The following is a 553364-nucleotide window of genomic DNA, read 5'->3' as shown; positions in this document are numbered from 1 at the left end:
ATTTTGACGCTGACGGTCTGACGAGTACGTATGTTGTTTTCAGAATGCGATTCTCTAAACCAAACGCAGTTGCAAGACGATTACTGTTTAGCTCACTTGTCATCGCTTGATCAATCCATATCGACTTTATATTCTAGCTGTTACCTTACAACCTTAGTTGTTTAATGCCCAAGTTTGCCCCAGTCACAAGACACGTTATTAAAATGTTTACCAATGTTAGTAAATATTGATCAGCGCCTTTTTTAGTAACATCGTGGTCATGGCATTGGATCCATGAATATAGAATTAATGATAAATGCAACCCTATAAAATAGTAGTCATTGGTGATCTGGTTATAATCTTTCTTAATTTCATGTGTCGAGGGGGTAAATTTGGAAATCAAAGCCAATTAATCTCACCTGCAATTTACTCTCTTCATGAAAATCAACGTTCATTTTTGTGAAGATGAATGAACATTTGCAACATCTCCTCCTTTTGACTTTTTGAGCGGTTTGGATTTAGGGGGTGGGAGAGTCGATTTTTAATAGTTACTATCGATTTCTTAAGTCTAGCTAATTAGAAGATTAGTGTCGTCTGCTCTCGTTGTAGACTTGTAGTAGTAGTACAGTTTCGAGAGAAGAGACGAGTTTAGTAAGTAATAAGTGAGTGCTGAAGTTTATTAAGATATAGAATCGTAACGATAACTTTTATGGAAACGTGCATGTCTTCACGAGAAATAGCACAACTATTAAAGTTTCAAAAACGTGGTGATCGTGTATAAAACTCTGGTGTCGTGGGTCTCCACACTCTCCATGCATGCTGCTTGGCGGGTAAATATTGGCGGGTAAAACTTAAATACAGATAGAATGACTGTGGGAGCTTATAGATAGTTAAGACTTAAACCTGTTCCAAGTTTGTAAAATGTTAGTTTCTGACTATAGTAGTTATTCTATCATGTCAGCCCCCTTAAGGTTGATGGCAGTTTGTTTGCACTAAGTAACCTTCTCCTTTGTGCAGATTTCAGGCCTGAACCAGCCATCATTACAACACGATATGCAAGTTTTGCTTCTGCTGGTATTGATCTGCCATCAGCAACATACTCAGTCATCGCTTGGGTAATGATTTGTGTCATTTATTTTCCTGCAATCTGTTAGATAATTGTACAATGCATGACTTGCATAAATGCAGTGTTTTTTCATGGAAACCTTTAATTCCCCTGTATATTAACTATTAGGGTTTTTTTACTTTTCATTTAGATAAACAGCATCCAGACATCCAGCTTGATTGGAAAAACTCAGTCCTTGTGTACACCCATGTGAGTGTGGGGGTATTCACGAGGACGCCCTTTTTTCGTCATTCAACTTTTCTGCAGGATGGAGCACTTATGGATGCCAGGCTGTTTTACCCAGGCGTAAAGGTAGGAGAAAAATTGATTTCTATTCTTTTTTTTTTTACAATTTGGTAGCGTCAATCGTGACGTAATACGGAGTAAGATTATTCCAGAGCTTTGCCGTTGACTTGAACTGTTCTCTTTTTAAAAAGGCATTTTTGTTGACTCAGTAAAGAGTTCATTTAAAATAACTCATTCGAACCAATCGAAGGACGACTGCAGATCAGGCTTGTTTTGTTTTTGTACCTCACAACTTTTTCTGTGGGTAAACAATCATCAAATTATTTGAATTTTCAACACTTTGAGCAAAGTGCAGCAGATTTTCTAAGAGGGACCTGCAATGACAGTCGAAACCTCCTCGTTTTATTATTATGGATTTCTTTTTTGTTTTTCTCTGGTTGCTGGTATACCGTCTTTCTAATTGAAAAAGCCAAGTCATTCGAGTGGACATGGCACGGGTTCTGTCTTGGGCAGGCAGCCGAATCCCGTGACAATGATGCTCTATTTATTTATCGAAAAGAGTCATAACTCATTGTCAAGTGGCCTAGTGGTTTAAACCATCAGGCCTCCATCTATATAAAGACTGCCAAGAGAGAAAGAAGCAGCAATCCCACACAGACATCCCGTTGAACGTATAATCTTAAAGACACCGAGAAAGGGAAAAGAGGCCTATCAATAATCCACCGTAAATATAGTCGAGCGATGATATATCTCGGCGAGATCTCTATATAGCTAGGCAGAATATACATCAGAGAGAGAAAGAGAGTCTAGCCAGAATAGATGGTAGCAGAGCTCTAGATATGTTCCAGCAGGGTTCTGGGGCATGCACAGCACACACCAAGTCCTTTTTTTTTCTCTTTTCCTTCTTTCTTCCAACTAGGAGACAGTACAGAGAGAAGAAGTGAGGGGTGGGACCAGATGACCTCTGACCCTGTATATAGGAGTCTTTAAAAGCTATCCATCTTGCTCGGGTGTCATGGAGAGAGAAGATGGCAGCAGCATCGCTGAACTCTCTCTCTCTCTCAAATCAAAATGTGCGTCGAGGAAAAATATAATAAAGAAATAAGGAACCACAAGTGTGCTCGGCTGCTGCTGAAATTTCAGTGGCACACTGTACACCAAACTTGCGCTGCCATACTCTTCCACTCTCTCTCTCCCCTCTCTCTATCCCACTTTTCCTGGACACAAGGCAGACAAATAAGAAACAGGATCCTTTTATTTTCTCATTGCCTTCAACAACCCCCAGAAAAAAAAACCCTCGCTCTTGTATGTGTTGCCCTGTCTCATTTCTTTTTTTAAACAACAAAAATAAGAAATGACGAAATGTGTATAATATCGCCGATCAAAGTTAAAAATGTTTAATAGAGCATCAGCGTATCGAATGCCGGCCATCGCGGAAAAAGGTCCTAGAAGATGTGTACGAATATCGATCGATCAACATCAGTAGATCTTTTTGACGTGATTCTGACGGACACTAAAGAGGTAGGAAGAATGAAGTGTAACTATATTGGAAGAAAAGAGGGAGGCCGCAAATGGATAAGGAGAGGTCAAGCGCACCTGTTTTTCAGTGGTCAATAGCCCAATAATATATTTAAGCTCATCTTCTCAAATGTATAAGGAGAGGGGGGGGGGGTCAACCCTATAGAGAGAGAGAGCAATTGGTTCACTTGACTGCCATCGGCGGAGGGGTCCCTTTTTATTTCGAAAAAACCGTTTCTCTCTCTCCATCCACACGAAAAGAAGGGATCACTCAGCACACTCTTTCGGAGAGGGCGACACAATAGAAAAAGGATTTCTAGACCCAGCCCGAGACCACTGCTGTAAACATGTGTTATCGTATTGAATTGGTGTTGTTGTGGACAGGCCGAGAGAGTGACCCCCTCATCGGTTCTCTGGTCCTCGGAGACTATCTAGACTTATTATAGCTACCAAAGTAGCTATACAACGCCATCTCTCGCTACATTTCATCCGCCAAAACAAAGTTCACTATTTTTTGAATCGATCCGGCTCCTGTGTATAATGAACAAAAAGTTGGGCGATCGGAATGCGAAAGTATTAGACTAGTGGGGGCGCGGACACGGCTGATTAACTCGAAAAAAAGTATTAAGGTTTATTCTCGCCGATCGCTGGTTGAGCAAATAACAAACAAGTTTGGGGCTGCTGCTGCTGTGCACACATGGCTGCAATCGATGATGTTAGACTGCAGTCTGTGTAACAGTTGAAGGGAAGAAGAAAAAAGAGCTGGAGACTCAATCGTGCGGTAACAAGGAGAAGAGGCTCATTCAAGTTGCGCCGCATCTCTCACGTCCACTGATTGGGAACTCTGCGTGCGTTTGACAGTTGAAAGGCACAGCAGCACCTCCTCTTTTTTTCTTTTACTGTACATGTAGTCTAGAATCCAAACCAAGTTGGGGAAAAAGGCTAATACGTGATCTGAGGATTTTTTTTCAGAGAGCGCTGTGTCAACAATCAGTGCGCATATATCGCTCGCGGGGTTATATATTTTCCAGCTCTTTATTTTCTCTGCGTGTTGTTGTGATGTCTGCCCTTTTTTCTCTCTCTCTCCTTCCATGAGCTTCTTTTCTGGGGGAGAGAAAAACATCAATAGGGCGCTATATAGACATCTCGGTCTCTCTCTCTGAACTGGCCTGTCGTAGTGTCTAAGCTGGCCGAGCATTACCTATTATACACGGAGAGAGAGAGTAGTAGTCTAGGTTACACATACATGGAAATTTTGATATTATTTGGGCTTCACACTCGGCCGAACCTTTTCATCATTATTAGGATCATCATCATGCCCAACGTAGCAGACGTAACTGAATAGCTCTACACCACTCTATATAGCCCGCCAGATTCTCTTTCTTTTCTTTTCCTTTTTTATTCTATTTGGGATGTCACGGCTACAAGTCTATCTAGGGCCGGCCCAGCGATCAACAACAAACTTGTGGCGTAAACGTAATCCATTCCAATTGCGGGTCCTATTCAATCGGTTAGAGCGTGAAGGGAAATGAGAAGCGATGCCCATAGGTGAATGCGTGTGTGTAACACCGAGTGTTTATTATAGACTTGTAGGAGCGAGCTGTAAGTATAGATTTTTGGGGAGATGAGCGTTAACCGAGATGATGGATGACGGCAGGTGTGATGGCTATCTCTTTGAGAGACCAGCAACCAAAAATGAGAAGAAGAGAAATTACCTCACCAATTGAACGGCTGGGGGCTCCTCGGGGCTCAACACTTAACGCAATCGTTTCGTCCACTTCATCGACTCGGATAGAAAATGTCTAAATCCACAAACATTTTTTAAACTTGTCTTTTTTTTTTTCTTTCCAGCTTTTTGACTGGGTTGTAAATTAATTTTACGTCGCCGTGTGAGAGTTTGACGATAAGAACCGCGACTGGTAATCCCGTCTTATATGTAGGGTGACGCCTGCGGGTTTTCATATTGACACGTCAGGAATCAGTTGCGTATTATATAACCGAGGGTATATATATACGTATGTATGTATACAATATTGTCGAATCAAGCTGTTATTTGAATTAGCCAGACGAAACTAAGTGGACAGCCGTCGCCGGTTTGCGGCTCTCTTTTGGTGGTGGTGGCCGAAGGCCGTATAGTTGAGAGGAGAGCCGAGGAGATGCGATTAATGGACCTTTTATGTGTCGCATTTAGGGGACGTCAAGTGCAGCTGATGGGAAATTGGACGGACAAAAGTTCCCGTCCGAAAAACGAGCGTCGCCCGCCGACACAAACGCCGCCAATCCCCCCCCCCCTTTTTTTCTTTCCAGCTCTCCAGCACCGCTGGACGGGCTAAAGAACTTAATCCTCCTACGCACCAAAAGCGCCCAGCATCGCACACATATATATACAACCACTTCTTGGGTCCCATCCAATCACCTTTATCGCTCCTAAGCGATCGATCTGTATGTGTTCCTCCTATATACTCTTTCGGTTCACCAACACAAGAGCAGCTCTTATTGCGGCACTGTAACTTTATTTTTTTCCATTGTCAAACAGAAAAGGGGGGAATCAAACGGTATGTACATATAGTAGGCTGCTACCGCTGGCATTGAGGGCAAACACAAAATAATATTATATAGCTTTTTTTTCTATCTGGAAGTGCGTTGCGCATGAATATAAAATGAAGTCCGGTCTCGAGTCCGATGGGAATAAACCGCCCGTGACTATAAGTCCGATATTATTATTTTTTTTTCTTTCCTATTTTCAATATATAGGCCAATGAAAAAAAGGGGAAAAAAAAACCTGACCCCTTCGTTTGATAAGAGTTCCACACGTCGTCCGCACAGCTTTTCACGCCCCATTATTTTAAGGGAGGATCGGAGGAGGGTGGGGGGGAGGACTCCCGAATTGACCATTTTCTATTGTCAACTGCAATCATCGATCTATGCGCTTGTGTGTAGACCCTCATCTTCTATTTATACATCTACATCGTTTTTTCTCTTTCAGAAAGGGTAAAGTGAAACGATGGGTTTTCTCGATTCGATTCATATGCTGGCCCTTTATTACGTATTCAGAAGGGACAGCTATGTAAATAGATTGCGTTTATAGATCAGCCCTTTTTTTTTCTTCGTTGACGATCTTTTTTTTTGTAGGGGCTCTCCCTTCTTTTACATATGCGATATAATATAGCAGCGATCCTTTTTTTTTAGATATTCTTATCTACTCTTTATTCAATGTTTTTATATCCAGAACTTTGCATATTCACTGGACAGTGGTTAATGTTTGGTCGTTTCCGCTTCTCTTCGTCTCTTATTTCCCTTTTTTTTCTTCCCGACTAGCTGTGCAATATATACACATCTCGAGCTGCTGTGTATTGACGCGGAGCGATGGATCTCCAAGGATTTCAAACCGACTTTTCTTTTTGTAATCCTGACGTTGTGTCCTGATGAAAATTCAACAAAGATTTATACAAGCTAATCTATTACTGTTTGTCCGATAGTGGAGAAAAGTTTGTTGAGACTGTCTTCACTCTCCACACACAAAGTCTTCTTCTATTAGAGTACAGTATATAGTACGTGTGTTCGGGAACTTTAGAGAAAAAGTCAGACAAAGTGTGTAGTTACGTGCAACAATAACTTTTGGTTTTATATAGAAAAGAAAAACCTTTTTTTCTTTTCTTTTTTTCCTTTTTTTCTTTTTCGGTCGTCAATGTTTGGGGCTGTGAAAAGGTTTCCGGAAAGATTTGTTGACACAAATTTGAACACATCGTATAGACGTGTCGATTTGGTATATCACTCTCCGGGTATATACAGGTGACATCCATTAAGCCATCCAGAAAGCCATCAAGTGCTTGGCGCTAAAAACTGTTTTTGAATAGGTCGTGGCCCGTCCCCTCCTTCCCAAAAACAAATTTTCTGTTTGTTGTACAGGAGCGACCGCAGGGTGCTTTTTTGGCTCTCGTCACTAATACAAAACTCGGCTGTGCGATCCGGCAGCATCACATCTAGGCCTAGATCGTTTTTGCCTTGAAAAGGCGTTAGAGGGTGAAATAGTATCCGCTTCAAAAAGAGGTAAAAAGGGAGAGATAAGGAAAAGAAAAAAATGAAATTTCAATTGTCAAGTGCGTAGATGGAAGCAAAGTGGAGCTTTATTATTATAAGGGAGATAGACAGGTCCAAAAGCGACACACAACGACTGTGGAGAGAAGAAAAATAAAAATCCGTCAATCACAACGAAAAACCTTCCTGGGGACGGAATGATAAAAGGAACCAATAAACACACACACACACTGCAATGCCCGCGTAGATAGACGATAGATCGGAGAGAGAGAGAGAAGCGAAATAATGTTGTGAAAGGATTGTTGACTGGCCGCGTATAGAAGAAGGAAAAAGAAAAAACAAGATTTGGTGCCGTTTCGCTTTTGTGCGCCCACACGAAATCCGAAGCTTATAGAGAGAAGGCGATGGTAGTAACATAACGAGCGAAATGCTGTGCGCGTATGTGTGTGTGTGTGTGTGTGTGTACACGCTGTGCCACTCGGCTTTCAATCGCCCAGCAAAACACAAAATCGCTGGCCCCTTCCATTTTTCAATAGAAAAATTTTTCTTTTTTTTTTCTTTCCCCCCTCACTTTTGTGTCCGTGTAACACAACAAAAAAATATGGGAAATAATCAAAAGAATTCTTTTTAGACGGGCTTATACACCACCGCGCACCACACATCTATGGGGCTTGTTAAACTGTGTTGAATTCTCCGATGAGTAAATGTCAATCACACACATTCGCCTTGAGTTATTTTGTTAAGGGATGCATGTGGAATCTAGTAGTGTATAGTGTCCCTCCAAGTATGTGCTAGACTTTGGGCAGCCTATTATCTAGTATGGGCGATACAACAACTTGTCAATCTTGATATCGTTAGAACTTAGAAGAGAGGTTCATCTTTCGCCAGACGTATAATAAACCTAGTCATCCATAAATAATCTCTGTTAAACTACACAATGGCTCTGTCTCCGCGCACTAATACCAGCCAATAATCTGACAATTATTTTTTATTTTTTCAAACTTTCCCCCGCGAAAAAAAAAAATTGGGTCCGATTTTTTAAAATAGATAACTCAAACTCTATTCGGTAAAATGACTATGGCGCCAATCCAATTTCAAATGGTAAAAAAAAAAATCGCTCGAGTACATATAAGTCATAAATCAATGTTGGTATATATTTGTATTATCATGTTATAGGGTTTTTCGCTCTTGCGCTTTGACCTACATAAATCAATCGTGTGAATCGGGCGTTTTGCAAATCAAATGCATTTGCGGGAGTCTCAATGTCACTGGATCTAGGTCAGGTCAGGTCGTTAATATATTTTCCCCTTTAGAATTAATTACCGTACACGATCGGCCTCCAGTAGACACAAAGTTAACGATTTCTTGACGATGGGATCTGACCGACGATATTTTTCCATTACGTGGCGCGTGGACACGGCGCTGACCAGATCCATCAAGAGAATCATCATCATCATCATGATGCGGATTCTCTTCCATTGTATGGCGCTGTGGAAGCTGCTGGACAATGTATAGATACACACTATTGTGGGCAAATCAAATCACTATGTGTACAAGAGATCTCTGACGTCCGAGTCCTTCGCGCGCTCGTTTTCCCCTCGTCATTGGGTCGATGACGACGACGCCCACGAATTCATTTGTCACTTCTCGGCCATGATTTTCAATGCGACGGCCACCGCTAAATACGTGAAGAAGAAAAAAAGAAAGAAATAATAAAAAGGGGACCGTTTTTGGCCACTGTCCCACTGCCACAGAGCAAACACGAGCGCCATTTATATTGTGTTGTCATCTCTCGACAGTACAGAGCTATAGACAGTTTGATTATCGACTGGCTTCCGATTGTTTGCAAGTCGTGTCCGTTGCCTATATACTATGTTCGTTCGACATTTTCCCATTGGATACTCGAAATTCTAATGTTTTCAGGCCCATTTTTCTCACGCCAAATGGTCCTTTTTTTTTCTTTGGCTTGTAGAACACACGTATCGATTTGTGTTTTTACCTATTCTCTAAAGATGACGTAATCCTGGGGGGAGAGAAAAATATAAACTGGCGATTTTTTATTGTCGTGATTTGAATCGGCGTCTTATTCTCCGAGTATAGTTGAAAAAAGAGATTCCAGTATAAAGTCATAAAAATGTTCACTGTAATAAATTGATGTATCAATTTTCAGCGGCGTGTCTAAGCGATTTGTTAAAAATAGGAAAACTAAACAAAAATGTTCGGGAATCGATTTCGATTGATCTCTCGTCTCTCCCGTCCCTTGCAGTAATGCACAGCGCGGAAGCGTGTCCAAGTGGAACAAAAGAAGCGGACCCAAAGAAGGGATGACGCTGAATCTGATCCGGCGTCATGTGAGAAAATATCTTTCATATAGGGGGGACACACACACACACACACACAAATCTATATGAAAAGTCGGGTTATAGTGTATACACACACACAGAGAGAGATACGACTATCCTCTTTATATACGTAATAATGATGGCTTCAAGCTGTCGTCACCCCTCTTTTGAATCCTTATATGTAAGTATCCCGCCCCCTTTGGCTAATGAAGATGAATCTGTCCTTATAATATGTAAATCAAACCCTTTCACGAAAAATGGCGCGCTGTTAGGAAATTCAAATTTGAATCAATTGGCTCCCATTTTCGGTTTCCCTTTTTTTTTCCAAAGAAAAATTTTGTTGAAAAATTGACTCTATGGTCTCTCTATCTTTTTAAAAAATGAAGCGAAGCGGTAGATCCTCCTCTTCCCATTGAAACCATTCAACTCTCCACCATTTCAATAGTAAAGATCGATTATTAATGGCGCTGCTGCTGTCTATCGACAATAGAGGGAGAAAATGCCCGGGCGATTTGAATACAGCGACAATGATGAACGACCCATCATCATCCGTGACGTCACGAAATTGGGATGGCCATTTTCAATAAACTGAAGCTGCTGCTGCTGCTGCGTCTGCTGCCCTGGGGCTCTCCCGCCGCTCATACACATTTGAATAGCCATAAAAATTTATTTTCAAGAAGAATAATAAAAGAAAAAAGGAAAAAAAGAGGAAGCGATGATGGGGAAAGATGGGGCTCAACGGCACCCGAGATGATCGTTTCAAAAAATTTATGTTTAATGGCGCTGAGCTGAAGCTTCCAGCAGCGCAACGAACGAAGCGCCAGCAGACTAATTATCAGCCTGGGCGCGGATCCGATCTGCATGTCACGTGCCAGCTAACTTGCACAGAAAACAAGAGAGTCTAGTGTATGTATATAATAGCTGTTATATAACATTTCTCCACTCTATGCAAATGATACGGTCGTTCAAATCGGGCGCCATTATGTGTGTGATTATCGCGGGAGTGGCTGGGGCGACAAGAGGGGGCCCTGCCCTTCTTCGGCGGATGATGAATAAAAGGGCACGAAAATTTTACACACACACACACACACACACAGACAGCAGTAGATCAGCAGAGATCGTTACTATGCAAAACAGTAAAAGCAATTGGATGGAAGGGAAGATGGTAAAAACTTTTGAGTGAAAAACAGGAGCAATAAAAAAAATTGAAATTGACGATTATAAACATCGGCTCCCGCATCAACGGGAAAACAGATTGGTGTGTGATTCCCCATCGTAGATAAGAGGAAAGGGGGGGATAGGACCTGCTGGAACAAAAAACAAAAAATATGGCCCAGTCATTATATTCCCAGTGAGTGATGATGATGGTTGATTTTCTCATCTGTGTGTTGTAATCTTTATCGAAGAAATTGAACCGAAAATCATGACGCTCTTTCTAATAAGAGAAGAAAGGTGTTTATAGTGAATAGTCTATCTAATATACAGTGGATCACGATATGATGCGCCCTATCTATCTGATGATGATGTAATCGAGCCCCCGCGGGTGCACGTGTTCATCGCACACCAAAATTATAAGCTGGTCATTTTTTTTTTGTTGTCTGTCCTTTTCCTTTTGTTGGTTTCCTCATCTAAAGAAAAAAAAAATGACGTTCATTTATTATCTGTTTCGCTTATCAATACTGTTGGTGAATCATATTGTCCGCTACTTAAAAACTATCGATCCGAACCACCTGCATCAACTTGAAATGATCTAACCCCCTCGATCGCTCTCTCTCCCTATCATATACTATACTACACCGACCCCTCACTACACTTTACCGTGTTTACTACCCCCCGGCTTATATTTTCATAGATAGTTTTTTTTGGGTTATGTGTACTACATTATATTTGAGAGTAGAAGGGGTGATACGTCAACCCCATCTGCAGTGCTGTAACATGACTGACAATCGGAAACAATCGCGTCATTATTATTGTTATTCTCTCCTTTTTTTATTTTTTAGTTTATTTTTGGGAGCGAGCTGGTGGAGGGGGATGAAAAGCCACCTGGTGGCCATCATTGGGCCATTGCTTAATGAGCGCTATATGGCTCTAATACCCCCCTCGCTATATAGCCCCCACTTTGGCGTCATTTCTCTGAATAGATATATATGACTACTAGACCCTCACCAATTAATAGGCTAGACAGTATGAATCAGCAGGGGGTTGTGACTACATACGAATGGAGAGCTCGGGGTCCGGTATAGCACGACTATACCAACATACACGTGTTCACGGACGCACAACAAACTTGTATTCAAAAGAAGCTTCTGACTATACAACCCCTCATCGCAGAGGAAAGAAAAAGCTTCTTTTTTTTTCTTCCGGCCAGCAATTGTTGCGCTTTTTTACACCGGCGGAGATGTTGTAATATTTATTCACGTCTTCCTTGTGTGTGTGTGTGTGTGTGTGAGATGAGCCGTGATTTCTTGTGTATAGCTTCTTTTTCTTCTTGGCTTTATTATTACGACAGCAGCCCGTCACATCATTACATTTTTTACTGCTTCATTATCAGCTCCTGCCGATGGGGAGGCAAAGAAACATCTTGCGCAAAAGTGATGCACAAGTTTTTCGAGCGCGCGCAACTTATTCCCTTTTTTCAAATCAAAATTTCGAACGTGTTGGGCAATAAAAAGAAAGATGAGCGTGCCGTGAATAGTGAAATACACCACCACCACCAGCGGATTGGAAATATAAGATGACCAGCAGCGGAGATCCTTTTTTGATTCTTTTCTTTTGGTATACTTAAAAAAGTTGTACAACAACAAAACCGAAAGCTAAAAAATCCTTTTTTAAAGACGAGAGTGAGAATAAAAAAGGAAAGAAATCGTGGAGCCCTCTAGAATCGGCAATCTCATTCACACTTTGAGCTTTTTTTTATGTTTTGTGAAATAAAATAAAAGAAAAAAGGGAGAAGAAAAATAGGAGAGGGGCGATACATCATAAAGGAAGGATGTCGAGAAAGGAAACAAGAAAAGATCTCTTTGTGTGTATATTATTCTCTCTCCCAACTGATTCCTTCATCCCCTCGCTCGCTCGGTCGGTCGGGTTGTGGAGTTGCTGATGGCGAATGGGAACTTGTTACTCGATTGGTTGGCTCGCGCTGTGAATGAATGCAAATCAAACGAGAGGCCACTTCATCAAATGGACATATTCTACTGGCCGCACTGTACATCGGAGAGAGAGAGAGTCTAAAAAGAGAAGCGCAATCAAGTAGCCCTGGCAAAGAGAGAGATCATCATCACTCCTATAGAGATGGGGGGGAGAATGGCACATGGAAACACCCTCCCCAGCGGCATTATTGTATCACCAAAAAAGGGGAAAAAAAAATCAACCCCAAACAGGGGAGAGAAAAAATACACAGAAAAAAGTGGCGTCGGTCAATTATCCATTACCAGAGGCCAGTCCGTCTTCTATAAGAAAGGATGACGAGGATTTATGTAACCATCCAACACCTCGTTTGGTTGCTGGCAACCCTCTGATCTGATCGTTCACGAGGCTCGGGGGATCCATTTTCAATACAACTCGCACAACCCCTCACGTGTATACTGTATAGTTCCTTTTCTTTCATTCTTTTGATATCCCCGGCTACTTTTTTTTATAGACGTATACAGAAAGAAAAAAACGGAACCTCATCCATCCTCTTCACATCGGCAAATTGACCGCAATATTTCATCATATTGTGTGTCCGCCGTATATAGTACAAAGTGTATAAGGTTGCGCGGATAGTCGTTAGCGATACGCAAATGGCTCCGCATTAAAAAGAATCAAACATTCGTCGTCTCTTTTTTTATTTCCATAAAGTTAACGGCGGAAACTTTTTTAACGGCGGCTGGCAGCACAAACTTCCTGACGTGACTGGCCGTCGTAATATTTCATCGGACGTAATAAGACGAGTTTTATTTTTTACGACATATATTTTTCGGGTTGTATTTCAACATTTTCTTATATGTTGTTTGATGTATTTAAATCGGAAGTCTATTTGGCGTTACTAACGTGATTAAATACAAATTTGTATACACACAACAACTCGAGCTGGTGTATGGTGACAACCTGTCAGTGACGGTTGTGCGCTGCTGGATGGGCCGGATGCCTTTAATCCGCACTCGTGCTGTCTGGCCAGATGACCGGCCCGTCTATTGTGCGTGTCTCCTAGGAGGTCACGTGACTCGATAGGCCAACTGCTGACCGCAGCTCATCTTCTGGTCGACTAGAGACTTGGAAGGTCTCTGACCGTTGGTCTCTCTCTCTCTTCTTATATCCTCCTCTGTTTGAGCCACTTGTTTCCAGTTCCAATTTCAACCGCTGTCCATCAACACAAAAACCCCTTGCGTCTAGCCCCAAAAGGTTTTTCCATTTTCCACTACCAAGTCCGTCTAGTCTCTCTCCAACACAATATAGTGTTTACATGCCCAGTTTTCGGATATTAAGTGAACGTGTTCCTGATCACTCACTGAATAGAATGCTTGCCAACAGCAGTTGAAAGAAGTAAAAAGGGCTGGGGGAGACACAGCAGCAGCAGACGGGGGAAAGAAAAGAGTCGAAAAAAGAGGACAGTTTGAATCCCCGACGCTCTTTCAAGATAAACGACGCTCATTTGTTTGCATGTCAAGACTTTGCGCTTCTCCTAGTCTTTTTTTTCTCTCTCTCTCTACCACAGTAATACTTTTTACTTTTGGACGCCAGCAGCAACCAGCAACCAGCATCCGATGGTGGGTGGGGGAGGGAAATAGGGAGGGGTCCTGAAGTCGTGCGCTCTTGCGGGTTTTCCAGCCGGAGCAGGTCACGTGTGTATCTGCTCCGGCTAATCGGCCGACCATTTCCCACCCGAAATTCGATATATATGTATGTGGCTATGTAAGAGACATGGATTAATTACACGACAGTATATATACTAGTGTACTACTACTGTATCCTGCACAGCCTATATCTAGCTCGCTTGCCCTTATCAGCGCATTGAAAAGCAAAGAAAATGGGACTTGTGGAGACAGAGAGAAAGAGCCGAGCGTCGTCGTCGTCGTCGGGCGTCGGTATACGACGCATCTCGGTCCCATCTCGTTGACGATCATGAGGTATCATTAAGAGCGCGGAAAATGTGTGTCATTCCGCCCTTTGCAGTCCATCACGCGGCAGACGGCGCGGTAGGAGATGCTATCAGTTATTCCCATTTGAGCGGGCTAACTCGTCCTCAAAAGCTGACGACGACGATTCCAGTTTAGATTATATTAGGGAGCCTATATAAGTATTAAGTATACATCAGCCATTTTCATGATTGCTCGGAAACGATCTGTTTAATGGCGTTAGATGTTATTTGATGAGGAATCAAAAGATGTAACTCTATAGGCGCCAAGCAGCTGCCATTCAAAATGTTCAATCCTTTTTTCCCGTGCCGAATCTCATCACACGCCCATCTGAAAGTGTGAAGTATCAATAGAAAAAAAAAATAAAATTACCCCCACAAACATATTTGAATAAATAATTATCTAGAGGTTTTTCTTTTTATTCTTTTTTTTTCAAATGTTTCGGTTCTCTTATTTGAATAAAAGGGGGAAAAAAACTAATCGGGCGCATAACATATAGCTATGCGACGCCATCCGAATCAAAAAGAAAATAAAGGGGGGGGGAGAGCGCAAGTTTCTCGTGTGCGCGGAATAATTCCGCACGAAAAAATCCATTCCGCAGACAGAGAGAGAAAAAAAAAGGGCTCTTCCCTACCAAGACAGGTTTTCTGATATCGAAAAACGATTAATGCAGGGTTGTAGATCTTTTTACGCTGATCATTTTTAATATAGGGTTTAGGGTGTGCAAATGAGCGGAAGTGCCCGTAAAACGCGTTCAAAGTTTTGAGTTTTATGGAGCTGACGCGCAGCCCAAGCCGGCCAGAAAGGGGGGTCGAGCGGGGGGTGGCGCGTACCCATGGGAGAGGGGTGAGTGCAGGGGGGTATACCTGGGCCATACTATACGACACCGTGTTTCCCCAGCTGCACCCATGTCACCGGTGGTCTAATGGTCAGCATCCCGGTCTGATATATCGAAGGACCGAGGTTCGAATCTCGACCAAGTAAAAAAAAAGTGAAAGTAAAGAGAAATTCAAAAAAAATTTAAAATTTAAAATTTAAAATTTTAATAGCATCAGTCACTGCTATATCATGCAGTCACATGTTGCATTACATAAAGCTATGTTTGTGGGGAGCTGCCATACGGCTCATGCTTTCCCTTAACTCAATCATGTCAACGGTAGTCTTATGGTTAGCGACCCGTGCAGCCATGCCGAAGGACCGAGGTTCAAATCTCGGTCCTCGGTCGAAATCGCTTAGGAAAACTATATCGATTTTTGATAAATTACATTTAAAAGCTTCTAGAGTTGATGGAAGTGGAAGATCGGTGGTAAACTGGTAACTCACGACCGCGACAAGAGCGGGAGGCGTGGCGTCGTCGTGAGTTACCAGTTTACCACCGATCTTCCACTTCCATCAACTCCGGAAGATTTTTAAATTTAATTTATCAGAAATTGAATTAGTTCGACCGAGTTTTGAAACTCGGACCTTTGGCATGGCAGCACAAGTCGCTGACCATAAGGCTACCATTGACATGATTGAATTAAGGGAAAGCATGAGACTTATGGTAGCTCCCCACAAACATAGCTTTATGTAATGCAACATGTGACTGCATGATATAGCAGTGACTGATACTATTAAAATTTAAAATTTTAAAATTTAATTTTTTTTGAATTTTTCTTTTCGACTTGGCCGAGATTCGAACCTCGATCCTTCGACATATCAGCCCCTGATGCTGACCATTAGACCACCGGTGACATGGGAGCAGCTGGGGAAATACGGGATCGTATAGTATGGCCCAGGTATACCCCCCCTGCACTCACCCCTCTCCCATGGGTACGCGCCACCCCGCCCCGCTCGACCCCCTTTCTGGCCGGCTTGGGCTGCGCGTCAGCTCCGTAAAACTCAAAACTTTGAACGCGTTTTACGGGCACTTCCGCTCATTTGCACACCCTAAACCCTATATTAAAAATGATCAGCGTAAAAAGATCTACAACCCTGCATTAATCGTTTTTCGATATCAGAAAACCTGTCTTGGTAGGGAAGAGCCAAAAAAAGATATCCAAGGGGGGTTTTATATTTTGTCGCCGAGAAAAGAAGGCGAGACACACACATCACATTACGTGTAAAGTATTCAAGTTCGCTTGATTGATCATGCGTTTTTTTTTCCACCAACCCCCTCGCTCAGGTAGTATATGGGCCTATTCTAATCTGTTTCGTCGCCATGGCGAGCGATGCGGTTACATACATCTACACTCCCTTTTCAAACAGAGAAAAGAAGGGCAAATTACCGATGTTTTCCGTACTGACGATTCCGCTCTATGCGGCAGATTGTAGGGCCCTTTTCTAAAATTTTTTTTCACCCCCATTTATTTTTTTGAGGTTATTGAATCGATTGTATTCGGCGCGTTTTTGTTGTGTACGCAAAAGGGCATTCGTAAAATAGGCGTCAGCCCTTTTTTTTCTTCTTTTAAAACTATTTGGAAAAACAGCGGCGCAAGTAAATCATCAATCAATCAACATTCCCCCGCCATTTCGAATGTTATCTGGCGAAATGAATAAGGCGTGGATTTGTTACTAATAATGTTCGAGATCTTTGCATACTGTCAATTAAAAAACAATTTCACTCCCCTACGTATGTACGTACTCACTTCTTAATGGTGTCGCCCTTAATGCGCCCTAAATTCGGTTGGCAGGAGATCTCCTAGTCCTAGGCGTTAGGAGATGAGATATGTTAAAGAAAATAGTCCTTTCCTTTAAAAATAAAAGACCCCCAAATGGTATAGGAACGAGGGAGATAAGTGTCAGATTATTTATTCGGTAGTTAAGGCGTCGGGGCGCTGAAGCTTAACCGAAAAAAAAAGGCAAAACGAAAATATAAAAATATCCAAAGTCATTCGGGAAAAAAGAAAAACGGAAAGTCGACTTTTCAAAATAAAAAAAAAAATTGTTTCCTTATTGTTGTTGTTGTTGTTGTTGTAAATCGAAATAAAAACGTACATTTCGTTTTGCATCACAATGTGAAAGAATCTAAAGAAAGAAAAATACGAACACTTGCACAGCGTCGACCACTCGAAAGATAACAATCTGAAAATATATTCACAGAGGTGAGAGCCCCATGACGGCCGCCCCATCACAACCGGCCCCAGCATGCGATTCACCTTTTTTTTTTCTGGCGACAATAACCCCAAGTGTCTGGATACTGGACTCTGAGGAAGCTAAAAAAAAAGTAAGAATTTCTTGACAGACGTGTATAAACTGACTATAGGTGCCCACAAGTATAGTTAGATATATGCAACGCGCTAGTGGCGGGGGGGAATTCATACAGTATTATTATTATTATTTATACATATACACACACTAAGAAGTTCTTCCCCCCTTCTTCTTCTTCTTGAACTTGGCTGTGCTCTGGCCTTTCACATTTTTCGGCGGTTGATGGAAAAACGCGTCAACGCTGTTATTGTCAGCGGAGGGGCTGTTTTCGCGGAGGCAGGTGTTGTCCTATTATAGGCGCGTAGATATAGCATAAAAATAATACAATACGGCGAGAAAAAGAGGACCTTCTAGCCTTCTACCTCTCTCTAGCTGGCTTTATTATTATTCTCTCTCGCGCTACGGGCTCCGATCATCGGGCGAAGGTGACAGCACATCGTTGTGTGGGTTTGTTGGGCCCTTTTTCTCTCGTCGGTCCAGATCTATACCCGCCCGAGTTTGTATGTATACTTTCCATCGCTACCCGCGGCGAGGCTTATAAAATTCCCTCTGTGTGTTATTTGTTTGAATGGATTCAACTCGGCCTGGCACTCTTCTCTATAGTGTCGACTCGCCATTGTACCTCGCCAGTTCGCTCCGTCACGATGCGGCCTATAAGGGGGATGGGGGGGAGGAACAAGAAGGAGCAACTTGCTGGCATTTGCTCAGGTATATAGGACATTGAGATCAGGTGAAAAAGAAAGAAAAGAAAAAAAGCAAAAAAGCAAAATGGAATATAGTATAGACCACTTTTGGTATTATTATTTATTTTCTTTGACGCTCTATGGTGTGTGTAGTGTACACAGTGACAGTTTTCCCCCCCAAAACGCATAGAGAGCATTATCGATGACGTCAGGCAATTGATGGATCTATCGCCCTCGTTACACACACACTCGGACCTGCTCCGGACCTGGAAATATGTATGTGTATCATCAATAAAAAAAGATCGGAGAGAAGAGAATATGGTACGTAGTACAGTATCAGTGTAAAAGGGAATGATGTGTTCTGATCTGATGGTTTTCTTTCTGCTGTTGTTAGACTTTGGGAATAAAAAAAGAAGAAGAAAATAGAAAATAGAAAAGAAAAGAAAGAAAACACACCCCCACCGTGCTGGACGTCGGATGATGGATCTCCCTTTTTGCCTATAAGCCTCTCCCATCCGCGCGGAGAAGTCGAGAAAGAAAAAAAAAAAGGACAGGGCCTCTTACAGACATTACGACTTACACCCAAGAATATGTGTACAAGAGACTGAGTGGGAGAGAACTAACAAACGGAGAAAGCTCACGTCTTGTTATCATCCAATCAGGAAGGGAGCGGGGGTTGCCCCCGCTAACAATGCACAAGCGATTAACATCTTTTGTTTCGTCGTTTTTTTTTTTGTGTTCGGTGGGGTTCTCCAGCAGATATGTATTTCTGTTGACGCAACTCCGGAATTGTGTAAAGCGCTATGCCTATACCGACCACTTGGTTTTTCCTATACGGTGGGAAAGAAACGAAAACAGTTACATGAAAACAACAGCGACGCAAACCCACCAATTTTGACGTCCATTTTCATTCTCCCCCCGATAAAAAGAAAACTAATGGATCTATATAACTCCTATACATGTAGGAAAAAAATGAAAAAAACAAATCTGAAAAACAAGTCTTAGAAACAGATCTCTCTGCGCTGTGTGCTGGCGACATAATATATTCAATTCCATTAAAAGATAGATCGTATGTCAAACTGCTGTTGAACCACCACCACCACCAAGAAAAAAGAGGAGGATCAATATTGACTCTTGAAAACGTCCATATCCAAAAAGGGATTATTTTGTCGGGTTGTAGTCTCTCTAGCTGTATGCACCGGATGGTCAATATTGGAAGAGGGCACGCTCTGAATCATATGAGCGGCTCAGCCCAAACGTCAACCGCCTCTAAACATCACTAGAAGTGATTTTCAATGTTGGACATTTTTTTTATTTCTTTTCTTCCCTTTTTCTTTTTTTTATTTTATTTTGAAAGCAAATCCACCGGAAATGGTCGTGAGTCAGGTGCATATTTTTTTTTCTTATTTTCCCCTCTTCTTCTTCTTTCTCTCTCTCTCCCCCCATACCTGACACATCGAGGAAACATGCAGAGCAGAGAGACCAGCAGAGAGTCTAAAAAATCTCTAATACACCCTCTTCGACTTATACTATTGCAGATGTCTTTAACAGGGGAGGGACAAAACTATAAGGAAAAGAAAGAAAAAGTCAGTCCTATACATAACGGGGGCGCGCGCTCCGGTCAGTTCTTCTTCCTTTTATTTTTGAAAAATGACTCACCTTTTGTTAGATGTGACGCACCATCATCTCGAAGCCTAGCTCTTCCTTCCTATATGTTTGACTGTTGCTTATCTTTGTTTCCTCTTGTTTGAAAATCTCCGTTTTCTCCGTGATCACGAATTTTCAATGAGTCACCTCTCCCCCCTCGTCGTAATGACTCAATTGAATAATGAGCTCAGCTGACGGTGAAAAGCGGCCGTTTATTTCCTCATCGAGAGCCAAGAAAACGAAACGTTTTTTTTGGGGGGGTTCTATACTTGATATCTTCTGTACTTTGTGTACAGTGTATTATATACGTACATATAATTAAACCGCGACCAAAACAATATAACCACTAAGATTTTCAAGCTGTTTTTCTGAAAGTACAATTGAAGATGTTTTTTTTGTGTTGGTTGTTGTTGTTGTTGTTGTTGTTACCCTTTTTTTACTGCTGCGTCTTATGTTACGTATCCGCGCGCCCATTTCCGGTGTTGGGCTTGTTGTATCGAGGCTGTGTGTGTGTGTATATAATTTCGTGTTGGAGATGGAAATGATGATGGGCTACCACAAAGTGATAAATCGTTTCTGTACTATATTATGCAGCGCTTGGAAATTTTCGAGCTATTATAGAATAGAACTACACGATCATTAAAGTCTGGCCGGTAGTATAGACCTTCACTTGCATTTTCCTATCCGTCATCATCCTTTTTTTTCTTCTTCTTCTTGTTGAAAAGAAGTGAAAAAAAACCGCTATTTCAAATGTTTTTCGACCGCATTCGAAATGAGGTACCAGTCCGAGTAATAAAATACGATAAACTTTTTCCTTAACGTAAATAATAATAGAAAACTAAAATTCGTATTATTGAATGTAGATCGTGTCAATGGAGCAATCTTATAGGTTGGTCATTCTCCCAAAAGCGGTAACACGCCTTCTCTATCTCTAAATATGGTAATCAGCAATTGCAGGATGACCTCAACTTCCATTTCGCGTGTTGAGCAGCTTCCCCCTCTCACTGTGATGGCCTACATTCAATTTTGCGCAAAATCCCAGTTGGCATTCAGGCCGACAATAGGCGCGCTTATTTTATGGTCTACGTATTTCGTTATAAGAAGAAGAAAAAAAATTATATGATGTCACAGCGTCTTTTTATTCCGCCGTAGTTTCGCTCGGGAGTCCGGCGGACAAAATAAACCTGTTTGAAAGTTCATCGTCCGCAGCCTGTTGCGCAAAATAATTGTTCCCTCGAGGTGTATATAATTCTCAACGTCGTGGTGTTCTAAGAAATTGTGAGCAAGTAGTTTTGTTTTATGGCTTGATTTGCGTATTGAGCTAGGCAAAGTCAAATCACGTTTGACATTTGATTTGACTTTTCTCTTCTTATTTTAATTCAACATTAAAAGGCGGGATGATCATTCCACGCCACCTTTTGGTGGACTGGTCAACGCAATACAAATCCACATTCGGTGTCCAAAAAGTAAACAGAAAGAAATATCCTTCGGGGTGAAAGAAAGGCTAAAGAAATTACAGTTTTCCTATTACTATAGCTAACTTAACATCAATCAATCAACGCTTCCTGCTCTATTATGGAAGAAGGCCCTGTGACCTAGAATGGAGATTTGTTGGAAACACCCCAGAAATGTCTCACGTATACGAAGGCGGGTGGATGACGAAGGAAAAGTGAAATTTGCCGGATGAGTTCTTTTTACAAACATGGTCTTGCATGTAGCGTTGAATCCGTGTGGAAAGCTGCTTTCTCCTCCCGTTTGATGACCTTCTTTCTCTCATTCTACGATATACCTAGACTCAACTGCGTTTCTCCTTTCATTCCATGTGTGTTTCTCTGGCGAGCGTGATCTTTCCTCTTGCCCAGCTGCTGATTCAGTTCTCCCCCCCCCCCCCCCCCAAAGAAAATCATGTGGCGCTTCGTTCAAATTTCAGTTGTTGGCCTAGCGTTTCTTCTTCCTTGTGTTTTGACCAAATCGATCAGCGCCGTCGACAAGCCGGACCTGCCCGACGCCAATTTACTCTTGGCGGAATTCTACCACACCATGGAGGCCGCTGTCAACCATCTCGTCGTATCCCGCGACATGCACAAACTCGTGCGGGAGAGGAGACAGCTCAGCAACTTTGGCGGTGGTAATTTCGGTCAAGGAGGACTCGGAGGGCTCGGAGGCTTCGGCCAGCAGGGCGGCGGAGGAGCGGCCAACTTATTCACGCAATCGGGGCCCACGGGCGACCTCCTGAGCGGGTTGAGTAATGTAGCTAATTTGGCTAGTTTGGGTTCACTCACTTCGGACTCTGCATCCGGAATACCACCTGTCTTGTAAATATGATACTCTCGACACATTTGACTTTCGAACTGTGCTTATAACCAAATACGCATTATTATACCAATGAAATTCTTGTTTGTCGAAAAAAAAGTGAGAGCATTGTCCTAACTCCTATAACAAACTGGCTTGTAATTTTTTTATAGGCGAAATTTTCAATTTCCTCATCATGATGGAATTTGAAAACTTTTTGAAAACGAAAACGCAACGAATGCACTTTGCGTTTGGCGTGCGAATAGGCTACATGGCCAACAGGTAAAACCGAAATCATTATTCTGATAAGACGAACGAACGATTCATCTGGATTTTATTCGACAGAGGTCTGTTCAATCGCACCAGCGCTCTCGTTCCTCCGACCGTATTTCCCGCTCTGAATGAAAACGCGCAAGGTGCTTTAAATCTCTCCCATCCGAGCACCTTCAGATCTATCTTGGGGTAAGATTTTTTTAATTTGTGCATTTGGTTGTATCGCGAGTGGTTGATGAATGACTGTTGTTTTCTTTTTATTTAGCGTTTTGCAATTGATGCGCTTTCAAGAATTTGGAGCCTATGGGCCTATCGAAGCGGCTTTGTGGGGCGTTGCACATCGTGATAACACAAGATGCCGTGATCAATTTTCCAAGTGCCCATCGACTGCCGAAGCCTTCATTACGGAACTCAACTCTACCCCAGGTACAGTGCCAATAAACCTACAGCCTTATCCAATAAGAAAATGAGAATTGAGACCATTAATTAATTAAATCAAAACGATAATTAAAGGTGGTCTTCAGAGCATGCTGACAACTTCCTTACAAGCTATCCGCGATACTTTACCGGGTATTTGGATTTCGACATAATTTGTCAGAAATTTAAAAAAAACTTTATTTCATCAATTATTACAGATGGAGCATCTAGTGCGCCCGAGACGGCAGCCAGCGTTGCGGATATCGGAAGTTCTTTAAGCAATTTTGGACAGCAAGCAGGAGGAGGATTGGGATTGTTATCTGGATTAGGTGGATTAGGCGGATTCGGTGGCAACCAGCAATTTCTCAATCCCTCTGGTTCACAATTTGGCAACAACCAGCAACTTTTGAACGGTGCACAGTTCGGCGGCAATCAACAATTTCTCAATCCTTCTGGCTTTTTGGCGGCAATCAACAACTTCTGAATGGTGTAGCTGCACAATTCGGTGGAAACCAACAATTCGCCAATCCTTCACTTTCGCAATTCGGTGGAGGTCAACAATTTTTGAATCCTTCTGCAGCTCAATTCGGGAATCTGGGCTCAAACTTCGCTTCCACGAATTTTGGACAGCAAGGAGCAGGAGGAGGATTGGGATCGTTTGGCAACCAACAACAGTTTCTCGATTCTTCGCAATTGGGGGGAAATCAACAGTTTACCGGTAGTGCCGGTTCGCAGCAATTCAGCGGTCTGGGCTCCAACTTCGCTTCCACTGGAGTTAGCAATTTTAATCTGGGCTTTGGATCCGGACTCAACGGCGCAAACGGGCTGAACAGCTTGGGTGGCTTTGGCGGAGTAAATGGCCTTTCTGGGCTCAGTGGAGGTTCCCAGTTTGCTGGCCAAGGCTTCCAGCAAGGAAGCTTTGGAGGATTCAATGGATTATCAGGAAATTTTCGCTCCGGAGCGGATGACGACAAAAAATCCAATAATAAAAAGAAATGGACATGGGGTTGATTTGATACATTCGTGACATAATTTATCATATGCAGGACGTATGAAATTTCATCTTGTATTCCATTCGTTTATTAATATAAAACGAAGCTGAGTATTGGATTTCATATTTTGTTCCTTTTTTTTTCAAATTGAAGCATGCCATGACATCTAGTAGCAGTAAATATTAATATTGGAACAAAAAATAAATGTAAAAATACGCATAAATTACTTGTAGTTACTCTTGTTAATAAAAAGGGTATTTTGTTATTAAGAAGTAAATATTTTACCAGCAATTTTAATCTGAAAGAAAATCCGTTCAGGTTGATGGAAAAGTCAAATGACAAAATGGAGTTTGTGAGGTAGCGAAATGTATTTAATAAATTAACAATTGATACGGAATACTAATATTTTCGACACAATTGTGCACATATAAATGCTAACAACTGTCTGGATCGTCCATTTTACGTTCAAGATCGTTCAAGATAGTGATTGTGTATTTTATCATCATCGCATGACATTTTGATTAACTCTTAACACATCTCAACTTGAACTCAGCATATCAATAATATCCCATTTTCAAACTTGGCTGTGAAAACCAAAGTTGAGTTAGCATTCTATACTGCCATACACCTGTGCTGGCTTGATTAACATCGATTAACATTTATGGAAAATGAGAAAACACAGAAATGTCGTCACTGCTCATTATTTAAATTTTTGTGTACCGGCTCTAACATTGGTTGCATAATAACTCTTTCCTTAACTATTTCGGTCAAGTGCACAACGCCTTGTCATCGACGGGTGAATTTCTTTATTGGTTTTTAGTTGACCGTCATCGATTGAGATTTTCTTATTTACAAATATGGGTAGTTTGCTTTTTAATGTAAGTTATAGATTATGAACTTGTTAACAGACTGCACGATGTATCTTGTTATTTATTATTTATCTTCATTTAACATTTTCCTTTAGTGTTTCAGGAATTGAAGCATTTTTAGTTTCATTGTCGTGCTAGAATGGCATATTTAAAAAGTTTTATTATAATTACTACTTGATAGAACACCGAAAAGATATCTTAGTCGAGCTTTGCAATTAAAATAAACCAAAAATCCTCTTATATAGAATAAGTTGATTGGATACATGTTTATACCGCAAATGTCGATAAACTATACGGTAATCGTTGACAATTGGGTGCAATAGTCCTAAATTTAATCAGACAACCGCTTTTATCGTACTCATGAGCGATTTGGATTTAGGGAGGTGGTCAATATTTAATTACTATCGATATTTAAAAATTATCCAATACCCCGTGTTTCGCACCACCACTGAACTAAAATTAATTTTCTTTTCTGGCATTCTCCCCTTTTGATGAACTCTTCAGCAATTTTCGAGATTCAACTATTAAGGGTTGTTGATTTCATACACATTATTACTTTTATCTTAACTGTGGTGGGGGCTCTGTTGAGACAAACTATTATTTACTAAAATATTCATGATCCGTTCAGCGGTTGTCGAGCGCCAAAAGAACGTCTCAATAAGAAAATCTCAATTCATGAATGTGCTGAGCTTCATACCAAAATTCTGATAAGTGATCTCATGAACTGTGGCCAACCTTCCCTGTACGCGATAATATAAGCTAAATTTATGTGTAGCAGTTAACATCCTCGTTTATTTAAGGTAACGAAAGATGTTTTATTCGCCATCTTAGTTGAGAACGAAGCATCTATTTAGTTTGGACTGTGACATCCCTTTCATTTGTGTTCCGAAAATTGTCCACGATTCCAATGGTATTGAATTAAATTCGTACCCCTCTCTCACGACAGGGGACTATTTATTCATTAGTTTCGTACTCTTCATGGACATTTTTCAATGTTCATTCCAAATATAATTAAAATAGGACTATATAATTATGCTCTACTAATAGCACGGTAATGAAACTGATACGCTTCAAATCCTTAATCACTCAAGGATAAACGTCCAATGACGATAAAGGGAAATTACAAGACGAATCGTGCGGTCAGTTAACAAGCTCACATTCCATAACTTACATCTAATTAAACTACCGATATTTGTCGATAAAAAAGTCTCAATCGATGTAAGTTAATTAAAAACCAATAAAGAAACTCGGTCGTCGTTGAAAAGGTTGCACCCTTAACCGAAACAATTCAGGAAATAGTTATTAGCAAATGACAGAGACTGCGCCCATGGTATATCACAAAGTTTAAGTAATGAGCTGTGACGACATTTACGTCGTTTATCATTAGCCCTAACTGTTTTACACGTCAGCACAGTTTTATGAACGTGTAGAGATGGTATAAATAATCAGTTTTCACCATCACGTTTGATAAGGAGAAAAATGTTCATATTCTGAGCTCGGAGTCAATCAGAAAATGTTGATGAAAATGAAAACTGCGAGACGATTTGACAACCACCATATCCTTGGCGACAGGTGAAAGCGATTAAGATAGTAAGAATAAAGACGCCGTTATCGCTCAATCGTGCGTTATTATTTCTTCCTATAACTGACCAGCCTACCAGTCACCAACCTACCAGACAAAATAAAAACTGTCTTAATAAAAAATTGATATCGTTCGTAATTTGGTCACTATAAAAACGGTTGCGCGAAAGATTCGTAAAACATGAGTAAGTATAAAAGTTACCCATATTTAATATTAATGTTTAAATATTTTTACTGTTTTGTCAACTATAGCGTCGTGCTCCTGTTGGGTGTTGTATCGTTGATGGCTTGGTCGACCGCTGGTGTAACGATGTTTCGGTTGCGGAAACCAAACCACAACGCCGCCGCCTTCCTACACAACTTACGCAACGACCAGTGCTTGCACCGAGGTCTTCAAGTAATACACCACTAAAGCACTGGAGTTTTATACCACAACTTACGATGACCCGAGCCACTACACTGATGCCCTGAATTATTACTCTGGCCCGAGTTACTACACCACCAAGGTGACGGAGCAGGACTACGCATGCTGCCCCATCCTACTACACTGAGGCTCCCGCTGATACCTTTCCTTTTGCTGATAATTGCATGATGTGAGAAAATATTGAGTGCTATATAAACTTACAAATAATTGATCTTGCAAAATACAACAAATTATTTTCTAACTCATTTTGTTTTACACTTCAATAATATTTATTCTTTTTATAAATTTTTGCTATCATTAAAATTTAAAGTTCCACAATCAATATTTTTCTAAAATGCAAAGTTCACACGACTGCTATTTCTGCTAAGACCAGAGTTTTGTTTTTGAAAAAAAATTCTCCTTACTCTTAGTTTTAACACTGAGTCCACCACTCAATGAGGCCAAAATTGGGGGTTTTGGGGGTTTACAATTTTCGGAAAAGGGTGACGAAGGCATCGCAGTCAGTCCCCGTATAAACCATTTTGTGCAGAATTTTACGGAAAACACAATGGTGAAATCCGTAATGTTCTAGCTAGCATAGTTTATAAGTTATTAAATGAAAACTAAGGGACCCCCCCTGAAATTGTAGCGTTTTTACTGATTTTTGGGCAAACCAGACCTTTAATAAAAAATATAATTTTTTTAGAATGAAAGATTTTGCCCCCCTCCAGATACATCTCGCCCCGTTTTTATTTTAAACGGTTATTAGCAGAGATATTGGCAATTGAAAATCTTGAAAATTTTTCGTCATTTTCTGAAGATTTTCGCCATTGACAGACTTCATTTCGCCACGCCATCTAGCGGCCGATTTTCAAAAAGGCAAGGGAGATCTACTATTCTTCTGGCCATAAATTTTTTTTTTCGAACTCCAACTATCGATAGCCAACCAAGCCCAGCTTTTTACATCGATTCCATTCTTTTCTCAATTATTCAATCATTCAATCAATCAAAAATTAATGGCTTGGTGGTGATTAGCACAGCCGCTATCCGCTAGAAGGGGCTGCACTCCAAGCGGATGTGTTACTCACTAATGCAAAACACTTGGAAAATATGCAAAATTAGGGCCTAGAATATCGGTTATAACTTCTAAACGAATGTCCCCTTTGGAGGAATACGAATGATGGTGATAGAATGATTATTTATCTATCGAATGAACCCAAAAGGGGATTTTTATGTGCTAAGATGTCATGAAAATACTGTTTTTAAAAAAACCCATTTTCCCATAAGCGGCTGTGTTAAATACGGAAACACTTTTTCGCGCGGAAAAAAATGGGTTTTACGTTTAATTTTTATTAAATACTAAATCTCTTGATAACTGCACCAAAAATTGGGTACTTATAGAATGAAAAATTTTCTAACATTTAATATTTTTTTAAATGGTTTATTTCAACAAGAAAGGATATTTACACGGTAAATAAAATTTCAAATCACGATTTATACATGTTCTACACGATATTTTTAACTAGTATTTTAAAAATAACTACATTTTTATAGTAAAACAGTGCTCACGAACAAAAATACAGTTAATAATTTGTTTGGGGTTAACCCACTTTTTGGGCACAATTTGACTATACTATTGACACTTCGACAGCCACTAGATTCCTGTTCCAAATGACTGAACGCAACGGCTGGATTGCTTGCTTCGAGACAGCACGCAGAAGCTCAATTTAATTCGACATGCCTTTCGGCTTTCACTAGCTGGCACGAAATGAATCAAATGAGCATGAACACCAGATTACTCCAGGCAGCTTTCCCTATGACACAAATACAAACAGTTTTTAGTTAGCTTTTCAGACTTTTTAATTCTTTCAACATAAAAATCTATAATATTAACAGAAAGTGTTGTGAGTCAAGATAAAAAATTAAACTTACAATTTGCTGAAGAAAAGAATCATTTTCTGAAGAAAAGAATAATTTTCGTTCCTGTTGCACCGTCTCCGTTGCTGATGTTGCACGTATTCGGGACTGGCAGGTGACGACGATTGGAAGATGGTTGATGATTGGAAGGTCGTTGATGATGACGGATAGTAATGGACTTGATCTTCCAATGAGAGAGGGACGGCACCTGCGTGTAAAATCACCGAGAGCACCATTTGTTGAGAGTTAATCAGCAAATCAATTTCGTTTTTTTCTTCTTTCGTTGGTCGAGTTCAAATTCTGTTTCCCAACACCAATGGATTATTCTGTGGAGCGGAAATTTTTTGGCTCACTTGAGATTATTACAGAAATCAACCGTATATAACGAGAAACTGACCGAGTCAGAGACTTTAATTAAATTTCTTTTTGGTATAAGAGTAGAAGAGAACGTTCACTTGGAGCTAGTCCGCAACTGACTGTGGCTCGTCCCTCCTCCATGCGTTGGGGGTTTTATCCCCTACCGTGGAACACGGAGGAATGGGTAGCATGGCGGTGGCATCGTTGTCGTAGAGGGGAGGAGTCATCTATCCACCCCATCCCCAGATTGTAGTGCGTCATTTGGCCGCGAGGGCTGTGAGCGTTCTCTCCCCCCTTTTTTATTTTACGAAAAAGATCACGGGGAGGAGGGGCTTCAGCAGACAGGAGGAGAGGAAGCCATTCGACATGATCTCACATGATTCACCCCAAAACTAAAACTGTTATTAGACGCTTAATACCATTTAATTTTCAATTAGGTTATCTTTAAGGAAAACTAACCGAGAAGACGAATGAAAAACCCGTTAGCAAATCAATTCAGCATCTCGGCGACATTCCAACACCCGACAAATTTGCATAAGATTTAATATGAATGGCGGCAAGTGGAAAAAAAGAGGACGTGTGTTTTTCAAGGTTCGTATTTTTCTCACTCTCTCCCCTGCACCGATAGAACAAAAATCTTAAGGCCATTGAATCGTAACAGGAAAATTTCCAAAAAAAAAAACGAAGGTGAAATCAAACAAAAAAAGAAACTTAAAAAAAGGGGTGGTTGACTTATAATACGTGATGTCTTGTTTGTACTTGCCGACTGGTGTATCGAATGGCGTTCACCTTGACTCGCGTTTCTTTTTTTTTTTATTTTCACCATTTTCTTAGTCACCCAGAACCCCTTTTTTACAAATAAGAAAAAATCTCCTATTTTTTTATCATCATCGGCATTTCCGGGAGACAGACAGTTCGGAATTATTCATCTTTGTAAATTCGTTCGGGATTGAAAAGAGAGAGAAAAAAGGGTGACGATATGTGATTGCGTCATCCGACCAGCAGCCCAATAGTAACGTGATATTCTCTCTCTCTCTCTTTTTTAGTTTTGGTGTTTTTTGGCACGATGAGACATGACTTCCGCGCGGGATCACGTACACGTACGAGAAACGATTAGCCCGTGTCACGGATCGGACCCCTCTGCCAGACAAGTTAGAGCCGACAATCGATCGCCCAGTTGGTTGGGTAGGGAGAGATCCATCTCTTTTCGATTTCGTTGGACGTTTAGATTGGGAAATCAAAATGGCGCGTCGACGGTTAGCATCAGTAAAATAGAGCTCCAATGACATGCGGGAGTGAACAGCTTTAACGGCTCGTCTTCTTCTTCAAATGTCAAATCTTTTTTATTTATTTTTTTCTTATTCTTTGGTAGACATGACAGGATCTAAGCTTTCAACCTTGAATTATTCAACAAATAATACGATTCGTAATTTTACAACCCAAAAAGAAGAAGATGGGTTGATGACCTCATTTCTCTCGATGATGTCGATTGTTTTGTCAACATGGTAACAGCTAAAGAACTGCGACTCATTTCTTTTGTTTGTGTCTACTACAGGTCTACTACGCACTTGTGGAAAAAGGTTATTCCAGGTCAAATTGGGATGGCGCCCTTCTCGCCAGGGGGCGGTAGATATAGTACGTAGGTGGGTATACACTATACAGCAGTATACAGTAGGCTATACATTTCTCTGTGCTCTTTTGCCACCACTTATTCGGTAAAAGAAAAATCTCCCTTTTATATTTGTTGGTCAAATTGAGTCAGGGTGGAATAATTGTATTGAACTCTACTGAACCGTGGCTGCATGCCATTCTCTCTATGTGTATAGTGAATGTGTAATGACCTTGGTTCTAATTGGATCAAAAACCGTCCATCATCATCGGCTTATTCGACGGTCGGTGCTGGTGATGATGTTTGTGTCTAGTGTTAACGACCTCCCTATATACCCGTGTCCTATCAAATAACCCCTTTTTAAAAAATTAAGAAATCGGCGAATTATTTCAAGTATCGATTCTTAACTGATTTTCTTTTTCTTTTGACATTCACCGGGGGGTAAATAAATTTAATTTCAAATGTTTCAACAGGTCGGCGGTGTCTTCCAGTGTGAGCGCGTGTCCGGACGTGACAGTTGGATTTTTAACGTTCTGCTAAAAAACTCCTGAGGACTTCTCTGATCCCAATCAATGCTGATGGGATGATTCATGAAAACGGCGCGACAAAGTGTCGCGAGCTGGTGCGGACGGACTTTGTGTGTCTTGTACCGTTGACAGAAATAAAAAGAAATCGGGAGGGGGACTATACTGACGACAACCGTGTCGCTTTTCAAGTCCTACACAAAACTTTTTTTTTTTTTTGGCTTTCCCGCTCGACATGTTCGAAATGCGCAATAAATTCCTTCACGGCGGACTGACAAAGTCCCCAAAAGACTTTTCCAGTTTAGTTTTATGATAAATTCCAATTGGTTCTATGACTCAACGTGAACCGAATAACAAAAAGGAAAGTTTTAAATTTTTTTGAACTGTTTGTTGGGAAAGCTCCGTGACATTTCAAACATAATACGATAGCGCACACTCACACGTGTGTTTTGTGTGTGTGTGTGAAATATTAGACCGGTGTGTATACAATGTAGCCCATAAGCGTCCTTATGGGCTGTTGCGGTTGCGGAAGGAAGCGATTTGAAAGACAGGCCGACACATTCGATGAATTCACCAACTTTACGATATTACAAACAAAATGTCTGGACATGTGCAACTACAAAAAGAATGGGCCTTATCTTATTTTTTCAAATTAAACAAAAGTGTCGGCTGTGTTCCATACGCGGGCTCAAATCTTTTTATCGATCCCGTCGTTTTCCTTTTTTTCCTTTTTTGAATTCTTTACGACGACTGGATGCAATTCAAAGAAATAAGAAAAATCCTTAATGACTTGTGACGCGATCGCCCAGGAAATAGATGGACGAGACCGTGGGAAATGAACGGCAACGGAATTATTAGATCGAGGAACAACCGGCAGCCCAAAAAATAAAATGTTTAATCTACCACTGCTCAGCAGAGACCTCCAAAGTTTTTCACCTGGTGCCATTCATTATAACACTGCTACCTATCACATGCGCATAATAATCACTTCCTCTAGACATATCTTAACCTTATACACGGCAGTCATTTAGTCTCATTTTCTCCGAAAAAATTCTCATATTTTCCTTAAAGGTCGGATGCGCGTCCGACATTTCCTCCTTTCCATTAAGTCCATCTTCTCCCTTCGCTAATGACCTGCCAGCAGAGTCTGTTAGCTGACGACACATATATCCCCCCCCCCCCCCTACTACTACTAGTCGCTCGGGATTATTATCGTCAACCGAAAAGAAAAAGAGGCGCAGAGTTATTTGACTTGTGCGAGTCGAGCGCGAGCGAGAAAAGCTTTGGTGTAGTAATATATTTTCCAAGGGCGCGCTAGGCATGATCCGTCAAGCCTTGGGTATCGTCCGCAAGTCGACACGCTTTTCGGTCTTAAATCCCGCGTGAAAAATCACTGGGGCCATCGCCGGATGGCGAAGATTAAATATCACAAACAAGCAAGAAGAAAGAAAATATAAAAAAGAGGACGATATTTGAGTCTTAGACCAGTAAATAGACAGATGTGTGACTTTGATCCATCGCCAATTGGATTGTCTCTCTTCTGCCACATTTTATAAAGCCGGGCGCTGGATGTTGTACGTCTACCATATAGCCCCGGAGCTGCGGATGTATAGATTTGCTCCTCAAAGTCTCTCAGACTATACAGCGGCTTATAAACACATGTCAAGTCCATTTCTATCTCATTTTTTGTTGTTTGTTTGTTGTAGTATACAATGTCTGCGCTTGTTTATTCGCTTATACATTTTGTGTTGTACAGGCGACCACCAACAGTGGCAGATGGACTGCTATAATGCGCAAGTTGAACACAATAATAGAAAGAAGAAGAAAAAAAAAGTCGTGTTTTTTTTCCTCCTCTTTTGGGGGTTGGGTCGGGAGTAGTATGTAGGGGCGGGGGGAAGTTTTTACACGGCGGTCGGCGCGCATCATCCCCCTCCTGTTGTTATATCATAACAGATGATGATAATGGCGTTGTGTAATAAAAATAGAGAGAAAAAGAATCAGTTCAATGATAAGATTTTCTTTTTCTTTTTTGAGCCTTTATTTTTCTTGTATAAAAGAATTGGGCGTGGCTGGCTGATGAGGACGCTCACATCCGACTGATGTTGACAGATTGAAATTCGATTCGTTTTTAATGTGGAAAAAAAGGCTACTGGTCTTTTACCTGCTAATAATAAAAAAAAAAGAAGAAGAGACGCGCCGGATCGATTTATGTAAATGTGCGGATGTCATATATTATAATACAGCTGGGAAAAGTTAAATGATTGATTTTTGGTAAGATTACATAAAATAACAACCTATTTCGATTCTTCTTTTTTTTTCTCTCTATCTCCGTGGTTTTTTAGAAAAGAAAATCGACAAAAGAATAAAGGTGATGAAGAAGATTTACGATGAAACAGAGGAAGGAAGAAGGGGAAAGAATAGGCTGATGGCCGCTGCGACGCCATCTTCTTGTGTTTGTCTATATATGTATTCCCGTAAAAAAAGAAAAGAAGCTAAAGAGAGGAAAAAGAAAAACTTTTTCTCCAAAAAAGAAAAGACGTAATAAAAAGATGGAGGAGGGTTAAAAGAAGAGGGGGAGAGTAGTTTTTTTTGTGTGTGTGTCCGGACACGTCAGACAAAGTGGAGACACAATATCCAAGGTAGAAAAGAGCAAGAGTATAATTTATTTAGGTAGAAAAGAACCAAAAATCAAGTCTTCTTCTACGCATATAAGAGGGAGAAAAGATTGTTCTTCCAACCCCCCTCTATATGAAATCCACCTGTACATTTGTGTGTGTATGTATATGTATAGGAGAACCAGTCCAGACTTGAGTAGTGTTTGTGATGCTGTTTTCTCTCTCTCTGCTTTACTGCATCACCATCTTTTTCGGACCATCACCACCACACAGAGTTCTCAACTGGTTTCATCGCTTCATGTTCCATTCGTGGGCACGTGTTGTTTTTGTTTTTCTCCGAGTCCTCCTCCTCCTTCCATCGCCGGAGGGGAATTGGTAACAATAACACTGACGCGTGTCCCATCACGTGTTGGATGCTGCCCCCCGAGAAAATACAAAATAAAAAACAATGGTCAAATAAAAAAATAAAAAACTTGATTTTTCTTCTTCGAGTTGTTGTTGTTTTTGTACTACTAGGAAGGAGGGGGACGATTGAGGAGAAATGACGAGGGACCCTCAGGCCCATGATCCCTTCGAAACGACCTAATAAAAAAAGATGATGAGTTCAACCTTGTGATTTTATTTTGTTTCCATCGTGATTTCTCACCATCAGTCGACTTACATGTCCACGGTTATTATTTTAAGCTAATGGACATTGTCCAGAAAGAAAAAAAATGTTTTGGCGGTTGAAAATCGAATCAAAAGGAAAATAGATGGGGAATAAAAACCGGAAACGTCAGTCGGATTCTCCCGCGGTTGAAAAACGAGTGACGCTGTGCGCAGCAGGTTGTTGTACCGATACATCACACTCGTCGAATATAAGACTAACAAAAGCGCGCGCGGTCGAAAGTTTGATCGAATGTGACACCATCATCGTAAATTCGTAACATCAATCGACCGTTAGATTATCAAGTTACTCGCGACGGAAAGGTGCTTATTAGATAACATTTGAACGGTACAATAGCTGTGACGCATTACGGTTAGTTGTGAAACCGTCGAAGCGCCAAATTCGAATAAAAATAGACGAACATTTTGCTGATCAAAACCTACTGTTTTCTTATTGTCTAGTGGGTGTGGGTTATTACTAGGTAACAGTTAACGCCAAGGTTAATATTCTGTGATGACAATTGACTCATCCGTTCCCGCAAATGAAAATGGTTTGATCGAGACGGATGAAAACGGCTGATATTATTATGATAGGCTGAGTCAGAGATTGAGAACCCACCTACGCTACAGGTATAGGTCACGGTCAAACTTCTTGTTTTTTACTTCTGAACTACCTTTTGTAGGATGTTGTTTTCATGATGACGCAACTTATAATATTACCCGTGTTAGTCCTAAACTCTGGGGATTGACCAACGATAACACAGACTGACACCATGAATTCTTATAGCCTAAGCTATGTCATCTGTTCCTTCCAGCTACTAACGCCAAAACAAATTTGAACCTTTGAGCCAGAATGAGGAAAACGGTCTGCATTTACGTACTCATGCGAATCAATTGTTTCATGAAATTTGTCGATATCAATAGAGTGATTTTGATTACGAATCATGAATCATAAAACTTTTTTAATGAACTTTGTTAATGACAATATGGCGAAGTTGCCACTGAATCCTTAATTACGATTTCTTGGGCGCATTGAAATTTAAACGCTGATAGGTTAGTTATTATTTACCACCAGATATGCGTGATAAACTTGTTACATATTTTTACTTTTCCTTTAAATAAAAGACGTTTAACCACGTTAAATCACACATGGTTACTCTCAACTATGATTTAGACGCAATCATCGGAAAGAGTCCATGATGAGATTTAACTAAGCTGCAACTAACTAACTATGAAAAATAAACATCCACTTGAACCACTTCCTTAAAATTATTGGATTGACGAAACCTGGGGAACGCTCTGCAGAATTAATCCATGACAATGAAAACAAAAATAAACAAAATTGATTGAAAAGGTTGTAACTGTTAACATTTGGTAGTGTTCTCAAGTTATACTTAAGTGTATCTATCCTGTAAAGAGGTTAATATCGAATTGGAATGCAAAAGGCAACCTAAACAAAGATTTATACAACACAGTAAGTCCAGCCCGGTCCAGCCTATCTTAAACGCTTATGTACTTCATCAACATCATAGGTTGCTGCAGTTTTCTTTGAATGACATAATAAATAAATGGCAGAACTAGTAAAAGAGCTCTTTTAATAACGTCACTGTCAGTTCGATATACAATCTAGGTGTATGTGTGGGATAACTGGGTGCATGAGAATGCTATTCATATACGAACTCAATTACCTATTAGACGTAGAGTTAAAGATACAATATATTTCACATTAAATTTTTATATTTTCAAGGTATCTGATATCTTCTTCGTTGCTAGTTCGCTTTTCCCCGAAACCAACTAATAAGCAAGTAGAAGTAGTGGATATCTGATCAACAAATCATTGAAAAGTACAGAAAGAACTACAAAGATATCGTATTGTGTAGTTGACTCGTGCATGTCTGACTAAAGCTATTAGAATTGCAAAGAAATCCGATCGACTAAACGAAATCAATTTAATTTTTTGTCTTCTATTATCACCCCATTTCTAATTGACAGGTATTGTTCATTATTGAGAAATTAAATATTCCGACTGACGAAAATGATATTAAATTCGATGTCGAATAATGCCATGGCCAGAATAGGCCTTGAGCGTGTGGACGCTGGGCCGTACATGCAATATTTTGCATTTTGACTGATTGGGTCGCAGTTATTAGTATGATTGCATTAAACACTTGACGTGTTGTAAACATTTACGAAATGAAAAAGGAACTGTAAGCTACATAGTATGGTTGACTACAATTTTCATCACGAATTTTAATACCTTTTATCGAACTGAATCAATCGTGGATTTAATCAATGTAATTTTACCATCAAGTTCACGTACCATACTCAATTTAATATTCTGGCATTACACTCCAGTTTTATTACGGGTAGTAGTCAAAACTCCAATTCTTATCTACCAAATTGATTTAGTCAATAAACAAGTCAAGCTCTGACAGAATTATTGTAGAGTTTCAACTATTACATTTCAAATTTTAACCCAAAGTTATATCCATACGACTCTCTAAACTTTAGAGAGTGTTCCCAGAAATAATATATACGCTGTTATATTATGCTTGTGGATGAAAACTGATAATGCTCCAATTAGATCCCTTCATCTTCTTGTGCAGAAAAAAGTTCATTTTTAGAAATTATTAACTTTCACCTAACATTAGTGTTTCAAATGAAAATATCAATTAAATTAATGGAAATAAAACTAAGGGTAGAAATGACCAAGTGAATGATGTATAATTTTTTCAGTAAACATTTGGAATTTAAAGCCAATTAATCTCAACTGTTATGTTCATCTCTTGATTAAAATCAACGTTCATTAATGTGAAGTTGAATATTAACAACCACCCCGGATAAAAATTAAGTTGAAACAGAAATATCATGAGTTAACTGACGAGTTGACGAAGGGGGTAGCCTTCACGTATAATGCATTTCCCAATCTATAGGACACGTAACAGTATGGCAAATCTACGAAACTTATCAAGTCACTTTAATCAAAATTTATCTTTAATAACAGCTGCGTGAATTCAAGTTTTAAGATAATTTTTTTTTTTGTAATTTTATTACAAATGAACAATTTGGCTGTTCATACCCAAAAGTGGAAGCTTTATCATCAAGATTCACTCGACCACTTTAAACTGTCTTACAAATTGAATAATTCCGCCATCGGAATATTTTGAATACGTCTTGTGCAGACTTTACTTTATCGATAAAATAATTCATTTAAGTGCGATATTCTTGGTCTTGTTGACTGACAAAATCTATCTTGGTTGCAATGTAATTCGAACCATTAACCAAATTCTAATATAAATCTTATCAACTGTTACCGCCCCATTTCTAGTTGACCGGCATTGTTCGTTATTGAGAAATAAAATATACCGACTGACGAAAATGATATTCAAGTTTCAAGTTGAATAATGCCCGGTGTGTGCCCCACAAGCCTGAAGCGTGCGGACGTTGAGCCGAACATGTAATAATCTGCATTTCTGACTGATTGAGTCGTATATTAGTATTATCGTATGAAATCGTATGAAACGCTTGACATGTTATATAATCATTTGCAAAAGGGAAAAAGAACTATAAGCTATATATTATTGTTGATTGCAGTTCGAAACATGACTTCGAGTTTTTTTTTACCGAACTGAATCAATCGTGGAACGCATAATCATAATCTTGCTATCAGGAATGCGTGTCGAATTTAGTTTATATTCTGGATGTGTACACCAGTGAGTTTAACCGTTACGTTTACTAATATTGATTGAGGGGACCGATTCTGATTGTCTATTTGCAATCTGGATGAACTCTTGGATAATTTCTTCATCAATTACCCCAGAGCACTTTCACCCCATCAAAAAATTAGTAAAGATAATAATAAAAAAATGTATCAAGTTTATTTAGAATATTCGTTAAACTTCGGAGAGTGACAACAGACACAATTCATACAGTGATATGCCATGATAATGTAAGAAAAACTGACATTTCTCTTATTAGATCCCTTGATCTGAGTATGCAGAATAAAGTTCATTTTGAAATTTGGGACTCTCACCTAAAATTAGTGATTCAAATGAAAATGTCAATTGAATTGTAGCAAATGAAACTAAGGGTAGAAATGACCAAGTAAATGACATATTATTTTCAGTAAAAAATCAGTAAAACATGCGTCCGATTAATTTTATTGGATATATTGAAATTGTTTGAACAAATGATTATTGAAGATGACTGTCTGACGTGTACGTATATTGATTTTAGAATGCGATTCGCCAAACCAAACGCAGTTGCAAGTTGATTACAGTTTACCTCATGTACCATTGACTGATCAATGCTGAACATCTTCATATCCCTGCTGTTCTTTATTAATGGTTAGCAGGTGATCTCTGATACAGACAAAGTTGAAAGAATAATTCATGAATCCTTCACACGCGACTGACATCCCAATTAGCAGTCCATGATGACATCATTTATTATAAGTACGATGTCTTGTATTAAACCCAAGATCCTGTGCAAGTATTCAAATGCAATCATTTTATCAGTGTCCGTAAGTCAGTATCCTGACTAGTTAAAACCTAACATGAAATCAATTATTGGATGAGAACAATCGGAATTCAAAGACGATTGATCGCACCTGCAATGTTCTTCTCTTGATGAAAATCAACGTTCACAAATGTGAAGTCGAATATTTGCAATTTCCCCGGATAAAAATCAAGCTGAAACAGAAATGTCATGAGTTGACTCACGAAGGGGTTGCCGACTTCACGTACGTAATGCATTTCCCAACCCAAAGAACACGTAACAGTATAGCAATCCTACAAAGCCTGTCAAGCGACTTCAATCAAAATTTGTCTTTTAAAATAACGGCTTCAACAGAATTTTCCTCTAGAGTCTAGACATTTTAATATAAAATCAACATCTTGATATTATATCAGATGTTCATCAACTTGTCACCGGTCAAATGATGCAGTATGATGCATTAGCAAAACTATTACACACGCTTCGATTTGAATTTCTAAACGCAGTTTTACATACATTACGCTTACACATAAAAGCGTATGACAGATGATCGGTGGGGTATATCCCATACAACGCTGAGTCATTGGATTACCAGGAAACCCTCAACAGGTAAACACATGTCTATATAGGTGTTGAATATAAACCACTATATATATATAGACCCCCAGAGTATCATTCACGTTCTCCTCCTGTCGGGACTAAATTTTCCTTATAAAATATCTCGCAACTGATTTAAAGAAAAACAAATGAAAGATTAGCGCTTGAATAATATTTAAAAAAACAATGACCATATAGAAGTGTTAAATGCAATGGAGAAACTGGCTATTGGTGTGCAGCAAGGCCTATGATTGTTGCCCGCGTTCACCAGTCTCCATCACGTTAGATTCTATTTTACACCCAAAAAAAAGTGGGAAGAAAAGAAAAAGTGTGATGATTATTATTTCTCTCTCTACTCTACACACACACACACCACAACCCGTGTCTATATTCCTCCTTTTTTTTCTTCTTTCGTAGGGTTCATTTTCTATAGTTTTTTCTTCTTCTCTGCGGTTTGATTTACGACGGCGAGCTAGCCCGGGGCTGTGCAGCTGCGCAACTCTTGGTCGTGTTGTGATGATGAGGCTCTCCTTCTTCTTCTCCTTCTTCTTCTTAGACTGTGCTACATCTCATTTCTATACCATATCTTTTTGAGCCTCTCTCTCTCTCTTTTTCCCTCCATTTTTATATATATTAATAGACTTTTTCAGAGAGAGAGAAGGAGAGAAAAGATAAAATAAAGATTTGGGTATACCCCTATTTTTTCCATCTCTCCTCGGTGTATAAGAGCTAGAGAGAACCCGTTGAACAAATAAGAAGACGCAATTAAAAATCATTTGTTATAGACGCGGTCTGTGGCCTCATCTCTTTTCCTATACAGACGCCTATGGATGTTCTTTTGTTTTTCTGTTTTTTTTTCGGACTCTTCTTTTTCTCTTTTCTGCCACTTGTAAAACATGTCGACACAGCAACCGAGAACAAGTCGAGGGCGAAAAAAATAAAAAAAAAAGGTTTTTTTCTGTGTGTGTAGAACTGACATTCGAGATGGACTGACACGTGTGTCTGTATGTATAGTAGCGCTCGCGCTACAAGTGCGAGAGTCTCGTTTGGAAAGAAAGAAAAAAGAGAGAGAGAAAAGTCGCCAGAGATATACAATTTCAAACCTGGCGCGCGCTGGAGAGATAGTCCCCCCCTCCTTATAACATAAGAAAGTAAGAGAGGCTGTGGGTGTGTATGATATAAGGTGAGGAAGAAACTCCCAACCAGATCATTCCGGTTAGTTTTAACGAAAAAAAAAATTATTCATTTAGAATATTCTCTAAAACGTAAATTAATTTTATGTAGCGCGCGGTTGTTAATTCCGGTTAATTCACATCAAAGTTGATCAGAGGTTTGTATGTATCGTCATTTTCGGCACCTGACCTTCTCCTAGAGCTTTTCACTCTGCTGGGCCAGGCCAGGCAGGAGCAGCCCCTCTTACTTCTTGTTTCCCCCCTCGGTGGAAAACCGTTGGAAAGAGAGTGGCGCCAGACAGTCTGCCGGACTGGACGTCGCGACCAGCCGCGATAGTATATAGTAAGAACCCGCGCGACTTGTATACAAAATACAAACAAAAAATCTAATCAACTCTTCTCCAGTCTCTCTCATATTCTCTCCGCTTCAAAAACTAAGAAAAACTAAAAAAAAATCAACCGAGTATATAGGACAACAATCATCAAGTGCGACGTTTGTCTTTTTGGGTTTTGTTATCAGTGGGTAGTCCTCAATCTCTTTTAGCGCGATAAAAAAAATATATTTTTTTGTATTTTTTTCACCGCAAAATAAATATAAAAAATAATCTTTTCATTGTGGCTAATTTAGCGGGGAGTTTGGGTTGCGTGTCGTATTGTCCACTCGGTCCGTGTTTTATCGCATTGAACCCGCGCAGCATATAATACTTCTCTTCTTTTTTTATTTTTATAGATTTTTCTATTAATATTTTTGTTCTGTTCTGTTCTGTTTGGCTGCCGATGGTATAAAACACGGAGCAGGTATACACGAGAGCGCGGGTTGGCTTGACACATTCGAAACGAGGACAAAAAGGTAAAGAAAAGAAGGAGAAAAAAGAAGAAGAAACTTATCGAGAGGATATAGTCACCACTGCCGAGAGGGTTTGAATATAAAAGGGCATTTCCATCATCGTGTCTATAAGACCCATAGACACAACAACACAGCACACACACGGACGTGTATAACTATAAAATAAGCGTCTGGGCGTCCGTGTCGTACAATTTATATCGAAGCCATCAAAAAAGAAACAAATGACGACCGAGGGCTCTATTTTCTTTTCATTTTTTATTTTTCTTTAAATCTTTTTATTTATGGAAAATATTATACGCCGGTTATTTATGTGCCATCATCTCTGCAGCCTTTTTTTTTCTTCTTTTTACTGATCTCTCACGAAACAAAAAGACAATTTTTTTTTTTTAATATTAAGAAACAAAAAAATATACATAAGGAACGAAATAGGGGGAGGAAATGCCATAAAACACAATAAATCTATTTCATTTCTATAAAATCCAAAACAGTTGGAAACTTTATTTTTTCTCTCCATCCGTTTTGATTTGATTTTAAACGTCGGGGAGTTGACTATCCATCATCAACAGGTTTTATCTTACCTAAAAAAAAATGGGAAATTCACATATTACGTTTTTGTGAATCGGATTCACGCGTTCAAAGTTTTCGGCGCGTGATATCCATTCGAATCACACTGTGTGTTTTTTTTTTTAATCGATCTCCTTTTAGTCTGTAAAAAAAATCTGTATTTTTGTTTTTGTTTTTTACAAAAAGCAAACAAGAAAAAATATAAATACAAATGGCAGGTAAAAAAAAACATCAATATGTATGAGGCCGTGATTAGCATATAAGGAAAAAGCAGACAAAAAAAACAAACACACAAAACGTTGAGTTTTTCTTCGGATACTCATTTGAACTAAGACAAAATAAGAAAAAGAATACACACAAGTTGATTTTCATTAGAGGCTCATCATATCCGGAACGGTATACTATCTATACAATATAATAGAGGCCAACAGAGAGAAAAACAAGGAGCGGTTATTAAACTCCATATCGAGTCACGACGTAGGCTATCTAAGCTTATTCTTCTTCTCTCTACCAACCGCTCATCAAAGGGTGTGGCGATATGCAAGAAGAAGGAGAACAAACCCCGGAGCCAACCTTCTATATATTTTTTTCTTTTTTTTTCGGAAGCTGATGATGTTTTTCGGTTGTGTAGAAGAATAAGAAGAGGAGGAAAAAAAAAGCTCTAAAGGGAACGTGCGACGAATCAACAGATGAGGTTTTCCCTTCTTCTTCTTTTTCTTCTTCTTTTTAAAAGATTTCTGCTGCTGTGTGTATATCTTGATTTTATTTTTCTCCCCTTGACCAGCATCAGCAGCAGCAGCAAAAGTCCAGCAAACCAGACTCTCTCTAGCTCTTGTACATGTGCCTCGGAGGGGGGTTTTCTTCTTTCTATAGTAGTAGTATAGCTTTGACTTGTTCAATTTTCGTTCGAGTTTTTGTGGCGGGTGCCCGAGGGTCTTTTTTACACAACAACTGACCGAGAGGAAAAATAAACGGGGGTCTTGCGGTCAACACCACCAGAGGGAGCCTTTTCCCTTTTTTTCTTTTATATATTTTTCACTATACACAACAACAACAACAACTATATACACTCTACACACTCGAGACATATCGTAACAGCAACCCACTGTTGCACGTACTATATCTCCCGTCGACACACATAGAAAAGATGACTCCGCCTTTGAAACGCCTTCGATGACTATAATCAAGAAGAAGAAGGCAGCCAAAGGAGGAGATATTAGGCATAGAGCTAGAGAAGAGAGAGAGACTCGGGCAAACTCATTACGAGACACTGGCGTCATCATCCCAGCCACCACCACCACCACCAACCACTTTTTTATTTTTATCTTTTTTCAAAATTTTAAACTTTGCGCGCGCGCGCGCGCGCGCTCCGAGTGCGTCGACATCACCCGGTCGTCGCCTCTCCTTTTATCAAAATCACCACGACAAAATAAAAATAAAAATAAAAAAAGATTTTTTGAAAATTCACGCTTGGATGTAAAAAATAGAAATACATTCGACAAGCGAAATGAATCCGGAGAAAAGTGTTTTCCAGTGTTGGCGCCGCTTTTGATTTCCACTGGCCGTCGTCGTCGCCAGAAAAAAAGAAAAGATTTTCAATTTTTCTATTTTCCTTTTGAATACAAAATAAAAACAGGGACAGACAGTAGCCGAAATGACGTGGATAGTTCATCTCGTCAAGTTGGAAAGAAAATTTAAAAAAAATATAAAAAAAAGATGTGAGCGCCAGGTGCGTGTAACAAACACGGGAGCGCTAAAAAACCCCGTAGATGTCCATTTAACTTTTGAGCTTTTTTTTTGTGGCTATAGAATAAGAAAAAGGGGATTTTGTGTTGCCAAGGGGACGCGTACTACTCTCTGGCGCACACACAAATAAATAGGGAGAAATGAAAAGAAAAGTGAAGGCTAAAGTATAAGAAAGAGGGGTGGCGTTTTTCGGGTGTCGACGTGTCGACCGCAGCGCAGAAATCCCCCCCGAAAAAAAGAACCATTCGAATTAAAATATAGGAAACGGCGCCAATTTAAAAAATTTACATATCGAGTTCTGATATCAACGCAATATAAAACCATCACGTTTGTGATCGCACATGCCCGCAAGGGTTTAGGGACTCCTCTTTTTTCTTCACGGACGTTCACGGAGGGAAAATAAAAATCTCAAAAAAAAAACCGGACCCGAGTGCGACGACGGATTATACCTTTTTCTCTTCAGATAACAGCAGAGAAAACAGTCACTTGACGTGAGGGAGGAGGAGGAGTTTTTTTTTTCGGACTGTCGAACGTGTGCCCGCGACTTTTGAAAAATAATAAAATACAAAAAAGTTGTAAACATACACTAACCCCTCTCGTTTTCCCCCAAAAGTCTAAAGTTCTAGTTTTTCACTTGTACAAGAAGAAGAAGAAGAAGAAGAAGAAGAAGAAGAAGAAGAAGAAGAAGAAGAAGAAGAAGAAGAAGAAGAAGAAGAAGAGGAGATGGAAGAAAATAAGAGCCTCTGGCCAAGCGAAAGAACCGGACCCGCAGCAGCAGCAGCACCCGACGAAAGGTCAACTTTGTTGATCGGTCGTAGCCCGGGGCTGTTTTACTACGAACCTTATAGTATACTACTACTATATCTCACTACTATATACTACTACGTCGTAGTGTATAGTATATATAGTAGTATCCAGGCGCACTGGGTACTATAGTAAAAACAACCTCACGCCATGCCACCACACCACAAAGATGGAGACCCACGAGTTGATGTTGTTGTTGTTGTTCCTTTTTTTCTTTTCCACCCTCCCCCTTTGCATTAGACGCACGCACAAATCTCGTTTAACTTTAATTCAATTATGTATCTATATACAACAGCCGCACCGTTTTGATTTCTTTTAATTTTACCCATTTTTTGATGTAACCTCAATTTTAAATTATCATCAAGTTCACTTGATATAATAATGAGCCTGGCGAGTTTTGAGGGTGTCCTAATCAGCGCTGATTAGATATCATTTATTCTGGTCGTCCCGGCTGAAACTGTTTAGTACACCCGTCACAAGCGAAAAAAAAGGGGCGTCAACCTTTGCTGTGCAACCGAATAAAATTTAAAAGAAAAAGAAAAAGGCGATAATAAAAGGGGTAGTTCTTTTCTTCTTCTTCTTCTTCTATATTTAAGTGTATAACATATAGACGCTGCTCGCGGGATATTCGATCAGACGTCCCGATAAAAAACCCCCCCTGCCGAGTTTTCTTATTCTATTTTATATTTTTGAATACAAAAGCGTTACACAGCTGAGCACTTTCTTAACTTGGTATATTATTCTGGGCTGCTGTTGCCCATATGATAGAGTTTTCCGATTGGCAGTTTCAACCATCTGTTGGTTTGGTGTATAACTTTGATTTTCATCGACCCAATGAATTTTCCCGATCCTGCCGTATATAACATAACTAAAAGAAAGAAAAGCAAAACGCTAGACGAACGCCTCATCATCATCAACGCGAGCCAAAAAGTGTCGAGAGTAGGATAAAACACAAAAGACAAGAAGGAAAAAAGAAGAAGAAGAAGATCTTTTCTGCCGGCCAATTTTGCGCCCGTCCAAAATATTAAAAAAATACGGAGATAAGAAATGAGGGACCAATTTCGTTTGATGCCGAGCGGACCATTTTTAACGACTGGACGGGCTTTTCTGCATCTGTTCGGTCGTTACACGATGGCGGACCCAACGATGAGCCGTCCGGCAGACACAACACGCACAAATGCAAACCACCAAAAAAAGGAAGAAAAAGAAAAAGAAAAAACTAGACACACTAGGAAATAAGAAGAAGAAGTTAAGAAATCGTATAAAATTTTACGACCCATTTTGTCCCAAATTCACAATCTCCTTCTCTCCCCCTTTTTTTTCAAATCTTTTTCGCCAGAAAATGGGAGAAAAAAACTTTATTTTATTTTTTTTTTAAAGAAAGAAGAATATGGGGTGTGTAATTCGAGGGATACGTGTTGTTAACCTTGGACTCTTCTTCTCCTTCTTCTTGGTGTTGCTTTGAATTATTATTCCACTTGTAAACGAACGAACGAACGAACGAACCAACTCTCTCCCCGCTGATACGTTGTAACCGTTTCTTCTTCTTCTTATTTTTCTTTTGAGACTTTTCAGTTGGCCATTGTTAACTCCTTGTTGTTGTTTCCCCCCCCCCTCCCTTTTCGCCGCGTGAGCAGGAGCAGGTTGACGCCCGGGGCTATTTTTCTTATTCAACCGAGAAAGAAAAAAAATAAGGAAAGAGGAGAAGAAGCAGAAGTCGTCAGGAGAGAGTGCAGTGCACGCAACTAAAAATATAAACACACCAAATAGAAGAAGAAGAAGAAGACGAGACCGAAGCCAGACAGCGTCGGCGGCGGCGGTGGTGGTTAAAAATCTTTTTTTTTTCCCCGTTTCGTTCACAACTTTTTTTTCTTTTTCTTTTTTTCAGTTTCAGCGCCGCAGCCGCCGCCGCCGCCGTCGGGATCCCTCACGGCGCGTGACCCCGTCAAAGTCAAATTAATTTTTTTCCAACCAATTCAGAATAACGAATTTTGAGCGCGAAATTTGAAAAAAACAAACAAAACAAAATAAATAAAATGAATAAAATTGGGAAATTCGTACACACGTGTGTACGTGGCAGACAGACGCAGATGAGGTTGTTTGACGAGCTGTGAAAAATAAGAGACCACGCCCTTTTGGTATATCAGTGCCATCGCGTCCACAACACGGACGGATGGATTTGCACTTGAGGAAGAAGAAGAGAAGAAGAAGACGCGTCGTTGTTTTCAACAAGATTAACCACTTATTGTAATTCCCCCCCTTTTTTATACTCTTTAAAAAGACGACACATATCCTTTTATTTATTTTTTCTCTTTTGGAGAAAAAGAAAATTTAAGAAAAAAAGAAGAAAAAAAAGGTTCTGGCTGATCCTTTATTTTTTTTAATTCTTCAAACACATTTGAATAATAGTGGAAAAAGAGGCGGGTTTTAAATTTGACCAAGAGAGAGAAAAACACCCCCCACTGGTTTTCTTTTACTCTTCTTCTTCTTCTTCCCCTTTTCTTATATTCTGAAGGTAACACACACACACAAAATAATAACACGGGGCTTTTTTCTTCTTCTTTTTCTTCTTCTTTTTTACTATGGAGACGTGCGCGTCCGAGTTTGTTACCGCAGTAACTGGTCATATTCTCCGTGTCAAAGATGCAAAACAACCTTTCCTCCTTCTTCTTTCTATCCGTCTGGTTGGCTCAGACTCTAGACCTGGAAATTTATTGATCCTATTGTCCAGGCCACTTTATTTATTATCAGTTTTCTTTTTATCTTCTTCTTCTTCTTCTCTTCTTTCTTCTTCCTTTTTTTTTCTTTAGAACTAAACGAGGGATATATTTTTTTTTTCGAAGGATAAAAGATATATAATATTGATCTAACGAAATAATTCAAAAATTATTATTTCCCCCCATTTTTTCTATCCCTTTTCATCTTGATGATTTTGTCTATAAGACAATATTTTTTATTGATCAAATCGAGAAAGTGTCTAAGATTATTTTCTGGGTTTTTCCCTTCACTTGTTCACATCTCCCAGAACTCGTTTTTATGCGATGGCGCATCAACTTCTTTTTAAAAGCTAATAAATTAAAGAAGGGGGGAAAATAAAAAGATCCGATCGTCTATACGAAAAATAAGAAACCTTTTTCATCCCCTTTTGATTTCCAACTCCAAACAAAATTTAATGAAAATACAGTCGACGTGGTGGAGTTCATCAACTGTTCATTCGGGACTCTCTTTCTATATTTGGGGTCCCATCGCAGATATAATTGCCATATTACCTGCGTCTGAAAAAATAATAGCCTCGCCTTTCAGTCACTAAACTCTCAAAACGACCGATGCGATGATAGTGTGTGTGTGTGTGTGTACGCGGGCTAGTATAGTCTGCCAGTAAACGCGCCCAGACACCTAAATACAATGAAACCGGTAGCAGCCCCTTGGAAGAAAAGACTAAATGTCCGTTCGCCCAGTTGGCAACGGTTCCGTATTAAAATCCGGCGCACCCTCCTTTCGCCATAGTCCTATACACTATACAGCACACACACGAAAGGGACATGCACACAACCCTATGCTGTATATAGGGAAAACGAATATATATAAGAAATAAGAACATTGTGTTATATTATTATTATTATTGTTGTACTATGTGTGTAGGCCCAGTGTATAACAAAAAACCATTAGGATCTTTTCAACTCTCTCTTCTTCTTCTATTCGTATTGTAACAAACATCACACACAAACTCCCCCTCTTTTCTTTTCTCCCTTTTCATATATAGTACATATTCGACCAAGAGTTTTTCTTTAGACATTTTCCACAGGTTTTTCCCTATTTGTGTTCAATTTTCTTTAAAAAATAAAAATAAAAATAAAAAATATATCATCATTTTCAAACGGTTTTTTTTTTCTCCTTTTTCTTCTTCACTCGTTCACTCATCTTTCCTTGGACAGCAACTTTTTATTCTTCCCCAATGCGGAGGAAGGACTGCTGCTGAGATAGAGTGTGAAACACAACACAGTGCAGAGGTGGATATAGTTGTCTGGTGATCGCATTAATGAGCGATTTATTTTTTCTACGCTCAGTTATAGAGGAGGCTATGTCTAATTCATATTTATAGATGAGAGCTGATGGCTCGCTGTCGCTGGTAATAAATCTCCTGTGATAATGGGACAATGACCACCACCCACACATATCCGTTATTGTTTCCCTTCTAATGAGTGTGGACGACATTAAAATATAATCACCTGTGTATTATAGACACAGCGGACATCAGTGTAATGATTTATTTCAAATTTTCCCGCCATAACCGATTTTTTCAAATCTTTTCTAAAAGGGAAAAACAAGGAGGACAGACAGGCAGAGTCACATCTAGAATAAAAATGGGGGGGGGGGGGGGAAAGAAGAGAGAAACGAGACGTGAGTGTTATGTAAGAAAAGACAGACCCTTATGTATAGCGCACCTCTACATCGTAAATACACAGCAGCACGCAGCTCAGTGTGCGAGTGTGTTGTGGAATATTATATTATACATTACGATACATACATACATACAGAGCTATAGGGTATATAGAAAAAGAGAAGGGGGGAGGGAGACAGCACCTGCGGTCATCATCAGTGTATGTAATCAAGATGGCGCGACACGCAGGTCGCATGTGATGACGCTAGACGTCCTCCGTCGATCTTTTTTTTTTTCTATTTAGACGCTGTCAAAAGATACACAGGGAACGACACGACACGAATGAGACCAGAATTCAGCGTTCAAATGCTTTGACCCCTTTTCCCAACTAATGCGAAACTGCTGGGATTTATTCAACGACACTTTAACGATAAAGAACTTAGTGTAGCATCTTATCACCACTTGTGTGCTTACAAGAGGATATTGCGAGGGTTTTATAGTGTCAGTTTCGGTCTTAAATGAATTATTTGCGGATTACGTGCGAATTTTTACTTTTGAAACGAAATATTGGATGCTAAAATAATCCCAATCCATTTCAGATGATATCGAGAACGGGTGAGAAGTCCGCTTCGGCTCGTGCCCATTTTTATAATTTTTACTTAAAATACTTAAAATTGCTTGGCAATCATTTATACAACACAGAAAGTCCTGTCTATTTTTAACGTTTGTCTACCTCACGTCTACTTCATCAAAATCAAATACAATGTAGGCTGATGCTGTTTTATTTCAATTATGTAACTAATAAATAGCTTATTAGTAAGTGAGCTCTTTTAATAACTTCACTATCAGTAAGATTGTAAATTTAAGTGTGTGGTTGTGACAACCGAGTGCATTTCAGCATTATTCACATCCGAACTCGTTTACCGTCTAGATGCCGAGACAGGTCTACCACATATTTGATATTAATTATTAGTATTAGTGTATTATGTTAATCAGACTGATGGATTCAAATTTATTTCTTGAATGCTCATTGCATTTTGAAATTCAAATTATTATCCTCTGATCATGTATAAATGAAACAAAATTTGCATTTATATCTAATTGTATTGGGCATGACTTGTTAACTAAATTGATCAGGGTTTTAATGAATTCCGAAACATTAAACGAATCTAATTAGAAATCCTCTCAGCTCTTGACGCTCCATTTCTTGTTGTCCGGCATTGTTCGTTATTGAAAAATGTAATCACTCCATTGACGAAAATGATATTCAAGTTTCAAGTCGAATAATGCCCGGTGTGTGCCCCATAGGCCTGAAGCGTGCGAACGGTGTGAGCCGTACAAGCAATATATGGCATTTTTGACTGATTAGGTCAGATATTAGTATTATCGTATTAAACGCTTGGCGTGTTGTAAATTTTTGCGAAAGGGAAAATGAACTGTAAGCTATATGCTATGGTTGACTCCAGTTGAAATCTTGAATTTATATTATTTTCACCGAACTGAATCAGTTGTGGAACACACCTCAAGAAACTTACTGACAAGATTTCGTATCGTACATATTTATATTCTGCTCTTATTACTCGATAGTTCATTATTCTAAAATGAGTTAGTTACATTCACTAATAACTTTCGACTTTTTGAAATTTCGCTCGAATCTTCGGAGGAAAAGAATTAGAGTCATACATCAAAGTTTATCAGTGAATTAAACAATCTTAAGTAACAAAATGTAAATCATTATTATTATACCCACTATTCGTCAAACGTCGAAGAGTATGGCCAGACACAATGAACACGCTGATGGCATTTATTTATTTACAATAAACTGATATTTCTCTGATAAGATCCCTTCATCTTCGTATGCAAAATAAAGTTCACTTTTAGAAATTTTATATCTCTCACCAATACATCTTAATCTAAATTTTATATCTCAACATTTGCAACATCTCCTCCTTTTGAATTTTTGAGCGATTTGGATTTAGGTGGCGGAGGGGTCGATTTGTAATAATTACTATCGATATCTTAACTCTAGCTAATTAGAATAAGATGAGCGTCGTCTGCTGCTTTCGTTTTGTTTCACAGTTTAAAAAAAGAAACGAGTTAAATAAGTAAATAAGTGAAGTTTATTAAAGATATTGAAAACGGAACGATAACTTTTATGAAAACGTACGTGGCTGCACGAGAAATAGCACAACTCTTACAGTTTCAAAAACGTTTTGGCCGTGTAAACTCTGGTGTCGTGGTTCTCCATACTCTCAAAATTTCCATGCTGTTTGGCGGGTAAATAATAAAGCTAAGTATACCAATAGAAATCTGTTACAAATTTGTGAAATGTTATTTCATGACTAGCATTTTATCGTGTAAGTCCCCTGTTATGGCATGGCATATTTGCAGATTGTTTGCACTATTTAACCTTCTCCTTTGTATACAGGTTTGGCCTGAACCAGTCATTATTACAACAAGACATGCAGGTTTTGCTTGTGCTGGTATTGACATGCCATCAGCAACATCCTCATCAGTCATCGCTTCAGTAATGATTTTCATTTATTTTGATTAACCTGTGATCTGCTAGGTAACTTAATGATTTATGACTTCAATGCCGTGTATTAAACAGAAAACTTAAATTCTTCTGTTTATTAACAATTAGCATTTACCAACTGTTTCATGTTCACTTTTTCATTACTTGTTGTTTCTGACAATATTTTTCGTAAACCATTTTTATTTTTTATTTAGATAAACAGCATCCAGTGTTGAATGTACCAGGAGAAACTACCGATGTCGATCGAGACACGTATATCGTCTTCCCATTTCATCAAATGTCCTCGTGTACACCCATGTGAGTGTGGGAGTATTCACGAGGACTTTTTCCTATCCTGCCAGGTGTATTCAAATTTTCTGCAGGATGGAACACTGAATCCTGGCTGTATTTCCCATGCATAAAAGTAGGAAAAATTGATCTCTATTCTTCCTTCTAGACTATTTGGTGTGGGGTGAGCGTAAATCATGACGTAATACGGAGTACGATTATTCCAGAGCTTTGACGTTGACTGGGAATGTTTTCTCTTGCCATTTTTGTTGACTCACTTAGAACTGATTAAATAACTCCTTTGTAGAACGACTTCAGATCAGGCTTGTTTTTCTTTGTATCTCACAACTTTTTTCTGTGGGTAAACAATCAAATAAGAAATAATTTGAACTTTATTAAACACATAAAGCATAGAAAATGTTATGACCAAGAGGGACCTGCCGCCACACCGGCACCTCCTCGTTATAAGATTTTCTTCTATTTTATTCTAGAGGAGAGGCTCATGTTTTCCGCGTTTTCTTCCGATGGATTTTATTTCGTAACAGTTGAGGATCTCACCCCAATTGATAAGGGTGGCCTATGAACGCTTCACTAGTTTTTACCCAGACACAAGTTTCTGTGTCTAGTGTATTATTATTAGGTTTGGTCTTTCCTATACGAAAATATACCTTCGCACTGTATTATTAAGGTGACGCATTGGACATTTCCATCGAACCATATCCAGGTCCTTATGTCTAATACGTTTAAAGACATTTCGGATATTTTGTTTCCTGAATTTATTCGAGCGTTTTTACGATGTAATTTAATCTGCTATATTTTGTTGTTGTTGAAGAAAACCGTTTTTTTTTTCCAATTTTCTGGCTCGGGGCGGTTATTGCGCTGCACACGCGCTAGCGCCGCCGCGTACTGATGAATTGTTGGCACGAGAAAATCTTGGGAGCAAGGAGCGCAATAATATGTGTCTGTGTATTATTTATAAAAGACGGCGCCCGTCTCCTTGGCTTGTCTATAGACTTGTTGACGAGTTGACGACGACCGCGCTAGCTCCGCCAGCAGCATCTACATACAGGAAAAGAGACGCCTTATAGCGTCATGGCATCAGCCAAAAGCTTACGAGAGCTCGGAGAGAGAGAGAAAAAAAAGCTAGAGGGAGTATAGTATATAGAGAGTTTGATGGTCAGCTGTTGCTAAGTGGTCGTCGTCGTATACAAGAAGAAGATGGAAAAAAACAAAAGAGAAGAAATAAGGAACTGCTGGGGCCCCCAGACTTTTCCGTGGCACAGGGGAAGAAGAAGAAGAAGAAGCGAAAGGTTTTTTCTTCTTTTTCCCTTTTTGTTTATTGTTTTGACTCGACGAGAAAAAGAGTCACGTGACTGGTAGTTGGTGGTTTCTCGGTTGTGGCCATCGCGAGAGTCTCTGTCTGCCCTTATCTTTACACAGCCAGCAGCAGCAGCCAACAGCACACACACACAGCAAATGTTCTTCTTCTTCTTCTTTTCTTCCTTATCCTTCAACACTATTATATACCTCGCAAGTTTAGGCTGCTGGGTGTGTGTGTGTGTGTGTGTAAGTCATTGGGCTGTACCCTATAAAGATTTTCTCAGTTTCGTCTCCCTCCCAACTAAAACTTGAAGAAGAAGAAGAAGAAAAAATCGTTCCGCTTTTTATTTTTAGAAAATTGGCGTCCTCTTTCAGTTTTGTCTCAACAGTAGCGTAACTAATTCTTAATGATGTTATTAAAGAAACAAAACTGGAAAGTCGAGCCAAACAGGTATACATACGTACGCACGAAAGAGATGAGCTGAATAACAGTTGCGCGTTAAGGGTCGTAAAAAGTGAACATTCGTCAATCTCGTCTTATTACGTTCCCCCCCAAAAAAAATTGTTTAAAATTTCCCATTTACGAAACATCACGTAACAGATAAATCGAATACATAACGGGTGTTGTAGTATAAGGAAGAAGAAGTAGAAAAAAGTTTCGGCTCGACAATGAAAATCTTCCTGGACAAAAGCAACCTGCCGAGGATGTAACCAACAATCGCAAGAAAATAAAAATCTTTTTTCGAAAAAAAAAAATAAATAAAATATGTGAAAAGTATAGGGTGTACTGTACTACTATATAACCCTTGGCGTCGTTTCTATTTAGTTTTTCCACCCCTCGTCGGAAAAATAGAAGGGGGGATGAAACCGATTCACCTCCTCCCCCCCTTACGACGCGCAGACACACACACACAAAAAAGCGACGCTACTACACCGAATTTTGAAAAGAGCGCGCTCAGTTGTGTGTGTGTGTGCGGTGGCGTCCTATGTCGACATTTGCAGGTGGCTCGGCTTAAAAGGGAAAATTCACCCCACCGTCTTTCACGAACTCCTCCCTCCCCCTATAGCTAAAAAGTTCTATACCAACAATAGTGTGTCGTCTCTCTGTGGCCTTTAGGCCTATATAAGTTTTTAGACGACCAGCAAAGTCTAATCGAATCTTTTCTTACGATTTCTCCCCTTTTTTTTCTCTCTCAAATGTATAAATAACAACCTGAAAAATCATTGAAAGGACAGTGCGCCCATTATATCTGAAAAGCGGCTTGTCGAATTGTGTCGTCTCCCCCCTATACAGTCGCCGGAGAAAAATAGGGCTACAACTCTATAGACGTTTTTGTTAGATATTAAAGAGTTTCTTGTGTGTGTGTGTGATATCACTTGAAATATCCACCAGTTCAGAGCATATATAGAGAGGGTGTCCTTCTTCTTTCCTTTTCCCTTTCATTTTTTTTTTTATTTTTTTATTTTCTCCGTCTCGCCCTTAAACTGATTTGAAGGAGCTACCGGACTTGTAGAAATATCGTCGATGGTGAACCAGCGATAAAAATTTATTTCGAAAAAGAAGAAGAAGAAGAACTAACCCCAGAAAAGAAAAAGGGGGATAACTATCTTTCTGCGCTGTGTCCTCCATAGTTTAATAAGCCCAGAGCAGCAGCAGCAGCAGCAGAGAAGAACTAAAAACACACAACAGTAGCTTATCGGTTCATGAGAGGAATATAGTGTGGCGTCGCCGGTGTAATCGATGGCGACATGCGAGTGTGGCCTATTTGGCGAGAGTATAAGAACCTCGTTCATATGTGTGCGTCTGTATATTTCCTCCCTCGTGCTGCTGCTGCTGGATGATGATGGTATCTCCCTATGTTCTATATACTTGCCAGTGTCATAATAACATACGAAACCAGTGGCTGGCTGGTGGTGGTGGTGGGGTTCCAGTTCTCTCTCTTTTACTCCGCCCTGTTTTTATACATCTACTACCCCCAAAACGTTTTTTTTTTTCTTCTCCTTAAAAGCAAGTGTATGTACACACACACACATAGAGAGAGAAGCATATATAAGAAAAAGTTTGTTCCTTCTTTATACTATATTGTCTATACACACACGTCTCTTTTACTTTCCCCCCCTCTTCTCGTGCCTCCTCCTCTTTTGGCTCCTTGGCTCCTACAAGTTTCTCCCCCCTGAAAAAGACTTTGAGCGCAGACATAGTCTGTTATGTCTTGAGGACATGTGTTATAGGCTTATACACAGGAGAGAAAAAGATTCTCTCTTCTCTCTCCTCTGCATGTATAGGGTCTCCAACCAGCCAGAAAAGCACACCACGCACACTTACACACAGAAGAAGAAGAAGAAGAAGAAGAAGAACTTCTTTTTGATTTTATATATTTTCCGCTGGGGTTGAAAGAAAAGAATGAAATTAAATTAAAAGATTGTGAGAGACGGGGGGGTTTGTGTGTTGTGTATGGCCGTGACGCCATTAGAGAAACGAAGGGAAAAGAGCTGAGCAGAGTCTCTATTTGTTAGGGGGTGGTTTTTCTTCTATCCATCCATCTCAACCAAGGAGACGACTTTTTTTTTTTTTTTTTAAGTTTTTCTTGTACACACAACAACACACGCACACACACTCTGAAGGCGCCCTCTGACGTCTGAAAAAGATCTTTCTCCAACCGAGGAAGTAGGTCAGGCCAAAAACCTATATGGTTATAAGAGTTTCCTCTCTTGTTATTTCACTTTTCTCTCAAACCCTCCTTAAACGTGAGAGATCCCCCTATATACCTTATATATACACACCTCTTTTTATTATTTATAATAGAGGGGGGGTCCAAGGCTGGACCTGACAGTGTAAATATTTTTAATTCTGTATCTCGTCCTACCAAACTGTACCCTGCTGTTGCCTTGTTTGTTGATTTGAGCTACCTGCCAAGTTTGAAGGATGAGTTAATGTTGAGGAACTTTGGGTTGAAGGGTTGAAGGGTAAAATCGATTCGGTGTCACAACTGTTTGCTAAGCCTAACTCTTCCAAGGGCCATGTCAAAATTCTTTTCAACTGTAAAGAGACTCGTGATCTTGCCATCCTTAACGGTGTGGTTGATTTTTTCAACACCACCGCCCGTATTGTTGAAATTCTTTTAGACCGAGAGGTCCGCCGATGCTTTAAATGTCAAGGATATGGCCATGTTTTGGCGACATGTCGTGATCCTAAGCCCAGCTGTGGTAAATGCGCTGGTCCACATCTTACTAGAGACTGCTCTAGCAAGGTATGGAAATGTGTGAATTGCAAAGGTGATCATCAAGCTGGTGATCGACATTGTCCCTCCCAAATGAAAGCCGTGGCAAGATACAGGATTAGGATGGAGCGTGCTTAATGCCTGACAATACTGTAAATCCTAATCGCCTTTTCAGATGTTTGCAAGTAAATCTTCGTCATTCAAAGGTTGCATCTGCCTCCTTGGCGGAGGTGATTTTAGAAAACAAATTTGATGTAATCCTTATTCAAGAACCTTATGCTAAGAACAGTAATTCTCCCACAGTTTCAAATATTCCTCCTGGCTATATATCTTTTCACTCTCTCTCCAAAGATCATGCATATGGGTCGGCTGTTCTTGTCAGGCTCTCTCTTGCCACTACCTTCCGGGCAGTTTGTCGCAGCCAGTCCAACCACATTGCGGCCGTTGATTTGTACACTCCATTTGGTACCTTCCGTTTTATTTCAGCCTATCTTCGTCCATCTATCAATGACGTAGTGACTCAGTTTATCTCTGGCATCGGTGGCATTCTTAACAAGCTGTCGATCGTCGCAGTCGATTCTAATGCCTTGAACAAAATCTGGAACAGCAAATGTACCAACGCTAGAGGGACTGAATTGGAATCTGTAATTTCAGATAACTGCCTGCAAATCTTAAATCAGCCTTTAGACACACTTTCATTCGTTCCTGCTGGCACCTCATTTCTCGATCTTACGCTTGCTGGGAGCTCTGTCAAAAGCTCTCGTTGGTTTTTTCCATCTATTCCTTCCATGTCTGATCATCCCTACATTTACTTTGAGATAGATCAACGGTCAACTTCCTCTAACCCTTTCAATTCAGTAAGAACTAAGGTCCGTACTCCTCATATATCCCGTATCAATGTTGAACAATTTCGTGGCAAGGTCTCTGCTGCTATCAAGCTTCTTTTAATGCAATCCTGTGTAACGACTCAAAGCATCGACTTATCGATTGAAGAGTTATGTGTGCTCATTTCCTCTGCTGCTCGTTCCTCCAGAACAAGCAAATTGCTTGAGCCTGGTGCTCGTAATATGCCATGGTGGTCCAAAGAACTGTGTGGTCTTCGTCACAAAACACGTCAGGCTTTTAAGTTGTGGTCAGCCCAGCGTACAGAGGTGAATAAAAATTCCTTCAAAGTCCTGAAAGCTTCTTACCAGCGTGAGATTCGTAAGGCTAAACAAGGTGCTTGGAAGCTCCTCTGTAGTTCCAATCCAGGGAGTAGTGACCTGTTCTCTGCCCTGAATGCTGCCTCTGGGAAGTTATCTTGTATTGGTCTCCCTACCGTGATCTGTATCGATGGCATTGAAATATCTGAACCCCTGGCAATTTTAGAAAAATGTGCCCAACATTTCTTTCCTGAGCCTCCCCCGTCTGAAGACGTTCATCTCCCTGCCGAGAAACTTGCAGAGTCTTATTCCTTTTCATCTCATTCCCCCTCATTCATCTTCCCTCCAATAACATCTGAAGAACTGGCATCGGCAGTCACATCTATGAATGTTAAGTCTTCTCCTGGACTTGATGGTCTCTCCACAGCCTTGATCAACTCCTGTTTTCCATTGATCACAGACCATCTTTTAAATATTATGAATGCTTGTTTTTCCCTCTCCTACTTTCCGACTTGTTGGAAAGCTGCTAAAGTTGTCGTCATTGGCAAGCCCAACAAGCCTGCCTACGATTCTCTTAACAGTTTTCGCCCAATAAGTGTTGTCAATACCTTGGCGAAAGTTCTGGAAAAATTGATCTTGAGCCGGGTCAGGTGGGTGGCGTCTACCTGTCAGTGGCTAAGTCCTAGTCAACACGGCTTTATTCAGGGTAAATCTACTGAATCTGCAGCACACTCCCTGATCTCTTTTTGTGAATCTTCCAACAAAGCCAAGTGTACTACAGCCTGTGCCTTTTTAGATATAAAAAGTGCATTTGATGCGGCGTGGCATCCTGCCATTATTTCAGCCCTTGATAGTCGTCATTGTCCACGTTATCTGACCCAATTAATCGTGAGCTTTCTCTCAGACCGCACAGCGCTTTTCTCTCTAAACGACTCTTCTCTGACGGTAAATGTTGGCCTCGGCTGTCCTCAAGGTGGCGTTCTGTCACCCTTCCTTTGGTCTGTTTTAATTGATGATGTGCTGCGTCTCTGCTTTCCCTTCCTTTCTTTTAATGTTGGGTTTGCTGATGACCTTACTGTGGCTACGGCCCACAAAGATCCCACCATAGCTACTCGCAACTTGCAGATCATGTGTGATCAGGTCAACAATTGGTGCTTGAGCAAAAAAATGTCACTTAATGCTAGTAAAACTGTTTTCATGCTGGTAAACAAAAAATTTATAAACTGCTCGCACCTCAGTTTGACAATCAATGGGTTGTCCATATCCCCTTCCACTGAGACCGTCTTTCTTGGCCTCACAGTTGACTGTCGCCTTAAGTGGCTAGTCCACGTTAATCGAAAAATTGCGGCGGCCAAACGTGTTTATTTTTCTCTAAGAGCGGCATTGAAATCAACGTGGGGCTATGACAAATATAGACTGAAATTTTTATACTATTCTGTTGTTGAACCGTTCCTGCTGTATGGCTGTTCCGTTTGGGCTCCTTTGCTCTCCTCTAAGAAAAACATAAAGCTACTCCGCTCGTTTCAGCGTTCTGTTACCCTTCCGCTTTCCAGTGCCTTCAAATCTGTCTCGACAGAGAGTTGTCTTGCTCTCTCCAATATCCTTCCGATCGATTTGCGAGTGCTTGAAACCACTTACATGCGTTATTACTCTAACTCCACCGGCTACTTCTCTCTTGCGTCCTCGAAGTGGTTAACAAGCCGTTTGCCTGGCCTTACAACGTCCGCCAAATATGATTTGCCCATGCTGCACTCTCACCCATTACTGCCTCCCTGGGAGCCCTTTTTACAACCTTCACTCCTTGTTGAGGGTTGCGAGTTGCTAGCCCCTAATGACAAATCTGTTTGCATCTTTGTCGCTGCTACAGCAGTGCCACGCGGATCGTATGGTGGTTGTTACGTGGCGACTAGCCATGCTGAAATCACAGATTTAGTAAATGGACCTGTTCCTTCTACCTGCGCTTTTCTTGCTTTACAGCTTACGGTTTTGAGTGCGATCACGATGGCTTCCCGTCTATTAGAAGAGGGTCTCAGTGTCGATATAATTGCAATCGACCCTTCTGCCTTTACGTTCACTCGCTATTTCTCTAAACTTTCTGCAATTCAACGTCTTTGTCTAGACATGCTTGTCCCCTACCGAGATAACATACGATTGTTTATTTGCCAACTCTCAAAGTCTGTAGGCCTTCAGCTTGCCATCGCTGGCTGTCAACTTCCTGGTGACAGTCTTGACAGTCTTTATAACCTTCCCAGATTACTTCCTTCTAAATCTTCAGCTCGACTCACGATTAAAAAGATAGCCGAGGAATTGTGGGATTCGGAATGGCGGAGCTGCTCAAATGGAAAAATGACTAGGGAATTTTTCCCAACGATTGAGTCCGTCAGACATATTCCAACTCACCAGCTTTGCCGTCAGATCGCCCAAGTCCTTACCGGCCATTCTCTACTTAAAGAACATCAGTTCCGCTTTAAATTTGCCAACTCTCCGGTCTGCACCTGTGGCAGTCCTACGGAGTCAGTGGAGCATTTTATTTTTCACTGTCCGCTCTTTTCCAAGCAACGTCTTCCTTTTGCTGCGACTTGCATCTCTATTGATGGCTCTTGGCCTAGGTCATTGCATTCCATTCCATCGAACCCCATTTTATGGGAAGCCTTTCGGCAGTTTGTACGCTCAACTAATCGCCTGATGTGGAAAGAGGTGTAGGGTGTTACCCGTAATTGCTTGAATATTGGCTCTGGTCTCTATTCTCCTCCATTCTTGTACCTTACCGCTCTCGATGTTCACTCTTGGCCCTAAGATTTACTTAGGTTGCCCAGGAGGTCATCTCGCGGTTCTTATCTTGTGTAAATTGCGGCTCTGCTCCCCTGCTGGTCAGGAGAGTGTGAGCCCTTGCATTTAATTGTACATATTGATCTTATGCCCAATCTCTAACCTCAAGCTAGCCAGAGATTTTCCCGCTGTAACTGTGTTCACCGCTCTCTGCTTGGTGGAGGCTGTACCGGTGGCCGTCGGCTGATGGTCTTGAAGGTGCAACCAAACCGGGTAGACTCCAAAAAGCCAAGCAGAGCTCGCGGATGATCGCCCGCCCAGCGTGGTGTAAATAGGCCCAGTTTCCCTTTTCGTGTTGTCTTATTCGTGTTGTTTTATTCGTGTATTAGTTTTCGCCATGCACAATGTTCCCTGTATATTGCCCTTATCCTGGCCTCTAATCCCTCCCATGTACCTCTGGTTCCAACACCATCCGTGAGTGGCGCCACGGGAATAAGAAATGTACATATGTGTTGTATCTATATTGCCATGAAACTGTACAATACATTCGAGCGACACTCCTGCAGGAGGTAACGCTCAGTTAAAAAAAAAAAAAAAAAAAAAAAAAAAAAAATAATAGAGGGGGGGGGATACATCTATAAGAAAATCCCTTTACACTGTATGTGTAGATGATGTATAGGTGTGCTGGGGTAAAAAAAAGTCGAGGTGTTTGATCTATCGATATAGGAGGGGCCGGATAAAAGGGGGTCCAGGGGGGTTGTTCCACGATTCTTGTAATAGGGAATCACACCGAAATTCGGTGGTTAAACGTGGGAAAAACTCGGATATTATTATTTTCATTATTTTCCTTTTTCCTTCCCCCTCTTGCACAGCCGTTACAGAAAATTACGTGGTGGTGCAACCAACACAGCAGATGATGCGCAAAAATCAACAGAACATGTTTTTCTTGAGTCTATACACACACACATATAGGCAACAGGTTTTTTTTCGGAGCTGTAGTTATAACCTGTCGAAACTTGAATCTCATTAAGTTTTTTTTTCTTTCTTTTCTTCCCTATAGCTCTTGTCTTGTTTTCTTTAGCGGGGGGGTTCTCCGGGCTCTCCCCCTTGTGATAATAATTTCACCCCTAAAAAGAGATTTCCTCTATTTCTCTCTCCCCTCCAGAGTTTTTAAAACTCTGGAGAAAAGAAGAGCTGGAGCGATACAAGACGACAATAGGGAGGTGGTGGCAGGAGGGGGGTGTTTGGGGTTGCCCTGCATATGTAGAAGGAACAAAAAAATAAAAATCAGATGGAACATACTATGAGAAAGTAAAGGTAAAAAAGAAGGACAGGTCAAAGGTGACTCACGGGTCTCGACTTGTTCCACAGCGCCAATGAATCATCAAACACACACACACACATGCATGCATGTATGTTCCTCCTCTCGATGCAAAAGACCCCACAACTGGTAGAAACACAGGAGGATCGAAATGAAGAGGATTGCCCCCCATCCCGCCTGAACCTCCTCCCCCTCTCTATCCACCTTGTACGAACCATACAGGTAGGATATGAGTCACTCTATAGTTTGTTTCTCCCCTCTTATTTCTTTTCTTTTTTCGGAGCCCTTGTCCAACTCGTCACTTGTTCTGAAACGCGTATCGTCGATATGACCTAGACGAACCCTCCCTTGTACACATATTCACGTCGTCTATGTATAGCTATAGCTCCATCGCGCTGTGTGTTGTCTGGGGTTGGTGGTTGCAAGTGTATTGTGTCGTTTTCTTCTGGGTGCATCGGATTTTATGGTCGTTGACATTTCGGGGGTGAAACCGTTATAAAAGAAAAGGGAATAAAAGAACAAACGGTCCTCCATGTCGTAGTATATATATGATTCATAAAGCACCTGAGAGATTTAGAGACGGGAGGGATAATATAATCCAACGGCTATCTCTATTCTGTCTGCGAGTTTTGTTAGTTTATTATACGAGTTTGTTTCAGATTGAAATCTAATCCCCATCTCGTGATTTTGTATAATTGAACCCTTTCGGTGTCCTTGATTTGAATCTCGGAGAGATGGATATCTCTCATCATCATCATCGTCTGTAATCTATTCTCTATTGCGTGGGAATCAACTGAAAAAGTGCGGTACCAGTTCTCCTATGTAGAATTGTAGATTATGGCCGTCTAGTCATCAAGAGCTGTACGATTTCTTTATAGGAGAACTCGAAATAGAATTAAGGCAATGAAATTGATTAGATTGGGGGATGCGAGATGATGGACCAACCCATCTCCCTCGTAATAACCCCCGCCTCCGGCCACTAACGCAATCCATCTGTCTATCAATGTGCTGTACGAAAAGCTTATTATACCTGTTGTATTCTCTTTTCCTTCGTGGCACTTCACCTGTTGAAAACGTTCAGCTAAACTGCAGAAAATTAACTGCAAAAAAATAATCTTTACGTTCAATTTTTCGCATTAACATTATTTCATTTTAGCGGACAATACAAGTCCCTTATGTAACACCCCGGGCGTGTAAAAATTTTATTATAGAATAGAAATAAAAGGCGGAGAAAATGCAAGAGGTGTTCGCTAGTATCGCCTACCCCTGTAGACGATACTGGGATTCCGAAGACTCTCCCAATCAAAGTTAGCAATCATCAACATCCGATTCAACTCGGCCCGGCGCATGGCCAGCTCCATCCTAACGCTGCCAGTATGACCAAGGATTACCATGGATTCCATTGATCAACTAGGAGACTATCACATATGATGCAATATACCGCGGATACTGGACATTGTATGTATGTTTTGAGCCATGATTCGTATGCAATAGTTCCACAGATACTAGAGCACCCTCGTTCGCTTCCGAAGAAGCCAACGACCATCCATTCCATTGACGAGCTACACTTCTGCATTTTACACTCACCAGGAGACTCGAACTCGGATCCCTGCGACGCCTTATCCGACTCACCTACTGGTTCCCACACAATTTATGTAAATCGTTACTATTTATCTACTTATTACTCGTAAATGTATGACTGAATTACGCTAATGTTATTTTTATTTTCGGAAAGGTTATTAATTTTGAATATTGTTCATTATTGTTTAACATTGAAATTTATTTTTAAAGTTTAATAAACCTTATTTTTGAGCACACCGTATGCTGTTCCAGTCCAATCAAATAAGCTGCTGCGATTGCATCAGCATGTGAGCCAATGGTCTACTTCGGTACTTCCTGCTGTGTGTCAGTCAGAAAAACCGACATTTTACATTTTAATAGAAATAAAATCAAATGTTAAAAATAATTGAACAACTTGCGAAAAACGCGGATTCGAAATTTGAAGATATCTCTAACGAAAAAACCTTTGAACGTCAAATTTTTTTCATTTCATTATTTCATAACATCCAATAAACTTTCTGATGTAATAATATCTTGTGTGTAATAGTGTAATATTATTTATTCATCCAATATTTAATCGCAATTAATATTAAATTCATTATCAATCTGGGGGAAAAGGGGGTCGCGTTTTATCTCAGACAAAGTCATAGAGGCAGCGAAACGAGTTAAAAGATGAACTCGAGGGGAAGAAAAAAAAACAAAAACAAGAAAGTATAGCGTAGTACAGTGATGTGTCTAGTCCATAAACTCCATACCGTTTTAATGATCGAAACTACCGACTAGTAGTAGTAGCAGCAGTAGCTACACTACGCACAGCCATTTTCTAATGTTTCCAAATGGGTTTGTATACCTATATACTCTTGTACCTTACACACGTACACACAGCGCAAGATTTTTTTTTTATTATTTTCAACTGGAGAAAAAGAAAGAAAAAAAGGAGAATATAAGAAACAGGTCTGGTTTGTGCCTTGGTAGATAAATTGCGTCGGTCATATTATGAGAAGAAGAACGACCCCAAGGGTCACGGCAGCCGGAGGGCGACGCACCGTGAAGCAAATCTTCTTCTTCTTCTTTTTTTTCCTTTTTCCTATTTTTCCGAAATTATAATAACAATAATAAGACCAAGAGAGTAGAAGGAGAAAGGCCAAGAAAAGAAAAAAAAAGAGGGGAGAACCAAGAAGAAGAAGGAAGAAAAAAAAAGTCCAATCAGCTGACATGAAAGGAGCTAATGTGATACGAACTGCTACTGTTGAGAAGAAGAAGAAGAAGAAGAACATTAGCTACCTGCTGCTGAATCCTCCGTGTCTCTCTCGGTTCTCCTCTTCTTATATAGCAGTTGTTGTTTGGTACCTTTTTATTTATTTCTAAATGATGATCACCCCGCCCCACTTTGGGTCTTAAAAAACACAGAAAAAACTACACAACAAGCACCGACTATAAAATAAGAAGAAGGACGCTCTCTTACGGCCCTCACTGGCGAGATCACAAGGTCAAAAAATCGGAAAAAATATAGCATAAGAAGACCAACCCAAACTGTATAGATATAGATAGAACTAATAATATTACGCCTCTATCAATCTCCTTTAGTATCTATAGAGAGGGAGATGAAAAGGGGGGGAAGATAAAAGAAGTTGGAAGAAATAAAAACTTCACGGTTCCGTGAGGCGATCGAACAAAAAGCCATCAGGAAGTTTTTTTAAGGGCTGCAGCTGCTGCGCTCAAGAAAAGCTTAGTATAGAGACAGGGTCAGCGCTTTGATTGTTTTCTAATCTTATGTAGCGTTACACAATTTCATTTTTATACGTGTACAAAACGGCCTCGATAGTTTTGACTTTAGATTTTCTGATTGAATTAATAATTCGTGTTATTGGGTGTCGAGACTGGCCATTTGATGATGTTGTGATTGTGTTTAGCGTCAGTCGCGTGACCTTGTTTAGTCTAGGCCCATCAGCACTGCTGGGCCTGGACGGACGAGCGAAAATCAACACCTTTATATTCGGCACATCCAGCACACACGTCAAATGTATAGGGACGAAAGGAGGAGGAGGGTATAGGGGGGCGGCAACCGTAGACGCCTACTCTCATACATGCCCTAGATGTCTGTGTAAAGACATACAACACATATATATAGACGTTAGAAAAACAAAATCAACAGCGCAGCAGAGAAACGACAGCAGCCCCGGTTAGACTACATGTGTGCTATGATGGGGGTCTCTCATCCAGCGGAGCGTGAACCATTATGCGACGCCCAAGAACTTTTGATGGCTTGGCGAGAGTCACGTGTCGCAAACGGCGTCCAGTACTCAACGGGTTGTGGAGTGTGAGGTACTTTGACGAGCAGTCTGCGTTGCAGCCTGGAAAATAAGCTTAACGAGCACACACATAGCCTAGCACTTATTAACTGTATATGCTAACATCACACCCGACACCTCTTTTCGCCGCATGGCTTCTGTCGCTGACGTGTGATGCGCTCGACAGAAGCAATCTAGACGGATAAATCAAAATCGATAAGTATCTTGTTTTTCTATCCTGAGGGGGGAGCTGCTGCAATAAATACATCCGACTGTTTGAGAAAAAAAAAGGAAGAAATAGATCAGCACGAAAGAGCGTGAAATATTCATCCGAAAATGGCTATCGCATCTTTCAAGTGCAAGTATTTATAGCGCTAGAAATATTTATTTGTCCACTTGGCCTGCTGTATAGACAATGGCAGAGAAAGAAATAATTGCGCTGTGCTGGGGCTGTGGCTGTCACCGCTAGTTCCCAATAACTCGCATTACCCAACACCATACATCTCTCGCTCTTTTTCTATCTCTTTCTCTAGCTCTGTGTGTTTCCCTTGTCCCCACCTTATTTGGGCTGCTGGACAAGACAACCGCGTCCAGGAGCGCCGTTTGTCACACGCAGTTTGTCAACCGGCCGATGGAATCCATCAACCATCTGATACGCATCGATTCAGCTGCTGCTGCTGCTGTTGCTCCTGTCCGGAACTCACTACATAGGCGGGACACACTGATGCTGGGGCTGTCCGTCTTGCGTGTGGGAAATTCTTGTATGGGTCCATACAAGAAAAATCAGGTAGAAATTGTCCGGTGAGAAGAAAAAAAGACGCCAGCACTTTCACTAAAGGTCAAAAATACAAATCTATACAATGGTGAGGCGATTTCAACTTCTGTTGGACGTCGCGCATAAAAACTAACATCATATCAAAGTAGATATTGTCCGTGTAGAGCTCTATACCTACACAATACACCTTTTGGAAAATGAATGGGCAAGCGCAGTTGTGTATCTGAGCAATAGATCACGGCTATATCATTGATAATTCATCCGGAATGAGCGTCGACGTCGTCTGGCTGGATGTGTTGTGTAGTAACACAGAGGCCGGACGCGTCGGACGCGTATTATTTAACTGGCCGGGCTCTGCATCGGACACGCATTGTGTGTGTCACCGCCGTGTCGTAGTGGTCGGATGTAATTCCCACAGTATCCCCTCTCTCTCTCAGTGGGTTCACTTCAAAATATATTTTTTTTCTTTTCCTCTTTTCTATGTGCACTTGTGGTGAGAAGGGCCATTCCAACTGTCCGGCATAAATAGCTGTGACGCCATTTCGATCAAACTACGGCGGCACCGTCGTCGTTATATACTAGACTCGTAATAGCGCCCCGCCCACTCGATTACCTATTATATTTCTAAAATCGCTGGACACTTTCCTATCATAAAAATAGATTGCGTATGTTGTTTTTTCTTTCACGGTTAATTTATCGTTCAGTCGGCCAAAATAGAGAATTCAAGAAAATGGTTTTTACTAAACTAAAATTTCATTAAAGTCCCAGATCGAAAAGTATTTTCAAAGCCGTTCGTAAAATGGTGGTGGACCGGAGTCTGATGGCTTCGTTAGCACAGGCAGTTTGTTTTAGCTAAAACAAGGTGGAAAGTCATCGATAGAATCACCATTGAATCTTCCCCTCCAGACGAAACAAGCCACCGAGAGTTTCGATGCCATCGATACGAACTGCTGGAAAAGAAGGAGACCCTATTCAAATAAACCGTTTTGTTCCATGGCAGCCGAGTATCCTTGTGACCTATATATGGAACATTTATACTAAATCTCCCAGCGTATAGGCCTGTATGTAAAAACCAGAGCTTGAGGTACGACATAGAGCCAGGTTTTGACCATTTTTGTTGTTGACTTTTTCCCGTTGCTTTATACGAATAGAACCAACCCTTGATAAACAAATTTCGATCATCTTTATCACGTCAAGTGAAGAAAAAAGGAAAAGAGAATTTGACGCGCTCCGGGAAAATATACATTGTGTGATTCATATTCACGTCCCGCCCACTTCATTTTCTTTCTTTTTTTCCACCGTTTGGTAGAAGAAATGATAATAGACGGTGACGCTTATTATCATTGCCCACTATACACACGAGTAAATATTTCCCTTTTATTCTCCACTGACCGACGCCGTTCTGCACCGCTCGTTTCATATCGCAATCGGATGTTGTCCATCTGTTAATGCCTCTGTCTATATATGTACACTCGCTTACATTATATGTAGCCACAGTCACAGTTTCTCCACACACAAAAAAGGAATAACGGAAATCAAGAAAAAAAAAGCGCTAGCTATTATATTCCAAATATGTTTTTTAATACACAAAAGAAAAATATCTAAATCGGTTACGCAAGTTTTTTTTCCCCTTTTCATTCTTTATTTTTTTATTTTTTCTACCTTTATTTTTCCCCTCGGTCGGTTCTGATAATAGAAAAAGAACACCACAAAAGGGTGATATTTCCAAGGAAATGTATACACACACCAAGAGGATAGAAACGGTCCCCTCTATTCAATTCGAAAGAAGAAGAAGAAAAAAAGGTTTGAATTACGCGCGCGGGTCCCGCCGTTTGCCGCATCAACGGATAGAGCGTGCCGGCCTCACACAGTTACAGACTTCCCCAAAAAAGAAAGAAAGAAAGAAAAATATAACGTATATTGAAATCGTACGGTTTATTATGATGATTATGATTACACTGGGTATATGTACGAAGCCCCCCTTCGTACATATACCCAGTGTAATCATGGGGGGGGGGGGGGAGAAGGGTGACAACAGTTTTCGGTGCCAGCAAATAGGAAAAATATAAGCCGCCAAGGTTCTCTTGGTGATATGGTGTCGTAGCCTCTAAAGCCGGTCCTGTTGGCAGGAGCAAGTGAATAGATCCGATTTCGCCTTTGCTTTCACGTGCTGCTGCTGGCTGGCTGCTGCCTATAGATGACAAACAGAAGAAGGGAGAGAACCGAGATATAGGCCTCCTGAACTGCGGCCCACTGATGCGTGATGGGGCCCGCGCTCTTGTGGTGTGTGCCGAGACATTGACTCTTTTTTTTCTTTTTCTTCCAGTACAAGTCCTTTATTCCCTTATGGCTTCCAAGAGAGTCCTGGAGGATCTTATTGTGGCGGTTTCGGTATTAAAGTAATTGTCTGAGGGTTTCGTGAAAATTTGGACTTTTATTTTGACTGTGGTAGGGGAGGAGCTCAGTGTAACGTGATGATGCGAACTATAAGATACTAAAATTATCCCGATCCGTTCATCGGATAACATCGAGCCCTTTCCGTTAGCTTTTTTGCCGTTTACATCCAGCCCTTCCACATCCATCAGTCACTACCCTGACTGGCTAAAACCTTAAACGAGTGGGAACATTTCTTCAATCATTTAATAACATTTCAACAATCATAAATTTATAAAAAAATGAACTTTGACAATGACGATATGGCGAATTCGACCCCGAACCCTAAATTGAAATTTCTTATACGCATTACTATTGTAACGCCATTATAGAACTTTATATTCATCAACAGTGTAACGTAATAAATTTGTTACTTTATTGATTTTTCCATTGATTAATTTGAGGTTAGCATGGCTCATTCCAATATGAAATTATGCATCTGCCACGTATATTGCTATGAATATGTTTTCCAATTTTATTATGGAACGGCTGTGCTTTCGTTAACTGTAATCAATATCAAAACGTACTTAAATCATTGCCTTACAATAATTGGACTGGTGAAATTTGGATGATCTTCAGCAGATTCGTTTCATATTAAAGTAATCAAAAGCTTCCAATTTATCTTGAGCGGCTTTACCTATTGACAATTGGCATAGTTCTTATTGTAAAATTAAGTTTCTATTCTGTAATGAGTTTAATATCGAGTTGGAACACAAAAAGAACAAAGATTTAAGCAACCCAGGAAGTCTTGTATATCCTAAACGTTTTTGTACCTCATCAAAATCAAATAAAACTTAGGCTACTGCAGTTTTATTTCAATTACGTATTAATAAATAGCAGTAAGCTAGTAAGTGAGCTTTTTAAATAACGTCACCATCAGTTCGGTATTAAATCTAAGTGCATGTTTGCGACACACCGTGTGCATTTGAATGCTATTCACATACGAACTTGTTTACCGACTAGACGTACTTCATACGTTGGTACGAAGAGGGTACTTCATATTCCACATTTATACATGTATAGTACGATAGTACGATGAATCATTTTGACCACGAACTTCGGCGTCTTAATTCACGCAAATTATATTTTAGCATGAAGTTAATTTAATTGGTATGGTGGCGTCAGAATGATGTATTGAAAAGTTTTATCAAAATAAATTGATTTATATGTAACTGTCATTGGGTTTGACTGACTGACAAAATCTATCAGGGTTTCAGTGAAATTCGAACAATTAAATGAAACCAATTAGGAATACTCTCAGCTCTTACCGCCTCATTTCTAGTTGACCGGCATTGTTCGTTATTGAAAAACTAAATTTCCCGACTGACAAAATGATATTAAGTTCCAAATCGAATAATGCCCGATGTTGGCCCCATAGGCCTGAAGCGTGCGGAGCCGTACATGCAATAATTAGCAGTTTTGTTTTGACGAGAGTTTTGACGGATTGGATCGCAGATTGGTATTAAACGCTTGACGTGTTGTAAACATTAGCAATTGAGAAAATGAACTGTAAGAAAAATGATATAAGAATCCAATCTCGGATCATCAATTCAGATTTTTTAAACCGAATTATATTAATCATGGATCGCCACACAACACTCTTACCATCAGGATCGCGAATTGAACTGCATTTATATTCTGGTTACATTTACCAGTTGGTTTAACAATTGTCATCGATTAATTGAGCCATTGAAACTTGATACCAATAGGAATTCAAATAGAATGGTGATTTAATCTTGGCAATGATATAATGAAAATAAACACCCGTATTTAACGAAAATTTAGCCAAAGACCGGTGAATGTAGTTGGACGCACAGGAAATCAATTAGAACATGACAATGATCAACTTAAATTGTTACATTTCATTGAGATCCTTTCACCTGGGGCTGCAGATCAAAGCTCATTTTGATAAAGTATAATTATCTTTATCTATAATTAGTTGTTTCAAATGGAAATGTCAGTTGAACTGTAACGAATAAAATTAAGGGTAGTAATGGCCGAGTGAATGATATTTTTTCAGTAAAAATCAGTAAAAGACATGCGTCCGCTTGATGTTATTGGATGTATTTAAATTATACTTATTCCAAACAACTTCTTTATATTTGTACTTAACAACAAATGAATTTTGACGCTGACGGTCTGACGAGTGCGTGTGTTGTTTTCAGAATGCGATTCTCTAAACCAAACGCAGTTGCAAGACGATTACTGTTTAGCTCACTTGTCATCGCTTGATCAATCCATATCGACTTTATATTCTAGCTGTTACCTTAATTTTTTAAAGCCCAAGTATGCCCCAGTCACAAAACACATTAATAAAATGTCTACCAATGCTAGTAAATATTGATCAGCGCCTTTTTTAGTAGCATCGTGGTCTTGGCATTGAATCTATGAATATAGAATTAATGATAATTGCAACCCTATAAAATAGCCTAGTCATTGGTGATCTGGTTATAATCTTTCTTAATTTCATTTCTTGAGGGGGTAAATTTGGAAATCAAAGCCAATTAATCTCACCTGCAATTTACTTCTCTTCATGAAAATCAACGTTCATTTTTGTGAAGATGAATGAACATTTGCAACATCTCCTCCTTTTGACTTTTTGAGCGGTTTGGATTTAGGGGGTGGGAGAGTCGATTTTTAATAGTTATTATCGATATCTTAAGTCTAGCTAATTAGAAGATTAGTGTCGTCTGCTCTCGTTGTAGACTTGTAGTAGTAGTACAGTTTCGAAAGAAGAGACGAGTTTAGTAAGTAATAAGTGAGTGCTGGAGTTTATTAATATATAGAATCGTAACGATAACTTTTATGGAAACGTGCATGTCTGCACGAGAAATAGCACAACTATTAAAGTTTCAAAAACGTGGTGATCGTGTATAAAACTCTGGTGTCGTGGCTCTCCACACTCTCCATGCATGCTGCTTGGCGGGTAAAACTTAAATACAGATAGAATGACTGTGGGAGCTTAGATAGAAGACTTAAACCTGTTCCAAGTTTGTAAAATGTTAGTTTCTGACTAAAGTAGTTATTTTATCATGTCAGCCCCCTTAGGTTGATGGCAGTTTGTTTGCACTAAATAACCTTCTCCTTTGTGCAGAGTTCAGGCCTGAACCAGCCATCATTACAACACGATATGCAAGTTTTGCTTCTGCTGGTATTGATCTGCCATCAGCAACATACTAAGTCATCGCTTGGGTAATGATTTGTGTCATTTGTTTTCCTGCAATCTGTTAGATATTTGTACAATGCATGACTTGCATAAATGCAGTGCATTACATGGAAACCTTTAATTCTCCTGTATATTAACTATTAGGGTTCACCCACTGTCTCATTTTCAATTTTGTGTTGTTCTGTCAATATTTTTCGTTACCCATTTTTTACTTTTCATTTAGATAAACAGCATCCAGACATCCAGCTTGATTGGAAAACTCAGTACTTGTGTACACCCATGTGAGTGTGGGGGTATTCACGAGGACGCCCTTTTTCCGTCATTCAACTTTTCTGCAGGATGGAGCACTTATGGATACCTGGCTGTTTTACCCAGGCGTAAAGGTAGGAGAAATTGATCTCTCTTCTTCCTTTTGGACAATTTGGTAGCGTCAATCGTGACGTAATACGGAATACGATTATTCCAGAGCTTTGCCGTTGACTTAAACTATTCATTTTAAGCCATTTTTGTTGACTCAATAAAGAGTTCATTTAAAATAACTCATTCGGAGGACGACTGCAGATCAGGCTTGTTTTGTTTTTTACCTCACAACTTTGTCTGTGAGTAAACAATCATCAAATTATTTGAATTTTCAAACACAATGAGCAAAGTGCAGCAAAATTGTATGACCAAGAAGGACCTGCACTGGCAGCCGACACCTCCTCGTTTTATTGTTTCCGATTTCCTTTTTTTTTTTTTTTTTCTCTGGTTGCTGGTAACGTCTTTCTAATTGAAAAAAGCCAAGTCATTCGAGTGGACATGGCACGGGTTCTGTCTTGGGCAGGCAGCCGAATCCCGTGACAATGATGCTCTATTTATTTATCGAAAAGAGTCATAACTCATTGTCAAGTGGCCTAGTGGTTTAAACCATCAGGCCTCCATCTATATAAAGACTGCCAAGAGAGAAAGAAGCAGCAATCCCACACAGACATCCCGTTGAACGTATAATCTTAAAGACACCGAGAAAGGGAAAAGAGGCATATCAATAATCCACCGTAAATATAGTCGAGCGATGATATATCTCGGCGAGATCTCTATATAGCCAGGCAGAATATACATCAGAGAGAAAAAGAGAGAGTCTAGCCAGAATAGATGGTAGCAGAGCTCTAGATATGTTCCAGCAGGGTTCTGGGGCATGCACAGCACACACCAAGTCCTTTTTTTTTCTCTTTTCCTTCTTTCTTCCAACTAGGAGACAGTACAGAGAGAAGAAGTGAGGGGTGCGACCAGATGACCTCTGACCCTGTATATAGGAGTCTTTAAAAGCTATCCATCTTGCTCGGGTGTCATGGAGAGAGAAGATGGCAGCAGCATCGCTGAACTCTCTCTCTCTCTCAAATCAAAATGTGCGTCGAGGAAAAATATAATAAAGAAATAAGGAACCACAAGTGCGCTCGGCTGCTGCTGAAATTTCAGTGGCACACTGTACACCAAACTTGCGCTGCCATACTCTTCCACTCTCTCTCTCCCCTCTCTCTATCCCACTTTTCCTGGACACAAGGCAGACAAATAAGAAACAGGATCCTTTTATTTTCTCATTGCCTTCAACAACCCCCAGAAAAAAAGCCCTCACTCTTGTATGTGTTGCCCTGTCTCATTTCTTTTTTAAACAACAAAAATAAGAAATGACGAAATGTGTTAATATCTCCGATCAAAGTTAAAAATGTTTAATAGAGCATCAGCGTGCCGAATGCCGGCCATCGCAGAAAAAGGTCCTAGAGGATGTGTACGAATATCGATCGATCAACATCAGTAGATCTTTTTGACATGATTCTGACGGACACTAAAGAGGTAGGAAGAATGAAGTGTAACTATATTGGGAGAAAAGAGGGAGGCCGCAAATGGATAAGGAGAGGTCAAGCGCACCTGTTTTTCAGTGGTCAATAGCCCAATAATATATTTAAGCTCATCTTCTCAAATGTATAAGGAGAAGGGGGGGGGGGTCAACCCTATAGAGAGCTAGAGCAATTGGTTCACTTGACTGCCATCGGCGGAGGGGTCCCTTTTTATTTCGAAAAAACCGTTTCTCTCTCTCCATCCACACGAAAAGAAGGGATCACTCAGCACACTCTTTCGGAGAGGGCGACACAATAGAAAAAAGGATTTCTAGACCCAGCTCGAGACCACTGCTGTAAACATGTGTTATCGTATTGAATTGGTGTTGTTGTGGACAGGCCGAGAGAGTGACCCCCTCATCGGTTCTCTGGTCCTCGGAGACTATCTAGACTTATTATAGCTACCAAAGTAGCTATACAACGCCATCTCTCGCTACATTTCATCCGCCAAAACAAAGTTCCTTATTTCTTTTTGAACCGATCCGGACGGCTCCTGTGTATAATGAACAACAAGTTGGGCGATCGGAATGCGAAAGTATTAAGACTAGTGGGGTGGCGGACACGGCTGATTAACTCGAAAAAAAGTATTAAGGTTTATTCTCGCCGATCGCTGGTTGAGCAAATAACAAACAAGTTTGGAGCTGCTGCTGTGCACACATGGCTGCAATCGATGATGTTAGACTGCAGTCTGTGTAACAGATGAAGGGAAGAAGAAAAAAGAGCTGGCGACTCAATCGTGCGGTAACAAGGAGAAGAGGCTCATTCAAGTTGCGGCGCATCTCTCACGTCCACTGATTGGGAACTCTGCGTAAGTTTGACAGTTGAAAGGCACAGCAGCACCTCCTCTTTTTTTCTTTGACTGTACATGTAGTCAAGAATCCAAACCAAGTTGGGGATAAAGGCTAATACGTGATCTGAGGATTTTTTTTTCAGAGAGCGCTGTGTCAACAATCAGTGCGCATATATCGCTCGCGGGGTTATATATTTTCCAGCTCTTTATTTTCTCTGCAAGTTGTTGTGATGTCTGCCCTTTTTTTCTCTCTCTCTCTTCCTCGTTCCATGAGTTTCTTTTCTGGGGGAGAGAAAAACATCAATAGGGCGCTATATAGACATCTCGGTCTCTCTCTGAACTGGCCTGTCGTAGTGTCTAAGCTGGCCAAGCAGTACCTATTATACACGGAGAGAGAGAGTAGTAGTCTAGGTTACACATACATGGAAATTTTGATATTATTTGGGCTTCACAGTCGGCCGAACCTTTTCATCATTATTAGGATCATCATCATGCCCAACGTAGCAGACGTAACTGAATAGCTCTACACCACTCTATATAGCCCGCCAGATTCTCTTTCTTTTCTTTTCCTTTTTTATTCTATTTGGGATGTCACGGCTACAAGTCTATCTAGGGCCGGCCCAGCGATCAACAACAAACTTGTGGCGTAAACGTAATCCATTCCAATTGCGGGTCCTATTCAATCGGTTAGAGCGTGAAGGGAAATGAGAAGCGATGCCCATAGGTGAATGCGTGTGTGTAACACCGAGTGTTTATTATAGACTTGTAGGAGCGAGCTGTAAGTATAGATTTTTGGGGAGATGAGCGTTAACCGAGATGATGGATGACGGCAGGTGTGATGGCTATCTCTTTGAGAGACCAGCAACCAAAAATGAGAAGAAGAGAAATTACCTCACCAATTGAACGGCTGGGGGCTCCTCGGGGCTCAACACTTAACGCAATCGTTTCGTCCACTTCATCGACTCGGTTGGAAAATGTCTAAATCCACAAACATTTTTGAAACTTGTATTTTTTTTCTTTTGAACTTTTTGACTGGGTTGTAAATTAATTTTACGTCGCCGTGTGAGAGTTTGACGATAAGAACCGCGACTGGTAATCCCGTCTTATATGTAGGGTGACGCCTGCGGGTTTTCATATTGACACGTCAGGAATCGGTTACGTATTATATAACCAGGGGGATATATATACGTATGTATGTATACAATATTGTCGAATCAAGCTGTTATTTGAATTAGCCAGACGAAACTAAGTGGACAGCCGTCGCCGGTTTGCGGCTCTCTTTTGGTGGTGGTGGCCGAAGGCCGTATAGTTGAGAGGAGAGCCGAGGAGATGCGATTAATGGACCTTTTATGTGTCGCATTTAGGGGATGTCAAGTGCAGCTGATGGGAAATTGGACGGACAAAAGTTCCCGTCCGAAAAACGAGCGTCGCCCGCCGACACAAACGCCGCCAATCTCTCCCCCCTTTTCTTTCCAGCTCTCCAGCACCGCTGGACGGGCTAAAGAACTTAATCCTCCTACGCACCAAAAGCGCCCAGCATCGCGCACATATATATACAACCACTTCTTGGGTCCCATCCAATCACCTTTATCGCTCCTAAGCGATCGATCTGTATGTGTTCCTCCTATATACTCTTTCGGTTCACCAACACAAGAGCAGCTCTTATTGCAGCACTGTAACTTTATTTTTTTCCATTGTCAAACAGAAAAAGGGGGGAATCAAACGGTATGTACATATAGTAGGCTGCTACCGCTGGCATTGAGGGCAAACACAAAATAATATTATATAGCTTTTTTTTCTTTCTATCTGGAAGTGCGTTGCGCATGAATATAAAATGAAGTCCGGTCTCGAGTCCGATGGGAATAAACCGCCCGTGACTATAAGTCCGATATTATTTTTTTTTTTTTCTTTCCTATTTTCAATATACAGGCCAATGAAAAAAAGGAAAAGAAAAAACCTGACCCCTTCGTTTGATAAGAGTTCCACACGTCGTCCGCACAGCTTTTCACGCCCCATTATTTTAAGGGAGGATCGGAGGAGGGTGGGGGGGAGGACTCCCGAATTGACCATTTTCTATTGTCAACTGCAATCATCGATCTATGCGCTTGTGTGTAGACCCTCATCTTCTATTTATACATCTACATCGTTTTTTCTCTTTCAGAAAGGGTAAAGTGAAACGATGGGTTTTCTCGATTCGATTCATATGCTGGCCCTTTATTACGTATTCAGAAGGGACAGCTATGTAAATAGATTGCGTTTATAGATCAGCCCTTTTTTTTCTTCGTTGACGATCTTTTTCTTTTTTTGTAGGGGCTCTCCCTTCTTTTACATTTGCGATATAATATAGCTGCGATCCTTTTTTTTTATTCTTATCTACTCTTTATTCAATGTTTTTATATCCAGAACTTTGCATATTCACTGGACAGTGGTTAATGTTTGGTCGTTTCCGCTTCTCTTTGTCTCTTATTTCCCGACTAGCTGTGCAATATATACACATCTCGAGCTGCTGTGTATTGACGCGGAGCGATGGATCTCCAAGGATTCCAAACCGACTTTTCTTTTTGTAATCCTGACGTTGTGTCCTGATGAAAATTCAACAAAGATTTATACAAGCTAATCTATTACTGTTTGTCCGATAGCGGAGAAAAGTTTGTTGAGACTGTCTTCACTCTCCACACACAAAGTCTTCTTCTATTAGAGTACAGTATATAGTACGTGTGTTCGGGAACTTTAGAGAAAAAGTCAGACAAAGTGTGTAGTTACGTGCAACAATAACTTTTGGTTTTATATAGAAAAGAAAAACCTTTTTTTCTTTTCTTTTTTTCCTTTTTTTCTTTTTCGGTCGTCAATGTTTGGGGCTGTGAAAAGGTTTCCGGAAAGATTTGTTGACACAAATTTGAACACATCGTATAGACGTGTCGATTTGGTATATCACTCTCCGGGCTATATACAGGTGACATCCATTAAGCCATCCAGAAAGCCATCAAGTGCTTGGCGCTAAAAACTGTTTTTGAATAGGTCGTGTCCCGTCCCCCCTTCCCAAAAACAAATTTTCTGTATATTGTTTTACAGGAGCGACCGCAGGGTGCTTTTTTTTTGCTCTCGTCACTAATACAAAACTGGGCTGTGCGATCCGGCAGCATCACATCTAGGCCTAGATCGTTTTTGCCTTGAAAAGGCGTTAGAGGGTGAAATAGTATCCGCTTCAAAAAGAGGTAAAAAAAGGGAGAGATAAGGAAAAATGAAATTTCAATTGTCAAGTGCGTAGATGGAAGCAAAGTGGAGCTTTATTATTATAAGGGAGATAGACAGGTCCAAAAGCGACACACAACGACTGTGGAGAGAAGAAAATAAAAAAATCCGTCAATCACAACGAAAAACCTTCCTGGGGACGGAATGATAAAAGGAACCAATAAACACACACACACACACACACAGCAATGCCCGCGTAGATAGACGATAGATCGGAGAGAGAGAGAGAGGCGAAATAATATTGTGAAAGGATTGTTGACTGGCCGCGTATAGAAGAAGGAAGGAAAAGAAAAAAAAAGATTTGGTGCCGTTTCGCTTTTGTGCGCCCACACGAAATCCGAAGCTTATAGAGAGAAGGCGATGGTAGTAACATAACGAGCGAAATGCTGCGCGTATGTGTGTGTGTGTGTGTGTGTGTACACGCTGTGCCAATCGGCTTTCAATCGCCCAGCAAAACACAAAATCGCTGGCCCCTTCCATTTTTCAATAGAAAATTTTTCTTTTTTTTTCTTTTTTTCGTTTCCCCCCCCCCCCCTCACTTTTGTGTCCGTGTAACACAACAAAAAAATATGGGAAATAATCAAAAGAATTCTTTTTAGACAGGCTTATACACCACCGCGCACCACACATCTATGGGGCTTGTTAAACTGTGTTGAATTCTCCGATGAGTAAATGTCAATCACACACACTCGCCTTGAGTTATTTTGTTGAGGGATATATGTGGAATCTAGTAGTGTATAGTGTCTGTCCCTCCAAGTATGTGCTAGACTTTGGGCAGCCTATTATCTAGTATGGGCGATACAACAACTTGTCAATCTTGATATCGTTAGAAGAGAGGTTCATCTTTCGCCAGACGTATAATAAACCTAGTCATCCATAAATAATCTCTGTTAAACTACACAATAGCTCTGTCTCCGCACACTAATACCAGCCAATAATCTGAAAATTATTTTTATTTTATTTTTTCAAACTTTCCCCCGCGAAAAATAAAAATTGGGTCCGATTTTCTTAAATGGATAACTCAAACTCTATTCGGTAAAATGACTATGGCGCCAATCCAATTTCAAATGGTAAAAAAAAAAATCGCTCGAGTACATATAAGTCATAAATCAATATTGGTATACATTTGTATTATCATATTATAGGGTTTTTCGCTCTTGCGCTTTGACCTACATAAATCAATCGTGTGAATCGGTCGTTTTGCAAATCAAATGCATTTGCGGGAGTCTCAATGTCACTGGATCTAGGTCAGGTCAGGTCGTTAATATATTTTCCCCTTTAGAATTAATTACCGTACACGATCGGCCTCCAGTAGACACAAAGTTAACGATTTTTTGACGATGAGATCTGACCGACGATGTTTTTCCATTACGTGGCGCGTGGACACGGCGCTGACCAGATCCATCAAGAGAATCATCATCATCATGATGCGGATTCTCTTCCATTGCATGGCGCTGTGGAAGCTGCTGGACAAAAGGACAATGTATAGATACACACCATTGTGGGCAAATCAAATCACTATGTGTACAAGAGATCTCTGACGTCCGAGTCCTTCGCGCGCTCGTTTTCCCCTCGTCATTGGGTCGATGACGACGACGCCCACAAATTCATTTGTCACTTCTCGGCCATGATTTTCAATGCGACGGTCACCGCTAAATACGTGAAGAAGAAAAAAAGAAAGAAAGAAATAATATAAAAGGGGACCGTTTTTGGCCACTGTCCCACCGCCACAGAGCAAACACGAGCGCCATTTATATTGTGTTGTCATCTCTCGACGTAGTATAGAGCTAGACAGTTCGCTTATCGACTGGCTTCCGTTTGTTTGCAAGTCGTGTCCGTTGCCTGTATACAATGTACGTTCGACATTTTCCCATTGGACACTCGAAATTCGAATGTTTTCGGGCCCATTTTTCTCACGCCAAATGGTCTTTTTTTTCTTTGGCTTGTAGAACACACGTATCGATTTGTGTTTTTACCTATTCTCTAAAGATGACGTAATCCTGGGGGGGGGGAGATATAAACTGGCGATTTTTTATTGTCGTTATTTGAATCGGCGTTTTTCTCTCCGAGTATAGTTGAAAAAAGAGATTCCAGTATAAAGTCATAAAAATGTTCACTGTAATAAATTGATGTATCAATTTTCAGCGGCGTGTCTAAGCGATTTGTTAAAAATAGGAAAACTAAACACAAATTTTCGGGAATCGATTTCGATTGATTCTTCCCCTCCTTGCAGTTATGCACAGCGCGGAAGCGTGTCCAAGTGGAACAAAAGAAGCGGACCCAAAGAAGGGATGACGCTGAATCTGATCCGGCGTCATGTGAGAAAATATCTTTCATATAGGGTTGGGGGGACACACACACAAAAAAAAATCTATATGAAAAGTCGGGTTATAGTGTACACACACACACACACAGAGATATGACTATCCTCTTTATATACGTAATAATGATGGCTTCAAGCTGTCGTCACCCCTCTTTTGAATCCTTATATGTAAGTATCCCGCCCCCTTTGGCTAATGAAGATGAATCTGTCCTTATAATATGTAAATCAAACCCTTTGACGAAAAATGGCGCGCTGTTTGGAAATTCAAATTCGAATCAATTGGCTCCCATTTTCGGTATTCCTTTTTTTTCCAAGAAAAAATTTGTTGAAAAATTGACTCTATGGTATCTCTATCTTGTAAAAAAATGAAGCGAAGCGGTAGATCCTCCTCTTCCCATTGAAACCATTCAACTCTCCACCATTTCAATATCAAAGATCGATTATTAATGGCGCTGCTGCTGTCTATCGACAATAGAGAGAGAGAGAAGCCCGGGCGATTTGAATACGGCGACAATGATGAACGACCCATCATCATCCGTGACGTCACGAAATTGGGATGGCCATTTTCAATAAACTGAAGCTGCTGCTGCTGCTGCGTCTGCTGCCCTGGGGCTCTCCCGCCGCTCATACACATTTGAATAGCCATAAAAATTTATTTTCAAGAAGAATAATAAAAGAAAAAAGGAAAAAAAGAGGAAGCGATGATGGGGAAAGATGGGGCTCAACGGCACCCGAGATGATCGTTTCAAAAAATTTATGTTTAATGGCGCTGAGCTGAAGCTTCCAGCAGCGCAACGAACGAAGCGCCAGCAGACTAATTATCAGCCTGGGCGCGGATCCGATCTGCATGTCACGTGCCAGCTAACTTGCACAGAAAACAAGAGAGTCTAGTGTATGTATATAATAGCTGTTATATAACATTTCTCCACTCTATGCAAATGATACGGTCGTTCAAATCGGGCGCCATTATGTGTGTGATTATCGCGGGAGTGGCTGGGGCGACAAGAGGGGGCCCTGCCCTTCTTCGGCGGATGATGAATAAAAGGGCACGAAAATTTTACACACACACACACACACACACAGACAGCAGTAGATCAGCAGAGATCGTTACTATGCAAAACAGTAAAAGCAATTGGATGGAAGGGAAGATGGTAAAAACTTTTGAGTGAAAAACAGGAGCAATAAAAAAAATTGAAATTGACGATTATAAACATCGGCTCCCGCATCAACGGGAAAACAGATTGGTGTGTGATTCCCCATCGTAGATAAGAGGAAAGGGGGGGATAGGACCTGCTGGAACAAAAAACAAAAAATATGGCCCAGTCATTATATTCCCAGTGAGTGATGATGATGGTTGATTTTCTCATCTGTGTGTTGTAATCTTTATCGAAGAAATTGAACCGAAAATCATGACGCTCTTTCTAATAAGAGAAGAAAGGTGTTTATAGTGAATAGTCTATCTAATATACAGTGGATCACGATATGATGCGCCCTATCTATCTGATGATGATGTAATCGAGCCCCCGCGGGTGCACGTGTTCATCGCACACCAAAATTATAAGCTGGTCATTTTTTTTTTGTTGTCTGTCCTTTTCCTTTTGTTGGTTTCCTCATCTAAAGAAAAAAAAAATGACGTTCATTTATTATCTGTTTCGCTTATCAATACTGTTGGTGAATCATATTGTCCGCTACTTAAAAACTATCGATCCGAACCACCTGCATCAACTTGAAATGATCTAACCCCCTCGATCGCTCTCTCTCCCTATCATATACTATACTACACCGACCCCTCACTACACTTTACCGTGTTTACTACCCCCCGGCTTATATTTTCATAGATAGTTTTTTTTGGGTTATGTGTACTACATTATATTTGAGAGTAGAAGGGGTGATACGTCAACCCCATCTGCAGTGCTGTAACATGACTGACAATCGGAAACAATCGCGTCATTATTATTGTTATTCTCTCCTTTTTTTATTTTTTAGTTTATTTTTGGGAGCGAGCTGGTGGAGGGGGATGAAAAGCCACCTGGTGGCCATCATTGGGCCATTGCTTAATGAGCGCTATATGGCTCTAATACCCCCCTCGCTATATAGCCCCCACTTTGGCGTCATTTCTCTGAATAGATATATATGACTACTAGACCCTCACCAATTAATAGGCTAGACAGTATGAATCAGCAGGGGGTTGTGACTACATACGAATGGAGAGCTCGGGGTCCGGTATAGCACGACTATACCAACATACACGTGTTCACGGACGCACAACAAACTTGTATTCAAAAGAAGCTTCTGACTATACAACCCCTCATCGCAGAGGAAAGAAAAAGCTTCTTTTTTTTTCTTCCGGCCAGCAATTGTTGCGCTTTTTTACACCGGCGGAGATGTTGTAATATTTATTCACGTCTTCCTTGTGTGTGTGTGTGTGTGTGTGAGATGAGCCGTGATTTCTTGTGTATAGCTTCTTTTTCTTCTTGGCTTTATTATTACGACAGCAGCCCGTCACATCATTACATTTTTTACTGCTTCATTATCAGCTCCTGCCGATGGGGAGGCAAAGAAACATCTTGCGCAAAAGTGATGCACAAGTTTTTCGAGCGCGCGCAACTTATTCCCTTTTTTCAAATCAAAATTTCGAACGTGTTGGGCAATAAAAAGAAAGATGAGCGTGCCGTGAATAGTGAAATACACCACCACCACCAGCGGATTGGAAATATAAGATGACCAGCAGCGGAGATCCTTTTTTGATTCTTTTCTTTTGGTATACTTAAAAAAGTTGTACAACAACAAAACCGAAAGCTAAAAAATCCTTTTTTAAAGACGAGAGTGAGAATAAAAAAGGAAAGAAATCGTGGAGCCCTCTAGAATCGGCAATCTCATTCACACTTTGAGCTTTTTTTTATGTTTTGTGAAATAAAATAAAAGAAAAAAGGGAGAAGAAAAATAGGAGAGGGGCGATACATCATAAAGGAAGGATGTCGAGAAAGGAAACAAGAAAAGATCTCTTTGTGTGTATATTATTCTCTCTCCCAACTGATTCCTTCATCCCCTCGCTCGCTCGGTCGGTCGGGTTGTGGAGTTGCTGATGGCGAATGGGAACTTGTTACTCGATTGGTTGGCTCGCGCTGTGAATGAATGCAAATCAAACGAGAGGCCACTTCATCAAATGGACATATTCTACTGGCCGCACTGTACATCGGAGAGAGAGAGAGTCTAAAAAGAGAAGCGCAATCAAGTAGCCCTGGCAAAGAGAGAGATCATCATCACTCCTATAGAGATGGGGGGGAGAATGGCACATGGAAACACCCTCCCCAGCGGCATTATTGTATCACCAAAAAAGGGATAAAAAAAAAATCAACCCCAAACAGGGGAGAGAAAAAATACACAGAAAAAAGTGGCGTCGGTCAATTATCCATTACCAGAGGCCAGTCCGTCTTCTATAAGAAAGGATGACGAGGATTTATGTAACCATCCAACACCTCGTTTGGTTGCTGGCAACCCTCTGATCTGATCGTTCACGAGGCTCGGGGGATCCATTTTCAATACAACTCGCACAACCCCTCACGTGTATACTGTATAGTTCCTTTTCTTTCATTCTTTTGATATCCCCGGCTACTTTTTTTTATAGACGTATACAGAAAGAAAAAAACGGAACCTCATCCATCCTCTTCACATCGGCAAATTGACCGCAATATTTCATCATATTGTGTGTCCGCCGTATATAGTACAAAGTGTATAAGGTTGCGCGGATAGTCGTTAGCGATACGCAAATGGCTCCGCATTAAAAAGAATCAAACATTCGTCGTCTCTTTTTTTATTTCCATAAAGTTAACGGCGGAAACTTTTTTAACGGCGGCTGGCAGCACAAACTTCCTGACGTGACTGGCCGTCGTAATATTTCATCGGACGTAATAAGACGAGTTTTATTTTTTACGACATATATTTTTCGGGTTGTATTTCAACATTTTCTTATATGTTGTTTGATGTATTTAAATCGGAAGTCTATTTGGCGTTACTAACGTGATTAAATACAAATTTGTATACACACAACAACTCGAGCTGGTGTATGGTGACAACCTGTCAGTGACGGTTGTGCGCTGCTGGATGGGCCGGATGCCTTTAATCCGCACTCGTGCTGTCTGGCCAGATGACCGGCCCGTCTATTGTGCGTGTCTCCTAGGAGGTCACGTGACTCGATAGGCCAACTGCTGACCGCAGCTCATCTTCTGGTCGACTAGAGACTTGGAAGGTCTCTGACCGTTGGTCTCTCTCTCTCTTCTTATATCCTCCTCTGTTTGAGCCACTTGTTTCCAGTTCCAATTTCAACCGCTGTCCATCAACACAAAAACCCCTTGCGTCTAGCCCCAAAAGGTTTTTCCATTTTCCACTACCAAGTCCGTCTAGTCTCTCTCCAACACAATATAGTGTTTACATGCCCAGTTTTCGGATATTAAGTGAACGTGTTCCTGATCACTCACTGAATAGAATGCTTGCCAACAGCAGTTGAAAGAAGTAAAAAGGGCTGGGGGAGACACAGCAGCAGCAGACGGGGGAAAGAAAAGAGTCGAAAAAAGAGGACAGTTTGAATCCCCGACGCTCTTTCAAGATAAACGACGCTCATTTGTTTGCATGTCAAGACTTTGCGCTTCTCCTAGTCTTTTTTTTCTCTCTCTCTCTACCACAGTAATACTTTTTACTTTTGGACGCCAGCAGCAACCAGCAACCAGCATCCGATGGTGGGTGGGGGAGGGAAATAGGGAGGGGTCCTGAAGTCGTGCGCTCTTGCGGGTTTTCCAGCCGGAGCAGGTCACGTGTGTATCTGCTCCGGCTAATCGGCCGACCATTTCCCACCCGAAATTCGATATATATGTATGTGGCTATGTAAGAGACATGGATTAATTACACGACAGTATATATACTAGTGTACTACTACTGTATCCTGCACAGCCTATATCTAGCTCGCTTGCCCTTATCAGCGCATTGAAAAGCAAAGAAAATGGGACTTGTGGAGACAGAGAGAAAGAGCCGAGCGTCGTCGTCGTCGTCGGGCGTCGGTATACGACGCATCTCGGTCCCATCTCGTTGACGATCATGAGGTATCATTAAGAGCGCGGAAAATGTGTGTCATTCCGCCCTTTGCAGTCCATCACGCGGCAGACGGCGCGGTAGGAGATGCTATCAGTTATTCCCATTTGAGCGGGCTAACTCGTCCTCAAAAGCTGACGACGACGATTCCAGTTTAGATTATATTAGGGAGCCTATATAAGTATTAAGTATACATCAGCCATTTTCATGATTGCTCGGAAACGATCTGTTTAATGGCGTTAGATGTTATTTGATGAGGAATCAAAAGATGTAACTCTATAGGCGCCAAGCAGCTGCCATTCAAAATGTTCAATCCTTTTTTCCCGTGCCGAATCTCATCACACGCCCATCTGAAAGTGTGAAGTATCAATAGAAAAAAAAAATAAAATTACCCCCACAAACATATTTGAATAAATAATTATCTAGAGGTTTTTCTTTTTATTCTTTTTTTTTCAAATGTTTCGGTTCTCTTATTTGAATAAAAGGGGGAAAAAAACTAATCGGGCGCATAACATATAGCTATGCGACGCCATCCGAATCAAAAAGAAAATAAAGGGGGATGGATAGCGCAAGTTTCTCGTGTGCGCGGAATAATTCCGCACGAAAAAATCCATTCCGCAGACAGCGAGAGAGAAAAAAAAAAGATATCCAAGGGGGGTTTTATATTTTGTCGCCGAGAAAAGAAGGCGAGACACACACATCACATTACGTGTAAAGTATTCAAGTTCGCTTGATTGATCATGCGTTTTTTTTTCCACCAACCCCCTCGCTCAGGTAGTATATGGGCCTATTCTAATCTGTTTCGTCGCCATGGCGAGCGATGCGGTTACATACATCTACACTCCCTTTTCAAACAGAGAAAAGAAGGGCAAATTACCGATGTTTTCCGTACTGACGACTCCGCTCTATGCGGCTGATTGTCGGGCCCTTTTCTAAAATTTTTTTCACCCCCATTTATTTTTTTGAGGTTATTGAATCGATTGTATTCGGCGCGTTTTTGTTGTGTACGCAAAAGGGCATTCGTAAAATAGGCGTCAGCCCTTTTTTTTCTTCTTTTAAAACTATTTGGAAAAACAGCGGCGCAAGTAAATCATCAATCAATCAACATTCCCCCGCCATTTCGAATGTTATCTGGCGAAATGAATAAGGCGTGGATTTGTTACTAATAATGTTCGAGATCTTTGCATACTGTCAATTAAAAAACAATTTCACTCCCCTACGTATGTACGTACTCACTTCTTAATGGTGTCGCCCTTAATGCGCCCTAAATTCGGTTGGCAGGAGATCTCCTAGTCCTAGGCGTTAGGAGATGAGATATGTTAAAGAAAATAGTCCTTTCCTTTAAAAATAAAAGACCCCCAAATGGTATAGGAACGAGGGAGATAAGTGTCAGATTATTTATTCGGTAGTTAAGGCGTCGGGGCGCTGAAGCTTAACCGAAAAAAAAAGGCAAAACGAAAATATAAAAATATCCAAAGTCATTCGGGAAAAAAGAAAAACGGAAAGTCGACTTTTCAAAATAAAAAAAAAAATTGTTTCCTTATTGTTGTTGTTGTTGTTGTTGTAAATCGAAATAAAAACGTACATTTCGTTTTGCATCACAATGTGAAAGAATCTAAAGAAAGAAAAATACGAACACTTGCACAGCGTCGACCACTCGAAAGATAACAATCTGAAAATATATTCACAGAGGTGAGAGCCCCATGACGGCCGCCCCATCACAACCGGCCCCAGCATGCGATTCACCTTTTTTTTTTCTGGCGACAATAACCCCAAGTGTCTGGATACTGGACTCTGAGGAAGCTAAAAAAAAAGTAAGAATTTCTTGACAGACGTGTATAAACTGACTATAGGTGCCCACAAGTATAGTTAGATATATGCAACGCGCTAGTGGCGGGGGGGAATTCATACAGTATTATTATTATTATTTATACATATACACACACTAAGAAGTTCTTCCCCCCTTCTTCTTCTTCTTGAACTTGGCTGTGCTCTGGCCTTTCACATTTTTCGGCGGTTGATGGAAAAACGCGTCAACGCTGTTATTGTCAGCGGAGGGGCTGTTTTCGCGGAGGCAGGTGTTGTCCTATTATAGGCGCGTAGATATAGCATAAAAATAATACAATACGGCGAGAAAAAGAGGACCTTCTAGCCTTCTACCTCTCTCTAGCTGGCTTTATTATTATTCTCTCTCGCGCTACGGGCTCCGATCATCGGGCGAAGGTGACAGCACATCGTTGTGTGGGTTTGTTGGGCCCTTTTTCTCTCGTCGGTCCAGATCTATACCCGCCCGAGTTTGTATGTATACTTTCCATCGCTACCCGCGGCGAGGCTTATAAAATTCCCTCTGTGTGTTATTTGTTTGAATGGATTCAACTCGGCCTGGCACTCTTCTCTATAGTGTCGACTCGCCATTGTACCTCGCCAGTTCGCTCCGTCACGATGCGGCCTATAAGGGGGATGGGGGGGAGGAACAAGAAGGAGCAACTTGCTGGCATTTGCTCAGGTATATAGGACATTGAGATCAGGTGAAAAAGAAAGAAAAGAAAAGCAAAAAAGCAAAATGGAATATAGTATAGACCACTTTTGGTATTATTATTTATTTTCTTTGACGCTCTATGGTGTGTGTAGTGTACACAGTGACAGTTTTCCCCCCCAAAACGCATAGAGAGCATTATCGATGACGTCAGGCAATTGATGGATCTATCGCCCTCGTTACACACACACTCGGACCTGCTCCGGACCTGGAAATATGTATGTGTATCATCAATAAAAAAAGATCGGAGAGAAGAGAATATGGTACGTAGTACAGTATCAGTGTAAAAGGGAATGATGTGTTCTGATCTGATGGTTTTCTTTCTGCTGTTGTTAGACTTTGGGAATAAAAAAAGAAGAAGAAAATAGAAAATAGAAAAGAAAAGAAAGAAAACACACCCCCACCGTGCTGGACGTCGGATGATGGATCTCCCTTTTTGCCTATAAGCCTCTCCCATCCGCGCGGAGAAGTCGAGAAAGAAAAAAAAAAAGGACAGGGCCTCTTACAGACATTACGACTTACACCCAAGAATATGTGTACAAGAGACTGAGTGGGAGAGAACTAACAAACGGAGAAAGCTCACGTCTTGTTATCATCCAATCAGGAAGGGAGCGGGGGTTGCCCCCGCTAACAATGCACAAGCGATTAACATCTTTTGTTTCGTCGTTTTTTTTTTGTGTTCGGTGGGGTTCTCCAGCAGATATGTATTTCTGTTGACGCAACTCCGGAATTGTGTAAAGCGCTATGCCTATACCGACCACTTGGTTTTTCCTATACGGTGGGAAAGAAACGAAAACAGTTACATGAAAACAACAGCGACGCAAACCCACCAATTTTGACGTCCATTTTCATTCTCCCCCCGATAAAAAGAAAACTAATGGATCTATATAACTCCTATACATGTAGGAAAAAAATGAAAAAAACAAATCTGAAAAACAAGTCTTAGAAACAGATCTCTCTGCGCTGTGTGCTGGCGACATAATATATTCAATTCCATTAAAAGATAGATCGTATGTCAAACTGCTGTTAAACCACCACCACCACCAAGAAAAAAGAGGAGGATCAATATTGACTCTTGAAAACGTCCATATCCAAAAAGGGATTATTTTGTCGGGTTGTAGTCTCTCTAGCTGTATGCACCGGATGGTCAATATTGGAAGAGGGCACGCTCTGAATCATATGAGCGGCTCAGCCCAAACGTCAACCGCCTCTAAACATCACTGGAAGTGATTTTCAATGTTGGACATTTTTTTTTTATTTCTTTTCTTCCCTTTTTCTTTTTTTTATTTTATTTTGAAAGCAAATCCACCGGAAATGGTCGTGAGTCAGGTGCATATTTTTTTTTCTTATTTTCCCCTCTTCTTCTTCTTTCTCTCTCTCTCCCCCCATACCTGACACATCGAGGAAACATGCAGAGCAGAGAGACCAGCAGAGAGTCTAAAAAATCTCTAATACACCCTCTTCGACTTATACTATTGCAGATGTCTTTAACAGGGGAGGGACAAAACTATAAGGAAAAGAAAGAAAAAGTCAGTCCTATACATAACGGGGGCGCGCGCTCCGGTCAGTTCTTCTTCCTTTTATTTTTGAAAAATGACTCACCTTTTGTTAGATGTGACGCACCATCATCTCGAAGCCTAGCTCTTCCTTCCTATATGTTTGACTGTTGCTTATCTTTTTTTCCTCTTGTTTGAAAATCTCCGTTTTCTCCGTGATCACGAATTTTCAATGAGTCACTTCTCCCCCCTCGTCGTAATGACTCAATTGAATAATGAGCTCAGCTGACGGTGAAAAGCGGCCGTTTATTTCCTCATCGAGAGCTAAGAAAAAGAAACGTTTTTTTGGGGGGGTTCTATACTTGATATCTTCTGTACTTTGTGTACAGTGTATTATGCATACGTACATATAATTAAACCGCGACCAAAACAATATAACCACTAAGATTTTCAAGCTGTTTTTCCTGAAAGTACAATTGAAGATGTTTTTTTGTGTTGGTTGTTGTTGTTGTTGTTACCCTTTTTTTTTACTGCTGCGTCTTATGTTACGTATCCGCGCGCCCATTTCCGGTGTTGGGCTTGTTGTATCGAGGCTGTGTGTGTGTGTATATATAATTTCGTGTTGGAGATGGAAATGATGATGGGCTACCGCAAAGTGATAAATCGTTTCTGTACTATATTATGCAGCGCTTGGAAATTTTCGAGCTATTATAGAATAGAACTACACGATCATTAAAGTCTGGCCGGTGGTATAGACCTTCACTTGCATTTTCCTATCCGTCATCATCCCTTTTTTTCTTCTTCTTGTTGAAAAGAAGTGAAAAAAAAACCGCTATTTCAAATGTTTGTCGACCGCATTCGAAATGAGGTACCAGTGTGAGTAATAAAATACGATAAACTTTTTCCTTAACGTTAGTAATAATAGAAAACAAAAATTCGTATTATTGAATGTAGATCGTGTCAATGGAGCAATCTTATAGGTTGGTCATTCTCCCAAAAGCGGTAACACCCCCCTTCTCTATCGCTAAATATGGTAATCAGCAATTGCAGGATGACCTCAACTTCTATTTCGCGTGTTGAGCAGCTTCCCCCTCTCACTGTGATGGCCTACATTCAATTTTGCGCAAAAATCCCAGTTGGCAATTCAGGCCGACAATAGGCGCTTATTTTATGGTCTACGTGTATTTCGTTATAAGAAGAAAAAAACAAAAATTATATGATGTCACAGTCTTTTTATTCCGCCGTAGTTTCGCTCGGGAGTCCGGGAAACCAAATAAACCTGTTTGAAAGTTCATCGTCCGCAGCCTGTTGCGCAAAAGAATTGTTCCCTCGAGGTGTATATAATTCTGAACGTCGTGGTGTTCTAAGAAATTGTGACCAAGTAGTTTTTGTTTTATGGCTTGATTTGCGTATTGAGTTAGGCAAAGTCAAATCACGTTTGACTTTTGATTTGACTTGTCTCTTCTTATTTTAATTCAACATTGAAGGCGGGATGATCATTCCACGCCACCTTTTGGTGGTCTGGTCAACGCAATACAAGTCCACATTCGGTGTCCAAAAAGTAAACAGAAAGAAATATCCTTCGGGGTGAAAGAAAGGCTAAAGAAATTACAGTTTTCCTACTACTATAGCTTAACATCAATCAATCAACGCTTCCTGCTCTATTATGGAAGAAGGCCCTGTGACCTAGAATGGAGATTTGTTGGAAACACCCCAGAAATGTCTCACGTATACGAAGGCGGGTGGATGACGAAGGAAAAGTGAAATTTGCCGGATGAGTTCTTTTTACAAACATGGTCTTGCATGTAGCGTTGAATCCGTGTGGAAAGCTGCTTTCTCCTCCCGTTTGATGACCTTCTTTCTCTCATTCTACGATATACCTAGACTCAACTGCGTTTCTCCTTTCATTCCATGTGTGTTTCTCTGGCGAGCGTGATCTTTCCTCTTGCCCAGCTGCTGATTCAGTTCTCCCCTCCCCCCCCAAAGAAAATCATGTGGCGCTTCGTTCAAATTTCAGTTGTTGGCCTAGCGTTTCTTCTTCCTTGTGTTTTGACCAAATCGATCAGCGCCGTCGACAAGCCGGACCTGCCCGACGCCAATTTACTCTTGGCGGAATTCTACCACACCGTGGAGGCCGCTGTCAACCATCTCGTCGTATCCCGCGACATGCACAAACTCGTGCGGGAGAGGAGACAGCTCAACAACTTTGGCGGTGGTAATTTCGGTCAAGGAGGACTCGGAGGGCTCGGAGGCTTCGGCCAGCAGGGCGGCGGAGGAGCGGCCAACTTATTCACGCAATCGGGGCCCACGGGCGACCTCCTGAGCGGGTTGAGTAATGTAGCTAATTTGGCTAGTTTGGGTTCACTCACTTCGGACTCTGCATCCGGAATACCACCTGTCTTGTAAATATGATACTCTCGACACATTTGACTTTCGAACTGTGCTTATAACCAAATACGCATTATTATACCAATGAAATTCTTGTTTGTCGAAAAAAAAGTGAGAGCATTGTCCTAACTCCTATAACAAACTGGCTTGTAATTTTTTTATAGGCGAAATTTTCAATTTCCTCATCATGATGGAATTTGAAAACTTTTTGAAAACGAAAACGCAACGAATGCACTTTGCGTTTGGCGTGCGAATAGGCTACATGGCCAACAGGTAAAACCGAAATCATTATTCTGATAAGACGAACGAACGATTCATCTGGATTTTATTCGACAGAGGTCTGTTCAATCGCACCAGCGCTCTCGTTCCTCCGACCGTATTTCCCGCTCTGAATGAAAACGCGCAAGGTGCTTTAAATCTCTCCCATCCGAGCACCTTCAGATCTATCTTGGGGTAAGATTTTTTTAATTTGTGCATTTGGTTGTATCGCGAGTGTTTGATGAATGACTGTTGTTTTCTTTTTATTTAGCGTTTTGCAATTGATGCGCTTTCAAGAATTTGGAGCCTATGGGCCTATCGAAGCGGCTTTGTGGGGCGTTGCACATCGTGATAACACAAGATGCCGTGATCAATTTTCCAAGTGCCCATCGACTGCCGAAGCCTTCATTACGGAACTCAACTCTACCCCAGGTACAGTGCCAATAAACCTACAGCCTTATCCAATAAGAAAATGAGAATTGAGACCATTAATTAATTAAATCAAAACGATAATTAAAGGTGGTCTTCAGAGCATGCTGACAACTTCCTTACAAGCTATCCGCGATACTTTACCGGGTATTTGGATTTCGACATAATTTGTCAGAAATTTAAAAAAAACTTTATTTCATCAATTATTACAGATGGAGCATCTAGTGCGCCCGAGACGGCAGCCAGCGTTGCGGATATCGGAAGTTCTTTAAGCAATTTTGGACAGCAAGCAGGAGGAGGATTGGGATTGTTATCTGGATTAGGTGGATTAGGCGGATTCGGTGGCAACCAGCAATTTCTCAATCCCTCTGGTTCACAATTTGGCAACAACCAGCAACTTTTGAACGGTGCACAGTTCGGCGGCAATCAACAATTTCTCAATCCTTCTGGCTTTTTGGCGGCAATCAACAACTTCTGAATGGTGTAGCTGCACAATTCGGTGGAAACCAACAATTCGCCAATCCTTCACTTTCGCAATTCGGTGGAGGTCAACAATTTTTGAATCCTTCTGCAGCTCAATTCGGGAATCTGGGCTCAAACTTCGCTTCCACGAATTTTGGACAGCAAGGAGCAGGAGGAGGATTGGGATCGTTTGGCAACCAACAACAGTTTCTCGATTCTTCGCAATTGGGGGGAAATCAACAGTTTACCGGTAGTGCCGGTTCGCAGCAATTCAGCGGTCTGGGCTCCAACTTCGCTTCCACTGGAGTTAGCAATTTTAATCTGGGCTTTGGATCCGGACTCAACGGCGCAAACGGGCTGAACAGCTTGGGTGGCTTTGGCGGAGTAAATGGCCTTTCTGGGCTCAGTGGAGGTTCCCAGTTTGCTGGCCAAGGCTTCCAGCAAGGAAGCTTTGGAGGATTCAATGGATTATCAGGAAATTTTCGCTCCGGAGCGGATGACGACAAAAAATCCAATAATAAAAAGAAATGGACATGGGGTTGATTTGATACATTCGTGACATAATTTATCATATGCAGGACGTATGAAATTTCATCTTGTATTCCATTCGTTTATTAATATAAAACGAAGCTGAGTATTGGATTTCATATTTTGTTCCTTTTTTTTTTCAAATTGAAGTATGCCATGACATCTAGTAGCAGTAAATATTAATATTGGAACAAAAAATAAATGTAAAAATACGCATAAATTACTTGTAGTTACTCTTGTTAATAAAAAGGGTATTTTGTTATTAAGAAGTAAATATTTTACCAGCAATTTTAATCTGAAAGAAAATCCGTTCAGGTTGATGGAAAAGTAAAATGACAAAATGGAGTTTGTGAGGTAGCGAAATGTATTTAATAAATTAACAATTGATACGGAATACTAATATTTTCGACACAATTGTGCACATATAAATGCTAACAACTGTCTGGATCGTCCATTTTACGTTCAAGATCGTTCAAGATAGTGATTGTGTATTTTATCATCATCGCATGACATTTTGATTAACTCTTAACACATCTCAACTTGAACTCAGCATATCAATAATATCCCATTTTCAAACTTGGCTGTGAAAACCAAAGTTGAGTTAGCATTCTATACTGCCATACACCTGTGCTGGCTTGATTAACATCGATTAACATTTATGGAAAATGAGAAAACACAGAAATGTCGTCACTGCTCATTATTTAAATTTTTGTGTACCGGCTCTAACATTGGTTGCATAATAACTCTTTCCTTAACTATTTCGGTCAAGTGCACAACGCCTTGTCATCGACGGGTGAATTTCTTTATTGGTTTTTAGTTGACCGTCATCGATTGAGATTTTCTTATTTACAAATATGGGTAGTTTGCTTTTTAATGTAAGTTATAGATTATGAACTTGTTAACAGACTGCACGATGTATCTTGTTATTTATTATTTATCTTCATTTAACATTTTCCTTTAGTGTTTCAGGAATTGAAGCATTTTTAGTTTCATTGTCGTGCTAGAATGGCATATTTAAAAAGTTTTATTATAATTACTACTTGATAGAACACCGAAAAGATATCTTAGTCGAGCTTTGCAATTAAAATAAACCAAAAATCCTCTTATATAGAATAAGTTGATTGGATACATGTTTATACCGCAAATGTCGATAAACTATACGGTAATCGTTGACAATTGGGTGCAATAGTCCTAAATTTAATCAGACAACCGCTTTTATCGTACTCATGAGCGATTTGGATTTAGGGAGGTGGTCAATATTTAATTACTATCGATATTTAAAAATTATCCAATACCCCGTGTTTCGCACCACCACTGAACTAAAATTAATTTTCTTTTCTGGCATTCTCCCCTTTTGATGAACTCTTCAGCAATTTTCGAGATTCAACTATTAAGGGTTGTTGATTTCATACACATTATTACTTTTATCTTAACTGTGGTGGGGGCTCTGTTGAGACAAACTATTATTTACTAAAATATTCATGATCCGTTCAGCGGTTGTCGAGCGCCAAAAGAACGTCTCAATAAGAAAATCTCAATTCATGAATGTGCTGAGCTTCATACCAAAATTCTGATAAGTGATCTCATGAACTGTGGCCAACCTTCCCTGTACGCGATAATATAAGCTAAATTTATGTGTAGCAGTTAACATCCTCGTTTATTTAAGGTAACGAAAGATGTTTTATTCGCCATCTTAGTTGAGAACGAAGCATCTATTTAGTTTGGACTGTGACATCCCTTTCATTTGTGTTCCGAAAATTGTCCACGATTCCAATGATCCAATGATATTGAATTAAATTCGTACCCCTCTCTCACGACAGGGGACTATTTATTCATTGGTTTCGTACTCTTCATGGACATTTTTCAATGTTCATTCCAAATATAATTAAAATAGGACTATATAATTATGCTCTACTAATAGCACGGTAATGAAACTGATACGCTTCAAATCCTTAATCACTCAAGGATAAACGTCCAATGACGATAAAGGGAAATTACAAGACGAATCGTGCGGTCAGTTAACAAGCTCACATTCCATAACTTACATCTAATTAAACTACCGATATTTGTCGATAAAAAAAGTCTCAATCGATGTAAGTTAATTAAAAACCAATAAAGAAACTCGGTCGTCGTTGAAAAGGTTGCACCCTTAACCGAAACAATTCAGGAAATAGTTATTAGCAAATGACAGAGACTGCGCCCATGGTATATCACAAAGTTTAAGTAATGAGCTGTGACGACATTTACGTCGTTTATCATTAGCCCTAACTGTTTTACACGTCAGCACAGTTTTATGAACGTGTAGAGATGGTATAAATAATCAGTTTTCACCATCACGTTTGATAAGGAGAAAAATGTTCATATTCTGAGCTCGGAGTCAATCAGAAAATGTTGATGAAAATGAAAACTGCGAGACGATTTGACAACCACCATATCCTTGGCGACAGGTGAAAGCGATTAAGATAGTAAGAATAAAGACGCCGTTATCGCTCAATCGTGCGTTATTATTTCTTCCTATAACTGACCAGCCTACCAGTCACCAACCTACCAGACAAAATAAAAACTGTCTCAATAAAAAATTGATATCGTTCGTAATTTGGTCACTATAAAAACGGTTGCGCGAAAGATTCGTAAAACATGAGTAAGTATAAAAGTTACCCATATTTAATATTAATGTTTAAATATTTTTACTGTTTTGTCAACTATAGCGTCGTGCTCCTGTTGGGTGTTGTATCGTTGATGGCTTGGTCGACCGCTGGTGTAACGATGTTTCGGTTACGGAAACCAAACCACAACGCCGCCGCCTTCCTACACAACTTACGCAACGACCAGTGCTTGCACCGAGGTCTTCAAGTAATACACCACTAAAGCACTGGAGTTTTATACCACAACTTACGATGACCCGAGCCACTACACTGATGCCCTGAATTATTACTCTGGCCCGAGTTACTACACCACCAAGGTGACGGAGCAGGACTACGCATGCTGCCCCATCCTACTACACTGAGGCTCCCGCTGATACCTTTCCTTTTGCTGATAATTGCATGATGTGAGAAAATATTGAGTGCTATATAAACTTACAAATAATTGATCTTGCAAAATACAACAAATTATTTTCTAACTCATTTTGTTTTACACTTCAATAATATTTATTCTTTTTATAAATTTTTGCTATCATTAAAATTTAAAGTTCCACAATCAATATTTTTCTAAAATGCAAAGTTCACACGACTGCTATTTCTGCTAAGACCAGAGTTTTGTTTTTGAAAAAAAATTCTCCTTACTCTTAGTTTTAACACTGAGTCCACCACTCAATGAGGCCAAAATTGGGGGTTTTGGGGGTTTACAATTTTCGGAAAAGGGTGACGAAGGCATCGCAGTCAGTCCCCGTATAAACCATTTTGTGCGGAATTTTACGGAAAACACAATGGTGAAATCCGTAATGTTCTAGCTAGCATAGTTTATAAGTTATTAAATGAAAACTAAGGGACCCCCCCTGAAATTGTAGCGTTTTTACTGATTTTTGGGCAAACCAGACCTTTAATAAAAAATATAATTTTTTTAGAATGAAAGATTTTGCCCCCCTCCAGATACATCTCGCCCCGTTTTTATTTTAAACGGTTATTAGCAGAGATATTGGCAATTGAAAATCTTGAAAATTTTTCGTCATTTTCTGAAGATTTTCGCCATTGACAGACGTCATTTCGCCACGCCATCTAGCGGCCGATTTTCAAAAAGGCAAGGGAGATCTACTATTCTTCTGGCCATAAATTTTTTTTTTCGAACTCCAACTATCGATAGCCAACCAAGCCCAGCTTTTTACATCGATTCCATTCTTTTCTCAATTATTCAATCATTCAATCAATCAAAAATTAATGGCTTGGTGGTGATTAGCACAGCCGCTATCCGCTAGAAGGGGCTGCACTCCAAGCGGATGTGTTACTCACTAATGCAAAACACTTGGAAAATATGCAAAATTAGGGCCTAGAATATCGGTTATAACTTCTAAACGAATGTCCCCTTTGGAGGAATACGAATGATGGTGATAGAATGATTATTTATCTATCGAATGAACCCAAAAGGGGATTTTTATGTGCTAAGATGTCATGAAAATACTGTTTTTAAAAAAACCCATTTTCCCATAAGCGGCTGTGTTAAATACGGAAACACTTTTTCGCGCGGAAAAAAATGGGTTTTACGTTTAATTTTTTTTAAATACTAAATCTCTTGATAACTGCACCAAAAATTGGGTACTTATAGAATGAAAAATTTTCTAACATTTAATATTTTTTTAAATGGTTTATTTCAACAAGAAAGGATATTTACACGGTAAATAAAATTTCAAATCACGATTTATACATGTTCTACACGATATTTTTAACTAGTATTTTAAAAATAACTACATTTTTATAGTAAAACAGTGCTCACGAACAAAAATACAGTTAATAATTTGTTTGGGGTTAACCCACTTTTTGGGCACAATTTGACTATACTATTGACACTTCGACAGCCACTAGATTCCTGTTCCAAATGACTGAACGCAACGGCTGGATTGCTTGCTTCGAGACAGCACGCAGAAGCTCAATTTAATTCGACATGCCTTTCGGCTTTCACTAGCTGGCACGAAATGAATCAAATGAGCATGAACACCAGATTACTCCAGGCAGCTTTCCCTATGACACAAATACAAACAGTTTTTAGTTAGCTTTTCAGACTTTTTAATTCTTTCAACATAAAAATCTATAATATTAACAGAAAGTGTTGTGAGTCAAGATAAAAAATTAAACTTACAATTTGCTGAAGAAAAGAATCATTTTCTGAAGAAAAGAATAATTTTCGTTCCTGTTGCACCGTCTCCGTTGCTGATGTTGCACGTATTCGGGACTGGCAGGTGACGACGATTGGAAGATGGTTGATGATTGGAAGGTCGTTGATGATGACGGATAGTAATGGACTTGATCTTCCAATGAGAGAGGGACGGCACCTGCGTGTAAAATCACCGAGAGCACCATTTGTTGAGAGTTAATCAGCAAATCAATTTCGGTTTTTTTCTTCTTTCGTTGGTCGAGTTCAAATTCTGTTTCCCAACACCAATGGATTATTCTGTGGAGCGGAAATTTTTTGGCTCACTTGAGATTATTACAGAAATCAACCGTATATAACGAGAAACTGACCGAGTCAGAGACTTTAATTAAATTTCTTTTTGGTATAAGAGTAGAAGAGAACGTTCACTTAGAGCTAGTCCGCAACTGACTGTGGCTCGTCCCTCCTCCATGCGTTGGGGGTTTTATCCCCTACCGTGGAACACGGAGGAATGGGTAGCATGGCGGTGGCATCGTTGTCGTAGAGGGGAGGAGTCATCTATCCACCCCATCCCCAGATTGTAGTGCGTCATTTGGCCGCGAGGGCTGTGAGCGTTCTCTCCCCCCTTTTTTATTTTACGAAAAAGATCACGGGGAGGAGGGGCTTCAGCAGACAGGAGGAGAGGAAGCCATTCGACATGATCTCACATGATTCACCCCAAAACTAAAACTGTTATTAGACGCTTAATACCATTTAATTTTCAATTAGGTTATCTTTAAGGAAAACTAACCGAGAAGACGAATGAAAAACCCGTTAGCAAATCAATTCAGCATCTCGGCGACATTCCAACACACGACAAATTTGCATAAGATTTAATATGAATGGCGGCAAGTGGAAAAAAAGAGGACGTGTGTTTTTCAAGGTTCGTATTTTTCTCACTCTCTCCCCTGCACCGATAGAACAAAAATCTTAAGGCCATTGAATCGTAACAGGAAAATTTCCAAAAAAAAAAACGAAGGTGAAATCAAACAAAAAAAGAAACTTAAAAAAAGGGGTGGTTGACTTATAATACGTGATGTCTTGTTTGTACTTGCCGACTGGTGTATCGAATGGCGTTCACCTTGACTCGCGTTTCTTTTTTTTATATTTTCACCATTTTCTTAGTCACCCAGAACCCCTTTTTTACAAATAAGAAAAAATCTCCTATTTTTTTATCATCATCGGCATTTCCGGGAGACAGACAGTTCGGAATTATTCATCTTTGTAAATTCGTTCGGGATTGAAAAGAGAGAGAAAAAAGGGTGACGATATGTGATTGCGTCATCCGACCAGCAGCTGCAGCCCAATAGTAACGTGATATTCTCTCTCTCTCTCTTTTTTAGTTTTGGTGTTTTTTGGCACGATGAGACATGACTTCCGCGCGGGATCACGTACACGTACGAGAAACGATTAGCCCGTGTCACGGATCGGACCCCTCTGCCAGACAAGTTAGAGCCGACAATCGATCGCCCAGTTGGTTGGGTAGGGAGAGATCCATCTCTTTTCGATTTCGTTGGACGTTTAGATTGGAAAATCAAAATGGCGCGTCGACGGTTAGCATCAGTAAATAGAGCTCCAATGACATGCGGGAGTGAACAGCTTTAACGGCTCGTCTTCTTCTTCAAATGTCAAATCTTTTTTATTTATTTTTTTTTCTTATTCTTTGGTAGACATGACAGGATCTAAGCTTTCAACCTTGAATTATTCAACAAATAATACGATTCGTAATTTTACAACCCAAAAAGAAGAAGATGGGTTGATGACCTCATTTCTCTCGATGATGTCGATTGTTTTGTCAACATGGTAACAGCTAAAGAACTGCGACTCATTTCTTTTGTTTGTGTCTACTACGCACTTGTGGAAAAAGGTTATTCCAGGTCAAATTAGGATGGCGCCCTTCTCGCCAGGGGGCGGTAGATATATAGTACGTAGGTGCGGTATACAGCAGTATACAGTATACATTTCTCTGTGCTCTTTTGCCACCATTTATTTGGAAAAAGAAAAATCTCTCTTTTATATTTGTTGGTCAAATTGAGTCAGGGTGGAAGAATTGTATTGAACTCTACTGAACCGTGGCTGCATGCCATTCTCTCTATGTGTATACTGTATAGTGAATGTGTAATGACCTTGGTTCTAATTGGATCAAAAACCGTCCATCATCATCGGCTTATTCGGTCGGTGGGGATGATGTTTGTGTCTAGTGTTAACGACCTCCCTATATACCCGTGTCCTATCAAATTACCCCTTTTTAAAAAATTAAGAAATCGGCAAATTATTTCAAGTATCGATTCTTAACTGATTTTCTTTTTCTTTTGACATTCACCGGGGGGGGGGGGGGGAAATAAATTTAATTTCAAATGTTTCAACAGGTCGGCGGTGTATGTGTCTTCCAGTGTGAGCGCGTGTCCGGACGTGACAGTTGGATTTTTAACGTTCTGCTAAGAAAACTCCTGAGGACTTCTCCGATCCCAATCAATGCTGATGGGATGATTCATGAAAACGGCGCGACAAAGTGTCGCGAGCTGGTGCGGACGGACTTTGTGTGTCTTGTACCGTTGACAGAAATAAAAAGAAATCGGGAGGGGGACTATACCGACGACAACCGTGTCGCTTTTCAAGTCCTCCACAAAACTTTTTTTTTTTTTTTTTTGCTTTCCCGCTCGACATGTTTGAAATGCGCAATAAATTCCTTCACGGCGGACTGACAAAGTCCCCAAAAGACTTTTTCCAGTAAATAGTTTTATGATAAATTCCAATTGTTTCTCTATGACTCAACGTGAACCGAATAACAAAAAAAAAGGAAAGTTTTAAATTTTTTTGGACTGTTTGTTGGGAAAGCTCCGTGACATTTCGAACATAATACGATAGCGCACACTCACACACGTGTTTTGTGTGTGTGTGTGAAATATTAGACCGGTGTGTATACAATGTAGCCCATAAGCGTCCTTATGGGCTGTTGCGGTTGCGGAAGGAAGCGATTTGAAAGACAGGCCGACACATTCGATGAATTCACCAACTTTACGATATTACAAACAAAATGTCTGGACATGTGCAACTACAAAAAGAATGGGCCTTATCTTATTTTTTCAAATTAAACAAAAGTGTCGGCTGTGTTCCATACGCGGGCTCAAATCTTTTTATCGATCCCGTCGTTTTCCTCTTTTTCATTTTTTTTGAATTCTTTACGACGACTGGATGCAATTCAAAGAAATAAGAAAAATCCTTAATGACTTGTGACGCGATCGCCCAGGAAATAGATGGACGAGACCGTGGGAAATGAACGGCAACGGAATTATTAGATCGAGGAACAACCGGCAGCCCAAAAAATAAAATGTTTAATCTACCACTGCTCAGCAGAGACCTCCAAAGTTTTTCACCTGGTGCCATTCATTATAAACACACACGATTGCTGCTGTTGCTGCTGCTACCTATCACATGCGCATAATAATCACTTCCTCTAGACATATCTTAACCTTATACACGGCAGTCATTTAGTCTCATTTTCTCCGAAAATAATTCTCATATTTTCCTTAAAGGTCGGATGCGCGTCCGACATTTCCTCCTTTCCATTAAGTCCATCTTCTCCCTTCGCTAATGACCTGCCAGCAGAGTCTGTTAGCTGACGACACATATATCCCCCCCCCCCCCTACTACTACTAGTCGCTCGGGATTATTATCGTCAACCAAAAAGAAAAAGAGGCGCAGAGTTATTTGACTTGTGCGAGCGCGAGCGCGAGAAAAGCTTTGGCGTAGTAATATATTTTCCAAGGGCGCGCTAGGCATGATCCGTCAAGCCTTGGGTATCGTCCGCAAGTTGACACGCTTTTCGGTCTTAAATCCCGCGTGAAAAATCACTGGGGCCATCGCCGGATGGCGAAGATTAAATATCACAAACAAGCAAGAAGAAAGAAAATAAAAAAAAGAGGCCGACGATATTTGAGTCTTAGACCAGTAAATAGACAGATGTGTGACTTTGATCCATCGCCAATTGGATTGTCTCTCTTCTGCCACATTTTATAAAGCCGGGCGCTGGATGTTGTACATCTACCATATAGCCCCGGATCTTCGGATGCATAGATTTGCTCCTCAAAGTCTCTCAGACTATACAGCGGCTTATAAACACATGTCAAGTCCATTTCTATCTCATTTTTTGTTGTTTGTTTGTTGTACTATACAATGTCTGCGCTGTTGTTTATTCGCTTATACATTTTGTGTTGTACAACAGGCGACCACCAACAGTGGCAGATGGACTGCTATAATGCGCAAGTTGAACACAATAATAGAAAGAAGAAGAAAAAAAAAGTCGTGTTTTTTTTCCTCCTCTTTTGGGGGTTGGGTCGGGAGTAGTATGTAGGGGCGGGGGGAAGTTTTTACACGGCGGTCGGCGCGCATCATCCCCCTCCTGTTGTTATATCATAACAGATGATGATAATGGCGTTGTGTAATAAAAATAGAGAGAAAAAGAATCAGTTCAATGATAAGATTTTTTTTTTCTTTTTTGAGCCTTTATTTTTCTTGTATAAAAGAATTGGGCGTGGCTGGCTGATGAGGACGCTCACATCCGACTGATGTTGACAGATTGAAATTCGATTCGTTTTTAATGTGGAAAAAAAGGCTACTGGTCTTTTACCTGCTAATAATAAAAGAAGAAGAGACGCACCGGATCGATTTATGTAAATGTGCGGATGTCATATATTATAATACAGCTGAGAAAAGTTAAATGATTGATTTTTGGTAAGATTACATAAAATAACAACCTATTTCGATTCTTTTTTTTTCTATCTCTCTCTCCGTGGTTTTTTAGAAAAGAAAATCGACAAAAGAATAAAGGTGATGAAGAAGATTTACGATGAAACAGAGGAAGGAAGGAGGGGAAAGAATAGGTTGATGGCCGCTGCGACGCCATCTTCTTGTGTTTGTCTATATATGTATTCGACGTAAAAAAAGAAAAGAAGCTAAAGAGAGGAAAAAGAAAAACTTTTTCTCCAAAAAAGAAAAGACGTAATAAAAAGATGGAGGAGGGTTAAAAGAAGAGGGGGAGAAGTTTTTTTGTGTGTGTGTCCGGACACGTCAGACAAAGTGGAGACACAATATCCAAGGTAGAAAAGAGCAAGAGTATAATTTATTTAGGTAGAAAAGAACCAAACATCAAGTCTTCTTCTACGCATATAAGAGGGAGAAAAGATTGTTCTTCTAACCCCCCTCTATATGAAATCCACCTGTACATTTGTGTGTGTATGTATATTTGTAGGAGAACCAGTCCAGACTTGAGTAGTGTTTGTGATGCTGTTTTCTCTCTCTCTGCTTTACTACACCATCTTTTTCGGACCATCAGTGCCACCACCACACAGAGTTCTCGACTGGTTTCATCGCTTCATGTTCCATTCGTGGGCACGTGTTGTTTTTGTTTTTCTCCGAGTCCTCCTCCTCCTCCTCCTTCCATCGCCGGAGGGGAATTGGTAACAATAACACTGACGCGTGTCCCATCACGTGTTGGATGCTGCCCCCCGAGAAAATAAAAAATAAAAAACAATGGTCAAATAAAAAAATAAAAACTTGATTTTTCTTCTTCGAGTTGTTGTTGTTGTTGTACTACTATGAAGGAGGGGGACGATTGAGGAGAAATGACGAGGGACCCTCAGGCCCATGATCCTCCCGAAACGACCTAATAAAAAAAGATGATGAGTTCAACTTTGTGATTTTATTTTGTTTCCATCGTGATTTCTCACCATCAATCGACTTACATGTCCACGGTTATTATTTTAAGCTAATGGACATTGTCCAGAAAGAAAAAAATGTTGTAGCGGTTGAAAATCGAATCAAAAGGAAAATAGATGGGTAATAAAAACCGGAAACGTCAGTCGGATTCTCCCGCGGTTGAAAAACGAGTGACGCTGTGCGCAGCAGGTTGTTGTACCGATACATCACACTCGTCGAATATAAGACTAACAAAAGCACGCGCGGTCGAAAGTTTGATCGAATGTGACACCGTAATCGTAAATTCGTAACATCAATCGACCGTTAAATTATCAAGTTGCTCGCGTCGGAAAGGTGCTTATTAGACAACATTTGAACGGTACAATAGCTGTGACGCATTATGGTCAGTTGTGAAATCGTCGAAGCGCCAAATTCAAATAATAGACGACATTTTTGCTGATCGAAAATCGACTATTTTGCTATTGTCTAGCGGGTGCAGTTATTATTAGAGAAAACTTAACGCCAAAGTTGATATTCTGTGATGACAATTGACTCATCCGTTCCCGCAATAATGAAAATATTTTGATCGAGACGGATGAAAACGGCTGATATTATTATGATAGGCTGAGTCAGATATTGAGAACCCACCTACCGCTAGAGGTATAGGTCACGATGAAACTTCTTGTTTTTACTTCTGAACTACCTTTTGTGTCGATGTTATTTTCATGATGACGCAACTTATAATATTACCCGTGTTAGTCCTAAACTCTGGGGATTGACCAACGACAACACAGACTGACACCATGAATTCTTATAGCCTAAGCTATGACATCTGTTCCTTCCGGCTACTAACGCCAAAACAAATTTGAACCTTTTTGAGCCAGAATGAGGAAAACGGTCTGCATTTACGTACTCATGCGAATCAATTGTTTCTTGAAATTTGTCGATATCAATAGAGTGATTTTGATTACGAATCATGAATCAAAAAACTTTTTTAATGAACTTTGTTAATGACGATATGGCGAAGTTGCCACTGAATCCTTAATTACAATTTCTTGGGCGCATTGAAATTTAAACGCTGATAGGTTAGTTATTATTTACCACCAGATATGCGTGATAAATTTGTTTCATATATTTACTTTTCCATTCAATATTATACGTTCAATCACGCTAAATCAGATATTGAACTTCTCCAAATCGATTTGGAATCAACCATCTGAAGAAGTTATCTCGAGATTTAACCAAGTTGCAACCAACACAACATGAAAAGTAAACATCTACTTGAATCACTTCCTTAAAACTATTGGATTGGTGAAACCTGAGGAATGCTCTGCAGTTTCAATCCATGATAAAGAAATCAAAAATAAACAAAATCTATTTAAAAGTTTGTAACTGTTAACATTTGGTAATGTTCTCAAGTTATACTTAAGTGCATTTAACCTGTAACGAGGTTAATATCTAGTTGGTATGCAAAAGGCAACCTAAACAAAGATTTATACAACACAATAAGTCCAGCCTATCTTAAACGGTCATGTACTTCATAATCAACATCAAATATGTTGCTGCAGTTTTCTTTGAATGACATCACGTCAGTTCAATATACCATCTAGGTGTATGTGTGCGATAACTAAGTGCATGAAAATGCTATTGATGTACGAACTCGTTTACCAATTAGACGTAAAACTTAAGATACTACACATTTAACATTTAATTTTTAAATGTTCAAGGTGTTCTGATATCTGCTTCGTTGATAGTTGGAATTGTCACATTTCCGACAACACATAGTAATTAATAGATCATCAGTCCACATAAAAGTACTGAAAGAAACAAAAAGATATCGAATTATGTAGATGACTCATGCATGTCTGACTGACTAAAGCTATTAAAATTGCAAAGAAATCCGATCCACTTAACGAAATCAATTTAATATTCTTACTTCTAATATCACCCAATGTCTAATTGACAGGTAATGTTCATTGTTGAGAAATTAAATATTCCGACTGAAGAAAATGATATTAAATTCCATGTCGAATAATGCTCGTTGTGTGCCCAATAGGCCAGAATAGGCCTTGAGCGTGTGGACGGTAAGCCTTACATGCAATATTTTGCATTTTGACTGATTGGGTCGCAGTTATTAGTATTATTTCATTAAACGCTTGACGTGTTGTAATTATTTGCAAAAGGGAAAGGGAACTGTAAACTATATAATAAGGTTGACTACAGTTCGAATCATGAATTTTAATTCCTTTTATCGAACTGAATCAATCGTGGATTTAATCAATGTAATTTTACCATCAAGATCACGTACCATACTTAATTTAAATTCTGGTATTACACTGAGAAAAACTTCAATTGTTGGACTATCAATTGAATTGATGGGTAACAATCTAAAATTAAAAGAACCGAAAATTGAGTGTTCAACAATTGTATTTGGGATATCCAACCATAACTTATGTCCATACAACTAACCAAACTTTAGAGCGTGCTCCCCTACGCAATTTATACACTGTTATAATATGCATGTGTATGAAAACTGATATAGCTCCAATTAGATCCCTTCATCTGCTTATGCAGAAAAAAATTCATTTTTAGAAATTATATTAACTTTCCCCTAACATTAGTGCGCATTAGTGTTTCAAATGAAAATAGGCCAATCAATTAAATTGTTGCGAATAAAACTAAGGGTAGAAATGACCATGTGAATGATATATAATTTTTAAGTAAGCAATTGGCAATTAAAGCCAATTAATCTCAGCTGCAATGTTCATCTCTTGATTAAAATCAACGTTCATTAATGTGAAGTTGAATATTAACAACCACCACGGATAAAAATTAAGTTAAAACAGAAATATCATGAGTTAATTGACGATTTGACGAAGGGGGTAGCCTTCACGTATAATGCATTTCCCAATCTATAGGACACGTAACAGTATGGCAAATCTACGAAACTTATCAAGTCACTTTATTCAAAATTTATTTTTAATAACAGCTGCGTGGATTCAAGTTTCAAGATTATTTTTCTTTAGTGAATTTAATATAAAATGAACAATTTGGCTGTTCACTCTCAAAAGTGGAAGCTTTATCTTCATTCATCAAGTTTCACTCAACCACTTTGCACTATCTTATAAGTTGAATGATTCTGCCATAGGAATATTTCGAAAACGTCTTGTACAGACTTTAATTTGTCGATAAAATAATTCATTTCAGTGCGATATTTTTGGTCATGTAGACTGACAAAATCTATCTTGGTTGCAAAGTAATTGGTTGCAAAGTAATTCGAACCATTAACCAAATTCTAATATAAATCTTATCAACTGTTACCGCCCCATTTCTAGTATCCCGGCATTGTTCGTTATTGAGAAATAAAATATACCGACTGACGAAAATGATATTCAAGTTTCAAGTTGAATAATGCCCGGTGTGTGCCCCATAAGCCTGAAGCGTGCGAACGGTGAGCCGCACATGCAATAATCTGCATTTCTGACTGATTGAGTCGCATATTAGTATTATCGTATGAAACGCTTGACATGTTTTATAATCATTTTCAAAAGGGAAAAAGAACTATAAGCTACATATTATTGTTGATTGCAGTTCGAGTCATGAATTCGAGTTTTTTTTACCGAACTGAATCAATCGTGTATCGCTTAATTATAATCTTACCATCGGGAATGCGTATCGAATTTAGTTTTTATTCTGGATGTGTACACCAGTGAATTTATCAATTACGTTTACTAATTTGAACTGATGAGATTTTTCACTTATATGTTCAACAATGAATTCGTTGGGTAGGCTGACCTAAATGTCTTACACCACTTATTCATCATTTACAATATTTTCATCAGAGAAATAGTAAAGCTATAAATTCAAAAAAATTGTATAATCTTTATTTAGAATATTCGTTAAACTTCGGAGAGTGATAACCGTCACAATTCATACCGTGTTAAGCCATGATAATGTAAGAAAAACTGACATTTCTCTTATTAGATCCCTTGATCTGAGTATGCAGAATAAAGTTCATTTTGAAATTTGGGACTCTCACCTAAAATTAGTGATTCAAATGAAAATGTCAATTAAATTGTAGCAAATAAAACTAAGGGTAGAAATGACCAAGTGAATGACAAATTATTTTCAGTAAAAAATCAGTAAAACATGCGTCCGATTAATTTTATTGGATATATTGAAATTGTTTTAACAAATGATTATTGAAGATGACAGTCTGACGAGAATACGTATATTGATTTTAGAATGCGATTCCCCAAACCAAACGCAGTTGCAAGTTGATTACAGTTTACCTCATGTACCATTGACTGATCAATGCTGATCACTGATCATCTTCATATCCCTGCTGTTCTTTATTAATGGTTAGCAGGTGTTCTTTGGTACAAACTATTGTGCCAGAATAATTCTTGAGTCATTCACATGCGACTGACATCTCAATTAACAGACCATGATGACATTATTTAAATCAAGTACGATTGACGTAATAGATCCAAAATCTTGTGTAAGTTTACAAATGCAATTATTATATCAGTGTCCGTAAGTGAGTATCCTGTCTAGTTAAAACCTAACATGAAATCAATTATTGGGTGAGAACAATCGGAATTCAAAGCCAATTGATCGCACCTGCAATGTTCTTCTCTTGATGAAAAATCAACGTTCAGAAATGTGAAGTTGAATATTTGCAACCTCCCCAGATAAAAATCAAGCTGAAACAGAAATGTCATGAGTTAACTCACGAATGGGTTGCCGACTTCACGTACGTAATGCATTTCCCAACCCAAAGGACACGTAACAGTATATAGCAATCCTACAAAGCCTGTCAAGCGACTTCAATCAAAATTTGTCTTTTAAAAATAACGGCTTCAACAGAATTTTCCTCTAGAGTCTAGACATTTTAATATAAAATCAACATCTTGATATTATATCAGATGTTCATCAACTTGTCACCGGTCAAATGATGCAGTATGATGCATTAGCAAAACTGTTACACACGCTTCGATTTGAATTTCTAAACGCAGTTTTACATAAATTACGCTTACACATAAAAGCGTATGATAGATGATCGGCGGGGTATATCCCATACAACGCTGAGTCATTGGATTACCAGGAAACCCTCAACAGGTAAACACAAGTCTATAAGTGTTGAATATAAACCACTAGATATATGTATAGACCCCCAGAGTATCATTCACGTTCTCCTCCTGTCGGGACTAAATTTTCCTTATAAAATATCTCGCCACTGATTTAAAGAAAAACAAATGGAAGATTAGCGCTTGAATAATATTTAAAAAAACAATGACCATATAGAAGTGTTAAATACAATGGAGAAAACTGGCTATTGGTGTGCAGCAAGGCCTATGATTGTTGCCCGCGTTCACCAGTCTCCATCACGTTAGATTCTATTTTACACCCAAAAAAAAGTGGGAAGAAAAGAAAAAGTGTGATGATTATTATTTCTCTCTCTACTCTACACACACACACACCACAACCCGTGTCTATATTCCTCCTTTTTTTCTTTCCTTTCGTAGGGTTCATTTTCTATAGTTTTTTCTTCTTCTCTGCGGTTTGATTTACGACGGCGAGCTAGCCCGGGGCTGTGCAGCTGCGCAACTCTTGGTCGTGTTGTGATGATGAGGCTCTCCTTCTTCTTCTCCTTCTCCTTCTTCTTCTTCTTAGACTGTGCTACATCTCATTTCTATACCATATCTTTTTGAGCCTCTCTCTCTCTTTTTCCCTCCATTTTTATATATATAAATAGACTTTTTCAGAGAGAGAGAAGGAGAGAAAAGATAAAATAAAGATTTGGGTATACCCCTATTTTTTCCATCTCTTCTACTCGGTGTATAAGAGAGCTAGAGAGAACCCGTTGAACAAATAAGAAGACGCAATTAAAAATCATTTGTTATAGACGCGGTCTGTGGCCTCATCTCTTTTCCTATACAGACGCCTATGGATGTTCTTTTGTTTTTCTGTTTTTTTTTTCGGACTCTTCTTTTTCTCTTTTCTGCCACTTGTAAAACATGTCGACACAGAAACCGAGAACAAGTCGAGGGCGAAAAAAATAAAAAAGGTTTTTTTTCTCTGTGTGCAAAGCTGACATTCGAGATGGACTGACACGTGTGTCTGTATGTATAGTAGCGCTCGCGCTACAAGTGCGAGAGTCTCGTTTGGAAAGGAAAGAAAAAAGAGAGAGAAAAGTCGCCAGAGATATACAATTTCAAACCTGGCGCGCGCTGGAGAGATAGCCCCCCCCCTTCTTATAACATAAGAAAGTAAGGGAGGCTGTGGGTGTATTTTTTTTTTTTTTTTTTATTTTTTTTTATTGAAAGGCCTACTCAGTTTTGAGTGTTGCCTTAGCTCAGACCATACAGTTACAGTGCTCATGTGTCGTTGTGATTAACATATAAAATTATTACAAAGCTATACAATCAGTTTAAAACTATACGGGAGCAGAATAAAACAGCACGTTGGTACAGAGGTTTTGAAGTCACAAAGAAGGAGCAAGAAATCATTTAAGAGATATCGTATAGGTTTTGCGCATTGACGAGTGACAGGGAGAAGGTAAGACCGGCATGAAGACGGAGAAGAGAGAAGGAAGAGAGCGAGGGCAGAACGAGAGCAGACGAGCTGGAAAAGGCAATGGCTTGGAGGGCATTTGTTTGATTCGCTAGTGATGGGTAAGACTAATATTCGTGGTGGGCTTTATGTTTGTTGCGAGCTGAGAAGATTAAAAATGTTGCGAAGAGAGAGAAGTTAAGATTTGTGATGGGCTTTATGTTTGTTGCGATCTGAGACTTTGGGCGGTACTACATATTTTTATTTTAACCTTTCGGTCTTCAGGATGAAGTCTTTAAACTCTTTCCATATGTGCCGGAACTTTGGGATGTCCTCTAGCGATGGTGGAAACGTTTTTTTGCTGCTTGAGCACGCCTGGATGAGGTGTGATCTTTGACTTGCGTATCGTGCACAGTGGAACAGAAAATGTTCTACTGTTTCGTCGCCATGGCCGCACTCACACTGCGGTGATGAGATTGTTTTGATGAGATGGAGATGGTGATTTAGTCTGCAGTGCCCCGTGAGGACTTGGGTTATTTCCTGATGTATGTAGCTTCCATTTAGGCAGCTGGCGTCCGATGGTCGCGGGAAAAATCTTCTTGTGTGTGTTCCTGTTTTGCTGCCGGCCCACTCGTCACTCCACAGCTTTTGAATTTCCGTCTTGATCTTATCTTTGAGAAGTTCTATTGACCAGGGTTGATCTTTAGTTACTTGAGAGCCAAGATCGAGGACAGCTTTTGCTGCTTCTTTTGCGAGGTCAATACCTTCTGCTTCTTTAGCGACTAGATTGAGATGAATGTGGTCCCGATTGTCGTAGCATAGCTTTCTACAGGTGATTGCTGCTTCGTTCAGTTTTTCATTTTTAGTGCAGTCCTTGAGGGCAGGGACAGATTTGCAAAAAATATTGCAGCTAGTATAGTTGCTCTTATTTGCAGCAGCATATTGTAGTGCAGCTAGCAGGCCTAGGATTTCCGCCTGGTTTTCAGTTGTGTTTGCGGCTAACTTCTCTTGTGCGGTTTGGACGACTACCTTTGATGCACAACAGACAATCCCAAGTCCGACTCCTGCTGTAGATTTGTGGCTTTTAGTGTAGATGGCCAGGCCGTTTTCTTCTGGTGGAAGTGTAGATTCATCTTCTGATCTGTAGTTCAGTTTGCTCAGCTCCCATGGTGGGTGACTTCGCGAGTGGAATTTTCGCGTGCTGTCCATTGTTTGATCGAGTTTTTGTTTATGCAGTACCGCACCAATAGTTGCGGCAGAGGAGGGAGAAAATTCGACATGTTTATGAGAAAGATAATAATTGACAGAAAATTCAAGGATTTTTAGCTCGATAGGTAAGAAATTTGAAATAATTAGAAGGGAATTTAAGGGCACATTTTTTAGCGATCGTGTGATGCATTTGAGCATCGATCTTTGAACAGTTTGCAATTTGGTCTTGTATGATTTGATTAGAATAACACGACACCACACTGAGCATCCATAAAGGAGTTTGGGTACAATAATAGTTTTGTAGAGAGTGACCAGTTTTTTTGTGTCTAAACCCCAGGTGCGCCTTAAACATCTCCTCAGAATGTGGATTTGTCTTTGGGTTGCCCGACATTTTTCCTCAATATGTGACTTCCAACTGAGTTTGGTATCTAATTCGAAACCGACAAACTTGGAAGTCGCAGAGGGTGAGATAATGTTTTCTTTGATTTTAAAGTTACATGGCTCTATTGTTCTTTTGTTTGAGAAAATCATGAGAATTGTTTTGAGTGCGTTTATATCTAATAGATAGCGATCACATTTTGCCACTGTGTCGTTAGCTATTAGCTGTAAATTGCTTATGGCAATATCAATAACTTTGAGCCAGCAGACGATAGCAATATCGTCCGCATAGCCAATTATTTTATAGGGGAAAGGATACGACTACTTATGAGCTCTTCCGCCAGGATGATCCACAAGAATGGAGATAGGACTCCGCCCTGTGGGCACCCTATTTGTATTGAGCATTTGTAAAGTCCCTGATTTGTTTTGATTATCGCGGTCCGATCCTTGAGCAGGCTTGCGATTATGTCAATGAGATAGAGTGGGCACTTCCTTTTGGTCAGTGCTGCCAGTATCGCTGCCGGCCAAGCCCCATCAAACGCCCCGCTTATGTCCAGAAAAACCGCTGCTGTGTAACCTCTGCTTTCACGGTTTGTTTCGATTGTGCTTACCAGAGAATGCATGGCACTCACTGTTGACCTTCCTTGTCGAAATCCATGCTGACTCTCTCCAAACCATTTCTCTGTCACCGACATCCATGTTAGCCTATTGTAAATAATTTTCTCAAATATTTTACCAAGGGAATTCAGAACACTAATAGGTCGGAAGCTTTTAACATTTTTATATGACTCTTTATTGGGTTTTTTAAGTATAGTTACCTTCGCGTCCTTCTATTGCTTAGGATAGTATTTGAGGTCTAAGCACTTATTGTATAAGATCCGGAGGGTATCAGCTAGTAATGAATATACCTCTTGTATAATTGAGATTGAGATCCCATCTGTGCCCGGAGACGAGCTTGCGTTTAGTGCGAAGACTGCTGCTTCTACTTCTTCACTTGTAATGGTTGGTTGTACTTCATTTGCGCTTGCTTTCTTGTAGCTTGCATACGTGTTGATAATTTCTTCCTGCTCTGGGCCAATTGGTTTTGGGGCAGGAAAAAAGCTGTTACCTAGCTCTTTGATTATCTCTTCTTCTTCCGTCATAGACCTTCCATCCACAACAAGTTCCGTGGGCACTTGGCTGGTGTTCTGGCTATTGGACAAGATTCTTAGGCTCTTAAATAAGTCCTTATTCATGTTTATAGTGCAAAAGTTCTCGAACGCTTTTCCTTTGCTTTTTCTTAGCACTTTTTGATACATCCGTTTGGCTGAGCGGAAATTTGTTTCTTGCGGTGAACACTCTTTACTGGTACGTTTCCTCTCCTTGATGTTATTGGCTTTGAGAAATTTTTCATACTTGGCCGTTGCAGTGCGCATCTCCGCCTTCAGTTTATCCAGTTCCGGTGTCCAAAAATCTAGTTCGCTTTTGCTCTGTTTGTTTCTTGGCAGTTCCGATTTAATTGCACTATTACCTATAATTGACGTTATATTATTAACGATGCCATCTAGGTCTGCTTCGCTTTGCAAACCATCCCAATTTACATTTAGATTACACAGCTCACTATCCAATGTTGATCTTAATTTACTTTTATCTATGTTGCTCAATTTTGGTACCTTTCGTTCTTTTGATTGTCGGTTTGGTCGGCCAACCATAAGTTCAAAGTGTATGTATGGGTGGTCGGAGAGGGTTACAGTGTTCAAGAATTTCCACCCCGAAATTTTTACCTTGTCTCCATAAAGTGTGACATCCACTTTAGAAATTTTTAAGGGAATATATTCTAGTTTGGAATTTGGGACGTTAGCAATATTCAAGTTATTTTTAATAATGAGGTGTTCAAGTTCTACTCCCTTCTTGTCTGTGCGACTACTTCCCCAGAGCTTATTTCTTGCATTGGCATCCATACCTATTATTGTTGTTTTGAAATGATTAAAATTAGGATTATTAAAAATGTTCATTACTGCGTCCAATTTTCTATTTGATGGCCTGCAGTAGATTGAAAAGATAAAGATTGGCTCATCAACATTTATTTTAATACCTATGCATTCATTGCTTACCGGGTTTGGGACTGTTTCCACCATAATCGTTCGCTTAGTTAGGATTATGGCTCCATAGGCATGATCTTTCCTATCAAGGTTTTGATGGACGATATAGATATCGGGAACCGAAGGGACATGCAATTCATTATTAAAAATATTAATACACGCATAGGGTTCTTGGATAAGGGTAATGTCTATACGTAGGTCTACAAGAATTTTAAAAAAGTGTAGTGATGCCGTTTTGGAATGTTGTAGGTTAATTTGTATGCATTTTAGATTATTTGAGTTGTTAGGTTTTTCTGTCATTTATGATAAGAGTTTTTTGAGCCTATCTACTGCCTTAATCCGCTCCGGGCATTTTGGGTCATCTGATTTATGCTTACCATTTTTACAGTTAACACACTTGAACTTACTGTCCAGATGCTCACATTCTTTTGTTTTGTGTGTTTTCTCTGCGCACTTTCCACAGACTTCTGTCTTTGATGGGCAGTTGGGAGAGATGTGGTCTAGCTTATGGCACTTAAAACACGATCTTATTTCCCGGTTGAGATCCATTTCTTTGATGTTGTGTTTCTTGAAGCCATTGATATTGGTATGGATTATACCTGCTTTTAGGATTGCTACTTGCGTCTTCTTGGATGTCACATAAATTTTTACATGTCCCTTTTCTCTGGACAGAATTTTGATGCTGCTTATGTTACCTCGCAACAGCTCGTTCCGGTATTCGATTTCAGTTTGAAGTTCCTCTAAATCATTTGTTCCGGTGGCAAAGGCAACAACCGGGTAATTAAATTTCTGTTCTGCGATTGATTTTACCGTCCCGGTTAGTTTAGGGTCTTCTTTTATGATCTGTTCTGCCTTCTTGGCATCTGCTGCATTGTTGAAAACTAGGCGGGCTTGGTTGTTCCTCTTTGAGAAGTGTTGGAGTGTCGGCCATTGTTCGTTGCTTTTAAAAAACTGATCCATTGACTTACCATCCAGATTGGTGGTATCTAATTCTGGGTCCAGCTTAGCTATTAACGTTACTGATTTGGCCGCTCCAGCGAAGGATGCTGGTTTCGATGCCCCAAACGGAGTTTTGCTGTCTTGTTGCCCTGTTTCGTCTTTCTTAAAAATCCAATCAAGAGTACCTTTGCCGATTTGGATGTGGATTTTGTCCATTTCAGTTTGTAGCTTGTTGTACTTTTCTGCTAGATCAACATTTTCTGCTTCTAGTTCTTGGATGATGCTAATAAAGTCTTCTGGAGCCATTTTGCTAAAATCTCTTTCGCTTTCTGTTCGTTGTCTCTTTTGTGAAGTGCTACTGTTTGATCTGTCCCTTGATCGCAAAAGAGAGCAAATGTTTTTGCACTGTATTGAGCAGTACTTGTAGTTACCTGGGCCTAATTGTGTGAGTTTCTTCTGACAGTTCCTGTGCATGCATTTTTTCCCCCCACCGTTAACCTCCCCTGCTGTCCCTTCCAGATCCATTCCCTCGTCGTCTGGCATGCCAGTTAACGGGGACGTTCCAGGTAGACTAGCAAGGTATTCTCTGGCTCACCCACAACAATGAATTCTGCCTGAGGCAGAATATGAGTGGGTCTGTCAGAGTAGGCCTTCAGTTGGGAAGATTATTATTACGTTGGCAGAAAGTATCCAAAGAGTCACACAATCGATGCACTAGGAATTTATCTCTTATTTGAGCCTAAGCTCACTATACAGGTATCACTTTTTTATTTGAAAATTTACTGTAGATGAGAGCTAAAATGTACGATATGTGTCTTATAGCAGACGACGCTATGAATCTTGTCGTCGCTGTCGCTGTGGGTGTATGATATAAGGTGAGGAAGAAACTCCCAACCAGATCATTCCGGTTAGTTTTAACGAAAACAAAATTATTCATTTAGAATATTCTCTAAAACGTAAATTAATTTTATGTAGCGCGCGGTTGTTAATTCCGGTTAATTCCCATCAAAGTTGATCAGAGGTTTGTATGTATCGTCATTTTCGGCACCTGACCCTCTCCTAGAGCTTTTCACTCTGCTGGGCCAGGCCAGGCCAGGCAGGAGCAGCCCCTCTTACTTCTTGTTTCCCCCCTCGGTGGAAAACCGTTGGAAAGAGAGTGGCGCCAGACAGTCTGCCGGACTGGACGTCGCGACCAGCCGCGATAGTATATAGTAAGAACCCGCGCGACTTGTATACAAAATACAAACAAAAAATCTAATCAACTCTTCTCCAGTCTCTCTCATATTCTCTCCGCTTCAAAAACTAAGAAAAACTAAAAAAAAATCAACCGAGTATATAGGACAACAATCATCAAGTGCGACGTTTGTCTTTTTGGGTTTTGTTATCAGTGGGTAGTCCTCAATCTCTTTTAGCGCGATAAAAAACATTTTTTTGTATTTTTTTTCCACCGCAAAATAAATATAAAAAATAATCTTTTCATTGTGGCTAATTTAGCGGGGAGTTTGGGTTGCGTGTCGTATTGTCCACTCGGTCCGTGTTTTATCGCATTGAACCCACGCAGCATATAATATTTCTCTTCTTGTTTTATTTTTATAGATGTTTCTATTAATATTTTTGTTCTGTTCTGTTCTGTTTGGCTGCCGATGGGCGATGGTATAAAACATGGGGCAGGTATACACGAGAGCGCGGGTTGGCTTGACACATTCGAAACGAGGACAAAAAGGTAAAGAAGAAGAAGAAGGAAGAAGAAGAAACTTATCGAGAGGATATAGTCACCACTGCCGAGGGGGTTTGAATATAAAAGGGCATTTCCATCATCGTGTCTATAAGACCCATAGACACAACAACACAGCACACACACGGACTGTATAACTATAAAATAAGCGTCTGGGCGTCCGTGTCGTACAATTTATATCGAAGCCATCAAAAAAGAAACAAATGACGACCGAGGGCTCTATTTTCTTTTCTCTTTTTTTTTTTTTTATTTTTCTTTAAATCTTTTTATTTAAGGAAAATATTATACGCCGGTTATTTATGTGCCATCATCTCTGCAGCCTTTTTTTTTCTTTTTACTGATCTCTCACGAAACAAAAAGACAATTTTTTTTTTAATATTAAGAAACAAAAAAATATACACAAGGAACGAAATAGGGGGAGGAAATGCCATAAAACACAATAAATCTATTTCATTTCTATAAAATCCAAACAGTTTATTTTTTTCTCTCCATCCGTTTTGATTTGATTTTAAACGTCGGGGAGTTGACTATCCATCATCAACAGGTTTTATCTTACCTGAAAGAAAAATGGGAAATTAACATATTACGTTTTTGTGAATCGGATTCACGCGTTCAAAGTTTTCGGCGCGTGATATCCATTCGAATCACCGTGTTTTTTTTTAAATCGATCTCCTTTTAGTCTGTAAAAAAATTCTGTATTTTTGTTTTTTTACAAAAAGCAAACAACAAAAAATATAAATACAAATGGCAGGTAAAAAAAACATCAATATGTATGAGGCCGTGATTAGCATATAAGGAAAAAGCAGACAAAAAACACAAACACACAAAACGTTGGGTTTTCTTCGGATACTCATTTGAACTAAAAAAAAATAAGAAAAAGAATACACACAAGTTGATTTTCATTAGAGGCTCATCATATCCGGAACGGTATACTATCTATACAATATAATAGAGGCCAACAGAGAGAAAAACAAGGAGCGGTTATTAAACTCCATATCGAGTCACGACGCATATACTCTCTTAGAAAAATGTTCACACTGGACTATGAACATATATTTTCGTCACGAAATCGAAAATATATTTCATGAAATCGTGTACAAATTTTTCACAATTTTTGAATATAAGTCTTCGTAAAAATTGCAAGTGAAGTTTTATTTCACATTTGATGAAGTGTGAACATATATTTCACACTATAGGAGCGTTTTTGTATGGGATGGACGAAACACTTTGTCTATGTTGGCGCAATCTCTTCCCACCCTGCGCAATCCCACCACGAAAAATTAAAAAAATGAAGGGCGTCTATTTTTTTTCTTCTTTCTTCTTATATTTCTTTATCTTTCTTTCTTTTCCTTATGCTATATTCCCTTAGTTCCATATAGCCGCTGCCGTCAGTAAACCTTTGTAATCAAAAGAGGCAAAGTCAAATGTTAACAAAGAAATAAACCCGCAAACAACCCTCATATTGCTACAGCGTTAGAAAATCGCTTGAAAGCAAGATGTTCAAATTCGTTATTTCAAAGGTATGCATCGCGAAGCTGTCAAATGTTTGCACTACATATGAGTCATATATTTCCCTACCTTATTTGTAAAAATTATCTTCCCCTACCCGTCGGCAGTATAGCTCCAAGACCTTGAAAACACCCCTTTGTCTACATTGAATTTCCCCCGAATTTCATTCCAGTAAAATCTTGTCACACACAGTTGAGCTTCATTCTTATAGTTTTCATTTCAAAAATGGTCTTGTGTCGTGTTTCTTATATGATGACTGGTAAAAAGAGTTTGTGCGAGTGTTCGTCTATGGATGACATGCTCAGGTATGTAACACATTCTTAAATTTATTTACTGCCAGTAATATTGTTGAATTCTATCGATAGCTTCGTCGAAGTGTCTCGTCGATAAAGTTCTGTTGATTTTGGAGACGGCTGATGGATTTGAAGTTGAAGACGAACTCTCTTTCAGTGTCTATGTGAGTAACACTGAGGAACCTTCTTTCTGGGTTAAAAAAAATGTGATATAACAGAGCCGCATCCAACACCAAGTGTCGAAAATTCTCCGTCGGATGGAGCCAAGGAGAAGGTTATACAACATTTATGAATTACAATTAATATGTCATTCGGTATTTTCTGATTTGTATTTCATTGGCTGTTCCTTTCATATTTTTAGGGCTTATTTGACGACTTCAGAAAAATAATTGAAACGAAGGAAGGTCAGGCACCGATGCTTTGCTCGACAAATTAGACAATCAGTCAGAGCTGGATGACAAGGATATTAAGAAAATGAATACTGTTTTTGGTTCTTATCTCTTCTTAAACTTAAACTATGGAAGGTAAATATTTATGTGTGATGTCTGTTTTCTTTTTGACATGGCATATTATAATGAAATCGTAGAACATTATACATATGTTTTTTTTACAGAGAGGTAAATCCTGATCCAGAGATTTGTGACACGTTAGCTCGAGCAATTGTAAGTCAGTTCACAATGACAAAAACTGCTGTTGGCAATGGCTGGGTAATTTTGTTTTCTTTGTAAGGTTAATGCACGTATAAATACGAACGATTTTTCCATTTATAGGAGTCTTGGTTTGATATCGAGACGGGTAAAGGTCGTCTTGTGAATTACGCTTCTCGTCATTGGTTTCCCTACTACCTGCTTCACCGGGCAGAGGAAAAAAAGGACCGCGCCCTCAACGGGAAGAACTGGAGTTGCAACTTATACAATTTTTTCCGGTTTGGTTTCATTTCAGCTTAGTTGTCCATGTCTCTTAAATAATTATTTCTAATCTTGTTTAAAGGAGGACACAAATTTGAATTCTGCCATTGTAGCCGCTGCATCCCGTGGGATGAAACAACCAGGACTGATTATACTTGGAGTGGACCAATTCTACCTTAAATTAGATGAGCATGCAGTCAAATTTGGAGTTGGTTGCGTGTCAGAGACCATGGGATATGTTTTTGGGGCTTATTTTGTGTTTAATTGCTCATATCCGCCTCTGTGGCACATGGTTTTTGGTTTTTTGGAAGAAGTTGTAAATATTCCTAAAGAACTTAGGAGCGTAAAATCTTCAATCACCATTAGAAATTTCGTGTTAAAACTTTCTAAAGTATCTAATTAGTTAGCAATGTATTAAGTTGGAACTGGGAAAATACAATGTCTTTGAGTAAATTCATTTTTTATCGTTTTTTAATTAAACCTTATGCAATAGTACTAAAAACAATTAAATCAATGAATATAGCATGTTACTGTCTACTATTCTATCAGAATAAGTTTATGAATTCAAATATTAATATTGCATGCATTGTTATATCATTATCTTGATAACATAACAATGCAGTATCGGTAACATTTTTGTTATTTAAAACTTTTATTTCCGATGACCTTGAATTGTTCATCGTGAAAACCTTGAATTTTTCCTGTAGACGACCTTGAATTATTCCGAAAAACTTAATCCAGGTCGTTAACCTTGGATCCAAGGTTTTTGCATCTTAGAAACGAATGCTTGACGAAATGAATATTATTGTTCACACTGCTGCAGTTTTAAATGAACTTTATTTTTCACTCCTGAAACGATAAAATATTTTCACGAAATTTGCGAACATATATGTTCCGATGCCATTTTACGAACATATATGTTCGCTAAAACGCGAACATTTTTCTTAGAGAGTAAGCTTATTCTTTCTTATTCGTCTCTCTACCAACCGCTCATCAAAGGGTGTGGCGATATGCAAGAAGAAGAAGGAGAACAAACCCCGGAGCCAACCTTCTATATTTTTTCTTTTTTTTCGGAAGCTGATGATGTTTTTCGGTTGTGTAGAAGAATAAGAAGAGGAGGAAAAAAAAAGCTCTAAAGGGAACGTGCGACGAATCAACAGATGAGGTTTTCCCTTCTTCTTCTTTTTCTTCTTCTTTTTAAAAGATTTCTGCTGCTGCTGTGTGTATATCTTTAATATATTTTATTTTTCTCCCCTTGACCAGCAGCAGCAGCGCAGCAAAAAGTCCAGCAAACCAGACTCTCTCTCTTATAGCTCTTGTACATGTGCGTCGGAGGGGGGTTTTCTTCTTTCTATAGTAGTAGTATAGCTTTGACTTGTTCAATTTTCGTTCGGGTTTTTGTGGCGGGTGCCCGAGGGTCTTTTTTACACAACAACTGACCGAGAGGAAAAAGAAACGGGGGTCTTGCGGTCAACACCACCAGAGGGAGCCTTTTCCCTTTTTTTCTTTTAGATTTTTCACTTTACACAACAACAACAACAACTATATACACTCTACACACTCTAGACATATATCGTAACAGCAACCCACTGTTGCACGTACTATATCTCCCGTCGACACACATAGAAAAGATGACTCCGCCTTTGAAACGCCTTCGATTACTATAATCATAAGAAGAAGGCAGCCAAAGGAGGAGATATTAGGCATAGAGGAAGAGAAGAGAGAGAGAGACTCGGGCCAAACTCATTACGAGACACTGGCGTCATCATCCCAGCCACCACCACCACCAACCACCTTTTTTATCTTTTTTCAAAATTTTAAACTTTGCGCGCGCGCGCGCGCGCTCCGAGTGCGTCGACATCACCCGGTCGTCGCCTCTCCTTTTTATCAAATCACCACGACAAAATAAAAAAAGATTTTTTGAAAATTCACGCTTGGATGTAAAAAATAGAAATACATTCGACAAGCGAAATGAATCCGGAGAAAAGTGTTTTCCAGTGTTGGCGCCGCTTTTGATTTCCACTGGCCGTCGTCGTCGCCAGAAAAAAAGAAAAGATTTTCAATTTTTCTATTTTCCTTTTGAATACAAAATAAAAACAGGGACAGACAGTAGCCGAAATGACGTGGATAGTTCATCTCGTCAAGTTGGAAAGAAAATAAAATAAAATAAAAAAGATGTGCGCGCCAGGTGCGTGTAACAAACACGGGAGCGCTAAAAAACCCCGTAGATGTCCATTTAACTTTTGAGCTTTTTTTTTGTGGCTATAGAATAAGAAAAAGGGGATTTTGTGTTGCCAAGGGGACGCGTACTACTCTCTGGCGCACACACAAATAAATAGGGAGAAATGAAAAGAAAAGTGAAGGCTAAAGTATAAGAAAGAGGGGTGGCGTTTTTCGGGTGTCGACCGCAGCGCAGAAATCCCCCCGAAAAAAAAAGAAACGATTCGAATTAAAAATAGGAAACGGCGCCAATTTTCAAATTTACATATCGAGTTCTGATATCAACGCAATATAAAACCATCACGTTTGTGATCGCACATGCCCGCAAGGGTTTAGGGACTCCTCTTTTTTCTTCACGGACGTTCACGGAGGGAAAATAAAAATCTCAAAAAATAAACCGGACCCGAGTGCGACGACGGATTATACCTTTTTTCTCTTCAGATAACAGCAGAGAAAACAGTCACTTGACGTGAGGGAGGAGGAGGAGTTTTTTTTTCGGACTGTCGAACGTGTGCCCGCGACTTTTGAAAAATAATAAAATACAAAAAAGTTGTAAACATACACTAACCCCTCTCGTTTTCCCCCGAAAGTCTAAAGTTCTAGTTTTTCACTTGTAGAAGAAGAAGAAGAAGAAGAAGAAGAAGAAGGAGAAGGAGAAGAAGAAGAAGAGGAGATGGAAGAAAATAAGAGCCTCTGGCCAAGCGAAAGAACCGGACCCGCAGCAGCAGCAGCACCCGACGAAAGGTCAACTTTGTTGATCGGTCGTAGCCCGGGGCTGTTTTACTACGAACCTTATAGTATACTAGTAGTATACTATAAGGTATACTATAAGTATAGTAGTATAATACTACTATACTATATCTCACTACTATATACTATACTACGTCGTAGTGTATAGTATATATAGTAGTATCCAGGCGCACTGGGTACTATAGTAAAAACAACCTCACGCCATGCCACCACACCACAAAGATGGAGACCCACGAGTTGATGTTGTTGTTCCTTTTTTTTTTCTTTTCCACCCTCCCCCTTTGCATTAGACGCACGCACAAATCTCGTTTAACTTTAATTCAATTATGTATCTATACACAACAGCCGCACCGTTTTGATTTCTTTTAATTTTAACCCATTTTTTGAAGTAACCTCAATTTTAAATTATCATCAAGTTCACTTGATATAATAATGAGCCTGGCGAGTTTTGAGGGTGTCCTAATCAGCGCTGATTAGATATCATTTATTCTGGTCGTCCCGGCTGAAACTGTTTAGTACACCCGTCACAAGCGAAAAAGAGAGGGGCGTCAACCTTTGCTGTGCAACCGAATAAAATTTAAAAAAAAAAAGAAAAAGGCGATAATAATAAAAGGGGTAGTTCTTTTCTTCTTCTTCTTCTTCTTCTTCTTCTTCTTCTATATTTAAGTGTATAACATATAGACGCTGCCCGCGGGATATTCGATCAGACGTCCCGATAAAAAAACCCCCCTGCCGAGTTTTCTTATTCTATTTTATATTTTTGAATACAATAGCGTTACACAGCTGAGCACTTTCTTAACTTGGTATATTATTCTGGGCTGCTGCTGCCTATATGATAGAGTTTTCCGATTGGCAGTTTCAACCATCTGTTGGTTTGGTGTATAACTTTGATTTTCATCGACCCAATGAATTTTCCCGGTCCTGCGTCCCGCCGTATAACTAAAAAAAGAAAAGCAAAACGCTAGACGAACGCCTCATCATCATCAACGCGAGCCAAAAAGTGTCGAGAGTATAAAACACAAAAGACAAGAAGGAAAAAAGAATAAGAAAAAGAAGATGATCTTTTCTGCCGGCCAATTTTGCGCCCGTCCAAAATATTAAAAAAAATACGGAGATAAGAAATGAGGGACCAATTTCGTTTGATGCCGAGCGGACCATTTTTAACGACTGGACGGGCTTTTCTGCATCTGTTCGGTCGTTACACGATGGCGGACCCAACGATGAGCCGTCCGGCAGACACAAAACACAACACGCACAAATGCGAACCACCAAAAAAAGAAAAGAAAGAAAAAGAAAAAACTAGACACACTAGGAAATAAGAAGAAGAAGTTAAGAAATCGTATAAAATTTTACGACCCATTTTGTCCCAAATTCACAATCTCCTTCTCTCCCCCTTTTTTTTCAAATCTTTTTCGCCAGAAAATGGGAGAAAAAAAAACTTTATTTTATTTTTCTTTTAAAAAGAAAGAAGAATATGGGGTGTGTAATTCGAGGGATACGTGTTGTTAACCTTGGACTCTTCTTCGCCTTCTTCTTCTTGGTGTTGCTTTGAATTATTATTCCACTTGTGAACGAACGAACGAACGAACCAACTCTCTCCCCGCTGATACGTTGTAACCGTTTCTTCTTCTTCTTCTTCTTTTTTTGAGACTTTTCAGTTGGCCATTGTTAACTCCTTGTTGTTGTTTCCCCCCCCCCCCTCCCTTTTCGCCGCGTGAGCAGGAGCAGGTTGACGCCCGGGGCTATTTTTCTTATTCAACCGAGAAAGAAAAAAAATAAGGAAAGAGGAGAAGAAGCAGAAGTCGTCGGGAGAGAGTGCAGTGCACGCAACTAAAAATATAAACACACCAAATAGAAGAAGAAGACGAGACCGAAGCCAGACAGCGTCGGCGGCGGCGGTGGTGGTTAAAAATCTTTTTTTTTTCCCGTTTCGTTCACAACTTTTTTTTCTTTTTCTTTTTTTCAGTTTCAGCGCCGCAGCCGCCGCCGCCGCCGTCGGGATCCCTCACGGCGCGTGACCCCGTCAAAGTCAAATTAATTTTTTTCCAACCAATTCAGAATAACGAATTTTGAGCGCGAAATTTGAAAAACAAAACAAAATAAATAAAATGAATAAAATTGGGAAATTCGTACACACGTGTGTACGTGGCAGACAGACGCAGATGAGGTTGTTTGACGAGCTGTGAAAAATAAGAGACCACGCCCTTTTGGTATATCAGTGCCATCGCGTCCACAACACGGACGGATGGATTTGCACTTGAGGAAGAAGAAGAGAAGAAGAAGACGCGTCGTTGTTTTCAACAAGATTAACCACTTATTGTAATTCCCCCCCCCTTTTTTATACTCTTTAAAGAGACGACACATATCCTTTTATTTATTTTTTCTCTTTTGGAGGAAAAGGAAAAGAAAATTTAAGAAAAAAAGAAGAAAAAAAAGGTTCTGGCTGATCCTTTATTTTTTTTAATTCTTCAAACACATTTGAATAATAGTGGAAAAAGAGGCGGGTTTTAAATTTGACCAAGAGAGAGAAAACACCCCCCACTGGTTTTCTTTTACTCTTCTTCTTCTTCTTTTTCCCCTTTTCTTATATTCTGAAGGTAACACACACACACAAAATAATAACACGGGGCTTTTTTTCTTTCTTTTTCTTCTTCTTTTTTACTATGGAGACGTGCGCGTCCGAGTTTGTTACCGCAGTAACTGGTCATATTCTCCGTGTCAAAGATGCAAAAGAACCTTTCCTCCTTCTTCTTTCTATCCGTCTGGTTGGCTCAGACTCTAGACCTGGAAATTTATTGATCCTATTGTCCAGGCCACTTTATTTATTATCAGTTTTCTTTTTATCTTCTTCTTCTTCTTCTCTTCTTTCTTCTTCATTTTTTTTCTTTAGAACTAAACGGGGGATACATTTTTTTTTTTCGAAGGATAAAAGATATATAATATTGATCTAACGAAATAATTCAAAAATTATTATTTCCCCCCATTTTTTCTATCCCTTTTCATCTTGATGATTTGGTCTATAAGACAATATTTTTTATTGATCAAATCGAGAAAGTGTCTAAGATTATTTTCTGGGTTTTTTTTCCCTTCACTTGTTCACATCTCCCAGAACTGGTTTTTATGCGATGGCGCATCAACTTCTTTTTAAAAGCTAATAAATTAAAAAAGGGAAAAATAAAAAGATCCGATCGTCTATACGAAAAATAAGAAACCTTTTTCATCCCCTTTTGATTTCCAACTCCAAACAAAATTTAATGAAAATACAGTCGACGTGGTGGAGTTCATCAACTGTTCATTCGGGACTCTCTTTCTATATTTGGGGTCCCATCGCAGAGATAATTGCCATATTACCTGCGTCTGAAAAATAATAGCCTCGCCTTTCAGTCACTAAACTCTCAAAACGACCGATGCGATGATAGTGTGTGTGTGTGTCTGTGTACGCGGGCTAGTGTATAGTCTGCCAGTAAACGCGCCCAGACACCTAAATACAATGAAACCGGTAGCAGCCCCTTGGAAGAAAAGACTAAATGTCCGTTCGCCCAGTTGGCAACGGTTCCGTATTAAAATCCGGCGCACCCTCCTTTCGCCATAGTCCTATATACTATACAGTATACAGCACACACGAAAGGGACATGCACACAACCCTATGCTGTGTATAGGGAAAACGAATATATATAAGAAATAAGAACATTGTGTTATATTATTATTATTATTGTTGTACTATGTGTGTAGGCCAAGTGTATAACAAAAAACCATTAGGATCTTTTCAACTCTCTCTTCTTCTTCTATTCGTATTGTAACAAACATCACAGACAAACTCCCCCTCTTTTCTTTTCTCCCTTTTCATATTATAGTACATATTCGACCAAGAGTTTTTCTTTAGACATTTTCCACAGGTTTTTCCCTTTTTCCCTTTTTGTGTTCAATTTTCTTTAAAAAATAAAAATAAAAAATATATCATCATTTTCAAACGGGTTTCTTTTTCTTCTTCACTCGTTCACTCATCTTTCCTTGGACAGCAACTTTTTATTCTTCCCCAATGCGGAGGAAGGACTGCTGCTGAGATAGAGTGTGAAACACAACACAGTGTAGAGGTACTATATTGTGTGGATATAGTTGTCTGGTGATCGCATTAATGAGCGATTTATTTCTCTACGCTCAGTTATAGGTAGAGGAGGCTACTATGTCTAATTCATATTTATAGATGAGAGCTGATGGCTCGCTGGTAATAAATCTCCTGTGATAATGGGACAATGACCACCTCCCACACATATCCGTTATTGTTTCCCTTCTAATGAGTGTGGACGACATTAAAATATAATCACCTGTGCATTATAGACACAGCGGATATCAGTGTAATGATTTATTTCAAATTTTCCCGCCATAGCTGATTTTTTCAAATCTTTTCTAAAAGGGAAAAACAAAGAGGACAGACAGGCAGAGTCACATCTAGAATAAAAATGGGGGAAAAAAGAAGAGAGAAACGAGACGTGAGTGTTATGTAAGAAAAGACAGACCCTTATGTATAGCGCACCTCTACACCGTAAATACACGGCAGCACGCAGCTCAGTGTGCGAGTGTGTTGTGGAATATTATATTATACATTACGATACATACATACAGAGCTATAGGGTATATAGAAAAAGAGTAGGGGGGAGGGAGACAGCTCCTGCGGTCATCATCAGTGTATGTAATCAAGATGGCGCGACACGCAGGTCGCATGTGATGACGCTAGACGTCCTCTGTCGATCTTTTTTTTTCTATTTAGACGCTGTCAAAAGATACACAGGGAACGACACGACACGAATGAGACCAGAATTCAGCGTTCAAATGCTTTGACCCCTTTTCCCAACTAATGCGAAACTGCTGGAATTTATTCAACGACACTCTAACGATAAAGAACTTAATGTAGCATCTTATCACCACTTGGCTTCCAAGAGGATCTTGCGAGGGTTTTATAGTGTCAGTTTCGGTCTTAAATGAATTATTTGCGGATTACGTGCGAATTTTTACTTTTGAAACGAACTAATAGATGCTAAATTAATCCCGATCCATTTCAGAAGATATCGAGCGCGGGTAAGAAGTCCGCTTTGGCTCGTGCCCATTTTAATAATTTTTACTTTTAAAAATACTTAAAATTGCTTGGCAATCATTTGTACAACTCAGAAAGTCCTGTCTATTTTTAACGTTTGTCTACCTCACAGGCTGATGCTGTTTTATTTCGATTATGTAACTAATAAATAGCTTATTAGTAAGTGAGCTCTTTTAATACCGTCACCACCAGTAAGATTGTAAATTTAAGTGTGTGGGTGTTACAATGGAATGCATTTCAACACTGTGCACATCCGAACTCATTTACCGTCTAGATGACGAGACAGGTGTACTACATATATGATGGTTATTTTATTTTTTCTTTATTTAGTCTGAGGATTAAGTGTGTGTACAATAGCATGAATAAACACTTGTTTGCATATAAGTCATAATCAAAACAAACATTTATCCTTAGACCGAAATGTCGTGAATTAATGAAAAAAAATTTGTATTTAAATCTAAATGTATTGGGCATGACTTGTTAGCAAAATCGATCAGGGTTTTAATGAATTTCGAAACATTAAACGAAACTAATTAGCAATCCTCTTAGCTCCTGACGCTCCATTTCTAGTTGTCCGGCATTGTTCGTTATTGAAAAATTTAATCACCCGATTGACGAAAATGATATTCAAGTTTCAAGTCGAATAATGCCCGGGGTGTACACCATTAGGCCTGAAGCGTGCGAACGGTGAGCCGTACAAGCAATATATGGCATTTTTGACTGATTAGGTTGGATATTAGTATTATCGTATTAAACGCTTGACGTGTTGTAAATTTTTGCGAAACGGAAAATGAACTGTAAGTTATATGCTATGGTTGACTCCAGTTCGATTCATGAATTTATATTATTTTCACCGAACTGAATCAGTTGTGGAACACACCTCAAGAAACTTACTGACAATATTACGTATCGTACTGATTTATATTCTGCTCTTATTACTCGATAACCATCATTCTACAATGGATTAGTTACATTCACTGATTACTTTGTCACATCTTGAGTCTTCCCTCAACTCGTCGAGAGATATGAGGGACTTAAACGGATGTACATCAATGTTAATCAGTGAAATAAACAATTTTAAATAACAAAATATAAATCATCGTTATTATACCCACGATTCGTCAAACGTCGAAGAGTATGGCCAGACATAATGAACACGCTGATGGCATTATTTATTTACAAGAAACTGATATTTCTCTGATAAGATCCCTTCTCCTTCGTATGCAAAATAAAGTTCACTTTTAGAAATTTTATATCTCTCACCTATACATCTTAGTCTTAATTTTATATCTCAAAATTTTCAACATCTCCTCCTTTTGAATTTTTGAGCGATTTGGATTTAGGTGGCGGAGGGGTCGATTTGTAATAATTACTATCGATATCTTAACTCTAGCTAATTAGAATAAGATGAACTTCGTCTGCTGCTTTCGTTTTGTTTCACAGTTTAAAAAAAGAAAAGAGTTAAATAAGTAAATAAGTGAAGTTTATTAAAGATATTGAAAACGGAACGATAACTTTTATGAAAACGGATGTGGCTGCACGAGAAGCATCTCTTACAGTTTCAAAAACGTTATGGCCGTGTAAACTCTGGTGTCGTACTGTTTCTCCATACTCTCCAAATTTCCATGCTGTTTGGCGGGTAAATAATAAAGCTAAGTATACCAATATAATGATTATGGAAGCTTAAATAGAAGAGAACCTGTTACAAATTTGTGAAATGTTATTTCATGACTAGCATTTTATCGTGTAAGTCCCCTTAGTCCCCTGTTATGGCATGGCATTGCAGATTGTTTGCACTATTTAACCTTCTCCTTTGTATACAGGTTTGGCCTGAACCAGTCATTATTACAACACGACATGCAGGTTTTGCTTGTGCTGGTATTGACTTGCCATCAGCAACAATCTCAATCATCACTTGGGTAAGGGTTTTCGTTTCTTTTATTAACCTGTGATCTACTAGGTAACTTAATGATTTATGACTTCAATGCAGTGTATTAAACGGAAACCTTAAATTCTTCTGTTTATTAATAATTAGGATTTACCCACTGTTTCATTTTAACTTTTTCATTACTTGTTGTTTCTGACAATATTTTTTGTAAACCATTTTTATTTTTTATTTAGATAAACATCATCCAGTTTGATTGATTGTTCCAGGAGAAACTACCGATGTCGATCGAGTTACGCACATCGTCTTCCTTTTGCTTCAAATGTCCTCGTGTACACCCATGTGAGTGTGGGAGTATTCACGAGGACTTTTTCCTATATCCTGCCAGGTGTATTCAACTTTTCTGCAGGATGGAACACTGAATCCTGGCTGTATTTCCCATGCATAAAAGTAGGAAAAATGGATCTATATTCTTCCTTTTGGACTATTTGGTGTGGGCCTGTGGGGTGAGTGTAAATCGTGACGTAATACGGAATACGATTATTCCAGAGCAAAAAAGTTGACTGGGAATGTTTTCTCTTGCCATTTCTGTTGACTCACTCAGGGCTGATTAAATAACTCCTTTGTAGAACAACTTCAGACCAGGCTTGTTTTTCTTTGTATCTCACAACTTTGTCTGTGGGTAAACAATCAAATAAGAAATAATTTGAATTTTAAACACTAGTGAAGCATAGAAAATGTTATGACCAGGAGGGATCTGCCGCCACACCGGCACCTCCTCGTTGTAGGATTTTCTTCTATTTTATTCTAGAGGAGAGGCTCATGTTTTCCGCGTTTCCTGCCGATGGATTTATTTCGTAACAGTTGAGGATCTCACCCCAAATGATAAGGGTGGCCTATGAACGCTTCACTAGTTTTTACCTAGACACAAGTTTCTGTGTCTAGTGTATTATTATTAGGTTTGGTGGTTCCTATACGAAAATATACCTTCGCACTGTATTATTAAGGTGACGCATTGGACATTTTCATTGAACCATATCCAGGTCCTTATGTCTAATACGTTTAAAGACATTTCGGATATTTTGTTTCCTGAATTTATTCGAGCGTTTTTACGATGTAATTTAATCTGCTATATTTTTTTGTTGTTGAAGAAAACCGTTTTTTTTTCCAATTTTCTGGCTCGGGGCGGTTATTGCGCTACACACGCGCTAGCGCCGCCGCGTACTGATGAATTGTTGGCACGAGAAAATCTTGGGAGCAAGGAGCGCAATAATATGTGTCTGTGTATTATTTATAAAAGACGGCGCCCGTCTCCTTGGCTTGTCTATAGACTTGTTGACGAGTTGACGACGACCACGCTAGCTCCGCCAGCAGCATCTACATACAGGAAAAGAGACGCCTTATAGCGTCATGGCATCAGCCAAAAGCTTACGAGAGCTCGGAGAGAGAGAGAAAAAAAAGCTAGAGGGAGTATAGAGTATATAGAGAGTTTGATGGTCAGCTGTTGCTAAGTGGTCGTCGTCGTATACAAGAAGAAGATGGAAAAAAACAAAAGAGAAGAAATAAGGAACTGCTGGGGCCCTCAGACTTTTCCGTGGCACAGGGGAAGAAGAAGAAGAAGAAGCGAAAGGTTTTTTTCTTCTTCTTTTTCCCTTTTTGTTTATTGTTTTGACTCGACGAGAAAAAGAGTCACGTGAGTGGTAGTTGGTGGTTTCTCGGCTGTGGCCATCGCGAGAGTCTCTGTCTGCCCTTATCTTTACACAGCCAGCAGCAGCAGCCAACAGCACACACACAGCAAATGTTCTTCTTCTTCTTCTTCTTTTCTTCCTTATCCTTCAACACTATTATATACCTCGCAAGTTTAGGCTGCTGGGTGTGTGTGTGTGTAAGTCATTGGGCTGTACCCTATAAAGATTTTCTCAGTTTCGTCTCCCTCCCAACTAAAACTTGAAGAAGAAGAAGAAGAAAAAATCGTTCCGCTTTTTATTTTTAGAAAATTGGCGTCCTCTTTCAGTTTTGTCTCAACAGTAGCGTAACTAATTCTTAATGATGTTATTAAAGAAACAAAACTGGAAAGTCGAGCCAAACAGGTATACATACGTACGCACGAAAGAGATGAGCTGAATAACAGTTGCGCGTTAAGGGTCGTAAAAAGTGAACATTCGTCAATCTCGTCTTATTACGTTCCCCCAAAAAAATTAGTTTAAAATTTTCCATTTACGAAACATCACGTAACAGATAAATCGAATACATAACGGGTGTTGTAGTATAAGGAAGAAGAAGAAAAAAAAGTTTCGGCTCGACAATGAAAATCTTCCTGGACAAAAGCAACCTGCCGAGGATGTAACCAACAATCGCAAGAAAATAAAAATCTATTTTCGAAAAAAAAAAATAAAAGATGTGAAAAGTATAGGGTGTACTGTACTACTACTATATAACCCTGGGCGTCGTTTCTATTTAGTTTTTCCACCCCTCGTCGGAAAAATAGAAGGGGGGATGAAACCGATTCACCTCCCCCCTTACGACGCGCAGACACACATACACAAAAAGCGACGCTACTACACCGAATTTTGAAAAGAGCGCGCTCAGTTGTGTGTGTGTGCGGTGGCGTCCTATGTCGACATTTGCAGGTGGCTCGGCTTAAAAGGGAAAATTCACCCCACCGTCTTTCACGAACTCCTCCCTCCCCCTATAGCTAAAAAGTTCTATACCAACAATAGTGTGTCGTCTCTCTGTGGCCTTTAGGCCTATATAAGTTTTTAGACGACCAGCAAAGTCTAATCAAATCTTTTCTTACGATTTCCCCCCTTTTTTTCTCTCTCAAATGTATAAATAACAACCTGAAAAATCATTGAAAGGACAGTGCGCCCATTATATCTGAAAAGCGGCTTGTCGAATTGTGTCTCCCCCCCTATACAGTCGCCGGAGAAAAATAGGCCTACAACTCTATAGACGTTTTTGTTAGATATTAAAGAGTTTCTTGTGTGTGTGTGTGATATCACTTGAAATATCCACCAGTTCAGAGCATCTAGAGAGGGTGTCCTTCTTCTTTCCTTTTCCCTTTCATTTTATTTTTATTTTTTTATTTTCTCCGTCTCGCCCTTAAACTGATTTGAAGGAGCTACCGGACTTGTAGAAATATCGTCGATGGTGAACCAGCGATAAAAATTTATTTCTAAAAAGAAGAAGAAGAAGAACTAACCCCAGAAAAGAAAAAGGGGGATAACTATCTTTCTGCGCTGTGTCCTCCATAGCTTAATAAGCCCAGAGCAGCAGCAGCAGCAGAGAGAAGAACTAAAAACACACAACAGTAGCTTATCGGTTCATGAGAGGAATATAGTGTGGCGTCGCCGGTGTAATCGATGGCGACATGCGAGTGTGTAGTGTGGCCTATTTGGCGAGAACCCCGTTCATATGTATGCGTCTGTATATTTCCTCCCTCGTGCTGCTGCTGGATGATGATGGTCTCTCCCTATGTTCTATATACTTGCCAGTGTCATAATAACATACGAAACCAGTGGTTGGCTGGTGGTGGTGGTGGGGTTCCAGTTCTCTCTCTTTTACTCCGCCCTGTTTTTATACATCTACTACCCCCAAAACGTTTTTTTTTCTTCTCCTTAAAAGCAAGTGTATGTACACACACACACACACACAGAGAGAAGCATATATAAGAAAAAGTTTGTTCCTTCTTTATATATTGTCTATACACACACGTCTCTTTTACTTTCCCCCCCTCTTCTCGTGTCTCCTCCTCTTTTGGCTCCTTGGCTCCTACAAGTTTCTCCCCCCTGAAAAAAGACTTTGAGCGCAGACATAGTCTGTTATGTCTTGAGGACATGTGTTATAGGCTTATACACAGGAGAGAAAAGATTCTCTCTTCTCCTCTGCATGTATAGGGTCTCCAACCAGCCAGAAAAGCACACCACGCACACTTACACACAGAAGAAGAAGAAGAAGAACTTCTTTTTGATTTTATATATTTTCCGCTGGGGTTGAAAGAAAAGAATGAAATTAAATTAAAAGATTGTGAGAGACGGGGGGGGGGGGGTTTGTGTGTTGTGTATGGCCGTGACGCCATTAGAGAAACGAAGGGAAAAGAGCTGAGGAGAGTCTCTATTTGTTAGGGGGTGGTTTTTCTTCCATCCATCCATCTCAACCAAGGAGACGACTTTTTTTTTTTTTTTAGTTTTTCTTGTACACACAACAACACACACACACACACTCTGTAGGCGCCCTCTGACGTCCGAAAAAGATCTTTTTCCAACCGAGGAAGTAGGTCAGGCCAAAAACCTATATGGTTATAAGAGTTTCCTCTCTTGTTATTTCACTTTTCTCCCCCCTTCTTAAACGTGAGAGAGATCCCCCTATATACCTTATATATACACACCTCTTTTTATTATTTATAATAGAGGGGGGGGGATACATCTATAAGAAAATCCCTTTACACTGTATGTGTAGATGATGTATAGGTGTGCTGGGGTAAAAAAAAGTCGAGGTGTTTGATCTATCGATATAGGAGGGGCCGGATAAAAGGGGGTCCAGGGGGGTTGTTCCACGATTCTTGTAATAGGGAATCACACCGAAATTCGGTGGTTAAACGTGGGAAAAACTCGGATATTATTATTATCATTATTTTCCTTTTTCCTTCCCCCTCTTGCACAGCCGTTACAGAAAATTACGTGGTGGTGCAACCAACACAGCAGATGATGCGCAAAAATCAACAGAACATGTTTTTCTTGAGTCTATACACACACATGTAGGCAACAGGTTTTTTTCGGAGCTGTAGTTATAACCTGTCGAAACTTGAATCTCATTAAGTTTTTTTTTTTCTTTCTTTTCTTCCCTAGCTCTTGTCTTGTTTTCTTTAGCGGGGGGGTTCTCCGGGCTCTCCCCCTTGTGATAATAATTTCACCCCTAAAAAGAGATTTCCTCTATTTCTCTCTCCCCTCCAGAGTTTTTAAACTCTGGAAGAAAAGAAGAGCTGGAGCGATACAAGACGACAATAGGGAGGTGGTGGCAGGAGGGGGGTGTTTGGGGTTGCCCTGCATATGTAGAAGGAACAAAAAAATAAAAATCAGATGGAACATACTATGAGAAAGTAAAGGTAAAAAAGAAGGACAGGTCAAAGGTGACTCACGGGTCTCGACTTGTTCCACAGCGTCAATGAATCATCAAACACACACACACACATGCATGCATGTATGTTCCTCCTCTCGATGCAAAAGACCCCACAACTGGTAGAAACACAGGAGGATCGAAATGAAGAGGATTGCCCCCCATCCCGCCTGAACCTCCTCCCCCTCTCTATCCACCTTGTACGAACCATACAGGTAGGATATGAGTCACTCTATAGTTTGTTTCTCCCCTCTTATTTCTTTTCTTTTTTCGGAGCCCTTGTCCAACTCGTCACTTGTTCTGAAACGCGTATCGTCGATATGACCTAGACGAACCCTCCCTTGTACACATATTCACGTCGTCTATGTATAGCTATAGCTATAGCTAGCTCCATCGCGCTGTGTGTTGTCTGGGGTTGGTTGCAAGTGTATTGTGTCGTTTTCTTCTGGGTGCATCGGATTTTATGGTCGTTGACATGTCGGGGGTGAAACCGTTATAAAAGAAAAGGGAATAAAAGAACAAACGGTCCTCCATGTCGTAGATATATATGATTCATAAAGCACCTGAGAGATCTAGAGACGGGAGGGATAATATAATCCAACGGCTATCTCTCTATTCTGTCTGCGAGTTTTGTTAGTTTATTATACGAGTTTGTTTCAGATTGAAATCTAATCCCCATCTCGTGATTTTGTATAATTGAACCCTTTCGGTGTCCTTGATTTGAATCTGGAGAGATGGATATCTCTCATCATCATCATCATCGTCTGTAATCTATTCTCTATTGCGTGGGAATCAACTGAAAAAGTGCGGTACCAGTTCTCCTATGTAGAATTGTAGATTATGGACGTCTAGTCATCAAGAGCTGTACGATTTCTTTATAGGAGAACTCGAAATAGAATTAAGGCAATGAAATTGATTAGATTGGGGGATGCGAGATGATGGACCAACCCATCTCCCTCGTAATAACCCCCGCCTCCGGCCACTAACGCAATCCACCTGTCTATCAATGTGCTGTACGAAGAGCTTATTATACCTGTTGTATTCTCTTTTGCTTCGAGGTACTTCACCTGTTGAAAACGTTCAGCTAAACTGCAGAAAAGTATCGGCTAAAAAATAATCTTAACGCGTAATTTTTCGCATTAACATTTCATTTCATTTTAGCGGACAATACAAGTCCCTTATGTAACATCCCGGGCGTGTAAAAATTTAATTATAGAATAGAAATAAAAGGCGGAGAAAATGCAAGAAGTGTTCGCTAGTATCGCCTACGTAGACGATACTGGGATTCCGAAGAATCTCCCAATCAAAGTTAGCAATCATCAACATCCGATTCAACTCGGCTGGAACTACGCACCGTTCCAGCCATCCTAACGCTGCCAGTATGACCAAGGATTACCATGGATTCCATTGATCAACTAGGAGACTATCACATATGAAGCAATATACCGCGGATACCGGACGTTGTATGTATGTTTTGAGCCATGATTCGTATGCAATAGTTCCACAGATACTAAAGCACCCTCGTTCGCTTCCGAAGAAGCCAACGACCATCCATTCCATTGACGAGCTACACTTCTGCATTTTACGCTCACCAGGACAGTTGAACTCGGATCCCAAGGTGCCCCCCGAGCACCCTGCGACGCCTTATCCAACTCACCTAGGGCTACTGGTTCCCACACAATTTATGTAAATCGTTACTATTTATATTACTCGTGCATATATGATATATGACTGAATTACGCTAATGTTATTTTTATTTTCGGAAAGGTTATTAATTTTGAATATTTTCCATTATTGTTTAACATTTAAATTTATTTTTAAAGTTTAATAAACCTCATTTTTTAGCACACCATATGCTGGTCCAGTCCAATCAAATAAGCTGCTGCGATTGCATCAGCATGTGAGCCAATGGTCTACTTCGGTACTTCCTGCTGTGTAACAGTCAGAAAAACCGACTATGACATTTTAATAGAAATAAAATCAAATGTTAAAAATAATTGAACAACTTGCGAAAAACGCGGATTCGAAATTTGAAGATATCTCTAACGAAAAAACCTTTGAACGTCAATTTTTTTTCATTTCATTATTTCATAACATCCAATAAACTTTCTGATGTAATAATATCTTGTGTGTAATAGTGTAATATTATTTATTCATCCAATATTTAATCGTAATTAATATTAAATTCCTTATCAATCTGGGGGAAAAGGGGGTCGCGTTTTATCTCAGACAAAGTCATAGAGGCACCGAAACGAGTTAAAAGATGAACTCGAGGGAATAAAAAAAAAACAAAAACAAGAAAGTATAGCGTAGTACAGTGATGTGTCTAGTCCATAAACTCCATACCGTTTTAATGATCGAAACTACCGACTAGTAGTAGCAGCAGTAGCTACACTACGCACAGCCATTTTCTAATGTTTCCAAATGGGTTTGTGTACCTATATACTCTTGTACCTTACACACGTACACACAGCGCAAGATTTTTTTTTATTATTTTCAACTGGAGAAAAAGAAAGAAAAAAAGGAGAATATAAGAAACAGGTCTGGTTTGTGCCTTGGTAGATAAATTGCGTCGGTCATATTATGAGAAGAAGAACGACCCCAAGGGTCACGGCAGCCGGAGGGCGACGCACCGTGAAGCAAATCTTCTTCTTCTTCTTTTTTTTTCCTTTTTCCTATTTTTTCCGAAATTATAATAACAATAATAAGACCAAGAGAGTAGAAGGAGAAAGGCCAAGAAAAGAAAAAAAAAGAGGGGAGAACCAAGAAGAAGGAAGAAAAAAAAAGTCCAATCAGCTGACATGAAAGGAGCTAATGTGATACGAACTGCTACTGTTGAGAAGAAGAAGAAGAAGAAGAACATTAGCTACCTGCTGCTGAATCCTCCGTGTCTCTCTCGGTTCTCCTCTTGTTATATAGCAGTTGTTGTTTGGTACCTTTTTATTTATTTCTAAATGATGATCACCCCGCCCCACTTTGGGTCTTAAAAAACACAGAAAAAACTACACAACAAGCACCGACTATAAAATAAGAAAAAGGACGCTCTCGTACGGCCCTCACTGGCGAGATCACAAGGTCAAAAAATCGGAAAAAATATAGCATAAGAAGACCAACCCAAACTGTATAGATATAGATAGAACTAATAATATTACGCCTCTATCAATCTCCTTTAGTATCTATAGAGAGGGAGATGAAAAGGGGGGGAAGATAAAAGAAGTTGGAAGAAATAAAAACTTCACGGTTCCGTGAGGCGATCGAACAAAAAGCCATCAGGAAGTTTTTTTAAGGGCTGCAGCTGCTGCGCTCAAGAAAAGCTTAGTATAGAGATAGGGTCAGCGCTTTGATTGTTTTCTAATCTTATGTAGCGTTACACAATTTCATTTTTATACGTGTACAAAACGGCCTCGATAGTTTTGACTTTAGATTTTCTGATTGAATTAATAATTCGTGTTATTGGGTGTCGAGACTGGCCATTTGATGATGTTGTGATTGTGTTTAGCGTCAGTCGCGTGACCTTGTTTAGTCTGGGCCCATCAGCACTGCTGGGCCTGGACGGACGAGCGAAAATCAACACCTTTATATTCGGCACATCCAGCACACACGTCAAATGTATAGGGACGAAAGGAGGAGGAGGGTATAGGGGGGCGGCAACCGTAGACGCCTACTCTCATACATGCCCTAGATGTCTGTGTAAAGACATACAACACATATATATAGACGTTAGAAAAACAAAATCAACAGCGCAGCAGAGAAACGACAGCAGCCCCGGTTAGAATACATGTGTGCTATGGGGTCTCTCATCCAGCGGAGCGTGAACCATTATGCGACGCCCAAGAACTTTTGATGGCTTGGCGAGAGTCACGTGTCGCAAACGGCGTCCAGTACTCAACGGGTTGTGGAGTGTGAGGTACTTTGACGAGCAGTCTGCGTCGCAGCAGTGCGCTTTTACCCTGGAAAATAAGCTTAACGAGCACACACACATAGCCTAGCACTTATTAACTGTATATGCTAACATCACACCCGACACCTCTTTTCGCCGCATGGCTTCTGTCGCTGACGTGTGATGCGCTCGACAGGAGCAATCTAGACGGATAAATCCAAATCGATAAGTATCTTGCTTTTCTATCCTCCGGGGGGAGTTGCTGCAATAAATACATCCGACTGTTTGAGAAAAAACAAGGAAGAAATAGATCAGCACGAAAGAGCGTGAAATATTCATCCGAAAATGGCTATCGCATCTTTCAAGTGCAAGTATTTATAGCGCTAGAAATATTTATTTGTCCACTTGGCCTGCTGTATAGACAATGGCAGAGAAAGAGAGAAATAATTGCGCTGTGCTGGGGCTGTGGCTGTCACCGCTGGTTCCCAATAACTCGCATCACCCAACACCATACATCTCTCGCTCTTTTTCTATCTCTTTCTCTAGCTCTGTGTGTTTCCCTTGTCCCCACCTTATTTGGGCTGCTGGACAAGACAACCGCGTCCAGGAGCGCCGTTTGTCACACGCAGTTTGTCAACCGGCCGATGGAATCCATCAACCATCTGATACGCATCGATTCAGCTGCTGCTGCTGCTGTTGCTCCTGTCCGGAACTCACTACATAGGCGGGACACACTGATGCTGGGGCTGTCCGTCTTGCGTGTGGGAAATTCTTGTATGGGTCCATACAAGAAAAATCAGGTAGAAATTGTCCGGTGAGAAGAAAAAAAGACGCCAGCACTTTCACTAAAGGTCAAAAATATAAATCTATACAATGGTGTGGCGATTTCAACTTCTGTTGGACGTCGCGCATAAAAACTAACATCATATCAAAGTAGATATTGTCCGTGTAGGGCTCTATACACAATACACCTTTTGGAAAATGAATGGACAAGCGAAGTTGTGTATCTGAGCAATAGATCACGGCTATATCATTGATAATTCATCCGGAATGAGCGTCGACGTCGTCTGGCTGGATGTGTTGTGTAGTAACACGGAGGCCGGACGCGTCGGACGCGTATTATTTAACTGGCCGGGCTCTGCATCGGACACGCATTGTGTGTGTCACCGCCGTGTCGTAGTGGTCGGATGTAATTCCCACAGTATCCCCTCTCTCTCTCTCTCTCTCAGTGGGTTCACTTCAATACATTTTTTTCTTTTCCTCTTTTCTATGTGCACTTGTGGTGAGAAGGGCCATTCCAACTGTCCGGCATAAATAGCTGTGACGCCATTTCGATCAAACTACGGCGGCACCGTCGTCGTTATATACTAGACTCGTAATAGCGCCCCGCCCACTCGATTACCTATTATATTTCTAAAATCGCTGGACATTTTCCTATCATAAAAATAGATTGCGTATGTTGTTTTTTCTTTCACGGTTAATTTATCGTTCAGTCGGCCAAAATAGAGAATTCAAGAAAATGGTTTTTACTAAAATGTCATTCAAGTCCCAGATCGAAAAGTATTTTCAAATCCGTTCGTAAAATGGTGGTGGACCAGAGTTCTGACGGCTTCGTTAGCACAGGCAGTTTGTTTTAGCTAAAACAAGGTGGAAAGTCATCGATAGAATCACCATTGAATCTTCCCCTCCAGACGAAACAAGCCACCGAGAGTTTCGATGCCATCGATACGAACTGCTGGAAAAGAAGGAGACCCTATTCCAATAAACCGTTTTGTTCCATGGCAGCCGAGTATCCTTGCGACCTATATATGGAACCCTTTTCTTCTAAATCTCCCAGCGTATAGGCCTGTATGTAAAAACCAGAGTTTGAGGTACGACATAGAGCCAGGTTTTGACCATATTTGTTGTTGGCTTTTTCCCGTTGCTTTATACGAATAGAACCAACCCTTGATAAAAAAATTTCGATCATCTTTACCACGTCAAGTGAACGAAAAAGGAAAAGAGAATTTGACGCGCTCCGGGAAAATACACATTGTGTGATTCATATTCACGTCCCGCCCACTTCATTTTCTTTCTTTTTTTCCACCGTTTGGTAGAAGAAATGATAATAGACGGTGACGCTTATTATCATTGCCCACTATACACACGAGTAAATATTTCCCTTTTATTCTCCTCTGACCGACGCCGTTCTGCACCGCTCGTTTCATATCGCAATCGGATGTTGTCCATCTGTTAATGCCTCTGTCTATATATGTACACTCGCTTACATTATATGTAGCCACAGTCACAGTTTCTCCACACACAAAAACGGAATAACGGAAATCAAGAAAAAAAAAAGCGCTAGCTATTATATTCCAAATATGTTTTTTAATACACAAAAGAAAAATATCTAAATCGGTTACGCAAGTTTTTTTTTTCCCTTTTCATTCTTTATTTTTTTATTTTTTCTACCTTTATTTTTCCCCTCGGTCGGTTCTGATAATAGAAAAAGAACACCACAAAAGGGTGATAGGCCTATTTCCAAGGAAATGTATACACACACCAAGAGGATAGAAACGGTCCCCTCTATTCAATTCGAAAGAAGAAGAAGAAAAAAAAGGTTTGAATTACGCGCGCGGGTCCCGCCGTTTGCCGCATCAACGGATAGAGCGTGCCGGCCTCACACAGTTACAGACTTCCCCAAAAAAGAAAGAAAGAAAAATATAACGCATATTGAAATCGTACGGTTTATTATGATGATTATGATTACACTGGGTGTATGTACGAAGGGGGGAGAAGGACAACAGTTTCGGTGCCAGCAAATAGGAAAAATATAAGCCGCCAAGGTTCTCTTGGTGATATGGTGTCGTAGCCTCTAAAGCCGGTCCTGTTGGCAGGAGCAAGTGAATAGATCCGATTTCGCCTTTGCTTTCACGTGCTGCTGCTGGCTGGCTGCTGCCTATAGATGACAAACAGAAGAAGGGAACCGAGATATAGGCCTCCTGAACTGCGGCCCACTGATGCGTGATGGGGCCCGCGCATTATGGTGTGTGCCGAGACATAATAACTCTTTTTTTTTCTTTTTCTTCCAGTACAAGTCCTTTATTTCCTTATGGCTTCCAAGAGAGTCCTGGAGGATCTTATTGTGGCATTTTGGTATTTAAGTAATTGTCTGAGGGTTTCATGAAAATTTTGACTGTGGTAGGGGAGGAGCTCAGTGTAACGTGATGATGCGAACTATAATATTTTATACTAAAATTATCCCGATCCGTTCAGCGGATAACATAAAGCCCTTTCTGTTAGCTTTTTTTTTCGTTTACATACATCATACAGCCCTTCCGCATCCATAAGTCACTATCCTGACTGGCTAAATCCTCACTTAAATTCAACTGACGAGTGGAACATCTCCAATCATTCAATAAAAATTGAACAATCATAAAATTTTTTTTTAATGAACTTTGACAATGTCGATAATGCCAACTCGACTCCGAAGCCTAGATTGAAATTTCTTATACATATTAAGATTTTGACGACTTAAAAGTACTTTTTATTCATCATCAGTTTACCACATTGTATTTACAATATAAATTATTTATTTTATGTAAGTTTAGTTGTAGTTGAATGGCTTATTGAATTTTATCCTTCAATTTTAATAAGGTAACGAATCCACAACTGGTTTCCACAATTTATGAAGAGATAAATCAGGAATGGCCATTCAACACTGACATAATAAAATCGAAAAAACCTTAAACCTTTGCCTTACAATCATTTGATCGGTGAAACATGTCTGACATTCAGCTGATTCGTATTATAATGAAGTAATCAAATGCTTCCAAAAATATTATAAGAGGCTGAACTTGTTGTCAATTTGCATCGTTCTTTTTGTAAAATAAAGTTTCTAACCTGTAACAATTTTAATATCGAATTGTAACGCAAAAAGGACAAAGATTTATGCAACTCAGGAAGTCTGTCTATCTTAAACGTTTATGTACCTAATCGAAATCAAACACAACATAAGCTGCTGTAGTTTTATTTCAATTTACGTAATTAATAAATAGCAGAACTAGTAAGTGAGCTCTTTTATTACCGTCACTATCAGTTCGATAGTAAATTAAAATGAATGATTGCGACAACCGAGTGCATTTGAACGCTATTCTTATACGAACTCTTTTACCGACTAGATGTCGTAACAGGAATATTATTTATTCTTCATTCTGTAAAACTATCGAAAACCGTGCGTCATGTAATGCTTAATTCAATATCACGACTCCATCGATATTGATCGATGTCTCATGAAAAAAGTCGACACACATTTCTCACACTATGGTAACCGAGACCTAATAAATGATGAAAAAATATGTATGTGTGAACTCTTTTAAATGCACCATCAGTTCGTTAAAGAAACTAAGTATATGTTAGCGTCAATCGTGTGCATTTGATTGCTATTAACATACGAATTCGTGCTTTTCCTCAATTATTATATTTGAAATTAGATGAATCATTCTGACCGCAGAGCGCGAACAACGGCGTTTTTCTTCACGGAATATGTATATCAGTTCAAAACAATTAGTATCATATTTATATTGACAGAATGATGCACTGAGAATTTATAAAAAATAAATTAATTTATATGTAACTGTCGTTGGGTTTGACTGACTGACAAAATCTATTAGGGTTTAGGTGAAATTCGAACCATTAAATGAAACCAATTAGGAATACTCTCAGCTCTTACCGCCTCATTTATAGTTGACCGGCATTGTTCGTTATTGAAAAATTAAATTTCCCGACTGACGAAGATGATATTAAGTTCCAAGACGGATAATGCCCGGTTTGTACACCATTAGGCCTTAAACTTGTGGGGCCGTACATGCGATAATTATCAGATTTGACTGATTGGGTCGCAGATTGGTATTAAACGCTTGACGTGTTGTAAACTTTTGCAGTTGAGAAAAACTTTAAGATTAATTATATAGGATACCCTATTTCGAATCATGATTTCAGATTCCTCTTACCAAACTGTAATCAATCATGGATCGCAATCAACACTTTTACCATCAGGATCGCGTACCGAACTAAATTTATATTCTGGTTATATTTGCCAGTAAGTTAACTGAATTTCATCGTAGGAGCCATCTTCAGAATAATCATTTATTTTATTACATTAAAGTAACATTAGAAAATTAGATATTAAATCTGATGACAATTCAAACATATATTAAGGAATGAAATATTAATAATATACAAAAATCAAGCCAAATTACGATAAGAAGTATAATTTATTATTGAAATTCCTTCACCTGCGGCTGCAGAGCCAAGCTCATTTTCATAAAGTTTAATTATCCTCACCTATAATTAGTTATCTCTAAAGGAAATGACAGTTGAACTGCAAGGAATAAAATTGAGGGTAGAAATGGCCATGTAAATGATATTGTTTTAGTATAAATCAGTAAAACACATATGCGTCCGATTAATTTAATTGGATGTATTGAAATTGTATTAATACAAATGAATTTTGACCGATTTTGACGAAGACAGTCTGACGAGTACGTATGTTGATTTCAGAATGCGATACTCTAAACCAAACGCAGTTGCAAGACTATTACTGCTTAGCTCACTTGTCATCGCTTGATAAATTCTTATCGACTTTATTCTAGCTGATTAACTTATGCTCTATAAACTTGGTTTTCATGCCTTAATGGTCAAGACAATTAATCTCACCTGCAAATTACTTCTCTTGATAAAAATCGACATTCACTAATGTGAAGTTGAATGGAACATTGGCAACATTCCCTCCTTTTGAATGTTTGAGCAGTTAAGATTTAGGGGGTGGGGGAGTCGATTTTTAATAGTTACTATCGATATCTTAAGTCTAAAGTCTACCTTATTAGAAAATTAGTCTCGTCTGCTTTCGTTGTAGCACAGTTTCGAGAGAAGAGACGAGTTTAGTAAGTAATAAGTGAGTGCTGAAGTTTATTAAGATATAGAATCGGAACGATTACTTTTATGGAAACGTGCATGTCTGCACGAGAAATAGCACAACTATTAAAGTTTCAAAAACGTGGTGATCGTGTATAAAACTCTGGTGTCGTGGGTCTCCACACTCTCCATGCATGCTGCTTGGCGGGTAAATATTGGCGGGTAAAACTTAAATACAAATAGAATGACTGTGGGAGCTTATAGATAGAAGACTTAAACCTGTTCCAAGTTTGTAAAATGTTAGTTTCTGACTATAGTAGTTATTCTATCATGTCGGCCCCCTTAAGGTTGATGGCAGTTTGTTTGCACTAAGTAACCTTCTCCTTTGTGCAGATTTCAGGCCTGAACCAGCCATCATCACAACACGATATACAAGTTTTGCTTCTGCTGGTATTGATCTGCCATCAGCAACATACTCAGTCATCGCTTGGGTAATGATTTGTGTCATTTGTTTTCCTGCAATCTGTTAGATATTTGTACAATGCATGACTTGCATAAATGCAGTGCATTACATGGAAACCTTTAATTCTCCTGTATATTAACTATTAGGGTTCACCCACTGTCTCATTTTCAATTTTTTGTTGTTCTGTCAATATTTTTTTTTACCCATTTTTTTACTTTTCATTTAGATAAACAGCATCCAGACATCCAGCTTGATTGGAAAAACTCAGTCCTTGTGTACACCCATGTGAGTGTGGGGGTATTCACGAGGACGCCCTTTTTCCGTCATTCAACTTTTCTGCAGGATGGATGGAGCACTTATGGATGCCTGGCTGTTTTACCCAGGCGTAAAGGTAGGAGAAATTGATCTCTCTTCTTCCTTTTGGACAATGTGGTAGCGTCAATCGTGACGTAATACGGAATACGATTATTCCAGAGCTTTGCCGTTGACTTGAACTGTTCTCTTTAAGCCATTTTTGTTGACTCAGTAAAGAGTTCATTTAAAAAAACTCATTCGAACCAATCGAAGGACGACTGCAGATCAGGCTTGTTTTGTTTTTGTACCTCACAACTTTTATGTGGGTAAACAATCATAAAATTATTTGAATTTTCAACACTTTGAGCAAAGTGCAGCAGATTTTCTAAGAGGGACCTGCAATGACAGTCGACACCTCCTCGTTTTATTATTTTGGATTTCTTTTTTGTTTTTCTCTGGTTGCTGGTATAACGTCGTTCTAATTGAAAAAGCCAAGTCATTCGAGTGGACATGGCACGGGTTCTGTCTTGGGCAGGCAGCCGAATCCCGTGACAATGATGCTCTATTTATTTATCGAAAAGAGTCATAACTCATTGTCAAGTGGCCTAGTGGTTTAAACCATCAGGCCTCCATCTATATAAAGACTGCCAAGAGAGAAAGAAGCAGCAATCCCACACAGACATCCCGTTGAACATATAATCTTAAAGACACCGAGAAAGGGAAAAGAGGCCTATCAATAATCCACCGTAAATATAGTCGAGCGATGATATATCTCGGCGAGATCTCTATATAGCTAGGCAGAATATACATCAGAGAGAAAAAGAGAGTCTAGCCAGAATAGATGGTAGCAGAGCTCTAGATATGTTCCAGCAGGGTTCTGGGGCATGCACAGCACACACCAAGTCCTTTTTTTCTTTTTCTTTCTTCCAACTATAGGAGACAGTACAGAGAGAAGAAGTGAGGGGTGCGACCAGATGACCTCTGACCCTGTATATAGGAGTCTTTAAAAGCTATCCATCTTGCTCGGGTGTCATGGAGAGAGAAGATGGCAGCAGCATCGCTGAACTCTCTCTCTCTCAAATCAAAATGTGCGTCGAGGAAAAATATAATAAAGAAATAAGGAACCACAAGTGCGCTCGGCTGCTGCTGAAATTTCAGTGGCACACTGTACACCAAACTTGCGCTGCCATACTCTTCCACTCTCTCTCTCCCCTCTCTCTATCCCACTTTTCCTGGACACAAGGCAGACAAATAAGAAACAGGATCCTTTTATTTTCTCATTGCCTTCAACAACCAACCAGCAAAAAAAAAAAAACCCTCGCTCTTGTATGTGTTGCCCTGTCTCATTTCTTTTTTTAAACAACAAAAATAAGAAATGACGAAATGTGTTAATATCTCCGATCAAAGTTAAAAATGTTTAATAGAGCATCAGCGTGTCGAATGCCGGCCATCGCGGAAAAACGTCCTAGAGGATGTGTACGAATATCGATCGATCAACATCAGTAGATCTTTTTGACGTGATTCTGACGGACACTAAAGAGGTAGGAAGAATGAAGTGTAACTATATTGGGAGAAAAGAGGGAGGCCGCAAATGGATAAGGAGAGGTCAAGCGCACCTGTTTTTCAGTGGTCAATAGCCCAATAATATATTTAAGCTCATCTTCTCAAATGTATAAGGAGAGGTGGGGTCAACCCTATAGAGAGAGAGAGCAATTGGTTCACTTGACTGCCATCGGCGGAGGGGTCCCTTTTTATTTCGAAAAAACCGTTTCTCTCTCTCCATCCACACGAAAAGAAGGGATCACTCAGCACACTCTTTCGGAGAGGGCGACACAATAGAAAAAAGGATTTCTAGACCCAGCCCGAGACCACTGCTGTAAACATGTGTTATCGTATTGAATTGGTGTTGTTGTAGACAGGCCGAGAGAGTGACCCCCTCATCGGTTCTCTGGTCCTCGGAGACTATCTAGACTTATTATAGCTACCAAAGTACCTATACAACGCCATCTCTCGCTACATTTCATCCGCCAAAACAAAGTTCCTTATTTCTTTTTGAACCGATCCGGCTCCTGTGTGTAATGAACAACAAGGTGGGCGATCGGAATGCGAAAGTATTAGACTTGTGGGGGCACGGACACGGCTGATTAACTCGAAAAAAAAGTATTAAGGTTTATTCTCGCCGATCGCTGGTTGAGCAAATAACAAACAAGTTTGGGGCTGCTGCTGCTGTGCACACATGGCTGCAATCGATGATGTTAGACTGCAGTCTGTGTAACAGTTGAAGGGAAGAAGAAAAAAGAGCTGGAGACTCAATCGTGCGGTAACAAGGAGAAGAGGCTCATTCAAGTTGCGCCGCATCTCTCACGTCCACTGATTGGGAACTCTGCGTGCGTTTGACAGTTGAAAGGCACAGCAGCACCTCCTCTTTTTTTCTTTTACTGTACATGTAGTCTAGAATCCAAACCAAGTTGGGGAAAAAGGCTAATACGTGATCTGAGGATTTTTTTTCAGAGAGCGCTGTGTCAACAATCAGTGCGCATATATCGCTCGCGGGGTTATATATTTTCCAGCTCTTTATTTTCTCTGCGTGTTGTTGTGATGTCTGCCCTTTTTTCTCTCTCTCTCCTTCCATGAGCTTCTTTTCTGGGGGAGAGAAAAACATCAATAGGGCGCTATATAGACATCTCGGTCTCTCTCTCTGAACTGGCCTGTCGTAGTGTCTAAGCTGGCCGAGCATTACCTATTATACACGGAGAGAGAGAGTAGTAGTCTAGGTTACACATACATGGAAATTTTGATATTATTTGGGCTTCACACTCGGCCGAACCTTTTCATCATTATTAGGATCATCATCATGCCCAACGTAGCAGACGTAACTGAATAGCTCTACACCACTCTATAGCCCGCCAGATTCTCTTTCTTTTCTTTTCCTTTTTTTCTATTTGGGATGTCACGGCTACAAGTCTATCTAGGGCCGGCCCAGCGATCAACAACAAACTTGTGGCGTAAACGTAATCCATTCCAATTGCGGGTCCTATTCAATCGGTTAGAGCGTGAAGGGAAATGAGAAGCGATGCCCATAGGTGAATGCGTGTGTGTAACACCGAGTGTTTATTATAGACTTGTAGGAGCGAGCTGTAAGTATAGATTTTTGGGGAGATGAGCGTTAACCGAGATGATGGATGACGGCAGGTGTGATGGCTATCTCTTTGAGAGACCAGCAACGAAAAATGAGAAGAAGAGAAATTACCTCACCAATCGAACGGCTGGGGGCTCCTTGGGGCTCAACACTTAACGCAATCGTTTCGTCCACTTCATCGACTCGGTTGGAAAATGTCTAAATCCACAAACATTTTTGAAACTTGTATTTTTTTCTTTTGAACTTTTCGACTGGGTTGTAAATTAATTTTACGTCATCGTGTGAGAGTTTGACGATAAGAACCGCGACTGGTAATCCCGTCTTATATGTAGGGTGACGCCTGCGGGTTTTCATATTGACACGTCAGGAATCGGTTACGTATTATATAACCAGGGGATATATATATACATGTGTGTGTATACAATATTGTCGAATCAAGCTGTTATTTGAATTAGCCAGACGAAACTAAGTGGACAGCCGTCGCCGGTTTGCGGCTCTCTTTTGGTGGTGGTGGCCGACGGCCACATGTATAGTTGAGAGGAGAGCCGAGGAGATGCGATTAATGGACCTTTTATGTGTCGCATTTAGGGGACGTCAAGTGCAGCTGATGGGAAATTGGACGGACAAAAGTTCCCGTCCGAAAAACGAGCGTCGCCCGCCGACACAAACGCCGCCAATCTCTCCCCCCTTTTTTTTCCAGCTCTCCAGCACCGCTGGACGGGCTAAAGAACTTAATCCTCCTACGCACCAAAAGCGCCCAGCATCGCGCACATATATATACAACCACTTCTTGGGTCCCATCCAATCACCTTTATCGCTCCTAAGCGATCGATCTGTATGTGTTCCTCCTATATACTCTTTCGGTTCACCAACACAAGAGCAGCTCTTATTGCGGCACTGTAACTTTATTTTTTCCCTTTTTTCCCTTTTTTTCCATTGTCAAACAGAAAAAGGGGGGAATCAAACGGTATGTACATATAGTAGGCTGCTACCGCTGGCATTGAGGGCAAACACAAAATAATATTATATAACTTTTTTCTTTCTATCTGGAAGTGCGTTGCGCATGAATATAAAATGAAGTCCGGTCTCGAGTCCGATGGGAATAAACCGCCCGTGACTATAAGTCCGATATTATTATTTTTTTCTTTCCTATTTTCAATATATAGGCCAATGAAAAAAAGGAAAAGAAAAAACCTGACCCCTTCGTTTGATAAGAGTTCCACACGTCGTCCGCACAGCTTTTCACGCCCCATTATTTTAAGGGAGGATGGGGTGGGGGGAGGACTCCCGAATTGACCATTTTCTATTGTCAACTGCAATCATCGATCTATGCGCTTGTGTGTAGACCCTCATCTTCTATTTATATATCTACATCGTTTTTTTTTTCTTTCAGAAAGGGTAAAGTGAAACGATGGGTTTTCTCGATTCGATTCATATGCTGGCCCTTTATTACGTATTCAGAAGGGACAGCTATGTAAATAGATTGCGTTTATAGATCAGCCCTTTTTTTTTCTTCGTTGACGATCTTTTTTTTTTTTTTTGTAGGGGCTCTCCCTTCTTTCCTTATGCGATATAATATAGCGATCCTTTTTTTTTAGATATTCTTATCTACTCTTTATTCAATGTTTTTATATCCAGAACTTTGCATATTCACTGGACAGTGGTTAATGTTTGGTCGTTTCCGCTTCTCTTCGTCTCTTATTTCCCTTTTTTTTCTTCCCGACTAGCTGTGCAATATATACACATCTCGAGCTGCTGTGTATTGACGCGGAGCGATGGATCTCCAAGGATTCCAAACCGACTTTTCTATTTGTAATCCTGACGTTGTGTCTTGATGAAAATTCAACAAAGATTTATACAAGCTAATCTATTACTGTTTGTCCGATAGTGGAGAAAAGTTTGTTGAGACTGTCTTCACTCTCCACACACAAAGTCTTCTTCTATTAGAGTACAGTATATAGTACTTGTGTTCGGGAACTTTAGAGAAAAAGTCAGACAAAGTGTGTAGTTACGTGCAACAATAACTTTTGGTTTTATATAGAAAAGAAAAAACCTTTTTTTCTTTTCTTTTTTCCTTTTTCTTTTTCGGTCGTCAATGTTTGGGGCTGTGAAAAGGGTTCCGGAAAGATCTGTTGACACAAATTTGAACACATCGTATAGACGTGTCGATTTGGTATATCACTCTCCGGGCTATATACAGGTGACATCCATTAAGCCATCCAGAAAGCCATCAAGTGCTTGGCGCTAAAAACTGTTTTTGAATAGGTCTTGGCCGTCCCCCCTTCCCAAAAACAAATTTTCTGTTTGTTGTACAGGAGCGACCGCAGGGTGCTTTTTTGGCTCTCGTCACTAATACAAAACTCGGCTGTGCGATCTGGCAGCATCACATCTAGGCCTAGATCGTTTTTGCCTTGAAAAGGCGTTAGAGGGTGAAATAGTATCCGCTTCAAAAAGAGGTAAAAAGGGAGAGATAAGGAAAAATGAAATTTCAATTGTCAAGTGCGTAGATGGAAGCAAAGTGGAGCTTTATTATTATAAGGGAGATAGACAGGTCCAAAAGCGACACACAACGACTGTGGAGAGAAGAAAATAAAAAAAAATCCGTCAATCACAACGAAAAACCTTCCTGGGGACGGAATGATAAAAGGAACCAATAAACACACACACACAGCAATGCCCGCGTAGATAGACGATAGATCGGAGAGAGAGAGAGGCGAAATAATATTGTGAAAGGATTGTTGACTGGCCGCGTATAGAAGAAGGAAAAAGAAAAAAAAAGATTTGGTGCCGTTTCGCTTTTGTGCGCCCACACGAAATCCGAAGCTTATAGAGAGAAGGCGATGGTAGTAACATAACGAGCGAAATGCTGTGCGCGTATGTGTGTGTGTGTGTGTGTACACGCTGTGCCACTCGGCTTTCAATCGACCAGCAAAACACAAAATCGCTGGCCCCTTCCATTTTTCAATAGAAAATTTTTCTTTTTTTTTTCGTTTCCCCCCCTCACTTTTGTGTCCGTGTAACACAACAAAAAAATATGGGAAATAATCAAAAGAATTCTTTTTAGACAGGCTTATACACCACCGCGCACCACACATCTATGGGGCTTGTTAAACTGTGTTGAATTCTCCGATGAGTAAATGTCAATCACACACACTCGCCTTGAGTTATTTTGTTGAGGGATATATGTGGAATCTAGTAGTATATAGTGTCCCTCCAAGTATGTGCTAGACTTTGGGCAGCCTATTATCTAGTATGGGCGATACAACAACTTGTCAATCTTGATATCGTTAGAAGAGAGGTTCATCTTTCGCCAGACGTATAATAAACCTAGTCATCCATAAATAATCTCTGTTAAACTACACAATAGCTCTGTCTCCGCGCACTAATACCAGCCAATAATCTGAAAATTATTTTTTTCTATTTTTCAAACTTTCCCCCGCGAAAATAAAAATTGGGTCCGATTTTCTTAAATCGATAAACTCAAACTCTATTCGGTAAAATGACTATGGCGCCAATCCAATTTCAAATGGTAAAAAAAAAATCGCTCGGGTAAATATAAGTCATAAATCAATGTTGGTATACATTTGTATTATCATGTTATAGGGTTTTTCGCTCTTGCGCTTTGACCTACATAAATCAATCGTGTGAATCGGTCGTTTTGCAAATCAAATGCATTTGCGGGAGTCTCAATGTCACTGGATCTAGGTCAGGTCAGGTCGTTAATATATTTTTCCCCTTTAGAATTAATTACCGTACACGATCGGCCTCCAGTAGACACAAAGTTAACGATTTCTTGACGATGGGATCTGACCGACGATGTTTTTCCATTACGTGGCGCGTGGACACGGCGCTGACCAGATCCATCAAGAGAATCATCATCATCATCATGATGCGGATTCTCTTCCATTGTATTGCGCTGTGGAAGCTGGACAATGTAGATACACACCATTGTGGGCAAATCAAATCACTATGTGTACAAGAGATCTCCCGTCCGAGTCCTTTGCGCGCTCGTTTTCCCCTCGTCATTGGGTCGATGACGACGACGCCCACGAATTCATTTGTCACTTTTCGGCCATGATTTTCAATGCGACGGCCACCGCTAAATACGTGAAGAAGAAAAAAAGGAAATAAATAATAAAAAGGGGACCGTTTTTGGCCACTGTCCCACCGGCCACAGAGTAAACACGAGCGCCATTTATATTGTGTTGTCATCTCTCGACAGTATAGAAAGCTAGACAGTTTGATTATCGACTGGCTTCCGATTGTTTGCAAGTCGTGTCCGTTGCCTATATACAATGTTCGTTCGACATTTTCCCATTGGACACTCGAAATTCGAATGTTTTCAGGCCCATTTTTCTCACGCCAAATGGCCCTTTTTTTTTCTTTGGCTTGTAGAACACACGTACTGATTTGTGTTTTTACCTATTCTCTAAAGATGACGTAATCCTGGGGGGGGGAAAGATATAAACTGGCGATTTTTTATTGTCGTTATTTGAATCGGCGTCTTATTCTCCGAGTATAGTTGAAAAAAGAGATTCCAGTATAAAGTCATAAAAATGTTCACTGTAATAAATTGATGTATCAATTTTCAGCGGCGTGTCTAAGCGATTTGTTAAAAATGGGAAAACTAAACAAAAATTTTCGGGAATCGATTTCGATTGATCTCTCGTCTCTCCCGTCCCTTGCAGTAATGCACAGCGCGGAAGCGTGTCCAAGTGGAACAAAAGAAGCGGACCCAAAGAAGGGATGACGCTGAATCTGATCCGGCGTCATGTGAGAAAATATCTTTCATATAGGGTTGGGGGGACACACACACACATAAAAATTCTATATGAAAAGTCGGGTTATAGTATACACACACACACAGAGAGAGATACGACTATCCTCTTTATATACGTAATAATGATGGCTTCAAGCTGTCGTCACCCCTCTTTTGAATCCTTATATGTAAGTATCCCGCCCCCTTTGGCTAATGAAGATGAATCTGTCCTTATAATATGTAAATCAAACCCTTTCACGAAAAATGGCGCGCTGTTTGGAAATTCAAATTTGAATCAATTGGCTCCCATTTTCGGTATCCCTTTTTTTTTTCCAAAGAAAAATTTTGTTGAAAAATTGACTCTATGGTCTCTTTATCTTGTAGAAAAATGAAGCGAAGCGGTAGATCCTCCTCTTCCCATTGAAACCATTCAACTCTCCACCATTTCAATATCAAAGATCGATTATTAATGGCGCTGCTGCTGTCTATCGACAATAGAGAGAGAAAAAGCCCGGGCGATTTGAATACGGCGACAATGATGAACGACCCATCATCATCCGTGACGTCACGAAATTGGGATGGCCATTTTCAATAAACTGAAGCTGCTGCGGCTGCTGCCCTGGGGCTCTCCCGCCGCTCATACAAATTTGAATAGCCATAAAAATTTATTTTCAAGAATTTTCAAGAAAATAATAAAAGAAAAGAAAAAAAGAGGAAGCGATGATGGGGAAAGATGGGGCTCAACGGCACCCGAGATGATCGTTTCAAAAAATTTATGTTTAATGGCGCTGAGCTGAAGCTTCCAGCAGCGCAACGAACGAAGCGCCAGCAGACTAATTATCAGCCTGGGCGCGGATCCGATCTGCATGTCACGTGCCAGCTAACTTGCACAGAAAACAAGAGAGTCTAGTGTATGTATATAATAGCTGTTATATAACATCTCTCCACTCTATGCAAATGATACGGTCGTTCAAATCGGGCGCCATTATGTGTGTGATTATCGCGGGAGTGGCTGGGGCGACAAGAGGGGGCCCTGCCCTTCTTCGGCGGATGATGAATAAAAGGGCACGAAAATTTTACACACACACACACACACAGACAGACAGCAGTAGATCAGCAGAGATCGTTACTATGCAAAACAGTAAAAGCAATTGGGTGGAAGGGAAGATGGTAAAAACTTTTGAGTGAAAAACAGGAGCAATAAAAAGAAATTGAAATTGACGATTATAAACATCGACTCCCGCATCAACGGGAAAACAGATTGTTGTGTGTGATTCCCCATCGTAGATAAGAAAAAAAGGGGGGATAGGACCTGCTGGAACAAAAAAAAAATATGGCCCAGTCATTATATTCCCAGTGAGTGATGATAGTTTATTTTCTCATCTGTGTGTTGTAATCTTTATCGAAGAAATTGAACCGAAAATCATGACGCTCTTTCTAATAAGAGAAGAAAGGTGTTTATAGTGAATAGTCTATCTAATATACAGTGGATCACGATATGATGCGCCCTATCTATCTGATGATGATGTAATCGAGCCCCCGCGGGTGCACGTGTTCATCGCACACCAAAATTATAAGCTGGTCATTTTTTTTTGTTGTCTGTCCTTTTCCTTTTGTTGGTTTCCTCATGTAAAGAAGCTAAAAAAAATGACGTTCATTTATTATCTGTTTCGCTTATCAATACTGTTGGTGAATCATATTGTCCGCTACTTAAAAACTATCGATCCGAACCACCTGCATCAACTTGAAATGATCTAACCCCCTCGATCGCTCTCTCTCCCTATCATATACTATACTACACCGACCCCTCACTACACTTTACCGTGTTTACTACCCCCCGGCTTATATTTTCATAGATAGTTTTTTGGGGGTTATGTGTACATTATATTTGAGAGTAGAAGGGGTGATACGTCAACCCCATCTGCAGTGCTGTAACATGACTGACAATCGGAAACAATCGCGTCATTATTATTATTGTTATTCTCTCCTTTTTTATTTTTTAGTTTATTTTTGGGAGCGAGCTGGTGGAGGGGGATGAAAAGCCACCTGGTGGCCATCATTGGGCCATTGCTTAATGAGCGCTATATGGCTCTAATACCCCTCTCGCTATATAGCCCCCACTTTGGCGTCATTTCTCTGAATAGATATATATGACTACTAGACCCTCACCAATTAATAGGCTAGACAGTATGAATCAGCAGGGGGTTGTGACTACATACGAATGGAGAGAGCTGGGTCCGGTATAGCACGACTATACCAACACACACGTGTTCACGGACGCACAACAAACTTGTATTCAAAAGAAGCTTCTGACTCTATACAACCACCTATCGCAGAGGAAAGAAAAAAGCTTCTTTTTTTTCTTTCCGGCCACCAATTGTTGCGCATTTTTACACCGGCGGAGATGTTGTAATATTTATTCACGTCTTCCGTGTGTGTGTGTGTGAGATGAGCCGTGATTTCTTGTATAGCTTCTTTTTTTTTCTTGGCTTTATTATTACGACAGCAGCCCGTCACATCGTTACATTTTTTACTGCTTCATTATCAGCTCCTGCCGATGGGGAGGAAAAGAAACATCTTGCGCAAAAGTGATGCACAAGTTTTTTCGAGCGCGCGCAACTTCCCTTTTTTTCAAATCAAAATTTCGAACGTGTTGGGCAATAAAAAGAAAGATGAGCGTGCCGTGAATAGTGAAATACACCACCACCACCAGCGGATTGGAAATATAAGATGACCAGCAGCGGAGATCCTTTTTTGATTCTTTTCTTTTGGTATACTTAAAAAAGTTGTACAACAACAAAACCGAAAGCTAAAAAATCCTTTTTTAAAAGAGGAGAGAGAGAATAAAAAGGAAAGAAATCGTGGAGCTCTCTAGAATCGGCAATCTCATTCACACTTTGAGCTTTTTTTTATGTTTTGTGAAATAAAATAAAAAGAAAAAAGGGAGAAGAAAAATAGGAGAGGGGCGATATATCATAAAGGAAGGATGTCGAGAAAGGAAACAAGAAAAGATCTCTTTGTGTGTATATTATTCTCTCTCCCAACTGATTCCTTCATCCCCTCGCTCGCTCGGTCGGTCGGGTTGTGGAGCTGCTGATGGCGAATGGGAACTTGTTACTCGATTGGTTGGCTCGCGCTGTGAATGAATGCAAATCAAACGAGAGGCCACTTCATCAAATGGACATATTCTCCTGGCCACACTGTACATCGGAGAGAGAGAGTAAAAAAAGAGAAGCGCAATCAAGGAGCCCTGGCAAAGAGAGAGATCATCATCACTCCTATAGAGATGGGGGGGGGGGGAGAATGGCACATGGAAACACCCTCCCCAGCGGCATTATTGTATCACCAAAAAAGGGATAAAAAAAAAAATCAACCCCAAACAGGGGAGAGAAAAAATACACAGAAAAAAGTGGCGTCGGTCAATTATCCATTACCAGAGGCCAGTCCGTCTTCTATAAGAAAGGATGACGAGGATTTATGTAACCATCCAACACCTCGTTTGGTTGCTGGCAACCCTCTGATCTGATCGTTCACGAGGCTCGGGGGATCCATTTTCAATACAACTCGCACAACCCCTCACGCGTATACTGTATAGTTCCTTTTCTTTCATTCTTTTGATATCCCCGGCTACTTTTTTTTTATAGACGTATACAGAAAGAAAGAAAAAAACAGAACCTCATCCATCCTCTTCACATCGGCAAATTGACCGCAATATTTCATCATATTGTGTGTCCGCCGTATATAGTACAAAGTGTATAAGGTTGCGCGGATAGTCGTTAGCGATACGCAAATGGCTCCGCATTAAAAAGAATCAAACATTCGTCGTCTCTTTTTTTATTTCCATAAAGTTAACGGCGGAAACTTTTTTTTTATTTTAACGGCGGCTGGCCTGGCACAAACTTCCTGACGTGACTGGCCGTCGTAATATTTCATCGGACGTAATAAGACGAGTTTTCTTTTTTACGACATATATTTTTCGGGTTGTTTTTCAACATTTTCTTATACATGTTATTTGATGTATTTAGATTGGAAGTCTATTTGGCGTTACTAACGTGATTAAATACAAATTTGTATACACACAACATCTCGAGCTGGTGTATGGTGACAACCTGTCAGTGACGGTTGTGCGCTGCTGGATGGGCCGGATGCCTTTAATCCGCACTCGTGCTGTCTGGCCAGATGACCGGCCCGTCTATTGTGCGTGTCTCCTAGGAGGTCACGTGACTCGATAGGCCAACTGTGCTGACCGCAGCTCATCTTCTGGTCGACTAGAGACTTGGAAGGTCTCTGACCGTTGGTCTCTCTCTCTCTTCTTATAATATCCTCCTCTGTTTGAGCCACTTGTTTCCAGTTCCAATTTCAACCGCTGTCCATCAACACAAAAACCCTTTGCGTCCAGCCCCAAAAGGTTTTTCCACTACCAAGTCCGTCCGTCCGTCTACAGTCCCCCCGCCCGTCTAGTCTCTCTCCAACACAATATAGTGTTTACATGCCTAGTTTTCGGATATTAAGCGAACGTGTTCCTGATCACTCACTGAATAGAATGCTTGCCAACAGCAGTTGAAAGAAGTAAAAAGGGCTGGGGGGGAGACACAGCAGCAGCAGACGGGGGAAAGAAAAGAGTCGAAAAAGAGGACAGTTTGAATCCCCGACGCTCTTTCAAGATAAACGACGCTCATTTGTTTGCATGTCAAGACTTTGCGCTTCTCCCAGTCTTTTTTTTTTCTCTCTCTCTACCACAGTAATACTTTTTACTTTTGGACGCCAGCAGCAACCAGCAGCATCCGATGGTGGGTGGGGGAGGGAAATAGGGAGGGGTCCTGAAGTCGTGCGCTCTTGCGGGTTTTCCAGCCGGAGCAGGTCACGTGTGTATCTGCTCCGGCTAATCGGCCGACCATTTCCCACCCGAAATTCGATATATATGTATGTGGCTATGTAAGAGACATGGATTAATTACACGACAGTATATATACTAGTGTACTACTACTGTATCCTGCACAGCCTATATCTAGCTCGCTTGCCCTTATCAGCGCATTGAAAAGCAAAGAAAATGGGACTTGCGGAGACAGAGAGAAAGAGCCGAGCGTCGTCGTCGTCGTCGGGCGTCGGTATACGACGCATCTCGGTCCCATCTCGTTGACGATCATGAGGTATCATTAAGAGCGCGGAAAATGTGTGTCATTCCGCCCTTTGCAGTCCATCACGCGGCAGACGGCGCGGGAGGAGATGCTATCAGTTATTCCCATTTGAGCCGGCTAACTCGTCCTCAAAAGCTGACGACGACGATTCCAGTTTAGATTATATTAGGGAGCCTATATATAAGTATACATCAGCCATTATTTTCATGATTGCTCGGAAACGATCTGTTTAATGGCGTTAGATGTTATTTGATGAGGAATCAAAAGATGTAATAGGCGCCAAGCAGCTGCCATTCAAAATGTTCAATCCTTTTTTCCCGTGCCGAATCTCATCACACGCCCATCTGAAAGTGTGAAGTATCAATAGAAAAAATAAAATAAAATTACCCCCACAAACATATTTGAATAAATAATTATCTAGAGGTTTTTCTTTTCATTCTTATTTTTCAAATGTTTCGGTTCTCTTATTTGAATAAAGGGTGAAAAAAAAACTAATCGGGCGCATAACATATAGCTATGCGACGCCATCCGAATAAAAAAGAAAATAAAGGGGGATGGATAGCGCAAGTTTCTCGTGTGCGCGGAATAATTCCGCACGAAAAAATCCATTCCGCAGACAGCGAGAGAGAAAAAAAAAAGATATCCAAGGGGGGTTTTATATTTTGTCGCCGAGAAAAGAAGGCGAGACACACACATCACATTACGTGTAAAGTATTCAAGTTCGCTTGATTGATCATGCGTTTTTTTTTCCACCAACCCCCTCGCTCAGGTATATAGTATATGGGCCTATTCTAATCTGTTTCGTCGCCATGGCGAGCGATGCGGTTACATACATCTACACTCCCTTTTCAAACAGAGAAAAGAAGGGCAAATTACCGATGTTTTCCGTACTGACGACTCCGCTCTATGCGGCTGATTGTCGGGCCCTTTTCTAAAATTTTTTTCACCCCCATTTATTTTTTTGAGGTTATTGAATCGATTGTATTCGGCGCGTTTTTGTGTGTACGCACGAGGGCATTCGTAAAATAGGCGTCAGCCCTTTTTTTTCTTCTTTTAAAACTATTTGGAAAAACAGCGGCGCAAGTAAATCATCAATCAATCAACATTCCCCCGCCATTTCGAATGTTATCTGGCGAAATGAATAAGGCGTGGATTTGTTACTAATAATGTTCGAGATCTTTGCATACTGTCAATTAAAAAACAATTTCACTCCCCTACGTATGTACGTACTCACTTCTTAATGGTGTCGCCCTTAATGCGCCCTAAATTCGGTTGGCAGGAGATCTCCTAGTCCTAGGCGTTAGGAGATGAGATATGTTAAAGAAAATAGTCCTTTCCTTTAAAAATAAAAGACCCCCAAATGGTATAGGAACGAGGGAGATAAGTGTCAGATTATTTATTCGGTAGTTAAGGCGTCGGGGCGCTGAAGCTTAACCGAAAAAAAAGGCAAAACGAAAATATAAAAATATCCAAAGTCATTCGGGAAAAAGGAAAAACGGAAAGTCGACTTTTCAAAATAAAATAAAAAAATTGTTTCCTTATTGTTGTTGTTGTTGTTGTTGTAAATCGAAATAAAAACGTACATTTCGTTTTGCATCACAATGTGAAAGAATCTAAAGAAAGAAAAATACGAACACTTGCACAGCGTCGACCACTCGAAAGATAACAATCTGGAAATATATTCACAGAGGTGAGAGCCCCATGACGGCCGCCCCATCACAACCGGCCCCAGCATGCGATTCACCTTTTTTTTTTCTGGCGACAATAACCCCAAGTGTCTGGATACTGGACTCTGAGGAAGCTAAAAAAAAAAGTAAGAATTTCTTGACAGACGTGTATAAACTGACTATAGGTGCCCACAAGTATAGTTAGATATATGCAACGCGCTAGTGGCGGGGGGGAATTCATACAGTATTATTATTATTTATTCATATACACACACTAAGAAGTTCTTCCCCCCCTTCTTCTTCTTCTTGAACTTGGCTGTGCTCTGGCCTTTCACATTTTTCGGCGGTTGATGGAAAAACGCGTCAACGCTGTTATTGTCAGCGGAGGGGCTGTTTTCGCGGAGGCAGGTGTTGTCCTATTATAGGCGCGTAGATATAGCATAAAAATAATACAATACGGCGAGAAAAAGAGGACCTTCTAGCCTTCTACCTCTCCCTAGCTGGCTTTATTATTATTTTCTCTCGCGCTACGGGCTCCGATCATCGGGCGAATAAGGTGACAGCACATCGTTGTGTGGGTTTGTTGGGCCCTTTTTCTCTCGTCGGTCCAGATCTATACCCGCCCGAGTTTGTATGTATACTTTCCATCGCTACCCGCGGCGAGGCTTATAAAATTCCCTCTGTGTGTTATTTGTTTGAATGGATTCAACTCGGCCTGGCACTCTTCTCTATAGTGTCGACTCGCCATTGTACCTCGCCAGTTCGCTCCGTCACGATGCGGCCTATAAGGGGGATGGGGGGAGGAACAAGAAGGAGCAACTTGCTGGCATTTGCTCAGGTATATAGGACATTGAGATCAGGTGAAAAAGAAAGAAAAGAAAAGCAAAAAAGCAAAATGGAATATAGTATAGACCACTTTTGGTATTATTATTTATTTTCTTTGACGCTCTATGGTGTGTGTAGTGTACACAGTGACAGTTTTCCCCCCCAAAACGCATAGAGAGCATTATCGATGACGTCAGGCAATTGATGGATCTATCGCCCTCGTTACACACACACTCGGACCTGCTCCGGACCTGGAAATATGTATGTGTATCATCAATAAAAAAAGATCGGAGAGAAGAGAATATGGTACGTAGTACAGTATCAGTGTAAAAGGGAATGATGTGTTCTGATCCTGATGGTTTTCTTTCTGGTGTTGTTAGACTTTGGGAATAAAAAAAGAAGAAGAAAATAGAAAATAGAAAAGAAAAGAAAGAAAACACACCCCCACCGTGCTGGACGTCGGATGATGGATCTCCCTTTTTGCCTATAAGCCTCTCCCATCCGCGCGGAGAAGTCGAGAAAGAAAAAAAAAAGGACAGGGCCTCTTACAGACATTACGACTTACACCCAAGAATATGTGTACAAGAGACTGAGTGGGAGAGAACTAACAAACGGAGAAAGCTCACGTCTTGTTATCATCCAATCAGGAAGGGAGCGGGGGTTGCCCCCGCTAACAATGCACAAGCGATTAACATCTTTTGTTTCGTCGTTTTTTTTTTGTGTTCGGTGGGGTTCTCCAGCAGATATGTATTTCTGTTGACGCAACTCCGGAATTGTGTAAAGCGCTATGCCTATACCGACCACTTGGTTTTTCCTATACGGTGGGAAAGAAACGAAAACAGTTACATGAAAACAACAGCGACGCAAACCCACCAATTTTGACGTCCATTTTCATTCTCCCCCCGATAAAAAGAAAACTAATGGATCTATATAACTCCTATACATGTAGGAAAAAAATGAAAAAAAACAAATCTGAAAAACAAGTCTTAGAAACAGATCTCTCTGCGCTGTGTGCTGGCGACATAATATATTCAATTCCATTAAAAGATAGATCGTATGTCAAACTGCTGTTGAACCACCACCACCACCAAGAAAAAAGAGGAGGATCAATATTGACTCTTGAAAACGTCCATATCCAAAAAGGGATTATTTTGTCGGGTTGTAGTCTCTCTAGCTGTATGCACCGGATGGTCAATATTGGAAGAGGGCACGCTCTGAATCATATGAGCGGCTCAGCCCAAACGTCAACCGCCTCTAAACATCACTGGAAGTGATTTTCAATGTTGGACATTTTTTTTTTTATTTCTTTTCTTCCCTTTTTCTTTTTTTTATTTTATTTTGAAAGCAAATCCACCGGAAATGGTCGTGAGTCAGGTGCATATTTTTTTTTCTTATTTTCCCCTCTTCTTCTTCTTTCTCTCTCTCTCCCCCCATACCTGACACATCGAGGAAACATGCAGAGCAGAGAGACCAGCAGAGAGTCTAAAAAATCTCTAATACACCCTCTTCGACTTATACTATTGCAGATGTCTTTAACAGGGGAGGGACAAAACTATAAGGAAAAGAAAGAAAAAGTCAGTCCTATACATAACGGGGGCGCGCGCTCCGGTCAGTTCTTCTTCCTTTTATTTTTGAAAAATGACTCACCTTTTGTTAGATGTGACGCACCATCATCTCGAAGCCTAGCTCTTCCTTCCTATATGTTTGACTGTTGCTTATCTTTTTTTCCTCTTGTTTGAAAATCTCCGTTTTCTCCGTGATCACGAATTTTCAATGAGTCACTTCTCCCCCCTCGTCGTAATGACTCAATTGAATAATGAGCTCAGCTGACGGTGAAAAGCGGCCGTTTATTTCCTCATCGAGAGCTAAGAAAAAGAAACGTTTTTTTGGGGGGGTTCTATACTTGATATCTTCTGTACTTTGTGTACAGTGTATTATGCATACGTACATATAATTAAACCGCGACCAAAACAATATAACCACTAAGATTTTCAAGCTGTTTTTCCTGAAAGTACAATTGAAGATGTTTTTTTGTGTTGGTTGTTGTTGTTGTTGTTACCCTTTTTTTTTACTGCTGCGTCTTATGTTACGTATCCGCGCGCCCATTTCCGGTGTTGGGCTTGTTGTATCGAGGCTGTGTGTGTGTGTATATATAATTTCGTGTTGGAGATGGAAATGATGATGGGCTACCGCAAAGTGATAAATCGTTTCTGTACTATATTATGCAGCGCTTGGAAATTTTCGAGCTATTATAGAATAGAACTACACGATCATTAAAGTCTGGCCGGTGGTATAGACCTTCACTTGCATTTTCCTATCCGTCATCATCCCTTTTTTTTCTTCTTCTTCTTGTTGAAAAGAAGTGAAAAAAAAACCGCTATTTCAAATGTTTGTCGACCGCATTCGAAATGAGGTACCAGTGTGAGTAATAAAATACGATAAACTTTTTCCTTAACGTTAGTAATAATAGAAAACAAAAATTCGTATTATTGAATGTAGATCGTGTCAATGGAGCAATCTTATAGGTTGGTCATTCTCCCAAAAGCGGTAACACCCCCCTTCTCTATCGCTAAATATGGTAATCAGCAATTGCAGGATGACCTCAACTTCTATTTCGCGTGTTGAGCAGCTTCCCCCTCTCACTGTGATGGCCTACATTCAATTTTGCGCAAAAATCCCAGTTGGCAATTCAGGCCGACAATAGGCGCTTATTTTATGGTCTACGTGTATTTCGTTATAAGAAGAAAAAAACAAAAATTATATGATGTCACAGTCTTTTTATTCCGCCGTAGTTTCGCTCGGGAGTCCGGGAAACCAAATAAACCTGTTTGAAAGTTCATCGTCCGCAGCCTGTTGCGCAAAAGAATTGTTCCCTCGAGGTGTATATAATTCTGAACGTCGTGGTGTTCTAAGAAATTGTGACCAAGTAGTTTTTGTTTTATGGCTTGATTTGCGTATTGAGTTAGGCAAAGTCAAATCACGTTTGACTTTTGATTTGACTTGTCTCTTCTTATTTTAATTCAACATTGAAGGCGGGATGATCATTCCACGCCACCTTTTGGTGGTCTGGTCAACGCAATACAAGTCCACATTCGGTGTCCAAAAAGTAAACAGAAAGAAATATCCTTCGGGGTGAAAGAAAGGCTAAAGAAATTACAGTTTTCCTACTACTATAGCTTAACATCAATCAATCAACGCTTCCTGCTCTATTATGGAAGAAGGCCCTGTGACCTAGAATGGAGATTTGTTGGAAACACCCCAGAAATGTCTCACGTATACGAAGGCGGGTGGATGACGAAGGAAAAGTGAAATTTGCCGGATGAGTTCTTTTTACAAACATGGTCTTGCATGTAGCGTTGAATCCGTGTGGAAAGCTGCTTTCTCCTCCCGTTTGATGACCTTCTTTCTCTCATTCTACGATATACCTAGACTCAACTGCGTTTCTCCTTTCATTCCATGTGTGTTTCTCTGGCGAGCGTGATCTTTCCACTTGCCCAGCTGCTGATTCAGTTCTCCCCCCAAAGAAAATCATGTGGCGCTTCGTTCAAATTTCAGTTGTTTGCCTAGCGCTTCTTCTTCCTTGTGTTTTGACCAAATCGATCAGCGCCGTCGACAAACCGGACCTGCCCGACGCCAATTTACTCTTGGCGGAATTCTACCACACCGTGGAGGCCGCTGTCAACCATCTCGTCGTATCCCGCGACATGCACAAACTCGTGCGGGAGAGGAGACAGCTCAACAACTTTGGCGGTGGTAATTTCGGTCAAGGAGGACTCGGAGGGCTCGGAGGCTTTGGCCAGCAGGGCGGCGGAGGAGCGGCCAACTTATTCACGCAATCGGGGCTCACGGGCGACCTCCTGGGAGGGTTGAGTAATGTAGCTAATTTGGCTAGTTTGGGTTCACTCACTTCGGACGCTGCATCCGGAATACCACCTGTCTTGTAAATATGATACTCTCGACACATTTGACTTTCGTTCTGTGCTTATAACCAAATATGCATTGTTATACCAATGAAATTCTTGTTTGTCGAAAAAAAAGTGAGAGCATTGTCCTAACTCCTATAACAAACTGGCTTGTAATTTTTTTATAGGCGAAATTTTCAATTTCCTCATGATGGAATTTGAAAACTTTCTCTTTTACAAAAAAAAAATGTTGAATGAAATTGTTGCTAAACTTGTTCCACCTTGTCCACCACTTCCACCTGTCATGACTTTGCTCAATATTACGATTATCCTGCTTATTGTTGTACGCGCAAATAATAAGCCCAATATAGATTTTTAACGACTTACCATTTCGTTGGAACTTAATGACTGGCTACAGGCAAGGAGTTGGATATGTGAACAACATGGTCAAAACGGTTGTCGGTCTCGACCGAATGAAATGCACTTCGCGTTTGGCGTGCGAATACATGGCCAACAGGTAAAGTAGAAATCTTTTTTGATTCTTTCAAGACGAACGAACGATTCATTTTGATTTTATTCGACAGAGGTCTGTTCAATCGCACCAGCGCTCTCGTTCCTCCGACCGTATTTCCCGCTCTGAATGAAAACGCGCAAGGTGCTTTAAATCTCTCCCATCCGAGCACCTTCAGATCTATCTTGGGGTAAGATTCTTTAGATTTGTGCATTTGGTTACATCGATTGGTTGATGAATGACTGTTGTTTTATTTTTATTTAGCGTTTTGCAATTGATGCGCTTTCAAGAATTTGGAGCTTATGGGCCTATCGAAGCGGCTTTGTGGGGCGTTGCACATCGTGATAACACAAGATGCCGTGATCAATTTTCCAAGTGTCCATCGACTGCCGAAGCCTTCATTACGGAACTCAACTCTACCCCAGGTACAGTGCCAATAAACCTACAGCCTTATCCAATAAGAAAATGAGAATTGAGACCATTAATTAATTAAATCAATACGATAATTAAAGGTGGTCTTCAGAGCATGCTGACAACTTCCTTACAAGCTATCCGCAATACTTTACCGGGTAATTGCATTTCGATATAATTTGTCAGAAATTTTAAAAACTTTATTTCATCAATTATTACAGATGGAGCATCTAGTGCGCCTGAGACAGCAGCCAACGTTGCAGATATCGGAAGTTCTTTAAGCAATTTTGGACAGCAAGCAGGAGGAGGATTGGGATCGTTATCTGGATTAGGTGGATTAGGCGGATTCGGTGGCAACCAGCAATTTCTCAATCCCTCTGGTTCACAATTTGGCAACAACCAGCAACTTTTGAACGGTGCACAGTTCGGCGGCAATCAACAATTTCTCAATCCTTCTGGCTCACAATTTGGCGGCAATCAACAACTTCTGAATGGTGTAGCTGCACAATTCGGTGGAAACCAACAATTCGCCAATCCTTCACTTTCGCAATTGGGTGGAGGTCAACAATTTTTGAATCCTTCTGCAGCTCAATTCGGGAATCTGGGCTCAAACTTCGCTTCCACGAATTTTGGACAGCAAGGAGCAGGAGGAGGATTGGGATCGTTTGGCAACCAACAACAGTTTCTCGATTCTTCGCAATTGGGGGGAAATCAACAATTCCTCAATCCTTCATTTTCGCAATTCGGTGGAAACCAACAGTTTGCCGGTAGTGCCGGTTTGCAATTCAGCGGTCTGGGTTCCAACTTCGCTTCCACTGGAGTTAGCAATTTTAATCCGGGCTTTGGATCCGGACTCAATGGCGCGAACGGACTGAACAGCTTGGGTGGATTTGGCGGAGTAAATGGCCTTTCTGGGCTCAGTGGAGGTTCCCAGTTTGCTGGCCAAGGCTTCCAGCAAGGAAGCTTTGGAGGATTCAATGGATTATCAGGAAATTTTCGCTCCGGAGCGGATGATGACAAAAAAGCCAATAATAAAAAGAAATGGACATGGGGTTGATTTGATACATTCGTGACATAATTTATCATATGCAGGACGTATGAAATTGCATCTTATATATTCCATTCGTTTATTAAAAGAAAACGAAGTTGTGTATTGGATTTCATATTTTATTCCTTTTTTTTTTTCAAATTGAAGCATGCCATGACATCTAGTAGCAGTAAATATTAATATTGGAACAAAAAATAAATGTAAAAATACGCATAAATTACTTGTAGTTATTCTTGTTAATAAAAAGGGTATTTTGTTATTAAAAAGTAAATATTTTACCAGCAATTTTAATCTGAAAGAAAATCCGTTCAGGTTGTTGGAAAAGTCAAATATCAAAATGGTGATTGTGAGGTGGCGCCCACCGGCCGCCGTACTTGCTACACGGCGCTAGATTCGTAACAAACAAAAACATCGGATTCAGTGTGTCAGTCCACCTTTTTGTCGTGTTTAAGTTAGAAAAATTTAATATTGAAACATGGAAAAATGTTCTAAAAAAATCGAACAATCCAAAGGAAATCCCTTCCTGCTACATCAGGTGAAATGTGTTTGATATTATAGTTTCAGTTTCTATTTTGTGTTACTTGAATAGCATGATCAAAAGTTGGGACTAATTTAATAAAGTCGTATCTTCCCTTCACTTAATGCTTTGACAATTAGGTATTCAATGAATTGGAACAGCAGTTAACAGTGAAACTAATAGAACTTGATGGCAAAGATGGGGGGAAAATTGTTGAATTGACATTCTTGTGGAATCATTGCGGGAATCCTGACTATGCAGTTGCCTATGAAGCAAGCCAAACAGTTGTAAGTCTGACCCTTAATGGGCATCTTGGAATCAATGAAAGTATAACTGCTTTGTTGTCAACTGTTTCAACAGCTAGGTAAATCATTCATGCTATTTATAACTATTTAATCTTCCATGGAGTGACATGTGTAAAAATTCATCTTATTTAATTTTTTCCCCCAAGACATTATGGTCTCTTGACAGACAGTATTGCAAAGCTGATGTTGAGAGGATCTTTCCAAGGAGGAAGACACCCATTTATTTCATTGTATGAAATGCAACCTGATTCATGGCCCTATATTATTCAACAAACAAGCAACATAATTTCAAGTGGGATGTTCGAAGTGCAAGCTTTGAAGGAAATCAAACCATTTGTCATCTATATTTTATGCTATGGCCTGAATGAGACAAGAATTTCCCTTTTGAGTATACTTATGGGAAAGTTACACAGTGTAAAAAATCCATTAATCATTGATTGGTTATTGGAAACTTTATTGTGGCACCATCAACAGGTAGTTACACATTTGGCATTCAAGTCTCATTATTATTATAGCAAATTCTTAAATTTAATTTTTGTATATTTATTCATTTAGAATCATGAGAAAACGAATAACAACTTCTACCTCATGTGTGTGCAGCATTTATGTGAATATGCTATTAGCCAGAAAGGAGAAGACGACTTAGCCAGTGTACTGGCTATATTCCTAACATGTACCATGCAAACTTGTCACAAGAAGTTTGGATTCGGAATTCAACACTCTGTTTTCTTGCTAAAACAACTCAACGAGCATTGCACGCTATATCTGGAGCCTATTGTGGTAATGATTAGTCAATTTCTACTGGAGTGCCAAGCCAACTGCTATGAACCCATTTTAGAATTTTGTCTAAGTCTTACCAAAAAGAACTGCAGTACCTATGTTTGGGGTATGCTACAATGTGCAGTCTTGTCTATATTCTCGTATTCAACTAAAATTGAATCTGACGTCATTGCAATTGTTGAATCAACCCCCTCGTCGGGATCCAAAAAGGCGGTTGCTGACAACAAAAAATCAAATTATATCCATCATCTGTCCCGTTCAGAGGCAAAGATTCAAGTAGCAGTAGCCACATCTGAATTGGCCCAGCATCTCCAATGTCAACTGATGGAAAATGTTTTGGATCCTTGTCGGACTTCAGACAGTTCTACGTTAGCCGATGCAATTTTTCTGTTGAAATGTGCAGTGTTTTGGTGTTCCGGTGATATTTCTGCATTAGACGCTGCGGTTCAATATGTTTCATCAACCAAATTGTACGCCCAACCGTTGCTAACCCTGCTGTTGAAGAAACTCACTACCCCTTCAAATGGAAAAACTAAACTAGCCATTCTGTACCATCTCCCGTCATTGGCAATAGATAAGGTAATTTTTCAATTCACTAGTTTTTTTGCCCCGCTCTGAAGTGTTCTTATTTCCAGACGTGCGTTCCACGAGTACTTCAAATCTATGAGGCTCTCTCTTCTTCTCCACAACTAAAGCCTGTGAGAATCAGATTACTAGCTGATTTGTGGAAAATTGAGGATCGTGTCTATCCGTTTTTGGAGAAAGTTTTAAGTGCCGATCAACAAACGGAAGAATTTCTAATCGCTAAAGCAACAGCAATTGATATAATCTGTATGAACAGGTAAAAGTCGAGCATAATTTTCCTTTTGTTGTATAATTTACTATTGGAGAGTTTGCCTAGGTCTGATAAGTATGGAGCTGAACTGTTATCCGTCATTTCGGATTTACTCAACTCCTCCCTTGGCAAATTGACCGCAAGTAGTGCTACAATTGCCACGCTGTCCCTTCGCAGTCTGGTGTCGTTGTGTCGTGCCGAAGTAGTTGACCTTAAGTCGGTATGGGATCTTCTAGCACCAAAACTAAACCAAGATCATCGAGCCTCTGTAGTCTCTGAAATGTGCAATTTACTTGGGCTAACAGCTGAGCTCAGGATTGACAACGAGGAATATGATGAATTTATTCATCAGGCTATATCAACATTATTTCGAGTATCCTTATCGACGAATGTTACTGAAGTGCATTCCTTAGCATTAAGGTTCGTGATAATTTTCTTTTGATTCAAAATATTCTGTGTATTAATTTAATTTAATTTCTTTCAAGATCTTTAAGTCGTTTTCAAAAGAAAGATTTTCATTTAAAATGCATGCCAGATTCATGCAAGGACGATTTAAAAGTACCTCTTAAATATTTACCTCCTGGTAAAACCGAAGTCATTGTTAAGGCTGAAGATGTACTCGATTACGTTCCGGGTCTCTGTTGGATGAAGCTTATGGATTACTATGATGACAAAATTCTGTCGTCTGGCTTTCAGTCACTTCTCTCTCATCTAATAGAAGAAGAAATTCAATCCATGCCGATCTGGATTTATAAAAAAGCTGCTAATGATGCAACGAAGAAAAATGAGCCAACCAATTATTCTTCGTAAGTAATATTTTAAATGTAAGGTATCAAAGTTTCGTTAAAATTATGACGTTTAATAGTTCGTTAAAGGAAGACAGTGTTTTGGCGTCACTAATCGTCTACATGCAGAGAATTTGCGAAAACAACGAAGGAAACCGTTTGCGGATGTCTATTGCTTTTAAAGTGCTTTCTGGACCATTTGAAAGGCCTCTGCCTCCTCTCAACTGGACATCCTTATTACCAATTGCGCAGCAATATGTGAGTATCGAACTACATTAGAATATTTATGTCTGAATTCGATTAATCTTACACAGTTTTGATAGAACTTAGAACCGGAATTCATGGAAATCATCTTTAGTCAAGTACCGCACTCATTTTCTGCACAGACGATCGCCGAAAATGCTTTCAACGATGAGCCTCTAGAGCCTATAGATGTAAGAAATTATATTAAAAAAGAACAAGAACTGTAACATTTAGTTGTTCATTTTTAGGAGAGATCAGCTATTGTTGCTTTGTCATACTTGGGGCCCATCTGCAAGGTTCTGCCGCTAAAGTCTGTGCAAAGTTTCCTCTATCGTTTACTAAATAGTCAACAATCAGAAATTTCGCTAATCCTAACAAGATTACACCAGTCGCTGAGCACGGCCGATCCATCGATTCCTCTAGAACTTAAGGAAACAATTGCCAACATACTTGTGGGATTGTTTCCTATCTTACCCGATGATTTTGAATTCCTTAAAAAATATGCCAGCTGTTTCAGTTTGGTCTCTGGTGCTCACCGTCCTCTGTGTGAACCGTCGACTAGTACAGCCAGAAAATGTATTGCGACGCTGCTCTTTGCTTCGCGTGAATCCCAGTCTAAAAGTTCTTTGGACTATCTTCTAAAAGCATTACAGCTCACCCTGTATTTGCCTTGGTGAGACACAATCAGTTAATAACATTTAAACCGTGTGAATAATTAACTAAATATTGCGCATGCAGTCTGGATAAAGAAATGGTTGAACTGATTCACCAATGTATTGATACGAACTTCAAATCATCGCACAGCTTTCTGCTACAGTTTGTTTCCTATATTCAACTTACTGCTATGAAAAGTCTTGATGAGAATCAGGTAATTTTCCCTTGCCATTTACAGAAATCAATTGAAATTAACTTTTTGTTGACAGAATTTTTCGAGTTTGATGGATACATTTGCTCTAATTGTCGGTGCCCTGTCTGATTCCTTAGTCTTCTACCGAGACCAGGGCAACAAAAATCGATCCAGCAGCTTAAGAGAAAGTTATTGGAAACATTTTTCACTTGGGATAAGTTACCTTTTCAGCCAACCGCAATGGGCCGTGGTTAAGAAAAACGTAGGACACTTGTACGATAATAATAATGCTTGCCTCTAATGTTTCAAAATGATTTTCTCAAATAGATGCAGGATTGGATTTTGGTTATGATAGACAACGAACATGTAGGCATTGAGCAAAGACGTAAACTTCTTGACGTTCTTCCCTCCACAATCGGCATTGATAAAGAAACGTTTATTCAAATTTTAGCAATTTGATTTCTGAATTGGAAAATACATAAAAATTATTGGCCTACATGCTACATCCTTATTAAAACTGTACTTGCCTACTTGGTAAAATGGTAATGTTAACGTATTATTGCTTGCCTAGCATTCTTATTAGAATTATTTTAAAAAAGCAACCTTGTTTTTAGTTTTTTTAAAAAAAGCTTTCTCTTGAATTTAAATTTTTTGCGTGCCTTGTTTCTAACGCCATCTACCAATCGTACTAGTAATTGTGAAAGACTCAAATCAAATTAAACAACATTTGCAATGGCCGCCTCCGTGAGAAATAAGCTACTTACGTGTGTGTTTTCTTTTGGCCGAATATTAAATCAGCAAGCAATACGTAGTCAATTATCACCTTCAAAATGGTAACAAATCCAACCTTATTTGTAAATTACGAATCCAAATTATTTTGATCTATTTAAAATGTTAGTTTTCAACCGATAAACGTTGTCGCTTCCATCCACACGACTTCATTCAAGCAATCCAACTTAATGGCATTCTTCGATGATCCAAAGAATTTTGGAGCACAGGAAGTAAAAAGTGGACGTCCGTGGACTTTAGATGAGCTTCGAATCAAAAGTAATGTTGATCTCCAAAAATTATGGTAATATGGTTTGGATTTGTAATTTGGATAGCATCTGAACAACTTTGGTTATCAGCTACATATATAATAATTAATGTTCAATGAATCAGGTTTGTGCTGCTGAAGGAACGGAATATGCTGTTTACAATGGAACACAATTGCCGAGAAGATTGCAGGCTGTTCCCTTCACCAGAAAGAATTGACAAAGTTCAAGACAGTATGAGAAGGATAGAAGAAATTGTACATGAAAGAAATGATGCTTTTTGGCAACTGGAAATTGGAGAAAAAGCACCAAATCCTAGAGCAGTGAAAACTTTAGATCCTGATGATCCGTTAGCTACTGTTCGTGAAGCAATGGAAGCAGTGACACAAGTAAAGGATGGTGCAACTCTCAAGTTTCAATATTTAATGAAGGAGAAAGAACTGAGAATGCAGAATAGGAAAGTGAAGTAAGTTATGTTTGCAGTTAAAATTCTCTTTTTGCTGAACAACTTCCCTTTCCCTCTATTTTCCGCCTTTTCCAGCTCTTTTATATTTAAAAAATTCTAATGAGAGAACGCAATTCTAATCCTTTACAATTATATTTTTAGACTTCATGAGAGAGAAGCAGCGATGCTCCTTAAACGTTTTCCTAATTTGGATAAGGAAGCGCTACAAGCCAAGTATCCTGATGTCAACATCCAGAAACTAAAGTTCAATAAGAAAACTCGTGGGAGTCACGAATTTAATACTGTTTGAATTTTAGGTCCACGTTGTGTAGATGAGTTAATAAAATAAACAAAGCTCCCAAATAATTTAAAATTTATATACGTATAGTGGTAGACAACTAGACATATTTCCTGCAACAAGCTTAATCCTTTCCAAATCTATTTTCAGTTTTTTTTTTTTTTTTAGTTCCGGAAGTCCACGCATTAAGTGTCCAATATAGGAGAAACTTGGATTGAATGAGAATGGTTGTCATTGAAAACATGAACATGAGTTCAGGCGGAAGAAAAAAGTCCACACGATAATATAAAGCAAATATATTGGCTGCCCATTTCCTTGGTCCTTGAGTGGAGAGCTATCATTTTACAGACCCTGAGGACACGGCTTGAGTTTTATCCGGCGTATAGCCCAACGGAGAGTAAAGCAGGAACCGCCATGCCACGCCGTGAGGTAATACGAATCACGCACCAGTGCCACCACGTCCGATCGCTTCGGGTGACTATAGTAGAACTAGAGTTCTACTTTCTAGTGAGGTGAGTATCCACCGGCTGTATCTAATACGATACGTGTTTTTATGGTCTGATGGGCGTGTGCTCGTGCATTTTTTGGTTTTGTGTGCAACGTTGGAAGTTGTGAGTTGACTTTGGAGCTATCGATAAATTTAGAAAGTATAACCCACCCCAAACACACGAAGCCACTCGAGATAAAACGGCGTGTCAGTTTTTTCTCTGCAACAGAAGATTTCGTTTTTCGTTAAAGATATTTAACGTCTCTTCAGTTGTCACTTGACAATTCCCAAGACCCGTTCTTTCCTTCACGTTGTAGCGTGAATTTCCCGTTTTGTTGTATTTGAGACAGATCAAAAATTTTGAACACGTGACGCAGACCCACCAGCATAGGAGAACTTACAAAGTAATGGGAGCTAAACCAACCACTTTATTATCACTGGAAGATATCGATGAATGCTGTGAGTAAAAATCTCTAGTTGTGCATATTGCAGCTGGGCTTAAGTTTCGTAACTTTTGCCGATTTTTGTTTAATTTTTTGTTTTCCTGTTGTGTAATTTGATTTGATCTATTTCACCTTCTTGCAAAACAGGCGAACTCACTTACTTCAGCCGCAGAGATATCATTCGGTAAGATACTAGTAAAAAAAGATTAATTCTGTTTCCTCATATAAAATTAAGCCCAGATAATAAACAGTTTGTCGTTAGATTGTTTGACCGGTTTTACCGTATCAACCCGAATGCCGTAAAAGCCAATCCATTCGGAGTCCGACTTCCAGCGGCGGATATTTTCGCTTCGATTGAAGAGCTCAAGGTATTAACTCACTTTTGCGATAAGAACTCTATTTTAGTAAAAACAAACGGATTTACTAAATAGTATTGGGAATTTTCCCACACTTTTTTCTCTTGATTGTACCCATCGTTGCAAAACGTGATCAAGGATTTAAATGGAAATACGTCATTATATGTAGGTGATAACTGGATGTTGTGGTTAAGATGCGACGCTTCGCGCCCTTAACGACCCAGATTTCATAATTCATGATTTCCAAATCCCCAACATTGTCGAATTGTTTTATGATTTCGTGAGTTTTCGTTCTCACCCAGCATTAATGCAAAGTCACTATATAGACAACAACGACGTGCGTGGCATCGTTTTGCGTGGAATGCGCAAATTTGAGACGTCACATGACGTGTTAGGAAAAAGATTTTCAACTGCGCAGTTAACGCACACACTATATATGTCGCCGATATCACGACCTTGATCGCTCACCAAAGCGCTGGCTTTTCACATGCTTCGTTTAAAGAGCGCCGAACCCGACCGGTATCTTTCGGCCAGATAAATATGACGACGTAGAAAGTAATTTGAACCTATGAATGATTAGCTCATCCGAACCCCTAATAGTTCTCACATCACAGCAGCCAGTATAGTTTTTGCCGCTTGAAGTTGTATGGCCCACATCCGATCAATCGTAAATGCAAGTCACGTTTTTCTTGAACTCAATGTTTTTTTTCCATCCAACGCCATTCACAGAAACAATAGAACAGCGGAAGAAATGCTTACTAATTTCTTACCTTTTTCTTTCTTCGTCGACAGTGCAATCCGTTCCGACAGCGCCTAGCATTCGTTTTCTCTTCTAAGCAGGACGATTGTTTCTCTTTCGACGACTTTGTCGATCTGGCTTCCGTAAGTTTCTTTTCTTTGACGTTTCAGATTTTCTTTTTTTCTTTCTTCAAGGTTGTAGCTATCCGGTTGACTCATTTGTTTTTTGTTATTCTATTTTTTTCATATTTTTCTTGGTATCATCAAGGCCTTTTGTGAGAAGGCTCCAGCTAGCGTCCGTGCATCTTTCGCATTTAGAATTTACGGTAATTTTAAATCGTATTTCCGGTTACCTACGAATTTTTAAGCTGACATTCCTTTTCACAAAAATTCAGATTTCGACAACGACGGTCTATTAACAGCCTCTGATCTCGGGAGACTTATCGATTTCTTAACATGTGCCTCAGAGAATTCCCCGAAATTATTGGAACGGGACGAAGTCGTCGGCTACGTAAATTCCTTTATATAACGATTGGAAAAAACCCACCAAGTTTGACTAAATCATGGGCTTTTTTTAAACTGAATTTGCAGATTCTAGAAGAGGCCGGAGTAGAAGGCAATCGTTCGATTAACGAAGCTGAGTTTCAACTTGTCGTGAAGAAGTTACCAGACTTTGCTACCTCTTTCAAGCTCATTATGTAAATTAATTAAACTACGAGACAAATATCGCTTAATTATAGTTTTCGTTACTATGCCATTAACTGTCCTATGACTATGCAAAACGTATTTCTCAATCTCTGTTCCCTTGTGCTTTACGTTTCGCGATAAATGTATCGCTAAGCTGGACCAAGAATGACAAATACAACGTTATTCAATCGTATCATTTTCATCGAATTGTATACGTCTTTCATCGCTTTATAAGCGAGAGCGCGACGAAGGTTGGTGTTCAGATCATTCGCTTGCTCGTCGCTTGCAGAAGAAGGCGCATCAAGTATTTAAAAAGACTTGCATTTTGCTACAGGTATTCATTTACCATTTGTCTCCCTAGCTATTTAAAACTTGTACTAATGCATCGTTTGATTGGTGTCTCTAACTTGCGCTTTTTACAACTTAGATCTGGATTTCAATTTCGATCAAGTTTAAAAGCAATTATGGATTCTAAACAAGTGGATATTCAGCAGCCCATCGGGAAACAGCCCGACCCCAAGGAAGCTAAGCAGTTCACAACTGTTACCCACGTCGAAGGGGAAGTTGGTGAGTAAAATTTAAAATTTATGTTTTTCTATTTATGTTTTCCATGCTGTTGTTTTTGTATCTGAACGCAATATTGATGTTCTAGAACCGGCGGTTGAGACTGAGAACAAACCCTCATTCCTTGAGAGTGTTCTTAGTACAGTAAAGCCAAGTTCAACTGAAAACAAACCAGGTAGATAGCCCTAGTCTAGATTTGTGTCTTTCATATGTGATTTGTTAATTCTTTTTATTTCATTCTTCAGAAATAACCCATGAAGATATTCAGAAAGCTGATGCTAAAGTTGGAGAATCGGCTCGTGGCTTGCTGGGCACTATTCGCGACACTTACACCCAGAAGAAACACGGTACGTATTACACGATATTGTACTAGACCTTAAATGGACTTGGTAACTAATTTGTTATGATATAAATATGTAATAACTATAGACTTGATGGAAACCGCTGCCGGAGCCAAGGAGTCTGTTGAGAGCACCGTAAGCGAAAGTCTCCATAGTAAGTTCGTCTTTGTTACCGTTATGATTTATTCGATGGAATTTAAATGATTTGGTTGTTTAGGTCTATCGGAAACCGCAGCACATGCACAGGAATATGTTATGGACACACTTTCAGGTGGCAAACAAGGTAATTTCGAAATTGTTGTATTCCAAGTGAAATTTATATTCATACATGTTCTGTAAATGGATTTTAGCTGTCGTGGACACAGTGACTGGTGCCAAAGATACGTCCGTAAATGCTGCGACGGGTGCCAAAGACTACGTTAAGGATACACTTATGGGTGCGAAGGATACAACTTATGATGCGGCTTCTAAAACCGGAGAGAAGTTGGAAAGTGCGCGTTCCAAAATTGCCGAAAAAGGACATGGTATTGAAGCTTTAAATTCGTACATATTTACATCATCTCCTAACTTGATTCTTTTTCTTTAGACGCAAAGGAGTACGTCAAAGAATCGGCTAAAGGAGCTAAAGATTCTCTTAAGGAATCGGTTGCAGGGGCTAAGGATACGATCAAGGAGAAGGCTGAAGGAGCCAAAGAATCCGTTTTAGGAGCTAAAGATTCGCTTAAAGAATCGGCTGAAGGAGCCAAGGATACGATGAAGGAAAAGGCTGAAGGAGCCAAGGAAACTGTCCAACAATCGGCTGAAGGAGCGAAGGAATCTGCCAAAGAGACCGGTTCCAACGTAACAGAAAGAGGCCGAGGTAAAATGCTCTTTCAGTAATATTCTAATTTAGACAGTTCTCTGAACTTTCACTTTCTCAAAGAGGGTGTAGAGTCAATGAAGGAGTCTTCCGAGAAACCCGAAGGACATCACGAAAGCAGAGGTATTTTGGGAACACTCCGTGACATGCTAACACCCGAATTCGCTGAAACGCCAAAGGGTAAGTTACCACTAATTTTCATTCTTTGAAAACAGTTCAATCACGCAGACAACTAATGTTTTTGCCTTTCTTTTTTAGCTCCCGAAGGAACGAAATCCAACGCAGACATCGCCAAGGGTAAGTGGTCACGATTAAGTTTCTTTAAATTAAGATTGTTGAAATTTATTTTGATATTTAATTTCAGAAACCAAGGAATCGGTAAAAGAAGACGCTACTGGCATTAAAGATACAGTGATGGGAAAAGGGCGTGGTAATAATTGCCTATTCAATTTTACAAATAATAATAAGACTGATTCATTGAATTTTATTTGAAAATGGTAGAAGCTAAGGATGCATTGAAAGAAAAGGCCACGGACGTTAAGGAATCACTGCAAGAGACGGGCTCTAATATATCGAAGAAAGGAAAAGGTATGACTTGGCAATGTCAAAAACGATAAGTTATTTGATCGATTGTTGGTTAATAGATGTCAAAGAAGGATTCCAAAATCTAGGCGAGAGGGCAGAAGAAAAACTGGAAGGTGCTCGATCTAATATCGCGGAAAAGAAACAAGGTTAAAATGCATTTTCATTCGATGTCGATTAATTATCCATAATTATTTTATTTTATTGGTCGTTTCCAGAAAAAGAAGCCGAGTTGAAGGAAGCGGAATCGGAGGCACCTAAGAAAGGCAAAGGCTTTGTGGAGTCCATTCGTGATTGGGTACGACCTGCCACAGAGAAAGCTCAAGGTATAGAATTTCAGTATTACCAGCTTATCTTGCAAGTCGTTAACCTTTAATTGATGCGTTGCAGATGTGGGCCATTCGATGAAAGAAGCCGCTTCTGAAACCGGTCATGGTAATTTAATTTTGTTGCATTTTGTAACTTTATCACCGCAGTTTCGTTATAATGATTGATTTGTCCATATTAAAGATGTCAAGGAGTCATCGAAAAAAGCTGGTTCCAAAATTGCCGACAAAGGACATGGTAAGTTAATGACTTCAATTGCGTCAGGGGATAATTGATAATTATGTTGCACATTTCCATTTCGCAGAAGTGAAAGAGTCGGCGAAAGAGACTGCTACCGGAGCTAAGGAAAAGTTAGAAGATACCGGCTCGAGAATTGCTGAGAAAGGACGTGGTAAGTTTCTTTTTAACGATTTTGACCTGCAATTAAAAATGTGAGCTGGATGCAAAATGCAACTTTTCAGACACGGCTGAATCGGCCAAGGACGTTGCTTCTAGAGGAGTAGAATCGGCTAAAGAGACAGGTTCCAAAGCCGCTGATAAAGGACACGGTACGTTGAACTTTTAAATTAAATAGATATAATCTCAAATTGAAATCATGATCGATTGTTGTATCATGTTTGCAGAAGCGAAAGAGAAGGTAAAAAATGTCGCATCGAAAGGAGTTGAGTCGGCCAAAGAAGCCGCTTCCAAAGCCACTGACAAAGGACGTGGTAAGAGATTTTTAACACGATTAATTTGTGTACCATTATTGATATTGTGACGTTCTATCACAGATGTTAAAGAGTCGGCGAAAGACACCGCTTCTGAAGCTAAAGAGTATGTAAAAGATACTGGCTCTAGCATGGCAGACAAAGGGCGTGGTAAGTCCAACGCGTGTAAATCGATTTTGGGAAAATTAATGCAAAGACTGAAATCATATTTTGCTTCAAAGATGCGGTTGAATCGGCAAAAAACTTGGCTTCAAGGGGAGTGGATACGGCCAAAGAAGCCGCCTCTAAAGTAGCTGACAAAGGACATGGTAAATTGCACAACAATCAAATCAAATTTGTAATAAAAGAAATAATTGATTTTAACTCTTTTCAGATGCGAAGGAATACGTGAAAGACGTCGGTTCCAAAATCGCCGACAAAGGACGTGGTAAGTTCATTTTATCCTTCCAATTTTTCAGTATTTATTTAATAAACATTTGTGTGTAGACGTTAAAGATTCTGCGAAAGACTCTGTTTCTCGAGCTAAAGAGTATGTCAAAGACACTGGGTCTAGCATGGCGGAGAGAGGACGTGGTAAGTTGATTCTTCGACGAAGTAATTCGGGAGATAAATTTCATTTCTATGTTTATTTTCATCATGCAGATACAGTGGAGTCGGCTAAGGATATGGCTTCTAGAGGAGTAGAATCGGCCAAAGAAGCTGGTTCGAAGGCTGCTGATAAAGGACACGAGATGAAAGAATCTGCCAAAGATATGGCTTCTAGAGGAGTAGAATCGGCCAAAGAAGCTGGTTCAAAGGTTGCTGATAAAGGACACGAGATGAAAGAATCTGCCAAAGATATGGCTTCTAGAGGAGTAGAATCGGCCAAAGAAGCTGGTTCGAAGGCTGCTGATAAAGGACATGAGATGAAAGAATCTGCCAAAGATATGGCGTCCAGGGGAGCAGAGTCAGCCAAAGAAGTTGGTTCGAAGGCCGCTGAAAAAGGACATGAGATGAAAGAATCTGCCAAAGAAATGGCGTCTAGGGGAAAAGAATCAGCTAAGCAAACAAGCGATGAGGTAGCTGGAAAAGGCCATGGTAATATTCATTTAAAAACAATAAATTAAAGGGACCAGAATTAACAGTGATTGTATCTTCATGAGAACAGAGGCCAAAGAATCGATGAAAGAAGCCGGTTCAAAGATCGCCGAAAAAGGTCATGGTTAGTATTTAATTTTTGTAATTTCGTGTGAGCATCTTTTGAATTAATTCATTTTGCAACAATTTTGTTTCGTATGCAATTTTAGAAGGAAAAGAAACGGCAAAGGATTATGCCTCCGCAGCCAAACGCTCAACTAACGCTGAAAAAAAATCAGGTATAAAGAAAAAAAAATTTATAATAACGTTAGAAATGTTACTATTAACTGTATTTTTTTCGATTAAATTTTCGGTCTAAAGAGGAAGGAAAATCGACTACAAATATTCAAGGAGTTCAAGAATTTCCCAAGGAAACCGGCAGTAAGGAGATATGGAGCAGTGGTATGTTTCTTTCCTTGATTTATTTTTATTTTTTTCCTTTTTAATGACCATATTTTGCTACGTTTTCAAACGTATGTTAAAGGATCCGAAACGGCCATTAAAAGCGGAAAAATTGGTAAAATTCAAAACGAAAAAAAAACTAATTCGAATATAAAAAAAATTTGCAGAATTAATTAATAAATTGTTGTTTCACAGATGAAAAGCCGGTCCTGGAGCACCGCGAAATTTGGCAGGAACCCGAACATGGCAAATTGACAACCGATACTATTCGTGATACACACACCTCAAGTAAAATGAACAGACCATTGGTACATTATTTTTGAGTATCGCCAATTTATTATCGTTGTTGTTTCAACTAGGGAACGAGTGATTTCGGGAGGCAGAGACAAACATTGTTTAAGAAGGATTTACAGAACTCTACTAAGATATTTTTTTTTCTCCCTTCGAACTCTCCATTTAACTTTTCTCTTCAACTCTATGGAATTTTTCAAGTAAAATGTCAAATGAATACAAAAAAACTGTTTAACCAAGTAGCAAGGTAGTATCTGTAGTTATTAGCACTGCACAGATATATTTACATGCAATAAGAAAGAATTTGTGAATTCTACAGTTGCGGCAGACTACTGCAACTGCAGCATACAGTGTGGTTGGTTTTCATTCTTGCACATCTTGCACATTTCATATTTGTGCAGGCTATATTTTCTACCACATCTACAATATAAAAATCGAAAGTTCGAATCTTCAATGAAGCTCCGGAGTACGGACTCGACTATGCCCACGATATCTAGCGGCCCTCGCCATCATTACTGCCGATAAAATAGCTGACATAGCTGTACAAGCTGGTTCATTGTTGGATTGCAGTTGTTGTTGTGTTCATGTTGGTGTCTTCTTGTTTTGGACATCCTTTGTTGACAGTCACCATAAAGTGTTTTCGGTGCCGATGAAGTGATTAAGTTTCTTGTTGCCTTGTGTAAGGGAAAGATTGCAGCTTGGATGACATCTCATGTTCCATCTATTTAGCGTCCCATCCTTTAAATAGTCCCAATAAGCATCATGGTCGATGTGTACTGTATAGAAACGAAATTTTACTTGCCTAACTTTAAACGAAACTGCGGAAAAGTCATTCGATTGAGAATGACACTGTATGACAATTTTTCTGTAACTCTTTATGATATAGTTACTTTGTGGTAAATAGTTTTTCTTTTACATTCCTATGTGTTTTCCTTTTACCGTGGTGATCAAAGTTTTGTTTAATCTTCACTGAAGTTTTCCAGTAAGTGATCCTAACTCGTCAGTTCCAGGTACCACTTTGTTTGTCGCTTTTTGAAGCTTTTTATTGAAAAATGTAAAAGGTGGGTCAGATCTGCAGTCAACCCCACTTAATTTAATTAGACCTACTTAAATCAATGTTAGAAATCAGCAGGTGTTCTTGTTTTTTCTTTCCAGACTTGTGGAAAAAATTTTATTTTGATAATTATGATTTGTTTGTCATATTGTAATAAAGGAATCTGTGTTTTCAAACTTGTCAGAATAATAACAAAAGGTAATCTGTTTGTTTTTATTTGTATTTTGTAAAGAGCATATCACATAAGAAATGGTTAATTTAAAATTTTTGCAGCCTAATAGATAATTAAAATGTGTCTAAATATACCTCACCTAGGCTACTACCTGTATGAGAAGATAAAACATAAGGCAATTAAGATTGCTAGTGACTCTAGTTTGGGGTTTTCTTAATAATGGATTTATGTTTTGTTTGGATGTCCATCATTCAAACAATACTACATGCACCACTTTTTTAGGACCTGAATGATAAAAAACAAAACATGAATGAGGCCCTTGGAGATGTTCAGTCCCTCTTAATGTTTCTGCAAGTATTGTTCCTGTGAGGTGTAGTCGGGTGTAGTCAGTTTAAATGTTTTTAAATCTTCAGCCTAATTTTAGAGTTAGTGAAATGTATTTTGGACTTTTGGTGGTGCTGACTTGTTGTTCTCGTTCTTGTTCTCCCAGGATTTATACGTACGTAAAAACGGCTCCCTTGAACCGCTTTTGATTCCGATGGGTAAAGTTGTCAAAGGTCAGTGTCATTGGAAGCGATGACATCCTTAGAGGATTTGAGCGCGCCCTTAGTCAAGTTACCGAGTCTGCTGGAGTTGCTCAACTCTCCGTCCCTAGCGAAGGTTTCTGGAGGAATTACAGCAGACTCGTAAGTAGCAGACTCGAGAGTTTATAGCGCCGTCAAGGTAGATATCGGGTAGATATTTCTGAATGGTACCCGTTTTGTCTACTGCTAATGATTCGTGTTCTTGGTTTGACAGAAGCTGTGTTGTGTGTGTTGATCGTCTCCACCATGCACGCGATAATCAAGACCAGGAACGCCTTGATCAAGAAGAAGAAAAGAACGGAGAAGCAAAGAACGACGATGTAAATAGCGGGGTGGTTACAGCTAAATTCATTCTTGGTTGAATATCGAATCTCTAATACCAAAGTTGTTGGTTATGGTAGAACAGTTTTCCACACTGGCTGTATGACGTCGAGCATTGCCAAAATGGAAGTGCTCTTTGAAGAACTGAGCGTCTAAATCTTCTTCAGTCAGATGAAGCTAACGGATTCGGAGATCGCCGAAGAAGCAGAGGGCATCACAGCTGAAAAAAAAAACGTGAGTCAAACTCCTGTGAGAAATAGATGTCAACTGGTGGAAATAAATAAGAAGGTGATATGGAATTTTTCTTTTCTTTTTAAAAATACGGTCCGATTTAAAAGATTTAGTGAGAAACATCCAATCTGTCGATCGCGGTCGCTAACCAATTGGAAGAAAACAGCACCAACAATGGTAAGAACTAAGGTGTGCTGTGAAGTGGTGTGATAATTTTAATCGTGGACATTCAGGTTTCATTTCGTGATTTGTCAGGTCGAACTCGGATGTGCTTTATTCGAGATTTTAACACAAATTTCATTTTATACATAACAAAATTTATCATAAAGCTACAATGTTAAAGCATTACCCGTACTATGGCTCGTCCCGGTTTGTATTGCTTTGTATAATCTTTAGTTGAACGCTTAATATATTAGAGGCTAGCTAAGAGAATTTGGCTAGATCTTTACAATATTATTTAAGAATGTGATTTTTTTAAGAATTCCTGTCTGTTGCACATCGATAATATATTGGTCTTGATTCTTAAAGGTGGCTTGGCTAAAATTTCAACGGTTAGTTAAACTCTATTTAATAAATAGATAATATAAAATTTCGCTAATGGTCTTGCATTCTTCATTAAATATTTTTAGGCCACTTTTGATGTTTTCGTGGGCACTGATTTGCAGAGTGCTCGTGACCAACAGATAAAATGGCCCAATCCATATCATTGCCAATTTGCAAGCTGTCTTCCAAAACTATCCAAAACCAAGGAATTTCTATTTGCAGGGTAATTATTTCAATCAATGTTTCTTTTTATTACTGTGGTAATAATTCTTGATGATGTAGTCTAATTAGGTAGAAAACCTTTCTGAAAATTTTAGGAGCCATTGTTAATTTCAATTGGTATAAAGTGAGTTTTAAGCCACAATTATTTGGTATTAATTTTTATATTGGTTGTTGTAGACCCATTCCAATCCCCAGCAACGTAAACCTGCAGAAGGAAAGGCACGTAGAACTTGTCATGCAGTGGTGTAGACTGTAGAGGTTGGGTGAGAACGGGATGTGTTACATAACCATTTGGTATTCATTTTGATATTGGTTGTTGTAGACCCATCCCCAGCAACGTCAACTTTCAAAAGGAAAGGGCAGTTTGCATTTCCTTCACATTCGAAGGTCACGGAGATATTTACGTAAAACGTGTCATGCAGTGGTGTAGAGGTTGGGTGAGAACGGGACGTGTTTCATCATTTTCAAGCAGGTACAATAACCGCAAGGCTTAAGAGGTGAGGATGATAAAAAAATCGTATAAAACGAGAGAGAAAAGTCGAAGGTAAATCAGTCGAGTGAGGATCTCCGACACGGCAACAACTGCAGTGCAATATTTGTCACCAACTGTCTCCTACATCGTAAAACCAATTCGCAATCATGGGTAAATATTCTGTTTTGATATGGATCTTTGTTTTAATGAAACTTTTTGCTATTTTTAAATGTTCCTGTTATTAATAAATATTAATGTTTAAATTTATAAATTGTTTAGATAAGCGTGGTGTCGTGCTGCTGTTGGGTGTTGTTTCGTTGATGGCTGGGTTGACCACTGGTGTACTGATATCTCCTGGGTATGGTGAATACCTAACCACACCTACGCCGCCTCCCACATAACAAAATACGCAACAACCGGCACTATACCACCAAGGCTCCAGAGTACCACACAACTTATAGTGCCCCGAGCCACTACACCGAATTTCTGAAGTATAAGTCTGCCTCGAGTTACACCACCAAAGAGCTAGAGTACAACATTGAGGCTCCCAAGTATTACACAACTAAGGCACCGGAATACTACACGACTACATATGCTGTCCCTGCTTACTACACCAAGGCCCCTAATTACTACACTACAACTTACGCTGCCCTAAGCTACTAAACCAACGCCCCGAAGTATTATTCCTAATTACTAAACACCGAAGCACCGAAGTATTATTCTGCGTAGAAGGGGTCGTTAAAAAAAAGGAAGTTATGATACCATAACTTACGCTTCGCCCAGCTACTACACCGATGCCCCGAATTATTACTCTGCCTCGAGCTACACCACCAACACAGCGGAGTACTACACAACTACGTATGCTGCCCTATCTGACTACACCGAGGCTCCCCAGCTACTACACCGAGGCTCCCCAGCTACTACACCGAGGCTCCAGATACTACACCGAGGCTCCAGATACTACACCGAGGCTCCAGCTACTACACCGAGGCTCCAGCTACTACACCGAGGCTCCAGCTACTACACCGAGGCTCCAGCTACTACACCGAGGCTTCAGCTACTTCCTAGGCTCCAGCTACTACACCGAGGCTCCAGCTAATTTTTCGACCAAAACGGGTGAACACTACACTGAAGCGCCCTGTACTATGCCCCGATCTACACAGCCACAACTGAGACGGGCAAGCATTACCAGCCCCGAGTTACTACATAGAAGCTGCTCCTTCCTACTCCGTTGAACAGAAATGCTACACTGATGCACCATTTTACTATAGATCCCAACCTACGCTACATCTAGCTACAACACCGAAGCCTCCAAGTACTGCACCGAAGAAGCATCATGTTACACAACCACGTACGATGTCCCAGTTTAGTACACAGAGGAACCCAAGTACTTCTACGGGATTCGTGTTCAGATTTATCGGTTATTTTTTAATAGTTGATGAGTATCGTGGATGTTTAATGAGAAAAAAAATATTTAATTGCGGGTAACCATCTTGTAAGACTTCCCCTTAATACCTTTAAACCTTTCGACATTGCGACAGATGTTCCTATTTGGAAGTAACTACTTTAGTCGCTCTTCATACGGACATATCCTGGTCTTTGGACGAAATTCTTTTTCAGGGTAAGTTACGAAAGAAACGTACTGTTTAGTGTCTAATATCAACAGTTCTGTACTTTACATTTAGGATGGCGTAACAAAGGAGTTCATGGCAGGCATTGTGATTGGACCTTTCATAGAAAATTATTGAAAAAGTGTAATAGCCAAGTGTCTTTAAGCATGAATGTAAGACTTCAAAGTTGTAACAAATATATTGTTTTATTTGCTAAACATTACTTTGTTTTAAAGACACAATAAACATAAACATGAATAAGAATTGATTTGTTTTCCCACCTCCACCCACAATTCCTCCACTTTTTACAATCACACATATACATACATACATACACTTAAGCTAACCGGTTGGCTACCACGCCATACAACCCGTAGGTTGTTCTCTACTCTCTACGCGCCATGTCTGAAGGATCCATGACCAAGGTGGGACTTGCCATTGCTGACAAGTCCGGGCTGACAAGGGGGAACTATGGTGCATTGCCTTATAACAGGCGACTTGCGGCAAATTTTGGGCTTGGCGACTTTCCGACCCCGCGGCTTGTAAACCACGAGACCGAACAGTGCGGCCCGTGCAGGGGAGAACAAAGGCGTGGCAGCCAACGGGTTAACTAACACAGACACAAACATATTACCAACAAAAAATGATGATCCGCGCTGACATATTAGAGATGCCGGCGACGTTTTGGTGTCCATCTCTCGACGTTTCCTCTGCATTACCTGAATAAAGACAAAACAATTGTTTTTAAGTGAAATGCCATAAAAGTAAAAAAATACAGATAGAAAAAACAATCAGGTTTTTTAGTTCAAAGATTTAAAGATGCAATTTTTTAAACTTAAAATCAAGCTTGCAATATTGCGAACTGTAAGCAGAACAAAGCTCACTTGCTAGTTTTTTGAAAATTTTCCGGAAGTATACCGGAAGTAACCACAACGCCTCAACCATTGAGCTGTCGTCAAATTAAACCCCATATTCGTGATCTCCATGAAATTTGGGGTCGATTAGGTGTGATTTAAACGAAATCCAAAATTTGGCCAAAATCAAGAATTTTCCTGAACTATAGTTCAGGTGTTGGTGAGGTGTCGTCTGCTACGGCAGCGTTCGGTCGTGTATGAAAACAGCTCCCAAGATCTTGCTTGTTTTTGTGAGAAATCCTGACTTTTCGTGCCCCAAAGTGCGCCCACTCGTGCAGTTAAGTGTTCCCCACATTTCGGCCGTGATTTTAGTGCATTTGGGCAAGTTTTATTTTACTGTGTCAATCCATCTGACAGTCCGACGCCCCGGCCCAAGCTCCAACTTTCTGCCGCTAGAGGTCCTTCCTACTGTTTTGCGCCTTACACCTGTATGCCGTGCAAAACTCTACTCCGCTGCCCAGCGAACTATCTACGGTGCTCCGACTATTCTTGGCCGCTCCCATTACTACACCGAGGCTATTTCTTCTACTCCAGTGCCCGAGCTAATACTCCGGTGCTCCGACTTCAATTTTTAGCCTAGCTGCCGCATTTTGTCTAGCTTGGTTTCCACCGCAGCTGGCCATCACCGCATCGCTTCCCACCACCACACCGCACATCTTGGCTGCAACCACTTTTCGGCTACGACAACTTCTCTATCTCCACTCTTTTCGGCACCTCACCGCTGCCCCGGCTGATACTGCTCCACTGGACTCAACTAATGGGCAGGTTTTAAAATATCGCTTGCTCGTCTTCATCTCCGCATGATCAATCTACGCCACTGCTGATTTTTGTCCGAGCTGACCCATCCTCTCATCCATTTATCTGCATTTGCTTATTCTGATCTCTGCTCCACGCTACGGCCCGAGTTTTCAACTTTCTCCACCAGGTGGCCTCCATCCAGCACTCCAACAACGCCACCAGATGGCAGCTGCCACTGGGGCATGCAAGGACGATACTTGGCATCAAGGAATAAAGCCACTTCAACTAACGGAGTCTCTCGACGCTCCCTACATCATCATCACTATTATCATCATATTTTATTCCTCCGGCAAGCTAAATTTTAAGAATTTTACTATCTACTGATCATCTGGGCGCCAGCCGTCTCTCCGTTTTACAGCTCTCTTCGACAACACCGATTCTACTACACCGACTCAACTACACCGATCCTACTACACCGACTCTACCTCACCGACTCTACTACACCGACTCTACTACACCAACTCTTCTAAGATGGAAAAGGCTTGCGGGAACGAGGCATGCACCAACACTTTCTTCAGCTCCAACAACAGAAAGAAATTCTGCTCGGCCGCCTGCTACCCGTCAGTCATCGCTACTGCAGCTGCCAAGCGTCTGGGCCGTGGCCATAAATCAGTCGTTCCAGCTCCAGCCGTTAGCCTACCAGCTGCCCCACCAATCTACACCGAGTCTCCTTCCAGCTCTCCAGCTGCCAGAAGCCTCGACACATCTTGGGCTCCATCTCCGTCCGGCCGCCCTGCTACCACTCCTGGCCGCTCATCGACGAATGCCGCGACTTTCATCCGCTGTCGTAGCACAGCCTGCTGTAACTACTTTTCTCGAACCTCGCGTAGCCGCCAGTACTGTTCGCTTCCATGCCGGCCATCTAGTTCTACCAGGCAACCGGCAGCTGCGCCGGCCATCTCACCAACTTGGACAGACGCTTCGGCTCCTAGCACCACTCCGCTCTCACCTGCTCCTGCTCAGCTGGTGGCTGTTGAGACCCCGGATGGAAATCTTGCTTCAGGAGCCAGTGATGACTCCTGGTCCCCACCACCGGAACGTCGCTCGCCGACCACGCTGGCCGAGGGCCGTCAGCATAGGAGGGGAAACATCAACAACCATGGCGTCACCAACAACTCGCCTCCAACATCAATGCGCGCCTCCAACTCCTATGCAACCTCTCTGTGGACGCTTCACTCCGCTGCAATCAACCATCTCGGAGTGCTGGAATCGTGATCACTATGCCACTTGATAGCGAAACGGAATCGGATGGGAGCGATGACGATGCGGAGGAGACCGTCGATTCCACCTTATCTCCAGCTGAGGCTTTCTTTACCCTTGGGGCCCCGGTTTTCTTACGCTGCTCCAACCGTGAGGATATGGATCTGGCGACAGAAAGCTGCGCTGCCGACTGGCATCGACTCACTAAAAAGTCGGATGATCCTACTGCCAGCAGAAAGCAAGTGGTTCAGGAGCGATCACCGAACAGTCCTGCAGCTCATAGAAGACAGCAGTCAAGACAACAACAGCGGATTAAAAAAAAAGACAACACCAAGAAGAAGGAAGAGGCCGGCCGAATCCAAGCCCTTTTCAAGCGATTCCCGAAACGAGCTGTGCGGAAGGTGCTGGGCGAGACCTCCCAGGCCTACACCGGCACTGTTGAGGCTGCCACTGACTTCTTGAAGGGTGCATATGAACAGCCCCGCCCGTCCGAGGCAGCAGTACTTGAAGCGAGGCGGGTGTACGATGGATGCAGCTGGGCTAATCCATCTGAGGAAGAGCTCGAACATCTTGCCAGCCCACCAGCAAGATCTGAGATTGCCAGGAAACTCAAAAGAGCCTCAAACACGGCCCCAGGAGCGGACGGAGTCGAGTACAAGGACATCTCCCGTCTGGATCCGGAATGTCGCCTGCTGGAGGTCCTTTATGCCGCAGTGTGGCGCCTTGGTGTACCGAAGTGCTGGAAATCGGCCCGAACCATCCCGATCTTCAAGAAAGGGTCGACTGAAGACTACAGCAACTTCCGGCCCATCTCACTCCTCTCAACGCTGTACAAGCTCTTCTCCGGATGCATTGCCTCCCGGATCACCACAGTGGCCAGCGGCAACGAGTGGCTTTCACCAGAGCAGAAAGGTTTCCTCCCGGGGGTGCACGGAATACAGGAGCACACAATGCTGCTCGAGAGTGCCATCGAGGAGGCCAAGTCCCAGAAAAGGAACTTAACAATCTGCTGGCTGGACTTGGCCAATGCTTTTGGATCACTTCCTCACGACTACCTCAACCAACTCTTCTGCAGTCTTCCAGTCCCTCCGGCCTTAAGGAGCATCCTTACCGACATCTACCAACATAACGAGTTCCATTTCGTTGTCGGCAAGGAGCTGGTGATGGTGAGACCGACATCCGGAGTCCGCCAAGGCGATGGGCTTAGCTCCATAATTTTTAATCTTGCAGCGGAGCCTCTAGTCCGCCGGGCCAAGGCGAACTCCCATGGATTTCAGCTCTTCAATACTCGCCTGAAATCCACTTCCTATGCTGACGACATCTCTGCGGCCGACTCCAACACTACCAGCCTACAATCGACTATCGATGGAATGAATTCGACAGCCTCAATTCTCGGTCTCCGCTTCAATGCCAAGAAGTGCTCTTCTCTCACCATTACCAACGGTAGAGCCAGCACGTCCACTAAGCTCTCCATCAACGGTGTCCAGATTCGGGCACTGGATGTAGGGGAGTATGAAAATTATCTTGGCGTCCCTATGGGAACTAAGCTCACCTTCAGACCAGCCACAGACCTCCGTGAGAAGCTAGTCAAGATTGCGGACTCCTTGCTGGCTCCTTGGCAGAAGCTGGAGGTATTTCGTGCGCACCTCCTGCCGTCTCTCTCGCATCACCTGGCGACCGGCCGCGTACAGAGGGGCTTCCTTGACGAGCTGGACACTCGGTGTGCGGAATTCCTCCGCCAAGTGGCATACGTGCCACACACAGCCCACACTGCTTTCTTGTTTGCGGACCGGAGGGCTGGGGGGCTTGGCGCCTCTCAGCTTAAAAAAGACGCTGATGTGTGGACGATTGCCAGGGCCGTTCAACTGTTGGACAGCAAAGATCAAGTTGTCCGTCTCGTTGCCAGAGCCCAACTTGAGAAAACCGTCTCCAGGGGTATTGACCAAGCCACGGATGTGCCGCTCCCCCTCTCCGATTTCCTGTCTGGCTCAACACAGGGGGGCCTGTACGACACTCGGTTCTACGGGTGCGGTCCGAACACATGGACTCGAACGCGAAAAGCAGCCAGGCGTCTTCACGCAAGGATCGACGTATCCAGCGATAGTTCCCTTTCAAAAGTGATCGCTGATGACGTCTCCTGCCTGTCGAACAAGGCTGTCCGCGGATTGAGGACGGTGATCAGGGGCCGATGGACAACCGAACTCTCCAACGCCTCAAACCAGGGAAGAGTAGCAAGAGGTCTCCTTTTGGACTCGTCGAGCGACATCGCCAGGCTTACATCATCACGCACCAAACTCAACTTCGAAGAATGGAAGCTGATCCATCGCAGCCGACTATCCATCCTACCTCTTTTCGGCACACCCGGAATTTCGGCTCCTGACAAGAAGTGCCGAAGGTGCAGGACGGACGCCGAGACCACGTCGCACGTGACCAGCCATTGCCGGGTCAACCTTCCGGAAATCGGACGGCGACACGACGCAATTCTGCTGGAACTGGCCAAAATCATCTGCAGGGCCGGTCACACGATTCGTGTCAACCAGGTGTTCCCGGACACTACCCTCCGCCCAGATATCGTCATCACCTCCGCAACACCGCAGCTCATCATCGACGTGACGATACCTTTTGATGCTCCGGAATCCCTACAAGCTGGATTCGACCGGAAAGTGGCCAAATATGGTCATCTTGGACCGACGCTTCCGGTGGTGATCGGCGCTTTGGGCTCCTGGATGCCGTCCAACAACGCGGTGGCCAACTCCCTCAACATACAACCTAATGCGTGGCGCCGTTTCAGGCGGAAGAGTCGACTTGCAGCCATCCAAGGGTCAATGAGAGTGGTCTCTAACCACCTTCACGCAGCTGACAGGGATGAAGGCCTACTGGGGCCCGCATAAGGATAGCTCCATTACTCAAACTGTATGAACTTAATGAAATCGTGTCGTGTAAGTGTAATCGAAGTGGATATGTGACATGTGCTGTAATTGCGTATTGTAGTTGCTCCATCTCTCCATTTTTTTCACTCTCCATGTTTTAATTCTTTTAAATGTATTATCATATCGTTCACATTTTATTGATAGATCGTTGTCATGATCTCATGAAAATAAATTCTATGCATCAGGAAAATTTTCGAAACCGGAAGTACGAATACGTAAAAAAGATAACATAAACTTTACTACAAATTCGACGAGGATCACGAATATGTGGTTCTTTTGCTCCTCGAATGAATATTTACTGAACTACTGACTAAAATGAGAAAACCGGAAGTAGAAAAAAAAAGCAAATATCGAAAATTTAACAAGTGAGCATTGTTGTCGGGATAGTTATCGTCAGTTTTCACTAAAAAATTTCCACACAATAGCTGCCGATAAATGTTAAAAGAGATTTGCAAAGTAACTGAAACTGACTGTTTTGACAGCTGAAAATGATCGAACAGCCATCTAGCGTTAGAAAAAAGAAACACGTCTAAGTCTAAGGATCACTTTTCCGCGCAAGAAGGACCTGATTTTGGAATTATGACACTGACAGAGTTTAACGCAAATAGATTACTAGTAGATAATCTACGAAAATAAGTCAATTGTCCGGTACCTGGCCATAATCCCGTGGTGAGTGACTGTACAGGTGTGTCACAGCAACTGAAGTGATCCAACTCGCCAGTTAAGCAAGAAAAGTTGTGTAGCAGGCTAGCAGATAAGAAGCACTGAAGTAGTGAAGCTGGATGAATGTACGTCTTGAAGTCTTGAAGATGACAAATTCCAGCATTGGCTCAAGGATGTCCATGGGGATCTTGCGTGCTCTGTAAAAAAAAATGTGTTATATTAATGACAATATAAAAATTTAAAGAGCATATCAATCTTTACATTTTCTAAGATGCACACTGAAATGTTCATGATGAAAAACCGCAATAATGGAATTACAGCAACCAACTGCATTACTTCTCAGGTGGGATAAATTTTCTGATGTTAAAGGCTTTTCACAGCATGATAAAGCATAATGATAAAGCATTAACAAGTAACAAGTAACAACAACCGCCATTGGGCTACATAGGCAGTAACGGCACCTAGTTTCTTCTTTTGTAACTCCGATAAGAAAAATTAAAAAAATTATAGCCGAATAATAACTGATGCTAAGGTTTACATCGGCATAGGCCTTAGCCCTTTTTACTGGATTCCGATAATTCAAACGATATTAGGTCCAAAAAAAACGCTTGAATTTGAATCATTATGACTAATACTTAATTCCATGTTATCAGTGATCTTGTCAGTGATGAATGCAGCAGGATTGTACCTGCGGCTGTCAAGAATAAAGAGAATTTGGCGGGATAACTTGATGTAGAATTGGAATCTATAAATAGGAAGTGAGATGTAAATTTGATAATTGAAAAATGAAACTTTGACTTAATTACCGTGATCGAACCCATGTTATTCCCCGTGTTTAAAATCGTCTATTTTTATTTTTTCTAAGGTCTGCCTATAAGAATGAGTTTCAAAACGTGAGAAAAGCAGAGGGGGCGTTCCGTCATTGCAAAGACGAGTCGACTGGAACTATTGTCGGTGTTTTGCCGCTGCAAAACATCGGCCCCATTGGCCTGTTTTTCCACGTTGTCAACTTGTTAAGTTCGGCGCATTGAACAGCGAAAGCTGTGAAACGGCGCCGACTTTCTAATTCCGCAGTTTGCTAACACGCCCTTTCCCTTGCACGGACAAAGAGAAATAAAGAGGACGGCGCATCTGCCTTTCAGCTATATTTGAAAAAAAAATTGTTTATTTTGGTTCTTTTATTTATTCTGAACGACACGGTATGTTTGAAGAAAAAAATCACGAAAACGACGAGCACTTTGTACATTACACGAAACGACAAGGTTTTTGGGGAGGGGGAGAAAAAATCACGCACATTTATATCCACTAGAATACCTTATTATAATACCAACAAATACTTATCGTTTTAATTTCAACTGAAAGATACATGCTCTTTAGAAAATGAAAAGAAAAGAAAAAAATTTCTACACATGCGGGTTGGGTCATTTACATTTTCACGATTCCTTGGGCTGTTTATTTAAGAATTTCGGTTCTCTCGAGCCGTTTGTCACTTTCACATCATCGTGTTAAATTGTTATTTTGGTCTTTTGTATTATAGTTTCAAACATTTTTAAAAGTCGTAAAATTAGGGGGGGGGAAACGGAAAAAAAATAGACATGAAAGTATTTCACGTACACACAACTAGACACACACACAAATCTTGTAAAAGAAATTAAGAAAAAAATGTTTTGTACACGTATTTATAATAGGCATGGGCATTTTCAAATTTGACTTGTCACTTTATTGTTTTGTGGTTTTAAACATCGACTTTAGAATGAGATCGATCTAGAGATGTGTCTAATGTATCGATGGTCTGATCCAGTGACCGGTCGGAAAAATTGGTTCGGTTCAATTGGCTCCATTGCTGTTGCGGCGACGAAGTGCCAGTCGAAGAGGACGACGAAGACGTTGGCAAATTGTGAAGATGTCTGTGGTGATTCTTCACCTTCATCGAGCCGTTATTGCTGGTTTTTGGCAACTGCAGGTCCGCGTAGAGCAGACCCCGGGAATCCGATACCGCCGTTCCCAATGCTTTCTGTAAAGAAAAAAATAAAGAAATTCAATCAAAAAATGTGGCCATTGAATTTGAGTTCGAGATATTATTTAGTAAGGAGCCATCAACTTGAAATTGTGTTTTCTGAGGTTTGAAGTGCCGAGATGATGAGATGGATAAAAAATAGAGAAGAGAATAGTAGCTACCTCCATTGAGCGCCGAGAACGGGTTAGTGGTTATGGTAGTAGTAGTAGTGGTAGTAGTAGTAGGTGGAAGAGAAGAAGTGGTGGTCGTAGCAGTCGGACCGTTAATAAAGATGTTAGTTTTGAATTGGCCGCCACCGGGAAGGGCTGACGTCGTGATATTCAGCTTCTTGCTCGATGGACTGGCATCGCTCAAGTTGGAGGAGTTGGAAGAGGAGGACGACGACGTCGTCTGAATCTTTGTCACGCTATTACTCACATGGCACTTTGTCTGGCCGATGCTGCTGCTCCGCTGAGTTCCTCCGCGATTGATGCTCGTCTGGCTGGTGGCGCTGTTGTTGCCGCTGCTGCTACACTGACTGCTACTATGTACACTTTCCACATCACTCTTCATACTACACGGAACAAATAGAGAAAGAAAAAGAGACGGCGGCGTCAGTAAAAGTGAATCGACACTCAGAAAAAACTTACAGAAAAAGCTAAAACTAAAATAAAAAAGGGGGGAGAAACAAAAACAAAAGGTCGTATCTCTTTTCTTGTTCCAGTAGGGGTCAGACGAAAGGGCGTGGTATTTTTTACTCGAAAAAAAAATATATATAAAAAGACAAACAACTCTAGCATCCCCCATGTCTTCTTAACTTCCTTCTCCCCTGTCGGAAATGTTTCTCTTTCTCTACAGTATTTCTTTTTGGTTAACTCGATACAATTTATGGCATCTAGCTTTCTACGTAATGGAAGCAAACAAAACAACAGAAAAAAAAGGCGAGTGATGAGAAATGACGATGTATATACCTTTCCAGATCGGTCGACTTGGAGCCGCCCTTACCTTGAACGAGAACAGACAAAAAAAAAGATAGATAGAGAAAAATTCACAAAATAGATGGGAGGAATATATATATATGTATGTAATATAAATATAACTTAATCAAAATGATCCATCAAAACTAGTGAGTGACTTTGTACAGGTGGAAGAAAAACGAAGTAACTACAATAAATAAAAAAAATGCGAAGGACAAAAAAACAAAACAAAAAACAGATGAACTATATAAGGGGTGCGCGTTTGTTAAGTGCATTTTGAAAGCATGGAACGCTAGAGTTGTTTTAACGTGAATCCACCATCAGAGTTAAGTGTACTGTAAGAGAGTGGATGGATATAATGGCAAAGTAGACAAGTCAAGAAGAAATGTGTGCTGGTTTTCTTGGCTTTTTCTTTATGTTTTTGTTTGTTTTTTGGGGGGGTAATTTTTCTCAGTTGTGCGTAATGAATGAAATTTCCAAATGGTAAAAATGGCGGAACTCACGGTCGAAACAGCATCTCTCGGATCGGTAGGCGTAGAGGAGGCAGAGCGTGACAACGATGATGAGGAAGAGACAGGCGATCACCACGGCGATTACAGTTGCCATGGAAACAGGTTCTACTTTGACACGGGAGAGAAAGCACAGCGAGTTAGACATTTTGACGCGTTCCAAATACAATACGATTTCCCCAAAAAATATAAGAAGAGAAAAATGCTATTCTTTACCCCAAAAAATCCCAGTAGACAAGCAGAAAAAAAAAGAAAAAGAAAAAACATCAAACACGTCATTGAATACAATCACAATATAGTACGGGGCCCACAAAAAAGCCCAGCCCCTTTGATGTAGTATCCCCTGGAAAAATATCTTTGATGCTGGATACTTTTTTACAGGGTGCGACGCGCCGGAACGGAACGCAGTTCGCTCGCTCGCGCGCGCGCGCGCCTGTTCATTTCGTCATTTAAAAGAAGAAAGAAAAGAAAGAAAGAAAGAAAGAAAGAAGAAAAAAACAGATGATGATGACAAGCGTGCTGCTGCATACCTTTGACGGTCAGAGTGACGTAGAAAGTATCCGAGCCTTTGTCGTTCTCCACGGTCAAATAGTAGTGACGGGCGTCGTTCATTTCGACGCGCTGGATACGTAAGCGCGTCTCGTAGCATTCGTCTCGCTTCCCCTGCAAACATCGACAATCGAGAGAGAGAGAGAAAACAACACAATGAAACCAATGCTCGCATATCTTTCCTTCTCCTCGTTATCATCATTTCTCTCCTCTCCCGAAAACGACAAGATCGAATGACAACACACACACACACATACAAAAGGGACCAGGGGGGACCAGAGGACCAACCCAAACGACAGAAGAAAAAAAAAGTTTCAGAGCCCGGAATTACAAGGGAGGGATGGTATTCAAGTTGCAAAGGAAGAGAAGGAGAGACACGTGTGTCAGCTGTCTGTCCCTCTGTGATGCTGTCGTAAGCTGATCGCTTCGATCAGCATATCATTATAGGCAAAAGTCTTCTACGGTAGTAACAGACAAGATTTTTTTTCTTTTTTTCTTTTCTCTAATAATAAAAAGTGGGGAGACTTGTAAGTCGATAACTACCGGGTGAAGGCAGGGAGGGAGAGAGTGAGTCAGTGTTGTGTTTAGATATATATGTACCGGATAAGTGAAAACGGCCTGAGGCGGACGTGCAACCAAAGACTGAGCGGTGGGTACGACTTCTAAACTACGTGGATGGTGCATTGTGCTGGACGTGCTGGTGTTCTCGATAATTGCAGTGTCGTAAGCCGAATTGGTATTGCTGGATTCGGTGTTGCCCATCACATCATCCTCGTCATCCTCGTCCTCGCCCACAAGCTCGACAATGGCGGGCGGGGTGGGTAGGATAGCAGGTGAGACCTTGTGCAGAGCCTCGGCAACGAAGCGACCGCTGCCGCTGCCGGCCTCCATCTGGAAGGCGGCCCAGCGCCAAGAGACCCGGATCGGACGTGGATCAGCGCAGAAGACGGCCCGGATGACGGCATCGTCGCCGCGTTCCACCGAAATGAATCGCGACGAAACTTCGTTCAAAACTTGTGGAGGTCCTGGTTTCATAATCGAAAAAAAAATAATCATATGCAAATTTTTAGTTTCTTCTTTCTTCTTTAAAAGAAAATGAAAATGAGAATTTCTCTTTTAACTTCTCTCTCTCTCTCTCATCATTCCATTTTGAGAAATTCACAATCAAGAAATGATTTGATATAAAAAGAAAGAAACCGGGCAGACACACCATGAATTGGACGGCCTCTAGGCCACAACACCAGAGAGGTCAATGATAAAACCCTTTGCCTTATATTTTATGACTATACCCAAACGTTAGGAAACGATTCAAGTCACTAAGGTTAAAAGGTCCGTTCACGATTTTATTTTTTTCTTTCAGACTTTCGTTCTTCCAGAAAAATTTATTTATATCCCTCTCGCCCCCTCGTTCTATCATAAGTCCGTTTTCTTTTTTAACTTTTCTCTTCAGAGGCCTCGAGAAAACCAAAAGTAATTTCCCATTTTTCTTACCTACAACTCGGAGGGTAATGGCTTCACTCTGGACCATCCGCTCCAGGCCGTTGATGGTGCTGGTGGCGATGCAAATGTACTCGCCCTGGTGTTCGTACGTCACGTTGGTGATGTGCAAGTAACGGTCTTCCGACCGGATGACAATATCCTCTTCGCCGTCCTTGGGTCGCCTGTGGAGCCACTGGTAGCGCGGCTGCGGGTTGCCTTCCGCCTGACACTCGAGCCGAGTCGACTCGTATAGCGTGACCGTCAATTGTTGGCTAACAGCCGGCCCGACGTTGACAATCATCGGTGAGTCTGTTGGAAATAAATGAAGGAGACAACAAACATTGTCATCAGTAAAAACGAAAAAAGAAAATTCCAACGAAAATGGTAGACACAAGCCCCTCGTGGAATCCAGGGGCCGGAATAGTAGGTTTCTCTCACGATTCCGGGTCCAAATGGAGGCCAGACAATGTCTACTGGCACAGGAAGAAGTCGTTAAGGGTTAGACTGTGACTTACATTTGATGTCGATGGGAATCGTGATGAGATTCGAGGTTCCAATCGTGTTCTTGGCTTCGCACGAGTAGGTGGCGGAATCTTTGCGCGTGACGGGCGAGAATTCCAGGATCTCCTGGAAACTGTAAATGTCACCCATGCTGGCCACGGGAGATTTGTTCGACAGCGACGGATTGCCGCCAACGCGGCGCCAAATCACAGTGGCCGGCGGGTTGGCGTCCGCCCGGCATCGCAACGAAACAGAGTCGATGTTCTCTTCCAGGTCGACCGTCGGAGTCCCAACCAGCGTCACTTCCGGGGCGTCTAATAACAATCAAAATATTTGTTGAAAAAAAAAACAACAACAAAAAGTTAGAAAATGGTTTTGTTTTGGTTGTTTTTCATTGAAATCATCATCGGGGGGAAAAGAATCACAAATGAGAAAAGGATGTCGGACTTACAGTGGATGTCGAGCGTGACGGATGACTCGCGGCTTTTGGTCGGATAGGCCTCGTGGAGGGCGACGCACCTCAGTAATTTCGAGTGATCCGTCTTGTTGAAGGTGTAGGTCAGCGTCGAGACGGCCATCCACGTTTTGACCTTGCCAATGTCGGTCGTGTTGGTCTGGTTGTACTGGCCGACGAGTTCACGATCATCGAGGAACCACTTGACGTTGGCGGCCGGATTGCCACCGCGGCTCAAGCATCGAACTGTGGCCTCTTTACCCGCAGACAAGGTGAGGTTGCCACCGTCGGCGATCGGGCTCAATTCCACTTCCAGTTGAGGAGGACTCGGAGGAACTGGAATGAACCAAATTAAATTAATTTAGAAAAAAAAATAATAAATAAATAAAAATTCGTGACAAAGTGGAACGAATAAAAAACTTCATTCCAGGTTTTTCCTTCCTTTGGCACACATTTTCCTTTTTTGATAATTACAAGCAAATGTGGAGCGACGCCTGATGCGTTGATCTCATCCACCAGATTCGAAGGCAACAAGAAAGTAACCGAGACGAATGAACTTGTGAAACACTTACACAAAAGAAGTCGACGAAGGAAAAATCAAATGAAACAGAACAAGACACAAGTCCTCCGGTTCAAGGTGAGAAAAAAAGAAGAAGAAGAACTAAGGCGGGTTTCCGTGAGTGAGAAATTCGACGGGAATAACGAAAATGTTTTTCCTCTTTGGCCTGTTAAATTTCCTCCCTTTTCTTTCCTTTCTCAGTTCTTTTTTTTCTTTTTACTACTTATACTAATACTACCACCACCACCACCACCACTAGACTACACACACACAGTATGTATACTATGTACTGTGTGTGTGTGTGTGTGTAGTCGGTAACTGCAGTAACTCTCCCAACTCATCATACCTCGAACGACGAGCCGGGCCGGGTCGGAGGTCAAGGCGTCCTGCGCATCGAATGACGATGCGGTTACCTGCGCGTTCAAACCGAAAAAGAAACAGAAAAGAAAAAAAAAACAGGATTTAAAATTAAGGGAAAACCACACGATTTTAATAACAGCATATATACAACAACGGCGCGGATGCGAAGTCCACGAGAGGAAAATTTAGGGAAAATACAGAAACATGAGATTAACACAACGCAAACAGTCAAACACATACGGGTAAAGAGAGATAAATAATATGGTATATAAACTCTTTTTTTTTCTTTTCTTTTTCCACGAATTTTTTTTCCTTTTACTTAAAGAAAAAAAAATGTATAAGACGAGGAAAGAATAAATAGAGACTATCAAAATTGTCTTTAAACGGAAAAAACAAAATAATGCACTCAACTAAATCAAAAGCTCGTTGAAAAAACGGGGAAAAAGAATGCGCAGCTCGGGAAATGCTTGAAATATTTGTCGACGTAATACCCGAAAACCACTCGACAACAACGAGCGACACGGGAGAATATTCAGTTTTTTTTCTTTATTTTATTTTTTTTTTTTTTCTTGTTAGATGGGAAAAAATAGTTAAAACAGTTGTGAAGGAAATACCTGGCATTCCCATTCACCGGCATCCAGATCGGCTCGGGCGGCGGATATCCGTAGGCTGCAATCGCCCAAATCAGGTGAGCTAACCCATTCGTATTTCCCAGGGTAAATTCCGACGGGCTATTCATTCGAATCCGAAGCGGACCAAAAGGTTCGACGCACACACACACACACAAATTCCAGCACACACACACAAAGAAAAAGTTAGAAATGTGAAAATTTGATTTGAATTTTGATGAAAAGAAGAAGGTGATGACCTTCGTTGGGAAATAGAAGAAAACATTAAACATACCTTGCCATCTTTCTGCCAGACGCATTGGCCTTTCTTGTTGAAGACTCTGCAAGGCATGATCACGATCTCTCCGGGATTGGCTTCGGTGTACTGCGGTTCGCGGTCGAATTGCTGCATCCCTACACGTGCGTGACGTGTCCGTCATTATCATTTTTAAATTTTTCCGTCGTCGTCGTCGTTGTCGTGTACAAACGGCAGCGATTCATAGGGAGAGGGAGAGAGATAAGATAGAAAAAAGAACAATTATAAATAACTTGCCCTTAACTCGCATATCCACCCCTCATTCCGACTCGAATCTTTCACATAAAAGAGTCGCTCCCCCCGCCAACAACAACCAAACTTTGCGCATCGTTGATTCCTCTTTTCTTTTTTGTCGAATTTATTATCCACGGATATTATCCAAACGTAATACACACATAGAGAAAGATCATGATGCAACCACCATCCGTGCAGCAGATCTATCAACAACGACAACAACAGAAAAAATAAAAAAGTCTCCCCTTACATCACCACCACAGACCGAAAAGAAGAGAAAAGAGGATGCGAGAGAGAGAGATGAGTGCAACCGGAAACGTTCCGGTCGTGTTGCAAAAGATAGATAGAGGCCAAAATAAAAGCGGAAGCGCCCCATTCTTTTTTTTTCTTTCTTTTTCTTTTTGTGCATTCCCTCGTGAGTAGATGATGATGGGACCCACGCAGGAACAGAGCAGACGCACACACGCACTCTCTGCCAGCCGAACAGAAGCGAAGTCAACATCCGTATCAGCCCTAGCTGAATTTTTTTAAATATACATTATTCATCCTCGCTGTATTCTTTTTAAGAGTTTTTCGGATCCTATACGCCCTCATATCCGGAATATGAGATCACGCATCGGTTCCTCTTTTATTTATTTTTTTTGTGGAAAAATATTCTCATTTTTATCTCTTGCACATTGATGATGATGATGATGGTCTCTCTGCTGTGCTGGCTGCTGCTGCTGACTGTAGAGCTAGTCTCCTCTCTTTTCATATCTCCATAATGACATGATTATATTCAGCGCGCGGTGAGTCTGCACTCTGGCACTACTCTTCTCAAATTTCCATTTCGTTTGTTATTATTATTATTATTTTTAAAAAATGAGCGAGAGGGAGAAGAGATTGTTTTGTTTGGCTTTTTCCAGTCGTACAACTCTTTTTTTTTTTCTTTGGCTCAAAATTTCATCGTATTTCGTTGTACAAGTTTTATAGAGAGAGAACATCAACCTTCGCTTAAGGCCATTAAAAAAGTTAGAAAAAGAAAAGAAAAAAAAAGCCACCATGAACTTGCACCGCCTGAACCGCCAGGACTTGCTACTACTATACTCTAATGGCGGTGTGGGGGGGACCCTGATTGATAATCATGTCTATACGGAGTTATATACGCGTAGTATATAACATCAGGGCTACACCGTTGATTAACCGCTCTTTAAAAAAAGAAGAAGAAGAAGGAAAAAAATTGAGAGGAGGAGGCTAGTCTTCAAAGAACAACAACTTCTTCTTCTTCTACCAGAAGATAATTACCACCGCGTCTGTGTGTGTGTGTGTCTTGGGCTTCGTGGGTGGGTTTTTCTTCCCTCTTCTATCTCTCTCCCATCCGAAAGAAAAAGAGCCGGGGCACGAGTCTTTTTCCTTCTTCTTCTTTTTTTTTTGTGTTTGTTTTCTCAACATCTCAATAGAGACGAGAGTATAATGCTATATATATACTCTCTGTCTGTCTGCGAGATGGAATTATTATGATATTTCTTTTTTCTTTTTCTTTTTTCTTTTCTTTTTGTGGTGGAGTCGTAATGGCGTAGACGCCACGAACTTTTTTCTTTCCCCCCTTTTCAAACCGCGCGCGCTTTTTTCGGGATGCTGCATGCAGAGAGAAGAAGAGGGAAATTCAAATCTTTTTTTAAAAAAAACCTCTCCCAAAAAAGAAAAAGAAAGAAAAAAAGTAACGTGTACCGAACAACTAAACCATCATCATCAGAGAGGTTTTCTGAAGAAGAAAAGAATAAAGAACGGCAGGGGGGGCCACCCAGCACGATTTTTACACGACCTTGGGCTTTTTGATTTGAAGGTAATGCTACTTACAGGTAAGAGAGAGAACGAGTCAGTCAGAGTGTGTGTAACGCGGACGGGGCAAAGAGGAAAAAAAATACGAAATAAGGGGCAAATTATTCACGGGCCAAGTTCCCCCTTCAATCCTTTTCTTCTCTCAATTTTGGTTATTTTTCCTTTTTTCTTCTTTCCTTGTGAACTCCGGCGGTCTGGCCGCTCTCTATTATGAAGCACATGAATTTCTTCACTTGAGCATTTTTCACGCTTTGAATTTCTTTTGACTAAAGAGCTACAGAGCGAATACATTTTCATTCCCTCAATTTCATCTAGCGGAAAAGCAGAAACAAGGATGCGCTCGTTTAGATCTGAAATCAAGAGGAGGAAAATAAAATAAAAAGGAGCGGAATTCATCAACGAGAAGGTGGAGCCTTGTACGAATGTGTGTGTGGTTTAGCGCAAAAGAAGCTAAGAAGAAAAGAAAAGAAAAAAAGATGATTATCAGTCCCGCCCGGAGCCCCTCGTATTAGAAAGAGAGAGTCAATGTGATGGAAATGATTGTCATTCCTCGGCTGTCAAACGAAAACAACAATAGGCCACGGTTCGCTATAAAAGATTCTTACATCTATAGAATAGAATTTAGAGAGAGAAAGGGGCCTGTCAATCCGTCCGGACCAAGGACTAAAAAAGAAAAGAAAAGAATGTAACGAGAGAGAATCCCTTGGACCGTCATCGTCCAGCCGCCGCTCCGTCGCTCGGCGGGGGCGTTGGCTCTGTATCGGCGCATTCAAATTTCCATACAAATTTTTCCCTTCTTCTTCTTCTTCGTTCGCCAGCCAGCCAGCCAGCTACACAGCACATACATAATATCGGGACCCCATATACTCTCGTATAGTCTTATATCACCCCCCAATAGATGATATTCTTCCAAGGGCGTTATTTTTAAACATTTTCTTTTCTTTTTCTACAGAAAAAGAAAGAAAAAACTATACCACACGGAGCGTGCGCCGATCCTTAACGCAACACCTCTCCTTTTCATTCCTGGTCGTCGTCGCCCGTCCCAAACAACGTCCATCGTATATATATGTTAATGCAACAGAGGGGGGAGCCCCGTGGTTGCCGGGGTGTAACAAAAATACAAAAATACAAAAAGGCTAAGCCCCGCGTCCGAAAAAAAAAGCTAACAACGGCACATGTCAATATTATCACTACTACGATTTCTCGTTTATATCCCGAGTGGTGCGACTCCCTTTGGTTTTCCTTTCAGTCCGGAATCCACCAAGGGAGAGAGAGAGAGAGAGAGAGAGTAAATCCCTACCAACTCATTTACAAGTGGCCGAGAAATGTTTTCTCTTTTTTATTTAGATACGGCGCCCTTTTTTTAATGCGTTTCTAGTGTGTCACACAACAGACCCAGCGGTTCTTGTCATAACATGTCAAAATGCGTTGCATATTCTTTCGAGGGGTATAGGGGAGAGAGAAAAGAATAGAACCTTACAAAAAATAGTGAAAAAATAATATTTTTAAAACTAAAATAACATATCGTGGGCGAGGACACTTATGGGGGGCCCTTCAAGTGTCGACCGTTTGACGGACTGGAGAGAGAACTGGGCGGGTCAACAACGACACACACACACCAAAGAGTTTGGAACAGAAAATAAATATGACAAAATAATACACCTTCTATTCTAAAACTAGAATCAAGTATCGTGTTCTCCTGGCCAAGTCTATCTGGTGTATGTTGTCTATTGTGTTTGTGTAAACCCAATCCTCTTGACGAGGGATTATCGTCTATCCGTCAAAATACAGGTTCTCCCCTTTCCTTTTATTCATCTAAATGTATAACAACATCGTCATCTTTCGAGTTTTTGTAAGTGGAGAGAGAGAGAGCGAGAGAGGAACAGCAGATCAAAGTCAACTGCTGGTCATAGGGTCTCGTGTGTCTCAGCGCATTGGATCCGTTTGACAGGTCAAATGCTCAGTCGTGCGTGAGAGTGGCTAAAGGGACAGAGAGTTACTAAATATCGTGGGGCTAGATAGATAAGGGGGAAATGGACCGGAGCGCGCTCGCTTCTTTTTTTCTTTTTCTTCCTGACTTGTCAAATTGAGCTAGAGCTTGGTGGGTATATATAAAAGAGAGTAAGTGAACCAATCAAGAAGCCGGATAGAAGAAATACAATGCCTCCCCCTTCTTGATTTCTTTTCTGGGCAACAAAAAAAAATAAACTAAATAATCATAATCATAATTTCCTTCCCAAAGGCGAAACTGCTGGACTGTTTGCCGTTGACTTGTTTCTTTCGTCTAATCAAAGAACTAAAAGGAGAGTGAGGCGCTGGGGGAAAGAATAGGAGCAATAAAGAAGTAAAAGAAGAGATAATATAAAACACATTCACACAGAGACGGTAAAGGCTCAAACAAGAGACAAACAAAACACTTGGGCAATGAAGAAGTTTGTTTCTTCTTCTATCTCTCTCTCTAGCTCTCTATTCTAGCTCTCCTTTAAGTTGCAACTCGGCGGTAAATGAGCCCAAGGCACCGGGAGCAGCCCACAGAGCGCTCATTAACGTTTGTTTCACAAGAAGAAGAAGAAGAAGAAGAAGAAGAAGAATTCTTTTTTTTTCTTTTCTTTTCTGTCTCTTACGTGTACAACTGTGGCAGCCAAAATGGGCCGCACAAATAAATAACAACGCCGGGTGGTATAGCCCCATACCGACTGTCAGTGTGTGTTCTTCTTCTGTGATTTTTTTGTATTAACTTTGTAAGGAACTCTGTTAGCTGGCGTGGCCTTAATTTCGGACACACACTTAATGACTGGGCTTTAAAGATTCTTACCTTGGCTGTGAGAGGTGTGGATGCAGAAGGCGGCAAAGATGAAGAACACCACCACCACGGCGAATCGTAATTCCATTTTCAAAGAAACCGGAGCGGCGCACAGGTTGTGGGTAGCAATTGTTCAAAACTGATGACCGGTGAATTTGAAAATAAATTGGAGGTCCTTTTCTTTTCTTCTTTTGAACCAACCAAACTTTTCTTTCCTTTTCTTTCACGGGGTGTGAGAGAGTTGAGAGATGAACACCTGCGAGATGAACTGGAAGAACAATTCAAATGACGGGCCAATGAGTCAGTAGAATGCAACAACCCAAAAACTGTTTTTTCTTTTTCTCAGTCTGTGTTTGTGTGTGTGTGCGAGAGGTGATTTTTGTTTCTACACGTCCGCTACAGTCCACGTTAGGAAAGCAACTGATTGAAACATCGGAGAGACAGGAGGAAAAGCGAGGCCCGAGCGCGAGCAACAGCGCAGGAGGTCGGTATAGGACAGGATGGGAGCTGGATGGGGGGGGAGAGCTAGGTTCTCCTACTCACCACCCACTGTCGAAGAAGGAACAGCCGGGCTATGGTGTGTGTGTGTTGTCTGGTGGTGGTGGTGGTGGTGGGAAAAGAGGAGGAGGGCGTCACCTATTCCCCGGTCGAGTCAGGAAGGAATAGGAGAAGAAGAGAAACGGTTCCCGCCCCATCAGGTATATTATCCATTTTTCCTCTTCCAAGTCTGCCCGGCTCATTCTGCGTGTTGCAACAGCGCCGCTACGTATATTCCCATACACCTCGCACAAGAAAAATTTGTTTGGGTAAAAAGAAAAAGAAAATTTTTTTAAAAAAGAGTCGACGAGTGAGAGAAACACAAACACAATAAGTGAGTCTCTCCTTTCTTATCTTTCCTTTCTTCTTCTTCTTCTTCCTTCTCTCGCGGTTGGTTCAAGTCTGTGAAGTAAATAAGCAAATATGAAACATTCTTGCCGACAATTCATCTTCGAACGCGGCGCCCATCTCGTGCTGTGGCCGTTTTCCTCTTCTTCTCTTCTCTACTCCATTCCAAGAAGTGATTCCAAATGAATTAGTCGGCGTTCGGTCAATAAACGTATTGTGTCTTGGGGAGTCTTCTTCTTCTTCTTCTCCCATTCTTCCCCTCATCTGCCAGCTAGTCGGATGCAATTGTTGTTGCGGCGGAGAAGAAAAGGAAGTTTGGCCGAATAATAGAAGAAACGCAAAAGAGATCTATTGATGTCGGCATCACGCTAGAATCGAATCACGACCGAAAGAGAAGCGATAAAAAAATAACCAAACCTCCAAGGAAGTCGGAATGGAAAAAAGAGAAAAAAACAATACAGTAACCAGTCTGGCTATATCAAAGAGGGAGTGTGCACACACACAAGAGCACATTAACCGCGCCGCCCAGGCCGTCGTCACATCAATTCATCAGGCGGAAATGATCAAATGATGGAATATCTGCATACAAAAGGATCAATCAGACGATCCATCAATTGGCTCTTGTATTTTTTCGAGATTGTTGTTGTTGCCGTTGTGATGCCATCGATCGACTAATGAATAGCTCGCGTTTAGTTTTGGATACAAACGCGCGCACGTAGACAGTTGCGGCTAACGAACTCGCGCGAGAAATGCAACTAGTCGACCGAAAAAGAAGAAGAATCGAGCCCCGACTGCTGGACAGACACAAAACAACAAAAACAACAGAAACGGACACGCCAAATATCCCCAAAAGCCATGTTGTTGGCGTCTATTAGGGTGCCCTTAAAGGAGAAAATCTAGCGAGCGCGCGTATAGTTGCGTATAGCGCATATGGGGTGGTCCTACTACGCCGAGCCCCCACCGGGTGAGGTTTTGATATATCTTGGGTATTAATCGTGGGAGATCTTTTTTTCTTTTTTGTACAACACACGTTATATAGACAAGAAAACCTGCCTTGTGGCGCTCTCCACGGCGCTCGGAGGTCATTATTATGTTATATACGAGGTGGATTGATTCACGCTCACATGTTTTAATAGCTCGTAAAGAAAACAAAAGATTTTTCTCTCGTCTCCCATTTGAGCGGAGAAAATCCTTTCGTTTTCTTGTCTCTCATCGAGGCCTATTACATAGAAATGGAAATATCAGGGTCGACATTCAACTAAACAAAGTCATGGGTCTCTTTTTTTTTATCGTATTACCCTGGGAGGGAGAGATCGTGCTGGGCTAGAAAAAAACAAAAAACAACAGCCAGAAAAAAACCTTTTTAAAAATCGTCAGGAAATGGTCACCAACGTATTTGATGTTTGTCTCGATTCTCTAGCTAGCTCTTTTGATCTTTGTGTGTGGCTCATCACGACATGAACGACAAAACAGCGGCGGGCAAAGAGCAGAGAGAGAGAGACCCTTACGAGTTTAACATTGGGTCGCCGAGCGGCTGCGCTCAAACATATCCCCCAACGTCGTTATTATTTTGATTCCCCCCACCGCTGAGAGCAGCTCTCCAATTGTTTCCCAAGCGGAGCACACAGCGTCTAGTTATAATCAGATGGAACAAGACCTACAGTCTGCATGGCTTTTTTAGAATAGAAGAAGAAAAAAAGTTATCCTCTTTTTATTTTTTTTCTGGTGGGGGATGACGAAAAATTGAAGATGGCTCCTGACGCTAACACGCTAATGCACGTAGTTTTTTAAGCCCCCCCCCCCCATACAACTACCAGCGCCCGTTAAAAACCTCTCGTCTATTGGACAACGGAGAGAGAAATTGAGTGTCCCCAACAAGAGTCTGCGACCGAAAAGGACGTGACTTTGTGCCTCTTCTTCCGCTTTCTTGAGTCTTTCGAGATCTTTGGTTGCAGATAGTATTTCCAGACTGCACACACAATAAGTCGTGTCCATCCTGGTAAAAAAAAAAAAAAAAAAAAAATGGAAATAAATAAATAAATAAGATGAAAGAATAAAAGGCTAAACAGATTTTTAAGGGATGAAAGAAAGAAAGAAGAAAAAAAAAAGGAGCCGAGCAATAGACCGCATAAATATAAGGAGCTTAACTCTCGTCAAGGAGGAGGTGGACACTGAATGAGATGGGCGGTCGCCGGCGCATTCGGGTTCCCTCTCATTTAAAAAAAAAGAGTCTGTAAGTTGTCGAGTGTGTAGCAGAGAGTCTGTGTGAGGGAGGGATGTGTCATCCGTCCAAGAGTCAGTCGATAGCCGCAAAAGAAGCAACTTTTCCTTCTTCTTTTTTTTTTTACATTTTGTATCTCTCATGTGGAATTTAACCGAAAAAACCGAACGGCCTTTTCTTCTCTTCTTCTGGAGGGGGTTTGGTGGGCAGGTTTTCAAGTAGGGGCGTCGGCATGTCGTTGGCGGTTTTTTTCTTTTTTTCGGTTATGTGAAAGTAGAACCAGCTAGCCACGAGAGGAGCACTTACGATTTCTTCTTGTCGAAGAAAACAAACCCCCAAAAAAATGTGATCGCGCCCTCATCCGGTTGCCTCCGACAACAAGACAGGCGCCTTTGCCTATACGCATTTTTACACGCGTGTTAGCGTATCTCTTTCTCGTTTTTCAACCAAAGGAGCCAAGAGAGAGAGAGAGAGAAATGTCGACCGCAGCTGCTAAAACGATGTCACGTCAATGATAAACTCAACTGAAAACGGAGGGGGCCAGTTTTCTCTGACATTCTCGCCCGCTTCTCTCTCCTTTTTTGACAGATTCTTTTCTTTCTTGCAGCAGAGCAAAATTATGAAGAAAATGTGACACGCCTTCTGGGGATAGCGAGAAGACTTTAAGAAAAAAACGGCTGCTACTTCTCGTCTTGATGTGACGGAGCAGCCGATGCCTTTGGCCATCTTAACGGGATGAAATCCGTGCGCGTCCATATCCCACCGCAACTCCGACAACCGAGCGGCGGCAGCGTCGACTGTATTTATAGCTGTTTATTAAGATGGAATGGAACGAGGGGGGCCCCTACAGCCTATACAGCGCAGCCCAGGAGCTGCAAACACACACTCTCTCTCTCTATTCTTTTTTTCTTCATCCGACGGTTTTTCGAAACAGAAACTTTGGACTTTGAAAAATAAAAAGCAGCTGCTGCTGGATGGATGGATGGCAACGACGGTGGCGGCGGTGGGTCCCTTTTCACTTTTTGGCTTGTGGTGTCTGTGACGAAATCGACTTTGTGTGTCTCTCTCCTTTTGATGGAATCTATTGGCCAAAAAAATAAAGGAGAAGAGAACAGAACACAATAGAAAAAAAGATTCCTGTATACGATATAAAGGGCATCATAATAAAAACTAATAATAATCTGAAGAATTCCAACCCCTCGTCCTCAGCAGCCTCGTCTCTCTCGTATTTTTCTTCTTCTTCTTCTTCTTGTACGAACATACGTTTTCCCATGTTATAATCGATTGTCCGGTTCTGTACGGTCCGGCCCACCTTATGTGTACACGTTACAATGGGGGCCAGGGCAAGGGGGCACCACGAACCACCCACCACCAACGATGATGATGGGTGGTGATGTTAGAGGTCCCTTAAAGTCCAGCAGCTTCTTATCTTTTTTTTTCTCATTTCAAAAGGTGCAGAGAAGAGAGGGGGGGGGGGTTTCATGAAAAGGAAACGATTTCCACCTTCTTCTTCTACGCACACATACCGCCCTCCGAGCGGTCGAAAAATACTCCGGCGCAAGAGAATCCAGCGAGGCCGACCGGTGAGTTGTGTCTATATATCTCGCTCATGATATTGTTATTGTACCACGACGTGTAGGTTAGGAAATATATGTGCGTACCCCCCAGAAGAAGGCTAGAAAAATCCAAGTTGGAATAGAAAAATTCGACGTACCACCAGGTAGAGGTGGATGGGAGGAATAGTGGAGGGCGGTCGGCCCACACAGCTGATGATCTTTTCTTTTTTTCCCTACACAGGGAGAGAACTCACTGACAGATATGTTCATTAAGGTAGGAACCTTTTGACTTGTCGAAATGTGGCCACACAGCGGGATTTCTATTCCGTAGATAATGTCGAAAAGAACACAGAAAGAAAAAAATAAAAAGGTAAAAGAAGAAAAGCACATCAGGGAGGTCAGAAACGAGTGAGGGGGGAAAGAAGAAGAAGAAAATGATGAAATAACTTTTGTCTAGTGTCTTCGTGGGAGCTCTCCACGCGCCGAAAAAAAGAAAAAAAAAAAAACTCTTGAGGACTTCATCTGAGAAATTCCCCCCTTTTTTTTTATTTTCTCCGGAATATTTTTTTAAAAGACGACATTTCGTTTTTTTCTTCTTCTTCTTGTACTTCCCGTCAAGTCACCCCACGAGATAGTGAACGAAACACGGTGTACAACATCTTCAAAGAATCTTTACGTTTTTCAAAATGTTTTTTTTCTTTAAATAAAAAATAATATTTTCTACTGCGAGGAGGAAATCAAAAGGCCACGGTACTTTTTCAACAGCCTCTTTTTTTTTTTTTTAATACTTTCTGAAAGTCGTCATCGTTGTGTCGGTTGTCTGACCGTCGAATTTATCTATTCGAATGTAACCAATGGAGGGGGACTCTGGACAAAAGGAAAAACTGGCCGTAACGCAGCATTCTATACACATGTGACAACTGTTGGATATTCATACAAAGTGACACATGCACAGTGCCCAGTCTGCGCTGTGCTCTCTGCCCCCCGCCATATAAAAGAACATGAAAATATATATCTACATTCTAATAATAGGAATAAAAATCCAAAGGCCGTCTCTCACACACACACACACACACACACATATATAAAAGATTATCTCCAAATGAATGGAAACGGTGAACGTTATAGATGTTAGACACGGCCCAGAAAATGTCGGCATGTAACACATCATCCGACCCCTATTCTATTGGCAAGTAAAGAGATCCGCCGAACCCAGCTTCAGTCGAGTCTCAGTAGTTCGACACGGCCCAAAAAATAAGTTGATACATTCTCATTTACTATATAATACATAGACTCTCTCTCTCTCTGCTCGATCATGTGCAGAACAGTTGGGCAGACATTTTTATTTCTTTTACCTTGACGTCGAAACATGTAAGGGCCCATGTTATTGTGCGAGGGTGGGATCCATGTAGTAGAGGGTGGAGGGCGGCGGTGGTTTTTCCGAATGCCGAGTCGACGATTGGGGGGGTCCTCGCCAATGCATTCTCATCTCTATCCGGTTGATGATCGAGTGGAGATCGATGTGAATAGATTGTTTTCATCCTCCGCGCGCCCCTCTCTGCTCCTAGAGAAAAAGAAATCTACGTGTAGTTCATAGGCCTATGAGAGAGAGAGAGTGAAACGATGGCCAAGAAGAAGAAAAGAGAGAAGAACATGGGGCCGCTACATGTCGACCTGTACACAGAGATATTGTACAGATAACAACACAAACACACACAACACGAAAGGCAAAAGTGGGTGGATGGATCGAAACGATGAATTGTGCCGTACCTGCTCTACGTACGTGGCGTTTTATTTCCAGTGTAGTGGGGTGTAGTGGTGGTGGGGTGGAAAAGAAGAAAAAGTAAGAGACCCCCAACAAGTTTTCTTGCCAGTCGACTGGATTCCTGACAGTGAGACGTCAATGTTATTGGCCTCATTACTAGGCAATGTTTTGAGATTTGAAAAATGAAAGAAGCTAGAAAATACCGGGTATTTAAGCCCCCCTCAATGGGGCAGACACGTTCGAATAGAAGATGAGGTTTTGTTGGGGTTGGAAAGAAAAAACACAAGCCACAGAATCCCCCAGTGTTCTCTATCTCTTTATGTTAATTAAAGAGTCTCTCAACCCCTACACCCTCTAGCCAGTTGCAGCATAGAGCAGCTAGACGTAAACTGCTCGATATGAATAAAAGATTACTACACCAACTTACTACACCGGGGAAAAAAAAGAGTGGTTGGTTGGCTGGTTGGTTGGGTTCGCGGTTGTAAATCAGGGACAAAAGGAATGATACAACTAAATAATAAATATTCGACTGCTTATGCTATTTTTATTTTATTTTTTCCTCCGCATCGGGTTCCCTCTCTCTCTCTAGAGTCAAACGACAACGACACCATGACTATGAATTTCACGAAAAATATATAATATAAAGTTTAGAAAGAAAAAAAAGAACGTCTCTTTCTTTTACAACAATATACGACGCAGCACATTCATCGATAATAATGATCTTTTCTCTACGCTCACACACCACAGTGTCCTTTTACTTCACCTATACCCAGACGTGACGCGTGAAATAGTATGCAAAGCGCGCGGAGACTCGCGGGACGTGAAGCGATACAGCAGGTTGTGGCTTGTTTGCATTGAACGCAGTTTCTTTTCTCTTTTGACAATAATAACCTTCACGACATTTTCTGACCATTTTTCCCCCGCAAAGAAAAGACTATCGAAGAGATGAAGTTCCAACCTATAGGCCCATAGACTCTTGTACTGCGCCGGGCTGGATGCCTTGAATTTATCAACGTCAAAGCCAACAGTGAAAGGCGTGTGTCTTTGTATTTGTGTCTGTCTTGCCTGTCTCTGCGTTGAGAGAGAGTATCGGGTGTAGTGGGGATAAATGTATTTGACTATTGTTTTAACCAAAACATTTTTCTTTTCTTTTTTCCAGCTAGGAGGAGGACAGAGGGGAAATTCCTTTTTTAAAGAGATGATGTGTTTGGGGGGGGGAAAACAAAAGATTGTAGGACCCCCGACGATCATCCCGGACGGAAAGGTCATTTTTCAAAAAGAGTCCGCAACGGCGTCCAAAACCGAACGAAAATGGCGTGAAAAATGCTTCTCTTCATTTTTTCCTTTTTCCAAATTTTCTCTTTTTCTCAAAGGAATTGGTATTGTCCAGTTTGAATAATGGGGCGGAGCGACTCTTTTTGTTCAACTTTTCTTAATTTTTTAAATCTCCAAATTAGAAAACAAACGGAAATTGCATGACCCAAAAGATGAAAGAAGAGCCCCCAAAACAAAGTTGAAAATGAGCCCAAACTAACTACCCCCACTGTACCTACTGCTACACTTATAATATCCCCTAGTGGTTTTCTTATTTTCTTCATTTTCTCCCTCCCCGTGTGTTATCGCCGCTGCCAGTCGAGCTCTCAATACCATTTTAACATCTTCATTTGTTTGTGGCAGGCAGGCAGCAGGTAAAGACTATAACGCACGGGGTAGAGGAAGAAGAAGAGGAGCCGGCACGTTAAAACTTTATCAGGGAAAAAAAGACTTTTGGCTCCTTTTAAAAGAGAGGTCGACTTGACAAGGGCCGACAATGAAGACATGACTCTCTCTCTTGACTTGGTTTTTTTTTTCTCCTGTGTTATCTTCATTTCCCCCCTACCAACAAACATTTCTCAGGAGCAGCAAACAGCTTTTAGGTTCGAGAAAAACCTTTTTCAAACTGCTTGCCTTGCCCCCTTACAAAAAAAGGGGAAAAGATAAACCACTCGCTTTGTTCAACCTCGAAAAACCTTCCCGACTTGCTCCTTTTAACGAGTATTATCTGCCAATGATATTTCCCATAGCTCCTATCTGGCCAGTGTCTATAATACCCCCAGACGGAGGGCACACACACACAGAGATAGTGAGACGTTTGATGTCTCTGTTTTAAAAACACAGCAGTCAAACAAAACAGAGAGAGAAAAAGAGACTTTTCTTCACTTGTTAGCTGGGCTGGCTGGCTGGCTGGCTGTAGCCAGCGCTCCACAATCTCCGACAAGAATCAAAAGGTAACTTGATGAAACATAAACAAACGGTCGTATGGTGGTCGGTCGGGCCCCATCGACTTCCTCTTGGCTTTGACTTTGATAGTGTGTCGGCCCGTCGGGTTCAATCCCGAAAACGACAAAACAAAACAAAAACAAAAAAAACAGAAAACAACCTGCTGACGGGACTATTAAAAAAAAACGAAAAGAAAAGAAACAAGACAAGAAACAAAGTGAACCACAACCCGGAAAATACAGTTGTTTCCAAAGTGGTGGCATTTGATATCGTTGTAAAGAGCTCTCTCCCATAAATGCGCTCTGTTATTCGGTCTGACTTAGATATTTATAGGCACAACAAAAGGCGAGATCGGGAGGGGGGGTCTGACGTGGTTTTTCTCTCTCTTCTCCCTCCCATCCAATTCTTTTCTTTTTAAGATTCGGAAATAAAAATTTTCCCTTTTTTTTATTTCCCACATGACGTTCGTGTGTATATGGATTGATATACAAGGCCTACGGCGTGATAAATCACCTATTCATGCGGACAGGATACACGTAACATAAAAGCCGAGAGCAGAAGAAGAAGAGGAGAAACAAAAATTTATACAGAAAGAAAAAATAGGGGCTCCTTATTTTTATTTCTCCGCAGTTCTGTGGAGAGGAGGGGAGATATGCCAGATGTAATTACATTGGTGAACATGGGCCCTTTACGTCGTATAAAATGGGAACCAGAGCGTACAGCGTACAAGCCGTTTGAATTGCCTATAAAAAAGGAAATTCTTTCTTTCCTCCGAGGGATATTGGGCCGGACAACCACTGTGAATTTGTGGTGGAATTGGCAATATGGAGAATGAACACGCTCACACACACAACTTCCTTCTACGGTTCTACCCTCTCGGTTCCGCCGGTTGTGTACTGGGGGGTCTCACATCATTCCGGCCAATAATCCAATCTCTCCAGCACTCCACCCTCCTCCTCCCAACTTGCGCGTGTGTGTGTGTGTCGCATCTCATCGTGAAAAGCGGAAACTTGGGGGACGAATATATTAACTGTATAAATCAGTAGTAAAGTACTGCTGCTGCTGCTAGCTACTTTCTATACAAAAAGAGGGAGGGTGTGTGTGCGGGGGTACACTACTTTTTGGACGGGCAAGAAAAAGGAGGGGGACAGGGGCAGCCTGGATATTTAGTAGGAACCGTGAATGGTAGCAGCTCTGCGGGGATTGGCCGGATTTGGGTTCAATCAAATGAAATGAACCGAGGGCTAAGCGATGATAGCGAATCGTACACCAGGGATCCGAGATCAAATCCAGCTGTGTGTGCCCCCTCTGTGTGTGAGCGTTGATTATCATTTATCAAGAGTCCCGGAGCCCCGTTTTTTTCTCTCTCTCTCTCTCTTTCATTCCCTTTCATTTGGAAAATAAAGATGATGAGGGGGTAGGAAGAAGAAGGAGGAGGAGGAAACTCTTTGAAATAAAAAATACAAATAAAATAAAAGGGAATTGCCTAGCGGGCGGATATTAGTGCGCGTACAGTAGTTACACACGAGGACGGATATATCTGCGGGCTCCATCACTGTCCTGTCTAAATGGATTGAACCGTGATGATGATGATGAGAGTAGTAGCAGCAGCAGCAGCAGCAGCAGCTAGGGTCCCCCCACCGTTCTATATATTTAGGGCGTAGACAGATCTCTCTCTTCTTTTATACCCCCAAAGCGAAAGATTGGCATCAAAAAAAGTTTTGGGACTTATTATTAGGAGCTCTTCATGTACACACACACACACACACAAAGTCGAGAATGCCCTCAACAAAAATGTACACCACGGCCTCCTGACGCTCTTTGCGCTCATGCTGTCAGTCTCTCATCATAGATCAAAAAGGAGAATTTGATTCGCCGTGCAACAGCAGCAGCAGCAGCAGCAGCCGGGCCAGCGATGATATAACCACTTATATCTAATTTGTTCCAGATCGGGTGATACGGGGCACGTGTGTTGTGTGTTACACATACGGTTCACAATAACTTGGACGCAACAAAAAAGAAAGGGGTGTAAGCCGGGTGGGGGAGTTGGTAAGGGGATCAAAGCTCAAAGCCAATATATAGTACAACTATAACTAACTATAAAAGTTTTTTGCCGGGGATATTCTATAGAAAAGGAACACATGTCGAATCCTCCACCAACAACATTTTCAGAGAGAAATGGGGTTACAGGGTGTTTCTCCTTGTGAACGCCTTTTACTAGAAAAAAAAAGAGAAAACCATTCGATATAGACGCAACAGCCGTTAAAAGATTTAGGAAAAAAAAATAATCCTTTTGAACCTCAACAACACACCTGTTCGATTTTCACGGGATTTGTTATTTCCTATCGACGAAAATAGGTTTAGGGTTTTCTATCCTCTTACAGAAAACTTGTAGAGGCGTCGCCTAAACACAAAAATTTCGTTTTCATTTCGGAATTTTTTGGTTTTTTATTGCATAACAATTTCGGAAGAATATTATTATTGTTATGATTATTAGTATCATGGCTTTGCCTACACCTTTATCCATCCCCATCAGATATTATAGCACCTTTTTCTCTCTCTCTCTCTGTTGTTGTTGGTTGTTGAAAGCGTCTCTGGAAAATCTTCGACTCCTTGACGTTCCCCTTTTGAAAAAATCGTTTGATGGAACGCCCGGACTAAGAAGAAGAAAAAACGAACCGAACCAACAATAACAACAGAGCACACGACCGTTGGAGAGTTCGTAGTGGCTCCGGTTGTCGTCGGACGAATAGAGCGTGACTACGTGATATCGTGAGCTGGAAAATTGCCCCACCACTCGAGCAGAACATTTTTGTTTTCATCCAAGACGGAGTCTAAAAAGAACAGGGGGGGGGACACACACATACAAGTGAAACAACACGACGACGATGGAGACGCGACGACAAGAAAAAGAAATATCATCTTTTCTTTTTTTCTTTTTCTTTCACGGACGATGGAAGAGAAATAGCATTATCCATCTTCCATTAAAAAAAAAAAAGTTGGGAGAGGAAGAAGGAGGGTATATCCCAGCAGAGACACAGACCCAGAAAATGAGCCGGGCGTTGATTTATCTACGTGAGCTTTTTTTTTTTTTTTTCAGAGAGTTGTTTCCATTTTTGAGTTATAAGGGCCCCATGTTCCTATAGTATATCCATATTAAGAAGACGCAGCTATACAACTCCTTTTATTTTGCTTTTAAGACCAGCACGTCTCTCTAGCTCTTTCCCTCATCAGCAGAGTTACAAGTTCCATTAAGAACCCCCCCAGAAAGAAAGAGAGAAAAAAAGGAGAGAAAGAGCTAGACGATGTGTTGGCGCGGTTAAAAGTGTGGTGTGTATACATATATAGAGTTGCGGGGAATATAAATGGATGTGGATGGATGTAGATGGATGGACCCCAAAGTAGCGGAGGGTGAGAAGGGGGGGGGGGCCATCTGGCACATTATAGGGGCCTCACTTATTAGACTGCTGTCGCTGTTTCTTTGAGAATTGTCACCAGAGTTCCGGGTTTCTCCTTTTTGGATATATGGATCTATTCCACATCCCACACACAAATATGAAAAACGAATCATAAAAAGTAGCGACGACGCATATTCATTCCCAAAAGGTGACTAAGAGGGTTCTCTGTCTACTGCGCATACACTCTATTCCGATTGCTGCGTGTGCTAAGTTGGTCGGCCAGAGGATTTTATCCCTCCCGTGCTAAAAGCTTAGATTTCTTCATAGTTAGACCGAGTGAACCGACCCAAGTAAAAAGAAAGAAAAGGCGTGCGTGCTGAATTACCAGGCAACGGGGATTAAGATGATTTCGACAGAGGATGCTACTTTTTTGTTTCGGGATAAAAATAAATATTTTTTACAGGGGGGCGCACTTTGATTTTATTCTTAGTTTCCCTCTCACACACGGCGGAGAATAGCCAAAGAGACAATTTCGAATTTTCTGTAAAGAGCTTTTGACTCTGCTGTCGTTGATGGGCACATCGAAATGGAAAAGAAAGATGGGGCGCATAGACATGGAAGGAGGATGTGCTTCAGGGTTTCTGGGGGGGTTAGTGAGTGGAACATTTCAACAGCTCGGGGATTAAGTGGCCAAATGCTCAGTCACACGGAACTGGCACGAATCCATCGTCGTCCTTTTATATGTGCAACTCTCCCGTATCTGGACACACTGCATCAAGGAGGAGAATTGAACTTCCCCCCTTTCACCTACAGGAGCATCAAAATCTCAAATGTGCCTAACCCGAAAAAAGTTCGCTTAACTTGATTATATACAGCACCCAGTTCATTTACATACAGATGTGGTGGGTGTTGGGTTATGGGGAGCTTTTAGAGATGAAAAGCTGACGACGCCGTATACGTACAAAGACGAGGGGGGAGAGCAAAAGAGACGCCGATTTTCATCCAGGCAGCGCCCGGTAGCTCAGCACACGCCATCCACATCCAAATTGAATCCTTATATATATCTGCAGGCTATATATATACGAACACTGAAGAAGAAGAAGTGGTTGAGCATCAAGATACGCATCACGGCGTGCTCGCTCGTCTGAAAGAGATTATAATATTCAATAAATCCATCCCCATCGTATAATATATATACACATCGACAACCTTTATACAAGACGATTCAGAGGATGGCTGACTGAGTGACTAGACTGACGGGGCACGAGGATTGATTAACTCCGGAGCTCTGGAGCTATTGACTTACTGATGGAAGGCCGAGGTTTCCGATTTCTCCCAATGTCTCATCTTTCTGGGCCAGGCCCCCCACCGCTGTCTGTTATAACACAAAAGCGCCAATAATAATCGGGCGCCCCCCCTTGGAAAATATAAAAAAAATGTGATGGGTTTTGTGTGAGAGCAACGCAGCAGTTGATTCCCTCAGACCGACTAATCGGATAACGAGATTATGAAATTTATGACGACTGCTGTTACCGCTGAGACGATAATAAATCAAAAAAATCGAATATAAGACCGAAATGATCATTTGACTGACGTAACCTCACAGAGCCAAACACTAACGCGCGCGAGTGAACAGGGCAGCAGCCATCACAACTGCGCAAACAAATGATAAACTAAGTGCAATATACGTGGGCAAAACAGGGGGACAAGCTTTACGAACAATCGGGAAGCAAATATTTGAAATGGCCGGTGGATAGTTGCTGCAGTGTGTGTGCACAAGGGAAAGATCTCTATAGTTTGGATACCCCCTCGGCTGCTCTCACTCAGATTTGAGCTGAGCAAATAATAATAAGCAAATGGCCGACAGCTTGGCGCAGAATGCACACAGCAACACGCACACAAAAGAGGAATAAATATGGCACGGGCAAAGGCACACATTCAGCTAGAGAGTCAACGGCAACATATGGTTAGATTAAAAGAGACGTGAACGCTGTTGTCCTTCTTTACGGCCTCGTGGACACGTACAACCCTGAACTGGACATTATTACCCACCTTCACAATTCACAGAGATTTTATGACCGTCTTTAAATTGAGAATTAATGACATCTATAAGTCATCTCATGTATAGGTTGGAGACAAGTAACAAACACGTTTTCCATCATCCAAAAGTGAAAAGAAGTTAAATAAGAGAGTCGAGTTATTCGTACGGGGCCACAAATCAGCGAGCGAAAAAATAAAAATGGCCGACATCTTTACACTAGACAGTTTTCCCTTTTTGGTACGTCATTAGCAAGAACACGAGGTGGTTCCTCCAGAGATGGTCATTTACTCGATTATATAGTCTACACGTACCTTGATGTTTTAATGGCGTTTCGGGCACTTGCTTGCTGCTGCTGTACCTAAGGGGAAAATCTCTGTGGGCAGCCCCACGTGGAGAGCATGTCTGGCAGTACTTGGAAGTTTGGAACAAAACAAGTCATCACAACTGACCATTTTTCTTGTGTTTCTTCACTAGTAGTTACTATGGAGTTTTGTGTATCTTTTCGTCAACGGGCGGTAAACATGGATGTCTTTTTCTTTTAAGTATATTTGTACACACATTTTTGGTGGCGTGTTCACTCGACACTCTAGACTGCAGCAGAAGAAACCCGACTTTTTCGGGGTCAAAATTTCAAAGACAATGATTTTAACGCGCCGCCCTCGACGTTGCATTTTGATCTTATTATCATTCTAGACATCCGGTTATGGAAAAATATTTGTAAAAAAAAAATAAAAGTATTTTTTTTTTTCAAATTGCTCCAGCATTCTTGATAGTGAAACTTTTTTTCGTATTTCAAAAATTTTAAAAGGTTTAATGTTCTTTTTTTTATGGCGCCATGAGGTGTTCAACAGATGACTGGTTCAAAGAACCGAAAATGAAATTAAAAGCAACACAAAAAGCCTCTTTTTTAAAAAGGACACCAATCAATTTATTTTTTCTTAAAACTAAATCTATAAAGCTGATTTTTTTGTTGAGTTTGGTAAGATACAGATATTAAATCAAAATAAAATACTTCGCTACAGAGTTTTGAGAAAGAAAAAAAAATTACAAAATAATAACGGGTTCAAACAATTGAAACAAAGCACACGATTTGAAATGAAAAGAATTCGCATTGTTTTCAGCAAAAGAAAAAAGTGGGTATTATGCTGATTTGTGATGATTTTTTAACTATCGAGCACAGATAGATAATTAAAGCGACAGAATGATGATAGAGTGAATGAGGCTGCGCGTGTCTTTTTTTTTGTTTTTTAAGAAATAAGGCTTCACGAAAATTGTGACGCTGTTTTACAAAACTACTAAGATCACTTTCCATTTCATTCTCACTGCAGAAAGAAGAAAAATAAACAGAATAAAAATTTCTATCCCCACCCTAATCACCTTGAATGTGAGCACACTTTCCCTACAAATTTTCAGCATACATACAATCACATCAAATTTCTTTCTTTCCACTTCTAATATCACAATTAGCCCGGAATTTCTAATATAAAAAAGGCTGTGAGTTTTTTTGTTTTTCTTTTTTGTTTTTCTTCGTTTCGTGCACACACACTTTAATGAGAGGGTGGGGAGACAGAGAGAGATAAGAATTTCATATTGGATGTCACAGTTTTTCATTCTTGTCGCACACATTTCCTTTCGGTTCCACACATGAACCCATTTTGAATCGAACAATCATCCATTATGATTATCAATTCAAATTGGGCTCCACCGGTATGAACCTGAATCCGAAAGAAACAAGCGATATATACAAGTAATAAAAGCTGTCAAAAAAGTTCGTTCGTTTTAACGTTTAAAAAAATGCTTTTTTCTTCTATGTGGGAGGATTAGATACTATTTTTGAAAAAAAAAGGGAAGAAGTAGAAAAGCAGAGAGAGGGAGAGGACACAAACGCGTTTTGCATTTCTTTTCGGTTGAAACGAGAGAGAGAGAGAGAACGATAAGAGATAAAGCCATAAGAGAAATCGCTTCCGACTCGTTTCTTTCTTATTCTGCCCCCTCAATCTCTCTCTCTCTGGTTGATCAAAAGGACGCCGCCGCACACATAGCACTTAGAGCTGCCATCTAGGGGTCGAGACCGACCGAGTTGGTGCTACGGTTCAGCGGGCACGACGATCAGTTAAGGTATTTCCGGCACTTGCGCGAGCCACAGGTGCACCGAATCTTGACGTCTTCCAGTGGGAATTTGTAGTCGTACGTCAACTCTTCTCCGCGAAGGATTCGCCGCAAGGCAAAGATTATGATGTGCTTCTTGCCAAATATGTCCACAATTCTAGAGTAGCAGTTCGGCTGGAGAATCATAAAAGAAAAATGCACAAAAGAAAAGTTTTTGAAGTGTTAGAAAGGATTAAGCAGGTTCTCCCTTTTTAACGAGATGAAATATGGCCACACATACCTCGCAAGAGTGATTGATGAACCGGGCCGCATTCCCGTGAACTGTGGCGTCGACCACCGTTTGCTCGTCAATTCGGAACATGTAGCAGCCCATTCCTTTAGCCTCATATTCTTTCTCCCGTTTATCGCAAAGCACAGAACGAATGACCTGTCCAGCATACTCGACTACCATCTCACCACACTGTAAATCCCAACAGGCAAGTTAAATTAAAATGTAAGGGCAAAATGAACTTTTTCTTTCCTACCTCAATGTCTCGTTTGCAGAATAAGCCTCGACCATGAATGTGCGAACGGTAAACGCCAACGGAATTCTTGGCTACTTGGCGCAGATGTTTGAAGCGGACAGTCATCGGTAACAGCTCGAAATTAGTGACCCGACGTCCGGTCGCCTGAGTTCCTTCTGGATCGACTACTGATCTGACAGATAACTGTGGTCTGGGACGATATTGGGAGGCCAACCAGCCAAACATGTCGTAGGGAACTCTGCCATTAAAAGGAGCTGCTCGGACGCAACCGAACATGGACCCCGTAATCAATTTCTCGGCTGATTCGCGATCTCTGTGAGCGCGATAGCGAAAAGTGTAGTCGGGGAAACAATCGGCATTGGGTAGCTGCTCCAGTAAATTGATGATGGCATGGTGGTGTAAGCCAGTCAGATGGAGATTACGATCTTCGACACTTTTCAAACAGCCGTTGTAAAGCGGCTCCATCTTGAACGCCAATCTGGCATCCTGGACAGCATCCAACAGCTTTTGCCAAACGGTCGAAAGGGAATTCGACTGGGCGTAGAAACCGTCGTCTGAAACGAGTTCGTAAAGGATGTGAGCTTCTTTCTTCTTCCTAATTTCCGGTTCGGCTTGGGGCTGAGGCTGTGCTTCTTCCGTCGACAGAGTTGAGTCGATGATCGGCCAAGAGACGGATTCAACATCCATGTCCGATGGGAGAATTGGCGGTTCCGAAGAAGCCGGTGGAGTTGCAAAAACATCGCTGATATCAGCAAGCTTGTCGGATATTTCTGGCACTGCTGCTTCGGTCAATCTAGAGGCTACCATCTCCACCATTTCTTCGGTAATGGAAAGCCTTTCTTGTTCGTCGGACGACGCTTTCAAGTGGAAGGTGCGAGTTGCCTTATCAGGTGCGCTAGGATGGGCCACCACCTTTAGCTGCTGGACAATCGACGGTTGATCATCTTTCTCCTCATTTCCCACGGGTGTAATGGTGCGAGAGGGTTTCTTACCACCCATAGCCGAACGGTAGCTATAGGTCGGTTTGGGAGGCTTACCCTCCGTAATCGAGTCAACCAATCCCTCTTCTAAGGTGTTATTGTTCAGAGGAATGTCGGATTTCTTTTCTTCCTCTTTCAATACTTCCACTCTTGTATTTTCCGGCTTGGTATTTTCTTGAGGCCTGGGAGAATCTTGTTTTGGAACCGTTTCTTTAGGTTCCACAACACTCTTCACTGGAGTCGTTTCACTAGCTGCCTTGGGGGACGTATTCTTCTTCACCACAATTGGACTTGGCTCCTTGGCTACTGCTGGAGATAACTGGATAGTCGCAATGGCTGGGGATAATTGCGGAGCAGATTGTAGCGATACCGAGGGCAAGTTGAATGACAGTACAGGCTGCTGAGGAAGGATAACGATCTGATTAGCAGGTTCCCATGCCTGTAACGGTTGACTCTGCAACAGAGTAGACAGATTTGGAACGGTAGTGTAATTGGTAACACTCATATTAGTCGTCATGATCCCCAAAGACGACAGCAGGTGTGACGGTACTGCTCCCAAGTACTGCACCATGGGGCTTGACGTATGGTGAGTCAAGGTTAAACCGGATGAGGACAATGTGGGAACAGAGCAAGAATTGGCTTGAACGAATGTGTGCTCCATTGACGATGGCATGATGATGTAATGATGTTGAGATACAGTTATTGGAGGCTGTGAGATGAAGCCACACTGCAAAGTTGAACTGGATGGATTGAGTTCCGGCCGTGTGACGTACAATACTGGCGGAGGAGGAGACTGCAGCGCCATCTGATAGGCTGCTGGTATCGGTGATGGAGCTGGGACGGTAAAACGAACGTTCTGCGGAGGAGCGGGAGGATGAGGCTGTCGGATCGCCAACGTTCTAGGAGGAATGACGCTGACATTCGGTCGGAATTTCCGTTTTTGGTAGCGAGATTTGACGTTTCCTTGAGTTTTGGAAGGCGTTGGTTGACTAACAGATGCAGAGGGTTTGGGACCGCATTCCGTGGGTTCGGCGGGCTTGGCTTGTGAGGATGAGTTGACAACAGGAACTTGAATTAGATCATGTTCTGGCTGAGGCTCAATAACCTCTGCCACATGATCCAATGGTTCTTCTTTAGGCTGAAATTGAATAGGGATCGGTATGTGAGCATCGGGTTCCACTGGTTCGAGTTTCGGTTTCACTGGGATGATGTCTTCTTCACTTTCCTCCTCGCTGCCACTACTACTACTCAGCATTTCAACGCAACTCTCCACGTGCTTGTTGAAGCTCTGCAGCGTACGGTAGGATCGTCGGCAGCGACGGCATTTCACTGGGTGCTCATCGATTATGTTTTCTTGTTTGACAACAACTGCTTTCTCAGGTTCCGTATCAGAAGAATCGCCTGCTCCGTCCAGCTGGAGAATGTTACCTGGCGAGCCTTTCCGACGCCAAGGTACGTCAGCGTTCACCTTTTTTATGGTGGCATTGGGAGAAAGTGGCGAGACTTTGATGCTGGCCAATAGATTGTTACTGGCGACGCTATTCCATTCAGACTCGTTGCCATTCCAATCTAAATTCATTGGTCTTTCTGCAGACGGAATACTGGTCGATTTGACAGTCCTGTAAAATGACAAAATGAATTGAGTTATTGAACAGAATTTCATTAAAAAGTCTTTCATTATCTATGCACTCACGTTGATTTTGTTGTTTCTTTATTTTTACGATTTTGTAACCGCATCTTTTTCCATTGCGTGTAACTAAGACGCCTGTTTCTTAAGTTCCGCTTAGGAGGAGTGTTGACTTCAGGCGATTGTGGATAATTGTTGCTCGACTGATTACGTGAATCGTCGACCGAGGCACCAGATGTTGTAGGCTTGGGAAGAGCTGTGTCTGATTCTATGTCGAGCGAAGCCAACAAGGCTGAATCCAGGAAGATGACGGCGTGTTCTGGATCGGCCAACCATGCTTCGAGGGCGTTGTCCTCAGTAGGACTGGGTGACACTTCACCGGCGTCGGAATAAAATCCGGAATCTCTCAACTCGTTGGGTGTGCTCATTGACACACTGGCATTAGGTCCACCCTCCAACTCTTGCTCGAAATTGGCATCTTCCAACACCATGTGGATTAATTCGCGATCGTCCTGAGTATCCAGTTCGGCCAAATTCAAGCCCGATTCCGCCATGATGACATCATCTTCCTCGTGACTCACAGTGACGTTTGTTTCCAAATCTTTGCCGTCAACTGAGCCTAAAATAGAAAGCAAGAAAAAATACATTCGTTACTGTTCGCAAGATGATTAGAAATATTAAACTTACTCGGAACATAAATCGTCCTCAATGTGTAGGAAACAACTTTCCACGGTTCTTTGACAGACCAGTATCTTCTTTGACATTCGAAACCGACGGGTGTCAGCTGGTTCGATCCACCCGAAACGTCAGTTCGTAGCTGCCCAATAGATGAGATGGCGAGAGATCCAATAACAATTCGAATATCACGAGGAGCAACTGGTTTGATCCTTTTCGATTCAGCACCAAGGTCGACATAGACGCAGCGAGCCACTTCAAAGCTTGGCGGATGAGGTACGAGGTTTTTATTGGCCTGCTCTTTCGCATGATGGCGACAAATGAGGCGCTTACCCTCCAACAGGGTCACTTCCGTTTCTGGTTGTAGTGAACACGGGAAATGCAAAGAAACTTGGCAACCACGAACACAACAATTGACTGTTGCTCCTTTGGCATTACAGTGTTTGCAGCGGGAACCGCTACCCCTGGCCAGAGCGTCGAAAACATTTTGCAGCGCTCCATCCACTTCTTCAAAAACTTCGTTGGACCATAGTGCACAGTTGATGTGACACCAAATATCACTGCCACAGTACAACAGACGGCCTTCGGCAGCTGTTGCGCCTTCGCCTCGTCCGTGACACAATGCGCACAGACGGCTGTCGGATTCCGCATCGTATTCCACCTGACATTAGGAGATAACAGATCATCAATCACGCAATTACAACACTTGAAATATATATTATTTAATTAATAAAATACCTTGGCTGTGACGGAGATTTTTGGTCGGAGAACTTTTTGTTGTTGTTTAGATTCCATCCAGGACACGACGGAAAGAATGTTGGATTCTGTCATGCTTAGCTTGTCAGATATAGCAATTTTCCAGTTTTTCTCTGGGCAGCAAAGACTACAGATGTATTCAATGCTTTTCGTATTGCAAAGCAAGCGAAAATCTTCGCCAGAAAGTTCTTCGCATTCTGCATGGACCCACGTTCCACAGCAGTTGCACTCCATCTTCATCTGGTGACTCGTATGGCATTTGAAGCACAAGGGACAGAATTTCTCCTGCGAAATATTTCAAAACGAACGATTAAAGGTATGCGAATGGAATTCAAAAGGTTAAGAGTTGCTAACCTCAACAAGGGAACAGGCGAAGCACTGCCATTTGTCTCTCCGTTTCCTCTTACTGGATGGATGTGCTGGCCCGAGGCAAGACCAGTGATAGGCATGCGAACAACTGGAACAGATCATCCGTTCTCCTGAACTGGAACAGCAAATTTGGCACACGACGCAATTCAAACAGATCCAAGGTGTTCCAGCAGCGTTCGTGATGACAGAAATGGCCGCCTCGCCCTTCTCAACAACGGAACGAGATTCGATTCCGTCGTCCAGAATTCGACCAGCCACCGCTTCCCTGTCCCAGTGATGACAATCGGGGCGAACGGAAACTGACAGAGGAGCGCTGTCGGCCACACAAAACGGATGAAACGATTCACAGCAACTGGAACAGCAGACTAGTTCATTTCTTCCTGCGCTTCCGCACAGGTAACACAAAGGTGATGTCATGCCAAGACGAGAGCAACACATGGCAAATCCTTGATCCCACACACGATCCGCATCGTAGTGCTCCCAAAGATCCGGCAACAGTACACCCTTCGGTGAAGGCTTCGCTGCTTTACGCCCTGCCGAACTGGACGTCATACTACGAAACTACAATGATAAGAAAGGGGTTAATATAATAGGCCAGAATTAAATCATAGTTGTGACATTACTTGAGAATTTTTAGTTCGGCAGAGATCCTGCTGTTGCCAAGCCCGAACAGCAGATGTCATGAGTCCGACACGTTGGTTGGAGCTCAATTTGACGTCATCGCGAAAGGTGACGCGAGATCGCTCCCCCAGAGAAGTGGTTAGAGGCATGGCCGGGGAGCTCAAAGAGTTTTTTCGGTCCGTTGACCGAGGAAGTTTGGAAGAATTTTTAACGGCACCAGGTCCGTTAGCCAGTGTCCTGCAATAACCCATTAAAACGTTTGTAATTTTTTTTCCCCCCGTGAGTAAACAGTCCAGAGGTAAAAATAGAACGGGAAACGAGATGATACAACTTACGGCACAATGTCGAAAGCGGTGGGTTTGAGAGGCCCCGTTTCCGGCAAAGAACAGCAATCGCATGGCAAATCTGAAAAAAAAAAAAGTTGATTCATTAGAATATTATTTGGCCATTTATTTAGAATTTCCATACCCGACTGCTTGGAGGTCGAGCGGTCAGAATCTTCATCTTCAAAGGTCGCCCGAGGTTGCGCGCGGGCGACTATCGCGCTTCGACAAACGTGTTTTACCCTGGGTCCTGACTGGATTTCCGTTGCCGAGCCTCCACTACCACTGCCGCTCTTCTCTCTGGTTCTAGAACCAGGACAATGTTCAGCTGAGAAAAAGCAACGTGTTGCAAATTACGCCCACTCAAGTTTTTTTTTTTTTTTTAATGGCTAAGGCAAGGTGTGGGGCTCGTTGGACAGAATACATTCGTCTCTCGTATTGTTTATTTTAGTAGTAGGTCGGAATTGATGACTGCGGATTGTTCAGTTCCAGGTAAAGGTAGGTGGGTACTAGCAGTCGTGATGTTATAAACATACGCGCGAACACTGTTTACCTTTTTTCGAAGCAGTGTTGGGTTTCTTCTTTATTTTAGGAGCAGCCGGGGCCGGGGCCGGGGGCAAAGCAGATGGAGCAGGCACCTATTAAACATAACAAAACAAAAAATTCCGTTGCAATAACAAGATGAAACTGATTTAGAAACCCAGGCAAATATTACATTTGGAGTTGAGGAAGAGTTTGACTTCATCCGGATCATTTGTCCCCGATTCGGAGCCCAGTGAATGACGGTTGGGCGGTCTACTGCTAACGGAATCGCGTCCTGCATGGAAGATGGAAGCAGCTTGCGCAGATCATCGTGGTCGGCCTCACGCATCTGAAATCCCGTGAGGGCTAGTTTCAGCCAGCAGGCTTTGCAGCGGGCCGTCATCACTTCGCCATCTTGACAGAAGAAACAAAAGCAAAAACGATCAAACGATTAGAGGGGATTCCATTTCCATTAAATGAGGCATTGGTATACTTGGCTTGTCTTCCGTGGGGAAGTTGGTGGTCCACCGATGAACCGGAGGATTTATACAAGCCCCATTCCCAACGGAGCACTTGACAGGCACCCTGGCGCGAAGCACGCGCGAGATGAACTTTCGACAAGGTTCGCAACTGAATGTACCAAACTTGCGCGCTTGCAGAATAAAAGAGTAGCGACGGACGGCACCACAGACACCGCAAACGACTGTGCCCGGAATTCCTTTAGTGTCGCTCTGCTCCATCACAAACGCGCATCCCAAAGGATTGGTGACGGTAGTATCACTTGCCTTTTGAATGCAGTTGGGTCTGTAGTAGTAGAATAAAACATTTTAAAAGGTTAAACATCAGATAGGGGGATTGTCTTTAATGAGATTATATCGTTATACTTGGCTGGCGGAGGATTGCGAACTTTAGGCAACTTTGTCGGTTCCTTGGGGAGAGATGGGACTCTGGGCACTGGGTTCGTTGCAGTTTTAAGTACAAGCTGAGCTGGTCGAAGAATTGATGCAGAACTGGGTTGAACCACTTTGGGTGATTCAACCGGTTCCGTCTTCGGCTCTACCAACTGCTGCAACCTAATAACAATAGATACAAAATGGTTTTCACACAACTTTCCTGACATTGATTGACATATCTCAAGCATACCTAGAGGGTTGTCTCAGTTGTTTTAGTAGTTTTTGATTCAACTGCAGGCGAGCTTTACGTAGAATTATCTTACTCTTTCGGGCACTACTGCTGCTACTACTGTTGCTGCTCATCCTCCTACGCTTGTAAAAGACATCTTCATCAGAGGATGATGAAGACACTGACACCGAGCTGGCACGACTTTCTTGGATCTCCGGTTTACTGCAAGAAAACACTCAATAGAGTAAAGCCAACAATATGAATTCGAGAGAAATTTGTACCTTTCCAATGGAACTGCAGTTTCAGTCTTGACATCCACAAGCTGTAGTCTAGATTCCCATTGTTTCCGTAAAAGCTGTTGAATCTTGTCTCTCAATTTCTCGGCCTTGTCTACCTCTCCACTCGGACTACGTTTCCTTCGATTTTTCTTCTTTTCTACAGTTGCCAGCTTAGGATCCACTACTTCGGTTGTCATGATTGTAGTGTACCTCTCAATTTCCCTTTTGATTCGATTTTTCTCTGTTGGCAAATCAAAGATATTTGTTTTGAATATGTATTACACAAAATTAAAGAAAAATATTGTTATTACCTTGGTCTGCACTTTCCTCTCCAACTGCACACTGGGTTTTGTTTGAAACAATCGGTCGAGATTTGCGACATTTCTCGTTTTCTTCACTCGAATCTCTTCTTCCATTTCTGTCTTCTTCTAGAGCTGCTTTTGCAGCAGCAACAATCTTGTGAGAGGGCACAGCTTTCAAAGGCTGAACTTGTTTTGATGACTTTTCTTGTTGCTTTCTGTCAAGCCGACTGCCGTCCACCAACTTCAGATTTTGCTGAGCACAATTCAAATCACCGCTTGTTCGATTCACTGTGGGGGTTCTATCAGGTAACACCTCCAAACTTTGCTTTGGAGCTAATCGTGGCTGATTTTGACTGAGCACAATTGGTAAACCAGACACATTCACAACAACATTTGACGGTAACTCGCTGGTGGCATTCTGCGAAATAATGTCTGGAGGTTTTCGTTTCTCTGCTTGACACTTTCCCAGAGCTTTATTCCGTGTGATTCCAGGTTGGGAGTGAGGTTTGAAGACGTCACCAACTTTTTCGAAACCGATGAAATCATCATCCTGTAATGAAACAATCAATGTTAATTTAATTGTGCTGGACTAGAACGAGAACGCGGCCAAGGTTACGAGAGTGTCTCGCAGTGTTACATTACAAGGCCAATGGTGTAAGAATACAGGAAGCAAAAGGGCGGGAGCGATCTACCTCTTCGTCAGCTGCGAAATGTTGATGGAACAATTTCAAACCATAAGCTGCCTGTTGTGCTGCGAATCTTGAAGGATCACTGGCACTTCCATTACCGTTCGAACTGACTCTCAAACGAGTAATTTGAGACGTTTTAGGAGGTTTACCTGGAAACTTGGCTTTCGCCATATTGACATTTCGACGCGTTTTGTTGCACTAGACTTTCCACTTCCCCTTCTGCCCTTGGTATGGTTGCCTTAGCTACGTTCTTTGTGTTTCACTGCGAGCCTAGCAGACTGCTGCAGACGCTTGTTCCAACCAACGCGTTAGCGCCAAAAAACCCCCAGCGTGTGTGTTAGTGCATGGTGTGTGTGTGTTAACCATTGAAAAAGGTAATAGAAAAAAAGAAAAAAAAAAAAGAGAAAGGGACACACACATTGAATAAAGGGCGCTCGGGGACTATTCAATCACCCCTATTTGATACTCGTTGGGGTTCTAACCATCTGCCATTTCCATGCATATCAATTGGTTCCGTTTGAGAGTAGCCGGGAAAAATTCCAATTTCCAACAATGATATTATTATTTTTCCCCTTTTTTTTTGTCAATCAAATCGAAATGCGTTACATCTGCGTTCGTACTAGTCGTCCGTCAACATCAAAGATGGCGCTAAAGCCGCCATTTTTCAAAAATTACAAAAAGATAGCTAGACTATTCAAAATAAAATAAAGAAATACGAATTTTGTTGTTGGCAGCGTACGTGGTTGGTTCATTCAGCGTACCTTATTTTTGTTGTATTTTATCTTCGTTGCATTGTAATGCGAAAGAAAATGACCAACGGTCGGGTACAGACATGGTTTAGCAATTCATGAGTTTCCGCAACGGTCGATGCGTCTTCACTTGAACGGAAAAATAGACAATGAAAAAGCCAAAATTATTTGAATATTAAGAATAAAGTATTATTCAACTATACAAACAAAGCTGCAAAAAAAAAAGAGAGGATGAGTTTCCTCCCGTCAGACCCGTCCAACTCGGCAATTTGTCAGAAATCCAAACGCTGAAGAAGAAACCCCCTCAACTATACGAAAATATTTTTTTGGTTTTTTGTTGGATATATTTATTATTATTATTTTGTTTTTTGCGGCTGTCGTACTGCCACCACGTAACACGCAGTCGTAAATCTACACGATGCGTGCAACCTGTTCACTCTTCACTGCTGTTCAGTGGGTGGGTGCGGGAGTTTCAGATTGCCGTTGTTGTTGTTTTTTCTTTTCGTTCTTTTTATCCCGAAAATAATAATGTTTAAAAAAAAAAGAATGCGTCAGTGTCGGATGCCACTCCTTTCGGTTTCGTGTAGTATATTCTCTCTGCACAAAATGTTTTATTTTATTTCTTTCAGCTCTTTTGTATTTTGTATTTTTACGCGTGACCAGACTTTTTGCTTCTTCGTGAATATTATGCAGTGATGTCCGGCTGTTGGCCAAAAAAACAAAATTTCGACAACTAAAAGACGAAATTTGTGAACAACAATGGCGTCATCGACAAAATGGCGTTCTAACCTTTTTTCTTTTTAAACTTTTTATTATTTTTACGGCCGATTTGGCACGCTAAAGACGAGTAGAGATGCGGGATTTCTTTTTTATCTTTTACATAGAAAAGAAAAAATTTCTTGTCGCTTTTCCAAACTATTCCCGGACGGCACAACATAACAACAACATTTTTCCCCCGGTTGTCTTTTTTGTGTCTCATTTTTTAACTCCCGCATAGCGACAAAGCATGTTGCCGGCTGCTATACACACTCGACTATCGACTTTGAATTTGAAAATTTTCCCGCTCTACAAACCTCTCTCTCTCTCTCAAAAGTCCACAGGCGAGAAGAAAGGATGTGTTGATTTTTGTCACGCTCATTCCTTGATGTGTCTGATGATGACGCAAAAATGCACCGCGCCAAAAAGTTTAAGGTCCTTCACGATCTCTTTGAACAAGTACCCAAGCACTCACGGGCATTAAAATTTAAAAAAATCGTGTCTTATTCTGAAGAACAACCATCTCCTCCAGCCATGTAAAAATTACACTCGCCGAGATGAAGGAAGGAAAAAACAGCATTGCGAAATGCAAACGAGTATATATATAAGATAAAAAAGATTTGGATGGACTCGGGCCATTTTCTTTTCTATTCGTCGTCGTCGTGTTCCGCGCCCACCTTTTTTTTTTCATTCTTATTATATTCTGTTTTTCCTTTTTCTTTTATTTTTGTTGTTGGCGCATAAATATATATCATAGCCCTGCCGGCTAAACGCTCTCCTGCCCGCTTGGATTCGTTCCACCTAAAAAAAAGCTTTTATTTAAAATAAAAAGTTTTTTTGTTGTTATTTTCCTTTATTTATGCAATTGATACGCGCAGCTGAAGTTGAAAGAAGATGGAAAGAAACAATTTATGTCCAGTTCTTTTTTTTTTTTTGTTTACTTGTTTTTATTTATATCTCCCGATTTTTGATATGCTAATGAAAGGTGCACACAAATCCAGATCGAAGAATGTGCAGCCATCTAGCGACAATTTCATTCCGTCGATTGCCAATGACACACAATTCAATGGGGGAATTATAAAAGAAACTCCCACGTCTGATCAGTCAGACCCAACAAAGCAACAGACACACATTTATACAATGACGACGAGGAATTTTGTATTTTTTCCCACATTGGAAACCCAAAACCGGAACTAATGACTTTCTAGTAGCTGCTGCCACACCCATCACTGTGTGGGATTCCTGCTGTGCTGTGTGTATATCTCTATACGAGTACTCAAAAGGGAGGATGTGACATCATCATCACGAGGCTACCAGAAACTGATTCTTTTGTATGTGTCAAAACACAATGAGATGAAATAAACAAAACCGTTGGACTCTAAACACCCCCGAAATGGTTTTCGGTGAAAATAAATTCACTCCCGGATATTGTGGAATGGCGATAACCATTTGGCATTTGGCGCTGCGTCATGATAATAATCCCCCTAACAAAAAGGAAAAAAAGGAGAAGCTCTTCTTCTTCTTATTGTACATAATTTTATGCGTAGGACGAGCCGATGCTGGTAAATTGAATTTGATGTCTGGCGCGGCGGATTTCGAGCAACGTGCCGTGAATAAATGCAAAAACGATCGAAACATAAAAATGATGGAGCCCCCGCCGGAATAAGAGCGAAGACAAGCTGACGGAAGAGCAGATCAATGATCTTGACACAAAGCCCCCCCCCCCCCTCACCACCCCGCACCACCCCAGAAGAAGAAAAAGGCAACTCAAGTAAACTCTAAATATACTGATGATCTTCCACTTGAGAAGGGACAATGTGCTTTCCTATCATCAGAAATAAGAAGAAGAAAAAAGGACGAACCCAACTCCAAAGGGACCATGTCTCTACCCATCATCAATCCTTAATGCTGTACACTGCTGGATGTGAGTATACACCGAGTGATCTGAGCTCACGCGTTTTTTTTCTCTTCTTCTTCTTCTATCTAGCGTCGGCGTGAGTCTAAACCGGAAAGAGCAAGAACCTCTTGTCTTATTCTCTCTCTCTTGTAAAGCAGTTTTCTGCAGGGACCATCACAGCTGTTGATTGGAAACCGTCTTTCACACACACACACACAAGGGGGGGCCTCGTGCACAATAATGGTTGGTACACGGGCCCTGATAACGACAGCCCATTATTTCACCCCCTCTGAGCTAGAGCTATAAGAGAGAGATGAGAGCTGCTTTTACCCTTTCGCCTTTCTTCTTCTGCGGGAATGACTAACTATAGAGATGTGATTGTGTATTCGGCGCAAGCTTATCGCCCATTTTTCGAAAAGTTTTGTAAGATGAGTTGCATTCATTTTCCCTCCATTCTATCTTGTTTAGAAGTCGGCAAGTGCGTCATCATCTTCTCCGTCGGCTCCTTATTGTGAATGAAAAGTTTGAAGGAGCTCCATTGGCTCAGAGGCTAATGGATTTTCTCTCTAGCTCTCCCACGGGCGGAAAGCAAGACGGGGAAAAAATGCCTTCCATTACACGACAGGTCAATATTGAGGCACATCAATCGGCGTATTGAGCAAAGAACGACAGCTGCTGTAGTTACATAGGAGCCAGCAGCAGCTATAAGGAGCTCATATCTAATAATATATTATACCCCATATAGATGAAAGGAGCAGCGAACCTGTTTGTCTTCATTTTTCTTAATGGATCTCAAAAATCATCCAAAAATCATCTGGTCATTCATGTTTGAGTCAAATATGGAAATTTAACTTTTCGGCATGTTTAAAAAAAGCTTTAAACAAACTCTCCCCACGAGATTGTCATCACCTTTTTGAAAAAAATACAAAAGAAATTTCGAGACCAAATTCGGCGGAATGTTGTAACATATCAAAGCTGCAACATAACGGCTTCTGCGCCAAAGAATTCCCTCGATACATAATATGCGCGTCTGCTATAAATACAAAAGGATAAAGCTAGAAAAAAAGAACATTCCATTCATTAGAGATACTGTTTGTTTTTTGTGTGTGTGTTCCAGCCGCCGCTTGTATGCTGGATATCCGCTGCGCAGGTCAAGAATCGGCTGCATCTGCTCACGGCAGGTGTTGCGTCGGGCTCCCAAAGAAATACAACAGACACACACACACACACAAATAAAGAGGACACATGTGTGTGTCTGAACGCTCGGCTGAATTGAAATCTCCAATCTGATATTCGAGTTGACTTTTTCCAGGGTAAAAATTTAGTTGAATAAAAGACAAGAGAAAGTTGAGAGGATGACGTCGGCTAATAATTATGGAGTGAAAGAGGGAGGACAGTCATTAGTCACGCTCGGTCTCTCGATCCGGCCGGACTGATGGATGAACCTGAGCGCCGACCAGGGGGCAGCCGATCAAGATGTTATAGATTGGACGACCAAAGGGAAAAAGAGAGACGAATATAATGAAGCCAAAAATGTATTACCCTTCCAAAAAGAAGTCAAAATAAAAAGGCCATCCAAATCCAAAATGGAAGGTGGGATTACATCATTTGACGTGTTGATGGTAACGGATCGAGATGAACACGGACGCGTTGGCATTTTTGAATATTATCAGCCAGCAGAGAATCAAATCAAAAAGTCAACCAATTCGCATTTTGCTTGAGAGCAGTGCGGAAATGGAGACGTCGTGTGACGACGACGACGCTGTCGTCTATTTCGGTCCGCTGCTCTGACCTACAACTACACACTGGCCGTTGCTTGTATCCACAGTCTCGACAAATGTCTGTCTGCCCTACTACGAAAAAAACCTAATCGGGCTCTTATGTGTGCTCTGTGTAAAACAAGCGGAAACTTCAATTTCCTCGTTTGTCATTGAACGAAAAGAGAAAAAGAAACTCCGAGTCGCATTCAAACAGATGCGGCTATAATCGTTTTGAAAGAAATTTATTAACAAATTTCAAATCAAAATCAAACCGCATCATCCGTCGACACCCTAAAAATATCTCCCGTCCTGCTTTTGCGCCGTTTTTCGGTTACCAAGTCACTAGACTTGCCAGGTCAACAACTTTGTCGTGTTGTTTCGGTTTCAAAAATAAGATTTGCTCCGGGTTGTTCTAATCAGTTTCACGGACGAGATAAGGATCTTTTGTCTGTGTATAGTTATTATCTCTCCCACTCATTCCCGCTGTGTGGTGTACGCGTGTAGTGTTGGCCACTGGGCGTCCAGCTCGACTCGTCTCCTTCCATTACGGTAATTACAATCAGAATTAATCAGATTTAACACCCTTCCCGGTTTGATTGATTGAGCGTCCGAGTTTCATATCCCAGCGCGGGCGAGATGAGATATGAAGGAGTCGGATTGACGGTCGTTTTCGTCCTAACCTTTTCGGTCGGGCTGCCCGTCTTGTGCGGCACGTGGCCCTATTCCGCCTACTATCGAGGGGAGGGAGTAGGTTCATCATCATCATCAGCCAACGACGATGATTCATCGGCGCTCGCCTATTTGTCCCAAATGGAAACGGCCCAGCAGCAGCCAGAAGAAGAAGACGGACGACGGCCGTTTCTCTTGGTGACAATCGTGACCGTTAGACGGGAGGGCCAATTCTATTTGAGTCGAGTTGTCGCCCGTCTCCATCAGTTGTTATCCAAATACAACAATGAGCAGCACGCCGGAAATGACGACGCATTCGTCATCCGGGCCATGATATGCAACGTCAATGACGACCCCCAACTCCACCGAGAGGCTCTCCACTTGCAGAGGATCTTTCCGCTCGTCCAGCGCCGGGACCAGTTGCCCGTCGCAATTCATAATCTGATGGACAAGGAAAAAGAAGATTACATCTTTTGTTTGAACGCCAGTCGCTCGGCCGACTACATTCTCATCTTGGAAGATGACGCCGTCCCGCTGGATGACCTCCTGCCCGTCACGCGTCGTTTCATCGACTATTTCAACCAACAGCGTTCAAGACGCCGGGCGGATTTCTTCTACGTCAAACTCTACCACCCCGAACGATTGCAAAATTACTTGCAGCCGGAGCCGTGGCGGATCGCTGAATGGCTGGCCGTCTCCGTCCTGTCCGTCTATCTCCTTCAAGTCGTTTTCGGTTTCCGTCTGAGGCGACACTCGTTCTGGCTCGTCTATTTCATGGCCCTGATCGAGTGTCTCGGCCGTCCGCACTTGCTCCAGCTCAAGCGCTGGATGTTGGCCCGTCTGGTGGCCGATCCGGCGGCTGGCTACCATTTGCTGCAGGCCACCGAGTGCTGCACGCCGGCCATGCTCTTCTCCAACGCTTCGGCCGCGACGGCCTCGGCTTTCTTGTCGTCCATCACCTGTCGCAAAGGCTACGCCAAAGACACGGCCCTCTACCTCCACTCGCGCCAATCCGGCGGCCGTCTCCAATCGTTTGTCGTCGAGCCGAATCTAGTCCAACACATTGGCCGAGTTTCAACCCTCCGCCGCAACCATTAATAATGTCCCGATGCCTTTGAAAATTAGCATTTCCTGTTGTGCCTTGTTGAACTCAATCAAAAAAAGATGAATCATGTAATTTTTCTTGTATTTTTGTTTGGTTTTTTTTTTCCTTGAATAGATGATATCAAAACACCTAACCAAGCAGAGACACAAAAGGAAAAGAAACTTTTTTGAATTGGTGGAAAATAAAGGAAAAGGAAATAAAAACTATGATGGCAACATGGGGGCAAACCAATCAACACAATTCGTTTGTTTTTAGTTGGATGTGTGTGTGTGTGTGCGGATTAAGTACGTCACTTTTCAACACGTAAATTTTTCAAAAAAAAAAAGAAACTGTCTGGCTAAAGATAACGGGGGGTGGATATAAGAGAGAAGAAGAAGAGGGGTCAGAGTGTGAACATTTTTAAAAGTGTGAGCTATAAGGGAAAACAGGAGAAAAGAAATAACAGCGGATGCGTGTATCACTTGGAAATTCTATAGTAGACACAATTGTCTAAAAGGGAGAGGAAAAGGACTGTACACACAATCAAGAAGTTCAACGGTCACAAATGAAACACTAAACACACGACGAACCACGTTGACAACAATGGCGGCCAAACAGAGAAAAATGTACAAACTTTTTATTTAATAGACAGCCGACTGTGTTTTCAAATCATCGCGCCAAAATCAATCGCGGAATATGCACAATATTTAATACAATTGTGGGTAGTAGTAGTAGTAGTAGTAGGGTGTGTGTATATAGACATATATATACTCAAATAACACAAAAAAAAGCCAAAAAGTAAAATGAACAATTTTTTTCTTTTCAAAAAAAAAAAGTATGGCGCCTGTTTACTTACTCCCCTTTTCGGGTGTCCTCTCCCGCAGAGAAGCGACGTTATGTTTTTCTCTCTCACGCTATAAATCCCATAAGGGTAGGCAAATCCCTCCCCTCCACCCAATCTATATACACACACACACACACTCTCTTTCGTTCTTTCTTTCTTTCTTCTTATGGTTCGGTCTTTCTCACGGGTCCGGCCTGCAATATTTGTGGACAACCAAAAAACGCGCTCACAACAAACAAATCTCACACACAATGTACACACACACACACATAGGGAGCCTTTTTTTTCTATTCCTATCTCCCCCCCCCCCCCTTGTAGCACAGTGTGAAAAAAGAGAAAAAATCGCCCGATAATCAAATATATATTAAATGGAGGACATTGTGTGTTGGAACCAATCGATTAACGTCATCATTTTTTACTCTCAATGGATCGCTCCTGTCCAACTTCTTTCTCTTTTTCTTTCTTTTTTTGAGTATTAACCGAATGTTCATTCAAGCAGCGAAGCCGTTAAGAGTTTGTGTGTTGAATAATGGCCGATGGTAAACGGGGGGTAAAATCACAGTCCAGTCGAAATCAACAAAATTTCAACAAAATTCAAATTAAATTTGAAAAAAAAAAAAATAACCAACAAACGATGGGGGAGGGTATAGGGGCGCGTGTTGTGTTTGTGGAATCACTTAACTCATCATCGGCCGGAGTTTGAATCTTCACGCCGTTGCGCAACAGCAGTGACAGCAGAAAAGTCGTTTCCATAGCGACGGTCTCTTGTTGGGGTTCTTCTTCTTGCCGTTGGGTTGCTGTTTAGTCGTCGTCGTCGTATTGGAAGTGGACGACGAAGAATTGGACGACGAGCTGATGTTGTTGTCGGCCATTTTGCTGCGTCTCAGCGAGCAGCGCAACAGCAGACCGCCGCGCTCCGTCGACCCGCTCGATTGAGACAGCCGCCAATTGTCACGCAGGGAATTGAGGAGCCGGTTGCCCGTCCGAGATCGGCCGGAAGAGGAAGCCGCCGTCAAGCGTCGCAGGTCGTCGTTGCTCGACAGCGCCGCCACGATGGCCTCGTCGAAAACTTCCTTCAAGTTGCGTTGAGTCAGAGCCGAAGATTCGACATAAGTCCGGGCCCCGAGTCGGTCGGCCAGCCGGATGGCCTCCAGCTCGCCGACCGGTTTTTCACCGTAGCGAGCCAGTTCAATCAGCACCTGGTTGAGAGAGAGAGAGAGAGAGCATAAAAACATTTTATTTATTTATTCCAGTTGGGGGGAAAGTTGGGGATTGACACGAAATGATTTTAAAATCAACAGGAAATGAGAGAAAGACTCACTTTGACATCGGATCTTAGGTCGGCCTGAGTCCCGACGAGGATGACCGGCGTGTCGGGCGAATGACGACGGATTTCCGGCAACCACCTGGACCGAATCCAAGATTGAAACAAAAAAAAAAAAGAATTAGAAAAATAAAATTAAATTAAAAAAAACAAGTTTTTTTGGTTGAAACGTGATTCTCCAACCATCAGGTGGAATGACGTCTTTCTCTTTCTCGTCCATTTTGATTTTTACCTGGAGGCGACGTTGGCGAAAGAAGCGGGCGAGACGACGCTAAAGCAGACCACGTAGACATCCGTGCTGTCGTAGCAAAGCGTCCGTAGGTTATCGAAATCATCCTGGGCAGAAGAGAAAGAAAAGAAAAATATTAAGGACACGATCCCGTTATTGTTGTTATCTATCCACTAGAGAGATTTTCACCGCTATTTATTCTATGACTAACGCGACAGCGTCAACTTCAATATTATTCTCATCCCTGTGTGTGTCTCTCACATCAACCCTCCGTTTTTATAACAGACGGTTGTTGTATCTTTATAACATTTTATCTCGTCACGTCACTGTGTGGTTTTAACGCGTTCGCGTCTAATAGAGATATAATTCAACAACAATTGCATTATATAAAAATCGCTAGACAACATCGGGCCCAAAAAAAGAGAAGATGGTAATATAATGAAAGAGATAGGTGAGATTGCATCTAAAATAGAGACCGGACGTCGGGGGGAGAGCGAATGAATCTCGACATGAATATTATTGCGTCGTGGATTAAGGTCAAAACACACACACAAATCTCGGCTCATTGCTATAAAGAGCCCTAAGGCGACAGCCATAATGAAAGCCCCTTCATGTTCCCTTTTTTATTTTGAGGAGAGAGTTAACTACTAAACGGAAATGGCACGAAAAAGTTAACCCAGTCGGCTTTAAAGAGCGACAGGTGTCGTTGATTTTGAATTTCAAATTTTTACAACCCCCCACGAAAAAATGAATTGATCTATTCACAAAAAAGAAATGTGAGAAAATGGCGCAATAAAATAAGATTAAAAGAGTGGCCGTGAGACGTTTGCGACATTTTCGATTTCCTCACGAAAAAAAAAAATAAAATAAAAAAAAAGGGTGACGACAAATATTGTCGACACCAATTGGATTAGACTTTTACGTCAACTGGCCCAGTTACGACTGTCGTAGGCTCTTTTTATAAGTACATTTAAGCGCGCTCTCTTCGTGAGCGATTCCCAATGTTGTGTCAAAATACCCCCGGGGGTTAGGAATTTAAAATAAAACACACGAATAAAATTGATGTGTAACATTCCCGAAGAGGGAAAGAAAAGGCTGGTGTCCTTGTCCAAATAGATTTTTCGTTTTCAACACACACGGGAGAAAAAAAAAGAGAAAAACCAGAGGGGGGAGGAATATGAAATGAGAGCGCTAACAAATATAATAAGACAGCTGAAGGTTCTTTTTTTCTGGAAAAAAATAGATAAATGTTGTTACTATTATAGATAACTAGCCTTCCCCTTTTTAAAAAAGAAAAAGTTTTTCAACGTGTGTGGTCGTGAAAAAGAAACACACGCTCGTCGTCGTCGTCTTCAGAGTCGTCCTGTTATTACGACTTTGGTTACTCATCGGCCCCCACTTCACTCCACTGGGGTTTCTCCTCAGTTGGTTGAACGACTGGAATGTCCACCATCTTTTTATTTTCGACCAAAAAATTGTGGCAAACAACAACGGAACCTCTCTCTCTCTCTTTAAAAACAAAAAAATCATCGAAAGGCTAATCACGAACTCACGAGGGAAAAAGCTGCAACAACATCTGGAAACGGTGTGTTGTGTCGCACGACTGGGTTCTAACGCCGCAACTTACAGTGTCAATCTCATTCATCTGTGCGACTTGATTAAGAGAAAACAAGAGAGAGAGAGAGTAGTAGCTTTTCCACCAGAGGATTAGAGGGGAGAGAGATCTTATTGTTGTTGTTTGTCTTGATTATCTTTCTAGTCCAGACGTCCTTTCATCGTTGTTGGGTGTCTCTGTTCTTCTTCTTTCTTTGGTTGTCCTGGACTTTTTCTTCCATCCGGCGACATACTTGTGTGTGTGTGTGCTGCCCCCCGTGTGTTTCCGCATGGATGGGGTCATAAAAGGCACTTTAGTCCCCTTTATCTCGACTCGGAATTAACAAGATGGGGACTTTTCTTTTTATGTAGTTTTCCTCATTTTTCCATCGGGGGCCATGCCACTCCGAAAATGTAATACACGGAAATTCGGTGACCGTGACGCAGATATTTCCCAAAAAAAAAAGTTGAAACATTTTCATATTTCTTTTTGTTTTGTTATAAGTTGCTCGAGTTTGTTCATTTTTGTTCGGCCATAAAATAAAAAGCAATTGTCGTATTTTCTAAAAATATATCTCTCTCTCATAAAAATGGGGCTAATCAAAGTTAAAGGCGAGCGTGAAGCATAACGAACTTGTCTATATTTTTCTTGAAAAAATAAAAAAAAGGGAGAGAGAGAGAGTGGCTGAGAGCTCAAGCTGAGAGCCACCATTGAGCGTGACGTCAATCCCCCCGTGTTGTTTGTATCTATCGTCGGGGGCTGTGCTGAATTGCCAATCGGGGGCCGTTATCAGGGCGACGGTTGGACACACACAGCAGTCACGAATAAACTTTGAATCATTGGACATTTATCGGATTTTAAAAGATTACAACAGGAAAAGTTAAGGCCGTTTTTATATTTTTTTTTAAATAACCGTCGTTTTCTCTCTCGGGTTACGCAACTTTGGCAAAAATTTAAAAAAATCGCCAAGGAGTGGCGTGATTCCATAGATAGGCACAGACCTGTGTGTGCCAACACCTGCCTTTTTTTCGTTTCCTTTTAACCTTTCTCTCTCTCTTTGGTAAAAAACGAAAGAAGATATGGAAAACATGAAAAAGTGGGTCGGCCGGGGTCAAAAAGTCCCTCAATGGGAGACAGCTAGGAAGGTCGTCGATACATTTTGGGAGTTTCCAGTTGGTTTTTTTTTCTTTTCTTTTCTGGCACCGAAAAGATTAGAAAAACGTCCTCGAAGCGACAACGATATACTCTTACTGGATTTTTTAAGCGTGGGAAAGAGGTCGCTCAGTGGTTATATTCCGATGATTATTATATTATTTCATCCCCCCATCCACCTTTTGGAAAAGAAAACGGAAAGCGATTGTTTGGTAACCGCATATGTTGTTGTGTTGTTGGTAACCATGGGATCTTCGCACAGGGACTTTGTGTACAACATTATCCTCTCTCTTTCTCGGTTCTTTATTTGGAAGTCGGCGGCACATTAACATGAAATCTACACACGTGGATTTGACGTGACGTCACCGACGTGACTCACACCTCTGCGCGATGAATTGGAACACGAGAAGGAAAATCGAAATTTCGACACGAGTGAAAAGTGAGAGAGAGAGGATTTTTATTTTTTTAAAAATGGTTTTCAGTTAAGGTCAACGCGCTATGCGCACAAAGGATGAGGGGAGGTTCCCAGTTGTTTCATTTTTTTGATGGACTTTTGAACGCTCTCGGGTTATTTTCTAAAAGAAAAAAAAAAAACCAGGGGGTTACTACTATCTCTTTTTTCTCTCTCTCTTGGTTGAGCGCATCCATCCTTCCACCTTCCAGCGATTCACCACCTGCCCCCCTCTGGCCCCGCTCACCTTTTGTTGCCCGCCTCTTCTTTCTCCAGGGCTTTTTTTCTTCTTCTTCTTCTTATCAAGCCGCTTCGAAACCTTTCTCTCATCTTTTTCTAAAAAATATATATCTATAAGAAAAAGGTTCTTTTTCTTCTTGTTTTTCTTCCTGTATATATATTTCCATTAGCTCCGCAGGGCCCCATACTATCAACATCATTGACAAAAGGGTCCTTCCTTCCAAGGGCAAATTTTGGACAAGGTTATTAGACATACGCCGTGTGTTTCTCTACTCTCCCGACCGCCCAGTTAAAAACTATAGACTCTCGGGTAGACCAGCAGCAGCAGCAGCTGCGCCAGCCCTTTTTCACGCACACACACAACAAAGGAGCCGTGCGCTCACTACAGGGGCGCCCGAACGCAACTTCCTCCGCGGCCAACGTCCGCCACTACCACCCCCTACTAACGCGTAATCAAAAGTCGGCAGGAGCGAGAGAGGCAAATAGTAGCACAGCATCCGCATTAAGGTCACCTCAATTAAATGCCTTGAGCACAAGTAATAGTCAGTCTAGTAGGGTCTCCCAAGGTAAAAACACGCACACGCGTATTCGTGAAAAATTTCAATGCGAATCCACGAACAAGAATTCTTATAACGAAATTAATCACGAAAGAAAGAAAAACGAGTCTGATAATTTAGTTACAGGGAGGAAAAAGTAGTATTAATGTCATCATTTTTTTTTACCTGGCCGGCAGTATCGCAGAGTTGTAGCAGTATCGGCTGGTTATCCACATTGACTACCACTGGAAAATAAAATAAATAAGAGAAAAAAACCAGTTTAGGAAGGAATTAATGTCAGATTTTTATCTTTTTGCCCTGTCGGTTCGATTTAATGATTTCCAAAAGTTACTAGGAAGTTGATCTTTCTCTCGAGATTGTTTTTTTTTTCTTTCCCCTTTGTTAGTTAGGTAAGGTTAATTATTATTTCCAAAGGGGATATATAATCGAGTTCCGTGTCTATTATAGGCGGTCCACTGCCACCTTGCACGATGCAAATCGACTCAATCAAGGCCCGGTAAAAAATCGAATAAATTCAGAGCACTGTTTCAAGAAATTTGAAACAATGTTCATTGTTGTTGATTGTTACTGGCACTTTCAAGTTTGGAAAGAAACAAGCCTTGGGTAAGGAAAATTACACACGATATGGCCTTGGGACATAAAGCTAGACAGAGGTTGTTGTTGTTGTTGCTGATGATGGCTCACCGTTGTAGTTGTCGAAAGCAGTCGGTATATATTCTGTCGGATAGCCGTTAGTTGTGTAACTGACAATCAAGCTAGTTTTGCCCACAGCTCCATCGCCAACCAGTACGCATTTGATCCGACCGCTGTTGTTGTTGCTGTTGCTGCTGCCAGTGCTGTTGTTGGCTGATGGCATCTCGCCGTAGGAATTCTGCAACTGCTCACGCAACAAGGGAGGCATCTCATTTGTCTCCCCCGAACTTTGGTACTACACACACGAAAGAACTTCGCGCTGTAGCCAAAAAGAATGTGTGTGTGTGTGCAGATGAGATTCGAACGGGTATCGATGTGGATCGTGCCGATTCGCTAACAAGTGAAAAGCGCACGACCACGGCTCAAATTCGCCAGCGTTCTCTGAAACTGGCCTCAATCTCCTCTAATAAACACGATCTTCTCCTCTTGCTTTCACTGGTTTCCCTTTTCAACACAACTGCAAAGTGATCGAATCACGTCAATTACACTCAACCACAAACAACACACACGCACCGTTTAGAAGGAAAAAGAGAGAGAGCGCGATGGTGTCTAGCACACCGGACAGTTCCGACCAATTCCACTTCGATACACTGACTGAACGCCATCCCTAATGATGGAGTCTAGTTTATATACCCGAGACAGTGGCACCTCTGGTGGCCATAGCTATTACTAGTTTTTTTTTCGTCTGCTACTAATTTGCATTGCACGAAATTGGCGCTAAAGGTTTTCGTCACTTTTTTTGTCAGTGATTAAAATTGTTAATTATTTGCTATATATTTGTAATTTTTTTTTAAGTTTTGGGTTTAAAGAGTTTGTTTAAAATGTTTAACCGGTTAGCCTTGTTGACGAAATTACATCGAATGAAAAGGTTAAAGAAGTGCACGTGCTTGTATCATTCCGGCTCGTCTTCGAGAGAGATTCGAGAAACATTTTTGGATTTCTTTGCCAAAGAACATTTGCACTCTCGAGTGCCTTCTAGTTCTGTGGTTCCGTATGGAGATCCTTCTTTAGCTTTTGTCAATGCAGGAATGAATCAATTCAAACCCATCTTCCTCGGTCAGGCTGCGCCTCAGCACCAAAGAGCTGTTAACAACCAAAAATGGTAAACATTTTGCTACTTGATCTTGTACATTACTCCAGTTAACCATACATTCATGTCTAGTATTAGAGTAGGTGGAAAACACAATGATTTGGACGATGTTGGAAGAGATGGCTATCACCACACATTTTTCGAAATGCTTGGGTCATGGTCATTCAACGACTACTTCAAAAAAGAAGCCTGTAGCATGGCCTGGCAGTTACTTACTCAAGTGTACCGAATTCCACCTCAAAAACTGTTCATCACATACTTTGGGGGCAATCAATCGCTTGGTCTACCATCAGATGAGGAATGCAGAGAAATTTGGCTTTCACTTGGGTAATTTTGAAAGCAGGTGTCCTCCTTTTATTTTATTGATCAACTCATAAAAACCTTGTTTTGTCACAGTGTAGCTGCTGATCACATTCTGCCATTCGGTATGAAAGACAACTTTTGGGAGATGGGTTTAGTGGGTCCGTGCGGGCCCTGCAGTGAAATTCACGTCAACAAAGCCAATTTGGAAACAAGTCTAGCCAGAACGTTGGTGAATCAAGGAACCGAAGAAGTTGTAGAAATTTGGAATCTAGTCTTCATGCAGTACAACAGGTAAAACATGACATTGTGAAAGTAATATGTTGTGCCAACACATCAATTATTTTCTCGTGACAGGATATCTAATCAAGTCTTGGAAAAATTGCCGGCTCATCACATTGATACCGGTATGGGTCTGGAGCGGTTGGTGGCTTTCCTGCAGAATAAAAACTCCAATTACGATACCGATCTTTTTCTTCCCCTAATCGACGCTGTTCATCAGGTAGAGTCATTTTTCAATTGTTTCGAGTTTAAAGAATAGGTGATATTTTATTCCCCGTTTTTTTTTTCTTGTTTGGAAATTTTTTTATCAGATTTCAGGTGGAGTTCCGTATCAGGGTTCCTACGATATGCAGTCTTCTCAGGGTCAACGTGACTGGGCGTATCGATTACTCGCTGATCATAGTCGGATGATCACGGTGGCATTGGCAGATGGCGCATTCCCAGATAACAAGTGAAACTCATTATTTGATTTTTAACCATGATTCGCTTCAGTAATGTCATTGAATGCGGTTTTGTTGTGTTATTCTACAGTCATCGCCTGCGGCGGGTGATGCGACAAGCTATGGTAACGAGCCGGAAGTGGTTCAACCAAGATGCGTCACTGTTGCTGGAACTGAGCCAGCGAGTTGCAGACATGATGGGTGGAGTGTACCCGGAACTAAGTCGGAATTTGAGCAACGTCCACATGCTTCTGCGGTTCGAAGAGGACATCTTTCGCGACCATCTGGCCAAGTCCGGCCGAGAGTGGTCCGCCATAGTCAACCAGTTCCCAGAGCTATCAGCTCTTCCAACCGACCAGCAACCCGGACTTATTGCCGGACTCAGACAATTAGAAGACTGGAGACGTTCTTCCGGCAGCGACAAGATATCCGGCTCCCTGGCCTTCAAGCTTTATAGTACTCATGGCCTGCAGGAAGATTCCCTGCAATTATTAGTCCAGCTGAAAGGATGGAACGTCGATTGGCCACAATTTCATCAATTGATGGCCGATGAACGAATGTCTACCAAAATTCAATCATCCGCTGCTGTCAGCTCTCAGTTCCAGTGCGCCACGTCTCTTAAAGTTGCGCCAACTGCTTGGCAATGCCAAGACGTCTGCTCTCGCAATGCAGAGGGTCACTACACTTTCAAACCATTCGACGCGACCGTGACGGCCCTCGTTAGCCAGGACGGGCGTACGATAGAAGAAGCTGCCACTGGTGATCGAGTAGCCGTGATTGCAGACAAGAGTTGTTTTTATTACGAAGCAGGCGGACAGGTGAGCGACACTGGTCGATTGCTCTGGCCGACCGGTGCGGGTCAAGTGGAGGAGATTCGACGTGTCGGCGATCACATTTACCATCTGATAAAGGTCAACGAAGGCAACCTTCGAGTCAATCAGACGGTTCAAATGATGTTAGACGAGGACAATAGACTCAACACAATGGCCAATCACACTGCGACTCACCTACTGCAAGCCGCAATCAAGGATATCCTCAAAGTTACTTGTCAAAAATCCAGTTACGTGACACCAGAGCATTTCCGTTTCGACTTTGGTCTCTTTCAATCGGAATTTACGCTAGAAATGATCTCGCAAGCCGAATCGTCGGTCCGAAATTGGATATCCCAGCGTCTAGCCGTTGACCGATTGATGTTGCCTCTCCACCAGGCCGTCTCTCTCGACGGGATCACGCTGGTGCCCGGCGAGAGCTACCCGGATATGGTCTCCGTCATTCGAGTCGCCCAGGAAAGCAGGAAGGACGAGGCCATTAGTCTTGAACCTTGTTGCGGAACTCATGTCCGCAATACCGCCGATTTGGAGGAATTCGCAATCCTGAGCGTCAAGTCGGCCGGAATTGGAAGCCGGTCCGTTAGAGCCGTTACCCGCGCCACAGCTAAACAGTCACTGTGTCGAGCCGATGATCTGAAACGTGAGTTGAATATCCTTGAGGAGATGGTCAATAAATTCAACGCTGTCGAATTCACCCAATTGAAGGTAACCGATTCATTTTCGTCCTTCAGTTTCAGATATCTTTTAATCGCTCGCAATTTATTTATTGACGCAGGAATTGGACAAGACCTTGAAACAGTTGCGAGAAACAATTAGCAGCGACGATGTGCCACTGATAGTCAACAAAGAACTTTCTGTCCGATTAGAAAAATTGGAATCGTACGTTCGACAAGCTGCCCAAGAGACGTTAGCGCGGCTGATGCAGCACCAAGTCGAATCGGCTGTCAGCCATGCGGGTCCCGCATCGTTTGTTATCGTCTACCTGTCAATACCGCATGAAATGTTGGATATCGGCCGGGCGAAACTTTCTTTGATCAAAGCAACGCGGCACTGTCCTCACAAACCGATTCTAGTCTTGGCTTCAGACGATGGATGTTTAATTGGCCGCTGCACGTTCCCTCAGGTATTGTTTTTGCCAGACTTCACACTGATAAGTTTTATCTAAATTTAGTATTGACTCGCCGATAGGAAATGGTCACCGGAGACTTTGATGCTGAGAAGTGGAGCGGCTACGTCATCCGAGCTATCGGTGGCAAAGGGAGTTCTCCTAAAGGTCAAGATCCGCGATTCAACTACAATATCAGGAGCCGTAAATTAGTCAACGATAGCGAAGAATCCGTCCGACATCAGGCGCTGTCCCTGGCCACACAATACGCCAAGAATCGATCGTTGTAACAATTTTTATGTGTAGAGAAAAACAACCATACAAGAAAGAAAAAATTTTCAAGAAAATAATATCGAACATCCACCTTAATCCATCACCCACGAACGCTCAGTGGTGTATCTTACAGCGTAAGTTTTTCGAAATTAAGATAGCAGACAAAAGCGCTGGAATGTTGTGTGGATTTGCAATGTAGCAGGTATGTGTTTAGCATGGAGTTTTTCTTTACGCCCTTCAACAGAGGATGAATCCTGTTTCTGGATGGTAGCCATGACGACGTGCCGCGTTCAGAAGGGACGAGAAGAAGGATCCAAACGTGGCCGTACCGGTGACAGCGCCGGGATCGGCTGGGTTCTTGCGAATCGTCTTGGTGGTGAAAGTCCTCCCGTCACTTTGGGACGGTCCGGTGACCTCCACTTCAATGACGTGCCAGTCCAATAAGCTGCCAGAGAAGATTCCCACATTCCAAGGTAAGAAAATCCTATTTTAGTACTGGTTTCCCTTTTTGTTTTTTGTCTTGGTTGCTTACCTTGGATCGGCTATAATCCTTCCGTAGACCATGTCGAAACCTGAAAAGGAATTTCGAAACATTTATTGAAAATCGCCGCACCATTAACTTCAATCACGAGTCGCACTTTTACCTAGATTACTCGCAGCCACAGCTGCCGCCGCCATGGTATTTACCTATTTAACCAAGTTAAAAACAAACATTTATCGCGTCATCAAGTCAATATTAGGTATAGACGCAAAGAAAATGAAACTCACGTTGTTGGGCGCCAGCGGGCATAATTGACGGACGGAGCCTTCGTACACGACTTTAGGTTCTGTAATAGCCGTTATGTCACCTTCAGAATCAGTCAACTTGAACGATGACGGGTGTTTCGCCATTGTGATCGTCAGACCCTGACAGATACCGAGTCCCAATTGATTAATCAAACGAAACCAAAATTTGATGACTCAATTCTTTCCGACCCACTAATTTTTAATTTCTTTTTGCGACGTAACCGATGACTCGGTTCAGGTGTCTTTAGTGGATGTACGTGAAAAATGCCAACAGATAGTTGTTGACGTTCGTATTGACCTTGTAGTAGCTTCGTAAAATTGTGTCTAATTTAGGAGTCACGCATTTTATACAATGGGAAGAGAAGATGCTAAATTTGGGTACGCAAATTTCCTTTTTCTGGGGCAACTTGTTTAGAATGCAAACAGTATTTTGTGGGTATATTTTTTACCTTCAGACTTCCTTGAAGTGCCATTCTTCTTATGTCCTCCCCACCCCAGAGGGCGCCGCTGGGCACGTAGACAGCCCGGTTTTGTGTGTTAGTGGCCTATTTAACCAAAAGTTTGCGACGTCAACGTACTGTCTGTAGGTTACTTTTTAGAAGCACTACTATTCAAGGCACGGAAAGAGCTCCTATTTTTGTTTAGTTCTTTTTACCTTTTGCAGTAAATCGTACGTTTCCTGGTCCGCCAAGGCTGTTTAAATTTACAATACGTATTGATCTTTTTAGAAAATGATTAGCTTGTACAAGTTTTGATTGAGTTCGACAAAAAATGAAAATACCGGTCGGGCTTCCGATGAAATATGCTCCGTGTTCCAGGAAAAGTTGGCCATACTATTAATATCATTCGTCGTATCATTAAGGATATGGTAGTGGATAACGTCTGGAATGTTACTGGTTTTATTTACCTTCTTGGTTATGGACGGGTGAGCCACTTCGACAATCAAATCGACTTCTAATTCGAAAATGTTTTCCAATTTGTCCAAGATGAGAGATGGCGCCACGTGACGGTCAATCAAAACATTCTTGGATCGATTCCACACAAAAGCAATTTCGAACTGCGGATGCGACTCCAGCAGAGAGTAGAGATACTGACCTATATTGCAGATGAACCGGCGATCACTACTACATAGTTACTACTTCTGTAGCTCTAACATAAATAACAAAAACTTGTCACTAGTTTCTTACCCAGGTGTCCAAATCCTACTATTCCAATCCGGAGTTTAATCATGGCTCTGAATCTTTTGATTTTTTACCAGCAAAAACTGTTGCAATCTGACAGTTGCACGCACACTTGTTGTTGAATCGCTCGTCGAGCGTCTTCACTCCTCCAAGGTCGCTCACAATTGGTTAGAGGGAGGGAAAATCGCCGTAACAAACCCGGCCATACTCCGCAGGGGAAAATGATGGGGAAAAAATCAGGCCGCCGCTCTAGCGGGTATCATTCAAACTACAACATCGTTACAGGTTGAAACATAGCGGGATGAGTTCCTCTGTTTGAAAAGCGCCCGAAAAATCGTTAATCGTCGTTTCCAGAAACTATCCGTCGACGAATGAGATAGCGTACGTCATGGCTGCAGTCAGTCCAGCTTTGAACGACTGTAATTCTATTTATTAGATTTCTTTCCACATATCTTTTTGTCCAATGTGAAATCAAATGCTGAAATGCGAATCATTGAAATATGATTGAAGCAAGAAGAGACCCAGCTGGCGGGCAGTCTGATTTCTGAAAGCTGATAATGGCAAAGTCAAATTTGGAACTAGGGTGAGCAATTCAACTGGAGTAAAGTTTGATTTCAGTCTGGATAATAATGCCAGGGCAAATGTTACGTAAGAGCTATAACGGGTTTCAATTCCAATCCTATCGTTAGTTAACTTAAATAACAAACGAAATAATTCGATTGTCATAATTTTGTTAAATTGTGTTATTTGAACCAACATTTTTTTGTTTTTTTTTTTGTTTCTCATTTTACTCGCAGAATTTTTTCTAAGTAGCTCACTTGCATAATCCGTATTCTACTTAAATGCTGTCTATGTACTTTTCTAACCTTCTTAACGGTGTTTCATGCGGCTCTCGCTCAGTTTTTTCTTTGTATGCTTGATGGGAAGTCTATCCCAACTTTTTCCCGCGTTAATCGATTCACCACACTTCCTCCCTCACACACAATATTGATTTTTGTGCATATTAAGCACATTATTATTTTGATACAAACGTACACACTTCTTATTTCGAGTGGGCATGCGTGATCACCTTAGGTCTCGTGGGTTTGTTTTGACAACGCCAGTTGATTAATCGGGCGAGACTTTTTGAATTCCGTTTTTCAACTGCGTACGCATCAAGTAAAAGCAACCACATTTTCATCGGCTCAGGCCCTGGCTGGTTGGTGGACATTGATCCGGCGGGGGAGCATAAAATATTTGTATATTAAACCTCCTCCCCCTCACAAGTTGTGGTCTCGTTTCGGTCCATCTGACCGACCTCAATCTATGTGAAACGCATGCGTTTCCGATTCTTCCTCCGCTAAACAAACAGAATAGATGGGGCACCGGTGGGTTTGCTAAAGACCCCGTAGTTGTTCATCCCTATGAACTGACATTAGACGTCATGATCTCCAGGTTTCTCTGCCAATAAATGGGGTGCGGTGCTTCGAATCAAACCAGCGCATTGGAAGACTCGTCTCCGAACGGCCGTACTTCCTTGGACGAGGAACTATCTGAATCGGGCGAGACAGCCAGCCTTACGCATTCGTCGCTAACGAGTTACGAACTTCAGCCACCGCAGCCCATTAAAGGTAGCGTTTAAATAAACACTGGCACTAAATCGCTTTAGCAAGAAATTGGCTCATTGGTTTCTTTTTTAAAATTTTCTCAGAAATGAAAGCCCCAATAGCCTTTGAAGTGCCAGGACAAAACCCAGATGAAATCGGCGAGGGTGTTTCTATCATTCAAGCTCATCCGCCAAGGCGACTGAGACGTCTGGAAGACGAACAAGTCAATTTGTCTGCGGAAGAAGTTGAGCGCCGCCATGCCTTGGCTGAACAACGCCGACAAGAGGTTGTTTCTCGATCGAATAGTTTTTAAAAAAGGTTTAGTTACTAAATTTGATTGTTTTATTATTAAGGCTCTGCAGATGCGCGTTCAAAGTGCCCGCCTTTCGACGTCCAAAGGACCGAGACGTCAACTGTTGGCTCCGATAACCAACGAATAAACGCGAATAAATTTTTGCACTAAATCAAAAGTAAAAGGCACCAAGTTTGAATCGCACGAACCCCTTAAAAGAAATCCCGCCTATCAAAACCACTGTGATATTCTAACGAGTGACATCAAAGAAACTGTGCGATGTATTTTGCACGCATTGAGAGAATACACGGTAAATAGACATTAATGGACGGCTCCGTTACTGATGGCGTAGATAGATCCATTGGGGTTGCTGTAACGCAGTGTTGGCTCATAAGGATGGTGTGGAAATCGATCCAAGTCTAAATGGTTAGGAGACAAGCTGTCTTCCGACTGGTCGCTAATGCGTTGTTCCATCACTCCAATCTGGGACGTACGGACATGGTAGGGGAAATTGCTGTTGGCCGCGTTGGGGCGAGTCAACACCTAAAGCCATTCACTTGGTTACAGTCACACCACTTGAAAACAGCAAAACACAGATCATCAATAATGTACCAAGAAAGCCAGAAATCCCAGAAGTGCAAATGAATGTTCCACTCCAACCATGGATGTTTCTCTCACCCACTTGTCGACCAGATGATTAGAAACTAAAGATATAGTAGCTCGGTAATTATTTTTATTTTATTTTTGTTATGTTATCTTGAATTAACGCATTTTCTTACGTATTATGATGACAGGACCAGAGACGAACCTTGTAACAAGAAAAGGTAATAATAAATCAGTAACCAAAAATTCATGGGGTCATAAATATTACCATAACGACGAAAAGAAGAAAAATGGCAGATAAAACCCATTCTTTTCCGGATAATGTTTCAAAGTAAAAGCCAAACCATAAACAAATGTCATCCATCCCAGGAATCGCAGAACCAGCAGTCCATATCCCGCAGGGGACTCGTATACGTAGAGAACTTTCCCCGGATCAAAGTACTGTTGTTCAGTACACAAAAGTGATGAATAAATAGGTAGGTTGCTCTCCTGAATCTGTAATTAGTACGCTCCTAGCTTCCACGTCTTTTACCTGTCTTTCGTAGGTGAAGAGGGCGATGTAAGTCACGCAGTAGAGCGACATGAAAACAGTCACCTTGACAACCGAACGTGATCGAAGTCTAGCCCGCGTCACTGTGTAACCTTTGCCCAGCAATATCAGCATCAAAATGTAAAAGATTTCCGATGTGGCCTCGAACATCCGTCCTATGAAAGGAGCCGATCAAGGAGACATTGACATTTCCATGTAGAAATGCCGTTATTATGTATTTGTTACCTAACGTTTTCAGACCAACAGATCCAACTCCGTCGTTAGCATATTTTCCGTAAGCGACAGTTAGCAGAAAAAGGCCGACTGCTTGGAGAAGAACGCTCGTGATGAACATCTTGTAAGTGGAATGTAAAAGCTGCCTCGCCTTCAGCTCTCCTGCTCATTATTATGCAGACGTATTAATAAATGTAATCAATTTGTTCATTATAGATTCACAAGACTTACTCCCGCACATGATGCACACAATCGACAGAGTAACTTGTGCCAACAGGAAACCAATCAACATATGTAAAATATCTGAAAGTAGACATTTCTTATATAGGAAGCTTGTATCGATCGGTCAGAATTATTTTGAAAATATGTTTACAGAATTCGTCGGCGGAAAATTGCTGGAACCAAATATCATCACTAGGCCCGTTCGTCATCCAGAAACGGTACTTGAGAGACAACCCCTGTCAACGATGAATTATGGATTGTGTTTATAGTGATCGATTTTGAATTATTACAACTAGTCACCTTTGAAGATGGACAGTTACTAACAGCAATGAACCACCAACGCTCCCTCGACGAACGGAAGGTCCTGTTCCCGACGCACCGGTATTTAGCCTTATCCTGATCCAGCCGGATGACTTGGCATTCCGCCGACCGAGATGCTGAGGTAAGGTTGATTATTTGATTGTTTTCGATTAATAGAAGCGATTCGCGTTCTTCGCAGCTCTTTAGAAAGACATACAGAAGCTTTTAAGTAGGATCCATTGCTCATAAAGATACAAGGGATTAAGTTACTCTGGTTTGATCGTAAGCCAGTGGCCACTGCCTTGGTGTATCATAATACAGCAAAAGTTTTTGAACGGCGTAATCCTTTGGGCAAAGGAGAACGAACGAGGATTAACGGACTTTATGTATGCACCTTGTTAAATCAATTTTCTTACTAAATCGTACTCGACATCATACGTGAATCTGCCTTCCATCGAGAGAAAGCAAAACCGAGCAAGGAACGTCCACCTCTGTTGACAAATGTTATTAAATAGTCTAAACATCATTTGGCTGTTGAATAACAATAACAATAACAATAAAGAACGACAAACCTGGACTGGATCGTTGAGTTGACCTTCGACATATTTTGCCGACACAGGTGGAAACAGGAAGCAGATCAAGGCCGATATCACAGCCAGCCGATTCATGGCTACTCAATAATCATCGGCGAGACACGGCCAAACTCTGACTGTAACAAATGCTGGGCACTTGGAGTGCAGTCGAGGGCCAGTAAAGTGGGCAAAGGAGGGTGGTGTAGGGGTTGGGCAACGATTGTCCTGTGACTATGGCAACCATAAAGGAACAACAGTAACAGCCTGTGCTTGGGGTTTTCCTCGAGCAAATCGAAGTTTACTTATTATTAATACTGTGTATTTTTTTTTAGAGATCAACTAATTATGTTTCATGGCTTTTTTAGATCGGCTAGACGTTGAGCTACTGGTATTATCTTCTTTTACATTTGACGACAAAATACTTTTCGAATCTTCAACTCGTTTTGTAATCCATTCTGGAACGTTGCTTGGAGCTGCCCAAGCGAGTTGTTTGTTGTACATTACTGCCATCACTGCACAATGAACACCAACCAATCCCAGAATAATCAAGTTTATGTGTAACAGCTCTCCCAGCAGGTAAGCGTGATGGCCGTGAAGAAGTACGAGACCCAATGAGCCTGAAATCACGCAAAAGACTAATCAGTATTTATCTCTTGATAGAAAATAACACCTGCAGTATTTACCTATAAAGAGCGGTAATACTTTCATGCGACTCCCGGTCCAGTTGAGCGAGCTCCAGTGAATAATCTGACGGTAAATACGCACAAGGTTAATTAAAATCGTGATAAAAAAAAGCAACATTACCAACAGATTCAAACCTTTTTCGTGTAACTCGACGAATTCCATGTTACGTAGCAATATAAATGATGCGCCATAACAAAAGTGTCTGCCATCCAAAATTGGGTGACGACGACTTGTGAAGTTGTAGCAATTGTCAGAGTAGCGAAAAGAAAGAAGTATTGCAATCGTGCCATGTCTTTTAATGGTAGTGCACGAAACGATAAGGCGATATGAGCGTGAGCAAGCGAAAGAAACCCCTCGAGAATGAAGAGAACGAAACAGAAGATGTCGAATGGCGTTTCCATTGTGTTAGAATTGCGAGTCTATAAACAACAATGACACTTAATATTTTAAAAATAAAACTGCACGTACTACATTCGTTAATTCTTAAATATTATCTTCACAATACCTACATCTCTTTACAGTACGAATCCCCTCACATTTGTCAATGTCTACATAATAACTTTACCTTTGTTCCTCGTTCCTTAGAAAATCGACATGAATATGTGTTATGGAGAATTGAAAAAATTGTGTAATTAGTCTCAACAAACTTACGTTATTTTATATTACAAGTTTCACCTTTCACGTACATGAAAGTTGAGAAGAAAAACACCTGCAAAACTAGCACACCTTGAAAGCTTAACGTCGTCTGTAACCAAGAAACCGTTATCTCTAACGATTTCAAACCCGAATTGGTTTCGGATTTTGAACCGCAACAGCATCCGTCGGCTCTAAGCTATTCTATTGGATGAAATGATTCTGTAAAAAATTTCTGTTGTATTAGGCATTTTTACTAACGAGTGGGTTTGTTATGAACAAATAGTTAGATCAAACGGCTGTCCAGGAATTGAATGATATTTAAAGATTCGGATGGCATGATTGTACAGCTGATTCGATACCAAATTGTCCATTTTCATGTGGTAGATTTGAATTGACTACAAATTAATATGAAGCTCTCCTTGGCATCACAATAGCTATTTTTTCGTTCTAACCAATAATTAATCCGCATCCCAGGCGGAACTGATTCTTGGAGTGGTTCATCAAACCACTGAGAGCAAAAGTAAAAGGAAGAGGTTGTAGTTTCTTTTCCAGTACACCGCCAACAGTCCAGTTGGAGTCTAACATTCCGCGGAAGACCAAATTTGCTTTTGGTAAATCAACCTAAATTTCGTTATGGATTTAGACATGTGGAATCAATTTATCTCAATATGAGGAATACCTGATAACCTATAGATGCAACCGATTCTTGAGCTCTAATATTGGTTTCTAGTTCAACACCAATCTGAACTTGTTCACTCGCTTTTTGGTGGAAACAAAGATGCAATCCAGAACCGCCCACCGTACCACTCAGATTCCAGTTGGAACCTAAGTATAAAATGAATATTAATTATTTTTCAAAGATCAAGTGGACAAATATTTATATTTTTTAAATACCTGTGTATCTTCCAACACCGGAAATCACAGCAATACCTCCACCCGGTATTCCAGAGCCATACTGGTAGGCTACTTCTCCACCGACGGCAACGTTAGGCATGACAGACTGGAGGTAATGAAGTACGGATACGCCTGAAAAATACATATGAAGTAAGTGGGGGGGGGGGGGAAACAACAATAGTTTAGTGTAATTACTATTATATTACCTGATCCATTGATAAAATCAGGATTCCCCATTGTTAATGAGGCTGTGTATGAACTGCCTTTGTAGTCTGTAGTCAATTGTGTGGCAACAAATTTTGAGTTTTGGATCTAAAAGAAAAATAAATAGTTGGAGGAAAACTGTCAGACTTGCAATTAATGAGATTTACCTGCGAGACAAACTTCATCCGAGTGTTCTTATTCAACTGGTGGATTATGTTTGCATTTAAATTTCCACTAGGATCAATGTCTCCAAGTAAAATAGGATATGCTTCAGATGGACCATATTGTTGTGGGCCAACATATGTGGCACCAAATCTGTAACCTGATGGAGTCACCGAACTCATGTTCAGTGTGTGTGAAATTTGGAAATGATTGCTGAGACCCTTATTCACCATAATCTTGGCTCCCTCAAAATTGACTGGGAAAACATCTAAAAAAAAATAACAGTGAGAATCATGTGTCAAACACTTTAACAATTATGCAACCTTTGGTTTTCTTGTGTAAATCTTCCACTGTTCCAGGATTTTCTAAGGGATGTTCATCAGCCACTAATGCAGGTGGTAATGGAGGTGGCACAGGGGGGCCAGAAGCTAAGACATTTCCCATTTTGAAACAATGGTCTATCATTCAAAATGTAACATATTATTAAAACATGTAAATGTAGATTAACACAAAGATAACTCAAGTGAATTCTTTTCTCTCCCATTGGATCAAAATAAGCCACCAAAATTGTGTTTCAACCAAATAAACAGATAACTCTATACATTTCATAAATCACCTTTCGATTTACTAGTTTATAGTAATAAAGTTATGTTCTTGTAGATAAACTTCCAAAAAAACCATGTGCCACTATGCAGAAGTGAAGAAAACCGGCCCAGCAAGAAACACAAGGCAAACGAATGGGAGGAAGGGTAGAAATACGGGAATGGAAGTTTTGCTTGCTAGTAGAGATGAACGGAATAGATACGAAATCTTCTGTCCGATTATTTCAAAAATTTATTAAATAAAAAGAAGTTCAATAATTTCATAGAGCACTTCAAAAATACAACTGCAAAATATTTCAGGTCCTACAATAGTACGCATTGGCAATGTGACTTAATTTAGCTTGTAGTAGTTGTCCGAAAATTAATAACACTTGGATAAAAAAGCACATAAGAGACCAGTGGCGCGCCAGTGGTCTTTATCTGTGAAAACAGTATCAAGAATACTATTAGTCAGTATTTTTCGATCAAATCAAAATACAAATTTTAATAAATGTAAGCACAGGGGTACTTTCGCGTCCAACTGGTTTTTTGAAATGGTTACAAGCTATTACAAGTGCCTCTAACCATAGACATCATACATATGCTTCAAAGAGGTTTTAGTAAGCTTTCTAAGTCTTCTGAAAATCATTTTTTGCTGCTTCTATTCGACAAGAGGCAAAACGTCTTCAAACTGGGTTTCATCGATTCCATTAAGTGCCTTTTACTGAGTCGGTATAATATCCAAGTAAGAAAAGATCATTTTCTTGCATACTCTCATCTTTCTTTAAATACAAAAGATTTCACTTGTGAAGAAACATTTCTGCCCGACTTAATGTGTTGATCAGATTCCGCTCATTCGGCGCACCTCGCTGGAATTGAGAGAAAGATTTCAGGATTTATTCACTTACCTCTTGTAGGTTGTGACTCAGGCCGCTCACCGTATCTACGATGCCCGTACCATAAATTTGTTCCAAATAAATGAAATCTAATTTTTAACCACATAAATATTTTTATTGATTATCTCATTAAGACACCACATTCCAAACCAATTGACTAGAAGATATGGAACAGAGATATGCCGTAATAAAATTCAATTAACTTTAATAAAGACTATACATTTTTTAAATAGCGCTAATAATATTTTGGAGCTTCAGTGTAGTAAGCTGGGGCAGCGTAGGTTGTGGTGTAGTATTCAGGCGCCTTGGTGGTGTAGTACTTTGGTGGTTCAGTGTAGTAACTCGGGGCAGAGTAATATTTGGGAGCCTCGGTGTAGTAAGTTGGGGCAGCATACGTGGTAGTGTAATACTCGGGGGCTTTGGTGGTGTAGTAAGTTGGAGCCTCAGTGTAATAAACCGGGGCAGAGTAATACTTCGGGGACTCAGTGTAGTAGGTCGGAGCGGCATAGGTTGTTGTGTAGTATTCTGGTGCCTTAGTGGTGTAGTATTGAGGAGCCTCAGTCTGGTAGTAGCTTGGAGCTGAGTAGTACTTGGGAGCCTCAGTGTAATAGGTTGGAGCGGCGTATGTTGTTGTGTAGTAAACCGGAGCCTCGGTGTAGTAACTCGGAGCTGAGTAATATTTCGGAGCCTCAGTGTAGTAAGTCGGGGCAGCGTACGTTGTTGTGTAATATTCGGCCTTCTCGGTATAGTATTCAGGTGCCTTGGTGGTGTAGTAGCTTGGAGTAGCGTAAGTTGTAGTGTAATAAACTGGAGCTTCGGTGTAGTAAGTTGGCTCAGCATAATAAGATGGAGCAGCAGCAGTGTAGTAAGTTGGGGCTACATAGTACTTGGCTGCTTCAGTTGTGGTGTAGTACGGGGCAACTGTGGTTGTGTAGCTTGGAGCAGAGTAGTATTTCGGGGCTTCTGTGTAGTAGCTGGGGGTAGCATAAGTAGTGGTGTAATAAACCGGGGCTTCAGTGTAGTAGGTCTGAGCTGCATAAGTGGTGGTGTAATACTCCGGAGCCTTGGTGGTGTAGTACTGAGGTGCCTCGGTGTAGTAGCTCGGAGCTGCATAAGTGGTGGTGTAATACTCAGGAGCCTTTGTGGTGTAGTACTTGGGCGCCTCGGTGTAGTAACTTGGAGCTGCATACGTGGTGGTGTAGTACTCAGGAGCCTTTGTGGTGTAGTAGCTTGGAGCTGCATACGTGGTAGTGTAGTACTCAGGAGCCTTTGTGGTGTAGTACTTGGGCGCCTCGGTGTAGTAGCTTGGAGCTGCATACGTGGTGGTGTAGTACTCAGGAGCCTTTGTGGTGTAGTACTTGGGCGCCTCGGTGTAGTAGCTTGGAGCTGCATACGTGGTAGTGTAGTACTCAGGAGCCTTTGTGGTGTAGTACTTGGGCGCCTCGGTGTAGTAGCTTGGAGCTGCATACGTGGTGGTGTAGTACTCAGGAGCCTTTGTGGTGTAGTACTTTGGTGCCTCGGTGTAATACGATGGAGCTGCATACGTGGTAGTGTAGTACTCAGGAGCCTTGGTTGTGTAATACTTGGGTGCTTCGGTGTAGTACTCGGGTGCTTTAGTTGTGTAACTAGGAGAAGCGTACGTTGTTGTGTAGTAGGACGCCGTAGTTGTGTAACCGTACCCGGAAGCCATCGGTACACCCATGGCCGATCCGGCCATCAACGAGACAACAGCCAAAAGCAGCGACACGCCGTAATTAGCTAAACAATGAGAAACATTGTCAATCGTCAGGTTTACAAGTGTCAATCAAGAAACGCCGTTATCATAAATTTACAAAGATACTAATACAAAAAATTACGATGAAGAAACACGAGATTAACCAGATGACATTAAATAAGAAACTGGACGATAGTTTTACCCATGATTGCAAACTGATGTTCAGTTTACGACGAAGAATGTAGAAAGTGCAAATTGCTTTACTGCTGTTGTCGTGTCGGAGATGCTCACTCGACTGATTTCCAATTACTTTTTCCTCTCTTTTTATACGTTTTTTTGTCACCCTGTTTGACGTCTGAACCTATTCGATAATGACGTAACAGACGATATTCTCACCCCACCTCTATTATTAACCTTCTTTATCCAATTTCTATAGCCACTGGCAATAGAGTATAAAGAAAAAAAAAAGAATAAAGAATAAATGGATTGATAAATGTGGATGTAAAAGGAAAGTAGTTACAGGTAATTAGAGAAGTAAGAAACAGAAACTGCCTCAGGGTCAGAGTTTATTATCGATCAAAACAACTTCACGTGGAAAATAAATTTAACTTAAAATATTTTCAATTACTTTTTCGAAATGTATTTTTTTTTCTTAATTTAAATTTAAGGTAAATTTATCAAGGGATTTATTATTTTATTTTTTCATTAGGAAAAAAGGCATCGAATTCAGTCATGAGAGTTATGCAACACTGTACGACAATAACTTGGCGCTTAAAATGTCGTGGTGCAAAATTTGCACAGATTTCCGGTGCTCCATGTGAAACGTTTCTTTTTTCTCTAGCTCAATTTTCTTTGAACTAAGTGCAACGTGGTCGTTGCTTTCAGTACTCGTTGCTCTCAGTAGTCTCAGCAGTCTCTTTCGTGCTGAAAGCCTGAAACTAGATAACAATGTTTTATTGCATGTGAGGGAATTTTGTGCCATTCCAACATGTGGTCAGGCTTGTCCTTTTACAATTGAATCAAACAATGTGATGCTGAAAAATCTTGTTGAGCCATGCACACGTTGAGTCTGTGTGATGAAAAACTTGAGATGAGTGGAAAACTGGACTTGTGTATTGAGACTTAAGAATTCCCTTCACGTCAGTGACTAAAATTCACCAGATTTACTATTGCTGCTTGCTTCAGCTGGCTTGCTGCAACATGGTGGTCGAACTCTTCATCAAATTCCATCCCTTCTCCCAGAGGTAGTATTAGCATGCGATGAATATTATACCATGATCAGATTTTATTATCATACTGTTTGAATCTAGGCTTCAATGAATTCCACTTCAAGATCGAAACCTAGTAGATGTTATCTCCCCATCATTTTCATTCGAATAAGGTAGGAAGAATCTGCAACATACTTTTCATTCACTAGTCAGGGGTCTGAAGTTTAGAACAGGTTTATTTTTAACAATCGACTGAGTTTGCAAACGGCTCCCACTTATTAGGTAATAAAAGTCGTTTGTGAAAATTTACAATTTTGCTGTAGCGAAACAAACGACAATGTGTAGCAGCTGTAGAAAGATTTCCTTGGTCGAAAAAGAAAGAGAAAATGTTTTGCGTCCAAGTTAATCTGTTGAAATTTTGTTCAAATCCAAGTTTCGTTGTTTCAGCCAGTCTCTTTTCAAGAGGGTGACCACTAGTATCAGTATAACAGCGATGAAGGTCTCGACCACAAAATTGATCTGCGAAAAAATCTTAAAGTTAAAACATCTTGAAATTTCTATTTACATTGTTTTTTACCTGAGGGAAATATTCGATGAAAGCGTTGTACAGAAAGGTGTACAGTGTTTTATCGACAATCAGCCACATGGACTCTAACAGTCCGAGAAAAGATAGAATTTTTCCAATGTCTCGTTTGTCTGGTATGCTCGTAATTAAAGCACGCAGGGCGGGCTCGATGCTTCCTTCCAGTGCACCGATTAAAGTTGCGATGATAACCAACCACCACATTGAAGGCCCGGTAATGCAGGCTAAAACAATGTTCCAGAGAGCAATCGACACCAATCCGAATGTAGCGACCGTGTGATCAGATAGGCAGTAAAACGATGCTAGGCCCACCCAAATCACCATGCCCACCTGATGAATAGCTTCGTCAGTTCCAGACCAAATCGAATATTGAGTGGCGTCCCATCCAAGTACACGTCGAGCCCATAGGTAAACCTTCAAAAGTCGAAAGAAACTTTAAATTAAACGTTAAATGATTAAAAGTTAATAGATCTTACTTGATGTCCTTGAACGAGAAAAACGCCCAATTTGACAGCCATTAGTAACAACAAATGAACTCGACCTCGGTGTGGGTAAGCTTTAAAAACTGCTCTTCCTAGGTCGAGTACATATCGGTATGGTTTCCCTTTCGGGGTCGTTTCTAAAGGTTGTACGACACTTTCTTTCACGACAACAACGACGTAAATTATACAGAAAGACCATAGCGTTCCGGCGACTGCGAAAACTGCGACCGTACCGTATGACTTGTACAACCAGCCTCCCATCACGGTTCCGATTGGCCCTCCCATGTACCAAACAGCGTCCATCCATCCCATACGTTTCGTTCTTGTTTCCGCCGATGTGATATCGGCCAAATAACTGTAAACTGCCATGTTGAATACGACCCAGCTGCCTGTCGCATTGACAGCTATCGTAGCCGCGAAGAGAACTTCCACTGGCCAGGAAGGGTTGAGGGCAGTGATAATGTAAATTATCGAATATAACACAAATCCTCCTAGAACAACTGTCATTGGCAGTTTTCTACCGTACTGATCACTAATTGACCCAGCAAAAAGAATGACCAAGACGGGTAAAATGCTCGCCATCAATCCTTGATAATAATTGAAAGTGTTTTGGTAGATTTGGACAGCTTCCTGAACAATTGAATTTTCGTTAAAGGATTTTTTTAAATTAGATAATTGCGTTTTTTTTAATCTTTTACTTGAACGTCGGAGTGATTTCCATCATCCATTGCCATGCAATCTTCTTGACTAAAGTTGAGATTTACTCGACAAACACGATCAATCTCTAGTGTATCTCCAATCACGATAGTGTTTCCCTCTGCTATCATTTTCACAAAAAGCATGGGCTCGAGCGTAACATGGCTCATTGCCTGTTACCAGATTGTCGATAAATTTCCAAAATAAAATTACATATTGAAAACAACGTACCGTTTTGAACTGTCTGAAGGCTTTTTGAAAAGAACACTTGGGTTCAGCGGGTTCAATCACTGGACTTTGTTCATTTTCATGTTCGATCAACTCTTCTTGTTTATCAGACGGCATCTCCCCGACTTTGACCGTGCAGGTCAAGTGCTGGCTGTCAACTGTTTTCTATTATGGCTTGTGTCTGGCATGCACCATTCAGTCGTTGGAGCAACGGCGGTTGAATTGCGTACTTTTGCTGATCATGCAACAGCTGTTGTACTGTCGAAGCTGATGCATCTTCCTATTTTTGAACGAATATGATATTCTTTGTCGGTCGAATCTACTACGCAGAATTTTTCTTACAGTTTCCGTGGTTCAAATTCTGTTGGTTTCAAGCATGTTTGATGCAAAGGTTGAAAAAGGAGAAATTTTATGCTATGTATAACACCTCGACACGTGATTCTAGAAATGGCTATCGGCATTTTTTATGCATCAAGGTAACAGAACCAAAGTTCTTGTTTTTTAGAGGTGTGGCCATGTTTTTGCTCCGTAGCAACTGTTCTGTTTGATAACAAAAAGTATCTTCGTCTATTGTCTCATTCGTTTCTTTTATCATATAGCGAATTGACTTGTTTTTGTCAACAGCTTATGATAAGATAATCAATTTTTGACTTGCCGTATCTAGGAAACCTTTTTTCAGCAATTTTGCTTACACCACTTAATTTAAAAACATTAAATTTAAACACAAATATCCGTCTTGTTTAAAAGTGGGTGTGTAGTTTATTGAACTCGTCCAACTGAGAAAATCGAAAATGCATCGCCTGATTTTTGTCTGTTTATAAAGTCAAGCTATGTGAATTGATTTATCTCCAACTTCATTCAAAATCTTCTACGAAAAACTACTGGTACTACTAAAGTCATAGAGTCATAGACATAAAAAAATTGTTTTCTCAAGTCAAAATATCTTGCTATCCTTTACATTCATCAGCATCAGTTCCATCCCTTTCAGCAAGCTCTTCTTCAGTTTCGTCACTGAATTCCTTCTCTAGATCATCTGCCATTTTTCGTAGATTTTGAACGGTGGGAGTCTCTCCCGTTTCCTTGCAAATGCGTACCATGTAGATCACGTCAAGTACAACAAATGCGGTAGTTGCAGCACCGGCTACGTATCGAACTGTTTTTGTCATGGCCATCGGTGTACCTTTGAATGCAGCTTTGATCTGAGCAACTTCTTGAGTTGTCGCTGTGATGGATTTTGCTGTTGAATTCGTGTAGACCATGGCAAGTCGGATTAATTCTGGTTTATTCAAAAAGTTCAAGCAAGCATCAATAGCTTGTTTAATGCTGCGAATGTGACTTATTATTAAAGTGCACATTTCGGCTAAAGCTTGCAGAGATGGACGATCCAGGGGTATAGGAAGCTTCTGAAGCAATTCTTTGATTTTGGGGTCTACAACGTGATTGACCGCTCGACTGATTTGGGCATAATCTCCATTTAAAGCGTGAGTTATTAATTTTTTAAATGTCAACAGCAACTGCAAGAATGTGCTTTCGGATAGCTTTTCGAGTATCTCCAATGTTGGGCGCAACCGGGTGGCACGAACCAAATACTGCGGATCAATTGAGGAGATATCTTTGATGTGCTTCAAGTGTTTATCAAGCTCTTCTTGCAAAGGAGCAAGTGAATTTTTGGTCATTACTAAGCCGGTAATATTTGCTCCAGCAGATGTTATTGCGCCCATGATACCAGTCGCTGTTGCAGCGGTGGTTAAGGCGAGAGACACTCCAGCTGTAAACGGAGCAGCAACGAGTCCTCCAATAAACAAAAGTCCTGACCCAATACCGACACCAGTCCCAACACGATCAGCGATCAAAACGTCGGAGTGAGTTTTCTCTAGATAGTCTGCCATATCTCTTAACTTTTTGACGATTCTTTCTCTTTCAAGATGAATTTCTTTGGTTTTTCTTTCGAGATTATTGATACCTTTTGGAAGACATTGTAAAGTACTCAACAGCTCTAGACTTTCGCAAGGTGAAGCAGCAGTTTCTGTACAGACGGAATTTTTATTCCCCATCTAGAATTTGAAGTAACTCCTGTTATTTTTTAAAGATAACAAACTTTTAATCAAAATACCGTAACCAAGTGAAATTGTACAGTGAGGTAGTCTTTTAATTAAAACAAATATTCCGTCACGATCTTTTGCAATATGGACACCGCTGCACAAGTTGCAATGTTCAACTGATTAACTGAACAATGCACCGAGTATAAGAACCACGACGAAACCATTAATCTTTTTTTTTTTTTTGATAACACGAAAAAATAAGAACTACGTCGTAATTTATATATATATTTTTAAATAATACACACAGTTGAGAAGAAATTATTTCTAACTTTAAATTACAATTTTTTCTTCAAGCTTATTAAATAGGCTTAACGTTTCTTTTTTCTTTCGCAAACAAATTGAAAATTCGCATTTAATTACTTATAGGTTTTAACTTGAAGGGTTCGTTGATTTGTTCTTTTCCAAATTATTTCGTTGATTGTTTAAACCGTTTGAACATATTTCGGGACTTTTTTTTTTGTTTAAACCGTTTGAACAATTCTTTCTAAATTCGTTTGATTTCATCTCCAGTAGATGGCGTGCGATAGCCCGGGGCAACAGAAAGAATAGCGTCGCTTTGATATTTTTCACTTGTTGAGGGGAAACAATTTTTCAACTGTTTTGATTGAACGAAATGCCAAAATTTCTTTTTAAAAATAACGAATCATGAACAATAAAGACGCTGATTGATGCTACGTCAAAATTAGGTAATTGCCGCACACGGTCACCATTTTTCTGTATTTGAGCGACATTTGAGACCCCCGATTAACCAGTGCAGTTCTGAATCGGCAAAACCTTATATGCCCCGCCAGTTCGTTGTGTAAGTATCGCTTCTCGGCCTTTTGGCTAAGATCAAAGTGTAGTATCTGTTCTTATCAGCTTAATATCTGATACGGGACCAAATGGTCCCCAGAATATTAAACTGATTTTTGGAAGCCGGCGGGAATACAGTGCTTGCACTGCTCCCGCCACGGGTTGACCCGGTATTGCAGTACCTCCGGGATCGGCTCACCCTCTCTGAGGGTTAATTGATAAATAATAAAAATTTAGATCTAACAATATTTATATTTATGAAGAAATTTCCCCTTACAATTCATTGGACGGGAAAGTCATAACACAAACTCTTTTTTATTATACGATTCTTCAAAGGGGTTTAAACTGCAACTAAACAAAGACAAATTTGGTCTATACTAAAATATTTTGACCACAATGAAGTTGAGTTTGTGAGAGAGGGGAGGCGTCGAATTCATCAAGTGTTTTCATTTATTTCATTTATCTTCGAAGCCACTCCTATGTTGCATCACTTGTATGATCTGGAATCACCTTTGTATTTGGATTCCTTCGTTTTTCCCAGTCTCTTTTTAACAGAAATAGGGCCGAGATCAACACGACGGCAAAGGCACTTCCTACTACAAAATTGATCTACATAAACACATTTAATCATCTGTCTTGTTAACATTAAACGATGAATTCTCGTGTACCTGGGGGAAAGTTTCAATTAAAGCGTTGTATAGGTGCGTGAAGATAGACCTATCTACAGTAAACCAAATGGATTCCAACAGCCCAAGAAACCCTAATATTTTACCAACGTCGCTTTTGTCCGGGATGCTTGTTATCAGAGCGCGAAGAGCTGGGTCGATGCTGGCCTTGAAGGCTCCTACTAAAGTAGTGATGATAACTACCCACCACAAAGATGGGCCGGTGATGAAGATTGACATCATGTTCCAAAGAGCAATGGATACCAATCCAAAGATTGCGACAGTGTAATCCGACAGCTCGTAACTTGATGCCAGTCCGAGTAATATAACCATACCAACTGGACGTACAGCTTCATTTGCGCCTGACCAGTTCGAATACTGGGTGACATCCCATCCGAGCACACGTCGTGCCCATAAATAAACCTATAAATTGAAGGTATGTGATTAGTTTACATTGTAGATGATTTATGGAAATAATATCACCTGATGCCCTTGGACAAGATAAACACCCAATTTAATGGCCATCAGCAAAAACAAATGAAGTCTACCGCGATTGGGATATCGTTTGAAAGCTGCTCGGCCTAAATCGATAACAAATTCAAATGGCTTTCCCTTTTTTGTTGCTTTTGTGGGTTGGACAACGCTTTCTTTGACAAAAATGGCGGTGTAGGCTATGCATATGGACCACAAAATGGCTGAGACTGAGAATACAGCCATGTAGCCATATGCTCGGTATAGCCATACACCCATTACGGTTCCAATTGGCCCTCCCATATACCAAATAGCGTCCATCCAGCCCATTCGTTTTGTACGTTTCTCTATTGCAGTAATGTCGGCTAAATAGCTGTAGACTGCCATATTGAAAACGACCCAACTTCCGCACAAGTTGATGGCTATCGAGCCTGCGTAGAGAACTTCCACTGGCCACGATGGATTGAAGATCGTGACGATGTAAATTAAAGCGAAAATCACATATCCGGACAAAGAGATGATCATCGGCAGTTTCCTACCGTATTGATCACTAAATGATCCAGCAAAGAGAACAATCAAAACTGGCAAAGTACTTGCCAGAAATCCTTGATAAAAGCTAAAGTTATTCTGGTATACCTGCACCGTTTCCTAATTTTAGTAAATGAACAGTAAATTAAAATTAAATTTTTTTTGAAATTTATTGTTTGTTCTCTTTAGCTTACTTGAATGTGTGAGTGATTTCCGTCGTCCATTGCCATACAGTCTGCTTCACTAAAGTTAAAATTAACACGACAAACCCGGTCTAGTTGTAGTGTATCGATAATCACTACAACGTTTCCCTCCGACACCATTTTAACTAAAAGCATAGGCTCGAGGGTAACTTGACCCATCACCTTTTCATGTAATCGTTTTGATTAATAAAAAAAAAAATTCCTTTTAGTCAATCTCTATTCTCTATTAGTCTATTGAAAAAACTTACCTCTTTGAACTGTCCGCATATTTTTTTGATTGGATTTTTTATCAAAACATTCCAGACGCAGAACATCAGAACAAACGCAGATCGTTCGCCATTGTCGGATATTATTTTTTCTGGATTATTTGCTATTACACTTGAAGATCTTTCGTCAATGCACTCCATCGCCGATTGATGTATGAATTCTGACATACCTATTTTCTTCTGAAAAGGATTATTGCGCAAAACAAAAATTACTTTGGGATAAATCTACCAAAGGAGCAAAACATTGTTTTTATATTTGTTAACGTTAAAGTCTTTTCTTGCGCATCAAATTCTATTATTTCAGTCGGTTAGTTTAACATTTAGCGCTTGTGCATCGTTTTATACCCCTATAAAATGGACTTTTTCTTATGGATTTTAAATTTCTGACCAACGTTGGTTGTAAACTATTTTTATCAGACTAAATTCATTTTTCTCTGCCACTCATTCTTCTAAAACAAGTTAGAAATGACACATTTAAAAAAAAGTAGATCAGCAAAAGGCTCGCATTTTGTAAATAGGTATCTTTTGTACTCTACAGTTAAATGTCCATTATAAAATTTCCTTACCAATAAATTGCTGCTTTGAAATAACACGTTACGCGTCGAACGAATGTAAATCGACTGTTTCCATAAATTTTATGCAATTTTCTTTTACGTGAAAAAAGTAACGCTTCGTTGAAAGTTATGTAACCGTTCGTCGATCTACGTTTTTAATCGTTTCAGTTTGAATTCGTTTTGGTGTTTTTTCTTTGGTGGCACTTAGGACATTTTAAAATGATAAATGGTAACGTACACATATCGATACACAATTAGAAGGATTTCAAGTTCTGGTTTCCGGAATTAGTTTTTTTTTTGCTTTTTTTGTGTTTCCTTTTTTTCTTTTTTTTTTTCTTTCGTTTTGTGATTGATCTCTCTACAACATAATTGATCTAAACAAGAGTAAACAAAAAAATATTGAACGAAATAGCATTACCTGAGAGACAGACAGAATTATGGCGTTTGAAAGAGACGTGGAAGCCTTATGTAAGCTATATTGAAAACGACCCGACTTCTTGCCACATTGGCGGCTACAGTTGGTGTCGTTCCGGTTTCTTTGCAAATGTGGACCACGTGGCATGACTGGCATAATATCGTCAACCACGATAAATACGGCGGTTAAGGCATCTGCTGCGGTTCGGGCAGCCTTGGACATGACCATGGGCGTTCCTTTGAAAACAGACACGAGATCAGCTGCTGCTGCAGTACTGGTAGTGGTGGTCACTTTCGCTTCTCCTGCTGAGCCCGTGTAAATCAAGGCTAGTTTTTCCACTTCCGGTCTTTTAAAGCAGTTAAAGAAAGCAGCGATGGCTTGTTTAATACAAAGAACACAAAAAGAAACAGCGACTGCATTCATGGAAAAAACCTACTGTCAGCCAGGTCGTTCTCAGGAGCAAGTGGAGTCAGCCCGTGCTCAATTTGACCACTGCGATTGGAAGCAGACGACCGATGACGACATCAGACTACTTTCAGCTCCCCCCAGTCTTAGCGAAATCATGCTTAAACTAGGTAAAGCTGCTAACACTGCTCCATGAAGGGATGGTCTTGAATATCGCCACCTCCGGTCTGTTGACGGTAATGGCGAGCTCCTAGCAACCATTTACCGGGCGGTGTGGTCTCTGGGTATCCCAGCCTGCTGGAAAACATCTCGAACCGTCCCTATCTTCAAGAAAGGAGATCCCTCTGATTATGGGAACTTCAGGCCAATATTCTTACTACCAACCATGTACAAGATATTTTCGGGTATAATATCGTCAATAATGGCCACCGCCACGAGACTAGGATGGATTTCTCCAGAACAAAAGGGATTCCTTCCAGGAGTTAGGGGTATCCAAGAGCACACCCATATACTCCACACTGTGATCGAGCAGGCGAAACAGTCGAAAAGGGAGCTGGTGATTGCTTGGCTCGATCTCACTAACGCATTCGAATCAATATCTCATCCGGTACTGAACAGCCTGTTCGAAAGCCTCCCGATACCAGACGAACTTCGCCGCATTCTGACCATATTTTATCTACTCAGACAACATCATGGACTTTGCCGCCGGACAAGACTCAGTCCAAATTCGTCCAACAGCCGGAGTCCGACAAGGAGATCCATTAAGCAGCGTTGTCTTCAATCTGGCAGCAGAACCGATCATTAGAACAGTAAAATCAAACAACAACGGGTTCGCAGTCTACCAGTCAAGAGTGTCCACCACTACCTACGCAGACAACATTGCCATCGCAGGATCTTCAGTCCGCAAAATCCAGGGAACTCTCAATGCCACCGAGAACACGGCAACCTCACTCGGCTTGAAATTAAATCCCAGCAAATGCACGTCACTCACACTCATTAATGGCAAATCTTCTGTAGATAACCCTCTGAGACTTGGAGACTCCCAAATATGGGCCCTAGCCGAGGACAAACAGGAAAGCTATCTAGGGACTCCACTAGGCTCACGACTAACCTTCCAACCCACCACATCACTTCTCGGAAACTTGATTAAGATTGGCAACTCCGGCTTGGCTCCTTGGCAAAAGCTGGAGGTGTACAGAAGTGTACTGCTCCCATGACTCTCCCACCACCTTGCATCGGGAAGGGTCGAGAATTGGTCCCTCTACGACCTGAACGTCGCCTGTAGAGATTTCCTTCGCAAAGTTGTTTGTGTCCCTATGTCCGCTAACACTGCTTTTTTCTACTCAGACCGCCGCGTGGGAGGACTTGGAGTTCTCCCTCTCACAGACGAGGCTGAAAATTGGACCCTGGCCCGAGCACTGCAACTCCTAGATAGCAAAGACAAGAACGTCAGCGAAGTGGCAATGGCACAACTAGAAGAAACCATCAAATTGGGATACGGCAGGAACGAAGTTCCATTTCCATTTCCCATTAACGAGTACTTGGCAGGTTCCATGGAAAAGGGACTTGGAGCAATCCGACATGGAGGAGCATCGATGAACCTTTGGACCCGCGCAAGGAAGGCCTCGGGCTATTTGAAGAGGATAAGGATTGATGTATCCGGCGAAGAGTACAACAAAGTTATCGCCGATGACATCTCCACAATCTCCATCAAGACAGTCAGAGGACTCCGGACCGCGATGAGGCAAAGGTGGACCAACAGACTCCTGTCAGCTCAACAAGGAAAGACGGCAACTGGATTAGCTCTTGACATGGCTAAGGAGAACGCAGGTCTCTTATCATGCCGAACGCCACTGTCCTTCCAGAAATGGCACTTTCTCCACAAGCCGAGACTAGGGATACTTCCAGTCCGAGGTGGCCCAGGATCAAAGTCGACAGTCAAACCTGTCGACTAGGTTGTACAAAGCTGGAAACCACAGCCCATGTTGTTTGTGGGTGCTAGGTAAACTCCACTCTTTCTATTAATCGTCATAATTCTATCTTAGGACTGATGGCGGAAGAAACGGAGAAACTTGGCCACACCGTCTCCGTCAACCTCTCCGTGGACAACTCCGGACTCAGACCAGACCTGGTGGTCACTTCCACCAACCCTTCCATCATCATCGACGTCACGGTTTCACTCAGCAGCGCGGATGGACTCGAGAAGGGACAGGCAAGGAAAATTGAAAAGTACAAACACCTTGGTGTGGTACTCCCTCTCGTGGTTGGTTCGCTAGGGTCCTGGCTTCCAAGCAACGATGAGATATGTCTTGCCCTGGGATTCTCGGGTAGAAAATGGCTGAACCTCAAGAAGAAGATAAAACTACTGGCCATCCAAGGAACAACCCAAATCATAGCCAAACCCCTGGCATACCAGACCGAAGCAAGCGATCCCGAACCCGAAGAAGAAGAAGAATAAAAGGGCGCAAGTCCTCCCTCTTCCTCAAACTAAGGGTTTTTTAACGTAGCGTTGACACGTCGTCTCGCGTACTTTTTCCCTTAAAACTCAATTAATATAAATCATTGTATATATGTTTATTCTCAGTCCTTTAGAAAATACAATGCAAAAAATCTGTTCTTATCAGCTTAATATCTGATATGGGACCAAATGGTCCCCAGAATATTAAACTGATTTTTGGAAGCCGGCGGGAATACAGTGCTTGCACTGCTCCCGCCACGGGTTGACCCGGTATTGCAGTACCTCCGGGATCGGCTCACCCTCTCTGAGGGTTAATTGATAAATAACATAAATATAGGTTCAACATAATTTAAATTTATGAAGAAATTTCCCCTTACAATTCATTTGACGGGAAAGTCATAACACAAACTCTTTTTTATTATTCGATTCTTGAAAGGGGTTTAAACTGCAACTAAACAAAGACAAATTTGGTCTAAACTAAAATATGTCGACCACAATGGGGTTGAGTTTGTGAGAGGGGGAGGCGTCGAATTCATCAAGTGTTTTTATTTATTTCGTTTATCTTCGAAGCCACTCCTATGTTGCATAAGTTGTTTGATCTGGAATCACATATGTATTTGGATTCCTTCGTTTTTCCCAGTCTCTTTTTAATAGAAATAGGGCCGAGATCAACACGACGGCAAAGGCACTTCCTACTACAAAGTTGATCTACATAAACACATTTTATCATCTGTCTTGTTAACATTAAACGATGAATTCTCGTGTACCTGGGGGAAAGTTTCAATTAAAGCGTTGTATAGGTGCGTGAAGATAGACCTATCTACAGTAAACCAAATGGATTCCAACAGCCCAAGAAACCCTAATATTTTACCAACGTCGCTTTTGTCCGGGATGCTTGTTATCAGAGCGCGAAGAGCTGGGTCGATGCTGGCCTTGAAAGCTCCTACTAAAGTAGTGATGATAACTACCCACCACAAAGATGGGCCGGTGATGAAGATTGACATCATGTTCCAAAGAGCAATGGATACCAATCCAAAGATTGCAACAGTGTAATCCGACAGCTCGTAACTTGATGCCAGTCCGAGTAATATAACCATACCAACTTGACGTACAGCTTCATTTGCGCCTGACCAATTCGAATACTGGGTGACATCCCATCCGAGCACACGTCGTGCCCATAAATAAACCTATAAATTGAAGGTATGTGATTAGTTTACATTGTAGATGATTTATGGAAATAATATCACCTGATGCCCTTGGACAAGATAAACACCCAATTTAATGGCCATCAGCAAAAACAAATGAAGTCTACCGCGATTGGGATATCGTTTGAAAGCTGCCCGGACTAAATCGATTACAAATTCAAATGGCTTTCCTTTTTTTGTTGCTTTTGTGGGTTGGACAACGCTTTCTTCGACGAAAATGGCGGTGTACGCTATGCATATGGACCACAAAAGGGCTGAGACTGAGAATACAGCCATGTAGCCATATGCTCGGTATAGCCATACACCCATCACGGTTCCAATGGGCCCTCCCATATACCAAATAGCGTCCATCCAGCCCATTCGTTTTGTACGTTTCTCTATTACAGTAATGTCGGCTAAATAGCTGTAGACTGCCATATTGAAAACGACCCAACTTCCGCACAAGTTGATGGCTATCGAGCCTGCGTAGAGAACTTCCACTGGCCACGATGGATTGAAGATCGTGACGATGTAAATTAAAGCGAAAATCACATATCCGGACAAAGAGATGATCATCGGCAGTTTCCTACCGTATTGATCACTAAATGATCCAGCAAAGAGAACAATCAAAACTGGCAAAATACTTGCCAGAAATCCTTGATAAAAGTTAAAGTTATTCTGGTATACCTGCACCGTTTCCTAATTTTAGTAAATGAACAGTAAATTAAAATTAATAATTTTTTTGAAATTTATTGTTTGTTCTCTTTAGCTTACTTGAATGTGTGAGTGATTTCCGTCGTCCATTGCCATACAGTCTGCTTCACTAAAGTTGAAATTAACACGACAAACCCGGTCTAGTTGTAGTGTATCGATAATCACTACAACGTTTCCCTCCGACACCATTTTAACAAAAAGCATAGGCTCGAGGGTAACTTGGCCCATCACCTTTTCATGCAATCGTTTTGATTAATAATAAAAAAATTACTTTTAGTCAATCTCTATTGACAAATCTTACCTCTTTCAACTGTCCGCATATTTTTTTGATTGGATTCTTTATCAAAACATTTTCAGATCGTTCGCCATTGTCGGATATTATTTTTTCTGGATTGTTTGTTGAAGATATTTCGTCAATGCATTCCATCGCCGATTGATGTATGAATTCTGACATACTGTACCTATTTTCTTCTGAAAAGGATTATTACGCAAAACAAAAATTGCTTTGGGATAAATCTACCAAAGGAGCAAAACATTGTTTTCATATTTGTTAACAGTCTTTTCTTGCGCATCAAATTTATATTATTTCAGTCGGTTAGTTTAACATTTAGCGCTTGTGCATCGTTTTATACCCCTATAAAATGGACTTTTTCTTATGGATTTTAAGTTTCTGACCAACGTTGGTTGTAAACTATTTTTATCAGACTAAATTCATTTTTCTCTGCCACTCATGCCTCTAAATAAAGTTAGAAATGACACATTAAAAAAAGTAGATCAGCCAAAGGTTCTCGCATTTTGTAAATAGGTATCTTTTGTACTCTACAGTTAAATGTACATTATAAAATTTCCTTACCAATAAATTGCTGCTTTGAAATAACGCGTTACGCGTCGAACGAATGTAAGTCGACTGTTTCCATAAATTTTATGCAATTTCTTTTTACGTGCAAAAAGTTACGCTTCTTTGATAGTTATATAACCGTTCGTCGATCTACGTTTTTAATCGTTTCAGTTTGAATTCGTTTTGGTGTTTTTTTCTTTCGTGGCACTTGGGACATTTAAAAATGATAAATGGTAACGTACACATATCGATACACAATTCGAAGGATTTCAAGTTCTGGTTTCCGGAATTTGATTTGTTTGTGTGTTTTTTTTGCTTTTTTTGTTTCTTTCGTTTTGTGATTGATCTCTCTACAACATAATTGATCTAAACAAGAGTAAACAAAACAGTATTGAACGAAATAGCATTACCTGAGAGACAGACAGAATTACGGCGTTTGAAAGGACGTGGAAGCTAAATGTAAACTATAGTGAAAACGACCCGACCTCTTGCCGCATTGGCGGCTATAGTCGCCGAGACTACTTCCACTGACCACTATGGATTTCAAATCTTGATTACGTTAATTACTGATGACACTACAAACGCGCCCAGTACAGTGACCTCTGTCAGTTTGTTCTCAGAATAACCAAAAATGGGCAAAAGTATAACCAGTAAATTCTGATAATTGTTAAAGGGTGTTTTGAACTTGTACTGCTTCCTAACTGAGTAAATAACAGTTTTTTTTATTTATTTAATGGTAGCTTATTTTTCCCGAATTTCTGAATTTGGTTTCCACTTTCAAGGACAAAATCCTTATATTCAACACTTTTTGGCTAAAGTTAAGGTTAAGGACAATTTCGTTTAATCCTTAAAGTGTTGGTTTCTCTCTACCGCCACTTTCAAAGAGAGCATGAGCTCGAGAGTCAATTGCGTCACCATGCTTTGTATTTGAAATTTCAGTACATTTTTACAGAGAATGTTGGATTACGCAAAAACGAAAAGGTGGTTACTTTCTTTATGTTCTAAACGCATTTTTTAATGATTAACTGATTGTTCGTGTCAGAACACTTGATGAAAGGGATTCTTCTTTTCTGTTTGTCAGTACAGATATAGTTTCGGATATTTTGTGTTTCCCTCGCGTAATCTCGTGACTTCGGTGAAGGGCTATAATATTTGGATTGAATATTTTTTTTTTAATGTTGTCGAATGTGTTTGGATTAAAGGTGAATAATCTTTGTTAGGGATAGCGTGTAATCCATTAAAGGGGGGGGGGGGGCTTCAACTGTTATTTCATTTTCTGTATGACACTTTTTGAAAAATATGCTAACTAGCACAAGATTTCACTGGTTTGTCACTTTATCCGAAAGTACTTCATATTTCACATTATATTAGATTAAACTGTGAAATATCGGGGAAAATTTATTTCTTGCACTGGGAGGAATTCTACTTTGATAGGCGACAACTGTATTTGCACTGAAAACTTGCTGAAAACTAAGTAGCGCCCCACATTTTAATAGTAACCTACGTTGGCGTACGTTTTATCGCATATTTTCTCTTTTGTGTCTATTCTATTTGGGGACATTCTTTATTTAAAGCTAAACGTAGGAAAACGAAAACTTGTATTGGGAAATCTTTCTGTTCACACTTTCACCCAATCTTTCTTCGTTGGTGTCCACTATGCCGAATCAGTTATGTGTTCGTGGGTCCTGTTGTTTCTCTGTGTTTTTCCCAGTCGAGTTTCAGTACAACCAGTGCAACGATCAACAAGATTGCAATGAAACCCTCAACCACATAATTGATCTAGGCAAAAGTATAATTCAAAAGTTAAAATCTAATCAAATGAATGGAAAACGTTGACACCGTACCTGAGGGAAAGACAAGATTAACGCGTTGTAAAGATGCGTATAGACAGACCTATCGATAGTCAGCCAAATACATTCTAAAAGCCCAACAAATGCAAATATTTTTCCAACGTCGCTTTTGTCCGGTATCGTAATAATGAGAGCTCGAAGAGCAGGTTCAATGCTGGCCTTCAGGACGCCTGACAAAGTTGCGATGATAACCAACCACCACATTGATGGCCCGGTAATGCAGGCTAAAACAATGTTCCATAAAGCGATCGACGCCAATCGAAATGCAGCGACTGTGTAATTGGATAGGTGGTAAAACGATGCCCATCCGACCCAAAAAACCATGCCCACTTGATGGGAAATATCATTTGCGCTCGACCAGTGCGAATACTGAGTGGCATCCCATCCCAGCACGCGTCGGGCCCATAAATAAACCTGTGCACAGAATTTCCTATGATTAAAATTGAATTTTGTTTGAGTAATTTAAGTGTAACTTTACTTGATGCCCTTGGACGAGAAATACCCCCAATTTAATAGCAATAAGCCAGAACAAATGAAATCGACCTCTGTGTGGATAACATTTGGAAGCTGCTTTGCTTAAATCGAGCACAAGTTGAAAGGGTTTTCTTTTCACCATCGTTTCAGTTGTCTGTACGACGCTTTCTTTGACCACAACAACAACATAAATTAAGCAGATGAACCACAAAATGGCTGAGACTGCGAATACAGCTATGTAGCCGTATGAGCGGTACAGCCATACACCCATCACTGTTCCAATTGGCCCTCCCATATACCAAACAGCGTCCATCCAGCCCATACGTTTTGTACGTGTCTCTACTGCAGTTATGTCAGCTAAATAGCTGTAGACTGCCATGTTGAAAACGACCCAACTTCCTGTTGCATTGACGGCAATTGAAGCAGCGTAGAGAACTTCAACTGGCCATGATGGATTTAAAATCATTACTATGTAAATTAATGCGTACACTACAAATCCGCCCAGTACGATGATCATTGGCAGTTTCCTACCGTACTGGTCGGTAATCGACCCCGCGAAGAGAATAATCAAAACGGGCAAAAGGCTGGCCGTTAAACTTTGATAATAGCTGAAGTTGTTTTGATACATTTGTACTGCTTCCTAATTTTTGTAAATAATGGTTTTATCTGTTAGCAACAACTTTTTTTGGTTTATAATTAGGCTACTTGAATTTGTGAGTGATTTCCATCGTCCATGGACACACAATCTTCTTGGCTAAAGTTGAGGTTTACACGACAAGCTCGTTCGATCTGTAAAGTGTCGGCTATCACTGCAACATTTCCCTCTGCCACCATTTTCAAAAAGAGCATGGGCTCGAGGGTCACATGGCTCAACATCTTTTTAAAGAAAATAGTCCATTCAATATAATTCATATTCAACTACGCGAAGACAAAAATATAATACTACCTTTTTTATGTTTTTATACGCATTTTGAATGATGACTTGATTTTTTGTTTGTGTCAAAACACTTGGAAATGTTTCATCATTTCTGTCTGTCTGTTCAGATAGAATTTCTGACATTTTGCGTGTCCTTTACGTGCTTTGGTGATTTCTGGCGAAGCGCTATAATTTTTTATATTGAATCAAAAACAAAATGTTTCAAATGTTTTTGCATTAAAGGTTGGATTTTCTTAAATTAAGCAAAATACCCAAAGTAATGGAGACGGAAATTTAAGATTTTAAATTCACTGACGGAATTTCTTTTTTGAAACTCAGCGTTTCTATTTCTGACCGATGTGATGGCAAAATATTGATACGGTAACAGCTATTATATATGCGATTCAGCCCGAACTATTGCGTCTGTCCACATATGGTCCACATTTAACTCCGTCCTTCCGAGTCAAATGAAATGAGCAGATATCGCAAATAGTTTGTTTCTATGTCAATTCACTTGTTTAATTTACCCTTTACAGTCCTATTTCAAATTTCAATGTTTACTCCGTTTTTGCAAAATAAAATGATAACAGGCCCAAGACTTCCTCGGTAAAATCTGTCAATTTCTTCAAAGACTAGAAAATTTCACATTAAACTTGCTAGAAAATGTCGGGAAAAATTTATTTATTGCACAGGAAGAAATTTTACTTTGACATGCGACAACGTATGGACACCGAAAACTAAGTAGCGCCCTATACGCTTTCAATAAATCGAAATAACCTACGTTGACGTACGTTTTTATCGCCTGAACTTTTTTCTTGTGACACTTGGGACATAACTGAACTTGGAAAAAGGCTATTTGAACTTTTTTTACTTACTCTTTTTTCTAAGTTTGTTACTGTGCGCTCCGTTCGTCGATTCGTTGCAAGACGAGTAATCTCTGAGTGAAAGAGAGCTGATATGCTAATATATGTATTTGGTCGCAGTGTTGAAAAATGGATTAAGAAATGGCAGATTCAATCATTTCAGTCAGAAAAGATCATCAAGGCAAAGGTCAATAATCTAGGCGATGAAAAATTCCAGATCTTCCAGTTTTTGAGTTTCTCCCAACTCTTAAGAATTTACTTCTGTTTCTTCGTCAATATCATTTGACCCATTGGACTGTTTCTCCCGTATCGTTCGAAGTAAAATAATTTTTTTCTGGGGGAAGGGGGGAAATAGAAGATTTAAAATTAACTGTAGGGAAAAAATTCTTACCGTCTTATTACTTTTCGATGTTTTGATCCTTCCTGCTCTATTTGTTGACTAATCATATTCGTCAGACTATGAGGAAGTTCAGCGTTTCTATTTCTGACCAACTTTGTGGCAAGATGATACGTTAACAGTTAGTACGAAAGTTGGATGTGCTACTCACTAATGTCCTATTTCTAGTTCGTCTGTCCGCTCATAACTCCGGGGTTTGAACTGGGAGGAATTTCACTTTGATATGCGACAACTGATTAATGTATTTGCACTGAAAATTAAGCAGCACCCCACATTTTAAATAGAATGAAAATACCTTTTGGCGGACGTTTTTATCGCGTATTTTATCTTTTTTTTTCTTGTGATACTTGGGACTTAATTCAAGCCAAACGTGGTAAAGTTAAAGAACATTTAAACTTATCAATAAGATAAAAGTTGAATTCATTGCAAGCTAATATATGGTGTATTTGTGCGCAGTGCGTTGTAAAACAAGCTGCTAAAAATGGAATATCGAATATTCATAAAACTACGGTCATAAAAAGTTATCAAGATCAATATTCTCTGCAATCAAAAAATTCCAGATCGTCCAATTTTTGAGTTTCTTCCATCTTTTGCGAATTTACTTCCGCAATATCACTTGACTTATTGAGCTGTTCCTCTTTCTCTCCAGTCTCGTTCGAAGTACATTTGATCTCCTCTTCAAGATCATCGGCCATTTTCCGTAGCTCCTGTACGGTTGGTGTCGCTCCCGTTTCTTTGCAAATGTTGACCATGTGGATTACATCAATCACGATAAATACGGCGGTTAAGGCACCTGCTGCGGTCCGGGCAGCTTTTGACATGACCATGGGCGTTCCTTTGAAAGCAGACATGAGATCAGCTGCTGTAGCACCGGTAGTCGTTGTCACTCTCGCTGCTGCTGCTGAGCCCGCGTAAATCATGGCTAGTCTTGCCAATTCCGGTCTTTTAAAGTAGTTTAAGAAAGCAGCTATGGCTTGTTTGATACTACGAATTTGACTTATTAAAAGGGTGCAGATTTCAGCCAAAGCGTGTAGAGATTCAGGATTCAAGGGTAAAGGCAGTTTTTGAATCAGGCACTTGATTTCGGGGTCTACAACGTGATTTACCGCTCGACTGATCTGAGCATAATCTCCATTTAAAGCGTGAGTTATTAATTTTTGAAATGTTGTCAACAACAGCATCCATTTTTGTTCACAGAGTTTGCCTAGCATCTCCAATGTTGGGCGAAATCGAGTTGCACGGACCAAGTACTTTGAGTCAGACGATGAGAGTTTTTCGAGGTGTAGCAAGTGTTCACCCAGTTCCTTTTTTAAAGATGTGAGCTCCTTTTTAGACAAGAAATAACCGGTAATGTTAGCTCCTGCGGATGTTATTCCGCTCAAGATTCCAGTCGTTGTTCCTGCAACAGTCAGGCCAAGAGAGATTCCAGCAGTAAACGGAGCAGCGACTAATCCTCCAATGACAAGGAGTCCTGATCCAATACCGACACCTGTGCCAACACGATCGGCGATTAAAACGTCATTGTGAGTTTTTTCCAGATAGTCGGCCATGTCTCTCAATCTCTTGATAATTCTTTGTCTTTCACGAAAAACGTCTTCTGAGAGTTCTTGAAGCATTTTCAGATTAGTAAGTTCATTTGGGAGGTGTTGTAAAGTGTCAAAAATGGTTAGACTCTCAGATTCTGGGGAAGCATGTTCTGTGTCAGTTGTTCGAATAGCATATTTCACACTCTCTGATGTACCAACTTTAACACCCTCTTGCCATGCTGAATTTCTAAATCGGACAAAGAATAATTGTGGGATACAATTTTGGTTATTTTAAAAAGCAATACCTGTTTGACTGTGTTGTCTGGTTTTGAATTTTCCCAGTAGCAGATGAGATGTCAGAGACAGAATTAGTATTACCCATCTGAAATTTTTTTGAAATCTTTTGTTAAAATATCTAGGAAGAACATAAATATCAGAAGCTTACTCTTTGATTAAGGAAATAAAAATGGCAGGGCTGACAAAAAAAGAGCTTTGTTTGTTGGACTAACTGAACACGGGATCTTCATTAGATTTCCTCGAAATGTTTATTGCCATTTGCCAAACGTAAAATCTTTCTGCTGGATAGGACACGCCTGTCCAGAGAACCTTGAGAATTTTGCTGATGTGAATAATATCCGGTTGCTACGCTTATTTTGACATTTCGAAATTCCATAATAAAAACAAAAGCAGACAGGTAGTCCATTTGGCAAGTCCTAGATGGCGTTTATCGAAAAGGACCCCACATTTGAGTTTCGAGAAAAACACAAAAGTTGTTGTTTTGTTTCACCATTTAATATTAAAAATTTCAAATACCGATGGCTTTTTTGTTGCTCATTGGTAAATTGGAATTTAATTTCTGGCATACCGTCGAATTTCCTTGACATTTATCAAATACCGCTAGATGAAATCCGACGTAGCCTTCCAAAATTTGACAGACATTTAAAACTTTTATTTAATTTTTTTTTTTTTTTTTTTATGTAAAAGCTTCTTCGTTTATCCTGTCGTTGCGTATTGCCCTAAGTCTACCAGAAGGTTGGTGTGAACCATGATCTATAAACTGGTTTACTATAAACCTAGGCACCTATTTTCTATTAACCAGTTTATAGACCATGGTGTGAACCTTGGACAAAAATCTTGTATATTTCGGCCTTTCGCAACATTCGAACGACGATGCTCATTGCGTTATTGCGTTACATACCCGGAGGCTTGAGATTTTTTAAATTTCATTCCTAGATGGCATAGGTATCGCTGTTTCTGGGAAGAAAATATACAAGTATTATTTTCCGCAGACAACATTTAGTGACTAGGCATTCGTCAGCAATACAAGAGCGATGGTTGTTGTAGATTATTTGTTTTTAAAAAAGTGAAAATGACAGAATCGGACGAATGGGCTACGGTTGAGACCGTAGTTGACGAGGAATTGGATAGTAATCACCACGAAACTATCCACAAGCAGGGACCAAGTGGCATTGAACAGGGTATTTTAGAGAAAAGTAGGTTAACTTGTATGGTTTCACTTTTCAGTAACATTACGAAAGCAAAACTTTATTATTGTTATTACATATTTTTGCAGTTCTTTTCATCCTCAGTAATACCAATCCATGGCTACTTCTTTTTATTGTGGTTGGTATTTATTACCTTGTGCAGAAGTTTTGGTTTTCTTCTCAAAGGACCAGCTCAGATGAATATTCAACTTTTAGTAAGAATCAAGTTGCTTGATTAAACATAAAAGAAAATAGCTTTGGGCTAATGAATTTTTCAATACAGGCTCAGAAGAGATCCTTGCAAGGCAAGAGGCTGTCGAGCTAGCTAGAAGACAAATGCAAGAACAGTATGATAAAAAAGCTAGAGAACACGCCATAAAGCAAAAGGAGGTCTGTCATTTTCACTTATAACAAGTTCATGATGTTTGATGTTTTTCTCTGTAATTGTTTAGAAAGAGGAACTCTTACGCCAAGAGAAGTTAAAGAACTTGGAGAAATACGGAACCAAGTTGGGTAGAAGCAGTAAAACACTTGCAGCAGAAACAAGTAATGATCAGCTGCAACAGAGTGTAATCAAAAAGAAATCTGACAAATCTAAGTTGAAGCCAGGTAAAATTTATTGTTTTGAAGCATCCAACAAATTGTATTCTAGAACAGGCAGTTTTCTTTTTTAACATTAACACGCACACAAATTATGATTCGATCCAAACAGAGTACAATCCATTGATGGGGGATGGAAGCAGTGGCGTCTGCTACCGTCCGACTAGGCGTGGAGGAGGAGCTGGAGGTGGATGAGGTTAAAATTCGGAGTGGATATGTGCTGCGGGTGTAGTCCTTCTGCCGCAATTATGTGATCGCTCTCGGGCTCTTTGTCTTCCTGCCAATGGCGAAATGAAGTTGTTCAGTAGAGCTTTACCTTGTTGCTCAGATTAGTGTTATGCCCGTGTTAACAGCTCCTCTTCATTGACGTAACTCCCTTCCTTTCGGTGACACGCTGAAAAAGTGTTGCAATCCTTTTAAAGATTTTTCACTTGAATGATGAAACCTTTGGCGTAAATGACTTAATTTGTCATGGTTGAGGGTTGATGTAACAGCGTTCTTCGCCGCTTGGCGGGTCCAATAAATAAATTAAACAACAATCAATCAATCAACATTCAAAAATAGAGACACGCTACTTGACTCATTTGATCATAATTTGCACTAAATTGTCGTTTTTTAAACGGATGAGATCTCGTTGTTCTCTGGAAATCTGATTCGTAGAGACAGGGGGAAACAAAACAAAATTTAAATTGCGTTAAGCTTCAACATGTAAGTGGTCGTTATTCAGGACGATCGAAGACATTTTGTCGTTTGTCCGACATCCTCTTTGAATGAACTTTATCGGAAAGTATCTTTGACGATTTTAATGCTGTTGTTTTGCTGGTCAGTGTGACATTCGTACTCGATGGAGTGAACGGTCGTGCCCCAGTCGCAATGTTGGGTACTGTTTGCTTTATAGATTTTGATCTGCAAGGTCGTAGTGAACTCGTAACCGCCGTCCAACTAGAAAGGCAAATAAAGCGATAGATTGCATGAGCAGTTGACAGTGAGTAAAGTCAGGCTCGTTCAAGAAAATCCATCACGGGCCGCACAGTACACATCCCCCGGAATGCGCTATCAGTCCCACGAGATGAAATGTGCAATACGGAGGATATGTCAACTGTCGGCTCGTGACAAGGGTATAAATGATCGGACACGGTGTTTACCTTCACATGCAAGGAAACCGATTCCCTTTGTCCTTTCTTTGATGGTTGCAGATTGTCTAGCTGGAATTGGGCCGAATAGCTGGAAGCGTTTTCATCTTCCAGTTTGGATGAGTTGTCAGTCACTTCAAGCGATTTTTCCATCACGGCGATCCCCCTGCAATTCATTTGATTTGGAAGAAAAATAGGGTTAAAAGAAAGATTTCCCCCTTTTTTTTCTTATTCCTTTTTTTTATATATATAGAAGCAACAGCCGGCCATGCTTTCTATTGGGTATGCTGCACTTTGTTGTTGCCAATAAAGCGTAGTTAGAAGCCACCGGAATCGCCGGGCGTATGGACTAAACGAGCAGGACGGAAGCAGCGAAAAACACTTCGTCAGGGAACATAGTAGATCGTTACGGACGGTGAAACAGGGGGGAATAACAGCCAGCAGCTTAATGATCCATAAATGGGGAAGATGGAAAAAAGAATGACGATGAAGATCGAAAAAACTAAAAGAAAGAACAAAATAAAATAAAAAAAAGGAAAAGAAAGAATGGGGGGAAATCAAACGAATAGAAAAGGCAACTGAGTATCGATTTTGACGTCCCTCTGCGACTCATAAGTCACCAAGACTCTTTTTCTCTTTCTTTCTCTTGTTATTTGTCGTACCGGATGTTACTAGATCTAGTAAGGCTAACGAATCGTTTTAAATCCAAGTCCATCTCCTTCGTTTTGCGGCTCGTAACGGCAGCAACAATCTTGTTGTTTCTCCGAGTCTAATAATTAGAGTCACCTACACCCAGAGCCGTAAGCCCATCAAGGGATAAGTGGAGGAAGGCCTCTGCGGTCGCAAAATTGCTGTCGGACGCTAGTCCACCGTCATTCCGCCTTAATGTGTTTATGTTGAGTGACTTGGTGATGATTTTAATGATTGCCGATGAATCCTACGCGGCTGGCGAGGCGACGCGGAAAAGCGTGAAATTAAAACAAAAACAAAAAAAATCGTTCTCTAAACATTCGGCCGCTAAATTTAGTACCGGAACCCATCTTTTCGCTCGAGTGCCCAGAAATAGATTTACGTTCTCGAGAACTCGGCAGCGTGAAATTCAGTGATTATCGAAATTGATTAGCCACTTCTTCTTTGCGGGCTGCGGTTCCTTCGAAATTTTCCATCATTTTAGGCGGCCGTTTCGTGTTAGACGGCGACGTTTCGGGAGGTTAATGTAAAAATCGATCGATGGCCGAGCACTCCTGTACGATTTTGCTGCTATATTTACGACCACTTTGGAAGGCACCGGGATTCTAACGAAGTCAACGTAAGCGACCTGTTTTCTTCACCCCCCTTGATGTTTTACGCAGTTGGTGCACGCCTGTCTGCAAAATTCACGCTCGCCGATCGATAGGAAACACACACACATGCACGCACGCACACACATACACGGCGGAGGGTGTGGACTTGAAAGTCATCCAATATAACACGCTACCTTTGAGTGTACACACACACCTTGACACAGATCGCTGCGTACTTTAGAGGGGCTTCCATTTTGTTTGGACGTGTATCCTGGGCAATGACATTCGCGATCAAAAAGCGACCCCTTATGCAAATGGCCAAATGCCAGGAAGGGTTATTCGACCGACCTGACTAAAATATTGAACGAATGAAATGTTTCGAAAAAAAAAGGGAAAGAGACGCACGAAAAACTTTGGTGAATGGAAGAAAAAAAAGAACGGGACCAACCACCAACTCAGTTGCCTGGAACTCCTGGACGTCACGTGGAGCCTATACATTGGCGAATATAAGAGGGGAATGGAAGAGCTACGGTTATGGCGGGAGTCTCGAGGGAAATGCCAACTGGGAAATTCAATGGCTTTTATGTCGAGGGGAGGAGGACGCATACGAAATTCACGACGCCAAGATTAATGGAAGTGAGGGATCGTTGGCTCCTTCTGTTGCTCCTTTACCACCTTCTCATAGCATCTCACTTCGCCTTTCTTATTCAAAGTGCTTATTGCTTCGCATTCAAGTGCTTTTTACTTGATGGGGAAATCGTATTTGCGTCATTTTGATTCAACCGAATTTTTTCAATCCCGTTTTTTGGGGGGATGTTTGGAGACGTGATTTTGTTAAAGATCCTTTTTGTTAACGAAAAAATTACCTGACGGTTTTGGCGGGACGGATGTTGACGTCGACCCGGTATTTGCTATCGGCCAGGAATTTGACGGTCCTCGGCTGAGCGAATCGTTGTCCGTCCACTTTGCAAAAGACGGGCTTGTTATCCGGCTCTTTGTGGAGACTCAACGTCAATCTGAAGGACCCCATTTGGGCGGCTGTTGTTATCAAAACTAGTTCACCGACAACAACAGTTACATCACCCTATGCAAAACAAGTAGAAATTGTCCTTGGAAATGGATAGTTTCCGTCTTTTTTTGGGGGTTCCCGCTTAGACTTGGACTGCGCCTTCACGTTAAGAACTCTCACCCCCGTGAGCAGAGTGACTAGACGTCCGCGTGCTGTAACCATGAAACACTCACTGGAGCACGCGCTGCCCTAGTCCGGGGCGGGACTAGATTCCCTCCTCCTTCGTCCTATAACCTTAACTCAGCAGACTCCCCAACATCAGACTGGAGTTTTCTCTCTCTCTCTCTTCTTACTTATTTTTTTTCTCCCCTTTCTCTCCCTCCAATGCGTTGCGCTACTGCGAGTTTTGTGTGCCAACCGACGGATAGAAAAATCCCGTCGCCACCGCCGACGTCGACATCGGATCCTCCTACTATTCCTCCCATTCGTATTATGAAAGCGAGTCGATGGCGATACTCACGCCGAAACTAACGCCCATGACATTTCCGTGCAGTTGTATCTGTCCCGCTTCCATACACATATCTGTGTGTGTGTGCATTTCGTATACTTGGGCCGATAGAGTTGAACGCCGACGCTTCCCTTCCTCCTCCTCCTTCCCCAAAGGTATTGATTACAAGACTTCTTTGTCTGCGAGCGTGGAACTTTGGTCTACAAACGGGCCGGTTTCAGACAGTTGTACGTAGTCTACCAGCATATTTCTCCACTGCTGCTACTACTACTACTACTACTACTTTGAAGGCATTGATCGTTTTCTCTCTTTGAACTCTAAACAACACACACAGAGTAAGACGGTACTGGCAATGATTGCTGCATGGCTGGACGCGAGTGGAAGGCAAAAGGATTAAGAATAATGAGCCAAGTTGGTCGTAATAGAACTTAGAACAACTGCAACCCGCACCCGGTTCTAACTGGACTTAGCTGCTGCTGCTGCTGCCCCTCCCGATTCTTCTTCAATTTTTTTGTTTTACTGTTGGGGTGGACGGACGTCCAGGGTCAATAAAGTGGGTGGGGGGAGAAAAAAAAAAGAGGAGAAAAAGAAAATGCACTAGCGAAAAAGATCCATCAGGACATGTCCTGCACGTCATCACCCGGCAGAGAAAAAATGTGGCTCCTCCTCCAATGATTGAATCCTCCCTTACCAATCAATAACAGGCTCACCTCCCGCTGGCCGCCCTCTGTAGAGGGTTGTCAATAAAGTAGCTCAGTGTGTGTATACGACTGGCCAGCGCCAGCTATCTGTTATGTAAGATAAGCCACAATGATGGGTCAGGTGACCGTCGTTTCCGAATGTATGAAAAGAAACAGCGATGCCGAGTCTCTTTTTATTGGTCTGGCCAAACGACCCAACTTTTTTTCTCCACCCCTCTCTCTCTCCCTCTCTCTCGTGCGGCGTAAATCGTTAAAAATTTAATTGACTTTGAATTTAGGTCTTACGCTTGATGTGGTAGACCATCGACCCGACGAGACGTGAATGTAAAATTCATTAAGGCAAATTTGGGATTGGTGGAAAGTGAAATGAAATCTCCCAGGCGGGACGACGCAATCTCGTTGCACTTTCTCTATTAAAAAATCGCACTAGGGATTTGACGACGGCGCCCTCCCCTCCTGTTATCTGTTTTTTCAGGCTTCCATCCAGCAGAGCTTTACGAAGCGTCATAACCGTATCTATTCTACACACAGTCGAGTTCTCAACCCGCCAAAATATATATAGTAAAGGGACGTAGGCGCAATCAACCATGCACTGTTTCTGATGGGATCGTCCCCCCTCACTCTTTGATCCTCTGATTCCACGTTTAGATCGTCTCGAGCTTGCCGAAAAGATTCGATGCGGCGATCCAAGTGAAAAATAAAAGGGAAAAAAAAAAGAGATATGCAAACGTGGGAGTGCGCGCTGTTGTTGGCAATCTGCTACCCACACACATCCGGTCTGCGTCTCATACTACTCTAATGTCTGGAACCGAAATTCTTCCGGCCGGCTTCCGCTTTCTGGAGTGGTATATGAATGACAAATGTTTGTGCTTTACTTCTCCTATTCTCTCCTCCCTTAAAGATACAAGTGATGAAACTCGGCTGCTGGAGTAGTTGAGCCGCAAGTAAGCCACTCGCACGGAAAACTGTCTCGCGCTCTTAAGATCCTCAGTCGGGCAGAATGGGCCAGCGTAATAATCAAGTGATGGACCGCACGCTGCGTCGCGCAAAGTGTATCTCCCTGACAACAGAACGGACGCAAGAGTCCGTCCGGCGGTCCATCCCTTTTGTTTTTGTTGCTTTATTGATAGCAAAAGTAATCAGCTGTGTGCCGGAAAGAAACGATGGAGGGGAGAAAAAAACAACAAACAAGGATTTTAGGCATGCGGAAATAATTGCGGGGAAATCACTGGCGCGAAATGCCACGAACAAACAACCGGCTGTGATTTTAATTTTATTGGCAGCTTTTTCTCCCTCCCTTACACTCGTGTTGCCGTCGCATTACGGACGTTTAGCACCCGACAATTGAAACTGGCGGACCGTGCAAAAAGTAAAGAAAGAAACGCAACGAGCCGTCGTGTAAGACTTGCGTTTCTCCCGACGACATCTTTTGGCCAACACGTTAATGTATTGCAAAAGACACGAGACAGAGACAACCAATGACGGGAAAAAAAAAAAAAAAAACAATTTTACACACGATGGTTGTTGGAGAAAGTCATAAATTCAGGAAATTCGAGTCGAGAAAGGTCATTTTTTTATGTACAGGGGCGTATAGAAATAAAATGTGAATTGTTTTCGTATAAATAAATTATGATATCATTTTCAAATTTTTCATAGAACTTTGGTGTAGAAATAGATAGATTTTGTTGATGCGTTAATGTTATTTTCCTTTTTTGTTTTCAAAATTCGAAATGGAACAAGAAAATAGTGAAGGTGTGATCCAAAAGGTGGAAAATCCTGAATCCCTGGGCGGGACGGGAAAAAAAAGTAACACGGCAACAAATAACGATAGAAGCGCACAAGGGAAAACTATCGATCGACCAAATTCTTTTGGCGTCGTCTCCTTTCAAATATATGGGAACGAGGGTAACCATTGAGAGACTCTTGCGAAGGGGAAAGAGAGTCCATACGGAAATCAGGGTAATCGATATTTGGCTTTGGTCTGTGGCGACGACGACAGCGACATCATCGACGACGACAAAAGTATTACTTTACTAATAACACACGAAATAATAATCATCAGATCGATTGGGGGTTAGAAAATTTTTAAGTTCCTTCTTTTTCTGTGCGGTTTCTTATTACGTGCAAACTACTGCCGGCTGTACGTCGTCGTTTTCTTCTTCATCGTCGTCTTCTTGTTCGTCGTCGTCGTCGTCGTCATAGAAACGAAATCCAGACGTTGAGTCTGCCAGTCCGATTGAAATGAGAGGAAGATGACAAGTAGTTCGATGGGTTGACGGCGAATTGATTTCCTCGTCTTCCTCGCTATTCGCCAGTTTGGTGTTGGGTGACGGAGTCAAGGGCACGTCGATCCCTGTGACATCGACGTCGAGCGTGTCGTCCAGCTCGACTGCCGTCACGACATTTGGATTTCGACTCACCAGAGTCCTGAAATGGGCAATTTCGCCACCTGCCGTGTAGTAATGGTGGCGTCCGTGACGGGTCTGTCCGTCCTGTTGTCCGTTGGGGCAGTTGACACACTTGCGGAAGAAAAGGATGATGCCAATTGCGCCGAACATGGACAGGGAAGCGCTGAAAAATATGACGGAACTGCGGACTGAGTCATACTCGGATTGGATCGGAATGATGTCGTCTGATGAATCGATGATGATCTTGGAATTGGTCGTGGTCGGCGTTGAACTGCTCCCAGGAGTCGTGGCCGTCTCGTTGTCTGCCGATCCTCCGCTCAAGTCTATCTGGTCCAATACTAAAAAGAGGCGGACGAAAAAGATCCATGAAAAAGCGACCAGCGCACCATCTCTCAGAGAAACACTCTACTATGATAACAGTGGAAGGAACGAAAATAAATAACAAAGTCTAAAGAAAAATAAATAAAATATGCTTTTGGGGGCGCCTGTAGAACGTTTTCATCTTGACATCATTAGCGCCTGCCAACAGACGGCATCTAGACACTTTTGACGATTTTCTTTTCGCCGACTGTCTCGACGAAACACGCCGAAAACTCTTTGGCTCCGCCATTCGGCTTAAAGTTTGCCTCGTTAATCACCGGTCCGTGTAATACAGCAGACGGAAGAACTTTTTTTTTTCCTCCTGGTTGCCATTCTCTCATGACGCTAGCAGCCTGGGAATAATCGATTGGATCCGAGCGCATCTCTCTGTCTCTCTCTCTCTCTCGCTTGGCCCATCTCAACGTGCATGCGTCAGTCTCTGAGAAACTTCAGCCAGACCCCTCGTACACCGTAAAGTAAACATGCACATCTCAAAGTAGCTATTCGTGTGTGTGTGTGTGTGTATGTTTTTGCTAGGCAAATTCTTGGTAGGCAATTTTTTTTGAGCTCTTATTTGTCGTCGAGTTTGTAATAGGCGAGTAGTAAGGAGCACGCCATCGTTGCGTCAATTTGAGAAAACTGAATCGACGTTAAGTGAGTTGGTAGATTTGAATAAAGATAAAGCTGTTTTATTTTTTCGTGTTTTTCTTTCTGTCTTACCTGTTGTTGGGCTGCCGACAGCGACCGTTGCCGAGTACAACAAGAGGAAGAAATTCAAAATGCAGCGATGCATTCCGTTTGGCTGTCTATTTCTTGTTGTCGTCGAGGCCTTGTTAAATGGTGACATGTTGTCCAGTGGGGGACACACTTGTGTTCCATAATATCACTGAATGAGGCCTCGCCAGTTAACGAGAAACACACTTTGGACAAGTCAACTATATTGTTGCTGTTGTTATTGTCGCTTTACTAACTGACTGTCAGCCCGACACGGCAGCCACAGCACCGGCCGGCTGATGGTTTCACAAGGCCCATTTGATTTTGTTGAGGAAAACAAGAAAAAACGACAATGTTTGCTGGATAAATTTGAATCGGAAGAAATAATAAATCACTGGTGACAGTTTGGACAAGTGGCCACTACACCGTGGGGCAGTCTGAACATACCAACGATTAAATCGCCAAACTGCTGTTGATGACAGCTGAAACAAAACAACCGAAACAGAAGGACGACACGCTGCTGCTGCTGTTGTTGTTGGTTGTGGTGGAAGAGGTGCAAATCCAGCCAACGACAGCTCTCAAGGAAGAATGAGAGGCAAGTTTGGGGTGGGATCGGTTTAGATGCTAGCCGCCGGATGAATCGTGCGTGAAGATAAGGAACGTGTGTGTGTGTGTGTGTGTGTGCCGTCTATCTATGTGTGAGTGGCTGTGCAGGACGCGGACTGGAACAATCGAGGGTGGTAACTCTCCATTGGGCGGCTGGGCACACACAGGAAACACATACGGGCTCTCACTTGTTCCTCTTTTTTTTTTTTTGCTCTTTTCGGAAGAGCTTTTTTTCTTTCTTTTTTCTTTCCTTCTTCCCCACTGGTTGTGTTACCGTACCATAGCCTATGCTGACAAACAAGCGATAGACCAGAGACGAGAGTTACCCTTTTATGTAACTGCCGAAAACACACAACTAACGGCGCAGACTCCAATCCTTGCCCGGCTCCCGTTTTTTCCTCTTTTTTTTTTTTTTTCTTTCTTCCTTTTTCTTTTTCTCTCTTGGCCTGGAGAAAATGTAAAACAGGAAGGAAGGAACTGGAAGAAAAAGATGATGATTCCGGACAAGGAAATAATTTTAAACTCAATTGTCAAGAGAGATCATGTGAAACAGGAAAAACCGGGAAAAACAGCAATGGCTGGAAGTTATGACCTAAGATTATGTGCTGCTTTGTTTTTTTTCTAATAAGGGATTTTTAAAAGTGTGTTTTCTTTCATTTTTTTCAATTATATCGGATCAAAAGAACTTAACATTCAATATGCGCATACTGTTCCTTTTATGTTAGGTAGTATATCAAACATATGTTGTTATTCACCAGGACCTTTTGGTTTCCATGGCAAAAGCGTTGACCCCCCCAACCCTCTTTCAGTTCCACGCCTCCAGCAAATCGTCTTTTTTTCTTTCTCTCTTTCTGTTCTTTTATATACATCCATCTGATCCGTGTAGTTGAATAGGGCTGAACTCGATCGTACTTAACCCTTTCCGAGACCTGTCAAATCCAGACGGTCTCCCAACCAGAAAAGATGTAGGAATTCATCGATATGATACGGGCAACAGGTTTCTTTCGTTCGTCAACAAAAGTGAAGAATCGGAGTTTATCCCTCCCCAAGTATCCTATTGGTTGTCGTTCCGTTTTCTGTAGTCGTCATCACGAAGCTTTATCAAGTTAGAGATACGACCGGTAGGATCCAGAAATCCTGGTTTTACCCTCGAGGAGGAGCCGGTCGGCGTCGAAGGGACCCACCAATCAATAACTTCCAAGCCCCTCGTTCTCCTTGTCTCTCCTGTCCCCCCCCCCCCCCCACGCACCCCTCTTATTCCGTATATATACACACACATATATATATATATAGTACCCTCTTTGTGTGTGTGTTTGCCCGAATAAATGATTAAAGGTAGGAAAAGAAAGAAAAACAGGAAAAACGGAACACAAATATTATATTCCCGGACGTTGTTGTCCTGACAGCGCACTCGACTTGGGTTAAAGGAATCAAAAGAAGGGCGAGTTCTCCTTTTTATTTTGTTTTTTGGTTTTGTTTCGTGCTTGTTCTTTTCGTTGACGCCGCCCCCTCTTTCATGCGAAAGAAAAAGCAAGAAGAAAACAACAACAAAAAAAAAGAGTTATCGACATGTTGTGCCATTATTTTCGTACCAGATAACAGAAAAGAACAAGATGAGAGAGATTGTGCTGCGAAATGACATTTCGCTAGACCCTAAGGGTGTAGACACATATATTTTAGCTCTTTAAAGAAAAAAACAAAAAACCCGTACTCTTCCTGGGCCTGACAACGCCCCCATATCCTCAGACTTATTTTAGCTCTTACGGTGTAAAGATGTCTGGTTTTAGTGGCAGGTATGGAGACTATTGGGTTGACCCAAGGGTCTCTAACTTTGAGAGAGAGCAGCAGGAAAGGGACCTTGTGGAACGATCTCGTTTACGGGAACGTGACTATTACGAATCGCGTTTTCAAGAGAGAGAAAGGTCGCCCTTGCGTTCTGCGCCGAGTGATTTCTATCAGGATCAGGCGCTATACCCAGCTGTACCGCCCCACGTTCGCTTCGAGGGTTATGGTAGAGTAGGGCCAGATTACGTTTTGGATCAACGGAACTTCCATTCTAGTAGAAATCCGAGATACGGAGGTAGACCAAGCTACGACCAGCACCGGGTAGATCCGTTAGCCGATCAGGGAGGCAGAAGTCGATACGGCGATGACATTCCCCGTCGGGAAAAATCGGAGAGACCCAACATTCCGGATCCGGACGAAGATAGTTACGGTGACGAAGAGCAACCGGAAAGTGAGGAGGTTTTAGACGAGTTAATTCTGGACGATTTAGACGATCAGGATAGGCTTCAAAAATTCTATAATCGCCCGTGGCGGCCGAGCAGCAGTAAGCCCGAAGAGCCACAGGAACCGCCACCGGCCGGCAAGTCAAAGCGTGCGGCGGCAGCCATGTCCGTGTCCGCGTCACCCAAGCCGGGTCCGTCGAAGGAGAGGACTCCAGAGCCAAGTGATAAAGCAGAACCAGCACCGTTAATAGTTCCTCAGGAGGTGAGTGATGCGCTTTCGGGTTGGTTGACGAAAGGGGTTTCGACGGAAGATTCTAAAGCCATTTCGAAGAAGACGCCGCTAGAATTTCTAGACAAGGAATTTTCGGTGAAACCCCCGAAACTAGACGGCTACATGCATAGGCGAGCGAAAGATAAAGGGAAGCTGAAGGCCGTAAACGCGTCGGAGGAGTCTTTAATTACGACTCAACTTAAGATCATGGACGTGGGCCCGCCACTTATCGATCTCTACACGCGCATTTTATCTCTCGGCGAGGGAAAAACGGAGAAGAAGGCGCAAGAATTGGTGCAAGATGCGTTGCGACAGTGGGCGCGTGCTTACCATCATATCACGAAGCAGAGACGGAGAGCGGTGATTGCCTTAGTGGAGCCGTCCTTCGACTTTCTCACGGCCGAACCCGAGGCTTTTGCGCCGGGAAAGGAGGCTCGCGAGCTCCTTTTCACCGGAAAGTTCCTGGAGTCGATGCTTAAAGAAGCATCTCAGGACGCGACGTTGGCGAGAACGGCAAAACCCAAGACGAGTCTTGGATCGAGAGGAAAGGCGCTGGCGGACCCATCTCAGTCGCTACCGCGCCATCCATTCGTTCTGCGGCCGAGAAAGGCGACGGAGCAGCCGCACAGAGGCGGAGGTGAGCGAGGGCGACCAGCAGGTGCCCACTCATGGACGCGAGGTGTTCAGAGGTACGTTCGTTTTTCAAAACCTGTTATTTCTCCGACCCAGCCGTCAGAAGAAGAGGTGGGGGCCAGATTGTTGGCCTTTGCGGGCCAATGGAGTGAGGTGACGGACGATAGTTGGGTTTTGGACGGGATTGCGCAGGGCATAAAATTAGATTTTGAGGCGCTTCCAACGCAGCTTGTAATTCCCCCCCCTGTTGCAATGTCAAAAGAAATGGTTAAAATTTGTGACAAGGAGGTGGAGGACTTGATTAGGAAACGGGCGATCACTGAGGTTGTAGATGGCTCAGAAGGTTTCGTCTGCTCCTTATTCGTTATTCCGAAAAAATCCGGCGGATTTAGGCCCATCATCAACCTTAAGCCATTAAATCGGTTCATACGATATGAACACTTTAAAATGGAAAATTTAGAATCTGCCAGGTTTCTTTTGAGAAAAGGGGATTGGATGGCGAAGCTAGATTTGAAAGATGCTTACCTGACGGTCCCTGTGCACCCCTCCCATCAGAAATTTTTGCGTTTTCAATGGAAGGGGCGTATTTTCCAATTTTCCTGTCTGGCCTTCGGTCTCGCACCCGCACCACGAATTTTTACAAAAATTCTCAAAGTAGTTATGGGTTTTCTAAGGAAAAAAGGGTTGAGACTGATAATATATCTGGACGACATTTTAATTTTAAATACGTCAAGGGAGCGCGTGATAGCGGACTTGGAAGTAGTGATCGAGTTACTTCAGCGTCTGGGTTTTATTATTAATTGGGAGAAATCGGTACTGGAGCCATCGCAGAGTCTAGATTATTTGGGGCTGGTTATCGATTCTAATCGATTGTCATTTGCATTGCCAATAGCCAAAATCGAAGCGGTTAAGGCTATGTGTGAGGCAGCTCTTTTAGCGAAGGTCGTTTCGCTGAGAGAGATAGCATCCATCATGGGAAACTTTACATGGGCAATTCCAGCAATCCCGTACGCGCAAGCACATTACCGTCGTTTGCAAAGTTTCTACATTAGGAAGTCGCAAGCGGCAAATTCCAACCTAAAGATCAAGTGTTTGCTCTCACTCGAAGCGCAGGAGGATCTAAAATGGTGGGTGGCTAACCTAGATAAAGCGAAAGATAAGGTTTTCTTTCCCCAAGCACCGGATCTCGAAATTTATACGGACGCTTCCTTATCGGGTTGGGGAGCGTGCTGTAATGAGGTTAGGACAAGGGGGTCGTGGACGCTTACGGATTCAACCAGACATATCAACGAGCTTGAGCTTTTGGGCGCATTATTCGCGGTACAGGCGTTCGCAGTCCGCTCGAAAAACATAGCCATCCGTATTCATCTCGACAATGTTACAGCGGTAGCATACATAAATCATTGTGGGGGAACTAGGTCCCGAGCGCTGACAGTCATATCAGCGGAATTAACATCGTGGTGCGAGGAGCGCGGAATATCGCTGGAAGCGGTCCACGTAGCCGGGAAATTGAACGTAATTGCGGATGAGGAATCACGAGCGGGGCCCGACTCCGGCGATTGGAGGCTAGACAAGCGGATTTTTAACCGTATTCAGGAACTTTGGCCGTCAGAAGTTGACGCCTTCGCAACGCCTTGGAATGCACAGCTTCCGTCGTTTATATCATGGCATCCGCAGCCCGGGGCGATGACGACAAATGCATTTTCCGTAAATTGGGGTGGGTTGTTAGCCTATTGTTTTCCTCCTTTCGCCTTAATATTCAAGTGCCTTGAGAAGATCCGTCGTGAAAAAGCTCTGGTGGTTTTTGTATGTCCCGTATGGATAGGCCAACCGTGGTTCCCGTTACTACTGGAGCTGTCGTGCGACGTCCCCCGTCTCCTTCCAACGTCGCAACATCTGCTGAAATCAGCACTAGACGAGACCCATCCGCTCATCCGGAACGGGGCGCTACACTTGGCCGTCTGGAAGCTGTCAGGAGACAGTACCTTAAGCGAGGGTTTTCGGCAACAGTTGTCGACCTACTCATGGCCGGAAACAGGCCCAGCACTCACTCCACATACGAGTCCGCCTGGAGAAAATGGATGGATTGGTGTTTGGGGAGGCGTTCGAATCCCTTGTCAAACGATTTAGGGGAGGCGTTAGAATTCTTATCTCATTTGCATTCGTCGGGCATGTCATATAGTTCCATTAATATTCATCGATCAATGCTATCTAGCACCCTGGATCCAGTCGATGGCTTGCGCATAGGTGAACATCCGGTTGTAGTGAAACTATTGAAAGGTTGTTTTAATCAGAATCCCCCTCGCCCCAAATACAGCGTTACATGGGACCCCAGTCAGGTAATCGACTTCATTTCATCGTTGGGAGAGAACGACTCGTTATCCCTTTCAGTTCTGTCAGGCAAAGCGGCAACGTTAATCGCCCTTGCTACACTCATGAGGGTTTCGGAGATTGCAGCGATCGAGTTCAAATCGGTGATATTCAGTCAAAGCGGCGTAAAATTCTCCTTAGGCTCCCCGAGGAAAGCTCAGAGAAGTGGGCCGCTACAGACGTTTTCATTATCAGGTTGTCCGGACCCTATAGTATGCCCAGTAAAAACGCTAAAAGAATATATAGAGCGAACGAATGAATTCCGCACAGAGACAAATTGTAACAGACTATTGGTAGCCGTTATTCCCCCCCACAAGCCAGTGTCATCTAACACGGTGAGCCGTTGGATTCGTTCTGTGCTAAACAGCGCCGGGGTTGATACGGACGTTTTTGGGGCTCACTCAACTAGAGGCGCCGCTGCGTCCAAAGCGGCAGTCAACGGATTGTCAATCGAAGCAATTTTACGGGCCGGAAGCTGGGCCCACGAGTCGACATTTAGAAGGTTTTATAACCGCTCTGCAGAACCGACGATCGAGTCGGCAGTCTTCGGACAAACTCACAATTAAATCCGCAATCTGTAAAATCACCCTTAGGGTCTAGCGAAATGTCATTTCGCAGCACAATTAACAATTACCAGAGGGATCGCGTAGCGATCCCGAAGGGTAATTAGAATTGTGCGAGAATAAATGAAGCGACGACCCTAAGGGTAGCTCTCCCACCCAAGCCCACCCAGCAACTTCATTTATTCATAATTTAATTGTGTTGGTTGCAATTGGATAGAGTAAACCAATCCAGAAAGACCCGGGGTTTCAACGGCGGAAATGGTCGGAACTGAAGTCATCCCAGCGGCCGGCAAGCAGTCGAGCTACATGGCTAACCGAAAGTAGTTCAAGAACAACTACTATTAAATCGCTGTTTCCTTTCGATGGTTTCTTCCCTCCCGTTGATGATCATGTTTATTTCTTGTGATTCGCAAACAGAGTTGTTTTTCCCCTGTTGAAGAAACGTCAGGGTTTTTTTCTCTGGTTCTCAGCGAATTTTGTTTTTGGTTTTTGAATTGTTGTGTTATTTGTCACGTTTTGGTTATTCCTTGTAATTCGCAAACAGAGTTGTTTTTTCCCCCTGTTGAAGAAACGTCAGGGTTTTTTTCTCTGGTTCTCAGCGAATTTTTTGTTTGAAATTGTTGTGTTATTTGTCACGTTTGTTTGTTGTTTGATTGAATCTTTTTGGCAAGCCTAGAAAATAAGTCTGAGGATATGGGGGCGTTGTCAGGCCCAGGAAGAGTACGGGTTTTTTGTTTTTTTCTTTAAAGAGCTAAAATATATGTGTCTACACCCTTAGGGTCGTCGCTTCATTTATTCTCGCACAATTCTAATTACCCTTCGGGATCGCTACGCGATCCCTCTGGTAATTGTTAATTCATGTCATCGCTTCCGGATGATGCACCATCAGTTTCAGAAGAGGGCGAGAAAGAGATAGAAAAGAGTGACAAACATACGTTATTACATTACACCATTTTCTTTTTTTTTTTCCTTTTTTTTTTGGCCCAGATTTATGTAATACACACACACACACAAACAGATTTTTGAAAAAAAAGCGGCCAGGATTCATCTGGCCTTTTTAATAGCAAGGTATATGTATATAAATATTCCAATTACAGAAAATAGAAAAAAGATTAGAAATGGGACACTCGATGCCATTCGTCTGAGGTCGTTTTTTCTCTCCGACACTGATACAACAGGATTACTAATGACTGTACAAAAGGAGTCTGAGAGAGTTGAAATTAGTTTTGGTATGATTGGGTACTTCTTTGATAGGATATATGTATTGTAAAAGAAAAGTGCGGGAGGAGCGCCTATATCTCTTCTAGAGGGCCGCCACGGCGCATGTGAGTGAGGTGATGGAGTCTGTCGGGTTATTGGTGGCGCCGTTCATTCGCTCCGAGACGTCGCCACCGGCGTCGATTTGATGGCCCTCGTCACTTTCTTCGCCGCTGTCTGGAAAAGAAGACGACGAGGGCGGAGGATCCAAGGCCGAATGGAGCGTGACTTGAACGTTGCGATTGAGCGAGACGGCCGGGTAGAAAACGCCGCAGAGGTCGACGAATGCCACCGTTCCCTGTTGTGTGCGTATCGACCGATTCCCCCCACCGCCGAAATGAAGCCCAGACAGACAGACAGACACGAAAATAAGAGAGAAATGCAAATTGAATAATCAATGGTCGTACAACTCTCTCGGGTCGGATTTGAAATTTTAATCTGATTCATTTTTTTTGTTTGTTTTCGCGTTATACCTGAGGCTCTTCGTTGACGAAGAAACTCAATTGACGCCGGTCGAGGTCGAGTAGGACGCCAACTGTGGAACCGACGTCGATTCCGCCGTCGGTTCTGTGACTGTGCACGTTATTGTGCAGGAACCAGGAGCGTTGGTGATCGATGTACATGGACCACCCTAATTCGTCTTTACCTATACACAACAACAACAGCAAGAAATTATTCGCATGATTGTTCGACGACATTTTAATAATAATCCTTTAATACCGAGCATAGAGTCTCTGGTGACGTCTCGTCGGGCGACGCCGAAGGCCGGATCGGCCGCTCCGTCGTACCGGTCGACTGTGAATTCCCAGTAGTGAACGCCACGGGAGAAACCGACCGAGCTGAGGAGAACGCGGGGCTCGTAGCTGTCGGTCGTGGCCGTCAGTCCGTCGGCCGAAAGGCGAGTTTCGGCCGGATAGGCCGTCATGTCGAATGTGAACCAAGCCACTGTAAAAATAAATGGGCGTCGTTAGGAGAAAAGAAAAATTAGTAAAAAAATCAAAACTTTTTTTTTGGTTTTGTTCCGTTTTTCACCTTCAGCGGTGTGAAGTCCGAGAGGATCGCTGTAGGGCCCTTCCCCGCTACTGTTGAAGGCTTTCACGCGGGCGTTGTAAAGAGAATTGAAATGCAGGCCGTCCACTGTGCAGATGGTCTCTTTGCCGCAGTAAACCTCCTGCAACGAAAAATATCGCGTGAGAATTCGTTAATTATATTGGCGCTGGCGGTGATCGTTATTTTTCTCATTTTTATTTGATTTTCGTGTGTGTGTGTGACTTACGCGGAAGCGGCCGGTGGCGACGCCTACGCCGTCGTCCAATTCGAGGACGAAACCCTCGACGAAAGAGGCCGGATGCGGTTGCCAGGCTACTGTGATTGAATTGTTTTCCGCGCTGCAATCCTCGGCCAGGATTCTCGGCGCTCCCGGAGCTGTGAAAAGAATAAGCGCAACGAAATTATTATTATTCCAATTCAATTACTCGGTATTGAACCCTCGTCATCTGCTCTTAGTCTGACCGCACCCGTAATGCGATTTTGTCTTATCTCTCTATCCATGCCAACTGGGTCTGAGCTATCCTTTTTCTTGTCTTGTCTTGTCTTCTCGGCGTTTGATCGTTTATTACGGTGTGCAACTGTTTCCAGTCAATCAGAATCCGCCTCTGCGTGCCCGACTCGCATGTCAAGTAGTTGCCCGTAATTCGATTGTGTTCGCCCGTGCCGGCCGCCGCGCGACTGACCGCGTCCAAGGACGAATGACTTTTGAACCGTTTCTCTCTCAGACACAAAGTTTTGTGTTTTATACAGTTGATTCCAATTGGAAAGAGTGTGTGTGTTTGGTGTGACTCTCGTCGGCTTCCATGGTAACTCCGGCTCTGCCCTGTGACAATTCCCACTACCCTCCCACAAAGAAGAAGAAGAAGTATAGAAGGAGAGAGAGAGAAAGACAATCAAATAGAGTTTGCGATTTCTCTTCATCTAGGCCGATATAGCTTGACATCAATAAGAAACGGCTCGGTTACTTCTCTCTGTCTTCTTGCCCCGCGCGAGTTAAAGAGTATCCGTCTTCATTTGACGAAAAGAATCGCCGGCATGGACTAGAGGCACTAGCAACTAACAGAGTTTTTTAGAGAGGGGATAGAGAGAGAACTTTATGTATGTACAGTCTACAGTCTGGTTGAAACTGTTGCGTGCGGGATCTTCATTAATCATCGGAACCTCCAACTCCCCGCGCTCGGCAGCCAAGCGGGAAGTTTGTCATTAACTTTTGGAAGTCGGATCGACCCGACCAGGGGGGCTGTACATGTGGTAGATGTTAAGACAATGAATCCCTCCCTATAGCCCTTAGCCGTTAGTCTTAGCCACAGCAGGAAGATATTATTACATTCCATAAACTTATCGTCTTGAAAAAATATACGTAGTGCTGCACATTTATATCGAGTCTAGCCGACTAATAAATATTACGTTTCATTTCTAGGAAAGTCAGCTGATCAATGTTGCGCCGGAGACCCAAGTCATCTAGCGTCAGCTCGAGAGTTGGGCTGGCCCGGTTGGTCAATTCGTCCATTTCCTGTCGCCAAGTCAAGTCCAAATTGGAGACGCGGTTGACTAACATCGACCCGATCTGCGCCAAAAAAGAGAAAAAGTTGAATGAATTGGCCGGAAGGTGCTGGGAAAAAGAAGAAAATCAATTTCTCAAACCTGAAGGAAAGCGGATGAATCGGATTCTTTCAAAGCTTCGATGCAAAATTGGACGAGGGCCGTCGTGTGCTGGAGGTGGGCCGTGCAGGTGGCCACCTCTTCCCGCAGGCGGCGCAATTGCAAGTCGCGTTCCCGGCGGGCGAAATCCACCAGGGCTTCTTCTCTGCGGCGTAATGCTTCCATCAGTTCCAGGCACTGAGAATGGATGGCCGATTCCACGTTGGCGCAACTCTCCTAAAAATACAACAGCGGCGTTCAAAAATAAATTTTTCGTCCAAGAAATAATCATCGTGAGCGGTTGGTGGAAAAGGTTCACGACGGGTCGTTAACCTCCGCGCCGTCAGATGGCCATCGCATCCGCCCCGCACTTACTTGAACGCGTTCCGACGAGCTCTTCAAGCGCTGGATCACTTCCGTCGCGCTTTTGGCTTTCTCCGACAGCTGTTGCAGCGATTGCGTCAACTCGGCCTGAAAGAAAAATAAATAAATCATCGAAAGAAAAAGAAAAAAAAAATCAAATAATAAGGTAAAGAATTCATTCATTCCTTTAACACCAAGTCCCTTCAATTCTCCACGTCTTTCATTTCCCACCAACCCCCCCCACTACCAGCCGGCCGCTCATTTTTCGTTTTTTTTTTTCTCTTGCGCCTTCAAGTTATTCAAATTGTTTGGGGAAGGCGTGTGCCAAAGTATTCCAATCACGCACCGTCACTCTTTTTCACCACGGCGGTAGTAGCAGAGAGAGAAAGAAAGAAAAAGAAAAAAAGAGCGCAGCCACACATCGATCGTCGGAATTTCCGGCTCTCTGTCTCTCAATCGCGGCGGTTGATGTTTGAGGAGGAGGAGGAGGCAGTTTTTCTTTTTCTCTCTGACGTGCTTCTTGATCTCTCTCACTCTCCCCCCTGTTATCGACTTTGATCTAGTAGCTCCTCGTCAACTTGTGCTAGTCACACACAACTCTATTCACTGATTTTCTCGACAACACACACGCAGGAGCCTCCTGGATGTTCTCGCTGGCGCTTTTCAAAATGTTATATATGGTGCTCAACTCATCTGCATGATGAGTGGGAGGAGCTATTGAATGTGTTAATTAGCGAGGCTATAGAGAGAAACAGAAGCCAACAGCCATCGTTGTTATATTAGAGCCGGGAGTTTTTATAGGAGCGGCGGTGGTGGGTGGGAAGGGACTTTTTTTTAGAGAGCCCGTTACCGGCCGATCGTGAGCTCGTTCAATTTAGTTTAGATGATGAGTATTACCTTCTCCCTTTCTTGGCTTTTCTTTATATCATCAGAAGGGGGAAAAAGAAAAAGAAAGAAGATGAGACGCTTTTGGATCGATGAAACACCCCAAAGACGACAGTCTTGTAAACCTTGCGGGGCTTGGAGGAGAATATTCCCGACCCCTGCGTCAGTTCTCCTCATAACATAATAGTCCCTTTTCTCCCCCCCCCCCCCTTCCCCTTTCTCCTTGCGACGTCTGAACGTATAAATTCGAAATGTAAATGATGCTGTCATTTGTCCGCTAAGAAGCGTCCCGTTTTCTCAAGATCCCCACACAGCACACGCACACACACGGCAAAAGCGGAGTCTGTGAACGGATGGATAAAGGTAGTAGCAGTAAGGAGGGGTGGACCGATCGATAACTGGCAACAACTCGGTCCAAGGGAAAGAGGAAAATAAAAACTAAAAAAAATCCAACATCTTCATCCACCCCTCTTTTCCATTTCGTTTAAGTTTCACGCTTCACACGCCCGCTTCCATCCGGAGAAAGCTGGAAGAACGGCGACGGGATGAGAATCAACTTAATCATTTCAGTGCTGTGTGACTTGGCTTCGGTCTTTTTTTGATCGTTGGTTGAGTTGAACAAGAGAAGAGAATCAAACTCGAAATTGTGGGATCGATAGTTTTTATTTCTCCGCTCATTGCATCCGGTGTCTATCCCGTTATGTCATTGGGCGTTACGGGGATTTAACGCACCAGATGATTCTCTTTCCCGCTTCTTCTTCTTCTTCTTTTTTTAATGGGCAACAAACAGTTCTCCCTCCACCCTCGCCAACTAGTGAGTGCACTTTTAACCGTATATGACTCACTCGATTATTGATTTCTTTCTTTTTTTTTCGACCCATTTTCCCTGGTCTCGTTGGTTTGACTGTGGCTCATTGCTCGTCTTTATTGTTCCTCGCTACTCCCCCAGGGCAGCCCTCTCCTCTTCTCTCTGTGTGTTGGGAACCGGGAGAAAAAGAACAGAACAGAAAAAAATACTCCAATTCCCGAGTTGAAAGGGGTCGGGTTACCATCAGACACCCTCATCCTATCACGGAAGGAAGGAAGGAAGGAAAAAGAAATGAAAAAAGAAAAAATACATTGAAAATGGGATAGCGGCCGCCGGTAATAGAAGTACACACATCGAATCTAAAGGTCGTTGATCCTGTTTACAAAAAAGTTACATTCGTTGACACACGAGGAGCGAGTCTTGTGCATTGAAATGGGCATCTTGTTGCCTGTTCTTCTCTTTCCCTCGATGGGTCGATCCATCAAACGCGTATACAGTACATACAAGTCTCATGCAGTTCTGCTGCTGCTAGTTGCTTGTCTACAATAAACTCCGGGAGCAGCGGGTAAAGTCGTTGGTCGACGACGACGACTCTCAAGGGCGGGTTGGGTCACTTGATGGCACGTAAAAGGAATCCCATTTCCTCTCCGTGCGCCGCTCCCCCCCATTCACTGATGATGTGGGCGATAAGTAATGAGGATACGTCGACTGCCGGAAAGATTTCACTTTCTCTCTCAGTACCACCACCCAAAAGTTGGTTTGTGCTCGTCGGAAAACTTCGCTTGCGTCTGTCTCTTTTACAAAGACGTCGGCGGAGACAAATAGAGGAACAGTGGCGAGCAGGGTGGGGGGGTGGGGGACTGTCTTTTCTATTTGACTGACTGACTGACTCTTCTGACTGATGTGTTGGCAATGTCCTTTGCGGTCTTTCCGGAAACCCCCTTCAGAAGACGACGGTTTCCTCATCATCACCGGCCCCTCCCTTTTTTGCACGGTAATACGACCCAGAAGTCTACACGCCATTTTCTCCCCTTTCAGCCAACCAACAATCGGATTGCAGAGACTTATCCCGAAATGATTTCCGGCTAAGTCTTTTAATAATAATTAAAAAAGAAAAAAAAGTTGAAAGATCAATGCAAATCTATATCAAAGGGATTGGTCTATAGTCCTTTTTTTATAAATAATATTCGTATGTTATTTATATACACTCTGCAGTCTGGGGGGAGGGGTATTATTATGAGTCACTGAAGAGCGTCGGCGACTGGGGAGAGGAGAAACCAGAGCCTTGTGCGCTCTACACACACTTTTTATCGAAAATAGAAGAGGAAGAAGAGGGGGGCCAAACTGGCGCCACGACGTCGCCTCTCTTCCATATGTGTGTGTGTGTGTACGGGGCTTCTTATATACACGCGGGGTAGTGGCTATAACATTCAGCGAGAGAGAGAGAAAAAAGAGAGGGGGTGTCACAAAAGTCCAGCAGCAGCAGCAGCAGCAGGCCGGCTCGAATAGCAGAAGCCTGCAGAATATCCGCTCCGTCTTTTTTGTTACTTTTATGTACATTTTTTTTCTTTCTCTCCCCCTATATGTTCGCTTATCTGGCGCGTCCCTCTTTCGTGTCTGTCTGTCTGTCTGTGTGCGCTGCTGTTAGCCATTCAAGCCCGAAAGAATAACAAGCCACGCGACACTATACAAATATTAGATGTCATTAGTTTGTTATCGGGTAGCAAAGGAAAAGAGGAAATGTGTGCATATTGTACTACACTAGAGTTTCCATAGCTGTAGGGTGGAGGGAACTGAAAAAGTAGACAAGCAGACACACACGCTCAGCGCGCGACCAATCGAATTCGTCGGATGGCTGCATGCCCCTCATGTCCGCACGGCGCTGCTCTCTGAACGGATAATTGACTTGATGAAAAGACGCCGACGCCACCACACACACCGAAATAAAAAAAGCTTCTCCTCCCGATTGCCCGCCGGCCCGCCAAACTAACGAAACCCAACAGACAGAAAAAAGGGGAGAGAGAGAGAGAGAAGAGTCTTCTTTCTTTTTTTTTCACGGTCACGTCCCGCTAGAGCCGGATGATTCACGTGGAAACGTTTGTTTGATTCAAAGGAGAGGGGAGGGAAAGTACTTTTTTTGTTCGCTACTTCCGCCGAGTGCCCCCCGCATTCATCCGGTATGAAACAAAAACCAAAAAAAGATACAAAACTTCGCCAAATAATAGAAGAAACATTTTCGATGTCCAGCAGAGAAAATCCAATGCCAATTTTCAGGGTAGTGCGTGTTTCATAATACATGCTATAAGTATATAGAGAAGAGTTTTTGGGTTTTCTGCTGTTACCATGTACAGTATAGGACCGATAAAGTCTTATTCCATTACGCGGACCATCTCCGGAGAATGGGCCAGCCCCGAAAAGTATATAGCCCGTTGACTATTGGTTCTCTGCTGGTTCCGTTGGGTTGAGTGCTGGCGAGCGGGGAGGTATAGAGAGACGGCCGCCGAGTCCCGATAGTGCTTGCCCGGAAGACAATACATTCGAACCCGGAAAAATAGATCTCAAAAGAAACCCAACCCGGCCAGCAGCGGCAGTAGCAGCAGCAGCGCGTGATCCGCTCACGCACTTATTTTTCTTTTTCCAGTACTTTTTTCTTCTTTTTCACATTTCAGCTGTGGCCATTGCAGATGGAAAAAAAATAAATCGGTTTCTGCAATCATAACAAACAAAACCAATTTGGCGTGAGGAGAGGGTGGGGGACACTGGAAAATTGTTTCGCTTTTCTTCCGATAGGGAAAAAGAAGAAGAGGCAATCTTCTCCGTCGAAGAGTGTCAAGAGATGTGCGGCGCCGAAAGACAATATTCTCTCCTCTCCGATTCCTAAATTCTCCTTTTTTTCTCTTTTTGTATAAATAAAACATAGGAAAGTGGAAGAAGGGAGGGGAAAATAAATCCTAAAGTAAACTTTGATTTCCCAGTGTGCGCCGACGACAGAGTTCCCTAACGACAAATAAAGAAATGGCTCATTAACGGATAGGTTCCAGTCGCAAAACAAAACAAAACCTTAAAGAAGAAACTCTTGTTTTTAATGATTTTCCAATGAGCTGGGTAGAAAAGGAAGTTATATATCCAGTCGAGTCTCTGCCTACTCATCACACACAGCTACTATACTGCCGTGCTGCTGCTGCTCTATTATTCCGGGTACTTTGTTGAGAAAACAATCTCTAAAGAGGGCCGTTTTCGAGTACGTCTATCAGTCAACTCGAGGGAAAAAGGAGCCAATATTATCCCCCCCACTTCATCCCTAATGGCGCTGCATGTTTGCAGAGAGAAGAGAGAGCGAGCGCGCATCTTTTACAAATGAATTTCACCACTAATGAACTACATTTGATCTCGTACGTGCAGTAGTTAGAGAGTACCCCCTTATCCCCCCCATAAAACCCACTTGGAAAAGGAGGTCTTGTTCGTTGCCTCTTGAAGGAGTGAAAACAAGAGATGAATTTCCCGGTAATAGTTTTCTATACCAATCCTTCCTTTCAAGGGCCGTCTTCCATCCCCGTATCCATCTTTTTGCGTGACAAAAGGGAAGACGTATACTGGCAATAGTTTACAATGGCAGCCATCTCCAGTTTGATCCGTTTCAAGTTGATTTCGAGAAATTTTCAATTTATATTCCTTGTAACAAAGTTCTTGAACAGAAGTCGAGCTCGGATCTTCCCTCCGCCAGTCTGTTATGGCTGGCCAGCAGTTCCAACTCGGAAGAAAAAGTAAACAGGAAAGTTTATAAACTGGTCAAACACAGTTAGGAAGAGAATTGAATTTGCCCATATTTTTGGCCCCCCTCCTGCAGAATGTACGTACTAAAAAAGGGAATAAAAAAGAAAAATATTCGGTACATCCATAAATCGTCTGAGTCAAAGTAACATCTGCCCGGTCCAACAATAGAGACATGGGAACTCTCTATAGTTGTATTATACACGTAGCCTACATGTAGACATACAAGTGGATCGAATTCAATTCCGAGTTTCTCTCTTTCATTTTCGCGTCGTCTCTCAAACGGCGTCCGTCCCAATCCAACATGCGAAGGATAGAAAAATAAAACGAAAAAGTTGCTTCTTTGTTATTGTTGGACAGTCCAGCTGTTAGCGTCTCTCGGGGCGTTTGGTGTTTGGCCGCCAATGATCCAGCTGATGATTTCTCCCGTCGATAAACCCTCCCCCCACTCTCCCCCCACTCCTCTTTTTTCTACTTGTGTGTCGGTAAGTCGCCGTTCGTTCTATTAGCTCGACCGTGAACGAATGACCCGTCAGTTTTTGATTAAAAGTTATACGTTTTCCTTTTATATACAAACCCTGAGGCGGGCCGGTCTTCTATTCACCGCGTGTAGTACCGAATGTGTCCTGGCCGATACAATTATTATTATACAAGTCATCGGTTCGCTCGACTCTGTACAACATCCAAGCTTTTTATTTTATTTAAAAGAAAAAAAGTAATACGGTGGACACGAACGATTCCCTCGTCACGATCGCTCGCACGCGCCATATACTCTTCAGTCAGGACCTTTTTTATTCTTAGACAAATAAACTTTTACCCCAGCTCACTTTCACTCTCCCCCAAACACACACACACTATTCCACTCAAAAGGTATTTGTTGACATTTTCTGCGGAAAAACCACACCCAAAGTTCAAAAGTCTAGCTCTTCCTTTTACCACTTTGGTTTGTTGTTCTATTACGTGTGTGTGTGTGTGTGTATGCCAGCTTATACTATACCGTTAGTGACTCATTAGAAAGACTAAAGGTTTATTTGTTGTTTGACACGTGAGTAAAAGGTTTTTTTTCTTCTTGTTCTTACCTTTTGTTGTTTGCAGATGAGAGCCAGGAGGTGGACGTCGTGATTGTGATGGCGGCCAACGTCGGACAGGACGCACAAGTGACAAGCTCCCAATCGACAAGTGTTGCAGTAATACGTCTGTGTCTGCTCGCCGTGCTCGGCGCAGTGTTGAACGGCTTCTCCCGATGACTGTTGCTGCGACAAAGGAATTAACGTCCGGGAGAAAAACAAAACAAAAATAAAAAGGAAAAAAGGTTAGTTTATTTTGTCTGTCCAAAAGATTAGAGAGTCCAAAAAGGAAGAAATAGAATAGAAGGGATAAAAAGAATGTCAAAGTCAATGTCGACCGCGACTGGTTTTTGTTTCGGCGTGAGAGATAGATAGTGTGGCGGCCACAGATTTAAGAGAGATGTGGCGGGCGGACGCGGACACCATCATTCACGACCGACACGACACGTTCGAAAAAGAATATCTCCACCTCTTTTCTATTTTTCTTCGACGTTTTCAAAGGTCTTTGTTACGTGACACGGCCGAGATGAAATCGTCAACAAGTTTGTTTTTTTGTTTTTTTTTCTTTTCTCTCCCCTTTTGTCTTTGACTCCTCCCTTTGTGGAATGGGTCTATTTCAATTGGGAAAAAAGGAATACCTGGGCAAACTATTTTTATGGTTTTCCCCTGCTGCTGCTGCTGCTGCTGGTTAAAAGAAAATAGAGTTTTGTTCTTTTTATTTTTACAATCGTTTGGGTACAGACAGAAGAGAGAGAGTCTCTTGATATGGACACGATGACACAGGCATGAACGGCGTACGACGTGTGTCCTATTCTCCTATTTAGAACTATCGCAATAGCGTCTGCCATGTTTTTTATCTCTGCCGTACGTGGCACGAACGAAAATAGGAACCCGGGATCGGGTCCAAGAAAAACTTTTTTTTTCGACATCTCTCGATCTGTTTCTGTTTCTTTTGCTTCTCGGTTCGGGAATGGTTGGAAGGGGAGAACGACAAACAATGGAATTGTCGTCATCCCAAACATTCAGAATTTTCAAAACACCAGAAACAAAAAAATAAAATAAAAATAACAAAAAATAACAATAATAATAACGAAATGCCGTTTATAAAAGAGATGAACACAACATTCATCTCAAATTCTCGTCGTGAAAAAAAACAACACAAACGGCAGAGAGGGGAGGGGGGAATTGACACGCCGACAAGATGTCGCCTAGTTTGCGCGTTCTGGTGTAAAAATAAAGTTCCCAGCTCAGAGAAACGAAACGAGTTTCTTTAGACTGTGTGCATCTGTGAAATCTTTTCATCGGCCTAAAAAGATATCCAACACACAGCTCGGCGGATGCCTCCCAACTCTCTCCCAGTTTCCTTTTTTCTTTTCTTTCGATTCTTTCATCTTCTTTTTCTTTGTGAGAGGAACTTGTTACAATCGAATTCCTACAAGCGACAGCAACAGCTCTTTTCTGTGTCTCCTTTCGTCTATAGATTTCCACCAGGGCTGCTCCCAAATGGAGATCCAGGCCTGTCAGCGAAGACGGGCACAGACGACAGTATCTCTCTTCCCATCTCTTGCTTTTTCTTTCACGCATCAAAAAACATTTGAATAATTAATGGGGGGAGTGCGGCGGGCCAACGTCGAAATACTCAAAAAGACTTTGGGATTTGTGTCTGTCTATCTTCGGTTCGATTCGGTAGCTGCTGCAGTCGGCCATCTTTTATAGGCCATACAATGTCTTTATATATATAGGCACGCAGCTACTACTCGTTGCTCCCGGTTGTACATCGTGTGAAGTTAAATGAAAACTAAAAAGAAATGCACCTTGAATTTTTCTTTGAGTGAGCGCAGGGCTTGACGGCCCTGATGCGGTGAGATGAGGCTATGTTTAGCGAGCGGACCGCGGGCCGGGTGGCAGTTTTCTCTGCATCGGTCGCAGTAAAAAACTTGACACTGTTGGCAAAAGACGGACGCAGCTTCTTGTTGCTGGCCGCCCTCTGTCGTGTCGCACAGTTGGCACGGCGTGCTGCTGGCCTGCGCCCGCTGATGGGATGACTCGCTGAATTTGTCGACGATGGTTTGCATGGCCCGGTAACGAGGCAAATTCTGCGCTCCATTTTCGTCAAAGTAGACGATTTTGCGGCACGACGGACAGCTCAGAGAAATGGTGGCGGCCACGACAAGAGCATTTGAATTGGAGTTGTTTGTTGTTGTTGTTGATGATGACGAAGAAGAAGCGGGATGGATGTGGCAACTGCTCGGTCGGCTACTTCCACCGCTGCTCCCGCTGGTGCTCACCACCACGCCGCTGTCCGTCTCGCTCAGAATCGACAATTGATCCGAATCGTTGCAATCGTGGCACTGCAATTCGGAGAGCAATTGCAGCTCGGTCGGCGGAGGTGGCAAGGGCTGCTCCTGCTGTTGTTCGTGCGGTTGAGCGGTCGGGTGACTGGGTAAATTGTTGACGACGGGCTGTTGATTGTGCAGCGCGCAATTGAGACACATTGCGTGGAAACAAGGCAGTAAAACGGGCTGCGTGAAAAATTGACGACACGACGGGCATTTTAATTCGTCCTCCATTTTTCTAACAATTTCAGTCCTTTTGTTTTTCTGTCCAAAATTATTTCCCCCCTTTTTTTAATGAACCAATCACGTCCAATATCCAATCACATCCCAGCACATCTAAAAACGAATGGATATGATTGAATAGGAGGCGGCCGGTCAAGAGCGTGATTAGGGAAAAAAAGACTGTCGGCAATCAATAATTGCTTTTCCTCCGGTTTTCTTGATGAACTGACGGACACCACTGGAACACTCACGCGACTCACAGGACATCCACACACAAACGACACTTCTCTCGTATATATAAGGGGTGGTAGATTGAAAAACAGAACCGTCACGAACGATGCTGCCGACGGTCAGGCAGTTGGCGGTGCGACTGGAGTGAAAAGCGGCGCTACTACACCAGTTCCCTCTCTGTGCGGATAAAAGGGGGAAGAGAGGAGGGGGGGAGTAGAGAAGGAGGGTTTTTTCAAACATTCCGGGGTTATACTCCTCCTACTCGGGAATGGAACTGTGCTCCGGGCAAGGTTCTTCTTCTTCTTTTTCTCCCTCTTCTTCTTCTTTTTCCAATCTCTTTTTCCATCACCTCCTGGTTTTCATCCACCTTCATATTCTCTTCCTATTCCTCGTTTTTTTAGTTCTCCCTCCTACCCCTCTTATATAGTGGGTTGGAGCTGCTCGAATACAAAGGCGGAATTGTATTTGGTTCTTATATTATTCTTTTGTATACTCACAATCTCTCTCTCTCTCTCTCTCACCTTGGTACCTAGAGATAGACCCATAGGGTATATAGTAACACTCACCCTCGTATAGCTTTTTACAACAAAAGAAATTTTTCCCCGTGTATCCCTCTAGCGGCCGGAATTCTTATTCTTCCATCCACGGAGGGGGGAAAATTCTGAACTGGTTTTTCTTCGTTGCTTATCGGGTCCGTTTCAATAGATCATCCTCTTCTGTTGTTGTCTATTCTCTCCGGTTGTATTTTAGTGGGTACAACTTTGCTGTCCCAACACCCCCCTGTTGCTGAGATGTATCTCTGTCTGTAAAAGTATATAAACTCGGCCGCCCCCCTCCTCTCGTCACACATGTACTAGAACTTCTTCCCGGCACACGAACGACTCCCGTTTTTCTTACATCTATCCAGTTCAGCTGTTTCCGAGTTTTGAATGCCGGAGCACAAAAGTTTGTGGCTCTTTGGCTTATGTGCAGTCCACTGTTCATGGGTCTAAATCCGCCCCATTCTCTCTACTCTTCCGTCTAGCTGCCATTGAACTCGTTTCGCTTTGAAAATGGCACACACACACACCTCCTACTCCGCATATCAGCCGGGGGAAGACGAAGCTTTTCCTGGTGCAAGCACGAACCGTTCAACCCCCGAGTTCTTCTTCTTCTCTTGTTTTCTGGGAGGTTTTTATTGTTGGTAGTTTTTCACCCCCTTTCTCTTTTTCTTCTTTCTCTTGATGGTTTTTCCCCTTGCACCGCATTCTCGCCCGTATAACTACAAACACACAAACACGACAACGTTCAAAAGTACCACCACCACAACTCCCCTTTTTCGGAGAGGGAAAAACCGGAATGGCGCTCTTGCCGGGCCAAGAAAACAAAAACACACACGTCATCTTGACACGACGACGACGGCGTTGTTTCTTGCAGCTTTTTAAAGTCGTGCGGGTTATTTCACCATTTCCTGTTGTTATGTGTGCGTGTGTGTGTTGTCGACCATTTTATTTTTATTTTTCTCTCTTTGGACCGTTTAAAGAAGAAGCAATTTGTCGAGAGTTGTGATGGTTGAAGTGGAGCAGACCAATCGGTTGCCGGGTGAACGAAATGGAAACTCGCCTTGGCTTTTGGCTCTCACACAGTCCAGCGCGAGAAGAAGAAGAAGAAGAAGGGGGTAACTGGATGGAAATATTCGTCAGTGGGCATTGAAGCGGAACGGCATCGTATAATAATAATCCCGAGCAATAGCGGCAGGCATTCCCGCACGGCTGATCATTGAACATACACACACACACACAGAGAGGAAGAAGCCAAAAGCTAAGAGTACTACAAACTTTTTTCTTCTTATTCTGTTTCTTCTTCTTTTGGTTAATATTCTTTTGATTCCGGGCTCCAATCATTCGGTTTCTGTCGGTAGCAACTGAGGGCAATCTGATTCATCCATGCGTGCATTGAGGGAAAGAAGAACAAAAATGTTACGTAATCATTCACCGGAATAAAAATACAGAATAACAATCGATTCTCTCCCCTCTCCCCACGAAATCGTAAAAGTGAAGTGGGTGTGGTGTGTAAGAGCTTCCTTTTTTTTCATGTGTTTTGCGCGTAATATTTCATCCTTTATTTATTCAATCCATTGCTGTGTGTGTGTACATCAAAAGAAGTTTCCACCCCGAAGACAAAAAGGGTTGACTAAGATTGGTTACGTATATATAGCGGTTAGCAGGGGGGGTACTATAGTACAAGGGCGTGGAAAAATACAGACTTCTGAGCAGGGGGGAAAAAATGAAGAAGAAATTAAAGAATAGGATACACACAACATTTTTCGTTGTGTGTTGTTATTTTTCTTCCAAATTTTAACGCGCACTATATTGGGTTCACCACGGAGCTGGTGCGCGTATATCCGGCGCGGGCGCCACGTACGGCAGACGACCGCCCACTGGCTCCGGGATGATTACTTACCCAAGCAACCCTCCTCTCTTTTCTTCTTCTTCTTCTTCTTTCTACCCTCTATTTTTTTTCTTTGAGGGTTATATATTTCTTTCGTCTGTCTCATTCCATTTCCAGCGAGGGACGAAAATAAGGAGGGCACAACTAACTCAACAACGAAAAGAAATCACGGCCACCAAGTGTAGAAGAATAGTTCGTTTTTCCCTCCTTTTTTCTTTTCTTTTCTCATTCACCACCAGTGAGAAATGATGCGTAGATCTGAGTCCTTTATACATTACTACCGGGTGTAATAGGTACCCCCCTCAACACAAGAAGAAGAAAATTGTGTTTGGTTCGCTTCTGGGTGTAAATAAATGCGATATTGCGTAAGGCTTCTCACACAAGATTCAGGCTTCTTCTTCTTCTATTCCCCTGGACGTGTACATATAATATCGCTTGGTTGTGTATATTTTATACTACCGATGATGGGAAATGTGATGCGCGTGTATCGTCGCTAGCGTTTTATTCGTGTTTGTGAACGTTTCTCTTTGATGGCCTTTGAGTGTGACACTGCACAATTCAGCCGACCAACTAATAGGGCGCTGTCAGACGGTCACAAAACAGCCCTCCATCTTCTCGTCCAACTTATTCATTCTTTTCCCATCGTCTTCTCCCATCGTCTTCTTCTCCTTCCCTCCTCATATTCAATGCATGTAAATGTAACCCAAAAAATAAGCTTAGGGGTGTGTATATCGTCAAATAATCAGTCGGGGCGGCCAGTCTGTTATTTACGGGCCGCACAGCGCCGCTCAGCTCTAGCCATTTTCTCTCTGATGGGGAGGGACACAGAGCAGCGTGCATGTGCTATGAGGGAAATGTCAGATCAATATGGCCTCTCCCACCCGCTGATCACACAGCCCGTGGTCCCCCCCTCCCATGTCTGTTTCATTTGTAAGATTTAAATATCCAGCTGAAAGCTGTGAACGATTGCGTCTGTGCGTGTTGTGCCACATGTAAGGCTAGACACGGTCCAGAGAATCACGCTGTGCGGTCTCGAAAGAACCGTACAAACAAATTAGACAAAAATGTGATGAGCCTTCCAGTGCACATCCATCGCAACCAGCAGCTACCGTAAAAAGATAACTAAACCGTATGTTGGACATCGGAACGAGAAACTGTCGCATTAAAACTCCGAAAAAATAATAAAAAAAGAAGCCCTAAGCTGATACAACCCCAGAGGGTTACACGGAACGAGGGTTTGAGAAAAAGGAAATAAAAAGTGTGTGTGTTATTTATTTATTTATTATTTATTCATCCGGATTTCGAAAGACGTTGGTCTCGAAATAAAAAATCTAACGATCCCTATCTATTTTTTTTTTTTACATTTTCCGGGTCCTTTCATCTCCCGCTTTGATAGTTGGAAGACTTTTTTTGGAATGAAAAGTTAAAAGAGCGAAAGAGAGAGAGTAGGGAGAATCTCCTTTGAAGATGAGATTGAGATGAGGAAAGAACGAAAAGAAAAATAACCTTTAGCAATCAAAAACACCATTTCATAAATCCCTATTTTCTTTTTTGGCTGTTGTTGTTTGGGAAGCTGTAGGACTGTTGAAATGCCTCCGTCTATAAGCAACGCCTTGTGTAGGTGTGGATGAAGACGATGTGTTTTGCTTCATTGGATGACGGCTGTGAGGGTGGAGATAAAAGCGTGTTCGAGCTGCAAGTTCAGAATCAATTATAACCCGAAATAAAAAAGTTTCGGTAAGACGACGAGAGTAGCAACGGCAGTTGAAAGCTGTTTAGACTGTAAACCGCTCCCAATCGATCCCGTGGATCATTTTTTTTAAAAGGCGCGGTCTACTTACTCAGAGTTTCCAGGACAACATGGGATAGCATCCGTTTTCACTTCACCGCCATCCAATCAAGATCGCTGCACAAGAAGTAGGAAAGTATAAGGGGATAACGTCAACTGTAATAGCTCTATCAACAAGAAGCGACTATTCATAAATCGGGGAATGGGGAGGGGGAGGGGAAGTAACAATATTCTAGAAGGTGGATCATTTCAGGAGAAAGTCCTTTTCGGCTTTATCGGCGATCATTTTGGCGATGGCGAGCGAACTCGTGGCACCAGGTGAAGGGGTGTTTCGACAGTGAATTACGTTACGACCGATTTCGCCCATTCCGTAGTCGAAAACGAAATCCTCCACCAGACTTCCATCGGCATCAAGGGCTTGAGCACGGACCCCAGCTGGTCCTCTGCGAAATCAAGAAAATATATATCGTGTGTAAACAATTTGGGGAATTTTTATTGTCTGGAAAACAATAAAAGGGTAAATCTTAGTACCTGGAGATGTCGGAAGACTGCACCTCCGGTATGTACTTTTGCAGTTCTTTGAGGGACAAACTAATAAAAGCAGATCGTACTATTTCTTGGAGACCGAATGCGACGTGCTTGACTGCCAACTTCTGGAATCCGCGATAGCGCAAAGAATCAAAGAGATCTCGCAGGTTGATGTCTCCCCAACTGAAAGTAATTTCATTGAAATGTTTTGGTGTGATTCTTTGAATTTGGCACAAGGGCATAATACCTATATCCTTCGCGCTTCAGAGCTAAAACTGCGTTTGGGCCCAGCCAAACAGAACCGTCCATTCTTGGAGTAAAGTGGACGCCAAGGAATGGGAAACGAGGATCGGGAACCTAAAGATCAAATTCAATTTATTTTGAGACTTCACATTTGTCTGTGTTTTTTTTAAATTGCTTACCGGGTAAATATTGCCTTTCACTAAATGTGTTTTCTTGGGATTAAGCAGAAGGTATTCGCCACGGAAAGGAACAATTCGTGGTTCTCTAGAACAGCCTGAGAGTTCAGCCAGACGATCCGATTGAAGGCCACCGCAGGTCAAAACGTATTTGCATCGAACAGATTGCTATTTTTAAAGGGAAATTGATAGAAACAATTAATGACTACAGCGAAAATTTACTGTTGAAATCGTTTCTTGATTAATTTACCCCATTGCTTGCCGTGACCTGCACTCCTTTTTTATTGCTCGCGAGGGCCTTTACTTTACTTTCTTCGGAAACTTTGAAATCTTTCACTTCAAAATTTAAGTGAATGTCACCTCCTAAGGCTTTAAAGTCCTCGCCGTAATACTGGGTGACTAATCCCCAATCTACAATACCTGTATGAGGCGACCACACTGCTTTAAGACCCTTAAATGAAGTGATTGCATACAAAATGAATTGAGTTTGCTAGGACAATTGAAAAATCAGACTTTTTCCATACCTGACAGTATGGTTCAATTTCTTTGATTTTGGCTCCATCAATCATTTGAATATCTGGGACACCGTTTTGAATCCCCCTGTTGTAGAGATCTTCCAATCTTGGCAGCTCTTGTTTTTCAACAGCAACAATAAGTTTTCCACATTTTTTGTAGGGAATCCCTTTCTCATCAAAGTACTTGTATGAGAGGTGGAGTCCTTCAACACAAAGTTTAGCCTTCAGTGATCCAGGCTTGTAGTAAATCCCACCATGAACAACTCCACTGTTGTGTCCACTCTGATGAGCAGCTGAAATTAGGCAGAACGATCTGCTGTCATTTGTGAAATATTTTTCTCTTCTTAACATAACACTCTTGTAGCATCAAATTACACTGCAAAATTTTCATTAAAAAGTGAACTACAACAACAGGATACTACTAGTTACCTAAACAGTTTTCTTTTTCAACAACTGCAAATTTCATGTTAGGGTGTCTCATGATCATCTCCCTGGCCGTTGCCATCCCAACAATTCCTCCACCAACAATAACAATGTCATATTCAGGCTCCGTTCTTGATTAAAAAAATTAAAGCATCAAATTATTTGTTGTAAAAATGTAAAGCAAAATGGCACCATCTTGCATTACATAACCTCTATAAAATTTGTATTACCCTTGAGCAGAATATTTTCTATTTATAGTTGAGGTAGACGATGGAATAAGAGTTGCTTCCAATAGATTCGCCCGATTTTTCGAAAAAGTGGTGCAATGGCGTACATTTCGAAAAATACTCTGCATTGTGCTGTTGTGATGAGTTCACGGCAACTTGTTCGTTCGGCTTGTTGTTATGTGGATTTTATGTGCTGGGAATTGTTTGTTGTTCGTGATGAACGTCAGGTCCTCCTGTAGTTCATAGAGGACGAACCGGCACTAAAGGGCAGACGATCCAAGGTTGTATCTTGATAGTACTTTTATTATTCCCCAGAAGGTGGCTTTCATGTAATTTCAAGAATTTCAAATCACGAAGTGATCACGTGAATTGAAATCACATAGACAGTGTTGGTCACGTAAGTTGAAATTGCAATTCGTCCTTGAATTCAGTTTGTTGTGAATTGGTTACTACATTTGTTAATGCATCGTGCAAATAGGGTCCCCGGGGGATCCGTTATTTGAAATCTTGTTAGAAATTGTGTAACGCTTTATACAAAGCTTACATAACCTACTCCGATTACTAGCTTGAAGCGGTTTGGCAATTTAAGAATTTTTTGTTTTTTTTTTATTTGTGTAAATAGCAGTATATGTATTTCAGATTCAATTAAAGATCCAGATAACAGATACCCGTGCTGAAAACGAAATATCTACAGTAGGCTAAAAAGGGCACTAACAACACCTTGGGTTTTAGCGATGGAAAAATTCCGGTTTTATTGGGTAATGGGCCTTGATGTAGTGAAGGACGGCAATACTTCAACCTCCTCAAGTTCATTTAGTACTGGTGCATATGTAGTCGGATGCTCTGCTGAAGGTTGTTGCTGGTCAGAAATGGAGCTAAGCGAATGGGCTGTCAAGAGCTCGACAAGTTTCCGCGCGTCTTCGTTGTTGAACTCAATTTTTTTATGAACTGTTTTTCCAATGTAAAGTTGCTTGAATTTGCCCTTGAGTCGGCGCAGAAGGTAGCCCGAATTCCAAGCGCTAGTTGTCTCCTGGCTCAGGTAACCCACAAGTTTGGCAATCACTTGCTCAGTGCTAATTAGCGCTTCATTTTCCTTTAATTGGAGAGTGACAATTGCTTCACTTGGTTGGATCTTTTTGGGCTTGAATCTCGCTGACATCAATTGTCCTTCCGAAATCTAAATGCGAAAGAAAAATAACGTTAATATTTAACAGTCAATTGATTTGAATCTTGTCCTTATACCTTTAAACGAAGACGAGCCATCAGAGCGGGAAAAGCTACACGAGATTTTCTAAATGGATAGGCAACTTTTTTGTTCATAATAAAAGTGATGGGTCCAATTTTCAATTGAACATCGACGACATGGATACTGGAGTTCTCTCGTGAACCGATCATGACATCGCCGTTTCTTTCTATCAATTCAGCGCCTTCCACTCTGGTAAACGATCTTCGTGAATAACGTTTCGCGTATGCTCGCTGACGCCTTTTGCTCATCTTTGGCTCTTTGCCTTCATCCTCACTAAATACAAAAATAGCCAATGAATACATTTTGATCTTTCCGATTGTGCCAATTAATACTTACAGTTCAGTAGACTGTTCCGTAGTGGACCCATTTCTGCACTTGATTTCCTCTTCGCTGAGTAATTTTAGGTTATACTCGACAGCACCGTTCGATAGCACAACGGGAACAGGCTTTGAAGTAAGGTAATATCGCTTGGTGCTATTGTTTGTTTGACAAGTAACATTGGCGGAAGTTTCGGTGATTGCCTCTTCGTCATCATCGTCGTCATCGTCATCGTTATCGTCCTCTGTGGCCTTATTAGTGTCCTCTTTCACAGTGTTTGCCTCGGCTGATGTTTGCGATTCATCTTCAGTATTGGCAGGTCCTTGTTTAGAGTCCTCCTCTGCATTCGTGTCATCTTCGTTATCTTCCACATCGGAATCGGCAGTTTCCGCTTCGGCTGTTGGATTTCTTGAAGCGTTTGATGTATTGGTTTTTTCGAGTTCAACGAACGTCCAGGGTACAATTTTCATGTCCACGTGAGGTTTACTAAAAGGGCGGAATTATATTTAAATTTACCGACAATCCATATAATTCTGAGGCTTATTAAACTTACTCCAGTCTTAAAGTGAATGTCGAATTCCCGTTGCTCAACGTTCCTGTGAAATGCTCGAGCATCTTGTCCATGGCGGTATTCAAATTGTCGGTATGAGATGAACGCTCTGCGTACTGAATTTTCTTTAAGAACTTCTTCTTTTCATTCCAGCGGTTTTTACGTTCATGGAATCGCCTAACTAATTATTTAAAGAGCACGAAGTGAACGCTATTAAACTTGTTTTTTTCTAAATCTCTTGAGAACTGTTTGGACAAATTTTTACCTTTTTTATTCCATTTCTGCTCTTGGTGGGGATGATGATGGTGATGATCCATAAAACGATTCTTTTCTCGTCTGAGTAGCCATTTTTTCCTCCACTTTTGTTTTCTCTCCGAGTGTGAAGTTTCGTGATGGGCATTCGCTTCGGATGGATTTGCTTCTTCTTCTTCTTCGCTTTGGTCAGCCGTCACGCATACGATGCACACCTTTACCTCCTTAGTTGATCCATCTGCTAAACTATCCTCTGTACTGTTACCTAAATAACATAGTCGATAATATTTTAAGTTGGGCGAAACTTCAGGTTTGAGATTTAATTTGTAATAGCTAGTAAATAGTAATTAATTTCGTTCTTACCTTCACTGGTGGTCGTCAAAGCAGACGAGATGCAACAAAGGGCTAGCAAGCCTAGAAAAATTAATCTCATTGTTAAATGTTGCAGCCAAAATGAATGTGAAACTGAATTAAGCTCTAAAAAGAAGTAAGATGTCTAGTTGCTTCCTAAAAGTCGTCTGTGTAATCCTACTGTCGATTTCAGTATTTATATACTGTAAGCCTGTAGTAACGGTTCAGTGGGGTTCCTTATTCTGTATAAATCTTGTCTGAAAATTGCTGATGAAAATGCCGTTAAATGCGCAGTAACCCACGTTTCAAAGATGCCGACTGGGTTCTTCCATCACAACATTTACAAACTTTTCTTTTGACGGTGTTTACATCAGGATTGACTTTTCTAGACTTGTGGTCTATTTCCTCAAATAAACAAAACTAACCTATAACACGCTCGGCTTGTGGGGGGTCCAGAATCAAGATTCGGTATTCTCATATTTCGGTTGTCAAATACGCGGTAAAAAACTAAAAACTCGGTTCATCAAAGACATATGAGAACATGTCATGTACTTGGTTTTTTCCAGAATTTTCATATCTTGATCTATTTCGACATCGTTTTGATGCAAACTGAAGTGCAAGCTTCGGAAAATTATTATAGCAGACTTTGCCTTGTAGAATTTCGCATTAGTTGAAAAATCGAAGAGCAAACGTATCGTACAGATAACCTCAGCCGCTGTATCCTATCACCGCCACACAGAAGTTGGATTTTGATTTGAAAATCTACATCCAACTAGTGGGGACTAAATTAAATTTAGACAGAATTTATGCTTAATTTCATTCGTTCTTTAAGTTTATGCCAAATTGTTCTTTTTTATTTAAAAAACCACAAAAATATCAGAAAAGGGAGTAAAATCAAGCGCTGAAAGCTGAGCCGATGGGATTGACTTGCGATGCAGTTGAACTGTAGCGCAGTGCTGACATTTCGGCAACTCAGACACTGGTGAGCACTTGGTCCCGTGCAACCCTGACATTCATTGGCGCATCTTGAACATGTGCGGCTCTCCCCGTCGGCATAATAATCTTGTGGGCATTCCTCTTCACAAACTTCGCCGTGCTTGTACTTTGCGCATTCGTGACACACCTGATTTTGTTTATGAAAAATCATTCATTAAAACTGGAAAATATTCTAGATTGAATTATATCCAGATTCGCTGGTCTTTATTCAACTTACCATTTCGTGAAAGCCATAACCGTTGCACTTTTTGCATCGCGAGTGACATTTGCGACAGATAGCGGCGCCTATCAGCGCTTTCAGTGGACCTTGCTCCTGCAGCTTAACCCAATCGTTGTAGTATCCATCCGGACATGTTCCCGTCTTTTCCAAGCAACGTTCCTAATGCGAATAAAAATCAGCCTTTTGTGTTGAGCAACATTTTATCATCCATCAGACTAACCACTTCGCCGTCGCTTTTAATAATAGCTTTATCGCAAGAGCTGCAACCGCTTGGTCCGATATTGTTCTCTGGTCCTGTACAACCGTCGACACAATTCTCGTGACACGGAGAACATTTTCCGCCATCGTTAAATTTGCCCATCGGGCAAAATGGGACACAGTATGGTCCATCTTTGGCATTTTTGCAAGCTGTGCAATTTCCTGGCCCTGGACCGGTGCAAGAATTGCATTCGTGATGGCAATATTTGCAAAGTTTAGGGGTTGACCTGTAAATCCTATTTAAACGTTATAATGAATTTGATTACGATGTGTTAATTTAATTTTCCAAACGAAACAAAATCCTACCTTAAGTTAGGGTCGCAACTTTTAATGCACGTTTCGTCCAGTTGAAAATGGGCGCATGAAAGACATTCGCCGGGTCCAAGACCCCAGCAGCCGTCAAGGGAGGAACACTGGGTGCTACATACGAGTCCAGACCCTTTGCACTGCTCCCAAGGTCTGTTATCTTCAGAGAGAGCCCCGTGTAACTGCGACTTCATGATTTTGGTCCAGTTGATGCTGTCGGCGAAGCAGAGTTGCTTGTTTCCCAGGACAGTGGCACTTCCGAAATTGATCGTTTTTAAGGAGCGCAAATTAAATGAATTCAACGAAGTCTTATATATAAACAATGACGAAAAGTAGTCAGTCAATTGACTGCCGCCAATCTTCTCCAAGCTGCGGAAATCGGACAAATTTTTGAAATCTGGGTGCGATGCCTGAACTTTGAAAAATCCGGTGATTTCCTGAAGGGTGGAAAAAACATCCAGTCGATCCGGATGCATTCGCGGGTAACGCGGACCGAACGTGAAATTCGGATAAACTTGTTGGAAACCGGCAAACGAATGATCGACGATCGTTAGGGATCCTTCAATGACGGTACAGTTTCTAAAGCTCTCAATGTTTCCAGCGTGGACAATGTCAACGCCCTTGCATGTCTTTGGACACGGTCCGTCGCAGACAACACACTCTCCGTCGACGGCCTTCTTCTTGGGTGTACAAACGCGGACGCAAGTATCGTTGTCTCTGAGGAAATTTTCGGGACATGTTTTGACGCAACTAGAGCCATACACATATTTTGCTTCTGGGTTCGCCTCCCACGAGTAGGTGACCGGATTGTAGCGCTGTGTTGCAGGGCATCTTTGTTTGCAGACGCCATCGTCTGAGAAATTGCGACAAGCCTGTTGAAGGGAAGGATTCATAAAGTTGCACAATAATTGGCAAGTAAAACTTGAATTAATTTTCATGTAATTATTACCAGACAATCGCTTGGTTTGGGTCCGGTACAGCCACCAATGCAAAACGAATGGCAACATTCACTTGACTTCGGTCCGAAACATCGGCCTTGGTTGCACTCAGAGCTGCAATTGATTTTGGAAAATTTCTGGCAATTTTCGGCGCCTTCGCTCCAACAACCGCCCTCACACGAATCATGGCATGGTGGGCAGTCCCGCTCCGGCTCCGTAAAATTGTAAACGTTAATGAATTTCGATCCCGAACCCGTTATGATCTCCTCCCAGTTGATGGTTTTCATGTGGCACAAGTTGTAGTTGTTGAACATCCCGCAATTTCCAATCAAAATATCTGTAAATATAAATTTCGAATTGAGTCAATTAAAATTAAGGAACTGCATTAAAAGTCGAAACGAATTTTGGAATGGTACATTACGTACCTCTTAGAGCGGGCATTTCCAAACTGTGCATTTTGGAGAGGGTGACCACTAGGGCGAATTCTTCGTCGTGGACGTGAAGTTTGAAGGGTGTCCGTCCGCGTATGATTTGTAAAGCGGGCAAGACAACTCGCCGGACGTCGACGTGAGAGATGAGAACGTAACCGGTGACTTCTCGAATGTGTTGCAAAAAGGTGAGGTCCAAGGATTCCTCCTGGAGCCAAGTCAGTTCTAGATTGCCATCAATGTACGTGCAATTTGTGTAGTTGTCGCGTAAATTTAAATAGTGAGCAGACCGGTTTGACGGGAACGACATCCGGCGGTTGGTACCGAGGCAAACTGATCGAGACCCAAGATCAGATGTTACCATTTTTAGATTAATGTTCTTTATAGCCAACATATATTTCGTGCAAAATAACTTGAATTGAAAGTGGAAGGTGAGTATTTTAATAATTACCTTTTTCTTCTTTTCGGGCATCATTAGTTGAAATCTGACCATGAACATAACTCAATCCGACTGCCGAAGTGCCTGATATGTAAATTAGCAAAACGCCACTCAAGTAAAAGATGACACTTGAGAGCAAATGTAGTTTAAAGCTATGCAGGAACATCCCTAATTAATTATAGTTTGGACGGTCTCTCGTGGATGCGTATTTGCTGAAATAAAATGAAATCTACAGCACGAGCGACGATTCCGATTCTGTGCTATCTAACAATAACACCACTCAAGCTTGAGGGGTCTAAAATTCTAAAGGGAAAACAACGTAAATAACGCCTTATTCACATTGATGATCAAGGAAAATTAAATGCAAATTTATTCGAACGGATCAGTGTTCAGAATTTGCCTTGATACACAGTATAATCATAAACATCGTTATCTTGGTTTATAGTTCACGCGTTCGTTTTTTCCCGCCGTCGCCGTCGTCGTCAAGGCTTGTTTACAGTCACCTAGCGGTCGTTAAGAAAACGACGTAGTCTAGTGAAAATTCGGGAGCAAAACAAAGCATTTCACATGGCAGAAATTCGATCCCCCATTTCATTAGTTTCAGTCGAGTTTGAAATTTTTGGAAAAGTCCAGGGTATGCTTGATTACGGATCTCTGGTCAAATAATACAGCATAATGAATATTTTTGATTCAGGTGTTTTCTTCCGGAAATGCACTCGAGATCAAGGTAGCAAACTAGGACTGAAAGGATGGTGTCGAAACACGGAATCTGGAACAGTTGAAGGAATCTTAGAAGGAACTCCCGAGCAAGTTAACATGATGTAACATATTTTTTAAACAAATGCTCATAACTGTCTCATTACAAAATATGATGGTTTTCTTCAGGAAAGAGTGGTTGAGATACAAGGGGAGTCCTCAGTCGCGTATTGATAAAGCGGAATTTCGCAACGAAAAAGTGATTGAAAGCCTGTCATTTACTGCATTTGGTGTTAAAAAATGATTCGGCGTTTGGCCGTGTAATTTATTTCAAATGTCAAAAATACATCGTTTTTGTTAATGGCGGTTAATGGTGGTAAATAGGTCTGTTGCTATTGGTTACGTTCGACGTCGTCTGCTAGTATAAAATGAGAATAATGGTGACGATTGTGTGACTTCTGGGTAAAAATTGACAAAAACAAGTTAATTCATAATGGCGGAGCATATAAAAGTAATCAAAGTCGTTTTCTTATATTAACAAGATTGATCTTATGCTTTTCTCAAATTTCAGGATGTGCTTACTGCTGTATCACATGGAATTTTAGACAGTCTTAGAGGATTTATCCTCATATTTACGTTGGATCGTGAAATTGAATTACAACGTAGTCTTAAACGAGAAAACAAAAGCAAAATCGTAAGACGTTCTCATACAAACACATCTGATGCTTCCAAAGAAAAACAAGAGTAATTGTGAATTATTAAAATTTAGTTGAATTAAAATAAATTTTGTTTTGTTTTGTATAGGGAACCTCGGATACTTCACAGAACACTGCAATGCAGTCTGTTGAACGGAGGAGTGTTTTGCTTATCAATATTTGCTTTCAATGGAATAGTTTTACCTTTGATTGAAGCCCTACTTACATTCAGCTTCAGTTTTGGAGGGCAGCTAAATGCTGCTCAATGGGTCTGGTCTTGGACTTCACCTGTGCTATCTGCAACTTTTTCAACTTTATGGATTCTTCCTTTGTTTGTTTTAAGCAAATGTGTGAATTGCTTTTGGTTTCAAGTATGTTAAGTAGGTTTAAAATTGAAAAATTTTAGATTCATGAACCTTTTTTCAGGATATTGCTGATGCTGCTTACAAATACTCGAGAGGAAGGCCTCAGCTGTTACCAAGCATCAGCAAAATGATTGCAGATATGCTTTTTAGTATGGTTATTCAAGCCCTGTTTTTGGTTCAGGTAATATGGGAAAAATCACTGTTGCCTGAATTCTAATCTCATTCTTTATATGATTTTAGGCCATGATTATGGGACTGCTGCCCATCGCAGTGTTCAACGGATTGTTGTCAATGCTTCATTTGTGCCTGCTTTATTCTTTATACTCATTTGAGTACCGGTGGTTTAATGAGGGTTGGGAATTGCCAAAGCGCCTTACTCACATTGAAAACCACTGGCCTTACTTTTTTGGCTTTGGGTTGCCACTAGCAATCTTAACTTCCTTGCCCTCATCTACTCTAGTCAGGTATACTATTTCTAATATTTACTAAGTAATTTTAAACTAATTTATTTAATAAAATTTTCTTTTTTTTGAAATGTAGTGGATGTGTTTTTTCGGTACTCTTCCCATTTTTCATCATTAGTGGTAATGAAGCTCAACCCACTACTAAAGCCAAGTATACATGAATGCGCATTTTCCGAGTGAACAAAGAATAATTCATTTTCAATTGATTTGAATGTAGAAACTATCCTTTGAGGCTCTTTTCTCCCGTTGTCGCACTTGCCAATACGGTACCAGCAAATATTTTAGATCTTTTTCTCATTTCTAGTTAATACTTATTTTTATTTATTTTTAAAATTTTAAAAGATCTTCAACCGTACCATAGGCCGGAGACGATCAACCTAGCTGCCATCATCACAACCTCTTATTATTTTTAGCTTCACATTTTTACCCTGAGCGTGTGACCGAAATCTTTGTTCTTTCTTGGTTGTGAACAAATCATTTTGTTCGCGTACAACGGATCATCAAATCAGGATGTGTACAAATACGGGAATAAAAGGTCTTGTTTTTCTATTATAATACCAAAAAAGAAAGTTTATCTTCCAGAAAAGTTTACAATCTATGATTCCTCGAATCTTCTTTGACGTCGCTTGAAAAATTTATGAGACGGCACATAAATGGAAACGAGAAAAAGATTTTCCCCTTGTAATTTATATTTCAACACCTTATATCTTTGACAGTCAGGGCGCCAGCAATCCTTTTATGGAGAAAGCCGGGAGTAAGGGACCGGAGAAAAAGGTGACCAAACATCGAACGGCGACCCCCTCCACCAGGTACAAATATTGCCTCACCTCACATAAAGCCCGTAACTGAATCAACAATCGCATTATTTCCCAATGATTTCGGGGGCGATGTGTATTGCAAATAAAGGGGAAAAGCAGTTGCTTGCCCAGCCCACGAGCTTGTTCCAGCTGTTCAAATATAGAGCAAGCCTTTGGTTTTTGGCTCGCAGCCCGGATATGCAATGACATTGGCAGCTAGTGATTTTTCCTTTTATTGTCCCCGACAGTTTGCCGTCAAAAGGACAAAAAAGAATAAGCTAGCTTGCTGTATATGCACAACAAATAATCAAACGCCTGATGTGTTTGGATCTCCCCTCCGCCCTTCGACGTATTTCGTCAACATCATTTTCCCCAGCTTTTGGCACTGTGGTTCTTATTGGATGTCTGCAATAAAGGAAGAATCATAAAGACGATAGCGCTCTAAACCTATCAGCAGCTGTTGCTCTGTGCGTGATTTTAATCTGAAAATGATTAGATTTCCTTGGAAATATAGCCAAGGAAACTCATATATACGTTTTCATGCCTTGATGGAGGTGGATTGTGATTTATTTCATCCGTTGCTATCCGGTAAAAAGGAGCGAAGCAGTAAATAATCGACACGAGACGTAGGGGTACGGGAACGGCGTTGCGACTTTGCATTCGAAAATTAATGCATGCATACGGCACACTCGGGAGGCGCCAGCTAGACCCCAAGATTCCTCATAGATCCCTTCTAATTCACGGTATGGAACGGGCAAAGTTTACGAACTAAAATCACTTAGACATGATGAATAACCCAAGACCATAAATTATTTCGTTAGTGATGTACGGTACGTATAAAGTTCATGGTGACAAATTTTTATGCGGATATTATTTTACACACACGGTTCCAGGCTGCTGCTGAAGTGTTTCTCAGTTGGAGAGGGGGAGACGTGTATGAATAGATGTGCCATGGCGGTGCACAGAAGTGCACACAAAGGTGTTTGTTTGTTTAATACAATAATCCGCTTATAAGTGTTTTGGCATACACACTCGGCTCACTTGGACGGTAGACGTGCACGTATACATTTTCCAAGTTCCTCTGATCTACTGAATAACCCCTGTGGCAACAGATGGGCTGCTGAAGAGAAAGAGAGCAAGCTTTTCGATCGGCGAATGACTAATCTTCTTCCTTTTACGTAGGTTTCAGGAGCGGTTCCTTTTCACTGACGAAGATAGGGTCACGTTCGTATAAACACACCCAAACAAGCTCTGCAACTGTGTGTGTGTAGAGCTAATCTCCATGCAATCTGTTACACTCGGCGTCATGTGCGTGGGTGTGTCAATAATATTCTATCAAAGCGCAGACTGTCCCTATTTAATAGCTGCCATCGCGGTGCATTGGTGCTTCAGTCAAATAATTAAACAACATCCACGTTTTCACGAACTGCTGGACCAATCCACCCACTGTAGCCTTTCAAGTTCGGTCGCGGGCGCGTGTACTGTAATGACACTTCCCAGTTGGTGACATCAAACAAGGGGGAGGATCAACAACGTCAGAAACGGATGGTTTCCAACCTCCAATTTTCCAACAAAACAGATCGGTATTGCAGGATTAGGTTTTTCGAAAAAAAAACAAAAAACATCATGGCTGTCGGAATGATTGGAATGGAAAACTAGTGAAAATAATCGTGACGTAAAATCGTCATGCTACTCAAACATGTTTGGACACGCCGTGGTGTTGAATGAAAAATACATCAGGTATAAAAATGATAAGAGATCGTAAAAGAAAAATGTCACGACATACTTTTAAAAGATGTATCGTTTTCTCTCTGATTTTAGATAAATATTTGTATTTTACGAGTGAAAAGAAAAAGAAAATCTGTTTTTAAAAAATTGACAGTTCGTGAGCGATCGATGGCAACGGTGTCGTGAAAATTGAGAGAAAAAAAACAAAAGACAAACACACTAGTTGGTAGTTGTCGCCTTTTGTATTTATGCAAAATGTGGTCACTCGCACAGTGGCGCCCACGCTGGAATGTAGTTTGTTGGTGGCTCCAGGGAAATTACTTTGAAAACTTAAACTTTAGCTCTTCTTTTGTGTGATATCGCGCCAACACCTGGCATAACTTGATGACAATTCTCACGGTGCTTTTATTAGATATCTCGAAAAGTGTGTGGGGGTTTGGAAAACTAAAACTAAACGAAGAAAACAGCCCCGCAAGCTGTTTCCCGGTTTTTTCGATCGCACGTGCCCTTCACTACACGACCCTTCCCCTTGAAAGAAGACACCAAGTTCGTCACCTGCTGCAGTGAAACCCCATCCCCAAAAAACTTAAGTGATTTCAAAACTTTTCCTGCTGCATTACAACTTGTTTAATCAATAACTTGGCGAAAAACTTTTGTGAAATCCATTGGCCGATTTCAGACACAATCAGCTGATTGCATCTAGAAAACTCCACGACACACACACACACTTGATATTGGGGTAAGTCACGAAAAAGTGTTGTTTTTTTTCCATCCCCGCTCACTTCAATTAGCTGATGGTGTTGTTTAGTCTACTCTATGTCTTATTCCCAAAACTTTGTTGCGTTTGCCTATTATAAAGCTGAGCCAACTGGGGTATTCGTTATTCACGCTTTAATCGATTCGTGAGCCTCTGTCTAACAAGGGGGACTCTTTGTTCTCTCTCCCCACGTGATGGCTAATGAGTCGGGAAAGTGTTTTCATTCTCCTTGATCAAATATTCAGACCGCGAGTGTTTCTAAACTATTAATTATAATGGGAAACCCCAGCAGTCAGGCCTCTATTTAAAAGTTGTTTGACATTTTGAAGTGAGTCGCGCTGAATTTAATTCGCTTGATTAGCTTAGTAGTCTAACCATTTGATCCAATCTGCCAGTCTCATGCTGTGTTTACAGCTGCGTGTCTAACAAATCGAATGTGTTTTCGCGCCTCACCATTTTTTGGGGGCCAAGCAAAACAGGCCGGCTGTTTTTCCCTCGATGATTTCCAGTGTGTCTAAAATAGTGAAGAGGAGCTAGGGCTCTCCGATTTGAAAGCAATCGAACACACAAAAAAGTCTTTTGGAAAAAAAAAAACTGTCGTCTCTTCGTGAGAAGAGTGTCGAGGGGTGATGCGTCCATCACAGAGAAACGTGAGAGGAGACGGGCCGTTTCAAGTGCTCTGTGCCACGTTTGTCTAGTTTCGAGTTGAGAGAACTCGAGAGAGAGAGTGAAAAGAGTCTCTATAGAGAGAATGGAAGGCGCTTTATTGGAACCGAGTGAGAGATTACTCGAGTGGAGATACAAAAACACTTTTATTATTTCTTTTCCCTTTTTTTGGGTGGGATTTTTGTTGGGTTTCAAATGATGGGTGTACACTAGCTAGGGAAAAACATTGATTTTCGTGAGTGTGTCTGTGTGTTTGGTCTTATTTTCTCAATGTCGTTCTTCTTCTTCCTTTTTGGACACATTTTTGCTGACTCTTTTCGTTTGGGTCGCTCGTTTTCTTTTGTTCCTACACGATCGATCTTTGTACCGATCACGCCAAGCCTCTCTTTCTTTTCCCCCCAAGCCTTGGCCTATTGTTTTACACATCTAAAAACACTGATGGTGGGGTTATGCCCCAACTAAAATCGCGTATAATCTCACCAAGGAAATAATTAAGTCATTTGGATTCATTATAAAACAAAACAAAAAAAAGGGACGAGCTCTTTTTATGGGGATGTTATAGTATCTAACATTCTCGATCTTTTCCTGGAGAAATCGAGGAAAAAATAGCCAGCAGATCCCTTGTATTTTTTTATTTGATTTGAGATTGTATTACAATTATGATTTACGAGCGAACCCGAGATAGTTTCCTTTTTATTTTTTAAAAACTAATGTCAAATTGGCCTTTTTTCTTGTTCATCTCTCCAATTTTTTGTTCATTTTTATATTATTTTTTTTATTGTTACGGCGGGGATTGATTAAAATCATTTCCATAATCGTAAAAGAAAAGGGAAAATATACTCCGTATAATATACCATGTAGAGAGGCAGACAGACTCGGAGCCTATATAGATGAGTATCATCTTCCTTCAAAGGGGCATCCCCGGCTCTTTTTGAAGACAGTGGAATTTTGTTTTATCCCATCTTATCCCAGAGGCTCTCCATTTTTATGCATTGAAAACAATATAAATGCCTGGAATTGTCGGTCGTACTGTCTTTATCTAACTCGCTCCAAGGCATGCCGAACAAAATTGCTGATACATCCAGTCTAAAGAAGATTTGAGAGAATGGGCATTTTCCAAATAAGGGGACTAGTGTAGGTTTTTTCATGAACATACACACAGCATTTCAGATGTTTTTCTAAAAAAGAAAACGGAGAAATATATATATGTGTAGTATATAAATAAAGAAGTGAGCTGAATTTGAAACGAGACCATACCCCGCTGGGTTTGGTTCCTCGCTCCTGTCCCTTGAAGCATATCAACCACAGCATTATTAAGACGTACAACTGAAATATGTTTCCTTTTATTCGGTTGTTGTTGTATAGCTCCTTTTTTCTTTCTTTTTTTGCGCCTGTCCAAATTGGCTCGATCTCTTTTGCTTGTTACGAACCGGAGAAATAAAAAAGAATTCCCGGAACACTTATTTTTACTTGTCAAAATAAAAGTTTGTTTTTTTAAGGACATGCCGCTCCTTTTCAGCTCCTTTCAGGTCGAAATCGAACAATTGTTAAAATACAAAAAGTTTCATTTCTTTTATAAATAATTGCCGAGTTTTTGTTGAGAGAAAGATTCAAAGTAGCAAGTGAAAGAACTAAAAAGAGAGCGGCTTTTCCTTGTAATGAACGACGACAGGCAAAGTATTAGACGAAGAAAAACAAGAAGTTTCTGGGGTTATTTCAGTATGGAAATAATCAAGATGTTTGCCGCCAAAGCGCCAGGGTTTTGTTGTTGCCCAACTCATTATGCAATAAAGTTTGTTGACTCTTTTATTATTTCACTTTCTCGGGAAAACGAGAGCGGCTCCCGTTTTTTTTTTCGTTCGAAACTTTTTCTTATTTTTCTCCCCTCCAATTACCGATATTATTACTAAGCTCATTGAAATTGATTCGATTAAAAGATATTACCGGCTGCCACACACCAAAACTTTTTTATGCATATTTTTTTTTCTTCTCGGAACTGTACACAGGGCTTGATTCCCCCCGGGGAGGTTAAAACCCCTCTCGTATCTCCCTTTTCATATGTAAATATTATATTCTCCTTGCCAGTTTTTGAGCACTCGGTGTAGTGTACTAGATACAGCTCTCTCTCTATATATATGTACGTGGTACACTACTCGTAGATATACGGACATGCCGATCTAATTGCTTTTTATAGAGAGGGAGGGATATGCAGCAGGGGGAAAAGAAAAAACTTGTTCTTCTTCTCTACCACCGCTACCCTTTTGAAAATTTCCCATCCGATGATGCGATATGTACGTATAAAAACCGATCCCGATGGAACGGCTTATGATACCGCCGCCAGTGTTTTATAGACGTTTATCCTTGGGAAAATGGTCGGATGTTAATCGACGTTCACGAATGGCCAGATGGATGTTCTACTTGGGGTCGATTTTATTAATAAAATAGGAATAAATTAAAAAGCGAGTAGTGGTTCAGCGTAGGGTTTATTGTACAGCAGGGTTTTCTGTGCTAACTGCTATCCAGTTTAAGTACACACAGTGTCTTTAATTATTTTGTGTCGCATGCGTCTGTGAGTAACACTATATTCAGCGTATAGCCCAAAAGCAAATCCATCAACGTCTCGAGCAACACCACCAGCCCATCGTCGCCTTCCTTTTTTCTTCTCCTTTTCTGTCTTGCACTGCGCCAACGTTTTCCTTTGCTCGGTTGATTGAACATCCTAATGAAGATTGAATCCAGTGCTGGGTACTATACCCGCCAGCACTTCCCGCCTCCTCCCCCCTTCGGCCAGTCGTTTCTTCCGGTGTAGTTGCTCATTCCGTCCATCTTTCCATTCCATCGTATTTGTATGCGACACTTGTTATCATCGAGACAAAGCCGCCAGCATCGCCATGGTCGCCGAGATGATGGCAATTGGATTCGTTGGTAAAAGTTGAGCGGGTCCACCTGTGGGGTTTAGTAGATATACACATACTACATCAATTTAATAGGCAAATCAAGTGGGAGGGTGAGGCTGATGCTCTATAGGAGAAAAGATGGAAAGCAGCGATTCCACCGTGGGAGTTATATGGCAGCAGTCAAGAAAGAGGGAAATATATAAAGTCGAACGGGGGGAAATGATAACAAGGTCCCTTGTCGGTTGTTTGTTTCGCTTAGAGCATCCAAAAGGAGGATGGCAAACAAGGCTCGTTATTTATTTCCAAGTTATTGCCTCTGATATATATACGACTAGACTCATCTCTACTACGTATATACACACAGTATTATTATGATTCGCCCGAATTTGTGTATGGGGAGGAGGTCGTCGTCGTGACGGATGGATCTTCTTTTTATAGCCATTGTTACGCCAAGGAAAAAAAGTTCTTTTTGTCTGGCTGAAGCATGATGACGAGGGAGGACTTGATGAGACCGTGGGAGAGACGACGTCGCTGGCGTCGTCGTACTCGTACTGTTGTGTGTGTGTGTGTATGTAGCTTTCCTTGTTATAATTAATGACTGACCTGTCGAGGTTTGAGGAGATCGGCGCTTATCGCCAGCCGCAGGAGTCGGGACTGCCGTTGACGGCCTCAAAGGATTGACGAGCGGCCCTGTTTGCTGCTGCTCTTGTCTCCTACTTATTCCATCATCCAGAACGGCTTTAACGGCGCTGCTGGAGCGCTGGTGAGACGAGCCGATTGACGAGGCCGTGCACACAACCGTCAGTTGCTGCCCGCTACCAAAGTGCTCGCGAGTCAATCTCTTGATGTGTAATCCCACAGTCGTTGAAGCCTCGAATACCATCGTCACCGCGCTGCTCCCGTTCACGCTGCTGGCCCCGCCCGATTCCGTCTCGACAGACGACGAACGCCAACGCGTTGGGTAATGCGTCACCTCCGGGTCATTATCCTCTTTCTGGAATCGATTAAAAAAAAAGGACCGAGATGTTATTGGAAATTTAATTGGCTGCTGCTACAGTCGGCTGATTTCATTCTCGACCCACTTTTCCAGATTAAAATTTTTTCCGATGATTGATTATTCTATTTCTTACCGCTTTCCCGTTGATTATCCAATGAAGACGGGCTGCCGGCCGGTAGTCGAACGATGTGCAGTTAATTCGTAATTCAGCGCCAATAGCGTATCGTGATTGGATGTTGTAGATGACTGGATCGCCCAGCGGTGCGTCTTTATCGAGTGGGTGATGCGAAAAAACGGGAGAAAACAAAGCCGAACAAATTTACATATTTTGTCGATGGATAGATTGAAACAAGTTGAAGAACAAATTTATCTTTTTAGAATTTTTTGTGGTTATTTTTTTTATTTTTTTACCTTCTATCGTGATGTTCATCTCCCGGTAGTCGGTTTCGAAGGTTTCCTCAGCTGACACCTCGCAACGGTAGACGCCTGACGTCCCGGGGACTGCGCATTTTTTTCCATTTTTTTTTTTTTATTTGATTTTTATTTAAATGCGTTTTTTTTTTATCGTGTTGTATATATTTTTTGGAGATGTTGACGATGTCACGAGAAAGCCATCCATCACGCAACCCGTTCATTTGCATTTTGGAATCAGACAAGAAACCAACGAAGGAGAATGAAAAAATAAAAATAAGGAAAATTGTAACTTGACATGAATTCTCAATTTTTCTAAAATTTTCGAAAAAAAAAAGTTGCGCACCAACATGGCGGATGACAAGTTTCTCTGCATTGGAAGACTCGACCTGTCATTTAGAAAAAATATTTTTATTATTTAAAAAAACAGGTTTAAAGTTGAGGGAACATTGATTTGTCCAGTTGGATGAATTCCAAAAGGTTATTTAGATTATACATCGACGTAGACGTCTTCAATGGGGAAAGATCGTGATGGAGGTTGCAGCTCTGGTTGGAAGCGGTAAAATTCCCTGGTGCCGTGGAACCACTTGACGGCATAGAGACGGTCTCCCGCTTCCAGATCGTAGCGACAATGTAAAATGATGTCCGTGCCGCGGGTGACGGACTGGGACGGGCCCTCCAAGCCGCGCATCACGAGTCCATGGACGGTACCTTCAAGTCAAAGAGAGAAGCCCATTTGGGGTTGAGGAATCTTATCGATCAACCATTTTTATTTTATCGGGGGATCATCGGGGACGGTCCAGCGATGCGTTTGAATCGAATAAATTAGGAGCAACTTACACGCCCAACCGAGAACGACCAACCGATGAACTGCCGTCATATTGTTTCACAGATGCGGGGGAAAAGTTTTGAAACAAATCTAAGCCTATCAAACTCTAGAGTGCGTGAAAGTGTAACTGAACTCAACTGCACTCGATGCCCGTTACATTGAGACTGTGGAAGCGGAGGAATCCTTGCTACATAGTTGTTCCTCTTATGTTCGTTCGTTCGTTTGACGTCCGTGTCTATTTCATTCTCCCCTCACTTGGGTCTGTGTGTAACAACTTCTGCTGTGTATATTACAGCCGGGCGAATGGCAACTTACAAAGAAAAAGAAAAGCCTTTTCTTGAAAAAACAAAGTTATTTCTTTTAAAAGTCGAAGCTAGAGGATTGAATGCGGCTGGGGCGTCCGTTCAGACAAGAACAATCCTACCGGAAACTTCTCTCTCTTCTTCTTCTTCTTTCTTTCTTCTTCTTGATCTATTATAACCCCACCCAGTCGATCGCGTGCGCCCGACGTCTTGTGAAAGAAGTGACACATGTTACCATTTGGCCGGACTCCAGCAGTGACTATCCACTACGCACACACAGTCTCTGTGTGTGTGTACTATATAGCGATCCATCAGAGAGCCAGCCAGGACTCGACCGAGTGTTCATCGACCGTTAGCGTTAGCGTTACTCCGTGAACGAACAAATGGCACACTGGGAAAGAAATAAAAGGGCCTTGTGTTGTTAGTGGCAGCAGTATATCTTGTGTTTGTATCGATAATGTACACAAACGTAGAGAGCGAGAGAGAGAGAGATGTCTCACTCTGTTGTGTTGTTACATTGTGTGTGTGATTTCATAGCAACAGGCGATATAGCGTCGTCGTCGGAAGATGTGTAACAAATGGTTTCACTTTACAGCTTGACAGTAGACAACAAAACCATCCGGTCGTCGCCCCTTATCTCTTTAGCTCCTCTTCTTCTTTCTCTTAACAAGGCGACATGCGTGTAGGTGTTTATGGCCGACTCCCAACTAAAAGGCCCTCCTGCCGTTGTTTGCATTCTGACTCGGAGTACTGAAGACGAGGTAAGCTGAGAGGAGGCTGGAGAAGAGATGAACATATGCGGCTGGGTTATATGTTGGAACGTTCAAGAGAAGGGAAATTCTCTTCTTGGTAAATAACACAGGAGAGAGACACTGACATAAGATGTCTAGCGCCGCAGGGATATCGGATGCTAGGCCCGTCCGTCCGTCTGACTCTGCTGTCAGCTGCTTCCATGTCCGGCTGGCGGGATCAATTTCCCTTGGCATTGTTTCCGGTTTAAACTGGGTTGAATGACTTCATCATTTAAACTTCCCGGTCCCAAGACGTTTTTTTGTCTTTCTTCTCCGTTAAAATCAATTTGAACTGAAAAATGGTCGTACTAATAAAGAGTTGAGGGGCCAATTACGTAAACTGGGAATCGTAAAAAAGCGTCTCATTTTCCACAAAAGTTGTAGTACTATGCGCCCGCACCCCCACACATTTATGAAAGTTATTAGGAGCATGGCAGAGTCAAACTACTATAGTACACGGTGTTGACTATGCCAGTCGAGCCCATCACTCTTGCGTATTTCTCTCTTTAACTAGGCTCTCAAACTTTGTCTAAAAAGTGAGTCGAGGCGGAAAGTTGACTTTTTCGCAGTCATCGTCATTTTTGATGGGATTTTCAATCTCTTTTGTCCTATATCTTTTTCCTTCCTCCTACAAGTCAATTTTTAAGGACCTGGGGGTGGGGAGGGACGACAGTTTTATGTGTGCACTACCAGTCGATGGATCATTAGATCATAGGGGGACCCTCCCTCAACATGAAAAACGAAAAAGAAAAGGGCGAGTACACTCTTTGGCTCGCTTGGTGCCGGGGCGTAAATCGGACATGAACGAGACGAGCTTGGCTTTATGCTTTGCGTTCAATCCCGCCGGACGTGTTGTGTTAGACTTTTTGTATACCCCAAGAGTCGACCCTATAAAAAAAGATGGATTCGTGTTACATCATAGTTAAGTTTTTTTTTTCTTTTATTGGCTATAATAATGGAGCTCTTTTTGATTGCTCGTTGACTCGTGATTCTGTGTTTTTTTTTTCGGTACTTTCCGAAGATTCGGACACAAAAGTTTGTCTGTAGAGTCGAAGAGAAAAAAAAAGGGGCCATCATCTCAGTGTAGGAAATGGCCAGCACCCGGCGATCAATCAAACAGCAGGCGGCTCGGTTGATGTTGTACAACACATTCGGTTTTCCCCCTCTCTTGTCGAGTATGATACCCACAAGAGGGGCGCAGCACACTCTTCTCTATCACGTAGTATATTATCAGGAACAACTCTGAAACGGCCATGGGCGCCGTCCGAGAAAACCTTTTTCTATTTTTGAAGAGGGAAAAAAGCCATTGCCGCTTTTGATGTGAGTGACTCTCGCTGCGTTGTGTCTGTCTATCCGTGTGCGAATAAAAATATTTGACCAAAGAAAGAAAACGTAATTGAGACATCCTTTCTGGACACGACCCGCCCATATTTGGGGGAGCTATTCAGCTCCTCCTTGACAATTGACATCTCGACAGAGAAGAGCCGCGCGGTCGACTCTATTTCACGTGGAATGACGATTGACTACTTTTTTTTTTGTTTTTAGACTTTTATCTCTTTCCTCATTCTAATATCCTTTCTCCGAAAAAAGAACTATAAAAAGGTTTTTCTTTTTTCGTAACTGTCGGTGTTAGTGGAGTTATAACGTAATCTACTGTGAAAGTATTTCGACATTACTCTCGACTCGCTCCTTGTTTGGGATTGACCTAGAGCTCCTACTACAAGTCTTTGCTTCTATGCAGTCAGTTATATAGCGAGCTGAAATATATGATAATATTACGTTCGTTTCAAAAAAGGGGGGAGAAAAGAGATCCCAAACGAGCGGGCCGTGATACGAATCGACAATGAACCACCGGTTTTTTCTCTTTCTTTTCTTCTTGCGGTCAGGAGGGAACAAGAGTTGAATTTTAGACACAGGTGTGTGTCGTGTGGATACCGGGTTATCATTCATTTCATCTCGGAAAATTTCTCTCGAATTTCCCGATAACCAATCGTCGATAAATATTTTCGGGTTCTTCCAACCAGAAGGAAAACGAAGAAGAATGTGAATCTTTTTCTCTTTTTCTACTAGGGTAGGCACGTTTAGTGATTGGGGGGGCTGCGATGATGTAGCGTGATTTGTGTGTTCTTTCATTTCTCTCTTGTAACGTTTTGTCTTTTATTTAAACAAAAATGAAATTTCTTTGAAAAAGAAGCAGCTGCTTGAAGATATAGGTCCATGAAAAATAAGGTGAAGAGGGGTTGGAAAATACACACACACAACAGAGGGTCATAATAGATGTTCTATTGATGCCCCAACAGACACTGGCGTATGCCGGAGGGGGCGTGCGTCTGTTTGTACGGCAAGAACCTCTAGTTTGGCGTGTCTGTTTGCACCTGGCCCCCTTTTTCTTTTTCGCTGCTGATTAGACCATCTTTTTTTTTAGGTGAAGATTCTATACTTTGTACGTGTGTGTGTGCTATCCCCCTTGGAGAAGATTGAAGCGACCTTAAAAACCGTTTAAACGGTTTCTCTGCTGTGTCTCTCTCTCTCTCTCCTTCTGCTCGTTTTTCCTCCAACAGGTTTTTCTTTCTTTTGGGTCGGGGCCAGATGGGGGGTCTCTCAATATTCTTCTCGATGGATGCAAAAGCGGCTCCGGGTTCTTGTGTGTGTCGGGACCTTTTGGTTTGGGTGGTCATCTTGGTTATATATACATTTTTTTCCCCCATCTTCTATTCTTTTAGATGTTATTTCCTTTTTTGGAGAGAAGCTTTTTGAAATCTTTGAGGCCTACGATGGCGCCGTTCCAGCATGAATATCTATAGCTGAGACAAATTGATTTTTCATCGTCCTCTCTTTTTGTGTGTGGAGATGATGGCGTTTTCTTGTTCGATCCTGATTGTATTTATCGTGTTTGTATAGACATGTGTGTGTCCCCTTGGATGGGGCCTCAAGACATCTTCATTGTCGCCTTATGGTGTCCTTATATTTTGCTGTGTGAACCAAGTCCTCGACCGGACCCCAGAAGTTGTTGAATGTCTTGATCCAATGGAACAAAACAAAAAAAAAATTGTGGAGAAGTTGAAAAGCCCAGCAGTTTTTGAGCTGAAGAATGGAGAAGAGTACACACATAGTCTAGGGGCGACAGGGGGGAATCCTATTGAATGTCTAGTACTAGAGGGGCCGTACACCCAGTGTGTGTATAAATGGGTAGACACAATACACCTCGACAATAGACTCGATATGATGCGATTAGTTACGGTTTTTAAAAGGCTCCCGTCAGTTTCGTTGAATGAAGCTGTCCATCATTTCGGACAAAATAAAACTCAATACCCTCCCTGAAGACCAGGTGTCGGATGGGAACCCCTCCCAACTTCCCCACCTTATACTAACCATCTAACCCCTCTTCTTTTTTTATTTGGTATTTGTTAACCATTACACACACAATAAGATTTTCATCCAAAACCTCGTACATCCTACCGGAAATTCGAAACCCGAGGTTATTTCCAACAACGGCCGGGCGCGACAACGACTCGGCTCTCCTCTTCCTTACTAAACTCCTCCCACTTTCTGTTGTTGTTGTTGTGGCCTGTGAAATCATCCACCAAGAGTTGAAATGCCAAACGTTACTAAGGAATCGATATCATGTTGTCGTATAGACTCTGGAGCTTTTTTTTTTTCTTTTAAACTTGAAAACACTTGGTCGAAATTACTTTTCCTCTATATGAAGCAATAAAAGAAAATAAGTTTATTTTTGTTACTTTTTTTTAACTGCCAACAACGACCAGAGGCCATTGGTTTTTCAGTTCGCCAAAGTGGTCGATCCCCACCAGCTCTTTCTGGCCCTGAGCCCGCATTACGGACATGGCGTGATGAATGTCAATTATCCCGCTTTTTGATGGCGTTTGAAAAGGTGGAACGCACCAAAAAATACGTCCGACATTTCTTTTATTTCTTTCTTGTTGTTGTTGTTGTTTTTTCCAGCGGATGTTTATTCAAGAGCATCCAACCGGTCGTGTTAACGGCCAAAGTCGTTAACTTCCAGTTTTTTTCCCCCCCTTCAGTCTAGATCCGAGTCATTCACGCATAATCGTAAAAAGAAAATGGGAAATATCGCATGATAATTCCGTGTTGGGAAAGAGTCACACCGGATAGCGTCATCATCGTTAAACTTGGCAATATTAAAAGACCTACTCGTGTGCATAAATATGCGATAGGAGTCGCGCAATAACCGAGTGTGTAGAATTATTGAAAGAGTCATAACTTTTTTTCTTTTTCTTTTTCTTTTTTGGGCTGAGGCTGACTGTAGTACTTTGATACTTATATAGCCTTTAGCTCCCAGACGAACTATTACTACTTATTTCACTATACAATGTGAATATTATCCCAAAATAAAGAGCCCCGAGGTTAGTTGTTGTATGTGCGATCGAACACACGCGAACGGCTTGAATGCACGCGGGGCATTCGGGAGAAAAAAGTTACGTCTCCGCCTCCCGGGTTTTTTTTTTCGGATGGCGTCAAATAATCGCATCCTCATCGTACAAAATATTCAAATTTAAACGAGAGAGAGCTGAGAGAAGCTAGATAGGTGTGTGGATATTTTCAATACATATATATATTTCTTTAGCTATAGGGAAATTTTATAATTCTTGTGGAGCTCCTTTTGAGTCGACTGCTGCGGAGTGAATTGGTGCTGTCTTGTTAGCACGTTCCCGACGAAAAGAAAAGAAGAGATCCATCATCAGCTTGGGTACCACCACCACCACCACCGAGCCACTTCTTTTTCTCTTTTTTATCCTCTTCCTTCATCATTCTCTTTCCTATTTGGAAGGAGCGCTGCTCGATTCGCATTCGAAACCCACACGCAAACCCACACACAACACACACACAAATGGAATATGTAAAGAGATAGATATCGGGACACGAGAACGATCTATTCAAAAGAATGTCAAAACTTTTTTCTTCTTCTTTTCAATGGGCTTTTTTTCTTCTTCTTCATATTTCCCGCGGAATTTCTCGTTTCTTCCGTTTTTTGTATTTTCGGATGTCTAATCAAATGATATCAGCTGTCACATTCTACCGGGGGAACAAACAATTGAAGGACAAGAGAATTTCTTTCAGTTGCGTTTGATTGCGTGTGTGTGGTGAAAAAAAAAGTGGGGGGATTGGGTTTGGTGGAGACCGGTGGGGGTTTTATGCGTCTATATATCGGTGGCTCGCGTCCGTTTTTCTCATTTTTTTCCTTTTTCCTTTTTTTGTTTTTTACACCTGGGCACCTGGCGGAAGTGGCTATGGTTATAGGCGGCTGGTGCCTTGGCGTGCACCCACTCTCTACGGGGAGGACACTGGTGGGGTTATAGACATTTTGACTAGTATGGTGATGATGATAATAATGATGATGATGAACTTGTTGCCTGATTTGACGAAGGAGCCGGCCAGCAGCGCCCTGGTCTAGGAAATAAGGGGGGAGAGATAGAGAGAGACAGACAGAGATATAACACTGTGTATCTAATAATGGGTCGTCTGCCTTTTGGTTATAAATTATTCTTGTTTTTACCTTTACCGGCGCGTCGTCGGTTGAAACTTTTTTCTGTTTTCTCTCGGTGGAAGAAGGATGATGATGAAGGAGAAAAAACGTGAGCACGGGGGAGGCCTCGAGCTTCAACTTGCAACTGGGGAAAAATCAACTTTTCTTATTCCAGCAGCCACAGGGAAAGAAAAGATTCAGTCAAGAGTCCGCGCGCGGTCGTTCAGCGTTGGTATTTATGTTGAATGAATGAATAATTAAACCGACCTTTTTGGTATTCTCTTTCCTATTTTCTCCTGCGTCGAATGAAAAAAAAAGCCGATGAGAAGTCGAACATGGCAACGGTCTAAGCATCTAACTTGACAGATTGCTCTATTGTTCAGCCCAGCTCTCCCTTTTTTCTTTTCTGTCCCAATGAAAACACTCGGCAAAGAGCTAGAACCCCGGAGAATGTTGTGTAACTTTATTTTTCTATAATTTCTATACACCACCACATAATGTTTGGAGTCAGTCAAAAGGAGAGAATCGGAGCCCCTTTTTTTATTTTTAAGAATATCTGGAAACTGTTTTGCAAGTCAATGATGTGTATTTTCGATCGTGTAAACATCATCAGAGAGACCGGCCTATGATGCTGCGTGATCCTTATTTATTTTTCCTAACCAGTCGGCGTTTTCTTTTTTTCCTTGATTCCTTTTGTTTTCCCTTCATTTCCTCGGAGGTTAACTGTTTTCGTGTATTAGAATGAATGAAAAGAGACTATGGCGGGGGGGGAAAAATAACACAACTCGATTGGTTTGCCCTGCGCCGGCAGCAATCAATTTGATTTATGTAACGGTGCGTTTCAGGATCAGTTTTTTGGTCGCCCCCTTTCATCTGTTTTCATATTTTTTTATTATGATTAAATAACCTGCAGGAAATTGTATTTTCTCCGTCGTGGAAAAAGATATTCTTCATTTTTTTCCGACAACTTCCTTTTTAGAATTATTGGCTGGATTGGAAGGGCAAACAGCCATATAGGAGGAGGGTTATTTCAAACGTGCAAGGATGCGGAATTGTTGGGGAAAAAAATACTAAAAAAAAAATGGGGTGGTGGTTTTGTACGACACGGAGGGAAAAGTGATCTCGTTATGCCGCACCACTTGCCACACTCTCTTGTGTTGTCGTCGCAGTGTGTCAACTCGGTCGACTTCCAACAAGAAGAAGAAGAAAAAAAAATGGGTCGGCCGTCGCCCCAGCCCAACATCCATCCATCCATCCATCCATCCATCCATCCATCCATCCATCTCTCTCCTGACTGACTGAGTGTATGCATGTAGTACTTTGAGCTTGGGATTTAACAAGCTTGCGTAGCAAGTCATCCGCACCGATAACACGATAAAAGAAGAAGAGAAGGCGGAGAGGAGAAACATCAAAAGATGGAAGGAAAAGTCAGTCACCTTCTCCCTCTTTCACTTGGGTTTATTATGTATTTGTTATATACTTGTCTAACCGGCGACGGTTCATGCTAGGATGAATGACGGGCCAAGATGACGGAAGTTACCAAACCATTTCCTCGTCGAGGAGCTGGAAAAAATATCAAAAAAATAAGCTTTAGCTAGGGAGTCCAACCTGTTAAACACTGGCGGAGGAGGGTGGAAAAAGATCTATGGGAAACCTTCTGTGGGTATCTTATTATTTGGCCGATGTTGTAGGCCATGTGTGTAGAAGCTGATGCTGATCTCATCTGATATGTTCCTTATATTCTTTTGATATTTACAATAAGGCAATGAAAAATCTTCTTCTCCCCTCTCTCTTTCTCTACTGTTCGTTTTGCTCTTGTTATGGGTCGAGTCAAGGTTCCGGTCACGTGACTCTTACATCAGAAAGGCAGGAGGAGACCGTTCGTTCTCCCTCGAATCCCTCGAATGTTCTACTAGCCATGAAAAAACCTCTCCTGATGGAGAGAACATTTCTATCTGGTCGAGTGTGTATAAATATAGGCAGTCCGAAAGGACCTATCCACATATACTTAGACATACAGACACGCGCTGGCTGATCGTTCACAGAGGTTATATGTATGTGATATGTGTGGACCTTGTGGGAGAGTTTTGGTGGATGTTGGGAAAGAGAAGAGTGGACTTGTGTAATAGCACTCCGGACTTTGTGAGGGGTGAAAATCGAAAATCGATGGTGAAAATTTTCTTTTCGGTTAGAGAGTTGGTGGATCGTATGGTGAGGGGGGTTGCTAGCACGAGAACACGGCGACGAGGACTGTATGAAAGAAAATGGTGATAAAAAGTTGGATAAACACACGGAATATGAAAGAGAGCGCAAAGGAAGTAGAGTATATCTGTGTATATCTAAATATATTGTGAATGGGGGCTAAATCCATCAATCCGCGTCAAAACAACTTCTTTTTTTTTCTCTCCCCCCTTTTTTCCCCGATGTTCGATATATTATATTTTTTCTCGGGGGTTCTTGTTTTGTGTTATTATTACACGCACTTTTTTTGGCGTTGGCCTGATGCCACCCAGGAACGGTCATTTCTCGTCCATTATTTTTTCACCGCTCGAGTGAACGCCCGAAAGAGAAGAAAAAAAAAAGATCATTGATCATCGATGATGTGCTAACAGCGTATGGGGGAGGTTAAAAATAAAATAAATCAACAAAAGAGAAAACTAAAAGAATTAACGAAACATGTGTAAATATTTTCTCTATAGGAGCGCATCTGTATTTCCCATACACAAAATCTAAAAAACGGACAAAAACATTCCGAAGCGAAATATTTGCGCCCGTTTTATTATTTTTATTTTCTGGTGCAGGTGATGGGCTATAAAGGAAGTACCGTACACTTGATCCAATCAATAGCTCAATGAATTATCCTCCAATTTTACCCATGCGTGCCGCCGAATGTGTATAGAAAAGAAAAGCCCCTCCCTTTTTCTAGGAAAAAGATACTTGTTCCGATTGGGGTGGATAGATATAGTATATTTGATGGTGAACCGATTGTGTTTCCTTTTGAACCTGCTGGTCAAGCGGTCGGCAGCCCAGAAACACACAAGGAGGAGACCGACACAGTTATAGTGGTTATAATTTTGTCCCTCTCTTATTATTGAGTCTTTGAAGAACCCCCCGGATAAATCTATGCGGGTTAACTTATTTTCCCCCACTCGCCTTGTCCATCTTCTTTCTTCTTCTTTTATCGTGTTGATAAAGTAGCCATTTGGAGTGAAGAGAGAGGGGGGGAGAATTGTTGCTTTTCACAACGTTCGTAGCTTCTTCTTCTCCCATTCAACGCTGCCGTGTTCTTCCACTCTTATAGGCCTATTACTTTTTATCTGGCTACTGTTGGTGTGTCTAAGGGAAAAAGAAATGCGATTACCATCACCGAGTCCTTTTTGCTTCATCTTCTTTTACCTTTTTCGTCTGAGGGGATAACTGGAGAGAACCGAGTGGCACTATAAGAGTGGGAGAGAGGGGGGGGGGTGGACCCAGGGAAACGCTGGAAGAATGTGTTTTCTTGGGGGCTTTTAATCGTTTTGGTTGTTTGAACTAGTTTTAGAGAAAGAGACAGACAGACAGTAGGGGGGGGGGACAGGACACGAGACAGTTGCCTCCTTCTGCGCGAAGTACGTCCAGGAGCGAAACAATTTCAAGGAGGAGGTTGTTTGAAAAAAGTAAAAAAATAAAACTACCTGTGTAACTGTAACTCGAGTCAAGTACCCCTTCGCAGGAAGCATAAAAGTCTTGTCAAGGAGAGGAGGGGGAGACAGCAGCACGTTCCTCTCGAGTCGTTTGGTAGAGCAGAAGCGGTCAACATTTGAGCAAACATTTGGGTAAAAATTTTTCTCCCTCCTAACGACCTTGTTTTTGTCCCACCTAAATATACGAGGGAGAGTCTTTGAACTGAATTATATGCGCACAAGTGCCGTGTGTGTGTAATATCGTAGGAGCTGCAAGGAGCCGAAAAAAGTTGTCAAATTGCATTTTGGGTCGAGGTCTCTTATTTTTTCCTTGTCGTTGAAATATTTCCTAAAGAAATGAAATGGCACATTTTGACAGTTATACATAATACATGATGTGTAGTCGTGTGTAGTAGTAGTCGTCGTAGTAGTACAGCGTGGTAATGTTGTGTATATTTAAAGCTGGCGGTTCGTTGGCCGGTTTCCTATAGCCCCGCCGGTGTATATACGTTTCTCTTTTGAAATGGAAAAATTCGCCAATTTCGATGCAAATCGTTCATGCAAATGGTGTACTGTACAGCCCCCTCTCTGCTCTGCTCCGTCGAGTTGTGTAGAGTCTGGAGAAGCGGCAGCAGCAGCATCTGGCGTGCGCTCCCCATCATTTCCGATGCAATATGGTTTGATGGCGCATCATAAAAGTCACGTGCTGCGCTATATATCGAATGAAATGCGCACTGGCCCGACCCTCTCTCTCTCATTGCGCTGCACATTTATAGACCGACCGTCGTGTGTGCGCGCAAAAGAAAACCCAAGTTGGGAACAAATATTCAAGGGCGACCTTTTAGGCAGCACTGGGTGGTTTGTATATGTCTCTCGTTGATTATTCAGTCCAGGAAAAGAAGAAAAAAAGGGAAGCGACTTGTGCTGTAATGTCCTTTTTTTGTTTGAAAAGGGGTTCCAAGTGTTGGAGAGAAAAATAAAAAGACAAAAGCGTGCTCATCGCAAGCTGGGTGGGTTTTTTTTTTTCAACCCCCTAACCCAAAAAAGAAAAAAAAGGTGCAGTGCGGTTACCCAACGGGCTTCATATTACACTGTACTATACCCCCCCACCTAGACATTTATTTTATTCTCTCTTGGCTTCCAAGAGGGTCCTAGGGGTGTTAAATTAGGACCGGTTTTTTTCGGACAATTTTTGCGGGTTTCATGCAAACTTTTACTTTGATCTTGTCTGTGGTGGGAGGGCCTGAATCCAAATTGTTGAGACGAACAATTTGATTTGGAAAATAATCCCGATCCGTTCAGCAGCGCAAGTTGAGCGCTGGCGATTGAACCGCTTTTATCCTTTTTGGCGGTCTGAATTTAAGGTGGGGGCGTCGATTTTCAATAAATTCTAATCGATATCTTAAGTATTGCTAATTAGACGATTAGTGTCGTCTGCTTCATTTTTCGTTTACAAGTATACAAGCATGATACAATGGGGGGCGGGTAGGTGAGTCGGATAAGGCGTCGCTTGGTGATCGGGGGGCACCGGAGACCTGAGTTCGACTCTCCTGGTGAGCATAGTTGCTCCCATACCCGGGCACTACCACTACACATACAATACAGATCTCTTCCTACACAGGGCACTAGCTAGTAAAAATCGTACACAATGATGGTACTTCCATCCCCCTCCTTGGGGCTCCTTCCACACAATACAACACTTACACTGCTCACGCCATCGAACAAAAAACCATAGCAATCTACTATCGCCGGTGCGTAAGGTCATCTAGATTAGAAGACCAGTCTGTGAATAAAGCAGACGGCACCTAAAAATACCAATACCAATACCAAGCATGATACAAGAAATACAAGTTTATAAAAGAAGACTAACATTTCAAAGAAAAACGGAACGATCACTTTTTTGGACGTGGATGCATGGAAATAAAATTACAAAAATGTGGGCATGGTTATGCGAACTTTGGTGCGCCAGCTTTTCATGCTCTCCACTCCATGCTGTTTGGCAGGTAAAGCCCTCAAAATAAAAATGGGGTGACTATGCAAGCTTAGATAGAAGAGTTAAACTTGTTCCAAGTTTGTCAAAAATGTTACTTCCTTGCTAGCATTATTTATCCCCTTAAAAACCTTTCCTATTTTGCAGATATGCTGAGGCCTGAGCCAGCCATCGTAACAGCTTGTGCTGGACCTCCAGTCATATGATTTGACTGTTGACCTTCTGTCATCAGGAACAATCACAGTATCGTCGCTTAGGTAATAACTTTTGTTGCTTTTATTGACCTGCATGTGACCTGCCAATTTTTGCACGATGATGCATGACTTGCACAAATGCAGTGTATTTCATTGACACCTTCAATTCTCCTGTTTATTAACAATTAGAGTATACCCCTGGTTTACAACTGTTGTCTTATTTTCAACTTCTTCTTGCTTTTTATTGTTTCTGTAATATTTTTCATAACTCATTGTTGAATTTTTTTTATACAGCATCCAGCATCCTCTTTAATAAATTGGAGAAACTTCCAGTGTCGACCGAGCTAAGGATCTCATCAATTCCCCTTTCTTAAATCCTCGTGTATGCCCATGTGAATGTGGGTGTATTCACGAGGACTCCCTTTACCCTATCCCTGCTGGTCGTGGATTCAACTTTTCTGTGGATGGATAGAGCACCTGGATGTGGATGCCTAGCTGTATTTCCCTATGTTTCAAGGTAGGAAAAATTCATTTCTATCTTTCCTCTCTGACTATTGAGTGGCGTTTATTATAAATCGTTGCGGAGTACGTTTATTCCTGAGCCACAGTTGGTTGAAACTGTTTCATCTTGCTGTTTTTGTTTTTTCTCAGTCAGGGTTCATTAAATAGCTCATGTGTAGAACCACTGCAGATCAGGCCTGTTTTTGCACCTCGCAACTTCGTCTGTTGATAAAACAATCAAATTCAGAAATATTTGAACTTGAAGCAAAGTGAAACTGGAACAATTTTTGTTTCTAACAAGTATTGCCGCCACACCGTCACTTTCTGGTTTCTTATCTCTCTCCCCTCTCGAAAGAAAAAATTACACGTTCGAATCCTTTTGACGATTTGACAACAAGCGATCGGATATCATCAAGCGCCGGTCTTAAAGAAGAGCATTGAGCACTCGTTTTGTTGTCTTGTTCGATGATGATGATCCTCTCTTAAACTATGGTACTCTTCTTTTTTTTTGTTGGGGCTCTCTCGATTGTGTTCTAAACACCAGGGGATGAAGACTCTTTCTTCTTCTTCTTTGAGAGAGAGAGTCTGTCCCCCCCTCTTTTCCGAGTTTCTGCAAGTGATTGAGGACACACTTGGGTCTCCCGCGGAGCTCAACCGACCGAGTAGAGAAAGGCTGTACGCATCTAAGAGACAAGACAAGAGTAGAGAGAGAGAGCCAAAGGTTATTTCTTTTTTCCTTGTTTTTACAACTCCACCACTTAACTCTCGATTCGAGATGACATTGAGCATCGGTCGTGGCAGCAGACCACTGCATGCTGTGTGACAACAAAAGAAATAGTGTGCACTGAACACACGGCGAATAACCTAGAAGGAAAGAACCTTTAGACAGGACAAGAACTAAGCCCCTTTTCTCTTTTGTGTGTGTGTGTCTCCCCTCGAATTTTTTTCTTTCCAAAAACCGATGTCCACCATATTCCGGATGTCGGTATTGTATTACCTAGCTCTTTTAAAAACTACACAAAATTCGGGGGTAGGTTTATTATTGACTCAATTTTTTTTTCTTTTTGTTTTAAACAAAAATTTCCTTTTTTTTGGGTTTTTTTTTCTTCTTTTGGGGAACTGAGGGTGGCCCACGATTGTTTGGGGCTTCTCTACCTTGTGAAAGATAGAAAAAAAAAAACCGGTGTGTGTCTTCTATGTGTTTGTGAACACCTTTTTGTGTTGGATAACATGCGTCGAACTAACGCGATAGAGGAGACCCCCCTCCTGGTGGTGGTAGTAGCCTTACCTACTACTTCTACCGTCCGTCTAAATATAAGCTCCTTGTTCTTGTTTGGTTTATCGGTCCGACTATGGTTGCTTATTTCTCTCTCTCTGGTTCTCTTGTGTCCGTTAATATAAACCGGATTCGTTGAGGTGTAATAAAGGGGATCAATGAGAGAGAGAGAGAGAGAGAGAGAAAACCCTTTTTAATCCCTCAAAAGCTGCCTCGCTTGTTATACCTTACACCGGTTCAGTGTATAACATCCATTTGTATTTGATGTTGGTTGGAAACAAGGGCTGGCTGGGGCAAAAATTGAAATGATGGCGCAAAGTCAAGCCCCGAAAATGTGAAACATTCACATTTTTGTTTTGTTTCTTTCTGAATTTGAATTGATTTAAAAAAATTTGATCTTTTCTTCCCTTTTTCCTTTGTTTGCTTTATAGAAAACGATCGATAAAGGGTAGAAAACTGGCAGTTTGTTTGTGTGTTTTTATTGATCTGTTGCATCAAAGTTAAGTTTTGTAGCGATCAATGACACTGGTGAGGATGCACAATAGGGGGGAGGGGAGGAGATAGATGAAAAAGAGGAAAGAGCAAAAAAAAAAGTTTGTGTCAATTTCAGATGCGTTGATTCCTCTTGTCAGAAAGAAAAAAAGCATCGCCAGAAATGAACAAAACAAATAAAGAATTGTATTTCATGCAAAAGAAGCTAAGAAGAAGAAGAGGAGAGTGAGAGAGCGTGACTTCCAAAGTGTCACAGAGGACTCGACACACACAACAAAAAATAAAACTTTGTTTTTTCTTTTTCCTTGAAACCCGACAGAACGGAAATGTGTCGGTGCTCCGGGAGTGAGTCTAGTCTGAACGAAAGACAAAAAAAGAAGAGAGAAAAGGAAATAAAGCCAAAAAAAAAGTAGTTTTTTGGGGGGAAAAGGAATTTCATCCGTGGGTGACTTCTCCATTATAACGGCACTCTTGACAGTCGTAATATAAACATATACAAATAAACATGGGTGGTATATACACATCGGATGCAAAGTAGGGCCGTATGTCAAGTCCTCAGAGAGGCGAAGAAAAGGGGGGATGGGGGGATAGTGTACCGAGAGGTCTCTGGGAAGAAGAAAACAACACGTCATTCGACTTCGACTTTGATCATATGAAGAAAAGAGCAACCAAATACTCTTATGTATGTATTTTTTTCTCTCTCTCTCTCTCTCTCTCTTGTTCCCTGGATATAACCCGCCGATGTGCATGGCGTGTGTGTGTGTCCTCCCTCGCCGTCTGTGCGAAGCTTATCGATCAAGTTTTCGAGTCGATACACATTCTAGTCATTTTGGGAATGGTACTCGTTCCTATATAGCCTTGGTGGTAGTAGGGGTGTGTGTGTGTATATATTCGAGTCGACGTGAGTTCACTGATGAGAGCTAACCTTGTAGCTTCAACACGGGAAAAATAGAAGAAGTTTGTCCCTGTTGAAATGACAACATCTTTTGATGTTTTACTTCTTTAGACATTCCTCCGAGTCGTTGTCGTTGTCGTACTGGTGTAGACACAACATACATATAGACAGGGACAGTGTGCAAGATTCTCTCCATCCGCATTCCGGCTGGATTGAGAAAAGCCGCGTCGGATTAGAATATATGTTAAAAAGACGGTCGACATATGGGCCCTCGAACGACGAGGGGAGGAGGGTGGACCGACGACGAAGAGGGGAGGGACCGAAAATGTGTTGTGTAATTTCGAAAATCAGCGATGCGAGAATCTGACATCGACTGACACTACACCACTCTGTCTGCGAGCCCAGCAAGCCGAGTTTCTCCACTCTCATCTGTCTGTCAGGATCAGCACGGACAGAAAGACACTGGGTGACAGAACCAGTTGTTGGCTATTGAGCGCTTTGATATTCAACTCTCTCTCTCTCTAGCTGGGCTGATGGTCTTTTCATCGAAACTTTGCACTAGCGTTCTTCTTTACTTTTTCTTACACTCACGCCTTTTATATTCCCCGTATCCGCCCTCTCTCCCTGCTATAATATCGTAGGCCTTGTCTTTTTTTTCTTTTTTTTGGCTGGGGCCGTCTTTATTGGACAGATCGAATTGGAACACATTCCTATCCAGCTCCCAGCGACAGTCACTCCCCTCGACTAAACAACAACAAAAAAAAGTCGATTGAATTCGTTTTTCTTTCTGCCTAGAAAGGAGGAGGACTTTTCTCGGTTATTGTGTAGTAGTAACTCGATTCAATTTGATCCGGAAGAAAAAAGAAAATAAAAAGAATGGAATGATGCTGGTGCCATCTTGGATGTTTGGGATCTGTGTGTGTGAGAACTATAGCCAACCCCCGCAGATGGACAATAGAGCAATCAGTAAAAGATTTGTGTATTGCGCCTCGCCAGAATGAACAGTACAGAAAAAAAAATCGTCATCATCATCATCGTAATAATAATAATAATATCATCGTGGCTGGGCTTTGGGCTGCTGGCCCTTTCAGAGTTATTCTTTTTTTTTCTCTCCAGCATAGGCCTATTGTCAATTCCGTCTTCTTTCTTCTCCAGCAGCCAGCCTAGCCCAGCTCTGCTGTGTGTGATTCAATTGGAAGCTTTTTGGCTTCTTTTTGAGTTTCTTTTTTTACTTATTCTCGCCGGATAGAAGAAGGAAAAGAGAAAGAGTGTGTGCACTCTCGGATGAATTTCCAACATTCACAGAGTCGGACGCTATTGTGTGTCATCTTTTTTCCTTTTTTTTCTGGGGGGCTCCAACTGTCAGAATGCGTTATGACAGGAACAAGGCAACACGCAGACACACGCACGCTTTTGTATAATAATGGACGTTAGATCGCCAGAAATCCCTCCCTCATATCCTGCAGGACTTTATCGCGTCGAGAGAGATATATTATGTAGTATATAATACAGTGAACAAGTCTCTGGTAGTGGTAGTAGAGGTGCTGCTGGCTCTTCTTCCTCGATCGTGGATTGCCTATTGTCCGAATCCGGTCGACCCCCCTTACAGCGTCGGTGACAATACGCCGCGAATCATATACATTTATGTACAGTACAGTATGTGTGTGTGTGCACCGTAAAGGCTATATAGCTAGCAGCACCCCACCTACTACTTCCGTCCTGCCGGGAAATAATTCAGTTTTTCTTTTTTTTTCTCTAGAGCTTAAACACATAGTTCTATCTAGCTATATACAAGCCAGTGGATGGATGTGCAATAGGTTACTATACATGGGACCTCCAATTTCTTTCCTTTTCTGACCCCACTTTTCAATAGAGCCGAGGCTTTTGTTGGCATTATCATCTGATTATTTACGTCTTTGCATGCCTTACAAACGAGGAGGAAATTTACTTTTTTGTATGTGTGGCTTGTTATTGTTATTCGGGTCGGGTTAAAAGGCCAACAAGTAAAAAAATAAAAAAACTAGACCCTTTTTTTTTGTGGTGGGCCGATTATTCCACACCCAGCTGCCGGGGCTCTCTCTATGAACTATTTTTCCTTTTGTTAAAAAAGTTTTGTATTCTCCAATTAGCTTCGCGTTGGAGGTGGGATGGTGTATAAATATAGCTCAAGGAGCCGGCGCATTATTCAGATGAATACGGAGAAAATCTGACCTTGCACCACCTTTGATTGAATCGTCAAATCAAATCAATGGCGACTTTGAATGATGAATCGATCGAAGATAGAGGAGGGAGGCCCTTTACTATATCCGAGCTCTGCTACTACTCTATCCAGTCTATGCTGCGCGTAGCTAGTTTGAGTGTGTTGTGAAGTAAACAGATAAAGACGAAGGGAAGAATCGAATATAATAGTTGATGCATGAAGCTGTCAAATGGGGGGAAAAACTGGGCGTGATGGAAGAGCTTTTTTTTTTCCGGGGAGAGTGTCTGTGAGAGAGCATCCTTTGGCGCATCGGAAAAATACATTTTTCGGAGAGAAGAAGAAGAAACTGAACAAAAATTTCTTGTTCATCCGAAAGTGGGAGTGAGATACTCGAAAGAAAACGAGCGACATCTGGTCAAAGGTTAGAATTTTTTGGTTCCTCTTTTTCTTTTTCTACTTTGGGTCGGATCGCAGCAGGATGTCGTCTCACACACCTGTCGCCTCCTCAAAATACAATTTTTCATCTTTGGCTCACGTATATCGAGTGTCTCTCTTTTGCACATTCATCATCATCTTTTATTTTTCTTCTTCTTCTTTCCCCTCCGGTCTAATGATGCTAAACAGATTCGCTAAATTAAAGTCCCAACAAATAAATGGACACATTGGTTCATCATTAGCGCCTGGGATGGTGGGTGTGTAATTGTTGTTGATTTGTCTCTCTCGTGAATTTTCTCACTGTAGCGCCATTTTTAACGCCGCCATCGCGGGCCAGACGGACTTGGCCAAAATGGGCAATTACCGGCGCTGTCACTTTTAATACTATTCTCGTTACATTATCACAGCGCCATTTTTTTTTTTGTATTTTTCTTCCTCCGGAGGTTTGATTGCCTATTTTTTTCTTTTTCTTTTTTTTTTATCCTTTTTTCTTTTCTCCCTCTGCTTTGAGCAATTCTCTCTTATATGATTATCACCTGCTAGCTAGCCAGTCTGTCTCGTTTGGTAGGCGCCTGGCCAGCTGATGCTAATTATATTCATGCGCAATTTAAGCGAGCGCTCGAGCCCATCAATTTTTCTTTTGAATGGCCAAAGTGGTAAAAAAGATGGGTGTGTATAAGGCCTTTGGCTAGATATGGTCAAGTTTCACGGCGATTAGCTCACAGGTGTGAACCGATCTATCCGCGCGCGTCATTCAATCAGTCGATAGACGTTTTCTCTTTTTCTTTTTATCCACGGCCGAGGGAGAGACTATCATGCCATTAAGATGGGGCCGGCCCGGCCGCAAAGATATTAGACAAACAAGGGGGAATTTTTTTCTTTTGGATAGGAGGAGGAGGAGGCTGTAAATACAAAGATGTTTCTTTAAAAAAAAATAAGAAACAGCGAAGCTAAAGATGAATGGAAACGTTTTGGGCAGGACAATGGTATACGCATCGTTCGGTTATGGAATTGTGAATTTTCACCGGCGCATCGCGCATTGGATAAAAGTTGGAAAAAAAAAAGAATTAGAAATGGACGGGGAACAAAACGGGATATTACATAACTGAATGGATGTCGAGTATTTCAGGAATGAAACACATTTTGATACAAAGAAGAAGAAAAAGGAAAGCTGTCGTTAATAAAATTCCTATTTGAAACGATACGAAAAATGGGAAGAAGAAATCAAAATTCCCGCGCCAAAGAAGGTATGGCTAATTACATACCTCTAGCTTCTTCTTCTTCTTCTATGGAGAGAGAGAGAAAAAAGGAATAGAACGTCTCTTACAGACACAAGGGAAGAGCGAAGACCCGTTGTCTCTCTCCGTTGATACATGTTATCATCCCCAAACGTCTGGATTACATACTTTATGATCCTCGACGCAAGGAATTGAGTGTGGAATGAAAGAAAAACGGATGAATGCAGACAAGTTTTTTTTTTGTTTTTATTTTTTTGTGTTTTTGGCATCACGCCTTTTGCCGTTCGTCAACGTGAGCCGCAAAACACGAAAAGCGAAAACAAAAAGACACGAATCGAGGGTAGGAAGAAGAAGAAAAGAAGACGAGACAATTGAAACGTGTGGCCACGCTAAGGTATGTGTTTTACTGAAAGGAAAAACCCCCCTCTTTTATTTTTCTACCATTTTTTGTTTTTTCAAGTCCGTGAGAAAAACCGCAAAGGTAATCATCACGATATTACATCCAGTTTTTTTTTCTTATTTTATTATTATTATTTTATTTTTCTCTTTTCATTTTGGCCGTCCAAATGTTGGTCGGTTTTTTACGAGCGCACTTTATTGAAAAATAAAAAAAGAAGAAAATAACCGAGGGAATTGAAGGTTATTTGTTAACTTTCTGTCTACCGTTTCTGTTCACCGAATTGGCGGTTGTGTGGCCATTTTTCTGCGTTCCTTCATTATACGCATCACCGCCGCCGACGCTAGACTATCTACCCAGTTTCTTCTCGTATCCTTTTCGATCCATCCATCATGTGAAAAACGTTTCGTGAAAGACGAAGAGAAAGAGAAATAAAAAAAGAAGAAGGAGAGATGTTGTATGAAAGAAGGAGATGTTTATAATCAAGATTCCCGGGATCGATGTGTGTGTGTGTGTTTGCTAGGGAAATGTGCACCGGCAAAGATATTAAGGACGACTACAAGAAATAGTTTGGGAAGGTTTGATTTTAGCGTCGCTCGGGTGTAGTTGTACCACTGGGGGTTTGAACCATCGGTCCTATCCGCTCCTGGTAGCCAACAGACACACACACAGCTGTGCGTGTGTGTGTGTGTAGAGTCCCCTCACCCATGCGCCAGAGTGTAAAGGACTCGGTCTCTCCTTGCACAGACTTCAGAGAGAGTTGAGCCTTGGTGGCTAGCGGACGTTGTCAAAAACCCAGTCGTTCCGCTCGTTTTCCCTTTTTATACCCTTCTGGACAGAGTTTCTCGGACTCGTTTCATTGATAGTGTCCGTGTGTTTGTGTGTGTGTTTCTATGTGTGTGTGACTCAGTGAAAAGAAGCAAGTCGAAACCTTGTCCAGCGTAACTCAAAACGTGTGTTTTTCCCTCCGTGTTTGTGAGTGTCAAGTGTTTTGCTCGCCTTGTAACTCATCAAAGGATTTTTCGTTTTGTTTTGTTCTTTCCAGACTTTGCGGACTCGTCACAGAAAAATATAGTCGGGTAATAGAAGACAAATATTAAGTAGACGTCGTCATCTTCCTTCATTATCGTGTGGAACTACTCTTACTACTACTACTACCGCACAAACATCACATTTGCACCTGGACATCATCTAGAAAATCGCCGCGACGACATCCAGGAAGGATTGAACAAGGTAAATTGTCATTCCGTTCGTACACATATGAAACTTAAACAGTTGTTTGATTGGGGGGAGTCATTTCTCGGGAATGATGATCGTCATAATATGGAAAAGGGAAATAGGGATAAAGGATCTCTATAGATATATGAGCTCTCAAGCGTTCAAAGTTATGTGGCTATTGTGAACGACACAGACGAGTTGTGCGTGTCCCGCTCGTGTTCAACCATCAGAAGGGGGGGGGGGGTCGTGGTCACGTTAAGGCTGGCCGAACAACAACCGATGGGGCATGTACACACACACGGTGCAGAGAAAACTCTACGTGTGTTCGTTTCTGTTGTGTTGTGTGTACCCCTGGCCGCGGTCGTCCGCCCCATTGTTGGTGGCACGACCGAGAGATGGTCAAGACATATAAATGTCCCCTTTCATTCTCTCTTTCTCCTTTTCTCCGTGACAGTCGTCGTCCTTTTTTATTCTTATTTCTCTTTTCCTTCCAACACTGAGTTGACTGGTGCGCGGAGAAATGATGATTGTCTTCTCGAGTCTCTTTTCTCTCTCTCCCGCCGATGACCCAAAACGTCCCGCCCGCCCGCCATCCCGTCGTCTCTGACATCATCCTTCTGCTAGCCCCGTTTTATATTGGTGGCTTGATGGTGGCTCACTTGGGAAATTTCTTGTTGAGCTCCCCCCCCCCCCCCCCCCCCTCCCGCTCACGACTGGACCTCCCTCCCTTTTCTTTCGGGATTGAATTGACAACGGCCGAATCAAAATCAAATTGTGAAGAGCCGTGAATTTTCTTTTTTCTTGTGAAAGAAGAAGAAAAGGAACTGAATTGTATCGCAGGTTATTTGATAAAAAAAAGAAAAAAGGATAGAATGAAATTCGGTAAATCTTTTGATTTTGTCGGGAGTCGCGTTCGTGAGTGGTAGGAAATGGCGCGAATCGGCCGAAGAAAAAACAAAAATGAAATTCGTGTTCGAGTGTCTGTCGCTTGTTTCTTGATAAAGAATATTCCTTTTTTTTCTTGAAATTTCAAATGAATTTATTTTTTTTGTTCTTCCTCATAAAGAAGAAAAAAAAAAAGAAATGAACAAATTTGAATTTTGTTTTTGGGGTCTCCCGACGGATTTCCCACGCAGTACCGGGTCCTTTTTTTTTCTATTTTTGTCGGTGGACAACCCGTCGACCGAAAATGTGATTATTATTCACCTGTTCCTCTCTCTTTCTCTCTCGTGCGCTGTTTGTCTGTTCCGTTGTTGCTGTTGCTGTTGTTGTTGTTGTCGTGTATACGGCACAAATGACTTGTAGCGTTTTTCTCGTCCTCTTGTCCCGCTTTGGCCGTCCCCCCCGAAAGGATCGTATGTCACCGAACGGCCGACCGTCGACTGTTGTTACCCCACACCCGTTAGCAGCGTCAGTGACATTAGCTAATAACCATCACGGCCACCGACAGGAAAAAAGAAGAAGAAGAAGAAGAAGAAGTCACAAAAATTTTAAAACTAAAGAAACTTTCCAAGAATAGACGAGAGCCTCGGGGACGGACATGTGTTGTTGCCGTTTTCTTTTTTAATATCAAGACCGAAAGTAGCGATGATGATGATGATGATGATGATGATGATGACGTTTTATGTCTTAACCGGGGAGGAGAGATAAGATCCACGCCCGCCGTCTTGCAGCGGGCTTTTTGAATCTCCCGCCATAGTGTAATGATTGTTGTCTAGCATCTTGTAATGTTTCATTAAGGGACGCATGATTATTTCCCCTCCTTTCTTTTTTAATTCGAAAAATTTTGTTTCATTTGATTTTCAACTTTTTCTTCTTTTACTCCCTCTCGTACAGAAGGGGTCGTGAGGGGTTCGTTCGCAATTAGTCTCTCTTTACACACAAACAAACTAAGAGAGAAGAGAATATATAAAGCAGCAGACGGAATAGAGAGAGAGAGAGGGCTGTGTCTTTAGCCTGGAGGATCTCGTTACGAAATAGGAGCGATGGTTGTGTGTGTGTGTGTGTGTGTGGACTGTGTTCTTGCCGTTTCGTGATGCTCTTCACCACCCACCACGCCCATCGCCTCCTTTTGCCCTTCTTGGGGCTTTCTCTCTCCTTGTTGGATGTAGATATATATTTGTAATAAGAAGAACATCATTTCAACTCGAGGAATATGAACCCGAACAAGATCTCGTTCGATCTGCTGCTGCTGCCTGCGTCTTTTCATGGGGGAAAAGCGAAACTTTTGGTTTTGTTGTTTTCTTGTTTTATTTTCACTTTTTGTTTTATTATTTTTCTTCTTCTTCTTCTTCTTTCATTTGGGGATTTCTTCATTGTCCTGATTGGTTTTCTTGATGGATTCCTTCCAATCTGTGCAGAGAGAGATGTGGCTGGCTAACCTACTACCCTCGTTGGAGAAAAAAAAAAGTTGTTGGATTGGATGGAGGGTGGCAGGGAATTGGGAGCAGCAACACACAGACGACTTCTGACTGACTGTTTCAATTAAGGGAGAGCACAGAGAACCGCCCGCTCTAGTTGCTCTCTCTCTATATATATATACTGCTTCCCGCTCCCGCTGGATGGATCGTGATTCTCTCCTCTCCCTTTGGTGTGAGCGCAGGAGAGCCACACGGCTTTTGGCCAGCGCTGATTGATCAACACTCGCCACCGTGATCCAACTAGAAGATTACAAGGTGGTGGTGGTGGCGGCTGTAGAGGGGGAGGAGGAAGTTTCTCGACGTGCAAAGGAGATGGGGGGACGAAAAAATAAAACTTGCACATAAATTATGCCAAAGGGAAAAGGAATAAAAGGGAAAAAAAGACGCAGTCACGACTTTGTCTTTTTGTTAAAAGAAGAAGAAGAAGAGGTTTGTTATTTGTCCACTCCGGCGATGGCTCGTTATGATAATTCTTGTTTTATTTGTGTATATTTATATTTACGTTATGTATAGCTTTTTTTTTTTCTTTCGGGGGAGGCGACTCTTTTTTTTAAGCTTCTCTTTCGTTGTGCAAGAACCAAGAAAAAAAAATTTTACGATGTGTCACGGCTGAAGGAACTTGCAGTCGTGAAATGTTAAAAAAAATTATTTTTCGTCTGTCCTTAGTCCCTTTTCTTCTACCCAACGACCACCACCTCCTTCAGACACTATTAAAAAAAAAGGAAAAATTTAAAAAAATAAAACGTCCTGGGTCTGTATAGTCCGCGTCCCAAAACTCAGCGTGAGCGTGAAACCTCGGGCGTCTAGTAGTGGGTCTTGAAGAGTCGACGTGTGTGGCTTTTCCTTTCATAATAATAATAAGAAGATTTTTCTTTCACGTAGAATAACAACAACAACCCCCCCAAAAAATAAAAAAATACCTTTTTCGTGTGCGTTCGTTGACATTGGTGATATTACAAATAATTGTTATTCAGTTGAGAGAAAAAGAAAGAAAAAGAAAAAAACATTTTCGTCCGATTCATTCCGGTCGGCTACCCGTCGCCGTTCCATTGTCTGCCCGTGAAGAGAAAATGGGTCTGAATTTATCGGTGAAAAATAGAAAATTGTGTTGTCGAATTTTTCTTATTTCTCTACCATGAAAACGATGTCGGGGTCTAGGGGGGGATGACCCAACATCTTTCTTGAGAATTTCTTTTTCCTTTTTTTTCTATGCTGTCGCATCGTTAATCTTTGCATCGGCAGGGGTCTGGCGGAGGTTATAAAATACACACGGGTTAGGGAAGAAAAAGAAAAAAGAAGAAGAAGAAGCAGAAATGGCGATCTATGAGCAGCTTTCCGCTGGGGTTGACAGTATATTCCTGTTTGTAGCCATGAGGGTGAGAGCTGAGTTCTTTTTCTTGGATGTAGCCTACGACTGATTTGTCGTCTATCCGGCCCAGACGTAACACACACAATGTCCTGCTAACTTCCTGCATTTGCCCGGCGATCAAAAAAGAAAAGGCGGAGGGAGTTGGTGTGTGTTTGTGTGTGTATATATGGAGTTGATGGAAACTGACGACCCAATCAGCCGTGTGTTACGTCGCCCAAGGTTCTCCTCTCATACAAACAAGATGGGAGAGTCGTGGAAGGGAGGGGGGGGGCCCTCTCCGCTTCCTTATCTGTGTGTGGATGCTCCGTTCTCTCAATCCATTAGCTCGGATGATGGATGAACTTGACGTCGTCGTCGTCGTCATCGTCGCCGGCCCTCGGTCCCTTCTTCTTCTTCTTATTCCGATTGCCGGGCAAAATCACGAGCGACGATCGTTAGATTATTATTACAAGGCCTCAGGTTGTGTAGAGAAAGTGACTCGAGGGGTGGGCCAGCGCTGGATCACATGATGGATGCTCCATTGACTTGTTTCTTCCACAAAAAATAAAAAATGATATCTCACTCAAAGTCGGTCACATCGACTTGTTAGCCTTGATTTCCTCTGGGCCGTTCAGACGACATACACTCTGGAAAATCAAATGAAATATTTCTTTCTTTTTTTGTTTCTCTTTGACCCCCTGCCCGTCGAGCGTCTAATCTCGTCCAGTTGATGACTGATTATTCATGAACGTAAAGGACCTCGACTGGGGTTGGAGGGGGAAGTCGACAACTTACTATCAAGCCTATACACACACACCCACATCTACAGACCCATGGCGTCTACTCTCGTGCACTGAATCAGTAACGAACTCAAAGTGGCTCTTCCCCCGCTCGCTCTGACTTGTCTCTCCATGGGTGCCATACTCTCTTTCTTTCTTTTATTTGTATTATTATCCATTCTGGTACAGTATTTCTTGAAGGAGAGATGGAAAAGTTGTCGCGGTGGATCGTGAGACTCTGGCCGTCTGTGTGTGTGTGTGGCGGGAGACGGGAGAGACGGAAAAGCAAGTTGCGTGTCACGCACGCCCGATCGAAGCCCGTGTTCCGGCTAGGTAGAGATCTTTCTTTCTTTCTTCTTCATTTTGGCTGGTATAGAAAATGGATAGACGTTGTCGTTTATAAATGAGGTTGTAGGTTCGACATTCAGCAGCGTCTGTTTAATGCCAGGTCGGGATGTGAGTGGCGTGTCGAGCGACAACGCAAATGCCACACGTGATAGACACACGGAGATGTCGTACACCGTGCCAGACTTGACTGGCATGGTGTCGTTTTTTTTGTTGTTGTTATGCTGGTCCGTCTCTTCCCGGATCCACCAGAGAGAGTCCAGCAGCCGCAGCAGCAGCAACTCGGTGAATCTCTGTGTGTTGTGCCCGTTTTCCCCACTTTGAATGCATTTTCCATTCATTATGTAGACCGGGCAATTGTTAATACGACTCGACTCTCTCTCTCTCTTGCTGCTGCTTCAGATGCGACTTGCTTCGTCTAGTCGATAAGAGTTGCACGCCACAAAAGCCCTGCGTGAAACGCCGACTCGAATATTACATCTGCGAGCACTGCGAGTTCTCCCGTTCGTTCGTGCAACAACGGAATTCCAGGAACCGCAATCCATCTTTGAAGCTCATTAGTCATTTTTATACAACATTTCCAGAAATGTTTGAATAATTATGCGTCTTTTTTCGTTTTTATCTCATGAAGATATCACAAAAGAAAAGGAAAAAGGCTTTTTTGGGGGAAATAAAGAGACTAAACCTTTTTCTTTCTTGACAAAATACGTAGAGAAAAGAAAAGATTTTTCTGTGTGTGTGTGTGTGTGTGTGTGTGTGTGTTATATTCCTCGAGAGGTTGTCTGAAAAGAAGCGGCTCGGCATTCTTAACCTTGTAGTACAATCTACCGACCCACTAGAGTTGAGGTACCCCCACGAGCTAGCGGATGAACGCTGGAGAGCCGTGCACTGCTGTTTGGAGAAGTGAAAAAGAAAAAAAGGCCTCGTAAGTCTTTGGCTCTTTTTGATTGCATTTCCCCCGGTTGCGTTTGTCTGTTTTCCTCACTGCGGCTGACGAGAAACAGGTCGCCCTCCTCTCTCTCTCTCTCTCTCGCTCTCATGCCGGCGGGTCGTCCAGGCAACCGATGCCTTCCAGATGAAACATACGGAGCTGGAAAAAAACGTCTATAAGGGCGGCGCATTCCTTTTTGGCTGTGGCGGCCCAGCTGTCACATGGCACCGTGTGTCTACTCTCCGGACGCCCAGCAATGCCCCCAAAAGGATGTCTTCTCCTAACTCGCCTTTGACAGCGTAATAGTAGCGAGCAGAGACCAGCTACTGACGCTGGTCTACGGTGACAGGGGGGCAAATTGAGGGTAGAATGCTTTATTAGCTATTGCGTCAAAGAAATGACTCTCGTATGTACGTTCTACACTAACCCCACCGTTCCTGCCGTCTTAAACGTTTGAACGACCCCCCTTCTGGGTTTTCTCATATTCTCTCAGTTTCCAGTTTCATTAGCGACTCGAGTTTTAAAAAAACAAAAATGTCTAGCCGGATATATTTGAAAATAATGAAACTGCTGATTGAGTAGTAACACTTTTTTTGTCATGATAAAAGAAGGGCGGGGGAGGGGGGATTATGGCATTCAAATTATTTTGTGTGTCTGTGTGGCCGATAGGACGAGTCGAGTGCAAAGTCTTGGATTCATGATCGCATTATTTGAGGCTTTTCAGTCCTTTTTATTTTTTCGTACCCAGCTTTGAATTGCTGCTGCGGCTGCATTCTCCCCGTTTTTTCCTTCTATTCTACGCATCCATATTCAACACATTTTCCAATTTTCAATTGAATGGGTCTCTCTCTCCCTCTTTTTAAGCGCACGATTTGAATCGTGCCTCGGTTTTAAACATTTCCCCCCCTTTTCAGTTAGTAACTACTACACCACCGCTGTATGTGTGTACCCTGGGATAGGCGGCGGCCTGTAAGGTTTTTGTGGCCGGGCAAAAGTTCGCTCCTTTTCCCTGGGCTTCTTCTTCTTTTCCCCCTTTTTGCCTGGCAGTGAGTCGCCATTGTGTGTGTCGCAGTAAAGCTGATTAAATGTTGCCTCAACGCGGGTCCAATATGACGAGCCCCAACGATTAATCTGCTCCTCGACATCGTCCGGGCCCGACCGAGAATTCCGTTTACGTCATGTGAGTGTACAGGGGATGGGAAAGGAGAGGAAATGGAAGACCGGTAGGGTCTCTTTTTGCTACACATCCCACAGTTCAAATGGAGAGAAAAGCGTGAGGAGGGGAGAGCTGCTGCATTTGAATCGAATGGCCTTCATCATTTCGCTTCATCTCCATCATTTAGAGCGAGCGAGCGCGGGCGGCGGCCCGGCTGCACAACAATAGACTCCGGCCCAGCAAGCCAGAACTTTGATTAACAATTGCCATTCGACAATTTTTTTATTTAGACAGGCCAGCCAGCCAGCCAACGGCGGAGGACTCTATGATACATAGTATATAGACAGACGTTAGCGTATTCGATTTCAATAGTTTTGTTGTACGGCATCTGCTAACGCATCGGCGTAACATTTCCAACTGTTTCAAACAAAGAAGGTGAGCTGTTAAGGGAGGACAGGAGGAGGTATATGCAGGGCCCGGTTGTTTGTCGTTTTACATTAAGAGTTGACCAGGCGGAGAAGAGATGATGATGATGTTATATAAGCTTGATTTCATTTCATACACAAATGAGAATTTGGAAGGAGGGGGGACTTTTGAAAAAATAAAATAAAAAGGAGATTCATGGAACAGGTTAGCCAGCTGTTCCAGGGCTTTTTTTTTTTTTTAGTCTACCTTCAATCAAACCGTCTTTGTACATGGGAGGAACGAACAACACACACACACACACACAACTTTGAACTAGGGAATTAACCCGAGTGACGTGCTGGGAAAAAAAAGGGGACGATGGGCCAATCAGATAAATGCCAGAAGCCTTAGAAAATAAAAGTTTCAGGCCTCTTGTATCTATTTTAAAAGAAGAGTTTGAGGCTTGTAAGAATGTTGGAAAGAAATTTTCTCATTTCGACAACCCCCCCCCCCCCCCCCCGAACCTTTCACCATGTCCACTCGTGTTCGAGAAAACGGGATTTGAATTTTATTTTATTTTTATTTATTTTTTACCTGCTGGGCAAAAAGAGAGAGAGAAAATAAAATAGAGACAAAATACGGCGTATGACACACACGTTCCAGGTGTCAGCGTGCTACATTTCTGCCTCCCTCCTATGGTGGGAGTTGCAACCCAATCTGCCTGAGAAACAATTCCTGTTCCTCCTCTTCCTCCTTTTTCTCTCTCTTTTCTACCCCCTTGTCTCTTGTTATCTTGGAGGAATAAATGATGTGGAAAGACGGTCATTTATATCTTTGATTGGAATCCTTTTCTTCTTCTTCTTCTTCTGTGGGAAAAAAGAAACAGAGTTCAGAAGAAATCCCGGCTAGTGTATTTTGTTTTTCAGTAGCTGGTTGGGTGGTATATACATACAAGAAACTGACTGTATAATACGCGGAACAGGATTTGATTTTATTTTCGAGAGGGAATTCCCACCTACAACCTTTTCGGGTTGTTTACCCTAAATAAATTCTCCATCCCCTCCACAACAACAACAGCAGCAACCCATCTGTGACGGTTATTATTTTCGGTCGGATAAAGAGTGCCATCCTCTTCCTCTGGTACGGGAATAGACTCTAAGGGATTTATTTTACGAATGAATAGGCTTAATACCTTACAATCTGCCATTTACGTTTAAGGAGCTAAAGCTCGCAGCTAGCAACACTGAGGCTGTGCGTCTGAACCCCACACCAGTTCATACCCTTACAAGGAATTATACGTGAAAAAAAGGACCAGTTTTTATTTCACTTGGACAAAAACTGCAGTAAAAAACGAAAGTTGCGGAATAATCACACAAGAAAGAAACTTTCAAACAGTTCCCCAAAAGTCTTTTTGTAGTTTACCAAACATGTCAAACGACAGATTTGAGACCTTTTCATCCCCCCAACAAGTTTCTTTCTTTATATAATATCTTTTTTTCTTTCTTTCTTCCCGAGGCTGTTATAGCGTGAAATTCTCTTATTTTTTTTTTTTTTGTTTTTGTTTGGGCGAGTGCTTATCTCTGCACCTTGTCACAACCAAATCTTTTTTTTTTTTCTTGTCTAAAAAAGAAAACGACATCAAAGAGTTGCTATTGTATCTTTTCTGGTTTTTTTCTTTCTGTTCTTCTTTTATTTTGTTTTTAATACCACCAGTTTGTTATCGGAATCGGATTCCATCCAGTCGATGGTCCCGGGACCCCCGTTATAGAGGTGGTAGAATATCGTGAAGGATCGTTTGGAAAATCAATCGTGAGTTGTTTGGTTTGTTTGATCGTCAATGATTTCCCAAAGAATTGTTTTACGCACGAATTTCATTTCGACTTTTGTGAGGCTTTAAAAAAATAAGAAAACAAAGTTTTATTCGCCGAATTTTCACGAGTTTTAAGACCTATAAAAAAACAACCTTTTTTGGGGTCGGGTCTGATTATTAGCCACGTGTCGGTTAACGCACGACAGTTGCCGAATAGGGCGGGTGTTTTTGTTTAAAAAAAAAAAGGGAAAAGAAGATTATAAAAAAAAGGTAGAAGATTTGAAAAGGTGCCAAACCCCATAATAGGGGCGGTGGATAGAGATAAAGAAGACCTTGCGAGAAAAAGAAGGAATAATAATAAAGGAGAAGCCAATTATTTCATAGCAATTAACCCGAGCGACCGGCCGGCCAGGAACCCTGCGGTCCAGGGGGTTTTTCAACACCCGAAAATGCTCAGCTAGCGCGCTGCTCGCACAAAAGAAGAGAGATAAAATGTCTTCATGTACATATCCACAGCGCCAGACTCTCTCTCTCTCTCTCTTCTTTTCTCCCAACTTGTCTTTTATAAGAATAGCCGACAACTATAGCCTCTTTCTTTTGTTGAGACGATTGCCATTATTAAATGCAGACCACGCAACCGACATGTAACCCTGTGTGTACATAATCTAAAAAAGAAAAAAAGAAAAAGTCTCTTTTTTTGGACTGAACTCCATCTCAGCGGGGTGAATGAAGGGAGTTGGAGCTGCTGGCCGGGCCGCCAGCACACTGACCATTGCTTGTCTTTTTTAATTTTTATAGCTTAATGTAGCCTAAATGGGAGTCGAGTTTGCGCCGCTTCTTTTAGTTGTTTCATTTCTCGGGGGACAGCAGGAGGATCTCGACTTTAACGCTGAAGGATGTAATTTTTCGGCAAGCTGCTGGCCAAGCTGGCCTGTCGTTAGAAGCCACCGCTCGTATTTCATGTGTTATGAAAAATAGAAAAATCAACAGGAGGGCGCACACACAAAAACACACCGGTCGTTTTGACTTTTTTATCAGATTGATGTCAAAGTCAAGAAGTAAAATAAAAATAGGCGAAACTTTGTTGGTTTTTTTTTCTTCTTTTCCAAATGGGAAACCGGAGTGAAGCATCCGCTCTTGCTGTTGTTTTGGTTGTTGTTGTTGTTGTTGTTATAGTTAACAGCTCCGTGACTGACGAGCCTCGCACGTGCACTTGAATAATGAAAAGATATGTACCTTTTTTTTTGGCTAAGAGCCCCTAAGAGAGACGACGATTTAAACGTGCTGGCTCATCCCCGTTGTTCTTTTTATTTTTTTGGGTGTGGCTGCTATAACACAAAAAGAGGCCCCCATCCAATAAAAAAAAATCCCCTAGATATTCCCGCCCCTGTTTCAAAAGAAAAATGGGAAAAAATGTTTTTCCTTTTTTTTTTTCCACCGTCCAAAACGATATACATTTATCATCGTAAACGAAGATAAACTCTTAAAAGTTTATTGGTCCTGCGTGTATATCTAAATATATAGCCTGTAAGGAAGTACAAAGTTAATGATGTACGCACTGGGAGTAAAATATAAAAAAAATGCGGACGGTTTTTTCTCTTCTATCCTTCTTTTTATTTTAAACGCTGGGCCGCAGCAGAGCAGCAGCCACCACCACCACCTGGATCGATACGGTGTGTGGCCACTGGATGTTGTTAAGCCCCCTGCGCGACATTAGAAGGACTTTTCGGAAAGATGGTAGCGGCCGGCAATATGTTTGGTCCCAGTAGGACACAGCCCACATGAGAACACGAACGTCTATATAGTAGGAACATAAGGCGCTAAAAAAAAAAGAAAAAAAAAGAGTCGGAAGGTTTTTGCGGTCGAATGGAAGAAGAAGAAGAAGCGGATGGATAGTATAAAGCCCTCCCCCCTCTGTTTCCATGCCGAGTGGAACAACACACGTCCGTATTTATAGTGTAGAAGAAAACTCTAAAGGCATTAAAAGGAGAGCTCCTTCTGATACTCTCTGTGGTGTTTTTGTGGTTTAGGTATCAGCAGACGTGCCAGGTTTCTCTTTCTTATTTTTCGGGGGTGTCGGTGGTGGTTGGTGGTGGTGGTGGACGGTCAAAGCAATTAAGACCGGATGAAGACGTTATATAGATATGGCTTTTCTGAAGTGTGATTGGGGGTGGTGTGTGCGCACAGGGAAAGAAAAGGGGGTGGTTTTTTTTTTAGATATATTTTTCGCCCAACTCTAAGAGAAGCGTCAGGTTTCCTGTGTGGAAGCACGCTCCAGTGACATATCAGTGACTTTTTTTTTTGTTTGGTTCGGCTGGGAATCCGTATGTGTATAATACCCCATCAACTTTTCTTTTTTTTTCTTCCGGGGGGGGGGGTGAAAATAGCCAGGGGTTATAAATCATAATAATAACAATCTCGGATATTAGATGTGTACGTTGGTAAATAAAGACAAATGCTTTTTTTGACGTCACTTTTTTTTAGGGGGGGGGGGGAAGGATTTTCACCTGTCCGGTCCAGTTTTGTCCGGTGATTCTTCCTCTACCAAATGGGGTAGGCTGTCTAATTTCATTACAATTTTGATGGCGCCATGAAAACAAAAAATCTAACCGGTTTTTTTTACAATCGACTTCCTCCTTCGTGTCATGTCCGCATCACTAAAAAAAAAGAAAAGTTAACTCTCTTTTGTTTTTTCGTTGTTTTGTTAGTTGAACAAAATCGTGACATTTTTACAACTGCGACCAATCGAAGCGATAAAAAGTTATTTTATTTTTTCTCCCCCCGTTCTCTTGTTGTTGTTGTAGCTGTCGGCCAGCCCCCCGGAAAACAACCCAAAAAGAGGTTGACTTTATAGCTGTCGCTAGTAAATAATTCCGTAGATGTAATCTGAACTTAATATCTCAACTTTATTATTTATTAACTTGCCCAAATATACCCAGTTGACCGGCCGCCTATACTTTTCCTAGAGCTGGAAGGTGTATTTATATTAAACAAAGACTTATGATTGTGTGTAGTCTAACATTTGTAATACAGACGATATAGGGAAAAAGAGCTTCCGAGTATCCTGCTGGATATTTGTGCAGTGTGAGCTCTCTCTCTACGTTACCGTTCATCATTTGTGATCGGTCCGGCCAGGGAAAAGCGGAGCTCAGAGCTTCTGGGATATATATACGTACAGAGGTCCAGCCAAGAAAAGAAATAGGGAACAAGAGATGTCAAGAAGAGAAAAGAAACATTAAACTAATGAAGATGGGAGAGGTCGCCCGAGCCGCCGCTTTTCGCTGGCCCCGGTGGGTGTGTCCGTCCATCTCTTTTTTTTCTTCTTCTTCTCTCTCTTTGTGCGACTCTTTTAATACTCCAACCCCCCCTTAGCTTGCGGCCACTGGGCCGGGGTTAGATATATATATATGCTGGGCCAGCAAATAACGAGCCACAGGGATGGATGGAATCCGGAAGATTCTTTTTTCTTTCTCCGCCAAAGTCGACGAGGGAGACGACGGCCCTGTCTCTCTCTCGGCACGCTATAAGAGACTGAACGTATGGATCACCAGCGCTAGATAACAGAGACAGACAGACAGAGAGCCTGCGGGATTAAATTGGTCTTGCTGGATGGTATAGGCATGTTATTGTTGGCCCGCCTTTTCTATTCTCTTCTTCTTCTTCTTCTTTCTCTAGAGAATAACTTCTTGCACCCACACACACATCTTTTATTTTCTTTTCTTTTGGCATAAAAAGAGTAGGAAAAAAAAGGTTTAGCTCTTCTTTCGACATCAAAGAGATAAGAGATCGAAAGAAAGGCCGGGTACTACTACTACTATCATGTAGCCGGGCAAGGCCGGCATCGAACCCCCTCCACCCAAAAAATAGAGACGAACGAGAGCGCATCATTGGATGGAAACAAATGGTTGGATATTGAGCTCGATGTCGGCCAGCCTTATCCAGCCCCAGCCTTTTTATATATAAATATATATACCGTCGAGTAATAATAATAAAAAGGAGAAGGAAAGAATGGATAGATAATATACAACAAGGCTCTACTGGGGGGAGGGAAACCAAGCCGGGCAAATAAATAATGAAGTGCCGTATGGCTGCCAGCCGTACGTATGTAGCTACTTATATATCCGCGTTGCAGAAAAGCTCCGCAATTTGCCCAAAGGAAAAAAGATATCAATGGCAAGAAGGGGAAAAAAAAGATAGATACAAATGGCTATCTAGTTGCACGAGCGATTCATTAGAAAGTGGGGCCTCCGATATGTCGTGGGTTAGTCTATTTCTAGACTCTCGTCCATAGCCGAAATGTGTTGCCGAATCGTATTCAATAATAATGGGGCAGTTATAGCACAGCAGTAGACACGCAAAGAGGTTCGGGTTGTCGGTCTCTTTTCTGAGCTAAAAGTTACCGGTGTGTCGCGATGAACAATTGATGACATCGGTTGGCCAGCATCAATGATTGACTGTGTCTAACATCCAAGAGATTTCCCCGGTTGCCTTGGAGACGCCAAGAGAAACCGGCGCACACAAAAGTGGGCGAAAACCTCCAACCGTCCCGTTAAAATATGAAAAATCAAACCCATCAAAAGAAGTGGAAATGCAAGTATTATGCATAGAGGCGGAACGCTAATGATCTGTTGCGGGATATATATGTATAATATAGACTCAGTTCCGTCTACTGACGTATTATATGAGCGCGTGGGGTCCTATCCATCGCCTAGGTAACGTCAGTGAGTTGTTATGGGCTTCTCTTTTGTTTTATCCCAGACATTTATGTATCTTGAACGGGCGGAAAGAAAAGGAAAGAAATGATGACGTCTTTCCGTGATCGTATAATATACAGGAGATCCTCTTCTTCTTCTTCTTTTTTTTTTTTTATTTTCCTCGGCTCGTACAACCGAAACTTTTTGTCACATATACAACTTTTCTTCGCCACGCGATGTAACTTTTAAATCTAAAAAAGAAAAGCAGCCCTCCGCCTTTTGTACACTCGCCCCCAAACTGAGAAGAAGAAGATGAAAAAGTTGATTCATCCTAGTTGGAAAATCAAATAATCATCATTATATAACCTTTTTTTTCTAGCCTCTGGCGCGGAACAGGTTTCAAGTATTTGAGATGACGTCTTGAGAAAAAGGAAAGAAGAAGAAGAGAACCTGTTTGATCTTTTCTCGGTGATTTTCCCGCTAGGAGACACTATAAGAAATGACATCTCACAGTTGGGCAAGTAATGCCCAGTCATGGCTGAGCTTGACCGTTTGATGGGAGGTCCTCCAGGTTATTTTCTTTCTTTTTGTCAAGTTTCCCATGCAAAGTAGTACTAAACTTATTTCAATATTGAAAGAACCTCCGCACCGTCAAGCTATTTTTACTATTTTTATTTTTTAAACTTTATTTATTTAAAGAAGAAGAAGATTCAATAGAGGCCCAGGATTTTTTCCTTTTGGTTTTGCAGTGTACAACTGATAATACAGCTTCTCCTAAAAGTAGTCAAAAGCTCCCACTTTTTTCTTATTTTTCCTTTTTACTTTAGACTTTCCTCCCTCTTTTCTAAATGGCTATTCAATAATGCATTGGCCGGTATGCGGAGAAAGTGAGGGAGTGGGGAGTCTGAGTCTGAGCCCTTTAGATGCGTGCATACCATTCATAGTTAATTCACCAATGTGGAATTGTGCGCTGCGGATGCTATTTTGCCCATCCATTCCATCCGTCATGGCGGACGTCAAATCATTGAGGTAAAGAAGCTCATTAGTTTGAGAGCTACACACTCGCAAAGTTCTGTAAATACTGGATGCCGATCCTATACTTAGTCGACAGTCTCTCTACTCTAGCTGCCCAGGTTAGGACTTTCTACAGAGGCATCGTTACGTCAATATATACGCACACGCACCGTATTACATATATATAGTATACACTACACCGCCTGGCCTAATGGTTAAGTGCCCCCCTCCAGGATCGCTTTGAAAACTTTGACTTTGCAGCTGAAATCCACTTAAATGTTTAAACTTTCTCGGCGCGAAAAAAACGAATTTTTAAATGTCGCCCACTGGTGATACTTTTGTTTTGTTTTGTTTTTAAAGTCGTTGATTTGATATATACCATCCAGCTGGATCTGCTCACATTTCCTTGGTTGTCGACTGAAACCGACGTGTACCGTTCAGACGAAAGTTTTGTCTGGGCGCCGATTGTCGTAATTGAATTGAAGTCGTCGCCGTTGTTGGTAGGTTCCCCCGCCGCCAGTAAATTGTATATGTTGACCAGAGGGGAAAGATATTGACAGGCGCCAACGGTGGTGTGTGTGTGTGTCTCGACACCATGGAGATGCCAGATATTGTGTGTGTGTGTGTGTAGGTTATACAATACTCACGAAACGGTTCACGCCCACACGGTAAACAAACTGTGAAAGCCCAGCTGACCTGATCCTTGTGTGTGCGTCAAAACGGGGAAGAAAACGGTGCAAATAGAATCAAGAAAAAAGAAAAAAAAAGGAAAAAATCCAGTCGAGTCAGCGGTGGATGGTTTAACTTTAATCGGATTGGAAGGCGGGGTCGGTGGCCACGGTGCCACCCATATAGTCTCCTCGCCATCTTTTTAAGAAGGGGGGACGAGGGGGATTGACTTTTTTATTTGTATTTTTTTTTTCTTGATTTAAAAACTCCTATTACGAAAATGGGTATATATATGCGTAGTAGTAGTATTAAGTCTGTATTGTTTTTCTCGGTTGATATTTATGCCCGAGGGGTAATACCTCGTCGACATGTTTTGATGACGCAACCGCACGAAACACGAGACCGAGGCAGTTGAGCTATAGAGAGAACCAGAAGGCCAGCAAAAAGAGAGAGATTGCAACCGAAACTGTTGTTATCATTATCATCAACTCGGCTATGTTTTATGTATGAGTCTCATTTTCTGGGCTTTGGTCCTCCTCTTTTGTTTCTTCTTCTTCTTCTTCTTTGACGGAAACATCGTTTCTGCGTTCCCCCATTTTTTTGGCGGAAAAACGTTCCGGCTTAAGGAGAAAGAAGAAATTGATGTACGTCCGAAGATCGGGTTAAATGGGAGGCAAAAGTAACTTGAGATTTTCTCCAGAAAAGTCACCCGAATCAAAGTTTTTCCGCCAAAATTAAAAAGAAAAAAGAACGCACAACTTTCATTTCAATTCCGTCCTTTTTATTTTCTTTTTATATTGGAAGCTATTTGATTCTCTCTGCCTTTGTTTTTATTTGATAGACCACAGGACATGGCGCGGCGACTTGTCGTGAATGTTAAACTCGACTTTGGCTGGGCTTTTGTGGTGGGCCCGCCACCACGTCCGTTGTTAAAAGGACTAAAAAGGCGCACAAGAAAGAGTCTAGTAGTAGTCCCGAGAAGAGAGAAAGAGAGAGAGAGAGTGCGGCAGCGCATATTCAACCGGTGATTATCCCGCCGACCGCTCGATCCGGGCAACGGCGTCGGCGTCGGTGTAAAGCTTTTTTCCTTTTCTTTTTCATGAGGGCCAACGACGAGTTGTAATACCATTTTCTATTGTTATTGTTTCTCCCGCTTTATTGGACGGCCAAAGAGAGTGAGTGTGTAGTACAGTGTACGAACTTTCAGACGATAGGAAATCCCAGCGAAAAAATAAAAAATAAAATAAAATACAAAAAGGATCGGGTTGGTATAAAGTTGGCAAGTCGATAAATCAAGTGGGGAAATGTACCGGGTGGCGCGCCACTGTGTGCGCGCGTACAATCCAAATAGTCTCGTGTGTGTGTGTGTGTGTGTCGATCCGGTCCATTTGGTTTGCCCGGCACAGTTCAAAAGGAAGTCGAAGACGGAGCCAAAAGTCGTCTCTCCGCCATTCACATTGACACAGAGTAGCAGCAGCAGCCGGAAGGAAGAAAGAAATAGTTTCGGATGAAACGGCAATCATCCACAATGCGATCCAGCCAATCTCTCTTCTCAACACTTTTGTGTGTGTGTGTAGTTCCTTTTTATTTATTTTATTTTTTTGTTGTTGTCGTCCTCCAGCTCTCCTCCTTCCGGTTGTTCCGCATCATTTGCCAATGAGAGATCCAAAGAGGCTAGGACGGAATAATCAAAAATTCTTGACTCCTTTTTTTCTTCTCTTTTACCTTCCGCATCGTTGGATATTGGATGGTTTATATCGAGATTCCCCGGCGTTATAGGAGATAGAGACTAGTACACACTAGTATGGTAGTAGCTAAATAGCTAACTAACGTTTCCCGGACAACCTGCCATCTCGCACCAATATTTTCCCCCCTACCAGTCACGTAGCCTAGAGGCAGAACACATACATACACATGCACACACAACACACAGACTGGGGATGGATATAATATCCCCCCAATACGTCAATGGCGCCCGGGCAATCCAATTTGAATCGGCAACTTTCTTTAGACTTGCCTCCCTATTAAAGACGTCTAGTAGCTATAGCTTTATATATGTACGTGTATATACTAATACGATGGTCTGGGTGGAGATATGGGTTTGTGTGTGCGCATTTTTACATCCTCCCACCAACCACCACCCAACGACGACACGAATAGCTGGCACAAAAGATGATGTATTTAACGAGCTGTTTGACGCACGTCTAACAGCATCGTCCGTGCACAAGAATCCATCATTATATTCTCCAAAAAGGGGAAGTAGTCTAGCAGCTCCGGCTACTACTAGTGTATAGCCGCCCCGGAGCAAGCTGGAACCTTTGTGTGTGCACTTCTCTCACTCTCCCCCTATCCGCCATCCACCCACGGTCGGGGGGGAGCGACGCCAACGCTTCCGCCGTCGTTATTATTATCAACACACAACAACACCAAACAACAACAACAACAACAACACGAGAATAAGAAAGAAATATTTCTCCTTTGGCGCTGGTTCTATTTTACCTTTTTTTTTCCCGCAAGAAATATATTTCGGGCCTATTCATCACCATTTGATTTCTGTGGGAATCTTTTTGAACGTGTCCATTTTTTCCCCGTATGGCGGCCTGCTGCAACTGCTGATCGTATTCCCCCAGAAAGAAATATATAGAAATACATATAACCAGGGCTAAAAAGGGGGGGGGGGGGGGGGAAAGAAAAAAGCGGTAGAGAGAGAGATCAATTTCAAACGTGATTTGATTTCCCGCCGTTGACTTTTATTATTGGGCAGCGGCTGGGTTATATATATATTTTTTTCTCTTCTTCTTCTTTTCTTTTCTTCGCTGGAAAAACGGGTCGAGTTCAATCTCGTAAATATACCCAGTTGAAATAAGCTTATGGTTATGGGGCTCTCGTGTGTGTGTGTGTGTGTGTGTGTGCGGATGGACCAATCGATTGCAGCTAGAGGTCTTTTCTTAACATCAAAAATGTTTTTTTTTTCTTTTTCTATTTTAACTGAAGCTCTTTTTGGCCAGCATTCCAATATTACACTCGTTGATTTTGAAATGTGTTCTGGGAGCCTTTGATTGAAATAAGAAAATCGATTATCGATCTCCAATTGATTCTGTATGTCGTAACAACGGCCGTCAAATTTTCTAACATTTTTTTCTTTTTATTCTTTTTTTTAGAAGCCGGACAGAAAAGCCGGACAGGACCGCCGGGGGAAAGAAAAAAAAAAGGGCCAATCCATCAAAAGTGTCTAGAAAAAATGTTGTGATGATTCGTTTGTCCGGAGTAGTTGTCGACAACAAGTGAAGCAGAAGAAGAAGCAGTACACCCGAATTTTTTCAAAGCTGGATTCGTTGGCCGCCGCCGCCGGATCGACGACTGCCGCCACCAGCACGACTGCCGCCATCGCCGGATTATTGATAGTCGGTAGGAAGATGGCAGCTTTCGAATGGGACTGCGATTGCGGCTGGAGCGAATGGGATTTGGATTCGACGGAATGGACGGCCGCCAGCAGCAGTCCCGCCAGCAGCAGCAGCAAACGGCCCGCACCTCCTCCGCCGCCTCCGCCTTTCTTCGACCTGCCACCTCCACCACTGCCGCCGTCACTTCAACCTCCGCCGGAATTGTGTTCGTCGGCAGCCGACCATCCATTGGGACTCGAAACTTGCCAAGCTTTTCTGGTAATTGTTCAAACAAATGGATTTCTTCTTTCTCTTCCAGTTGAGCGTGGATGTTTTTTGTTTGGTTTTTTCAATCTATTCTCCTTTCATTATACGTGGCGTCCGGGTGTGTGTGTGTGTGTGTTTGTGTCGGATGGGTCACGCCCCTGTGAGCCTACCCTCCTCCCCTGTCGTCACTTGACAGCGGGACGCTCTTGCCAGGCCTCTGTCGAGATGAAAACAAAAGTCTTGTATTGACATTTCGTAAACACTCTGGCAAATGAACCTTCCCCTCCACTGAGGGAACAACACAAAAAATAAAAAAAAAAAATCCTTACCCCTTACACACACACACACGCCTCCCTTCAAAACGACTCTTCCTTTTGATAAAAATAGCCCCGGACTAATATACAACAGGGGGATTGAGTCTCTCTACATGATGGGGGGAGTTGTAGTTGTAGTAGGTATACGAGAAAGGGAATTGTTCCAATGGGCTGTGTAGAACAATTAGTCATCCGGATCGATCGATTCCGTTTTTCTCTCTCGCAGCTGTTGTTCTATTTTTGTAAAAAGGGGAAATGAACTTTTAACGATAATGTTTTTGTTTTTGTTTTGTTTCTGGGTGTCGATAGGTAAGCGATGCCGAGCGTCAGATTCCCGTCGACAGCTCGGCTTCCACCGCTACTATTGTCGTTCCGGCCGTCGTCGTCCTCTGCATCGCCTTCGTCATTATCGGATTCATCGCCTGGAGGTAACGACAGAGAAAGTTTATTTGATTGGCTTTTGTTTAGTTTTTGAGTTCCGGCCTAATCATCTGTGTTGGGCTTGATTTATTTATTTTTAATCCGTCGTATAATACGTTCCTCATCTCATTGGGGTCACATAGCCTTCGGTGCAAACCAATTTCCGGTCGTCGTCGTCGTCGTCGGTTGCAGGTGGGAATTTATTTCCGCTGGATGCAATTGCCGGATGTGTTTCTGAGTAATAAGAACTCGGGTGCGCGGGTCGGTGTAGAAAGTTGACAGGAGATTCGCTATAGCTTTCTTCCCTTTAAACCAATTCTCTCCTCCCAGCTCGCAATAATAGCCGGACACGGACACAGAACCTGAAAAAGGGAGGGGGGGGGGGGTGCAGCTCCTGGTCGTGATGGAAGGGTCGAACGAGCGGAACGAAACTGCGAAAAGGAGGGTTCCGATTAGCTGGATCCGGTCACCTTGGATACAAGTTTTTTTTACCTTTGATATAATTTAGACTCTGCACACGTATACAACAACGATGCCGGACTAATCAATTAGCAACGGTACCGTATTCTCCCCCCAACCAAGTCAACCCTTTTTCTCCCGATCCGACAGGAGGGGTTAAGTTGGAGAGTAGGAAGTGTCACTAAACACGACAACTTCCGCCTTTTTCAAACTCGATTCCGGTTTCCCCCCCCCCCCTTCTACTATATAATATTTTTCATCCGCATGCTCGCTTATAATATATTACAGCGTCACACCAATAAAAAAAAAACCCCGTCGTCATATAACCCCCTCCCTTTCCTCCGCACCCAAAAAAAGTGAAGTGTGTGTTGCCATGGAAGTGCGACGCCGACGACGTTGTTCACCGTCTACTTAAAATTCTTTGGGTGGTAGACCCTTCCGTCATCCGGCGGCGGCGAACCCAACCCAACCCAACCCAAAAGTCAAGGAAGAAAAAAAAGTTTTGTCTTTTTTTTTTGTTTTTTATTGAATCCGAACCACTTGACATCGTTGCCAGAAGTTTTTTGAGCTCTCTCTCCTTTCGGGTGTCAAGTGCGAGAGACCCAGCAGAGGAAGTGGGGGAGGACTTGTTCCTCTTTTTCTTCTTCTTCTTGCGCGTGTCACTTGATGTTAGACCGGGACTAGCCGCCGCCTCCCTCACGCTCTCTCGACGATATTACGTAGACAAGAACGACGTTAGTATCGATTGTGTCACCTTTGCCGAGTCGAGCCGAAAAGGGGAAAAGGGGAAAAAATACTCGACGTGAGGCATTACGCGTCGGATGGAGGAGAGACCGTTAAACGGGTCTGACAAGTGCCAAACACGCGATATTATACGTACAGAGAAAGAGAGTCTATATAGGTCTAGAAGACGGTAATCGTAATACTGGCGGAGTAGTATATAGTACGTGGTGGTATATAGTACATATAGGGAAAAACACGCTCTAGATCGTTTCATCTTCGCTAGACTGGTGCTATCTGCCGTAGTGGAAATTTTAGATCGTTTTTCTCTCTCTCTCCTTGATCCTGGCTTGCCATCCGCCAATAGGCTTAGACAGCCGGTTCTCTTTTTTTCCGACTTGTTTCTTATATAGTTTCGCCATATCCGGAAAGTGGAGAAAGGTGCCACCCATTAAACACGCTGCAGCATATTAGCCCATAACCGAAAAGAAGAAAAGAATATATAAGGGCTAGAGACGCAAGATATACATTATTCCGCTCCAGTAAACTGGGAGTCGACGTAAACGAAGCGAAAGAACAACGCAACAAGAAGTAGAAAAACATTTTCGACTTATTTTTTTATTTCTCTCGTTTGTGCGGACTATACGGATGAGAGATGAGAGGAGGGGGGGGGTCAAAAGAAGGTGATGGGTTCGGTTGGGTTGGTTGGGTAAAAGCGCGTGCTGTGAAAGGGAAAGCCATTGGGAGTTTGCGACGGACGGGCGCTCTGGTGTAACTTGATTTATTTACACCACACGAAAGGCCAGCCATGGCCAAAAGTGAGAGAGAGGAAAGAAGAGAGCCTGTGTGAGTCAGAAGCTCGTGACATCACCATCCCAAAGTTTCCCGAAGGACCTGAACTACTACTACTCGCCCCCCTTCGCTTCCTTCCTTCCGACTCTGTCTGGGTTGTATGTACGTATGTGTATATACCGGTTGGGTAGTACAAAGTCAAAAGCATTATCTTCACTCACCAACTCGATCCCATTTGTGTGTGTGCCGGGATAGATCGGCGTGCGCGTTAAAAACCCCCCTCTCCTCTTTTTTCAGCCCTGGGGGAATTGGGTGGGGGGTTCTTTGGCGTCCTCACCATTTGTAGAAATGGATGAAAAAATAAAAGAAAATGAAATAAAAAGTAAAAAAAAAGTAAAAATGGTTTTCCCTGGATAGACTCTCCACATATCATTTCCCCCCTCAATATCCTACTCTCTCTCTTCCTTATCTTATTTCCGTATAGTATACGCGGAGTTAATTCAGTTTGCCTATACATGCGACTCGTTAGGGGGGTCATCTACATACACGGGTGGATGGAGATAAAAATCCCCCAGCCATCTCTTTCTCCCGCCCCCCATAATCCCGTCCTGTGTGTGTGCTCTATTCTCTCCATTCGAAAAAAGAGAAGGAAGTTTATGAGGTTGCCAGTGTGCTGTGTGCACTTTGAGTGTATTATTCCGGATGAAACGGTTACGAGTCCATTCAATCATGCGCTTTGCAAGTAACGCTCCGTGAGGGGTCGTCGAAACGCAACTTAACTTGGCGTGTGTTTCTGCATAATAATAATAATAGTATATACGCGCCAGAGAGAAAAGAGAGAGAAACAATAGCCTCCAATTAATATCCATTCATCGGAGCGCGTTCGCCTAATGTTTTGGAAATGGTTTAGTTTTACTGTCCGCCGGCCAAAGTTAACTTTACTTTGCGGATGGCAAGTTTCTGAATATTCTTATTCTTATTCTCAAGGTTCCGGAAACAAAAGATGAACCAGAAAGCGCTTCTACGTTGCCAACAAAAGACGATCAACGGAGCCGGAGGCGTCGGAGTTGGAGGTGGAATGATGGACGGAATGGTGCCGGCCTTACTGCAGGGCCTCAATGGTCGTCAAGTGGCCGCTGGAATAGCGGGTGTCAACGACGACGAAGATGGCGTCTTCTACGATGAACTCTCGTACCCTCCGCAATTCCGCGCACCCAATCACCCGCCCGCTTACGAGGTAAAGTTATACGGGTTGCACAGGCCAATCGCTCTCGATCCTTGCCTGTCCTACCCCCCCACCTTTTACTTTCTCCCGCTGACCTCGGCGGATGAAACTTGCTCGACGGGCCAAAGTTGTGACGAAGATATTCGATCCGGAAAACTTTGTATGCGCAAAAGTCAAGAATTTAACGTCGAGTTGAAGAGGTTAATCCTCATCGGAAGACACACAGACACACAAGGTCCCGAGACGGAATGCTGGCGTGTCGGCCTCAACCGGCACGCCATTTCTCGTTTGAAACGGAACAATTTCACCAATGCGAAGCGCAGTCGTTGTTGTTGTTGCTGTTGTTGTCTTATACCACGACCAATTATTTTCATCGCGTCTTATTATTTACATTTTCTCTATTTTTCTTGTGTTTGATGACGGACAGATGAAGGACGTGCTGCTCGAGTCGACTTCACCGTGCCACTGCACCGCTCACCCGCTGCTGGGCAACGGGAGGAACGTGAGAAACGGCGGTTGCAACGCGGTCGGTCCCCGCTCCGGCGTTGGCGTTGGCGTTGGCGGTGGTCTGATGCACTGCCAGCAGCAGCAGCAGCCGCACTACGTCACGTCGCCTTACCGCTGCGGCAGTCACTCGCCGCCCTCGTCGACGACGCCCACTATCGACGACCAGCACGACTGCAGCTGGATTACCGAGCCCGTCTACGAAGAGCTGCCTTCCGGTTGGTTGAATCTTCTTTCCCGTACTTTAGTTTCCATTATTAAGTTGGTGCGAGCGTTCAACTTTGATTTTCATCCCTTTTCCAGGCCCAGAAGAGGACGGACGATTCTCGAGGGATCAGCGCTCACGACACCGGAACGATTCGGTCGGCATCAATGATTCATTACGCAGCCAAAGAGGTGGGTTGTAGTAGTGGTGTGCCGTTATTTCAATTTCAACTATTCATGTCGAGAGAAGTTCTCCCTTCTTGGTTCGCTGCTTGGCTGGAGTTGTTTTCTTTCTTTCTTTTCCCCCGCAACCGTTTAGTTTTTGTTGTTTTGTTGTTGTTGTTGTTCCCGTTTATTGATCAAGTGGTTCTTTATTTGGACAACAGGTGGCTCTGCATACCAGAGGCCTTCGAATTACTGGAGTGGTGCGGAAGAGCCTGGGGAGACGGATTTCTTTTTGCCTCCGTCGACGTGGTACCACCAGCAGCAGACGCAGCACAGCACTCCGATCCTGAAGGGTCACATGACCACTCACGGTCAAGTGAGGAAAGGACGGGGTGGCATCCAGGCCGCTTGGAGGGAGATGGAATCGTCGCCCCAGTTGCAGCCGCAGCAGCAGCAGCGCACTCGAGGCACTTCAAGTAGCGCCAGTCAACCCAATTCCGGAAGGAGGAAGCGAAAAGTCAAGTCGATGAAGAATCCCCCAGCCGGAAGCGGTGGTGGAGTCGGCGCTGGATTGGAGATTTTGGATCATCAGAATCTCCACTACCACTGCACCGGACTGTACAGAGGTCTATGCCCGCCGGAAGAACCACCTTTCATCGCCGGAGAGAACGATCCTCCGGTCGCTTCTCTGCTGGATCAAGACAGTCCAGTGCCGTCGGAGCAGCTCAGCACGCCGACCAAAACGCAGCCGCGCTACTATTACTATTCGGAGAGCGACGACTACGGCGTGATGAACCCGCCGTCGCGGACGCTGTCCAATTCTCGGCGGGGAGTGCAACAGCAGCGCCATCTGTCGCGAGTCAACCGAACCATTCAGCCGCGCTCGCCGACGTCCGTGTCCTCGGACAACAACAAGAATGTCGACCTCAATTAGTTGACGTTGTTTACACTTTTTAACAGACAGCCACAGACACACACAGACACACAGACACACACAAAACACGCCAACCGCCACCGCACAAAAGCCATTCCACAGAAAATAACGACAACAAAAAAGAAAACCGACCAACAAACAGACAATCCATCCCCGAAAAAAAAAAATTTCGCCCTCGATCCTCTCTCCATTCGTTCCTCCTACACACACACACACGTACGACGATCGGAGAGAGAGAGAGAGTGTAGTCGAATTTTTCTTTCAAAACAGTCGTTTAATAATTTACCGGTCGCCATAAAACATTGGGGGAGCAGTACATTCTTTATTTATTTATTTTTTTCTCTTTACAAAAAGAAAAGAGGAGTTTTTTTGAAACAACTAATGAATACCAATCATTTCGGCCACTTTGCACGCGGTGTAGCGACCGGAAATAACTGATGCGTTTTACTCCACTCTGTTTTTTTTTTTTTTTGAAAGAAAATAATAATAATACGAGAACCTCTTTCTCGCTCTCCTTCGTTTCGAGCGGTCCGGCGACAATCAAAAACAGTACCGGCTATCAGCTCGAATTTCGCGGTTTATTTTCCCCCCCTCCACAACTCGACTGAGCGCTACGCGCCGTGAAACCGACCGAAAGTTGTGAAATAATTTAAAATTATTTAACTTATGGAGCAAGAAAAATGAACGACTCCCCTGACTTTTTTTTTCTTTACGTTCTGTTTTCGACTTTCTTTTTTAGTTTTAATGTTTGTTTATAAGCGAAACAAAAATTTCATTTGATTTCCAACCGAATTCCGACAGAAGAACCGCGCACCGACTATTTTTTAAATTCAAACCGAACCTTTCAAAACAAATTTCCAAACGAGAAAAAGCTCTTCGTTTACTTTTTTTCTCCTTTTCTGAGAGTTCTGTGTATTTAAAAAAATGAAATTAAAACATTGTCTGTTTCTTTGTGAACGTCTCACTGTGATATTATCGATGTGTTTTTTGCTTCTTGTCGATTTTTCATTAATAATATTCTATTTCATTTCTTGTTTTGTATTTTTGGCGGGGGGTTCGCTCAATCTATTGGAAGAAGTAGAATTTGGCGATTTTTGAAAGTGGGTGTTTTCTAAATTAGACGGACAAAGAAGTGGTGGGCGTGACCGTCTTTCATAATCTTGACACTCGTACGCGCCCATCACCCATTTCGTGAGCACACACAGACATACACACACATGACTCCACCACCACCGAACCAAATCACCTTCCCTATAAATAACGACAGGTGAACTATTGCACATGTTGGGTTTCCCGTTTCGGTCGAGAGAAGAGCAACAATAAGTAAAAGCAGCGAAAAAAAAGAAAAAAGAAAAGGAGAAAGAGTTATAATTGGGTCATGCTTCATCCATCAACGATGGCCAACACAAAATTATATCCAAGCTGTTCATTGTGTACATTATGTTTCGGAGAAGAAGAAAAGAGGCGTTTCCCTCTACCATTGTTTATTTTTTTTTCCCCTTTCTGATTTTTCACAGTTGTGTGTGTGTCTGCTGCTGCTGCTGAGTGTGTGTACATATAAAAAAATTTCTACCTGGCTAGTCCGTTTTGGCTATTGTTTCTTTCTTTCCCATGTCTCCCATTATTCTATACGATGTCAATAATAATAATACAGAACTAATTTTCAAACATACATAAATGAAACCAATTGGTGAATTTAAATCGTTTGGCAATGGCGCGGCTAATGGCGGGGAAACTTTTTCCCAGAAGAAAGTGAAGTCTGCTACTACTCGTTTGTATGGTTTATGGTAGTGTCACGTGGAAAATGAATCAAGCGCAATCATCAGCACGCTTTTGGGAGATCAACTGTGTGTGTACATACTCTGTGCCTTCCACTGGGCTGACTTATCGTTATTATTACGATGGTGAAATCTAGCAATTTGGTAAATTTTCACAGTTTTTACTCTTAAACAACCATCATATGCTTAGAAGTATAGTTTTGACGATTCGATGCGGTCACTTCTCCAGGCACATCAGAAACCACACTATTTCGAAAGTGGCCGTCATCATTGATTCGTGAAACCTTGTTATTGATTGCCACTCGTTTCATGGACAATTTACTCCTTTGACTCTTTTTGTGTTTGAATTTTTAGTCGGTTTGGGCAAAGCGAAGGAAACTCCTTGATATGTGTTGGGCAGGAATGGCACTTTCCTATTCTTTTTCCGGTCAATTTACATTCACAGTTGATTGCATTTCCTTGGTAGGGTTGATTTCAAGAAATTCCATCAAAACCTTTATTCGTTTCATTTCTCAGTAGGCCATGAGGAGCAACACCCCCCCAGCCTCACACTTGTAACGAGAATTCAAATGCAGCAGCTGGCTTTCCAGATTAACGGTGACTGTAAATCAAGACAATTGCTGAATTGCAGGTTTTGATTGCATCTTTTCCCTACAAGCTTGGCATGGGTAAACTAGGTCGTCATTATTAGGCGAGATCAAAGTGGGCGATACGTCGAAAATATAGTCGTGAATCTTCGTGTCGATATAGACCGCATGCCGACTGCGGACTTTTCACGAATTGTTATGTGCCGTTCTCGAGCCAATTATCACAGATAGGGGGTCCAGTCAAAGGTCGCTTGATTGTGAGCATCTGCTCCCTCACGCTCGTCCCGAGCGAGTGTTTTTGTAAAACAAAAAGGAGAGATGGTAGGATAGAGAAGCCATCAGGGTTCAGCCTTTTTCTTTTCTTTTTTTTTTCGTGTAAAGAAGAAGTCTTAAGACAGGTGAAACCGAGTTTTTACCTTAACGATCTTTCGAATGTGCACCCACACACGCGCCCCACTTACTTCGTGATTTCCATGACGCCGCCAAGCTGCATCTAGTAGTAGTAGATATTCCTTTAGCCGAAATTACGACGGCTTTGATGATTCATTCTCTTTAAATTCCCCCCTTAAAAAAAATAAAATGCACGACGCCGCCGTTCGTGGTTTTGTCGATTCGACTCCGTATCTACCATCAGACCATATAAAGAACGCCAAGAAAAAAATTGTTTTATTGTAAGTTACGCCGCCTAGTTGAATTCGACAAACAATGGCGCTCGAAAAATATATATCGCTAGCCGATGAAGTATGCGATTGTCGACGCCGTACAGCTATACCAGTAGCCAGCCAGCCAGCCAGCCCCCACAGCAAGCGTCCAAAAATGCTATCGAGCGTATTTTGCTGGTCAGTTGCAATAGTAATGGCGGCGACGCTTGATGATGAAACGTTTTCTCTCGCCGACCACAATCGTCCCATCAGGAGGGGAAAGAAAAAAAAAAAAACTTGGGATCCGAAAACCGCATGCATGACTCAAACGACCCTCACCTGGATTGATTTGTTTGTATTTGTTTTTCACCTTGGCACAGCCTAGGCCGAACTCTTGTCATGACTTTTAAAAGCGAATCTCTTCTTTCTAGATCCCTGGGAACGTTTTCCAGTTCCATCTTGAAACAGTCAAGACAAAAAAAAGGGGGAAAAAGAGAAAGGAAAACAGTTTGACAATGGGAGAATTACAAATTTACGTTTACATGTAGGAGATTCCCCATGAGAAAAAAAAGCAGGAGAAACGGGAGAGAGATTTTGTTTGAACGTAGGAGAAATAAGGAGGGAAGAAAGACATTTTGAGGGTTGGTTCCGGAAGGCAGCAGTCATGGATGTTTCCATAACTGAGCTCGGGCGAGCAAGGGCGGAAGTGGTACGGGGTCTGAAAAAACACCTTTTCTGATGGTCAAGAAACGAGCTCCATCCGCAGCCCCGACACTTATTACGCGCGTAGCCTATCTTTCGTGGGGCCTCTCTCTTTATTGCATGTGATTTTTTGTTGTTCTTTCTTTTTCGTCGTCTTCTTCTTCCTCTCCACGTATGCGGATGGAACGGAAATTTCTCACACTCGAGTCCATTTCTCACGATCGTCTCCCAAGTCGGAAGACCAAACAGAGAAAAATATCATCCGTCCTGCCAGCCGTAACCGACCGCGTTTACATCTGCTCTCGTCTTTTGTCTAGAGCTTTGCTTTTTTGTCTTTTTTTTGTTAACTCTTATTATGGACTTGCGTGTAGATTATTTCTCGACGCTGATGCTCTCTCTCCCTCGATCGAGAGTCCCTTTCCTTCACCATTTGTTTTTTTCTCCCGTTTTTATTGCAGGCAGAGCGAGCAGTCAGTCCCGGGGGTTCATAAACTTCGGTTGAGATGGCGTGAATTCAACCTGAAAGAAAATCAAGTAACGATCGCCACTTCCCAAATGGTTTTTGGTTTCATTGTCCGTCGTGCCGAGAGAGAGAGATGGGGTAGTACTACACGTATAAAAGTGTATACTAATGTCGAGGGGATCCGCGCCAATGGGTTTTCTCCTCTGGTCGGGGAAATGGGCGGTCGAAAATGATTCACTCCCGCGATATAAAGTCCCAACTGAGGTAGCCCCCAAAAGTGGTGGTATATTTCTCTCTCTTTCTGATTTGATTCTCAACTCTCCTTTTTTCTTTCTTGCCTTTTGTTTTGTTTAGGCAGACAAACTGACTGCTGCAGCGCTCACACAAGCGTGATGTGTGTAGGCTTGCGCTAGCTTCTTTATGCATATGCAGGCTGGGCAGCAGCAGGGCCGGGCAGCTCCTTTTGAGAAAAAAAAGGAACTTAGAAAGTGATATATATTCGGCCGTTTCGCTTTGGCACATCACCATTCTGCCATGGCCGACACCAGCCCGCGAGACTTTCACGTCCGCCGTCTATGACGAAGTGCGCCAGCGATCGTACAACTCCGATTGCTATAGGCCATATTTGGTTGACAACGACGAATGGTTCTTGGACTCTCGGCACGTTTCGATTTGCCAAGATAGACATTGTGGGGCTTCTCCACGCCAAGAAGTCATTCTAATTCTTTCCAGTCGGTACTACTATTCCTCATTGTTATTGTTATTTATTTCAGAAATTCTTCTCTTCGATATAAAAAGAAATGAGAATTGTGTTTCTCTCTCTCCCATAGAAAAACTCCGAGGCTCGACTTTGCGCCATCCCGCCCTTGCCCAGCCGAATATAAAAAGAATGACGAGTTGATTGAGGCATGGGCCGAGAAGCGGACGCGTCGCACGTAAATCGCTCTTCCTCCAACATGACCCGAGGTAAGAAAAAGTGGTAGAAAAAAACCAAAAGAGAAAAACAAAAATTGCAGCAAAACAACCGAAAATATGGAAGAAGGATAACAAACTAAAGTATAAAGGGACTTTTCGACTAGACTCAAGCAGCAGCAGCAGGAAGTAGTTGGAGGCGTCGAAGGTTTCTTTCTCTCAGGGTCTGATGATCACCTGGGCCGGGTGTTTTTTTTTTTTCTTTCCCTAGGTGTTCCGTTCAGCCAGTTCCTCAGCACACCTCCCACTCTCCCCCCCCCCCCCCCTTCTCTTTCTATCTCTTACCATCTACTACTATCCATTGCTCGCTTTGCCTCGTCTCTTTTATTTTAAGGGAATGGTGTAGAAACCTTTTTCATAGCCTCAGTTACTTACCGGACGCACTCCAGTTCGGATTGAAATTTTTTCGTCTCCGCTCTTTTTTCCCTTCGGCTCCTTTTGCAGAAAAGTGTTCTTCTTGGATAACTTCACCTACAACTACGCGCGAGACGCTGTGACGTATTGCTGAACATTCCAAGAGCCCACCAAAAAGGTCGTCTGAATGGGAAGCATGTTCAAGTGGAAGGTTTCATCGCTGACGTCGCGTGTTGGCAACGGCAACAGTTCCGGCGGCAAGAAAGCCGATAAACACCTCAATAATAACGCGCCTCCGCCAGCAAAGACTCAGCAGCCGCCGCCGCCACCGACGTCGACCGACAAGAATAAAACTGGCGATCCGAGGTTTGATTTAATTAAGTGTTAGAGTCTCTGACGTCATCTTTGATGATTTTTGATTCAAAAAAAAAAATAAAAGAAATGTAGTTAATCACGTTAGACACGCTTAGAGATTTTCCCCGGTCGGGGAGATTAGTGACGGCAGCAAACGAATGACAGTGTGTAGCTAGCCGCTGTTTGAGGTTTTGTCGCTGGCTAAAGAAAAGAACCGTTGACTGTCAGTTCGGTCTTGATTTTTTGAATTATTCTCTAGCTTCTGTGGTATTAGCTCAGCTCACTACTGCTACTACTACAGCTGTTTCTTCTGTTCTCTCAGACAGGCAAAGTTGTAATTTGAAAAAATAAAATAAAATAAGATGTTTAGTCTAAACAGCCGGCCGTACATAGCGGAACGAATCGCATCGTTAGACCTCGTTGGCCAGAAACAACAACCAACACAAAAATGTCGAGATTTTTATTTTTCTGAGCTTTGTCTCCTTTTATTCCGAGCAGTTGACAGCATCCAAGGGCAAACAAAACCCGTTTTAATAAGAAGTCGAGCAGAATAGACTCAAGTGAATTTCTGGTAAAAAACAAAAAAAATGTTCGTTTTGTTATTAGCCAGTGACTGCATCGATCCGTGTCACGACTCCTTTTATTTGCATTTCAACCCAAACGAAACATTTTGTTTCTAGTTTTGTTCGGTGATAAGGAACGGAAGGTTTTGTTGTATTTGTTTAATCACTTTTTTTCTGTTACACCATTAGGGATAATTGCCCGGCTCCGCAGAAAGTCGTCCAGCAACCGCAGCCACAGCATCCGGAACCTCCGCCGTTCTCACCGATTCTACCTCGATCCGCTGATGGATTTTCTCCTCGTCAGCATTCGACATCGGTTCAACAGCCCCAACAACAACAGCCCCAACAACAACAGCAGCAGCAACAACAACAGCAACAGCAACCGAAATCTATCGGTAGCCATCATTATCGGTCCGTCCCACCGGCCGAACCTCAATACCATCAGCAGCGTCACGCAGATGGATCGCAATCGTGGAACGATTGGACTCAACAATTGCTGGTACGTTTCCTCCCGGTTCTTGTTATTTTTTTTTGTCTCGTCTTTGTTGAATTTTTATTGCCCTTACGCTACCCGTCTGGCGGTTTCAGACGAAGGGTTGCACCCCGAGAATCTCCTTTATTTTTGTGTCCCCAGGATCAGGGAGGATGTTCCCGATTTATTGACTAAGACAGGATAGAACAGAGGAAGTAAGGAGGGAGAGAAAGTTATATAACGCAATCAAAGTGCTACTCGTGGCCCATGAATTATTCATGGAGTCATCAACGAGGTTTGCGCGCACACTTCTTCCTCACAGCAGTCGGTAGAGAGCTGCTGCTCTGCGGCTTAATAGGATTGCGCGCCCGAGTCAAAGGATAGTCATCCTATCTCTCTCCGTTGGGGTTTAGTATGGAAGCAGCTCAGCCGTTTGTTTCGACTTCTTCTTCTTCCCAGTCTCCTCCTTATTTCTCTGAATTGTCTCTAAATGGAAACAAAACAGACCCCGGAGGCTTCTCTCGCTAAGGTTTTACGTCCAATTAGCCCATGCGTACGGATTGTTGTTGGCTGCCGTAATCAACAAAGCGATTCGTTCGACCCAGGAATGGTAAGCAAAAGCGTTGAGACTGAATGAAAAATGAGTGGAGTCTGAGCTTGGACAGACTTGGTCAATGTTTTATCAACATTTCTTTTATTTTTTAAATAGCGTAATCAGAAGAAGAAGAAGAAGAAAAATAAGGGAATTCGGTTCTTGTTGTTGTATACGTCGTGAAATGGTGTAACAAATCGGGCGACGATGAGTCACTGTCGAAACAATACGCGTAAGGTACACGACAACAATGGAATATTCTTCCCAGGTAGTCATCTTCCAGGTGGAATCACTTAAGCCTATAGCGCTTCTAATGCTCCCAAGTTATTTTCGTCATTGTCACGGGGACAAAAACAAGCTGAGAAGTTTATAGTTGATTTCGCTCGAGGGTTTTAAAAACGCCAAGACACTTTTCAGAATTTTTTTTATTTTTTTATTTATTAACAATTTAAACACGAAACGACTGCGAGGAATGTTTCGCCTTTTTGTGATCTTTTCCCATGATGTGCCGGCGCAAAGGTCATCATCAATTTTACACGTAAAAATTTCATTCGGGCGTGCTCCGTTTCATCCATCATCGTGTCGAATGCTCACCCGACGCCGCCGTCATTTGCCGCCGCAGAATCCCGACGAACAACAGAGCCCAGTGTTGTTGTTGTAGTTGTTGTTGTTGTTTTCCTTCGCCAACCTAATAATCGTCCCCCTCCCCTGTCTTGTGTCTATGAACGTGTTTGATTCACACATGTACAACTGGCACTCGCGCACCGTAATCATCATCGCTGACATTTCATCATTATTTTCTTTTGGCTCTTTTTTGGGGGGGGCATTGCCGTTTATATGTACACTATACACCTTTTGTGTCGTTCACAGGCGTACACGGCCTGGGTGAATTCGCAGTTGAGGAAGCGGCCTGAACTGCCACTGATTGAAGACATGGGAAACGACCTGCAAGACGGTGTCCTTGTCGCCAAGTTGATTGAAATCATCAGTAAGTGTTTTGTCCTTTTACTTCCTTCCTTCTTTGCAGATTTGGTTGACAGTTTAGTTGTATTTACGGTCCAATGACTCTGGAAGTTTAAAAACAAAAAAGAACTTTTGAAAGTTTGGTGAACTCGATTTTAATACCACCGTGATATTCTTTTTTGTGTGTGTGACAGCTGGCAAAGACATTCGCGGTATCGACGTGAACGCCAAAACGCAGCAGGTCAAACGAGACAATTTCGAAAAGATTCTAACGTTCCTGGCGTCGCAGCGCGTGAGGACGTCTACCGTGACGTCTCGTGACCTGGCCACCGGCAATCTCAAGTCGCTAATGAGGTTGATATTATCGCTAGCTTCACACTACAAACCGCATAGCGTGAAGCAAGGAAGGGACTCGGGTAATTTCAGTGTTTATTTTCTAATATCAATTCGTATCGTGTTTATTTCCAGTCGTTTGGAAATCACAATTAATTTAATCGTTTTTTAACTTTTTTTTGGGTGGGCCTCGGGAGTGTAGCTTCGTTCCGAGCCAATTCCCAGACGACGCCCAACCTTAATGTGCCGACAAATCGACGGTTCCCAACAACTGGTTTCGAACCGCAGGAGGTGGATATGAAGATGGTCAACGCTTTGGCCACCCTACGACGCCAAAATACCAACAGCGGCGCTACCGCTATCCGGCCCGCTCTAGGTGCGTCACGCGGTTGTATTTACCGACGCTAGATGGCGCACGCGAATGGAAATTGTTGACTAATTATTATTTTCGTTTTGTTTGTTTTGCTAATCCATCAGCCACATCCTCTTCCGCCGCCGATTTACTCATGTCGCCTAGTGTACAGCGTCGTTACACGATGAATGGATCGGCGATCAACCGCGACGTTGCGTCACAACAACTGTCGTCATTCGGAACGATATCGAACGCGCGCTCTTTGGCCAATTTACAATCGCAGAACAATCACGATGATAGCATGATTGAATCGCCTCGTAATCATGCGGCCATGGCCACGTCCACGTCCGTCGGCGATCTGAATACCAGCGAGGAGGACGCCACGGTTCGGAAACCGATTTTGAAAAAAGATTCCAAATACGGCAGTCGGAGAGAATTGCCCGCCCTGGGCGTCTCTGGTGTCGTGTCCAAAGGTCGTCCGTCCATTTTTGAATTTTGGGAAAATATGCTAGGCCCCCAGCCGGACCCGATGAGCAGTCTGACGCTTGCAGGAGGTGAAAGTAGCGATGCTAATGAGAACAATAGCGGCTCCAGGGCCAGCATGCGTCGTGTTCTGCCTCCGCTGCCCGGCCAGCCTCAGAGTTTGACCGTCAGCACAGCGATTAATCCTACGACTTGCAGCAGCAGCAGCAACAACAGCAATGGATCTGGTGAATTGCTCGGCAGCCGTGGCGAAGTGGAAGGTTCGTCCAATCAGCCGAGTCCGACTTGCGTGTCGGGTGAAATCGATCCCGGCTATTGGAGTTCCGTGCGGAGCAACATCAACCACGAGGAGATGATGAGCACGACGCCCGTCAAAGCTCACCATGACCTACTCATGGACGACCTCAATCGCACCAAGAAACAACTAGCTGAACTCCAAAACATGGTGAGTTGTTTTCCATTGATAAAACACGTACAGTACGTACGTAGTAGTATAATACTTACGGCCGGCTCATTTGACCAGCTCGCCAAACTTGTTGCGGTTTCAGTGCCGCCTCCTTTTAATTACTTCCCTTCCAGCTATCACAATAGTGTCACATGTCGGCCGCTATCCGTGGGAGTCTCCTATTTGTGTTGAATTTATTTCCTGTCGGGGATTTTTTTCTTTCTTTCGTTTCCCCAAAAAATATTTCCCAGTCAAGCCAAAAAACAGGAAACGCTCGTTAGCAAGAAATGAAAGAAAAACCTAATGGCAAAAAAAAAGCAAAATTGAAATCCCAAACCGCCAACATTCGACTTTTGATTATTCGATATCTAGTCACGGCTGAGCACGAAAAGAAAAGCGAGACGTGACGAGAAATTTGATGGTTTAGCACGCGGGCCGGAAAATAACAAAAATGACGTCGGGGGAAACTTTTTATTTTTTTCTCTCCGTCGTGACCCTCATTCCAAAAATGGTCGTACAATACCAGAACGTCGTGTATTGTTTGTGCCGCGAGTGGGATGCCTTCAATGGCGGTGAGATGGTATAAAATAAGCAAGCTGAAGGGTCCACCGTACCACAAACCAACTCGGTTCTGACCGACGCACAAGTGTAGTCTGCTCCTCTTTCATTCTCAACAAATTTTTTTAGTCTCACGCTAAGAAACAAAAATTTGAGGCTCAATTTCATTCAGTATCCAGACAATAGGGTTCGATTCTACTTTTTTTTTCCCCCTGACGTGTTTTATTGTTTTCTTTTTATTCCCCGCGTAACGAACGAACGTTGTATGTAAGCCAGAGGTTTCGGCGTGTACTCGAACTACAGGTGTATGTGTGCGGGTGTGTAGTTCGTGTGTTCCCGAGTGTTTTGGCTTCATTCAAAAAGGCGGGTGGTACCCCCCTTTGCTTTACACTTGGCCCCTCAGGGCTCCTAACAAGAAGGAATAAAGAAAACTTCCAACTTTTGGCCTTTTGGGTTGCCAGTATGAAGTGGCCTTCAGTCCGCTCTAGACGCAGGCGTGTCGACGAGGTACACATTTTTTATTTTAGCGAACACATTTTCTCTGCCCTAATCTGAGCGCTCTACTTTTGTTTGTCAAATCAATCTGTCACTGAATCGTGGAGAAATTTCTTTACGGTCCCCTGAATCGAGTGAAATAACTTTTATTGGGCCCTTGGTTTTCCTATAGACCCTGTGAGAATAGGAGAGAGAGCCGCGAGTGAAAAATTCACAATGGGGAAGTTGGATTCTCTCCACGAAACAGCTGTCAGATGGTAGAAGAGAGCGTGACGGGTATTCGGTGCAGTGAAAGTCCCGACTTGAATATTGTTTAAACGTGTCTTAGTGTCCCTTCCTTATCATTTGTACAAAATTGTGTGTGTTTTGTTTCCGAGTCTCGCTCTACCGAGAAAAATGGCATTCACCGCTGTTGATGGGAAAAAAGCTCGGGGCCATTGTCGGCCTGTAAGACTTTTGTCAGGTAGCCTCCTACTTGGCTTGTAGAAAATAAAATAAAAAAGAAATGTCGGTGAAATTCCTATTGCCCGGCCACTGTGACCGAAAGACCCACTGTTCCATTATTATTTAGGAAATGTTTGAAAAGAAAATACCTTGTTAGCTAGCTACAATGCAGTAAAATGTTTATTTTGTGTGTCGGTTTCGTTAATCTGATATAGTTGTTGACCAACCAACAAGAGGCCACTATGACGGAAAGCAAAGGAACTACCACAACTTCATCAACTGACCCGGATGCCATCTCTTGGTTGAGATCAACGCTGCACAGTGTAGATCAGAGATGCACCAACCTCCAGTCGGATTTGAAAAAAGCCCAACAGGTAAAACGCCTGTTCGTTGTGGCATGGATTGGTCGTAAAACCACGAGTCAATGTCCGCATTGACGCAAGCAATTAACGGAATTGTTGTCTTTTTTATTAGGACTGTTTGACTTTGGATGGCAGTCGCAGAGGACTGGCGGCCTGCTTAGCCAATCAAGAGGAAGCGTTGAGCGGTTTGCGGCAAGAACTGGTACGAACTACACTTGCCAACCAGACGATGACCAATGAAAGGGTTCGATAACCATATCCGTTTATGCATTCTAGCTTGGCTCTAATCATTTCGTAATATAGGTTGAAATGCAGCGAAAACTGGAGGAGAAAGATCGACAGATTGCTGATCTCAGACGTCAGCTCGCTGCTAAAGATCGTGTGATGGAAACCCAAAGAGCCGTCCTTGAAGAAGCATCTCACAACTTCACCCCGGCTTTGCGAGCTAAGGTAACTTTCCATATTTTTATTGTTTTTTTTTCTACGGTTTACTAACATAGTTTTGTTTTGTTTTTTATTTTATTTTTGATAACAGCTGGATAAGAATATTAGCACAATGGATGCCAGGAGAAATCAGTACCGTGAAGAGCTGCATGTCGCACGCGAGGCTCTTTCCTCTCTTCGCTCAAATTTCAGGTAATTAAAACTAATCGTTGGTTTTTCATTAGAGAAATAATCGTAAAAATGTTATTACACAGAGGAAACGATCCAAACCATCATACTCTAGATACACTAGAACAGTGCATGGCTTTCCTACTTGAACGGATTGCTGGACCCGACACCTTGGATATGACATCTTCTGCCTCACAATCGACTTTGATTCAGCGCAATGACACACTAAAGCGTGGTAACATGAACGGTATAAAAAAACACAGCGCGCTTTACTTCGAGAACCACACGCTCAATTTTTATTTGCAATGGCGGATGCTACTCTCATATATAGGTTACCACGGCGACCAATTCACCAAAGTAGTTTACTTCACTGAGCGGACAGTAACGCCATTCTTAACAGTTATTCCACGACGACTTGGCGAGATTTCGCTACGAGATTTCAAAACATTATTCGATCGCCCTGGTGTTTACAGATTTCATTTCAAAGCTCAAGACGCCGAGTATGGATTTGTTAAAGAGGAGGTATGGTAGTTTTGAAAAACCAATTTTTCACCCGTTTCGAAATATCATTTGACTTTTTTATATTTACAGATCGCAGACGACAACATGATACTTCCAGGGTTCGATGGAAAAATTATTGCCTGGGTCGAAGAGATTCAAGTTTAGGCTCTATTTTACGCCTGTATAGAACCTTGTGTCGTGAACCGATCCAAAATGTAAATTCTTCTTGCGCCTTTAAAATTCAACTTATATTCATTTAATTAAAATCCTTTGGGATACGCAGTATGTTATATAATTTGACTTAAAATGCTGAAATGTAAACAACCCAACCCGTTCGAGCATTTCTTTTATTTAGTGTATAAAAATTAAATAATAGCAGACATGACTCTTACAGACATGATTCTTAGACCTTTTTTTACAAAAATTGAGAAAAGGGAGCTATGTAAGTTGTGAGCAAGGTACAGAATAATAAAATAATCACGATCACGTAATTTAAAATAAGAACACGTAATGCAACGTTTCTCGTACGACAACAAATGGCACATAGATATCAGGGGTCCGGTAAAAAGTTAACGTGAACGAATACAGTGTGCAGTGTTTTTTTTCTCCCTTAACTTGACTTAAAATTTTTTATCCTCGTAATGCGAGACGCATTACTTGCCAAGCCGTTGTGGTCGCCTTGTTAGTTCAAGAGCTGCAAAAATATCAATCACTCGTGTTTCTTAATTTTGTCACGTGTACGACATGTTATAGCAGTTATATTTGAATTTGTGAGTTTCAAAACACGATTTTGAAGTAGATAAAATCTTTGTGTGATCTGGTAAACACGGTTAGACAGTCTAACCTTCATTCATTCGTTCATACAGAACTGCGATTTGTAATATTTGAAATACAGAACTGCGATTTTAAATGTTATAGGGAATTTGGCCACTAGATGGGTCTGGTCTCCGGACTTCAATAGGCGTGGCCATGGGCGCTACCTATTTTGAATATAAAAATAAATTATGCTATTTATTTTAAAATATTAATTTTTTTACCTATTAAAGAATTAATTTAAAATGTTTATCGATTGCGCCCCTCAACGAATTCGACCTAGAATTAACCATGGAATTGATTAAATGATTATATATTTTCTAGATTGAAGAAATGCAACGCTGTCTGACTGACGGTTAGGGAACAACCGAAGACCGAACGAAGCTTCTTTGGGAAGTGTAATCGTTTGAAAGATTCATTGTAGACCCAATCTTCAAATTCCTAACATGTAAGTTGAGCAGTTTTGGTCTGAACACGTGGTTGTGACTTTTTCTGGGTTTTAGTTCTGCCTAAGTTTTGTTACTGTAGTTGTAGGATATGATGTTTCGTTTGCAACTCAGCAAACTAATTCTACATTTGAATTGTTTTTGAGATAATGATGTCTATCAAAATGTAGTACACAATGCGCTGGCAAGGCAAGTTAAATGTGATGTGTAAAGCAAAGCTATTTTACTTGTTGTTCAGTCATTTACAATTAATTTTTTCCCCTACCACTTTTTCAATATCCACTTGTTGATCCACTATTATCTTTTTTTTTTATTATTACAGGTTGAAATCTTACATGCCAAGTAATGGACAAGTGCAGCGGGTTGGAGGAATAAGGGTTGTGGTGCCTTGAAGATGACGTATTTGGAAGGTAAAACAATCTTCTTGTTGAATGTGAGTAAAAAGACCTGATGACCCTAGGATTACAATGAAATTTAGTAAACCTAAATTAATATCATGATTAAATCTCTATCGCAATTTACTGAAGTGTAGACCTAATTAGTATTGAACTGAAATGGTTTGTAGACTTTCATGATCAATTTTATCTAGGTTGATTCCTGACCTCACTTGGCTTTGCACTGGCTGGTTGTATCTTCCAGGATTCACTGCTTTAATGTTATTGAGGAATTAAGGTTGGCATTGTTAATATTGTAGAATATGCTGTTAAATTTTGCTGATGACACTCTTAGGACACCTAAATATGTACCCTGATTACTAAATGTACTGAAAGTATCAAGTGACTTGTCGACATTTTGGTCTAGTCCTCGCCATAACGTTATTTCGTTTTTACAGAGAAGATTCCATGGCAAGACATTTCGTGGAGGGTGGATGTCGACTTTTACTGCTGTGGAGGAGGTATATTCATTTTTACATTTGCTTTTGCATTTGAGCCTCAGAGTCACCGGTTTAACGCAAAAGTAGTATACCGGTGCTAGAGGATCTCATAAATTAAACGTCCAACCACTTATGCTCAATCTGTATTAGTTGCAGAGGTTGATCACCTCGGTTTGAGACAATTTGTTTTGACTTTACAGGAAGATGTAACATTTTAATGGTGTTTATTTTTATTTTCTTGCAGGCAGTGGGCGTGAATTACACCAGATGAGATCCAATTATTAAGGTGTTGGCGATTCTTAAGGTAAATTTTTGTTATTAACAACAGTTTCCTGTGTTTCTGACAACCATGAAGACCCACTCGAGTCCCTGATAATTTAGGTTTTTCAATTTCATTTAATCGACTGTATACAAATATTGACGATTTGTTTGCTTCGTGTATTCAGGTTGTTTTGTTTAATAACCGCAGTCGGTTGTTGAGCTAATGTCCCAGGAACAATGGAGTTTCATTTTCTTTCGTTTCTAGAAGTTTGCTGCTGGTGATTTCATGATCTACGTAGTAGGTAGAGAGCATTTCTTGGAATGTTTTACGTTAACTGAAATGATGAGAACGCTTTAAAGCATTTTCCGAGTTCCATGATGATTCATTCTGCCTTCCTTTTGATCTTAAACTGAGTTGACGATATCAGTGATACCAACTGGTGTTATAGATTTATTTTATTCTGTAGGTGATGTGGTATTGCTTCTTGGTCAACGTCATCGGAATTGGACGAGTTCATGTCATACAAGGTAAAATTTATTTTAATGCGAGCCTCTCGGCAAGCAGGATTGTTGAAGGAAACGTTCGTACGCCAGGTTTTTATTGTCCTGTTTGCAACATTTAAAGCGAGTTCCTGAGGCCTTTCTTGCTTTGTGTTCTTGAAGCAAGGGGTTGGGCAACCGGACAAATTCATGAAAATAACTTGTGTTTTTTCTCTGTTCAGATGGACTGGTTTATCGTTCGGTGTTTTTTTTTCTGACGCAATCTTCATAGGCTATCAGGTAATAGCTCAATTTGTTACCGAATTAAACGTAAATATTATGAGAACAATTGTTTCTTGTGTGTCTGACAATTATGAAGATTTAATCGAGTCCCTGATAATTTAACTAAATATTATTCTTCATCTGCCCTTGAGCTGCTGCTTTCCACTCACTAATGATGTTTTATTTTATAGTGTTTTAGGTTGCTCTGGCGTTAGTGTTGGAATACTTATGCCGGTGGAGTTATTGGATATGTTGCGTTGTTGGTTAAATTTTTCTTATTACGACATTCTTAGGACAATTTAATATGTACCCGTGATCGATGTTTGTCTTAAGTTTTTGTGTGAGAGAGTATTTTATTTAATGATTTGGTTTATCTAGGTTACGGTTCTACGGTCTATTGGATTGATTTCTTTTATTGACGTTTTCGTGATAGATGCCTGTTACCAAGGTAAGAATGGTCCGATTATTGCGTTCTTCAGCAAATGATATTATGTAAAGACTAAAGATATTACTGACCATCAGATTTCTTTTTGTTCAGTTTGCAACATGAAAGGGAGTTTTTGAAACCTTTCTTGCTTTGCTTTCTTAAAGCAAGGGGTTGGGCAACCCGACAAATTTTAAATCTAACCATTTGCTTTAGTTTCTAAGGTATTTTGATCAAATAAAAAATATAACTTTTGCTTAAATTAGAATTTTTGTGAAAAAATAGTCATTGCTTCATCAGCTTGTGCTGAGTTGTAACTTTTCTTTTGAATGAACTAGAACATTATTCCCACACAATTTTCAAACTTTTAAAAATGATTTAAAGAATTTTCTGTTGATTTGATTCAATCTAAATTGAGTTAAACTTGCCCTAACTATATTCTTTCCTGACATTACATGTTTTCTTTTACACCTGTTACACATTTTATTTGTTCATTAACATTTTCGTTTTTATCACAGGACTCTGTGGCAATGCGATGCATCAGTCTGCTACCACAATCTGTGGAGATAGTGACATGGTGTTATCCTGAAATGGAGAACCGAGACCTGAAGTGGATCGTAAGAAGACTTCTTGAAATGGTAATTTGATCGAATTTATGTCAAACATAATTTCCATATAAGAAGGCTATAGATTTCGTGGTTGAAGACTAGATAGAGTAAATCTCTTTGTTTCACTTCAGTCTGTTCAAGGTATCGTCGGAAAGGAGTCTGTGATTCCTGTGTTATCCTGGGGTATGTTGGCGTTCTGACTATGCTTGTTGCTGCTTGTTTGTGATTAGTGTATTGTATGAGCAGTCCATAATGTCGATAAGTGCATATCTCCGCTCTTTTCTTTTCATTGGCCCCGTTTCCCCAACTAACTAACGCCATCCGGTGATCACTCACCCGCTGTGACAACCAGCAGAAGAGGGCTCTGGTCGAACGGACGGGTCGAACTGGATGCTTTGAGGGTTATGAATCCAACCCGGAAACCTATTATGACTACATCTTCTCAGCAAAACTGTCCTTGCATTTCTTTTTCCGTCCTGTGCATGGTCAGTAAAGGACGAGTCTCCTGTCCTCCTGTCTTCGTTGACTGAATTTGCAAGTTTTAGCAAGCAATTTGCTAATACAGAGCGACTACAATTATACATTTCAGATAATATCCAGATAAATATTGTATTTTTTAAGTTTATTTTGCTATGAATACATTATTAATTTCCCCATACGTTATCGGGTATTTTAACAGTAACATTTTATATATTTTGTGACATGAAAATTTTAATTAGGCCCATACGGCTCTACCCCAACATCCTCCATATCCCTTTCCCAACCCCGAAAACAATCGAAAACATTCAATTTTTAAAAATGATGTAGCATCCCCTAACACGACACCATTACCAAGGTTCAAGGGAAAGGCAGTTTTACTTTATGCAGAAAGATATTTCACGAGACTGCAACAACGTACCACATCTGATAGCTATGATAAGGATAGGGGTTAAAAGATAAACCTATAATAAAAATTAAATGAATTAATCTTCAACTTCAATGGAAATGGAAAAAGACAAATTTACGACCCCTTATGCTGTTTTTTAATAGTTAAGTCCAAATATTTTGTACAAAACCCTTAAAGACGAAAAACATAAAGCTAACTCAACAACAAATGACAATCAGCCTTATTCCTTGTTTCTGCATGCTATAAGTATGGCAATACTTTAGTGTCATTTTTCGTACATCATAAATTTAAACATTTTTCAAACATATTTTGTAAAGTAAAAACTAAAAGTAAAAACTTTTGTTAAATTTTTGTTAAATTTGTAAATGTAATTTTAAAAGAAAAAACTAAATGTAAAATCAAAAGTCTATTTTTAAAAGTTAATTTAAAAAGCAAAAGCTAAATGTTAAAGTAAAAATGAAATGTAAAAACCATTGGCTATTGTTAAAATAAAACTTAAAAGATAAATGTTAAACTAAAAACTAAACTTAAAAACTATTGAGTCCGCGAGCTATCCCGCCCCTCCTGTGCTGCCATCTAGCGACCGCTACTGCAAACGCCCATACAGACCTAGAGATCGGCGTCTCTTGCTCCCCTCCCTATAGACCGTTGCGCCCTCTACATAAAGAGTGTGCGGATTCAAATTAAGATCTGCTGCGTTATTTCAACTTTCCCCCCATGTCATTTCAGACATTCATAATCGAGAAATACATAACTGTAATTTTTTTCAACAAGAAAAAAAGAAAGCAAATCAGAGCATTCCTTTGTATTCGGTTGTCTTTCATTAATAGATGCATTGTTTTATACCACTTTAACTTAAATCCATGTTCAATTCGCTGGATACTCCTGCAGCATTTCCGTGATGTCCGGAGCTATCTTTCTGGATAGAGTCGAAAAGAATCTGAAAAATAATTGGTGTTAGCACATTCATTTCTAAGACGAAAAAATTGAAACAGTAGTTATTTTATTACCTGAAGATCGGGTGATGAACGAATATGCAGAACGAACTCGTTGAGTTGTGGGTTGTTATCCGAATCAAATCAGGAATGACCAGCAATGCAGTCACAGCTCGAATGGCAGAACGCTGTTCAAATCATTTTGTTGGAGACGCTAGTTTTTGATAATATAAAAATGATTCTAGGAAGCTGAACCCACCTTCAGTTCATTTTGCATTTCATATTCTTGTTTAACAGCGTTCGCCTTGACTCTGGCGGTGCAAGTATTTCGTAGATGTTCGACAAATCGATCGAGTCGCTGAAGAACAGCCGTAGGACATAGATTGGCTAGACGGGCGACCATTAAATACGTCAACATTTTAATATTGTTATGAGCTGCAAATAAATTTCAAAAGAACGTGAACATTGAGTTACGTTTTGAAAGAAAACACAGCAAACCTTTCAATCCTAGTTCAACGTGATTCAAAAATTCAAAAACATCCAATCGATCAAGACACGAATCCAGAAGGGTGTACATGCATTTGAAAGCGGCCTTACCATGGTCTAGACCATCGTCAACCGTGTGCTTGAAGGGACCCATTTCAACTTCGCGGACTAACTCTTTCTGCGAATTAATTTTTTTTTATTAATTAAGGATAATTCGATCGTCAAAAAAGACTCCCATCATTGAATACTTACTCTAACTTTAGTTTCATTATAAAGCTGAGGCAAAACGGAATCGAGCAAGTCTCTGACCAACGAAGGCTTGTTGTGTGCTGCCGAATTGAACGCAATGAATACCACTCGTCGCACATTCAAGTCGTCATCCTATTACAGATTCAATTTTACGTTCCGTTTATGTTAATCACGATGAAATCTTATTATTTACCAATTATATCAATATAGATTGGTAGAGAAAGAAAATCGCCCATGCATTGCTTCAGCAGAGGATCAATGGTTTGAACTTGATCGGAAATTCTGAATTTGGCTGCTGTGACGATCGTACTTCTCATCAACGCAGAAGGGCAGTTCAGAGCAGCTCGAAGACGTGGAAGCAATCCCTCAGGATCTGTCAGCGTAAGCTTTCCCAAACATTCGGCTACAACATTGCGTGTTCCTTCTTCATTCACTCGCAGTGACGGAAGAGAAGATCCCAAATTCATGGGACAAATGGACGTAATTGTGCAATGGCCTCGATTCCAAGTGATAGCGAAGTAATCACTTCCTTTAACGAGTGGAGCAGCAAATACTGGCGCCGCGATTGATTTTCAATCTGAGTAAGAATAAAGGGCAAGCGAAACCTGAAAGATTTTCAACTGTTACAGATCCGAGGGCGTGCGAAGCTGCAGATTTCACCTGTAGAAAACGGATATAGATTGATTCATTGAGAAGGTAATAGACGTACTTCTTCTTTTGGTGGGCCGAAAGAATCGCTGATTGCTTGTCCTAACCCTGGAACCTGGTTAAGATCAATTCGTTTGCCGATCTCTCCAATACAAAGGAGCGCAAAAATGTGTTGCCAATCAGGATGAGGTCTCTGAACCTCCTGGAGGAAATTCTGCACCCATGTAAAAGCTTCAGAAACTTGTTGAGTTACAACCAATGAAGCAACAGCCTGAGCGACAGAATGATGAGCAGTATTGTGAAGACCAGGTTTTGACGCCAAATTCATCATAAACATCAATAGATCGCGGTAGCCAAGACAAGATCCTGGGTGATAAATATTTGTTGCCATCAAAGGATTTCAGTTTAAACTAATGAAAAAAGCATCACTAACCAGGTGCATTAAACTCGACCAATGCCTGTAGAAAATCGAGAAGGGAGCCCAAAGCCACACCTTGAAACAGAGGTGAACGCAAGAAATTGAAAACTTCAGACAAAATGCCTCAAAATTTCTGTAAATGGCTCCGTGGATGATGAATGAGTAGCTGTAGGAATTCTCTCATCTGTAGCAAAAAATTTTGAAAAGCATTAGCCTGAAGGATTCTCCAGTTTATAGAGACGGAACTAAATGATATGTTTACCTAGTTATTGTTTCACGATGTAATTTAATACACTATTCATCTCAATAATTACCAATTTGGGGTTTCTTTTGAAGATTGTGTTGGTAAGATATGATTCCAAGTTCTTTGTTCCAATATTAGTGTATTTTGGTCTAGCTGTAATGTTGATTTCTTTTAAGACTCAAAATAGAGTCCTTCTTGAGATTCCAAGCAAACGACAAATTTCCTTAGTAGGAATTCTCTCATCTGTAGCAAAAAATTTGAAAAGCATTAGACTGAAGGATTCTTCAGTTTATAGAGACGGAACTAAATGATATGTTTACCTAGATATTGTTTCACTTTCTTTACATCCACATCTAATTTCTTTCTCCTTTGGACTTCAGAAACAGACCGCTCATTTAGAATTATGCTAGTGGGAAAATGAGTTTAGGATGTGAATTTATTCAATATATCATTATGATGTAAATTACCAATTGGACACATGGTTTTCCAATAGGGACAATTCTACTGAACATCCACATGTTAGACAGTCCTCAAAAATGATGTCTCGAGACATAATGAGATGGAGATATTATGACAATGAAATGACAAACTCTATGGAATAATAGAGCAAACTTTTGGTTGAAGAAGCCGTGAAATGTCAAGCAATTGAGTATGAAGTATTTAGATTTTTTGACATCCGTGACTACGCCATCACAGACTGCGAGTGTGGCTAAACAGCACTATTCCGCACACTTTTTATGTAGAGGGCGCAACGGTCTATAGGGAGGGGAGCAAGAGACGCCGATCTCTAGGTCTGTATGGGCGTTTGCAGTAGCGGTCGCTAGATGGCAGCACAGGAAGGGCGGGATAGCTCGCAGTTTTTAAGTTTAGTTTTTAGTTTACAGTAACATTTATCTTTTAACAATAGCCAATGGTTTTTACATTTCATTTTTACTTTAACATTTAGCTTTTGCTTTTTAAATAACTTTTAAAAATAGACTTTTGATTTTACATTTAGTTTTTTCTTTTAAAATTACATTTACAAATTTAACAAAAATTTAACAAAAGTTTTTACTTTTAGTTTTTACTTTACAAAATATGTTTGAAAAATGTTTAAATTTATGATGTACGAAAAATGACACTAAAGTATTGCCATATATAAGTGGTCAGTTTTCAATAATGCTGGTTATTCAATCCCCATAATTACTATACAGCTGGATTTTACGTTTTAGAACTATATATTTTCTTTTAGATGCCAAAAAAATGCCATTGCGTGTCGGCCTTCGAGATTTTATTGTTGTGAGGGTCGTTCGTATTTAAAAAATTACTATTCACTGATGATTCTATAGACTTGAAAAAGATTCTTTTACTATATACCTCCGATTGTCCAAAATGAAATAAATCCAAATCATCTATTGATTTTTCCATAATACTAATAGCGATAATAACACCAGCTATTCGGCTAAATGATTCGTAGGTACTGCGAAACTAGCAGGCGTAATTAATTGTCCTGTTCTTTTTTTGTGATGTAACATCCTGCATTGCCAGATCACGAAATAGTCCGTATCACACTCTGTCAAAGAAACTCCTCCCATTTCACGAAACTCCTCCCATTTCACACATATAAATATTCTTGTAAAATCAACCAAATCAGATGTTGAGATAAAATCTAGCACATTATTTGAAGAATTTGATGGGGAATCGGAAGGAATTCACGCAACAACAAACAAACTTGGAATATGAGTTGCAGCTATCAAAAACGTTTTTTCCCGCCCCTTTTGCACGTACAACAATTCGTAACTAATTAACAACTTGTCTTATCGTTATAAACTTTTGCGCGTTAGTTGGACAAACGTCTAAGGAATCGAATAAAGTTAACGCCAAGGGCTCACGTCAATACATGCGAGCCACACCTGTGCCACAATCTGTAAACTGGTATTCAGCCAATCACAGAGCGCCATTGATTCCCTTGGGTTTAAATAATAGTTTTTGGCCCTGTGTTCCTCCCCGCCCATTTATGCCGCTAAAAGCCTTCTAGATTTTCAATCAAGTTGAAAATCTCTCAGGGAAATTGAAATCTATATGAAAAATACTCTTGAATGAGAATGGCTTTCCATGAAGGCTAGCAGCAAAGAGATAACTTAAAATAGACCAATTTAAAAAAATTTCTCATTGAAGACTATTGACATTTAAGTAACAAAACAAGACTTCATAGATAATCTCTATCCGAGCTTTCCCACCTGGTGTCAAAGTGTAAGATTGTTACATCCAATATGGACATATTTATCCACAACCGGAAACTTCAGCAACAGCATTACCTTCTAACTGAGAATATAAGTTGAAGGTAACGACACGCGACTAGCTTTTAATCTCCAATTGAGAGACCTCTGGGGTGATCATCAGACACATGATTGTTTGGGCAATGTTTTTGACAGGAATAGCTTTGCTCATCAGGAGAGTCGAACACGGGTCTAATTTCTCATGATATCCACGCATATTGATTAGTGCTGCGTTGCTGCCTTATTCGACTTACCTACGCGATCCTTATAGAGTTGGCTAACGTCCGAAGTTGCCAGTTCGCTGAAATTGTGAAAAATCGATTGGACACGTAAAAGTAAAATGTCTTGCATGGCGGCTTATGGAGTTTCGCCCGTTTTAGTTTTAGTTTTTAATTTTCCCCTTTAAGTCGTCTTCAGTTGCTATTCTTAATTAGATAACTACATTCCTTAGTTATCAGGTAATCTTTTAAGATTTATTTCCCCTCGATAGTCATTGTAGTTAATTTATTATGAATTTTTAAGTCCGAAGAACGAGTTCATTTTTGTTTTCTACAAGGGATGCCAGATTGCGAATAGAAATGTCCCAAAACAATATAATTTTTCGAATCACGTAAAATTAACCATTATTATTTATAACTTAATTGCAATACAATTATAAGTAACAAAAAATTAATTATTGTGACGAGAGGTATCTATTTGCAATCAGGTAATAATCCTCATCAAAGCATGCCCTGGTAGCACGCCTCTATCTATAGGATGTACGTCGCCCATCTTTTCAGCCAAGTGAGATATCTTAACCCGACGTCTATAGGATTGCCTATGTCTATACTAATGTCGCGCTGTAAGACATCCAAATTGGTACGGCTTACAGCCGTCTTCAAAAGACTTAAATTTAAGCAAAAAGATAAAAAAGAAACGTTCCTCGGTGGGCGCGAAACCACGTTCTTTAGTGTGGTACTCCAGTGCTCTACCCACTACACCACTTTCTAATACTTAGAACTGTATTTGGTTCAACGGCTCTAAAATAACCTTAGCAGTTAAAATTATGAAAATTTAAAGTCCTTGTCTTCCTCATCTATCCTGTGGACAGATAATTTAGACATCTCACAGACGTCATGTTACGTCTGTCTGTTAAACGTCTAATTTCTAGACACAAATGGATGTCCGTGATCGTATGAGAAACGTAGATCTATAGGACATCTATACGAAGATAGCATAAGGCCGTAGAAAATTGAGTATCCCTGTGATATCCAATTTAGGTTGTAGCTAGATCAGATTCGATTTAGACATTAAGACATCTATATGATAGACGATGGATGTAAGTGTGCTACCAGGGTGGCTGTGGCGCCACTTTACAGCTCGACGCAGTATCCTTCTTTTCTTACAAAAACATTTAGGCATTTCGGCATATTTTTATTTCTTTTTAAATGAAACTGTATAGAAGCTATTCACCTCGCAATTTCGCGAGTCAATTGTTTTGATGTTCACCATCTTAGGTGGTTGTTTTGGTTGCCTGTATCGGCTATAACTGTGTTTTCCCAATACAAAGTGCATTTTGTGAATCATTGTGTTATTTTTTTTTATTTTTTTTTGTGTCAGTCAATTGCTACGTATTTTGTTTAGTATATGTAGCAATTTGTGTCTCCAGATCACATTCCTTGTATTTAAAAAAAAATGTTTTCCCCTGTTGTTTACTTTTTTCGCGACCGAATCTACAGAGAATTGGCCCGAGGGAAGAAAAGGGAGAAAGGGGAAGTATGAAAAAAGGGGGGACCCATACTATACTACTACGGTCAAGTAAGTAGTACTACCCATACTACGGTCAAGCATCATAGTAATATTACCGACGGGAAGCTGACATCATTTATGTCGGTATGTCGACCGGTATTCTATGTTGTGTGCTGTATACGTTCCATCGGGTCAGTCAGTCGACCCACTGCATGCCAGTGATGATGAAACCAAATCTCTTTCTTCCTCTCTACAGTACAGCTCTGAGACTGATTCTTTGCTGATAAATGTTCACTGAAAAATCATTATTGAACCTAATCGTTGAGGTATGGATAAGACGTCATCCATGTGTGATGAAACATATGTATACATGTCATTGTTTTTAATAGTCGTCGCGAATTTTACTCATGGTTAATTTTAAACTTCAGTGAATTCTCAGCTAAGAAAGTAAAAATCGTATTCTTTTGTATTATTCCACCAGGTGTCAAGGACGCCTACGTCGTCTTGCATTCGCATCGGAGTTTCCCAGGGAATCATAATCAATGCTCGCGTCCACTTTCCCGCCAACAATTTGGTCGAATTCTCTCCCTCCGACAGCCTAGTCGGAATCGAATGCTCCCACCGAAGAGAAACCCTGTCCTTGTCGGATTTTATCCATTTCGCGCCCAATTTCTTAACCTATTGCAACGTTGCCCCCTCATTTTGCTACCCTCTCTCACCCCCCTTTTTCTAATTAACGCCCCCTCTTTATTCTAGGAATCTCTAGAACTCTAGAAGCGACCTTGGCTCCGCCGAGGTAGGTCGCAGCTTGTTTCGCTCTTGCCCTCTCTTTTCAGACGTCGCCTTGCCCGCATCTCGGCAGGTTGACTCTCTCGCTCTCTCTCTCTCTCAGTTTTCTCTCCCCCCTTTAATTGCTCATCACTTATTCAAATTTTATTCATTCTATGTTCCCAATACAAGATTGAAACAGCGTCGTTATTTCTCGACATTCCTTCCGAAAATAGACTTGGAATTCAATTGATTCCTGTTTCCGTTTGCTAATAAAATGGGTTCGAATCCGAGGCATTTTGCTCTGTGATTGATTTGTAAGGCACCGCTGCCGCTTACACTAACTGAATACGCCGGGTTTGGAGCTGCAGCTACAAGTGTATTGGATGTGCGTCGAGTAACGGGGGTTGAGCAAAGAGAGTGGCAAGCAGGCTAGGGCGTAAAGGCAGAGTGCAAGAAGGAGAAGAAGCGACGGGTTATATGAGGCGGGTATCGCCGGGTCAGCATATCTTCCAGTCGGACTGGGCTGTCTTCCTGGCCGGTCCGGGCTGGAGCGGTGGCTGGTCTGAGCGTAGGTGCGAGCCGGTCTGGCTCGGGGAAGAGTGCTGACTCGGAGGTTGCTGAGTCCGCATGCTGTCTGATGTGACGTCGAGGGATGACGTCGGGCGGTAAACCTTTTGTGACCTCAGGGAGTGACGTCCTTGGTGAGACCATCCTGAAGTTGGCGGAGCTGCCGCCGGGGCATTACAAATTTTGAAGTATTCACTTTTTCCCCATCGATTTTCACTAAACGTTTTAACTCTTTCAAATTTCCATTGGAAACTACATCAAGTAGAGAAATGATTCTCCCTATTTTGACCGCGTTTCACCTTCATCCTTATCGAGGAAAAATTCCTGTTTCCGTTTGCTGTGATGGGTTCGAGTCCGAGACATTTTTCTCTGTGCTTGATTTTGAAATATTCTAATTAATGTAAAATAAATTTATTACAAAATGCAAAATGAAAACCTTGAGGCTTTGCATACCTTGGCGGGAAAACTTTTTTTACGTCAAACGTAGGCCAATACGTAAAAATGCAATGATATTCAGTGTCAAGAATAACAGCAGCGGCATTGCAATATTTCCCGCCGTTTGGGAGGGTCACATATTTATGGAGACGGGTGTACTTCATCGATATCCGCTGGGTAACCAGCAAACATTGAATTTGACGTTGATCATCCTCCATATCTTCAAGTTCAGATTCAGATTTTATTTTGCTATGTTCTCCAAAAGCTAGCACTGTCAGAGTCAATGGTACGAAATTAGATGTGGTAAGTCCATGTCCGCAAAGCAGTTCGAAGGCTTTTCTCCACAAAATCATCCCGTGGTTACGTAGTACAGTATTTTCATCGAACAGACAAACTGCTCCAATTAGTTGATAAGAATCGATGATGATTTCTATGTCAAAATCGGCATCTTCTTTCATTTTTTCTTTCTTCAGCTCAATGTAGGGAGGACATTTAAGGAGAAACTTTATCATGTCGTACTTGTCAGACAGAATAGCGGCAAAAAAAGGGTGATGTTCTTGAACTGCCGTCCATTTTTCAAAAAGAATTCGTCGGTGATTTTCACTTTTTCCCCATTGGTTTTCACTAAACGTTTGAGCTCTTTCAGTTTCCCATTGGAAACTGCATCAAGTAGAGAAATAATCCTCCTCTTTTTTGCCTGCGTTTCACTTGCATCTTCATCGAGCAAGAATTCTTGTTTCTGTTTGCTGTGATTGGGGTTCGGGGTTTGCTGTGACTGGGTTCGAGTCCGAGACATTTCTAAATAAATGTAAAATAAATATATTAAAACATGCAAAATGATAAACTTGGGGCTTTGCATACCTTCAAGAGTAAGCAAAGCAAAGATAAATATGATACAAAATGCAATCCAGTTGGTGTTGATCTTCAAAAGTTACGTGATTAATGTAACCATTATCCGAATCAGTTCTACAAAAAATAAATCATTGTTATTTTGATTTTGAATAAAAATACAAGGTTATCTTAATTTACCGGACAGAAGGGCCTATACGTAAAAAGTAAGGAAAAAATTTCGAATGCGTAAAGTCAACGTAAACGTAAAAAAACGAGAAAAATTACGTTACGTCCGACGTTACGTCACAATTTGACGTAAGTCATTTTTTGACTGTCACACCCCTGAGTTTGTTTTCGTGAAAAAACGCTGAAACATTTTACTCTAAATACAATGAAGTGAGACCAATAGTTTTAACATAATGAATTTTACCAACAAGCAACTATTTCCACTATATAACTTACACTTTAAGTACCCACTAACAACGTCTTTTCTACGACCAGAATGAACGAACAGAAGAATAAGTTTATTTTCGTTTGTTACAAGGGTTGCCAGATTGCTAATATTCCCAAAACAATATAATTTCATGAATCAAAATGACAAGTAATAAAAAAATAATTATTATGACGATGGTTTTTTTTGTTTTGTTTTTCTTCTTTTTTTTTGTTTCTGTACAACCTCCAGCTTATGTGCAATCAAGTTCTTAACTGGTGCGTCCAAAACAAATGTCATTGAGTGCTCCGAAATCGGTGTTCATGTTTATATATAAAAAATCTGTTGATTGGTCTGATTTTCACCTTTCTATTAACGGATCTCGTATAGGCTCCTCCCACTCCATGGTCTTCCTTGGTTTGACTCTCAATGCACTTTTAAAGTGGACGCTTTATGTTGCAAAAAAATTGCGTCCACGAAAAAGGCTTTTTTCTCGCTGAGGTCGTACCTCAGGGCAACATGGGGATATGACGACAGGCGACTCCGATACCTATACCACACCTCGTAAATACATTCGGGCGGTACTCGCTTTTTGGAGTTGAGTCCAGCTATAAAAAAATACCCATACCACTCTGCAGTCGAACCTCCTATTAGATTGGTTGCGATTATTTTGACTAAGTGTGATACTAGATTCAAGTTGGCCGTGGGCCGAGATTCAAGTCAAGAGAGCCGTGGCGATGGCCGTGCAGATCATTTTCTCCATTTCAGCCCACGGCCAACTTGAATCTAGGCCCAGTCAGATCTCGGCCCACCTGACTGAATCTAGGCCCAGTTGAATCTTGGCCCACCTGCTGACTGAATCTCGGCCCACCTGACTAAATCTCGGCCCATCTGAATCTCGGCCCACCCGAATCTCGGACCACCTTACTGAATCTCGGCCAACCTGAATGAATCTTGGCCCATCTATCCATCTAACCACACAAGGCGGGGGGGGGGCTATACTAGCAGACATCATCTTAACTCAATTGCTGCGTTGGCACGATGGCAACAAATATAAAAAAAAAGATGTCGAACACTACGAACATCCCTATAACAGAGCTATAGAATACTGGTAGCACCACTGCCATGTTAACTTCTCCTCTTGGAAATTTTATCTAGGGCTGAACCGCTGAAGCCAAGTTTACGAATCAATAGTGAAAATCGGAGCTAAGATATCGATCTTGCCCCTTGCCATTCCTCCACTTTTCCCTCCATTCCGCTCCATTCCTATTCCCCACTTCCCCCCCGCCTCTTTTACCTCCGTCCCGTCCGCCCGTGATCCCAAGGGGGGCCTCGCAGCCTGTGCATCACCAAAAAACCACCAGCAACAAGTTCGCCAAATGTCTAGTATGCATATTGTAGATTTGTAGCTGAGGAATGGCAGGATTCGTCCTCGTATTATGCTATCTCTGCTGTATAGCTTATTGTTCGTGCCCAGCTTTCGTGTCTAATTATTCCGCTTCATTAATTATTGAAATGATCCATGCCTTTCATCCACTTTTATGATTTCTCAATCTTGGGATCAGGGTCGAACAGCCGCGCATCGTTGTCTAGTCAAGTAGACGGCCGCTCGGCTGGATCTCGTTCGTCCTACCTTGTTCCCAGTTCAACAGGAAGTCTGCAGCATCAGCATTATCAGCAATACGCGAAACAACACCATCATCATCAGTAGTCTCAACACTTACAGCAGCGGCTGGTTTCAGCGGGTGACATCCGCAGCGACATTTCTTCGGAGAGCGACGCACCGGCCACTTCATCACCGCGTGAACAAAAGAAAGATGAAAGAGAAAAGAGGAGATCCGTTTTGGGCAGAATCTTCCGGCGTAAGGTAAAGGCACGCATGTTTAAGGAAGAAGAAAACAGTTAGACGACCAATGAAACCATCACCGCCTAATTAACACCTTGCAACTTGACAAGCATTCCGAATTATTTTTTGTTCATCCCAATTTTTGCGTTTCCATTCCGCATAGACGGCCGTGATTGTGTTCAAATAAGCGGCCGTTTCTAAAAATCAAACATTTCAGAAAGTTGGTGTACGAAAAACAAGTCGTCTCTTTTTTTGTTCTTTCACTGACACAGAATCCAGCGAAGTAATACGAGTGTTATTATTAGTTCATAGAGAGGTTTTTTGTTTGTTATAATTTTGAACCAAGTAGTTTACAGAACAGTTACATCAGCAATCGTACCTCGTTATAACTTGACTGCGCTTGACGGCAGCCATAAGTTTTTTTATTGTGCAGCTGATGGAAAATGACCACTTGGATTTTTTATTGGGAAAAAAATCGACGAAACACGACGAAACAACAACGCATTTTTTTGTTATGATAATAATAATAATAATAATAATAGTTTGTATTTATAAAGCACTTTTTCCAATTAATTTTGCTCAAAAGCGCTGATCACAGGCAGGGATTACAATCATCAGTCGGTGCATGATAAGGACACGAACGAACGAATGCTCTGATAAAAATGGGGTTTGCTAAGTTGCAAACATTTTGTGGTTTGGAGATTTTTCCAAACATATGTTTAGGTATAGGAAACGAAATGTTTAGGTAAAGGTAAACATTTGTTAGGTTTAGCTATACGCAACATTTTCGTTTAGACGTGTGCACAATGGATCTGGCGGCACCGAAAAAAAGGAGCACTTTCTTTCCCTTCGGTAAAAACAAAGAAAATTAAATCTATACCCCTCTTTTAGTCACCTCAACCTCTTATCATATATGAATCGCCTTTAATCCTTTTTTTTTCTTTAACCTCCCACCCACATTTTTCTTACTAGTGGGTGGAACGACTGCTTCCATCCCACTTGTGTATAGGCCAGTATTGACCTACTTTGAATTATCGGGCGAAGAGATTCCAAGTTAAAATTCACGAAAAATCACCAGGTCTAACATTTACTATTCCGTGATAAGGAAAATCAATTATCTTAACACCAATGTTACGGCAATTGGATTGTTATTAATAAATAAATAGCTATGTCCCTATAAATCATGATAGAAAAGTAGTGTGAATGATCTCGCTCTGGTTTACGAAAAATGTACAAGTTCCTATTTGGTCATTCCCGAGGATAATATATATATTTATGATTCATTATGGCTCAGTCGGTATCACAGTCTTCTGCGATTATGATACGAAAATTGAGTGGGTTCGATACCCAGATGAACTAACGGCAATAAGTATCGTAAATGAGAATTTCTTTTAAACAAGCCGTCTACTCAAAGAGATCGTTTTGGGGGTTTTCGATTTTGCAGAAATCATCGCTGGGGGTCCTAAAAATAAAAACAAATAATGATTTTGTGTGAAATTATTTGCTTAGTCGATTGGTAAAAATCGCAATCGCCTAGCTTTTTTAGTTTAGGAGACATTTGAAAAAAACTGGGAGGGGGAAGTCGAAATTTTGACTTTTTTCATGTTTTTTTGCAGCAGTTTTCTCGTCAACTGCTGCACCTAAAAATATTCTAATTGTTTCAAAATGATGGGATAGCCCACTTCTTCAAAACACTTTCATGTTTTTTCGATAATCGGCTCAGAAGCCGAGATATTAACGATTGAAATTTTGGAAAAAATTCGTTAAAATTTCTTCGTTTTTTGGCCATGCCGATAAACTACCTAGCGCTCGCGAAAACAACATTTCCCCCTCTTTGCCTTTAGGGTCTCTTGGGGTGGTCTCCCTCATAGTGTTAGTCTACACCTATCGAGGGGGGGGTGGTCAACAGACCCTTAAGGCAAATGTGCCAGGCCATATAACGTGTTGGTGTTGATTACTTCCCTGATGGAAATTTTCATGTTGAGGATGAGAGTTCACCTTTCAATACGGGCCAGGCATGATGACGTGTTGTAGTGGTTCAATTACATTACTGGCATTTTCATGTTGGCAATTCACATTTCGAGATGGGTCAGATAACCAGTTGTTGTTGCGGTTCGCATCCATGATAATCATTCCGATTCAGTTGTGGGCGGTGATTCTCGTTCCAAGACAGACCAGGACGAGAAACCTGTTGTTGTTGTTCCATTCTACGGCCGTCATTTTGATTCATTTTTGGACGGGGATTCTCATTCCGAGAAGAGTAAGACCTGATAACAGACTGGTTTTGTGCTTCATTTTCATGTTCAGTTTCGTGCCGTAATGTTGCTTCAGTTGCGGATGAGAATTCACAATTCCAGACGTTCCAGGAAGAATAACCTGTTCTAGAGAGTCACTCTCATAACCACAATTCTCGACTTCTAATGAATGTAATTCAGTGTAGCCTAATTGGTTATCTGGCGATTGTGATGTCATACCTTGTAATTCCCTTTCTCCCTGAAAATTGGTGGATGTAGCAGTGTCTTCGTTACTTCCCTCAGAAACTTCTGAAGCCAATGATTCATCTTCGTTAAGTGTATTATGATCTCTAAAAGACCACTGTTCGGTGCCCCGGCTTGTTTGTTGCGTTCGGAAAATTTGTCCGTCATTGTTATCATGGCTGGATTCTATAAAATAACAATTAACAATAAATAGAACGAAAATACATTTACGTGAACAATAAAATATTACCAGCTCCAATCCAACAGTCCTGGAAAGTGTTATCTGCATTAGCTGACCTCCTTGAGGCCTTCGGTGGTCTTATGTTTTGATTAGGTGGTACTGGAATTTTAGGTAAATTTGGGGGCTTAGACTCGCTAAAAGTAGCATCCACATAGTCGTCCCAAACTTTAGCTACACGCTTTCTTGTACCAACTCGACGAAGATTGGTGGTCGAGACCTTCTTAAAATCAGGCTTAGGAGGCATGTTTCCACTAAAATAACGAAAAAAACAACAAATAACAATGAATCAGTTATATATTGTGAATGTTTACAAGTTTTCTATGGGGAAAACAGCGAATTCATCAGTAGCGATTATTGGCATCAAATACATTTTACATTCTCACTGTTCAACGGGCCAAAAATATAAATCAAGGGACATTTTATATCTATTTATGCCCAGAATAGTTGATTCAAATGGAGCTTTATATAAATTAGAAAATTCAGCAAATTTTCTACCAATAAGATGCGGAATTACAGTGAGCATAACAAAGTTTACTACTTTTACGACATTTTTATCAGACATCATAACACAGTTATCACCACATTCAGTAGTCAGTTCGAAATTTGGTAGGTTTAAGAGACCGAATTGGAGAGTTGTTAAATATATACACAGGTAACAATATGCCCCCTTTAAATGAAAGTTTCAGTAACGGGCAAGTTCTTTCAACGGTTTCAGGCATAGGAATACGGGACACTTTTATTTCGTAAAATCGCTTTACAATTTTTCTCAATGGTCTCTCACTTTTGCGCAATAAGCGTTTGATTATGCCGAGAAAGTTTTCAAAAGCGTACGCCGAAAACTAATATATAAACTACTAAACGCATAACGTCATGACTAAGGTGAATAAGATTTTGGATATTAAATGAGACGATTTTGCCATATAATATACTTGAGTTCATAACAAAAACTTTTAAAAGATCTTTAGCGTACGCGTTCTGACTGTAACACAATCTTTTGGAAGTCAAAATCTTAACGGCAACACAAAGAGATAATAAATTTGCATAACTTTCAGCTGAGAGTCTGTTTCAAAATACGACGGGGGACGTGTACCCAATTGCTTTTGCCCATTCTGAAGCCTTCATTTTAGAACTAAACTTTCTTGCTCTACGGGAAAAATCACGGGGAGTAAATTTAGATAAAGCTTCCATATTTTCATTTACTCTACCAACACTAAATGGGTTGATTTTGAAATCACTGTCTTCCATAAAAAGCATTATTAGTTTTTGTGCAGCTCCTTCATGTACTAAATGCATAGGGTCTACGGGATAATCGTTGACCATGTCAACAAGTTCTAATTCTTCTATGATCGAATAGTTGTTATGATGTTCTGGGTCATCGCGCTGTCGAAAAGACTCGTTGTCTCTTCTTGGAGCTGCAACACAAGGGAAAACGACACGGCCATTTGGACGAACCTGTTTCCAAAGTTCATTCGGCTTAAGCCCAGTAAATCCAACAATTGTGCATTTAGAACAGCTGTTCTTCCCAGAGTGATATTTTACCCCAGAAACAAAAGCTCTGGCAGGAGAATCGCAGACAAAAATAATACCTGTAAGGCTGTGACATTGAACAAGCGTTCACAATGGAAAAATCCATATTCTAAAACATCTTTAATATCGTTCACAAGTGCCCTCAAACATGTATTTGGACCTCCTGTAGGTTTTTCTAGACCAAAGTAAATGCCAATGATGAAATGATAAAATTTGCTAAGCCGTCAATCCCACGGATAATTCCCAAATTATCAACAACTGTTTTGAGGTGCTATTACTAAATATGGGGAGCCCGTCAACGTTAATCAGGATTTCAATTTCAATTGAAATTGCATTGCGGATTCTTGGAAGGCATTTTTTATCAATTGTACCCTTCAGACCATTCAATAAATCAAAGTGATAATATTCGCCTGGATGCATTGGGATTAAAGAAACGTTTCTTTTTGTTTTTAGCAATGAGCGGGCATCAACAGGGAGATCGGAATGGCACGGATGGGATTCTAAAACAGATAATAGTTTGTTAATATGTTCATGGGGGACCCCACAACTAACAGCCCGTGACGCTAATTGATCTTTGAACAAGCGTGGAGGTTGTTCTTCAATTTTAATAGCTATCAATGAATCATCAATGTAATCAAAATCCTCATTTGGTTCAGGATCACTCTCGCTCAAAGTTGAACCACGGTCGCTCAAAGTTAAATCACGGTTGTTAACATCATTAAGGGAAAAGTCTTCATGATTAGGGTCGTCTACATTATCACCATCAACATCATGAAATGATTCACAATCTACGAAAGGGAAATCATTTAAAACGAGTCCATGCTCCTCAGGTTCACAAATACTGTTTATGTCACGATCAACTTCCAATTGAGACAAATTGCCAACCTCCATGTTTTGATTTGCCTCCTGACGCATTCTCCGTATGTGAGCCTGAGATGTGCTGCTAGCAGTAACCCTTTTCCTTGTCAAATTTACCTTGAATAAATTGATGTTGACGACCAAGTTGTTTTTGTAACTATGATGCTGCAAGCCTGCAACACTGATAACAAAAAAACCAATCAATACAAATTTTGACTGTAATTCTTTTAAACTTATTTACCTCTAATTTAGAGCATCAATGCACTGACAAAACAAGAGTTCAGAGCGAGTAGAGCGTGGATAATTCAGTAGACTGTACAGTAACGGCCACGAGATTCAAATTCCAATCCTGATGTTAGAATAGTTTCGTAATAATTTATGAAGACATATCACATGAAAGGACATGTGATATAAAGACAGATATTAAGTGGGTGTAGCAACTACTAACTACTTGCTGCGTCAATCTCTGAAAGAACGTCCGTGATACCCTCCACGAATTTCGTCAGAGCCCTCTCTAAAAAACAAATCCTCTCCCGTAATACATGTGTCCTACAAAGGGAATGAGAGAAAAATTTGTCCAGCCAAAAATATCTTACGCGACAGCATATGTATCCATTAATAGCGTCCTGCGGCGGTTAAAAAGACAAGGTTGATGGGCAAGGACAGTTAAATGGGCGTAGCCATCATTGCGGCTTGGGGGCCTTTTTTCTCAATGGAAAAACCAGTCCTTGCCTCTATCTTCTAGACGGAATATGGCCGTCCTTTTTTTATCAAGAATTTGTTTTCAAGCGAAAAAGGAGATAAGAAGCTAAAACTCTAGACATAAGAGAAGTGATGGAACTGAAGTGAAGGGTAGATATGTTTCTTACTGTACTCCCCTAGATGACACGAATTCGTGGAAAGGGGAGAAGGTATAAAACAAGAAATTGAGATCACGAATAAAACCATTATTCCCTATCTCACCCTTTTCTTGCACCTCTTCGGTGTATAAAATGTTACTTGTGACAAACAAGATTTCCAATTTGTGATTAATACCTCGGCGCATTTGTATGGAAATAAAGTAGTATTATCCGTTATCAGCTTCGTACTAATTTATTCTTTTACTATAACATGAGGCAGACGAAAAAATGCAAATAAAGAAAAACGCCATACTTTAGTCTGATTGTCGCTCTTCCTCCTTTTTCCAGGCTTTCTAAATTTTAATAGTCAAGAAGATCGTCTACCTTGAGTAAGTGCCTTGATGAAGGAACACAAGGCTTGATCACATGAACATAGGCATGGTTATCAAAGAAATCAGTTACACAATCTTTTGCAACAAGGATTGGATTGTTTTGATCAACAAATACTATGGGAATTATTTTTCCAAACGTGTAGCCGTAATTGGTTTTATCATTCTTATTGACAATAACAAATGATTTTACTTTAAGTAAAGCGCCGTTTACATTGACACAATCAGTTACGTTGATTTGGTGACCATCTAAAGGGTTAAAGTGCGAATCGATATCGACATTCAAAAAGTCCACTGCGGACATTTCCCAAGAGGATTGTATGATAACGTAATCTTTACAAAAATTTCCGTCAAACTGTTTACTTAAGACGTCACATTGACGTCTGAAGGCTAACGTGAGTTGAGGATTTCTGAAATTATTTATAACATGCTGAGAGGGGGCCTTAATTTTACCATTTAGTTTTTCGTAATTCATCGTCCAGAAGGTTCTCATGGGACCATTTTTTCGCAAGATTGTAGGAAGTTAAATCAAAAAATGCATTTTTGGACGAACGAATACTGCAGGATATAGAGTGCAAAGACTAAGAAGTTAGTTTTGAGCAAACTTACACGTTTTATCTTTCACCCATCTGATGATCCGGTGTTAAAACATAAAATGGACAGTAATGAGGAAATTGAACCTGAATCCTACGTCCCGATTGTTCCTATGATCCTTATCAATGGAACCAGCGGCATTCGTACTGGTGGAATGATACATTTTCTGAAGTTCAACCCAAGACACATCGTCGATTTTTTCAAACAAAAACTAGACGGAAAACAACCTTTTCTTATAAATCTTTGGTTAAAAGGTAATAGAGCTGATCAAGGAATCGTGATAATAAAAAAAAAATAATTTAAATTTGGGATTTATTCAGGTTTCACTGGGAAAATTGAAGGTAGTGGTGCCAACCAATACAAAAGAAGTGGTAATTATGCGGTTCTTAGCTCGACAGAACTAGATATTACTGAACTCTTGGTGTCTGAACTGAAAACTACAAGGAATCCGTAATTGAAAAATTGTTACGCGGCTCAGAGGAAATGTCACCTCTTATTTTCAACTTCAAAGGACACCATACGGGTACTACTGTGAAATTTACCGTTACGATGTCAAAAGCTAAGATGCAACAGGCCAAAGACGAGGGATTGTATAAGGCTTTCCAACTTCAATTAACACACTACATAACATCCATGGCGATGTGTGATCCTAGTGGCTCTCCCAAAATGTATTACTCGTATCAACAAATCTTGGAAGATTCTTACCCTGTCCGTCTAAATCTTTAAGAGAAGAGGAAGAACTATTTCTCTGGCTATCTTTAAGCCATTTCAAAAAAGCTTTCTAACCAATTCAGATTCGCTTGCGAAGTAATTGACGATGTCTTGATTGTTTTCAACAAGGTTTGTAGGATTCATAAATTATTGATCTAAACTTTTTAGTGTACAGTTTTTGTCATCTCTTAGGGTAAAGTTTTGGAGGTGGAGGATTTGCGTCATCGAAATTATGATCCGGTATCTATATGGAAGAGGACTAATAACAGGAATGTAACCGACGAGGAAGCTGGCGAGGTTCAAACGGGAGACTATAACTATTTGCTTCACATGTTTCATTTCTCCCTTGATTCTAAACAAAAATTGTTGAAGAAACGAGATTTTTATGTAAAAGAATATGACATCCTTTTAAAAAATCAGCAAGTGATTTATGGCGTGAAGATCTTGAGCAGTTTATGGTGGGCCTAAAAGAAGTTGAAGATGCTGAGGAGGAAAGCTGGCTTCAATTGGAGAAACTGCTCCTTCTCCTCAAGGTCGGGTAATCTTTCCCGACGTCAACGATGTTGAACTATCCCAAATGTCTGAAGAACAATTTATTAAGGCATTTTTACTCGCTAATAGTAATAATGTTTTTTAATAATTTTAGATTTCCGTGTTGGATGTTTATTTTAAAATTCAATATAACGTATTTAGTTGGTACACAATTTTTTTATTATTTCCTGATTTTTTCCTGACCTAATGATACAAAATATTCTTATCTTGATTTAATAAACCAATGAACCATGGTACGTACCTCTCATGGACGATCCCGAGCTCTGGTTTCCTAGGCGGGATTTGTCATTGTTTCTTCATTGACACATTTTTGCTTTTTTAGTTGTTATTCAACAATTAAGTTAATTTAAAAATAACATGTTGATTTTCATACGCTAAATTTATAGTAATACAGGCTATTCATATACAGTCACGCTTGTTAATTTCTTGAGAAGGCAAACTGCTCTCTATGTTTTTATATTAAATTTACGGAAGGTATACTAAAAAGCACACCTTTCCCCCTTTTTAGATTTCTTTTGCGCTTTTCCATTCTCTTCTTCCCTCCCTTTCCCTCTTTCAACTTTCCCACCAGAATGAACAAAATTAGAGGAACAGTGAGCTTCCTCACCTATACCTTCCGTCAATTTAAAATAAAAATATATAGAGCAATTTGCCTGCTGAAGAAATTAACAAGCGTGACTGTATGTATTTCAAGACAGCAAGAACAAAAAGAATAAATCAGTCAAGGCACAGAACTCAAATATATAGTAAAAATGCCCCACATTAAATCATATTAGAACCTCACTGACATGCATGGGAAAGGACCAAGTTATGGATAATATTATTGGAATAATTGATAAATTTTGTTTGATAACAACGGTATACATTCAAATTAGCGAGGGTAAACCCGGTTAAAAAAGAAAAAAAATTGGAATGCCTCACTTTTGAACTACCACTAATATATGAACGATTACTACTTCTTTGGAAACTCGTCCACTCTCTCATAAGAGAGGTTTGCTAATAGTAAACAAATGTTAGGCTATAGCTAAGCAGTTCTGTTTACCTATCGCAGCTGAAACATGAAATGTTTGGAGAATGTGACGAAACAAAAATGCTTTGTTTTAAACCACCCGAGGTGGTTCAAGGTATAGGCACAGACTAAGAGGGTTAAGACTGCGATGGGGGATAGTGCTGAGAGGAATGCTTAAAGCTATGCTCGTCCTATGCCGTATGGTGGCGCGTGGATCTCATCCTACTAAAGCCATTATTTTTCCTCGTTTGCTTACTGATTTAGGTCTTCACACACCGTAAATTTGTAAGTAAACCATTAACATGTCAATAGTGAATTTTTGTGTAAATATAGCTTAGATATCCCCCATGTTGTGTGAATTTTTTTAAAAATGTATATGTGATCTTTAGACACAATCCATAAATTCCTTTTTTAAACCCCCTATTTTCCCATTTTCAGGCAAATTCAGATAATCGTGAAACGCTGTTTCCTGAACTATCTGTCAAAAAAATAAACAATGCAGCGTTTAACGATTTAACGACGATGTTATAAGCAAAAATTGTCCACATGTCATTATCGCTGCGCATCGTTTCTTGACATATTCATTCACTAGCCAGGAGGCTAGCCAGGAAAATTGAAAATACTGTTCCAATTGATAATAAAAGAGCTAAGAAGTTGGGGGGGGGGGCCCAACTTATTGGGGATCGGTCGAAGAATTGCGTAGGCAAATTTTTTTTTAATTATTAACTGGGCTCAACTCCTAAACGAGTACCACCCAAATGTATTGACCGAGTATAATATTTACAGTATCAATAAACAAACACATGGTAAAATGGGGAAATTGGGCCTATTAGCCACCACGGGTCGGGCACAGCCCCAGCCTCCAGTCGGACCTTTATGTGCCTGCCCGGCTTCGTTGGACCTTCAAGACTGTACCGGACAGTCGCCGGTATAGCCACAGCCTGACGGAAGCCTGAGCGGTAGTCGCCGTTTGGTAATTACGTGTAGCTGAGAGCGTATGCATGGGAAACTGTGGCCGAAAAAGAGTTTCGTGGCGCTAGTGGCCTATTGTACATCAAGATGTTGTGTAGGCCGAATGCCTACGAGATAAAAAGGCCGCAAGGTGGCGAGGAAGAAGGGAGAGAAGAACAGACTGAGGTAAAGCTGCTACGAGGTTAAGGCTGCGGCGCGTTTTTTGCCGAAAGACGACAGCCAACCGGCTGAGTGTATAAAAGCCCGCGTGGCTTGCCATACGACAGGATTTTTGGGAATTGCCACCAACTCCGGGGGCCAGGCTACCGACGCAGTTGAGCACACTACGCGGAAGAAGGTGCCTTGCCGAAAAAAACATAGGACAATGAAATAAAAATTGGTATACAGACTCTTCATGGTAGCCACACTCACAAGCGGGTGAGTCGAAAAATGTAAAACGAAATTGGTGAGACCTTAAAGCACAGTGACCTGTGAGAATTTGGGTAATCTGGGACGACAGGGGACGTCTGAGTAGGGTCCTGGCGGACGACACGTCCGGAAAAAACAGCCTAGTGATTTTGCCGGTGTCTGATTGGGCCCATTCCAGGTTCCAGAGTTTTAGAATTACAGCACAGGTTTCTCTTTTTGCACAAAGCTTGGATGGGAGCAAGGGCGCAAGTTCCGTAGGCGGGATGTCATTGGGACCCGCTGCTAGCAGGCCGTAAGCCATGGCCAGCATCAGGCCAGCGGACGAGCGACTGTCGTGACACGCCAAAGCTGCAGACGACTCTTTGATGGAAGTAAACAACTCCAAATTTATGGCTTGCAGGCCGGTAAGTTTTGCCCTTGGAAAAGCCAACGATAAAGCAGAAAATTGTGAGACGATCTCCGCTCTGTGATATTAAAGGTTTGGGCTGGATGCCCGTTGCAACACCTGGTTTACGGCGTACAAAGCTGCTTGGGTCTCGCTGGTCCAGGCTGGAAGATTGCCGCTGTACACTTTTTTGGTACCAGCATGATTGATGGTAAGGACGCAAAAACTAAAAGCTTTGGCCCCACGGGTGTGACACGCATACAGACGCAAAGTCTTGGGGTCGGTGGGGCATAGAGGGAGGTCCTCCTCTTTGCTTACAACGTGGCAATCACAAGCCAGAACCAAGGGTGTTCCTTATAAGAGGATGAGCGAATCGACGGTTCGAATTTTGACTGAAGTGAGCCATAAGGGAAATGTTTGAGCAGCCACCTGAACGAGGAGTCTACGAACGGTATCATGGAGTTTGAACGGAACCTCAACGCCAATAATTGCAAGATACGTAGATCGATCGGAATGATATTTGCGATAACCAGTAAAGCGTCGGTGGGAGCTGATTTGAACAACTTGGTGATGGAAATTGAAATTGACCGCTGATAAGCTCTCAGCTTTCTCACACCGCACTTGGTGTTGAGGAATGATGCCCATACCGAGCAACCATATAAGACAATGGGGTCAACTGTTGCAGCAATAAGGAAGCGCAGACGATATGCATCAGCCACCCCAGGTTGCTCGAAGACATTTTTGAAGTGTAAAAAGGGCTTTTTCGCTTTCAATACTTTATGCGCGATGTGAGGTGTCCACTTCAATCGATAGTCAAGAATGAAGCCGAGGAATTGGATTTCTTTTGAAGGAAAAATGTTGATATCATGGATCGACAAGCCTAGGCTTAAAGTAGTAAAATCCAACGCTTTGCGAGAAAATAGCATAAAAACTGTTTTAATGGCATTGAGAGTCAGTTTTGATTCGGCGCACCAGTTAACAATGGCGTTACAAACGAGCTGAAGGTTAGCTGTGGCCATGTGGGGATCTTTATGCGAGGTGGCGACTGTCAGATCGTCCGCATATCCAGAACTAAGAAATGGGAATGGAAAGCGTAAGCGCAGGATGTCATCGATGAGCACATTACATAGGAAGGGAGACAACACGCCCCCCTGTGGGCAGCCAAGGTTAACTTTTATCGATAAGTCAGAATCATTGTGTGAGAGTAGAGCTGTGCGATCAGCTAAAAAGCAGCAAACCAGGCAGAAAAGATAATGGGGGCATTTCCGCTTCAAGAGGGCGGCAAGTATTGCGGGATGCCAAGCTGAATCGAATGCACTCTTAATGTCTAAAAACGCACAAGCTGTCACCTGTTTGGACTTAAAACCATCTTGAATGAAAGATGTCAGAGAGTGACACGCAGATTCAGTCGATCTGCCATCCGTAAACCCGTGCTGATTGGAGCTGAACCAGTTCTCATTTTTTGCAAACCACTGTAGCCTGCCTTAAATAATTTTTTCAAGTATTTTAGCAAAGCTGTTTATAAGGCTGATAGGGCGGAAAGAGTTAAGGCGGTCGTAAGATGGCTTGTTAGGTTTGCCAATGATGAGGACTTTTGACGAGCGCCACGCATCCGGAAAATAAGAAAGCTCGAAGCAAGAGTTCATGATAAAGAGTAGATGCAGTTTTATGACGGGAAAGCATGCCCTCAAAATTGCTGCGGATAGGCCGTCAATGCCTGCAGCCGCGTTACGGTTCAGTGAATCAAAAGAGGTGGACAGTTCCCAGTCCGTCACCAATGGTGGTGTAGCAGACTGGAGATGAGACTCGTCGTTCAAGTGTTCCACTAGTAGAGAGTGCATAGGGAGAGAGGGAGATTCAGCAGGAAAAAAGTGACCAACACAACCTTTTAGCATAGCTGGTGGGTTGGCCGTGATGGTGCCATCAATGGTCATTTCAGATGAAAGTGGAATGGCAGCAGATTTGCCGGACAAAGTTCTCAGAGCAGCAAACATTTTCTTACTGTCCGGTTCAGCTGCCACAAACTGATCCCATGATCGCCTCTTCGCCCTGCGCAGCTCGCGTTGGTAGCTGGCTTTTTGTTCAGTGTACAGAACCCTATTGGCCAGCGATTTATGAACGGAACAGCACTTGAAGGCCCGTCTGGTGTTGTTTCTCAGAACACAAAGTTCTTTGGAACACCATGGCATGCAGCGGCGATGTGGCAAGGGGGAATTGTCACTTTTGGAGTTGCGCGAAGTGACAGAGATTAAAGAGCGTCTGTAATAATCGAATCGATGTCGCTTTTAGAAGGGGACAGTGGGAGAGGGACAGATTTGAGTCCTACTGAGAGTTGAGCACCGAATTTAGCTAGATTGATCCTGGTGATTGGCGGTACACTGGGAGTACAAGTGGATTTTTTTAAACGAGAGGCATGACATTTTGAAGTATATGTACGGATGATCTAAGAGCGAAGGTATAGATGGAAAGAACCAGCGTGACACCACAACTTTGTCGCCAGCCAGGGTCACATCAAGAAACGAGGTCCCACCCGCGTAGGCAAATAAAAAATATCACTCAGATTGAATATGCACAGGGGTGACTAAAGGGTTAGCCAGGTCAAAGTTTTCTGGGTCTTCTAGTAAATTTGGGGCCAATAGTGTTAAAATAATTAAGAGTCTTAATATGAAGAGGAACCCCACTAAGTCCTTAATAGTGAAGTAGGGATAAAAGGGAATTTTATCAGAATCCCTCTTGAGCCCAAGAGGATTATTGGATCCTGTTTGATGAAGAAACAGGAGATTGATAATAACTACTCCTATAATAATGAATGGGATTAGGGAGTGAAAGCTAAAAAACCGGTTGAGGGTGGCATTATTTACAGCAAATCACCCCCAGAGCCATTGAACAATTATATCTCCTATGTAAGGAATGGCAGAAAGTAAATTGGTAATTACATAGCTCCCCGAAAAGATATCTGTCCCCAAGGAAGAACGTACCCCATGAAAGCGGCCGCCATAGTCAGGAGGAGAAGTAAATCCCCTGAGAACCAAGTAAGTAAAAATAAAACAGACCCATAATAAAGTCCTCGACCAACGTAGAGGTACAAGCAAATGAAAAAAAAGGAGGCCCCGTTAGCATGAACTGTACGCAATGTTTCAATACGCCGTACGTTTCAATGTTGATCAGGAAGAATTAAAACTGATAGAATAAAAATTCTTGTCTATGATGCAGAATTGCGATGAATAAATATTGTGTTTGTGAATTAACTCAGCAACAATAATATAAATATTTTTATTTCAAACGTTTAGTAATGTATCAAGTAAATTATACTACTAAGACTATTTTGAAGTTTTGCGTAAAAACTGTTTATTAATCTCTCAATATTTGCTCCCTAAAGCACTTCTTACGAAACACCCTTGAGGGTAAAAAAAGGGGGAAAGTGACGAAGGGGATGTGAAAAATTGCTTGGAAAAGACTGAAAACTCAAAATATTTCCCATCCTTGGAGGGCTACCAAAACTTTAATTTAAGAAAAACCTCGCCGAATTTTTTAAGGGATATAAACGAACATGATAATTTGCTGTTCGTAAATTCTAATTATAAAATTCAAAGCCGTTTTAAGCTTTATCAATTTTCCTGGAGGACACATTGGGCACTGAAAAATGGTTAAAAACGTGGGTTAATTTAATTTTTTTAAATAAAGATTTGAAATAAAAATTTAAATAAATAGCGTTGTTTTTAAATATTTTCATTACTGTTTAAAAAGACTTAATTTTAAAAAAGGAAAACGCGTAAAAAAAAGACGAAAAAGTTTTAAATTCGATATATTTTTTTGTATTGTTTGAAAAAAAAAATTACACCACAAAATCATGACGTCTTTACCAGTAGGTGGTTAAATTTTCATGCAAATCTGTTATTTGTTCGCGCAAGGCATTTGTCGATTTCGCTTGGATTGACCCATTTCATGGTGGAATCATTCCAATTTTAAAAGCATTTTGAAATTCATCACTCGAGTCACTTCCCCTACCCAATTTTCTTTATTTCAATTTTCAATCAATGATACAGCTTTTCCCGAACCTTCTAGTTCTTAACCTAATTGAAAGTGTGTTACAAACCGATATATCTTGGGCTTAGAGTGAGCCTCAAGTATTGATGCAACTGGAAAAGTTGCAATTTTCAGGTAACAATGTCAGTCGCAAACATTTAATGTATTTGTTTTCTCCGCCTTTGTTGTTGCCTGTTGGACATAGAAATTGTAGGTTGTTCCACGTTCAACGATGAAAAGGTTGCGGAAATATGAAATTTCTGTAATCTTGAAAAGTTAAACATTAGACGATACCATGGTGGGACCAAGAAGGGAATCGATGTATTTACGAATGCTCGAAACCCTCTTAAAGAGATCAAGCTTTGTTTTTGTAGTAACATATCGGAAAGTGATATTTAATATTGGGAGAAGCAAGCTAAAGAGAACAATTGAGAATTATCCTCGAGAAGAGGTCTATATATTAGTCTGGTCGGGCTAGCTCAAAGTGTATTTTGAACCACAAACAAATTGTCATAAGTTTTTTTTTCATGAGCTTTGTTTATATGCCTTTTTTGTATCCCCTGTTAAAAAGCTCTCGAAAAATATTCATATTTAGTGTACTTATTTTAATTTTGAAAATATCCTTCTTTTTGTAATTTGATTAAAGGTATTAAAATAGAAGAAACATTGATTTTGAAAAAAAAACTTTGTTATTTATTCCCTCATTCATACTCAGGATAAATTTTGTTCACATAACTTAAAAATTTTAAAATTCACAGCCACTTTCAGCTGGTCACCATCTTTTTTCCCCCTTAAAAACGCGTCCGTGTTTTACACGGCTCTTATAGAAAAATCAAGAAAACGAAAACCGTTGCGGATAGTGAACTAGAGTTCGCTCCTCATCCGTTAAGGTCTAATTGAAATCGGCGGTTTATCCTTTACCACCCCAATAAATGATTCCCGGGAGCTAGTTTTACTTTTCAAGTCATTTCATAAAATTTAAACCCGATTTTCCCAAAATTTTCTTTCTATACGTTCTATTTTACGCCACACCCGCAGTGAACGCTGTGGCGAACTGTTTTGTTTACATACATCACACTTCAAAAGTCAATGTATTATGCTCTAAGAAACATCAATTGTTTCAAACCTAATTACGTTAAAAAAATAGAAAAATAACGTCTTCAAAAATTGAAGCAGGTATCTTTAAATGTGTCATATGCAATTTGAGTGATTGTGAAGAAAATTTGACCAAGTTGACCAGCAAGAAAGGATGTGATTCTCTCAAAAGTTCAGGAGAAGCAAGAGGAGAACATTTAAAATGAAATAATTGTGGTGAATCCTTTGTTCATGTCGATTGCTGAACTTCGTAAAGCAGCAAAAAATAGCTCAATTTAAAAAGCAACAACAATCAGCAACTACAACAACAGATTGTGATAGTGATCGGTCAAGGATAACTTCAAATCAACATTGTATTTTTGTTTTTTTGCGGATTCAAAATTAGCTTAAATAAAGAAAAAGAAAACATTTGTGTGATTAAAACAACGGCTTTTCCAGAAATAAAAAATAAAGATTTGCCATGAGAGGAATGACGAATGGGCTACAGAAGTATTGAGTAAAATGGAAGGAATAGTAGACTGTCTTGCAACTGGAATGAAATACCACATCAATTGCAGTATTAATTTCCGTAAAAAACACTTATTTATACTTCAATCAATGTTAAGCATGGAAAGGGAATCAAAAGAAAAAGTATTGAACATCCAGTGAATGAAGAATTATTATCAGCGTTTAATAAGACACTTCAGTTTTCTAAGAAAACGAAAAAGAATTATTTACAATTAGCGAAATGTGCAAAACACTGACATCATTTTGTGGAGAATCATATTCAAAGGTTTACATGAAGCAAAAACTAATGGAGCGTTATGGAAATGGAATCACAATTACTACAAGAGTAGGCGAGGAAGACTTAATATCCTTTTCAAGTTCCATACGACATTTTGTTGAAACACTTTATAGTCAACAATGTCCAGCAAACTTTGAAGAAAAAAAAATTGAAATACTAAAAACAGCAGCCAAAATACTGTTAAATGATATTGGAAATATAGAAACAAACTAAGACCAATACGATATTTTTGGAAAACTAAATTCATATGAGGAAGCTCTATGCTTTGTTCCAGTTTCACTGCAAATATTCTGTTCGACGCTAATTACTTCCCAGACGAATATAAAAAAAATTCCCTCGGTAGCTCAGTCACTAATGCAGCTTTCCTTTCCTAGAAAAATTACATGTCCTTTACAGGTAATCATATTAATATTCCAAAATGTGATTGAAAGATGTATAACATTTATGTATTTTTAATTTCAATTTGACTTCAGCTTGGCCTTGCAGTACAACTCCATTACTTGTATTCTTCTAAAAATCTCACCAATATTCTCCATCAACATGGATTTTGTGCTTCATATGATGAAGTGCTAACTGGTAATGTTCGAAAGATGTGCAGCAATTACTACCAACACAGAATTGAACATTCAGCCAAATCTCGTTGTTCAATACGTGGCTGACAACGCAGATAATAACTTGAGAACAATTGATGGAAAGGGTACTTTTCATGGTATGGGAATAATTGCAGCCATAACACCCTCGCCGCCGCAAAAACATTGTTGTGTAGCAAGAAGAAAGGTAGGATGAATGAAAATGTTTAAATTTATCTTGGTTAAACTAATAATCATACGTATTTCTTAAATTATGAGAGGTGACAGACGAGGAATTGCTCAATCATGACCAAGTAAAAATCCATAGCCACGATATTAATCAGAATATTTTATGCAAAATCACTTATCAGAAGCTTTTACCGTTATCAACTAAGGTTGCTTCGGCAAATCTAGATCTCCTTTGGATGTCTTCTTGTTTCTTTAGACTACCAAGACCTGGTTGGCAAGTTTATATGCAATCCGTAATGGAAACAAAAAAACATCCCAGAATATCCGAAGTTGTGTTTCTACCCTTAATCGACTTATCAGCAAGTAGTGATTCCTGTGTGTTTTCCACTTTAACTTTTTTAGCTGAGCAAGCTATCCGTTATAACAAGACTCCAATTATTACATTCGATCAACCACTATATTGGAAGGCAATGATGATAATTGCAAATTCAAAATATTACTCAAGTCCTATTCGGCAGATTGTATGGAAACTTGGTGGCTTCCACAGACTCATGAGTTTTATAGGCTGTATTGGACAACTCATGGAAGGAATAGGGCTGCAATATTTACTTAATCTGGTTTACGCTACAAATACCGTGCCACACATGTTATCTGGAATGACAATATCAAGAGCTATCAGAGGACTATTTTTAGTGGAAAGTGCTGTAATGTTCGTATTGATCAATACAGATATTCAACAGGTAAATTGTAGTAAACTGTGATTTTAAAAACAATTTGTTTTTCATATGTGTGACTATAGCATTCTATTTTGCAGGATCACCCTGAACCAACAATCGTTGAAAGCGAAGTAATACCAGATTCTGAAATGTCATATTAGTCTTACTACTTTCTAACTTCTAGTGATCTTCAGGAACTCAATGTTCTATTCCATAGAATGTTGGACGTAAATGTTACAAACAACTATGAGGAAATAGTTAAATCAAAAGCTTTCCAAAAATTACTGCTACTTGTTGAAACAAAAATTGCAACATTTAAATTATCAAGAACTGGATGTGTTTGGATCCAATTACTGAACATGATTCGAATACTGAAAACTTTCACCAAAGCGGAAAGGACTGGGAATTGGGAACTACATTTACAAACAACGATGAAAATGTTTCCGTTCTTTGCTGCTGCTGGACATAGTAATTATTTAAAATCGAGTTATGTCTACGTTCAAAATATGATGTCCTTGAAAGAGACCAAACCATTACTATATCATGTATTCCAAAGCAGACATCACGTAATACGAATATCGGATCAATATTGGGCTGGTCTTTCGTCAGACCTCGTTATAGAACAAGATTTAATGAGGACTATGAAATCTTAAGGTATACTACTACAATTAACATTTAAACTTGTTGCAATTTGTAATATTTATTATTTGATAGGTGGGATTACTAGGTGATAACATGTCGAAGATTATTAATTGAAAGTTGCCATGTCGAGTTGGCCAGATCGTGAATTTTTAGTTTTGCAATCTGAATAATTGTATTTTGCTATATAAATACAGAATTCCACACAATTTATTTAAGTATATCGTTGTGATTCAATCATTGCACATCACAATGTCTGAAGCAGATTTGTTGTTGAGTCAATTAGATCGTATAAAAAGTAGATTGTTGACTATTAAAAACGAGAGTATCAAAACCAAAGTTAATATTAAAACAAGCCATGCGTTTTCTATAATTCCGGTAACTAGTCAATCTATATTAAATATATATAGTGCATATTCAAAAATCAAAATATACCTCTGGTGGATGGCAACATACAAAGCCATTTGATTATGAAATAACATGGGAAACTGCAACAATACAAGTTATCATGCTAGAGTATAGAAATGGTGATGATGTTTCGTATCCTGTACAATACAGCGAGTTGTATGTTGTTAATGAATCGTTAGTTCCAGTAATCGGAACTGGCTGTGTTACTATTGACGATGAATTTCAATTTCAGGGAGATTATTTAAGATTTTCTGATATGAATTCACAGTTGGAAGAAACACAAAAAGATTTCAACGGAGAAATCCATATTCCTAGTGAAGGAAAATCGTTGCACATTGGAAAAATGTGACCAGAAAATGAGAATCAAGGAATAGGTCCATATGTGCAAGTTGAATCTCTTCAATCATTAGATGGACGTTGGTGTACTAATATTGTAGAATGGCCATGTACGGAGAACTCCCGCATGCAAGTTATAGAAATAGAAGTAACAGATGACAATTGTCTTAGAGTAAAAATTGGTACATTACAAGTTGTTCCTAATGATTCACCTTTAAATTGGATGAATTGGAAAAAGTCGAGTTTCGCACAGGCGGAACGGTAATGGTAGCAATGGAAAATTTAGTTGCTCCAGCAACATATGATTTGTCTATTTCTGAAGCTTGCAAACCATTTGCTGAAAAAAATTAAACATTAGTCGAAAAATATTTTGATATAAATAAAAAAAATTTCGTTGTATAATGAGTAAATTTTTATTCAAATTTCAACTGTTTCAATTAATTTCAATGCTTTGAAATAAACAATATTAGATTTCTGACACCCTTCAAAAAACATATTCTTTTTTGGTAACAGTCAACTAACTTAGACGGATAAAATACATGTAGATATTTTACATATGATCCATAACACATACAGTATACATATCACAAATAGAATCATCCAAAATAGCTACTTTTTGAATTGTAACACTTAATACTGTAAAAATGTTATTATTTCTTTTATGTTGTGGAACATAATTGACCACAGTACAGTTTAAATTATTAATAATCATATCGACAAATGCACAAGCAGAGTTTACTCTGTCTGTATGATTTTTACAATCGTCCAAACTTACTTCAAAGTTGTCAAAAAATTTGCAATGTGGATAGGAATAATGGTCAAGCACTTGAAAAGCTGAATGATCAGTAAATGTTATAGGCATAATTTAGTTTTGTTTAACAATATTCAAGGGGAAAAAATGCAGATGCAGATGCAGTAATTGACCAATCGTCAACTTTTTCCGATAGCGACGTGTGTGTCAATGAAGAAAATAATAATAAAGATGCGGAATTTGTTATGGAGAAAAATAGAAAAAGACGCCGTCCTGACCAAGTGACAATTTAAATTCCAACAAGAGGACTGATACAAGCATCATCAGTAGTTTCAGACGGAATGCGTGTCTCCCAGAGACAACAATTTTAGTTCTCGGAAGTGCAGTTACATCCGGAGGGGGATCACTGGATGATATAACTCTCTCGAAGATTGAGGACAGCTCGTCGAATGGAAGGAGCCAAATCAATAATGGAAAATTGGATAAGATCGTCACTTGCTACTTTACAATGGGATTCTAAGCTCTTCAAGTTAATTACTGGGAAAAAAGAAGATCAGCTCGCAGTTTATGCTTTTCTTCCACCAAAGCTACTTGGTCGAATCTATCTATCTATCGAATCTCCTACTGGACGCAACCAAATGAAAGCAAAGGATAGTGGAGAATGGAACGGAGCAGCAATCCTAATAGAAAAAAAACTTAATCGTGCCGCTTTCCGTTGTGAAAGTCGCCATCATGAAGCGGAATTGCATATCAAGCATACCTTCAAAGTTGTCTCTGGTGAAAAAAAAGCACCAACTATCCTATTCTTCCAACGACTAAAAGGAGACTTTGACAACGTGGACAAGGATGAAGAACAGCTGAAAGTGTGGCATTTGCCTGAAAATCAAGACGATTTTCTTTTTAAACAAGCATTGGAAGTTAAAATATGGGTTACAAACTGCATTGAGAAAAACACCTTTCCGCGGGAGGATTATCGCGAGCTGTGTGAACTAATCCTGTTTTATCTCGGTGGCTCTATTCCCAGAGGTTTTTTCATTCGTCGCCCTGGTGCCGATCATCACGCAAGGTTTATGTCGAAGGCCATTTATATTTTGAAATATATTTACTTTCTGGGTCGTTTGAGATGACACCAACGGAACTCAAGCAAGTTGAACGAATGGCAGTATACATTGGATTATTCTACGGAAAGTACTTCTTGCAGACAGCTCTCACTGCTGCTGCTGCAGCCAACGATCTCCAATTATTTTACTTGATGAAACCATTTTCAGTAATTTAGATAGTTATCAAACATAGGAAAAAATCCCGCTAGAAAAAAAATAAGTTGCGGGCAAAAAAAACTCGTGTAATGGAAAAAGAAAAATATAAATTTTTTGAGACATAGTGCGGGATGAAGAAAAATTGTCTAGTCAATAATATTTTGGGAAATGACTATTTTAATCATACATCATAACATATTAAAAGCCCGCTACGAAAAAAAAATATAGTTGCAAAACGGACCACCCTACTTTTCATAGACTAGCTTAATTCCTGGAAGAAGGCGTGCAAGCAGCGTTGTGAAAGTGCATTCTGATTACAATTTGTACGGGGAAAAAATCAAATAAGTTAGCTACAAAAACTTCGTTTGTTTCATTACCATGGAATGTGAATGTTCGATAAGTTTTGTAATAGATGGTTTCAAGTCTGAAAAACGTGAAGTAATCTATACTTGCATCAAACGAAACGACACAAAAGAGATTGAAAGGTGGCCGAGTTGGTCGCTTCTGTAGTTTTTGAATAATTCAATCGCCCTTAACGCTACGGGCACACCCCTGATGGAAGACGACATCAAAGTATTCGGTAAGAAATGCCGATACGACCCTCCAAGAATGCTGCAAGCAGGTCTGGAAGAGAAAGAGAACGACGTCTCGGACGAGCGACCGACTTCGAGCAAGAAGAAGTGAGGCGCTGAGAGCGCGAGGAAGAACACGACATCGGACGGAGAGCAGATTGGATCGAGGGCATCTGGGCCACAGATCCGGCTACGAGCCATCACCGTCCACCGACAACAACGACAGAGAATAGACGGACAAATCACCTGAGCAGTCAGACCACCGGACAGCTCAGAAATATTCACAAACACTCAAACTAATAAGTTCTTATTTATACTACTCCTTTATACTGGGTCTTGAGTAAATTCCCTTGGGCACTTGCTCATTGTATTCCTGTTGTATGTATTTGCTTGTTTTCCGGTTTCCGTCGTGGTTCAGGACTTGCTCTCCGGGGTGGTATATCACAGCCTGGAGATCCATAGCCTAGCTACTCGTCTCGATAGTCAATACAGTTCTACGTACTAACCGGTCTTATTGGTCTTCCCGCAGATACTGAAGATATCCACTCTGCATTAACACATCATCACATCATCGCCGCAATAATCTTCCAAGAAGTAAGTGATAGAACTAGAAAATCCCGTCCAATTTTTCAAAACGACTTTTAAATTTAGGAAAATTGATATCTTAACTAATTTTGTACAAAAGATAAAAATTTTAGGACAACTACATGACTAGATATAATGAGTTTACGGAGGGACTATCCGCCATAAGGTCCCTTGTAAACACCTTTTGGTGATTTTATAAAATTTGAGGCATAGTCCCTCACAGTATATTTAATTACTAAAACACCGTTAAAGCTAGAACATAAAAAATGTGAATTCTGACCAACAAAAAGACGGGGAACATTTATTAGCTGTCAAAAATCAATAATTTTTATTTCTTATCACAATTCTAATACATTTTATAATTTTTACAATTTGTTTTCTATTTTTTGGGTGGGCGACGTTCAGGCCCCTCCCCTTCAGGCCCGTACCTTTCAGGCCCTGCATTAGTCATTCAGGCCCGTGGCCTAAAAGTTAGATTCACTTCAGGCCCATGGCGCTTTGAATATTGACAATTTGACATTGAACGAACGAACTTGGTAGGCTATCTATAATCTAATATCTTACTTTGTTATTTATGTAAGCTAGCTAGACTCTTCCATATGGTGATATCCATAGTGTTTCTCCTGACCGTTCGCTTGCTTTGCAAAAAGCTGATGTCATTTTGGTACTTGGGGCTCGGCCTAATTGGATTTTGCACTTTGGAAGACCTCCTCGATTCGATTCAAAAGTTAAAATCATTCAAGTTGATATCTTACCTGAAGAAGTGCACAACAGTGCCCAATCGTCTGTTGCCCTTGTCAGCGATATTGGGGATTTGGGGCAATAATGAATCAGATAGCTACAGAAAGCCAAACTGTTAGTCTCAAGTATGATGGCAATTCAGAGTGGTGGGCTTCTCTTCGAGCCAAGTGTGAAGCTAACAAGGTCTACAACACGGTAAACTGCCATCAAGATTTTTTTCCCCTTTAAAACCTTTTCACAATATTTTGATTTTACTCTTTTTGGGCATGGTAAAAGATGTCAGTGTTCCATTAAATTACTTTGCTGTTCTTACCTCGGTGCAAAATCTCATCCCAAAAGGTTTTTTCGATTAAGGTTTAAAGGAATAACTTTGAATATTAATCGACATTCGTGAACCGAATAGATTGCATCATAGTGAGTGATCGTTTTAAATTTTTACACTTAATATGACAACGGTGTTTCTAGCAGGCCTGAACGGTACGCCAAAACGGGCCTGAACGTCTTCAATTTAGGCCACGGGCCTGAAAGGTATGGGCCTGAAGGGGAAGGGCCTGAATGTCGTACATCCCTATTTTTTTTATAGTAAAAATTATTATTTCTAAGGAGGGTTTTTACAACAAATATAAATTATAGTATTAATAAAGCTCATGAAAAAAATTTCGTGTTGCAATTTGTTCCCGGTCAAAAATTATCTTGACTCCACTATAGATTACATTTAATAATTAGACTATTTCTTTGCTTGTATTTAATGGTTTTAAGTAAAATGCTCTTAGATTGAGCATTGCCGACCTAAACTCCGCCTTTAAATTAATTCTTATGCGGTGTCCGTGTCCCTCCCCCATAATTATTATGAGTGTCACAAGCGTAATAGGTATACGTCTCGTGGACTAAATGTCCACTCTTTCCTGAAATGTCCAGCGCATCTTTGATCAGTACTCGTTTTAGAATGCTTCACCATGGGCGTCGCAAGCGAAACGGACTGTTTGGCCTGGCCAAGGGAAAAACATTCGAATTTTTTTTAACATGTGATAAAACTCGCATTTTTTAACAAAACTAGGTCTTCTATCTATTTTGTATAAAAAAATAATAAAAACAAGAAAATTAAAATTTTCTAGATCCCAGCTAGATCCAAATTCGAACCTAAGAATTTTGACTTAGGAACCGGTCGCTCTTCCAGTTAGGCTGTCTATTATTATCTTATATAGCTAAACACGAGGGATCTCACTTTTAAACACCCCTCAAAAAGCTGTGACGAGGCCTTACGGCCAAATCCTACAAGGTGATGGTACCACCTCCTCGACCATGTTATAAGCTTAGGACAAAAATTAATAAGAAATGGAGAGAAAGCGCACCTCTATTTCTAGTAGTAGTGCAGCCATTGCAAAATATTGGACCCACTCGCGCTCGCGAGTCTCTTGCAATGGCTGCACTACTACTAGAACAAAAACATTAGAAAGACACAACAGAAATTATTAAAAAAAAAAACAAGAAATATTCAAATGACGAGACAAGCCCAAAAAACACCGCGAGCTTTGGCCACCCCCGACCAGTTCCGTGCCTCCTGTCAAAAAAAGAAAAGGTTAAGGTGATTAGGAAGATGTGGAATTGGATGATGCAAAAAGTGCGGATGTAACAGACGAGGAAGTGACATGCAACGAAACGGGCCGTTGTTCGGATGACGACGACGACGTAGAAGTGGACGTGCTGGATGCATATGTGTGGCGGACGCAGCGGTAGGAACAACAGCGCAAGGCATGGAAGGAGAAGAGTAGGCATTGGCAGCGATAGATCCGATTGCTGCAGATGCTCAAGTGCGCTAGATGGTTGGCGCCAAAATACGGAAATACCGCTCAATAACGCCATCTAGCACTCGAACTAAACTCCAGGTGCTAGACGAAGGAAACCGCAGACAGGATTTCGAGGGAAAAAAGAAGAAACCAATTTCAAAGGGTCGCTGCACTCCGAGGGAAATTGTTAAGCATTTTGAGAAAATACATGTACAATAAAAATCACGACGTGGAAAATTTAGCCGTAATAACCAAACGTAAGTCTACCGAAACAATTCGACCAGCTGATCGATTCCCTGGTGATTTCAGGACGAAGACAAAAACAGGCATGCAGTTGAATATATTGGCATATTGAACTATTTGGAAAATTTAATATTGAAGCATTATCAAAATGCAAACCAGTCTCACCAGATCACTAGTTTAGTCTCCTCCGAACGTTGTCTCAGTCTCTTCCCATCTCCACTGCCAGCTGTGAATAAAATCGAATAAAATATCTACGAATAATCCAATTTGACTCATCATTGATCACTTCATGATCTGACCATTCTAAAATGTCCTTTTGAATCTTTCAGAGCTTCTCAGTGCTGTCAGTTTCCATTCCCTTTCTCTCAAAAGAAGGAGAATAGCAACCTTTAATTGCAAAAAGGTTTCGCAGCAAAATATGCTAATTTCCTCTAGCCCGCCATTTTTCGAAAACAAAAGCCATACCCGGGAAATTCTCTGACAAAGTCCAGATTAGCATATGTGCATAATTTTTTTTTCTATTTCAATCTCCTGTATTTCCCGATTGATCTATAATTAAGTCAAAAACATATGGTAACGAAACGACAATCTGTCACGAAGAAAACCGCGGAGGTAATGAGCTAAACACCGTTTCGTACTCGGTGTATACACACGCGTTGATTAATCGAGTCCACGTCATGTTACTCAGCTGTGGTGAAATTGTGATGACATGCGACTTGTTAGATGTTAATTTCTAAATTTGAAACTTCACTCGACTTCACTCACCAATTTATCTTTTTTTCTTTTCCAGCTCGGACCCAGCCCTTGCTGTATACATGTGAAGATATACAAACAAATCTTGACGATGATTAATGGTAACAACGTCCTACACTCGACTTCGAGCCTTGGAATATGAAGCTGATATGAAGAGTGAAAGTTTCCGACTTAAAAGATACACGGATTAATCTTTGTACATGTTGGGAAGACTCCAAGTCTAATAACTCAAAATGAAAATAAGCAGTGAGAAAACATTAATGATGTGGCATTACGCAATCGCCAGAGCGCCAGCTCCAGTCGCCTGTCCTGTGTCATCCGCCAGGTTTGGAATCATGTAATAGCTGCTAGCTAGCCCAGTGGGAGGAACTATTCATGGCCACTTAGCTCGACTAATGTTAGGTATGTCTGCGCGTATGCATGTAGGATTCGAAAGTACAACCGGAACAATCCACGCGGAAACTTGCAAGCCCCCCTCCATAAATTGTTAATCAACCGAACATCCGTTCACCAATATATATAACACCGCCTCCAGTCAATTCTCGATTTCGATTTATTCTCACAATGTTTGTTTATTTCATAATCGCCTGCGAGGTGTGCCTCAGCGATTTTGATTAACTGGTCTAAGAAACAAATGATGTCCCATTTTCTCACGAACTATAACTGAAAAGTGACTTCCTCGGCAGCTCTCAGCAGAGTCCTTTCGCTGCAATCAGACTGATCTGCTCTATAGCTCTCACCGCTCTCACTAGGTTCTGGAAAAGAGAAAGAGATATAAAAAGATTTCTTGGCAATAATCCCACGAGCTGTAAACGCGAAATAATCCTTGCAAAATATAGACTATAACGTACTCAACAAATTCGAAAGTGCAAGTCAAGCGGAAACAGAAGACTGACCGATAGAATTCGATATTTCAGAAATAAAAGAAGGTTCATGTTGTCAAGTCCCTAATTGGACTAGATAAAACTGAAACCAAAGCAAACCTTTTTTTCTTTTCACTTGGAAATGTCACCTTTGAAGTTGTGTAAGGCTTCGTAATCCGACCATACAGGCGAATTTCATGGAAACTCACGTCACGCCAATTTAACTGCATTAAAAGTTGCCTATTTTTTTCCCCAGTCTGTCCCACTCTCTCTAATAAATTATTTCGCCATTCCACTGTCGAGATTAAGTCTGTCGGATTTACAATTTCGTTGTTTGAAGTTCGCCAAAAACACAAAACAGTAACTCCCCTTTCTCTCATTGCGTCCTGTTGGCTCGGCTTGATCGGTTATGTAGGCCACGTGCAGACAATATAGTAAATATAGACTACCTACCTGCATTATAAAAATAGCATATGGCTGATGATCTATATACAAAAGGTTACTGTTTTTACGTGATCGTCTTTAAAAGTTACATTTTCGACAGCACGCGATTGGCAGATTACGAGCCGGTCACCGGGTCGCTGATACCAAACACGAGAGACCACGAACAAAAGATAATACTTTTGTGTACACATTACCTTGATCAATATATCGATTTGGGAATTTATACACCTGCACCGATTGAATTCACTAGGCTACACACCTACGATTCAAACAAAAGTGTTTTCAATATACATAAAAATAGTTTTTTTTTTCTCTCTCTCTCTTTCTTTCTCTTTTAACAAAAGAACATCAGCGGAAGGAGGTTGCCCCACACACAGGTGGTGGCCGTGTAGGTTTATTTTTCCCTCCATTTCCGGCCCTGAGCCGGAGGCAGCTTGTTGTTGCTCCTAGATGGCAGCTGGAACTTCAGTTTACAGTTTTTTTTGTTAGTCAGTGCGAGTTATCTGTCAGAGTCAGGCGGGTTTGTGCTGGCCTGTGCAAAACTTTCGTTTTCTAAATGTGTAAGTCGGCTCGTGTTACATTTTCACTGTTCTTGTATTTATGTCACAGTGTTGGTTTCAGTGTTTTCCCCTCGACGTATCAAGTTGGATTCGCGATATTTTTAGTTGTACAGATGATGTTGTGAGCTGAGATATTACTCGGTAACTTTTTCGATGGGAATATATTGGACTATCATTATAGTGTGTGTCTTTAGCCTTGGCAGTTCGTTCGTCGGTTCCCATAATTCACCTTTCCTATTCTTTTTTGTTTTCTCTCATTAGAAGCTTTTTTCAGGGACTGAACGAAAGCTTGACATCCTTGGCATGTGGCTGTGACAGAAAAGAAAGAAAACCAACATTCCTGCTCCATTCCATCTTTTTAAATTAATGAACCAGTAATGGAAGTACCAGGAAAGAATAGCAATTTCCACATTGAAGATCACCATTCCACTCCATCCATAAATCAAAGTGAAGAAGATTATTTGAGAACAACATGGGGGAAACTTGGTGTTGGCAAAGATGGGTACCTAGACCAGTCACAGCTAGCACTCGTTTGTGAGTGCATTGGAATGGAGAAATTATCAGATGAGGTGAGTTAACGAAAAAATACAGTGTCATTCACTGCATTAAACATTTACATTTCTTTGCAGGTGATAGCTCAACTTTTTGACAAACTTGACTTAGACCACGATGGTCGAATCAGCTTCGGTGAATTTTTACACTTATTCCAAAACGTCAGGCCCGGAAAAGGAGATATTTCCTTGGAAGCCGAGGTATGGGTACATCGTGCCAACTTACTTACTGGAGCTACGACTAAATTCCATTATCCAACAATACGGGATGTTTTCAGAACTACGAGCCAAACAACTGGGGGATCGCATCTACAAATCGAAATAACGGGTCGTCAGTTCGCTCAGAAATGCTCATGATGCCATCGCAGTCTACAATGGCTCTCTTCAGCAATATCGATCCAGCTGGAACAGGGTAAGTCGAAACCGTGCATATAGTTTTATCTTTGTATTCGTCAACATGACATGGAAATGACAGGAATTTGAGAAATGTACCAGGTTGATGTACTGAGAGAGAGCGAGAGATATGTAAGTAAATAGGAAAACACGGCAGAATGAAAATAAGGCTCAAGAACATTCGTTAATACTGCTTTCTTGCACTCAGAACAATTTAGGAGATTGATTGTTGTTAGGCATTTTGCCATCAGGGTGGTAGTGTCTGTAGTATAGGAACATAAACACGAGACCAAGAATAAAACACACAAAAGTACCGATCAGGGCGGGAAGGTGATACCAGTGGGTTGCGCTTTCAGGTAACAGAAACCATAGGACTATCATAGTCGTATTTTCAGCTGCCATCAACAAGTAGTAAACCGAGTACTTGACTCTGGTGGCAGTCGCTTTCACGTTGATCATGACGAATGTAAACATCCAACCGACGACGATGTTGTAAAAGAATTCTCCGCAGTTGTTTCTCTTTCCGTCAGGCGTCCCGCAGAAATTTGTGCGCTGTAAAGAAAGGAAGCCACAGCAATTACTTAAGTTTAATGCCTTGATTTTTACACGAGTGCGTACCTGCAATAAAATCCAAATAACCATCAGTCCCCAATGTCCGCCCAATGCGATGAAAACCTCTCGCTTGTGTGCACTAGCGAAAAGGGCCAAGGCTAGTACGCGAGAGGCAACTTGAAAGGTGTGCCAGAGAAATGTTGTTGCTGATCCACCTACACTCATTTGAGGCTTATCCGGGATGGCGTAGCGTAAAGTTCTCTGATAGCTAGTCAGGGACCAAGCCAAAGACATGAGAGATGTTAACGATGAAAACGACTGCACCAGGACTGTAGAATTTCAATGAAAGAATGAATTCACCGCGGGAGATTAAAAAAACAAATTAAAATGCACCTGTGATGATGTAATCGTTTTCTGAGTGCGTCTGAGGAGGGCGTCGTGCCAAAATGTAAATCTGCAAAATGAGCTGGGGCGCATCCTGCATGAAACTGTGCATCAGGTCTAAGATGGCAATATCGCGTTCCTCGTGTAACAGCAGATTGTAATAATCCACTTGCTTCTTTATTTCAGTTTGTTGCTTCGGCCATGGGCAATAGGGTCCCTGAACGTTGATGCGTTGCAAACGAGACTTGCGACTTTTGATTCCGTAGTAGAGCAAATCGATGTATCTGTTGCAAGACAAATTGTTAAGATTACATTATTATTCCGCTAAAGTAATGTTTAAAGTTCAAATCACCTGAAAACAGGGCCCAGTAGGAGAATGTGTACGATGATGCGAAAACCCCACCAACATTTTGAGAATCCCGGTCGTGATGAAAACATGCGTCTTGCGGCTTGATAATCTTCGTTGAGATACCTATTTGATTTAGTAGTGTAAATTGCATTGATGTGTTGATCGAGACAATGTTTAAAGTTGATACCAGTAGAGACTGAAAGCGTTGACAGTGACTGTTGGTACGACAATCAAAACAACGGTGAGAGAAAACCACCAAATCGAATCTGGCTCAGCCCAGAGCACGTAGGCAGTAGCTATATCAGAACCGTGATCGAAAAAAGAACCAAAAATGGAAAATAAGACACCGAAAATGCTCCAGTTATTAAACTCTGGCAGTGGAGGAGGTTTGTGTAGATAGACATCTCCACGATCAATGATCTGAATAGGAAAACACGTGCGTTTAATTTTGATAGTTCTTTGTTCATTATTTGTAGCATACTTTGTTGATGCTGCTGCCTATGTTGCGAACTTCTCTGTTGACATGGTCCCCAACTTGGCCAGGGATTCTGTGCACATCTTTCAAGAAAGCAGGAGGCCTCACAGCAGGGATATACGAGCTGATATCCATCATTTGTGGGACATGAACATTCACTCTTGGGAAGGCAGAGAAGGCACCCTGTCTTCGTGAGCTTTTGTCTGTCATTGGCAATTCATTGTCTGCCAAAACAACAACAACCTTGCACTAAAGAAATTGAGTTGTAAATCTCTTTTTATTGAAATACCCTTAGTTTCAGGCAGTGAAATGGTGTCCTCATTGGGTAGGGCAGGGTACAAGGAGTTTGTGGTTGAAATACTGCTAGGAGTTCCGGGGCCCACTGAAGAAGAAAAGTGAATGACATGGGGTCCTCCACTGTTTTTATCACCCATTGTTGTATGCTGTAGCTGCCAGACTAAGTTATGATAGGTACCGCGTGTCCTGCAATCACGAAACAAGTTGTAAATTCAGTCATACAATAGCCGATATAACTACTAATAAAGTTCTCACTGTGTCAGTATGAATCGACTGTGAAAGGGTGGGGAGGGGAGAAGAGACTCAGTAGCTCCACATTGGCCTACATAAATTGGTAAACAGTTAGTAGCTTGGAAACTTGATGCCAGTTCACCGCGTGAGTCACCCCCTGTGCACTGGAATGCTGCTTCTGGTTTCACGTATGCTCCATGCGGAAACAATTTTGACGTTTTGTGTTGCTTGTCGTCACCTAGCAACGACGTGGCAGCCGAATTTTTCCTTCTTTGTTCTGGGCCCCCGTGGGCGTCTTTGATGTTTTTGAAAAACTAAGGATGGAGCGAAGGCCGATGCTAACTACCTTAAAAACTACAACAGAGTGTCTGAATGGAGACTTAACAATTGAAAGAAAAGTGCGAAAAAGATGCGCGTCCTTGAATTCCACAGGCAGAAAAAGTTAATGATTGCCGCATCCGGTTTTGCCAGCGATTTTTAATGGATCCGCCGTTTTTTTTACTTTGTTCCGCCTATAACTGCATTTTTTTACAACCCGCGGTTTACAGTCGGTTCATTCCGTGGTGCCCGGGGCTGATTTTTTAAATGTCACAACACAACACATGCAGACATCTGTTGGAGAACAGGAAAACAGTCAGACTTGTACATTACTAGAAAGCCAACTCAAATAATATAAGAAAATGTTCTTCATACCGTGGTGACATTTGCGGGTTTCAAATGTTGTTCTTGTTGGTCGACTTCGTACGGTAGATGATCTCTTTTCTCCGGTTGAAACACCATCTTACGACTGCTGTTACGGTCATACGCCGCGGACCGCTTTACCCATTTCAGTAATCGAGCGGGTCTTTTTGACAGTTCCGTCATGCAAGGTTTCAATTGTTTCAGGACACTCTCGTCGTCGTACCTCAAATAACACACTTGAAACGCGGCCAAGTGTTATCGAGTCACGATTGCAGCACTAAAAGATCATGCGTATTGATAACATGACACGCTTTTTAGGATCGTAAATAAACTTGTTCGAATGCCCTAAAGTTTTTTTTACGATTTTATTATATCAATTTGTGTTTTTTGTGTGTCAATAGATTTGCAACTTACGATGCCACGGTCGAGTGCCTCCGATCAATGGGCGTTGTTCACGCTTCATCCCTCCTGGAGGCGCTTAGTTTCCGCCACCATCCGTCCAAAAGAATTAGCCTTCGTGAACTGGTCTGCGCTCTCCAAGAAGAAATGAACGCCGGATTGGAGAATGGTCTGCTGGCCAATAGTGGACCGAGTGGCGCTGCCTTACACGCCGGAGTCTTATTAATTCAACACGAACTCTCGTCTGTCCGGTAAACTTCTTGTCTTCGCTATCAGTTGAATTATTCACGAAAGAAATTGAATTTTGAGCAAAGAATTAAAAATTAAACAATAGGATGATAACAAAAATTTCAAATAATCAAAAAGGAATAACCACAACCGGTATTGGACATTGTTGAAAAATTAATCCCCCCTCCCAGTTAGGCTATCTTGGGACTTTTTTTATTCCTGGAACTTGTTGCGTGAGCGCTATCATGGTTAAGCCACTTGTAAGCTCTTATCCATTTGTGTAGCATTTATGCGGGAACATGTAGCCGTTTTTTCCCACTTGGCGTGGGCCCAATGTCCTTGATTTGTTGATACTAGACGGTTACAGACGTTGGATATAGTGTGTGAGTTGTGGAAACGTTGGAGCCAAGGGGGTGGGACAGGAGATTTCCATAATTAGACGCCAACATATTTCCAGTCTTCCTTGTGTTTTTTTTCTTTTTTCCCTTTCTTTCCTTCTAATTTTGTGCATTTTCTCTCCCCCGCGTTGGTTTCTGATGGCCTCTCGTGTGTGTGTGTTTGTACGGCGCTATCGTTTTCAGGCTGACAGTAGAACACGCCAGTCGCGAGAGCGAGAAACTCCGCAGCGACTTGCAAGAGGCCAATCAGAGGTCGTCGCTTTTGGCCCAGGAAGTTGACGAGAACCACGCCAAACAGGAGTCCATACGGCGAACACAATTCAAGTAAACTCTTAAATCTTCTCTCGCCCTCTTCCCTGTCTATTTTGATAGCACTAAATAAAAGCAAATCGTGACTCGTTCTTCTTAAAATAGGCAGTTGGAGCAGCGGCACGCGGATCAGCTGCGTTTGGTCCAAGAGGTCGCACAGGCCGATCGCGATCAGCTGGTGAGTCAGCTCCAGCAAGACCTGGACAAACGGCAGCAGCAGCTGCTTCAGACCAAAGAGGAAGAATCGCGACTAAAAGAATCTTTGCAAGCCATGAGCGAGGTGAGATTTTTTGGAAAAAATTATGACTTCCTCTCATACGTGAAGGTCGTCGTCGTGTGAGAAAAAAAGGGGGGGGGGGGGATATGAGTTCCAGACGTCTCGGTCAGCTAACGAAAATTGGCCACGAGAGATTATCTGTAAATGTCTGTCAACGACGGGCTTGTCCGTATTTTTGAAAGGCTTCCAAGAAATGTGGTTTTTCGGTGACGATGAGCTGCAACAGGCGCCCGTCTGGCGAGATTATCGTTTGGTCGTTTATCATCATCCGCTGATGGGTGACAATAAAGAAGTATCCAATTTATTTACTCTTTTTTTTTTTTTTGGTTTTTGGCTGATCGATGTTTCAGGATAACGCCAGGTTGTCGGCCGAAAACGCCAATTTGACAGAAAAGCTGGCCAGTTCCGAAAGGGCAAACGGCCGACTCATCCAGGAGCTCGACGGCGTTTCACTGGTAAAAATATTATTATACCGTTTTGCCTTTTCTTCCTGCTTTCCTGCTTATAATTGATTGATTGAAATGACGTTTACATGCGTCATACCGAGTTGGATCGTCAAGTCGCCTTGTCCTTTTTTTTATTATTTTTTCTTCTTCTCCATTTATTTACCACGTCATTCTCACAAATTTCATTATTGCATCTTGTCGAATACAGATGGCCGAATTAGAGTCACGCTGCGAAGCTTTGGAAGAAAGCCAGCGCCATTCCCTCACCGAGCAGTTAAACCGAATGTCAGCCGAAAATCTCCAACTACGTGACCGAACCGATGAGCTCTCTGCCGAAATCGAATTACTTCGCGGACAATTGGCCGCCGCCAGGTTTATTATCTTTTCAGAAAGCCCTTTTTTATTTTATATTGTCCATTGGCTATTACGCGTATCTAATGATTGTGTGTATTTGTTTTCATTGGCCACGCTCAGGTCCGAATGCGTTGGGCTGGGCCCAGCTTGGCGCTCGGAGCCGACAATGTCGGGTGCCGTTAAACGTCGCAACGGCGAAGAGGAAGTCATCGAAGATCACGTAGGCAAAGTTCGCAAGCGGGAGGCAATGGCCATGGGACTCTACAGCTCTGAAGTCTCGCCCCGTCCTCTGTCTGATAATCAAGTATGTGTGTCACCATCCCGGCTGACGTTTAGAGCTTCCTGTCGAGAGAGGACAAAGGGAGAAATTCTCTTGTCCAATGTCTTGATTTCCTCTCGCTCATTCTTTTCTCTCTCTTTATCTATTTAGAATGGATGGAAGGAAGAAGGGCGCAGTGTCAATGCCGACCAGAGTTTAGCGGCCCAGTTGCAAGAAGTCAAACAAGAGCAGTGCGAGTCCGGCCCTGTCGTCAACTCGGCTGGAGGATCCACCATTAAAGAGCAGCTCAAACGTGTCTTTGAAAAACTGCGTCTTCAAATTGTCGAAGAGTTCCTAGAGGTGCGTCCTTCTTCTTTTGATTGAGTGAAGTGAATTAGAATTTAGTCTGTTACTTACTACATACGACCGTGGATTTGAACAGGGCAACGATAGCGTCGCCACACTGCAGAACCAGTATCGCAGCGTCTTGGTCCAACAAGAGGAGAGACACGCCGAGGAGAAACGGAGCCTGTTCGAGTCTCACCTGCTCAAGCTGTCGGCCCTCGAAGCTCAATTGGCCGAAACGCAAATTCGGAACGAGGATCTAGTTCAACTTCAAACAGTAAGCGCCAACCGGGCGACCTGTCTTGCGTGTTAAACTTGATTTGTCTCTATCCCCCCCCCCTCACTATTTTTCCTCCTGGGCTATCGACATCTCGATTGAATATTGATGTTTGTTTCTGATTGCAGGTCATGGAAGCTGAACACGAAATGGAATTGAAGGAGCTGCGCCAACAACTGAAACGCGTCCACTCCAAGGACTCGAAACAGGAAGAATACGTAAGAAATCAAAAAAACAAAAAAGGAAGAAGGAAAATAACGAGTTCTTTAACGCGTAGAACAATCGCTAGCTTTTATTTTTTTTCTCTTTGATTTTTCTTTCTTTCTTTCTGTTTTTATGATTGGCTTAAATTATTCGACGTTTGATTGCATTATCAACCGTTTTCTTTTCCTTATTTGGCTTCGACTCTGCTTTTCTGCCCGGAATAATTTCATTGCGGATATTCTTCGATTGGCCGTTTGCTGCACGTACACAGCCAGAACTAACCTCTCTGTTCCAACTATTGCGGGTATATTAAAAAACAAACACACAATCAACAACAACAACACACAAAACAAGAAAACAAAATAAAAAAACCTCATACTGATTCCCTTGCTAACCAATCTGCACTAACCTTATAAAAAAGTCACGTGCCCGAGTGACAGCTGATTTTTCAGGACCTAATTAACTTTCCACTCTCTCTCTCTCTCTCTCTCTCTATCTCTCTCTCTCTATGGCTATTTTTCTACGTCAGTGTGTCTTATCCGTTCCTACTTGCATTCCTTTACCGTCGGCTGTAGAGCCGAGAGAGACAGCCGATCAATCGCGATCCTTGCTCCTTTTTTTTTCATTTATCAGACAACGTAAAACTTGTTCACACGAATTCCTATTATTGACCAATTCGACCCCATATTCCTGCACTTAAGACAAGAATCCTTTTGCGCAAACTCTGTCTCTCTCTGTGTGTGTGTGTAGTATACACCCGGCAATCGTGCGAGCATTGTTGGGTTTCGCACCATCTGTCATGTTGTCATTCTTGGACGGTATTCCTTGTTTCTTTGCAGGAGAACTTGACCGAGGCCCTGGCCGACTTGGATGCCGCCCTAGAGAAGGAACTGAGCCGGGATTGCGAGCACGATTCTGCAGCCTTGCAGGCGGAGGAGAGCACCACCAAAGTCGAAGAGTTGGAGAAACAGTGCAAAACGTTGGAGAGTGAACTCGACTCTGTCAAAGGTTTGTAGGTTTTCCCTCTTAGCTTTTGATTCAAATTAACCAATTTGTCTTTGTTTGGTTTTTCTTCATCGATATTACAGTGGAAATTGTCAAGATATTGATCGACAACGAAGAACTGCGCCTTAAAGTCAGACACCAGCAAGAGGATCTTGAAATGGAGCAAAAAGAAGCGGAAGAGCGGATGGAGGAGAAGGTCGAGTTCGAGACGGCTTTGCTTCAGCAGCGGATCAAGCATCTCGTTCGAGACCTTGAGGATGAAAAACAGCGAAATCAGATGGAGAAAAACGCATTGGAGGAAGACCGTCGCGATCTGGAATCTCGATTGGACATGCTCCGTACGGAATTCGACAGACTGGACGAATATTGGCAGGTATTATTAGAAGAAAAACAACTTTTACGCTCGGATTGATCGAGATTTAAACCGATTACAATATTTCAGTCCAAGCTAGACGAAGAAAGAGAAATCTACGATCAAGAACGGGATTCGACGGATGAAAAGTTTCGGTCCCTCGAGCTCAAAATCAAGGGTAAGCTATTGATTACAATGAATGAAATTGATAAATTTCTTATCGTTTTTTCTTTCTTCTTTCATTCTTGGTGACAGAATACGAGGAATTACTGGGACAGGGCGATAACTCGAGTACGAGTAGTCTTTCAACCATCGAAGAGAGAACCAACTGGGAGAAGCAGTTGAATGATTTGGAAGAAGAATCTGAAGCTCAGATCAAACAAATCGCTTTGCTGGAATCGCAGTTGGAGCAACTGCAGAAGGAGAAGGAGGAGGAAGCTGCCAGATCGCAACAAGAGTTGGATGTGATAACGGCCGAACTCGAGGCGACAAAATTGATGTTGGCCGACGTGTTGGAACGAGAGGCGAAATTAATAACCAAATTAGAGAATGTGCGCGAGAATGTTCCCGCCGTCTCCAAGTCACCTCCGAGTCCACACCTAAACCGGCCGCTGTCGCCAACTCCCAAGCCGGGCATTTTACCTTCGGGCTACTCTCCTTTGAAAAGCAAAGGCTGGGCCAAAAACCAACGGTCACCTGCATCTCTGTCACCTTGCAAGTCTTACGAATCCACTATAGATGGCGTCGATGGTAGACAGGTAACCGGTCACTTGTTTTGAATTCAAATTATATATTAAAATGTAAATTTAATTTAAAAAAATGAAAACAAGAAAAAAAAAGGATCTAGAAACTGGTTGTTGATTAATTGATAAAAAAACTGGTTGTTGATTAATTTGAACCATCAGCTTGAAGCTTGATTTGCATTAATTTATTATTTCTTGTATTTGATTTTTTTCCTTCTTATTGATTTCATTATTTAATTTTATTATTTTTTCGATACAGCTAAGGAGATCTCCGTCACTTAACAGTGGATCATCCGAGCCTCATCGAGCTTGTCGTGTCGACATTAGCGTTTTTCAATCTCTCAACAGCCGTTTGAAACAGCAGGAGCAACGTTGTAGGGAGCTATGCTACGCTCTACAATGCCAAAAACACCGGACAGAACAGATCATGTTCGGTAAAAATGAAATTCTTGACAAAACTATTTTTAGAAGTTAGAAATTTCAGATAAGTAAATATTGAATAAAATGGCCTTTCTGTAGAGGCCATGAAATTTTGAATGTGATTCATCATGATTATCAACACTTAAAACATTTTCAGAAACCAAAGTTCAACACCAAGCCGAGATAAATAGCCTGGAGACGATGATGAAGACGTCCCAAGACACATTACGTCATATGTCGCTTCAGCATAAACAAACGGTAAGCTCAGTGTCATGACATCTCTGCCCATTTGGCGTTGATTGGTAAGGCGGAGGCCAATCAACCCATCTTGATAAGGGAACAAAACATTAAACAGTGTGTTATTTTATTTTAATTTGCGGGTCCCCTCCCTTTTTTATTTGTCTTCGCAGATGGACAAGTTAACTTCGTCAGACTCACTCATCATGGAGCTTTACACGGAGAACGCTCGCCTCTTGGAAACGTTACATCTCCAAAACCTGTCTCACAGCACGGCATCTGGTCTGTCCATGTGATTTTTGCAACATCTTCTTCGAATTCCGATTCCAATCATCACTTATACATAACATTCATCGTGTGTGTGTGTGTGTATTTGCGGGAACCCCCAATCATTGTGATCAAAATTCTCAGACAGCTTTACGGAAAATTTTGAAAATTACGGACTTATTTGCGCATTGGGAGAGTCGATTCTGTTTGTTTTAAGCTATTTAACTAATAATTCCTTATAATCCCTCATCCTCACACAATAATGTAACAGACAAACCCCGGCAACTGCTCACTATTGTAATTATAGTCCTATTTTACCGCTCGTCAGATTCTTTCAATCAAAGGCAACTCCTTAATTTTAAATCGAAAGTGCACAATTAATTCATTACGAATAATTTTTTTTTTTTTCAAATATAAATATACCAAACGTTAGTTACCGAGATTTCAATAATACATGATGATTGTGTGTCACACTGAAAACATACGGCTACGGAAATCCTTTTTTCTCCCATTTTCTTCTGGGCAAAGTGTGTTTAAGTTTAACCTCGATGATAATTTTTGGGTTAAATAAGCCCCAAGATGGTCGAGTACATCGAGTATTTGCTCGGAATACGCAATGCTGGACACGTTTTCTCCCAGGTTTCCAAAAATCTCGAATAAGAAAACATTTCTTGAGTCCGATATGCGCGCGCTCGCGCCGCTTCCCCTCCCATAAAAAGGCATCGCCTTTTATGGGCATGGCAGTGAGGATTTTTCACGACGAGCGGGATTTTTCTTTTTCTTTTTTAGATTCGTGTATCGCTCCGCCTCGCCGTGACGTCATCAAATCGCCACAGTTTCGCCCAGATTATCTAGGATATCAATTCTGGGGTGGCGATTACAAGTTTGATTCCAAAAGAAATGAATCAAGTCGAAAATTTGCAAAGGATTAACCGGGATTCACCCCGAACTATTTTGTTGTCGACTCATCATCGTTCGTCGTCTGCTATTGCATATGGAAGTCATCTCGTGGAGCCAATAGAGGGAGGAGAGAAAGAGAGAGAGAGATTTTGTTGCTCGGGACCTCAGAAGCGACCCGATGGCCGCCCAAACCGGTTGATAATACTTTGCTGCTAGAAAAGCTCTGTTGCTTTTTTTTTCTCCGTTCGTGTTGTGTCTGCGATCGTGTATTGTAGAGCTCTGAAAGCAGTTGGCCGACGTAGTCGTTTCGTTCACTCGATAGCTTTTTGGTGGTGTGCCCTGTGTGCACTTATACTTTGACATTTGATTACGGTTGTTCACCCCCGTTTCAAGAATTCATTACCCCGCTGAAATCATCATGCAGAGTCAGGGAAGTGGCTTACCGGAGTCTCGGTACGGTATGAGCTACTCCCACAGTGCCTTGACAGGGGATGGAGTAGACCTTTACGGTCATGGACCAGACCCCTACGTCTTGCAGCACCAACATCACATTGTTGGGCATGGTGGACCGCCAGGCATGAGCCCAACAGGCCACATTGGAATGGGCTCTCCAGGACAGCAGCACCACCAGCACTCTTCTAAAAGATCTGCCGATGTGGCAGGACTCAACCTCAAGCAGGATCCAATGGTGTCTGACGTGACCATGTCCACAATTGGTATGGGCCACAGCACCATGGACGATGGAGGTTCTGGATCTGGGGGCCAGAACGGTTCCCAAACAAAGAAGACACCACCACCCAACGGCAAGAAGACCAAAGGTCGTGTGAAAATCAAGATGGAATTCATTGACAACAAGCTCAGGAGGTACACGACATTCTCCAAGAGAAAGACAGGCATCATGAAGAAGGTTTGTTATTACAGTTCCCTTCACTCATCGTAACCATAACTCTGCTCAGAAATATGCTAACCTTCTTCGTGTCTTTGAATGACTGTGATTGCAGGCCTACGAACTGTCAACATTGACTGGGACCCAGGTGATGCTTCTGGTGGCCAGTGAGACGGGACATGTCTACACGTTTGCGACGAGGAAGCTCCAGCCGATGATCACATCCGAGGCGGGAAAGCAGTTGATTCAGACGTGCCTCAACTCCCCGGACCCACCGTCGAGCACAGTGGACCAGCGGATGTCTGCGACCGGCTTCGAGGAGACGGAGCTGACGTACACGTTGCACGACGAGGACCAGAAAGTAAGGCAGATGATGTACACGGGTCACATTCCGCCTACCCCTTCGCACTCGCATGCTCTCTCTTCCCATCAGTCGTCTTCGCACCCGTCGCCGCACGGGCACGGCCATTCGCATGGCGGCGGCGGTGGCGGTCACCATTCTCACGCTCATTCCCATCCAGGTCTGCTGGGACCTCCTCTGGGTCCCGGTCCTTCTTCCAATCTATCCGGCCATCACGTGCCGTCGCCTTATGCGTCTCACGGGTCCCCGTCGCCGGGGCCCAGTAGCCACCTCCACCATGTCCACAGCTCGCAACACCAATACGTCCAGCACGGTCTATCGTCGCCCGGCTCGGGTGGCTCGGGTCATCTCACCCTCTCGCCGGCACCCACTCCGCAGCCGCAGCACAGTCAAGGCAGATAGTCCGTTTCTCCCCTTTTTTTAAAACAAGAATTCCCTCCAAATCCAATTTTTTCATTACCAATTTCTCCCCCCCCCCCCCTTTTATTCTTAACTTAAAACGCACTCAAAAAACAATTTTAAAAATTTTAAAAATAACACACAAAAAAAAATTATCACACAATCAACAGAATCAGGGCATTCAGGCGTGGCTCATCGTTTCCAATGTTACATGAAGTGAAGCGATCCCCTTCTCTTATTTACTCTTTTTTTTTAACCCCTTCCATATAAAAAAACAAAAATCCCCACCCAAATTCCACTTTTTTTTTGTTCAACAGAAATAAGAACCATGACCTAGTCTGACCCGTCTCAACGGCCGTCTCCCGATGGTCTTTTTTGTCTCTTCAAAACATCAATGAAATATTTTTGTTTTGATCTTTTTTTCCCCCCTTTCAAATTATTTCAAAAAAACTTCCCAGAAATCCCGAAATTCTTCTTCAATCCCGGTTATTATTATTTTTTTAGGAAAGAAAAGAGAACAATTTTCGACTTAATAACTTCTCTCTCCATTGATCCGTCTCTCTAGTTTTCTAAAGAAATTTTCTTTTCGAGTTGTGTCATTTTCCGTTCCAAAAAAACCTGGAAGGGAAATCACAATCAAAATAAGTTGCAATTTTAATTTTTAACGTTTGGTTGTGGGAAAAAACAAAATGTTTTTGTTGATTTGACAAAATCTCTAGCGGGATAACGATCCCGCCGACGGACGATTTTTTCGAAAAAAATATTTTTTAGTTAGATTTGAAATACTCTTTTGTGAATTCCCTTTCTCTGTTTTCCATCTTTATTCCAAAATCTTTAAATTTCTTTGTTTTGTTTGTCTCGTGTGTGTGTGTGCGTGTGTGTTTGTCTTTCGGGATTTTTTAACTCATCCCGGAAATAATTTTTTTCCCCCCAAAACAATCAGAGTTAACCAGATGATGTCATCTAATATCAACCTCCATTGAGAAAAGTATAAAACAAAAAACAGTCGGAAGAATTGAAATAGCGCCCACCATCATCTTTTCTTTTAACCAACTAGTCCGTCTTGTAAAGACAGAAACAAAAAATGCCAAAATGGAGGGGATAATTTCAAGCCCGTAATGAAGATAACAAATCTGGTTGTTTCATTCAAAAAAGGCCGAAAGAGATAGAAAAAAAGAAAAGAAAAAAACGAAAAAAAAAAAGCGTCACAGCGGGTTTCCTTGTTGTGTGTGTTGTCAGCGCGGCGGTGTGTTTTGATGGCGCCGTTTCTTCCCAATATAACGAGGTGGATTGCGTCCTTTTTTTTTTCTTCTTCTTCTGGGTGGGGGAATCATCATCGCCATCGGAAATCATTTTTCGTTGTTTTCGCCAGAAAAATGATAATAATTCACGTAGATTTGTTATTCGTCGGGAAATCCCATAAGGATCGTTAGTCGCCTTGTTAGATTGCCCAGGTCTATCGCGTTTTGTTGTTGCTGGGCCTTGTACGGTCAACGCTAGCGTTCGTCCCTCACCTCCGTGTCCAAATAAGGGATTGGCACAGGGGAGAAGAAGCCACTGGACTTGAAAAAAGAAAAAAAAAAGTTCCTCTTCTTCTTCTTCTCTGTGTGAACTTTTCTCATTCAGTAGTTAATTTTTCTTTCCCATTTTTATCAATTGATTCAAAAGGCCTTGGACACTCCAAAAATATTTTCCCTCCGCCATTTTTCAAATTTATCGATGAGCGAATGTTGAATGAAAAAGTAAAAAAAAAAAATACCGGCCGGTTTACGGATGGATTCCGTTTATTAGAACACACAACACACAAGTAGTAGAAGAAGAAGTGGTTGGCTATTTTTTATCTTCTTCTTCCCAACGAGTTGCGACGTCCTTTGACCAACAATGGCTGTGGCCCCTTTTGCGTTTGGGGTCCGACCTTTTGACTCACGCGGCGGTCCCGATGATGGATGGCTGGGAAATTCGAAAGAGAAGAAGAAAAATCGTAAAAGATGAGCCCCCCGTTAACGCGATCCCGCACGGGGTTCGTTTCTTTCACGAGACCAAAGATTCGAAGAGCGTCCGAAAGCTTCAAAAAAAAAGAAAAAAAAAGTTTACAACTTCTTTCTTTTTCTTCTTTTAACGAGTTATGTCTTTGAACTAAAGTGAACGTGCCGCGCTGCGAAGCGCAAGAGTTTTTTCGGGAATGTTGAGATACATTTTCGGATTTTTTGACAAGAAATGAAATTGAAACAGGGGAAAGAGAAAAAGTCAAAGCAAGTGGCGCAAAGTCAATGCCCGTTAACAAGAAGAGGTTGTGTGTGTGTGTATAATGAGCTTGAATGTGCCAACCGACAAAGTTCACGTGAAGAAGAAGAAGAAGAAGAAGAAGAGGGAGAAAATGTTGGGGTCCGGGTCCCAGGCAGCAGGAGCCCAGGCTGACGTCTGACCTCAATCGGCCACCACCACGTCCAACAACAACAACTGGCTCTTAAAGAGAGAGAGACTCAGAGAGAGAAAATAGGAGAGTGACTGGTGGTGGTGGTGGTGTAGGGCCCCCACGCCATGTGTTGTCATTTTGCTCTTTATCGGCGATTGTTGCGCATTTGTCGGCCGCTTGAGACACATGGACGGAAAGCTTGCAGTGCAGCGCATCCGCCCACTCTTCTCGCCGATTCCTCCGCCACGGCCAAAGGTCACCGGATGGCTTTTTCGCGAGCAGATGGTCGCTCGTTTCTTCAGACCCCACCACCACCTCCTTAACACACACACACACACTCTCTTTCCCCCTCCCGCTTCTATCTCTCTCTGTGTGTGTATGTGTGCAAGAGAGAGCCGGGCCAGCAGCAGCAGCAGGAACAGCCCAGACAGAGAGAAGACATATTCAAAGTCAAAAGACATAAAGCTTTGTGGTCCGCTTTGATTTCCTTATGCGTCGTCTTCTTCTTCTTCCATCCATCTCTTTATCTTGTTACTTCTTCTTCTTCTCCTAGTAGGCCGACTCTCCACAACCCCGCGACCGGATGGCATCCATCCGTCCCGGCACTCCATCAACTCGTTAACCAGTTCGCCATTGCCTTTTCTTTCTATTTTTTGGCCGCTCCGTTTCATTCTCTACGAGACGTTGTTGATGATGATGACGACGGCCTCCCCCGCCGCATTGTCTCTCCGCTTTTGATCCATCGCCTTCGATGATGAACAGTTGCGAGCAGCCCAGGTCGACAGCGACTTAAAGACGGCCCCTCGTCACACACTTAAAGACATGGAGATGGATTCGTCCTTTTCTTCTTCTTCTTCTTCTTCTTCTTCTTCCCGACGGTGTAGCGTATCCGCGCCGACTGTGTGGCCTCTGGAGGCCAAAGTCGTCGACGCTCCTTTTAAGGCCAAAATGCAACAGCATCACCACACACACGTACGCGTGCGCGAGAGGAGAGAGAGAGCCGCTCGGTTTTGCTCCCGGCCCGCCGCTTCATACATTCGGGGGGGTTCGTGATTCACCTGCCCTCGAGGGCTCTGCCCAGTCCCGTCAGAGTTGTAGTAGCAAGTCTCTCCCGCAACACACACACACAACAACTCTTGTTTTTTTATTTTATTTTATATCTTCAAATTCAGGCGCCACAGCGTCGTCGATCGTTTGAAAGTTTTTTTCTTTCCTTCAAATTCACGAACCAGTGCGTGTGGTCAAATCTTGTTATCGCTACCTTTTTTTCTTTCTTCTTTTTTTGGGGGGGTTTTATTTTTTCAAAATTGATAAAAACAGAAAACAAAAAATTAGTTCACAATAATGCCAAAATTTTTGTTTTACGTTGCCATCGAAATCCATTGCCAATTCACGGTTTACTTTTTTTTTTTACTTTTTCTTCCCCAAATTAATTCTAATGTTTTTATCTTTTATTTATACAAAAACAAAACAAAACATAAAAAAAAAAAATCAAATAATTTTTTTTGGTTGAAAAATATATATCTAAACTGGAACGAGCCCGGTTCTCCCCTCCCAAGTAGTGTGGCCTCTCTCTCTCTCACAATCTGTTCGTGTTTTGAATTGCTAATGATTTTGGTGCGCGCGAGAGAGAGAGGAGAAACATTTTCTTGTGAAAAGAGACAAACACAAAATAGGGGAAGCTTAGAATGTTGTTGATAATTAGAAGCGGGGAGTCTGCATTATCCTCTGGGCACGTGCCCCCGTCAATGTGTCTCTCTCTCTCCCGATGAAATTTTGAAATGAACCAAAACCAGAAACCGTTTGATTATTATGATGATGACATTTTCCCTCTCTATTCTTCTTTTTATTTTTTCTTTCTTTCCATCGGCGATTTGGAAGAAGAATAGAAAAATTTAAAAACTCGTTTTCTCTCTCTCACTCGTCGGCTAGAGAAATTCATTTTGTCTGAATTGTCGATATCAATTGACGGGCGCTGTCGAATCTCTCACATTCACGAAATTGGAAGATGCGCGCCCACCTTCTCTCTCCTCCTCCGCCTCCCCTCGACGAACCCAAGTGCCATAAAAAGAAAAAAATTCCCCTTTCTCTTATTATATCAATCAATTTTCAATCTTTTTTTTTTATTATTATTATTATTTTCTTGTGTGTCTCGTCGCCGCTTGTGAAAAAGAAAAAATTCCCTCCCCTCAAAATCTCTCGGAGGAAAAAAACCGAAACGCAGAGACAAAAAAAAAATGATTTTTTTTTTCGTGTGCGTGTGCGTGTGTGTGTGTGTCTCATCTGTGTGTGAAGAAACTTATACTAATAACATGTGTGACTTTTTTTTAAAAAAATTTGGAAACCCCTCAAAATGTTGTTGTGTGCTGCTCCCCCCTCTAGGTAATATTTGACAAATTAATCCACTAAAAACAAAAGAGGAAAAAACAAATCACTTAATTATTTTGATTTTATTATTCGAGACTTTTTATTCAAGAAAAAGATGAGAAAATTTCATGCCAAAAAAAAAATTCAATACATAAAAAAATTTACAGAGAATTTTTAAAAATGGCCTGTACATACGGAGCCTTGTAGATATAAAGGAAAAACACACTTTGTTACACATGACCTCCCTCCATTCAATCCTTTTTTTTTATTATTATTCCATTTTTTTTTTAAATTGCAATGATTCGAATGAGAAGAAAAAAAATCACAAAATATAAATAACTCAAAATTATTTGACGTTCGTCACTGGGAGGGATGTGAATAAAAGCAATCAAATTTATTATTTATTTAAAAGAAAAAGGGGGGGGGGTGAAGAATAAAATTCCAAAAATACACACACGCCGACGGAGAAGGATGATCAATGATTCGGCCCGTGTACATAAGAAAACGGGACAGAAATGAATACATTTTGTCGACCGTTGTTGTATTATTAGCTAGAAAGATCAAAAAGAAAAAAAAAAGGTTCGGTTGACTCCCGGTCCTTCATCTTTTTCTCTTTCGGAATATCCCTCCCATCTCTGCCACTTGTTACGTCGTTTACGTGTTGCTCATCACGCAACAGAGACATGCGTTTGTTATACGGTCTCTTAAGAAATATAAATAAAAGATGTATATTATACGGAACGGGCAGAGCAGAGAGAGAAAAGAGGCAAGTGGTCAGACATCAACACGCCATTCACGCCGATTGTGGCGACTCGAATGATGATGTAGTAGTCGGTAGCAACGAGCCCATCTCTTCCAATGAAAAGAGTTGTCCATCTCTTTTTTTAAGAAACAAAAAAAAAAGATGACGGACCGCTGCGCCCACTTTTCTTTTTCTCTCTCCTGCCCGCCACCAACTTTTTGGCTTTTTTACGGCCGTTTTTTTTTGGACATTTTTAAAAGCCGGGTAAATTGTCTTACCTCATTTAGTCGAACGGACAAGACATTTTTCATATCGTCGTGTATTTGTCATTCAATAAAATCAAAAGCCCACCCCCCAAAAATAATTTGTGATGGAAATTTTTGCGTTTACTTTACCTGTTGGAATCGGGGAGAGAAGAAAGAATGAGAAAACACAAATGGAACAAATTTTTCTGGAGGGAAATGAGAGTTTGTTTCACTTGATGGAGGGGAGAGACTGTAGTCCAATCCGTTTATTACGTATAGTTTTTAAATACACACACACGCGCACATAGTCAAAGAATCAAATTTTTTGAAGGAAAGAAAATAAAGAATTTTAAAAATAGTTTACACAAGGGAAATGCCATCAACATTTTGGGGCGTCTACTCACTTTTCGTTTGAAGTTGTTTTGACCAAACAATGTCAACTTGCAAGTTTTTTCTTCTTCGGTCTCTCGTGGAAAAAAATTCTGCGTGAAGCCTCTTGATGTTTGAGTCGTTTTTTCCGTCTTACCTGTTTGTTTGTTTGTTTTTCTCCTGTCGAAAATTCTTGAACGTGTCGGAAATATTTTTTTGAAAATCGCCGCCCTGTTGTTCCTGTTGTCGGCCACTTTTTGTTTCTAGAGAAAAAGAAAAGACAATTTTTCGTTGTGTTGGTTTTCTTTTTAGACTTTGACAGATAAATTGTTAACGAACCTGATTGGACCAGCAGAGAGAACGAGAGAGCAGCGACAAAACAAACAAGTCCATCCGTGTCGAGGCACTGGGCAAAAATGAGAGGAGAAGATGGTTGCACACAGAGTTGTAGAGGACGAGGATCACGACCGCTCCGGACGGTCGACGGCTGAGCACAAGGCGGGCGCGCGACACCTGACCACCCGTTTTATACTCGGCTCAGCCCTGCCCTCTCTTTCTCTCTCTCTCTACCTCCTCCGCCCTTTTTCTCTCTTACACACACACACACACGCACTACCTGTTGCTGGATGAATCACCAATGGGATATACTCCTAGTGTGGTAGAAAGGCCCTCGGGGGGTCCCGAAAAAATCTCTTTTTCTTCTTCTTCTTCTTCTTCTTCCTTTTGATTCTCTTTTCTTGGGTGGAATGGGAGGTGGTGGTGGGGTGGTGGATGCTTTAGCCTTGTGGCCCGTGAACTCTCTTCTCTCATGGGCCAGCTGAGAGAAAAAGAAAAAAAAAAGTCTCGGAAAGGACCTGGGCGCCAGAATAAGAAAACGTCGGGAGTTTTTCTTTTTTTCTTTTCTTATTTTTTTAAATAAAGAAAAAAGGAAGAAGAGAAAGGGGCCAGCAGCAACGGCAGCGGCAGTGGCCCGGCCAGCCATCCGCAGTGCGTGCCAGCCACCGTCTGGAACACTTGATCGACATTTAGCGACTTACCGGACGGCCTTCGATTTGCGATCGAACGGCCCGATTGCGTAACGCTGGCGAAATGGGCCGAACCGACGGTCGCCCGTCGCCAAATCCCCGCCGTTCCACCCATTTACCGGCCAAAGATGAGGCAGATGGTCCGATTCACGACATAGTCTCTCTCTCTCTCTCTCTTTCTAGCTCGAACTTTGGCTGGATTTTGTTTCCCCCTTTTTGTTTTTGACGGCCAGGCGGTTGGTTCCAGTTTCACGGGCGACGTCGTGACCTTTTTTGGTCACGTCAAAAAGGAGAAAAAAGAGAAAAACAAAACGGAACGAAAAATAACCAAATGATGCGAGGTGCCGGGACCCCAAAGATTTCGACTAATGATACAAACGAAATTGATTGAATGTGTTAAGACACATCAATTAACTCGTTTCCCTTCTTCCCCACACTTTTAATTTTTGTATTTTTTCCAACTGGCTCACGCGACCGAAATTGTCCACCAACGGCTGTGACTTTTAAATCGAATCATTTCTACTTTAAAGAGAGAGAAAAAAAGAAATTGAAAGAGAGAGAAAGAGAGAGAGTGGCTTTTGCATTATTCCTCGCATGTCGCCCGGCTGCTGCTGCCCGGCTTCTCTGAGCTTGTTGCGCACACACAAGATGATTAACATCTTCGGCTTTCTAGTCCGTGTAGAGTCGCCCGAATGCTAAATGTTTTCTTTTGTTTTTTTTTCTTTTTCTTCCTCATTTGCATAACATGAGAGAAACGAGATGAAACAAAAAAGTCGGCGGGACTAACTGGCCAGTTTAAAATAAAAAACAACCAAAATTAAAAGGTGAAAATGTTGAATTCTTCACCGAAAAATTTATTTTTGGAAAAAAATATTTTTTGATTTGATTTATTGATGGATGATAGGATAAGAAAAAAAAAGATGCTTGCTAAAAAATATTATTTTTTTCGTCCAAGGGTCAAGTTGCCGGTCAAGTATCAATAAAAACAAAAACAGAATGGGAGGTGGAATCGGGACTTGGGATGGACCGTCGTATTATTATTATTATTATTATTATTATTAAAACAGAATTTTTTGAATTCCGATCGGAATTTCTTCTTTTTTTTTAAGTCTTTTTTCGCGCGCAAGGATTTTTCTTCATTTTTATTCCTCCCGAGAAGAAGAAGAAGAAGAAGAAGAGACTTGTGTGATGAATCATAAGCGACGGTGGATGATGGCGTGCCGGTTCTTCTTCTTCTTCTTTTTTCTCGTTTAAAAAAAGAAAAAGAAAAAGAGGAACAAAAGAATAAAAACTGGCTCGTCTTCGAGCTGGAGGGGTGCCCCGGTAAAGAAGAAAAAGTTGAAGGTAGCAGCACCACATATAAAAAAAAAAGAAAAAGAGAAAAAAAAGGGGGAAATGACCATACGTGTCTTATTTGGCCGTTTTGATCGGGACGCCAAGGTCCGGTCGGCCGGCGACGAGCACGGTTAGTTAGTTTGTGGCGAGCGCATCACGACGGTACCGAATCAAAGTCGATTGAGGCACAAACGGGAGCGATCCTCTTGATTTTGCATCGCAGGTGTCTGTTTCATTTTCTTTTTTTTTTCTTTTTCTTTTTCATCTTCCAGTGTGGGGTCTTCTCTTTCCCCCTCTCCTTCTCTGTGTGTTCGTCTCTGTTGGCCTCATCTCCTTAACGTTTTTCTTCTTTTTCTTCTTTTAAAAGAAAAGAGGAGAAATCTTTTTCTTCTTCTTCTTCTTCTTCCATCCCCTCCCAACAGCTACTACACACTAAAAGGGTCCTAGCTCTTGTGTGTTTCCTCATTCTACTCACGCCCGGCAAAAAGAGAGAGAGAGAAAAGCAACCAACATTGGGCCGAAAGTTTATTATTATTATTATTAAACCCTCTTGTGTTTTTTTGTTTTTTTTTCTTCTTCATTCTGCATTTTATTTTATTACCAAATTTTCTACGTTTTTTTTTTCGCGTTCAATAGCGTGAAAAGGCCGGAATTTTTATTTATTTTTTTTTATTCGCAATTTTTTTAATTTTTTTGAAAATCCCAAAAAGTTCAAAACAAAACGAACGAGTTTTTCTTTCTTTTTCTTTTTAAAAAATTTTTTTTTGTTTTGGTCAGTGAGAAAGAGAAAAAAAGGAGAAAAACATGGGAACCGATTCCCGAGAAATGAGAAAGAACCGCTCGGGCACGCGCCACACACACGGACGCACAAAACACACTGGGCTTTTTGACATTTGAATAACGAGTCTATTAAAAAACAAGTTTTTTTCTTCTTCTTCTTCTTCTTTTGTTTTCTTAGATTGAAAGGATTTGGTTAGACAAAAATTATAAAAAGCGGACGACCATCGGCCACTTGTTACGTCATAATAATACGGTCGTTTCATTGTTCTGATTTGGAAATTTAATTTTTTTTTTCTTTTTAATCTATTAGGGTAGTGAAAAGAAGTGAAAGGGGGAGGCGGCGTTCGTAATATTCACGCGGGACTTAAAAACGAAAAATTTCGCGTCCATTTTTGAAAAAATGTCGTTAAAACAAAAAAGCAAATTTTTCGGGACAAGAAAGAGAGAAAAAAAAAGAAATTTTTATTTTTTCTTATATTTTTATGTTGCCCCCACACACACAGAGAGAGAGAGACAGACACGGCGGGACTGTGAACTGCTTGGGGGGTTGAAGCAGCTAGGACGTTATAGTAAATAACTTTGTGCGTCTGTTTTTCTCTTGTGTCGCTCGTCGTGTGTGGATGCGCGGATTCATCCGTCATGGGTGACAGCCAATGAATGAGCGTGTCAACCTACACCCTTCCCTCCCCCCTTTGTCGATTCAAATTCGAGGAGAAATTAAAGGGGACAGCGCTAGGAAAAAAATATAGACGACTCGAATATAAAAATAAAGTTGGGATAGGAGCGCCTTTTGTCTCTTTCGTATCTCTCTGATTTCATTTCCATATTGATGTCCTTTCTTCTTTTTATTATTTCCCAACTCTTGTTGTTGTTGTTGTCGCTCAAGGAGAAACAAAACAACCCAAAAAATAAAAAAAGTTCTTTTTTATTTGATTTTATTCAAAAAAGAGTTTGGCGCGACTTTCTTTTATTTTTAAAAAATTTTATTTCTCAATTGAAATTTCATTTGAATGTCGTGGCGATTTCCACACGCTCGATCGCCTCAATCGAAGACCCCAACAACCAAAAAAAAAATGTTGTTCTTGTTTTTTGTTTCCGCTCCACCTGATGGTTGGATGTGACGATGATCGTCACAAGGTGCCGAAAAAGATGTCACGTGACGGATAGCGGGCGCCGCCCGTCCCAAGACGGACAATTCTTGATGTCTCGGTCGTGATTAGTCGAAATGCAAATTAATTTCTTCTAGGGGTTCATCTCCCCAAGAAATAAAATTTTTTTTTGTGTTTCGATGGATGACTCAACTCTACGACGAAGGCCAAACCTGAAAAACCCCAAAAAATAAAAAATAAAAATAAACAAATTTGTTTATTTTTCGCACCGGTGGGGTAAAAAGACGCGTGACCCCCAGGTCGTTCAAAAATAACCCAAAAGATTTTTTTCTTTTCTTTTTTTTTTTCAAGTTTTGTGCTTTTGACTTTTGGCCAGCAAGGAGTTATGTAGTTGTTAAGAGCAATAAGTAGGCTGGCGCTGTGGTAGCCACTGGGAACAAGAAGAAGAAGAAGAAGAAGAAGAAGAAGAAGAAGAAGAAGAAGAAGAAGATATTTACGACTTTTTCAGTTTGGGAAAAACTCTTTTTTTGGTCTTCTTGTTCTCCTTGTCGTCTTTTCTTCTTCTTCTTCTTCTTCTTTTTCTTTTTCTTCTTGGGTCCGAGTGAGTCTCCGGACCGCTGGACCAGGCTGCTGCTGCCGGCCAGCGTGCGTGTAATTTATGAATATTGCCCTCTCACGTGATTATTATCATCATCTTGTTCTCTCTTCCTTTTTCTTCTTCTTTTTTGAGAAAAATTCTTGGAACATTTTGTTTCTAGTTGTTGTTGTCGGGCCAGCGGGCTCTCTCTAGCTGTCTGTCCGGCCGCAGGTTTTTTTTTTCTGCGGTCCGGCTGGCCGTGATTAGACGGTTGAGTAACAGAAGAAGAGAAACAACAACAACAACAACAAAAAGAAAGTATGATGAAGAGACGGCGGATCAATTAAAGCTCGACAAAAAGAAAAAGAAGAAAAACGAAACAACAAAAATCTCTTTGAGATCGAGAGACGAGTGTAACGAGAAAAATGTTTTCGGTTCACGAAATTCCCCTCAGCAGCAGCAGCAGCAGCAGCACATTTTCGGGGTGTGTTGATGTCGTAACTAAACTGCGGCCATTAAAAGAAAAAGATTTTCCAATTGTTTTGATAGCCCAGAGGAAAGAAGAAATGTGTCGATCCTCTCGCAGGAGAGGAAGATGGGCGGTTCCCCCTTTTCAACCAAAGGGCAAAAAATATCAAAAAATAAAAAATAAAAACAAGTGCAACACGAAAGTGTAATCACGACAAAATGGGAGCAAACGATCAAAGGACAAAATAACCCCCTGAAAAAAATAATAATCAAACCATTTTTATTTCAACCTGTTTTTTTAAATTCTATTTTATTATGTGTCGCTTTTTTTAAAAAAGAAAAAAATAGAATAACACGTCCAACTCAATCTCGGCAGCAGCCCGGCCATCGCTCAAAATAATGAAGAAAAGAATTTTGAAATTTTCTTATTTAAAAAATAAGAAGAAATATCCTTATGGCTGTTTAGGATGTGCGTCTGGTCAGGTTTTGGAGCGCTACGTCAAAGGGAAAATAGAATTTTTCCACACACACACAACAACAAGAGCCAAAGGGGAAAATATCAGACGAACAAGAAGAAGAAGAAGAAGAAGAAATGTGTCTATATCGGTCTCTCTCTCTGAGCGAGTTGTTACCACACAGGACGGTTGACACACGCACACACGGGGGGGAAAAGAAAGAAAAAAAAAGTTTCTTTTCTTGTTGAGCTGCCCGGCAAAGCTGTGCCACCGTTGCTTTTTTCTTAATTTAGACTTTTGTCCGCCTCCCGCGCCCGTCCGCCCGCTCACGGGCCGCGCAAAGATCCCGATTTTTTCGCGGGCGGGAAAAACAAAACGCCCAGTCTTGTGGAGAGAAGAGACAAAGTCATCCCGAATCAGAAAGAAAACGGGCCAACTACTATTCAAAAGAAAATCAAAAAGGAGAAAATGAAGCCGTTGAAGCGCCTACACTCAACCTCCTCCTCCTCCCCCCCTATGCAGGATATGCAAATGACGAAGGTGTACACAGCCAACAGGGTCAGATTGATCATACGCCTCCCGTCGAGTTACTTTCCTCTTCTTCTTCCTCTCGTTGTTGCTGTTGTTGTTGTTGGTCTTGTCCAACTTGATTGTCGTCCTACGTTCTATGTTGTATAGGTACGACTGGTGTGCACAACCATCAGCTCCTGTTCTTCTTCCTTTTTTGATATTTTTATTGGCATCCGGCTCCTCCGGAGTGGAAACGAGTTTCTTCTTCTTCTCCGGTTGATATTTACGTACGCGTCTGTGGTCAGGAGTGATGGACTCTTTTCGTGTTAGCCAGTTTTTCCTTCTCCTTTTCTCTCTGTGTGTGGCATATGGTGAGGCCAACGAGTACACACTACATTACACGGAGAGATTTATAAGCGGAAAAAGATTCCGGGGGACCGAAACTATTTGGGTTGTCAAAAAACTCTCAAATGAAAGAAGAAGAAGATGAAATTCAAATGTTGACTGACGAAATGTCAAAAAAATGAATTTCACGGTACAAGATGAAGAAAAGAAGAAAACAAATTTTATTTTTATTTTTTTGGGGGGTTGTTTGTTGCAGCTGGGCACGCGCTGCTTCTGTTTCTACGAAATCACAAGTCCGAGCCCAAAATAGGAAGGTATGCCACGTGCCCGGGCTCTCTGCTCTCTAGCTGCTCTCGCTTAGCTCGATGTGCTTTTGTTTCCACCTTGAAATACAGACGCCGATGCCAGGAGAATAAATCAAGAGACACACATTTTCTCTCTCTCTCTCACTCTGTCTCTCTCTCTTTGATTCTTGGTATTCTTTTATTGGCTAATTATCTTTTTGAAATTGATTCCAATCGACTTTTGATACGCACCGGTGGACCGGTTCGACCCACACACAACACATTTCTCAGACTGGCCCTTTTTTTTATTTTCCAAATGACATTTAATTTCATTTGACGATTGAACAACTTTTGCAGATCGGTTGACTCACAAATGATTTTCAAATCTCAGACGTTGTTTTTTTTTCCTTTTTCTTTTTAAATAAACGAAAGACGCGGGACGGACGACAGTTGGAAGATAATCAAAAAAAAAGAAAAAGAAGAGAGGGAGGGCAAACCGGCCACTACTACGTTACGTGTAGAACGGCTGCTCGAATCCATTTGATTATTAATGAGATGACGTGAAGAAGAAGAAGAAGAAAAAAAGAAATATTCCCCCCCCCCTTCCTTTTTCAGTCCCGCATGAAAATGTTGCGTCCAACAGGAGGAGGAGGGGGAGAGAGTGCGTGTTGGACTTGGAGAGAGATTTGAATTGACATTTGAGCAGTCGGATTTTGGAGACAACTCTTCAATCAACGTCGTCGTTGTTCCTTTTTTTCTTTTCTTTCTTTTCTTTTCTTTTTATTTATTTATTATTTATTATTATTCCAGCTATCTCTCTCTCTCTCCTGTAATATGTATACATAGAGACGATGGGCTGCCGGACCGAACTGGACTGGGGGGCACTTGTTTGGCTTTTTTGCGGGACGCTCTTGAAATATATTTGGGAGACGCCAATATATTCGGTGGTCGAGATTTGAAAAATTGATTGATTCCCTTTTTTTATTTTTTTGTTTTTTTTTGTTTTCCCCACTCTCTTTTTTTCTGTCCGTCTGCCGAATATTATTATTATAAGTAATAAAACTCGATAGTCGCCGGCCGTAATCTCGGATGATTCATGCCCGGTGGAATGATTGGCTTTTCTATTGTTTTGTTTTGTCATTTCTGCCACTTTTTTGTTCGTTTTATGGTTTTGGCTTGTGCCATCAAGTGTCTCGATCGACAAGTTTGAAATTCAATCGAAGAAAGAAATCAGAAACCTGTCCGACAGTCTCTTTTGGGAATTTTTATTGCGGGGTGGTTTGAGGGGAAAACGAGTTGACGACACATTTTGCGTGCTTGATTTCTTTTTTAAATTTTAAATTTCATTTTGGGCTTTTTTGTTTTGATTTCTTTTGATTTAAATGAACAGGACAGCGAATCGGATGATGGGGACGATGCGGCTTCGTCGGATGCGGCCAGCAGGAGCCCGTCACCTGCCGATCTCGAACGTTCGTCCTATTCGCCCGACGCTCCCGTCGCTCTAACGGAACAGCCGATGATGGGACGGGCAGGAGGGACCCACACGACAACGACGACGACACACTCAGGTCATCATCAAGTGACAGCCGGCAACAGCAACCAGCTGTCGTCTAGAATTCTCAATCATCCATCAGGATCAACCACCAGAGGATCAGCTGGTAAATCAAATTTTCCTTTTTTAAATTTAATTCAATCCTCTGGCCTAACTGCAATTGCCCCAGTAATTCGATTCCCGGCGGCTTTTCTATCCGATTTCAAATTTTCTCTTTTTTGGCGGGGATTCTAATATCGTAATAATGAACGGCTTTTAACAACTCAAAACTAAAAAATCTGGAAAAGGTGGAGGAGGTGGTGCCGGTCGGGGCACTTCAATTACAGAGCCGTCGGTCGGCCACCAAACGGCGTCGTACGCCAACGGTCCGCGCCACGCAACTTCTTCTTCTTGTGCCACCACCACCACAACTTCTTCTTCTTCATCATCTGTCACAACTAACCACCACGCCACCAATAGCAGCGGAGGAGGAGGGAAGAACACGACGGCGGTCGTTTCGGCACCGGCACTCGTCTCGTGTCCAGTCAATTTGACGCCTAGCCAATTGGCCAGCCTTGCGGCCAACCTGCCGGCCCTGTCCGGACTCTCGTTGCCTCACTTACCCCGTGGTACCAATTTCGCCTCTTTGCTGGCCTCCGGTAAGAACATCATCTTCTTACTTCTTACTTAAAACTTCTTATTTCTTCCGCACTTTTTTAATTTCTTGATCATTTTGCAACAACCAAAAATGTTGGGGAAATTCTTTTTTGGCCAGACGGGCGGTGTGGCTTATGACTCACTTGACGGGCCATTTCTTTTTCACCTTTGACACCTGTCCGCTAGGTGGCAGCATGCCCATTAACATCTCATTGATTAACCCACCACCAGAAAGATGACACGACGACTAACTCGATTGTTGCGATTGCACTTTGATTGTTTCCGCGTGGCAAAAAGAATCAGAAATGGGCAACCCATTAAGACCGGCGTTGGTAGCACACATTTTGGCTGCGAAGAGAGATGATGATCATATCTGTGTAGAGCGTGTAGATAGAGAGGCATGTGTGTTGTGAATTAAAAAAAGGCGTCGGTCCGAGTCGGTTTGGGTTTTACAAGTCGTGACTGTTGTGGTGAATGCCGTGAATGTTTTTGGACGTGTGAACCTTTTTGTTGTTTAGGCCACACATGTGCACAGCACAGCACAGTCTAATGGGCGCTCGATTCATCCCACGTCTTATAGGAAACAACAACAAAAAAACAAAACAAAAAATAGTTGTTGCATCACGGTAGTTCGTTTACGGGCTGATTGCGCGAGCGGCAGCATCTTGTGTGTAGTTGTTGTTGGTCAATTCTCATTTCTTGATCCATCCATCCATCCATTTCATCCATCCATCAAAATCTCTTTCCGGGGAGAAAAGAAAAAAAAGAAAGACATTTTTGGTTTTTTCTTATTTCTCTCTCTCTCACATGAACGCACAAACACACGTGTTGTGTTATGTTCTCTCTCTCTCAGCTTCTTCTCTGCTCACGGGTGTCGGTGCCGTCGGTGGAGTCCTGACAGGAGGAGGAGGAGGACCGGGAGGTTTGGCAACGTCGTCCGGCAAATCTCCGGCGTCGGCAGCCGAGACGTCCGTATCACGCAAACACCTACCGCGACTCATTTCTTTAGCTCGTAAGTGAAGCCAATTCCCACAGCCGCACGCACCTGACCAGCCCCCCCCCCCCCCCCCAAAAAAAAAGATCCCGAATTCTTTTTAATTTTAATTTTATTTAATTTTTTTAAATGGCGAATTTCTCCCGCACCAGATAACCTCGTTTTTTTCCCTCCCGACCAGATGGTCTTTTATTTTTCTCCCGCATGTCTATACGGTTTTGCACACCTATCTCACCTGTGTGTATGTGTAGATTTTATACAGTTTCACTCTGGCAGCTGATTTCGTGACTGGATTTTTAAAAACGAAAACAATTTCGGCTGCGCGCAAATTTGCTGGCCAGTCCAGCAGCGACGCCTCGATCCACCAAAACAGCTTTTTTTTTTCTTCAACCAGTTGTGTGTGTGTGTGTTTGTACAGAGCGGCGAAGAGTTTGTTTGGTTTGCGCGCCAGATAAGAAGCAAATATATACGCAGGAGCGAAACCCCAAAAAATTTGAATTACAAAAAAGGTGTGTTTGTGCTGCTGCTGCTGGTGGTGCACATTAACCGGTCGAGTGTGGCTAACAGTCACTCTCCTCGAGGGTTTCTTTTTTATTTAAAGGAAACATTGTTTGTTGAAATGAGTCGGGGGGATAAAAAAGAATAAAAACAAGTCAACAGAAAAATCCTGGTTTTTGAATGGTACAATAAAATATTGTTTTGTTTTTTTAAGACCGAAAGCACAAGACAGAAATTTGTTTCAAAACAACAAGATGAAAACTGGAGATGATCGCTCGTTAACTGTGGATGGAAACCATCAAAGTGACTTTTGCTGATATCATAAGGATTTTTTTTTCTTTCCCCCCTGGGCTTTTCCTTTTTTTAATGTTGGGCAGTAAATAAAAATAAGACTCTGGTTCTTTTCTTTCTTCCTTTTTATTTTTTGAAGGATGAGTTTTGTGGTGTTGGATGACGCTCGTCAGTGGCTCATTTTAATGATTCTTTTCTTATCCCTGTGCACCTTCCTTGTTTCCGTGTTTTATCAGATGTGGGAGCGGCCTTACAACAACAATCCAACAGTGCCAAAGACGCCAGCATCAAGTCGACGACGAGTCTGATGGCTGCCGATCAAAGGAGCGATAGCGCTCAAACTGCTGGCCCTGGTGGTGGTGGTAGCAGCAGTCATCCGGCTCTCAATTTGCAGACGGCTACAACGACATCGACAACAACAACATTGACCGCAAATCGAGATAAAAGTCAGCACAGCGCCCACCAAATTTCTTCACTTATCCTTGACCGTCACTTTTTTCTTTTCTAATTATTTTTATTTTTATTTTTCATTCGGTTGGGGAAGAAATAGATCGATTTAGGGTTGGATCTGACATATTCTCTCTCTCTCTCTCTCTGCGTCTGAAATCCAGTCAAACCTGTTGCTGGTTGTTGCTGCTGGATGGCGTTTTCTGATTTTTTAATTAATGCGCAATTGACATTGTGTTGGTGAAGGCGAAAAGAGAGAGAGAGAGACTATGACACTTTTCTTTATTTGGATTATTGTTATCGGGATTTCTTGTTCTTTTAATTCGGTTTCGTGTGGGGATTTTGCTGTCGTATATTTTGGGAAAGGTTTTTGAAAAAAAAAACAAACAAAAAGATTACCGATTAATGAGGTGTTTCTATCTTAGAAGGAGGTGGTTCGAGCAAGAGCCGTGCTGGTGCCAAGAAGAACAAGAAGTGACGGGCGACTATAGAAGAAAAACGACAAAATCTTATTTAATACAAAAAAAAGCAAATGAAGAAAAACGAAAAAAACCCACAATCTCGAGCGACACGATGACGTGTCAAATAGCAAAACATAAAAGAAGCCTAAACAAAATTTGATGAAATCCTCGTGTTGTGTTCTCTCTAATGTGCCTTAATTCATTGAATTATTATTATTACTATTATTATTATTATTATTATACTCTTATATCAGAACAAGTTGACATTAAATCAATCAAGTTCGTATGGTGTGTGTGTGTGTTTTCTCCTAATATTTACCCGTGTCACGGCGAGCGGGAAAGAAGTAAAAAAAAAATAATGATTGACGCCCTGGCACCCGTTTACAACATCTCCTTTCTTTCTTTTTCTATTATCTATTCATGTTATCTTTTCTTGTGTGTGTGTCCGTGTGTGTGTGTGTGTGCGAATTTATTTCTTTATTACGTACATCATTTCAATTTTCTTTTTAGAATTTTTTTTTCTTTCTAGTTTCGTTCTTTTTTTTTTGGTTTTGTTGTTTGTTTGTTCTCTCAGCTGATCGCGTGAATTTGTAGTTCCTCCTGAAAAAAGAAAACTGAACAGCCACCCCGGATCGGATTTTAAATTATTCTATTGTGGAATTTTATTTGAAAGAAAAGAAAAAAAAAGACAAAAAATAAAAAGGAAAGGAAAACAACGCACAAAAAAAGGAACAATAAACCGCAACACAATGAAATAGCATTGTTGTTATGTGCATTCATATGATGTGCGCGTCGAGTAGTTATGACCCATTCCCGAAGGCCATTACCGACCGAAAAGGGGTTAGTCCAGCAGCAGCTAGCTTATACCACACAAAGACATAACCATAAACCCCCCCGCCCTCCACCCAAAAAGGGGGAGGGAATGATTATATATCGATATCCCATCTATATCGATTAATCGAAAACAAAAAGCAATACTTAATCTTTTGTTGATCCTCCCATGGTGGATGCCAGGGCTTGATAGCTTTTGACATTTAATTGACACTTTTCTCCACGTGTTGGATTCGTCAAAACGTGACGAGTTGATAACTTGTTATCCCAGGCATCCGTCCCACCACTTTGTTCCCCTTCGAAACCCAAACATTCCGTGCCGAAATGGAACGAGTGGACGGTCTGCTTTTGAGTGGGGCCCAGCAGCAGCATCAATACTTTAATAGCAGTGATCATGCAACAACAGCACACAAAGGCATGGACATAGAATATAACGCTATATCTGGCGTTAACGTCCAAGACCGAGTGCAATTTGAAGCTGATAAACAGGCTGTCTACAGGTAATTTTGTCATTGTCGGCAGTGCATCGATCATAGGTTGACAAACCAATCATTCTTCTGCAATTTAGGCACCCATTGTTCCCATTGCTCGCCCTTTTGCTGGAGAAATGCGAAGAAGCTACAAGAGGAGAAGTTGACACAAGAGTTGTCCTCCAAGGCCTTGAAAATGATGTCAGGGCTTTCGTTCAACATGAGAGAGATGGAAACAAGACCTTAATGACTGACAATGCAGAAGTCGATGGACTGGTAACAGAAACAATCAATTGTACCCTTCGTTTAATCTGAATGCTCTCTTTTTCTCCCTAGATGCTTAAAGCGTTGCAGGTGTTGAGGATACATTTATTAGAACTGGAAAAAGTTCAAGAGCTTTGCAGAGATTTCTGCCGTAGATACATAGCTTGCCTCAGAGGGAAGCTCCACAGTGAAAACTTGTTGAGGACCGAGGGAGAAAGTGGTGGTCTGGATGGTGATGAGGCAGGATATGATAGTAACTGCAGTAACGGCAGTGGAAGTCACCCTTTCAACCTAGACGCTGTAGCAGCTTCATACAGCTCACAATACAGGAGAGATGAAAGGTTAGTTTCTCAAGATGACAAAGTGCAATGAACTTTTTACTGATTAATGTTTTGCTTCAGTACTCACCAGCCAAGCTCACGCCCAAGTCAAGTATCGTACGTTCAATCTTCCTTGTCATCAGACGAAGAGGAGGATGCAGTCGGCGGAAATCCGAACCCATCAGCCAAGGTTAAGAGAGGAGTCCTGCCTCGAAAGGCAACTGCTGTTCTAAGGTCTTGGTTGTTTCAACATTTGGTGCATCCTTACCCAACGGAAGAAGAAAAGAAACAGTTGGCCACCCAGACAAAATTAACGCTCCTGCAGGTATTTTCCAATAAAAATCATTTACTTGTTGCTGAATGTTGGTACTTATAATTGGAGGGCACATTAATTAGGTGAATAACTGGTTCATCAACGCCAGACGAAGAATTTTGCAACCAATGTTGGATTCGGCCCATGCTACTCACGCCGGATCTGCGTCCCTACAACCGGACGTTGATTTTACTCCCAAACGAATGCTTATATCTGGTGCTGGAAGCAGTTCAGGCCCTGGAAGTGATGGAGAGGATGCTCTGAGCTACGGTGATTCCGACCAGTAAAAAAAAAGTAATGCAAGATGACCATTTTGTTCTCATTTTGTTTTTCTCAATCGAGTATTAATTGTAGTTTTGCAATTTGTCATATTTGGCATGTGCACTACGTTCTTAAAACGCAGCATCAAAGTTCCAATTAGATTTGATTCTCTTCGCTCTGTCCAGTTATCAAACGTTTAGCTGGTTCCGAGTGACGAGGTGGTCTAAGGAAGCCTTATACAATGAGACGACAAAAAAGTAAATCATGACCTTAATAGTTAGTCGAAGTTTTCAGTTCAATATTTTTCTGCGACCATCGAAGTCATTTCACTTTTTCATTTTACTCTGATATCGACAACTTCCTTGTTTTTCATCGAAGACGAGTGGGGTTAGTTTCGTTTTATTTTAATCGAGTGCGATTTCGGTACGTACTTAAAAGAGCTTGCAATACCGTTCAAATAGTAATTTAAGAAAGAGACATGTGTTGTTTGTGTGTTTTCAAGAGCATTTTTTTCCTGTGCTCGGTCGAACCGCCAATTTCAATTTCGCTTTTCTTTTGCCTGTGTAAAAAGACTGTTCACACATTTTGATGTAACATGTTAATATTTATCTCCTGTTTAATGCCCGTCTCTATGCAAAGTTCGTGCTGGCAAGGTGATGAGTGATACTTGATCACTCCAGTCGAAAAAAATGATGAGTGCAGGAATGATTTCCTATGGCCCGCGCAAATTGATCCATACGTAAATTTTTCCATAGTGCGTTTCACTGTGCCTATTGCTATAGGTCCGTTGTTATGTATCAACATCTCCAAAGGCAATACATCGATTTTCTCTTCACAGTCAACATTTGCGTAATTGCGTTTGGTCAGATACATTTCTCCGTAAAAATGAACCCCAAGCATACGAATTCCGTAACATTCCACAAATCCAACTTTGTTTTTTTTTTAGATTCGTTTTATTGATCGACTCATTATTTGTATTATAGTGGACTTAGCTGTCGACTAATTTTATTTTTGTGAAGTTAAAAACTGTTCGTTCATTTGTGAAAAAAAATTATACTTAGTCTAATTTTGTGTGTTAGTTTTAACGATGTTCCTTTTTTCAAGCCTGCCGATTTCAGCCTGGCCGCCTGAGGATAAGGCACGGTCTTCGACGCAATATAGTCCCCCAATTAAAAAGAATGCAAATTTTTAAATAATTCATCTTTTTTTTTATCAAAATATCCCACAGGCTAGGAGAGCCCAGCAGAATGCCCAATAAGAAATGTACTTGGAATAAAGCACTCTGTCTGTGCGTTAAGTTTGGTTCTAAAGCGGTACAACCGCTTTGGTTAAAGCCCTACTGCCCCCATATAAAGAAGTGGAGGTATCTATTAGATTAGGCTGTATCAAGGATAGGCCTTTAACTACAAATTTATATTTTCTAACACAGTTCATACTTCAGAGTCCAGTACCATTCTACTCGTCTAAAACTTACAAATAAGATTTTGCAACGTGGCAAGTGCGTGATGCTGATGACACCAAGCAGAACAATTTCGAGTTACTGACGTATGTTATCACTGATGTGAATGGATAGTCCCGTAATTTTAGATCCAGTCAATTGAAAGTGATCAGAATATCATTTGAAGATCAAAACACTTGTTCTTCAAAATGAATATCGAACGTATTGGATTATTTTTCTTAATAATTACTATTTTGGGTTTTTTAATTACATCCCGGAATCATCTGACGGTTAACCCCGAATGCAATTTGGATAACGTGAGAAGTTCCCGCCAAAATATTATTCCATTAGGCCAAGATGACGAAGATGTTTTGGTTTTCGTGCATGTAAGTAATGCCAGAGTAAATTATTTGTTTTGCTCTTTTACTTTTATGTGGGTGGTGGGCAATTTGGATTATTTAGATTTCTGATCTGCACATCAGTCACTTTACAGCAGAAGATAGATACGAGCAACTTAATGAGTTTTGCAGCATAAATTTAAAAGCTATCAGTCCTCACCTGGTTCTTGCAAGTGGTTAGTAAATATCTTTAGACTGTTTGTACACAGTTTTAAACATTTCTATCCTTTTTTGTCAACAGGGGATTTAACTGATTCTGTTGCTCCTGGCAAAGTTACGCAGTTTATTGAAGAATGGAAGATGTATGAAGATGTGTACACTAAATGTCAAAATGAATCTGGGGTCCCTCATTGGTTGGATGTTAGAGGAAATCATGGTAGTACAAGGACTTCAAGTATTTCCCACAGAATACTGTAATGAATTGAGTATTTGTTTCTTAAATAGATAACTTCAACATTCATAGATACAACAGTTCCAACAGCTATTACCCACAGTTTGGATCACAAAGGAAAAATCCTGGATCTTACATGACTATTATCAAGACCAATGAAAGGACAAAATATGCTTTCATCGCCGTAGATGCTACTCTTGAAATAGGCCCAAAACGATTACTAAATTTTGTCGGGCAATTGGACGATAATCGCTTGTCAAAGTTAAAAGAATTGGATAAAAACGCCACTCAATTAAATGTTAATGGAACTATTTGGTTTGGTCATTATCCATCTTCGAGTATCTTCAATTCCGGACTGCGTCCTGGTTTGCGCGATGTCGCCTCCAAGGGAATCGCCTATTTATGCGGACATTTCCACACTCTTTTCGGCATTGTACCTAAAATGTATTCGCGCCACCATTCGGGAATGTTGGAACTAGAACTTGCTGACTGGAAGGACCGTCGAATGTAATTCACATGTGTATTACGTTTACAAAATTTGAGTAACATCGATTTCAATACTGAAATAGGTATCGAGTTGCAGTACTCGACAAAGGATTATTTTCTTTCGATGATGTTGAACATAATAGTTGGCCGGTTATAGTTGTGACTAATCCAAAACCGCTGTTGACGGTTCATCCTTGTCAGCAGCCCAATGAATTAATGGCTAATTCGACCCACATTCGAATTTTCATATTTTCTCCTTCGCCAATCGAATTTTGCGAGGTATTGCAATTTAATCATTTAGTACTGTTTTTAATAAATGTCATATTTCATGATGTGCCAACAGGTGAGATTGGATCATGGAACTTGGGATCCATGTAAACTAACAGGCCAAAAATATCCCCTATATACCGCGCCTTGGCAAGCGGAACTCTACGCTAAAGGCCCTCACACACTTGGAGTGAGAGCCAAAGATTCTACCGGATCCGAGAAAATTACGGAAATCGAATTTGCTTTGGACAACACAATGCCACATTACCCGTGGAGAGCACGAATAGCTCTGATGTGGGATTTTACTACTATGGTAAGTATTAATTTTAGTTCTGCTTTTGTTTATTTTGAATTTGACTAATAAAAATTTTATTATGTAATTCAGAGTAAAGTGGTATTCTGGGTTTCAATCTTTTTTTGTACAGTACCATTTTTGTTCGTGAACTTTCTACAGAGGCGAATCACGTGTAAGAATAACAACTAAATTTAACTTTAAATAGATTCATATTCATAGTGTGTTCCCTACATTAAGATCGACTGCTGTCGCCGCTGCGAGTTAAATATCGTTGTGTTAACCTACTGATCAGAAAATTCTGGGTTTTTTCTGGCATCAAAAAGTTATTCTACCCGGTTTTGGCCTACAGCATATACCTATGCGTTGGACCTTGGCTTGCAGGCTATTTAATCGACGACCGCATTGGTGTTGTTTTCGCTTGGGGAACTTTTTTCCAAGATGGAATATTTCTAAAAGGAACTACAACGTATTTATACGGCGGTATTCACATTATCCTATTCAATGGGCCACTTATTTGCATTCTTGCTCACACTGCAGATGTGAGGTAAGTGAATTTCAAGTTAAAAGAAAAATTTTCATTTTATTATGTAAATTTTATTAAATTTAGGTTCCGGGAGACAAGAACTGGAAATAGAGCCTACAGCCGCACTTTTTTCACGAAATTTATGCTCCATGTTCCTATTTTGTTGTTTGTTATTTTTCACTGTACCACTTGCTTGATATTTATGCACTCTTATGGATGGTATACCCTACTGCTCAACCCTGCGCGATTCTGGAGTTTGTTTCTCTCTCTCTACCTTTGGTGGAAAGCGAAAACATTAAACTCGTTGGATTTCACGTGAGTTTTATATTTTAAAAATTTTTTTTTCACATATCAGAAATCACATCCGATGAAATTAGATGCGGTTGCTGTAGTGTACATTCATGTATTAAATTTATTTTTAAATACTCACTTTGGGTTTTCTGATTTTTCCTGTCTTATTTATAGAAATGTCGCGAGAACCTGGAACTAGAATATGTCGTTTTCCCAATAAAATTAACCATTCTTACCAAAAACCTCTCCATTTAAGTCCACCTTTTTCCGCCCGTCTTCACTTTTTCCACTTCTTTATAGATTGCACCTTTAACAGTCGCTGTCATGTTGATCCCATCTTTTGCCTACATCAATCATTGTGATGATGAAGTGAAGTTGTGCTACACTTCCTTCAAAATTTGCTTTTGGTGGAAAGTAGTAAAACATTCCTTTGCCGTTCCCTCACTCGACAGAAAAGCTGTAGGTCGGTATAAATTTTGTCAAACTTACCAAAAGATTATTACTAATTTGTCATGATTGTTAATATGTGAAACACAATTTACATTTCGTATTTTTTCAGTGCGTTGGGGCTTAGGTGGTGTGATTACTTAACTAACGGACCAGTGTGATTGCTAAAATATAGACGTCCCTGTGATATGCGAACGTTCAGGGTCGCGATCTAGTGTCGCTTTCGAAAAGTTCTTGTGGTGATTTTTCCCGATGTCCCCGGAGAGGGCAGTTGTTAACTTGTTATCTATCCCGACCAGCGTGCAGTCGAATTCGGCAGTCAAATCATTATTGTCTCGTGGACGTCGTGGTCTTGCTGCCATCGTCTTGTTGCCATCGTCGTGAAGTATTTTGAAATTGTGAACTGTGAAGTGAGAAAACTGAAAATGCCTTGCTGTGTGGTGCTAGGCTGCCGAACAGGTTATAGGGTCACTAAAAAATACCCAATTCCTATTATCCATAAGTGTTTTAAAGTCCCTAAAGACTTCGAAATTAAGGCGAAATGGAGTGATGCAACTGGTGGGGCAAGTTGCACCACCAATTCTTTAAATTTGTGTGCACGTTTTTTCATCTCGAGAGTTTTCCGCGACGAAGACCGAATAATTGAAGGCGAAACCATTGTACAACGTTAACTGCAACGTGAAAATATCTACCGGCACAAGCAGTACCCACCGCCAATGTAGGACCAGTAGAAGGTATTTGCTTCCACTAATGGTAAACAACAAGGTCACATCAGTAATATCGTTAAACAATTTGCAATGGTTAGATGTCGTTCGACAACTCTTCCAACAGTTAAAAACAGAAATCTTGATTATTCAGTGCTACTCAAATGAGTGATGCACTCTCTGGTACAACATTAACTAGAAAACATGCACAATCTAAATTGTCTTTTCATTCATACAGAAGTGAAGTACACAACAAAAATATTTGTTTTGAAAAAAGTTGCCTGTCATGACTCATGAGTCAGAAATGATTCGTACCGCATCTAGTGTCGGAAAAGGGAACAAATCTGTACCTCGAGGGAAAATTGTGGGGGATTTTTTGGGGAGTATCCCTCCTGCTTTTCCCCTTCATGCTATGCTAAGGCTTCACTGATAAGTGATCGTCGACATTTCACAACCATTATTTGTTGGCTTAAATTGTGTCTGTTATAAAAAAACCTAAAGAGTAAAGATTAGATAATAATTTACCAAGTGCGATGCTTGGGGTGCGTTATGACAGTCACATCCAAGCAATTTTAGTTTCAGCCGATTGGATCATCATTTATTCATTATTTTGTCAAAAACATTTACCTTCAAAATGGAATACAGAATAAAGGCGATGTTTAAACTTGTGGGTCTTTTTGTTTCTGTGTACGTAGCATATATTCGTTATACGGCTGGCCAATGTGTGTGTGAAACAGATAGCATCGACATAACAAACCGTCAACAAATAATTTCACTAGGACAAGATGACGAAGATGCTTTTATATTTGTACATGTAAGTAAATTCTTGTTTTCATCTTTTAGTTTTCACGTTCGTATGGCACTGAATTTTTATACTGTACATTGAATTATTGCAAAATTGGAATTAGATTTCTGATCTGCACATCAGTCACTACACAGCAAACGATAGATACGAGCAACTTAATGAGTTTTGCAGCGTCAATTTAAAAGCTATTGTTCCAGGCTTGGTTCTAGCAAGTGGTTAGTAACACATCTTCAGACTGTGTATTACAGTTTTGTTGAAAATTTCAATCTTTTTTCAACAGGGGATTTAACTGATTCTGTTGCTCCTGGCAAAATCTTAGTTACACAGTTTATTGAAGAATGGCAGATGTATAAAGATGTGTACACTAAATGTCAAAATGAATCTGGGGTGGCTCATTGGTTAGACTTGAGAGGAAATCATGGTAATAGATTTTCAAATATTTCCCCCATAATAGTTTAAATCGATAATTTGTTTCGTAAAAAGATAACTTCAACGTTGATGGATACAATAGTTCCAACAGCTATTACCCACAGTTTGGATCACAAAGGAAAAATCCTGGATCTTACATGACTATTATCAATACCAATGAAAGAACAAAATATGCTTTCATCGCCGTAGATGCTACTCTTGAAATAGGCCCAAAACGATTACTAAATTTTGTCGGGCAATTGGACGATAATCGCTTGTCAAAGTTAGAAGAATTCGATAAAATCGCCACTCAATTAAATGTTAATGGAACTATCTGGTTTGGTCATTATCCATCTTCGTGTATCTTCAATTCTGGACTTCTTGAATTGCGCCAAGTCGCCTCCAAGGGAATCGCCTATTTATGCGGACATTTGCACAATTTTGTCGGCTTTGTACCTGAAATGTATTCGCGTCACGATTCGGGAATGTTAGAACTAGAACTTGCTGACTGGAAGGACAATCGAATGTAATTCACATTTGCATTATGTTTAAAACAAATTGAATAACAACAATTTATTTATTCAATAACAAAAAAAAAGGTATCGAGTTGCAGTACTCGACAAAGGATTATTTTCTTTCGCTGATGTTCAGCATAAAACTTGGCCGATTATAGTTGTGTCTAATCCGAAACCGCTTTTGACGGTGCAGTGTTGTCAACAGCCCACTGAAATAATGGCCACTTCGACTCACATTCGGATTTTTATATTTTCTCCTTCACCAATCGAAGTTTGCGAGGTATTGCAATTTAATCGTTAACTGTTGTTTTTAATACATGTATACAACTATATATATTTTAATCTCATATTGTACCAACAGGTAAGGTTGGATAATGGAGCTTGGGAACCTTGTAAACTAACAGGCCAAAAAAATCCCCTATATACCGCGCCTTGGCAACCGGAACTCTACGCTATAGGCCCTCACACACTTGAAGTGAGAGCCAAAGATTCTTCCGGCTCCAAGGAAACTACCGAAATCGAATTTGCTTTGGACAAAACAATTTCGCCACATTTTTCGTGGAGAGCAAAAATAGCTCTGATGCGGGATTTTACTACAATGGCAAGTAAAATTCTAGTTCTGTTAAACACTTTATTGTTTCTGACAAATATTTTATTTTCTCATTTAGAGTAAATGGCTATTTGGGGTTTCAATCTTTTTTTCTACAGTGCCATTCGGCATCATGCACTTACTACAGAGTCGAATTATTCGTAAGAGTTCGAATAAATTGAAAAGTGAAGTTGGATTTCTATTAATGAATTTGTGTTGCCCATTTCAAGTCGGAGAGCGGTCCCCGGAACGAGTTAAATATGCGTGTTTAAAACTGCTGCTTAGAAAATTTTGGGTTTTTACTGGCATCAAAAAGTTATTCTACCCGATTTTGGCCTATACTTTATACCTATGCGTTGGACCTTGGCTTGCAGGCTATTTAATCGACGACCGCATTGGTGTTGTTTTTGCTTGGGGAACTTTTTTCCAAGATGGAATATTTCTAAAAGGAACTACAACGTATTTATACTGCGGTATTCACATTATCCTATTCAATGGGCCACTTATTTGCATTCTTGCTCACACTGCAGATGTGAGGTAAGTGACTTTCAAGTTAAAAGTAAAATTTTCATTTTGTAATGTCGATTTTATTAAATTTAGGTTCCAGGAGACAATTATACGGAATAGAGCCTACAGCCCTACTTTGTCCAGGATATTTATGCTCCATGTTCCTATTTTGTCTTTCCTTGCTTTTCACTTGGCGACTTGCTTGTTATTTATGCATTCTTATGGATGGTTTACCCTACTGCTCAACCCTGCGCGATTCTGGAGTTTGTTTCTCTCTCTCTACCTTTGGTGGAAAGCGAAAACATTAAACTCATTGGATTTCACGTGAGTGTCATATTTACAATTTTTTTTTTCACTCATCAGAAATCACATCCGATGAAATTAGATGTGGTTACTGTACATTCATGTATCAAATTTATTTTTAAATACTCACTTTGGGTTTTCTGATTTTTCCTGTCTTATTTATAGAAATGTCGCGAAAACCTGGAACTAGAATCATCCTCCGTCATCCTTACCAAAAACCTCGCCATATAAGTCCACCTTTTTCCGTCCGTCTTCACTTTTTCTGTATAGATTGCACCTTTAACAGTCGCCGTCTTGTAGATTCTATCTTATGCCTGCATCCATCATTGTGATGATGGAGTGAAATTGTGCAAGACTTTCTTCAAAATTTGCTTTTGGTGGAAAGTAGTAAAACATTCCTTTGCCGTTTCCTCACTCGACAGAAAAACTGTTAGGTCGGTTAAAATTTTGCAAACATTTTGTCAAACTTACCACAACAGCATTACTAATTTTTGCGATGATTGTTAATATGTGTAATACAATTTAAATTTCGTATTTCGTATTTTTTCAGTGCGTTGGGGCTTGGGTGTGGTAAATTCCATAGGCGGTGCTCATCAATGAGGTATTGTATTTCATCCGAGCGACTATTAAAATTGCTAGAACAGATGATCATTCATTTGAGACCCAGATTTTTCTTTGTATTATCACGACTGCTCACCCTGGCCAAGTGTCAAAAGGGCCAGGTAGTTGGTGGTGACATCGGAGTATATAGTATGAAACATTGGCAAAACAAATGTTTTTTAATCTTTACATAATAATATTAGAAACTGGTTGGCATCCGTTGTGAGTACTAAATCCACTTTGGCGAATTCCAGAGATTCGGCAAACATTTCGTACAACACGAGAAATTCATTATCAAAGTAGATTTGGTTTTTTGGGGGGATTTCAATACCTTACGAAAAAATGGAATGACCGTATGGAGAAAAAAAAAGAGGGAATGATTTTTTAATAATAACGGAGGCCTACTCTATTATATTTTGTTGAATGAACTCGATGGCGCGTTGAAGATTGGCATGTTTGACTACTTGTTGTGATACAGAATCGAACACTGCGATGTGACAGACGATGAAGGTGAACTGGCCGCCGAGATCATTTGCGGTGATGATTGCAGAACCACGTCAGACTGAGCGTTCCAACGTGATGGTGAAGCGGCCGAAGAGTTGGCAAACCAATACGGTGGTGGGGACCGATAATGAGATGAATGAGCTGTCGTCTCTCCATCCTGGACCATGGGGCTGCTGCTGCTCGGCATTAAAGGAGGCACTTGACCTCCGCGATGGATGTAGGCCAAATGCAAACTCGTCGATGAAGACATGGCCAATGTCTCTGCACTAGTCACCGTCGTCAGCTGTTGGCAAGCTTGCATCAATCCATTGAAATCGAATTTGTACGTGTAACGCTTTCCAGCAACTTTGCTCATTATGTTCTTATCGTAATAGTATCTAAAGAAAAATGTCATTTATTTGAATCGTTGAAAGGTGAAAAAGTTATATGTTTCTAAAATACCTTAGGGCCCGACTGAGCTTGTCGTAGTTCATGTTGGGTTTAGCTTTGCGATTTCCCCATTGGCGTGCAACTTCATCAGGATCGAGTAACTTGAATTCACCTTGGCTTCCCTCCCATGCGATCCAGGCAGCGTTTGATTGCGGATCGGCCAGCAACTCGAGCAGGAACTACCCCAAGGTTAATGAAAATTTATTTATTAACCAATTATTTTCCATTCAAAATTGCTTACCTGCCACAACTGAATTTGGCCTGATGTAGAAGCCGGATCCGGATCTTGAGTCGATTTACCGCCTTCTTTATTAAAATCGGGCGAATCTGGCGACCCTTTTTTCCTGCGGGCAATTCCCAAGGTAGTGTGGAGGAAATCCTGAATCCACCAAGACGGATGCGAACCACCCGACGGCGATGCGTTAACACTTGAAGTACCGGCCGTGAGCGGTGATTCATTCGATGGATGCGAGAATGACATGACACCCGACTGTTGAGTCTCCTGAACTGGTTGCGATTGAACCCGGATCGTCTCCAGGACCTCTGCACCCTCTCCTAAGGATCAGAAAACAATCAACTGAATGATAAGGTGGTGCCTCTATATATAACACGAAATTTAGATATATAGTTATAGGGCTTTCACTATTACTCTTGCCCAGTTCACGCATGCGCTTTACGCCTATTTCATAATAGCAATCAATTCCCAATCAGCTGGGCGTCAAAGATGCGCAATCATTTTCACCTGAGAGTTTGCCCTTGTAATTAAATGATGCAATCTCACTCTTCTTAATAAAAAGCCAATATAGATCATCAGCAACAACAAGGGGGGGATTCTCATTATGCCCGATGGTTCTCGCAAGAATTTCCATCTCTAAACATTCAATATGACCGGCTGGCAAAAGGGGTGGAGACATCCTTTTTTTCTTCTTTATTCGATGCGTTGCAGAATATCCGTCCCCTCCGCATACATTTCCTTATCGTATTAGACTTGGAAGATAATATATAAGGTCCGTGTTGATCCATCAACGCCTCTCGGATATATTCGAGCATCAACTAGGCTTAACTGCTGAATGATTTTTCTTATATTGAATATTAAAGAAAAACTTAATTTTCCAGGTCGAATGATTTAACTCTAAATATTTTCTACGACAATTTTGTTAGTTTTTGTTTTTAAAAAAATATATAAAGTTAAACAGCATCCGGTACTATTGGGATCGTCCGGAAGCCTTTGATATGCAGATTGTGTGCCTTCACATGATCTTGATTGCTATGCTGTCACTTGTTGTTTAATTACAATTAAGGATTCTTTTCTTTTTTAAACGTTTTCAATTATTGTCTGTTGATGCTGCACATGCACGACTTCCTTGAAAGATTTCACTTACCATGAGTCGATTGTAGATGTGGTCGTTTCAGCCAGAAAAGGGCGGCGGCCAAAAGGGGTCCAGCTTCTGATCCGGCAACTTGGACAAAATTGTCTACAGTCCACGAGCAGAGATGTTGGCCATTGGTAGGAAATTTGGCCGGGTCAGTCGATTCTGGCCCAATCTTCAATTTCTTTTGCGACCATCTCAGCCAGGTAACCACCTGTTCTTGGTTCCACGTACTCGGGTCTGTGTTTCAACAAAAACCCCAAATCATTAGGCCACCATATAATTGAATTGCAAGAAATAAAGAAAAGGTTATTCAAAATTCCCCTGATTCTAAGAAAAAGAGCACGAGCTTTTCACAATTACAACCGTGAGCGTCGTGTAGACCCTAGTTGGCCAATATCCGGTCTACCCGCTGGCCTAGAACCCGTTATACACCTCATATGTCACGTTGCTGCTGGGTTTACCTGATGGGACAGAGACGTCGTTGAGTGTCTCTTCTGAAGAAGTACTTTCACTTCTTCCGGCCATTGATGACGTTGGATGATTCGGGTTGTTGATGTAATTTTCCGATTGAATTGGATTGGTGGTGGGTGTGGCGGCCGTGAAAACGTCAGGGAATCCCCAATTGGGCTGCTGCTGCTGTTGAAACCAACTCATTTCGTCGCTAGTGAGTTGACTATCTTGAGCCAGGAAGTCCTCCGTGGAGGACCAACCTTGATGCTGCTGGAATTCCGTTGTCTGGTCTTCATTGGTTGGCCAATCGGACGCCCACGACGAGGACCCTTCGTCAAAGGCCGTTTGATAGCCGCTCTCTTCTGAGATCTCACGACGCATCGTATCGACGCCCGACGTCTGATGCGGGCGGAATTCCGCCGACGGATGGAAATAGGCTGGAACTAGTGGCGGGACAATCAGCGAAGAGCTGTCCAGGTCCCATAGAATAGAACTGGGTGACTCTTGGACCGAGTAAAAACCGCCACCAGCCGCCGACGGCTGATGATTTTGGCGATCCATCGTGAAACCCACCGGGAAATTGAAGCAGGTACCGACACTCATGAAGAAAACGCCTTGGGTATATCTCGAATTTGAAATATTCACCTTGATTGGCTGTGTGGTCGTGTGGGAAATTTGTTTGTTTGAAAAAGAGATTGCGACACTTTCGTGATTCACGGTGAGTCACACACGACCTGTAGGTGTCTGTAGGGCTAGTAGTTTTGGTGAAAGTTGCTGTCGAAATTTTAGGCTCGAGTCACATTTTCTTCCTTCTAACCGTACAGATTTTTTGATTTTCACGTCACAACACAAAATTTGAATCCACCGACACCGAGTTCACCGAATGAAATGACCGGAGCTGTTGGCGAACCTCAACATGTAAAGATGACGGGTAACCAATCAGAGTCGACCACCCCCCCTTCTGTCTCACAGACTTGTGAAATAGCTGAACTGGAAAAGCCAATCAGAGAAAAGCGGCTGGTCTAGATGAAGATTTGTACTTGATGATTGCAAATGTTTATTTAATCCTTGATGATGTGACGAACCGCCCGGCTTGTGTTAAGCAGGCCGCTATACTAAGAGTTTGACGGCGGCGACTCGACCATTTTGCCGGTATAATGCCGCCTACGCTCCTCACCACCACTGTGTGTTAACTCGACAGCAGCATTGGGGAGGTAGGTATGTGCACAACAGACAACGGGCGAGTTAAAATATATTCCGGGAATTCATCTCGACTTCCTTCGCCCGCAGCGGACAAACTGGTAGATCTTGCCGTTCTCTCTCCATTGCGAAACGCGATACTTATAAACTCATACACCTGCCCTCGTCCTAAGGTAATGATCCAACTAGCTACTATACTATCTCACGATCATCAAACAGGTCACATCCTTTTGTTTCGTTATTTTTCACGTTCAACCAACTCTTTTATCTTCTCTCGAGTGTGTGTTTTTTTTCTTTTAGACCTGATTGATCTCGTGTGGCAATATTCAAATCAACAGTATTATTTGTCAAAGTCATTGGCTCAAACGGAAGTCAACTTTTTCTTATTTAATGTCCCGTTTTTTTTTGTTTTGTTGTCTTCGGGCTGGGACATAGTCCATGCGAGCATGTCTCCGAGACTTCCCGCGCTTTCCAAAACACCCACGCTTTTTTGATGACGTCACACACTCCCGCGTCTGTTTGGGTTGAATAATTCTTTGTGCGTGTGGTCGTCTGAGATGGTTATCAAATAGAAAACAAAAACAGGAATGTCAAGTCTGCTCAAATGAATCAAAGTATATTCGCATCGACGCTTCTAATTAACAACAACATTTTCTTTCCAAATTTAGAAAAAAGGGGAATTTTTATTTTTGTTTGAAAAAAGGCCGACAGCACAACTTCCGGCGGCGAGTGTCAACCCTTTTAGAGAATAACAAAACGTGCCGAATTTCGGTGCGAAAACAGGAAATGATTTCGCCATCTAAATACGCAATTATCTAATGGCTACAACATTTTTTAAAAAATAAAAATTTGTGTGAAGCGCAAGCGCATCAATGAAGAAATAGCAGCAGAACAGACTGTCGTAAATCAAACAGCGGGAGCCAAGATCAACAACACGGAACTATGTCGGTCATTTTCAGGCGTCAACAATGCGAGGCGTCGATTGTTATTCGCCATAGCTCTACCAAAGAGTCTCTCTCTATTCTTAGCCGAGCTGTCGGCAACATTGTACAACACACACTTTTCCTGCTGATGAAAATCAATGTGGAACATTTTATACTACAAAGTGAACTAGCACGGTTGCTGTTAATGGCTTCTGCGGAGGATTCTCAAAATGAGGAGAACTTGTATCGATTCAAGGTTGGATAACTGAATTCTTTGTCATTTAAAATGATGAATGTGTATTCGTAATTTAATTGCCGCCGCTAATGAACTTTTGGCTTAAATCGATTGAGCATTCCGTGTGTCATTCATCACTGCCTCCCCGACGTTATTGCATTCAAATGTGTTAATCCCCTGGTGGATTTCAGTCCCGCTGCACAAAGTGTCAAAAACAATTTTCTCACTCATCATGCTCATTTTTGAAACTTCATTTACGGTGTTGAATATTTTTGTAGTTTTTCTTTTTTCTTGAATCGATTCCGAGAACTGCCACAAATGAGGTTTTTCCCCCGAGTCAACTTGTAAGTCGACTCGGAGCAGACGACTTTGTCGGCTACATTTTCTCCACAGCAGAATAAATGGGCTTGATCAGCATTTTTACTCAAAGAAACCCAATCAACAGTAATTTTTGTTAAGTTGGACGCCATTGTTACCAAGAGTCATGGTTGCCTCAGCCATGAAGTGGGTTAAGAAAGGAATCAAAGAGAACATTGAAAGTGTAAAACAGCTTTCTATTCAACTATTTCCACATGCTGCTGGTGCCATTGAAACTATTATTTTATATTTTTCTTTATTAGACAGCCGCTGAAGATGAAGGGCGTTTCGATATGCTTGGACTCGAAGTTGGAGATACATCTTTCCCAAGTCACAGGAGAGCTCAAAGAAGGCCAAAAGAGAACATTTTCAAATCAATGTTTCTTACCATATCTGTGATAGTTATTGTGACACTTCTCGTATTGTTCTTTCCCCACGGTTTGGGAAGTTTCAGCAGGAAGCAAGTTATTGATGATTTTCAACACGAGACCAAGTGCAATCAGTCCTGCCAGTAAGTCACCAACTACAATTTGACATTCACACAACAGCATAACTTAATTTTGTTTATTTTAGCATTACTTTAGTCGAAAGTATACCTGAGGGATTAGTTTATCCCAATCAAACTATTCAGCCATCTATTTTCGATAGTTGGTTAAGGCTAATTGACATAGCCGAGACTTCAATTGATATTGCCTCTTTCTACTGGTCTCTCAAAGGTGAAGATGTTGTTCCTCATCCTTCAGCTTGGAAGGTATGTTTTCTACTGAAAATGAATCAGAAAAGTTTGTTAAAATAATCTGAAACATTGTCTAGGGCGAGAGTGTATTCAAGCAACTGAAGGAAGCCGGGCTTGAGCGTGGCATTCGAATCCGTGTTGCCCAAAACCAGCCTTCGAAATCCGCTCCAGATGAGGACACAAGTGTGTTGGAATCTTTGGGAGCCGCCATCGTGCGTAACTTGGATTTCAATCGCTTGATTGGAGCCGGAATTTTACACACAAAGTTGTGGGTGGTAGACGGCAAGCATTTCTACGTTGGATCTGCTAACATGGACTGGCGTGCCTTAACCCAGGTGATTTCTTTTATTATTATTCAAATAAAACACTGAAATATATGACCTCCTTTCACGTAGGTTAAAGAACTGGGAGCCACCGTTTACGACTGCCCATGTTTGGCCAAAGACATGTCAAAAATTTTCCAAGTCTACTGGGCTTTAGGTGAAGAAAACGCCACGATTCCGGACGCTTGGCCACAGGACTTGGCCACTCACATAAATCACACAAATCCTTTGACGGTTGATTTCAACGAAACGACATCTTCCGTCTATTTAGCGGTAAGTAAATTTTTAAAATAAACTTGATTTCAGTTTAATTTTAATACGTCATTGAAACAGAGCTCTCCCCCGCAACTGTGTGCAGATGGACGAACAACAGATTTGCAATCTGTTTTGCACACAATGGAGCAGGCTCACCAGTACATAAATATTGCTGTAATGGATTACATCCCAGCCATGCTGTACACCCCTCATCACCAGTATGTTACATGAAAGTGAATATTTGAAAGAAACCATTATTAACTAACTAAAAATGCCATAGATACTGGCCAGTTATCGACAACCAGCTAAGACGGCTAGCTATCGACAAAGGCATCAAAATTCGGTTACTGGTTTCTCATTGGAAACATACCACACCTGCCATGGCACCATTCTTGAAATCTCTGGCTGACATTTCAAAAGTTTATCCAAACGTGGACGTTCAAGTCGTAAGCTATTATTTCGTTGATGTGGACATTCTCTCAGATATTTGTATTATTGTCTTAATCATTTAGAAAATCTTTGTCGTTCCTGCCTTCAGTCCCGATCAAGAGAAAATACCATTTGCTCGAGTCAACCATAACAAATACATGGTGACCGATAACGCTGCTTACATAGGTGAGTTATTGCGTTGTCCCATGATGTAATCTTCTTTCGATGACTTAAAAATCCTTTTAATCTTTTAGGGACGTCCAACTGGTCTGGCGATTACTTTATCAATACAGGAGGTACACAGTCACGTGCTTTTTCAATACGCATATGACCTTGATTAAGGACACACACACAATTTTGCTTTTTTATCATTTTGGTTATCTTTTAGGTGTAGGACTGATAGTGAACGGCACTGGGCAAACGACGTTGCAGAGCCAGCTGAAGGAGGTTTTCGATCGAGATTGGAACTCTGCCTACTCTCACCCACTGGATAGCATCAGCGTCTATTAAAAATAAAGAAACGATGTTCCCAAAGATAGTGTGAGTGTGCCAAGCAAACGGCAACAGTGTTGAGCCGTATCTATTTTCTCTCCTTCGTCTATTTCTTTGTGTGTTAAGAGAGAAGAAAGATTTACACCGACAGAGCCTGGACTCTACGACCCCCATATAGCACTCGAATGTTCCAACTCTACTACGCCCCTCTTTCTCTGTCGGGAGGATATTCAAGTTACACACGCGCGCATATACACTACTACCCCGGGGTTTATGAATAACACAGGAGATAAATAAATCGTTTCGGTTTTTCCGACACGGTACACAAACACGCTCACACGAGAAAAATAAAAATACAAATATAACTGAATAATTTAAGATATGCGAAATGGAAGAAGAAGAAGATTTGGAATAAAATACATTGTAAGGGACATAGTTGCTGCCCACGCTCATCGAAGCGCTTCGACGGGCACGAGTCCAGCAAACGAGCCGAGAGGATGGGGGGTTGTTATAGAGTACGAACGCCCTTCCTTTTTTCTTATTTTTTATTTTTTTAGTGGTGGCCATAGCCAGGGAGATTTTCATTCATAAATAATGGGGGAGGGAGATGGCAGACCTTGAAAGAATGCCTCGAGGGAATAAAGGACGGCCAATAGGAATCGAGACTCCGCCCATTACGATGCTACGTGTAGTAAAAACGTAGTAAGAATGGGTTGAGTAAAAGTGGGGTAGTGGGTGGGTTGTCCACCCACCGAGAGAGAGACACGCTGACAGTCGCCGCCATTTTGAGCCTGTTTTTCTTTATTTCTATTAATTCTTAATGTAATGAGGATTGAATTTGATAAAATATGAAATCAGAAATGTCTGAACGAATAAATGAGCATAATTTCTTGCTGAAATATTGAGTAGAGTGGTGAATAAAAGAGTTGAAATGTGGGTATACGCAGATGCCCAAAAGTTTCTTTGTGTGTGAAAAAGAGAGGATCAGCTGATTCGTACGACAGAGTGGGCGGAGTTTGGAATAGATAGTCTAGTAGTAGAGGATCTCGCGTATATTTTTCATTTGTAGACGGCGCTGTCGAGCCGGCCGCACCGTGTCTGTTTTTCGTCTCGAGAAAATTAACTTTTGTACAACCAACACACACAAAAGAACAAGAACCAAGGCAACATTTCACTGATTTCTCAAGTGTGTAGATTAATTTCACACACACACTGTCGTGTTATTCAACATTTCCTACCAGTTTCCATCGTCAGAAAACGTTGGATTCGATTCGTCACCCATTTTCCTTTGTTCGCCTTTTGAGCACGTCGTCTGTTTTGGTTTTTGTCATGAACTGCTGACGCTTTTATCTCGTTTTGAGGGAAAACAACAATTTTCTCTGTGTGTGTGAGAGAAGAGTTTCGTTACCGGTTTTCTTGTCTGTGCACCAAGTATATGATGTTGAGTGTCCGCCATCTCACTCTGAAACTACGATCGCAGTCGCTGAACGAAGAATCCAACAACCTCAACAACTCGGACAAGGTAAAAATTTTAATTCTTTTTCAGTCTAAAATAGAAATAAAGTTGACTTTTAATAAAGTTGATTTCGTGCCGGCTTTGTGTGTGTGAGTGGAAAAAGAAAAAAAGGCCGGCCCCAAGATGGCGGAGGATAGCTGGTAAGAGCCGAGCTAGGGAGAGAGAGAAAGAACAAAGGCGCCCGTGTGAAACGGACAATTTCAACCGCTTTGCAGCCGGTCTATCTACCGGAAATGTAGTAGAAATTCAAGTCTGGTATGCTACTCGTCGAATGCCCGTCTCTGCACAATCACCCGATGAGAAATAGACCGTGAGCGAATTATTTTTCACGAGGCCCCTTCTCTCTCTCTCCGCCCCTCTTGGCGGCCGGCCCCGTAAAAGATGGCCGACTCTCTCTCGTTCGTATATTTTTAAGAACGGGGGTTGGTTGTTGTGTCACTATATACTACGAGAATACTACGAGACTACTACTACCACCACCAGCAGTGTGTGTGTGTGTGTGTGTAACGCTCGGCATAATTTATATACCTTTTTTCTCTCGTTCACTTTGTGTGTATCCAAAATGTGTCGTCCTCCCCATTTAGGGTGCCTTTATTTTTCTATTTAAATTGCAGTTTCAAAAAAAGGTTTTTAAGTGACAGTTTCTTTATTTGGCTAGTCGGAGCTCGATCGGGATTCGGGAACGGAATCGGACGACGAACTTGGTGACCACCACCACCCAGCCAGTAAGTTTTGTTTTTCTTATATTTTATTATTTTGACATGAATTGACCTTGGGGAAACTTTCTCTCTGATGAGGGAATAATTTAAGGAATAATAAAAGAAGAGTTCGTTCAACTATAGAGGCGTCGATTGGGAAAGTGTCACCTGAAGAGAGAGAGAGAGCTGTGCACGATGAAAGTCTTTGCGCAATTGAGATGGGCAGCTTTCCAACTTTTTCTCTCCTCATTTGAAATGGCCTTTGTGTGCTGCCCCCAACGGAGAAAAAAACTATTTTATTTTATTTATTTAAAAGAAAAAAAGTCCAATATGGCTGGCCCCCCCTTAAAGAGAAAGAAATCTGTGATGGGGCTAGGGACTGACTTACATTTTTGGGCCTTTTTTACAAGAAACATTTTGGACCCGAGGACCCCAGATTGGAAAGCCCTGTGGGGGTATTTCGTCATCGATAGAGAGATAATACTTGATCGATTATTAACCTACTCTATGTGTGTTCACGGTCCATTTCTGTTTTATTTTGCTAACCAACTCTTGGATTTGGATTACTGTTTTTATTTCAGTTTACAACAACATGGAGCGTGAGGAGTTGATGGACAATTTGACGCCACGACGTGCCGTTCGGGAAAGGACCCGGTCTGAAAGTGGCAAGGAGAATTCGATTCGGCCGGTGGTGCCACAACGGCAACGCCGCAGCGAAAGAACTCTGCTGCGTGAGCGCTACACTGACGCTGTAATGGCCACCACGTTGGCGGCCGTTGCGGCCCTTTCGGCCACTGGTGATGACGGCGGCGACGATCGCCAGTCGACGACAGAAAGTCCAATCGAATTCTGCACAGTCACGGACTCTGCTCTGCCATCGGATTCAGATCACGGCCCTTGGGGCGATCAACACAGTTCCGAAGAAGAACTCGAATGCATCAATGGTGCCGAGGAGGAATCGATGGCTCACGATTTACTCACGACACCGGCGGCATCTTCTTCTGGAACGGCTCTACGTTTTGGTCCCAGTGCCTTCGGTCCACCCCGTTTCTGCCCGAATCAGCACAACAACAACAATCAACAACAACCTCGAAAAGTTGTTCAGCCGCAGGTTAGTAGAGAAATTCAATGGGAGAGAAGAAAACCTTTTTTTTTTCTAAACAAAAGAAACGCCTTTATAAATTTTGTGTAGGGTCCCGAGAAGCGAAAGTGGGGCCAAGTGAACCACCGGCGTTTGAGCGAGCGGATGAAAAGTCGTCCGCGTTCGGCCGTTTTATTGCATCACGGCTTGATGATTGAAAATGAGCCGATGGAACGGAGCATCAGCAGCGTCGGTGCTGCGTTCGACTGTTCGGCCTCATCGGACGACGAGGTTCAGTCGCTGGTCGGAGGTCCTCAGGACTCGCCTCTGCCGCTCGAGTTCCGCACGTCGCCACCGGAGGGTGCTCACCGGCCGACACGCTCTCTCTCCCCACCGCCGAAATTCTTCCTGGCCGATCGTGAAGATATGGCCGCTCCCTTGAGCGCAGCAGCCATGTTGTCGTTGCACGCGGAACCGGCTGCTCTGTCCGTCGCCAACGGCAACAATATCGGATCGCCCCGCAAACGCCACCGTCACGCCCATCGCTCCCATCACCACATCCAGCGTCCTTGCCTGGATTTCGAAAAGATGCAGCAGGTCAGTTTACCAAATTTTCTATTAACTCCTCCGCCGCCATTTTCAAACAGCGGTTGTATATCCGACCTTGTGTAAACAATTTTACTCATCCGGCTCTGTTTATATGTGGAGGGAAGGAGGGGGGGGGACTTCATTGAGGACCGGCGAAGGTGACTGGAAGGTTAAGCCGCAGTGTGTGTGTGTGTCGGTTGTTACATTTGTACTGGAATGATCAATGAAGTCGATTGGCTCATTCGGCATTCACGTCACGTGCCTCTTTTTTTACCTTTTTACTTTTGGCTTGTGGCCATCGGCTGGAACAACAAAAAAAATAATAATTGTCTTCACCTGTTGATTTGCGATTTTCGAAAAAATAACGACCGGTTTTTTGTTTTGTTGGTGGTGGTGGTAGCCAACCGGTTTTTTCTCTATTTTGTTTGTAGTTGGCATTGACAAAGCGTGAAAAAATCGATGAGATAATAGTGTGTGTGGTATCCCTGGAAAGAGGAGAATATGGCGTCCAGTATTTACACGATATTGGATTCAATCATCCCAGAGTGCTTCCTGATTCCGTAGAATAAAAATCAATGTCTATTGATTTTTCTTTTAAATCCTGGGTGACATTTATCAGAGTGAAGCCATGGAATTGCCCCAGGATATCAAATGGGTTAAACTTTTTACCAATCGGAAAAGACTCTTTTTTTCTTTTTCGTGAATCGATTCATCAGGGGATTTCTAAGATGTGTCTCTGGTGGTTTTCAAAGAGTTTCAATGATGGGAAACTCCTTGTCTGTCATCTCCCAGACAACTGAAATAGTAAACGACTTTGAAAGTCGATTTGCGTTTTTATTTTTTTATTTGTGTGTGTGTTGGATCGATCCGATATTCGCCCACTGTATATAAATATTGTATTCTTTTCCCGAATTTAGATGAAGAACCGATCCGTATCGACCTGGCGTCACGACGGCGAACTCTCCCTCTTCTGCTGGTGAAAATGTTTCGTTTTTTTCTCTCTCGAAAGAATTTGGCGTTTAAGAAAAAACTAAAAAGAAAGAAAGAAGAAAAATATTTTGAACGCTCGTTTACTGCCCCGGGTGGCTCTCACCCATCACCACTACCTTATTAGAAAAAGAAAAGAAGGAAAAATCACGCGCTCTATTCGTGCATCTCGCAGCGCCCTGAAGAGAAGAAAAACTTTTTTTTTTTTTCGTTGTTGTGTTTTCTTTTTTTAACGTTCCCGATCCCTCACACACTTTGCGGGCGCGATATTATTATTTCTATACAAATATTTCGCTTGTATACTACTCCATTTAAAAACAAAAAATATAATATTAAAATTCGTAAAAAGGAAAAAAATTGGAAAGACCCCAAACACAGTCGCCGATGCACGGGAGTCAATTTTGATTATCCATGTATCGTGATTTTGACAGTCTTTCACTTTGCAAGACGAAAGCTGGAAGGGTCCAATAAGAAGAAGAAAAAAAAAACGAAAAAAAAAGTGTGAATATTTTAATGTCGTGAATTCTCAAGCCAATTTTTTATTTTATTATTGATTTTCTGGGTTTACGGGTTAAAAAAAAAAAATAAAGAAAACATAGAAAAAAACAAATATGAATTCAGGGAGATTGTTAAATGAGACCTCTGGATGGTCTGGGGAAATCTGTAAACTGATCGAGAGAGAGAGACTTCCACACACACGACTCGAAACCAATCCAAGTACAAATATAATAATAATAATAATTTTTTTTTTCTATTTTTTAAAAATCCGTGGTTAACCTGGCGGTGACAAAGTAAAAGAAAAAGTGCTTGAAAGGCCACACTGATTTAACAAAAAATTCTCTCTTTTTTCGATCTCTTTTTTGAAATATTATTCTCTCCTCCCCCCCCCCCTTTTTTTTCGTTTATCGGCTTTAGGTGGAAGATGGCGCGCACATTGAAATAGAAACTTGTTGTATTTGATAAGGAAAGACGCTATTATAAATATTACATATAACTTTATACATAATTATGTCATATTTGGATTGGAAAGAATATCTTTGTCTGCGCGACAAAGTCAATTATTTAGTCTTTTTTCAAATGCGTGTGCGTGTGTGTGCGGGTGTGTGTTGTACAGTAAAGCAGGAAACACATTTGATTATTATTCTATAAACTTAAATACTAAATATAATAATAAGTGCGTCTTTTTTCTGTTTTTCACCAGTTCCAAATGCCTTGGTGTGTCTCGTTTTGATTTCTTTTTTGGACTTTTTTTCTTTGTTGTTGTTGAATGTCACCTGTGTGTGTATACTTATATAATTACCACATTACCTACAACACGAAGAATTTTTCGATGGAATGTTGTTGTGTGTTGATTCAATTCAAATAAACGAATTGTCACGATGAACATCTTTTTGTTGGGACCCGCCGAATAATCGATCCGAAAATGTGTGTGTGTGTGGGCGTTGTTCAACAGCTGACGACGGAAGCAGCCGCCGTCGCCGTCGTCGGAAATCGATGGATGCCGGGGAAAATAACCTTGTTTACGTGTGCACTTCCGTGCACGGATGAGCCCGGAAGAGAAAAGAATAAGAGAGGCCGTGAAATCACAATCTTTCTTTTTTATTTTTCAAGGATTTTTCTCCCGTCAAAGTTAAATGGATTGAATGCATCACGCAAATTCCCATTTTCGATCGATAGCAACGACTGGCGTCTGGCGATTATTTTGGCAGAATTGCGTGATTTTTTAGTTGCAATCATCAATTGCTCCATCATTTTGATGTGCCAGTTAATCACGGCTCTATTCCATTTGCTGATTTATTATCGATCGATATTTACTACCATCCAAGAGCGATTGCAACCGATGATAAGTCCATATTATTATTGAAAAAAGAAATTCACATTTGTTGGTCGAAGGACAAAGTTTATTGGAACGGTTCCAGGCCCCCCCCAATCAAAAGTCGATAATTTTCTTTTTGTTTCTTCTTTTTAAATAAAAAACAATGCCCTAAAGTTATTTTTCGGTTGGCGCCAAACTCTCTCCAAGTCGTTTTGGCCATTAGTCCTCACCTCTCTCCTTTTTACTAGAGGGTCACCTGATGACACGGCTCCTAGTCACGCCAAAGTCGTTTATTTTTTTCCTAATAATAAATTGCGTTACGCACAAAAGTAGACCGTGACCATAATTTCATGATTAAAAACTCCAACGAAAATTTGGTTGCTACTCAAATTTAAAGGTGTAGACACACACATACTGTGGTGTATTGATCCGAGTGTTACACAAAAGTGGCATATTATTTTGTTGTCGTATAGCAGCTGGGTTTTATTTTATCGCTGACCCGCCACGCCAACGGTTGGATATTCCTAGAAATTTCATTTGTGTCGTCGTCAGCAGCAGCACAGCACAGCCAGAGTTTATTATATATTTGTTTGTTGCGAAATAAAATGTGAAAAATGGTTCAGACTGGTTATTGTGTCGGGTAGTATAGTCCAGGTATTACGTGATTAAAGCCCAAAAGTGTTCGTGTTTCGCATTTTCCTTTCTTGTTTTGTCTGCTGCCAAGTATTGATTTCGCTACTTTGTCGAAATATCTCACGTGCTACTACTAAGCTAAAGCTACTACTACTCTGATGGCATGTTATTACTTACATGGAACTTCATCTTTGCGGTCATAAATATCTTTCTCTTCTCTTACGAGCTGGGCTTCTCTGTAACCTCTTTGTTTCTTTTTCAACGAGAAATCGCTTACCTAGTTTTTTCTGTGGCGGCCCTTTCCCCCCTCGCGATTATCGTGATTATGTTCCATTATCATTGACTTCCTTTTTCTCTCCCCTCTCTTTTCTTCACGTACACTACTACTACTTTGTTGTTGTCTCCTTCTAGTAAAACCTCGGGGGCACTACCCATAAAAAGAACTCAATTTCTTTTTTCTTTTTTTTCCTATAGTGTGTGTATGCGTGTAATTTTCGTTAGAAAAAAGAAAGAAACAAAGTGCTTTGTTTGAAATCTATACACCGAGTTAATGAGTTGGCCGCTAGGCGTCGCTACCGTCCGCCATGTGCTGGTCGAAATCCCCCCACAGTTTCCGTATGGTAATTGTTTTGGAAAACGTGACTATTTGTTTGTGTTTGATGGGGATTTCAAAGCCTTGATTTCAGCCTACACTATCCGTTCATCAATTCAGAGTCATTCAAGGTAAAAATACAATAGAAATTAAGATACTTTCTCGTCCAAAATGTCTAAATTGCTCAACCCCCCCAGCCCAGTACTTACTACACTCGATGTGTGTTGTTTATTTAACGTACTGTTCGTGAGAGTCGACGGTTAGTTATTTGGCTTTGCTATGACTATATATTGATGTGTCTGACTGTTGGGCGCCGGCTGATTGCATAAAATTCCGTGGTGTGCAAATGGCGAATTCTTTGGCGAACCCAACGAGGTCATTGCGTTGTTAAGTTTCTTGTTTTCTCGACTCAGTTCAGCTGCACTGTGAGAGTCTGCAAGTATATACTAGGCTAGTAGTAGTCGTCGTAGCATATAGCTTGGTGAAACGAGTTAAAACTGAACGAGACCTTCAAAAACATTCAAACGACGATGAGGGATACGGGTTTTGTGCTAAAATACTTCCTCTGCTGGAGAGAGAATAACCGCTCAAGGACGAAGCCGCATTTTTATCACGGAGGCGTGTCGATTGCTCGTTCGGCCAATAGCGGACCGATGGCGACGTTGAGAGTCCCGCGTGCAAACAACATGACACTGCCAGACGTGAACTGGCAGTCAACGGCGAACGAAACGAAATATTCAGCGCGTTGACGCAAGTGTGTGAACATTTCAACCGTGTGTGGTAATATTCGTTTCATCCAAAGAGAGTCTGCTGCCTGGGTTTTGGTTTTTTTTTTTTAAATCACTTGGAAATTAGAGAGGAGTATAGACGTCGTGACCTTGTTGCCAAATCGGGTAAGAGACTTTGCTAAGCAAAAGATTTTTCGTTTCTTTTTTCGTGTCAAGTCTGTCCCGTGACCTTCGTTTCTTTTGGAAAAAATAACCAAAATGTGGAGTCAGCATAGGGAGGAAATGATTTTGCTTATCTTTCGTTTACACAACATTTTCTATAGTTTCCCTATAGTACCCATTTCAAGGTCATGTTTTCGTGCAATCCTACCATCTGTCGCTATCTATTTTTAATCGTGAATCCTTGAAAATTAGAATAATAATTGAGTATTTTTTTAACTAGGTGGAAAATGTCTTTACTCTACACTCGGAGAAGACGCAGCCAAAGTTTTGGCAGTTTCGGTTCTTTCAAAGAACAATTGGCGATGGAGAAACCTGCCAAACCGGAATTGATCGAAGGTTACGCTCACATCTGCTTCGATGAGCTCGGGCTTTGGTTTCGCGGAATTCTGTCCACACCCGACGGCCAATCATCGTACAACTTGTCGGGAAAAAGAACACAGCTCACGATGACCGAAGAAAGGGATGACGGAGGTGCTCCCGATGTTATCCGTGATTTCCCGTCGCCACTGCGTACACCGAATTCCGGATCGGTGGAAATGAGGTCGCCGGAATTCAACAGCATCACTTCTGGCTGCGTTAGCCGCCAAGACTCGATCGATAGCCGGACGGAGCGTGAACTTCAATTCATTCTGGAAGAATTGCCCAATACGAAACGTGACATTAGTCCGCCTGCGCCTTACAGCCAATCAGAGCCAGTTTCACGACCAGGATCACCTCCCTCGACACAACAGATCGTTCGAGCACTAGACAATTTGCTTATTTCGAGCCCTACGGTCTGCACCGTCAATTCATTTCCATCCGACTACAACAACGCGTCGCCAATGTCTCCCTTCCGCAGCCGGAGTGGCAGCCGCTCACAGATGAACGTCGACACTGTTTCCGTAGTGTTTGACGTCACCGTTTCTGATTTGGAAGAAGGATCCCAACATTGCATTCGCAGCGTGTCCGGCCGCAAAGGAAACACTCTGACGCTGCGGAACAAACAACTCTGTTTCGTGACTGAACGATCTTTTTGGGGTCAGCGAGCAGACATGATCATTCAGAAACAATTAGCGGCTCCCGACTTGGTTGGGCAGGGATGTCACGTTTTTGCTGGTCCAATGCGTTTCTATTTTTACAATAGTTTGACATCGTCAGGAGCTTCCTCGTTGACCAATTGGTGCTGGTAGAAGAAAATCACTTTGGTGCCCCTCGAGATCTGGTGATGCGTGTTGACAGTTCAATCTCTTTTGAGATTGATGTTGTTAAAGCTAAAGATGAAATTATTCTAGATAAATTGATGAAGAGCTTTGATTTTTTTTGTTTGGTCGTGCGAGTTTCGACTCTGGGTTGACGATTTTTGCAACTAAATTGACCCTATTGTTGTCCATGTTATTATGAGATTGTGTATCTAATAATGTGAACGTGTAGAAATATTCCACTTTATTATTATCTTTGTCTGGAGAATGAAAGTGAGGGTTTCAAATACAACCGTTTTGTTTCCGTCGCCCCTCTGGAATATTCGGTCATGTCTAAATAAGTTTGTTAACCTTGTTCTCTTTTCTTTATCTTTTGATCTTGAATTTCAATTGCAGACAAACACATTTGGATATCACACGGACTTCAACATTTCATCTGCTGTAAATATCCGCAATCACAATATTAACAAACTTACACAGACTTGCTAACTGGCTGTAAATATAATATGCCATTCTCCTGATATTGATAATTTTAGGCTGGTCATTGTCGTGTTTTTGTTGCAATACACTTTAATCTTCGTCAGTTTCCCAAAGAACTTTTGTTTTCATGTTAAAAATAACCCAGTTGGCTTTGGAGCAGAATACAAATATGTGGATGTTTACACAATTAGTTGTGCTGACGAGATGAAGAAATAACAAGCAGGAGGCAACACGAAAATCGTGAGTGAAAATCAGCCAATGAGAGAGTGACCAAGGTACATTTTCGTCTGCTAGAACAGCTGATATCTACCAAACGTCGAGTCATATTTCAGTTTGTTACCGTTATGTTTTCGTAAATTATTGTCATACGGTGACCATGTTTAGGTCAATTTTAAGTGCCCAGTTTAATCTGGATACGCGTTTTGATCTCCACCGAGCAGTAACAGGTAATGGAGTGATCAATAATTGTCATTTTAATTTTCAAACAAAACACTTTAAAGACCATAAAATAATTTTTTTGTTGTACATTCTAGACAGCCAATGGACTATTCGCCATTTAACAAAGTTCAAGACTCTTGCAGTACATTCTGGTAAAGAAAATTGTAACATTTGTTCAAGTTAAGATGTTGCTTGATCATTGGTTTCTCAGGATGTGTCAATACCATCCAATGGAATCTGTCAGGAGATCTGATTCTTTCAGGATCAGATGACAGAAAACTAGCTGTAACTAGATGGATTGATGGCCAAGTAAGTGTATAATAATTTATTGTAATGAACCACTTTAAACACATCACAGTGTTTTATAATTACGCCTGAATACAAATTTTGCTTCTGATAGATGACCATGCAAGTCAAGGGCCTTCACAAAACTAACATCATGAGTGCAAAGTTTTTACCCCAGACGGGGGACAGACAAGCCGTGTCATGTTCAGGTGATGGGGTCGTAATGGTTTCAGGTAATATTTTCAATTCACATGCATCAATCAACTATTAAAAAACAAAAACATCACAATTTCAGATTTGGAAAAGGAGGATGGCAGCTTACAGGATGTTTTCAGATGTCATCAGGGTCCTGTTTATGAAGTTGTCACAGTGGAAAGTGAGCCAAACACTTTTTTAAGTGTAGGAGAAGATGGAACTGCTCGATGGTTTGATTTGAGGGCAACCAAAACTTGCCCAACTTTACGTTGCAAAGAGGTATGAGCTTGATCAATCACTCGCCTGTTTATTCTAACGTTTTCTCGTTTTAGAATATACTTTTCATCTGTCAATCGTCATTATCATCTGCAGCCATTAATCCCGTCCTTCCACATGAATTTGCAATAGGAACATCCGACAGTCAAGTTTATGTCATGGATCGTCGGAAACTCAACGTTGGCTCTTTAGGTTCACCAACACAATCGATCGTGTCTAGTATGAGAGTGCCCTCATTGTCGAGCCATTCATATCGAACTACATCCGTCCAGTTTAGCCCAGAAGGTGATCAAGTCCTTGCGAGTTTCTCGGGCGAAGGTGTTTACCTTTTTGACGTCAAGGTAAAATACTAATTAAATATTCACTGCTCAAGGTTTCATTATTTTCTTCATTAATTTAGGATCCGTCTTCGTATTTACCTTTAAGTATTCCTAAATTCGAATTGGATGAGCAATTCAGTGGAAATGCAGACACAAACTCCTTGTCTCGGCGACGTGCTCGTCAAGGCAATAGTTTTAAACGTGTTCGTTTGCGGGGCGATTGGTCTGATACTGGGCCTTCCGCCGGAATGAGTAGAGCTGCTCCTGGTATAATGCCTTATTGCGTTTCAAACCTATTCAGTTATAGAAGTATTCTTTCGTATTTCGCAGATATTGGACAAGCACGACCTACAGTTCACGAAGGTTTCATGCAACGTATGGCGGATGTTTTGAGGTCCATGACAAGCCTAAATTCGCCGAGTGTCGCCTCCCCATCGAGCCCTTTCGAAAACCCAACAGAAGATCCCTCTTTTCCCGTTGCTGAAGCCAATGTTTCCCTGGCTAATTCCAATGTTCGCGATGATGTGAACAGCAGAGATGAAATTGATTTTGTAACATATGAATCACTTGGAAGATCAGAAAATATTCCGGAGAATCAGCCGGAGAACATGGATGGTGGTATGGACGATAGTTCCACAAACTATTCAGATGACAGAAATGAATCGTTTCCTCCTTTCCGAAATCGACAAGATTCCGAACAAAGTTCCAATGGATATTCCGTTCTAAGGTACTTTTTCACGAAGTCTTACTTTCGCTATTGTTAAATTGATTAATTTTATAAGGGATCCTTCGGGAGGCGATGAAATGATGTGTGTCCAGGACGATGAAGATGAGCATAACGCTTGTGAAATGCTTTACCAACCGATTTCAAAGATGAAATTTGTTGGACATAGAAATTCTCGGTAATTTGGATTTTTGAAATTATTTTGCAGTTCAAACGTTTATAATATTTGCTTATTTTAAAAATAGGACTGCTATAAATGAAGCCTGTTTTTGGGGGAGGTGTCACGTCATGTCGGGTTCAGATTGTGGCCACGTTTTCATTTGGAACCGTCAAACTGGTAAAGTCGTCTCGGTTCTGCAGGCTGATACTCGTGTGGTCAATCGAGTTCGACCTCATCCTTATGAGCCTATTTTGGCCACTTCCGGTATCGATTATGATATCAAACTATGGACTCCGTCTTCTGACTCAGAAAATAACATAAATATTGAAGAGGTATTTATAATTAAATTTATAAATATCAGTTGTTAGAAATCATTACTATTTATTGCATTTGGTATCTTTTTAGTTGGTAGCCCGTAACGCGCGCATGCTGGAGGAAACGCGAGACACAATTACGATCCCCGCTTCGTATATGATTCGAATGTTGGCTTCAATGACTCGATTTCGACAAGGTAAAACATATTTTTGTATTAATTGCCTACAGTCATGCAACTGACGATATGGTGCTCTTTACAGGAAACAATCGAACAAATTCCGATTAACAATCGGGTATCATGAAAACTTTTAATCCACCACAGTATTTGCATACGTTTTCCCTGCGATGATCATAGATGTCCTATAATCTAGTCTGTATAAATTGTTAGAAGTCATTGGTTTTGTCTAAAGAACATACAGTTGATGTATTAACAAAGATTTGGTCATTTATTGTGTATTATAAAACCTGCTAAAATGTAACAGGGATTTTGCACAAAGCTCATTTTTTTTACACACTATAAGAATGGGTTATGCATTACATTGGCACTAATCATTGAAATGGATATGTTTCAATCTAAATATGAGTATTTTAAAATCAATTGCATGACCAAGGTGAACTCTAGTGAAAACTAATTCATTATGGAATTATACATGATTAGATTTGCTCCCAGAGAAAGAACAGCAGAAGAAGCAAAAATCAACCTATAAGATTTATACCACGAAGGATATTCGGTGGCGTAAGCATCTTGAATAATACAGGCAAGAAATGTCCCAATTATCATAAGGCTTCCATTAGTTTGAGAAGTTAGAAGAGCTAGCCAAGCAATGCTAACAGGAGTCACAGCCCATCCAAGAGTTGTGAAACTTGGTTTAAGGGTTTTGTCCTGGGTACAATTTTGTTAGTATTCAAAATAGAGAAATGAATGTAATGTGATTTAACTTACTTTAAAATTGTTGATTGCAAAGCCCCACCTCACAGCTCCAAGGAAAGAGACAATGCCACCACCATAGGTCAAATCAGCATAAATCAACTGTGGAATGTATTTACCAGTCATTCCCATATAAATTGGGATGGAAATGAACGGTAAAACTCCCCATGCTCCGTAAAACAAGGCGGCACTTGGTCCTGTTACAACGTTTCCCAAGCTTCGAAACGCAGCAATCAAACCGACATTATTTGCCTTTGAAACCATCTCGCAGATTATTACCGGTTGCTACCGATGTCGAACAACTCTGACCAAGAAGAAATCGTCAACGGACGATCAAATCAACAGCCGGACGTATTTATATAGAAACTGGATCCTTGTTGGAGCACTACAGGGCTGTCGCTCGGCTTCAGGTTGCATCAGCAGTTCCTCTCGACGTAATCTAATTAGTTTTTAAATGAATTTCTTCGTTTCTTTTTTGACATTTATCAATTCATCAATGTGGTAATAAAGAAGTGCACCTAATATCGTTTTACTAGACTGACAGGGTAAAAAGCGCATATCTTTTGAAATATTGTGGAAACAATTATATATATTTCTATATTGCGATGGTAACTTGTAAGACTTTTTAAGAAATATTGCAAGTTAGGTTAAAAGAATAGACTATTCTTTTTTGGGCTCCGGAGGAAGCAAGAATTGGCACATGAAAGTGGTTAGCAAAGCACAAATTGCAACTGTGCTAAGCAAAATTCTCAAAGATTTGTACCAAGAAGGGAACTGGCTTGATGTCATGTCTTGCAAGAGGCACAGGGAGAACCCAGAAATGGACAGTAAGGTGCCAATAGGATTACTGACTAGTAGTGACATCCATCCAACAATAGAGGGTGCAATAGAGGTAGTGAAATTCTTCCAGTTGGGATTCATTATCTGCAAGAGAAAAGAAAAGATTAACTGGTGAAAAAGCCGAATTTTTTGTGAGCTTACCTCAGGGTTTGATACAGCTGATCCCCATCGTACTCCACCAATGAATGACAAAATAACAGCACTGTAGGCCATTGAAGTGAAAGCCATTTCCGGGATGTACACTCCTGATGACAACATATACACTGGGATGGCAGTGAAAGGGATAAGTCCTCCAATTCCATATGTTAATGCTGGGATAGGAGCGTGCTTGATATCACCAAAATTACGGAGGGCATTTTTGGCATCTTCGCCGAAAGCTGATTCATTAGGCCGAGACAAATGAAGCTTTCTTGTTGAAGTACTAACTGCCAGGCAAACAGAATTCCATCTCAGATATCTGCTTGAATTCCCAAGAGGATTTACAAGTTTTTGAATTAACAGCATTTCCAACCAGTTACAACTCGTTAACTATAGTAATATCTGAAGCAACACCCTCGGTTCAAGTCTTCAAGAACTCCCAAAATAGGAAGACAAGTTCAAAATAGAGGATGCAGACGACAATAAATCACAAAATAAACAAAAATATGAAATAATGTTTACATTCTCGATCATCTCGAAATTTTTCAGATAAAAACAGTTTTAGTTAAGAAAAAAATTTTATTCATAAATTTAATAATAATAAAATATGTAATTTGATATTTATTCATTTGTATCTTCATCAACGTAGAAATCATAGAAACATTGTTAAACTTGGCAACATCATTTTGCCATTTGACTTTTCGTCTTTTCGAGTTCTGTTCGACAAGAAAACGTGATATTAATTCTTTACAACAACAAAAACTCGAATCAAGATGGATCTCGCTACCGTTTTTGCCCAATATCAGAATTTGCTTGATGCGGATCAAGATCTTAGAGAAGTAATAGAATGCAAAAAATTTTGAAAGACATGTTATTTAAGAAAATGTTAACTTTTAAGGAAATTCGGCTCATTGTTCGTGAGTTAGACACAACTGGACGAGAGGTCTCTTTGATTCTGCAGCAAATCCATCAAGAAGATGGGTTGAATCAAAGTAAAAACTTTTTTTTTGGCTCATCATTGTTCTATCCTGGATTGTTACAATTTATAAATTTTGAGTTTTAAACATTTATTATTCAATTTTGTAAATGAAACTCTTTTTCAGTTGGAGAACTCTGTACCAGAGCAAAACTTACACTTGCTAAAGCAAATGAACAATTCTCAAAACTTGCTTCCAAGATCCCTCCTAATCAATATTTCAGATTTAACGATCACTGGAGATATGTTATGCAGCGCTACTCTTTCCTTTGTGCATTGATATTCTTCCTTGAGTCAGAAAAGCTTGCTCTTCACTCAGATGTTGGGAAATTGCTTGAAGGTAATAATCTACATTGCTTATCATTTACAAATTTAATGCATTTATTCTTGTCTTTTAGTATCCATAAAAGAGGAAGATGGTTTCCATTTGGATGTTGAAGATTATCTGTCTGGACTTTTACAGTTGGCTTCAGAACTGGTTTGAACTTGTTTTTAATCTATTACTTGAATTAGTTTATTTCATTTCTGATTTATTCCACAGTCTAGGTTGGCAGTAAATAGCGTGACTGCTGGAAACTATGATTTGCCCATTCGTATCTCGCGATTCGTCTCCGAGTTGAATGGTACCATATAATTTGCTCGCTCCACGATTCATAAACTTTTACTACTTTTTCTTTTCGACTTTATAGGTGGATTCCGTCTCTTAAATCTGAAGAATGATTCACTGCGCAAAAGATTTGATGCTCTTAAATATGATGTGAAGAAAATCGAGGAAGTGGTTTATGATCTCTCCATTCGTGGCCTTCGATGTCGATCGCTTACTATTACCAAGTGAATTAACGTTAAGTTTTCAATGTTGTGAACCAAGAATGTAAAATCTTAAATGTGATTTCCTGGTCGAAGTAATGTATGCTTCAAGAATTCGTAAAATTAGTTTGTTATTTAACCCGTTATATCATCGCTGACGTAATGAGAACGGAGAAATCGACGGATAGTATTCCGATGATGTCATACTAACCGGGATCCGCCTTTTTAAAATGAAAACAACTTACATAACAAAATCATTAGTTGAATTGGTAAGTGTATTACCGTTAGAATAGGTTTTAAAAACTAGACAGTCCACATCGACTGCTCATCATAGTAGAAAATCAAAGTCGAATAAAGATATTCGATTTTGCGTGAAAAATTTGGTTTGCAACTATCCCCGTATCTATGTATGAATGGCTCGTCGTCCGAAATCCGCTATTCAGGTCGACACGCTCGCGGCTAAGGTATTTTCCCATTCATTCATTCGTAGTTTTCCGAATTGTTAAATATTTGTGTTTGTTTTTTTGTATGCAAATGATTCGAAAAGCAAGTTTCTGATTCGCTTTAAAGCACAGTCGCATCTAAATCTTGTTTGTTGTCATGAGATCAATCCTTAAGAACTAGTTTGTCTGCGTAGGAAAACGTCTGTGGATGGATACACGAATGGCACACGGAAGAAATTGTTAGTTCATTATATGAAAAAGGCCCTTGGTAATGCTTATTTAGAAACCCCTCCTGCAGATGGCGATAAATGTACGTATTAGACTTTAAATGCTAACAACTTAATGAAGAATCAATAAAGGGCCATTCTAATTTTCTCTAACCGAGTCATTACGGTATATCAAATCGAACGATAACGTAACAATGAAAATATTCTTATGAGATTTCAAATTGAAACGAACTTTATATTTCACTGTTAGTATGTGGTGTGCTGCCACCTATCGTTCATGTTCGAGAAACAGATCCCAAATATTAACTTAGGGTGCCGTCAAGTTGTAGTTTTGGTTTCTTCTCTGACGAAGTCTTAGCACTAGCAGAGCAACAGCACAGCAACGTGAGTGTCGTGTCCGATCATTTTGATTTTGACCTCCCAATGATGATTGTGACTCGTTAGATCGAATTTCAAGTTTACTTTTGGCCGAGTGATTTTTTGTGACTTTTGTGCTTATGCGTGTTTCGGCTAGTTTGTGATGGTGAAGTATTGCTTATAATATGACTTCATTGATACCCTTGTCATCCCCAGTAAAGCGATTGCTCGGTTGGAAACGAGGTATGCTTTTCTCATTTGGCAGTAACCTTTTGGTTCTTTTCAAATAGTATTTAGTGTTGAATCAAATAGATACAAACAATCACATTTTAGTCTCAACACAGTTGGAAAGAATTTCAGCTAGTGAAGTAGTAAAAATGGTACTCTTGAGTATGGGAGATTTGACAAAGAATTTAACGATTACTACAGCATAACATATTATGCAACACTTAAGAAAAGATCAATAGTTCTTGTAGAAGCATTTACACACCATATTTTTGTTCCTGTTGCCAAGTTGTTTATTGGTCTTTCATTTATCCATCTGACACAATCAGTTGCCAAGTGTTAAATAAATGTCAAATTTCTCCTCAACCTTTCTATTGAAGGTGAAGGTGAAGAAAAGTGGAGTGAAAAGGCAGTCAAAAGCCTTGTTAAGAAGCTTAAAAAAAGTGGTGGCTTAGATGAACTGGAAAAAGCTGTAACTTCTCAAAGTTCCAGTACAAAGTGTATTACAATTCCAAGGTATGTAACATGATAAATAACATAAACAATCTATACCTATTTAACCTAGTCAATTACATCTTTGCAGATCTTTAGACGGCCGTCTTCAAGTATCCCAACGTAAAGGACTGCCTCATGTAATTTACTGTCGCCTGTGGAGGTGGCCAGATCTTCAGACACACCACGAATTGCATGCGCTTGAAAATTGCGAGTACGCCTTTCAGCTCAAACGAGACGAAGTTTGTGTTAATCCTTACCACTACCAAAGGGTGGAAACACCAGGTATACTTTACACAATGTTTGTTTTTTAATAAGCAAACACAACTTAAACAAACAACTCTAAATAAGATGTTTATTTTCTTTATGTTTTGAAAGCTCAATGATCTGATTTGATTGATCATTTTAAAGAAAACATGTTTTTCACTGCATTTCAGTAAAAAGTTACTTTCTAATAATGTGTTAGTAGCAGTTGTAATTCAAATCATTTTGAAGTTGAAGACCTACATACATAGCTTGATTTGTATAGGGCTTCAGGCTTTGTACTTCAAATCAAACTGTATGAGGTTTAGCTGGAAAATTGCTCATCAAATTTACCCTCTCTAAAAACAGTAAAGTAGTAAAAAAAAATATTAAAAACAAAATCCTGGGAAAGTTTGCTACTATTTACTTCAAACAAATTACATCGCCTTGGGCGTGACAAGTGTCCTATTGTAAATACTTATCTGTTCTCAGGAATTTTACTCTGAAATGAAGTCATAAAGAATTGTCGGTCGTAAAGTAAAACTAAACGTTTGTTGCTACAACTTTAAAGCACATCTGTTTTGAATTAAGTGTGAGTCATATCTCACTTTATCATCGAAAAATTGAAAGAAATGAAACTCCATTAGACATTTCTTAGAATTTGGTTTAGATATGTGTGAGACATCTCGTACCCCGCATCAATTTAATATGACTAACAAGTGACACTGTTCCAATTGCTTTTTAAAAATTTACAAAAACCAAAAACCTAAGGCTTTATTTCTCCCGTGTAGTTTTACCGCCTATCTTGGTACCACGCCAAGCGGAAACTGGAGTGAGCAGTGTCAACCTTTCATCGCCAGGAACCAATAACAATCATCAAATTGTGACAAGCACGGTCGCCACAATTCAAGACCTGCTCTCGTTGGATGATCTTCCGTTATCGATAGCCGACGGTCCAGACTTTATCATGTCGACCGCCGGGGTGAATTCACCTAGTCCTGCTTCTATTGGTGGAAGCGATGGTGGTGGCGGCACTTTTCCATTAACAGAAACACCTCCCCCAGGTTACATGTCAGAAGATGGCGACACGCAAGAACCCGCTGATTTAATGAGTGAGTCATTCATATTCATTCATATTCTAAATTCTGTAAATAATGTATGCTTATCCTTTCACATCTAGATGTCAGCCGAGTGTCACCCAGCCCCCCCATCGACGCCCAACCGGTTATGTACTGCGAACCGGCTTTTTGGTGTTCGATTAGCTATTATGAATTGAACACACGCGTGGGAGAAACTTTTCATGCATCTCAGCCATCCATTACCGTTGACGGTTTTACTGATCCCAGCAACTCGGAGCGGTTTTGCCTGGGGCTGTTATCAAACGTGAATCGTAATCCTGTTGTGGAGCAGACTCGCCGTCATATTGGGAAAGGAGTTCGTCTCTATTACATTGGTGGCGAGGTCTTTGCTGAATGTTTGAGCGATTCGTCAATATTTGTACAGTCACCAAACTGCAATCAGCGCTACGGTTGGCATCCAGCAACCGTTTGTAAAATCCCACCAGGTAAATGTGTTCGTTTGGTATCAAATAGAAATGAGCTATATCATTGTTTTCTTTTTCTTTAGGTTGCAATTTAAAAATATTTAACAACCAAGAATTCGCCGCTCTTCTATCCCAGTCAGTGAGCCAAGGCTTTGAGGCTGTTTACCAGTTGACGAGAATGTGCACTATACGGATGAGCTTCGTCAAAGGATGGGGTGCCGAGTACAGACGACAGACAGTAACATCTACCCCTTGTTGGATCGAGCTACATTTAAATGGTCCACTGCAATGGCTAGATCGAGTTCTGACTCAGATGGGATCGCCTCGCCTTCCGTGTAGCTCCATGTCATGATAATGGAACAACCATTGAAGTGATTAACACACCTTCCGGATCAGCAGTATCTTCCTCATCGAAGATGCTTCATTGCCGAATGAATTAGGTCACTCAATTGTTTTCTATTGACATTTATCCATACTAGCGTTTGGGAAACGCAGATGAAATAATAGTTTCGCAAACCTGCTTGCGCCGATTAATTCTTATTTTCAATTACCCCTTTACCCCAATTATGCTCACTTGCAATATTGGTGAGTCGTTCTCCTTTTTGCTATTTCTTTCACTCCCTTTTTCTTGCCGTTTGTTCCCTATCCCTTACTTTTTCCTGATACGCTCATTATCCATTCATTATTCCACTCGGATGTGCAATAGTCGATTCAGTCAGACGAAGCAACATAGCCCGCTCCTTTGCTGCCGTACGATTCCCAGCTTAAAGCATTTAATATTTCCCATAGCCCAAACTACCTCGCTAGCTGCGTTTCGCGTTGCTCGACGTAGTCCACTACCAAAAAAAAAATAACCGAGAGCCACTCAGGTCGATCAATCAGTCGCCTTTCCGATCACACACACCTACAAACCATGTCATATTCCGTGACAACCGATTGTACTCTACCCCACCTCAATATTACTCCGCGAGCGTTCACCAAATGCTGTATCTACTTTCGTCCACATTTTCTTTTGCCCATCGACCGACAGGCAGACAGCAAATCATGATTCATTGTTTTACTGTTCAAAGGTTTTCATTCTGAGCTGTGCTGTTTTCAATTGAGAGAAAAATCTTTCTTTTCGTGTTAATTCTTTATCCTCGTCTCACTTCTTAGGTTCTCCCTTGTGTTACGAATTTCGAGAGAAATTGTAAACTGTTTAATGCGAGATCAATTTAGATATTAACAGCAGTGCATTCGACGCGTTCATATTATAGAATACCCAATTTTTCTGTTGCTAGCGTTTTCTTTTCTAGGACTGTTACTCTCTATCAAGGCAAAAATACCTTTAAACTTAAAAAAGATGCAAAAATTCTGTTGTCTCAAAACTGATGTGTATACATTAATGGGAATACCAATAAAGGTAAACAAAAGTTATCCAAGAATAATTCCTTCAAAGTTTCATTTGAGAAAAAGTCAAAACTTGGTTGTCACACTGTTAAAGTCGAACATTTATGTGAAATTATGAAGCGGCTTGAATTTGAGCCGTTTCCGTTACACACGACGTTGGCGTTGGATAAACGAGCTGGTTTTTAAATAGTCCAGCTGGTCATTTGAGACGGCAGTTACACCTTCCACAAAATCTTGGACAAAAGCTTCATATTCCAGTGAGTTGGCGTTGCTCTTCAGGTAACTAGATCTCGTTCTATATCTCCGGTTTACACTACCACCTCTAGTTATTTTTCATAATTATTTGCTGTCCTTTTGAATTTGTCTAACCAATATCTGAACGATCACTGACAATTTTTAAATGTTAATTTTTTGGTAAGCTTATTGTAATTCGCACGTGTAGTATACGTCCAGACAGAGATTATTTCTAATGCTAAAAAATAGTTGTTTAGTTTTGTTTGCGCTTTTCGTTCGGCACTGTCGAGCATGATCAAAAACTGCGTCAAGGATAGAAAATAGTACGACTCGAAGACACCTACGATATTAAATTTCATTTGATATAATTGTATCAGAAGAAGCGCACGAGTTTTGGCTTCAGAAATTTCATCCGCTTTTGTTCCAGCTGCATATCTTATAGTCCATATCTGAGTTCGAAATCAACGAGGCATATAGCAACTACATAAGGCGGAAGAAATCCCAAGTTGAATTCGTGTTGGTTCTGCAGTAGCTGCGTGAACACGTCGCTGGTAGGCGGGAGCGTTGAGATAAACCAATTCAGCTTATTCGTCTCTTTAGAGTCGTCGCGCTGACCTGTCTTCCCCATAAAGGTAGACAAGTTTGTTAAACCACGGGCTCCGATCTCTCTTGCTGTGTCCTCTCCGATTTCGACCAAAGAAACAACTTTGAACTGGGTAGGTTTTAGGCTATTTTCTGGCAATATTTCCTTGCGGGTAAACACCTTTTTTGTTTTGTTCGACCACATGTAACACTTTAGTGAAGGGAAATTTCAGTTCTATTTTTATAATATTATTCTCGTCTTCGATTTCCCTAATCTTCTCTAACATCGGAGTATTTTTATCCCCTTTTGAATAAAACTTTATTTTAAATCCGGTGTTGCAGAGACAATGCGTCGAAACGGGCAGTCAGGTAACAGCGCGCACAATTCATTTCCACTTTTAAGAAAGCAATCGAGGAATAACAATTTTAAGTAATTTATTGCACTTGTATCTTTTATTTGCACACACGCGGAACATTCTAGTTCCCTTTTCCAAAATCAAAGTAGTCCTAGGGTGAATGAATTTTGGGCGTTCACACTGCACCCTACATCCCTATCATATTTTTAACTTTATAATGTTATCTACATTGTGATTCACAAAAATATGTTTTCTTTCAAACTATAGGCACAATGAGTTCTCCAATGACTCAACAAGGATCTCCAGGTAATTTAGAAATGATCTTACTAGATTTTTGGGTAAGGCCAGCTCATTAATAATCTTTATCTTACTAATTCTCCAGGCATGTTGCGTCGCTCAGTGAGCGGTAGCTCAGGATTGAACAACTTGGCCAAGTCATCGAGTTTCATCCGTCGTAATAACGACCGCGATGTCATGGGAAACAATGTTGGAGTCAGTCCCGGAGGCAGCAATGCCGCCTACCGCGCCTCACTGGTCTCGCACTACGCCGAAGATTTGGATAGGCGTCGTCGCGCTGAACGAGCCGTCGAAGACATCCGCACCGATGGAAGTAATAGAACAATACATGTTCTATTCATTCTCTAAATGGAATATTTACACATTTCCTTCACTCTTTTTTAATTTAGTGTCTTCGGACAATTTGAAGATCGATTCTGTTGAGTTGTACTCGCGTGATAACGCCCGTGAACATCGCACTGACCGCTACGAATTAGTTCGTGACACTGGCCGAGTATAATTTAAACTTTCATGAATTCAAGATTTCGCCTTTTTTTAACCATACTTTTTTTTTGCAATGCAATAGGACATTGGATCGTCGTCGTCCTTGGCTATGTCTATGTCGATGACTAACATGTCTTCATTGTCATCGATGGACTACCGTTCATCTTCTTCGTCGTCCACTACTGTTCTTCGTCGTGGCCAGCCTTTCTTCATGGCTGTGCGCATGAAGGAACGCAACTTCGATCCCCGTCGCGATATCCTCCGAGCATCATTCAGCTTTGGTATTTGTCGAAATTTAAAAGAGTCTAAACGCTTATTGTTTATTTATTTATTTTGTTTTTGCCAGGCCCGAATCCTCAGGTTACCAAGGGAACCAAAGTTGTTTTGCCTTTCCGCATGAACCAACGTGAATTTAACCGAGCCCCGCAAAAGTGGGACATGCGCCTTCATCAACAGGAGGGTTTCAACATCACTTTCCAAGTATGTTATATTTTCAAAAAATTACCCTTTTGAGAATGGATATTATTCAGCAAATTAATGATTGATTTTCATCAATTGTGTAGGTCCATATCCCTGCCAACGCACTTGTCGGACTTTGGCGTGTGACCATTGAAACCACCACCACGACTCCAGGCGCCCGTGTCGACGAATTCCGTTTCAAGGATGACATTTACATCTTGTTCAACCCCTTCTGTCGAGGTTTGTGCGTTTTTTAAATTTGATTGTTCAATCATAATGTTTCTATTCCATATCAATAGACGATCCCGTGTACTTGGATAGCGAGGATCTGCGCCGGGAGTATTTGATGAACGAAACAGGCAAGGTGTTCGTTGGCACCCATCACCGCCCCAAGGGCCGTCGTTGGGTCTACGGACAGTTCTCTGATGTTGCTCTGCCAGCTGCCCAGCTTTTGTTGGAACAATCTGGACTCAATCCAACTGAAAGAGGCAACCCTGTCCAAGTTGTCCGCGCCATTGCCTCAATCGTAATTCAAATGAATATTAAGCGTTTCTTTTCTATCTGATTATCACAAATTTGTTTATGTAAATCAACAGATCAACGCAAACGATGGTTTTGGTTTGTTGGAAGGCAAATGGGAAGGCTCATTCGAAGACGGAGTTTGCCCATGGGTATGGACCGGAAGCTCCAAAATCTTCGAGCACTACTTGCGCAATGGATCCAAACCAGTCAAATACGGCCAATGCTGGGTGTTCGCCGCTGTGGCTACTTCCAGTAATTACCTGGACTTAAATCCCAGAATTTAGATTAGACGTTCTACAGCACTAACTATTTTTCACCTTGCAGTCTTCCGCGCTTTGGGTATCCCATCTCGTCCCGTGACCAATTTCGTTTCCGCACGCGACACCAACCACACCTTGTCGGTCGACAAGTACTTTGATGTCTTTGGCGATGAGATGAAAGGTGGCCCAGATGGTGACAATCAGGATGCCTTGTGGAACTTCCATGCTTGGTAATGTTTTTCGACTACTTTTTTTTCATTCGCTGAAAATAACATTTGGTGATTGATTTGGATAGGACTGAGGTATGGATGTCACGTCCCGATCTCCAAGCTGGATTCAACGGCTGGCAGGCTATTGACCCCACTCCTCCTCCCCAGTTCTGGCAGAACAATTCTGGAGGTTCTATTCATAATACGGCAAACAACTGTTGAGTGGTTTCATTTTTGTGTATTATTATCCATCAGATCAAAAGAATCGAGGACCATGGGCTGTTGAATCTTTCCGTCGAGGCCCATCTTCCGTCGAGTCTGTTCGTCGTGGCGAAGTTGGATTCGCTTACGATACCCCCTACGTAATTAATAGGCTACTGAACATAACCAAAACCTTCTCGAAACAGTCATTAGACATGATATTAACAATAAATATTTTAGTTGTTTGCTGAAGTCAACGCCGAAGTTAGCCACTTCCAAGAGGATGAGACTTCTCATTGGGGATTCAGAAAGATTCACGTCAACAACTATCAGTAACTGAGGAAGAATTATATTTTTAATTTAATCTGCTAAAACCCAATTATTTTCCCAGTGTTGGCCGCATGATCTTGACCAAGCGACCAGGAGCTGATGATGATGTCAGTGATGCCGATGCTGAAGATATCACTAGTCTGTACAAGAATCCTGATGGCATGTCCCGTTACCAGAAACACGGAGATGGATTCTTCAACTCTCACTTCAGTATTTTTATTTCGAATTATTACTATTTTTATTATCAACCTAATTCTGACTTTATACTCTAGACCAAGGAATGTCATCTCCTTACCTAGAAAGAAGAGATAGGGATAGGGATATGATGCATTACCCAGGAACCTCCGTTCGTCGTCTAAGTATTGTCGACATCGCCCGCAAGCCCTGGTATGATGAATCCCGACATGCAGTTGACCCAGGATCAGCAGCTGAGCGTATGTCATCCATGAACGCAGCTCGCAGCGTAGAGCGATCACAACCCATGTTTGACAACCGACCAATTAGCGATGACGTTTATTTCGATTTGATCGAGCAAGACAAAGTTGCCTGGGGACAGCCGTTCAACCTTCAAGTCCACATTCAGGTTCTTTATTATACTCCAATATTTTCTTGCTTTTTTAGAATTTTATTTGCTAATTTGTCAATTGAATTATTACAGAACCGTTCCCAAGAAATGAGGACCATCACGACAATCCTGTCCGCTAACTCCGTCTATTACACAGGAGTTACCGCTCGCCGCCTTGGCCGCAACGACCGCCAGTTTGTCCTTCAACCTGGAGGCCGTACGTTACTCTTTCCACTAACAAATTTTACACAACCTTTTGGTGCAAAGTATTTCTAGCATATTTATTTTTATTTTTTTTTCATTTTAGGTGAAACTCTGCAAATGCGAGTCAGCTGGGATGAGTACCGCGACAAAATTGTCGACTATGGTCACATTAAGATTTACGCCATGGCATCCGTACAAGAAACCAAGCAGTGTTGGAGCGAAGAAGATGACTTCCAGCTTGAGAAACCCAAGCTGGATGTTCAGGTAATTTTCCGGAATAGAAATAAGAAATCTATTTGATTCAAATTGAGCTTTCCACAAATAAAATCACTAACGCTTAATGCCTTTGATAACACATTTATTTAGATCCGTGGAAATCCTCAAGTTGGCCAGGATTGCTTCGTCACATTCAGTTTTATGAACCCCATCTCAGTTACTCTGACTGAGTGCGAGTTCACTTTCGAAGGGCCTGGTCTGGTACGTGCCCAGACTATTAAATACCGGTAAGTTGGACGAAAATTTATAACAAAATAACAGATAACGAATACGATAGTAATGATTTAACTCAAATCCTCCAGTGACGTGAAACCTGGAGAGATGATCAGCTTCGTTCAGAAGTTTATGCCTCGCTTCAATGGTGAGCGTAAACTTGTTGCTACTTTCAACTCCCGCGAGTTGGGCGACATTATTGGTTCCCGTCCGATCCATGTCCGCGATTAAAAGGCAAATCCTTCTACAAAACCGGACTATGGAACTCCTTAGACATTGCGATCTGGACCTTGAAACGACTTTGGACTTGCCCATTGAACATTGTTGCAAATTAGTCAAGTAACTTTTTGCTTTAACCTGCACTTTACAACCCTTTTTCATTGCAATTTAAAACTAACAAACACTCTCGTTATTACTGTATTCAACTAACCAATCTAACCTTCTCTGTTGATGGTGTAGGTTTTTAATATTAACTGTTATTCTCTTACTTTCTGGGTGATGGTTTAGTCAGTCAGAATAAATTTCATCAAGCCGATGTACCGTATAGTGTTTTTCTTTTTCTCCACTCTATTATCAATGGAAGTCACATAGGGCTCATCCGCCTAATCCGACATAATTTTTTTTTACCATTTTTAGATTGTGCAATGCAGAAATTAAAGTTGCCGTTTACTTTGTGCACTGCAGGACGGGAGACAAGTCACAGTCACAGATGCGGAACTTATTTGTTCAGCCAATTAGAATAAGAGGCGCGTTTTTGCGCAAAAATTCGCAGCTTTACGAACATATCCCAACTTCAATATGGATACTACAAGAGAAGTATAACCAGCTTCCGGAATGTCAAGTGACGTGATGACAGGAACACGCTCAGAAACTGAAAATAAAACAAAAAACTGGCTCTGCTTTTCCTGCAACTATTAGAATGACCGCAAGCGATCGCGACACAAGAAATGAAAGTTTGATGGGCATCTGGTTTCACTAGCTAGTCCACCGCACTTCATCGACTATTGATTTGACAGAAGCGCGTGCGATAGTTTCAGGTGAAGTAGTTTGTCTGCTGATTCTTTGGCTGATTTCAGTTATTTTCAACTCCACGGAGCAGAACTAATAAGGTAAATCAATTAAATTTTTCTTCATGAAGGGGTGGTTTACAAAAGCAATCTCCGACAGTTCTTAGTTCCTATTAATTAATCAAATTTTTCGAAAGTAATCTACAATAACATTTAAATTTTAACTATAGCAAAAATGTTTGGAAATTGATTAGATATTCATTACCCAAAAATGTCACTAAGATATTCCTATAGAATACGATCTTTTACAGCAGAACGCACAGTAGAATTTTAAGGGACTTACAGTTTGAAAAATTTGTTTTGATAATAATTATTTTTCCTTCCCAGCAAACGAAAAAAAAAAAAACGCTTTTGATTTAAATTCCTCAAATCCCTTTCTAAATTAGTTACGGACGTACACAAGTAAGTGAGTCAAGAAATCATTTTGACAATTTTGCTTAGACCGGCTTAGACGGATGATGGATATATGTTCTCTAGTTATTAATCTGATTTCTTGAATGGTAATAGTAATAAGACAAGTTTCTTTTCATTCGCATTCGATTTTGTCAAGAACTTGTTCTAGAAAACGGGCTGGTTAGACGCATAAATAGAAATAGGAAGAATATTCTTCTGAGATTAGCAGATTCTTGTTGGAGAAACTTTTTTCTGGGTGTGTTCGCCGTTGAAACTGAAATTTCACTAAGTTCATTACTCTTTTAGAAAAGCGTCATCTGTCGCAGCGAAGACAAACACAATATTTTACTAGAGCTGCTAACCCAGACGAAAGTTGGTTATACTCCTAGTGAACCGGTGGAAAACAAATTCCTTGACAAATTTAGTTCGCATTACGAAGTATTGTTACTGCGATAGTTTAAACGAATATGGGAGTGGTGAAGCGTCCAGGAGAAATCAAACAAGTTGATCAGGTTTCTATTGCCGAGTAAAAGTTAATTTGCTTTCTCCAGCTGCTTCCTTTCACTTCGTAGATTATGCGACAACAAATAAGTTCAAAACTGCCTGTTTTTTTACGCGGTGTTTTCAAATTTTTAAATTCACTCTCAGTTCAAAGTAACCTCATTCGACTCCACAACGTGTTAGTCTCGCGCGTTTTTCCAGTATTTTCTCTAGCAACTTCTTTTCACTCTCTCCTTGAGTGGTAATAATAGTGTCAACAATTCAAATTTCAATTCAAATTCGATTTTTTTCATTCAAGCCATTTATGGAAAGCATTGTTAGGTTATAAAAGTGAGACCGCTGCTACACCAAAACTTCACACTCCCGACAACTCTTCCTCTACTAGGACGCAATAAAGATTCCCTCGTGAACTGCAACTGTGAAATCGTTCTCCGGCAGCCATGGCGATTTTAAAAGTAATTATTTTTCAGCCAATTGTAAAGTATCAAATGGGTCAGTATCAAATATAGATCTTGTTCTCTTGAAACAGATTGCTCTGATTGCTGCTGCTTTAGTGACATTGGTGGGTTGTGCAAAAAAGAATACTAAAGGCGATTTGGAACCGATAGCAGCGACCCATGGAAAAAGACACATTAGTCCCGTCCATTACGTGCAACCTTATGCTGGTAGTCTACAATATCATAGGCCATCTGTTCTTGACAGCAGTGATTACTACGGTGAAAGCGACAAGGGAAATGGAGGTAATTAACTCATTTTTCGTCAAGTCATAATAAATTAACAAAAATCGTTTTTCAATCCTAATGTTTCGATCCGTTCAGGATACGTTGTGATCTCTCACGAAAAAGAAAAAGGACACAAAATAAAGGGGAAAGGAGGCAAAGGAAAAGGAGGTAAATGCATCGAAATTTTCAGCTAATCTACCCGTCTTCAACATCTCTGTTTAAGAAAATGTTAATTTGACTATTCTTAATTGCTTGTGAGTAGGAGGCGGTTATGGCAGCGGATACGACGACGGATACAGCTCATACGAACACGAAGGCGGCTCTTACGGAGGTAAAGCCAAAGGCAAAGGATCTTACGGCAAAGGAAAAGGCTACGGAAAAGGAAAAGGAGGATCGTATGGCAAAGGAAAAGGGGGCAGCTACGGAAGCAAAGGAAAAGGAAAGGGAGTATCTTATGGCAAAGTAAAAAGTTACGGAAGCAAAGGAAAAGGAGGATCTTACGGAAAAGGCAAAGGAGGCATTCCTTATGGAAGCGGTGGATACAGCTACTCATACGGGGGCGGCAACAACAACCATGGCGGTGGATCGTCTGAAAGCCACGGCAATAACAACGGAGGCAATTCATACGGAGCCGTTATAGAGTCCTACGGAACAGTAGGTACAACGTACGGAGCAGTAGGAACCTCGTACGGATATGTGGGTAACTCGTACGGACATTTAGACACTTCATATGGAATCAGTGGAGTTGGATACGATTCGTATGGAAGCAGCTTTAATGGAGGTGGAGGTGGCTCATCTGAAAACAACGGAAATGGAGACAGCAGTGGAACATGGGAGAATTTACCCATCGGCAGTATTTTAGAGGGCAACAACGATTCCGGAAGCAATGCGGGCAGAGACGAAAGTGTCGGAACAGGCGAAAATCAATCCGAAGGTGCCATCAGAAGCAACGTAAACGAAGGCAGCGAATCTGGAAGTATTGCAGATGGAGGGAGTGAATCCGGAAGCAGCCTTGCAGGAGATGGCGGATCTGGAAGCAGTGCTACCGGTGCATCCGAGGCCAGCGGGAAAAAGCGGAGCACTAGTGAAATTGACGAAACATTATCCGATAGCGAAGTCGAGGGAAGTACTACACCAGTTACACCTGCAACAAGTAGTACTGCAGCTCCAACTAGCGGAAGCGGAAGAAATGGGAAAACCATCAACGTCTCCATCAATACAAAAGGTGGCAGCTCGAACGACGAAAATGGAAACAATACTGTCAGGGTAGATTTCCAAACTGACGGCAATGACAGTGGCGAAAAAGCATTTTCCGTCAGCGTCCACTTTTCAACCGCCAATAATGAAAAAGGTCAAAATAGTAAAAAAGCATCACCTCAAAGCTCAGACACAGGTGCTGATATTCCGGACAGTGGCAAAGCATCAGAAGCCGGGACTGATGGTAGCAGCGCAACAGTTTCTTCGGGCGGTAAAAGGAGCATTGTAAATGTCAGCAACGAAAGCGGATCGGCAAATGCAGTAGCAGCCAATAAGGATTCCGGAAATGGAAACAATGTATCCACCAATAGACCACCGGTTAGCAACAACAGTGGGAAAACTAACAGCTCGTCGTCAGGAACGAAGAGCGATGGCGAGCAAAGGACCAATGCAAACAAGGGGAAAGATGAAAACCGATCTACTAGGAATACAACCTCACCATCCGTCAGGAGTACACCTGGGACAAGTCAAGAAAAAAATAGCAGCCCTGATTGCGTTGGCGGATGCTTCAGCATCACACCTCTAATCGAATCCAACAGCAGCGGAAAGGCCAGCGCATCGCACATCGTGAGCAGTTCGGTTTCCCCTGGAAGACCTGGAAATGACAGAAAAGTGAATAGCAACAGAGCAAGTGTTGGTAATAAAGGTTCTGTCGATAGCGAACGTGGAAGATCCGGTGCGGCTAGTAGTGCATCTAGAAATACGACTTCTGGAGTCGTGACGAAAGGCAGCACATCGGGAAACAGTGGCGGAGGATCAGTTGGTAATAGTAGCACTCGCCGTCCTGCCAGACCAAGACCTACGCCATTAACTGAAAAAACAACTTCCGAGAGAGTTGAAGTAACAGCAGTCAATCTGACTGAAGGGAATCACACCCGTCATACTCCAAGGTACAGACCATTGCCATGGATGGAACCTGCCGTTATTTCTCTATTCGGGTTTAGTGGGAATGCCGGCGAGGTTTCTAAAAATGTGAAAAATATTGATGACGGAAAACGTAGTAACGCTAATGAAACACGTATCCCAAGACTCAGACCCACATCTAAACCGGAAGAAACTTCATTTTCTGGAAGCGACGGATCTGGTGGAAGAAGCCAAAGAGAATCAAATAAGCAACAGACGAGTGCTGGAAGCAGTGGATCCAGCAACGCTCATAATACGGCTGTCCGATATTTGCCCAGATACAAACCTCTTACTACGACGGAAGGTATTACTCATTTGTTTTCCAACGACTCTGCCGTTGTTGGGAAGGATGTTAAAGGATCCTCCGGGAAAGACGGCAGCGATCCCTTCGCTACACTACCAATGCTAGTTCCATATTTACCAATCGATACGTACTACATTCCACTTCGCCGATTAACGAGGGGACACAAAAAACCAGTTGTGACGTGATGCCATTTATTCTCATCCAATTTGTTCATCGTTACAGAGATCTTTCATTTTATCGAATTATAACTGTTTGTTGAGTTCAATTGTACGGTGCTGTGTGCTTTACAATCAATACACCGATTAAGTTTTTTTGAAATTTTTTCGCAATGTTCTTAGAATTTTTCGCTAAAAATAATTCGGTCAGTTTTTAGCTGTCAGCTACATTCCTTTCACATTCTCTCGCACACTGCAAGGTCAAACGACACAAAAGATCGTTTGGCTGATTATCATGACATATGTCACACGTCGCAATTGGAGCGAAATGGCGACAGTATAAAAAGAGTCGGATGCAAGTAAATCCCCACATCACATCTGAGATTGTTTGCTCTTTCAGCAGCATCATCCATCTCCGCGTTTGAGTTGTTCAAGTCTTTATTCCTAATCCAAAAGTACAAATGGGTTTGATAAAAGTAACGTATTTATTGCTTTCATTTTTAAATTATCTTTTTTATTGTTACTTAATTATTATATTACGATTTTGAACAGGCTGCGTTAATCCTCGTGATTTTCACGACACTGGCTTACTTTGTACTACCCGGCAATGCCACCAATTCCGAAATGGCAAAGAAGAGTGATCTCGTTTCCCCCATCTACATTCAAGATTTGAATGCGGACGAGCACAAAATGAAGAAGTTCAGAGGTAAGATGTTAAAGCGTCAGAAATTGACACAATCGTTTGCGTGTGTACATCTTATTAAAAATCGCTCTTGTGATATTCTTGTGATATTCCCTAGGATACGGAGGAGGTGGTGGATATGGGGGATATGGAGGATATGGATATGGTCATGGATATGGGGGAGGGGGAGGGGTTCGGCGGAGGCGGATATGGAGGAGGAGGCGGGGGTGGAGGTGGTGGAGGCGGTGGATCAAGTGAAGAAGGACGTTGAACCACTTGCAAATTTGCTTAAAGACCTTTAACAAGGACCAGTGAAATTATTATTGGTGATCTACAAAATTTTTAAATTAAAAAAAAATTATTTATTTAATTTAGCAAACGAAAGAGAAACTCGACTTTCATATTTTATCAAGCAAAACTAATGAGTAACATTTCATAATGTTCTATTTCTGCATCCGTTTCAGTGCTCTGTATACGTGCGTGATTATACAAACAAGAAATAAACGAAAACAACAGATAGGTGTTTACACTGCAAGTTTTAGTATATAGGTGCAGAGTCTAGATAAATCAATCGTTATTAGAGAGATAAGAAATCACGACATTTAAGTTATTCCCATTTCGTCAAATTTCTTAATAGCGAAAGGGAATGAATTGTGAACTTTTTACACGAATAGATTTCCCTTGGATTTTCCCTTGAAAAATTCATCAGTAGAGAATGTGACGGGTTTAGAAATCAATGTATCCTGGACGAAAAAAGACGTTGAATGATCGATCAAGTTTTTTTTTTCTACAACACAAAAAAAAGGAATGACTTTCACTCTTAGACTCGAAACATATTTGAATACGAAAAAATCGTCCGTTTATGTCAAACTCATTAGCAACTATTCAAGCGTGAAATCGAGACATTATGATGCAACCGTTAGATGAATCTAATATAAAAAGGACAGCCGTCCCCAAACTGGATCATCAAAGCAACACAGACAGTCTGTTCCATCGGGACACCAATTATTTGCTCTACCCAGTCCAACTGAATTCGCAAAATTTTGCTATAATTATTTAACTGTCTGCCAGCAGCAATGGGTTCCATCAAAGTAATTGAATTTCTTGTCAAAATTGCAATATAGCCTTTTGTATAATTTAAATGTATAATTTTTGTTATTGTCTGAAAACGCAGATTGTTTTGATCCTAGCGATTTTAGTGGCAGTGGCTTACACCTTGGAGACGGCCAGTATTCCCATCGTCGATAACCAAGATTTGGGAGTGGCTGGCAGCACCATACCAGAGGCCGTCTTACCTGACTTGAACGCAGCCGAGCACAAGAAGAAGAAATACAGAGGTAACAATTCAAATTCATTTTCTAATGAACTATAGCTTCTGATTCTTGAATCGTCGTTCGCCAATTACAGGACACGGACAAAGTTACGGACACAGCAGCGGTGGCGGCGGTGGTGGATCCAGCGAGGAACGCCGCTGAAGAATGAGTTTGCATAAAACATGCATCCGCATTTGCAATATCTATATCATATGCTCTACTTCTGTAGCCCTTTCATTCTTGATTTTCTCTTCTAAACGTCGTTTCCAGCTCGCAATTATTTCAGCTGGACATTTATCGATGTGCGATCCACAAATGGCATTTGTATTTTTGAAAAGAAATAAACAGAGACTATATAATTGAAATTCACTTTCGTCGGTGTTTCTCTCTGCTGGTTATAGTTGTTTGTCGCTTTTCCAAATGACAGGCCACCTACTTTCTAGAAATCGTCCCACTCACTCAACCGAAAAAGAGTTGCAAAACGAGTTCCAAAATCGCCACTGTTCATTAAACACGATTAAACATGGGAAAATTTGAACGGAATTTTCTTTCCTTTTTCGTGAATATTTGAAAAAAAAAAACGTTTCTCACTGTGTCACGGCCTTGCACGTTGCCTTTTGAATACCTCTGTTAGAAAACAGCTGTCAGATCACTAACAACTAGACAAACTAAACTATTCAACAGGCAACAGCACGGCGGATGTATGCTGTGTGCAGGTGTGGTCTGCGAAACTGACTACATTCTTTTGGGGACCAAAAACATGTAAATATGCAAATTAGGTTTTGTAAACCTTTTAGCGACAGGAAGAGAACGAATCTCTAAACCAAAGTCTTTCTTCGAAATCCGCGCTATGGAAATCCATAATGGCGGCTAAAAAAGTAAAAATGAAAAATTGAAATAAGGGAACGGGTGAGGAAAAAAGTCGTCGGACGAATCAAATTAAAGCAATTTTGACGTTCAGAGGGGTGTAAACAGTATGAGTATACATGCAAATGGAAATTATTAATGGTACATTCATAAACTATTATTGTTTTTCAATTCATGGATTTTTCTGTCTTATTACGACTTACGAGCCATGATTTCTCTTGTGTTAGTAAAGAATGACCCTTTCATTGACTCGAGCCCACATTTTCTTGTTTCGAAAACAACGGTAGAATTTATTGCTTGCCTTTCACTTGTCCTTGGAATAAACGAATAACTGCCCCAGACAACTCAAACTCACTTGTCAATCAGCATTTCACCAATAAATATTGCCTATGGGCTAAAGTTGTTGACGTATAAAACGGAGACACATTTATTCGATTCGTCACATCACCAACGATTGTTTTACAAGTAACAATAATCCGCTGTTATTCCCAGTAAAGAAAAAAAAGGACTCTGGATTCGCTGTAACAACGATGGGCTCATTCAAAGTAAATTTTTAAATTTTCGTCATTTCTTCTTGTTTTGATTTCTTACCGCTATGCATTTTTTCGCTTAGGTTGCGATGCTCCTTGCGGTATTGGTGGCCGTGTCTTTCACCATGGAGGCAGCTGCTAATCCCATTGCGACCGCCCAGGATTTGGGAATTGCGGCCGAAATGAGCGGGCTGACGAGCCCCGTAGAGACGGCCATCTCTCATGATTTGAATGTTGCTGAGCACAAGAAGAAGAAGTACAGAGGTAAAATAATACGCTGTGAAAAAAATGTGTATTTCTTATTGCCTGACTTAATCTTCTACTTTATTATTTCCAATCGACTAGGAGGTGGAGGAGGTGGTGGCGGTTCCAGCGAAGAAGGTCGTTAATAAGAATTAGGAGAAAAAAGGGGAAATTCCAGGGCGTTGGCAACAGAAGGTAATAACAGAATAAATCACAAGAAAACAATTAGCCGTCAGGCCATTCGACTTATTCTTGCGAATATCTATTCCAGTTCAAGGAGAGTGCCTAATGCGGTCACCAGAGACAGCGCTTTGATTACTTTTCAAAAATCATTTAGACGTATACATAAATACTTACATCGTGTTATCCACTCATTTCACATGCTGCGATGAAATCAGATTTATTCAATAAAAGAGATATCCGTACGAAAAACAATATTCTGTGTTATTTTAATCAAGTTGAATGAACAAAAATGAGCGCTGCAACCTTTATATATGAAGCAAATCAACGATAAGAATAGCCTTTTACTTCTGTCCAGTCGGTATCAAGGGGTCCGCAACTCAAATTTACTACAATAAAAAAAGTAAAAAAGCAAAAAAAAGTGAAAAAAGGAAAAAAAAAGGAAATTTACTTTACGTGCTAAAAGAAGGGCGCGCGCGAACGAACCCCCCCTCCTCCCCATCCCCTCCCTACCCTTTTATTTTCGCTTGAAGGAAAGCCTATCTCAGAAGTAAAAAAGGAAAAATAAAGCAAGGAAAAAGGAAAAAAAATAAAAAGTAAATTTGAGTTGCGGACCCCTTGGTCGGTATTTGGTTATTGAATATTGATATCGAAAGTTGATTGACCGTTCATTTGTTAGTGACCTGCTGTCTATTAAGAATGCAGCCATTATTACCATTCAATACAATAAGAGTGGTTGGGAGAAATCGGACCAGATAACTGGTCAGGTTTTGTTTTTTTCTGTTACACAATTCCGCACGAGTAGAACAATGCAATTGCAACGGTTTTTTTCTTTGGAAACTTGTCGTTCAATCAGAAGCTGCAGACATGAACATACCGCAATTATAGACGAGTATATCTGAGACAGGTATATATCAAATCCAGACAAAAGAAAGGGAAACCCGTATTATTATTATTATTATGACTGTCAAATAACCAATTGGGGTTTATCCGGTCTTATTATCGCAACCTGCTTATCACGCTGAGGAGTAAAAGCAGTCAAACGTACTGCTTGCACTTTTTCACGATTAGAATTGTTAACTCAACGCATGTGTATAGTCTGCCTGGGTGAAAGTTTCAACTCCAATATTTCATTTTCTATTTCTGCCTTAGACGAAAGATGCGCTATATGGAAAGAGGTTACTTAAATAATGTTACAGCTAATAAGTTGAGATAATAAGATACACAAATGACCAATATTACATGGGAACACAGGAAACGTGAAAGGAGTCGGACAAACTTTTTCCCATCAGAGACGGTCCAGGAACTATAGTTGAAACGATATGGGAAGTCATCCGGTTTCTTCCTCAGTTTAGAAAACCTTATCTGTTACTTTCCGTTTCCGCGTGTTCAATCAATTCAAATGTAAGCAAGTTTGCAAGTTTTCTCCGATGGCGACTTGGTTTCACTTGTTCCTTATTAATTGCCAGGAAACGTTTTCCCTTCTTTGCTGCCGCATCACGCTTTTTAGACTTGAGTGGTTTATAAAAGGATAATTTCCCAGAGCAAATGTTGACATAACTTATCAGCTCTTAGTCCCGGACGCAGCACATTTTTTCAGTTCGATCGTGAAAACAGTTGAAATATTCCCACATCATCACTTGTGATTGAACTATAGCAGCAATGCTGATCATTTTGAGGGTATAGAGTACACATTTATTGATTGCGCTGCTAAAACATCCTGTTTCTAATCGCTCACGTTTTCATTTGATTGATTTTTTTACCCACTGGGAATTTCCATTTGATTTGTGTCTGGGAATTTCCTCCTCCCGCAGAATGCGATGCTCGTCGTGATTTTCGGAGCGATGTCGTCCGTCCAGTATAATCACATGGCTGCCCCCTGGCAAGATTTGGAGTTGGCTGAAGCCAAATACCAGGTGTCGTCTGTGCCCCGCGGAGTTACTTACGGTAATTGAATCAAATTCACCCGACGTGTAATAAGCTAATAACTGTAATCAAACGTTCATTCAGGAAAAGTGAAGAGTAGTTATGGCGTCCCTAGCAAGTCATACGGCAGCGGATACATTGGCCAAGGCTACGGAATTCCGAAAGGAGTTCCGCTATTTCGATGGGATGCTACTCATCCGAAAGGCAAAGGAGCTCATCACGGTAAACACGGACATCCCGGTAAAGGTGGGCATCATCACCACCCCCACCATCACCACGGCAAAGGAGTTGTGTACATCATTAAACCAGCCTACGTTAAACCCGCCTACGTTAAACCGGCCTACGTCAAACCAGCGTACGTCCATCCCGTAAGTACGGCACCCATCAGCAGCGGTTACGGGTCCAGTCAGGGAACAACTGGTGGTACTACTACTCATTCCGGATACAGTGTCTCCAGCGGCGTCTTTAGCAGCACTAACACAGGACAGGCCAGCGCCTACGGTTTGACCAACAAGAAGCCTTTCACCGCGTTCAAACCGTTCAAGGGAAAAGGTAGTCAAACTCCGTTGCCCGTAAGCGAAGAGAAAGGTGTTGTCGGTTCGCCGGCCATAGAAGAAAAACCTGCCACCGGTGGCGAGCTGGTCACGCCGGCCGTTGTGGCTCCGGCCCCCGAGATTGTTGCTCCACCTGCCGAGGTCGTTGCCCCCGTTGCCGTTATTGCTCCACCTGCCCCGGAAGTTGTTCCAGCGGAAGAACCGCTGTCGGCTGAAGTTGTTGATGGAGCGGCAGAGCCTCTGTCTGCCGAAGAAGTCGAACCTGTTTCCGGTGAAGTTGAAGCGCAGGTGGTGGATGAACCAGAGCTGGTTCCCGAAGTAGTTGCTCCCGAAGTAGTTGCTCCTGAAGTGGTTGCTCCTGAAGTAGTTGCTCCTGAACTAGTTGCTCCCGAAGTAGTTGCTCATCCAGTTGATGAACCGGAGATTGACGTGATTGAGGCGATTGTCGAGATCGTTGAAAGCGCCACAGAAATTGCCAATGCTCCTGATGGGGAGGTGGAAAGTGCCACGGAAGTTGGCGGAAAGGATCAACAAGGAGAGGAGAATGAAATCAAAGAAGGTAAAGAAGAAGAGGAAACGAAAGCTGGAGAAAACGGAGCCAATAGTGAAGAAGAAGGAGGTAACAATAACAACAGCGATGAACGTTAAAGAGCAAAGTGTGTCATCTCCTTGAAGCTGTGATGGTGTTGTTATCTCAAAGCTGAAGGCCTCAAACAAGTCAGTTTGTTTTGGCGGTTGCATAACAAAAGTATGAAACTCAAGTGCGTTACTAACCTTTTATTCACATTATGTTAAATGTCTCAATTCAATATCTCCAATCTCACATGGGTTGTACCCACGAGATCAAAATAATAATACACACATCTTTTCATGTTTAACTGTGTTTTAAATTTTTGAAAAAATTCCCGCTCACGTTCACGAAATACTCCGTGGTCTCACCAGTGGTTGACATCGTCGTTAGATGGCAGAAGAGCTTACCTCCCGCGGGATTTTCTAGTTTTTTATTTTTTCAATTGTAATAAAAGAAAAGATTAAACAGTAGCTCTATTCGTGAACCAAAAAAACAATTGCAGTTCGTTCAATGTCACAGGGTTGATGACGAAACCTTTGGATCAATTGCTGAATGAAAAAAAGAATAGGAGAATGGAATTGCGTTCTGGCCAAACTTTGGTGCTGCGCACATTTTCTCGGATGACGAAACGCAATTGAGCGAAATCAATTCGAAAGATCGCCATACCTGGTCTACAAATTCATTAACTCGACTCAGATGTCCGCCCACCTTTTTGTTAATAAAAGATTCGATGAATATGAATCTTTGCCGACGGCGAGTCCGCCCTATTAGAGTAGAAGCAAACCCAAATTTTGGCCAGTGCTGGGAAAAGGAACAAAACAAAGTCAAATAACCGGAATCATCTGTTGTTGTCTCGGCGAACGTTCGAAGCCTTATCAGCAGCAACAACTGACCCAAGATAATCAAGTCGGCTGGTGTAGTGGAGTAGTTCCAACCAGTTTTTTTCCCTCCTTTTTTTTGTGTAACTTTTCTGCAACAACAACAACATCAACATCAACAACAACAGAAAAGAAACCTTTGAGGTTACTTTCACACACAGACATAGTACTATAGACTCGCACTCCTCTATATACAATGTTATGCGCATATTCTCCTCCCATTATTATACGATTCGTTTCTTTTTTCCTAAAGGAAAACAAAACAAAACCAAAGAAACGTGTTTGCGTGAATTCCGGGTCTGCTGCTCTGCTCTATTGATTGATGACACGAAAACGAAGGTTTCCCAGCAGTGCATGCCGAAAAACTTTTCTGTCGTATACATACGCGACTCGTTGTCTCTTTATACTTTAACTGAGAAACTCGTTTTATTTCCGAAATTCTTTTATAATTATCCAACAGGCAAGCAGAACTATTTATATGTAAGATCGTCATCATCAAAGCAACAAACAATCTCGCATTGCTGCTGTACAAGAGGAGAATAGAACTTTCAACTCTGCGTTCGAAATGTGCAGTGTCCTACTTGCCTATTTTTAATTAAATTGTGGAACGCAATGAAAATCCTCCCTTCTTCTTTGTGTAATTTCTGCTCATGTGGTTTCGAATTGGTCACAGCACTTGATCCTTCTCTCTCTCGGCTTGTTCCAAATATAAAAGTGAAAAAAGAAGAAGAAGAAGAAGAGTCCGCATCATTTCGATTCCCAGAAAGAAAAAATGTTAACACTGCAAGTGGCTGTAAATCAGAGTAAAAGAAACAGGAGCTCCAGGCATCTCTCTTTCCCAGTTTCTCAGAAAGTGATTCTCTCACTCGTCAAACAACCTCCAAAAAAGTATAGCCCGTTTGGGGATACATCAAAACCTTCTTTTTTTATTTTATTTTTTTGATCTGCGAGTTATATTAATCCGTCAGCTGCGATTGCATAATTTCCATTTCTAATGTAATAATTTTTAATATCTATAAATGTAGGGTTCGGCCCCCATAGACCAGTAAAAAATACACATACACAGACGTTATTATATACATGTCGGCCCTTTAGAAAATGAAAATAAAACTTTTCGGATATCATCAAATGTGTAGTAATAATAATATGAATGCAAAGTCTGACACTGATGGCCTTCATATCTGTCTGCTGATATGTAGGCTTCGTACATTTTTGTCCCGCGCGAATGCAGGTCATTGCATTTATTTCGTAATAACTCGGAGGAGCTGCCGAGGGAGAGAGAGAGATAGTCACCGGGGAGATTATCGTGTCCGGATTATTTCCTCTTTCTATTTTAGATACATAGACCCAGAACCTCGTTTTTTATCTGTAATTCCATTATTATTTTTTTTTAAGGAGGAAAAAAAAAGAAATATTAAAATTCCCATTTTTGTTTTGGGGTCGCCTCCCCCTCAAAACAAAAGATGAGCTCTGTCATCATGTAGCGGCGGCTCGCAGCAGCGATCGAGGCAAATGATGATGATCGCCGCCATCATCATCATCCGCTCTGGCTGCGCTATCTCGACCCTGGTTGCTGCTGCTGCCGTGATGTGTTTCCTGAAGGATGAAGATGCATATGGAGACACCACCATCAGCATCCATCCAGCAGCCAGCGCCAGCACAGCCAGCACAGCCAGCCACCTATCAAAACTAATAGTCCTGTTGTGTGTTGCAACTTGTGCAGTTGTTTGAATCCTTTTCCTGTTTTTTTTGTTATTTTCTGGTCTCCCCCGTTCAGTTTCAAAAATATTTCCATTTCCCCGACTTTTATTTTGGTCGGTTGTAAACGCAAAGCTCCCGCTGTTCCATGACCTCATCTTCATCTTCTTCGTTTTTTTCCTTAGGGCGCGGCTCTTTGCATTCGTTCCGTCATTAGGCACGTCCAGTAATCAGTAAAAAGCGGGGAAATATGACGGGATAAACGCTTCAAGCAGCCCGCGCTTTTGTTGATTAAAAGCCGAGGAAGAAACAAAACAAGAAGAATAACAAGAAAAACGAAACAAGAAAAACAAAAAAATCAGAAAACCACGTTTGGACATGTTTAGAGATGCCGATGACCGCCAACTGCTGCGCCGGCACTGGCAATAATCGCAAGAAAATGAAAATTTCAGCAGTAGCCGCTGCTGCGTAATGATCGGACGCGGGACAAGAGAATCGCAGACACACACACACATATCAAATAAGATAACGGCAGCAGCAGCAGCAATGCAGTCAGCCGTCAACATTCTTTATTGTAATCATCAAAGGAAATTCAAGTTTGCCAATCATTTCCTTTTTAACTTGTTTTTTCGTGCTGGCTGGGCTGGTGACAGACGGCGTGAGGAGAGACCGAACTAACGAAACAAGTCCGCATCCTTTGGTACACGCAGTTGGCCAACAACGATAAAATTAAAAGCCAGAGCTCAGTTTGGTCGTTTGTTTTATGAGTTCAGTAACATTCTTCATCGGCGACATATCCTGCTCTATACGCCGAGCTATTTGCCCACCACCAAATTTAAATACCAAATGACCGCCAAATATAAAAAGAGAATCCTGCATGAAATTCGGCATTTTTTTTTAACCTTTCCAATTGACACAAAAGGAAATAAATCGAAATAACAGAATCAATGGGGGATATAAATAGAGACGCGCGGTCGACATTTCTCTCTGATTTTCCAGGTTTCCCCTCGTGTATATAAGACGCATAACATGACGGTCTATCGAAGAAGTTAAAAAAAAAAAGGTTCTTCTTCTTCTTCTTCCTTGATCTCGAAAATATTTACGAGCTGCATGTCTTATTCGGTGTGCCGGCTTATAATCGCGGTGAGCGCGGCTTCGGGGGGCATTCATTGTCGACGGCGAGCGCGGCTTGCGCGCGACCCGACAAACGCGCGTGTTCAACTGATTCAACTCCTCCATCCGCCGTGTGTCCTGTGAAAAACTGCCGACGCCACGATTTTCTTTTTTTCTTTTTGGAGAAAAGTCTCGGCGTTCCGTGACCGAGCAAACCCCCTCGATCGACTATTACATAGTTAGGCAAACCAATGTGTAACTGAAATGTGAGCCGCGGCAGAAAAAAAAAGGGGAAAGATGGAGATGGATAGGATGTGTGCGAGCGAGAAATAATAAAAAATAACCAAATCTTAAAAAAAAACGAACCCGTTTCGTTATTCCCCCGTTTCGTGAGAGGCGATTTTTCGTGCCTCAACGTCTCGTAAAAAATAAAATGAGAAGAAGAAGAATTTCTTCGCTAAAAAAGAAAAAAAAAAAACGGCCCCATCTTCATCATGGGCGATAGGTATTCTTTGATGTATTTTTCCTTTGGTAGATGAAATACAATTTCAACCCAAAAAAACCTCGGGTCGGATACACATACACACACACAAGAAACTGTCTAAAAAAAATAAATAAAAAGAAGAAGAAGAAAGAAAGAAATGAAGAGCTATCAACATTCCGACAAGTCAGAGGAGCTAAAGGGAGTCGCTGGGTTGAACTGTGTGTGAGTCACGTTTTCTCCTTTGCCTAGAATATTCCGCCCGCCTTTTGCTCTACCCCTCGATGGATGGATGGATGCGTACGTATGCATGCAGACGCGTATATATATACGCATAGTATATAACTTCTCTAAATAAGAATAAGAATAAGCTATAGGTGTGTGTGTGTGTTGTAGTTTCTTACGAGTATTAGCCTATGAGCCTATGTGTGTACGGCCAGCAACAGCATCACAACCCTTTTTGCTGCTGCTGCCTCTCTCTCTCCGTATAGTTTTTCTCGCCCGCCTCCGGTTGCATCTATGAATGATGGCCTATTATATTTTCACGATCACGACCGGTTTTACACAATGGCTTTAAACGAGACCCGTTTCTTTCCCATTCTTCCCCACTCCCCCCAACCTCGCTCTTTGCTTCATTTTTCTTCCAGGGCACGTTCTTTTTTTATTTATTTTAATTTTTTCGTATTGGTGGTTTTTTTTCTCTTTCTGTAGTAGCCGCAAGCCCGCAAAGCGGCATTTTGAAAAATGAGAAAAAGGCGAGTTGACAAATGCGGATCACAGATGGCGCTGAATTCAGGAAGACGCCGATAAGTGGGCGGAGCTCCGTGTGTGTGTGCGGGGGCTGGGTGGGTGAATCGGTTCAGTTGCCTTGGAGCCGAATTCGAGCAGTAGATACCGAGCTAGCTTCGAGTGCAAATGGCGTATGACGGGCTCTCGTTGGACGTTTGGTGCAGCACATCGTTCACAGTCACAGTCGCAGACTCCTTTTTTCGCTTCTGTTTACAGCAGCCGCACGTTTGACAGGACATCACATCTTCTTCTTTCAGTTTGTGTAGGCCAGCTGCACGAGGGCATCAACTCTCATCGATTTCGTGTGCCTATGTGTGTGTGAGATTGGTGTTGTGTAGGTGCATGGTGCCGGTTTTATCGGAAAAATTGAATCGGCTGAAAATTCAGTGTGTTACAGTGTGTAGTGTGTGTGTGATCGGCGGCGTGGTGGTGGTGGTGGTGGAAGTAGGGAAAAACAGGATCAAAGATGGCCGCCCGGTGGACATCTTCGTCAACGACGTCTGCGAAGAATGAGAAATTCCAGCACACGAAACTAGACGAGAGCAAAGAATCGCTCAGCTTGCTGTCGATCCTCCGGGCGTTTGATGGCCCGGTGACTGAAGAACGAGCCTGGGCAATTCTTTACCAGTCGGCCAAGACGGGCCTCCAGTGCTTCAACAGTGCCAATCCTCCTCCTCCTCCTACGACTTCTCGTCACAACAACAACAACCAACAACAGTCTCACCAACAGCATGCCAACAACAACATTCACAACTTAACGGATAAAAGTGAAAACGAGGTGATGAAGTGCGTCGTCGTTGGTGAAACGTCTCACCTCTGGATTCATCGCGACGGTCACGTTCACCCGCACTCGTTCCAGGAGGCCGCCGATTCCATCGAAGGTGAGTGTCAACTGTCGTCTGCTCTTCTCCTCCTACCACACACCGTCCATATCCATATTATTATTTAAAAAAGAAAAAGAAAAATGGGTTTTTGTTTGTCGAATTGATTTATTCATTTTTGTTTTTCTGTTGTTCCCCTTTTACAGCTGAAAGGCGGACGGTAGCCGAGTGTCAATCACAGGTGAGTTGACTTATCTTCTCTTCTTTCTCTTCTATTTTCTTTTTCCATCCTTCATCTGTCTTTTGGTCTTCTTTTTTTTCTTCTCCCTTGTTCTTTGATCCCCACCGACCAGTCCGACATTCCACACACACACAAGATATGCAAATGAGAGAGAGAGAAGACTGCCACTATGTTGTCCTTGGAATATCTCTTCGCCATTTTCTTTGGTGTATTGTTTTATTTACAAATATTTTTTGTTTGTCTTTTACTCATCCGCCAAACTGGACAATCCTGAAATCGATTCACACACGGGCAAGACGACGACGTTGGGCAAATGGCAAAAGCAAGTTGCTGGGTTCCTTTTCGTACAGGTATCATGGGCAGGCAGGCGGTATTTTACCTTTGAAACGAAAGGAGAGATGGGCAGATCGTGAAATGGTTGAATGGTTTCTTCTTCCCCATTCCCTCTCCATGGTTAAAGGTTGTTTGTTTGTTGTTGTTGTTGGTGTTGGTTTTTTTTTTCTTCGTCTCCGAACGTCGAACGGGCGGGCAGGCGGGCATGGGCAGTTAGTTAAGTCTGCAAACGGATTATGTGATGATGATAATAATTCTCGTGGGTTTTCTGTTACTGTGTAGCTTTTTTCGTTCGTTCGTTGGCTGGTTCGTTCTAGCCGTTGACCTCCTCCCGGCCAGGGCCCCCGAAACGATAGGCGTCTGAGGTCGAATAGACACAACCTCGTGACCTGTGTGTGTGTGTGTGTGTGAAATCGTCAGACCGTGGAAAAAAGAAACAACGGCAACAGCCATTTCAACATTTTCGAATTGTAGCCGTGAAATGATGGAGAGAATCCCGTGCTGCTGTGGTTGGCGCGCTTGGCCCCGTCGTGGTGGTTTTTACGTTAGTTTGAACATGTTTAGTGTCTTTCTTCTTCTTCTTTTTGTTTTATTTTCTATTTTTTGGGTCGTTTCGCTCTCTTTTCGCTTGTGTGGTGACCTCGGAATCGTCGGAAATGGCGCTTTTGATTCCATTATTACACAGTTGAATCACTTTTTCACCTTGAAATCTCTCCATTTCTTTTCCTTCTTTATTCTGTTTTGGGCACCTCCAGGTCCGTCTGCTCTACTTGTTTTTCTTGTTTTATACATTGCCAATGCGACCTTGAAATAATTCCTCTTCTTTTTGTTGCTATTTTCAATAGTTGGTCTCGGGACTGGGCTGGGCCCTCTACGAGGCGCTGGACTACGGCTGCAAACAAAACGAGCAGAACATCCTCAGTCCCGACCTGGAGCAAATGATTGACTTCCTCACGTCGGCCGGTAAGTCTGGCTCTTTTTTTCTTTTGTTGTTGTTGTTGTCTTGTTCTACCTTGAATCCACCGCCGCAAGTCGAGCGAGTCGACAACAGTTTCGTCATCATAAAATAAGTGGTTCCGTGTTTTTTCAAGTCTGGCACCTGACGGGGAGTGACGGTTGTGTTATATAGTCGGTTTTTTTTTCATATTTTGAAATTTGACGTCAGTCTGATAAGCAGAAGAAGAATAAACAAAACAAGGAAAGGAAGACTTATTAGCAAAGGCGGTGAGGTCATCGTCGTCATATCGTTTTGACATAAAACGGACGCGCTCACGAGAGAGATAACGACATCAACGCGGCGGGGGGAATTTTCCACCTTTTCTATCTTCGTTAAAAAGTCAAATATTTTTCGCGTGCCGATATAATCCTCCCCCCTTCCTCCTCTCTCCTTTTTTCGTTTTTTAAACTCGGTCCACGCCTTTTTCGTTCAGGAAGAACCACAAAAGAAAACAAAAACAAATGGTCAGTTTATTATCCATCCATCGATCCGGCATGGCAGTCCAGGAAGAGTCTCAAAGGGGCGACGGATTATAGTTGTTGTTGTTGTACTCGAAAGAATTTGCTGTCGATAAAAAGAAGAAGAAAGAAAAGAAAAGAAGGGCCCCTTTTTTATTAGTTGAAATGCGTGGGCAAATGTCGGAGTCGAGTTGATGAGTTTTCTGCACGGATTTTTATGCGAGAAGAGACGAGTCTCTCCGGGATAACCTTTTGACCGAAATTTTCATGAGAAAAGAAAAAAAGACAATGAGAGTCGAGAGTCTCTTTTTGACCGAACCGAGAGATTAAATCAACTGATAGATATTTTTCACCACACCACACAAGAACAACCTACGAGTTTTGGATGTGATGATCTTTTTTTTTACTTTTTTCTTTTTTGTTAACTTTGCAAGAAGATGGTGGAGGGGGAGGTGAAGGCACAAAACGGTCCGGAATGGGATGGAATGACCACCTGTGTGTGTACCCCCTTATTCCTCCTCCTTGTAGTTGTGTTGCCTTTTAGTCTCTGTGTTTTTCTTGTAATGGAACGGACCGTCGGACGGACGGACGGACCTTTGGGCTTTTATTTGGTTGTGAACAAAGCCTTATAAGGTTCGTAGGTGCCCACCTTGTTTTGCACCTGAATATGGACTTGGTGGCTCTCCTCGTCGTAGTCGCGCGTAGTTGGGGCTCCTGGCTGGTTCCAAGAGGAGCCGAGGAGGTGGAGTCTTTGGGCTCTTTTTTTTTTTTGTCTTCCTCATCTCCTTCCACATTCTCTCGTGATGCATTTCATCTCCTCCCAGGTGAAGTAGACGCCGTACTAGACGCACATTTTGTACAACAACAAAAAATAATAAATAAAAATGCTGTTGCTTCTCTCCGTTCGTTTCCATCCGGATGTCGGAGAGACGCCAAGGTAAAAAGGGGGTAAAAATATACACGAGTTTCCATATAGGAGAATCAAAAGGGGGGAAAAAGAAAATGTTTTTTAATATGCGTTGGAAAGGTCATGACGATACATCACGACGCTGCCGTCATCAGCCTTCCTCTTGTTGTTCCTTTTTGCCCTTTTTTCTTTTTCTCTCCTCCCGCCTCTCTCCTTCAGCTCAAACTGATTTGCATAGGGACAGCGACAGGGACAGCAGCCCGAGCCAGGGGTTTCGTTCGTTCGATAGTGATCTTTTGAACGGTTTGATGAGTTTTCACGTCAAACGCTATATTCCCTCCTCCTCCTTCTTCTTTTTCTTCTTCTTCTCCCCTTCACCTTCTCTTCCCTTTCTTTTGCCGAAGGAAAAAGTTTGGTCGGTTATCACCGAGGAAATATCTACCAATAAATAAAATAACCAAAAATTTGTGAGAAAAAAAGAAAACAAGAAGAAAAGAGGAGGAAGAAGAAGGAGGGAGGAGAAATAAATATCTTTGGAGGAGAAAAACGAGTGTGTGTCAGGTGTGTGTGTGTGTGTAGTATTGAATAGTCGAAGGGGAGAAGAAGAAGAAGAAAAAAAGAAATGCTGGAGAAAAGAAAGAAAGAAAATGTGCTGTGCTGTGCCGTGTCCATTGTGGCCAGTGGAGAGAAAGAGACGTGGACCGGCCGGCCGGGAGGGGAAGCGTGACCTACATTCCTCTTCTTCTTTCTCCAATGGAGTGGAAGGGGAGGACGACCAGCGGAGGAGACTCACAAGAGTCTCAGGTTATTCTTTTTTCTTTCTTCTTTTTTATTTTGTTGCTCAGGTTCAGTTCTGGGACGGGGGAGATGGGAGAAGCTGGAGAGGGACGCGCATAAGCAAATGGCCGTTAGGTTTCAAAGAATAAAAAGAGAGAATGTTGGATGATGATGATGATGAAGAGCAGTTTGCCCGGCCTTGCAACGGACACAACTGAAATTACAAATTTTTTTATTTTTATTTATTTTTTCGCCGTGATCACGACTCTCGTATCTTTGGACTAAATTTAGAACCACGGCCGAATACAAGTCCATCCGACAAGAAAAGTTGTTTGCGGATATGGTTGGAGTTGGTTGTTTTGGGAGGGGAAAACACGTGGTGGTGTGGTGATGGTGTGTTTTGTGTGGTTTTTCGGGTGCGAGGATGATTGGTCGAAATGAGTTATCGATCGGCGATCAACAGCGGACCCGCTCCACCGGCGCCCCACGCTCTCTTGCGGGTGAAAGTGTTGAAAACATTCTAACCCCCCTTGCTCGCTATCCCTGTATATTGTGCGCAGCTATAGATTCTATTTCTATTCTCCCCCCTGATTATTATTCTTTTGACTCTTTTCGTTTTTTGGGATGGAAAAAGAGAAAGTCTCTCGGTCAATTTTCCCGGCAACTTTCTCCAATTCGTTGGTTCGTTCACGAAAGAGAAAGAAAGAAAAAAGAAAAAAAAAAGGAAACGGCCGAGAGACCGAGGGAGTAATGTGCGTAGTGGGATGATGAGGATGCAGCGTGTGGAATTTTTCTTTTTTTTTCTGGTGGTGGTGGTTGTTACCTGGTTCTGGTGGACACGCTGCTACTGGATGCTGTCCAAGTCGGGTTTTTCTTTTTCTTTCCCCTCGTCCGCCAAAAAATTTTTTTTTTCTGTTGTTGCGTTTGAAGGTGGGCGCCGTGACACACGCGGGACAATGAAAACATTTGATTTTCGCGACAAACATTTTGGAAAGTTCTTTTCTTTTTTCTTTCTTTCTCCATGTCAACTACAATCACGGAATGGAAAGCGATGTAGTAGTTCTGTTCGGTTGTCATTGTTGGCCCTTGTTGTTGTTGTTGTTGTTGTAATGGCCGTGGTCGCCCGTGTGTAGTAGAACAGTATCGATCCCACTCGACTCTTTTCTTTTTGGTTGCTTTTTCTTTCCCTTTTTAACTGCTGTGTTGGCTGACGTCATTGGAACCGCCATTATTATCGTGTTACTCGCGCCGATCCCCCTGCGTAACACAACAGCAACCAATTCATATCGTTTCTTTTCCTTGTTATCTAATTTTTGGCTCGATTGACAAATGGCCGTAATATCAATTTTCGACTTCCGGCCACCTTGACTCTGATGTGTGTCCATTGTTTTGATTGTTTCCTATTCGGGGAAATGATAAATAAATGTCGACCACAAACGCTGAACTTGTAACTTAACCATTTCTTTCATTTTCTGCTTTTTTCGTAGATGAAGGTGAATGCCAGTCGGCCGAAGATGAAGGCATCGAACAAGATTCCGGTGAAGCCGAAGATTCTGCAGCGGCGGCGGCAGCAGCTTCCGTCTCTTCCACATCGACGACTTCCTCTTCCAGCGCCTCAGCCGCCGCCGCTGCTGCTGCTGCCGCCTCCGCGATGACGTCATTATCGCACGTCATGGATGTAAGTTCCTTTTTTCTTTCTTTTCTTTTTTGGTGTGTACATTGGTATCGACCCGTGTTCGCCATTTTTTTGAAATGTCACGAAGGGCGTGACTCGACTCGAGTCATCCACGAGCAAACAGCACAAACGGGCAAAGTGCTTTTATTATTTGTCGACGACACGACTACTCTCGGGACGGTAGTCGAGTCAGATTGACATCAGCTCGCTAAATATTTGAATATTTTTTCTTTTGTCTCGTCTTGTTCGAGTTGACACTTTTTTTTTGTTTGTTTCTTCTTCTTGTCAGCCCAAAAAGGCGTTTCCATATTTTCATATGGAGAGACAATGAGAAAAACAAACTCGCCAATTTACTTCTCTTTGCCATGTTTGTCCAGGTCCTTTTTATACATCACAAAAACCGGATTGTTAACCACACACACACACCATTTTTATTTGATAGAAAAAAGAAACAAAACAGGAGGGGGTGGGGATTCCAAAATCGGGGAAAAAGATGAAATGTTTATGTGAGCGCGGGCAGTAAACGGAAATTTTCGTGCAAAGAATTTCGAATGAAGGAGAGGAGTTCGTGTGTGGGCGCTTTTCGCTTACATTTTTTTGCGTCTTATTTTGTTTTCTGAATCCTACATTTTTTGTTTTTCATTTTGGTCATGGCGGAAGAGAGAGAGAGAAAGGGCGAATTTTGTAGTGAAACGGCATTTTTGACTATTTTATTTTATTTTACTTTTTGGGTGCCGTCCCTTTGTCAAGATTTTGCGCTTGAGATTGTGCTCAGTGACGCGGGCCGGCCTGCGCCGCATAGCCAATCTGACATTAAATAAGAAATAGGAGCGTGAAAATGGTGGCTGCGGCTATCGATCTTACACGCGTTAGTAGCCCACCATAGCACACACAGGGACAGGCAGGCAGAGCCGGTGCGTGTGTATTCCTGCCTGCTTGTTTGTTGTCTGTGCCAATGGACAAGCAGCGAAAATCTCATTTTCGAAAATGATTTGAAGGAAAGAAAATGGGGGTTTTATTTTGTTCAACGGATCGTGACCGACTCTGACGGCGGTTGCCTTCGAGATTATTATTTTTTTGGTTAAAGAGAGATAGAGAGAGAAAAAAAAATGAGGACTAAATAAGAAAAAAGAAGAAGAAAAATGTTTAATGGAAAAAAAAAAAGAGTTGAGAGAGTAGATTTTGGTTTGGGCTCGAGGCAATTTGAAGGGGGCCGTGTGTTCAAATTGACCGTCATCTTTTTAAATAGGCGAAATAATAAAAGGGACGATGGAGCGTTACGGAGCGGGAATGGAATGGACACGGACGGACGGACAATGAGGAAACGACCGTCAAAAATGCAAACGAAAAAAAACCTTGTGAAAAGAAAGAGAGAGAAAAGAAACAAGATCAATCAAATTATCCGCCGTTCTAATAAGGGTTAGGTTCACTTGTTGGCTGGCTGGCCCAAAGTGGCAACGTTGAAACGTAAAAGAATACCCCCATCACGGCCTTCCATTGAAAATTGTGGTGCTGTTGAATTAATAATGGACACGGCAACCGATGTCGACAATGGCTCTCCTCCTCAAACAATCCAAAGTCGGTCGAGTTTTCTTTTCATTTTCTTATTTGTTCTCAATTTCTCGGGAAATGGTCCCGGAACTCCCTCCCCCTAAATAGACGTGAACGGATTGTCGTCATCGTCGTCGTCGCCCGTCTTCTTGGTCGTTGCTTTTTATCTACCTGGGGAGCCTCAAGGCGTCATCACCAGAATAATATCGAAATTTTCCAGTTAAAAATTTGATTGCGATTGGTAAGCATCGTCGTCCCAAAAAGAGAAGAAGAAGAAGAGAAAAGACGACTCAGAGTATAAAAACCCACCACCCGCTGATGGCTGGCCACTTCTTCATCTTGGCGTTCACTTGATGAAGCCTTTCGGTGGGTGGTCATTATCTTTTATGATGTTGGTAGCTTTAGGCAAGGACGGGACAGGTTTTTTTTATTTTTTATTTCATTTTTTCTTGGACCTTCTCCGGTGGATCCATCCATTGGCCGTCCGCCTCTTCCGCCTCTCCTTGGGTATTTTCGTTCCTCCGATTCCGATGGAAGGCTCCATCCGATTTTGGGCTTCCTCCTTTTAAATCATTTCCAAGGAATGTTTTATTCTTGGCTGTGACCCTCGCGAGTCGAACGCGGAAATGCCGCCCCATTACTCCTCTTATTAGTTATACGTGAAGGGAACGTGAAAACGAGAGTAGAAACGGGCTCACTGGTGAACTAAACACGCCAACAGGGAATGGAATCATTTTTTTGTTTGGTTTGGTTTTTCTCAAGGAATGAAACCCTCAACTATTTCGCCATTGGCTCTCTCTCTCTCTCTCCTTTTTTAAAATTAAAATATTTTTGGAGCTGCTGTCGGATCAATCCGATGGGATATTTGCATACTAGTCTTTTTTTTCTTCTTCTTTTTCTTTATTTCTTTTCCTACGCCAATAGCCAAAAACGGCCATGACGGCAGGGGGAATAATGAAATGTGTGCTGATGTTGTTGTTATCTGATCTCCCGGGCGACGGTTTGTTGCTTTCTCTCCATCCATCCATCCGACGGTCCATCCATCGTTCATTCCGGAAATGGATCCTGTGGTGGACCGAGGAAGAGAATGTGCGCTGTTTAATATTCCAAAGAGATATTTCGCATTTACATAATCAACAAGGGGGGAGGGGGGGGGGAAAGGTGGAGACACGAAGAAGAGATGGCTGGAAACTGATACAATACTTTTCTCTTTTTTCCCCAACTTTTATTCGCGCGTGTGCGACACGTTTTTCTCTTCTCTTTTTCATCTTTCGGCGGCGCAAAATCGTTGCGCGTTTTCCCTTTTGGTTTGTCAATGAATCCGTGTGGTGGCGTCATTTTTTCCTCGGCTCACGAGAGAAATCAAACGAACGAACAACAACCCAAGGGGAGAGAGAACAAGATCCTCCTGTGTGTGTGGGTGATGTCATCTGTGCCCACCTCATCTCCCGTTTCGCTTCATTCAAATGGGCTGCTCAAAATGCCCGGCGTGAGTGTGTGCCTGCAACTCCAGGGGGGCGACGTGAAGGTGAAGTTCAAAAGTGTAACAGGTGCGTCTCATTTTTTCAAAGAAAGAAAGAAGAAGTAGAAGGTCTCCCCCATAATCTTAATCGTCTAGTGAAGTAGATAAAGAGGTAAAGCGCCATAGTGATTGTCCATCCGGGAGAGAGAGAAGATGAAAGAAGAAGCCCTTGCCAAGCTAAGCAGATAGTTAGTTAAAGTTATATCCCCTCGGTGCCCAGATGGCACGGAGCACAGGGCCAGTTAATGTTTCTCGGGGTTCAAGTGCGTTGCTCTCTTCTTCTCTTTCTGACTGCTGTCCGGCCCGTCATTTACTTTCTTCAACTTTCTGAAGGCTAAAAGAAAAAAGAAAAATTGAAAGGAAAGAAGAACAAAAATTGCCGCATTAGGAGAAGAAGAAGAGCGGCCGTGTGGCAGCAGCTGCTCGCGCATTCTTTGTCGACGCACGTTATAGCTTGGCTTTTGATGTGGACCTCGTCCATCTCTGTCTGTCGAGTGTGGGTTATAGAACCGCCCGCTGTTTTTTCTTTCTAATCCGGACGTGGTCCAGCATTGAAAGGCAACCAACAAAATTACACAACCCGAGGAGATTCGACTTGACTTGCGCGCTCGACTTATTTGGGCTACCTTTTGATGTTTGTTTCTTCTTTTTTTTTAACCTTTTTTCTATTTTTGTCGGAGAAAATTCTGACTCTGTGTGGATTGACATAAAAAGTCGGTCTGATTTTGTTTGAGTTTCTTTTAACTCCTTTTTTTGTTTGTTTGTTTGTTTGTTATCTTTTTTTCTATGTGACGTTGCCCAGCGGTGTCGCATGCAAATCAGCAGCACAGCTTCGTCGAACCAGGCGGACGCCCATTTTCGAGCCGTTTGCCGCGCCCTCGTCGCCGAGACGCTCGAGTTTTCAGACTTTCTCGTCAAAGTCTCATCAGGTATCATCACCATCATCATCCTCCTCCTCCTCCCATCATCTCGTTTCATGTTTTATTCATGGCCCCTCGTGTTCCGCTCCCGCTTTGATTGTTTGACCTACAATCTTCTTCTTTTTTCTTCTAATTCTAATTCTTTTTTCTTTTACTTTTCTGGAACGGCAGCACCCGAGGATTGGCGGGAACTGAGAAACAACAAATCCGAAACCCATTCGCATGAGCTGACGGAACTCCATCTGGCCGACTGGGTAAGTAACTCTGGCGATGATTAAGAAACTGGTGGCCGAAGACGATGGCGCAGATGCAAAAGGAGGAGGAGAATGTGTACATCAAAACAAACATGTTTAAGTCGAAGACCCGACAAACAAAACAAAAAAATGGGAAAATGAGGAGAAGAAAGGAGAGACGGAGAAACATGATTGGGGGAGAGAGAGAGACGGAAAGTAATAAAAGGTTGCCAGCGTCTCACGCGCGCCGCGGGAGCGTGTGGATGCGGTTAACCTTTTGGCAGCGCCAAAAGGCACGCGGAGCACCAGAGGTTTACCCTCGCCGATGTTGCAGTGCAAGTCTTGTGAAACAGTTTTTCCTTTTTTTCTTTTTTTTTTTCAAGGGAAATAATCGAATAAAAAGGTGACGGGGGGGGGGGGGGAGGAATAAGAAAAATATTCGGTTGACATTTGACATTTAACCCGCAACCAACGTGTAACCTTGGTGTGTCTCTCCTGCGTACAATGTGTAACTGGTGTGCACAAGTCACAATCGAGGGGAAATCGTTGTCGTCGTTTTTTGGGCCCGAGATTTCTCTTGGGCGACCGGGGGTAGGTGGTTGGATGGGTGGAACTTATGGGCAGGAAGATAAAATAGTGGCAATCGCAGTATACGTTTCTACAGAGAAGAAAAGGGGGGGGGGGGAATCATAAGGATAATAATGATTATGATTATCATTGCCAGTTGTTGTTGTTCCAGTCGTTGTCCCCCATATGTTTGTGTTGTGAGAAAAAGGGACTCGTCGTTGCCAGGGGACGTTGAACCCCGTTCCTCTGTGTCTATTTCTCTCTTGTGTGTCAGTTTTTCATCATGTCACAGAGTAAATTTCCGAAAATAAACAGGGAATAGAATAGAAAAAAAAAAGAGTTTCGGTCGGTAGGATCAAACAGTCGCAGACAGAAAGAGAGGGGAGAGAGAGAGAGACGGCGGGGGGGAATTTTGAATAGAAAATCGGAATGGCCGGAAAAGGGTGGAGTTGGTTGGGTCACGCGGGGGTCGAGATCGCATCCGAACGAATGAGCCAACCAACGAACAAAAAATTAAATCACAAACTCTCTGTGTGCTTTTTTTTTTAAATTCTTTTTTGGGTTGTTATTGTTCCGTGATGACTCTCTTTTGCCCCCTCTCTCTCTTTGTTGTTTCGTCGTTGCGGCTGTCTCTCTCTCTCTCAATTGAGCGACAAAATAATAAAAATAGAAGGTCCGTTTCCAGCAATGAAAATGTCGAGTTGCTTCCCCCCCTCCTTCCCCGTTAAAGTAATTGCGATCGTCGGTTCCTTGGAGGAGATTGGAGATTAAACGGGAAATCGCCTTGTGGACTATTTTGGGAGTCGAAGCCGTTAACTTGTTCCCACTTTGGGCCGCATTTTCTTCGGGTGTTTTATGGCCATCTTCTTTTATGGTTATTGAAATGGATATTCAATAGGGAAGGGTGGGAGGTCTGATGTCGGCAACAGCCTGGAAGAAAGAAAAAGAAGCGAGAAGCGGAGGAATGTCGTCCTCAGGTGCCGTACAAAACACCCTGCCCCATCCATCTTGTTGCTTGCAGCCCCAGCCGCTGCTGGAACAAGTCGAAAGGCATCTGGCTAGGCGCACTGGGCATCTTCCAACTGATGCCATCGTAGAGTCTCACACAGCCTTTTGTTCTTGATTTCCTTCTTTTCTTTATCGCCCCTTTATCCAAACGAGAGCCACACACACACACACACACACGTAGAAATAATCAAAAAAGATGGAGAGAATAAAAGACCTCACATCATCCATCACCGGAAGCGCGGCAAAAAAAGATTCCTAAAAGCAACGGTGCTGGAATGGGGGGGGGAGAGAGAGAGAAAGAACATGACGCACACCTTTTTTTTATTTTTTTGAATTATTTTCAGAGGGATGAAAAGAAGGCGAGAAGAGAAGAGAAAAGAACATTTTTCGTCATTTTATTATTCATATCCGGAATTTGTGTGTTTCTATTTATTTTCCCCGAGAAGAAGAAATTTGAATGAGGCGCGAGCGCCCGCATGATTCATCTCCGGCGTGGGGTTCATTTTGAATGGAAAATACTAAAACGGCGGTGACACAGGTTCGTTTCTGAAATCAGACGGTCCACAGTCCAGCGGCCGTGCCAGGTCCAAAAGGTGGGAAATTCGAGTAGGTGGTGGAAATGGCCGGTCATGAACGTGCTCGTTTATTCGATCGTATATCCGAACAAAGAGAAGAAGAAAAAGAAGAAGAGAGAAAAAAGGAACTTTACTCTTTTTTGGGAAAAAATAAAATGTCGGTGTGCTGGGTGATGTCATGATTGAGAATAACAAAACGCGAGAGGATGGAAACGGTCACGTCACTGGCCGCAAATAGACACATCACGGCCGACACGTAGACCGTCGCACACGACACACGAGGCCAGTTTAGACTTTTTGAAAGTGGTGGGGTGGTGGGCGACCGTTTTGTTTCTTTTGCCTCCGAGTTCTAATCTTTTGCTTTGTCATTGGGACGACAGGCGAAATTGTGGGTGCAGGTGATCCGTCAGCTGCGTAACGGGGTAAAGTTGAAGTCGGCGTCGGGAGGCGAAAGCGCCCGCAAACCGTACGAATACGAACTGACGCCCTATGAGATGATGATGGATGACATCCGATCGAGACGCTACAAATTGCGTCAGGTCATGGTGGATGGGACCATTCCGCCCCGCGTCAAGAAAGACGCACACGCCGTCATCCTGGAATTCATCCGATCTCGCCCACCTCTCCGCAAGGTAACCGCAGCTACAACCACAACAACAACAACAACAGAAGTTCAAACATTTACATTTCATGCTAATTTGTTTTTTTCTTTTTGTTTTGTTTTTCTCTCCTTTGCTAATTCGTAGGCGTCGGAGAGGAAGCTGAGGCCGCTGGCTCGTCGTGTTTCTACGCCGGTCGAGTTGCTCATGGAGTCGATCCGGCAGCACGATTCCAAGGAATTGAAGCCCACTCGATGCCTCCTGGTCAACCGAACAGGTGAGTCTAAAAAAAAACAATAATAACAAAAATAGGAGAGATCGAACGATCGATTTTATTTTATTTGTTAAGGCACGAAATTACGAGAGGGGTGTAAAAGAAAAGAAAACCAAAAGAAAAATGTTAGAAAAGTAAGAAAGAAGGGCAATAGTATTTTTTTGTTTTTTTAGAAATTTCTCCGCAGGGCATGGCAATAACAACAGCATCAAGCGAACGAAAACAAATAAATAAACGAAGAGGTGGGTAGCTAGCTGGTGGTGAAATGGATCATGATCATGAAATAATAAATAAAAATACAGAATGCAGAAGCTGATGGGGGAATAGCTAGCTGACAGGTTAGTAACACGGACACAGATGAAAGACTCCAGCTGCCCCTTTTGTACCACCAGCGTACGACTAGGGGATGAGCCGGAAGGGCGATTCTTGTCGTCATTGTTTATGACGACATGGCAAAGAGCAGAGCAGATCAGATCAGGGCAATATAAAAAAAAACAAAAACAAAAAAAAAACAACGACAATGGCGCCCGAGAGAGCGAGTCGAAACGTGCGAGGTAATCTCGGAGATTAGTCGTCCGGAACCGACGGACCGTATTTCCATCCATCCGTCCAGTTGCAAGAAGAGAAGGCCGAATCTATCTGCAAGGTTATTAGAGTCCACACACACACACACGCGCAGCTGGCGACTAGTTGTGTGCGCGGGCAGTGAAAGGGTATCGAAATGGGCACCAGCCATGGCGAGAGAGTTGCGTTGGTTTTTACTAGACAAGTGGGTGGCTGACATGTTAATTAGTCCGAGATGTTCAGTAGATTACGAGACCTTGGGAGCTAGGATTTCGACAAATGAATCAACACTGAAGATGATGCTCGACCGTGTCCAAATAGTAGTGAAGTAGTATACGCAACTAGACACACGCGTACTGGTGGTGGGGGGGGGGGAGAAGAGCAAAGAGAAAGTGGCCCTTTCATCAGCCGTCGTCGTAACAATAATTATGTGGAATGAAACACAAAAGTAATCATAAAGTAAAAAAGAAGAAGAAGAAGAATAAGACGAAAACAACAACAACACAAAAAGGAAACCGTGTGTGGCTTGGGGGCCCCCTGCTCCTGCCTCCCTCCAGATGTCTGTGCACAATTTTCGGATTTCTCTCTCTCTCTCTCTCGAGTGGCGACACGAAAGTAGGTTACAGCTGCCGCTAAAGTAGCTACTCTCTTGTGTGTGTGAGAATGCGACTGTCTCTTTGGTTGCAGGTTGCAGTTCAATCATCTCAACCATTGGAAAGGCGCAAAAGTTTTCCTTCTCTCCTCCCACGTAAAAGCGAAAATTTGTCGTCGCTTTTTTTTTTTTACTTTAAAATCCAGTCGCGTTTTCCTCTCCACACAGTGCGGTCGCCTACTTCTTACTTTGGTGACGAGAACTGGTTTTTTTTTTTAAGGAGTTTAATTTGAGAGCCAATGGATGAAGATTTCCCTCCTCTGGAAACTGTTCCAGGTTTTTTTTGCGTCTGATTTTTGGTCGTCCAAGATTTTTTAACAGCGACTTGACAAATTTGTGTGTTTTTTTAATTGTGATTTGCAGAGAATGTGACGGCCACGATCCTGACGCCAACGAAGCGGAAACTATTGAAAGCCGATCATTTGCACGACGAACTGGAAGAGGATGAAGACCTGGAACTGCCGCCTCCGTCGCCACCCAGACGCTACGACTACATGGCGGATCCGTTCACGTCGTGTTCCAGATCGGAATCGTCGACTCCCCTCAACTCCAAAATGGATTGTAGACGTCGAGACCACTCTGGCATTCCACTCCATCATCGTGAGTTTGAATTCATTTACATTTTATTTATTTTCAAAAGGGGAAAGAAACTGAATGAAATGTTTGGAAAAATAATAATAAAAAAATAAAAATAACAGAACGAGACGAGTCGCCGTCGAGGAGGCACAGTCTCACCGTCCTGCCCCCACCTCTCACAAGGACCGTCAGCAATCCTTTCCTCAAGAGGCATTCACAAATCAGTTCCTACGGCCGCAAAGGGCCCGATCCCCGAATGACTTTGAATCCAGCCAACCTTTCAAGTATGTCGACTCTTTTTGTTTTGTTTTTTTTTCAACTCAATCCAAATTTAAATCTGAAAATTAATTATTTTTTCGTTTGACTGATGTCATTCAGGCGATCAGCCGGGATCGTTGCCCTGCTCGGGTCCGTCTTCGTCGACTTCATCGTCCTCTGCGTCGCTTCACTCGCCGCCCGGCTCGCCGACTCACGCCGGCCACCTTCAGGATGATTTCGTCCGCTCGAAGGAATTCCAGCAAGTCGTCCAGGGCAAATTGGTCACGTTGGAAGAGCTGGTCCACATGAGACGGGTCTTGACGGCCGCATCGCTCGACAACCTGCCACTGGACTCGTCCATCAAGGATGACGTCACCAACGGAAAGGTTGGTACCCTTTTGATTTTGAACTGTTTTTTTTTAGTCCACAATTCGCAGGAAACCGACAGGAGAGAAAAAACCTGAAAGCGTTTCCGTGCCGGTGAACACGTTTGACTCGCTGTCGACATGCATTTACATCCACCATTTGCTTTTTCATTTCCTGAACCAAAAAACAATAGGTTTGCTTCGTGTGCCGAAAGACTCGCTTCTCCGTTTTTGGCTCGTGGTGGCACAACTGCAAACTCTGCCGACAAACCATCTGCACCAAATGCTGTACCAAGGTAAAAAACAAGAAAAAAGAAACAATCGCACTGAGACGTGGAAACTGGAGATTAATTCGTTGGTTTGTTTTTGTGTGTGTAACCGAAATAGATGAGGATCCCGTCGGACCAGTTTGATACGATCGATGTGTCAGAGGTATCGTGGTACCGTGGGGCCAACTCTGACAAATTGGAGCAGCAGTCGCCGGCCGTCACGTCCTCTCTCTTTTCGGCTTTTCAATTGAAATTGCCGCAGTTCCGCATCCGCTCGCCCAACTACGTTGGATCGTCTAGCAACGGAGTCGACGGCTGCGAGAGCTCCGAGTCGACGCCGACGTCGCCGGTGCTCGCCCGTCACGGCTCGGAGAGACGCAAACAGACGCTGGCGCAGCCTCCGCAGAAATTCTCTCACCAGACACTGTCTCGCCATCAATCTTTGTCAGCCAACAACACTCCCGTCAGGTTGGTTGAACTGGTCGACTGACTGGGTTTCTCTTTTATTCCCATTTGGATTTCCCCACCATTTTATTTTTTCTCTCATTGACTATCCTCAACGGATGACAAAATCAGATGAGGACAGGCCGTTAGCCACTGATTTATTTTTTTTATTTTACCGTTTCAATTGGCCCCGCCCTAATTTTCTGATTTGTTTTCTTTTTTTTGTGTGTGTGTGACAATAATAGAAAGTTGCTTTCGGCTCAAGCTTCCATCGGTCCGTCGCTCCAACTGCCGCAGCAGCAGCCAACCCACAAGAAATCGTCGTCGTCGGGTAGTGACTGCTACGTCTGTCGGGATTGTCAGACGTTGATTGAAAATATCATCTACAACCCGGTTCACACTGTGACGCATTGTGACCGGGGTCCTTCCATCCACGTTTCGCTTCCGTGAGAATTCTTCTCCAAGTTTTATCTCCTCTCCTCAACACATTTCCATCCTCTCATTCCAACCTAAATATTCATTGGAAAAACACACACACACCCACACACACGTCAACACGTCAGAACACGAAACATAAACACAACAGTTGATTGAAATCGACGGACGACGACCAAAATATTTCTCTTCCTCATTCCGGTGCTTTTGATTTGGGGGGAATTTCTAACACAATTTGAAACAAAACAAAAAAATGAAATATTGATAAAAAATGCAAAAAAGACAAAAAACAATTAACGCACAGCGCGCGCTAGTCAAGCTATAAGAAAAACAAATTTCAATTCCAACTCTACGACGACTTTGATGATTCCAAAATTCTCAACCAAGACGAAAGTACACTTCTACACACTACTACCATCACCACATTGAAAAATTATCTATTTGAGTAAAGAAAAGGCCAACAATTCTCTCTGCCCTTACGCCCCCCTTTCTACTACATGATAAGTATGGAAAGAGTTATGAAACTAAAAAAAAACCTTGTATTTACTTCACACCTTGAAAGAAAAAAAAAATTACTATTTCTCCTGTACAAAATTCGTTGATTCTTATATCCAGCTACAAATCATTCCTGTTCTTCTTCCTCTTTCTTTCTTTGCCCTTCGTGTCCCTTACGAACGAATTATGCATCCCCCCGTTTTTTCCCATCGAGTGGCTGCCGCGTATTTTTTTTAACAAATAAGAAATTTAAATGTCCACATTTTTTGAAGAAAATGAAAATCCCGAAAAAAATTAAAAAAAAGAAAAGATGTTTTTTTTTGTCCCCCACATTGGTGCGGCAGCTCGTGTTTATTTTTTGGTTTGTTTCTTTTTTTTATGTCTTTGTGTGTCTCCCGTCTCTCTCTGCATCATTCATCATGTCTTAATGTATATTTGCGAGCCTCCTAGGAAATATACACACGTATGTGTCTCGAAAATTCTATTCGAAATGGAAGAAAACTTCCAGCTAGAAAATGTGTCGTTAATTCGGCGCGAGCCTACAGGAGGGGGGTAGGGGAGAAAGTCGGCTCCTTCCCTTTTTTGTTTGGTTTCCCACGTTCTTGAGTGATGTGGATCTTGATGGCTTATTCTTTCTATTTTTCATTTTTTCATATTTTATTTTTATTTTTTCTCTCCCCTAGTTTTTACCTGCCGTCCGACCAAGTACCGTAACGTTGTGTGTGAGTGTCGTCACTTATTTCACCTCCCCAACATTTCCGCCCTCATATTCAGCTGGCGAAAAAAAGGAGGTACTAAACACGTCAGCACACACCGCCAATAAACGGCCGTGAGTCCCCCCCCTCCTAAAGTGTCGGGAGTTTCGACCGAAAGAAAGAAAAAAAAAGTTGTAATGAACCGCCACCTCCCCTTCCTTCGTGTCATCGTGAATAAGCGTTTGCTTTGCTGATTTAACACTCGGCATTCCATCTTCTTCTAATTCCTTTAGAATTTTGTTTTTTCTCTCTCAAACAGAGCAGAGCAGTTATATGCAGGTTCTCCAGAGAAGAAGAAACGGTTCATCCTCCTCTTTTCTCTCTCTCTTTCTCTCTCCCCCCCGGATGTTGATAATCAAAGGTTGTGCATAGAGGAACCGTGGAAAAATCGCCCGGAGGATGAAGCAGTGGGTCGCGACCCACGACGGTCTGGCCCCTTTTATTTTTTATTTTTCGGTTATTTTCTTTCTTATTTATTAGATAACTTCCGCCCTTTTAATGATCAGAGGCCCTAGATCAATGTCCCGACAATCAAAAAGACGGTCGTGATGGATGTCGAACATGTCATGAGTCCTCTCTCCGCGTTCTCCCGTTTCTTGTACAAGAACAACAGGAATCTGATTACCTGGAAAAAATACCAGGGGAATTGTTTTCTTGTGTTTCCCACTCTTGTCTTTCTTCGTCTTCTTCTTCTTCTTCTTCAGCCCCAAAACGAGAAAAACACGGTTGTTGCGGATCTGACTGTCGAGCTTCCACGTTTTTTCAACGG

At 41.4% G+C, this 553364-nt stretch overlaps 59 protein-coding genes, 10 long non-coding RNA genes and 2 other non-coding genes across 122 annotated transcripts; 41 read left to right on the top strand and 30 right to left on the bottom strand.

Moving 5' to 3' along the window:
• The first annotated feature begins 499 nt into the window (after positions 1-499).
• On the top strand, positions 500-1390 carry LOC124311719. The gene is made up of 3 exons (XR_006910170.1): positions 500-809; positions 997-1094; positions 1236-1390. It is a non-coding gene; the product is annotated as an uncharacterized LOC124311719 (long non-coding RNA).
• Positions 1391-22343: 20953 nt separating this feature from the next.
• On the top strand, positions 22344-24057 carry LOC124311233 (uncharacterized PE-PGRS family protein PE_PGRS24-like). Its single transcript, XM_046775638.1, has 6 exons — positions 22344-22438; positions 22502-22618; positions 22695-22855; positions 22943-22999; positions 23065-23266; positions 23305-24057. The coding sequence occupies exons 1-6, from the start codon at positions 22353-22355 to the stop codon at positions 23855-23857; spliced, it is 1176 nt and encodes a 391-aa protein (XP_046631594.1). The 5' UTR covers positions 22344-22352; the 3' UTR covers positions 23858-24057.
• A 66478-nt stretch (positions 24058-90535) lies between these two features.
• On the top strand, positions 90536-93352 carry LOC124311234 (uncharacterized PE-PGRS family protein PE_PGRS24-like). The gene is made up of 7 exons (XM_046775639.1): positions 90536-91522; positions 91673-91781; positions 91845-91961; positions 92038-92198; positions 92286-92342; positions 92408-92609; positions 92648-93352. The coding sequence occupies exons 2-7, from the start codon at positions 91696-91698 to the stop codon at positions 93198-93200; spliced, it is 1176 nt and encodes a 391-aa protein (XP_046631595.1). The 5' UTR covers positions 90536-91522; positions 91673-91695; the 3' UTR covers positions 93201-93352.
• A 4166-nt stretch (positions 93353-97518) lies between these two features.
• On the bottom strand, positions 97519-98428 carry LOC124311694. Its single transcript, XR_006910141.1, has 3 exons — positions 98360-98428; positions 97977-98288; positions 97519-97858 (listed from the first exon to the last, which is right to left on the bottom strand). It is a non-coding gene; the product is annotated as an uncharacterized LOC124311694 (long non-coding RNA).
• Positions 98429-110540: 12112 nt separating this feature from the next.
• LOC124311925 lies at positions 110541-111488 on the bottom strand. Its single transcript, XM_046776292.1, has one exon. It carries the CDS (start codon positions 111486-111488, stop codon positions 110541-110543), a length of 948 nt encoding a protein of 315 aa, XP_046632248.1.
• Positions 111489-112207: 719 nt separating this feature from the next.
• LOC124311924 lies at positions 112208-115192 on the bottom strand. The gene is made up of 3 exons (XM_046776291.1): positions 114547-115192; positions 112775-113376; positions 112208-112571 (listed from the first exon to the last, which is right to left on the bottom strand). Exons 1-3 carry the CDS (start codon positions 115190-115192, stop codon positions 112452-112454), a joined length of 1368 nt encoding a protein of 455 aa, XP_046632247.1. The 3' UTR covers positions 112208-112451.
• Positions 115193-117639: 2447 nt separating this feature from the next.
• Positions 117640-119751, top strand: LOC124311530. 2 transcript variants are annotated; one of them, XR_006909833.1, is made up of 6 exons: positions 117640-118435; positions 118496-118697; positions 118785-118947; positions 119037-119130; positions 119194-119348; positions 119414-119751. XR_006909833.1 is itself a non-coding variant. In XM_046776060.1 (5 exons), the coding sequence occupies exons 2-5, from the start codon at positions 118898-118900 to the stop codon at positions 119427-119429; spliced, it is 315 nt and encodes a 104-aa protein (XP_046632016.1). In that variant the 5' UTR covers positions 118451-118697; positions 118785-118897; the 3' UTR covers positions 119430-119751. The 2 variants fall into 2 exon arrangements, 1 of the variants encoding a protein (XP_046632016.1); XM_046776060.1 differs by lacking the exon at positions 117640-118435 and having other exon boundaries at positions 118451-118697.
• Positions 119752-128877: 9126 nt separating this feature from the next.
• LOC124311742 lies at positions 128878-129877 on the top strand. The gene is made up of 3 exons (XR_006910193.1): positions 128878-129032; positions 129217-129312; positions 129515-129877. It is a non-coding gene; the product is annotated as an uncharacterized LOC124311742 (long non-coding RNA).
• A 14329-nt stretch (positions 129878-144206) lies between these two features.
• Positions 144207-144978, top strand: LOC124311722. Its single transcript, XR_006910172.1, has 3 exons — positions 144207-144467; positions 144562-144659; positions 144858-144978. It is a non-coding gene; the product is annotated as an uncharacterized LOC124311722 (long non-coding RNA).
• An 18637-nt stretch (positions 144979-163615) lies between these two features.
• On the top strand, positions 163616-166428 carry LOC124311090 (uncharacterized PE-PGRS family protein PE_PGRS10-like). Of its 2 annotated transcripts, XM_046775387.1 has the most exons (7): positions 163616-164393; positions 164774-164872; positions 164940-165056; positions 165131-165291; positions 165379-165435; positions 165499-165696; positions 165739-166428. In XM_046775387.1, exons 1-7 carry the CDS (start codon positions 163984-163986, stop codon positions 166332-166334), a joined length of 1638 nt encoding a protein of 545 aa, XP_046631343.1. In that variant the 5' UTR covers positions 163616-163983; the 3' UTR covers positions 166335-166428. The 2 variants fall into 2 exon arrangements, with proteins under 2 accessions (XP_046631343.1, XP_046631341.1); XM_046775385.1 differs by having other exon boundaries at positions 163635-164393; positions 165499-166428.
• A 253-nt stretch (positions 166429-166681) lies between these two features.
• On the top strand, positions 166682-171133 carry LOC124310874 (focadhesin-like). Of its 2 annotated transcripts, XM_046774984.1 has the most exons (13): positions 166682-166860; positions 166983-167206; positions 167294-167621; positions 167703-168506; positions 168563-168768; positions 168829-169182; positions 169248-169568; positions 169628-169805; positions 169871-169981; positions 170039-170463; positions 170529-170658; positions 170714-170899; positions 170965-171133. In XM_046774984.1, the coding sequence occupies exons 1-13, from the start codon at positions 166801-166803 to the stop codon at positions 171094-171096; spliced, it is 3459 nt and encodes a 1152-aa protein (XP_046630940.1). In that variant the 5' UTR covers positions 166682-166800; the 3' UTR covers positions 171097-171133. The 2 variants fall into 2 exon arrangements, with proteins under 2 accessions (XP_046630940.1, XP_046630941.1); XM_046774985.1 differs by lacking the exons at positions 166682-166860; positions 166983-167206; positions 167294-167621 and having other exon boundaries at positions 167981-168033; positions 168138-168506.
• Positions 171134-171323: 190 nt separating this feature from the next.
• LOC124311923 lies at positions 171324-175318 on the top strand. Its single transcript, XM_046776289.1, has 11 exons — positions 171324-171470; positions 171536-171709; positions 171799-172137; positions 172279-172420; positions 173219-173360; positions 173492-173528; positions 173607-173712; positions 174493-174582; positions 174707-174764; positions 174834-174949; positions 175030-175318. Exons 1-11 carry the CDS (start codon positions 171370-171372, stop codon positions 175138-175140), a joined length of 1416 nt encoding a protein of 471 aa, XP_046632245.1. The 5' UTR covers positions 171324-171369; the 3' UTR covers positions 175141-175318.
• On the top strand, positions 175203-180559 carry LOC124310939 (perilipin-4-like). The gene is made up of 30 exons (XM_046775118.1): positions 175203-175459; positions 175553-175692; positions 175778-175864; positions 175935-176036; positions 176119-176184; positions 176248-176313; positions 176381-176554; positions 176617-176889; positions 176953-177069; positions 177148-177186; positions 177254-177319; positions 177391-177477; positions 177534-177620; positions 177690-177797; positions 177862-177906; positions 177982-178035; positions 178103-178189; positions 178260-178346; positions 178422-178508; positions 178572-178658; positions 178730-178816; positions 178882-178935; positions 178995-179081; positions 179151-179585; positions 179656-179709; positions 179795-179863; positions 179946-180026; positions 180109-180141; positions 180222-180314; positions 180386-180559. Exons 2-30 carry the CDS (start codon positions 175590-175592, stop codon positions 180394-180396), a joined length of 2826 nt encoding a protein of 941 aa, XP_046631074.1. The 5' UTR covers positions 175203-175459; positions 175553-175589; the 3' UTR covers positions 180397-180559.
• Positions 180560-181582: 1023 nt separating this feature from the next.
• LOC124311687 lies at positions 181583-183441 on the top strand. The gene is made up of 5 exons (XR_006910131.1): positions 181583-182266; positions 182342-182459; positions 182534-182856; positions 182935-183230; positions 183309-183441. It is a non-coding gene; the product is annotated as an uncharacterized LOC124311687 (long non-coding RNA).
• A 1502-nt stretch (positions 183442-184943) lies between these two features.
• On the top strand, positions 184944-185666 carry LOC124352497. The gene is made up of 2 exons (XR_006921460.1): positions 184944-185537; positions 185602-185666. It is a non-coding gene; the product is annotated as an uncharacterized LOC124352497 (long non-coding RNA).
• A 7789-nt stretch (positions 185667-193455) lies between these two features.
• LOC124312680 (kin of IRRE-like protein 1) lies at positions 193456-219944 on the bottom strand. Of its 8 annotated transcripts, none has more exons than XM_046777170.1 (16): positions 219634-219944; positions 211215-211423; positions 208988-209384; positions 205210-208078; positions 200319-200437; positions 200030-200146; positions 199402-199468; positions 198494-198832; positions 198057-198356; positions 197554-197850; positions 196663-197087; positions 196044-196176; positions 195508-195624; positions 194999-195032; positions 194466-194601; positions 193456-194045 (listed from the first exon to the last, which is right to left on the bottom strand). In XM_046777170.1, the coding sequence occupies exons 4-16, from the start codon at positions 205283-205285 to the stop codon at positions 193767-193769; spliced, it is 2439 nt and encodes an 812-aa protein (XP_046633126.1). In that variant the 5' UTR covers positions 205286-208078; positions 208988-209384; positions 211215-211423; positions 219634-219944; the 3' UTR covers positions 193456-193766. The 8 variants fall into 8 exon arrangements, with proteins under 8 accessions (XP_046633126.1, XP_046633121.1, XP_046633125.1 ...); XM_046777165.1 differs by having other exon boundaries at positions 193824-194045; positions 194210-194601; XM_046777169.1 differs by having other exon boundaries at positions 193824-194045; positions 194210-194601; positions 195508-195621.
• An 886-nt stretch (positions 219945-220830) lies between these two features.
• Positions 220831-230566, bottom strand: LOC124352529 (histone-lysine N-methyltransferase trithorax-like). Its single transcript, XM_046802050.1, has 18 exons — positions 230223-230566; positions 229540-230080; positions 229232-229469; positions 228972-229172; positions 228713-228901; positions 228322-228632; positions 228022-228242; positions 227860-227944; positions 227452-227634; positions 227319-227388; positions 226986-227220; positions 226348-226923; positions 225976-226278; positions 225250-225898; positions 224629-225181; positions 221956-224554; positions 221712-221891; positions 220831-221605 (listed from the first exon to the last, which is right to left on the bottom strand). Exons 1-18 carry the CDS (start codon positions 230388-230390, stop codon positions 221432-221434), a joined length of 7476 nt encoding a protein of 2491 aa, XP_046658006.1. The 5' UTR covers positions 230391-230566; the 3' UTR covers positions 220831-221431.
• Positions 230567-235616: 5050 nt separating this feature from the next.
• On the top strand, positions 235617-237346 carry LOC124352532 (post-GPI attachment to proteins factor 4-like). The gene is made up of 2 exons (XM_046802054.1): positions 235617-235930; positions 236008-237346. The coding sequence occupies exon 2, from the start codon at positions 236018-236020 to the stop codon at positions 237146-237148; it is 1131 nt and encodes a 376-aa protein (XP_046658010.1). The 5' UTR covers positions 235617-235930; positions 236008-236017; the 3' UTR covers positions 237149-237346.
• Positions 237347-237474: 128 nt separating this feature from the next.
• On the bottom strand, positions 237475-244819 carry LOC124352533 (cell division control protein 42 homolog). Its single transcript, XM_046802055.1, has 5 exons — positions 244210-244819; positions 243691-243749; positions 239535-239638; positions 239300-239384; positions 237475-239177 (listed from the first exon to the last, which is right to left on the bottom strand). Exons 1-5 carry the CDS (start codon positions 244424-244426, stop codon positions 238686-238688), a joined length of 957 nt encoding a protein of 318 aa, XP_046658011.1. The 5' UTR covers positions 244427-244819; the 3' UTR covers positions 237475-238685.
• Positions 244820-244911: 92 nt separating this feature from the next.
• LOC124352530 (alanine--tRNA ligase, mitochondrial-like) lies at positions 244912-248555 on the top strand. Of its 2 annotated transcripts, none has more exons than XM_046802051.1 (8): positions 244912-245320; positions 245381-245635; positions 245705-245902; positions 245966-246110; positions 246202-246341; positions 246422-247865; positions 247936-248283; positions 248349-248555. In XM_046802051.1, exons 1-8 carry the CDS (start codon positions 245040-245042, stop codon positions 248553-248555), a joined length of 3018 nt encoding a protein of 1005 aa, XP_046658007.1. In that variant the 5' UTR covers positions 244912-245039. The 2 variants fall into 2 exon arrangements, with proteins under 2 accessions (XP_046658007.1, XP_046658008.1); XM_046802052.1 differs by having other exon boundaries at positions 245186-245320; positions 245710-245902.
• LOC124352536 (putative L-aspartate dehydrogenase) lies at positions 248547-250724 on the bottom strand. The gene is made up of 9 exons (XM_046802057.1): positions 250512-250724; positions 250232-250419; positions 250106-250157; positions 249980-250017; positions 249774-249869; positions 249307-249444; positions 249183-249225; positions 249071-249110; positions 248547-248983 (listed from the first exon to the last, which is right to left on the bottom strand). Exons 1-9 carry the CDS (start codon positions 250552-250554, stop codon positions 248776-248778), a joined length of 846 nt encoding a protein of 281 aa, XP_046658013.1. The 5' UTR covers positions 250555-250724; the 3' UTR covers positions 248547-248775.
• Positions 248889-252708, top strand: LOC124352538. 2 transcript variants are annotated; one of them, XM_046802059.1, is made up of 4 exons: positions 248889-249011; positions 251940-252115; positions 252196-252377; positions 252445-252708. In XM_046802059.1, the coding sequence occupies exons 2-4, from the start codon at positions 251956-251958 to the stop codon at positions 252529-252531; spliced, it is 429 nt and encodes a 142-aa protein (XP_046658015.1). In that variant the 5' UTR covers positions 248889-249011; positions 251940-251955; the 3' UTR covers positions 252532-252708. The 2 variants fall into 2 exon arrangements, with proteins under 2 accessions (XP_046658015.1, XP_046658016.1); XM_046802060.1 differs by lacking the exon at positions 248889-249011 and having other exon boundaries at positions 250987-252115.
• LOC124352531 (transmembrane protein 145-like) lies at positions 252647-254954 on the bottom strand. Its single transcript, XM_046802053.1, has 12 exons — positions 254844-254954; positions 254688-254762; positions 254542-254616; positions 254272-254472; positions 254123-254207; positions 253981-254052; positions 253762-253911; positions 253519-253691; positions 253255-253427; positions 253163-253191; positions 252996-253087; positions 252647-252926 (listed from the first exon to the last, which is right to left on the bottom strand). The coding sequence occupies exons 1-12, from the start codon at positions 254937-254939 to the stop codon at positions 252705-252707; spliced, it is 1443 nt and encodes a 480-aa protein (XP_046658009.1). The 5' UTR covers positions 254940-254954; the 3' UTR covers positions 252647-252704.
• LOC124352539 lies at positions 253002-253615 on the top strand. Its single transcript, XR_006921477.1, has 4 exons — positions 253002-253106; positions 253178-253207; positions 253356-253462; positions 253532-253615. It is a non-coding gene; the product is annotated as an uncharacterized LOC124352539 (long non-coding RNA).
• A 191-nt stretch (positions 254955-255145) lies between the features above and the next one.
• On the bottom strand, positions 255146-256172 carry LOC124352537. The gene is made up of 4 exons (XM_046802058.1): positions 256093-256172; positions 255662-255946; positions 255527-255590; positions 255146-255460 (listed from the first exon to the last, which is right to left on the bottom strand). The coding sequence occupies exons 2-4, from the start codon at positions 255926-255928 to the stop codon at positions 255183-255185; spliced, it is 609 nt and encodes a 202-aa protein (XP_046658014.1). The 5' UTR covers positions 255929-255946; positions 256093-256172; the 3' UTR covers positions 255146-255182.
• Positions 256173-256380: 208 nt separating this feature from the next.
• LOC124352534 (mitochondrial import receptor subunit TOM40 homolog 1-like) lies at positions 256381-258185 on the bottom strand. The gene is made up of 7 exons (XM_046802056.1): positions 258040-258185; positions 257747-257881; positions 257429-257691; positions 257264-257369; positions 257058-257189; positions 256843-256988; positions 256381-256784 (listed from the first exon to the last, which is right to left on the bottom strand). Exons 2-7 carry the CDS (start codon positions 257865-257867, stop codon positions 256611-256613), a joined length of 942 nt encoding a protein of 313 aa, XP_046658012.1. The 5' UTR covers positions 257868-257881; positions 258040-258185; the 3' UTR covers positions 256381-256610.
• A 256-nt stretch (positions 258186-258441) lies between these two features.
• LOC124311922 (extensin-2-like) lies at positions 258442-260820 on the bottom strand. Its single transcript, XM_046776288.1, has 4 exons — positions 260817-260820; positions 260295-260658; positions 259374-259874; positions 258442-258445 (listed from the first exon to the last, which is right to left on the bottom strand). The coding sequence occupies exons 1-4, from the start codon at positions 260818-260820 to the stop codon at positions 258442-258444; spliced, it is 873 nt and encodes a 290-aa protein (XP_046632244.1).
• A 584-nt stretch (positions 260821-261404) lies between these two features.
• Positions 261405-272827, top strand: LOC124312704. Of its 4 annotated transcripts, XR_006910622.1 has the most exons (4): positions 261405-261858; positions 261925-261995; positions 270897-271493; positions 271560-272827. XR_006910622.1 is itself a non-coding variant. In XM_046777198.1 (3 exons), the coding sequence occupies exons 2-3, from the start codon at positions 272053-272055 to the stop codon at positions 272668-272670; spliced, it is 528 nt and encodes a 175-aa protein (XP_046633154.1). In that variant the 5' UTR covers positions 267707-267806; positions 271560-272052; the 3' UTR covers positions 272671-272827. The 4 variants fall into 4 exon arrangements, 1 of the variants encoding a protein (XP_046633154.1); XR_006910623.1 differs by lacking the exons at positions 261405-261858; positions 261925-261995 and adding an exon at positions 267695-267806; XM_046777198.1 differs by lacking the exons at positions 261405-261858; positions 261925-261995; positions 270897-271493 and adding an exon at positions 267707-267806 and having other exon boundaries at positions 271560-272167; positions 272258-272827.
• On the bottom strand, positions 262041-263982 carry LOC124312702 (tetracycline resistance protein, class A-like). Its single transcript, XM_046777194.1, has 5 exons — positions 263815-263982; positions 263586-263756; positions 262882-263517; positions 262400-262819; positions 262041-262341 (listed from the first exon to the last, which is right to left on the bottom strand). Exons 1-5 carry the CDS (start codon positions 263926-263928, stop codon positions 262225-262227), a joined length of 1458 nt encoding a protein of 485 aa, XP_046633150.1. The 5' UTR covers positions 263929-263982; the 3' UTR covers positions 262041-262224.
• LOC124312703 lies at positions 264546-266045 on the bottom strand. Of its 2 annotated transcripts, none has more exons than XM_046777195.1 (2): positions 265925-266045; positions 264546-265865 (listed from the first exon to the last, which is right to left on the bottom strand). In XM_046777195.1, exon 2 carries the CDS (start codon positions 265863-265865, stop codon positions 264759-264761), a length of 1107 nt encoding a protein of 368 aa, XP_046633151.1. In that variant the 5' UTR covers positions 265925-266045; the 3' UTR covers positions 264546-264758. The 2 variants fall into 2 exon arrangements, with proteins under 2 accessions (XP_046633151.1, XP_046633153.1); XM_046777197.1 differs by having other exon boundaries at positions 265931-266045.
• Positions 266719-266909, top strand: LOC124312713. The gene has a single exon (XR_006910629.1). It is a non-coding gene; the product is annotated as a U2 spliceosomal RNA (small nuclear RNA).
• Positions 266983-270306, bottom strand: LOC124312701 (solute carrier family 46 member 3-like). The gene is made up of 6 exons (XM_046777193.1): positions 269811-270306; positions 268821-269018; positions 268564-268734; positions 267854-268489; positions 267374-267793; positions 266983-267314 (listed from the first exon to the last, which is right to left on the bottom strand). Exons 1-6 carry the CDS (start codon positions 270228-270230, stop codon positions 267183-267185), a joined length of 1977 nt encoding a protein of 658 aa, XP_046633149.1. The 5' UTR covers positions 270231-270306; the 3' UTR covers positions 266983-267182.
• Positions 272783-272974, top strand: LOC124312714. Its single transcript, XR_006910630.1, has one exon. It is a non-coding gene; the product is annotated as a U2 spliceosomal RNA (small nuclear RNA).
• A 272-nt stretch (positions 272975-273246) lies between these two features.
• LOC124311921 (solute carrier family 46 member 3-like) lies at positions 273247-275022 on the bottom strand. Its single transcript, XM_046776287.1, has 5 exons — positions 274870-275022; positions 274629-274799; positions 273918-274553; positions 273438-273857; positions 273247-273378 (listed from the first exon to the last, which is right to left on the bottom strand). The coding sequence occupies exons 1-5, from the start codon at positions 275020-275022 to the stop codon at positions 273247-273249; spliced, it is 1512 nt and encodes a 503-aa protein (XP_046632243.1).
• A 1679-nt stretch (positions 275023-276701) lies between these two features.
• LOC124312663 (solute carrier family 46 member 3-like) lies at positions 276702-282117 on the bottom strand. Its single transcript, XM_046777149.1, has 8 exons — positions 281878-282117; positions 281738-281814; positions 279522-281679; positions 278677-278832; positions 278436-278606; positions 277735-278370; positions 277251-277670; positions 276702-277185 (listed from the first exon to the last, which is right to left on the bottom strand). The coding sequence occupies exons 4-8, from the start codon at positions 278788-278790 to the stop codon at positions 277075-277077; spliced, it is 1452 nt and encodes a 483-aa protein (XP_046633105.1). The 5' UTR covers positions 278791-278832; positions 279522-281679; positions 281738-281814; positions 281878-282117; the 3' UTR covers positions 276702-277074.
• Positions 282118-282701: 584 nt separating this feature from the next.
• Positions 282702-284055, top strand: LOC124312664 (selenoprotein S-like). Its single transcript, XM_046777150.1, has 5 exons — positions 282702-282925; positions 283006-283131; positions 283200-283306; positions 283369-283525; positions 283629-284055. The coding sequence occupies exons 1-5, from the start codon at positions 282802-282804 to the stop codon at positions 283709-283711; spliced, it is 597 nt and encodes a 198-aa protein (XP_046633106.1). The 5' UTR covers positions 282702-282801; the 3' UTR covers positions 283712-284055.
• Positions 283743-287279, bottom strand: LOC124312665 (CB1 cannabinoid receptor-interacting protein 1-like). Its single transcript, XM_046777151.1, has 3 exons — positions 286799-287279; positions 284662-284815; positions 283743-284458 (listed from the first exon to the last, which is right to left on the bottom strand). The coding sequence occupies exons 1-3, from the start codon at positions 286960-286962 to the stop codon at positions 284294-284296; spliced, it is 483 nt and encodes a 160-aa protein (XP_046633107.1). The 5' UTR covers positions 286963-287279; the 3' UTR covers positions 283743-284293.
• A 2517-nt stretch (positions 287280-289796) lies between these two features.
• Positions 289797-292612, bottom strand: LOC124312629. Its single transcript, XM_046777109.1, has 2 exons — positions 291639-292612; positions 289797-290896 (listed from the first exon to the last, which is right to left on the bottom strand). Exons 1-2 carry the CDS (start codon positions 291763-291765, stop codon positions 290268-290270), a joined length of 756 nt encoding a protein of 251 aa, XP_046633065.1. The 5' UTR covers positions 291766-292612; the 3' UTR covers positions 289797-290267.
• A 6857-nt stretch (positions 292613-299469) lies between these two features.
• On the bottom strand, positions 299470-312062 carry LOC124352559 (E3 ubiquitin-protein ligase TRIM9-like). Of its 2 annotated transcripts, none has more exons than XM_046802091.1 (10): positions 310960-312062; positions 309158-309331; positions 302627-302722; positions 302255-302488; positions 302018-302177; positions 300837-300985; positions 300593-300731; positions 300281-300505; positions 300034-300206; positions 299470-299858 (listed from the first exon to the last, which is right to left on the bottom strand). In XM_046802091.1, exons 1-10 carry the CDS (start codon positions 311713-311715, stop codon positions 299607-299609), a joined length of 2358 nt encoding a protein of 785 aa, XP_046658047.1. In that variant the 5' UTR covers positions 311716-312062; the 3' UTR covers positions 299470-299606. The 2 variants fall into 2 exon arrangements, with proteins under 2 accessions (XP_046658047.1, XP_046658048.1); XM_046802092.1 differs by having other exon boundaries at positions 309158-309325.
• Positions 312063-315918: 3856 nt separating this feature from the next.
• On the bottom strand, positions 315919-318743 carry LOC124311794 (L-2-hydroxyglutarate dehydrogenase, mitochondrial-like). Of its 2 annotated transcripts, XM_046776139.1 has the most exons (8): positions 318269-318743; positions 318045-318169; positions 317625-317908; positions 317351-317551; positions 317104-317268; positions 316929-317038; positions 316685-316864; positions 315919-316596 (listed from the first exon to the last, which is right to left on the bottom strand). In XM_046776139.1, the coding sequence occupies exons 1-8, from the start codon at positions 318391-318393 to the stop codon at positions 316398-316400; spliced, it is 1389 nt and encodes a 462-aa protein (XP_046632095.1). In that variant the 5' UTR covers positions 318394-318743; the 3' UTR covers positions 315919-316397. The 2 variants fall into 2 exon arrangements, with proteins under 2 accessions (XP_046632095.1, XP_046632096.1); XM_046776140.1 differs by lacking the exon at positions 318269-318743 and having other exon boundaries at positions 317625-317991; positions 318045-318170.
• LOC124311797 (acylphosphatase-1-like) lies at positions 318647-325628 on the top strand. 2 transcript variants are annotated; one of them, XM_046776144.1, is made up of 4 exons: positions 318647-318662; positions 325013-325201; positions 325262-325373; positions 325453-325628. In XM_046776144.1, exons 2-4 carry the CDS (start codon positions 325135-325137, stop codon positions 325565-325567), a joined length of 294 nt encoding a protein of 97 aa, XP_046632100.1. In that variant the 5' UTR covers positions 318647-318662; positions 325013-325134; the 3' UTR covers positions 325568-325628. The 2 variants fall into 2 exon arrangements, with proteins under 2 accessions (XP_046632100.1, XP_046632098.1); XM_046776142.1 differs by lacking the exon at positions 318647-318662 and having other exon boundaries at positions 325014-325201; positions 325262-325388.
• On the bottom strand, positions 318881-321172 carry LOC124311793. The gene is made up of 6 exons (XM_046776138.1): positions 320995-321172; positions 320645-320896; positions 320383-320560; positions 319848-320315; positions 319508-319784; positions 318881-319442 (listed from the first exon to the last, which is right to left on the bottom strand). Exons 1-6 carry the CDS (start codon positions 321062-321064, stop codon positions 319017-319019), a joined length of 1671 nt encoding a protein of 556 aa, XP_046632094.1. The 5' UTR covers positions 321065-321172; the 3' UTR covers positions 318881-319016.
• Positions 321802-324913, bottom strand: LOC124311792 (epidermal growth factor receptor-like). 2 transcript variants are annotated; one of them, XM_046776137.1, is made up of 8 exons: positions 324580-324624; positions 324419-324461; positions 324126-324353; positions 323712-324037; positions 322763-323634; positions 322419-322692; positions 322196-322357; positions 321802-322105 (listed from the first exon to the last, which is right to left on the bottom strand). In XM_046776137.1, exons 1-8 carry the CDS (start codon positions 324619-324621, stop codon positions 321836-321838), a joined length of 2217 nt encoding a protein of 738 aa, XP_046632093.1. In that variant the 5' UTR covers positions 324622-324624; the 3' UTR covers positions 321802-321835. The 2 variants fall into 2 exon arrangements, with proteins under 2 accessions (XP_046632093.1, XP_046632092.1); XM_046776136.1 differs by having other exon boundaries at positions 324126-324461; positions 324580-324913.
• On the top strand, positions 325629-327337 carry LOC124311796 (etoposide-induced protein 2.4 homolog). Its single transcript, XM_046776141.1, has 8 exons — positions 325629-325774; positions 325835-326007; positions 326068-326329; positions 326385-326504; positions 326564-326787; positions 326864-326938; positions 327005-327053; positions 327130-327337. Exons 1-8 carry the CDS (start codon positions 325757-325759, stop codon positions 327166-327168), a joined length of 960 nt encoding a protein of 319 aa, XP_046632097.1. The 5' UTR covers positions 325629-325756; the 3' UTR covers positions 327169-327337.
• A 2218-nt stretch (positions 327338-329555) lies between these two features.
• Positions 329556-383330, top strand: LOC124312630. Of its 5 annotated transcripts, none has more exons than XM_046777110.1 (10): positions 329556-330051; positions 348268-348377; positions 348609-348831; positions 356794-356981; positions 375699-376199; positions 376811-376929; positions 379880-380129; positions 380545-380839; positions 380925-381017; positions 381212-383330. In XM_046777110.1, exons 5-10 carry the CDS (start codon positions 375954-375956, stop codon positions 381922-381924), a joined length of 1716 nt encoding a protein of 571 aa, XP_046633066.1. In that variant the 5' UTR covers positions 329556-330051; positions 348268-348377; positions 348609-348831; positions 356794-356981; positions 375699-375953; the 3' UTR covers positions 381925-383330. The 5 variants fall into 5 exon arrangements, with proteins under 5 accessions (XP_046633066.1, XP_046633070.1, XP_046633067.1 ...); XM_046777111.1 differs by lacking the exon at positions 329556-330051 and adding an exon at positions 347609-348133; XM_046777114.1 differs by lacking the exon at positions 356794-356981.
• On the bottom strand, positions 333167-336083 carry LOC124312631. The gene is made up of 7 exons (XM_046777116.1): positions 335881-336083; positions 335537-335751; positions 335387-335429; positions 335041-335130; positions 334763-334896; positions 334236-334626; positions 333167-333681 (listed from the first exon to the last, which is right to left on the bottom strand). The coding sequence occupies exons 1-7, from the start codon at positions 335918-335920 to the stop codon at positions 333599-333601; spliced, it is 996 nt and encodes a 331-aa protein (XP_046633072.1). The 5' UTR covers positions 335921-336083; the 3' UTR covers positions 333167-333598.
• Positions 383331-383716: 386 nt separating the features above from the next.
• LOC124312711 (neuron navigator 3-like) lies at positions 383717-395343 on the top strand. Of its 2 annotated transcripts, XM_046777209.1 has the most exons (19): positions 383717-383846; positions 384057-384164; positions 384219-384333; positions 386091-386359; positions 386450-386830; positions 386926-387061; positions 387512-387787; positions 388528-388837; positions 390273-390390; positions 390560-390781; positions 390901-391074; positions 391176-391978; positions 393691-393849; positions 393950-394081; positions 394141-394287; positions 394373-394473; positions 394536-394696; positions 394781-394971; positions 395041-395343. In XM_046777209.1, the coding sequence occupies exons 7-19, from the start codon at positions 387609-387611 to the stop codon at positions 395113-395115; spliced, it is 2772 nt and encodes a 923-aa protein (XP_046633165.1). In that variant the 5' UTR covers positions 383717-383846; positions 384057-384164; positions 384219-384333; positions 386091-386359; positions 386450-386830; positions 386926-387061; positions 387512-387608; the 3' UTR covers positions 395116-395343. The 2 variants fall into 2 exon arrangements, with proteins under 2 accessions (XP_046633165.1, XP_046633164.1); XM_046777208.1 differs by lacking the exons at positions 383717-383846; positions 384057-384164; positions 384219-384333; ... (1 more) ...; positions 386450-386830; positions 386926-387061 and having other exon boundaries at positions 387351-387787.
• Positions 395344-396099: 756 nt separating this feature from the next.
• LOC124352582 lies at positions 396100-399796 on the top strand. Of its 10 annotated transcripts, none has more exons than XR_006921513.1 (12): positions 396100-396211; positions 396532-396619; positions 396799-396881; positions 397042-397104; positions 397328-397387; positions 397530-397646; positions 397812-397872; positions 398067-398124; positions 398298-398365; positions 398485-398554; positions 399049-399168; positions 399270-399796. It is a non-coding gene; the product is annotated as an uncharacterized LOC124352582 (long non-coding RNA). The 10 variants fall into 10 exon arrangements; XR_006921511.1 differs by having other exon boundaries at positions 398298-398412; XR_006921507.1 differs by having other exon boundaries at positions 398298-398427.
• A 1018-nt stretch (positions 399797-400814) lies between these two features.
• Positions 400815-403026, bottom strand: LOC124312678 (cullin-associated NEDD8-dissociated protein 1-like). The gene is made up of 8 exons (XM_046777164.1): positions 402776-403026; positions 402404-402708; positions 401888-402354; positions 401698-401826; positions 401458-401623; positions 401219-401394; positions 401035-401147; positions 400815-400964 (listed from the first exon to the last, which is right to left on the bottom strand). The coding sequence occupies exons 5-8, from the start codon at positions 401597-401599 to the stop codon at positions 400892-400894; spliced, it is 504 nt and encodes a 167-aa protein (XP_046633120.1). The 5' UTR covers positions 401600-401623; positions 401698-401826; positions 401888-402354; positions 402404-402708; positions 402776-403026; the 3' UTR covers positions 400815-400891.
• Positions 403027-403028: 2 nt separating this feature from the next.
• On the bottom strand, positions 403029-403721 carry LOC124312679. The gene is made up of 3 exons (XR_006910617.1): positions 403472-403721; positions 403325-403410; positions 403029-403247 (listed from the first exon to the last, which is right to left on the bottom strand). It is a non-coding gene; the product is annotated as an uncharacterized LOC124312679 (long non-coding RNA).
• Positions 403722-440048: 36327 nt separating this feature from the next.
• Positions 440049-451066, top strand: LOC124311860 (blastoderm-specific protein 25D-like). Of its 4 annotated transcripts, none has more exons than XM_046776225.1 (21): positions 440049-440149; positions 440411-440718; positions 440779-440901; positions 440979-441112; positions 444464-444712; positions 445271-445411; positions 445502-445676; positions 446024-446128; positions 446328-446491; positions 446594-446777; positions 446904-447092; positions 447175-447354; positions 447483-447572; positions 447830-447862; positions 448398-448566; positions 448647-448936; positions 449006-449093; positions 449171-449673; positions 449918-450092; positions 450236-450336; positions 450489-451066. In XM_046776225.1, exons 2-21 carry the CDS (start codon positions 440527-440529, stop codon positions 450609-450611), a joined length of 3408 nt encoding a protein of 1135 aa, XP_046632181.1. In that variant the 5' UTR covers positions 440049-440149; positions 440411-440526; the 3' UTR covers positions 450612-451066. The 4 variants fall into 4 exon arrangements, with proteins under 4 accessions (XP_046632181.1, XP_046632185.1, XP_046632182.1 ...); XM_046776226.1 differs by having other exon boundaries at positions 440068-440149; positions 440414-440718; XM_046776228.1 differs by lacking the exon at positions 440049-440149 and adding an exon at positions 440175-440290.
• LOC124311861 (XK-related protein 6-like) lies at positions 441131-444615 on the bottom strand. 3 transcript variants are annotated; one of them, XM_046776231.1, is made up of 11 exons: positions 444477-444615; positions 444075-444407; positions 443536-443993; positions 443406-443472; positions 443143-443336; positions 442860-443077; positions 442566-442798; positions 442382-442501; positions 442039-442313; positions 441712-441974; positions 441131-441645 (listed from the first exon to the last, which is right to left on the bottom strand). In XM_046776231.1, exons 5-11 carry the CDS (start codon positions 443285-443287, stop codon positions 441298-441300), a joined length of 1602 nt encoding a protein of 533 aa, XP_046632187.1. In that variant the 5' UTR covers positions 443288-443336; positions 443406-443472; positions 443536-443993; positions 444075-444407; positions 444477-444615; the 3' UTR covers positions 441131-441297. The 3 variants fall into 3 exon arrangements, with proteins under 3 accessions (XP_046632187.1, XP_046632186.1, XP_046632188.1); XM_046776230.1 differs by having other exon boundaries at positions 443406-443993; XM_046776232.1 differs by having other exon boundaries at positions 443406-443993; positions 444075-444339; positions 444477-444568.
• Positions 451067-451594: 528 nt separating the features above from the next.
• Positions 451595-471666, top strand: LOC124310797 (serum response factor homolog). Of its 4 annotated transcripts, none has more exons than XM_046774772.1 (7): positions 451595-452389; positions 452484-452729; positions 467546-467813; positions 467995-468345; positions 469197-469355; positions 470363-470572; positions 471002-471666. In XM_046774772.1, the coding sequence occupies exons 1-7, from the start codon at positions 451901-451903 to the stop codon at positions 471049-471051; spliced, it is 1773 nt and encodes a 590-aa protein (XP_046630728.1). In that variant the 5' UTR covers positions 451595-451900; the 3' UTR covers positions 471052-471666. The 4 variants fall into 4 exon arrangements, with proteins under 4 accessions (XP_046630728.1, XP_046630727.1, XP_046630731.1 ...); XM_046774771.1 differs by having other exon boundaries at positions 470999-471666; XM_046774775.1 differs by lacking the exon at positions 467995-468345 and having other exon boundaries at positions 451596-452389; positions 470999-471666.
• LOC124310799 lies at positions 459150-460966 on the bottom strand. Its single transcript, XR_006909717.1, has 2 exons — positions 459607-460966; positions 459150-459530 (listed from the first exon to the last, which is right to left on the bottom strand). It is a non-coding gene; the product is annotated as an uncharacterized LOC124310799 (long non-coding RNA).
• Positions 471667-472012: 346 nt separating the features above from the next.
• Positions 472013-474335, top strand: LOC124310798 (homeobox protein PKNOX2-like). Its single transcript, XM_046774776.1, has 5 exons — positions 472013-472365; positions 472434-472611; positions 472672-472940; positions 473001-473244; positions 473316-474335. The coding sequence occupies exons 1-5, from the start codon at positions 472190-472192 to the stop codon at positions 473517-473519; spliced, it is 1071 nt and encodes a 356-aa protein (XP_046630732.1). The 5' UTR covers positions 472013-472189; the 3' UTR covers positions 473520-474335.
• A 373-nt stretch (positions 474336-474708) lies between these two features.
• Positions 474709-482394, top strand: LOC124312254 (transmembrane protein 62-like). Of its 2 annotated transcripts, XR_006910453.1 has the most exons (12): positions 474709-474856; positions 474923-475317; positions 475394-475505; positions 475571-475705; positions 475774-476227; positions 476290-476485; positions 476550-476786; positions 476859-476940; positions 477006-477312; positions 477376-477606; positions 477757-478045; positions 482295-482394. XR_006910453.1 is itself a non-coding variant. In XM_046776708.1 (11 exons), the coding sequence occupies exons 2-11, from the start codon at positions 475141-475143 to the stop codon at positions 477779-477781; spliced, it is 1956 nt and encodes a 651-aa protein (XP_046632664.1). In that variant the 5' UTR covers positions 474709-474856; positions 474923-475140; the 3' UTR covers positions 477782-478132. The 2 variants fall into 2 exon arrangements, 1 of the variants encoding a protein (XP_046632664.1); XM_046776708.1 differs by lacking the exon at positions 482295-482394 and having other exon boundaries at positions 477757-478132.
• Positions 478754-482394, top strand: LOC124312255 (transmembrane protein 62-like). The gene is made up of 11 exons (XM_046776709.1): positions 478754-478763; positions 479429-479547; positions 479642-479753; positions 479819-479959; positions 480022-480472; positions 480546-480741; positions 480823-481062; positions 481130-481211; positions 481281-481587; positions 481651-481881; positions 482026-482394. The coding sequence occupies exons 4-11, from the start codon at positions 479884-479886 to the stop codon at positions 482048-482050; spliced, it is 1608 nt and encodes a 535-aa protein (XP_046632665.1). The 5' UTR covers positions 478754-478763; positions 479429-479547; positions 479642-479753; positions 479819-479883; the 3' UTR covers positions 482051-482394.
• Positions 482395-482920: 526 nt separating this feature from the next.
• On the bottom strand, positions 482921-486314 carry LOC124311920 (DNA-binding protein D-ETS-6-like). Its single transcript, XM_046776286.1, has 5 exons — positions 485228-486314; positions 484776-485003; positions 483635-483948; positions 483406-483572; positions 482921-483341 (listed from the first exon to the last, which is right to left on the bottom strand). Exons 1-5 carry the CDS (start codon positions 485817-485819, stop codon positions 482921-482923), a joined length of 1722 nt encoding a protein of 573 aa, XP_046632242.1. The 5' UTR covers positions 485820-486314.
• A 1021-nt stretch (positions 486315-487335) lies between these two features.
• Positions 487336-490544, top strand: LOC124310703 (5'-3' exonuclease PLD3-like). The gene is made up of 10 exons (XM_046774658.1): positions 487336-487595; positions 488195-488442; positions 488505-488682; positions 488745-489002; positions 489063-489263; positions 489324-489463; positions 489526-489691; positions 489758-489860; positions 489929-489970; positions 490063-490544. Exons 1-10 carry the CDS (start codon positions 487359-487361, stop codon positions 490182-490184), a joined length of 1695 nt encoding a protein of 564 aa, XP_046630614.1. The 5' UTR covers positions 487336-487358; the 3' UTR covers positions 490185-490544.
• A 675-nt stretch (positions 490545-491219) lies between these two features.
• LOC124310704 lies at positions 491220-496420 on the top strand. The gene is made up of 5 exons (XM_046774659.1): positions 491220-491688; positions 492341-492407; positions 492962-493491; positions 493573-494058; positions 494967-496420. The coding sequence occupies exons 1-5, from the start codon at positions 491602-491604 to the stop codon at positions 495027-495029; spliced, it is 1233 nt and encodes a 410-aa protein (XP_046630615.1). The 5' UTR covers positions 491220-491601; the 3' UTR covers positions 495030-496420.
• A 1600-nt stretch (positions 496421-498020) lies between these two features.
• LOC124310705 lies at positions 498021-500788 on the top strand. Of its 2 annotated transcripts, none has more exons than XM_046774660.1 (2): positions 498021-498208; positions 499248-500788. In XM_046774660.1, exons 1-2 carry the CDS (start codon positions 498036-498038, stop codon positions 500194-500196), a joined length of 1122 nt encoding a protein of 373 aa, XP_046630616.1. In that variant the 5' UTR covers positions 498021-498035; the 3' UTR covers positions 500197-500788. The 2 variants fall into 2 exon arrangements, with proteins under 2 accessions (XP_046630616.1, XP_046630617.1); XM_046774661.1 differs by lacking the exon at positions 498021-498208 and adding an exon at positions 498384-498970.
• A 151-nt stretch (positions 500789-500939) lies between these two features.
• LOC124310702 (DDB1- and CUL4-associated factor 6-like) lies at positions 500940-503835 on the top strand. The gene is made up of 12 exons (XM_046774657.1): positions 500940-501131; positions 501219-501275; positions 501335-501432; positions 501524-501641; positions 501704-501882; positions 501936-502220; positions 502280-502466; positions 502530-502926; positions 502982-503101; positions 503169-503415; positions 503489-503594; positions 503659-503835. The coding sequence occupies exons 1-12, from the start codon at positions 501062-501064 to the stop codon at positions 503682-503684; spliced, it is 1890 nt and encodes a 629-aa protein (XP_046630613.1). The 5' UTR covers positions 500940-501061; the 3' UTR covers positions 503685-503835.
• Positions 503836-504590, bottom strand: LOC124310708 (transmembrane protein 69-like). Its single transcript, XM_046774663.1, has 2 exons — positions 504342-504590; positions 503836-504281 (listed from the first exon to the last, which is right to left on the bottom strand). The coding sequence occupies exons 1-2, from the start codon at positions 504588-504590 to the stop codon at positions 504027-504029; spliced, it is 504 nt and encodes a 167-aa protein (XP_046630619.1). The 3' UTR covers positions 503836-504026.
• Positions 504341-505784, bottom strand: LOC124310706 (transmembrane protein 69-like). The gene is made up of 2 exons (XM_046774662.1): positions 505308-505784; positions 504341-505250 (listed from the first exon to the last, which is right to left on the bottom strand). The coding sequence occupies exons 1-2, from the start codon at positions 505668-505670 to the stop codon at positions 504987-504989; spliced, it is 627 nt and encodes a 208-aa protein (XP_046630618.1). The 5' UTR covers positions 505671-505784; the 3' UTR covers positions 504341-504986.
• A 200-nt stretch (positions 505785-505984) lies between these two features.
• On the top strand, positions 505985-507210 carry LOC124312657 (translin-like). The gene is made up of 6 exons (XM_046777145.1): positions 505985-506143; positions 506203-506296; positions 506408-506620; positions 506679-506758; positions 506822-506903; positions 506970-507210. The coding sequence occupies exons 1-6, from the start codon at positions 506078-506080 to the stop codon at positions 507113-507115; spliced, it is 681 nt and encodes a 226-aa protein (XP_046633101.1). The 5' UTR covers positions 505985-506077; the 3' UTR covers positions 507116-507210.
• An 881-nt stretch (positions 507211-508091) lies between these two features.
• LOC124312656 (mothers against decapentaplegic homolog 3-like) lies at positions 508092-512033 on the top strand. Its single transcript, XM_046777144.1, has 6 exons — positions 508092-508357; positions 508720-508855; positions 508923-509116; positions 509866-510186; positions 510255-510638; positions 510701-512033. The coding sequence occupies exons 1-6, from the start codon at positions 508300-508302 to the stop codon at positions 510967-510969; spliced, it is 1362 nt and encodes a 453-aa protein (XP_046633100.1). The 5' UTR covers positions 508092-508299; the 3' UTR covers positions 510970-512033.
• A 718-nt stretch (positions 512034-512751) lies between these two features.
• LOC124352489 (hemocyte protein-glutamine gamma-glutamyltransferase-like) lies at positions 512752-517732 on the top strand. 2 transcript variants are annotated; one of them, XM_046802015.1, is made up of 19 exons: positions 512752-512872; positions 513446-513484; positions 513561-513788; positions 513865-513968; positions 514041-514239; positions 514305-514438; positions 514522-514657; positions 514717-514943; positions 515014-515191; positions 515264-515429; positions 515495-515598; positions 515664-515770; positions 515850-515941; positions 516001-516149; positions 516212-516522; positions 516598-516721; positions 516812-516972; positions 517075-517211; positions 517287-517732. In XM_046802015.1, exons 2-19 carry the CDS (start codon positions 513451-513453, stop codon positions 517426-517428), a joined length of 2733 nt encoding a protein of 910 aa, XP_046657971.1. In that variant the 5' UTR covers positions 512752-512872; positions 513446-513450; the 3' UTR covers positions 517429-517732. The 2 variants fall into 2 exon arrangements, with proteins under 2 accessions (XP_046657971.1, XP_046657970.1); XM_046802014.1 differs by having other exon boundaries at positions 512752-512956.
• Positions 517733-518189: 457 nt separating this feature from the next.
• Positions 518190-522656, top strand: LOC124352578 (hornerin-like). Of its 5 annotated transcripts, none has more exons than XM_046802116.1 (5): positions 518190-518306; positions 519480-519613; positions 519688-519898; positions 519977-520048; positions 520143-522656. In XM_046802116.1, exons 2-5 carry the CDS (start codon positions 519599-519601, stop codon positions 522527-522529), a joined length of 2685 nt encoding a protein of 894 aa, XP_046658072.1. In that variant the 5' UTR covers positions 518190-518306; positions 519480-519598; the 3' UTR covers positions 522530-522656. The 5 variants fall into 5 exon arrangements, with proteins under 5 accessions (XP_046658072.1, XP_046658070.1, XP_046658069.1 ...); XM_046802114.1 differs by having other exon boundaries at positions 519471-519613; XM_046802113.1 differs by having other exon boundaries at positions 519457-519613.
• A 192-nt stretch (positions 522657-522848) lies between these two features.
• Positions 522849-523700, top strand: LOC124352502 (neuropeptide-like protein 32). The gene is made up of 3 exons (XM_046802030.1): positions 522849-522975; positions 523052-523205; positions 523300-523700. The coding sequence occupies exons 1-3, from the start codon at positions 522961-522963 to the stop codon at positions 523437-523439; spliced, it is 309 nt and encodes a 102-aa protein (XP_046657986.1). The 5' UTR covers positions 522849-522960; the 3' UTR covers positions 523440-523700.
• A 3274-nt stretch (positions 523701-526974) lies between these two features.
• On the top strand, positions 526975-529672 carry LOC124312658 (calphotin-like). The gene is made up of 3 exons (XM_046777146.1): positions 526975-527994; positions 528129-528261; positions 528325-529672. Exons 1-3 carry the CDS (start codon positions 527977-527979, stop codon positions 529440-529442), a joined length of 1269 nt encoding a protein of 422 aa, XP_046633102.1. The 5' UTR covers positions 526975-527976; the 3' UTR covers positions 529443-529672.
• A 4553-nt stretch (positions 529673-534225) lies between these two features.
• On the top strand, positions 534226-552324 carry LOC124312008 (protein spire homolog 1-like). Of its 3 annotated transcripts, XM_046776394.1 has the most exons (14): positions 534226-535205; positions 535352-535386; positions 536565-536682; positions 540346-540536; positions 544409-544535; positions 544698-544780; positions 547290-547541; positions 547656-547785; positions 549362-549598; positions 549697-549858; positions 549953-550218; positions 550392-550493; positions 550585-550934; positions 551156-552324. In XM_046776394.1, exons 1-14 carry the CDS (start codon positions 534791-534793, stop codon positions 551358-551360), a joined length of 2673 nt encoding a protein of 890 aa, XP_046632350.1. In that variant the 5' UTR covers positions 534226-534790; the 3' UTR covers positions 551361-552324. The 3 variants fall into 3 exon arrangements, with proteins under 3 accessions (XP_046632350.1, XP_046632351.1, XP_046632352.1); XM_046776396.1 differs by lacking the exons at positions 534226-535205; positions 535352-535386 and adding an exon at positions 535754-536263; XM_046776395.1 differs by lacking the exons at positions 540346-540536; positions 544409-544535.
• The last annotated feature ends 1040 nt before the right edge of the window (positions 552325-553364 follow it).

This window comes from Daphnia pulicaria, chromosome 8 (assembly GCF_021234035.1).
Source record: "Daphnia pulicaria isolate SC F1-1A chromosome 8, SC_F0-13Bv2, whole genome shotgun sequence".
NCBI classification, from domain to species: Eukaryota; Metazoa; Arthropoda; class Branchiopoda; order Diplostraca; family Daphniidae; genus Daphnia; species Daphnia pulicaria.
Note: the sequence above shows the minus strand (reverse complement) of the source record. Positions and strands in the feature narration are given on the sequence as shown.

Coding starts and splice junctions, on each gene's coding strand:
- LOC124311920 (XM_046776286.1), bottom strand. CDS start 485,819: ATGAGTGTCGGTACCTGCTTCAATTTCCCGGTGGGTTTCACGATGGAT. Junction 483,573..483,634: donor GCCAAATTCAGTTGTGGCAG/GTAAGCAATTTT, acceptor ACCTTGGGGTAG/TTCCTGCTCGAGTTGCTGGC. Junction 483,342..483,405: donor AAGCTCAGTCGGGCCCTAAG/GTATTTTAGAAA, acceptor ATTTTTCTTTAG/ATACTATTACGATAAGAACA.
- LOC124352536 (XM_046802057.1), bottom strand. CDS start 250,554: ATGATTAAACTCCGGATTGGAATAGTAGGATTTGGACACCTGG. Junction 250,158..250,231: donor ACCCGTCCATAACCAAGAAG/GTAAATAAAACC, acceptor TGATATTAATAG/TATGGCCAACTTTTCCTGGA. Junction 249,111..249,182: donor TGTGGCTGCGAGTAATCTAG/GTAAAAGTGCGA, acceptor ATTCCTTTTCAG/GTTTCGACATGGTCTACGGA.
- LOC124310798 (XM_046774776.1), top strand. CDS start 472,190: ATGGAACGAGTGGACGGTCTGCTTTTGAGTGGGGCCCAGCAGCAGCAT. Junction 472,366..472,433: donor GATAAACAGGCTGTCTACAG/GTAATTTTGTCA, acceptor TCTGCAATTTAG/GCACCCATTGTTCCCATTGC. Junction 472,941..473,000: donor CAATACAGGAGAGATGAAAG/GTTAGTTTCTCA, acceptor GTTTTGCTTCAG/TACTCACCAGCCAAGCTCAC.
- LOC124352534 (XM_046802056.1), bottom strand. CDS start 257,867: ATGGGAAATGTCTTAGCTTCTGGCCCCCCTGTGCCACCTCCATTACCA. Junction 257,190..257,263: donor TGATTTTATCAATGGATCAG/GTAATATAATAG, acceptor TGTATTTTTCAG/GCGTATCCGTACTTCATTAC. Junction 256,989..257,057: donor CGGTGTTGGAAGATACACAG/GTATTTAAAAAA, acceptor TTTTATACTTAG/GTTCCAACTGGAATCTGAGT.
- LOC124312255 (XM_046776709.1), top strand. CDS start 479,884: ATGTATAAAGATGTGTACACTAAATGTCAAAATGAATCTGGGGTGGCT. Junction 480,473..480,545: donor GACTGGAAGGACAATCGAAT/GTAATTCACATT, acceptor ACAAAAAAAAAG/GTATCGAGTTGCAGTACTCG. Junction 481,212..481,280: donor ACTACAGAGTCGAATTATTC/GTAAGAGTTCGA, acceptor GCCCATTTCAAG/TCGGAGAGCGGTCCCCGGAA.
- LOC124312664 (XM_046777150.1), top strand. CDS start 282,802: ATGACAGAATCGGACGAATGGGCTACGGTTGAGACCGTAGTTGACGAG. Junction 283,132..283,199: donor AGATGAATATTCAACTTTTA/GTAAGAATCAAG, acceptor TTTTCAATACAG/GCTCAGAAGAGATCCTTGCA. Junction 283,307..283,368: donor ACGCCATAAAGCAAAAGGAG/GTCTGTCATTTT, acceptor GTAATTGTTTAG/AAAGAGGAACTCTTACGCCA.
- LOC124311793 (XM_046776138.1), bottom strand. CDS start 321,064: ATGAGATTAATTTTTCTAGGCTTGCTAGCCCTTTGTTGCATCTCGTCT. Junction 320,316..320,382: donor ACATTCACTTTAAGACTGGA/GTAAGTTTAATA, acceptor CCGCCCTTTTAG/TAAACCTCACGTGGACATGA. Junction 319,443..319,507: donor TGGCTCGTCTTCGTTTAAAG/GTATAAGGACAA, acceptor TTTCGCATTTAG/ATTTCGGAAGGACAATTGAT.
- LOC124310702 (XM_046774657.1), top strand. CDS start 501,062: ATGTTTAGGTCAATTTTAAGTGCCCAGTTTAATCTGGATACGCGTTTT. Junction 501,132..501,218: donor TCTCCACCGAGCAGTAACAG/GTAATGGAGTGA, acceptor TGTACATTCTAG/ACAGCCAATGGACTATTCGC. Junction 501,883..501,935: donor CAACTTTACGTTGCAAAGAG/GTATGAGCTTGA, acceptor TTCTCGTTTTAG/AATATACTTTTCATCTGTCA.
- LOC124352532 (XM_046802054.1), top strand. CDS start 236,018: ATGAGATATGAAGGAGTCGGATTGACGGTCGTTTTCGTCCTAACCTTT.
- LOC124310704 (XM_046774659.1), top strand. CDS start 491,602: ATGATGTTGAGTGTCCGCCATCTCACTCTGAAACTACGATCGCAGTCG. Junction 491,689..492,340: donor ACCTCAACAACTCGGACAAG/GTAAAAATTTTA, acceptor TTATTTGGCTAG/TCGGAGCTCGATCGGGATTC. Junction 492,408..492,961: donor TGACCACCACCACCCAGCCA/GTAAGTTTTGTT, acceptor TTTTTATTTCAG/TTTACAACAACATGGAGCGT.
- LOC124352531 (XM_046802053.1), bottom strand. CDS start 254,939: ATGAATCGGCTGGCTGTGATATCGGCCTTGATCTGCTTCCTGTTTCCA. Junction 254,617..254,687: donor ATGATGTCGAGTACGATTTA/GTAAGAAAATTG, acceptor CTTTGCCCAAAG/GATTACGCCGTTCAAAAACT. Junction 253,088..253,162: donor TGGTCCTGTCATCATAATAC/GTAAGAAAATGC, acceptor CTATATCTTTAG/TTTCTAATCATCTGGTCGAC.
- LOC124311797 (XM_046776142.1), top strand. CDS start 325,135: ATGGCAGAAATTCGATCCCCCATTTCATTAGTTTCAGTCGAGTTTGAA. Junction 325,202..325,261: donor AATTTTTGGAAAAGTCCAGG/GTATGCTTGATT, acceptor TTTTTGATTCAG/GTGTTTTCTTCCGGAAATGC. Junction 325,389..325,452: donor CCCGAGCAAGTTAACATGAT/GTAACATATTTT, acceptor GGTTTTCTTCAG/GAAAGAGTGGTTGAGATACA.
- LOC124312630 (XM_046777114.1), top strand. CDS start 375,954: ATGGCAGCTTTCGAATGGGACTGCGATTGCGGCTGGAGCGAATGGGAT. Junction 376,200..376,810: donor AAACTTGCCAAGCTTTTCTG/GTAATTGTTCAA, acceptor GGGTGTCGATAG/GTAAGCGATGCCGAGCGTCA. Junction 381,018..381,211: donor TTCATTACGCAGCCAAAGAG/GTGGGTTGTAGT, acceptor TTTGGACAACAG/GTGGCTCTGCATACCAGAGG.
- LOC124312703 (XM_046777195.1), bottom strand. CDS start 265,865: ATGGGGAATAAAAATTCCGTCTGTACAGAAACTGCTGCTTCACCTTGC.
- LOC124311796 (XM_046776141.1), top strand. Junction 326,330..326,384: donor TGAATTGCTTTTGGTTTCAA/GTATGTTAAGTA, acceptor ACCTTTTTTCAG/GATATTGCTGATGCTGCTTA. Junction 327,054..327,129: donor TTGTCGCACTTGCCAATACG/GTACCAGCAAAT, acceptor AAATTTTAAAAG/ATCTTCAACCGTACCATAGG.
- LOC124310797 (XM_046774771.1), top strand. CDS start 451,901: ATGCAGAGTCAGGGAAGTGGCTTACCGGAGTCTCGGTACGGTATGAGC. Junction 467,814..467,994: donor AACCACCAGAGGATCAGCTG/GTAAATCAAATT, acceptor AATCTGGAAAAG/GTGGAGGAGGTGGTGCCGGT. Junction 469,356..470,362: donor GCGACTCATTTCTTTAGCTC/GTAAGTGAAGCC, acceptor GTGTTTTATCAG/ATGTGGGAGCGGCCTTACAA.
- LOC124311794 (XM_046776139.1), bottom strand. CDS start 318,393: ATGCAGAGTATTTTTCGAAATGTACGCCATTGCACCACTTTTTCGAAA. Junction 317,039..317,103: donor TGAAAGGCAATATTTACCCG/GTAAGCAATTTA, acceptor TTTGATCTTTAG/GTTCCCGATCCTCGTTTCCC. Junction 316,597..316,684: donor CAGTCTTCCGACATCTCCAG/GTACTAAGATTT, acceptor TTGATTTCGCAG/AGGACCAGCTGGGGTCCGTG.
- LOC124312665 (XM_046777151.1), bottom strand. CDS start 286,962: ATGGGGTCCTTCAGATTGACGTTGAGTCTCCACAAAGAGCCGGATAAC. Junction 284,816..286,798: donor CGTCCCGCCAAAACCGTCAG/GTAATTTTTTCG, acceptor AATGAATTGCAG/GGGGATCGCCGTGATGGAAA. Junction 284,459..284,661: donor CGGTTTCCTTGCATGTGAAG/GTAAACACCGTG, acceptor TTGCCTTTCTAG/TTGGACGGCGGTTACGAGTT.
- LOC124352533 (XM_046802055.1), bottom strand. CDS start 244,426: ATGCCTCCCTTGTTGCGTGAGCAGTTGCAGAATTCCTACGGCGAGATG. Junction 243,750..244,209: donor TGCTTTCGACAACTACAACG/GTGAGCCATCAT, acceptor TTTATTTTCCAG/TGGTAGTCAATGTGGATAAC. Junction 239,385..239,534: donor TTCGCCAACGTCGCCTCCAG/GTAAAAATCAAA, acceptor GATTCGGTCCAG/GTGGTTGCCGGAAATCCGTC.
- LOC124352530 (XM_046802051.1), top strand. CDS start 245,040: ATGTTTAACCGGTTAGCCTTGTTGACGAAATTACATCGAATGAAAAGG. Junction 245,321..245,380: donor GCTGTTAACAACCAAAAATG/GTAAACATTTTG, acceptor ATTCATGTCTAG/TATTAGAGTAGGTGGAAAAC. Junction 246,342..246,421: donor GGCGCATTCCCAGATAACAA/GTGAAACTCATT, acceptor GTTATTCTACAG/TCATCGCCTGCGGCGGGTGA.
- LOC124310703 (XM_046774658.1), top strand. CDS start 487,359: ATGTCGGTCATTTTCAGGCGTCAACAATGCGAGGCGTCGATTGTTATT. Junction 488,683..488,744: donor CTCATCCTTCAGCTTGGAAG/GTATGTTTTCTA, acceptor AACATTGTCTAG/GGCGAGAGTGTATTCAAGCA. Junction 489,264..489,323: donor CATCTTCCGTCTATTTAGCG/GTAAGTAAATTT, acceptor TCATTGAAACAG/AGCTCTCCCCCGCAACTGTG.
- LOC124311530 (XM_046776060.1), top strand. CDS start 118,898: ATGAATACTGTTTTTGGTTCTTATCTCTTCTTAAACTTAAACTATGGA. Junction 118,948..119,036: donor TTAAACTTAAACTATGGAAG/GTAAATATTTAT, acceptor TTTTTTTTACAG/AGAGGTAAATCCTGATCCAG. Junction 119,131..119,193: donor CTGCTGTTGGCAATGGCTGG/GTAATTTTGTTT, acceptor TTCCATTTATAG/GAGTCTTGGTTTGATATCGA.
- LOC124311922 (XM_046776288.1), bottom strand. Junction 259,875..260,294: donor CCTGAGTACTACACTACCAC/GTATGCAGCTCC, acceptor TGCTACCCCCAG/CTACTACACAGAAGCCCCGA.
- LOC124312657 (XM_046777145.1), top strand. CDS start 506,078: ATGGATCTCGCTACCGTTTTTGCCCAATATCAGAATTTGCTTGATGCG. Junction 506,144..506,202: donor CGGATCAAGATCTTAGAGAA/GTAATAGAATGC, acceptor TTAACTTTTAAG/GAAATTCGGCTCATTGTTCG. Junction 506,297..506,407: donor AGAAGATGGGTTGAATCAAA/GTAAAAACTTTT, acceptor ACTCTTTTTCAG/TTGGAGAACTCTGTACCAGA.
- LOC124310705 (XM_046774660.1), top strand. CDS start 498,036: ATGAGTTGGCCGCTAGGCGTCGCTACCGTCCGCCATGTGCTGGTCGAA. Junction 498,209..499,247: donor TCAATTCAGAGTCATTCAAG/GTAAAAATACAA, acceptor TTTTTTAACTAG/GTGGAAAATGTCTTTACTCT.
- LOC124352537 (XM_046802058.1), bottom strand. CDS start 255,928: ATGGAAACGCCATTCGACATCTTCTGTTTCGTTCTCTTCATTCTCGAG. Junction 255,591..255,661: donor CGTCGAGTTACACGAAAAAG/GTTTGAATCTGT, acceptor ATTTACCGTCAG/ATTATTCACTGGAGCTCGCT. Junction 255,461..255,526: donor AGTATTACCGCTCTTTATAG/GTAAATACTGCA, acceptor GCGTGATTTCAG/GCTCATTGGGTCTCGTACTT.
- LOC124312658 (XM_046777146.1), top strand. Junction 528,262..528,324: donor GCCCCGCGGAGTTACTTACG/GTAATTGAATCA, acceptor ACGTTCATTCAG/GAAAAGTGAAGAGTAGTTAT.
- LOC124352578 (XM_046802116.1), top strand. Junction 519,899..519,976: donor AAGCGACAAGGGAAATGGAG/GTAATTAACTCA, acceptor CGATCCGTTCAG/GATACGTTGTGATCTCTCAC. Junction 520,049..520,142: donor AGGAGGCAAAGGAAAAGGAG/GTAAATGCATCG, acceptor GCTTGTGAGTAG/GAGGCGGTTATGGCAGCGGA.
- LOC124311792 (XM_046776136.1), bottom strand. CDS start 324,733: ATGTTCCTGCATAGCTTTAAACTACATTTGCTCTCAAGTGTCATCTTT. Junction 323,635..323,711: donor CCAAACCAAGCGATTGTCTG/GTAATAATTACA, acceptor TCCCTTCAACAG/GCTTGTCGCAATTTCTCAGA. Junction 322,358..322,418: donor TTAAAAGCGACGGCGAAGTG/GTTAGTCTGATG, acceptor TATTCGCATTAG/GAACGTTGCTTGGAAAAGAC.
- LOC124311860 (XM_046776225.1), top strand. CDS start 440,527: ATGGAAGTACCAGGAAAGAATAGCAATTTCCACATTGAAGATCACCAT. Junction 447,355..447,482: donor ATCTAGTTCAACTTCAAACA/GTAAGCGCCAAC, acceptor TTCTGATTGCAG/GTCATGGAAGCTGAACACGA. Junction 450,093..450,235: donor GACAGAACAGATCATGTTCG/GTAAAAATGAAA, acceptor AAACATTTTCAG/AAACCAAAGTTCAACACCAA.
- LOC124311861 (XM_046776230.1), bottom strand. CDS start 443,287: ATGGGTGATAAAAACAGTGGAGGACCCCATGTCATTCACTTTTCTTCT. Junction 443,078..443,142: donor TTCACTGCCTGAAACTAAGG/GTATTTCAATAA, acceptor TTGTTTTGGCAG/ACAATGAATTGCCAATGACA. Junction 442,799..442,859: donor TAGGCAGCAGCATCAACAAA/GTATGCTACAAA, acceptor TTTCCTATTCAG/ATCATTGATCGTGGAGATGT.
- LOC124352559 (XM_046802091.1), bottom strand. CDS start 311,715: ATGGAGGACGAATTAAAATGCCCGTCGTGTCGTCAATTTTTCACGCAG. Junction 302,489..302,626: donor GCTCGTCGGAACGCGTTCAA/GTAAGTGCGGGG, acceptor TTGTATTTTTAG/GAGAGTTGCGCCAACGTGGA. Junction 302,178..302,254: donor ATTCATCCGCTTTCCTTCAG/GTTTGAGAAATT, acceptor TTTTTGGCGCAG/ATCGGGTCGATGTTAGTCAA.
- LOC124312711 (XM_046777209.1), top strand. CDS start 387,609: ATGGGAAGCATGTTCAAGTGGAAGGTTTCATCGCTGACGTCGCGTGTT. Junction 393,850..393,949: donor ATTTGAAAAAAGCCCAACAG/GTAAAACGCCTG, acceptor CTTTTTTATTAG/GACTGTTTGACTTTGGATGG. Junction 394,082..394,140: donor AGACGATGACCAATGAAAGG/GTTCGATAACCA, acceptor TTCGTAATATAG/GTTGAAATGCAGCGAAAACT.
- LOC124352489 (XM_046802015.1), top strand. CDS start 513,451: ATGAGTTCTCCAATGACTCAACAAGGATCTCCAG. Junction 514,439..514,521: donor GTTTCAACATCACTTTCCAA/GTATGTTATATT, acceptor TCAATTGTGTAG/GTCCATATCCCTGCCAACGC. Junction 516,973..517,074: donor AACCCAAGCTGGATGTTCAG/GTAATTTTCCGG, acceptor ACATTTATTTAG/ATCCGTGGAAATCCTCAAGT.
- LOC124312656 (XM_046777144.1), top strand. CDS start 508,300: ATGACTTCATTGATACCCTTGTCATCCCCAGTAAAGCGATTGCTCGGT. Junction 509,117..509,865: donor CCAAAGGGTGGAAACACCAG/GTATACTTTACA, acceptor TCTCCCGTGTAG/TTTTACCGCCTATCTTGGTA. Junction 510,639..510,700: donor CGTTTGTAAAATCCCACCAG/GTAAATGTGTTC, acceptor CTTTTTCTTTAG/GTTGCAATTTAAAAATATTT.
- LOC124312663 (XM_046777149.1), bottom strand. CDS start 278,790: ATGTCAGAAATTCTATCTGAACAGACAGACAGAAATGATGAAACATTT. Junction 278,607..278,676: donor CGTATAAAAACATAAAAAAG/GTAGTATTATAT, acceptor TTCTTTAAAAAG/ATGTTGAGCCATGTGACCCT. Junction 277,186..277,250: donor TAATCTTGTCTTTCCCTCAG/GTACGGTGTCAA, acceptor ACTTTTGCCTAG/ATCAATTATGTGGTTGAGGG.
- LOC124311924 (XM_046776291.1), bottom strand. CDS start 115,192: ATGGCTCCAGAAGACTTTATTAGCATCATCCAAGAACTAGAAGCAGAA. Junction 113,377..114,546: donor AGTAGCAATCCTAAAAGCAG/GTATAATCCATA, acceptor CGTCAATTATAG/GTAATAGTGCAATTAAATCG. Junction 112,572..112,774: donor CAATCTCAATTATACAAGAG/GTATATTCATTA, acceptor TATTTACAATAG/GCTAACATGGATGTCGGTGA.
- LOC124310706 (XM_046774662.1), bottom strand. CDS start 505,670: ATGCTGTTAATTCAAAAACTTGTAAATCCTCTTGGGAATTCAAGCAGA. Junction 505,251..505,307: donor CAGCTGTATCAAACCCTGAG/GTAAGCTCACAA, acceptor TTTCTCTTGCAG/ATAATGAATCCCAACTGGAA.
- LOC124312702 (XM_046777194.1), bottom strand. CDS start 263,928: ATGCCGTCTGATAAACAAGAAGAGTTGATCGAACATGAAAATGAACAA. Junction 263,757..263,814: donor CCTTCAGACAGTTCAAAACG/GTACGTTGTTTT, acceptor ATCTGGTAACAG/GCAATGAGCCATGTTACGCT. Junction 263,518..263,585: donor GAAATCACTCCGACGTTCAA/GTAAAAGATTAA, acceptor TCAATTGTTCAG/GAAGCTGTCCAAATCTACCA.
- LOC124311923 (XM_046776289.1), top strand. CDS start 171,370: ATGGCCGCCTCCGTGAGAAATAAGCTACTTACGTGTGTGTTTTCTTTT. Junction 173,713..174,492: donor CTTCGATTGAAGAGCTCAAG/GTATTAACTCAC, acceptor CTTCGTCGACAG/TGCAATCCGTTCCGACAGCG. Junction 174,583..174,706: donor ACTTTGTCGATCTGGCTTCC/GTAAGTTTCTTT, acceptor GGTATCATCAAG/GCCTTTTGTGAGAAGGCTCC.
- LOC124312701 (XM_046777193.1), bottom strand. CDS start 270,230: ATGAATGCAGTCGCTGTTTCTTTTTGTGTTCTTTGTATTAAACAAGCC. Junction 268,490..268,563: donor GAAATCACTCACACATTCAA/GTAAGCTAAAGA, acceptor TACTAAAATTAG/GAAACGGTGCAGGTATACCA. Junction 267,794..267,853: donor ATCTTGTCCAAGGGCATCAG/GTGATATTATTT, acceptor TTCAATTTATAG/GTTTATTTATGGGCACGACG.
- LOC124312008 (XM_046776394.1), top strand. CDS start 534,791: ATGGCCGCCCGGTGGACATCTTCGTCAACGACGTCTGCGAAGAATGAG. Junction 549,859..549,952: donor GAATCCAGCCAACCTTTCAA/GTATGTCGACTC, acceptor GATGTCATTCAG/GCGATCAGCCGGGATCGTTG. Junction 550,219..550,391: donor ATGACGTCACCAACGGAAAG/GTTGGTACCCTT, acceptor AAAAAACAATAG/GTTTGCTTCGTGTGCCGAAA.
- LOC124311234 (XM_046775639.1), top strand. CDS start 91,696: ATGATGGAATTTGAAAACTTTTTGAAAACGAAAACGCAACGAATGCAC. Junction 91,782..91,844: donor ATAGGCTACATGGCCAACAG/GTAAAACCGAAA, acceptor TTTATTCGACAG/AGGTCTGTTCAATCGCACCA. Junction 91,962..92,037: donor ACCTTCAGATCTATCTTGGG/GTAAGATTTTTT, acceptor CTTTTTATTTAG/CGTTTTGCAATTGATGCGCT.
- LOC124352529 (XM_046802050.1), bottom strand. CDS start 230,390: ATGGCGAAAGCCAAGTTTCCAGGTAAACCTCCTAAAACGTCTCAAATT. Junction 228,902..228,971: donor CAACTGAGACAACCCTCTAG/GTATGCTTGAGA, acceptor TATTGTTATTAG/GTTGCAGCAGTTGGTAGAGC. Junction 226,279..226,347: donor TCGCCTGTTCCCTTGTTGAG/GTTAGCAACTCT, acceptor AATATTTCGCAG/GAGAAATTCTGTCCCTTGTG.
- LOC124312254 (XM_046776708.1), top strand. CDS start 475,141: ATGAATATCGAACGTATTGGATTATTTTTCTTAATAATTACTATTTTG. Junction 477,313..477,375: donor GCTCACACTGCAGATGTGAG/GTAAGTGAATTT, acceptor TATTAAATTTAG/GTTCCGGGAGACAAGAACTG. Junction 477,607..477,756: donor TTAAACTCGTTGGATTTCAC/GTGAGTTTTATA, acceptor TCTTATTTATAG/AAATGTCGCGAGAACCTGGA.
- LOC124310708 (XM_046774663.1), bottom strand. CDS start 504,590: ATGGTTTCAAAGGCAAATAATGTCGGTTTGATTGCTGCGTTTCGAAGC. Junction 504,282..504,341: donor TTGCAATCAACAATTTTAAA/GTAAGTTAAATC, acceptor AATTGTACCCAG/GACAAAACCCTTAAACCAAG.
- LOC124311925 (XM_046776292.1), bottom strand. CDS start 111,488: ATGGACAGCACGCGAAAATTCCACTCGCGAAGTCACCCACCATGGGAG.
- LOC124352538 (XM_046802059.1), top strand. CDS start 251,956: ATGGGGTGCGGTGCTTCGAATCAAACCAGCGCATTGGAAGACTCGTCT. Junction 252,116..252,195: donor GCCACCGCAGCCCATTAAAG/GTAGCGTTTAAA, acceptor AAATTTTCTCAG/AAATGAAAGCCCCAATAGCC. Junction 252,378..252,444: donor CTGAACAACGCCGACAAGAG/GTTGTTTCTCGA, acceptor TTTATTATTAAG/GCTCTGCAGATGCGCGTTCA.
- LOC124311233 (XM_046775638.1), top strand. CDS start 22,353: ATGATGGAATTTGAAAACTTTTTGAAAACGAAAACGCAACGAATGCAC. Junction 22,439..22,501: donor ATAGGCTACATGGCCAACAG/GTAAAACCGAAA, acceptor TTTATTCGACAG/AGGTCTGTTCAATCGCACCA. Junction 22,619..22,694: donor ACCTTCAGATCTATCTTGGG/GTAAGATTTTTT, acceptor CTTTTTATTTAG/CGTTTTGCAATTGATGCGCT.
- LOC124312631 (XM_046777116.1), bottom strand. CDS start 335,920: ATGACGGCAGTTCATCGGTTGGTCGTTCTCGGTTGGGCGT. Junction 334,627..334,762: donor GGATAATCAACGGGAAAGCG/GTAAGAAATAGA, acceptor AATCGATTCCAG/AAAGAGGATAATGACCCGGA. Junction 333,682..334,235: donor ATCTCCTCAAACCTCGACAG/GTCAGTCATTAA, acceptor TAAACCCCACAG/GTGGACCCGCTCAACTTTTA.
- LOC124312680 (XM_046777165.1), bottom strand. CDS start 205,285: ATGGAATTACGATTCGCCGTGGTGGTGGTGTTCTTCATCTTTGCCGCC. Junction 198,357..198,493: donor CGTCACGCTCGACATCCACT/GTAAGTCCGACA, acceptor GATTGTTATTAG/ACGCCCCGGAAGTGACGCTG. Junction 194,602..194,998: donor AAGTCGACCGATCTGGAAAG/GTATATACATCG, acceptor TGTTCCGTGTAG/TATGAAGAGTGATGTGGAAA.
- LOC124311090 (XM_046775385.1), top strand. CDS start 163,984: ATGTGGCGCTTCGTTCAAATTTCAGTTGTTTGCCTAGCGCTTCTTCTT. Junction 164,394..164,773: donor TCCGGAATACCACCTGTCTT/GTAAATATGATA, acceptor GACTGGCTACAG/GCAAGGAGTTGGATATGTGA. Junction 165,292..165,378: donor GGAACTCAACTCTACCCCAG/GTACAGTGCCAA, acceptor CGATAATTAAAG/GTGGTCTTCAGAGCATGCTG.
- LOC124352502 (XM_046802030.1), top strand. Junction 523,206..523,299: donor CAAAATGAAGAAGTTCAGAG/GTAAGATGTTAA, acceptor GATATTCCCTAG/GATACGGAGGAGGTGGTGGA.
- LOC124312678 (XM_046777164.1), bottom strand. CDS start 401,599: ATGGGTCCCTTCAAGCACACGGTTGACGATGGTCTAGACCATGGTAAG. Junction 401,395..401,457: donor CGTTGAACTAGGATTGAAAG/GTTTGCTGTGTT, acceptor ATTTATTTGCAG/CTCATAACAATATTAAAATG. Junction 400,965..401,034: donor GTTCATCACCCGATCTTCAG/GTAATAAAATAA, acceptor ATTATTTTTCAG/ATTCTTTTCGACTCTATCCA.
- LOC124310874 (XM_046774984.1), top strand. CDS start 166,801: ATGGAAAAATGTTCTAAAAAAATCGAACAATCCAAAGGAAATCCCTTC. Junction 169,806..169,870: donor TACCAATTGCGCAGCAATAT/GTGAGTATCGAA, acceptor CAGTTTTGATAG/AACTTAGAACCGGAATTCAT. Junction 170,659..170,713: donor AAAGTCTTGATGAGAATCAG/GTAATTTTCCCT, acceptor TTTTGTTGACAG/AATTTTTCGAGTTTGATGGA.
- LOC124310939 (XM_046775118.1), top strand. CDS start 175,590: ATGGATTCTAAACAAGTGGATATTCAGCAGCCCATCGGGAAACAGCCC. Junction 177,907..177,981: donor CGCTTCTGAAACCGGTCATG/GTAATTTAATTT, acceptor TCCATATTAAAG/ATGTCAAGGAGTCATCGAAA. Junction 180,142..180,221: donor CATTAAAAGCGGAAAAATTG/GTAAAATTCAAA, acceptor GTTGTTTCACAG/ATGAAAAGCCGGTCCTGGAG.
- LOC124312629 (XM_046777109.1), bottom strand. CDS start 291,765: ATGTCACCATTTAACAAGGCCTCGACGACAACAAGAAATAGACAGCCA. Junction 290,897..291,638: donor TGTCGGCAGCCCAACAACAG/GTAAGACAGAAA, acceptor GCCTCTTTTTAG/TATTGGACCAGATAGACTTG.
- LOC124311921 (XM_046776287.1), bottom strand. CDS start 275,022: ATGTCAGAATTCATACATCAATCGGCGATGGAATGCATTGACGAAATA. Junction 273,858..273,917: donor ATCTTGTCCAAGGGCATCAG/GTGATATTATTT, acceptor TTCAATTTATAG/GTTTATTTATGGGCACGACG. Junction 273,379..273,437: donor TAATTGAAACTTTCCCCCAG/GTACACGAGAAT, acceptor GTGTTTATGTAG/ATCAACTTTGTAGTAGGAAG.
- LOC124312704 (XM_046777198.1), top strand. CDS start 272,053: ATGCCGAACGCCACTGTCCTTCCAGAAATGGCACTTTCTCCACAAGCC. Junction 272,168..272,257: donor CAGTCAAACCTGTCGACTAG/GTTGTACAAAGC, acceptor ATTCTATCTTAG/GACTGATGGCGGAAGAAACG.